Here is a 572,573-nt window from a genome sequence, read left to right as displayed (position 1 = left end):
TTCCCGAACCATAATTGCTAGGGGAATGCTTTCTGCCCATTCGGAGATGTCCTACAGCGTAAAGTCCAACATTTTCCAAATGCTTTTTCTGACAGTCCGTGGCAGACATCCTGTCTTCGCCTAAGGCTAAGTGTGAGTGAGTGATTCTGCTCCACTCGGACAGCCCGTGGCGGGTCAGTGACCCTGATAACATCTGCCATCTGGAACAAGGACTTGTGACTGTATCATTCGAGTTGCTGAGGTGGGCCCTGTGCTGCCTGTTTCTGCACTTTCTTCTTCATCAGCTTTGGAAGACCTTTCGGTTTGTGCTCAAGAATTCACTCTGCTTTCTCGCACTAGTGAAAAGCAGTCAGGATTCTGCTGCACACGCCAACCTGCTCCACAGAGCCGCCTTCCCAGGTCCCAGCTCCTTGCAGAACTAACTAGAGCATGTGAGACTTCGGCGTTTTCCTAATGTGGACACGAGAATGAATGGATATAAACTGGCGGTGGGGAAGTTTAGGCTTGAAATTAGACGAAGGTTTCTAACCGTCAGAGGGGTGAAATATTGGAACAGCCTTCCGAGGGAAACGGTGGGGGCGAAGGACCTGTCTGGCTTTAAGATTAAGCTAGATAAGTTTATGGAGGGAATGGTTTAACGGGATAACATGGATTTTAGTCAAATGAACAGCGTGCCATCGCTGGTAAATAGTATCAATGGCCAATGAGGGTCTGGCTGGAGAATCTTGCCTGCATGCTCGGGGTTCTACTGATCGCCATATTTGGGGTCGGGAAGGAATTTTCCTCCAGGGTAGATTGGCAGAGGCCCTGGAGGTTTTTCGCCTTCTTCCGCAGCATGGGGTAGGGGTCGCTAGCTGGAGGATTCTCTGCTACTTGAAGTCTCTAAACCACAGGATTTGGGGACTTCAACAGCAGAGTCAAGGGAAAGGAGTTGGGACGGCTTTGTGGCCTGCATCATGCGGGAGGTCAGACTAGATGATCATAATGGTCCCTTCTGACCTTAAAGTCTATGAGTCTATACTTGCAGCAAAATGATTTGCCCTCTTGGTTGCAGGGAGCCTGTGTTCTCAGATTCTCCTGCATTGTATCAGAAGCAGTGGAACAGCACGTTTGTGGCCATTAGAATGAGCAGCAGCAGAATCCTCGGAAGCAGAAGGTGGATTTGCAGCAGCACTAAGATTGGAAATGAGCTCCGGCAGAAGCCAGCAGCCCCTCCCAGGCTACATTGACAGGTAGCAGGATCAGGCCCCATTTGTTGCATATTTAATAAGCTAAACAGGAAGAGTTTCTCCAAATCTATACCCAGGCCTGGTCTACACTAGGCGTTTATGTCGAAGTTAGCGCCGTTACATCGAATTAACCCTGCACCCGTCCACACCGCGAAGGTATTTAGTTCGACATAGAGGTCTCTTTAATTCGACTTCTGTACTCCTCCCCGACGAGGGGAGTAGCGCTAAATTCGACATGGCCATGTCGAATTAGGCTAGGTGTGGATGGAAATCGACGCTAATAGCTCCGGGAGCTATCCCACAGTGCACCACTCTGTTGACGCTCTGGACAGCAGTACGAGCTCGGATGCTCTGAACTGCCACACAGGAAAAGCCCCGGGAAAATTTGAATTTGAATTCCTTTTCCTGTCTGGCCAGTTTGAATCTCATTTCCTGTCTGGACATCGTGGCGAGCTCAGCAGCACTGGCAACGATGCAGAGCTCTCCAGCAGTGATGGCCGTGCAATCTCAGAATAGAAAGAGGGCCCCAGCATGGACTGATCGGGAAGTCTTGGATCTCATCGCTGTGTGGGGCGATGAGTCCGTGCTTTCCGAGCTGCGATCCAAAAGACGGAATGCAAAGATCTACGAGAAGATCTCTAAAGACATGGCAGAGAGAGGATACAGCCGGGATGTAACGCAGTGCCGCGTGAAAATCAAGGAGCTGAGACAAGGCTACCAGAAGACCAAAGAGGCAAACGGACGCTCCGGATCCCATCCCCAGACATCCCGTTTCTACGAGGCACTGCATTCCATCCTCGGTGCGGCCGCCACCACTACCCCACCAGTGACCGTGGACTCTGAGGATGGGATAGTGTCCACGGCTGGATCCTCGGACATGTTAGCGGACGGGGAAGATGAGGAAGGAGATGAGGAGGACGAGGCAGTCGACAGCGCTCACAACGCTGATTTCCCCGACAGCCAGGATCTCTTCATCACCCTTACAGAGATCCCCTACCAACCCTCCCCAGCCGTTACCCCGGACACAGAATCTGGGGAAGGATCAGCCAGTAAGTGTTGTAAAAATCTAAACATTTATTTGTAACAGAACAGGAATATTAACAATTTAAAAAATGGGTTTCTCATGATTAGTTTGATTAGCTTAACGATTCAGTCATGGGCAGTGCAACTATTGAAAAAAAATCTAGCAATGTCCGGTTTTGCATGATTGTCCTGCCCAAGCCGCTCTACTGGTTAGTCACTGCTACAGCAGCTACAGTAAAATGCGGTCTATATGTCCGGGGATGGAGCAGAAATCCTCCTGTGACATCTCGAGGAAGCTCTCCTGGAGGTAATTGGAAATCCGCTGCATTAGGTTCTTGGGGAGAGCGGCCTTATTGGGTCCTCCGTAGTAGGACACGTTGCCACGCCACGAGACTATCAAGTACTCTGGAATCATTGCTCTGCACAGCATGGCGGCATACGGCCCTGGTCTTTGCAGGCTTTCCCGGAGCATTCTCTCTTTCTCGCTGTCAGAGATCCTCATGAGGGTGATGTCGCTCATGATGACCTGCTTTGAATGAGGTAGGGGAATGTTAGTGTTGGGACTGCTTTGCCGTTCCTTTACAGAACTGTAACCGCTGGTTTGCAGCCACGCGGTGGAGGCGGGAGAGGGGCAGCCGAAAGGGATCGTTCCCGGGGACAGCCGCGAGGGTGTGGGACAGGAGCAGACTTCCTGCTTGCCGAATTGCTGGCAGCAGGGACCGACATTGATTTCAATGTGAAATGAGGCCATTGCTAATATTAAAGTTTTAAGCTGCCACAAGTCTACGGCTTACCATGTCTGCCTGCAACAGAAATTCCGTTCTCCTGAGAGGCTTCTCAAATGTGCTGTAGAAGACCCCAGGCACTGAATGCGAAGGCCGAGAATTCGACCTTGTGCTGAGTGCGCATGTGATAGGTGCTGTGCATGGTCTTGTTAACAGAGAAAGACTATGTTCTTTGTTCACAACTACATTTATCTTTCTGAGGAATTCACTCCCTTTTTCCCATTCCCACAGCCCCATCTGCGACTGTCTCACAACCTAGCCTGTCATCACACTCCCAGAGGCTAGCGCGGATTAGGCATAAGAAGAAGAGGACACGGGAGGACATGTTCTCGGAGCTTATAGCCTGCTCCAGAGCCCAGGCAGCACAGCAGACCCAGTGGCGGGAGAACTTGACCCGAATGCACCAAGCCAACATGGATCGGGAGGAGAGGTGGCGTCAGGAAGACCAGCAGGCGACTCAAACCCTGCTTGGACTAATGAGGGAGCAAACGGACACACTCCGGCGCCTTGTGGATGTTCTGCAGGAACGGAGGCAGGAGGACAGAGCCCCGCTGCAGTCCATCTCTAACCGCCCTCCCCCGCCACCAAGTCCCATACTCCCCTCACCCAAAGTGCACAGAAGGAGAGGCGGCAGAGTCCCTGCTAACTCTCACTCCACCCCTGCAGAGAGCTCGAGCAGCAGAAGGCTCTCATTCCCCAAAATTTGACAAGTTCTTTCCTTCCCGCCTGACACAAGCCCCCGTCCAAGTTTCACTTTCCCAGTTCCATGTTTGGTTGATAATAAAAAATACGTTTCTGTTAACTACTGTTTCCATCATGTTCTTTTGGAGGAGGGGGGGATAGGGGGTTGGTAATTCGACAGGACAGTCACCTTTGGCAGGGTATATAGTCGGGGGCAGGCACAGCAGCAGGGCACATACATAGTGCAGTGATGCAGTGACTAGTTACCCTGGTTAGTCTGGGAGATTGTTTTCATGTTATGTGGTGGGGGGTGGGTTGCTCTGTGACTTTGTGGCAGGGGAGGGCAGTTACAGATCTTAAGCGGCGGTCCTTAGGCAGGATCACAGAGCCACACAGCAGGGGATCTGTAACCGTCCTCCCCCTGCCACAAAGTCACATAGACCCCCCCATACACACAGTCCCTATCAGGAGGGGTGACAGGCTCCGTTGAAACAACCATCCCACCGCAGCGGAGCCTGTCAATCCTTGAGTTTAGAAGCTGCATTCGCGCCACTACAGTACACCCGCTCCGCACCACAGTCTGCGTCCCAGTTTTAAAAAATTCCCGCGAATACAGTATTAAAGAAAACGGTGTGCTTTAACAAAGTAGAACTATTTTTATTTTGAAACGTGTGTTGGAAGTGGGGTGAAGGGGGTATGTAACTGGATAGGATAGTCAACATTAACTGGGCAAAGAAACGGGGGCAGGTTTAGCTTCTCAATACACAAACTTTAAAGTCACAGGTTACCCTGCTCACTCAGGAACTTTGCTTTCAAAGCCTCCCGGATGCACAGCGCTTCCCGCTGTTCTCTTCTAATCGCCCGGCTGTCTGGCTGTGAGTAATCAGCAGCCAGGCTATTTTCCTCAACCTCCCACCCCGCCATAAAGGTCTCCCCCTTGCTCTCACAGAGATTGTGGAGCACACAGCAAGCTGCAATAACAATGGGGATATTGGTTTCGCTGAGATCACAGCGAGTCAGTAAGCTTCTCCATCTCCCCTTGAGACGGCCAAAAGCACACTCCACCACCATTCTGCACTTGCTCAGCCGGTAGTTGAAGAGTTCTTTTTCAGTGTCCAGGGCGCCAGTATAGGGCTTCATGAGCCAGGGCATTAGCGGGTAGGCTGGGTCCCCGAGGATGACTATAGGCATCTCCACATCCCCAAGAGTTATTTTGTGGTCCGGGAAGTAAATACCTTGCTGCAGCCGTCTAAACAGACCAGAGTTCCTGAAAACACGAGCGTCATGAACCTTGCCCGGCCATCCCACGTAGATGTTGGTAAAACGTCCCCTGTGGTCCACCAGTGCTTGCAGCACCATGGAAAAGTAGCCCTTTCTGTTAATGTACTGGCTGGCCTGGTGTTCCGGTGCCAGGATAGGGATGTGAGTTCCATCTATGGCCCCACCGCAGTTTGGGAATCCCATCGCTGCGAAGCCATCTATGATCGCCTCCACGTTTCCCAGGGTGACTACCTTTGGCAGCAGTACATCAACGATTGCCTTGGCTACTTGCATCACAACAACCCCCACGGTAGATTTGCCCACCCCAAACTGGTTCGCGACTGACCGGTAGCTGTCTGGCGTTGCAAGCTTCCACAGGGCTATGGCCACTCGCTTCTGGACAGTCAGGGCTGCTCGCATCCGGGTGTCATTGCGCTTCAGGGCAGGGGACAGCAACTCACAAAGTTCCAGGAAAGTTCCCTTCCGCATGCAAAAGTTTCGCAGCCACTGGGATTCATCCCAGACCTGCAGCACTATGCGGTCCCACCACTCAGTGCTTGTTTCCCGTGCCCAGAATCTCCTTTCGACGGCATCAACATGACCCATTGCCACCGTGATGTTCTCGGCGCTGGGTCCCCTGCTTTCTGAGAGGTCTGTGCTACTCTCAGACTTCAGGCCATCACCGCGTTGACGTAGCCTCCTCGCCTGACTTTTCTGCATCTGCCTCAGGGAAAGGTGTATGATAAGTTGCGAGGCGTTGAGAGCGGCCACAACTGCAGTGATGGTTGCAGCAGGCTCCATGCTCGCAGTGCTGTGGCATCCGCGCTGTCACTGACTAGAAAAGTGCGCGAACTGATTTCCCGCCGGCGCTTTCAGGGAGGGAGGGCGGGAGTGATGGACGGATGACGACAGTTACCCAAAAGCACCCTGGACACATTTTTTTTACCCAGAAGGCATTTGCGGCTCCACCCAGAATTCCAATGGGCAGCGGGGACTCCGGGAACTGTGGGATAGCTGACCACAGTGCACCACTTCCAATGTCGACGCTTTCCCCGTTAGTGTGGACTCACAAAGTCGAATTACTGTCCTTAGTGTGGACACACACGTTCAACTTTGCAATATCGATTCCAAAAATTCGATTTAAGTAAAATCGAACTACTCTCGTAGTGTAGACAAGGCCTTAGTCTCAACACAGGGAACTGATAAAAAGCCTTCTCCTGACCTGTAGGTGGTGGTATTGGTGCATCACAAATGGTGACAAGGAAGACTACCCCATATCTTGAGCCAGGCAGAAAATCCATGGCAAATACTGGGGAAATGGGCATGCAATGAAGAGAGATGAGAATAGGCTTGTTAGTCTCTAGAGGGATTATGCTCTCCCTCGTCCACCCCCTGCACTCACTGATTTATGAGTCTGCAATTGCAGTGGTCTAAGAGGCAGCCAGATGTCTGCATTCCAAGCTAAGGGGCGAGGCACAAACTCAACAGCTGCAGACAGATGCTCTTCTTTGCCCTAAACCCATTTTACATTTAAAATGGAATGTGTGAAAATCCACAGGTTCCCTTGAGTCAACCTTATCCCCAGTCACTGGAGTTCAGAGGCAGAGTTCTTGGGAGCGATGAGTTCTGTAACTCAGAGGAAAGCACCAATAAATAATAAGAAGAAAATCATCCCTCCATCTCCTCACTCTGGCAGGTTTACAGCGCTATATATGAGAGCACACTTGGCAGAGGGGCTTTCATGCTGTAACATTCAATTTTCCAGCCAGCAAGCAGGAACTTGCTCGAAATTTCAGCTCCTTCAGGGGCAAAGGTTTGATCCTAGCATACCCTCATCATCCCCCACTGACTTCACTGGGGTATTTTGATGCAGGATTAGGTCCCAAGTGAGAGTAGCAAAAAGGTGCTGTTAATATTTGCAATTGGATGTGCAGTGAAGGGACAGCTCGTTGAATGTCACAATAAAACACTGTGGCTACCACAATTGCAAATGTTGCAGATATTTAATAGACCTGTCAAAGAAAGAGATTTATTTTAAATAATGTGGTCCTGATTTGCAAGAGGGCTTCAATCCATTTTGGGCGGGTATGTCGCTAAGATTTATTTGAATGGATATCTAAAATTAATTAGGCACCTAAATAAGCACCAGCAGCTTCAGTGTTCAGTACAGTGTTCGGATAGAACTACAAAAATCTCTGAATATGACCTGAAATAGTTTTTCTATACCTAAAAAGTCACATCCTTAAACTCTCTTATGTCATGGCCTTTCAGAGCAAAAGGCTGGCGAAATTTTTCAAGGCACTGACACTATTAGCAACTTCAGGTCAAATTCACAAATAGTTTGGCCAGAAAAAACATTTTTGTTTTGGCCATTTTCATTTCAAACAGGTATTTTGTTTCAAAATGTAGCTATGTAAAAAAGTCAAAAAGCACTTGAGCATTTGCAGAACTATAAGAACCTGACTGGTCCTGCTGATTGCAGTAAGACTACTTCTGGGCTTAAACCCGAATGAAACCGGTGAGAACTGAGAGTGCTTAGCACTTTGAAGGCGTCTCAAAGCAAGGAAGATTTGAAGTGTCCACGCTTCCTGTTCTTGCTCACAATGATATATAGCTCAATTGTGGGCTATTCTCTGACTGCTAATGACAGTGAAATATTACATTTTGATTTACATGGAATGGGAATATGTAAATCACAAAATCGTGGCTTGTGCCTCGTCTGAGTTTTGACTTCTTTTTCACTTTCAAATCTTTTACCTGGATCTGAATACAAAAGAATTAAAGACACAGTTACAATCCTGTATGTGAAAGACCAATATAATATGATACAGAAAAGTTAATGTTAGCGGGTAAATAATGTATTATAGTCCAGACAGGGACGATCCAACGGAGACTCACATTGTTGGCTTTATGCCTCACAAAAACGTTCCTGGTTTGGAAAAGCTGACCTATTTACTGTGGGACTATAGGATGCCTTTTGCAACTCACTGTAATTATTTACAGCGATATTTCTGAAGTCGGTGTGGCTGTCAGATTAAGGACTACAATTTACACTACACTGCATGCATTAGGAAATCCCTGAGGCATATTACCTTCTGCTACTTGAAATCAATACAGCAGGAAATAGATCAGAGGAAATAAATTTTTAAAAAAGTGTCAGGGGGAAAGAAGGATGGGGTATAGGCTTCCATTCTTAAGGTTATTTAAGAAAAGAGAGGGACAAAATATTCCCCGTAGTGTTTGCATCCTAGTGATGGATCTTTATAAGGACGTATATGCAGCGTATACTGAATAGACACAGAGGAAGTGGCATATAGTGAACCGTGATATAATGCAACTCTGCTTCTCGTGCAGGGGGTTGAAAGTCCTGAATTGGTTCCATGCTTAGCAATATTCACTTGGCACTGTGCGGGTGAAATTCACCCCTCCTTGCACAGAGCTGGTGTTATCAGGCTTTGTGTGGGGCACACTGTGGGGTAAGAGGGCTGAAGTTCACCACCCTTCTGGGCTATGGGATGGGGATGCCCTTATGCTGCCTGGTTCAGTCTATGAGATAGAGGAGCACGGCTGCCTCTGCCATCCCACCTCACACCCTGTGGGTTCACTGGATCTGTGTAAGCCACTAGCTCACTTTACCCCTGGCTCCGCCCAAGTTGTCCCTTCGACGCAGTGGCACACCAGGGGAAGGACAAGAGTGGGACCAGTGGACCCATTAGTACATGAATCCACCGTCAATTGCCTTCCACTGAGCTGGGGAAGGAGAATGAGTCACAACACACCTCTACCCTGTTATAACGCCACCTGATATAACACGCTTTCAGATATAACGCAGTAAAGCAGTGCTCCGGGGGGGCGGGGCTGCGCACTGTGGTGGATCAAAGCAAGTTTGATATAACGCGGTTTCACCTATAATGTGGTAAGATTTTTTGGCTCCCGAGGACAGCGTTATATTGGGATAGAGGTGTAGCTACTGGGCACCAGGGAACAGCTTCTTCATGCTGCATGGCCTGTGGGGAAGGATTCCTCCCCACAACCAGCACAGAATTCTGTGTGCCAAGCCCGATAACTTATGCTCTGTGTAGGGGAAAAGGGAGGACTTGGGATCACGATGCATATAATAACTATTCCTACAAGAGACCATGCCTTTGTAATGACCAGAAGCATTGTCGCTTTTACAATTGCTTCTGATTTATGGGAGTCGTTCCTCTGACTTCAGTGGTCTTTGGATCAGGCACTATAAGAATCAGTCTGCATCTCTTTTTTCCTTGCTTTGCCAGGGTTTAGACTCTCAAATATAAAAACCTAACTGTTCATACTGAGCACTGCCAAAGACTAAATCTTCATCAGCAGCCCAGCTGAGTGCATTAAGAATCTGGTGAGTTACCTTCCTGATTGTGTCATGAAACATTTCTGTAGCTGATCATACTTTAAATGTTCCCAAAAGGAAATTTCCTCTCCTCTCTGATCCTTGTCTTGACTATATCTCCTGAAATATATACGTGATCTCATTTATTGCTGTAATAGATCTTGTTTAATGCTCCTGGCATTTGTCATTGGTGTCACAAACCAGCAAAAGTGGGAGTAATAAAAGAGTGAGACCAAGGTGAGAATGAGTGGAATTGAAAGAGAAATAAAGAACCACCTATGCGGCTCCTGCCTGAAGCCGCTCCCGTTAAGGTCTGTCAAGGTCTCCAGCTCTAAAGCAGAGCAGCGTTAATAAAATGTGCAAGAAACTGCAGCACGAGGAAGTTGTACCCCAGAAAGCTTGGAGAAAGGGCTAAAAATAGACTATAAAATTAGAGAGCTAAAAGTACATGAGAAATAGGTTAGCTAGGAGGGGGAAGGGAAATAGACACATCACATTTGTAAGGGAGGGCTGAGCAATAAACCCATGCAAGGCTGAGAAACAGGTCAAGAGAAATTTTTGTTTCCATTAAGACCCCAATTCAGCAGTGCATCCATAGGCAGGAAAGTGCCTAAGCACATATTTAAGTGCTTTGCTAAATACCGACTGACACAAGCACGTTAAGCTTTGCTGAATTGGGGCCCGAGTGAATGAGCAATATCATTAGACATGAGATGTCCCATTTTCATATGGATTAATCCCTTGTGCTGTCCTAAACCTATGTGACTAGATTATATGGTCACGTGTTTTATCCCATGTCCCAAACCTACGATGAATAGACTGTTCCTTATCTGGGTACTGAAACTCTGGCTAACTAATGCCAATCTTGTAATGTAGTTTAGAGGGGAGATTCTGCTCTGAAGTAATTGAAATCTATTACTTAATTAGCTCTCTGAACTGCTGTGTTTAGGAGTCTTCTTCAGATCCAAATTCTGTCAGACACAGGCTCAGACACTTTCTCTAGAGTGCCATGTTCATCTGAACTACTTAATCCATCTTCCGCTCCTTTTCTCAGATGAAATGGAATATTCCTAGGGGACTGTACCACGGCCAGCCAATGGAGCTGAGTGCTGAGCTCCTCGGAAAACCAGGCCTCCTTTTAGCTGAGGTGCTTTGTAGTGGTGCAGGTGGCCCACTCCAGCAGGGGGTGGGGCAGAAGCAGCCAGGGAGGCTGTGGAAACCTGCAGCTCATTAGGGCGAGGCTCGTTAGGACCCAGACAGGAGGCAGCTGCTGGGGCAGCCCAGATATAAGGAGCTGCCCAGGAGAGTAGGGGGGAGTCTCTTCCTGACAAGCAGGGAGGGGGACTGGCTCTCAGGGATAGCACCTGAGATAGAGCAGTGTTGGGCAGGCTTGGGTGAGCTCTGGCCTGTTACCTGTTAGGCTGCAGGCCCCTGCCAGAAAGGACCAAGAAGGTGCAAGGGGAAGTGGCTCAGGGACGATAGGCAGACAAGGGGAGCGAAGCAGGGCAGAGAGGCTGCTACTAGAGGGTCCTGGGTCAGGACCCAGAGTAGCAGGTGGGCCTGGGTCCCCCCTTGCACTGCACTTGGCCGTGGAGGAGAATGGCCGATACAGACTGTAACTTGCCCCCTGAAGTGAGGGGCTAGACTTTGGGTTGTGGTTGGCCCCTGTAGCGGGTGCAAGCCAAAGGACTGCTGTGACCCCCGGAATGGGGGTGGGAATGGAGTAGTGGGCACTGCTGGAGGATAGTGTCCTGAAGAGGACACTGCCGAGAGGGGGAGCAACGTGGGTCTGAAACAGCAGAGCAGATAACAGGCAAGACACCACCTACAGAGGGTGCTCTGCAGCTGGGCTGAGCTAATTCCCAGAGAAACAAGCTGGAGGTACCGCGGTGGTGAGTCTGTAACCTGTTACATGCTTGCATAGGGTGTCTCACTTTAGGCCCCTTAACTTTGAACATTTTTTGCCTTCTTTTGACTTGCTCCAGGTTGCACCAGGAGCATAGCTGGGGGGGGAGGAGGGGGAGCGGCCGCTCCCCAACTGAGCATTTTCACCAAAGGTGGCGCCTTGCCGCCACCAACTTTGGGTGCTCTGTGGCTGGAGGGAGCACCCATGGGGAAAGCCCAGCCCAGCTCCCCAGTCTCTGCCCCCGCCCAGCTCACCTCCAGTCTGCCACCGCCTCCTCCCCTGAGCACCATGTTCTGCTTCTCCCCTGCCCTGGCTCCCAGCACTTGCACTGTGAAACTGATTCGTGGCAAGCCTGGGATGTGGGGGAGGAGGGAGAATGTGGCCCACTGGGGAAGAGGTGGGGATTTGGGGAGGAGTCCAATAGGGGCGGGGCGGGGCAGGGTTGGGTTGTTCTTCGGCGACGGGACCTTGACTTGCTCCAGGTCTTCCAGGCATGTTGGTGGCAGGCCCGGAAGAGCCACCAAAGACCCGGTAGGGAACCGCCCAGTGAGTACAAACCTCCTCCCCGCCCCCCCATCAGAACCCACAACCCATCAACCCCCCTTGTCCCCTGACCACTCCCTCCTGAGACCCCCCAGGACTGCACCCTCTACCCAACCCCTCCCTTCCCCAACCCCTGACTGCCCCCCCCCCAGAACCTCTGCCCCTGCCAACTGCTCCCTGTCCCTTATCCAACCCCTCCTCCCAGCCCCGGCCCGGCCCCCTTACCATGCTGCTCAGGGCAGCGTGTATGGATGCCGCACGGCCTGCTGGAGCTCGCAGCCCCACCCCGTTACCATGCTGCTCAAAGCATCAGGAGCTGCAGAGCTGCCCAGGAGCGGTCCAGAGTGCTGGCGGCCCGGCACGCTGAGGCTCTGTGGGGGGGGGGGGGAGGAGGGCAGGGGAGGGGTCAGGAGAGCCTCCACAGCCAGGAGCTCAGGCGGGCCAGTGTAACAACAGAAAAACCTCCCTCTCCCAACTGCCCACCGCTTTAACAACCGGTTCTAAACCAGCTTCTAAATTTAACAACCGGTTCATGCGAACCAGCTCCAGCTCACCACTGGATACAGGTGCCTCCAAATAATTTTTGAGCGGTGTCATTTTCTTCTGGACAAGCTTCTGACACTCCCTCTATGCACTTGAGTAGCGAGTTTTCCTTGGCATTTGGAGTGGGGGCTGAAGGAGGGGGAACGATGACCCCTCAGGTTTGTTTCAGCAACACTAATGGGTGCGGGGGGCAGGCAGAGTTGTAGGAGAGAGAGCTTTATTGGGCACGCTGAGGCTGCAGAGTTTGTGCCAGGTGCCTGGCCCCTACTTGCATCCCTGAGCCCCTGGTGACACAGTGAACTAGGTCCTCCGGAAACATGGCCCTCTGTGGCCCAGGTCGGGGAGATGCTGCTGTCTTGGGTCTGGACTAGAACAGTTCAGAAGCGTTCTGCCATTGCAGGATGTGTGTTATGGGAGCAGTCAGAGATGGTAACAAAGATCTGGACCCCCAGTATAGTCACGTGGGAAGAGACTGAGCCTGCAAATCTATGTGGGCAAGACAGGCCCAGGTTGGGAGGGGAAACAGAGGCACAGAGAGGGGAAGTGACTTGCCCAAGGCCACTTAATGGGTCAGTGGCAGAGCTCAGATCGGGGCCCAGCTCTCCTGATTCCCAAGTCTAGTGCCCCATCCACAAGACCCATGCCACCTCCTACATATGTATTGGGTTTGAGCCCTTCTTGTTCCACTCATTCGGGTCACCTTTATGGAAGGGGGCCTATATGGTCTGAAAAAAAAACTTTTGGTATTAGGAAGGTAGCTCCTGGAGGCTCCAGCTAGATGAGGGCCCATTGTGCTAGTAAGAGACAGTCCCCTCACTCCAAACAGACAGAGGATGGAGTATTATCCCCATTTTACAGACAGGGAACTGAGGTCCAGAGAGATTAAGTGACTCATCCAAGGTCCCCCCAGGGAGTCTGTGGCAGAGGCCAGAGCTGAACCTACATCTCCCAAGACCCAGTCTGTTGCCTTATCTAGAAGCCCATCCCCTAAACTGCAGATGCCCCCTAAAGAATGGGAAATGCTCTAAAGCTCATGTCTGCACCCCATGCTTTCCAGATGGCAGCTGAGTTTTCTAGCAGCAGCAGGATTGGCTGCTTTAAATGCTATATTTACAATATCCCCCGCCCCAGAGATTGTACCCTGGACCTGTAGCCCCACAAGTACCAACCCCCTTGAGCCAAGGGAACTACCTCATTGGCTGTGAGTAAGTGGAACCAGCCACTAGGGGGCACCGCACGCCCCCCAGCCTACCCAATGGTTACACCCATAGATGAGTGAATCTGATTCTCTCCCCCCCTTCACTAAAAATACATCCAGGATCAGCCCCCTCCCCCACGCCGGCACAGAAGATGGCCTGGTCCCCACTGAATCCCTCTCGCATATCATGCAGTCCCCCTGCATCTCTGGGTTGGTGGGGTGCTCCCCAGCACCCCTCGCCACAGGTTCTTTTATGCACAATGTAGGCTCCAGCAATAAAACCCAGACACCTAATCCGAGCTCTCAGGCATCTCTCTTGCCTCTCTACACTAAGCCTTCAGCCACTTGGAATTGCTCACTGCCTTCCCGAATGGGTTTGTAGTTGATATTCTGCGCGTGTCACTGGTAATACCTTTGTCTAATCCTTTGAAGACCTTTTGCTGCAGTAAATGGAACTTGGGGAGGGTTTTTTATTATTAATTTGGACTGAATGGCGCATTGGAGAGAGGTGATGGATTGATGGCTCTGGTACCTAGAGTCACCTCTGTTCCTGTAGAACAGGAGAGCAGCAGGGCCAGCCAGCCAGTCCCACCATGATTCCCCAACGATGGGCTTCCGTAGATAAATCTCTGATAATTTTCGTATGACTTTACATTGTGCCTCTTCATATAACCTTGTAGTAAGTCTGCCCACATGTGACCTCTGTTTTCATGGAACTTTGTATCAAGCCTCCTATAGAAACCTTGTACTGATGAGCCTTGGTATATGGAAACTTTGTATCAAAGCCTCATGTAGAAACTTTGCATTGAACCTTGGTATAATGTTACAGCCCCTAAGGATAGAATAAGATAGAAGAAAAATGTCTCTTTGCTAAGAATAGCCTAAGATTTCCCCTCACCCCTTAAGCAATTGCCCTGTTGAATGAATGAGGTGTGAATGTGGCAGGCAGGCACCTCCAGACAGCTGCAACAGTTGGAGAGGGGATGGAAGCCAGACCCAATGACAATAAAACTTGTCAAGTGGGCTCACGTACTTAAAATAAAAACACAAGAATGATATTGTTTTACAAGTACAAAATAAATATGTATAATGAATTTAAAAGTATGTAATTAGTAATTTGATATGTTGGGTGGTGCCTTTTTTGTGTTTGCTCCCCCTGATGTTAGAACCTGGCTATGCCCCTGGGTTGCATAGTGAATCAGTGATGGGGGAAATAGGGAAATGGAATCCAGGAGTCCTGACTCTCAGCTCCATTCTCCAACTCAACAAACACTCCCCTTATAATTGGAAAGGAAAACAAGGTACAAACACTCTAAACCCAACTTAGAGCTGTCTTTAACACAGCCGTGTGATCCTGGAGGCATGTTCTCGCTCTCCATTGTTGGTTGTTTGTGTTGCAGTAGAGATGGGAGCCCCATCACATGAGGGGCGCGCACACACACACACACACACACACACACACACACACACACACACACAAAACAACAAGGCAAAGACAAAGAGATGGAGGGAGCACAAGGTAGCAGTGAGACGTTCATGATCAGGGTGATTAAAATCTCTGCCATGGCTCCATGAGAGCTCATCTGATGACAAACACTAATACATAAGTCAGGCTAGAGGCATTACTATTATTAATTTGTATGCCTGTAATGACTAGGAGCCCCAGTCATACACTGGGTCCCCATTATGCTAGATATCCTGAAACCACAGAACCAAATGATGATTCCTGCCCCAATGAGCTCAGGAATCCTACTTCAGTACAGCTTGGTTCCAGGCTTGAGATGGGCAGTCAATTAGAACTGCAGCAGTGCTGAAAGATAGAGGGAAGTGAATGGGGCAATGCCCAGTGGGATTGCAGAGCGGCAGAGCATTCAAAAGCAAGTCTGAAGAGAGCAGGGACATGGTTGATGGCCTTCCTTGTTGTATGTAGAGATGTTTTGCTGAAAGCCAGAACTGGACAATGTGTCTTAATTTGGATAAGATGACAACCACCTGGTGCTTGCAGAGGATGCTAAGAGCTCTTAATTCAGCAACAGTCTGCTGGTTGTGCACAGTTCAGATCATGGCCATTCTGGTTCCCCGGGGCTGACAAACCATCTGTTAGGGCAGAATTTGAGACCTGTTTACCCTACCAGCCTCCACTTCATAGGGACTGTGATGATCCATGGCGGCAAACACCCAGGCCCTGCAGTCCCCAGCTGGCTGATTATGGCTCCCACTGGCATGTGGAACAGAGGGCAGCTCTGACTACACTGGCGCTGACTCACCTAGTAGTAGCTCTAAGAGTTCACCCAGAAGTGGCCACCGACGGCCAGTGCACTGAAAGTCTGACATGATCCAACCAAGAGAGGGCACTAGTGCGCTGCTGCCGAATACATTACAAACTAGGCAGACAATATTATGCAGCCAGATCATTTTAGCTGTGCTGGCGTTACAGGGGTTTCTTTCTGCAGATTTCCCCCCCCCCACCCCAGTGCCAGCATGGATGGGGTATCTGCTGCATCTGTGGCACCATCCTCCCTAGCCCACACCTCAACCATCAGAGTCCCAGGCTCTGATCCCTGTTTTCTTGCCTTCAGCAACCTGGGCAAAAAGGTAATGACTCAAGAGCCAAGTGAGCAACTCTTGGAAACAGAGTTAAGAAGCAGAGAAATCAAAGAACCTTCGTTTTCTAGCCTGGAGGGGGACGGTTATGCCTTGAACATAAAATGGAACGGAAGGAAGTACTAGAGGATGAGGGATGCTGAGATCTAATAGCCCATCTCCAGATATGGGAACCAACAGCTCCTGGGTTCTAATCCTGTCTCTGCTACTGACTTGCTGTGATCTTGCAGATGCCACTTGATCTCTCTGACTTTGCTTCCTTTTTTGCAAAATGGGGATAAGATAGTTACTTATGTGCCTCACATAGTTGTAATGTGATTCTCTGAAGATGCTACATAAATGATAGGTATTATATTTATTATTAATGATGGCAAAGCATTTCTGTGGTAGGAATGAGTCCCTCTCTCCATTGGCCACTAACCTATATGTAGGCTCACTGGTCTTTAATTTACACTTTTTTAAATTAATATAACCCTTGGATGAGATCAGGCAAGCTTCAAACTGATTTTTACATATAAAGCTGGAGTCTACAAAAACTCCATGCCAACAGCAGCATCTGCTGTCAAAAAAGCATCCAGATTACCGAGCTTAATGATAACAGATAGAACTCCATGTAGCTGCCTTGCATAATTCAATGCCTGGATGAGCTTGGCTAGGAGGAGTAACTGATGAGGGAGCGTAGGATCAGCAGCCTGGCATCTATTTCAGACTCCCACTGCAGCAATGATTTTTCACCCCAGAGTGACTGAAACTCTTTCCCCCTGCTCTCATTCACACTCCCTGCATTAAAGGAAAGAGTAGAAATAATTTCCCCAGGGGAAAATTGTCATCTGCTGGAAGGGGCTTCCTTAACCGACAATAGGAACAAAGTGCCATCTACAGTACGCTGTAGTACTCTGTGTAAATCCAGCAATGGTGCAGAATCTTCTTGTAGGGGGCTTATTTCCTGGCTGTGTGTGAAATCTGCTTAGCCTAGTAGTCTTCAAATTGCCTTTGCTGGTTGTTACAGAAAGCTCTGTCAAGTACACGTCTGCCCTGAGAAGGATTTCCCATTGCCTACGTGAGTGTTTCACAGCTTATTACCTGCAGAATAACCTTACAGACATGCTGGGTTTATTAGCAGTGTTGACAGGATTTTCAGCCAGCCTTTAGTGGAACATGCATCAGGCATGTTGACTTATTCTGAGCTCTGGATGACTGAGCTTTTCCAGCTGGGTGAGGGCATTCCTCACCTCAGTGTCCCCAAATTAGGAGCACCTCTGTAGCCACCAAGCCATCACAACAACAAAGGGGTTGGGCTTCCTGTCCCTCACTGTTAGGGTTGCACAGTGAAGAACTCAATATCAGGAAATGCCAGGGTTAAGGCTGCACCTGTATAAAAGGCCATGGAATTTAGTTCAGCCATGGCATGATAGTCTCTGTGGAACTTCTCTGTGGTCCGAAGGACAGGATCAGGGCCAGCTCCAGGCACCATAAGAGGAAGCATGTGCCTAGGGCGGCACATGCTAAGGGGTGGCATTCCGTCCATTCTTGGGGCAGCACAGTCCAAGTGGTGGTGGTGGTTGTTTTTTTAGTTGGGGGTGGCAAAAATGGTAGCGCTGGCCCTGGACAGGATTCATTCCCTAGTTACTCAAGAAGACACGCACTAGCAGTACTAACTTCAAACTGATCCTGCTCTCAGGAATACCACATGAATGGCCATACTGCCTTGCTGCTGCATGGAGAAGGCCCCATGTGCTCACTTTCCCCTTTCTTTTTGTATCACCATGCAAGCCAGGGCACCACTAAAAACTAAGCTAGTGGTGGGCTGGTTTAAGTGCAATGCCTTGAGATGCTATGTATGGTAGGATACGTTTTTAAAAAGGTTAAAGCTTTCCTATGCTTGTATCTGGGTGATTACAATATCCAGTGCCAGAGAGGTGAACAGCCACCTACTGTGAAATATTGCTTATTGGAGCTCGGACCCACCAAAAGGGATCAAAGAGCCCTTGGCACTGGAAAAGTTCAGAAAAACTCTGAACCTCAAGCCCATCATAATTATATCCCCCCACTTCCCTTATGCATGTGGCCTCTGAGGAACTGATTTTTCAGGACGGTGAAGGAGTAATTACAGTAGATGGGAGAAGGTCAGAGGCAGGGTGCAGCCAGATAGGCACCCAGGCCCTCCCTACAGCACACCTACCTGTTCAAACAGCTCTTCTTTTGCATTCAAAGCCCCACTCCAGTAGGGATGGGAGTGCACTCAGCACTCAAATCTTTAACAAATGCTCTTCAGGGAACTCTTTTATATCACTAGGTCAGTACTGCTGCAGCAGTGCTGGGGAGCAGCACTGTCAATAGAAAAGCATCTGGAAGGACTGCCCATGAAGAGTAAGACTACCTCCTAGGAAGAGCAGCTGAATGCTTCAGAAGAAACCGCTCCTGGCCTCAATGCCCTGGGTTTGTTGTCACACCCTCCCCTGAGATAATACACACAGGGAATCCTCCAGTCCTTCTCCATATTTATTCTCCTATTCCCTTTGGAAAGTGTCATGAGAAAATTGGCAGGGCTTCAGTACAAGAAGCCACTTTATGATGACATCAAAGGGAATAGAATGGCTCAGAGACAGGACTGGGTAGGTGGCCCCACACTCTAATGCAGGGGTCGGCAACCTCTGGCACGCAGCTCGCCAGGGTAAGCACCCTGATGGGCCGGGCCAGTTTGTTAACCTGCCACATCCACAGGTTCGGCTGCTTGCGGCGCTCACTGGCCACGGTTCACCACCACAGGCCAATGGGGGCTGCGGGAAGTGGTGCTGGCCGAACCTGCGGACCGGCAGGTAAACAAACTGGCCCGGCCCACCAGGGTGCTTACCCTGGCGAGCCGCGTGCCAGAGGCTGCCGACCCCGGCTCTAATGGCTTGGCAAGGCTTCTTAAACCTTATTTGTGCTATGAGCCCTATAAAACCAGTTAAACATAAACATGAAAATAAATCTAGGCCTCACAAGGAAGAATAGATAATGATTTTTCCCCACACTACCTTTCCCTTTGAGGAAGGGTCACCTGGTTTTACTTACCTATATTTGTGTTGGACTTGATAAGACTGCATTTCTGAAGAGAAGCATGAAGGTAGCTATAGAAAGCTATTTTCTGCATATCACAGCAGGATGAATGAGAGGGGTTGTCTTGTTTTGGTGTAAACATTTCTACTCAAGATCTGCATTGAGCAAGCAGTAAAGCCAAGAGAGACAGATCTTCAGCTGGGCTAAGTCAACAAAGCACTGTTGGCTTTGATGGAGATTTATCAATGTACACTGAGACTGGCCCTGAGAGGCAAACCTATCTGAGCAAGTTCTGGCCACACTGCCAAGGCACTGTGAGGGGAGGAAGTGATAGTGCTGCATGAAGTGTATCTGTCTGACTCCAGAATACCAGGTGACAAAACACAGGTACGGAAAATATACAATAGCCAAATTATAGAAGATCCCCAATGTAGATGGTCTAGAAGCTGCAGCAATCCTTTTGTAACTTTTCATTAGCAACTTTTGAGAAGCTCTAATTACTATGAATTTTTCTCCAACTATTATAATTGACTAGTGTCTGAAGAAAAGGAAGCATCAGAAAAAAGGGGAGAGATTTAATTGAGTTGAGAGCATGGAAAACAAAACCAGCTAAGAGAATTCAAGGCTGACATCGCCCTCTGACTCTGAGGGCTTGTCTATACTTACCGCGCTGGTTCGGCGGCAGGCAATCGAACTTCTGGGTTCGATTTATCGCGTCTAGTCTGGACGGATAAATCGAACTCAGAAGTGCTCCCCGTCGACTCCGGTAATCCTGCTCGCTGCGAGGAGTACGCGGAGTCGACGGGGGAGCCTGCCTGCCGGGTCTGGACGGGGGTAAGTTTGAACTAAGGTACGTCGACTTCAGCTACGTTATTCATGTAGCTGAAGTTGCGTACCTTAGTTCGATTTGGGGGTTTAGTGTAGACCAAGCCTTAGAGTCCCAAACTTTTAGCACTGCGGCTACCTTACAGCTATTTTAAAACATGGTGGCTCCCTAAAACCACATATTTATTTTATTTTTAACCAGCTCAGGACACTAGATTCAACACTCACACAATGCAGATGGTTTTGTGACTTTATTCAACTAAATACAGTTTAATTATATAATCCAATCTAATATGGGTTTTAAAAAATCTGAAAATATGGATTGTTTTGGTGTGTTCAGAAACAGCATGCAACTTTAGTGAGGATGAGCCTGTTTCGAACTCCATCATCATGCAATGTTTAGTTGAATCTCTGATAGCACCATCTGTAGTGGGCAGAATTGCTAATCACACAATGTTCAAGGTGAGGCTTATGCTCAGCCAGATTTAGCTCTCCTGTTGTTTTAAATCCAGTCCTGGCTGAGCATAAGCCTCACCTTGAACATTGTGTGATTAGCAATTCTGCCCACTATGTAAATGGTTCTTGTGAATGTCCAACTTTTTTTGTTAACAGTGGGGGAATTCTGTGTAGAAGTCACTCAGACATGAGATACATTTGTTTTTTAAATGATGGATCACCTGACCAGACATTGGGACTGCTCCCCTTTCCCCCATTTTCATAGACACTGTGGCCTAAAGTCTGATCTAGAGTAAATCTGAAGTAACGCTCTTGACTTACTGTCCCTGTATACCCACAGGTCAGAGGTCAGGTCAGAATCTGTCCTGGGCATACAGGTAGGCAACTGGTATTGTAGAGAGTTGATTAACAGGGTTCTTGTGTAAATATCACTGTTCCAGGTATGTTTAAATACAGAGGTACATAATAGATGGAAAAACATGACTTGTATGCATGAGTACATAGGTGAGCACAATAATAGATAGCAGCAGAACTCTGACCACTAGATTTTCCTCATGGATAGAGGCACCTTATGAAGCCCAAGCATGTGGTGTTGGTTGGGGTAATTACAACTGTTAATCATTTGAATTTGAACATACAATTTCAGTATGAGAGACTGCGGCTTAGATGACTGTACAGGTGATGTATGAATTAGTTTAATGCTGATTAATAGTGGAAAAGAAAAGGTAAGTGTGGTAAGACCAATTGAGGCATGACACTAATTGCTAGACTCTGGTTTCACAGACAGAAGCTTCCACATACACTATTTGTATCATTGACAGTTAATTACACCTAGATGTATTACCAAGTCCCTTGCAATTACACAGAACAGTTATAAGTATTCTAGCTTAAAAATACCCTTCCAGCTTCTTCACATTGTGAGCGTTTTTAAAATTCTTCCACCTTTGAGCCTAGGTTCTCTTCCTCCTATTGCAAATTCTTTTGTAACTAACTGAATGCATTGTTATCCCACAACATGTTGGGCCTGAGCCCCACCTAGTGTAAACAAGTATAGGTCCATCTTCTTCACTGGACCTATGCTGATTTAGACAAGGTGAGGGTTTTGTCTGTTTTGGGGCTTATACCACTTATAATCTGTAGCCTGTATGAGACCACTAAAAAGTTATCTTTCAATTCTTTTCTAGTGAGAAGCTGGTTGCTGGGGCAGGCCAACTCTCCCCTTCCCCTCCACAAAACCCCACTCCTAACTATAAAGCTAAAGCAGCAAGGAGTCCTGTGGCACCTTATAGACTAACAGACGTATAGGAACATGAGCTTTTGTGGGTGAATACCCACTTCTTCAGATGCATGTGGAAGCTCATGCTCCTATACGTCTGTTAGTCTATAAGGTGCCACAGGACTCCTTGCTAACAGATGTATAGGAGCATGAGCTTCCACATGCATCTGAAGAAGTGGGTATTCACCCACGAAAGCTCATGTTCCTATACGTCTGTTAGTCTATAAGGTGTCACAGGACTCTTTGCTGCTTTTACAGATCCAGACTAACACGGCTACCCCTCTGATACTATAAAGCTAAAATCCACCTCCTTGTTTTACATTTCTGAATCCTGGATATTTGTGCCTGGTAGTTGCCATTTAAATAAGATTCTACATTTTGAGCATTTGTGGTGAAATATCTGCTCTTCTGCACACTGAGATTCATGCATGTCAACTTTTTCAAAATACCCACAGCCATTTGGCTCATGTTGTAGAACAGGAGCTGGAAGTTTCAATTTGTAAAGTAAAGCAAGTTTTAAAGATAATCACATAATAGCCATCACCAGGAATGAGACGCGTGTTTGGGGTGGGGGTGGAAAAGGGGGATATTCTTCCAAGTTTTACCCTTAAAATAAACCCCACACATTTGAGTCATCAAAGTGAGAGTCTGCTCATAGTAGATTGTGCAGCTAGTCAAAATATGACTGTACAGCTGAGTTCCACTGGGCTCCTGGAGCATGGTGTCACTTTGCTGGGACTTCAATATGCCCACTGCTTGTGCTATGTTCCTTGGCTAGGCTCCTCCTTCATGGAGATAAATGAAAAATGGTATTTCTTAGACACCACATTCTTGTGGCACCAATTTGAGGCGGCATTCGCTGCAAACTCTGCAGATCAGTGACTCTCCCTCTTCTTTCTCATACATGAAAAATGAAATAACATTGAGATTTAAATCATCATCACTGGAGCACTTGAGTTAACCCCTCCCTTTGATGAATAGAGCAGTTCTAAGCTATTGGGCCCAGCTCCCTGCACACTCACCTCTGCATCACTTATACTCAGTTCACATTTTTGAAGTTTTCTTTACAACCACAATAGCTAGTGACTTTTTTTTTTTTTTAAATGAAAGTAAGCTGAGATTTCGGAGAATAAGATAGGCACCAGTATAGTGTATGGGAGTGTACCAGTAGATTCCAAGCCCAGATCTTCAACACACACACACACACACACACCCACCCCCCCCCCTTCCTTGGCACCAATATCCCAGGGTTGGTCTACATGGGAAAACTGACCAGCAGAACTATGGCCGTATAACTATACCGATAAAGCTATACCAGTATTTTGCAAACTCTATTCCAAAAATAAGTGTCTTTATTCCAGTATTATTCGGCTTCCAAAATAATTTATCCAACCAATAGACTTCGTATGCCAAGCTTCAGCCTAGTGCTGATATGGGATGCCAGAATTGAAATGAGCCTGGAAAAGAATTTACAGAGACAGAATCTAAACTTTGACTTGAGCAGCACAAACACACACTTTCAAAGGCACTGAAAGAATAACAAAACCCTAAAAGCGTGACATTTTGAATTTGAGGGCAGAACTTGAACTTTTATGGGTAACATTTTCAAAAGTGCCTAAGTAACTTATGATAAGTTTCATGGGACTTAAATGCTTTGGGAATTTTTACCCCATATCACTAAGAAAGAGGAGGATAATTAGACACAAACAAGATTATTTGTTCACAAGGTTAATAACTAGGTTTTATATACTCAAACTGAGACAATGGCATAGTATCTCTAACTACCTGGGAAACCAGGATACTGTTACAAAGATTAACATAAAAAACATTAGGGTGCACTAATAATGTTCCTGCACAGAGCGAATGAAAGTGACTGATCTATCTAGTGAATCCATGTTTGTCTTAGGATAGACAAAGATGACTTTGTCTGCTTTCATTAAGGTCAAGTACAGTACATAGATACTATGACAGATACTTTAGAAATGCAGATTAGAACAAACCTCTCAAATTCTGGGTGGGGCATCCTTCCTTCCAACTGAATGAAAGAAGAGAGGAAATCAGAAAAATAACATGTAGGAATGATATGTCAGGCAAACAGTATTACTCTGACTGAGCTGACAAAAGAAATTAAGTACATAATAATCTACAGCACCTCTTCTCAGGTGAAGCCAGACTCAACCAGGGAAGACAAGCATATGAATCCAGAATGAAACAAGCTTTTTTAAAATAAAAAGGTCAAATGTTTAAAAAACAACTTTTTTTTTTTTTTGAACAGCTCACAATCTGTTTTCCAAATCATATAAAGTAGTTTTGAAAGATGGCAGTTTCGACAATGAACATATTCATCTCCTTCATTCTGAGAAATAACATCCCTCATTCCGACTCTAGTCGAGGTAAGACAGGAAGAATAAGATTTCCAAATGCAGAGTCTTGGGTTATGAAATATCCTGAAGAATGTGCATGTGCATGCTGGAAAGAGGAAAAAACACTTGTTTAAATCATTAAACCCCCGCCAGCTCCATAATAATTCAGAGTTTAAACTTCATGTTTTGCATTTATTTTACATTTGTCTGAGCCTGCTCATAAGCTTTGGTATCAAACTTCCAAACAGATGAATTAGTCTGCTTCTAATATCCCACTGGGATTCCAATTGGGGACCAACTCCTGCTCCCATTGATTTGGGACCTCTATTGGTCTGTGGGAACCAAATGAGTCACAAACCATATGCCGAGAACTGTCAGTATAGATCCCCACTCTTGATTGTGCTTGTTATGTATGTGATGTTTCACTCCATATTCTTTATGAAAATGTGTTTATGATATGAATGAATAACTGAGATGCACCTTATGCAAGATGGGTCTTGCAAGACATCATTGGAAAGGTTATAGTTTACTGAATGGGATTATCCAATTTGCATGCCTGTATCATTTCTGATTCTGAAGTTAGGAATATTGACTACGTATCTGTATTTCAACTATGCTATTTTGGGCGATGCCCACTGCTAACACTTCAGGTACAACAATGGAAAAGCCAGACAGCGATAACGGCCCATCAGCGAGGACAATAGACTGTGAAAAGGTTGGCCTTCCTGTGGACACTCCATACTGCCACTGACTCATGGACGCTGTGATACTACAGAGTCAGGTGGTCTTGTCACCTGATACTAAACATTACCTAGGACGACTTGTAACCTTCCACTGGAAGGGAAGGGGAGTCAAGTTTGGGAAACAAAGGATTCCTGTCTTATGTAAATCCTATTTAAGGATGGGGAGGAAGGCAAATGGGACTCCTCCTCTCTATGGCCTGTCTGCGCACGAAGAAAAACTGCTAAAGCCACCTGAAGGGAAGGCCAGGCGGGAGTCCAGTCTGAGACAGAGGTCCAGTCTGAAAAGGAATATAACTGGAACTCAACAACAGAAACTTTGCAACCTGCCTAAAATAACATTTAGGGTGAGAATTTACATTTCGTAACCTTTCTTAAGTACAGTGAGCTTAGCTTGTGTATTTTGCTTTATTTGGTCAGAGACAGAACAAAGCAGATTTATCTCTTATATTCACTTAAAAGTCACCTTTTGTAGTTAATAAACTACTTTCTTGTTTATAACATAACCCAGTTTATATGATTTCTAACTGGGTGGGCAAGGAGTTCTGCATATCTCCCTCCGCATTGAGGGAGGGGGTGAATTTCATAAAACCTTTGGGTTTCATAAATTCTAGGACTGGAAGGGATCTTGAGAGGTCATCGAGTCCAGTCCCCTGCCCTGATGGCAGGACCAAATACTGTCTAGACCATCCCGGATAGACATTTATCTAACCTACTCTTAAATATCTCCAGAGATGGAGATTCCACAACCTCCCTGGGCAATTTATTCCAGTGTTTAACCACCCTGACAGTTAGGAACTTTTTCCTAACGTCCAACCTAAACCTCCCTTGCTGCAGTTTAAGCCCATTGCTTCTTGTTCTATCCTTAGAGGCTAAGGTGAACAAATTTTCTCCCTCCTCCTTATGACACCCTTTTAGATACCTGAAAACTGCTATCATGTCCCCTCTCAGTCTTCTCTTTTTGTACCCCTTCAAGGGAGTGGGCACAGAGGGTTGGGGCAAGCCTCTAAAGCTGAATCGTTCCAGAGCAGATCTCTCTCTGTGCTTGGCTGGAAGAGGCTTGTGAGCCTAACCTAGCAAGGCCAAGTAAAGGGAACCCAGGCTGGCAGAATAGTCTGACTCAGTGGTAACCCAGCACATCAGGTGACATCCCAAAGGGCCCAAACCTGTCAGTGTACTTAAGTCAGAGCTATCTAAAAAAGGCACAGGGCACCATGTGCATGCTTTCTTGGAGTACCAAGTGTTCCTAGAAGGTCAGGTTTGTCAAAGCCCCAAGCCCTCTTGCTACTTCCCACTGCCAAAGTGATGAGGCCAGAGATCTCTAACTTCTCTCCACCGCTGCTTTTTTTTATTGTGATGCCAGCTAGAATTTTGCCTCGAGTTCATTTGTGCTGCTAGCATTTGGGGGCTTTTTAAATAGTTTTACAACAATGTAATGGGGTAACAGCAATTTGGTAGCGCAGACCAACCTATTGATAGTGCATCACGGAAATAAGGAATTGGAGGCATGCTGCAGTTGTGATGGAGGGGTTGGAATTTCATTTATGTTGCCAAATATAGAAAAATCTTTCAGAGGAACCCTTCTAACGAGACTTTCTCTAAACTCTGTAGATACAAGGTTGTTCTCTGCCTGGGTTAAAAACCAGAAGTAAAACCACAGAGGAGCCGGACACTCACCTGTAACGCTGCTTTTTGCTGTGCTGCGATGTGCTGCTGCTCGGCATGATCCCGGAAATCCTTGTTAAGGGAAGATCTTGCAAGTGCAACGCTGTAATAAAGACGAGGACGGTATAATGGAGCATCCGTAAGAAAAGCTGCATTTTTGTCATGTTGGGTCATGGGTATAATGGAGTCCAGGATTTTCTATGGATTTGGGATTTTGTTTTTAAATCCATGACTTGACATTTTGGATTTTTTTTTTTATGTGCAAGTGAGAAAATGCAATAGCAATAGGTGAACCATTTTGCTGAGAATACCAAATGTTGCCACACTAAACCCAGAAGCCTAACAGACTTGGAGCCCGATTCTGATCTCACTTTTCTTGGTGTAACTCCACTGATGTCAATCAAAATCCACTGGTGTCATGCCAGACTCATTTGACATTCAGTTGCTTAACTATAGCTTTTGCCCTTTTCACCATTGCCACCCAGTGACTCTCCTAAAATAGTATTTGTGATGAAACAATATATGTGATAAAACAATAGCACTAACCATGGGTCCATATTCTTCATGATGGGAAGATCAGATGTTTGGCAGAATGGCTGCAGAACTCTGCATATAGGAAAAAGGTTTCCTATTGATACAGAACTCAGATGAAGGCCCTTTTTTGCTAAAGGGTTAATAAGCTACAGAATATAAAATGATTGCTCAGATATCTGTGAGCAACAAATAATAATTTAGGCTTCAATTTGAAAAAATAATAATTGAGACATGAGTCCAAACAAAATATTACCTTTCCTTAATTTTTTTTTTTTAATATAGAGCCCAATCCAGCTCACACTGATTTTGATGGGAGTCGGATAGGACCTGTAATGTCTAAAGTGCCAGATTTTTAAAAGAGCTCATCACCCAGCAGCTCCCATTAAGAACAATCAGAATTGCTTCATGCTAAACACTTCTACTGACTGGAGGGAGGGAAAAAATCTCTAAAAGCAGCAGTTCTCTTGTTAAGACCTATGTGAATACTTGGAGCTAAGTAGTGACCCTCTGAACAGAAGGATTTATAACAAACACTAAACTGCACTGCTTTAAAAAAACTGGAATACTATTTTCACTTATTTTATTAGGGGAAGATATTGTTGTGCTATCTAGATTTAAAAGGGTAAATTTTGAAGCACAAGAAATAGCATATTAGCCCAATTAACATTTTCTGGGAGCATGCTCCTTTAAGAGGGCTTGCTTAGCAGTTGTGAAGCACCCCTATTTCTCTCTCTCAAGCGGAAAGCATGTAGGTCAAGATTCAGAATCCAGAAACAAATACAATCAACATTCTTGCACTGGTTAATGGGGACATGCAGCACACAATTCTAATATGTTTTTTGTTTAGATCTACAGATGATTACCTGTAAGGAAAGAACACACTTGTACACCAAAGAAAATCAAATATTGTCCAAACAGGTATATGAACATAAAGTACCTGGCTCCAGGGTGATTTGTGGAAGACTGGTTTTGCATAAGTAATTTTCTCTTCTCCTTGTCTAGTTCTGCCAAGATTGCAACCCTATTTTTATTCTGAAAACCTGGTAAGAATCAGAAAAATATTAGATTTGCCTTTTTACATGGGGCACCTATAACCTTATGGAATTAAAGTCCCTGCACAGTATGACATTATGATGAATATACTAATCTTCAAAGCTTTGCACCAATCTGAAAGGCTATTAATAAACAGGTTTTATTTTTCCTCTCCTCATTTTATAACATGACATGGCTTCCTAAAGATATCATACATATTAATATATTTTAAAATATATTAGCTATCATCTCTAGTTAGGTTTTCTTCAGGAACCAGTTTTACAGCTATAGCCAAGATGTGTATCCGTTAAATATTTGGCTTTTTGATAGTGTCAGAATACAAATTAAATTTATCTTTTTTTTTTTTTTGTGAATGGACATACAATTTTAAAGCATGACAAGAATGAATGAATGCATTCATAGGGCATGATTCTTTATACCAGAGTCAGGGAGAACTCATGAACTATAATGAGAGTTTTACTTGAATAATGAGTAAATGATCAGGCCTATTTGCTCTAAAATTAAACATATGACAAAATTCTCCTTTCCGATCCATCTAGTCTAGCTCAGACGCAAGTATCCTGCTTTCTCTACACCGCCATAACCTCTCACTGAAGTCAGGGAGTTCTGGCGTGACTGGTAATCAGAGTATTGCAGTTAAGTTCTACTGTATAGATCTAAAAAAGTTTTGCCCTTGCTTGGTTCATTAAATGTTCTTAGGGAGCAGAAAGGAATCTTAGGCGCAAGGGATGGTTTCAGGTGACAAAATGAGTAAGGAGGGAAACATGCGTCTGACGAAGTGGCTATTCACCCACAAAAGCTTATGCTCCAATACATCTGTTAGTCTTAAAGGTGCCACAGCACTCTGTTGCATCTGTCTAGATGACTCAGTTGCCCCTGCTCTGGGACAGCTGAGCCTCGGGAGAGGAAAACAGCTGTAATTTTTGCACTCTGATCTTAGATATTTGCGATATCAGTACCATCCCAGGGACATTTTAAGTACCTCTACATATTACACAAGCCCTGAGCTAAATTCAAAATGTCAACAGCCTATCTACTCCAGGCAGTCTTTAGCCACATGTTTACAAGTGAACACACTAGATCTGGTCAGTGGAATGGAGGCAGGCTTCGTATAGAGAACCACCCCCACTGCAATCTGATTTTTCTTAAAATACATGGACCAAATGCATACTTGAACATCAGAGCACCAGATGGGGTAAATGAGGGACACATTTTTAATTGGTATTTTTAGCTAAGATTTACATTATGCTGGTTATATAAATTAATGGAATCACAGGACTGGAAGGGACCTCGAGAGGTTATCTAGTTCAGTCCCCTGCACTTATGGCAGGACTAACTATTACCTAGGCCATTCCTGACAGGTGTTTGTCTAACCTGCTCTTTAAAATCTCCAACGAGGGAGATTCCACAATCTCTCTAGGCAATTTATTCCAGTGCTTAACCATCCTGACAGTTAGGAAGTTTTTCCTAATGTCCAACCTAAACCTCCTTTGCTGCAATTTAAGCCCATTGCTTCTTGTCCTACCCTCAGGGTTAAGAACAATTCTTCTCCCTCCTCCTTGTAACAACCTTTTATGTACTTGAAAAGTGTTATCATATCCCCTTGGTCTTCTTTTCCCAGACTGAACAAACAATTTTTTCAATCTTTCCTCATAGGTCATGTTTTCTAGACCTTTAATAATTTTTGTTGCTCCTCTCTGGATTTTCTCCAATTTGTCCACATCTTTCCTGAAATGTGGCGCCCAGAACTGGACACCAGTTGAGGCCTGAGTAGAGCGGAAGAATTACTTCTCAAGTCTTGCTTACAACACTCCTGCTAATACATCCCAGAATAATGTTTGCTTTTTTTTTTTTTTTTGGCAACAGTGTTACACTGTTGACTCATATTTAGCTTGTGGTCCACTATGACCCCCAGATCCCTTTCCGCAGTACTCCTTCCTAAGCAGTCGTTTCCCATTTTGTATGTGTGCAACTGATTGTTCCTTCCTAAATGGAGTACTTTGCATTTGTCCTTATTGAATTTCATCTTATTTACTTCAGACCATTTCTCCAGTTTGTCCAGATCATTTTGAATTTTAATCCTATCCTCCAAAGCACTTGCAACCCCTCCCAGCTTGGTATCGTCCGCAAATGTTATAAATGTACTCTCTATACCATTATCTAAATCACTGATTAACAGAATCGGACCCAGAACTGATCCCTGCGGAACCCCACTTGTTATGCCCTTCCAGCATGACTGTGAACCACTGATAATTACTCTCTATGAATGGTTTTCCAAACAGTTTTGCACCCACAAATAATCTTGTTTTTATCATGAAACCGGTTATATGCTTCAATAATTTTAGAGATGTAGGATAAAAATAAGCTATTTTAAACTGCAATCCAAATGTCTGAAAAGGATTATGAATTAAGTATGATTAGCAACATACTTGCCACAGTGGAAGGTAGTATTATATATTGGAAACACTACAGGGGAACATCAGGGATCTTTGTCCTTCCACTACCTCTTCTCTTTCCCCATCTCCCCAATACTAAAGCATAAAGTGATTGTTTGCTCTGAAATTATATAGTCAGGCACAGCAAAAAGGGAGGAATAAAGCATTGGCAAGGCTGCTGTCCATTAAGCAATTTGATTCAGTAATTATAATTTTAACTGTAAGTAATCTGATTAACAGTATTCATGTAATTGAAGAGTGTTCTGTGGGGGAAAATACCCAAACATTTATACAAAATCACAGGAAAAAGGTCCTATTTAGAGAGAAACTGGCATCTTTAGTAAATCCATTCTTATCAGATCTGGCAATACTTAAGAGGAAGACAGTCTTGCTTAAAAGCACTTCATTAAAGACCAACTGAAGAAGCTAGAAAAATCCCATGCTGCAATTGTAATGTTTTTAATTCCTCTGTTCTGCCTTTATACAATTCCTATACCAAAATGTGGTTATACAAAGAAGCATATTACCACTGTCACTAAGGGCCTGATTTAAACATACAAATGCAAACAGCTTTAGACTAAGAATTCTTCTAATGAAGAACTTTCAATTCATACCTTCACTAATCCGGTAGTTTCCTTCTAATAGCACTTAGAATGTCTACACTTTACCAAAATTTAACCTCAGAACATCCCTGTTATGTAGATGGGCAAGAAGTATTATTCCTCTTTTGCTGACAGGGATGGTGAGATGAAATGATTTGCCCAAAGCCACATAACAAGTCAATGGCAGAGCTGGCTCTAAAACTCAGGACAAGATATTTACAGCTCAAATCTGCCCTTTTAAAGTTTGGCTTCTGTAACTTCAAGTGCCATGATCTGTACTCGGTGGGTGAGCTGAAAACCTACTTGCGTCAATGTGATTTTTTCATATGCAAAACAAGTGTGGAACATACCTTGAATTGCATGAGAATCCACTTCAGAGAAGCAAAAAGCACAGTTTACCGAAATTGATGCCCTAGAGGGCTTAGCTTACACAAGGGGAGAATTCATGTTCATGGAATTCTGGACTTTGGGCCCCAAAGCAAGAGAAAGCAGCATGGATTTCTTTACAAACTATCTCCTGCTTCCCCAATGCCTTTTCTTCTCCCAGAGCGAACATGACCCCTACCCCAAGGATACTTTACAAGAAAATCTGAAACAATAAAAGCAATGACCTATGAAGATTCCCCTCATAAGACTTACCAGGCTTGAACACCAAGTTACAGATTGTATAAATGTGACTGATGACCTAATTTGGCCCACAAAACCATGTTTCCCCTACTGATGAGGCTATGCAATGGGGTTGGGGGGGGGGGGAAGGGGGATCTTGACTTTAAAAGGTGAGGTTGAGATAGCAGGCTTGGCAGCTGGAAGAATCTTTTTACTTGTAATCTAAGCATATGTGAACTGAAAATCACTGAGAAACAATGAAACTCATAATGCCACTTTTTGGACCACTTTTCAGAACAGAGCCACACCTTGAACCCAGATGTAAATACATACTGTACACTTAGTCTCAATGCATTTAAAACTATACCACCACCACACTGCTCGTTCTTTCTGCTCAATTCAGAATACGTTTCAAAGTAATTTCTCTATCAAAATACAAAATCATCATCATAATGGTGATCTTCATTTTATGAGGAAATATCTGAAATAGCAGAATCCTAACAACTTATGCAACATATTTTGGGTTTCTAAGCAATCTGTAAGTAATTACTCCACCATTTTTCATATGGTGATTGTGACTACTGCAATCGCAAAATACAATATAGCAGACTATTACACAAGTTTTTGGTGGTAATTTACATTCTATGGTCTCACATATGTTCTGCAGCAGTTAAGCAAAATGAATATTAGTAACTCATTAAATTACACTTGAATTATTAAAGGATTATTAATATTTTATCTGTCCCTCATGACTATGACCACATATACAGATGAATATAATTTGTTCATTAGGTTATGGATGCAAAATCCTCCAGGGAATGTCAAATCTACTAATGCCCTCAAGGGCGAGGTTTTGCATTTGGATCTCTGAAAAGTTGTACAATTGCTAGATGACTCCCTCTTGATTACATCATCCAAAGCAAGAGTACAATTTTCTTTTTACACTGTATTGTGGCTGAAGGTGGATTAATGATTCACACGTTTCATAAGATGCACTTGGCTAACACACTCATTTTTAAACCGATCTCTGCACCCTCTATATGAGGCTTTGTCAGCATGAAAGATAAAATGTTTAACCAAAAATCGGTACTACTTAAAGTGAATAAATAGCAGCTAGAAGACATACAAGAGCACCTAACAGAGGGAGAATAACAGCACATAGAAAATTACACTTTTGGGCCAACATCAGTGCCTCAAAAGTTTCTTATGTTAAATTGCAGAGCTCTGTTGTGCAGGTCAGTGGGGGGAATTTAGCCCTGTGAGAGAAAAATAGGCAGAACGTATTTCTTCCATTTCTCTGAAGGGGGGGCTAGAGGAAGAGTACTTTCTCAGATAGTGCTACCATCACACTAATGCTTCCAGGAAGGTCACGTGTAGAATAAAACCTATGATGCTGTCACACAAGACAGATACCTTCTTTGTTCCCAGCTTTGTGCATGAGTATATCATCATCAGCAGCAGCACCAGTCCTATTAATACATGTAACAAATGGTTAAGAATGTATTACCATTTATTGCCAAGCACTCAGTTTATTTCTTGCTTTAAAAGCTTATTTTCCAAGTGCACCACAGTGGTCTGTAAACACTTCCTGAGGACACTGTACACCACACTAAAAGCTTTTCCTTTTCTTTATTAGAGGAAATTTATAAGTGCTCCATGATATAAAAGCCCCAAAGTAAGGCTTTTATTCAGAGTCCTATTTGGCTTTGCAGTCCTCCTACACATCTCACCTTTGGAACTCCAATAAAGGAGTGCTTTTATAATGTGTTCCGATGAAACTAAAATAAACCTGTTTAGCAAAACCTTAACATTTATAGTTTGAGTTCACAGCTGTAAGGACATGGAGTTACACTGCTGATAAAATATCTTTAAAAAAAATGTTTGCTCAATTGCTTGGAGCAAAAATATACAAGACGATGTTTACTTATATAACGTATGCGTGTGTGTTTCTTTTGGTAAGTCTGAATAAGTTACCTGTTCAAAAATTAAGCAGAATGGGTGTGAAGTGAAGTCCTTAATCTTGTGCTTTTAATTAAGAAGCAAGGCATCAAAGAATAAATTCCCTGAATAGCACCAATATTGGTGCTATTCAGCAAGCCCGATAACAACAAGTGATGCATGAGCTAAGTGTGTCTATCAGTCTGCACCTAGGCTAGTACTCTTTGGCTAGGCAGAACTAGGAGATCATTGCTGAATCCTTCTGACTCCCCATTTCTTCTTTTTGTCTTAGAATCCTGTTCTTTTGCCCATTTACCTTTTGGTTCTTTCAAGTTTTAAGAGGGTTTTTTGAATACTTTTGTTTATAATCTTTATACTATAAAATAAATATTCAGGCCCTTGAGTGATTCTTAAGGGAGTACTTGAGAAATATAACTTAGAAAGGAAAACTGCAATTATTTAATTTTAAGCTACCTAAACTTTGGGGGAGGAGGAAGAAGAAATCATGTGGGTCAGACTTGTACATTTGTATTCAAATCTTTAGAAGTGAAGCTCTAAATTCAGCACTGGAATATTTGTTAAGTCTCTGTAATGTGGAGTTAAACTGATTTTTACAGCCAAAACCAAGGTTTATCATGTATTTACAAGGGATGGTGTTTGAGACCAAATCCTGCAAAGCTGAATCCCATTTGAAGTCAATGGGACTGTCCCGCCATCTTTTTTTTTTTTTTGGTGCAGAATTCCACAAAGCTTTTTAAAAGTACTTTCTTCTCCAAATCACCGCATCTGCCCCCACCCCCAAATCCATCTATTTGATACAACAATCTTACTTTCATGTCCAATATTGGTCTGGGCTTATAAACAAGTCCTATGTTCCACTTCAGCGGTGGCAGAACTTCAGTGACAGGTGAAGCAACTTCTGTATTTAAAAGTCTGGTATTGCAAACACTTACGTGGGACAGTAGCCCCACTGCATTTAGGTGTACAGTTACTTGTGTGCTAGGGTTTACAGGTTTGGGGGCACAGGCCACTACCCTGGAAGACGTTCAGTGCAGAGGGCTGCTCATGGGACTCTACCCACACAGGACAACTTGGAATTCGGGCCATACTTTTTAAACCACATTGGGATCACTGTGTTCAACAAACCAGTATTTCCCAATAACCAAGCACACTATTTTTTGACTCCTGTCGCTGTTCTTTTAATTTCAATTTTTGCCATGGTAACATGTTAAAATAAGCCAGATTTTTCTTTGGGTACTAAATTGGCACTTAGACAAATTTAAATATACAACAGTTGTCATAATATAAACAAGCTTTAAAAAAATAGTTAGCATTACTTTGTTTTGTGTTTCGTTATGGTCTCGAGCTCTTGTTATCTATTCTTGATGGCTAAGATCTCCTCTCATCTTTTGTTCTCACTTGCAGAACTGTGCCTCTTTGGACCTTCAGTATGCTCCCAGATGCACAGCTTGGCAACCAAGAGTCAAATTCAGTGTACAAGAGCCGCTGAGAATAGCAAAATAATTGGAACTTAAAAAAAATACTACATCACTGTAAAGTCTCATTTGTTTTCTTTGGGGATCTGAGTTTAAAGAGACATGCACTAACTCTTTGCTCCCAGTATAATTAGTAGTTTTGTATTTCTCGTACCCCTTCCCCCCCACCCACACTTAAAAAAAGTTAAAACAAAAAAGGGAATCGAGTCCTATTGAGATCTTGCTTGTTTCCTAATCTACAATTTTGGAAACTGGATTCCTGCCTCAAAAAATGGCAGAAATTGTTTTCCCTTAAATTATACTTACAGGATGAAATCCTGGTCCCAATGACTTCAATGGGAACAGAACATCACCTCTAAATTTTCTCCTTAAACACACCTGAAAAATGAATGAATAAAACAAAAGCAAAGTGTCTGCAGTTGAATAGATATAAACAAGAATACCTAATTTAAAAATTACCTTGACCTGGAGGGTTTGCTGCCATCTTGCTACTTTCAGTAGTAATTACCCAATTACAGTTAGAACTCTCCACTTAATGCAAATCTGCAAAAATGGACAAAACATAAAATATTAACATATTCTTTGAAATTAAATCCTAGCTCTCATTCAATGTGAGTTATGAAAGAGACTACTTTTAGCACCTGTTACAATGTGTCACTCTGATTCAATGCCACAGTTGATCAAATAGTTGAATTCCCTATTACAGAAGCTCCCCGACTTACGCAAGCGTTCCGTTTTGGTACGCCTTATGTAAGTCAAATTTTGCGTAAGTCAGGAATGTATCTCAGACAATTACACACACACGCGTGCACACACACACGCACCAAAAGCAGCTTACGGAACTTACAGAACTTTTTCCGTAAGTCAGGTTTGCGTAACCCGGGGAGCGTCTGTATTGTATTGTGGGCTGAGTGTTATTTTGAAATCTGAGTTTTTACAAGACAGCCTTTTGTGACAGGAACCAACAGTGTCTAATATTTGTTTCTCCTACTCCTGTCTTCTACAGGGTTTACACCAAGAGAATATTTAGGTTTATTAAATGGGGCATTAAGTTTTACTTATACACTTTTCTATTATTAACTCATTTAGAAAGATTCCAAAGTGTTATTAGCTAGACAACTAAGTTCCTAATCAACTCATCATATCCCTAAGACAGCCAGAACCACTTTCTGACTCAGTCATGAGAGACTTGATTTTGCTCCCAATGAGTTCCATGATGAGACTTGCATAGACTTCAGGATCTGTTCCATACTTTCAAGTCTGTTGTAGTACCTTAGCTGCATGCAGAAATTAATGTAAGAACTTGTACTATGTGATTTATTATTGTAAGTTATTTATGTAGCACCAAAAACATCTAACACACTTTATATTTATGATTTATTATTTATATGGGATGTCTCAGGCAACACAATAGGCACTGATCTCTTCTCACACACAAAATCCCTACCCTAAAACATTTTATTATCTAAGGTGCTGATTCTTCAAATCCTTATTACTAGGTTTAATGCTTATTATCTGTAGGGTAACAATGAGGTACTAGGGCTACACCTGGCAGTAAGTATTTGAAGTAGCAGGCCCTAAGGCTGTTTCATTAGACTTTATTCCCTAGCCCTGATGCCACTGGTGCAGCTCCACGAAGGAGGCAACAGTATGACTGCTAGCAGACTGAGCCTTAGGGCTTGATCCATGTTGTCTAATCCTGCAGGACTAGCTGCAATGGTAAGTAAGGTGCCAAGGACCCAGCAGTCACCTGATCTCACTGGTTGGTGCCGGTGATAGTAGCAACGGTGGGTTGTTTTAGGTAGAAATATTCATGCCAACAATGCCTAAGGGAAGGTAAATACAGAGGGGGAGGAGAGGGGCAGGTCAACCTGTGGCAGTAAGATCAAGTGGTTGCTTTGCTTATCAGGGCATGTAGTGGGAGAGCAAGGTGGGCTTGTTCTGGTGTGGTTCAGAGGGGAAGCCTCTAGTATGGAGAGGGACTTGGGGAGGAGACAGGAGGTGGGGGCTCCAGGTGTAGGAGGGCTTGAGGCCATGGGGTAGTCCTGGCCTGGAGATGGCAGGGCAGGTACACAGAGGCTCCTGACACAGCCCCCCCTGCTGGCTGCCAGAGAACCATGGCAGGACTCAGGTCCCAATAGTCCTGGTGGCCCGAGGGCCAGGAGCGCACATGGCCCATATCCCCCCAGCAGCCTGGGCACACCCACGCCGTGGAAGGCCAGTGAGTTCAGAGGCACCTACCCACAGGGCCAGCCACAGCCCCCCCCCCCCCCCCGAGCTGAGTCCCCCCCACCCTGACACTGCTGAGGGGCAGGCCCCACTGGAGCTGGTCTGACAGCCCCTCAGGCTGAACCCCTCCCCCCCCCATTCAGCCTTGGACTCTTCCCCTTCCCTCCCGCCCCCGCTGTAGGCTTGGACTCTTCCCCTCCACCCCCCAGCTCCACATCACCCTGCTCTGCCGCCCCGCCCCCGCTTCAGGAGCGGACTCGACTCTTCCCCCCCCCCCCCCCCCGGGCTGCAGGCTTGGGCTCTTCCCCCTCCCTCCGCTGCACGGTTGGACTCCCCCAAAGCAGTTAACTCACCCCACACCCCGTTCATGACGCACAGCACGGGCGACGCTCACGCCCGGCCTCCGTTTTTGTTTCCGGGGCGATACTGAAACACGTCACCGCTCCCGTGGGCGGACTCAAGCTTGGTTTGACGGGCAGCCTTTGGTGGCCAATCACCTTGGGCGATGGGAGGAGCCGTTCAAGTGGCGAGTCCGTTGCGCAGCGCCACCTTCCGAGCGCGTGGGGAGCTGGAGGGCGGGAGAGAGGGGTGGGCGGGGCCTGTGTCTTGGCAACAAAAAGGGGGCGGAGCGATCGCCACCTCTGCCGCTGATAGGGCGTGGTGTGGTGTGGTGGGGCGGGGCGGCTTCCTGGGGTAGTAGATGGGGGTGGGGTTCCTTGGGGAGTGGGAGGGGTTCCTACTGGGAGGGGTTCACTGAGGGGGCACCCTGGGGTGGGGACCTGGTCATAGAGCCTGAGGGGGCACCCTGGGGTGGGGGGAATCACATCACAGTGGGAACAAATCTGACATCAGGAATCATAACACTCAAAAACCAGTGGGAGAACACTTTAACCTGTCTGGCCATTCCATGACAGACCTGCGGGTGGCTATCTTACAACAGAAAAACTTCAAAAACAGACTCCAAGGAGAGACTGCTGAGCTAGAATTGATATGCAAACTAGACACAATCAACTCCGGTTTGAATAAGGACTGGGAATGGCTGAGCCATTACAAACATTGAATCTATCTCCCCTTGTAAGTATTCTCACACTTCTTATCAAACTGTCTGTACTGGGCTAGCTTGATTATCACTTCAAAAGTTTTTTTTCTCTTACTTAATTGGTCTCTCAGAATTGGTAAGACAACTCCCACCTGTTTATGCTCTCTGTATGTGTGTATATATATATATATATCTCCTCAATATTTATTCCACTCTGTATGCATCCAAAGAAGTGGGCTGTAGTCCACGAAAGCTTATGCTCTAATAAATTTGTTAGTCTCTAAGGTGCCACAAGTACTCCTGTTCTTCTAGCTGCTGGGGGTTAGCTGGGGTAGATCCCAGGCAGAGGCACACCAGGGCACAGGGTGAGAGTGACCTCTGACCTGAGGGCAGCTCCCTTTCTCTCCTTGGCTTGGGGGAGTTGCTCCTAATTTTGAAAACCCCAGGCTGCTGATTTCCTTCTAAGTTTATGTCTTTGATTTTATTGACCCGACACTAAACCCCTTTTAATCCTTCCCTTCCCCCTGTTTCATCTAATGTTCCCGAGGCTGTCAGAACATTTAGGATACAGATTTTTCCTGTAACTGAGAATGAAATGTAAGGCTTTAGAGCCCTGGTCCTGCAATGTGCTTTGTGTGGTTCTGTGCCTGTGTGAACCCCACAGAATATGGGGTGCTATGCAGAATCCCAGGACACACAAACAAAAGGCAGACCTACAGACATTATGAAACATTGTTTACAGGTATTGCAATGATTTCATAAATTCAAACTGAGAATGCAAGTGGCTTGTTGTTTGTTTGCTTGTTTTTCCTAGAAGGCACACAAAGGTCTTGAAGTGAAATAAATAGTACTGTGATTTTGCAAATAATAATGCAAGCCCCAGAAAAAAATATATAGAGGAACATACATTCAGGGGCTACAACACTAGGCCCTGATTTAGCACAGTAGTTAAGCATGTGCTTAATTTGTAAAGCGATTTTCCTTATTGAAGTCAATGGGACTACTGCTTAAATCCTTTGCTGGATTGAGGCTTTATTTAATGTTTAGAACCAGAGAATAGCTTACTTAGAGGAGGGTGAGTGGTTTCCTGGCTTACACTTACACACATTTACTTTTTTTTTTTTTTTAATATGGCACTACAGAGTGTGACACTGGCAGACTAGGTGCCAGCTTTGGCAAGGCTTTAGGCCTCAGCCAAGCACTGACAAATTCATTGCTGAAAACCAATCCAGTTCACCTGTGTGTTAAGGTGGGTATTGGACTTATAATAATGTGTTTAGACTTTATGAACTGCTTGTAAATGGCAATATGAACGCAGGAACAATTTATGGCAAAGTGCAAAGATCACACATTCTGAGCGTATTTGGGGCATGCTACTCACTAGCTAATTTTAAATGGGAAAAATGTGGTCAAGAATTGAACAGACCTGTTTAATTTTTAATGATAGCCATGGATTCTAGAAAGACTGTCTTGCATGAATTCCAGAAGAGTTTGTATATCCATGTTGTAAATCATTTTTTTAAATTTTTATTTATGAGCACCAAGTGACAGAATTGCAGATAAGCACATCCTTTGGTGGGAGATTAATGCTAACCTGAAGAACAATCATCCCATCACCTACAGATTAATTGTTACATTACTTGGTACCTAAAATACTTTAAACCCATCAAATCAGTAATACTGTTATTTGAAGTGTGGTCCTTTATATGTGTAAGTTTGCTCACCTAAAAAAACCTCTCAAGAACAAATAATCCACTGCTAAAAATATAAATAAATATTTTACCCCTAGGCTGCAAACAGGTGTGGAAGGGAGGTTTAAATTTAGCAAACCAAAAGTAGTGGTTTTTGTATATTCAAATCTCTTTTCAGGCTGATGCCACATAAACTCTATTTAAGTTTTCAACTCCATTTTTTTTAAAGTGACAGCAGGCTTTTTCATGAAGTAAGGAGGATGAATTTTATGCAAATCAAGTGGAAAATATAAGTACAGAAAATGTTACAATGTTAATAATGGCAAGTGTCAGATCAAAGGCTCTGACCAGCCAAAGCGGAGTTTATTACTGGCAATCAAACCTTGTAATATTGAGTTTTAGGACTCAGGTGATCTGAGTTAATTTATATGACAAACATCTTAAGAGTTTACGAAAATGAGAGACTGTTACATACAACTATTTTCTATGACATCTTTTCTCATTTGAGTGATTTTAAAGTATTAACCAGTGGGCTGGATGCCCATGGCAACATCCAGAGATTTAAAAAAAAAAAAATTAACATTTTTCCCTGTTCATGTTGTCTTAACTTGAACAGGTGTTTTGCTCTGGTTCACAGGACAGTTATCATATCATTTGCCCATTGTTGCTAAGGTAGTCATGTGTATACCTGAAGCTTTGCCTGTTTGCTGAATTTGCCTATAATAGAGGCAGTTTATGGGTGGTGGCATAAGCAAATTCAACTCATGTGCAAATGCAACAGTAAAATTGTGCAATTAGGTGAAATAGAAAAAGTCTGATGCATATGCATGAATTAAAGCTGTGTAAGTCTAGAAATTCTCAGAAAGAAGTTCCAGGACTTTGTTATTAGGTAGGAAACAATTCTGTATGTTGCGGAGTGCCTCAACCAAAATGCTAGTGTCAACTCCCAGTCTGAATAGCATGTTGATGCTCAACACCTATCTACATTAAGTGTTTACAAGACTCTGGTTTTACTGTAGTATCTTAGTATCTTACAATCTTTTTATGCATTTACTCTTACAGCACGCCTGTGATGTAGGTAGGTAAGTGCTATTATCTCTCTTTTATAGATGGGGAATTGAGGCTGAGAGAGATTGTGACTTGCTCAAGGTAACAGGGAAATGAACCTGATTATCATACCCTATCACTGTAGCATTATTCCTCTCTATTATTTGTTAGTGCTCATTACCTTGATGGATCAGGCTCCGAACTGGAACAGTGGCCCTTTGGCCCTTATCCACTTGCCAATTTTACTTAAGATGGAGGTTACCTTGCTATCTATACTATTCCTTTGTACAGTATTTCCCTATACTTACTATAGGAAATACCTTTATTTCCTATAGTATATATTATAAATATATATTTATAATATATAAAATACTGAGTTTATTTAATTGCAAATACTTATTTAATTAAGGTATATGGCAAGTTTTCAAGGTCCACCACTATAACCAGCTATGGAAAACAATGAAAAGCGACATATTTCTTGGTGCACAAATATCCTATCAATAATACAAATAAGTGAATTAAATTTATTTCAAACAAAATGCAGTCCAGTCCATACCAATTCAAAGTGTCACATGTGCATTCGGACTCTGAGAGGAGGAGAATACTGTATCCTATTAACGAAGGATGCCCTCTGCCAGGGACATTTGTACATACTTTTCAAAACTTCAATAAGGTTTAAAACTTGACAAGTTCCTCACTATCAATTCATAACTTTCAGGTTTATAATTAGATTATGCAACCAAAACCAACACCTGAACAGCAAATAAACATCTGGCAAATTTAGAGCTGCCTTGCTGTTTGTTTTAGGACAGTTTAAAAGCTAGTAACTTTCTACTATTGAAAGTAAATGGCTGACATTATTCTATGACTATCTAACTCCTGTTAAAGTCAATGGAAAAAACTCCCATTATCTGGGGAGCTGGATCAGTCCCTAAGGCAACAAGTTGACAATTTTTATGCTCCTCTCCCTTGCGCATCAGGGAGGGGAACAAAATTGCATTAGTGATTGTTCAAATGCGGTGGCATTCGGAGGGGAATGGTGGCTACATGGCACGTCTCTTCCATGTTCTTCTGCATAACTACTGGCAGCTCCCCTGTGCCAACAAAATACGATGAAGTTCAGTGCATACCCAGAGGCAGATGTAGGTGAAATTAGGGAAAAGCCTCTGTAAGTGTCATGTTCCCATAGGAAAGCTTTATAACATACAGAGCAAACTGGCAGTGTAAATTGATGCTGAAAGTTTAAACATTAACTACTCCTGCAAATTTCATATGTGCGCAGAGGGGTCAAGGGACAACCTAGATGGGAGAGCAACTGAAAGACAAACTTAGGGACAGATATTATTCATGGCTGTAATGAGATCTCTGCGGTTTGGCCCACATTTCCTTGCAGATCCTTTAGGCTAACATACTTCAGCCACTGTCTGTGGCACATTTTCAGGGCAAGGACTGCCCTCCTCTCCTTTCCTCTTCTAAACAAGTGTTGTTTTAGCAATTTGTCATCTCTTCCCTCATTTGTCAGTGCAATAGTTTGCTTTTCCTGGGGCTATCAGGTGCTCACTTGTTACCTTTGCTTTTGATTATTATTATGTTACTCTGTTACCTATACCCAGTGATCTAGATCAAAGTGTTTTTTGTTTTTTATAAAGGTAATGAACATCACCTACAATTGTAGCACTGAATATCTGGTTTTAAAGAGGACCCTATGGCTGCAGTTAAAATTAGCCTTCAGCATTAAAAATATTTCTTTTATCACTGAATCATGTGATGTATAAGCATGAAAGAATGTTGCTTCAAAAATATTGTTTAGGTGAAATGTTAATATTAGATTCCTTAACGATTTGTATTGATATTTGTCATATTTCATGCACTGATAGGTTATATTTTAACAATATTGTGATAAATCCTATTTTTTTCTAATTTTCTATAACTTTTACAAAAATTCATGACAAAATCTTCAATTAGAAATGTCTTGAAACTCACCTAACTAATCTGACTATGTTTTCTGCCCATCTAATCTATCTATTTGTAAAGCTCCTGTCACCATAGTACTGAACATAAATGCAACACTCAAAGCTAATAAGCATAAACATATTACCCACTAAAGGCTGCTGGTGGCTGGAGAAGTTAAGATACAGTTTAGGATAAATTTACATCAACAATTTACAGATTTCCTGGCATATGTCTAAATGGTATACATGATGGCTCACTGGGCTGTAAAGGGTTAGCAGGAGTTTGGGATGGATCCATTACTCATGACTGACAAATCAGTGAGTTATGGAGGTCACTGCAAATACACCCTCTTGTGTTCTGTATTTGCCAGGTGTATTACAAAACAAACTATTCTAGGAATGTTTTAGTGAGTTCTTAAACATTTTATGAAAGGTATTTTATATCCCTTTGCCTGTAAAGCCAGATGCCTTAGTTACCATGAATCCAACTGTGCAAGTTAAAGGCACATAATCAATTTATTTCTTGCTTGACTGCCTTTTATCACAAGCTTCCATAATTTTTCACATGCTTATTAGCTTCACACAAGTACATGTATTACCTTCACAGCTTTAAAGGCTTTGGCCTGGCAAAGATTCACAAACAACAGTACATGCTTAACTTATATGTACATGACTAGCCCCACATACTTCAATGGAACTTCTCCCATGTATAAAGTTAAGCATATATGTCAGTCTTTTTAGTAGGGAGAGGGGAGCAAAACCATATCCTGCAGTTCTGCAGGGCAAGAAACAGGAGCTGCATTCTGTTGCGAAGGAGATATTCTGTCCTTCCCAAAGGGACACATGAAGTCATTGTACCTTATATTCATGAGTCATTATGTATTATATATTTTATGATAATTTTATACATGCATATACGTGTGTGTGTGTAAAATACCTACATAGATACTATACCTCTCTGCAAATAGAACAAAAAGAAAAATGATGAATAAGGAAGCAGATAAGGGAGAGAGTCAAGGGAGGAGCATCAAAAAGAGGGGACAGTTTTCATTTGCAGACATGACCAACTGGCTAAACTTTAACGTTTCGAACACACTCCAACTCCTCTTATCTACAGTACCTTAGTGTAGGAAGCAGGGTGGATTTGATTTAAATCACTAGTCAGAAGGACTCTATTTAATCATGGATTTCTACATAAAAGTGCATTCTTGTTGGTTGTTATTACCTTAATACATATTCTTCATAACTCAGAGATAGATGTAGGTTTCATTTTTAGAAGGTACACACTATACATTTTTAAAGTGATTTATTTGGAAAACTTTTCGGATTTGTTTTACAGCTATATCAGAAAATGAATGATTGTTTGGTTATTTCATTTATCAAAGGTAATTGAAGCAGATATTTGTGAAGTGATTGGGTGGTGAACTATCTCCAGTTCAACAGGTTAATCATTAATATTTGGAGGATTTTCTTGCCATGATGTATTCGGAGGAGAACATCACCAGACAGGCATTTAAATTGTTTTATTTAACTAAAACAACAACGTTATGTATTCTGGAGTTTTTTCTTCAACAGCAAACATAATATTTTAACAAAACAAGTATATAAATGTTTGAATTTAGTTAAACAGTCAAGTTTTTGAAAATCAGGTTTGTTTTTCTTAAAATTGTTTTTAACTGAAATAGTTAAATAATTTAAAAAAATTAAATTGACTACGTCAGCTAGGTCAACATGAGAAACTTAAAATATTTGCTTCTACAGCTCAGACGTCTTCACTTTCATTTTCCTGTTTGTTCATAATCTGGAAAAGAAAAACAATTTTTTCAAGTCCCAAATGATTTCTCAATTTGGAATGAATTAGTACAAAGGAAGAAAATATTCTTTCTACATGGGCAGAAGAAGCTACTGCTGTTAAAAGTGAGATTATCACTTCAACAGTCTCTGAATCCAAGTGCTTAAGTGACTTCCACCAATTCACTGGTGTGACTTTCTTTAAAACTTAATCAGCAAACATATATTTCTTGAATGGTTCTTATTCCCAAACTGGGTCTCTTTCATGGCCTGCTGCCATTATAGTTTTTCCCATCTAGTGAGAGAATGGTATGGTAGATCTCAAATCAATGAAGTCTACACTCGGAAAGACCTCAAGACTTCTGGAATATGCTGCTCAAACAGTTTCACTTTTGTTTCTACTGACTGTCCCTCCCTTCTCCCATTTATCTCCAGACTTCTTCTCCTTGTCCAGATCTATTCTGTCCCCAACAATCTATTAATTGAACTTTTTGAAACTTTGCACTTTTAGAGAGAGGTAAGGGATTGACTCTGTGTACACAAATTTGCACAGGGACAATAGGGTTGAGGTCTGTTATTTCCCACCTCTACATTATTTATTTAAAAACATTTTTGCTGTTAGAACATAAGAACGGCCGTACTGGGTCAGACCAAAGGTCCATCCAGCCCAGTATCCTGTCTACCGACAGTGGCCAATGCCAGGTGCCCCAGAGGGAGTGAACCTAACAGGTAATGATCTCTCTCCTGCCATCCATCTCCACCCTCTGACAAACAGAGACTAGGGACACCATTCCTTACCCATCCTGGCTAATAGCCATTAATGGACTTAACTTCCATGAATTTATCCAGTTCTCTTTTAAACGCTGTTATAGTCCTAGCCTTCACAACCTTCTCCGGTAAAGAGTTCCACAAGTTGACTGTGCGCTGTGTGAAGAAGAACTTCCTTTTATTTGTTTTAAACCTGCTGCCCATTAATTTCATTTGGTGACCCCTAGTTCTTGTATTATGGGAAGAAGTAAATAACTTTTCCTTATCTACTTTCTTCACATCACTCATGATTTTATATACCTCTATCATATCCCCCCTTAGTCTCCTCTTTTCCGAGCTGAAAAGTCCTAGCCTCTTTAATCTCTCCTCATATGGGACCCATTCCAAACCCCTAATCATTTTAGTTGCCCTTCTCTGAAACTTTTCTAGTGCCAGTATATCTTTTTTGAAATGAGGAGACCACATCTGTACGCAGTATTCAAGATGTGGGCGTACCATCAATTTATATAAGGGCAATAATATATTCTCCATCTTATTCTCGATCCCCTTTTTAATGATTCCTAACATCCTGTTTGCTTTTTTGACCGCCTCTGCACACTGCGTGGACATCTTCAGAGAACTATCCACGATGACTCCAAGATCTTTTCCCTAATTCGTTGTAGCTAAATTAGCCCCCATCATATTGTATGTATAGTTGGGGTTATTTTTTCCAATGTGCATTACTTTACATTTATCCACATTAAATTTCATTTGCCATTTTGTTGCCCAATCACTTAGTTTTGTGAGATCTTTTTGAAGTTCTTCACAGTCTGCTTTGGTCTTAACTATCTTGAGCAGTTTAGTATCATCTGCAAACTTTGCCACCTCACTTTTTACCCCTTTCTCCAGATCATTTATGAATAAGTTGAATAGGATTGGTCCTAGGACTGACCCTTGGGGAACACCACTAGTTACCCCTCTCCATTCTGAGAATTTACCATTAATTCCTACCCTTTGTTCCCTGTCTTTTAACCAGTTCTCAATCAATGAAAGGACTTTCCCTTTTATCGTATGACAACTTAATTTACTTAAGAGCCTTTAGTGAGGGACCTTGTCAAAGGCTTTCTGGAAATCTAAGTACATTATGTCCACTGGATCCCCCTTGTCCACATGTTTGTTGACCCCTTCAAAGAACTCTAATACATTAGTAAGACACGATTTCCCTTTACAGAAACCATGTTGACTTTTGCCAAACAATTTATGTTCTTCTATGTGTGTGACAATTTTATTCTTTACAATTGTTTCGACTAATTTGCCCGGTACTGACATTAGACTTACCGGTCTGTAATTGCTGGGATCACCTCTAGAGCCCTTTTTAAATATTGGCGTTACATTAGCTATCTTCCAGTCATTGGGTACAGAAGCCGATTTAAAGGACAGGTTACAAACCCTAGTTAATAGTTCTGTTAACAAGCATGTTATATCTGAAGACACAAATCCACAGTTTGAGGACTGCAAAACTAAGCATCTCTGATGGTATCTTGTAGACTGAGCATTGAGTCCCATTGGGTAGATAGAAAGATTAACCTAAATAATCTATACAGAAGCCCCTGAAACTCCATAAGATTGGGTCCCCAATCCATGAACTATTGGAACTCATTTACAAAACTTTTCTTAAACATTACATGACTATATTGTCTCATACTATAGAATTAGAATTTATAATCCCTATTCCATGATGAGATAGCTTTGAGCTATAATGTATCTTAATTAAAACAATCTTTAGATAAAGTTTTTTCTTCAAAACCTATCAAAAATATCCGATTTAAATAAAAAAAATGATTTTTATCCACCCTGGTAGGAAGTATGCACTGGAGTAGGTGCCTAAACACTTACGTGTTAATGTTAATAACATACTAAACAATAAGATGCAGAGCTATGGCAACTCCTGTAGAGCAACAGCTGTTCTGGAAAGTAAATTCAACCTCAGTCATTCCTCTCCCTGCTCTCTCCCTCTACAATCATTATAAGGCTAGGTGCCATTTTACATATTATCCTCTAAACAACAAGGTAAAGATAAAGGCAAAGATACATAATCAGAAGAGTTCTTACCATGTATTGGAAGCTAATTGAGGGACAATTGTCCCCCCAGACTGAGCAACTGTGATGCCATCTGCCGTGGTAAAGACATACTTGGAATAAATACTTGATTGTCTGCAACACCAAGGACAAAATAGCAGTTTTGTATCAATGCCCGTTTATGTGCCTACCCTTGGATCTGTAAACGGGCTATCATGCAGGTATTTTCCCATTACTCAATAAGAAGATTAATAGCAATTGCTACAATTCCTGCTGTGAATAAAAGCACCTTATTACCTAAATGTTGTATTGCTGACTTTGTTAGTGCTGGTGCTTGTTGCTGTTTTTATTCAGTCCTCTTTTCTCCTCCAACATATTTTAAAATTGTAATTATATATAGATATAAAAATGTGTAAACCTATTAGGGATTTTGATTGGCAGTAAACGAAAGACCAAATTCTGCCCCAAAGTCCCCTGTATATCTGAGGGTGGAGTTTGTCTATACTAAGATTTTTGCATATAAATTCCCACTCTTGCTATCGTTGGCCCATTTCCAACTGTGGTAGGTAGCAACCATGGGAGCTGTGGTGAAGAGGAGGCTTCTACGGCGGTCAGTTTTTAACACTGTGGTTTAGACCTGCTCTGAGGAGGTTAACACAATATAGCATTAAACACCAAAAGCAGCACTACCTTGTCTACACTAGTGCTCCCACAATTGCTGCCACCAGTTGAAGACCAAGAATGGGACTTTTTTCCCCTAAAGATCCCTAGTGTAAACACCCGTATATCCGGATAAGGCAAGATTTCCAAGAGTGCATTTTAAGCACGTAGTTGGGGCAATGATGTCCGCATGCAAAGGATCAGAATTATGTTCAGGAGTTAATTGAATCATGTGCTGCAAATCAAAATATAGGCTATAATCTGACCTGGTTGTACACTGATCCTAGAACCATCCACTACATGAAGAGCTCCCAATGAAGGCAAATGGAGTGGGTGCGGGGTCAGGGCCAGGCCCCTAACAGTCTGAACAGCTTCTCAGATTTTCAACAAATGTCAAGAAAAACGTAAGTGTCCCCAAGTGGACACCTGTCCATACCCACTTGCTCATTAACATAGGGGCCCTATTCATTTTGTGCTCTCATTTGAGCTGCATGTCAAATTGTGACATTTAGCCACATGTCTGAATAGAGGTAGTGCAGAGCTGAGCTGCCCCAAGGAGTTCGGGGCTCTTTGAACACTAGCCAGGCCCCTGTGTCCACACCGTATCTATCTGTGATGGATGGTGCACTATCCAGACCAGTCTGTAGTGGAGAGAGAAAGTCCTAGCCCCAGATTCTCCCTGCCCCCTTAGGGCCACACTGAGAAGCAATCCTTATGCTCCCCCAAGCACAGAGCCTACCGTCATGTGAGGCTCTTTGCTCACTCCCTCCTCATGCATCCATGTAAAGACCTATCACAGCCTGGCCCTGCTCAGACAGCTTCTATCAGATCCTTCCTCTCCTCATTTAAGCAAACAACAATCCTTGCATTAAAGGAGGGAAAAAAATCAAAGTAGCATGTGAAAATGTATGTGAAGTGATGCAGAGATGAAAGGTCTTCTTGCAAAATAGTCATCGTAGTTAGTACAAATTATACGATATCTGAAATTCTTGATCCCCTGAACCAGCTCAAAAACTAACCCTTTGCCTGTTTACCCAATTATAGCAGCATAAAAATGTCCTCTGTTCTGTTTTGTTGTTTTTCAATAGGTATGATGGAAGAATGAAGAATTCTTAGGATTTTGCTTAGCGTGTTTGTCAGCTTTTCATTTGGCATGAGAGAGAGAGAAATTGAATTTGAGCCTCGCTTGAATAAGTTATTTGGCATGTTAATTACTTAATTTTCATCTCACATGCTGTATTTCAATAGGGTTGTTTGTTTGGCAGCTGATTTTCAAACTTGGTAACACCCTAATTCAAAATAAATTAAAAATAAAAAAAGCAATGAAAACATTTTCTACATATGGTCACAATCAGATTCATAGTATGCTAATTTGACCTATAGGGAACAGAACAGAACATTGCAAACAGCACTTTTAAATCACAATTTCTTAAGTATGAGATCCCTAGACAAACTGTAGGAGCCAATTTCTGTACTCCTAACTATGTAGAAAATACACTTTTCTTCTTCAATACTTGGCGGTCACTCCCTAGGCCTGCTTGCATAGGGCCAGATCTTGCAACTGGATCTTTATGAGACGATCCATGCATCCCAGTCTCTGATGTAATAGGAGTGCTGTGTGGGTTGAGGGGTCCTGCCACCTGGATTCAGGACCTGGCTCTATTTTTTTGTTCTTTTATTTAATGCACAATAGGTTTTGGGCTTCTCAGTGCTCCCTGTTGAAAAATGTTGAAGCCCACACAAGTGCTTCCAATCAAGATTATAACAGTGTTGCCAACTCTTATGTGTTTAACACAAGTCTCATGATATTGTGGGGTTTTCCTCAAAGCACCAGCTCCTGGAGTCAAGTGATTACATGACAACCTCAGCTCCCTTTTAAAAAAGAAATTAAAACTGTCTGTTGCAATTCAGGAGAAAGCTAGAAAGTATGACTTGAGTGTATCCCAAAGGCTCCGAGACCAGAAAGCAAAGAAAAAGAACCCAAGTGTTACTGTTATTTTTAAAAAGTCCCTGGATTTCTAAGCTAATTTAATTAATTTTTGAGGCCTGACTCCTGAGTTTTGAACTTTTTGGGTTGTCAATGCTATGTTTTGTACCTGCAACTCAACCGGCTATACAAATTTCATTGGAATAGGAGCGTAAAAATATCTTTGAGATCTGAACCCTCCACCTTTAAGAGACTCATGTTAATACTAATCAGTACAAAATTATGGATATTCAAGGTTTTGTAGAACACAACTTATTAAGAAAAAAGTTATTTGGCAAAGGTTCAAAGTTAAATAACCCATGAATGATGCAGCAAAGAGAACTACTGTACAATTAAATTTCTTGGCATTATAGTAATGTGCAGAAAAATAAACGTGTAAGTGAAGCACGAGAATAATTTCTGTCCCTCTGCACTGCAGGACATTAATAACATAACAAGAACAAGATAAAAAGCAAAGTGTGGTTCATATAATCTGAGATTTGTATGAAGACTTGCAGCCTTCAATCTGGCAAAATTACCTGTGATTTAAATGTGGTGGTGTTTGTTTGTTTTCCTTAGAATGAACTGCAGGATCAAGTGTAAAGTTATCTAAAAGGAGGAAAAAACAAATTTTAACTTTGCATTTGATCTTTTCTAACAAACCCAGTACACTGCATGATTTTCACAACGTGTAAATTTAACAAAGCATATTCATAGAATCATAGAACTGGAAGGGACTTGTAACCGTGCCTTAGTGGGTCATAACTGAGAATGCCAAATTCAGGAGGAACTGCTGAGATATAGGGCAAACACAACCCAAAACTGGTGGTTATTCTTTTATAAAAGATATACCAAACCAGCCACAAAATTAAATTCCTGTTTCACCACACTGGCTAACAAGAAAACATAAAGGCAGTTTCCTCAGGCATTCCAGTTCTTATATCACCACCAAAAACACTGGATTCAGAGATGAGTGGTTCTTTACAACTGGTCTCATCAAAGAATAGGTTCTTCTGATCCCAAAGGACCAGCCACACACCCAGGTCAATATATAACTTAGACCAGGGCTAGGCAACCTATGGCACACGTGCCAAAGCAGCACATAAGCTGATTTTCAGTGGCACTCACACTGCCCGGGTCCTGGCCACTGGTCCGGGGGGCTCTGCATTTTAATTTAATTTTAAATGAAGCTTCTTAAACATTTTAAAAACCTTATTTACTTTACATACAACAATAGTTTAGTTATATATTATAGACTTATAGAAAGAAACCTTTTAAAAACGTTAAAATGTATTACTGGCACACGAAACCTTAAATTAGAATGAATAAATGAAGACTCGGCACGCCACTTCTGAAAGGTTGCCATCCCCGACCCCTGACTTAGACCTTACCCAAAAGTCACGCTGGTGCCAATCCTTTAGTAACTAAAATCTACAGGTTTATTCATAAAAAGAAAGATGAGAGTTAAAATTGGTTAAAGGAATCAATTACATACAGTAATGGCAAAGTTCTTGGTTTAGGTTGTAGCAGTGATGCACTAAACTGCTGACTTAAGTCTCTGGAGTACATCCACAGCTTGGATGGGTCATTCAGTACATTGTTCAGAGCTTCACTTTGTAGCAAACTTGCTCTAGAGGTAAGAAGCAGGATTGGAGACAAAATGGAGAAGATGTAGATGCCTTTTATAGCTTTTGCCATGTGGAGGGCATCCCATTGTTCTTACTGTGGAAAATTACAGCAACAAGATGGAGTTTAGAGTCACATGGGCAAGTCACATGACCATGCATTTCACCTAGTCACAGCAGGAAATTCCATTAAGTGTAGATGGGTGTCTCCCATGGTCCATTGTCAGTTAAATGTTCTTTGGATGGGCCACTCAATTTGAATAGTCCCTCCAAGATGTGCTGACTAATTACTTCGTGGGCATTACCCCAGGAGCAAACATTTGAAATCCAAGTATAGACCAAATACTTATAACTTCACATACAAAAATGATGCATGCATACAGATAGCATAATCATAACCAGCAAATCATAACCTTTTCATAGACACCTCACTCTACAACCTTTGTAAAATATTCGCTACAAATATTTAACAGTGGTTGCAACAATGATCTATATGATCATATTTTAATCAGATAACCTCACAGACCTCAAGAGGTCATCTAGTCCAATCCCCTGCATTCAAGGCAGGACTAAGTATTCTCTAGATCATCCCTGACAGGTGTTTGTCCAACCTGCTCTTAAAAATCCCCAATGATGGAGATTCCACAACCTCCCACGGCAATTTATTCCAGTGCTTAACCACTCTGACAGTTAGGAAGTTTTTCCTAATGTACAACCTAAATCGCCCTTGCTGCAATTTAAGCCCATTGCTTTTTGTCCTATCCTCAGAGGTTAAGAACAACAATTTTTCTCCCTCCTCCTTGTAACAACCTTTTATGTACTTTTATGTACTTGAAAACGGTTATCACGTTCCCTCTCAGTCTTCTCTTCTCCAGACTAAACAAACCCAATTCTTTTCAATCTTCCCTCATAGGTCATGTTTTCAAGACCTTTAATCATTTTTCTTGCTCTTCTCTAGACTTTCTCCAATTTGTCCACATCTTTCCTGAAATGGGGCGTCCAGAACTGGACACAATACTCCAGTTGAGGCCTAATCAGCATGGAGTAGAGCGGAAGAATTACTTCTCGTGTCTTGCTTACAATACTCCTGCTAATACATCCCAGAATAATGTTTACTTTTTTTGCAACAGCATTACACTGTCGACTCATATTTAGATTGTGATCCACTATGACCCCTAGGTCCCTTTCCACAGTACTCCTTCCTAGGCAGTCATTTCCCATTTCGCATGTGTGCAACTGATTGTTCCTTTCTAAATGGAGTACTTTGCATTTGTCTTTATTGAATTTTATGCTATTTACTTCAGACCATTTCTCCAGTTTGTCCAGATCATTTTGAATTTTAATCCTATCCTCCAAAGCACTTGCAACCCCTCCCAGCTTGGTATCGTCCGCAAATTTTATAAGTGTACTCTCTATACCATTATCTAAATCATTGATGAAGATATTGAACAAAACCGGACCCAGAACCGATCCCTGTGGGACCCCACTTATTATGCCCTTCCAGCATGACTGTGAACCACTGATAACTACTCTCTGGGAATGATTTTCCAACCAGTTATGCACCCAACTTATAGTAGCTCCATCTAGGTTGTATTTCCCTAGTTTGTTTCCTAGCTCATTGAGTAATGGGCCTACTCTGTCCTTGGTCTTCCTCTTGCTTCTAATGTATTTGTAGAATGTTTTCTTGTTTCCTTTTATGTCCCTAGCTAGTTTGATCTTATTTTGTGCCTTGGCTTTTCTAATTTTGTCCCTACATATTTGTATTATTTGTTTATATTCATCCTTTGTAATTTGACCGAGTTTTCACTTTTTGTAGGACTCTTTTTTGAGTTTTAGATCATCGAAGATCTCCTGGTTAAGCCAGGGTGGTCTCTTGCCATACTTCCTATCTTTCTTACGCAGTGGGATAGTTTGTTCTTGTGCCCTTAATAACATCTCTTTGAAAAACTGCCAACTGTCTTCAGTTGTTTTTCCCCTTAGACTTGCTTCCCATGGGATCTTACCTGCTAACTCCCTGAGTTTGCTATATTCTCTTATGCAAATAAAACTACCTGTCTCCTATGTCAAGAGCTACCCACTACCCAATACTAAACTCCAGGCACGGGACAGAGAGGAAGAGAAACAGATATAGCACAAATAGAAAGAACAATTGATTTTATTATACAGTAGATGCAGAATGGACCTACAACTGAGTCTTACTATAGCTGGATTTGCCTGTTTGTCTGAGTCAGGGAGGCCCATGTTAAGTGCCTTTGCATTTCTTCCAACAAGACTTCAGCCTGTTTGTATCCTGGAGTTCATAAATCTTCTTGCATCTAGTGAGACAATTTATTACTTTAAAAATTGGTTTGGATCTAAAAGACTCCTTTTCCTCAGTAGTTAGTGTCAGATAGGAGGATAAGGATGACATGTATCAGATCCAGTTAGACACAGTCCAGGCAACTTACAGAAATGAGATTAGTAAGCAGAGAGGCAGAAAAATACATTGCTTGCACATACTACGTTCTCTAGACCAATAAATAAATCATTGCGATGGAGCTCTGAGTTTTAACCATGTGCTGGGGAATTATACTAAGTAGTGACCTTACAACATCATTCTACAAACCGGTTGCTCAGGCATAGTGGTGGAGGTGATTATTAAAATATGCTTAGATAGATGGGTATAAATGAGAATGGTTTTCTGGTGTAATTGAGAGCAGAATTTTGCCCCAGAGAGGCAAGTTCTGAAATCACTGCGTGCATGCTTCATTTGGAGATTTGGTCTGGAACTGGTAACTCTACTCAGTGACTGTGGTTGAAGGAATGGATGAGAAGAACTGCTGCTAACTGGTAAGCCTATGGAGTCCAAGGTTGCCCAAATCCTCCTCTGAGGTCACCCGAAGGAAACTAATTCCCAAAAAGCATGCCAGATGAGAAAACCTGCCCAATGGGTGATCACAGTGGTTTCCACATCATCTGTAAAAAGAAGAACAGGAGTACTTGTGGCACCTTAGAGACTAACAAATTTATTAGAGCATAAGCTTTCGTGGACTACAGCCCACTTCTTCGGATGCATAGTCCACGAAAGCTTATGCTCTAATAAATTTGTTAGTCTCTAAGGTGCCACAAGTACTCCTGTTCTTCTTTTTGCGGATACAGACTAACACGGCTGTTACTCTGAAACTTGTCACATCATCTGTGTAGATGTTAGTTACATAGGAAAATAATTTAGAGAGTCTATTAAGATATGTGTGAGATGATTCATGGTATTGGGTTTTTTTCTGAAACAGTTGTTTAAAAAATATAGCTAGCAAGATATATAGTACAACACACATAGCATAATGGCAACTGGATTCTAACTGGGGCCTTTTGAATGCTATCACAACAAATATTAAATAATAATAAAGTTATTTATAGTAGGAATTCAATTTAAAATAATATAATAATACCTATTTCATAGAACTGGAAGGGACCTTGAAAGGTCATGGAGTCCAGTCCCCTGCCTTCAGTAGCAGGACCAATTTTTTGCCCCAGATCCCTAAATGGCCCCCTCAAGGATTGAGCTCACAACCTTGGGTTTAGCAAGCCAATGGGGCACATCTCCTGACCAATTAGGCCTGAGGACTGGAGATTTTCCAAGCTCTATCACTCAGCAGCTCTGTCACCACTAGTCAGTTTCACCATCAGATAATGTATTTGACTTCCCTGCAAAGGAACACTTCCATTTTTTTTAAATTTGCGTTTTTAAAGAATATGTGTTTCATAACTTTTCCTTCACAAAACAGCACTTCCTTGTGTAATGAATGTGGATTGTGCTCCTATTCCTATATTTATACCTCTGCCATATTTATGTAGGCCCAAACCTGTGAACACTCACATACTTAACTTTACACAGTCAGTATATACTACTCACATGCAAAAAATTACATACCTGCATAAATGCTTGCAGGATCAGGAGCCTAGACTGTAAGATTTTAAAGAGATTATAATCAGAAGAGTTTTGCTTACTAGTGATCCTCTCTCCATAACATACTATTCTAGTACACCTAATTAGTGCTGAACAAATAACAATTTATCCAACAAATGTAGCTTCTTTATCTCCTCAGGGAATATTTGAAAACAGACCGCAATTTTCCCCAATTTATTAATTATTCAAAAGCATTCAGCACATTTTTAACTCTATGCATTGATAGCTAAATTCTCTCTGAATTTTTGACACAGGCTATCCAAATTGTGTTGGTTAATTATGAAAGTTCACACAAATCGCTCATGGGTAAAGGTGCATAGGCATATAAAAAAGGCTGAGTTAAATAGTCCCAATTTAAGTTTGTTCTAAAAAGAAAAGTTTTTACAAAAACTAATATAAATGAAAAATATCAAATACATTTTTTTTAAATTTGCATTTTAAAGAAAATAAGTGTTCCTTTGTAGGGAAGTCAAATACATTACCTGATGGTGAAACTGACTAGTGGTGATAGAGCTGGTGAGTGAGAGAGCTTGAAAAGTCTCCAGTCCTCAGGCCTAATTGGTCAGGAGATGTGCCCCATTACTAGGCCAGAGTGGGGTTTGGAAGTCAATGAGTTAATTAGCCAATTAACAGACAAGGGGTTTCAAACGAGCACAGGAAGAGGAAGGAAGTGAGTGAGGAAAAAGGGGAGAGTGAGAGAGTTAACAGAGTCTGACAAGGGGTGCTCTCTAGTAAAGGCCTCAGCAAAGATGTGCTGATATGTATTGGTGGAGGGAATTAGACACTGTAAATAAAGTATATACTGATGTTTTCAAGCAAAATGGTTTCAGAGCCATTTGTGTTTGTGGGAGAGGTAGGGGCATAGTGGATGTACCCTGTCATGCTAATCTAGTATCAATGTTCAAGTTGAATGAAAGTAAACAAAGGAGAAATATTGAAAAGGGCATTATTTTATTTATTACAGAAACACCTAGTGGCTCCATTTGTGCAAGGCTCTGTACAAATACATATGTCAGTGTTAGATACTCTACAGATACAGAGCTGGTTACAACACTTCAAAATCTGGAATTTTCAGTGGAAAAAAAGGAGAAACATTTTGCTGGTTTTTAATACCAGCTCCTTTTATAGTCTAAGGCCCAGATACTGTATATCAATGGAGCTGCCTACAGTGCATAAAGTTAAGCACATACATAAGTCTTTACAGAATCAGGGGTTAAATAAAGAAGATGGAGAAAGGAAAATTGAGGGGTGAAGTGACTTGCCTGAGATACTATAGTAACTCAGTGGTAGACTCTAGGAGTGAAATCCTGGACACACTGAAGTCAATTGACTTCACTGAGGCCACCAGGTCTCCTGAGTACCTGAGCAGTGCCCTATCCACTGGACCACATTACCTGTAAGGGGACCTATTGCTACTCCCATTAAATTACATGGGATTTTTGTTGAGCAGAATTGAGTTCAGGGTATCATATATTTGTTATGTTTTAGGAATCTGAAATTTTATCCAAAATACAGAAAAGGCATTTGTTAAATATATGATTTTTACCTTGACAGTGTCTCTTTTACAATTACTGGTGACCATAGATTAACATAATTTGGTGGGAAATAGTCAACATGTTTTTTGTAAAGGGAAATCATGCCTCACCAATCTACTAGAATTCTTGAAGGGGTCTACAAGCATGCAGACAAAGGAGATCCAGTGGATATAGTGTATTTAGATTTTCAGAAAGCCTTTGACAAGGTCTCTCACCAAAGGCTCTTAAGCAAAGTAAGCTGTCATGGGATAAGAGGGAAGGTTCTCTCATGGACTGGTAACTGGTTAAAAGATAGGAAAAATAGGGTAGGAATAAATGATCAGTTTTCAGAATGGAGCGAGGTAAATAGTGGTGTCCCCAAGGGAACTGTACAGGGCCCAGTCCTATTTAACATATTCATAAACAATCTGGAAAAGGGGGTAAACAGTGTGGTGGCAAAATTTGCAGATGATACAAAACTACTCAAGATAGTTAAATTCCAGGCAGACTGTGAAGAGCTACAAAAGGATCTCACAAAACTGGGTGACTGGGCAACAAAATGGCAGATGAAATTTAATGTTGATAAATGCAAAGTAATGCACATTGGAAAACATAATCCTAACTATACATATACAATGATGGGATCTAAATTAACTGTTACCACTCAAGAAAGAGATATTGGAGTCATTGTGGATAGTTTTCTGAAATCATTCACTCAATGTGCAGTGGCAGTCAAAAAAGCGAACAGAATGTTGGGAATCATCAAGAAAGGGATAGATAATAAGACAGAAAATATCATAATGCCTCTATCTAAATCCATGGTACGTCCACACCTTGAATACCGCGTATAGATGTGGTTGCCCCATCTCGAAAAAGATATATTGAAATTGGAAAAGGTTCAGGAAAGGGCAACAAAAATGATTAGGGGTATAGAAAGGCTTCCGTATGAGGAAAGATTAAAAAGACTGGGACTTTTCAGCTTGGAAAAGAGGCGACTAAGGGGGGATATGATAGAGGTCTATAAAATCATGACTGGTGTAGAGAAAGTAAATAAGGAGGTGTTATTTACTCCTTCTCATAATACAAGAACAAGGGGCCACCAAATGCAATTAATAGGTAGCAGGTTTAAAACAAACACAAGAAAGTATTTTTTCACGCAACACACTGTCAACCTCTGGAACTCCTTGCCAGAGAATGTTGTGAAGGCCAATACTATAACGGGGTTCAAAAGGGAGCTAGATAGATTCATGGAAGATAGGTCCATCACTGGCTGTTAGCCAGGATGGGCAGGAATGGTGTCCTTAGCCTCTGTTTGCCAAAAGCTGGGATTGGGTGACAGGGCATAGATCACTTGATGATAACCTGTTTGTTCATTCCCTTTGGGGCACCTGCCATTGGCCACTGTCAGAGGACAGGATACTGGGCTTGATGGACCTTTGGTCTGACCCAATATGGCCGTTCTTATGTTCTCTGAAATTCAGATTCCCCTTGCAAAGATTTGTGCACATCCTTAACAGTTATTCACTGTGAGTATTCCCACTGAAATTTTGAAAATACTTATGTGCATAATGGTCCTGAGATGGTCTCCAGTTGGGCAAAGATTTATCTTTAAGTATGTGAGTAGTCCCTCATTAAGCCCAGGTGCACATATTTGCTAGATTGGGGCCCTAACCAGACAGACAACAACTGGCTTCAAAAGGGCTTGCTTGGTTTGATCATCATTATTATTTGTATTAGAGCAACACCTCAGCAGTCCCAACCAGGAATGATGACCCAGGGTGCCAGGCGCTGTACAAATAAAGAGCAAAAGTTAGTTCCTCCCCCCCACAGAGTTTACAGTCTAAACACCTGACCCTGGGATGAGGTCCCGCCCAGCCCTGCGCACCTGCTTGGCCTGTCATCCCAAATCTAACCGCCCAGGTGCCTCTGGCCCAGCCCGCGGCGCTCACACCGAGCCACGCCCCTGGCCCCGCCCCGCCGGCGCTGGCAGAGGGCCCGGTCGGGCAGCCCCAGCCGGAGGAGGCGGAGTTTCTCCCTCGCTGCCGCGGCGGCTACATTGTATCTTCCGCGTCCGCCCCGCGGCTGCCCGCTCCCTGCGCGGCGGCTGGGCGTGGAGCTCGCGGCTGGGTGCTGGTCCCGCTCCGCCGGGCTGCAGCGGGCGGGGGCGGTCTGTGCTTCGGGCCGCCAGCGGCTGCCTGGGCCCGGGGTCCTTGCCCGCCTACTGCCGCCGCCGAGCGCAGCCATGTCGGCCGGGGGCGGCGGGCTGGGGACCCCCCGGGCCCTGCCCTCCTCCGGGCCCCGGGCTCTGCGGGACATGCCGCACCCGCTGGCCGCTTCCAGCAGCGAGGAGGCGGCCTCCGAGCTCAGCCCCAGCCCGGACCTGCTGCTGCCCCGCAGCTTCGCTGACAAGGTACGGCCCGGCCGGGCTGGGGTGCGGGGTATTGGGGAGGCTGAATTGCGGGGCTTATTTTCCTGCCGGCTGCATCGCCCGCGGGTATCCCGGTGCTGGCTCTGCGTGCGAAGGAGCCCCCCGCCGAGGCTATTGACACATCAGCAGGCGCGCTGGGCTGCTGTCCCGGGGGGGGGGGGGGCTGCTTCTCCCGCCACACGCCCCCGCCTTGGTTCGGGTCGCGCCCGGGAGTGTGGTAGGAAAGACTTGAGTAGCAGGAGAAATCCCCCGTTGTCTTGGCTGCTGGTTAAACGGGCAGGATGTGATCAATGCTCCTCTTCTGTTCAGCGTTCGGCCTTGATTGCTCCTGGTGGATGATGTCTCGATCCCTGCCTGGCAAGGTGTAGGCTGTAGCCAAGCGAGGAAAGCTGTGTTGCTACGATTCTTGCCTTACTCTTAGGCTTGTCATCCATTTGAATGTGATCCTCTCCTCTGGAGCGGCTTTCCTTGCCCCTTTCCCTTCTCACCATAAGAATATGGCAGGTAGGCTGTGCTGTCTCCACATCCCCTCTCTTTCCAGGCCTGTGTGCGTGCATACTATGAGTCTAGGTGTCTTGAGAAGTGCTACGTTTCTAAATACCTTGTGATTCTCTCCTCTCTCGAGGGAACTTGGAGCAACGTTGATTGCTTTTCTGGGCAGACCTCGCGTTATACTGGTGTTGCTTGTTCTTGCAGTGGTTAGGTATTTCTTATTGAGCGTGCATGCAGGCTTTTTTTTTTTTTAATTGTAGTTGAATAAAGAAATCTGGTCAGGTTGGATAGTTGTTATGCCTTGGGCAGCTTGTGGGGGTGGGCCTGAAGCTTTCCCAAACTAAATTTCATTCAGTCAATAGATAAATATAGGGCCTGGTCCTGCAAGGTGTTGCAGGCTTCCTGAACTCTGAATGGTATCCTCCGCTCTTATTGACTTGTGCAGGATGGGCTAGGTGTCAACAGTTACAAATCTGCCGTCCTTTGTTCTGGAGGCTTTGTAGCTGCCCCTGGCTTTGTCTAAATCCACGTGAGTGGAGCGCTCTGCAGGGCAAGACTGAGGTGATCTGGAGCCCTAGGCATACCCTTTTTGCCCTGCCATGCTTCTCATTGCGGGGCAGCGGTCATCCCTCCCCATACAAGAGCTGTCGGGTGCCACTGCTCCTTTCCGTAGATGGGGCCTCTCCCTTATCCCTGATCCACCATTCATTGTCTCCGAGGGGGATGGTGCCTCCTCTGGAGGAGAGGAGATTTGCCCACCTGAGCCCAAGTCACACTTCTGTGACTTGACCAGCAGGCAAATAGTTGCCATGTAAGTTATTGACATTAGGCTTTGGGGTTGGCACCTTTTGAGATGGCATGGGGCAGCTCACATCTCAGAACTGCGTAGTAGGTTGTCAGTGCACTAAGGTGGACATTACTGCCTTGGTTTACCTTCAAGTTTTGCACTAACATGATGCCTTTGCATCCGTAAGGGCTGGAGGCTCTGGCCTTGGCTCCACCAAGGAGATTTGCATGAAAGTAACTGTAGTGATACAAACTCAATGTGCTGCACCAGTATCGCTGATCCCGGTATGTTACTGGTGTAAGTCCTGCTCTGAGACATAACTACACTGGTGTGAACTTCCCTAGTGTAAACAGGGCCTTAAACTCAGTCCTTAAATTCTGGAGTGCAAGCAGGTGGAAATGTGGTGGATCTAATATACCTTGATTTCAGTAAAGCGTTTGATACGGTACCGCATGAGGAATTATTAGTTAAATTGGAAAAGATGGGGATCAATATGAAAATCCAGAGATGGATAAAGAACTGGTTAAAGGGGAGATTGCAGCGGGTTGTACTGAAAGGTGAACTGTCAAGTTGGAGGGAGGTTACCAGTGGAGTTCCTCAAGGTTCGGTTTTGGGTCCGATTTTATTTAATCTATTCATTACTGACCTCAGAACCAAATGTAGGAGTAGGCTGATAAAGTTTGCGGACGACACAAAGTTGGGAGGTATTGCCAATTCAGAGAAGGATCGGGATATCCTGCAGGGAGATTTGGATGACCTTGTAAACTGGACTAATAGTAATAGGATGAAATTTAATAGTGAGAAGTGTAAGGTTATGCATTTAGGGATAAATAACAAGAATTTTAGTTATAGGCTAGGGACACATCGGTTGGAAGTAACGGAAGAGGAGAAGGACCTTGGAGTCCTGGTTGATAGCAGGATGACTGAGTCGCCAATGTGACGTGGCCGTGAAAAAAGCCAATGCGGTCTTGGGATGCATTAGGCGAGGTATTTCTAGTAGGGATAAGGAGGTGCTTGTTCAGTTATACAAGGCACTGGTGAGACCTCAATTGGAGTACTGTGTGCAGTTCTGGTCTCCCATGTTTAAAAAGGATGAAATCAAACGAACGGGTACAGAGGAGGGCCACTAGGATGATCAGAGGAATGGAAAATCTGTCGTATGAAAGGAGACTCAAGGAGCTTGGTTTGTTTACCTTAACCAAAAGAAGGCTGATGGAGGATATGATTGCTCTCTTTAAATATATCAGAGGGATAAATACCAGGGAGGGAGAGGAATTATTTCAGCTCAGTACTAATGTGGACACGAGAACGAATGGATATAAACTGGCTGTCGGGAAGTTTAGGCTTGAAATTAGACGAAGGTTTCTAACTATCAGAGGGGTGAAGTTTTGGAACAGCCTTCCGAGGGAAACAGTGGGGGCAAAAGACCTCTCTGGCTTTAAGATTAAGCTTGATAAGTTTATGGAGGGAATGGTTTGATGGGATACAGTGATTTTAGTCAATAGGTTAATAACGTGCCATCGCTGGTAATTAGCAACAATGGTCAATGATGGGATATTAAAAGTTACTACAGAGAACTTTTTCCAGAGGGTCTGGCTAGAGAATCTTGCCCGCATGCTCGGGGTTCAGCTGATCGCCATATTTGGGGTCGGGAAGGAATTTTCCTCCAGGGTAGATTGGCAGAGGCCCTGGAGGTTTTTCACCTTCCTCCGCAGCATGGGGCAGGGGTCGCTTGCTGGAGGATTCTCAGCAATTTGAAGTCTTTAAATCGTGATTTGGGGACTTCAACAGCTGAGTCATGGGAGAGAATTATTTCAGGAGTGGGTAGGTCAGCTTTTGTGGCCCGCATCATGCGGGAGGTCAGGCTAGATGATCATAATGGTCCCTTCTGACCTTAGAATCTATGAATCTTTTTAAGAGGCAGCTGAGAGTCAGGTGAGCTTCGTCACCCTGATCATTGGGGTGGGGTGGGGGGGGAGGTTGGGAGAAGGAGGAAAGGGCTCTGCCCAACAGTAGCCTCAGGCCAGCTGACAATATGCTGTAGGAAGCAATGCAGGTGAATCCACCTGTGCTGCTGGAGTCATTTGTGTAGGGTGGGGATGAGTGCTAGCTGCTGAAAATGCTGTGTGTGATGGCGGGAATAGATGCTCATAGTAATAAGCCTTATTCGAAGCTTGTCTCTGAGTAAAATATTCTGACATCAAAGCAGTGGAGAACAGCAGACTCAATTAGCTCTCTCTCTGAATGCCCTATCTTTGGTATAATTCTCAAATAAAAAGGGATTCCCTGAGCCTAAAAACCCAGTAGGTCAGACATGAGAAAAGAGCCGAGATGCTCCAGTATCTGGAGAAGGATTTGGCAGTAAAATCCAGAAGACAATGAATCTGAGAGCATATCTTCAGGGTGTTCTGCCTTTCTGTCCCAGAGCTCTCCCTCCTCTGTTTAATGTTCACAGAACTGGCAGGAAAAACTCGACTTCCCTTTTGCAAGAATGTAGGGGCTTTCTAAATAAGCAGCATCTCTCTCTAATCTTATGGTAGTAGTAAAGTTTAAACTGCTTGTGCGGTTAATGCCCATTCCCAAAACACTTCAAAAGGTTAAATTTAATGCCTGCTAGCTTGCTGACTGGCCTGATTGTCTTAATCTTTGGCTGTGACTTCATCTCTTTGCAGGCTAATTCACTGGCTTGAAAAAATGGGTAAGAAGTTGCAAGTGTGGTTGAACTCTGCTGCCATTCTGGCCTAGGTTCATAGCTCTTTCCACTGCCCCTCTAACTACCATCTGTGCACATTTGTTTGCTCTTTGCCTCCCCCACCCCCAGCAAAATGCATTTGCCAGGTATGAAGTGCTATAATAATCTCCTATGTATAAATGGAGATTGGGGTCCCAATTCTCCCTGCTGTAAGTAGACACAGCCCCATTCAGTTAGTGGGTTTATGCCACAACTGAATTTAGCTTTGACTGTCTGCTCCATGTCAACCAGAAAAGCCCTACAATCCTGATGCCTATTTAGTAGAGGGACAGGACAATTTACTGAGTCCGCCTGAGGGGTTGGATTATGCACTTGTTTAGAATCTTTCAAACAAGGGCTTCCTAAACCCTTTGAAAGCTCCAACCCTGCCATGTTGGCTGGACAGTACAGAGGAAACTTGCACTGCCACTGTTTTGTGCCCCACCCCACAAGGGTTGTGTGCACCCCACACTCAGCAATGCTGCCTTAAAAGGTAAAGACAGACCTAGTTCTGTTTCCTGGAAGCTGGCAGAACTCTGTTCGTTGCCTTTATTTCCCCACAGTGCTCTTCTCCTTTCTTCTCTTTGGCAGAGCTGGAAAGGACCCAGGCTGCTGACAGATAAAGCTTCTAGTGAATTCGTTTAATGTGGAAGTTTCTGGAGAGTCAGTGGTAGCTCGTATACAGAGGGCACTGGGGTACCACGCCCACTGAAGTATGCAGAGTCGCTTGTGTGACTAAATATGAATCGTGAACACCTCTGTGTTTGTGATTTATATTTAGTAGCAGCCTCAGGGTGTGTTCTCCCTGTGGCACACGTACAGACGGCACCATCAAATCTAATAAAAGGTAAGCCCCAGGGATTTTGAGTGGGGTCTGGAGTGTAGAGTCTACGTAGGGCAGTTAGAATGCTCTCCAGTCACTGCAGCCTGTAGCTTGAGTGGTGAATCCAGTGCCTCCGAGCCCACTCAAAATCCCCCACAACGTCATTTCCCTATCAAGGAGCATCTAACCATTTGACCACCTCAAGGTCTCTTTTCTTGTGACTGGCCAAGTCTTGGTTCCATACGTTAGGATGGGACAAATTATAGTTTTATACAGTCTGCCTTTTGGCATCTTTTTATCCCAGAGAATTGGGGTCAGCTCCCTCTATTTGCACCTGAAGCAGCTTTGGTATGATGCTGTGCATCACTCAGGAGGCCACCATTGTCAGCAGCCATTGATGCTAGGTATGTAAATTCTTTCACTCCCCTAAGCTTTCTGCCTATAATATCCTTTATGGTAGGTGGTCGTCCCCCAGTTATCAAAGCCTCGGTCTTATTAACGTTCACTCCATGTCCTGCCTGCTGAAAATTGTGATGCTGCTGTTCAAAGTTGGCTTTCAGGGTCTCTGTCTTCTACACATATGACTGTCATCAGCAAACAGCATATTCCAAGATGTCTCCCTTCATATATTCTCACTTATCACATCTGTGACAACTGCTAACAAAAAAGACTCAGTGCTAACCCCTCATGCAGGCCAATGTTTACTGGAAACTCTGTGTTGTAGTCCCATTTGGTTTTGACTATGCTAGCTGGTCCGTTGCACATATCCTGGGTAAGATGGACCTATTCCTCAGGCACACCTCTCTGTCTCAAATTCCCATTTCAATTCTCTTGGTATACAATCATATGCCCTCTCCATGTCTATAAAGGCCATACTCCGATGCTGTCTCTCTTCTCTGAACTTCTCCATAAGAATTCTTAGAGGATTCTGACTGCAAGAAGCTGGGACTGGATGATGGGATGGGTCACTTGATGATTGCCCTGTTCTGTTCGTTTGCTCTGAAGCATTTGGCACTGGCCACTGTTGAAAGGCAGGGTATTGGGCTAGATGGACCATTGGTCTTACCCACTACGGACATTCTTATGATAAATATAGCAAAATCATACTTCTTCCTGGCATCCTTACTGACAGTTTCAAACTTCAACCATTCCATGCAAATGCTTTTCAGGAATCATCTCCCATACTCTCATAGTATGACATCAGCTTAATTGGGTGATAATTAGAACACAGTATATTCTCTCCTTTGTTTAAAAATGGGCACAACAAAGCTTTTGTCACTCCAGCATTCTTTCTTAAGAATCATTGAACAGACTTGTAAAATACTTGCTGCCTTCCCTTCCCAGTGACTTCAGTGCATCCACCCATACTTCATATGGCCCTAAGTGCCTCTGCAACCTCTTCCTTCTGCATGCAATCTGTCAAGCCTGGTTTCGGCTTGTGTGGTGTTAGTTCCTTCCTTGGCTTCTCCTCGTTCAGCACTCTTTCAAAATTATCACTCCAGGCTTTGTTGATTTGTCATATACCATGTTCATTTCTAATAGAAGCAAACTGATTCACATCCCTCATTATTTTCTCTTGCCTTAGTGAGTTTGTAGATGGTCTCGTCTCCCTCATATCCTCCTAGTTGGTTATGTAGCCCATTGCAGGACAAATTTTTATCTGTTGCAACACTTTGGCTGGTTTTTTGCCTCCATACACCTCTTATCCTTGCTCAAGCCACTGGCCTGCCATTTGTTGACCTTGTTCTTCTCAATTGAAGCTCTAACTTGAAGAGTCCACCACCAAGTCTCCCCCTTATCCTTTTCAGCACCAGTTTAATCCCTCTTAGGGCTTCATGTGCCATTTCCAGCTATGATAACTTGTGAATCCACAGGTGCTGTTAAATAATGTAACCACATAGCTTGTAAGAATGGAGCCTAGCTAGCCATGGTTGAAAGTCTTCACGAGCCTCTCACACTTTGTGCTGCTTTATCTGGCATCGTCTCTGCAGTTTGGAGTAGCATAAAAAAACTTAGTTTTGCAAGTATCTTGAGCTATGTTGGAACAGGATTGTAGAATTGGTTCTCTACAGCCTCTGATGCCTATCTCGTTGGCACAGCTCCTTCATTCTGACTGATCTGTATGGGGGGGTGGAGTGGGGGGGAAGAATCTTGTCCCTTAAAATAAGGTCTGTTAATCGCTGCAGCTTCTACAGTCTTGGCTGTCCAGTACATGTTTTCCTTTGTATGCTGCTGCCTCCATAACTCCGAAACTGGGCCTTTGTGCACCAACCATCCCTGTCTCTCTGGCTCCCTGCAGTGAATCCATCTAAATCCGACTCCTGCAGAAGGAGGTGCACCCTTTGGGGTGCAGTGCTCTCAGTAAGTGTTTGCAGTGACATCAGGGAGCCTTTTCAAAACAAGGTCACAATTAGTTGGTCACCTGGCCTACAGAATCTGAAACTCCTTAGGTTAGCAGAGAGCAGTCCCAGATCCGTGCTGCTGTAGAAACGATCATTGCTTCCTTTCTCTCTCTGTGTCCCTTTTGTCTGTCAGTCCCAAGTCAGAGCCCCGTGTCTAAGAGCTCAGCTCTTAACACATCACCTGCCACCTCTTGTCTTTGTTCTCTGAACACAGCCATGCTGTATTCACATGTTCAGCTCCCTCTGCAGCGAGGTGTACCTTTTTGGTCATTGGGATTGGTTCCCAAGGTCTCCCATTCAAATGTGTTGATTCCATTCCGGAGAGCCATAATGTACATATTTCTCAAATACCTAGCCTGATCTCCCATGTCCTAGGGGGAAAAAATGAATTATTTCCCCCACAGTGGATAGTGATGCCAAGGTCATAGGTACAGAGCGATACATAGCACTGGTCACAGAAAATGCCTAGATTTGTCACAGATGCATACTTAACTGAGATTTTGGCATTTTTAAGGTGCAGACACCCAGTCACAACTCTTCTTGCCATTCTTTGTGCATATACATTTGTGAGGCACCCCCAAGTGAAGGCCTGGTCCATCTTCTAGTACAAACGAGTGTGCAAGTTTGTAGTGCTTTCATTTGTCTGCCAGACTTCACCCCCAACACACTTGCGGGCTCCCAATGGGGGGCACTTTCTAAAACTTCATCGCTTTACTTCCAGTGGAATTATTGCTGTTTAACTGGCTTAGTAGGTTGTGGTTAGGGTAGGTACAGTGTAGTCTCCATCCTTAAAACTGAGCTGTCTGCTCCAGACTCTCCTTGAGGTCTCTCCCTTCTTGGGTCTCTTGGTTTCTGCCACTTCTCTGTGGAATTCTTCTTCTCTCCCATTTCCCCTCTCCATCCTCCCCCCCCCCCCCCCGCCCCGCTTATTGACTTTCCTTGTCATTCCTTGATCACTATCCACCTCATACCTGAAGATAAGCTTTAGGGTGAGATTCTCTGGCTTAACTCTGTTCCCATTGAAATGAACAGTAAAATTCCTATTGACTTCAGTGGGAACAGAGTTATGCCAATGTGGAATGAATTTTTTTTTTTAAATCCCACCCCAAGGAATAGAAATTCTAGTAAACCTTAGAATCATAGTATCAGAGGGGTAGCTGTTAGTCTGAATCTGTAAAAAGCAACAGAGGGTCCTGTGGCACCTTTAAGACTAACAGAAGTATTGGGAGCATAAGCTTTCGTGGGTAAGAACCTCACTTCTTCAGATGCAAGATTCTTCTTGCATCTGAAGAAGTGAGGTTCTTACCCACGAAAGCTTATGCTCCCAATACTTCTGTTAGTCTTAAAGGTGCCACAGGACCCTCTGTTGTTTTCTTAGAATCATAGACTATCAGGGTTGGAAAGGACCTCAGGAGGTCATTTAGTTCAACCCCCTGCTCAAAGCAGGACCAATCCCCAACTAAATCATCCCGGCCAGGGCTTTGTCAAGCCTGACTTAAAAACCTCTAAGGAAGGAGATTCTACCACCTCCCTAGGTAACCCATTCCAGTGCTTCACCATCCTCCTAGGGAACGTGGGGTTTTTTTGCCCTCCCCCCCCCCAATATCCAACCTAAACCTCCCCCACAGCAACAATGAGACCATTACTCCTTGTTCTGTCCTCAGTGGAAGCAGATAACAGTCTAGATCCATCCTCTTTGGAGCCCCCTTCGGGTAGTTGAAAGCAGCGATCAAATCCCCCTCATTCTTCTCTTCTGCAGACTAAACAATCCCAGTTCCCTCAGCCTCTCCTCATAAGTCATGTTCTCCAGCCCCCTAATCATTTTTGTTGCCCTCTGCTGGACTCTTTCCAATTTTTCCACATCCTTGTAGTGTGGGGCCCAAAACTGGACACCGTACTCCAGGTGAGGCCTCAGCAATGTCGAATAGAGGGGAATGATCACGTCCCTCGATCTGCTGGCAATGCTCCGATTTATACAAGTGCCCCTTCACTTAGCTACGCCTGCTGGGGCACATCACATACAGTAGCAGAAGAGACCCATAACTAATATGTTATGGCAGGTGGGGAAGAACACCTTTTGTGTTCTAAAGGTTAACAGGATTACTCCTTTTTTGTGTATCTTGTTGAATTACCTCTCGATCCACTAAATACTTTACAGGAGTCCCCATTGTATTGACTTTTGCTTGCAAAGATGAGGCTAGACAGATGCTGAACTCCACCCAGAAATTGATCTATCACTTCACAGCGCTAGGGACATCTTAGGGCTTCCCCTGCTCCAAAGTGCAAGTATTAGAATGGATGAGATCCAGAAACCACTGCATATTAACAGAAATGAATTACAAGCTATATTGGCAGTGTCAGAGCTCTTAATTATGGTTCCAGAGAAGCAATGCATAGTTCTGAGGCATTTTTCAAAATGCTGACAAGAATTCATAGAGGGACAGTCAAATATTTAGTGGTTTTCTGGTGTTATGCTATATTTCGCTAGATGAAACTTCAAAACCTCTTATTTCCATGACGGATTGGTCTTCCACAGAAATAATCTCAGCTGCTCTAGTCACAACTATATTTAAATAAATGCGCATCTTGGAACCAAAAATCTGCTCTCCAAGTGATCCCTTCTGTATAAAGGATTAAGTTAAGAGAAGAGTAGAAACTATTGACTTCTTGTTTTGAAAAGCTTTTCTTTCCTCCACTCCTTTTTAACTGGAAGAACGGGACTCAAACCTTGGCCTCCATCAGCACTCCTTCTAGCAGTCTTCCCCCCCACAACCAGGCTGCTAGTAAATCCTGTCAGCACTTCCTCTATATAACTTCCACACTTAATCCCTTCTTCCACCATTCTTGCTGCTGACACCCTGCTCCGCATTCTAGTTATCTCCTCTCACCATCCCCTGATGGTTGCATCACTCCAGATTCCATTCGCTATGCTGTAGTTAAGCTCACTTTGTGTAGATGACTCTTCCAACCTCAATCCTTGCATTGGCTCAAGATTTCTCTTTTGCACTATATTCTAACTCCTCATTTCCTGACCCAGCCTCAATAGAACCCGTCATATTGTGCATCCTGATCTCTTCCCATAAGCAGCTTTGCCCCTTTTTCAGGATGCCCCATATTTCTGAAATCTCTCTCTGGATCCTGTCTTCTTTCAAATCTAAGGAAAAGTGGAAGAAACAAGTCAATAGTGAGATCTGCTTCTCCTCTTATTGGACTCCTGCTCTTACAAATTGACAAGATGTGGGCATACATTAGTGTCTTGTGCTCTTGTTATAACCTGTCTTCCCATAACAATCATTCCTTTGCTTTCCTACATTGAATATAGGGCATGATCCTGCAAACAAGGTATAACTTCTACTCATTGAATTAATCATTGGCATTGCCTATCTTAAAACAATTATAGGGTTTTGGCTTCTTTTAACTGCTGTCCTAAAAAAGCCTAGCTAGATGCTTCTGGATTACAATAGGACTTCATTAAACGTCCATCTCGATTTTGTGGCCCTTAAAAATTCACCAATAGCCCTACAGTATTGCACTTGAAGCTTGCTTTGGATTTTAAGGTTCACGTACAGTAACACCTCACTTAAAGTCGTCCCGGTTAACGTTGTTACGTTGCTGATCAATTAGGGAACATGCTCGTTTAAAGTTGTGCAATGCTCCCGTCTAACGTCGTTTGGCAGCCGCCTGCTTTGTCTACTGCTTGCAGGAAGGAGCAGCCCGTTGGAGCTAGCTGGTGGGGGCTTGGAACCAGGGTGGACTGGCAGCCTCCATATCAGCTTCCCCTATCAGCTCCCCGCTCCCCTAAGTTCCCTGTGCTGCAGCCGCCCAGCAGGCTAGCAATCGGCAGTTCAGCTGTCCCTCCCCCCGCTGCCATGTGCTGCTCCTGCCCTCTGCCTGGGAGCTGCTCCCAGAGACTCCTGCTTGCTGTGCTGGGGGGGCTAATGTCAGGGTTCCCCCTAATCCTGCACCCTGCTTACCCCATCTTCCATAGAGCAGGGGACACACACCAGGGCTTAGGAGGGAGGGAGCTTGCAGCAGTTGGTCTCAGCAAGCTGATCTGATTAACAAGGCAGTGTACTTAAAGGGGAAATGCACATATCTCCCTCCATTCCTGCTGCCTTGTAGAGTGAGAGAGTTAACCCTTGAGGGCTCAGACAATTGCTAGTTCATCATTTAGCAGTAAGGGAAATATCCCACCCTCCGAGTCCTCCACCTCAACCAAGCTTCTCAATCCTCATCACTGTGTACCAGTATTAAATTGTTTAAAACTTAGTGTCTTTTCTCTGGTTTAAAAAAAAAAAAATTCCCTGGAACCTAATCCCCTCATTTACATTAATTCTTATGGGGAAAGTGGATTCGCTTAACATCGTTTCACTTAGTTGCATTTTTCAGGAACATAACGACAACGTTAAGTGAAGAGTTACTGTATACTCTTTTTTTACCAGAGGTAGAAAGATTGGGGTTTCTTCTAATTTATTGTGAAACTTTGCCTTATCCACATTCCATATATGAGTAGAAATGGCCTTTCTACAGAATCACTTTCTCTCTTCCCACATACATAGTTGTCTTTAAAAACTAGGTGTAGAAATAACTGTCAATTATTTAAAAACTGAAGGCGGTGCAGATCATGTATCCGCTAACTTGGGGTTGGGCTTGCATGAGTTTTAGGAGGCTGGCTTTAGTGTCAGACAGCTGTTGCATAACAAACTCGTAAAGATTGGAAGTGATGATGTAAAAAATATTATGGAATATATGTATATAAAATAAACCTGATCTGTTCTTTAAGCAAAGGCATTATTTAGAATTTGTCTTCCTGACTGGGTCTTAAAAGTTTTAGTCCTGGAAACGTCTTGCTGTTAAAAACATTGTGGGGGGAAAAACTCACATCTTTAAATATTCCATTGCTATCTAGTGGTTGGAAGGAATTTTTAAGGCTCTTCATACTACATCTGTTTGTGGCTGCATATGTGTGGTGGTTTTTTTTTTTTTTTTTTTTTTTTTTTTTTTTTTTTTTTTTTAAAACTACAAGGCTACTGGAGTTGGAAATACTCATGTTTCTCTCAGTGTTAGGGCTCTTTCTATACAAGGTCGTCTCTAATAAAGATGAAAATAACCTATGTACTCATTTTGCACACCTCAGTCTTTAGTGTAGCTAACCTTACAACATCCTTAGGAAGTAGGTCAGCATTGTTATCCCATTTTGCACGAGTTAAGAAAGTCCCAGAAATCTGCCCAAAGTGACACGGGAGGGTGTTTCTGGTGGAGTAGGGAATTGAACTCCAGTCTCCCAAGTCCTAGGCTAAATACCTAACTGCTGGACCAACCTCCCTCTCATTATGGTTGAATTTTGTGTGTGTGCACGTGTCTTGCACGTGACAGCAGGGGGTTAGTTTGATAGGCAAATGCCGTAAGCTTTAGCTGGATGGGAGTGGAGGGTTTATATACAAAGAGGCTGGTGGGCGTGAGAGGGTGTCTCATCAGGCAGTGGCAGATTGTATTAAAACATCACTGACAGGCACTGAGGAAGTGAGCCGCTCTGCCAGGAGAACAGGGCCATTCTGTGAATGTGGGCGTTGCTCTGGGCTGTAATGTAGAGGCACCAGATGGCTGGCAGACTGAGAGGAGAGGGTTTGATTTGTTTAGGTTGGGGAGGGGGCAGGGGCAGGGAGAAGGCTGCACCAGCAAAAGTGGTGAGGAAGAGTAAAGAGCCCATAGAAAGAGATCAATCCTCCTTTTGCTTTTCCCCCTCCCCCAAGCACATACATCCTTCAAAGACAAGGCAAGCCCCCCTGCACTACATCCCCGTTCCCTGGCTGGAGTGCCAGGCAGGCAGGCTGAGAACTAGTTGCTTTTCCAGTTCTTAAAAGCAGGAATTCGCAATGAACTAGCCGCTAGCAGCACTTGAGGGCAAATCACGCAATTATGGTAATCAAGACCTAGAGTAAATGAATGTAGAATCTGGCCAATTGTAACCTGAAGTTGGTTGTAACTGGCTTAATGAGCCAGCATTTTCAGTGCCACATCCTTGAGTTGTGAAGGATGTATTGATGCAGTCACTGTTCTGGTGAGCAGGTTCTTGCAGGGGGTAGAAAGTGGCATATTTGACTTCATCAGCACTGAGACATGTAGTTCCACAGTGGTTGGCCTACTTCCATATCCTACACACGAACCATAAAAGGCCAGTAACGCCTGAATTGGCATATGGGCTGCATATGGAGGAAAAGGGTTCGTTAAATTCACACAAAAAATAGTTACGTGATTACTGCTATCTTTTCTAATGTATGTAGCACTTTGGTCCTCCAGAGGGCAGGCTAGATGTAAAAAGGGGAATATTTGTGTCTGTGAGTAGAAGACCCGCTCATAGCAGTGAATAGACTAGCCCTCATTCCTAGGGAGGACAGAAAGGAAGCCCAACCCATCTTGCAATAAGAGTGTGTCTGGGTCACAAAGACTTGGTGGTGCCTGACTCTGCTCGTGTATTGAAGGACGTGGAGGTAGGATTAAAGCTGCTGTTTGCTTGACTCTTGGCTGACTGTCTTTAGTGTCGCGTCCTCTGCATCGACATTTTTAGTCAGCTTCTTCAGATAATAACGCCTGTTTACAACCCTTCCATACTGCATCCATCATTCTGGAAGATGAGGCTTTTTAATGCAAGGCCATCCAGCCGCCTTTCATAGGGTCGAAAACACTGGCCTGAGGAAACTGGCAAGTGACCAAGCTTGCAATTTATTTACAACTCTCTTGCGAGTTTGCTATTGAGACTCGGTATGATGTCCTAAAAAGGCTAACCAATATGACCTAAGACTACTTGGCAAACTGAATTTACTGAGCCCTGCCTCATTTGTTTTCTAAAGCCTATTTAGGGAATATAATCCTAGATGATAAATGTATATATTTGGGATTTGGAACTTTATTTATTCTTTCCTTGTCTTTCACCATCCCATTCTAGTCAGGAGGAGCAGGACAACCATGTTCTTCCCCTGGCAGCAATGTTTTCTTTCTGTGGCGGTCCCAATAATCCTCTCCCCTCCCCCCCCCCCCCCATGGCAAGAGGGGCACCAAATTCTCTGGCTACTGCCATGTGCAGATCCAGGGCAGTAACTGGGATGGGGTATCTTCTGTTTGCTCTGCACAGCAGCCCCTAGTGGTGCAAGGCACTGGCACTCAGAAAATGGGCCAGTTCTTGTGGCTTAAGGTGGCAATCAGGGCTGTAAATATTTAGGGAAGGGTTTACAAAATCTAGGCTGGTTCTTGCCAGTTTGGAGCTGATGGAAACTGCTTGGGTTCAAGACTCCAGTATTCCAGCAGCCAGCAGGACATTAGACTCCAGAATGTTACCAATAGTCAAATAAAAATGCAACTTTTTTTTAATCAGAAAAAGCTTGCACTGCTATTCTGCATTGGTCTTCAAGGACTAATATACTATCACTTGTTACATTGATCTGAGGGCGAGTTGGTCAATATTTCCTTTAGCCCGTGGTTATGAGTGGGAAACCACAGCTCCCACCACAATGGCTCTGCCAGGAACTTGATGCATATACAGAGGCACTTTTCTTGATTGCTAGGATACAGGTGGACCTATAGTCTGTCTTGTCAACACAGACCTTGTTAATCTCTGAGATGGTGAGGCAGTGATTGGGATAGCGTAGGGAGCAGTCCTGCAGCACAGAAACTTCATTTTGTCGTCTCGTCCCTCCCGCTTCCCCTCCTCCCCATGGCGTACTTTTTTGTGAGAGTCTGAGACAGTCTAGTCAGAAGCAATGCAGATAATTAGGGGAGGGGTTGCTTGGCATCTCTCTCATCTAGTGCTTGTCTCTCCACACAGTAGTGGTATTCCTGGATCTCCCTTGCTCATGTCTGCACCTGGCTAGTAGGGGATGAGGTGGTATAAAGGGTCCTTTCAGTTTCTGTTCACAACTGGCCAGCATAGGTCTTGCTCCTGTCATGCCTTATCCAAGTTGGGAGCGGTATTGCTTCAGTTACTGACTCCTGCTGGAACCCGGGTGCTGCCCCCACAGGCACCAGAAGGGATCATGCTCTGTGTGCAAAGGACCCCAGAAAAATAGGTCCTGACAGAAATTCTGACTGGCCTCCTTTCCTCACACGCCTAAGCTATCAAGATGTCTTACTCCTAAGTGTTCATTAGGATAGCAATATGGAAAACACTAATTTGCATTCCTACAGATCTTCCTTCCCAAGGATCTCAAAGCATTCAAACTCTCCTCACTCCTGTGAAGTTGGTAACTAGTGTCTTCATTTGCCTTCTGTGCTTCAGTTTCCCCATTTGTAAAGTGACTTGCCCAAAGCTGATGTAACCTAGCGCCCTGACTCATTTCCGTGCTCTGCATCTTAGCACTGTGATAGTGTAGAACTGCCTTTCATTCTGTAAACATGGCGCTCGGTGTGGTATCCTGCTTGTCTCACTTGTATATTTCTGAGTAGCATCGCGATTTGCACCTGCCTTCTCCTTACTCTTGCGTTGCCCCTAAGAAAGCTGACTCCACTGACATGTAGTTAGCATGAAACTGAGGGTTAACCTAAAAGATCTCAGGTGGGTCAGTTACAGGCAGTAGAGCAGGAACAGGAATAAATACACAATGACTTCCAGGTCCCAAATTTAATTTGTGGCCTCTCTTACATGGAGATGGGCTATTTGGTGGTAAAACATTGAGTAACTGCCACTTTTCTTTATTGAGCTTATTCCTAAGAAAACAAACTTACACACACACAAGGCTGACATTGCATTTTAAAAATGCAAACTGTTAAAATGCTTCATTTACAGAGTCTTCTCTCTGGAAAGCCTAACTACTTCAAAAATATAATGGGAGGAAGTGCGCTTCAGTTCTCAGATCAGCTCCCCATTTTCCCCCTCCTTCTTTGTATTGGGGGACAGGATTTTGCCCCTGAGGTATGCAAGTGTGTTGTCCTAACAGCTTTCCCTCCCAGAAGAGCACTGAGGAGAAGTGGGAGTGAGGGTATGTCTATGCTGCCACGGCCGTGCTGTTGCATGGGCAGTATAGTCACTCTTTATCGCCGGGGGAGAGCTCTCGTGGTGGTGGTGGTGGTGATGATGATGGGGGGGGGGGGGGGGGGGGAACTACCCTGAACAAGGGGTGGTAGCTTTGTCACCAGGAGTGTGGCTCCCAGGATAAAGCGCTGTCTTTAGTGCTGAAAAGCGCCAGTAAAACTTTTGTTGCGCGTGTGTGTTTTCACACCTCTGAACAACTAAAGTTTTAGTGCTGAAAATGGCAGTGTAGACATAGCCTTAGTCATTATATAATATTCAAACCAGTGGCATCCTTGACTGAGAACTTGCCATCATGTCTGTCTGTCTCTCTCTCTCTCTCCAAGCAACCTGCTATAAATCTTGCTTTGTAACTGTTCCTAGCTATTGTATAATAGTATAGTATTTGTGTAAAAGCACGAGGGAACAATTGTTATCCCTCAAGATACTGGAGAAGGGTGGGGGAAGAAGTATGCCTGCTTTGGATAGCACAAATAGGGGTGGCACTTAAAGCTGGAAAACTTCCTTGTCCTTTTTATTTGCTTTCCTGTCTTTCTTTAATAGGAGTCTCATTTAGGCCAAATTGGTATTTAAAGAAAACCTATCCACATTTGTCACTTCCAGTAAAGAAGGATGTATAATATTATTGGCCTACATTACTCATGTACTAAACTGTCACATCTAATCTTAATCCATTTCATATGATATGGCCAGACTTTTGAAAGTGACTAATGATCCTTATGTATCAGAGGGGTAGCAGTGTTAATCTGGATCTGTAAAAAGCCACAGAGTCCTGTGGCACCTTTTAAGACTAACAGATGTATTGGAGCATAAGCTTTCGTGGGTGATCCTTCTGTTCCCTGTGTGTCACCTTAAAGGGGCCTGTTTTTTTTTTAAGGCAGAAGCTCAGTTTTCTGACAATCAGGCCCTTTAGGGTGTCTCAAGTTAGGAACCCAAAATCACTAGTAACTTTTGAAACTCTTGACCTAGAACTGAACTGAAGTATTTGGAGGTCTCTACCATCTCTTGGAGTCTTAATTCCTGTTGGTAAAACAGCTGTAATCCAGCCTCAATGCCTCTCCTTTTGGGTTAGACTTTCCAAAAGGGACAGGAATGTCCTCTGTACACTTAAAGGAGTTTATGGTTGGAGGATGCACTTTACTGAGAGCTATTTAAATCCATCATCTTTCAGATAGTGTCTCAAATTGCAAATGATTCTCCCCTCCCATGTCATCCCAGTTGTCCTCTAAGCAAAAGAAGACTCCAGTGACTCAGATACTTAATGCAAAATGCTTTATTCTGTTCCAATGAAAGAAAATAATTCCACAAAGCATTGTACTGAGGGGCGGGGGAAACCTCTGCCCTCCCTGGAAGTTGTTTAGCATAGACAGGATTCACAAGTTAACAATAAAAAACTTCCTCCTGCAAAGGAAGGACCGGAGTCCTTGGAGTAGTGTTTTATATATTGGTGTCAAATGTTCCTATGGAAGTCAGAGCTAAGTTGTGTAAGTATGTCTTAATTGTTCTGCTAACTTGAAAATTTTAATGAATTAGCTTTTTATTGCTTCACAACCATCTGATGGCAGGATAGAGAACTATCTATGCTGCATGTGGGTTTGTATAGACCAGGGGTCCTCAAACTGGGGGTTGGGACCCCTTCAGGGGTCACCACGTCATTACAGGGGGGTCACGAGCTGTCAATCTCCACTCCAAACCCTGCCTGCCTCCAGCATTTATAATGGTGTTAAATATATTCAAAAGGGTGTTTAATTTATTAGGGGGCTCGCACTCCAAGGCTTGCGACGTGAAAGGGGTCACCAGTAAAAAAAAGTTTGAGACCCACTGGTATAGACTCTGGGGGAGTGGTAGCTGTTTCTAGCTACATAGAAATGTAAACAGCCCTTCAAAGAATAGAAGTATCCACACCAGGGGTCTCAAACTCAGTTTACCTTGGGGTCAGTGCCAGTCCTCAAATCCTCCCAGTGGGCCAATAATGTCACTGAAGATGGTGTTCAGAAAAGAAAACGTTTATATTTATATTTTTTATTTTGAATTTCTCAGAAATAATAAAACTGTCATACAACTTTATACACTTCTTTGCCTGCCAGAGAGTTTTTAGTGTTTGCCAGACACCTGGCAACGCTTCAGTTCTGTCAGTTTGTTGATGTTTGGCCTCCGCGACTGAGCAGTTGCACACCTTGCTGCAATCCTGAAGGTGTCGTCAGATAGCTGTGTTCGGTATTGTGACTTGTTTATATTCATTGTGGGGGGGGGAAAAACTGACATTGCCTCCGTGGCTGACTTTGCCCGGCAACTAATGATGCTGCCGCAAGGCTAACTCTGCCTGGCCACTAGTGATGGTATCTCTGTCCCTCTCCCCCAGCCAATGGCAGCTGCGGGGGGCGGCACCTGCAGCAGACAGAGCCGGCAATGTGGTTGCATGCGTCTCTCCTCCGCGGGCCGCAGTGGGGAGGCTCTCTGGCTGCAGATGGCCCTCGGGCCGGGACTTTGAGACCCCTGATCCAGAGTGTTGATCTCTGGGATTTTCACTCCAGGACTGCTGTGTGAAGCCGAGTAGCTACTTGTTATCCCTTGGAATTTTTCTAAATCATTTAGCCCACTCCAGGTGAGGTGGGCCTGCCTCTCTGCAGCAGCTGTCAACTTCCGCTGGCCCTGCGGGAACTTCTGGGAAAGGGCAGATCCTCTGGGGCAAAAAGAGGGCAGGATACTTGGGCTCCAAAGCTTCATTTTAAAGGCTGGACACTCTTGCATCCTGACCCTTATTTTGTAGGAAAAGAGACCCCAGTGGCTGTTACCTGTTAACCTCTACCAGGAACGTAGCTGCTGTCCTGGTTGATGGCCGCTCCCCAGCTGGAGGCAGCATGGGGATGCTGAACTGTCAGATGCTAGTGAGTGGCTTTTTGTTGGAAGCTACTGAACTGTCCCATGAGCTGACTCAGGATTTAAATGCACGTCTTCGAAGTTAAAAGGTGACTAGTGCGTAAGCCCCCTTTGAGTTTGATTTGACGTTTTGCAGTGACCAATACGCTACAGCAAGGTGTGCATTCATGGTCTAGTCATCAACTCCTCCTGAGGCCGAAGGTCAAGTGCAAGAAATGAACACGCTGTTGTGACCCTAGGGTGTAGCTGCTGCAACTTAAATAAGCTGCCTCCTGCATCCTGGTCCCAACAACTGGGATGAGGGGACATGGCGGTTGGGGGGCAGGTATCTCTAGTCAAGAGGGTGCCCACCGAGTAGGAATAAGGCGCAAACAAGCTCTCCGTGAACACTACTTGGCCAAAACATGGATTTAGGGTGTGCTGGGTCTTCTGGCAAAGGTGTGTTTTAAGAAGGGGCTTCAAGAAAGAAAAGGGAGTGGGCATAGTAGACCAGGAAGGGGGTTCTAGATAGATGGGGCCACTTGGGAGAAGGGCATAAAAGAAACTTGGCTATTTCACAGTTAAAACTTTGAACTGTACTAGACAGAGAGTTTAAATCTGTTTTTGTTTTTGTTTTGTCTTCCTCCAGGATCTCAGTCTGCCCAATGGCACTCCTGTAGATACTTCCAGCCCAGCCTCCTCCTCCTCACTGCTCAACAGACTGCAGCTGGATGACGACTTGGATGGGGAAACTAGAGACCTCTTTGTCACTGTCGATGATCCCAAAAAACACATCTGTACAATGGAGACGTACATCACCTACAGGGTTACAACAAAGGTACCAGGCAACTTTTGAACGTGTTACCAAGAGCTTTCCTTTCTCAGGGTATCTTTTGGGTGGTGGTTCCTTTTTGTTGGGGGGGAGAGGGGAAGGTCTCTTAAACTCCAGCACAGAAATAGCAACTTAATTTGTCCCTTTTTGTCAGTTAATGTGCTAAGGATGTGATTGCTTTCAATAGACTCATTGAAGTGTGGTGGTGGTGGTTGAAACTATGCAAAACTGTTAACATCATCCTAGATTTTATCTTTAGTGGCTTTTTAAAAAATTGGCTAACAGAGTTTTTTCAAGAAACCATTGATTAACTCTGCTAGACTGACTTCATTAGTTTAAGAGTATCAGATAACCTCTTGTATAACCTGATTGAGGTGTATAGAATCCTGTTTCAAATATAACTCAATTTTCCTCTCTGTAGCAGAGAAATATTCCCTCACTGCTGTCTTCATAATCTCTCACTTTTTTAGCCCTGTGCCTCCTATTATATTGCTTCTGCACTTGGGTGACAACTAAATGTCTCCATGTGCACTCTCCTCTGAATGCTGCTTGAAATTCACTCTTCCTTTCTGTAGTCTCCTCTGCTGTCCTAAGTATTAGCCTTGCCTTTGCTTTTCCACATAGGGTCTTTGTGATGTGTTAGAGAGGTAATGGACGGTATTACATGAACTACTCATAACAAGTGTGGTCCAGGAATGCTCCTGACTGCAAGGAAAGAAGTATATACTACGGAGTTCTCGCTATAGGTATAGCACATTCATTAGTCAGATGTCTATACGCTAGTGAGAAGAAAAATACACAGTTGGACTAAAAGGTAATGGGAATAGAACCTTCTATAGGATTGAGAGGCAGACTGCTACAGGTGGGACAACACCTGGAATCTTCGCAGTTGTGTAACTCCCAAGAGTCAGCCAATCTATCTCCCAAATTATGGGTAGGATGTGTCCTTTGTGTGGCATGAAGATACCTAAACCAATACAGAACTATGGCTAGAGAAACGAAGGGAGCCATGCCTTCATGAGAAGGAGATGGCTAGGTGATCTGAAGAGGAGTTTTTGTATTTTTTTTGTTTTTTCTCTTTTGGGGAACATCTTTGGCACTGCCTTTGGTACTTCAGTGGTGGCACTAAGAGGAAGGCATATGCTACTGGAAGTCACTGGGTTGTATGTGTAGAGGGGAAAAGCATGGCCTTGCATTGACCACATAGACCACCTCAGAGCCAAAAAGCTTTTGCCAACTTTAAAGGGTATAGAAAGAGGCTCCTTCACTTACCAATCAAAAGTATTGGCAGATGATAGCACAGGGTACCCTGTGCCCTTGATCTGTCTGCCAGTGACCAAAGACTACTCTGAGGACTAATCAATCAGTCTGATTTATGTTATCTACTCCTTCTGAGGATAAGTTCTGAGGATAAGTTTACTTATCTGAGGATAAGTTTTTGGAATTAGTCTTAATATTTCCAGCTGAGGAGTCTCATGATTATTCCCTGTATACATGTATGGGCACAGCAAGATTTGAACAGAATAAACCAATCCCTTGAGAATTGTGTTTCCAAAACCTAAAACAGCCACTAGGCTTGTTGCTGTTGATCTTACTTTGAAGGCTCTCTGATACTGCCACGATGGGCAGCAATATAAAACTCAGAGCAACAGAACTACCATCAGAGGCATTTCTAATATGGATGAGAAACTTGGTTTACCTGGCTGAAAGGCTAGCTAATGGAAATGCTACAAAAACATCAAACCCATATAGTTTCTGTACTTCAGCAGCACTCAACGCTTTAAGTTTTAATTGCAAGTAGAAGGGTATTTACCTTCACTTTACTGATCATGGAGAGAAATGAAGCACAGAGCGTGTGAGAGCTCCAAAGTCACATAGGAAGCTTGTGGGAACAGAACCCAGATTTGATTCAGTCATGTGCTTTATTCCACGTGGCCGTGTCTGCAATTGCCACCTTCTGCTCTCCAGCTAGTAAGTACATACTTCCCTTAGGTAGTATACGCCTCACAAAGGACTTGTAAAAGCCATTCTTGCAGCACCAGATTGATCTTTCTGCCTGGCGTTTATCTTGAAAAATTTAAGGCCTTGTCTACTGGAAAGACTAACTGGAGAACCTCTGAAACCTGAGGAGATGGAAACTGAAAGCTAAACGAAGCGGAATGGATATCTTAGATTGGTCAAACAATAATAATTTCTGCTAAAACTCTTTTTTTAAAATTCCAGTGCCTAAGAGGCATTTTGTCTCCACAATCCATTAAGAGTCAAAATCCTCATGCCTTCAGTTAGGGTGAAAGGTTTATAATCCCCATTTTTGGGGATGGGAGAAAATGAGTCTGACCTCTAGTAAATTCAGGCTTGACCACCTTTCTGAGGCTTTAGAAAACAAAAAACAGCAAGCCTATCCCTTCTCTCTAGGTCATGGGGCAACCTTCCAGGCCTTTATGCACTATAGAGAAATAATGACCATGACACCAGATTTATAGACCCTCTGTAGACCACCTTTCTGATACGTGTGTCCAAGAACAACCAGTGCTGCTCATACTGCAAAAAGTATTTGGGATACTAAAAATGCTCACAGTCCAGTGGTTTGAAAAACTAAACCAGACAGCTAGTTCTTATTATAGGAATTTCACTTTAGTGGTGAAGCTGATACATTAGAGGCTAGAGAGTTTGGCAAATAGAATTGTTCTAAACAAATCAAGCTGTGACTGTTACTAATTTAGAATGTGCTGGAGAGGAGTAGAGGGTCCTGGTGGCACCTTAGAGACTAACAGAAGTACTGGGAGCATAAGCTTTCGTGGGTAAGAACCTCACTTCTTCAGATGCAAGTAATGGAAATCTCCAGAGGCAGGTGTATATATCAGTGTGGAGATAACGAGGTTAGTTCAATCAGGGAGGGTGAGGTGCTCTGCTAGCAGTTGAGGTGTGAACACCAAGGGAGGAGAAACTGTTTCTGTAGTTGGATAGCCATTCACAGTCTTTGTTTAATCCTGATCTGATGGTGTCAAATTTGCAAATGAACTGGAGCTCAGTTTCTCTTTGGAGTCTGGTCCTGAAGTTTTTTTGCTGTAAGATGGCAACCTTTACATCTGCTATTGTGTGGCCAGGGAGGTTGAAGTGTTCTCCTACAGGTTTTTGTATATTGCCATTCCTGATATCTGACTTGTGTCCATTTATCCTCTTGCGTAGTGACTGTCCAGTTTGGCCAATGTACATAGCAGAGGGGCATTGCTGGCATATGATGGCATATATAACATTGGTGGACGTGCAGGTGAATGAGCCGGTGATGTTGTAGCTGATCTGGTTAGGTCCAGTGATGGTGTTGCTGGTGTAGATATGTGGGCAGAGTTGGCATCGAGGTTTGTTGCATGGGTTGGTTCCTGACTTAGAGTTGTTATGGTGCGGTGCGTGGTTGCTGGTGAGAATATGCTTAAGGTTGGCAGGTTGTCTGTGGGCGAGGACTGGCCTGCCTCCCAAGGTCTGTGAAAGTGAGGGATCATTGTCCAGGATGGGTTGTAGATCACTGATGATGCGTTGGAGAGGTTTAAGCTGAGGACTGTAGGTGATGGCCAGTGGAGTTCTGTTGGTTTCTCTTCTGGGCCTGTCTTGTAGCAGGAGGCTTCTGGGTACACGTCTGGCTCTGTTGATTTGTTTCTTTATTTCCTTGTGTGGGTATCGTAGTTTTGAGAATGCTTGGTGAATGCTGCTGAGCTCCAGTTCATTTGCAAATTTGACACCATCAGATCAGGATTAAACAAAGACTGTGAATGGCTATCCAACTACAGAAACAGTTTCTCCTCCCTTGGTGTTCACACCTCAACTGCTAGCAGAGCACCTCACCCTCCCTGATTGAACTAACCTCGTTATCTCCACACTGATATATACCTGCCTCTGGAGATTTCCATTACTTGCATCTGAAGAAGTGAGGTTCTTACCCACGAAAGCTTATGCTCCCAGTACTTCTGTTAGTCTCAAAGGTGCCACCAGGACCCTCTGTTGCTTTTTACAGATTCAGACTAACACGGCTATCCCTCTGATACTGGAGAGGAGTGTTTACCTTACTGATTTCTTTTTAATAACTTGCTTGTTAGAAGATGCCAAGGTGGCATAGATAGATAGATGAACAAACATGTTTTACTGCTTAGTTCTAGAATCTCTAGTATGTTTCTCTCCTCTAGCCTGACCAACTCATTGAGGCTGCTTAAAACTGACACTTACATGAATAACTATCTGCCAAGGGTTAAAATGTTCCTAGTGGTCTACTAGATAGCATGTGTGAACTGGAAAGTAAGCTGCATCTTACTGTGTCCTGGATAATAAAATCAGCATATTAATAGAATCATAGAAGATTAGGGTTGGAAGAGACTTCAGGAGGTCATCTAATCCAGCACCCTGCTCAAAGCAGAACCAACCCCAAATAAATCATCCCAGCCAGGGCTTTGTCAATCTAGGCCTTAAACCTCTAAGGATGTAGGTTCCACCACCTCCCTATGTAATCCCATTTCAGTGTTTCACCAGCCTCCTAGGGAAATAGTTTTTTCCTAATATGCAACCTAGACCTCCCGCACTGCAACTTGAGACTATTGCTCCTTGTTCTGTCATCTGCCACCACCGAGAACAGCTGAGCTCCATCCTCTTTGGAACCCCCTTCAGGTAGTTGAAAGCAGCTATCAAATCCCCCCTCATTCTTCTCTTCTGCAGCCTAAATAAACCCGGTTCCCTCAGCCTCTCCTCATAAGTCATGTGCCCCAGCCCCCTGATCATTTTCGTTGCCCTCTGCTGGACTCTCCAATTTGTCCACACTTTCTGTAGTAGTGGGGGTGGGGGGCAAAACTGAACGCAAGGCTCCATATGTGGCTTCACCAGTGCCAAATAGAGGGGAATAATCACTTCCCTTGATCTGCTGGCAGTGTTCCTACTAATGCAGCCCAATATGCTGTTTGCCTTCTTGGCAACAAGGGCACACTGTCGACTCATATCCAGCTTCTCATCCATGTAATCCCCAGGTCTTTTTCTGCAGAACTGCCGCTTAGCCAGTCGGTCCCCAGCCTGTAGCGGTGTATGAGATTCTTCAGTCCTAAAGGCAAGACTCTGTGTTTGTCCTTGTTGAACCTCATCAGATTTCTTTTGGCCCAATCCTCCAATTTGTCTACGTCACTCTGGACCCTATCCTTACCCTCCAACATATCTACTTCTCCCCCCCCAGCTTCCTATCATCCGCAAACTTGCTGAGGGTGCAATCCATCCCATTATCTAGATCATTAATGAAGATGTTGAACAAAACTGGCCCCAGGACTGACCCCTGGGGCCCTCCACTTGATACCGGCTGCCAACTAGACGTTGAGCCGTTGATCGCTGTCCATATCAGGTTGATCAGGCGTGACTTGCCCTTGATGAATCCATGTTGACTGTTCCTGATCACCTTCCTCTCATACAAGTGCTTCAAAATGGGTTCCTTGAGGACCTGCTCCATGATTTTTCCAGGGACTGAGGTGAGGCTGACCGGTCTGTAGTTCCTCAGGTTTTCCTTCTTCCCTTTTTCTAAAGATGGATACTAATTTGCCTTTTTCTAATTGTCTGGGACCTCCCCCGATCGCCATGAGTTTTCAAAGATAATGGCCAATGGCTCTGCAATCACATCAGCCAACTCCCTCAGTATCCTCGGATGCATTGGATCCGGCCCTATGGACTTGTGCATGTCCAGCTTTTCTGAATAGGCTTAACCTGTTTCCATCACTGAGGGCTGCTCACCTCCTCCCCATACCCTGCTGCCCAACAGGCCAGAGCTGGAAGAAAAAAAAAAAAAGGCACTTTAAAACTGAGCTGGTGTGAGTGATTATATTAAATATCCTCTTGGGGTAAATGGAATGTGGCTGGAAAGCCTCTGTTTTGTGTACAGGACATGTACAGCTAATTACTGTCATAAAGTAGCCTTGACCTCGGCAGAACAATAATCCTAAAGACAATGACTTAAGCATAATTGACCATAGGGGATAGTTGGACAGACCTAGAGATGCAGTCTCCACTTCCTGACAATGAAAACTGACTGAACTAAAACTATTCCAGCTAATGCTGTTGTCAAGATGGCACATTGATCTGATCTCTTCCAGTCTGGGAAAGTTTGTCTAGTTAAAACCATATATTCATTAGAATGTTTTTAAAAAGTATGTTAGGAGAGGCACTTAAAATTTGCCACAGACATGAATGAGAATAGGGTATGAACAGAAAGAATAGTCCTTAAAAGTGGAAAACGAAAGTTAGCCTGTCCTGAATGGGTTCTTGTGTCCACTAAAAGTGCAACCATCGGCTTATCCCAGTGCTCTTATAGAGCTTAGATCTTGTCCTGATATGTATAGATTCCTGGCCCCCTGAGATGTGTCCCTGTTACCTAGTGTCAGAATGCCATGATGAATGTGCTACAGGGCATATCCTCTCTCTCTCCGTGCCCCCCCTCCCCATCCTCACCAGTATTGGGAGAGAAGTCCACACACCTGTTAGTTTTAAAAGACATTCAATCTCCTGGAATGTCCCACTGTAGACACCACTCGGGAATGGCAAGCTCCTAGGAACGTGGGACTGGAAGGGACTGCCTGGGTCTTTGAGTCCGGTCCCCTCCTATTGCAGGCAACCCTATTTTCACCCACTTCTGTAAGGTTGGGTTGAGCCTTTGAATCCTCTTCAAAGTATCCCTTGTATCCCTGTAGTAAGAGGAGCATTTCTAGTTTCTCAAATATAAAACAGGTGGCTGGTCAAGCTTAAACACTTAATTTGTTCTGAAAGCTTATTCTTCACTACCCAGTGATGGTCAGGACATTCTACTACTATCTTGTCTTGCTGTGTTAATATGCTGAATTTTGTTAGTATTCATCAAAGGACAAAGCCTGCCATCCCAAACACACAGTAGAAGCTGCAGGAATATCTTTCTGGGGCCTTGGCTACACTTGCAAGTTAGAGCACATTAAAACAGCCCCTGGCGCCCTAACTCCTGAGGGATCCGTACTGGCAAGGCACGTAGAGCACCTGGACTCTGCAGCTGGAGAGCTCCTGGTAATCCACCTCCAGGAGAAGTATAAAGCTTTCTGCGCTCTGGCTGAAACGCCCAGGCATCAGTGTGGATGAGGTGTTGCATTACTGCCACTTGACTTCAAGGGATTATGGGATGTTTCCGGAGGCCAATCACAGAGCAGACGTGCGGCTATCCCCTTTGAAAGCTCTGTTTCTGACAGCTGGCATGCTTATCTGCTCTGGGACAAACTAATGGGACAACTATTAGTGTGGAATGCTCCTGCTGCAGAGGTGGGGGGTGTGTGTGTGGGGGGGGGGGGGAGGGTGATGTTGGGGTTTTCCCCCCTTCCCCCTGCTGCTGTCTGAACTTACAAGAGAGCATGCTGACATCCTCTGCCCCCCAAATCAGTCTCTCCCCCATACACACAACACACTCCCTGTCACACTCCACCCACCCCACCCCCCCATTTGAAAAGCATGCTGTAGCCACTTGCACACTGGGATGGCTACCACAATGCACTGCTCTCTGTGGCGTTGCAAGAGCTGCTAATGCGGCCACACCACTGCGCTTGCAGCTGACAGCGTGAACACACGGCAGCGTTTTCCCTGCTGTGGTCTCCGAGGGCTGGTTTAACTCCCGGCGCTCTACATCTGCAAGTGTAGCCATGCCCTAGCGTCTTTACTGTTCTTCCTCCCCGCTTTCCTCCGCACATAAACAAGGGACCCTCTCCTGTGTAATTCTCCAACTGGTGTTTAATCAGTGAGCTGCAAATACATCTGGTTTTCCAAAGCCATGGAACAGAACAAATGATCTCTGATGCCACTGAGTGAGGCATCAGATGCCAACCATGGGGGGGGGGGAGGGGGAGGGGGACACGACACAGTCAGAATGCATGAACTTCATCTGAAATTTTAAGCATCTTGGCTTCTGTGAGGGTTTTTTTATTTTATTTTATTAAAGGCTTTCACCCATTCAGACTCTCTACCTGTGGAACAATTAATGTAGCAGCTGCAGAACTGTTGCAGAGTCTCCAAGTATAACTTGCAAATCCTAAACAATTTAAGATGAGCTCCCAGTGTAGTGCTGTGGCAGAGAGAGCCAATGGATATATAAATGGAGAAGGAAGGGGGATAAGAACAGGTGCATTTTTTTGCTTTTGGTTTTTCTTTTAAATCTCTGCATATGGAGTTGGTGAGACTGATGCTGGAATACAGCATCCAGTTCTGGTATACACTTGTGGCTCTTCGTTTCCCCCTCTTCAATTGTTTCAAGTGTTTGTGTGTCTTACAGTAAGGCTTAGAGCTCAATCTGTTTGCCTTCTCAAAGATTGAGAGGTGACTTGTTTACAGTGTAGAAAGTACATTCATAGGGAGAAAACATAAGGCCTTAAAGGGCTCTCTAACATAGAAGAGAAAGGTATAACAAAAACAGAAGCTAAAACCAGACACAGGGCACACACTGATGGTGGATTCTCAGTCTTATGCTGTCCTCAAATCAAGAGCAGATGGTTGGACACTAGTTACTGGACAAAATAAAAAGTTAACTGGATGAAATTCTGTGGCCTGTGTGATACAGGAAGTAAGACAAGGTGATCGAACGCTCTTGTCTGGCCTTAAAATCTATGTGCTCTCAGACGTAGTCTGGGACTTTTTCCATCTGACTTTTGTCAAATGGAACTTACTGACACCACGTAAATGTGTATCCCAATGGCACGTCCAACACTCTTCTCTTTGAAATGATTGTCTGCAGGCTCTTCAGTGGGGGTTTCTGTACTCTGCCACATGTGGTAGCCAAATAGGCTATGGCTTCTAGTTTCTCCTTTGGTAGCCATTCTTTTCTCATCAGGACATTGAGTTTCTGTTGGAAGATTAGGGAAGTTACGAGGGCCCTCTGCCTTACGACCCAAGGGACTCACGAGATAGTTGAGCTCTTAGCGCACGCATACCAAAGCCATGCACTGATCAGTGCCTGGGATCTGGGACTTGTGAATAGTCTGGTAGATGCTGTACAAGCAACTCCTGGCTTGCTTACTTGGCTGCAGCCTATCTAAGGAACATACTCTCTGCATTATCTATTTGTAGTTTTCCTCCAATGAAATTAAACTTGGAGGTTTTGCAGCATGGAGTTTCTCTGGTTCAGGATATTCCTTGCCCTTACTGTCAATGCCTTCTTCATTAGTGGTTATCTGGAAATTGATTCTAGCTCCAAAATACTACAAAATTATGGCTTGAGTCAGAATTGGTTTTGGTGCTCACTTCATTTTGGAGAAATGTCTGCCCAAGGACTGTTAAATTGAGCGATGGTTTTAAGTTAGCTAATTTCTCAGCCTTGCCTAGAAATGAGACTGTACTAAACCTGGGGCTTTGGCAGAGCCCAGCAATGACACACGCATGTTCTCGCCCACGATTAATCTGTCTCTTGAGTAAACAAGTCATGAGTAATCTTGGTGGGTTTTTTTAATCTTCTGTTGCTAAAAGTATTTCGCTCTCTCTTGGCATGAGGGAAGATTTCATGCAATTTCCCCTCAAATGTGTACATTTCAGTGGGTTTTTTTTAATACTAACTTCTCCGCCCCACACATTTCCCCTTGAGGAAATGTTCTGCTCTGCTAACTCGAAGTAGATCTTCAATAGAACACTTATCTGAATAACTAAACTGAGTGGGTTTCCAAATATTTTTATCCGTGATACTTACTTCATTGGCCTGAAGCTGAAAAATATTTTTTGCTCCCATACTCCCATTCCAAGGACTCAATTTGAGGCATGAATTCTGATTGCCAGGCTTGTTTGTTTCTTCCTAGTTTAAGGTAACTAGGTCACTTTTGCTATATATGCTCTAAAATGAAAAGGAAAGCTTTGTTTAATGTATATCTCTTAACATTTTCATTCATTTTCTAGGGGATACTGTCTAATCTCTTTTGTTACTATTTCCAGACCACACGGGCGGAGTTTGACTTGCCAGAATACTCCGTACGCCGACGGTACCAGGACTTTGACTGGTTGAGGAATAAGCTGGAGGAATCTCAGCCAACACATCTCATTCCCGTATGTAGTAAGCCAGGGTCAGCTGTTGCTGAACACTTGTATACTCAGAATGTCTGCTTAAAAAAAGTGAATCTTCTGGTTGTTCGGCAGTTATGGATTCAAGGTGTGTAAAAATGCAAAGCTTCATTCTATTCTTGTCTTCTAAAGTGGAATGTTCTAAATTTGGAAAGCAAAGCAGCACAGAAAGGGCTTACCCTGATCTGTCCCAGCCAGCTTTGAAATTTTATGGATCTTAAATGCCAAGTGCTTGCCCATATGATGCAGCCTAAACCACTAAAGGTCACTCAGGTTTAACTCCGGTTGAAAGGACACCAGTGGAGGGGGCATCTTCCTAGTTTCCCTTATAACATGACACATGTTTAGCCATTTTGTTGGTTACCCACCCTATTCTGTTTGCCCAACTGTTGGCTTCCAACAGCACTGTCCATTGCCAATGCATTCTCTCTCTGGCATCACTCCTCTAGGTTTCCTTTGAGTGGGAACACCCTTCCCTATGACGTACTTAGTTCTAATATCTAGTATTTAAACTACATGCTCTCTGATTTGCGCGTGTAAGGGGTTATAAAGAAAACTCCCTACTCACTGTGTTCGGGCTATTCATGCTATTTGGAGGACTCTCTTACAGGGAAAGGAACTGACCGTTCCAAATTTTTAGAGGAGGCCTGTGGCTTGATCAGTTGTGTGCATTCACTGCTTGAGCAGACAGCTGGGCCTCTGTCCCCTGAAAACTTGGCTAAATAAGGCCCTAAATAATTATCCCTCTCTCTGCAACTGACAGCCTTGTTGCTGTGTGTGTGTGTGTGTGTGTGTGGGCAGGGGGGTCTGAAAGGATTGGTGTCTCCTTTCTTCCTCTTAACATAGTAGCTGGTTTTCACTCTGGGCCTTTGAGGATTATAAGTAAGGTTGCATGAACTCCTGACTGGCCATAGGGCAGACTGATGTAAAACATTACTCTTGGTGCGTATAAGGCATAGTTAGCAATGTGTGTTCCCATGTGCTTTGTTACTCGTAGACTTTAAAGGGAAATCCTCCTGTGTAAGATGCTGAGTGGTCCTTTGTGTACCTAGGAAAGCTTGCTTGTGAAGAGGCTTTCCTTCTGATTATTTCCTGTCTTTTAAATAGTAGTAAACTAGAGGGGAGCCGATATTTAAAGGGCCACTAGAACCACTCCTTACATCCATTATGTGATACCTCTATCTGGACAATGAACTAAAATACCAACTGTTTAACTAGATTAAAAAAATCCATCCATCTCTTTCTTTGAATTATTCTAGTGCTTTGAATTAAAAACAAAAAGGTGCAAAAATCTAGCTATATTGTATTGCATTTGGGACCAGTGCTGGCAAACCTGCATCACTGCTCCGCCTACTCTTCCTGGGGCCATCTGCGACTCCCCCAATGCTACTGTGGTGTGAAACTCATGTTCAAGTACTGGGCACGTTGCAGGTCATCCTGCGGCTCTTGTTTTTAGCAGTAAATCTCAATTTGCTGTTCCCCTAACCCCCTTTACGAACGGTCACTATTTCTGGACACACAATCTGCATCCCCTTGGTATTGAACATCCTTGGCTTCAGAGTTCAGGGCAGGAAAAAAAAAAAGGGAAAAGGACTCATGCTTGAACCATCAAGAAGCATGAGGCTTGCCTGAAAAAGCACTCAATCGTATTCGAAGTCGACTTGATTTCACTTCCCCAAGTGCTTGTCTGGGAATATGAAGCCAGATAAACTTTCCCGGATAGTAAGAGTGCAGTTGGGACTAAGTCAGCTACGAAGAGGGATACAATTTTTCCAAATTGGATACAGAGAACGACTGTATATGGTGATGGTCACTCAGCTGCTCCTACACTGGATTCCCTAGCCGCAATATAGTAGCAAAAAATCTTTCAGCCATTCCCTCGAGGTGAGTTCAGTGTCGGAACGTAGCTCGGGGGGGCAGGAGGCAACAGCACTCAGTGATGATTTTAGTGTGTGCACAGAATGATTTTAGTGTGGTGGTTTTTTGCTCAGGATACAAAGGCGTCTATCCTTCATGTGTCATTGCCCTCTTGATGGAATTCTAACTGTGGGTGATTATCGTAGGCCTTCAGAAAGGAGTGACAAAGATAAAACAACAAACATTAATTAGGGTGACCACGCTGGGGTCAAACTTGGGATGCTGGCTGGGTGTGCTGACAGCTGGGGGTGTAAGGGGGCTCATCAGGGTAGAAGGGTCGCTCCTCTCTGCCAAAGGCTTCTTAGCCAGGTTTTCCCTTCTACAAGGCAACCAGCCACCTACTGTCTTGAGTTCTGTGTTCTGCCCTTAGTCTCATGCATTCTTTCCTCCCTCTCTGCCTGTATGTAATGCCCAAAGCCCAACTGTCCCCCTCGGCTGCCAGTCTCATGATTCTAACTAGACCTGCACAGACATACCATATTATGGGGCACTCTAAATCCTGTAGTATCTCACCCTTGGCCTTCCAGGGCTTTTGAGCCCAAATGTAGTGTGTTGCCACTAGCCCTCTGATTTATTGTAGGCATGTGTTAAGTGGCACAACAGCAGAGGGACCACATGAAATTGGAGTGGGAGGAAACCCTTGGATGGATTTGTGTTTATCCCACAGTTGCTGCACTTTCTCTCCTCTGCCTTAGGGCTTACCTCGTGGCTGGGTGATTGCTGGGTTCCTTCTTTGTGCAGCTGCCTGTGATGGAATCTAGGGCTTCACAGGTCAGGTGGCAGATTCTCAGAGTATTCCAGCATATGTCAAGAGAAGACCTCTGAAAGCAAACAAGGCCGTGTGGTACAGTGTAGGTGGCTGGATATAAGGCTTGTGTTTAGGTGGAGTGGCAGGGAGGACAAGAAACTAGAAGGGCTAGGGGGACATATGAGTACCTTGTTCCATTGAAGCATGAGCAAACCAAGTTTCAATACAATCTCTGGCAGCAAACTGGGGTAATCCTTGTAAATGAACATCTAGTCACCCTAGCTATAAAGCGCACACAGCCTTTGCTTTAACTTTCATCCTTTTTTGAGGCGATTTTTCAATCTAGGTTAGAATTGAGGAAAATGTATTGCAGCTTCCTGTATCCCCTCCTGGTGGAGCTGTGTTAAGCTACTGCACCTGCCCTTCCTAAAAATTCTGAGTGGGGAAAATGGAGTAATTCCTGAAGCTCTCCAGTTTGACACTGGAGAGTATGGAGCAATGCACTTACAGGTTACAGATAAATGGCTTCTCTGTCCGCACCTGCTGTCATGTTTGCTTAGATGTCTTCTATGCCAAATACTATTGCATATTTGCCATGGAAGCAGAAATTATTTTAATCATCAGTTTGTGGTGTAAGGAAATACATTTGATGTACTTGCACACGTGTCTTGTATAAGGATATTTGGTAGCAGTTGGAAAGGGCTTTCTCCTGGTCTTGTGCACCTTTTTTCCTTAGGGAAGGTACAAAATAAACATTAACTCAATGAATAATTGAGTTCCTCCTCCCCAATCCTCTGAAATCCTACTAGGCCAAATTCTGCTTAGACCTGTGCAAGTCCATTGAAGTAATTGTTTGCATAGATATAACTGAAAGCAGAGTTTTGCTCATTGTGCAATACTGCTGCAGTTCAGTATTGAACTGGTCCATTTTAATAGTTGGGAAATCACTCATCTCTTATTTACAGACCTGTCTCTTTAAGCCCTTTATGTAAAAGGTTTCAGAATTATATGACTACTTAATTAAAGAACATGGAGTCAGTTTACAGGTATCTGAGAATAGCTGAATCCACTAAAGAGCGATTGACTTCCAATATCTCTTTATAGATCTAAATATGAAGTACTGCAATCAAGTGATTAAATGAAACCACCACGATTTGCTTATTTTTGCTTGTAATACGATTCCCAGGATCTTTAGACTTGATTATATAAACCGCCTTAGCTTTTTTTATATCTATATATCTATCTTCTCCATAAAAGGCATTGTTTTTCCACTTTATGGTGTACTGGGTATTGCCAAAGACTCATTGTAATATTTGCAGGACTGTTTTGAAAGTGCTGCTGATTTGCTCTGAGTACTTGGCTTGATTTTTGTCACCGGCACTATTGGCTACCTAGTCGCATGGATCCCAACCATTTATGTTTATAAATGGCCAATTCATTTGCTGCTTGGAAATGTATGTAAATGAACTTATTGGGAGTGGTCAGGTAAAAATAAATAACATTTGTGGGGAAACATAACTGACCTCGGAGTGCATTTGTAAAATCTATCTTCGTTTAAAAAGTAAGGGGTTTGTAATGATTCGTCTATGGCTTCTTGTTGTGTTGATTAAATGAATGGGAATCTCATCTATCAAAAGAATCAAAGACTGGTTCAGTGTCCTTCTCCCTCCCCTATTGTGGTGTTGGTGAAGTTGTACAAACTTATCGCGTAGCTGGCATCGTCGCACTGCAGTTATGAAGTATCAGGAAACTCCCTTTTTTCCCCCCTCTTCAAGTAACTCATGGATTTTAAAGAAGAGACTATTATGATCATCCAGTCTGACCTGCAAGAAACATTCCACTGCTCCAACATGCCATTGCATAAATCTAATAAAAATGTAAATTTATGGAATTTCTTGTTGAGATACTTGAAGTAAACCATCAAAATTAGAATCTTTCCGAATTCCTGTCCAGCAGAAACACCTAAGCTTTGATTGTCATAACCATCTGTGGGATTGATCAACTAACCTTGGCAAACCACTTTTTTTTTTTTTTTTATGGTAATGCTTACTTTGTGGTCCCATATGGTACCTATTAAAATGCTGGAGAAACTAAAGTGTTTCAAAACTAGTAATGGTCTGGCTCTGTTTCCAGTGTGGAAGTCCTTTCACTTCATTTTTACCACAGGTTTCCTCTTTCCAAGTTCAGACGGCAAGAAAGATTCTCTTCAGTGCGAGACTTTTCATAAGTTGCTGAGTTGATCTTTATTTAATGATGGGTATATATTGCAGTCTGCACAGTCTGACATTCTTTCCACTCTGACAGAATAGGAAAGCAAACTTGGAACAAAACATGGTGTGTGGCTTTTAAGGACACCCCTCCCCCCCAACCTAATATCACAGATTTGGTGTCCAGGCTGCTGTACGGAGATGCTACAAATGTCTCAGAAGTACAAAATGATCAAATTAATTCCTCCTTCAATTGCAGGCATGGTAACTAGAGGTGTGCCAAACCCTTGATTGGTATTTGGCTTTGGTCACTGCCTCTATTCATGCTAATCTGAATGGGAGGGTGAAAATGTGATTCGAGATGTTAATGCAGCTGTACTGTAGCTTGTGATGTTTGCCCTCCCTCCATGCAGAAGAAGGCTAAGTGAATTACCCAAGGTCACACAGCAAATATAATAGCAGAACGGAGAATAGAACCAAGGTGTCGGTCCTGCTGCATCTACCAGACCACAGTTTCCCACAAATGTAAAGTTTTTGCTGCATATTCCGTAAATAGAAACCCTAATTAATGGGAAATGGATGGCCAGTTAATGTTCCAGAATTAGTAGATTGATTCCAGAGCTTGTGATGGATATCTACCGCAGGGGTTAGTGCTCTTCATCCGTCATGTTGAGGGAGGAGTTGAGCTCTAAGGTATTGCAGAAGTGTAGGAGGGGAAAAGAACAGGTCCAATTGGCAGGCACTACTTTAAAGAAAAACATTACCCCATACTTAACTTTCACTTTCGTTGGCAATGACCACACACCTTACCATGGTATAGGCCTGATCTTTCAATGGGGCCTCTACCTGGCCTTCATTCATTTGCACACACACCTTTAACAGTAGGAAGAAGAGAAGCTTAGAGATTTTACCTTCAGCTTCTCCAGAGATGGTTGAGCCAAGAAGCTCAGGTAAGTATCTTTGAACTGGTAAACTACTTTGTCACAACTTTTAAAGGAAAAAAAATACTTGCAAAAGTCTACTACTTCTTCCAACCCATTCTAAAGCATTTGAGCTTTCAGATGCTTTTCCAAACTTTTTTAGGGTTTGCCTGAAACTTCTTAGCAATGAGCTGGTCCAGGAAGGCATCTCTCTATTCAGAGCAACACTTAAGTGTGGGCATAAGTCCCACTGAGGTGAATGGGATTTAAGTACATACTTAGTTAAGCATGTGCTTAAGTGCTTTCCTGAATTGGTGCCTAAATGTAGGTAAACTGGGTACAGTAGAGGGAAGTTTTCTTCCCTGGTCCACTCCACACCCCAATATGAGCTACATTTGTAATGTCTCCAAAGGCCATGGGCCAGTTTTGTTCCTGCTACATTGGTATGACTTTGGAATGACACCACTGAGTTAAATTGAATTAGTCCAGATTTATAACTGGGAAAAAATGCAGTTCCGATTAACAGAGTCTCTATTTACTCGTGTCAAGACTGAACTAGCTAATTAATAGAAACAAGGAAGTATTAGCAAAAGCAATTGGCTTTTATTCTACTGAAAACAGTCTCTCTCTGCCTTTTTTTCACAGCCTCTTCCTGAGAAATTTGTGATGAAGGGAGTTGTCGATCGCTTTTCTGAAGAATTTGTGGAGACGAGGAGGAAAGCTTTAGATAAATTCTTGAAAAGAATTGCAGATCATCCAGTACTTTCTTTCAATGAACATTTCAATGTGTTTCTCACAGCCAAGGTAAGCATATGAATTTAAACATACAAAATCTAAAGAGATCTGAGAAACACGAGCTGTTGAAAATGAACTTGATAAATGCGACTGAAGAGAAGAAACACAACCAACCATGCTAGGCCTAGGACAAGTCCATGCTCAGCATAGCAGAGAACTGCTGCGGATGCAAGGGCAGATGTAAACAACCTTTCTGCCTTCCCTCTACGTTGGACGTTCAACCCTATGGGCTGCTTTAGCTTTGTGGGCCATTACATCAATAAGGCTCTACCAGTGTGCTCTGGCCCTGTTTATTTCACACCCCTATATTTGTAGGAAGGATTCCTCTTCTGCAAGGGTATGGGGCTGAGGATCTGGCTAACTCTCTTCAAAAGCACCTAACGTCAAATGGCTATTAACAGTGACAAAAGTGTGTGGTTTTTATAGATACAATATAAAAGTGGCACTTGCGTTCTCTGTGGTGTGCAAATATGCCAACTCTGCAGGAGCTGTTGTGAAAAGGAAGGGGTTCACCCACAGAGGTATGGGTGATAGAAGTCTGCCTGTTGGCACTTTGGCTCCTGGGAATGGGACACACTTACTGTACCCCTGAGTCATCCATGAACACAGACCTCTCTGAGACCTTTTTGCTTTTAAACAGTGTTCTTTATTTAGGGCAGGTCTTCACTATGGGAAAGGGTGTCGATTTAAGATAAGTAAATTCAGCTACACAACTAGCGTAGCTGAATTCGACGTATCGGAGCCAACTTACCCTGCTGTGAGGACAGCGGCAAAATCGACCTCCGTGGCTCCCCGTCGGCGGCGCTTACTCTACCTCCGCCGGTGGAGTAAGCGCGTCGATTCGGGGATCAATTGTCGTGTCCCGACGAGACGCGATAATTCAATCCCCGAGAGATCGATTTCTACCCGTCAATTCAGGCGGGTAGTGTAGACCTAGCCTTAGTGTCTCAATACCTCCATCAATACGTATCCGTGTGTCCCCACCTTAACATTGTTTTCCAGTTTTCTGGCCCCTTCTCTAAAGGTTGGGAGGGGGGTGGGCGTGCGTGCGTGGTGGGTGCTGTGGTGTCTTTGCTCAAGGAGCTCCTCTTGTCAGGCTCTCCTAGCCTTCTTTCTCTTCCTCCTTTCTTCTTGAACGCTTCCTTCCTGTTTTCTTTTTAAACTTCCCTTCTGTTAATCGGCTGAGCAGCTCGTTAACTTCCTAACCCCTGCTACCCTAATGTACAAGAGGGCGGCAAGGCTGTAAAATATCCCATCGTTTGTAGCTGCGTCTGATGCACTCTGTGTGCCTAGCTTATGTGAGAGGCAGAGGTGAGCTTTTGAATCAAGATTTAGATGCCAGACTTAACAGGCTACTTTCAGAAACTTTCTCTGCTGTGCTCTGAAATTGAAGCATGACTCTTTAGGTGGGGGATGGTACTTGGTTTTTCTACATGCAAACAATATATTTCTTGTCATTGCCAGGATCTTAATGCCTATAAAAAACAAGGAATGGCATTGCTCTCCAAGATGGGAGAGTCTGTAAAATATGTCACAGGCGGTTATAAACTCAGAAGTCGACCGCTGGAGTTTGCAGCCATAGGAGACTACCTAGATACATTTGTTCTCAAGCTTGGAACCATTGACAGAATAGCACAGAGGATTATCAAGGAGGAACTGGGTAAGAACTCTGGATGTTTCATTGTGCAGATCTCTAGCACACCACAAGCTTAGTACGAGGCAGTATACTGGTGGTACTGCTGAAACTACCTGCATTCAGTGATTCTGGCCTATTTTAGTGGGTGCATCAAAAGGAGGATTCTGTAAAGACTCGTGTCATTTTATGACAGTTGTATAATACATATGAGTTGGGTACTTGTTAAGGTGCAAGCAAAAGAGTCCCAGTGTTTTAACTCTGTTGGATTGCCTTTAACCATTAGAAGAGCAAGTTATTCTGTTTTGTCAGCAATAAACAACAAAACAGAGTAGGGTAAATAATGAAGAGAATTCTTCTCTTGCAGTCCACCATATTAAATGTAATCGCTGACCCCAATGTTTAATTCCAGGATTAGACAGCTAGAATTTATAGACTTCAGAAATCCCGACTCCAGTATACTCCCAGATGTACTCATACTTGGTTGTCTTGAGCTTCTTGGACCAGACTAACTAGAGCCTATTACAAATCAGCTAAAATTCTGATTTTTAGGCTGTGAAGGGAAATAAAGGTCACCTGAGCTCAGGGATCGGCAACCTTTGGCACGTGGCCTGCCAGGGTAAGCACCCTGGTGGGCCGGGCCGGTTTGTTTACCTGCCGCATCCGCAGGTTCGGCCGATCGCAGCTTCCAGTAGCCGCAGTTCGCTATTCCAGGCCAATGGGGGCTGTGAGAAGCTGCGGCCAGCACGTCCCTCGGCCCGCGCAGCTTCCAGCAGCCCCCATTGGCCTGGAGCAGCAAACTGCGGCCAGTGGGAGCCGTGATCGGCCGAACCTGCGGATGCGGCAGGTAAACAAACCAGCCCTGCCCGCCAGGGGACTTAGCACACGGCCCTCCAGGGTAAAGGTTGCCGATCCCTGCCCTAGCTCCTGCATAGGCGACATGTAGAAGCTCCTGCAGTAGCTGTCGCCTGGCCTAATATTATAGAAGCAGTAAAACAGGAGGAATGCTACATACTTTGGTCCCCTTACACCTTGCTCTCACGAATACTATACCGTCTTTATTACTGGAGTTCTTTACTGCCAGTTAAGATCAGACTCTTGGTCTTTGTGTGATTCTGTATTGCTTCTTTGAGGAAAGCAGCTAATCTAATGCCAGCACCGATAAACCTGACCTCTGTCAGAAGAGGCTTGGTGGGCAACGGGGATAAAATGGATATTAATGTTCACTGGGAAAGAAGGGTGCTTTGTAAAGTCTAGAGTTTTTCTGGTAAATATCTGCCTTACCACTCATCTGCATCTGGTTACATGCATCGATTGATGGTAGTGACCTGATCAGCCCTTCCAAACATTCGAGTGGAGTATGATGATTAAATCAATGTCTCTGCTTTTTTAAACCAAATTGCCTAAAACGTCACTGTAGAATTGAAATTTTGTTTTCTCTTAATGTCTCTTCCAGAATACCTGGTGGAACTGCGAGAGTATGGACCGGTTTACTCTACCTGGGGTGGGTTAGAAGTGGAGCTAGCAGAACCTCTGGAAGGAGTGTCTGCCTGTATCGGGAACTGCTGTACCGCTCTCGAGGAACTGAGTGATGACATGACAGAGGACTTCCTGCCTGTACTCAGAGAGTACATCTTGTACTCGGAGTCCATGAAGGTAACAGAGACCATTTGACAGAAGTCCACACTTTTGTTTAGAAGCTGGGAGTGGAATAAGCATAGAGAAACCTAGCTGTGAAATGTCATCTTGTAGGGATTGTTTTTCCTAATAAAGATAAGCTTTTTATTCTTTGTGTTTCTGACCAGGGTCAGACAAATGTTATGCACATAAAAATATTAAATTTGTGTTAGTCTTTCTGCCTAAACAGGGGTCATGTGAATTTGATCTACATTTTAGAATGTTCTCCTATTGGTAATAGCAGTGTTCTTGTCTTTCAACATGCTGTGCTTTTTAGGAGTCAAACTTGAGTCTTGGAGAGCCCTATCTAAAACTGTTTGTATGAAAGAGACAGATACTACCAAAACATGTTACTAAAATCTGTGACTGTGATAAGCTGGACTCTGCATGGAACCTTCTTACAAATCTATCTCCCTTGGTTGTCTACCATCTAAATTCTGTGAACCAAAACAGTGACCTAACTTTTAAGTAATGGTGTTCAATGATCTAGATTTGGTGTGGCTATTTTTCCCCTTGCAAAACATCTGATGTTCCTGGTTTTGTAGTATGTCACTTGTTGGATAAAATCCTAGCATACTACTTGGGCACGGTACAAATAATTCCTCTGTCACAAATCTGCATGCAGGTTCTGTACAGAACGTGCCTTTTTAGTGAATAAGAGCATTGATGCAGTCTGTTCAATATGCAGGATCAGTTAATAGGCATTGTTTGTTTTTGTGCTTTAAATTATTCTTAAGTCTCACTTGGGATATTAGGCGTTAGTTGATACCTTCACTAAAACTCTTTCTCTGTCATGTGCTTGCATAAGTGTTAACCTCCTGCATTACAACTACATTTCTTTCTCTGTTCAGATTTGAGGCACGTATTAGGTTTTTTGTTCAATGAAGCATGCAAAAAATATTAATTGGGTTAATCATGTTGAGTGCTGAGATTAATCACTCTGGTTTTGGCTTGTTGCCTGAGTCTGGGGCAAGGCTTTGCAGAACACAAGCCAACATAGATGCAAAGCATGAGACTTTCAAACATGAGGTGGAACTAGAAGACGACAGTCTTCTCGTCTAGAGAGAGCAGCTCTGGTGAGCCCTTAAAAGGCAATGATATATGCTTATCCATTATGTATTTCAATTGCTGGTTTTGGAATTACAATCCTCCTTTGAAATGTTGTAAGTTCAAGGACTTTAGTGTCTCTACTTTGTCCTCATAAAGACTGAATTTTAGTCCTTTTCCAACTTTTTCTTTTAAAAGTACATATAACCTTTAAACTAAAAGAAAAACCTGTATGCAAGTTATCTAATGAAAGGTTGAATTACCTCTGATGTCTGCCAGTTAGTTGGAGCACATTTGCTTTCTAACTTGATTGGCTTTCTCCCAATATCCCTTTTTTACGTGAGCGGAAATACCTGTTAAATACCAGTCATGCTTTTGGGGCACTAAAAATCTCAAACAAATGCAGGGGAAAATTCCACCTAGTCTCATATTGAGAACTGATGTCTCACATTTTGCTGCAGGCAAATGTAGCCAATAACATGCTTAACTTTAGAAACTGGAACTAAAGGGTTTTTGATCTATCAAACATTCTCTCCTTTATTGCCCCCTGTGTCCTGGGGGAAATTGTGTGGTATCCTCTCTGAAATGGGGATATTGTCCTCCTTTGTGTCATGCTCAACTTTGAGTATATGCTTGGCATTTAAAAAAAAATTATAGTTCTGGAGGTTACAGTACTGAGATGTTAGTCTTTAGGAACACGAATCCTCCTCCGCTACACTTCAAACTGATAAAACCAGATTCTGGTAATATTGGTTGATTCTTCGTTTCTTAGTCTCCCAGGGGATCAGTTACTCCCCTCCCAAGCAAAAACTTTTACAAGTCATTGCCCAGTATGGCTGTCACGTTTAATACAGTATTACTAGTTATGCTGTAAACTCAAAGTGGGCAAGCAACAGCTACCCTAGGCAAAGACAAAACTACTTCTCTATGACAAACCTCTATTATGTAATTGGTTACTCCCTAGTCCTAATAGTATAACTATCCTTACTGGAGATCTTGTACTGGTTGTAAAGTAAAATTAGCGGTTTTCTAACTTTATTAATATATCTGGAGATCCTTATTCAGTGAGGGCTAGTCAGCTAGAAAGCATGAACTTTAGTCTCTCAAATTGAATGTTTCATGTGGGAACCTTTTTCACCATCACATAATGCAAAAACAAGGGAGTGCAGGATTTTGTCCAGAATTGACCTTTTGGTCTGAGACTCAGCATGAAAATTCATTTCAAAAGGATTTTGTAGAAAGCTATGAGTGGGCGGGTGTAGTAGAAATTCATAGCTTTAGGAACAACGTTGCCTACCAACTCATTCCTTCACTTGTTTCTTGGGCACCTTGGAAAGCTTTACAAACTAACCCTCTCAACCCTGTTCAGTGTTAATGTTTATCCTTTTCATCGTTTTCATTTTCATGAGAAAAGTGACTTGCCAAAGGTCACAAGGCAAGTCATTCGCAAAGCTCGGAGTTTTGACTGTCTCTAATCAAACAGCTATGAACATCTGACATCTGATCACAGATGCATTCAGCCTGTGGAGTGCTTTTTTATTTTTATTCAAAAGCCTCTTCATAGAGTCCCGTAAACAGGAATGGCCTCTGAAAGGCACACCTGGGACTTTAGTGGCACTTCAGTTGTTGAATCCAGTCTGCAACTATTGTGGGGTGAGGGGGAGGAGGGAGTCAAAATTTTGTACATTTTCAGTCTTATGTTTTTGATTGTTTTCTCTTTCCTAGAACGTACTAAAGAAAAGAGACCAAGTTCAAGCAGAGTATGAAGCAAAATTGGAAGCTGTAGCCTTGAAAAAAGAAGACCGCCCCAAGGTTAGCATTTGAAACCACTTCACAAAACGAGTGGCATATTTGTCATTCAGTCCCTCTCAAGTGAAAACTCTGTGGAGAAATGGAGATAATTTTTATGTTTCTAGATCGGTGTTCAATCTCGTGCCTTTGCAAAAAAAAAAAAAAAAAAAAAAAAAAAAAGCAGTGCACGGCAGAGCAATGTCTTGTCATATAGGTGCAAGCTGGCTTTAGGAGGCAAGCCAAGGAGGATGCATTAACAGCCAAATTCAATGTAGAAAGGAGTAAGAGTAAGCTTGCAGGGGAAGATGAGTTGAGTTATAAAGCATTTCTAACTACAGATATACCACTGCAGCAAATGGAATTCTTTGGCTGTTCCACATGGGTGACACCTTGTCCCACTGTCCTACCTGCTGTAGGCCTGATCCGAAGCCAATGGAAAGATTCCCATTGATTTCAGTGGACTTCAGATCAGGCCCTTTAAGAACAAATGATCTTTCTTATGTTAGTGAGGTGCATCCCTTGCCACCTTCAGGACAAGTTGGTTCCTGGTCTCGATGTAAAACCCAACCAAGGTTAGCTACTATTTGGTATTGATTTACCTGCTTGCTACATGTACAGATACCTGAAGGTGGAAAGAGATGCTCACATAACAAGCAGGTAAAATCAACTCCAAATAGTAATCCGTCTTACTGCATTGAGACATGCAGCAACTTGGCATATCATTTCTGTATGATAACATAACGCTTCTGACAAGTTGTTGTATTTTGTGAATTATGGCAGCAACGTCCATCATGAGCATAATACCCTTAATTTCTCCTTCCCAATCTGCTCACGCTTTGACTTTTTTCCTCCCTCAATCTTCTCCTGCAGTCTCTTTCTGTCTCTGAATCTTGAGGCGCAGAAACTGAAGAAACTTAAATGGGGAGCTTTAGTTAAGAGCTTTGCATAACTATCCCTCCCTATTTCAAATTTTAATTGAAGGATCTTATTAGCACTTGGCTGGGAAACACTGATTCAAGGTGGCTTCCTCCTACTTCAGTGCTCCCCACTGTGCCTAGGGTTTGCAGCCCATTTAGTGGATGGAGTGCCCATAGTTTCTTCTTTAACACAAACCGTTCTTAATTTACATTGGACACAAATGTGTCCTTCGGTAGAAAAACAGCCACTTCCACTTTATAGGATTTGAGATATTAGTGCTGAAGAGTTTAATGCAACAGCATTATGCATTTTCAGTAGCTATTTTCATTATCTTGGCCTTTTCATGTTTTCCAAAAGAGCAAAGTTTGCTTCCCTTTAAATGGTGACCGCTTGCAAATTTAACTTAACAACCACTTTCCAGCTAGACCTATGCAAAAGCCTTCCAACACAGTGAGATCGTCCTAGTTTGTTTCCTTAAGAACTCAAATACAGCTGAGCAAATGGACATCCTAACATTTTTTGTTCAAACAATGCTGCTGCTGCTGCTACCTAGAACCTGGGACAGGTTGGAAGTTTTTAAAAATAGTTAAGTCTTCTAAACCTTTGAAACAATTTAAAATGAAAAAGCTGATTAGCGATCACTACTATACTGGGCAAGGTTATCATTTGATCTCTGGCTTTGTCTTGCTTTCACTGAACTTTTTTTAGCTGTTTGCATGGTCTAATTGAATGTAGAAACCAAACAAAAAACAGGCCAGAAGAACTGGAATTTGCAGTGAGTTGGACTTTCGTTGCCCCACATTGCAGTTGTACTGTTCTGTTTGTTTTTGGATCTGTTGAAGTTAATATGTCAACAAGATAATTCTGTCAAATCTTTCTGGTGGTCTAGCAGAAGTTTATTTGCTATTGGTTGCAATGATTGAGACGGATCCAAGAAATAGACTCATAGACTCATAGACTTTAAGGTCAGAAGGGACCATTATGATCATCTGGTCTGACCCCCTGCATGCTGCAGGCCGCAAGACCCTTCCCTGGACTCTACCGTTGAAGTCCCCAATCCTGTGTTTTAGTGACTTCAATTGGCTGAAACCCTCCTGCTAGTGATCCCTGCCCCATGCTGCGGAGGAAGGCGAAAAACCTCCAGAGGCTCAGCCAATCTACCCTGGAGTAAAATTCCTTCCCGACCCCAAATATGGCGATCAGTAATACCCCGAGCATATAGGCAGGAGTCTCTAGCCTGACCCTTGTTGGCCATTATGCTATTCATGTACCATTGCTTGGTTTTCCTTGGCTACTATGTTTTATCATTAAACCATTCCCTCCATAAACTTATCCAACTTAATCTTAAAACCAGACAGGTCCGTTGCCCCCACCGTTTCCCTCGGAAGGCCGTTCCAATATTTCACCCCTCTGATGGTCAGAAACCTTCGTCTAATTTCAAGCCTAAACTTCCCCACGGCCAGTTTGTATCCATTCGTTCTCGTGTCCACATTAGTACTAAGCTGGAATAATTCTTCTCCCTCCCTTGTATTAACCCCTCTGATATATTTAAAGATAGCAATCATATCCCCCCTCAGCCTTCGCTTTGTCAGACTAAACAACCCAAGCTCCTCTAGTCTCTTTTCATACGACAGGTTTTCCATTCCTCTGATATTTTTGCTCTTTTTCACCACTGGAGGGCATTCTAGGATTTGCTGTACTTCATAACCTGACCTGATTCCCAACAGACTCTTGAGTCCTGTCCAAATTCTAACAGCAGTTTGCCTTGATACAGTCTTTTTTTAATTATTTAAGATCAATAAGTGTGTATGTATGAAATCAGATTCTGTGATTAAAATAATTCTAGTGTTTAAGCCTGCAGATATTAAATCAGGATATACTTTGCTTAGCTTCAGATAGTCCTCATATGTATCCAATATAATTGTATTTGGTGTGACCGTTCATTTGCTATCTCTGCAGTGTTTTGCCTTCAGCAGTTGCAGGTATAGAAGGACCCCACCCATTCTCTCCTAACTTGGGCCTGGAATTCTGTATTAGCAACATTGTATGTATTGAAATCTCAATTACTAATGTAATAGAAGTAAAATAATAAACGTACCCTTAACTAAAGGGACTCAATGAGCACTAAGCACCAATTGTGGAATCTGGCTTTGTCCCAGAGCTTAGAGGCACAATGAATCTATGGGAACAGTAAATAGTCTGATTATACAGAACTTCTGGCTGAATTCAAAAAGGCAGACTTGAGTTTTCACATATTATAAGCAATGTAAACTTAATTGCACATAGTCAAAGTAAACCCATAAGAAGGAAATGCAAATTCCCATCCTTGAGTAGCTCGCAATGGATTAGTCCCTAATCAGTGATCATATGTGCATGGGATTTTTAGCCTTAATTCTGATTTTTTTTTTTGGCTCTTAAGGACTAAACCTGCTACCAAATTCATTACACCTTAATGAAGTGCACTATCGAGAGCTATACAAAATCATCAGTGTCCATTCCTGCATAAATGGAATTCTAGACATGGTACAAATTCTACAGCCAAAATCCTAAAGTCCTAAGGTTACACTGAGTATGTAGGGTAGGGATTTATTCATACAACTTCCATTAGTGCTTAAATCATCTTGACTATCTAATGAAGAATATCAACTGTATTTTTGATCAGTCTCAACTGGATACATGCTTCTACTTTCCTCATTCCACATATACTTAATGTCAAAGTTTGTCAGAGCCACACATTTCTTCTTTCCCCATGATGGTATTTCTGCTGCCAGAATTAAAAGGCTTAAATCAATAGTTGGTTGACTTACCTCATTTTTAGGTTAATGAAAATTTAAAATACTGAAGCCTCTACTCCCATCTTTAATTAGAACAAGATTACTGAAAGCATATGCATGTAAAAATAAATTTACAGCTGTGTCAGTTGGCTTCCTTGCAGTTGGTTAATATAGTCAGGGGCCTTAAAAGGACACGTTGTAATTTAAGCCCAAAATTGGACACAGTTTTATTCTCTTGGGCTCACAATTCAGAGAACACTCTTGTGGTTTTTGCCTGCCCTGGCTGTATGTTCGAGTTACTGTCCTCTACTGGATGCTCACCCTTCTTGTCTGGCCTTCACGAGATGGAGCCTGTCTTCCAGGCTAAGCACCTCTACTCCCATTGACTTCAACAGGAGCTGCAGGTGTTTGGCATCTCTGGAAAACCAAGGGTAAAACCTTGATCCCACCAAAATAAACAGAAGTTGACTTCAGCGGGGCCAGGTGCACCTGAAAAATGATACTGGTCCATTTATTCCTTCCCTTTCTCCTCACTCCTCCCCCCCCCCCCCCCCCCCCCCCCGTGTCACAACGATGTCCATTTGGTGGCAATGGAGTTTGACATTTTTTTTCTAGTATGCCTTGAAATTTGGTCAACATTGTCTCTTGTCTGTCTTGCAGCTGGCTACAGCTGCATCTTGCCCTTCTCTCAAGGGGTGTTAATCGCGTTTCACGGTATGCTTCCTGCACTGTTCATGGAGTGAGGCGGCAGGCTGGTATCCTCCACTCCTCTTCTTCCCCCTTTGGTGTATCTGTCCCTCTGGTGGCTCAGACCCACACACACATCAAAATGTTTGTTTATTGTGATATCTACAAGGCGTTGTCTCAGTAGCTGGCAAAGAATTCTGGGGTTTGTGTATGGCCCCTAAAAGAGAGAAGCACTGGAGCAAGAATTATCATTACAAAAGAAATCCACTGAATTGCCACAAAAACATGTGGGTTCACAAAATCAGAAGCCTGTTTTATTAAATAGCAAAACTATAATCATGAAGTCCTCAAAGAGTCAGACTTGCTATTGTTGTGAACAGTGAAAGTGGAAAAGCCACCTGTAACAGGGCACAATCAGTGTCTCCCCAATCTTAAACGTTCTGTTAGGATCTGCCAGTCAAGTCAAAGCAGTTCCCATCTCCAGCGATGCAGTCTGAGAACAAATTCTTGATGTTGCTGCAGAAGTTTAGGAGCAAGTGTCTAGAACAATTCAGGAGAGCCAGTATTTCTCAACCCAACTGGATGAAATTACAGATGTGCCTTTTGCCTAACTCTCTTAAATTTTGTTTCAGAGTGAGGAAGATCCATACATAAGTACTTTGTTTTTCTGTTTACTGACAGGTGGAGGAATTTCTTCAAAACTTTCCAACAATCACTTCTAGCAGCTGGGTTGGATTGGCACAGTTAGGTTGGTAGCTTTGGCACCATCCGTGCAACTGTGACCAGAAAATGGCAGCTTTGTGATTATATAATCCAGTCTATTGCATCCTAGGCCATTTGGACACCTTGTTTAAATTACTGGGAAACTTCAGCAGCAAAGAGGATACTAGTGGGACTGAAAACAGTATTTGAGGCTGTAGAAGTTCAACACTGTAGCAAAGATAGCCAGGTAGCATGCCCTGGACTTACTTCATATGATGAAATAGACACTCTGCATCAACAGTTCCTCTTCCGAGTTCAAGTGTGGCTTTCATGAAGCAAAGTTCTGAATCCCGTGCCTGAGCTCCGAATGCATGAGATCTCCTTGGTGACATGGCTCTGCTCTTGCAGAATATTTCACTGACCAGCACTGGCTTGGTTTGAATGCTTCTCTCCAGGGAGGGACTGAATATGATGTGGGTTCTCAACATAAGGGATGCAAACAAGTGTAATGGGCTTGCAACTACCCTACCTTTCTGATATTGCTAAATGGACAGGGCCACGTTGGGGTATGGAAAAGTACTCCTGAAGCATGTTGAAAGAGCTACATCTCAGGGGGGCTTGTGAACATTACTCAGAGTATGTCTACGCTGTGAAGTTTTCAACAAAACTTTTGTCTTTCACGGGTACTTAAAAAACATTTTCGCTGACGCAAGTGGCAGTGTGAACGCGGCTATGTCAGCAGGAGCGCTCTCATGCCGACAAAGCTAACACTGTTCGCGGGGCTGGAAGTATTTTGTTGGCAAACGCATGGGCGCCGACTCCATGGGTGCTCCGGGGCTGGAGCACCCCCGGGAAAAAATTGGTGGGTGCTCTGCACCTACCGGGAGCCAAGCTCCCCCCACTACCCCAGCTCGCCTCCACCTCCTCCCCTCAGCACGCCACGTCCCCGCTTCTCCCCCTAGCTCCTAGTGCTTACCACTGTGAAACAAGCTCCAGGAGGGAGGGGAGAAGAGCGGGAATGTGGCTCGCTCAGGGAAGGAGGTGGGGAAGAGGCGGGGCCGGGCGGGGGTTTCGGGAAGGAGTTGGAATAGGGGGTGGAGTTGGGGCGGGGTTGGAATGGGGGTGAGTCGGGGGCAGGGCAGGGGTGGAGTCAGGGCGGGGCTGGGGCCAGAGGTGGGTTGAGCACCCACCAGCAGAAGTTGGAGCCTGTGGGCAAAAGTACTGACACGGAGTGTTTACACATACTGACTTTAGCGACAAGGCTGTGTCGACAAAGCCTTGTCGCTAAAAGCTGTGTGGTGTAGACAAGTCCTCAGTGTTAGGGGGAGAATACTTTGCTTCTCTGTCTTTTTTTCCCCAGAGGGGAAGCTGAAATGGGCTGTGATCTGCCTCAGGCCAGAGGGGGAAGTCACTGTCAGATGTGGTCTAAGCACAAGATTGGGAAACGGGAACTCCTGGAGTTCTAATCTCAGCTCTGTCAGCAGGCAAGCATTCTGCCTGCACGACCTCACAATAACTAGCGTGCGTAGGCTCAGTGAATTCCGATAAGGAAAGCCTTCCTTGTAAACTTCCAGAGGGGTTCAAACAGGTGACAAACATTTTGAAGTAACAGAAAATGCAATGTCTCCTTTGCTACTTAGAATGTAAGTGAGGGCTAGAAAATAAACACAGGGCAGATGTAGATACTGTACTTTCTTGCCCTGTGCTTATCAAAATACAGCACTACTTGATTGTAGGGTGGGTTAGACATTCCACACTGATGATAAACTCATTTTCTTGATCAAATATTTAAACGTGTACAAAACTCCAACTTGGAGCAGGAGTTGGATTCAGAAATTATTTCCTGGACCGTCTCTACATAGGAGCTTACCCTGGCTTAAATAAACCTGCCTTTTTCAAATGAATGTAGTCAAATCCGTACAAGTCAGTACGTAGACAAGGCCATTGGTAGTAGATTTTAAAGTAAAGTATTGCTTGATATTAAAATCCTAAAAAATCATGATTACTAAGTGGCTTTTATATTGCTCCATAAATGGTAGACATATTTCAACAGTAAAACTGAGCCATTGAAATTCAGCTGAGTTGCTGCAGAATTAAATTTCCCTTTCCTTGCAGCTCTGTCTCCTGGTTCAGAAGGGGCATGGCTCTCCCTCGAGTATCAAACTCCAGTATAATCCTGGCAGTATCCGTTTAGAGGAAGCTGACAGATGTGAACCTCCTAAGATAGAAGCGTATCTTCCTGCAGGGACCAAAATGAGCCTTGTTGTTGGGACAATATTTCCATTTTGGTATCCTGAATATTGTACTCTGGAATGGTCATGGCTTATACTACACACCTTCAGGTGGGCTCTCACTGAAGTCAATGGTAAGATTCCCATTGCCTGCAGAGAACAGAGTTGGCCTAGCCAGCAATGAGTACGTCTGAGAATTCCGAACTTTGTCTCTTTTAGTTGGCTAGTGCCTAGTGATCAGGTTGACGAGAGGCTGCTCTTCAGAGGAGCTGAGCACCCACATCTCCGTTTGACTTCATTGGGAGTTTCCATCTCCTCTGAAAATTGGGCCTTTTGGCCCTTGTTCTGCTAGTTGCTGAAGTGATTAGCAAGTTAGGTATTTGTCTAGCTGCCTGAAGTATTTCTAATGTGCCTATTGCTGTAGCTGGCTTTTCTGGCTATATGCCCTCCTTCATTTCTGCATGCAAAGCCAGTTTTGTTGGGAGTGGTGTACACACAAGTTGCTGCAGTCCGTGATGCAAAGAATTTCCAATATAATTTATGCTCGTTTTTTAGTGCTGTTCCTGGGATCAGTGGACCTTAATGCAGATTGTGGAACCTGGAATGTTAAGGTCTTCAGTTACATCCCATTTACACTTAAAATGCTGCATTGGCACAGCTGCAGCACTTCAATGAAGATGCACTCCCATCGGCGTAGTTAAACCAGATCCGCAAGAGGCAGTAGCTATGTCAGCAGGAGAGATTCTTCTGCTGACCCAGCTCCGTCTACACTCGCGCTTAGGTCGGTATAACTACATCGCTCCAGGGTGTCGATTTTTCACATGCCTGCGATGTAGGCATATCAAAATAATTCTGTAGGGTAGACCAGTGATGAGCTCCCAAAATCCTAATAACCGGTTCCCTACCGGGTCCTCGGCGGCACTTTGGCAGCGGGGGGGGGCCTTCACTCGCTCCAGGTTTTCAGCAGCATTTCAGCGGTGGGTCCTTCACCCAGAGCGAGTGAAGACCCCACCCCTCCGCCGAAGTGCCACCAAAAACCTGGTAAGGAACCGTGCGGTGAGTACAAGTCCCACGTGCCTGTCTTCCCGCCTCCCCATCCGACCCCAACCCACTTCCTGCCCCCAACTGCCCCCCTCAGAACCCGCAACCCATCAACCCTTGCTCCTTGTCCCCTGAGCACCCCCTACCCAACTCTCCCCGCTCCCTGTCCCCTGACTGCCCCGACCCCATCCTCCTCCACCACCACCACCCTGACAGACCCCTGGAACTCCCACACCTACCCAACCTCCGCCCCCTCCAACTGCTCCCTGCCCCTTATCCAACCCCTCCTCCCAGCCCCGGCTTACTATGCTGCCCAAAGCGCTAGCACTGCGGCTTCCTGGGGCTCTGCGAGGGGTGGGGGGAGCGGGGCAGGGGCCGGGGGAGCCTCCCCAGCTGGGAGCTCAGGTGGGCCGGACAGGACGGGCCCGCCTGCCCCTTTACAACCGGTTCTACACCGGCTTCTAAATTTAACAACCGGTTCTTGCGAACCGGCTCCAGCTCACCACTGGTGTAGAACTGCCCTCAGTCTTTTATATGTACAGTTTGTTCCAGACTTGTGCCTAGTCTGGCCCTCAACTTCTGCCTTCGTAACTGCACATTGGATATGCTACAGAGCAGCCTACTTGTAATGACCACATATCCTGTAGATTGTACCTCTTAGTCCACTGGTCACTAAGCAGACAGTATGTATGTATCCAGGATTCTTAGTTGCTGCTTATGGATATAGGCAGGAATACTGTACATCTGGACTATTCACCTTCAGTATGTGTAGCCTCAAGGTATTAAAAGGAATATTTCAACAGACAATCCTTTTTTGAGAGGTCTTTAGATTTTATATGGAGGTATCAGACATGGAAAATCAAGGGGGTGGCTTACCCTATGTAAAGAGCGAACATTGCTGAGAAATAAGGCTGATCTCCTTTGAAGGAATTTTTCTCGTGAGGCTTAAGTGCTGTTTGTTTTACTTGTGTCAAATTCCCCTAGAACTTGCTTTCTATTGATGCTGTGTACACTAGTGCTTGCAGGGGCCCCATCTCCGCCGTCTTTGTCCTCTCTGCTAGGTGCAGAGCAGACAAAGTTCCTGCCCCAAAGATCGCACGGTCAGAAACTCGAGAAAGCGGGTAGAGGAAAGGAAGCACTATCCCCATTGCCCACATGGGGAGCTGAGACAGTCTTTCCCAATGCCACAGTCAGTCTGTGGCAGAGCCAGAAATTGCCCCCAGATGTCCAGAATTCTAGTCTAGCGCTTAAAGCACAAGACCATCTTTCCACTCACTGTAGCTTGACTAAGCTTCCCTTGGCCTAGCGTTGTGCCTTGCTCCATCTAAAGCTTAGGGAGTGTGGAGACACACAAAGCAACCTACAGTTTCCCAGACTATTCCGGATGGTATAAATTTGGGTGCAGGTGAGGATTTGGCTCTACCTGTTGCAGCCATTTTACTTGTTGCTCTTTTCCGCTCCTTTCGGTAACTAAAAATGTTGGGTGTGAGGTAGAAGGTAAGGAAGTGGAGGGATGAAGTGACACCAATATATTTTTATTCATATTTTTTTCACCTATTTAACATGGTCTGGATAATTAAAATTTATTTTAAATGAGGGGAGACACATGGTCGGGTGGGAGGAGGACCATTATTCCAAGTAGCCATTATCTTGCTGAAAACTCTGCTTCTTGCTTCAGGTGCCGGCAGAAGTTGAAAAATGTCAGGACCGAGTGGAATGCTTCAATGCTGACCTGAAAGCCGACATGGAGAGATGGCAGAACAACAAGCGCCAAGATTTTAGGCAGCTGCTTATGGGAATGGCAGATAAAAACATCCAATACTATGAGAAGGTATTGCCCTGAGCTGCAGCAGATGGTCTCATACAAATAATCCCTTTGAGTGACTTACAGTCAGGGGTGGCTTTCAAAAATTGCAAACCCTGTGTTGTTGTAAGAACTAGCGCTTGGTGTGAGGACTTCACATCAGGTGTTGAAGGTTTTTAGGTTAGCTGTCGAATCAGTAAAGGCTCTTGATTAGCCTGTGGCTTCCACGAAAGTTTCCGGTATTACCACTTCGTTATGGCTTGAGCTGTAAATCACTAGACAGTGGCTAAACATAATAGGGGCAATGGAGTTACACAAGGGAAGGAGTTAATATAGTAATTGATGTTTTCTACTGGATGGAGATTTTTTTCACCATCCCTTATGTTTTGCCCCTTTTTGTCTGGACCTGATGCTGCTAGACTTGTCTGATGACAAGGAGGAGCATGTGTACCAGGTGCTGCCCCTGCTGCCAGATTAACTTGGTCCTGCAAATACTTACTGTTGAGCTTATTGGAGCAAGGAAGGAGTCTGTGCCCTCCTCCTGCTTCCGACTTTCACTGAGTCACTGGAGCAAGAGCCAAATATGCTACATGGTCCTATGGGAGGATTCCTTATATGTTAAGGAAATGGAGGTTTGGGAACAGCCATCTTAATTTTACCCTTGTGCATCATGATTAACTTTTGGCTACTTGATGTACTGTTTCTGAAATGCAATCTTCTTTTTTTCCCTGCAGCCTATGCTGCATGTGTAGCATAATTTGCCCCAGTAGACGGTCTCTTATATAATATCATTGATGCATCCTCTATTATGAAATTACTATAAGGTGAATGTGGGTGCACAACTTTTTGAAAAATCACACTCAGAGTAGTTACCAATAGTTCATTGTTAAACTGGGATGATGTATCTAGCAGGGTCTGTCCTGAGTCCAGTACTAGTCAATATTTTAATCCGTGACTTGGATAATGGACTGAAGAGTACATTTAAAACTTGTGGCTTTCACTAAACTCGAAGGTTTTTCAAGCACTTGAGGACAGGATTAGAATTCAAAGAGATGTTGATAAATTGGAGACTTGGTCTGTAATCAAGATGAAATTCAGTAAAGACAACAAAGTACTTTGCTTAGGAAGGAAAAATCAAATGCAAAATGGGGAATAACTGGGTAGGCAGTAGTACTGCTGAAACGAATCGGAGGGTTGTAATGCATCACATTGAATATGATGCAGTTGCAAAACAGGCAAATATCATTCTGGGGTGTATTAACAGGCATGTGTAAGACATGGGAGATAATTGTCCTGCTCTGCTTGGCACTGCTGAGGCCTAAGTTGGAATACTGTGTCCAGTTCTGGGTGCCACGCTATAAGAAAGATATGACCAACAGGAGAGAATTCAGAGGAGAGCACCAAAAATAAGTTTAGAAAACCTGACCTCTGAGGAAAGGGTTAAAAACAAAAACAAGCTGGGCATGAGATAAAAGGACAGAGGGAGGACATACATCTTCAAACATGTTAAGTGCTGTTATAAAGAGGATGGTGATCGATTGTTCTCCATGTCCACTTAAAGGTAGGACAAGAAGTAACCAGCTTAATCTGCGGCAAGGGAGGTTTAGATTAGATATCAGGAAAAACTTACTTACTATAAAGATAGTTGAACAGGTTGTGGAATCCCTGTGTTTAGAGGCTTTAAAGACCTCTAAAGACAGGGAACACCTATCAGGGATGGTCTGGGTATACTGGATCCTGTCTCAGGACAGAGGGCTGGACTAGATGACCTCTCGAGGTCCCTTTCAGACCTGCATTTCTATGGTGGTTCATTATTTATTATTTGTATTACTGTAGCGCATAGGAGCTCTTACAATATCTATGGTTCTTTACTTCATTCACTGCCCATCTTAGCAGTTGTGCCTTACGAGAGCACAAAAAAGGTATGAGATTATAATGTTCATTTAAATGCCATTGTAATCTATATATATGAGGATGGCAAAATTAGTTTTGGCACTTCTTGACTCGAAAGCTGAACCCCACAGCCTGAATGAAGTTTTTTAATAGCATTTCCTAGGTTTGCTTTAAAGGAAAATGATTCTGTTGTCCAGTACTATTTAACTAGGCCCTACTCGAATGCCCTGTTCTGGGCAAGGTGTACTACTGAAAGTGGGAGTTGCTGACAGGTGTGTGCTGAATGAGTATTTGGGTCTAAGTAATCCTAAAAATAAGCCTGGAATGAAAACTACCTGTGTTGCTGCCCCCCCCCCCCCCCGTTCTGTAGCATCTACCTATGTTTGTAGGGGTTGGGGGTGGTCAGGTTAGTCAGAAGCCTGGAACCAGGGTCCGCGTCAGGTGTTGCACCATGGGTCAAAGCAGGAGCAAGTGTCGGGAGTAGGCTTTAGGAGGCGGGACCTGGAGTAAGTCAGGCAAGCAGGAACTGGGAGCAGTCTGGGATAAGGACGGCAGAAACAGCCTGGGAGGCAGGAACCAGGAGTCAGGCAAGTGGACCAGGGTCTGTAGTAGCAGCCAGCCAGGGATTCACCTAGTTGCTTGGACAACTTCCTAGCTCAAGTAGTGTGACCCGGCCACTGATTGGCTGGGACATCTCCCCCAGTCAGGAGCTTTGTGGGCAGGGCTCTTAGTGAAGGGTCATAGGCCTCAAACTGAGGGTTCCCAGGCAGTGTCCAAAACTCCTCCCCCCCCCCCCCCCCCGGTTCCCCGCACTTCACCCAAACCAGTGGAGAAGGGGACTAGCAAAGCTTTAGCTCACAATCACCCTTGTGTTTAGTGTGTCTTTAAAATAAATGTCCTTTAAACTCACTGCTTTGTTACACCTTCTTCCCCTTACTGGCTTTGCTCTGGTTGTTTTCTCTTTCCCCCTCCCCCGCCCCCCCTCCATCTTCTACGCAATGTGTCTAATTCCCTATAAAGTATTCTCTAGCTCTTCTCTGACTTTCTTCTCTCTCAGAATTTGCGTCTCCGTGTTGTACCTAACTCATTAGACAGATTCTCTCACACATGGGGCTTGAAAACTTTACCTGACATCAAGAGTTAGATTTCCCCTTCCCTACCCCCAAAGAGCTCACCCTGTTGGGGATTCACCTTGAAAATCTGGCATCACATTGGGAGCTACTGGGTGCTGAGCACCCTAAAAAAAAAAAAAAAAAAAAAAAAAAAAAAAACTTGGCTCTTACTGAGATCCCTAGGTGGGAGTGGAGCTCTCTTGAAATTCTGGCCCCTAATAGCCAGAGGAGTGAGGTCCAACTTTTTAAAGGTATTTTGGCCTCGCAGCGCTGCGTGTTGCAATGCCCAAGTTTCATCTCAAACCTTAATAAGATTAAGGCTCCTAAGTGCCTAAATCCCTCTTGAAATTGAGACTTGGGTTCCTAAACCCATTGGGTGTTGCAATGTTAAACAAAGAAATGCCAAAATATCTTTAAAAAGCTGGGCCCAAGCCTATTAGATCTGCATGAAAGATGTTGCCCTGGATGATGTTTCATTTGCATAAGAAACCCCAGATAATTGGATTCCTATCCAGAGGTGTCTCTGGATCCTAACTAGATTCTCCGCATTTATTCTGCTAGGCAAAGGCTTATTTGAACAATGAACCCCTATAGGTGCCAGAAGGGAAGTAGGAGCAGTTTCTCTGTTATGTCTTTATCACTCTGCCCAGCCCTAGGGCATAGACCCAGTGTCTGTGTCTCTCTGCTTAGAGCTTTACCAAACCGCTAGCTGATGTAGGCTGCTTACAGCTGTTAGAAATCGTCTTTGCCCTCAAAATAACATTTTACAAAGCCACTATGTTTTGTAAGATGTTGTTAATAGATAATAGAGCCTTTCCTTGCCACAAGGAGCCTGTAGCTATACCTGTTCATGCTTTCCAAATGTTGTCTGGCATCCTTTCAGTTTAACTTTGGAATTTCTGAAGTTTCTAATCATTTGGAATTTTTGATGACTAAAGTTCTTAGTGTCCCCCTTAACTGCAGCCTAGAAACTTCTTTTGTCTGGGAATTTAGAAAACTGTTTCTTAACGTCTTGTCTTTTGAGCTACTAAACTGATGGCTAACAGGACCACGCTTTGTGAGACCTCTTAACTTGCAAGCCTGAGTGGTGGGACAAGAATGAGGAGGCTGTAGTATGTAATGTAGTCCTATTGTTTGGGTTTTTTTGCAGTGCCTTACGGCGTGGGAGTCAATTATACCACTATTACAAGACAAACCAGAGACCAAATAAGTTCCATAACCCACAGACTTCTCTACACAAGTGCACAGTACCACTAACCAACCTACTGGAGCTGTATGATGCACTACTTCGTTGAGTTACCTGAGAAATGCCAGCTATGCCCAGTCTGGTTACAGACCCATTGAAAAGCATTTGGACTTCTTCCTCTTTTTGTGTTTAAACCGGTATGTTTCATCTTTTGAGTTACCGTAATGGTTCCTTCTCCAGCCTATGGAGTGATTGTGGGCTTGTAATGGAAATACACAGGGATCAAGTCGCTTCTTGATAAAGAAAACTTTGCCTCCTTATTCCAGAAGGAGCTAATGAGTGGAATACTAAAAAGATGAAAATAAAACTCTAAACTGCAAGGTGCCAATATGACATCTTTATTACCATCCTCTTTGTTTGCTAAATAAGGGTTGATTCCCATGAAACAGTGCCCACCAACCCACCCTTCTTTTTTGTGTGTGTTTTGTTTTTTTTTCTTGATGGAGAGGGAATGGCCAGAAGTGGACACTTACTACAATTTGTAAACTCCCTGGATTAAGCAATTTTGGAGCTGAATCTTTGTGTGGGAGTTTGGGCTGGTCCTAGATTAGAACATACTGACACTTCTGCAGAAAGCTCGTGATGCAAGCCTGAACTGTGGTTCATGAGTGTGGCATACACTCTGTTCGTATTGAATATTCCATACTCATTTGTTTACCTTTGGTGAAATGAAGTAATGTAAGTTGGCTGAAGCACACATGTGACAGATTTTGGGATCAAAGGAGGACTGGTGTGGTGGGGGTGGGGGAGGGAAGGAAAGGGGGAGGGATGAGTTTGATGTAGCCTTACAAAGTGTGTGATGGGAACAAACACAAGTCTGTTAACCTTTTATCCCCAAAGCAAGCACAGACAGTTCTGTGATAGGATTCTTTGATCCATGCTTTCACTTGTTTTCAGACTATAAGCTAGATGGGAATCCCTCTGAATCTCCCTCTGGCCTTGATCATTTAAAACATACCCATCGTAGTAAGGATGGGTTCTTCTTTTTGCCCTTTTTCTTTCACAGCAGCCAAAACCCCCAAAGAGTCAAGTGCTTGCTGACACCAGGTATCGTTGTGCATGTGTGAAACTTGCCTTAAACATGTCAATGGCAGGTGATAGAGGCAATACCTTCTTTTCCCCATTATGTACATTTAGTGGTCATGCTTGTCTCTATTGATCCTCATTGAAAGGTCGTCTTAAGAGTTGCCCTTTTTAGGTATAAATCTATTTTCCTACCAGGTTTTGTCAACCTTGTAGTCTGCAGAATCTTTTCCTTTCCGTATCCAGTCTCTCCAGTTCACCGCCTTTTTTGCTAGTGGCTTTTGAATCTGTTAAGTCTTCGTTTGCTGCTTGACCAGCTTGTTTCCTCCCATAGGAACTCCAGGGTTTAATTATTTTGGCAAACAGGAGTGTAATATTCAGGATTCTAGGGTCAGCAAACAACTTCTTATTGTTTTATATCCTCTCATTTTCTACCAAAGCTATTGGAATGCTCAGTCGATCCCCGGCATCATTCTGGCAAGGAATCCAAAGTTTAATTAAAAAAAAAAAAAAAAAAACTCAATTCTTATTTGTATCCCATTTACAAAGACCATGCAAATTCCATTTAATTCGTGGGTTGTCCCCAGCTAAAATAAATGCTATAAAATATACCTGAAGTTTCTTCAGCTTTGCATAGTCTGGTCAAACAACTATTACATAAAAGTTGTGGCTGTTAAATTAACATGGGAGAATCACTGGACATAAAATTTGTCATGGTTAAGGCAGTTTTTCTACTTGACCATATCACTTTCATTGATGTAGTTTTGTGATTCTAAACCTGCTGTTCCAATTTGTCAGCATACGTTTGCTGGGTGAAATCGGGGACCTTGCGTCAGGTGGTTGGTTGAAAATGCAGCATAGTAACACTATTGTGTTAGTAGAGCGAGGGAAGACTTTAGTAAGAAATGATTCTCTAACAGTCTCTGATTATTTTTTTCCCTCCCTTAAACCTTTGTCTATTTGTCCTCTCTCCAATTGTTTGATATTAGGAATTGATAATTAAGGCCTATTTGATTTGCTGGGGCATATTGGATAGGAGTTGCTCTGATTTGCAGTGCTGTGCTTTTGTCATTAATTCATATAATTTAGCATATGAAAATGATAGAAAACAAAAGGCTTCACGTGGTGAAACCAGAGAATTGTTTAATCCCTTCGAATACAGTTTCTACCCTGTCAAATTGGTTAGGTTTTTGAACATAATTGTCTCTGAAACATCAGCATAAACCTAGGGTCAAGTAAACTTGTCTTCAACTTCCCCAATGAACAGGAAAGACTGATGAGGGATTGAGAAATGACAGCTTTTTCTAGCACTGTTCTCTCACAGAATGGTCAACTAAGCTGCATTTCTGCTGAGCATTTTAAAAAAAAGATGGGGGAAAAAAAAGCACTTTTCCCACAAGAGAACATTTGAAAAATGCAGTGGTTCTGTTTAGAGGGGAGTGAATTTAATAGGTTTCCTTTTTTCTTCTGAGTTCCCATGTTCATGCCTTTTGCCCTTCAGGTTTAGTTAGAAAACTGAAGACCAGTCATCAGCTTGTAGTTCCAGGGGCTTGGTTCTTTAAGTACATTTGCCATTTCTCAGAAAATCCCTTTTATACAAGGTACTGTTAGCAAAGGACATTGCAGCATCAGATAAGGATTGTCATGGGTAGCAGGGGAGCTTTTATAGTTTCACTTAAGGCATTTAAGTATGGTAACAATTTCACCTTCTGCAACAATGGTGGGGTTTCTGACTTTGACTCCAGTCAACATACACCTAATGTTTTACCTAATACACTTAATGTTAACATTGTTCTGCTATACAATCTCTGAAGCCAGTTGATTTTTAAATTACTAATCAAGTGAATGAAGTGACTTCATGCCTTGTTTGTTGTCAAGCGAATGCCTTTTGCAGCTAAGCCACTAGAAAGCTGGCACTTTCTCTACAACCAACCAAATGAATGGCTTGCAAGGGTTCACTGTAAGTACACATGTATCTGGAACCCCTTAAGGGAGAGAGATGTGGACTGCAAGTTTGGCTCACAGATCAGAGGGTGCAGGCCCTAGATCATGTTGCAGATTGGCTGTTCTAGTGTGAAGCAGACACCACCTGCTGCCATATTAAAGAACATAAATCATGGTTTAAATTAGAAGCAAGCTTTTGAAACGTGTTGCAAAAGGGGAGTTCTTGCCTGTAACTGCAGTCAGACGAGCAGGATACTGTGTGGTGGTTCCCTCTTAGACGCAGCTAGCCTGTTGCTGAGTCTGTCTTAATGAACCCTCACAATATGAACCATGTGACAATGGTGGCGAGCCAGGTATTGTTTCATAGTCTGAACATGAGATTTTGTGCAGCATGTTGTTAGCACAGAGTAGCCCAACTGACTTACAAAATGACAAGTGTTTTCAGGGCTGAATTCCGTTGTCACAAGTGACTTGTTCCTGTTCATGCTGCATCAGATCCTACCCCTTTAAATGCAGGTTTAAAATTCTTTTGCAGTTCATGGTATATGTGTGGCTATCTCTTAGGGCCCAAGTTTGGCAGTGTGTAAATAGTCTCACTAATTTGTGTGACTGTAGAAAAGCAAGCCTTTCACAAATACTGAGCAGAAATCCACTGAAAGAGTAACTTTGTTCCACTCTTTTTTTCCCCTTTAATAGATGTTTAAGCATCGTTTAGTGCATCCCAATGGGCCTTTTTCTGTATATGGAGATTGATCTGACTCAAAAATTGAGTCTCTCCAATATGGGGCCAAACTCTGATCAACCCAAACAGCAGATAGGCACTCCACAGAGAGAAACTTTCTATGGCTTGGGCCCATCCACAGCTTTAAAGAGTCGTGCATTTCCTTTTAACAGATCTTGCTCCACAGCTGCCCTGTGGTGCACACTGACCCAAGGCGTGTGCAATTTCTTGCTGTCTCTCCATCACTTCTGATAGGTGTGCAATTTGGAAAGTTGTGACTCTCTTGAAATGGCACCAGCACATCCAGACAAGCACTGTTTAGCTCTGATTTTTATATATAATCTAAAAAGGGGTGTATGTATGTATGTTCTCTCATCAGGATTTCACTGATGCAATAAACTTGGGAGACTTAAGAAAACACAATTATGGCCTTCTCAAGTAATCATTTAAAACGAAAGCACTCCAGGTCTGCTCCATTTAGTAAAGCAGTCAGCTCTTTCCTTTACTACTGGTAGTTACCAGAGGGTAAATTGTGGTATGTTTATACTTAAGTTCCTTGACAAAATCATTTTGGTGTTATCACAAAATGTGATGGTTGTGATAGAGGGAGGAAAGGAGGTGGAAAGAAAAACCAAAACTAGGAAAAGCTCAGCAAGGGTTTATGTTGTGTGAATGTGCAGTTTATCCATTAATGAGTTACTGCATTGGCCTTTCACCTCTGGAAACATGGCTTCAAATATGGCTTCAGTGCCAAGTGCAACTTGATGGCCTCCATCACAAACTTTTGTCTGCATCACTAAACCACTGCACACACATTGGTATAAATGGAAGGCCCTATGGAGGGTCTACAGGTAGAACTGGCAATGTTGTAGAGGGAGCTCTGTGGTGGTGATTTTGCATAGCCTGTCCACACTTATTTAGGACTTGGTCCTGCAAATAGTTACGTATGTGAAGGGTTCAGTTCAATTCAGTGGGACGATTTGTGTATGTTTGCAGGATTGGGGCCTTAATCCAGTTTACCCATTTAACTCAAGAAATGATGCAAAATTAAAAGAAAATGGGCTGCAGAATATTAAACGGAAACTTTGTCTTCAATGGGTGGTGCTTTTGACCCAGTGTTTGTGTGCGCAAAACTGTGGGCACAGATTCTGAGTTTTATTTAACAAGCTGTTTGTTCAGCCGCCTTAAACACTACAAGGTAGGGAGACAGTCTTCTTCCTTTTTGGTTTTAACCAGCTTTTTTTTTTACTATAAACTATTGAAGGTCATTCAAGAAGGGAAATAACTTTTTTTTTTTTTTTTTTTTGCAGGGGAAAAATTACTAGTATTTGCCAAATACATTTCTGATAATGTGAAACTGGGCACCTCCAGAATATTTTGGTCTTTTTGGGATATATGAAGGTTTAAATAAATATTGATATTTTAGATGTATTTTTGTCACTTTTTTAAAATTTTGGTTGGAAGGAATAATAGATCATTATTGATTAATACCTGCTCGACACTATAGTTTTGGCAGGAGGTATTTGATATATAGAAATAGTCACAATTAACAGTACTAGTTTGGGGTTAAGGCAGACAGTGCTTATCAAAATCATAGCTTTTTGAATAACTCCTTCTTGCTTAAACTAGAACACCAAAAAATATAAAAATCAAGGGTGCTTACGTCCTCCTGGCCCTGGATAGCTGAGGCCCTAAACCTACACTCAGTGGTACAGTGAGACACTTAGGTCAATAGTTGTCATGGGGACAAGGTTCTACCTACACCGATGGCAGGATCTGAGCCAGTCATCCACACAGCATACAACTAGGTGATGCTGGGTTTTGTTATGCAACCATGAACGATCTACAGTATTTCATCTCTTTTGTGCGTGGAGATTGGACAATATTGTCCTGTTCATTCTACTTCCTATGTGCCTGCACTCATGGCTCCCTTTAACATTCAGGGGAGTTTACGCCATGAGGCAAGTCGATGTTGCCATGAAATTTAACTTCTGCCAGCGTATTTTTAGGAATCCATCCCTTTTGTCGCTCAGTGCATGACACCATGAATGGAAATGTTGCTGCCTAGGTGCCCAACCAGTGTACTGTATTTTTGACTTTTGTAAAATCAGTTTCTAGAAACTTGTTTGTTTTTTCATACTCTGGACACCCTCACATCACCTCCCATACCAGGATAAACCAAAATGAAAGCTGTGAAGACTTGTCGTTGTGTGTGAATTAGCTAGTGGATGATGTACAGATTGGAGTGGTTTTTGTTTCCTACACTCCCACCAAATTTAACTTTTTTTTTGCTTTTCTTGTTAAGCTCACAGGATATTAAATGTCTTTGATTTCAGGTGCTGGCATGTTTCTGTTCCTTTTCATTTAGCTCTGTATAAACCTACTCTGTGCATTGTTACTATGGAACTAATATTGATAAAAACACTTTGAGGTAAACTCTTTGTAATGCTTGATAATTATTAGTGTGTACATTTTTTTTAAAGACACTGTTTCTTTACCTCAATTAATTTAAAGGAATGGACCAATAAATCTATTAAAGGATGATTTCTTTACCTAATAGTTTCATTTTGTGTAGTCTTTATCACATCTACAGTATGATGCATACCCTTGTACTTGTTTTGCTCATGTATTTACTGCCCTGTCTTTCTCTATGGTGGTGAAACTTGCACAGACACCTGTTCAGTAATTCTTTATTGATGCATTGATTTACAGCTTATTTACTTTTTATACATGGAAGTCAGTTGAATTGCTAAATTCTACATATTGGGATTTCTGGGTCCTCGTGCCTTTCAGAACTAGTTTAACACAGTTAATAGTCAGTGGCTGATGCTGAAATAACTTCAATTTTGCATCTACAGTATTATCATGCATGAACTCTACTCCCACTTCATTGCAGGTGCAGAACCTGTGTCTGTACTGGTCTTGTACAACAGTCCCTGATGGTCTGACTATGATCCAGCTTATAAAAAGTGTTGTGGTTTCTCAAGATGATAAATAGGTTTACAGTGGGGTGGGGGGGGGGGGGGGGGAGAGAGAAGGGGTAGGCTGTTCTACAAACACAGAATAAGACAGTTCAGGCCCTGAAGGGCTTGCAATCATCTTTAGAGTGACAAAACAAAGAATCGAGCTCTGTATCTTCCCTTCAGGTCAGCATCACTCTGAAAAGGGGCTTCCTTGTATAAAGGAGTTTGCCCCTTTTTATATCCCTCTTCTCTTTCTATGCCTTACCCTCCCCTTGCAAATTAAATTGGAGGGTGGTTAAGGGAAATTTTTAAGCTTATGTAAATTGTACCTATTCTGACGCACCTAATCCTCCCTTCCAGGACTGACTTGGCAGCAATTGTTCCTCCCTCTTGCCTGTCCATAAATTCCTCCGGGCAGTGCTGCTGAATGGAGGTGGTTATTTCTATGGCCGGGCGGAGCTCTGTTACCACGCTAAAGTTTTCTGGACTATCAGCCAAGATGGTGTCATCCCCTCCACTGGCATAAATTTGAAATCAAATGCTGCTGGACTGTCTACCACTTCTGTACCGCAGAAGCAGCAATACAAGCTCCTAATCCCTCAGGTGAGGGAGATGGTATGCTTATTGGCCTCAGCCCATGGGCTACCCATGAGAACAGTCTGTGGCATGGATACCTGTCTGCTGTCACCTAAGCTAACATGTTTAATTTCAGCCTAAATCCATAGTGACTAAAACTAGTGTGGCAGGCCCGAAGAGCTGTCTTCCATCATCTGTCCTCTTGAGCTCTGTAGTACAGTAAGGTGCTCCAACCGACAATAATGCCCAGAGCTGAAACTTGCAATGGCGTGCCATCATTCTGCTAGGATTTCAAAGGAGCCAGATCTTGAGCGTTGCTTGTAGGCCACAATGCTGCAGAAAATAAAATGTGGATGAGAATGTGAACAGCTGCTCAAAAGCAAGAAGCTTTGATGGGTTCTGGTATCACTAGTCTAGTAGGAATTTGGCATAACGGGAAGTTTTATTTCAAATTGCTAACTGTTCTGTCTGGTTTCTCACCAGTATTTGCACGGTCACTTTTATGCTTGCTAGCCATGCACTAGGTCACAGAAATCGCACGCTGTAAGCTAACTGCCACAGGGAGGAGCCATACACGGCTCTGTGTGTGTAATCGTCTTGAACAGCTTTAAGCAGTGGTGTTTGCTTAAACTGGTTGGTAACTGGTAATTGTGCACTGACCTTGTAGAAAGGATGGGACAAGTCCCAGCTCAGTAACTGGCGCATACAGGAGAAGGGATAGGCGAAGCTTGCCTCTCACACTAAAGACCAGTACTCACAGGTGGCAGTGGTGGTGGTAGTAGCAGCCACCAGCTAACCCCATAGGATTCAATGAGCCCTGAGCCATGACCACTATAGGAGCATCCTTTTCTCAGGAGTCTCACTAGGGGCCAGAACTGCCATGACCATTATAGGAGCATCCTTTTCTCAGGAGTCTCACTAGGGGCCAGAACTGCCGTTTCCACTTTATTGGGGTTAATTAACTCATTGGTGTTTAGTTGCCGCTATTTGACACAATGCCCCAGGAGTTTGCATGCTAGCGGGTGGCCTGTGAAGTGACCTCACCTGAGACCAGCCTGCTAGGTACTGTGAAAGATGTAGCCAAGCAAAGCCAGGACTTTGTCTGCAAGCAGCCTTGTGGTGAGTGTCCTCCTGTTACCTTTGTCATAGCAAATCTGCTCTTGCTGGAGGACTTCCTGGGACTTGGGGGGGATATCCGCGTATATTAACACTCCCACTCCTTCGGGTAAAGATATAATTTCTCCACCAAGTGAGTCACAGATATTAAACAAAGTATAAAACAGGCTGACTAGAAATCCTTCCTCTCTGTTTTCATTCTTTTGCACATGATGCTAGTTTCACTAGCTATTCTCTCACCATAAACGCTATCCAGGAATGCTCCAATGCTTGCTTTTTTATATATATATAAAATATATATAGGAACAAGTAGTCTCAGGCTACCTTTGTTTTTAGACATGTAATCTGATTTTTCCCCTTCCCTCCTTTTGCAAGTCCTTTAAGGGGGAAAAAAAATCCCTTAAACAAGATCCTTCCCCCTCCTTACCTGATGGGGATGATACTTAAGCAGCCAGCGACACAAGACAAAATGAAACAGAACCCGCTGAACCAGTCCAGTATGTTTTGATAGATCTTGTTGAAGGCTGTGGATGTAACTACCCCAGTGATCACTAAAGACAGTTGCAGCAAGACAAACACCTTACCTGTAAACAAGCAGATAAATAGTTGCTCTCGGCCAGAGCCTCAAAGAAAAAAGGAAAACCACTATATGTGGAGTCAACATGGACAGAAAGCCACATCCATATTTAGAGCCAGGCCCTTTGACACATAATAAATATCATTTTGGGTAACATGGAACCTGTAGACAAGACCACTCTTGTGCCAGAACTACTAGTCTTAAGAAGGTGTCTTAGCTCCTCTCCTGTAGTTGTGGACCACCTCTGCTAAGGAATCAACAAAAACTCATTTCTAAGGCCTTGGCTACACTTGCAAGTTACAGCGCTGTAACTCACTTCCCATCCACACTGGCAGGGCACTTACAGCTCTGTATCTCCCTGGGTACACTGCTGCAGGTACTCCACATCTCCGAGAGGAATAACAGCTGCAGTGGAGTGGCTACAACTCACGGGTGTGAGTGTAAACGCTTGCAGCGCTGTACTAATCACCTTGTCAAGTGGCCAATCCTCTCTATTGTTGTGACCAGCTGCAGGAATGCGGAAGTGCCGGTTTCAAAGCTTGTACCACAGAGAAAAGCAAACAGTTTGCAGCCTGCTTTGAGTGAGTAAATGAATGAGCAGGGGGGCAGGAGTTTGGAACTTGCAAAATAGAGAGCTCACATGTTCCAAAAAGCGCACTCTCCCCCCATGCTCCCTGTCACACTCTACCCCCACCCCTCCGTTTTGAAAAGCATGTTGCAGCCACATGAATGCTGGGATAGCTACCCATAATGCACTGCTCCCAACACAGCTGCAAATGTTGCAAGTGTGGCCACACCACTGCGCTGGCAGCTGTCAGTGTGGATAGACTGCAGCACTTTTCCCTACTCAGCTGTACGAAGACAGGTTTACCTCACAGCGCTGTACAGCTGCACGTGTAGCCAAGGCCTTAAGTAGTTGCCATTTGTGTGTGTGTTAGAGCTTTCTTCTTTACTCTACTAATGCCCCTGTCATCAGTTCTCATGAAAAGCAAATTCATCTTTATAACTGGAGATGGGGCCTGAAGCAAAACCTCAACACCACATGCTCCTGGAACAGTTTCATTTTGGTTGAAATTAGCTGCTAGGACTTCTCCTTATGTGTTCACTTAATCCCATAGCTGCCTACGCCCATGGCAGTTAGGATAAGATCTGAATGTGGTGATTTGGATCTCTCTAACTACCCACAACCTTCCTGCAGGATCAAACAGGAGAAGAAAATGTTGTGTGGGGGGAAACAGGTAACTGATCAAAGCATTATTATGCAGGTCAAACTTCTGAAATATGCTACCACAATGCCAAAAGGTGACACCCTCCTAGGAAAGGATTAATGTGATTACAATCAGCAGGCTGCTTGGGGGCTGGGGAAGAAGTGATGTGCTATTAAAACTTATCCCAGTTTAGCTGATTGTTTCTGCAGTGTCAGTTAAGTGTTGATATTTTAAATCCTCATCACTAGGTTTCAGGGGCAATAGCATATTATGATGAATAGGTACAAGTCATATTTGCCTTAGAGCTGTGGTTTCACTGTGGCTTGGCTGTAGCTTCTGTAAGCCAACATTTCACTATTTCACATGCGGAAGCTTTTATCTTGATGACTGAGAGGGTGAGAAATGTAACTATTTTTTAAAAGGAAAGCTTAAATTCTGCAACGGCTAACAGGGTCCCAGCCATGAAGCATGATTGAGATGTCATTGTTCTAGCTTGTGCTTCTGCTGACTGTGATGGAGGACAAAGACTGATGTGATAACTCTGCTCGCTGAAGGATGGAGATCAAAGAATTATTGTAGCTGGCCACGCTGTGTGTTAAGGATCCGTTTATAAATGCTTAACATTTAATAAATGGTGAATTGTTAGCATCCCACATCTGCTTGTAACTATGGTTTCATTACTGTACTGCACATACTCTCTATTAATTAGCCCTTTATAAATGGAGCCTGAATCTAGCATGACCATTTAGCCTTGTCCCGGGCTGTGATTAGAGCCTGGTCTACCCGGCTCCAATTTCAGCCATTGGTCGCCAGCCACTGGTGTGCTGATGGGGCTGCACCCTTCTAGTGTAGACAGACAAAACTTCCGAAAGGAGAAGCAGCCCCGCTATGGCAAACTGCAGTCTGCCCTTGCGGCTCTCTGTACATGAGCAAAAAAAGGGTGAGTTGGCTTCAGTGGAACCCCTCCCTTTAGGCCGGTTTGGGCACAGTTCAGCACCTTTAAGATCTCATAATGCAACCAGCTCAAACTCTAAGGTATTCAATTGTTTCTACACAGCTGGGGGGGAGGGGAGGTTTGATTAAGTTAAAGTATCTGTTCAAAAAGCCCCCCCCCCCCCCCTTTGCCAATGGAGATGGTCTGGGCATTTGCACTACTGCAGCTCTACCAGTTCTAATTGTTATGATTTTATTAAGCAGATAGCAGCACTTGACACACAACCTGCTCTTCCACCCGACAGTGAATGAGAGCAATAGCCATAATTGGGTTTCTGTCCCATTTCCTGACAGACACACACACACACTGCACACACCAGCACATCCACAAATCTTGTTACTCACCATAGGACGATCCTTGTACATGTTTGGATAACAGAGATCTGATGGTTGGTAAGGGGATGAGAGCAAACAGCATTATGGCCCGAGCTGTAACACAAATAAACAGGTAGCTTTCATCAGTACCTGTTGTCAAAACAGCAGCCTACTGCCCCTTAGGGCGAGGCCATAAGTTGCAGATTGGGAGTGGGGAGCAAATCACAGGCAACAGCTGTTAATTGTAGGATTCACTGTGTGTTGTGGGCAATATGGTTCTTTCGGTCGCAACAGCTTGACTTGGTTTCACTTCCTCCACAATATTAAAAAATAACCCTCGTGCTCAGGTAGGTCGTTGTCCCATTCTAGTGAGTGGAGGGGAGTCTACCTGTCAGCAAAGAGAGTTACTCCTCTAGAGGGCAAGCAGCAGGACTCATGCTCTTAGGGCCCTAGCTTCATGCACAGGCAGAATGTTTTATAGGAGGATTGTATTATCTAGGGAAGCGATGGCTCTGCTATTGGTTGGGCCTTAGATTGTAAACTCTTTAGGGCACGGCCCATCTTTTTGTTCTGTTTGTACAGTGCCTAGCACAATGGGGTCCTGCTCCATGTGACTGGGGCTCCCAGGGGCTACAGCAATACAAGTATTAAATAACATTTTACAAACGATGCAGGATTATAGGTTGGTGGTGGAAACTGTTTAACCAAGTACCCTTTTTCCTACCCCATTCCCCTGAAAGCTTGTTCCCCCAACATGTCTCTATGTTGAATGAGCAAAGCTGTTTAGAAAGTCCATTCCCTTTGTGTTTCTTTACTATTCCACCTTGTCTCCAGAAAGACTAATTTTCAGTGGACTTTCAGCTTCCATTGATACAGGGTATAACAGCATCACACAGACCTTATGTTTTGGTTTGGTTTGGTTTTGTTTTGCTCGCCCTTAGCACTGTGTCCCTGTCAGTCCTTCAGCACGGAGATCTTAAGCTGAATGGTATAGGCCTCTTTCTCTCTACGCTTACCAAACTTTAATCTTGCAGGTGCTCACTGTCACTAAACGGTACAGATTCTATGCTGCAGCAACTGCTTCCTACCACCAAACTCAGCCAGACCCTCCCTCTCTACCCTCAGGGGGTCAAGAGGCCTTCTTGGTCTATCCCCGTCTAGCCCTTGTCCATTTATGCCTGTGACCCACTAACCCAGAGCCATAACAAGGAATTTTTGCGCCCGAGGCAAGGGCCAGCTCCAGGCTCTTCGGCGGCGGGTCCCTCTCAGAGAGAAGGACCTGCCGCCGAATTGCTGCCGAAGAATGAATGAAGCGGCAGTGGCAATTCGGCAGTGGGTCCTTCTCTCCGAGAGGGACTCAGGGACCCTCCGCCGATTGTGGTAGAGCTGCGCCCCTCCCCTTTGCGTGCCCAAGGCAAGTGCCTCACTCGCCTCGCCCTTGTTACGGCACTGACTAACCCCCTCTTTTTGTCTGATGACTGAAGCGGTGTTAATGGGCTACTCTACATGGAATGGTCTCTTACAATATGTGCTAACTACTTACGCTAAACAATCTGTTCCACCTGGCATTTTTGCCATGACTGCTGGGCGTGCCTTTCCCAGACCTGAAGAAGAGCTCTGTCTGGCTTGAAAGCTTGTCTCTCTCACCAACGGAAATTGGTGCGATAAAAGATAATTCCTCACCCACCTTGTCCAATTCGGCCATGTCTATACATACAGCGATCCAGCATCACAGCTCTGACAGTACAGCTGTGCCTCTGCAGTGTGTGTGGTGAAGATGCTCTAGGCTGGTGGGAGAGAGCTCTGCCATCGGCATAAAAACAACACCTCTATGAGCGACAAACTATGTCAGCAGGAGAAGCTCTCCTGCCAAAATAGCGCTGTGCACATGAATGCTTATGTCACTCAGGGATGTGTGTGGAATAGTCACACCCCTGAGCAACATACATTTTGCCGGCATAGGCTGTAGTGTAGAGATGGCCTTACTTACTTAAAGTTCAGGATTTTGGATACCTAATGCTAATCTTTTAAACTGCTACAGTAGCTCTAGTTGACAAGTAAGCTTCCCACCAACCATAGCTATCCCTTATTGTTAAACAACAACAAAACTTGGTCCAATCATGTCCACTCCATAGGATGCCTCCATTTCATCTTTGCCAAGGTAACCAAAACTTTCTTCCTTCTCAGCCACAGGCCTTTCCTTAGAAGGAGCAATATTACCCCTAGTCGAGACAGTAAGTTGTTTGACTAGTATTAATAGCTGAAAAGGATGTTTTCTCCTATGCAAAGCTGCCTTTCAGCAGTTTAGATCTGGGATATGATCTAGTGAAAAATTATCAGCACTAACTAGTCTTTAAAACGAATGATTTTATAAAAAAAAACATGATAGGTGAAACACCCAAATCCCTCCTTGAAGCCAACATGTGACATGAAGTTTAGCACTGTTAATCCAGCAAAGACGGGGGAAAAGATAGGGCTGACCCAACACCTAAGAGCTAAGGGCCCACACATTTAGGTAAAATTCAGAGCAGATCAGAATTTTGCACCTTGGGCTCAAAGTGGCTGCTGGGGTAGAAGGCCCCTTGCTGCCATCTCAGGAGGAGCAGAGTGGGGAGTCACGGGGCTGCTCTTGCTGGCCTTTCTGCCCCTTCTCCCCCTGGGGAAGTAGGGACAACGCTGTAATGAGACAGCAAAGATGAGGTATGTGTGAGGGAGGACATAGGAGGAGGAGGAAATTGCTTCTTACACTGTCACCATGTTGACCTTTTAATCTTTAAATCCTGATGTAATAGGAGAATTTTGTGTGGGTGAATAATTTACTGGGGCTAGAAGAGCCTCTTTGGAAAGTGTCTCTCCCACAGTGTTTCCTGTTCTGAGGTTTTCATTGAAGTGACCAGCAAAGAGCCTTACACTGCTGCTGAAGCATGTCACTTAAGCATCTCCCTTTTCTCAGCCTGCCTGCCACCCAGGGTACACGGGGATCAGTAATTCTCACTTGCAGAGGCTGTGACCAATCATGTCACAGTTCGACTCACCAACATAGAACAGGAATGTCCATCGCACAAAGGCCATGATGAGAATGCCGACGCTGAAGGACAGTATCCCAATGATGATCATAGTCGTGTCCCTTAAATACTTGGAGAACACAAATACCCCCAGGAAACTGGTAATAAAGATCATGTAGCCAGCAGCATTGCCGTAGCCAATCTCCACGGGGCCCCAGCTTAAAGGTTTCTTAAGCAAAAACAGCGGGAGCACATCCATGGCTCCCACAACTGCTAGGTCATACAAGACAGCCCCGACGAAGAGCATTGCAATGATGAGTTTTGATGGTGCCAGGGGGCCGCGCCCCTCGTCCTCACAAGAGCCCGAACTCCCTGCCGTTCTTTCATCCTCCGGTAGCTGGCTGTCAGGCTGATCTATGTCCTTGAGTTTGCCGTGAGCTGTGTAAGCTGGGCAGGTGCCTTCAGGCCTAGGGACTTTCAGAACAAAGAAGCTGTAGAGGAAGCAGAAGGCATAGAAGGCAATGCTGGAGGCCACTAGCACAGTGCCATGTCGATAACTTATGTGGGAATGGACGAAGATGTGCCCAGATGCTATGCTGCCCAAGAAGCCCGCCATCCCATAGGTCAGCTCAATAACAATCAGCCGCAGTGACCGCCTGTGTTCAGAGGAGCCCAGAGCCCCCAGAGCCATGACGCCAGCCCAGTAGGTGGTGAAGCCGCCTGTCAGACCGTTTAAGGCTGCCGCCCCGTACATCACCTCAATAGGCCACTCCAGCAGGATTAAGAGGAGCAGGAGAGACCTGGAGACCAGATAGCCGAGGAGAGGTAAGCAAATGGTGATCTTCCTGTTCTTCTTGTCGCCGAGCTTTGTCAGGCCATAGGCCGTCAACAAAGGGCTCAGGCCCAGGACCAAATTGTAGATGATGTAGAAGTCCGAGACTGCTTTCTGCTGCAGATCCTCAAGCACGTGCGCCGGGGAGGTTGAGTTGGTCCGGTTGTAGTAGTTCTTCACCACTAGCAGCAGCCCTGTGTCGTAAAAGGAGCTGGCTACCTGGGCGCCAGCCACCACGGGCTCAATCCAGGTTCTCACCGCCATCCCTCCAACCATGATGGCTGCTGCCGAACCTTTCCTTGGGGCTACTGGCAAGGAGGTGGGTGGGGAGGGAGAGAAGAGCGGCAGGGAGCTGTGCTGGAGACAGCAGGTCCAGAAGTTCTGGTCTTAAAACCAAAAGTCGCTACCGTCTGCAAGTTAGTACAGAAACAGAGTTGTGTGAGAGCAACATGGGCTGCACCTCCCCTCCAGCCCCACGCAGCCCCGTGCAGCAAATGACTCTGCTCTCAGTCCTGCCTGTGCCCGGGAAGCTTTTGTGTGCATGGAGCACACCCTCCACTCTCTTCCTGGTGTGCATTCAGAAAGGTCACATGGCCCTGCCTTGGGGAATTTCTGTCTCACATGAGGAAGTGAATGTCCCCTGGTTGTGGCTTATATTTCACCACCCCTGAGCTGAAGCATGCAAAAGAAATCACAGCAAAGCAGTAGTGATGTCTGCCTACGGGGGTGGTGGAGAGGACTGAGGCCACTGGACAGTAGCCCTCCCCTACTCCACCACACTCTGTTGCCCCTTTCATGTACCCCCTGTTTGTTGCTGGTGGCTTTTGAACCTGTTTACCCTGCTCCTTCCCACCGCCCCTCTCCCAAAAAAACCTTTTCAACAATTTGGCCAGCAAATGGAGGTAGGAAATTCAAACAAACAAGGCTGTTACACTGACCTGTCTCCACAGCCACTCCTGTGTGCATTCAGCCTCACTGCGCTTCTCAAATGCGGACACTCCTGATGGGAACGCTTGGCTTACACACAAAGCAGAGTCTAGCAATAACCCCCTTCCCACACTAGCTGAGTAACCAGTGAGATGAGGAGTTAGTAGCCGTGGTGAGTAACAGGACACATACTGGAAAATGTGTGGCAACATCACCCCCTCCCCCTGGGTTCTCCTGGGGGCCGAGACACCAGGAGCAGCAAGGCAACTGGAAAAGGGCGGCTGACTCGTAGGACACGAACTGTGCTTTCGCAAGATCTTCTTGCACAACCCATCTTCCAAAGCAGCCTCTTTCCATCAAATCACCCCCTCCCCCCCCCCCCCGACGAGGGCTACACTGCTGGCCTTGCTCCATTCCTGCTGCTGGGAAAAAAAACTGACTCCATTTCCATGTCTCACCCCCTCTTTTCTTTGCCCTGAGGCATCGGGTCCTGCCTAGGGCTCCCTTGCCTCTTTGCTGCCTCGGCGCTGGGCTGGTGGGATGGCAGGTGCAGCCGAGCAGTTGTACGTAGGGAGCGGTTTGGCCCTGCTGCTGTCGGCCCCGTGGGAGCACTATGCTCATTGATCCTGGGAGCGGGGGAAGGGCCAGTGGTGAGCGGGAGCCGGTTCCCACCGATTCACAAGAACCAGTTGTTAAATTTAGACGCTGGTGTAGAACCGGCTGTTAAAGGGGCAGGTGGGTGGACAAACAACTCTAGTCCGCGGGCCACATCCAGCCTGCAGGACTGTCCTGTCCCCCGCCTGAGCTCCCAGCTGGGGAGGCCGAGGCTCCCCCGGCCCCTCCCTCGCAGAGCCACAGCAGGCCGAGCTGCCGGCACCAGCGCTCTGGGCAGCTCAGCTCCTGCCGCTTTGAGCGGTATGGTAAGAGGGGAAGGGCTGCGGGGTATGGCCCGGCAGCCTTACACGCTGCCCTGAGCAGCATGGTAAGGGGGCAGGCCCGGGGCTGGGAGGGGGGGTTGGATAAGGCAGGGCCAGGCAGGGAGCCTGGAGGGGGCGGACTGGCGGAGGTTCTGGGGGGGCAGTCAGGGGCCAAGAAACAGGGTGTTGGGTAGGGTGGGAGTTCCGGGGGTCTGTTGGGGGGGGGGTGGATGGGGTCGGGGCAGTCAGGACAGGGAGCAGGGCAAGTTGGGTAGGGGCAGAGGTGAAAGTAAGCCAGTATGGCCCAGTTTGGCGTACCGGCAAGAGCCAGTGTGCCATATCGGGGTGACCCGGCTTCCCCAGGGGGCAATTTAAAGGGCCTGGGGCTCCCAGCAGGGGCTAGAGCCCCAGGCCCTTTAAATTGCCACCAGAGCCCCACTGCTGGAGCCCTGGGGTAGGGCTCTGGGAGCTATTTTAAAAGTCCGGGGCTCCCGCTGCTTCTACCGCCCCGGCCCTTTAAATAGCCGCCGGAGCCCCGCCGCCACTACTCCAGGCTCCGGCGGCTATTTAAAGGACCGGGGCGGTAGAAGCAGGGGAGCCCCGGCCCTTTAAATAGCCCCCAGAGCCCTGGGCTGCTGCTGCTGCTACCCCGGTGGCGGGGGGGGAGGAGAAACTTGCGGGTTCTGAGGGGGGCAGCCAGGGGCAGGACATGGGTTGGGGTCATATGGGTGCGGGGGGAAACAGGCACGTGGGGCTTGAGCCCCTGGAAGAAAGTAGCTAATGTTCGGTATCCAGCTATCCGCAACACAGTGGCACGAGCGAGTCCCTAATGTTTTTAATGATGGGGCCGGCTAAGCTCAACAGCCATGACTGAGCACCCCAGCAATATCAGGGTGGGGGGAGGAAACAGGGAGGGACAGAAGGAGAAATAAAATCTGTGCCTAACCCTCAGTCTAGCCCTTGAGGGGAGGGGAATTGGACAGGGGGGGGTATTCTATACAGGTTTGTTCAATAAATTAATCCCTTGGCAGATTTTTTTAGTTGCATCCTTCTACATACATTTGCATCCAATGCAAAAGAGCAGCAAAATACTGGGGACTGATTGCACTATTTGTCTCATTGCACTAAGGCTGCTGGGAGGGGAGGGGGTGTTGTGTTTGCTTTGTGTAAACCAGGATCTCTTCTCTCCCCCATCGCTAGGCTTTCCAATGTCTGAGAAACAAAAGCAGGTGGAATACACCCAGACATGGCTGCAAGGACAGGCCCAGGGGCGCCTCTATACCCAAATGACAGGTGATCAGGTCGTGAGAGCCACCTTTAAGTAGCAGTAGGAAGGTCAGCAAAGGCAGAAAACTTGGTTAGCATGGACGGTGCCTGGCCAATCTTTGTGGCTTTGCTATGTAATGCAACTATCCCAAAATCCTGCTAGTGCAGGGACAGACTCTGCTCTCTAAACTTCAGTGTTGTTACTTGAGATCATGGGCAGCACGTGAACCACCAGCTTGTGGGGGCGGGGGGCACTAGCCCCAGCCCTGCCCCCCCCCACCGCAGCCACCACCTCCTGCCCCAGGCTAGCACCCCCAGCCCAGAGTGCCAGGAAGGCGGGCTGCGTGGCCCCAGCCGGGGCCACCGCATGGGGGAGCTGCATGGGGGGTCTGGGGACAGAGCATGGGTGTGGCCACACCTGGCTGTTTGGGGAAGCACAACCTCCCCCTGCCTGTGATACCCGCCGCCCATGCTTGAGATGCAGACTGGGGTTGAGTCTAGCCATATAGCTACACGCCATACATGCGAAATCAAACAGCATCATCGACCTCCCTCAGCCAAATCACCTTGAGGCCAGCGAAGCGGGGCTCTCGCACTCCAAGGCGGTTAGGAAGGAAGGAAGTGAGTCACACAGCGGCTGACGCAGCAACTGAAACCAGCCCTCTGCCTTGAGCACCTCTGAGCACACCTGTGCCAGTCTGGCCTCTCATTTAGGCAGCTCTGAAACTATTTAGGCCAAGTCAACACTTTAAACTCCACCCAGAAACTAATCCAAAATCAGGGCAGGCCAAGGCGATATGGTGTAACATGCTGTCCGGGTGAAGAACTGTTTACTATAGCAAAGCAGCAAGAAAAAGTTCTATTGGGCTTAAACCCCCAGTTTTCACGAAGGCCAGACTGCCACTGACTCCGATGGTTCAGACACCCCCTTACATGACTATCCAGAGGTGAAAGGAAGCCGGTACGGCGTACCGGCAAGAGCCAGTACACAGCCGACAGTACTGGCAGGGGACAGCTTCCCCAGTCCACCAATTTAAAAGGGCCCTGCGCCCCTGGCCCTTTAAATCGGCACCAGAGCCCGACTGCTGGAGCCCTGGGGCTCTGGTGGCGATTTAAAGGCCCCACCCATTCTGGTTGAGCCCCCCCTTGCTCAGAACTCCGCCCTTGCATACCCGTAAGTCCCTTAAGTTACTTTCACCCCGTGAATATCCCATTGACTTTACTGGAAGCAGCGTGTATGTCTCCCTAGACTTGAGCTCTCAGCCGGAGGAGGAAATGAGATGGGTTTGGATACCTACTAGGGGTGACTGCGTTGATCCTGCAGTGGAAAGTTATTCATGCCTTGTTAGCATTTGTAACAAGCTCCGTGGTTTCAGGTCACTGTGATGCAGAAGCGGCACTAGTGTTCTCGTAACGTTGACAGATCCCAGTCATCGTCGGGCGGGATCAATCCTGGGACCTCTGGAACCAAATGCATGAGCTAAAAGCCACATGGCTGCTGATGGATGGTATTGACTTGTCAAACATTCCCGGTGAGGAGGGTAGACAAGTAGAGCCAGAGCTGGCCTAACTAATGGTGGTTTTACTTCCCTTTCAAAACCACAGACGGGCTGAACAGCAGAAGCAAATATCTCCTGGTTTTTCTCTCCTGCCGCCTTTATTTATTTTTCAGTCCAGAGTTCTGTGCTGAGCCAGCAAACTCCTTGGGTTGCACTCTCTTGTATGCTGCTCTCCCTAGTGGAAAAATCAGAACACTGCATATTCCAAATTATTTGGAGGATTTTCTGCATGATTTGGTTCTCCCTTGAGGAACTGGAAGTATATAGGTGACTAATGCCTCTTATGGTTAATGGGACCTCCCCACATTAATCCCCTACCCGTAGAGAGGAAAATATCCCTTTAGCGTATTGACTATAAGCTAGTCTTAATTGAGGAATAAATCTCATCACAATTCCTAAATAATCCCCAAATATTCCTCACTTTACGTATTGCTTTGTGCATCACCTGACTTTCAATAACTTTTCTCACTCATTGAAACTTTTTGGGAAGGGGGAGGATTTAGGCCTGGAAAAGAGATGAGACACACCTCTATGTCCACGCAGTGGCACACAAGAGGAATGTGACGACTAAAACAACAGCAGCGTTAGGTTAAAAAATTCCAGGGCCGATAAAGCAAAAGTGGCAGCTGTGGCAAGCTTACAGCCATGACACAATTCATAGTAAAAGAACAAAAAGGATCATTGTTGACTCTAAAGAGCTGTTGAAGCCTACTTTTAAAAAAGTTATTCAGAGACAATGCTGCTTATACACCCTCTGTCTATATTTTATTTCAGAAAGCTCTACAAACGGGTATGGTAAATAACAAACAAGCTAAGAAGGCAGGCTCTGCTTTGAAGAGCCTACGAAGTTAAGAGGTAGTAAGATGACTGGAGAAACGACACCAGAGAGGGGGAAGGGTTATGATAATAAGATCATGTGAGTTACTCTGGTTAGGAGGAGATCTCTTTTAATGGTCTTGTGTGTTTGTTTCAGGGGAAGATGCGGCTGTTTAGGTTTCATGGAGAAAATGTGTCTTTAGCTAGGACCTGGGTGGTGAGAGTGGAAACACGTCAGGCAGGAAGTGGATTCCAGCCATAGGTGGCCGCACAGAAGAAGGTACTGAGGCTAGAGTGGGAAAACAAAGTGAGTTTTTAAGGTTGGGCAGATGAAATAGAGTTGGAGCAAAAAGGGGCTGTGGAAGGGAGGCTCAGGACCATGACACCGATACGAAAGGCCGGGGCAAAGGACCTGAAGAGGACGATCTGGACATGGACAATGCAGAAGATTTTTGTGGGTGGACGGGAGAAGGTGAGATGGACACACGAGGAAGCGGTGATAGTTGAGGCAAGAGACTATTAGGAGCCGGACGCACGTTTGAGCAAGGGGAATGGAAATGAACGAATGAGTTGTAAAGATGCTGCAGAAGAAAACCTGGCAACATGAACAATACAGGAGGAAAGGATTCCAGACTAACAGAGTTTATGAGGGAGGATGGTGAAGTTGGCAACAGTGAAGAAAAGCGATTATGATAAGAGAGTCCAAGAGGAAAAATGACAAGTCTGTTTTTCACTGTACTCTGTTTGAGTTGGTGGCGTGCTAATGGTGGGAAGAGATGCTGGAGAATACAAGATTGCCTGGAGGGGGAGGGAAGAAGCTCTGTGAGTCCAAGGTATAGAGGGGGTATTGGTAACTGTAACCAGATGAGGTTGCCTGGGGGAAAGTGTGTATAGGAAAAAGAAGAGGGAACTGAGCTGAGAACAGTCACTGAGGAACTCTGTGAAGGAGCAGAATGGGGCTAGAAAGAGAACCAGGAATATCTATAACTGTGACCAGCTATGATACCTAGGGCTGAACTTACTCTCCTTCTTAACGACAAAATCCCCAGGAGACATCACACAGTAAATTAGCAGAGACATTTCACTTTCCCACAACACCGTTAGGGCTAACTCTGGATTTAGAAGTCCCAATCTTCCTCGGCTGGCAAAAGGCAGGGCTAAAGTCACCACCAGTATTGGGCACGTAAACTGCAACAATTTCTAATACTGAGACCAGCAAGAGCGTCTAACATCACTTGTTTCTCATGTGCTTGGGTATTATGCTGTACTAGATATTAAAACAAAACAAAAAGAAGGAACGCAACACTTGTTTTTAGTCATGGAGCTGTTTAAGTTTGCCAGGCTCCTCTCTGCTTCATGTCAAGTCAAACAAGTGCGCTTCAGTTGTAAAATTATCTACAGATTCCACACTAATACTTCACCTCTGGTGATGTTTACAAGTATAATTGATCCCTTTTTCCATTCAGCAGTTCTTCTCACTAGGGTGTGTTTGTTTAACACCCAGAACGCAAAAACTAAGCTTTTCTGGTCTAAAGAAAGCCAACTGCCCGGAGCATATCCGACGCCCCGCTTGTTTGTAATGAAAGCTATGGGCTTCCACTCGGTCCACCCGACAGACTGAGTGTCAGAACACCAGCCTCACCGTATGGTCCTATACAATAATGGCCAATGTGGTATCACAAAGCAATGGGATTGTGTCACTGCTTATCTCACGAAAGCGATGAGTAAAGACGGCTTTTATGGTTGAAATCTGCCATTTCCCCTCCACCTGCCTTTGATTTATATTTGGGCCCTAATAATTTCTGATGAATCAAAGCTTTAAACCAGCCAGGGCCTGGTTCCTAGTCTCTCTTTTACAACTGTTTTTCTTCTTTTTCTCCCAACTCCCTGAGACACTATCTGTCACTAAGTGCTGCGGAGCTGCATGCAGGACTGGCAGCCATGGATGTCGTCATTCTGCTAGCTCCAAAATACCCATGTCAACGGGATCCCAGAGCATTAGGCCGAGCACATGCTCCTCCCCATCAAGAGCCCCTGCTCCTCAAAGTGAGCCCTCCTAATTGAGATTCCAAAGCTAATGGCAGGCCACCAACCCACCCTTCTGCATCTGCTTGTCCAGTGAGTCAGCCTCTGCCAGCAGGTACATCTCCCAGTGCCTGGAAGAAATTAAGAGCAGCTGACTCAGGAGTAATCAAAGAAAGCTGGAAATGGCAGTGCTAAGAAGAGGGGGGAAACTCTGACAAACTTGCTGTCACAATAATCTCACCTCAGTTGGGGGAAATCCAACCACCAATTATCAAGATACTACAGAGCCTTGGGGTCTGCTGGCCTTCTCGCTACTCTTGGATGTGCCGATTGCGTCATTGGTGAGGGATATTTTCTCCATTTTTAGCTGGCTAGGGGACTTTGCCTCTGTGATCCTCAATTTAATCGGCACTGCCAGGTTAGGCTGTTGCATTCTGCTCTTGGAGTGTGATTGCCACTCAGAAGCTGTGAGGGGAGCTGCACCCAGCAGCCCACATATGATACCAACAGGAATGTTTTGCACCGACTCACTGCAGATGCCAGTGGCTTCCTAGTCCTTATTCCAGCGAAGTTAACATCCGAGTCCTAACCCACAACACCTTTCACAGGCTAGATTGGCTGTTGTCAGCTCACGTACCTGTGACCCACCAAGACAGCTTCCCGTCACAAAGCTGCCACCACTAAATGGGCCCAAGTAAAGGCACTTGGGAGCATAGGTGCTGCTGCATGCCCTGGCTTGGAGTGGTTTCCATTATATACAGGGTTTACAGTTTGGTTCAATGGCTCTCAGCACTCTCTACTATAAAACTTGTTCCATCACTCCTGCTTGGGAGCAGATCTTTATCTTCCACAGGAGAACAGACTGAGTCTGGCTTACCCACATTTAAATGCCACAACCCATTCCTTCCACAAGGTTTCCCTCCTGGGCAGACAGAGACTGAAAGTCCCTCCTGGGCAGAGAGAGACTGAAAGGGAGCCAAGATGACTCAGAAAAGAGTCCATTTAGGGCGTACTCACTATTACTCAATACTTGGACACTATGGTAATAGGTGCCTTAGAAATACCTTTAGAGCTTAGATAGAAAATATTGAACTGGTGATACAGGCGTTCATGTTGCCTATGAGATTAACAGTGTGTGTTGCAATAAACCCTAGGGAGCATATATCATGTTATTGTCCAGCCATTTCCTGAAGGCTTTTAACTAGAGACTGATTCAGGAAACAAAGGGCCAAGAGTTGAATCAGGGAAAGACTTGGCCCCCAAGATCAAATGTCTGCTTTAGAAAGCACATCAGTGCCATTTGAATTGCTGGGATTTCGTTGGTCTTGCACTGCCCTTGGCCAAATGCATTAGATGCTGTTTATCTTTAACCCCTGTTCTTTGTAATGTAACACGTAATTTCAGCTGGCTTCAGAAACTGGTCCCTCAACATCACAAGAATAAACTAGATTAATAAGTCTTTCCTGTAGTTATCATTCTGCCTGTCTTTTATTTCCTTTTCTGACATCAGTTTTTCCACTGTTTACAACACTTCCCCATCTGTCTTACTTTTTGCTTTGAGTGTTTTTGTTCTTGATCTGTAACTTCCCAGGACCTTTATTTTTTTACAAAGGTAAGTGCAACTTTTACACATATTCATCAGCTGCCTCAACTACAGTCAGGTTACATGGAAAATCAGTTTGGCCCTTTCCCCCCATCTCTTGCGTTTTCCTTTGTCACGCAGTTTTCATCTGCAAGGAGGGAAAATTGGGGTTGTGCCTCTTGCGTGTCCTTATGATGTACAGAAAGCTTGTTCCTTCCTCCTATTTTTTTCCAAATTGTTTTACCGTCAAACTATCAGGAATATAAAGTTTCATCATCCCTGGTTTTGCTGGAGGCCTCCTTGAAGGAGCAGAGAGCTAGAGTGGGGACTTTTCCTGGCCCTTAACTGAATGAATGGGATGTTGAATCTTAAACTAACAGAGCTTAAGTTTGTCAGGTGTTAGAGTCATGAATAGGTGTTAGAGAACCAAGCAAAGCCAGAGCTTTAAACAACCTGAGTAAAAATGTTTGCCCTTCAGAATCGCTATTCTAGGTCTATTCTATATAGATTCTTGTATCTATTATCAGGGGGTAGCCGTGTTAGTCTGTATCTACAAAAACAACAAGGAGTCTGGTGGCACCTTAAAGACTAACAGATTTATTTGGGCATAAGCTTTCGTGAGTAAAAACCTCACTTCTTCGGATGCATAGAGTGAAAGTTACAGATGCAGGCATTATATACTGACACATTGAGAGCAGGGAGTTACTTCACAAGTGGAGAACCAGTGTTGACAGGGCCAATTCAATCAGGGTGGATGTAGTCCACTCCCAATAATAGATGAGGAGGTGTCAATTTCAGGAGAGGAAAAGCTGCTTCTGTAGTGAGCCAGCCACTCCCAGTCCCTATTCAAGCCCAGATTAATGGTGTTGAATTTGCAAATGATTCAACACCATTAATCTGGGCTTGAATAGGGACTGGGAGTGGCTGGCTCACTACAGAAGCAGCTTTTCCTCTCCTGGAATTGACACCTCCTCATCTATTATTGGGAGTGGACTACATCCACCCTGATTGAATTGGCCCTGTCAACACTGGTTCTCCACTTGTGAAGTAACTCCCTGCTCTCAATGTGTCAGTATGTAATGCCTGCCTCTGTAACTTTCACTCTATGCATCCGAAGAAGTGAGGTTTTTACTCACGAAAGCTTATGCCCAAATAAATCTGTTAGTCTTTAAGGTGCCACCAGACTCCTTGTTGTTCTTGTATCTATAGTATCTGAGCACCTCGGGTTTCAGTTCCATGGTACCGGGGATATCGTAAAATCATAGGTTCACCAATTATCCACAGCGTCTCCCAGCAAAAACATAGAACTGAATTGACATGAGAACTCCTTCACTCGCAGGATGAGAGAGAAAAGATTAATCGGACTGGGCCAGTCCTGGCTGGAGACTGGAACAAGCAAAGAGACCTACTCCTGTCAGTAATAAGTCAGAAGTTGTCGGCGAGGGGGTAGGGATGGGGAAGTGGGCTGGCAAGTGCAGGCGACAGCCTACACCTCTCGGCAGTATCTTTCCTTCTGTCAATGCTCAATGAAAACAGGAAGTGGGCACTGGGGTGTAAACAATTCCTGCTATAGAACCATTTTAAAAAGACCAAAAACAAATGGAGGAAAGGCTGAAACAGAAGAGCACATGGAGGTGAGGTGCAAGGAAGATGGTACCAGCACATCATTGACAGTCTGGGACTGGCCCTTTGCTGATGCTCTGCCTTAGAGACTTGCTGCTGAAAGCAAACTGCGTGAGCTTCCCTACTTTCTTCCAGCTTTAACAAGGTCCCGCTCCCCTTCCACTTGAAGAGGGTTGGCTGAGTTCTCTCTGCCTCCTACACAGAATACCTGGGTAGCAAAACTGTGACACACCAGTCATCACGGCACATGCTGGGAGACGCCACCTTTCTCCCTGAAGATACTTAACAGGAGGGCTGGGAGGCTTCACTGCCAATTAATGACTCATAATGAGCAATGTTCACAAGTGCTTTGAAAGCCTTTGCTGAATTGTGCTAAGTGCTACTCACTAGGATGGTGCTCTTTGTTCATAGTGCAAAATCCCTAGTTTGGGCCTTGTGTTAAACTATGGGGGCATTTAATGACAGTTCAAGGCCTTTGCTCACCCCAGTGTAAGGCAGATGGAGTTGTTCCTTTACCATCTGCTATAAATCAGGTCTGGCCACGCTGTAGCTGCCAGCTTTGTCTAACCATGTTTAGCTGGCACAGCCTGGATGCCCACTGCACTGGTGTCATAACTATAAAGGGAAGGGTAACAGCTCTCCTGTGTACAATACTATAAAATCCCTCCTGGCCAGAGACTCCAAAATCCTTTTCCCTGTAAAGGGTTAAGAAGCAGGTAACCTGGCTGACACCTGACCCAAAGGACCAATAAGGGGACAAGATACTTTCAAATCTTGGGGGGTGGAAGGCTTTTGTTTGTGCTCTTTGTTTTGGTGGTTGTTCGCTCTAGGGACTAAGAGGGACCAGACATCAATCCAGGCTCTCCACATCTTTCTGAACAAGTCTCTCCTATTTCAAACTTGTAAGAAAACAGCCAGGCAAGGCGTTAGTTTTATCTTTGTTTTTTCAACTTGTAAATGTACCTTTTACTAGGGTGTTTACCTCTGTTTGCTGTAACTTTGAACCTAAGGCTAGAGGGGGGGTCCTCTGGGCTCTTTAAGTTTGATTATCCTGTAAAGTTATTTTCCATACTGATTTTACAGAGATGATTTTTACCTTTTTCTTTCATTAAAAGCCTTCTTTTTAAGAACCTGATTGATTTTTCCTTGTTTTTAGATCCAAGGGGGTTGGATCTTGATCCACCAGAAGTTGGTGGGAGGAAGGAGGGGGGATGGTTAATTTCTCCTTGTTTTAAGATCCAAGGGGTTTGGATCTGTATTCACCAGGGAATTGAAGAGTCTCTCAAGGCTACCCAGGGAAGGGAATTAGCACATTGGGAATGGTGGCAGCAGACCAGATCTAAGCTGGTAGTTTCATGCAGGCCCCCACATCTGTACCCTAAAGTTCAGAGTGGGGAAGCAGCCTTGACAACTGGATTACACAGAATGCAGCCCCGTGACCCTACGTGAGCTCTGAGGATGAACTCATCACATTGCTACGTCTACACTGCAGTTAGACACCGAAGGCTGGCCTGTGCCAGCTGGCTCAGCTCCTGGTGCTCGGGCTAAGGGGCTGTTTAATAGCAGTGTGGATGTTCAGGCTGAACCTCGCACCTCTCAGGGCCCCAGAGCCCGGGCTCCAGCCCGAGGCTGAACAATTAAACAGCCTCTCGGCCTCAGCCCCAGTCAGCGGGCACAGGCCAGCCGCTGGTTTTTAATTGCGGAGCGAGGGGGGGGGGGGAGGGGTTCAGGGCAGGATGGAATGGAGCCCCTGGAAGTGTGAGTTAATCAGACTGGACCCTTGAAGTGAGGGGCAGAGGCTGCACTGTTCTCAGGGCCCTTGTTTCCTGTGTGTTATGGCTAAAAGCTTCCCATTTTCAAAAGTAATTAGTGATTTTGGAGGCCTCCACGTTAGGACACCTGGACATACGTTAGCATGGCAGAGCTGGACAAATGCCATTTGCCAACTAGCAATGATTAGTTGTCCTGAAAAGGTGATGAGGCTGAAGTTCCTAAACCATATTTAATAGCTATGGCCTAAGTTTTCACAAGTGAGTTTGGAGGCCTCATCTTTGGGACACTTTAAAGGGCCCTGCTCCCCCGACTCTAAGTCCTGCCTTCTTTGGGAGCTGCCATTGCTAACGTTACTCTTTGTATTGCAATAGTGCCCAAGAGCCTCAGTGATGGACCAGGCCCGCCTTGTGCTAAGCACCCAGAACCAGAACCAAAAGACAGACCCTGCCCCAAAGAGCTGGGCTGAGAGAAGCCCATAACTCTAACACCACTGATAATGACCTTTAACAAAGCACAATAAAACCAGTTCTTCTAACTCCATTTGGTAACAGGGAAGCACTTTGCAGTAACAGGGGATGTGGTGGCTCCCCACTGGTGCATAGACAGGAAGCGTCACGTAAAGCTACCCTTCCTTCGGATTGCTGTCGTCGTTAGAACCTGGAACCGAGAGCGAGCGAGTTTTGGTTGTAGACTATTCCAACAGGGCACAGCATGGATCTCTTTTTAGCCATGTTCTAGAACTAACCTGATTTCTCTTTCCCCACACCCTGACCCAGAAACACTTCTTAGTGAAGGAGCCCCAGAATGGTTTGACCTACCTGATGCCTCTTGCATGGCCTAGTGATCTGGAGCCTAGTGAGAGAGAGTGGGAGAGCGCCAGATTTTTTTTGTTAGCCAAGCTGGATGCTAGGAATCCTGGGTGTTAAACCAAAACTGAGCCGTACCCAGCATGGTCAGATTTCACGAGAGTGTGTTTTTGCCATCATCAGTTGGCTGGCCCAGGAGACTTTTTTAATTTCCATTTCCCCCACCAAGACAAACACCCATAGGGGGAGGGATAGCTCAGTGGTGTGAGCATGGGCCTGCTCAACCCAGGGTTGTGAGTTCAATCCTCAAGGGGGCCACTTAGGGATCTAGAGCAAAATCAGTACTTGGGCCTGCTAGTGAAGGCAGGGGGCTGGACTTGATGACCTTTCAAGGTCCCTTCCAGCTCTAGGAGATAGAATATCTCCATTTATTTATTATAATTTAAACAAAGACAGCCCCTTGTTAGAGAGGAACAAAGGTGCGGCAGCTCTGCATTATGACCCTGATTACAGGGGCGCACGTCACTCCTCCAGATTTTTCTCTCCTGCCTCTATCGTCCTAAATTTGGAGGGCCACCTTCAGAAGCTGTCAAGGGCAATGTTGGACAGTGGGCATAACTGACCTGCCTAGGGGTTGTAGCAGGAAATGCAGCTAACAGGCAGGTATAAGGGACGGTAAGTGGAGGGGACACCTGTTTAGTCTTGTCACCTTCCTGTTCTGTGCTGCAACCCTACCTGCCCCTTTGGCAGGAAAGTGATACCCAGTTAGTGGGGTATAACTTACCCAACTTGTTACATCACTTACAAACACAGACCAGGCCATCTGAGTCTAGTTTCAAAGTTGCATTCCGATGCCAACCCCTATGCTAATGTATTACACCAAGGGTACGCCGGGGGAGAGAGAGCGAGAGGGAATAACTTCTCTGAAAGGGGACTGTTTTTGTTTTTGTTTGGGTCTGCTGCTTCTTCAGCAGGCATTGCTGCTTCATTGCCTCTTGGTTCCCTTAAGCAATTTTGTTGTATGGAACTGCATGTAAGATGCAAGTCCCAGGTGGGTATATACATGACAGCCAGTCGCCGCATTCACCTACTGCCTAGGACTGGACGGCAGGGATATTTCTTGGGAAATAAAGCACCTACTTCTGTACCACCAAGTGTGCCCTCTAGATGTCACTGTTACTGCACACAGATCCATATGAGCCAGTCTGGCGCATCTGCCAGTAAGGGAGGGTTAAGGGACTTAGGTAGCTTTTGGGCAGTTTTATTCTTCTCTCATTGATTTTTCTGCCATTTCACGCTGCTGTGGCTCTGTCTATGAGAAGGGGATAGATGGAGCAGTATATGACCAGAGGCATGACATGTTTCCACACCTGGGTGTTTCCGTCTCCCCTCACAATTTAACCATCACTTGATATACTGTGACTGACAAGTACCTACACCCAGCAGCAGAAGCTCTTAGCCAGGGACCAAAGTCAATATGGCATTTAATAATGATTTTATCAGGCCTGTTAATGGGTGCACGTGCTGTAAACTCATTTCCTACATTACTACTCGTTCTGGGCTAAATTACAGCTAGTGTCAAACTTTGAGTTCCCCATGGGACTGGCTTAGGCTGCTTCTCCTTCAGAGGCTGCTGTGTTTTTGTCATGAGCCTGGGGCTGGCAGAACACAACTGTTTCTGCTCTGAGATACTGGCTATTGCGCGGTATGTGGGCATGAACCAGAACTCTGGCGCCGAATGCCCCCTGAAATCTGGGGAAATTCAGCTCTGGCTCCAAACTTTGTGCCTCAGCTCCATCTCTAATATTAACCCCAGGAACTGCCAGGATAGACTCACTCATTAGATTTCTGAAGTGATAGGAACCAAGGCCCAGAGCCTCAAAGATACTTAGGTGGCAAACGCCCACTGAAATCAAGCACCTCAATCTTGTTGATGATCTGGGACCAAACAGGCCCAGTTCCTGTCTTTCCCCACTCCCCAGCATGAGTCCTGCCACCCTTCTTCTCTTATCTGTAGCCATCCTATCACTGCATATGGTACACACGGTGGCCAGCTGCCTCCATCTGTGCCCACCTTCCCTATACTACGGACCCCATGCTCCCCGCTCACATGTATTGCTAACAACATGCTGATGCTTCCTACCTCCAACCTGACCACCTAACATATGCCACCCTTCACCTACTGCCTCGCTGGCTGAGAGGAACTGGCTCCATCTCTGAGGGCGGGACGGGAAAGCTTTGGCATCTTAGCAGAGGCTGGCGTCTCAGCCTCCCAGCCTCCCTTCTCGCTAAGCAGCTGGCTACATGAGCCTGTTTGGAGCTTGCCGGCCATTACAATAGCTGTGCATGGACATTTTGCAGAATAAGGTGGCGCTAGCCTGTCAAGTGCCAGAGGACTCTGTGCGGCTTATGGTGACTTTGAGGTTATTTTAAACAGGACTAGTTTAAATACCACAATGTGTAAAGGTCTCTGAGTCAGCGTCTCTCTCTCTCTCTCTCTCTCTCCCTCCCCCTCCCACCCCCCCAATAGGGAGTCAGTCCCCTGAACTCCCCAAACTTCCCAGCCCACAACAAGCACCCCCCTTACCTGTACTCCTCGTCTGACGGGGTGGGGAGACCTAATGGTCTGTCTTTTCCTCCGGCAACTTTGGGGGCAACTCTGCCATCTGTCTTGCCAGGGTTTGGAAACTCTCCCAGCTGAGAGTGCTCTGGCAAGGGACTCTGCAGCACCCCAAACTGTTGTGTCACTGAGTGCTGAGGTTTTGGGGCAGGCCAGAGGCCCTGGAACATTTGCCCAGGAGAAAAGCCTGAGGGTAGATCGGTGTGGGCCGGGGCTCCTCCCCCACCAGGCATAACGGCAGTTTGGGGATTCCTCCATCTTATGTGGTTCCCTCCCCTCCCTCTCTCATCATCTGAATCCTAGCCCTCCCCTCCCCCTGTCCCTAACCATGTCCTCCTGCATTGTGTTCGCATGTGTGTCCCCCACACACACACCTCAAGGGGGGGGGGGGGGGGCTTTCTTTTCTCTCCCTCATTGCACCACCCAGCCCTTAGTCAAGGGCCCAGGAAGGGATAGGAGAGATGCCCATCCTTCCTCCAACCGCAATCCCTCAGGCAGCTGCTACCTGGGATCTGGCAGCTCACAGCTCAGCTGAACTGCCCCCGGTGGCAGAAGGGGATTTGTTTTAAACGTACATTTGGGATTCAAAGGGAGACGCTCATATTTGGTGCTTGAAAGGCTGCGGGGAGGAGGGGCAGTTTGGAAATGGGGCACAGAGCATTTCACTGCGAGGTCATATGATGGCAGGGTGAAAGTCCTTGTGCATTAGGTGTTGGGTCTTAATGCAGCTCCCGGCCCATAGGTACTTACTCCATCCGGACCACTTTAGAGAAGACTGGCGTTGTCGGTGGCCATCCCAGCAGAGATGCCAAGGAGGATAACCAATGAGCTGCACTTTCTTTTCATGCTGTAGCACAGCGGTGAGGCAGGCTGCACAGCCAGTGCTTATGCTGGGTCAGTTTTGCCAATTCTCATGACTTCATCACACATTGGGTCTACTCCTCCCTTGCCCCAACTTAGTATCTCTGCAAAGCCAGGCTTGATGGATCTGAGCGTTCCCCAACGAGCCTGGGACAGAGGGGATGCAGTACCCTTGGAGGTGCGGGGCCCCCACGCCTCAGTGCCTGGGATGAAGGGAGCGAAAAACCACAACTGGGGGAAGAACACAATTGAGCTAAGGGTGCAGAATCAACATGGGGCTGGCAGATGTGAGGCCTGGAGGGCAGTTAATGGAAGTGAGGTGGGGCTAGGAGTCCATAGTTATTGGAAGGACTGGAGCCAGGCATAGAATTAATTAATTGGCATTTGGGGCATTGAGAACCTGGGAGCCCACTGAACCAGCAGCAGAAATGTTCACAGATTGATGTAATTTGAGCTCATTTAGGTTTTCTAGCAAGTTCTGCAGCTGGGGCCAAACCCACCAGACTCAGTCACGGTACAGCTGTGAGCATGGGCAATGTCCCACATGAAGACTGGGGGCAGGAAGGGGGACTTCCAAAATCAGACACCCCCCCCCCCCCAAAAAAAAGCCACCCATAGAATTTTTAAAAATCTCATGATTTTTTCAACTGATTTTTGACTGTTGTGGCTGGCAACAGTCTTGAGCCTTCAGCCTCCAGGGCTGTCAATCATGCCTCTTTCATGAGCACTAAATGTACATGAAAAAAATTAATTCATACCTTGGGCTCCCCCACTGAGTCTTGGGTTGCAAACTCAGTGCAAACTGGAGATGGGTCCAGCACTGAACACGCTTGAATTTTTGCTTAAATTCAAATCCGCATTTGAAATTTGCGGCTCACGGCCTACTCCCTCTGTTACTGTGAGTATTGGTTCCTCTGCCTTTAGGCACATCTACCAGGTCCTGCCTGAAAGAGCTTCTGCTACATGTGGGGCAGGGTGAGGCGAGGAGGTGGCTACTGTAAAATCACAGAGGGATTGTCCAACCCCAGCTAAATAGGAAGATGGTGACTGCAGATGGTGGGAGTAACAGGAAAATGTGTCATCGCAAATAGAATACACTAGCTTGGCCTTGTGCTGCATTGGTCCTGTGATTGGACTTGCTCAGGTCTCATTCAGCTAGCAAAGTAACTACAGGACGAATGGGATTCAATCAGGGTCATGGCCATTGTCGTGCCATGTGGGCTAAGGTCCAGAGCAGAGCCAGGCCAGCCCCTGGGAGAACTCTGCCATCCTCGAGCTATTCAGCACCCACCTCTGCTGAGTTATCAAACAACAATGAACGTTCTCTGGGGGCAGCAAAGCCAGAACATCTTGCTCCACTTCATAATCTGTTCGGTCATTATTAACATTATTCATACACGGTAACTACGCAGGTGGGCATCTCTAAAAATGCACCAAATTCCAGCCGCTTCAGTGCATTAGTCAAGCCCTACTCTGCAGTGGGCAGAAACATGATTGGGGCAGTGTTCCGATTTCACAAACAGCTTTTTGGCCTAGCCACGTGCTTTCCCAAATGCTATGTCCTAGAAACAACATGGAATCAACATTCAACAACTGATGTGGAACTGAAACCCCTCTGGATGAACTTATGATGTTGAAAGATACAGATTTGGGTTCTTACACTCACTTGCCCATTTAGTCCAGTGTACCTATTTGGTAGAATTGATGACCTGGAAGCTCCTTTAACAGTTGTCTAAAATCTGTGACCATGTTGTGGTCTCAGTTCTGGGCTTTGGTCTCTATTGAAGTTACATCAGCCTTCATATATCGATATTCCAGCCATTCTGGATAGATCATGTAAAAATGCTCAATATTCGACACAGAGGCATTCTACAGCTAGGAACAAAACATCTCTGACACGTATCCTGAGATGGGCACGTCTGTTTCCAAGTTGAATTGTGCAATTTAAATAAGACCTGGTGCCTTGTGCTTTTTTCTGGTTTTTGCAGGTCATAGCCCAAGCAAACACTTAGCTAGAGATCACTGAAAAAAAACATTTATCATTGTGAGATGCCCAGATACTTTGAGGGCAGGTTGGAAAATCCCAATTGGTAGGTTTTGTAGGAAAACGTTCAACTGTCAAGAAAACAGTAATTTACCGAACTTCCGTGTGTGTCCAATAGAACTTGGTGACGCTCAGCTGTGTCTGTCTTGCAGCATGGTTGGACCTGCAGCTACACCATTTTTTTGGTGTGTTCCTGGCTGATTTCATACAATAAGGCGGGCTAGGCCATGTCAATGGTTAGGGCCTGATGCAAAAGCCCTTAGTGGGAGACCTTTAACTGATTTCCATGGGCTTTGGGTCAGGCCCTGATTGGGAGATCTTCAAGGAACTCCTATAGGCATTGTGGGGAAGTGGGGTCAGTGATTTGGTGGGCATTGCTCATCCCCCAGGCGATACCCTAGCATTGTGCTTTCTTTGTGATGAAACAAAGTCGAGGTCTGTTGTGGCCACTGATGTTCCCATGGCACTTCTAGTGCCAATAAGGGTAATGTTAGTGCTCTGGTCAGCACGGTGATTATAGTTTGACAGCTTAACACACCCTCTAAGTCTGAGTCAATGTGGAGTTCTTCGTTTCTATCGTGCAGCTGTTCCAGACATGGGTGCATTTCAGCGGTGGCTGAAGTAATGCCTTTCTGGGGGGAAATTTGGGACTGGGCGTGTGTGTTGGGGATCATCCTGTGGTAATTTTTAAGGCTGGTAAGAGCCAAGGCATGGCAGGCTGGCTGCAGTGCACACAGACACAGCTGAGAGTGACTTACATGCCGGACACTGTGAACAACCCCAGGTTACAGGGCAGGGGTGACAAAACGACTCCTTAGCCTGGCTTGTATCCTGGTGTGTCAGTGCACTCTTTATAATCCTTAATTACTTCTCACAGTGCTCTAAGGCTTAGTGAATTTACATTAGACAGGTGCTTTGGCAGCTTTAGATGACAGCGATTTTAGAAGTGCTAGGTGCTAGGATGAAACACGAACAGCTGGTAACAACCAGTTTTATTGCTCAACATCCTGAACCAGTAGAACAAATGGACACCGTAAGGTTATTTTAAATAGTGCTTAAGCTTGTCCCACCGCAGACTTCAAATGTGCTGTTTCCCATTTCTAAATGTCCTAAAATTCAAAGATGCTGTGAGCTAGGACCACTGGATTTGCCACCCAGGATCCTGTCTCCTTTAGTGTGGTGCAATGAGAAGATTTTCTTTCCTTATGTAGTTAAAAGCTGACAGCATTGTCCTGTTTTAGCTTGGATAACTACATCTATTGGCATGGAGAGTGAAACTAACCAGCCCTTTCTTATATTCTGTCACTGTACTTGATTAACATGCGACAGGAAATCCATACCCAATATTGACTTTTCTCTGCAGGAATTTTGGATAGTGTGTATACAAGTGAAAATACCTGAATCTACTGAAAGGACGTCTGCATCAGCTCTTCTTACTAAGAACCTACAGTCAAGAGGCCACATCTAGGGCTCTATACAGCTCTCATCGATGTCACAGGAGTCTTTCCCTTTACTTCAATGGGAGTTGGGCCCATTGGTATTCCCGCTCCGTACAGAGGGCCAGATCCTGAGCTGGTATAAAATGGCAAAGCTCCAATGAAGTCAACCGCGCTACGCTGATTTCCACCAGCTGAGAATCTGGCTCACAGTACAGTAGAACCTCATTGTTACGAACAGCAGAGTTACAAACTGATCAGTCAGTCACACGCCTCATTGGGAGCCAGAAGTACACAGCCAGCCAGCAGCAGAGACCAAAAAGCAGCAAAAACAGTGCAGCAAAAAATAAAGGGAAAGCAGCATTTTTATTCTGTTTCAAAGCTGTATGAAGTCAATGTTCAGTTGTAAATTTTTGAAAGAACCACCCTAATATTTCGTTCAGAGTTACAAACAACCTCCGTTCCCAAGCTGTTCGTAACTCGGAGGTTCTACCGTACTGTATTTGGTATTTACTTCTAGAAGAAAATCACTCGGTGGCCTGGTGCCTGTAGATATAGTCAGGCTCTAGAGAGCAAGCTCAGCCACTCATATTTTAGCCAGAATGAAATGAATTTGTTCATGGCCAGTTTATATCCATTTGGTCTTGTAGGAAGAACATTCATACACATATTGAATAAGATGGGTCCAAACAGGGCCGGCTCTAGGCACCAGCAAAACAAGCAGGTGCTTGGGGCAGCACATTTGCAGGGGCGGCATTCTGGCCATCCTTTTTTTTAACTCTCTTCCTCCCCTATCGCAACACTGCAGAAGTGGCGAACCCATGGGACCCTGGGAGCTGTAGTTCCTTGCCTAGCTCCCTGCCTATAGAGCCCACCCTGGAGCAGGGAAAGAACTACATTTCCCAGTAATCCCTTGGCAGCTTTCAACAGGAAAGGGAGGGGGAGGGAGTGAGGTAGCCGAGCCATGCTGCAGCTTGCTGTGAATGGAGAGCTGGCTGCTAGAACGGGGTGGCACTGTGAGTGGGGGACAAGTGTGCCCAGCCCAAGGCTTTGCCCCAGATATCCCCTTCAGAAGGCTTCCCCAGACTGGATTAGGGATACAGGTGTGACCTCACCTTGCAGCCCCCAAAGAAGGAATTGGGTGGACTAAAGGGACAGTGCACCTCTCTATCTGAAGCCTAGCAAGGGAGGTATGTGGATCCCACTAGAATTTAAAATGAAAAGTAAGGGAGGGGAGGCTCTGGACCTGGGCAGCTTTAGATACAGTACCAGGCACGTAGGAGGATTTCCACTTCTGAGCCATGGAAGCAGAAATTGACTTTTCCTTTCCAGATATAGCTAATATTCAGAAAGGGAATCTAGCACCTGCCTTCCAGATTTGAACACCTCAAAATTCAGGAGTGCTCAAGCTCAATTTGGGCAGCTGTTACTTCATTTCCCCCAAATCAAATATACTGATCCACTGTAACCTGCTGTAGAAGAAATAGGATAAAATTGAGCAAGAAATGCTTCCCAGTGGTTAATAGGACTGGAATTGCTATTTTCAACAGCCATTGCTTTTTTTTTTTTTTTTTTTTTTTAATAGATGTATTTGTTTAAAAGGAAGACAGTGATTGCATTGGCAAATTCCCTATAGAAACAAAGAGTGGAAGAAAAGAATAATAAAGGCACCTCAACTTTTCCTCATTTATGTAGGACAGTCTTATAATATGCATCCAGCTATCCTCCAGTCACACAAGCTGAAAATTGTTCCACTTTACTGCAGTTCTGTAACCATATGGGAACCAATCCTGTCTGTGTTCTGTGCACATCCAAAATTCCTGCTGAATGACCCGCCCCTCCCCCCCCGGGAGCGAGTTACCAGTGACCGAGGGCTGGGACAGCAGGGGGGTGCAGGTGGGTAGGGGAGAGCCCAGGGCTGGGGCAGCAAGGAGTGGGGGAAGGGGGGAGCCCAGGGCTCTCCCCTACCCACCTGCACCCTCCTGCTGTCCCAGCCCTCGGTCACTGGTAACTCGTTTTTTTTGCTTGGGGCGGCAAAAAACCTAGAGCCGGCCCTGGGTCCAAAGACCAAACCTTAAGGAACCACTAGTAATCGCTCTCCAATCGGATAATTCACCTTTCAGCACAACCCATTGCCTTGTTCCCTTTAGCCAATTCCTTAACCCCATTACAATGCTTGTACTGATCCCCATCTTCCCTAATGTAACTAATAATTTCCCACGTGGCTCTGTGTCACATGCTTTACTGAGATCTACTGCACTTCCCTCAGCTAAAAAATCAGTTATTTTCTCAAAGAAATCAGATGAGTCTGCCATGAGCTACCTTTGGTAAACCCATGTTGAATTACTTTCCCTTTACTATTTACCACTATGAATGCCATTCTTTCCTTCACAGTTTACTCTAAAGCCTTGCATATTCCTAAGGTCAGACTAACAGGTCTGTAACTGACCGAATCACTCTCCCTACACCCCTTCTTAAATACAGGTATGACATTAGCTATTCTCCAGTCATATGGTACTACCTCCCTCCCCCCATAGATCAGACTTTCTGCTCACCTACATGAAAAAAACAGCAAGACTGAGGCTGAAAACCGTGGGAAAAGAACAGCAGGTACACTATTTAGGACCTCAGGCAACACCTGTCTTTTAGCAGCTGTTTGTGTTGATGGGATGAGAGCATATTTCTCCTCCCCATGGTGCCTACCTCCAATTTTATCACCCAATCCAGTTTGGGATTGGCAGCTGCCAGTTCTATTAAAGAGCATTGCAAGCATTTTTAAGGAACAGCCATTATTATAGAAACTCAACACAGGTTTCTGTTTTAATGAGAAAATAACGATATACTTGCATTGTATGCCTCACAGTCACTATGAAACAAAAGCAGGATAACAACATTTAAGTGGTTAACGTATACAGAAAACCAGGGCTGGTCAGATTGGTTGATAAAACATGACAACAGAGTCACCTTTTGGCTGTAAAATAAATCACTGTTACTGTTTTTACTTTCTCATAATCTGAATAAGGAGCAAGATGAAGCCAAAACTTTTTGAAACAACAACAACAACTCAGGAAACCTGCATTTGTAACCAAAAACTGGATCGTTACAATTCTAATGCTTAACTATTTTTCATTACACACTTGCACTAAAACCAGTCTTTGTCACAGAAAAGGTTTTTTTTTTTATCATTTCTTTTGTGGAGCCCAAGTTAATTTGGCAGTAGTGTTCCTTTGTTGCATTTGATTTATGTATATAGAGAGATGTATGTCTGCCTATATTTATAGACTTATACGCTTGGTAGCATGCAACTGAAAAAAAGAAGAGGCAAGTAAACTGGATAGCATTTCAGTTATCATAGCACTGAACCATGTGCTGCTGACGATGATGATTTTGCTTCCATAATTTCTGGAAGAGAAAGGGTTGGGTGGTAGAGAGGTTAGCTCTACTCGACTGGTACATGCAAACATTTTTTATTGCAGGATATGTGAAAATGCTGCTTAGATTCCATCCCAGTACCAAGGATACCAAGATGGCAAAACCACACTGGTTTTATAGGAGATTGACTTTATTTTCACAGCAGGAGTTGGGGGGAAGGAGCACACAAAGCAGGAGATGCCCCGTGACAAGCAATATAAAGCTGAAGAAGTGACATCCAATGTTTTATTTAGTTATTTATTTTTTACTTACAAAAAATAATCCCTCCAGAAAACAACAGATGCATGTTTCTTAAAAGGTAAGAGAGAGCCAGGAACTCCTGACAATGCCCTCAGCCCTAGGTAACTGCAACCACGCAGAGGGAGAAGCAAATTCATTTCAAAGGGAGCAAAAGCTGTCAGAATCCAACCACTGCAGTGAGAAGTTCAAATGTACATGCCTTGATGTAAGACCATTTCTCAGGAATGAGCCACTTATGACATACAGCTTGATACCGTGTAATATTGCTAGAGAAGCGCTTTCCAAGATTTAGCTATGTCCTCCTCAAACCAAGAGGGATCCAAACCCCCCTCAATACAGGTGTGCAACTCCTGTAAGTGTTACTACACACAATACCTGCCCATCAGCTGGGCAACAGACTACTGAGTGTGTGGAATTATACTTCCTATAGTCTACTGGTAACAGTAGACCAGTAGACTGTTCCTTTATTGAACGGGGTCAGAATCGACTAGATTGGCATTTCCAAACAGCTGGTCTATTTGTATATGTGTATACTCTTAAGTATGACACACTTTAAAGAAATCAATACAAGACAATTGCCCAGTTCAAAAGGGTTTTCTTTTGTTAATAGGCAATTCATAGAACAGATTTAATTAATGTTTATTGCCACTTTTACTACAATCCCTGAACACAGTCTTCAAAATGTTTGACCGTGTAAAGGAACCTGTGAGACACGTGTCAAACCACAGGCTGGAAAGAAATTAAAAACAAAATTGTTTTGGTTGTAAGCTCTATGTCTGCCCAATAAAAGCACCAGAATAATGTTCACAGTATCTAAAGCCGTTTTAGGTGAGCCTCAGAATAAAACCCCATGTCAGGTCACAGAGCAGTATGAAAACAGAAGAGGGATTTAGGGGAGAGTCAGCCTCTTGGCTGATTTAAAAAGAAGTTAAAATAATAATTTTAGGTTTATAAAAACAATACATACATGTATATGTCTCCTAAAGTTGATAATTTCTAGTCCAGAAATTATGGTTCCCGGTTGTAAAATACGTATTGTATTGCTTTGCATGAAAAGAAAGAGTAAACCTGGCAGCCTCTATACTACATATGAATACAAAGCACAAGAATAAATACCACATTTCTTTTCTAAATGTCAGATTACAAACTGCTCAATACTTCGCAATTGTGATTCATGCAAATACCATGTCAGGTCAAATGTTAATATTACAAATACTGCATCAGCTCAGTGCCATTTTATATCCCTTTTCATAAAAAAGAAATTCTCACTCACCCCCATAGCTGGCAAACAGCTTTGGAGAAAATAAATCTGTACACCCATAGCTCTTGTTCATTCTAGGATTCCAACCTCACACACATGTGCGCGCTCACACCCAGACACACAACACCCTTCATCACTGATTCCAAGCCTATGCACAAACTAAAGGTTCTCTATTTTGCTTTTAGCTCTGAAAACACTGAACAGCAAAAATAATCCTTTTTCTTGCCTCTCTCTCACACACACTCTCTATTACCTTCTTTAACTTTTTATTTCCTGGAAACCTGTATACTCTACATTAACTCCAAGGCCTTTTACACTGTATAAATATAGTTAAAGACATAACTTTTTCCCCTTTGTTTCATACCTCTGTTTGTGCCAGCATCTGGCTTGATTAAATTATTGCCTCAGAAAAAATTCAATGTCATTTTTTGAGTGTGTTCCCCTCTGATCTTTCTGACTCAGGTTATTCAATCTTTATTCATTTTGTACATATGCCTCTGCCCACACCCATCATAAAAATAGTCATTGCCCGCTAAATACAGATTGTATATTTAGAAAGTTATGTAAATATGCACTGAGAAACTGGAGACCAGTTCATATTGCAAGTATACAGGATCCTAAAGCTAAGGTTATCCGTTTGGCTTGGCATTCCCCCTCAGCTCTCTCCTAAACTGACAGATTGTGTTTGCAACAGAACAGGATACTTTATTAAATATTCTGATTGCAAAACATGGATTGTACATTTGCAGTAACAGTCTCCAATTTTTAAATGAAAAATTAAGAGAAAGGGGGGAAAAAATCTTCAACTCCTCTCCCCCCCCAAATAACAGCAAAAACAAAAAATCATTGCATTTTATGGCTATCTAGAGTAAACCAAAGTAACATTAACGTTCTTAATGCAGCAGGTGGGATGATGGAGAAGCTACAGGCAAGTCCAAAGGAAGCCTGGTGACAACACAGGTTACTCTGGGCCAAATTGTCTCGTTGATACAAAGCAGGGCTGGAAATTCAGTTAGAAGGAAGCACATATATTTGCCCTGCCTTAAGTTTCTGCCAACTTCTTCAGCCTCCGATGCTGACCTGTTGCAATGGGTCTGCTGCCAACGGCGATGACACCCTTCCTTGACCAGTCCACGCCTAACATCCTCTCCTTCTTTTTTTGGGTGTGTGTGTGGATTTTGTGGGTGGGTTTTTCTCTTTCGCTAATGGTGCCTGGAGATGGAGCAATCCTGTCTCTGTGGATCAGTGAGCTTGCTGTATCTTTAATAAATATCGGATTAAATGATGATGCTTTTTTTTTTTTTGGTTTCTCGGTCCCAAACACCCGTTTTATTGCAAGGGGATTATTCATTCTCTTCCTGGTTGGCATAAATCCCAGCCTCCCAGCGCAGTGCCAGGGCACTCTTCCTGCGATTCACCCTGGTAGCCTCAAGGACCTGGAAAAGAAAAAACACCACTTACTTTGGTTCCCTTCTTCCACTCCTCTCTCCATCCATCTCCCAGCCTCCCGCCCCCCAATAATTACTAGCACACATAGAGTTATATTATGCAGCCCACGCTCACTACTCAATCACATCAGCAGCATGACCGAGGCTACTTATGTCTCTAAGGGCTTGCCAGTGTGAGCAAGGGTTACACCAAATAGCTCATAAGGTCAAAGCTGGACTATTTAAATCCTAATATTCATACAGTAGCCTAACTTAGAAGTGGAGAAGTCAAGTCTAGCTCAGCAGGCCTAACTCAGGATGCTGCATACTCCCCATCCCAGTTCAGACAGGTCACGTGACAGCCAGCAGGGGGAGGATGGTTACGAAGGATCCATTTTCATTCGCGTGCGGGGATGACGTACAGCACAAGGTAACCACATACATACAGGAACCTTATCAGAGGCACAGTTCCAGCCCACTGTGGACAATGGGAGCCTTGTCATTGACTTCAATCAGCTTTGGATCTAGCTCTTTGTCTTGCAGACTGTTTTTCATTTAAACGTGTCATTACCTGTAGACACAAGGGTCCTTCACGCTGGCTTGCTGTGGTGTTTGGACTGAAGCAAAATCAATGAAAAAGCCATTGCTTGGAACACATGCATGGAAGAACACAGAGTCCTTTGGGTGAAAGAACCACACACCACATGCCTAAAGAGGGATGATGTGATACACAGGCCCGGTCTTTGCCACCGGCACAAGGGTAAAGTTCCCCCTTGGGGAATAAAAGGAAATCTCAGACATACTCCATCAGATCCTTCCTCCAGCATGCTGTTTGTCCCGACTCCTCCACGTCTCACCAAACCTTTGAGAACGTTCCCAGGCTTAACCAATGCCAGAGAAGAACCACATGGGTGATCTAAAGTTTGAACCAAAGCCCACTGAAATCAATGGAAAATTGCTCAATGACTTCTAGGGGCTTTCAACCAGATCCCGCACGAGAAACATTTTGAAGGGGTTATAGATTTAGGTTAAAAAAATCCAAACCAACTATGATGCCGCTAAAGTGTCCAGGTTAGCTAGCACATTCCTATTACTGCCACCCTTGTTGCCCTCTGCCCCACCAGCGTGTTCTACACATATATGGCATGTCTTGGCGTTGTACAGACTGTCTGGCCTCTGGGGCTGGGATTGTGTTAAATCAGGTCTATAGACAGCCCAGCATAATAGGGCTCCAATCTGACTACAAATATCTGAATGTAAGAATGAGGACACTAGATACAAAGAGCAGCTGAAGGTAACCCAGCTGCCAGTTGGTGGGTGAGTAGAGGTTACTCGGTCTTGCAGCTCGTAACAATCCAGGACTGGACTCGTTCACAGATGTCAGCGTCTCCAGCTATATATGCAGTAAGGAGACTACAACTCCTGACAGACAGCTACAAATCATTGCTACTTGTGCTAAATGAGTATATTCTCTGTGGTCTAACCCTAGGATCCAAACTTTCATTTAGAGCTCAGAGACACTCAGCAGTTTGGGGAAAGAAGGGGTTTGGCAAAGCTTTGTTTGTGCCTTGTAGTTTGCATGACTTCTAATTTCTTTTGACCCAGTGGATCAACAAACCCCAGAACTCAAGGTGAAACTAAGCCAGCACATGCAGTATTGAGTTGAAACCATATCTCCTTTCCTGGCAGCGATGGGGAGCAACTATGTGTGCCTAAAACTCAGTCCAGGTTTACTGGAATGTACTGAAGATCTGCATAAAGCTACGTATAGCCTCTTTGTAAACCATTAGGAGGCAAGACCATTCAAATGGAAGCAGGTCTGATTCCATCCAGCAGAGGGAGGTGGTGCTCACACTCCCACCAATATGTTTACAAGATAAAACCCTGCACCACTTCTTGAATAAAACTCCACAGAGACACTACAGCCGCTAATGGCATATTGATTCTGCTGCAGCTACAAAGCTGGGGACTGATGGTTTAAATGAGGTGTTAGGGATTCTGATTGCATAAACTATGCCCTCGGACAAGATCTCAAAGGGGTTCGGCACCACTGCCCAGTTTTTCTTGATAACTTGTTCAGAAGGAATAAAGGAACACAGACAGTCGCTCTTTTAGCATCAGCATAATAGGAAATAAACTTCGGTGCTTTCTTAGCTTCAGAACTGGGGAATGTTGCTGAACAGTGGCAGAAGCAGGAGAAAACGGGAATGAGGATTAAAGAGAAGTGCAGGGTAAAGGAGAAGTAACATTCTAACAGGATATGAAAAATAAATACAAAAGACACCAAACTCAGGGCAAAAACCTGAGGCCCTTATCAGAGCAAAACCACCATGGCAGTAGAGGAGAGTTTTGCACAATTTGGGCCTTAGTTTTAGGCGAACGTAAAACATAATGGAGTTTGTTTTAGTCCCAGTGTTCTAGGGCTGGTGTGAAATAAACATGGTTCCACTGACTTCAGTGCTGGTTTTTAACCAGCGGAGGATCTGGCCTTTTGGTTTAAGATTTCTGCTTTGGATCGGCACTATTTTAGCTTTAAGCTACCAAACCCCAGAGCAGAGAGAAAGTCCTTCCCTCCATTACGTCCCCTTTGTCCCTCCTCTCTCTTCCTCTTCATCACTGGTGTAACGCTGCTAACCTACTATCCGTGAACACTGTTCTCAGTCAAAGAACATGGCTGGCAGGAACAAATACTATGGGCTAGATCAGGAGTTCTCAAACTAGGGGGGCCATGACCCCTCAGAGGGTCGTGAGGTTATTGCGTGGGGGGTCCACCCCGAATCCCACTTCATCTCCAGCATTTATAATAGTGTTAAATATTTTTAAAAGTGTTTTTAATTTATAGGGGGAGGGGGCCGCATGAAAAGGCTTGCTGTGTGAAAGGGGTCACCAAGACAAAAGTTTGAGACCCACTGGGTTAGATCCTCAGCTGGTGTAAATGACAGCAGCTGAAGATCTGGCCCAGAGTTCGCATAGCTCCAATGGCATCTACCCGCTACAGCTTTGTTACTAGAATTTCTATAACCATACAAAATTAGCATTAGAGATTGACTAGTCATTGGAGAGGATGAAGCAGGATATTTATTTCCCCTGTGTGAGAATTACCAACACTGTATTGAGGCATGATAGCAAACAACCATCATGTCTATTAGCTGGTCCCCAAAGCCTCTACTTAAATTTTTAACTTGGTCATTGGGCCAAAGAATGAGAAGTGCCAGGCACCACAGCTTCCAACGACTTTAACGTCTCTGTTGACTACTATACTTATACTTCTGTAAGGCGTTTGACTTAGTACCGCATGACATTTTGATTAAAAAAAACTAGAATATAAAATTGTCATGGCACACATTAAATGGATTAAAAACTGGCTAACTGATAGGTCTCAAAACGTAATTGTAAATGGGGTACTGTCATCAAACAGGTGTGTTTCCACTGGGGTCCCGCAAGGATCGATTTTCTGCCTTATGCTATTTAACATTTTTATCAATGACCTGGAAGAAAACAAAATCATCACTGATAATGTTTGCAGATGACAAAAATTGGGAGTGGCAAAGAATGAAGAGGACGGGTCACTGATTCAGAGCAATCAGGATCGCTGGTAGACTGGCTGCAGGCAAACAATATACCTTTTAATAGGGCTAAATGCAAATGTATGGGTGTGGGAACAAAGATGTAGGCCCCACAGGACTCTATTGTGGGAAGCAGACTCTGAAAAAGATTTGGTGTTGGGGTGGCAGGCGCATGACGACTTGATAATCAGCTGAATTTGAGCTCCCCTTGTGACACTGGCAAAAAGAGCTAATTTGATCCTGAGATACTAAACAGGGGACTCTTGAATAGGAGAAAAGTGCCTATCCAGTAGGGATTGGTGCGACCGCTGCTCGAATACTGTGTCCAGTTCTGGTGCTCACAATTCAAGAAGGATGTTGAAATAACAGAACGAGTTAACTGAAGAGCCATGAGAATGATTAAAGGATCATAAAAGGTACCATCTAGTGATAGAGTCAAGAGCTGAATCGATTTAGTTTAACAAAGACAAGGGTAAGGGATGATTTGATTGCGTAGTCTATACACATCTAAATGCGGAACCAATATTTAATAATGGGCTTTTCAATCTAGCAGAGAAAGGTCTAACATGATCCAATGGCTGGAAGTTGAAGCTGGACAAATTCATACAGGAAATAAGGCATAAATTCTTAACATGAGAGTAATTGACCATGGGTCATGGTGGATTCTCTATTACTGGCAATTTTAAAATCAAGATTGGAAGTTTTTCTAAAAGATCTGCTCTAGGAATTGCTTTGGGGAATAACGTGGCATGCCATAGGTCAGCTGAGATGATCACAATGGTCCCAAACTGGCCTTGGAATCGATGAGCAGCAGGTCCATTGCTTAGCTCTCCTTAGCATTTGACCTATTGAAATCAATGGCAGCTTTGCTGGAAAACTGAGCAAAGACTTCAAGACCTGGCCCTGCATTATTTTAGTAGAAGGAATGACCCAGAAGGAAGGGACACTAAAAAGGAAGAGTAGGATAAATCAAAGAAATTCTGGAAGAGAGGAATGTGGAGTTATAAATAAATAGATTTACTGATAACCAGCTTATTGTTAAGTTTTGATCAGCTAACGTACCCTTTAACTAACCACCATATTGGAAGCTCCCAGTGAAGAGAAACCAAAGAGAAACCTGGCCCAGATTCACAACTACATCACTCCAGTTTTACACCTGTCCCTGAAACCAATAGAATTACATTGGTGTAAAATTGGCCTAACGCAGTGGTGAATCATGCCTTCTGCATTTACCATTACACTCATCAGATACAGTAGAACCGTGGCGATACAAACACCACAGTTACAAACTGCCCGGTCAACTGCACACATGGGTGTAGTTTGCGGGAGGGCATTGCCCCCCCCAAACAGAGGTAAGGCATGTGGGGGGCACATGGGATCACACGCCACTGCCCTGCTGATTTCTGCGAGCACTGAGGTGCCCAGGGCTTGCTCCGCTTGGCTTGCTGGGGCGGAGGGGAGCTCTGTTGTTCCCACGCTGCATCTCCTCCTGGCATGTTTCTGGGGGATGGAGCCGCTTCTCCTGACAGGTGAGGGAAGGTGGCCACTGTCTCTGCAGCTGGACGCCGCCTCCTCCTTCCTAGTGCTGGTCGCCTTCCCCATCTGTGTGTGCTGGGCGCCCTGTATGGCCACTATCCTGTTATGGAGAGTGCCCGAGGTGGGGCAGATGCAGGGCCAGGGGAAATGAGGGAAGGGGGTGGGGTGGTGGGAAAGAGGCAGTGGGGAAGGAAGGGGGATGGGATAGGGCAGAGGGAAGACAAGGGTATAGGGGAATAGGACAGAGGGGAGAGGGCTGGGGCAGGGGACAATGGGGAGTAAATTTGCAAAGCTGTATTAAGTCAATACGCAGTTGTAAACTTTTGAAAGAACAACCATATTTTGTTCAGCGTTACGAACAACCTTCATTCCCCAGGTGTTCGTAACTCTGACGTTCTACTGTAAGAAGTCGCAGGCCTAATTGGGAACGGCTCAATTTCTCTACTAAATCTGTGAAATGGACAGCAAAATGGACTCCAAACTAGTCCTGTGTCAAATATACAAGGAATCCCCAAAACAGGCTGAACGAGGTCCTTTTTTTTTTTTTTTTTTTTTTTTGGAATGCCCATAATACACCCTGTTCTGGCCAAACACCTATTTCAATTGAGTAGCTATTTACTCCCACTGATGACCTCTGGAGTCTGTACAAGTGTCCAGCAATTGAGTGAAGTAACTGGAGTACTCGCTGGAGAAAAGACATCAGAATCTGGCCTGCTACTCAGAGCTCTAAATATAGGCCTGGGTGCTAGCGTTCGATCATAGCGATTCTCATTTAGCACAAGTAGTAAAGACCTATAATTTGGAGCGAACAGTCAGGAACCGTATACCCCGAGCTGCATTTATGTGGCTTAGGGTGGCGACACTGATGTATGCTGAAGTGTCCAGCAAGTGGATTTAAGTCAACAGGACTATTCATGGAGTAAGGTGCTAATCAATGCAAGTCAAGGTATTGGAATCTTGCCCTCTGCTCTGTGCTACACTCATGCACGGCATGGTATGAGTGGAACTGACAACAGAATTATCCCTACAGGAGTGAGGTGCCTAACTCCCAGATAACTTGCATCCTGTATGTAAAATGCACACGCTGAAAAACAGGACTGGGAATGGACATCTCCTTTGCTGTTACTGTTCTCTGGATTTTGTCACTTGTCTGGAATTGCCTCTAAAATTGGCACATAGGCTCCACAAAGATTATAACGTTAACAAAGCTAGGAGTGATTCTCTCAGGCTTCGACTGAATAATTGACATGGCTACCTCGTAATGGAAAGAGTTCTAATGAAAATAGCCAAGTGATGTAAAAAATATGCTCTGTTTGGAAAAACTAATTTGACCACAAAGTCACATTAAACAGAGAGGTTTCAGATGGCAGAAACGTTGAAAGGACAGACAAATATACATAAATATATGGAATGATTTAGAACTGTGAAAATTGTTCTTCACCTCTCTTACTACACAAATGTTGGGGTTTCAGCTCGGAGATCTTAAGAGTTACAGAACATTGTTTTAATGCTAAGTTTTATTTTAAAGTGGATGGTTAACAGGATTAAAAAAAAATGACTGAAGCAGTCACTACAGTCAGGTACAAGTTTTAGCCACCGGCCCCCTAGCGGAGGATAGAGAGAAACAAATTTACTGGTGAATTATCCCATACTTGCTTGCTCATTGGCACCAGCAGATGAAGAATGCAAGCGAGGACAGAATTCAGTACCACTGCACCTCACTCCAGAACCTGTTACTAAATGCAACTGACTAGTATTCTGCAACCCTAGTTAATTTCTCTCCATAGCAGAGGCACTATTGAGGTGAAGGAGCTGACTCGCTCTCTGATGCTGCTGACCTGAGCTCGACAGAATTAAACACAGAAAGATTTCAAAGATGACATACAAGCAGAGAGACTGAAATCCTGGCTCTCCTCAAGTTAATGGCAAAATTCCCAGGGACTTGTACGGGGACAGGATTTCACACATATTGTCTAAATTGACTTGCAATTGATTAAGAAGATTAGCTATATTCCAGCCTCCGATATTTGTACAAGTGAATTCAAGAGAACTTTTGCCAACCGGAGTAATTCCATGAGCATAAGGGGTTTGTAAACTACAAAACAAAGTTAGAGCATATTTCCTCACCGTGGTTAGAGCTTGCCACGTTCTTTGGAATAATGGATCAACTGACTAGCACTCAATGCTATCAGCTTCTTAAAGCTTACAGGCAAGTGGGCTGAAAAGCCAACAGGTGATGATGGCATCCAATTGTTTGTTTGTTTTTAAGTCTTAATGCTGATAAATATTGAGGATGCTTCCAGCAAAATTCTCAAAACGTCACCTTTATTTGTGCATGCACAACTCTTCCCATGCAAACGTGATTTTTGTGCTCTATCACCCATTCATGGGCAGAGACGGAATTCCAATCAACTCTGAGGGTATAAGTTCTACCAGCGGTGTGTACAAAGGACCGTGCACAAAAAACCTTTGCACGAGTGAACTGTGCACACATAACTGCCAGCACAAATGCAGTAGACAGGTTGGCTGCTCTTGAGAAATTCCCCATGGCTGTCCAACAGAAAGTTAAATGCTTGAGTATTGGCCAGACAGGCACACAACTAACAGCACCAACAAAGAAAACTCTCTTTCTGCAGTGTGAAGATGTTTTATTTACAGAACATACTTAGTGCTAAATCCTGCTTTTACAATATATGTACATACTGGGCTTCTGCAGAGTGCAATGGGAGCCTCACTTACAACAGAAGAATGTGTTACTGGTGCTGTGCAGTGTGTTGGAATGTGGTCATAGTCAACGGCAACCAAAACTAATCTGTCTTGCTATTTTGTGATTGGTAAGTTTACAGTGGTCACCTTTACAAACTTTTCAGTTGCCTCTGTAACTAAACATTACCAGAGTATTCCTTATAGTTACCAGAGTATTCCTTATAGTATAGTAGGTTGAAGGAACACTAAGGGCTGGTCTACACTGGGGGGGGGATCGATCTAAGATACGCAACTGCAGCTACGTGAATAGCGTAGCTGAAGTCGAAGTATCTTAGATCGATTTACCTTGGGTCCTCACGGCTTGGGATCGACGGCTGCGGCTCCCCCATTGACTCCGCTACCGCCGCTTGCTCCGGTGGAGTTCCGGAGTTGACGGGGAGTGCGTTCGGGGATCGATATATCGCATCTTAACGAGATGCGATATATCGATCCCCAATAAATCGTTCACTACCCGCCGCTGGACATACCCTAAGAATTAGAGCTGCTGATGTAATGTAGTCATCCAAGACAAAACTGGAAGTTTGCAGGATAACCATACTGTGGGTGTATGCGAGCATGCAATTATTAGCAGTCCTTTTAAAAAGTGGAACAAAAGGAGGTCTGGTGTGCTTTTAATGTACAACCTAGGATTCTGAAGGAGATAAACCACAGCAGAGTATGGGGAATATTCACAGCTCAGCAGTGTTACAGGACTCCAGTTAATACTCCAGTGTTGCTAAGGACCTCCACACTAAGTGGAGAATCTATTCCAAAAACACCAGGATGGAAAAGCTATTTCACAGGGCGGAGGTTTAATGACAGGGATTACAGTTCGCAGATTTTCACCTTAGTCTATAACCATTTTCAACTCTCACTCCTTTCCCACTTATCGCCCTCCTCCCCACCCCCGCCCTTACTATCAGAATACTATCCATTCCATGTGGGAGGCACATAGACATCTCCACCCGAAGCCCATGAATCAGGAATCTAAAGTCTACTCCCTCTTACAGGCAACATATACACGGATACTATGTTGGCCATTCATAAATGACACCCAAAAGGAGGAGGAGAGTGTGTGGTGGGGGGAGTCCTCTGCATTTTCTACCCACAGGGGGAGGAGGTTTAGGTCTGCATAGCTGTGTCTCTCAGGGTTGTGGATTTTTCACACTCCTGAGAGATGTAGTTATGCCAATGTATATTTGCACTGTAGACCAGCCCTACGTGTCAGAGCCCAGCTTTGCAGAGGTAAGGGCTGTGCAAGCATCCCCTCAAATGCTTGGCCAATACACTTCAATCCTGACTTAAAATGCCCCTGCTTCTGCAGCCTTGGGTCTCTTGGCTGTCAATAGTGCAAACTTGCATGCTGGTAATGGTCATATTGTGAGGTGGAACAAACTACCCAGGAGAGGGACATGGATGTGGTTACAGATGAAGTCACCAAACTCCTTTGTGACTTGGAACTGGGATTTGAAGCTATGCTGTCAAAGATGGAAAGGTCGGTGTGTTTATCCTTTGTACAAATGTAGATATCATGGAAGACACCATCACTAGAGATGCGCAAGAGTCACAATATTTGGACCTGGGTCCATAACTTCTCAAAGGTTGGGGATGTTTGGATCCGAGGTTTTACATTTGCCCATTACAGAGGGTTTCATCTGGGAAGGTCAGATCTGAATCTGGATGCTAACTTGCCCAATGCTCAGGAAAGTTCCCATCCTGGGTTTTGGTTTGGTGCCTTCCCTCTAATCACAATCTTCATCACTCTGAAAATTGTAATTAGAATCCAAGGATAAGGGGAAAAAAAAGTGTTGATGGATAAGAGGGACTATCCCCCTGTGACGCATGACCAGAAAGGGTTAAGCATTCTTCAGGATGAATGATTCAAATTCAACCCTTAAAAACATATGAGGAGACAATGTTTGTGTTTTTGTGTATTTACATATATATATGGGTAGAGATCAACAATGTAATCAACAGTCCCTGTCTATGCTTTATTCTGTTAATTCAGAGATCAAAAGAAATTCTTAACATTTAAATGAACTGCAAACCTAGGATATAGCTGTATTCATCTCTCTTTGAAATGTACAGCCAATCATCTGTGAATGGTGGAAAAACAGGCAATTGCCTTATGTGGATCTGTGTGGATAATTACCAGCGATGCTTAGGAAATGAGTGTCTATTGTTCATGGAGGGACTCCAGGCTGTCACAAGAAGGCCTGAGACTGTATAAAATGCAGGACCAGCTCTAGGCACCAGCAAAGCAAGCATGTGCGTGGGGCGGCACAATTCCAGGGGCGGCATTCTGGCCATTCTTTTTTTTTTGCTTGGGGCGTCAAAAATCCTAGAGCCGGCCCTTATAAAATGGGCTTGGGTCCTGGTCCTGACATCTCGGGTCTGCTTGAGGTTTCAGGCAGGAGAAGCCTAAGCCATAAGGAGTGAGATCCCAGTGCTGACTGGCTCTCCCTGAATACAAACATTGGGAGTATAACCTATGGACTTAATTCTGAAAGAACTCTGCAACTACAAAGCTCACCATCTCTGCTATGAATCTGAATCTCAGAACTGTACTCATGTCTGTGTGTATACTGATATTTTAACCAATGCGCTCTCTCTCTTCTTTTTTAATACATTTTATTTTAGTTTATAAGAATTGGCTATAGTGTGTATTTGGGTAAGATCTGGAATATTCATTAACCTGTCAGATAATGTGTCTGATCCTTTGGGATTGGTAGAACTTTTTATATGATGAATAAGATTTTCAGTAATCTTCATCATACTTGACTTGGGTATCTGGGTGGAGGCCTGAGGCTGGGTTACTTTAAGGGAACTGTGTTGTTGGCTTCTGGGTAACCAGTGAGGTATAATAGAAGCTGTTTTGTGCTGGCTTGGTAAATCTAAGTATTGGAATATCCACCAGCTTTGGGGATTGTCTGTCCCATTCTTTGCTGTTCACCCCAATTGAGTGACCTCAGTTGGCTCCCCTGGGACCCCAGTCACATCCTCACCCCTATTTTGATGTGAAAGAGCACTGACACTCAGCATGGAAATGCAAACTGAAACAACATGCATGTGGAATGACCATGCAAGAGAAAGCAAAGATAAGCAGTTGAAAAGTACCTCGGAAGTAACCTTGTTAGACAGTAATTTACAGGTGTACTGGCGGAAAGGAAAAGACCAGCATTAGTACATTGAACAGACGTGTTGAAGTTGGAAACAAAAAAACTGGGAACAGAACTTGAAGCAGTTTGGACCCGTTTAAAAGGTTAGTTAATGTATTTGTTTTTAAATGAAGCTGCTTAGCCAATTGCCATCATGTTTACTCTTATTGGTCAAACTATTTCAGTCATGCTGCTTGGCAGCGAATGAGGTATCCTCTTCCCATCGTCTCCCGCCCAGTGGCTTCTTCTTTTTCTCCCCTTATGAAGCGAAGTCTTTCAAATGGCAAATACACTGGATTTGACCATTGTCAAAGCAGACTGCTCTGACCTGAAAGACAAAAGCTGACAATGCCTACAGGAGCTGCCATGTTGAAGAATAGCACACTGAAATTAGAGCAAAACAAAGCACCTTCTTGTGCCACTGGAGCAGGGCGCACCCAAGGCCCTGATCCTGCAAACACCGATTTTACGGTCATTTATTATGTGCTGCAGGACTTATGCATGTGGTTAATTTTAAGCACACAAATAGTCCCATCTTGCAAATGTTAGTGTTTGTAGGACTGGGACTGGAGTCTGTTCAGCTTTGCTCCCTTCTGTGTTAGCCAGCAGAAAGGAGCATTTGACCCAATAGAACTTATCTTCCAACAATTTTGAAAGTCTCTCATTTTCCTTGCATTCAGACGGTGAGCAGAGGTCTGCTCTACATGATCGGATTTTCAAAATGGCAGCTGCCTGTTTGCCTGTTAATTATGCTTTTTTTCAGTATATTGTAGACACTTGAAAATGGTTCAGTGATTTGCTCTCGTATGTAATTAGATCCAGCTCTCTTTTGCCTGAAACTGCATTTTAAAAGCCTCTGCTGACAAATCAGAACTAGTGGTTGTTTAAATAATTATTGCTTAGCCTGGCACATAAAATATTGTCTCTAACTAAGGCTGGTGCAAGCTTAGCATGGCAAAGCTACATCTTTATCATGTCATTTCTTATCCACCCCTCTCCCCACCCCCGTGTCAGGAGTAGTTTACACAAGGGAAAAGGAAAATATAGGGAGGAGAAAGAAAATATTCCAGCTGTTTACGGGAGGCTCACTCTGGTCTTACAAACACAGCCCTATGATAGGATTTTAGACAAGCAGAAAGGGGAACATAAATACATTAAAAAAAAAATTGGCTTCAGATGAGCTTCCGGAAAATGAGAATGAAAATAAAACTGGGCCAGACCTTTAGTGGGGGGATCAATCAGTGTAGCTTCTTTAACTTCAATGGAGCTACATCAATTTATCCAAGTGCAGGATCTGGTGCACAATTTGTTTGATGGTACTAATTGTATGGCAGTAATAGTGTTATCATCACTGAGCCGCCGTGATACACAGAGTTCTGTCTCTATGGCGTGATGTTCTTCATTTGGACCAAAGTTCTCAGTTAAGACACAGAAGCGCGTTTCAAACACAGACAAACAATCTTGGCCAACTTCTTTTCGAGAAGGCACCTGTACAACCCCACTGACTTCAATGGAGATGCACTGGTGTAACTAAACAGAGTCTGGCCCTCAGCATCATGACATCTCTATGAGAGTAGCAGCACTCACATGTACTACATGGTTAACCACATACAGCAGGGGACAATGTAATGACTGCGACAAAGAATTGCAGTCATAAGCCATTGCTTGGTAAGTCACCTGCACCCATCAGTGCTACAAGGAAAAGGTTATGATGAGCGTGCAATCAGTCTTCGTGCCTTAGCAAAGCAACTTCTGAACAATATCAAGATTTAAAGCAAAAAGGCTGATGGAAACAAAGTCCGAAGTTATTAAGGCCACATAAGGACTGATTCTCCTCTCCCTTCTGCTGGTTTTACTTCAGTAACTTAAATGAAGTTACTCCTAGGTTATACCCAGAGAAAGTGAGAGAAGAATGAGATCCCATATCTCTTGAATGAAAGGCCTGACAGCATCATTCAACAGGCATTAGCACAGCAATATACACGAGGGGAAAATCCTAACAACACCCAATGAAAACTATCCACTTGCACCCAGGGGATAGAGCCCATTGGACTATCACCTCTTCTGAAACAGGCAGAGGACACCGGCGAGTAACTCATTCTTGAGACATGTCCTCACTGTCGAAAGTCAAGAAGCCAAGTTAGCAAAGTTTCTCGTGTCAGATGAAGTCCATAGAAGCAGGTGAGCGGAGACTACTCTCGCGTCCTACAGGGGAAGCCTGCTTACGGGCTTGATCCTGCTCCAGGAAATCAATGGCAGTTTTGTCATTGACTTCAGTGGGAGTGGGCTCAGACCCTAAGATCTGTCCGCACTTCAAACCCACCCTTCTATCTTGCATTAACTTACAACCAAAAATGGAGTGGGATCTTTTTACATTTCACTGTTTCTAATCTGAAGTCTCAGACTCTGTTGATATGTTGAACACCAAAGATTAAAACCCAGCATATTCTGTAGGCTACTGTTTGTAGTATGAACTTTAAAGACTATACTCTTAACAGGGCTGTACCTCTAGTGGAAGTGCTTAGAAGGTGGTTTCCTTTGATTATGAGCTCCTTGGATTGGGATTTCAGAGTAGCACCATGTTAGTCTGTTCTTTTTGGATGGGGATTGTTTTTCTTAAGCGTTTAAAAAGAGTCTGGCACATTGTGGGTGCTAGAGCAAATACAAAACAACAATGGCCAATAGTAACCACTAACAATAATCATATACATGTAAGGGTTTGTACTACCCATCTCTCCTACCCACACAGCATTCATGCTCACAACAGTCATGAGCGGCACCTTTGTAAAGTCCCAGTGATATGATGGGAGAACAGTTTGCTTACTGTATGCATCTGAAGTCTGACAGTCATTAACCATGAAATTTATACCCATTCCCCTACTCTGATGACCATCTGAACATCGATGTTGGTAGTTCAAAAACTTGAACTGCAGGCACTTATATGAAGAACTCAGAGAAGAATTTTTGTCAATTTCCCCTTTCTGCTTGTAGGAAAGAACAGAATAGACTCAATGGGAAACAGCATTCTGTCCACTGTAAGTCCAGGATCCCATTCCACAAGTTCCTAACCAGATCCTGGAGCAACCCAAGAAGATATTGCCCTCAGGGGATCCATCCTAGGTCTTACACTGCACCCAGAGCATACTGGGATAGGACTTTGGGAGTCTAATGAGTGCTGGGTGAATACTTGTAGTGCACAGATATGAGCAATAAGGCTCATACTGCAGTTACATAGTTCATTGCAGGATTTCAGTGAGCAGTGAATTCACATGTGATCCTCTGATCACAGAGGGCAACTAGGCAGAGTTTATTATTATACGATTGCCACTATGATTGATTAATTTCCCCCCCTTCAGATAAACTGATACTGTAGTTTCTTTATTTTTTTAAAAAATTCTTTAAACATCTTTAAGGCACTCAGCGAGTCATTCTCAACAAAACAATTGATCTTTAAGAGGCCAAATTTTGTCCTACCAACCACAGCGATCTGCCTGTCGTGAAACACACACTGAAGAGGGGAAGGGAAGAGTGTACTTACACTGCTGTCATCCATCCTCTCACGCCTCTTAGTTTTGTGTGTTTCATAATCCTCCATGAGGGTCTGCAGCAAATTCTTGGGCCTCTGGGATCCTGCAGCCTCGTCAGGCAGTAAATCAGACTGGGAGAGGGGACCTTCTGTTGTCGGGGATGGAGGAGGCCTGATCTTCTCTATCGTCCCTGCAACGACATGAAGGGACCCCTTTCTAAATGGACAGATTCCCAAGTAGTTTCCAACTGAAGACACAGCTTGCAAAAGGAACGAGTTGGAGCAATATTTCCAGTGTGGCTTGAACAGAGAGAAATACTGAAACGTAGTCTACAAAATAATGTTTTGAAACAAACATGGCCAAAGTGAGTTTCAAGTCCCTCCTTTTCCCCCTCCAGGACCAGACTTACACAAACATTTAAGTGATCTTATTTCATAACACCTAGCAAAGCTGTCAAGTAACATATATACGAATCTACCCTATCACTGCTCATTACTAGAGCTCTGGTTAAATCACCCCAACCCCTAATGACTCACTTCTGTGCTCTGGACATACATGCAAGCTTATGGAAATCACTGGACTTATTTTTATTGAATCAGACACTCAAAAAACTGCACAGTGTCACAGTGCAGAGGGGCCCAAACTGTGTTCTATGGAGCACTTGCAGTTCAAGAAGGGCTGTCCGGTTACATGGTTGTGGCTCCTTCTTGTTTCCAGCTGCTAAATTGCATGAAAAGAGGTAAAAATATCTTTGATACATTTCCTAGTATTTCTTTTCCATGCAACTAGTTGCTGGTCCGTGTGACTGTGAGTGGGAGGGGAAGGTGATCTGTGAAACACGCTCTCTATTAAGATGTAGTCCGGGTGAGGGAAGAGTTTGTGAACCCCATGTCCACTGGTTAGATGAAAACGCTGGGAGCCAGGATGAATTCAGGCTGTAGCTCTGACAGGACCGCTTGCTCACTAGGCAACGTGCTCATGACTTAACTACCCTAGCTACCCCTGTGGGGCCTGAGGCAAATTGCCCCACTTGCCCGCCACCCCCAGGCAGCCCTGGGAAAAATAAACATTTCCGCATCTCAGCACAAACCCAGTTTTGCCAAAACTTCTTTTCAAGTCACCTTTACAAGGTATCACTGGTTCTCAGCATCAGCTAGTGCTAAAAGGCACTAAAGCTCATTAAAAGAGTTGGACAAATACTTTCCGTCAAAATTTTTTTGGATCGAAAACTATGGGTGTTTAAAAAGCAGAAAAAAAATCAGGGACAATGTCTGCTTTCCTTCAAAATTTGTTGTGGTTTTTTTAATTGAAAAGCTGAAATTAGTCTGCCAAAACCTGAACATGGTTTGGGGTTTCAGAAGTGTGTGGCCAAATATTTGCTGCTCGCTGTGTTTGTTTAAAGAAACAATAAAAAAAATTCTGCTTAAAAAAACATCCAAAACTTTTGAACCACCTCAGCTTGTGACCAAACGCCTGAGCCCATCCAGTCAGAGATTCTTCCAGGTTTCTGATACTCTGCTGGCTTCCTTGACTCATATCTGTCTCCATAACTTTGGGTTCATTTAGGTTAGAACATAAGAATGGCCATACTGGGTCAGACCAAAGATCCATCCAGCCCAGCATCCAGTCTACCGACAGTGACCAATGCCAAGTGCCCCAGAGGGAGTGAACCTAACAGTTCATCTCAAGTGATCTCTCTCCTGCCATCCATCTCCACCCTCTGACAAACAGAGGGACACCATTCCTTACCAATCCTGGCTAATAGCCATTAATGGACTTAACCTCCATGAATGTATCTGTTTCCTAGAGACTGGCTCCACGGGGTCCCTCACAAACTGGAGACGGTTACTGTGGGTTTGTCTTTAGTATAGCTTATGTACATACTCCATGAACTGAGCATTTGAGCTTGTTCCAGAATCTGGGATGAGCCTATGTTGTGAAAACTGAAATGCTCAAAATAGCACATGCCTGTGAATGGACACAGGGTGCTAAAATTAAATTAACCCAAAGGTTTTCAAACTGGGGGTCGGGACCCCTCAGGGGGTCACGAGGTTATTACTGGGGGTTGCGAGCTGTCAGCCTCCACCTCAAACCCCGCTTTGCCTCCAGCATTTGAAATAGTGTTAAATATATAAAAAAGTGTTTTTAATTTATGGGGGGGGGGTCACACTCAGAGGTTTGCTATGTGAAAGGGGTCACCGGTACAAAAGTTTGAGAACCACTGAATTAACCCCTCTGGAGCCTCAGGGAATGCAGTGGAGGGTTGGGAGGTAGGTGGTGTAGGATACTGCTCTTCTCGTGGGGTCCCCTGTGGGGCCCGGGGCAAATTGCCCCACTTCCCCCCCCCCCCCCCCCCCCCGGGCGGCCCTGGATTCAGCTGCGGACCTGCGGCTTTCTTTCTCCAGGCTGGCAGATGCTGGAAGGTCTCCTGGGAAGAGAGGTTGTATCTTATGTCACCAGGCAGCAACTCCTCTGGCTGACTCAAGGGTAATGTCAACAGGCTGGGCGGAAGCCCTGTCTAGCCTTCCTCATCTGAAAGGATGAGGACCATGACTGCAAACCTCAGGCAAGAAACTGAAGAGCTTGGAAATAAGGACTTCAGGGCAGCGAGAAGAGAGTGGGGCCATTTTACAGAAAGCAAATCAAATAAAGGAGAATTCTTCTGTTTAAACCTATATATAATCAGCTACAGTGGGGAAAGGAAATGTAGAGAAAGTCACACTAACTTTCCCCTAGATGTGGAGGCTTTTTAAAACAAAACCACGCACAGAAACAAATGGGGTTAATTAGAAGGATTGCGAATGGATTTTCAGTTGTTCCTTTGCTGAGACAAATCAAAAAGCTAGTCACTCACGGAACAAGTCACGGAAAGCTGCGGCCACCAGAGGTCTCACACAGCAAATCAATGCACGCTGTTCAGAAGCTCTAGGCTCTCTTTTAAAAGAAAGAAATGAAATCTGAGCAAAGCCAACAGAGACCTTTAACAAGAAATCCCCTTGCTGGGCTTGGTTCATTTCTGACCCAACACGGAAAAACCCAACAACACTGATAGGTATAATGTTACAAGTCTTGCTTAAATTCACAAATACAGAGAATCATCTGGAAACTCATCCCCAAACCTACTGGGATGTCCCTAGAAATTGCAACGGGTCTCTGAGGCTTGTGGGATTTTCTATGCCATGGGATTAGAGTCTCATCTTGAGTAACTCCACAGACATCACGGATTTGTCTCAACGTAACAGAGCTCAGCATGAGGCCCTGGCTAGCTAGGGCTTGGGGTGTCCAAAAGAAGAGAATAAAAGCAACTCCCAACGACTGACGGAACTAATGGAAAATCGTGTCTGTGTTAAAAGTGAAAAGTTCAGGGCTTGATTCCCCACTGCATTTGAATGCTGGTGTTAAGTCCCTTGGGCACACATGTGTACTGCAGGGATGAATCAGGCCCTCAGTGTTCCCAGCAAGGTCTTTTGTGATTTCTTCCTCAGGCATAACCACCCTATCACTTTAACAAACCCTCAGAGCTGTACAAAATGCTCATAACTGAAAGCGGCTCCTTCCAGCCCCAAACAATCTCAATCTCGCCGCCTGCTGGAAAACCCTGCAAGGTGGAGGCTTTGGGGATCTGATCAGAATTAAACAAAGAAACATCGCCAGGTATTCCCCATCCAGGTGGGCCTGCCTCTCCCTTGCAAGGAGCTCTCCATAAACATCCACAAAGTCACTTCAGTTTTCTCCTTCAAATCCCTCCTTAAAACTCTCCTTTGCAGTGATGCCGACACAAATCTTGACAACAGTTAGGATGCTGGTCTGCTGTGACCGCTATCATGCTGACCAGTGCAGTCTCATTGTTTCCTTGCAGAATGTTGTCTGCATTCATCTGCTGTCTCTTATTTTATACTTACATTGTAAGCTCTTTGGGGCAGGGAATGTCTTTTTGTTCTGTATTTGTACTGCGGCTAGCACAGTGGGGGCCTGGGTCCATTACCAGGACTCCAAGGTGCAATGATAATACAAATAATAAATTCCTATATTGCCACTAGGAGCCCATCCAGGAAAGCGTACTGTTACATGTACATTTCACTGCAGTATCATCATTATTCCCGTTTTCTAGATGGGGAAACTGAGACAAAGAGGTGCAGAGACTTGCCCAAGGTCACATGGTGGCTTTTACAGTCCTTTTAAAAAGCAATCTAAGAAATCCAGAAAGCGTGCACTGCTTGTGATCCAACGATAACAAACCAGAACAAAGGTATTTGCTGACACATGGGCCTGGGTTGCCAGCTGGCGCTTGTGTGACATGGCTTGGCTTCATGTGCCTCTGTTCAGTTCTTGTGTAAAGGCTGCAAAGTAAAATGAGGAATCTTGCTCCCAGAGGAGAAACACGGGTGAGCCAATGAGGAGACTGGGAGTTAAAGGTTACAAGCCTTCGCCTGCTCCCATGGCAGAACTCCCACGGAAATGGGATCAAGCACTCAGGGTGCATGCAAAATTGCTATCCAAATCACAGCCCATCGGTACCTTTTTGGCCGAATAGCCTTGACATGTCTCCCTTTGACTATATATTGTGTTCTCTAAAATCCATAATGCCTCCTTTGGAAAGGTTACAGGCCATCAAGAAAGGGCAGAGAGCAAACATCATAAACCCCTCTCTTCAGAGTTCTGTTTCTTGGTCTTGTCAACAGGAAAAGAAATCGTATGCTGCGGTTCCACTGTGGCTGTGATGATGGCTGACCCCCAGATTCCTGGAACTGAAAAGTTACTGGGAAATGATTTCTCTCCCCCTCTCGTTTCAGTTTCTGGGCAGCTGCGCTTCCTGTCTCATGCACTCTTTGGAGGGCTGGGGATGCTCTTGTGTATGCTCTTCCAGGGCCCGTAGGAGGGTGCTCAGCTGACACAGCAGAATTGCTGTACCCTTCCAAGTTTGGGGCTAGGAGGCTGTTTCCTGGGATGCCTGTGCCAAGCCAAGGGGCACCAGGAGCAGAGACCCTTTCCTCACTCTCCAAACCTCTGGATGGGTCTGGAGAGAAATGTGAGCCTTGGTGAGGGAGCCCTCTCCCCTCTCTGGTTTTCCTCTGGGATCAGGGAACTGTTCTTCCCTCCCCAACCCTCTACATGGGTGAGCAATAGAAGAATGGATTGCCCCCATCTTCCCTCACAGGATTAGGGAGCCCAGAGGGTGGAGCAGCAGGTGCTTGGGTTCTTCTCTCCCTGGGATTCCTCTGCAGGTCCCAGGGAGGAATTTAGAAGCCAGGATATCTTACACCTCAACAGTACTGCTAAAGAGGCCAGGCAGTGGGAGTGCACAGAAGAGTGGGAGGGTGGGGCACCAAGGGTGGCCCAAGCAAAGTACATTCTGTTGCTCTTAGCCCATCCAGGCTCCCTTACTGAGAAGACCCTTAGAGACAGGGGAGCAATATATTCTGTATATTAAACCAGGATAAACTATTTCAAGGGTGTCCGGTGACAAACGGGACTCTATTGAAATTAGTCAATTTAAAAATAAAGTTCAAGTTGACATTGTCCCATAAATAAAAAAAGTATTTCAAAAGCAATCACATCACAATAGTGGATCTCTGGTCTAATATCCTTTAGATCAATAACATTTCCAGCCTATATTTTCCCCTCACATGACTTAACACTGGACAAACCGTTTAACTTCGATATACAATGAAAACCGGACAATAGAAATAAGATGCAGGATGAGATTGTCCGCACTGTTTCTACCAGGAGCGAATTATAAACCAGCCACATTATAAACTTCTGAAAAACAGGATTGATGATGATCATGCTGATATAACCTGACCAGTAGCAGTGCTACTGGAGACCAGTGTACTTTAGGGAGGCAGGGTGTAACGGTTCCCCTGCAAACATGAATGCCTTCCGTCGCTCTAGCAAGTGTCTACACTACAGTGCTATAGTGGCGCAGCTGTGTGCTGTAGTGTAGACAAGCCCTTAACTACATCTGGCCCCTGCCTTGGTCTGCAGCACAAAGCCAGCTATGTTAATGGCTGCAGATCCTTACCTGATGCTGAGGGGGAGCGTCCCATCCTCAGGGAGGGAGATGTAACCATTCCTTTCACAGCTACAAACCTCTCCTCTGAGACCAAGGCCATGACTCATGGTTAGGGCCCCTGCCAAAGTCACGGATTCCATGACTTTCCGCGACCTCCATGACTTCTTTAGGGACCAGTGTGGCTGACCCCAGGGCTGGTGTCCCAGGCAGCGGTCCCCAGTCGGCCGGAACGGCTCCAATCCCCGGCCAGCCAGCTGCAGTCCATGGCCTCCAGCAGCTGGTGTCACTGGCCTTGGGCGCCCCCCCATATCGTCCTCCCCCAGCACCCTCCCCACCTCAAGATTTAATCACAGGTATTTTTAGAACAAGTCATGGACAGGTCATGGGCTACGAATTTTTGTTTATGGCCTGTGACCTGTCCATGACTTTTACTAAAAATACCCGTGACTAAGTTGTAGCCTTACGCAGGGTTCCCATCTGCCTTATATAATGTGGGATGCCTCCGGAGACAGTGCAGTGCTGATGTCCCAGCAGATGAGCCAGGGACCAAGCCAGGAAGACTGAGTGGGTCATACGCCCCACTGAGTGCTGAAAGGGTTTCATTGTGCAGCCTACGCAAGCCTGCTCCTGAACTCTGCACTACTCTATGGAGTTCGGTTCCAAGAAGAGGAGTCCTCCCTGTCCCATCTCTGGCTAGGGTTTCTCTGTTGGCCTCATCCCATGGCTCCCACCTTAACTGCGGTTCACCTGCTCCATTCCAGATCTGAGCTGAAATAGCTATTCCTGTAGTAGTCGCGGTCACATCTGTCCCAGGGATGTGTGGCCTTAGGGTTTGAACCTACACTCACTGGAATCAACAGCAAAGCTCCCATTAAAAACATAAGGGGATGAGACTGGCCATACTGGGTCAGACCAAGGGTCCATCTAGCCCAGTATCCTGTCTTCTGGCAGTGGCTGATACCAGATCCTTCAGAAGGAATGAACAGAACAGGGCAGTTATCAAGTCACTCTCCCTTGTCGTTCAGTCCCAGCTTCTGACAATCAGAGATTTAGGGACACCCAGAGCATGGGGTTATGTCCCTGACCAACTTGGCTGATAGCCATTGATGGACCTGTCCTCCATGAATTTATCTAGTTCTTCTTGAACCCAGTTCTACTTTTGATCTTCACAACATCCTCTGGCAAAGAGTTCCAGAGGTTGACTCTGTGTTATATGAAGAAATACTTCCTTCTGTTTGCTTTAAACCTGCTAACTATTCATTTCATTGGTTGACCCTGGTTCTTGTGTTATATGAAGGGGTAAACAGCACTTCTTTATTCACTTTCTCCATCCCATTCATGATTTTATAGACCTCTATCATATCCCCCATTAGTCATCTCTTTTCTAAGATGAACAGTCCCAGTCTTTTTAATTTCTCCTCATATGGAAGATGTTCCATACCCCTAATTAATTTTGTTGTCCTTCTCTGCACTTTTTCCAGTTTTAATATATCTTTGTTGCGATGGGGCAACCAGAACAGCATTGACTTTCAAGGTGAAGGATCAGGGCCTTAATGCACTTGACTTTGGTTCTGCAAGTCCCAGAATTTGCCATGTTATTTGACAGTGTAAAGGTGTGGGCAGTTCCCTGCGCACAATCCTTGTGGTCTTGTGGTGTTGTAAGTATTCCCACCTTAATTCCCCTGGCTTGGGGTGGCAAGAGATTTAATTTGCAGCCCGGGTGAAAGAAGAAGCCAATACACACTAACAAAATAGCATATCCTCTCTTAACAAGGCTCCAGGACAGAAGCAATTACAGTTAGATTGGTCTCCTAGAGCCTGAGAGAAAGCCACCACTACCCACTGCAGCCTATGTGTCTTCTGCTTCCCTCTTAGCAAGTATCCTCTTTGCGTTTATATAGCCCACTTGTAGGGTGCAGTGGGGCCTCCTTGATTGCAAGCCCAGCTTGTCCCTTAAAGTGGTAATACACTCCTTCACAAACAGGATCATTCTCTCTCTTCCAGTTTAAGTGCAGTGTGTGCACCCAGCTGGTGTGCTGTGAAATAGTGGGGAATGAAAGGAAGGCAGAGGAGAAATTCCACAGATAGTATTGGCACTTGGGACAAATTCAGTAGCCACCATTAAGAAGGCTGCAGCTACCAACAGCCACCAAACAATGGTACTTGAGATACTCAGCGTGGGGGTGGGGGTGGGGGTGGGGGTGTGCATACTGAAAACAATTGTATTAACTGCGTAGAAGCTGTTGTCTTGTTTTACGGTGACAGCTACACGTGAGGAAAACCATTTCAACAGAAGCTACTTCAACAAAATGGCTTGTTGCCGCATTTTTTTTCTTCTTCTTTCGAAACAGTTTTCCTCATGGATTGTGGTTGCCATTAAAAAGGCAAATTTTCCAACAGTTAATAAACAGTTACCATCCTTCTTTCTTATTCTTTGAACTGGAGTAAATGACTGCCCAACTCCCAGGGCCTCAGAAATACCTAAAAGTGCAAGCAGCAGCATTCTGACTGCAGACGATCCCTAGCACCTGGCCAACCACGGCAGCCGGGACCAGCTGCAGTTGAGCCCTGTTTCTGAGTTATGCATGTACGAAAAAAAATGCCTCTCCCTTTCTTTTTGAAGGGTCATATATTTTGGCTCCCGATCTTCCCTTCCTCATGCTTGCACAAATAATAATAAAATGACTCATCCACTTTTGTTGAGACCTCCCCCCTTCCCTTGCCTCCAAGTTAATCTTTGGAGTGAGATCGAAATTGAGAAATTTCAGCTGGATAGTAATTTCTCCGAGGGGGGAAAAAAAGGGAGAGAGAAAAAGAGGTTTTAGACTGAAGTGGTGTTTCTACGTAGGCTTATGGTAGCTGTGGTGGCAAAGAGAAGTTCCCATGCCCAGATTTCTCAGCACTTTAGGGAAGTCATTATCTCAAATTTAGTGAAAGTACAATCATCATTAGCATTTTTAAAAACAACTGCCACAGACTTGGGTTTTTATTCTGTACTGAAATCTTCCAAACGAGTTAAAAATAGTCTTTGCAGTTCATTTCTAAGGAGGATTAATTAGCAAGGGAATTCACAAAAAGAAAGGTATTTACACATCAGATACAGCTGAGTTTTGGCATGCAAGGGAGGAAGATACAACTTGCTTTCTGCCTCATGAACATCAGCAAGGAACATAAATGGCAGCTTGCTTAGGGAAAGCCATGACTACCATCAGGCATCAGTCACATCCTGTTAGGGATTTCCCATATTCACTGATGAAACATCTGGTACACAGAGATGGTTTTGCTCTAACCAGCTTTCTCACTAAAAGCTGCGCAAAAGCCCTAGCAGAATAAAACCTTGTGACTCTTAATTCTTTGACAGCTCGAATACCCATATCCTTCTATGGACAGCATGGTCAAGATTAGAGAAAGGAACGGACATTTACAATGACGCTCGTAAGAAAGATGTGAAAGATGCAGAAAGCAATTCACTTGTAACAACGCAAACCAGATTTTCAAAGCTCAGTACACAATCCAGAGCATAGTTGGGACATGGCCTGCATTTCTGGGTCACAGCCTATATGATTCGCTAGTGCTTTTTGGGGAGCTACCCTGGCACCGCTGCTGCCGCCCTTCAAAAGGAAGGAGCAACATACTTTGGAGAGGAGGCAAGGTAAAGTGAAGAGTGACTTCTTTAATTTATAGAAACAATATTTTTCTGTTGAAGTAACACCTTCAACCGGAGGGAGTCCATAACGCTACACAAGCTGCATGCATCCAGCACCAATGAAATGCAGCCACCTCTGGGATGGGGAGTGGGAGACGGTGGGGGGGACTATTTGGATTAAGAACACCAGGCCCCTTATTTTACAAAGAAGCCCCTGCAGTGAAAACAGGACCTCACCCAAATTATCTGAATGCAACTTCGTATATCATTCCTGGAAGCAGTATTGCCAATCCCAAGCATCGAAAAATTGTGCGTCAGGCTCCCCAGTATCATGAGATGGGCTTAAATATCATGAGCTTTTAAAAAAAATGTTGGGGTTCTTTTCATTTTCCTGTTGCTCCTTCAGAGATCAAAGCTGCAAGCTTTACAAAAAAAGCTGAATTTCTTTTATAATCATATGACTCCAGGAGCTGGGGCTTTAAGAAAACCATCCAAGGGCTAGTCCTCAGCTGAAGATCTGCTCCCAAGGGTGAAATCCTTGCTTTACCTAAGCCAATGGTAAAAACCTCTTTTACTTCAATAAGGCCAGGATTTCCCCTCAGGTATTGTGAGAGTTGACAGCATTTGTAGTAGGGCAAAGGTCTGAGCTCACCTTGCTTGGGTTATTTACCTTCCGTTCACAGTCGCCAACTTTCACGCGGTAAATAAGCACCCTCACTTTCACAATAAGCCAAAAAATCAAGCTAATCCCATTTCAAAACAAGGCCAAAACAAGGTATTCCCCAAGAACCCCAACACTCTATGTGACTAGATCCTCCCCGGCCTGCAGTCTGGGACTGTGGTGGGCCCGCTGTGCACCCCTAACTCTCTCTCCCCCTTGTCCCTGCTTGCCGGGAGCCGATCAAAAAAAAGAAGCAATGAGCCACAAGCCAAAAACTAGCCAACAAGCAACTCACAAGCCAGTTAAGCCAAAAACAAGCCCAATTTCTGCGTTTTTTTCGCAGGTTTGGCATGTCTGCATTCATTCTATTAGAATCACAGAATATCGGGGTTGGAAGGGCTCTCAGGAGGTCATCTAGTCCAACCACCTGCTCAAAGCAAGGGTTTGGGGCAGGGCCTCAGTGGTTCTCAGCCTGCGGCCCACGTAACAGCCCACAATGATAAACAGGTTGAGAATCACTGATCTAGATAGATAAGTTTCCAGCCAGTAAAGTAATGAGAGTTTGCGACTTGTGAGGAGAACAACATAGAATGCCAATGTGTTTCCTATTTCCTCTGCCAGATATTGTGTAAAATTAAATGTAAACCCCTCTCACTTCTAGCTGCCGTACAACAGAGAGACCATAGAAAACCCACCCCCAGCATGCTAAACATACAAACTAGGAAACTTATCCAGACAGACCTGGTGGAAGGAACTCTACGTTGCAGGCATATTACATTATAATACCGGGTACTCATTGGATTTCTATGCAAATTTTTATTGAGTAGTCCAGCATGATAATTACTGCAGCAAAATCATTCTTATGTTTTTAGTTGTTCAAATTAGGACTTGGCCCTATGGAAGGGATCCCATGGTGCAGACTTAGCCATTTGTAAGAGGGGCTTGTGTACCCCAGCATTACCCACCTTTCGCAAGGACCATCTTGTTAGCCAAATGGGCTCGTTTCCCCCTGGAGCTGCCCAATTACCCCAAGGAGGCACGGGAGTCTAGAAGACGGCTTCAAGTTCTTTATTGATCAGTCAGCTGAGCGGGTGTCCCCCTCGACTCATGCCAGAGGGAGGAGCACACCTTACAAGCGCAGAGCAGGCTTTTTTATACCCAGTAACAAATGACTTAACGTGCATACATTCTGCTGACCTATGGAATTTTTAAATTCCCTTTTAGGGGTATATAGAATACATCTGTTGGGGCCGTAAATAGGATACATTTGTTGAGCCTCTTTGATTGATTGTCTTGCTATATGTTCATATATGGGAAAGGGAGTTTATGGCCATGGGGAACAGCTGAAATAATAGGCGAGTATTTGGCCTTTGTTCTAACAAGGTTCTCCCCCCTTAAAAGCATTTTGAGAGCCCTATGGCCCCCAATCCTCAACTTTAACTGGTTGATATAGTGCCATCATGCGTTGGCGTACAATTTGATTAGCCATTCGTCGGACTAATGCAACTACACAGGGAGCAAAGCAAGCTAGGGATAATAGGGTTGTAATAAAGAGTACAAAGAGAAGAAGGCCTTCTCGGAGCCATCCCAGTTGCGGTAACCAGGACGGGAACCAGTCCGTATTCCACCCACCCCATGTTTGGACTGGGACATGGGCTAGTTTCCTCCTTTCTTTTGTTAGCTGTTTTACCGCCTTTCCATTATCATCTATTTATAAACAGCAATTAGATTTGTTTAATTTTGCAGATTCCCCCTTCCTCTGCCAGCAAATAATCAAGAACTAGATGGTGCTGGTAGAGCACATTCCTCATCTGAGTGGACTGATCGGCCAAGAGATCAAGAGCTGCAGCCGTCTGATTAGTTATTATTTCTAAGATGGCTTGCAGCCTAATTATCCGATTCAAGTTGTAAATGGGCTCCCTGGCCCCTGAGATCCACTCATTAGGATTCCATGTGGCTGGACCATAATGTTGTATAATTCTTTCAGGGGGCCACTCTTGAGCTCCCCACTTTTGGGAGCTTCCAGCTGTTAATGCGGAATCAACGGACCGCCGCTCCCTAATCAAATCGTCATATACCTTAATTCCTAACTTATTTCCCTGAATTTGGGGTAGTAGAAAGAACAAGGGCCTAATGTACCCAACATAACATATTCCTGACCAATTTGGAGGCAATCTCCGATAAGCGTGTTGCCCACATATCCAGTAATGGCCTTTTAGGGCCCATTGTCCATTCGCAAAGGGGCCATCCCAGGCTTTGGGGTAGTCCTCGGGGCCCGGTTCTTCGTAATACAAAGAGTTACCCCTCTCCAGGGGCCCCCCTAATACAATAGATGTACCGTCAGGATTACAGTAGTCACATTTCCAGGCCCCAGCCCCTTCCTTCCAAACGCAATTACAACCAAATTTAGGGCTATTGGTAGTAGACCAAAAATGATTAAAATGGGTTACCCGAGTTCCATTAGAATGTTGCCATGCCCACTGATACCAGCGTACCACGTGATCCTTACTGTCGGTATTATCTCGCTGGCAACTTAGAAAGAGGGCATCAAAGAACCCATCTTGTCCAACTGCCTTACAGCCTTCGCCAGTATGCTGTTGGTAGGAACATTGTACCCAGCTATGATTAGTGAGTTTTACGTGGGTTTGGTTCCATCGTCCCTGATATTTAGAACAGTCATACGTATGGCAACTAGGGTGATCATAGCAGTCAAATCCTAGAGATAGGGTCCAGTCACATTGGCTTTTGCCCACATATACCCCTTCTTGTTTTGTTCGGTTTAGACAAAGGATCCCCATCTCAGAGGAATAGAGTCACCAAGGGCTACTATCCTCATCCCAAACTTCTGTTCCTTTGTGGACTATACTTAAATTACTGATCCACCATTTAGCTGGCACTGGCTGGGCTACCCAAGGCCATTCATTCCAATCCCCTGGGCCTCCGCATACCCAACAGCTACTGAGGTTAAAGGATCCTGCTATTGTCTCCCCTAGCTGTAAAAACCTATTCTCCCAACCGTAATAGTGGTGGAAGCATATAAACAAAGATATTAGCAGCAATTTCATTATCTCTTTCTAAACAGTCCCTTTAGTCCGTCCAAGTACTGGTACTCCCAGGTAGAGTCTTCACCTGTGCCACCCCGGGCGTCCGGAGCCGGGGCGGGCAGAGGGCCGGTGTCCTCTTCTGCTAGTTCAGTCTCCGGGCTAGGGCTCAGAAACCGCTTTACCCGTGTATGGTGTGTCCATTTGTCGCTCCCGAGAACTTTGACCGCAGTTTGGCTGATGAGCGAGACAGTGTGCGGGCCGTCCCACCGTGGTGTAAGGGGGTCACGCCTCCACTTCTTGACAAGGACCTGATCGCCGATCTGGAACGGATGCGCGGGCTGGTCCAGGGGAAGGGCTTGGAAAGGCACCGCGTACCGATGCAGCTGTAACAAAACAGATTGCAACCCGGAGACCTGCTTCCATAAGGAGTCCTTTCCCATTTCCCAGTTTACATCTTCCCGGAACCCCGGGATCAGGATTCGGGGAGGGAACCCAAAGACCAGCTCAAATGGTGAGAGCTTAAGACCCTTACGTGGGGCCCTTCGAATGCGGGTAAGGGCGAGTGGTAATGCATCAAGCCATTTTAGACTAGACTCTGTACATAGTTTAGTGACGGTATCCTTGAGAGTCCTATTCATTCTTTCCACCTGGCCCGAGCTCTGCGGCCTCCAGGGGGTATGCAACCTCCATTGTATACCGAGTGCCTGAGACACCTGTTGGACCACTTGTGAAGTAAAGTGGCTTCCCTGATCAGATTCAATCGTTTCGGGGAGATGGAATCGGGGAAGTATTTCATGCAACAGGGCCTTAGTAACCGCCCGAGCCTGGCAATGCCGGGTGGGGTAACACTCTACCCATCCCGTAAGCTGATCCACAAATACAAGCAGGTACTTATAGCCCCTGCAAGGGGGCATTTCTGCAAAGTCAACCTGCCATCTCTGAAAAGGGTACATGGCCCAGGGCCGGCCTCCCATTGGGGCAGGAGGGCCACACCCCTTTTGGTTAGTTCGTTGACAGACGGGGCAATTACTAACTATTCTCTGGGCTTCCATGTGCATACCCAGCCCCTTAAGGGATCGGGTGGCCAAATCAACCATTGCTCCTGACCCCATATGCCCTTCTTTATGTATGTGCTGGAGAATTTCCTGAAGTATCGGCCGGGGGACAAAAATCTCCCCCCCTGGTAATTTCCACCATCCCGGGGGAACCTGCCGGGCCCCCGCAGCCTGTGCATGGCGCGCCTCCTCGGCTGTATATCGGGGAGGGGGGTTTTTAGCTTCTGTATCTTGGACCATGAGGACCCATGAGGCCCCTTCCTGTGCGGCCTCCTTTGCGGCCTGATCGACCAATTGATTATATTTACGTTGCTCGGCCTCCGGGGCCCTTCCATGGGCACGCACATGTATCACGGCAACCCGGAGGGGAAGCATCAAAGCCTCAAGGAGTGTTTTAATGAGACTCCCATGTGCAATTCTTTGGCCTGACGCTGTGATAAATCCCCTCTCCCTCCACAGGGCCCCGTGAGCATGTACCACCATATAGGCATAGCGACTATCGGTATACAAGTTAATAGTTTTTCCAGCTCCCAACCGGAGAGCCTCGATTAGAGCCACTAACTCCGCCGCTTGAGCGGACAAATTAGGGCTGAGTTTAAACTTGTATACTCCTTTGTCCTTAATTACTACTGCGGCTCCGGTAAACCGCTTGCCATCTATCACATAGCTGGACCCGTCAACATACCCCTCAATTTCAGGGTTGGGCCACGGCAAGTCTGAGAGATCAGGGCGGGGTTTGGTTTCCTGTTGTAAAACTTCAATACAGTCATGCGTGGGGCTAGTCTCATGGGAAACCTCAGGATCAGGCAGCAGGGTAGCTGGGTTTATGGAGCTAACTGTCCTAAAGGTTAGGTTAGGGGCTAACAAGAGCCCTACTTCATATCTGGTATGTCGACTGGGATTTAAATGCTTTTCCCCGGTGCCTGTCCCCAGTATTTGAGGCACCCCGTGGGGAACCACAACCTCAGTGTCCCCTCCCAGGGTCAATTTTTCAGCCTCCTGTACGAGGAGAGCGGTCGCTGCAACGGCCCGTAAACAGGCAGGCCACCCCTTGGCGACAGGGTCCAACACCTTTGAGTAGTATCCAATGGGTCGCCAGGTTGGTCCCGACCTTTGGCATAGAACTCCAGCAGCCACCCCTCCCCTCTCATGAACGTATAGAGTGAATGGTCTCCGGGGGTCGGGGAGGGCTAGAGCAGGAGGCTGAACCAAGGCTTCTTTTAGCTCTCGAAATGCTTTTTCCATCTCTTTGGTCCATGTCCAATGAAGCAGACCCTCTTTAGTTAAGGATTCATACAGTGGTTTGGCTCTTCCCCCGTAGTCAGGGATCCAGAGTCGACAAAATCCAGTTAACCCCAGGAAAGCCCTCAACTCCCGGGGGTTTTGAGGTCGAGGGTTATTGAGTATCACCTGGATTCTTTCTTTACCCAGACTACGACTTCCCTGGCACAAATGATACCCAAGAAAAGTGACCTGTCGCCTAACCAATTGTGCTTTTTCCTTTGAAACCTTATACCCCTGTGCCCCAAGGTAATTAAGGAGCTTTACAGTCTGCTCTTTACAAGCTGCCTCTGTTTTAGTACTTAAGAGCAAATCATCGCAATACTGGACTATGTTACATGAGGGGTGTCTAGCCAGGAATGGGGCAAGGTCCCTTCTTAACTGGCTGCCAAAAATCTCGGGTGCACAGGTAAGTCCCTGTGGGACCACGGTCCAGAGGTATTGAGCCTTATAGTGAGTATCTGGATCCTCCCACTCGAAGGCAAACAGTTTCTGAGATTCCAAATCAAGGGGGATGGAAAAGAAGGCATCTTTTAAGTCTATTACAGAGAACCAACTGTGCTCTTTGGGAACTTGGCCCAAAATAGTATGGGGATTTGGGACGACTGGATAGGGAGCCTCTATTAACTTGTTAACCTGTCTCAGGTCCTGGACCAACCGATACTGCCCATTAGGCTTAGGCACTCCCATTATCGGAGTGTTGTACGGGGACGTGCCTTCCCTGATCCACCCACACTGCAGAAACTTTTGAATCAGAGGTTTTAACCCGATTCTAGTGGTCAGCTTAAGAGGGTATTGTCGAATTCGAACCGGGCTGCTTCCTTCCTTAAGGGAAATATGCACTGGTGAAGCATTCCGGGCTCGAGCGACGCCTCCCTCCTCTGCCCAAACCTCAAGGTTAACCCCTGACAGCTGGCTTTCTTCATTCCTCCCCCGATACTCCGGGAAGTGATTTCCAGCGCTTATCAGGGCCATCTGGTAATTTGAGGACTGCTGCTTAGGGATTCTAACTTCCATAGTCCCTTTATCAAACGAGATTTCTGCCTGTAATTTAGTAAGAATATCTCGTCCGAGCAGCGCGATGGGGCATGAGGGGCTGCAAACAAATTGGTGGGAAATTTGGCGGTCCCCTACCTTTACTAGGAGAGGCAAAGTTTTTTCCAAAGCTGTGGTTTGTCCCTCTATCCCCTATACCATGGCACATTCCCGAGCTCTACCTCGGGGAGCCTTACTAAGGGGGAGCAAACTAAGAGTGGCCCCAGTGTCAATAAGGGCTTCAATTGGGCGGCCCTCCACATTAATTTTTACCGTGGGATCCAGACTGGCAGCTTGCGCAGCCAGGAGGGGCCGCTGGGTCCCTCGGCTTCCCTATGGGGAAGATCCCTCCCCTGAACGTTCCGTGTTGTTGTAAAGGATGGGAAGGGACGGGGTTTTGTTTTTACGTCCCTTTCCCATGGCCTGTCGCCGGGGGCATTCATTCTTCCAGTGCCCCTCTTCCCTACAGATAGCGCACTGGTTTCGACCCAGGCGGGGGCCCCGTCCCCTCCCAAGTGGCCCTGGCTTCTCCTTAACCTTGTCCCCCCTTTCTGCATATCCTTCTCTCAGGGCCATGGCCAAAACGCGGGCCCCCTTCTTTCGCTCCTCATCATCCCTCCGATCATAAACCTTCATGGCTATTTCTAAAAGTTCCTCTATATTTTTGCCCGAAGCCCCTTCCAATTTTTGCAACTTCTTTCTAATGTCCTCGTAGGACTGCCCAATAAAAAGGGGGATTAGCACCCGTTTCCCATTGATATCCTCAGGATCGAGGTCTGTATATCTTTTACAGATATTACAGAGCCGCTCATAAAAAGCAGCTGGGTTCTCATTCTTTTCCTGTCTTATACTATACAATTTGGCCCAATTTGGGGTTTTCCTAATGCAGCGTTTCATTCCCTGTACTATAGCCGTGGCGTATTGGCTATGGAGGGCCCGGCCTTCCGCATTATGTGACCAGTCGGGAGGGCTTTCTGGCAGCCGTGCAGCCACTGCGGCCGAGCTTTCCTCCATCTCAGCTACCCATTCACGGGCCTTTGAGAGGACTAAGCGCCTCTCTTCCGCGGTTAACAGAGTGTTAAGAGCAATCCTCATGTCACCCCAAGTAGGGTTGTGGGCCGTAATTAATGTCTCAAACACTGCTGTCAGCGGGGCGGGATCTTCCGAGAACGGGGGATTCTGTTGTTTCCAATTATATAGATCACTAGTGGTAAAGGGGATATATATCATAGTGAGATTGCCATCGGGGGCTACAGCCTCCCGCAGTGGACACAAATATTTCTGCTGCAAGGACATTTCGTGTACTTCACCACTCTTGCCTGGGGAACCAATAAGGGTAAATCTAGTGTCCCCAGGGTTATAATCAGTCGACATCCTCCACTGCGTCTCGGAGTTTTGATTTGTTACGGGGCCAGTCTTGCTCCTGGTGCGGTCAGACACTGAGGAGCTCAGAGGAGTTGAAGGGGACTCTTGTTTGGAAATGCCCTCGTGATTCGGCTCACCCCTTTCAGCTGAGGCATTATCCTCAGAGATGTGGGGGGGGATTTCAAGTGAGGATGCCAGAACGGGGAGGCCAGGATACAAAGGGGGAGGGGGCATAGGATCAGGGGCAGAAGGAATCACAGTCGGAGGACAGGATTTCTTAACAGGGGGACAGGATTTTCTAACAGGGGCACGGGCCATTAAGGTTTTAATAGTTTGTATTTTACACTTCTGTAACCATGGGGGAGGATTGGCTACGAGGTCCTGCCATATATCTATATAGGGATATTGGTCCCAATGCCCATCCCGGGTCACAATGCTATGCACTGCTTGTACAATCTCTGGCTTGAGTGTTCCCCCCTCGGGCCATTCCACCCCGAAGGTTGTCCACTCAAGAGTACAAAATCTTACAAGATTGTCTTTACATAATACAATTCCATAATCAGCCTGGCGTCTAAACGCCTTCCAGTTTTCCAGCATACACCCCAGGGGCGTACTGGAGAAGGTGCTTTGTCCGGACCCCATTATGTTCTACCCAGGGGTTTGTTCAAGACAAAGATATCAAGGGGTTTTTAGGGATCTAGTTTTAACTCAGATATCCGCTGGGCCACGAGGTTCGGCTGACCCCCCTTGCAATCAAGATATCCTGGTCACCGGGTTTCCCCTCGCAGGAGTCTTGGGGCGGCTGAAGTCAGCTTAAGCCTCAGACCTATCAGCAGCACTCACTCATTTTACACAGATCCCTTAATCAGTTACAATCTTGGCTTCCAACACACCATCAAGAGGAGAAACAAGATTACCCCTCCCACAAACAAGAGCAATCCCTGAGGCTGCTCCAAGTCCCAATAGTTGTTAGGAACAGCCCATGGACTAGTGGAGTTAGTGACGTTGCTCATTGGCCGTTGGCTGCTTTCCCTTTACTTACAAACACGACGACAATACACTTATAATACTACGACAATGTTAATATACCTTCCCTTATACGGGCTGCCTAGGGGATTTCCACCGTCCAACCCACACCTCGGGGGCGTTATTCCTCAAACCCAGGAGGTAAACGCACTTACCGCCCGAAGTGGCCGCGTCCGGCAGTCAGACTTCCCCTTCTTCTGAAGCCGTCTTGCTTCCGTGTCCTTCAGAGTTCTCTTTAGAGAGGACACAGCCGCCCCGGCCGATTGTGACGATCCGAGGCCCGAGCAAACCAACCGCTCGAGGTGGCCACTCCTCGGAATCGCCCTCGGCCGTCGGTCAGTGCCCTCTACAGGGAGAGAAGTCCCTTCGTGGTCGCCATTTGTTAGCCAAATGGGCTCGTTTCCCCCTGGAGCTGCCCAATTACCCCAAGGAGGCACGGGAGTCTAGAAGACGGCTTCAAGTTCTTTATTGATCAGTCAGCTGAGCGGGTGTCCCCCTCGACTCATGCCAGAGGGAGGAGCACACCTTACAAGCGCAGAGCAGGCTTTTTTATACCCAGTAACAAATGACTTAACGTGCATACATTCTGCTGACCTATGGAATTTTTAAATTCCCTTTTAGGGGTATATAGAATACATCTGTTGGGGCCGTAAATAGGATACATTTGTTGAGCCTCTTTGATTGATTGTCTTGCTATATGTTCATATATGGGAAAGGGAGTTTATGGCCATGGGGAACAGCTGAAATAATAGGCGAGTATTTGGCCTTTGTTCTAACAATCTTACTCACATTTTTTTGAGTTCAACAGTGTATAAAACTTTGTAAAATAGTGCATATACTCACAGGGCCTGAGCCCAAGCCCAGTGAAGTCAATGGGAGACTTTCCGTGGACTTCAGCAGACTGTGCATCAGGCTTAAAATGGATAGAATGGTGCAATAAAAGCGGCCAAAACTGTTTTAAGTTTTTTCCCTGTTTGGGTTTATTTATTTTTGTCTTTCACAGTGGTCACACACTTAACTTGCTAGCTTTGCCTTAGATAAATAGAGGTGGTTACCTCACTATTTGCAGTATTCCCTCTGCTTACCAACACTTACTACAGGGAACACCTAAAATTCACCAAATATTGAGGTAGTGTTATTTAGAACAGTGGCTCTCAACCTTTCCAGACAACTGTACCCCTTTCAAGAGACTGATTTATCTTGTGTACCCCCCATTTCACCTCACTTAAAAACTTACAAAATCAGACATAGAAATACAAGTGTCACAGCACACTATTACTGAAAAATTGCTTAATTTCTAATTTTTACCATATAATTATAAAATAAATCAATTGGAATATAAATATTGTACCTACTTTTCAGTGTATAGTATACTGAGCAGTATAAACAAGTCACTGTCTATGAAATTTTAGTTTGTACTGATTTCACTAGTGCTTTTTATTTGCCTATTTTTACAACAGGTTACATATCTAGATGAGTTGATGTAACCCTTGGAAGACCTCTGAGTACCCCCAGGGGTACACATACTCTTGGTTGAAAACCACTGATTTAGAACCACTCTTGCTCCTGCTGAGTAGTACTGATTTCAATGGGACTACTCACTGAGTAAGGCACAATTGTAGCATGCATAAGAGTGGCAGAATCAGGCCCTTTGTTATCTAAGGTAATTGGCAATTTTTAAAATATCAGTGGCTTCACAATACGCTCACATTATGTATTTTTCTCCTAAATTTATGTCATAATACAAACTCGGTTCCCTAAAAGGGAACAAGTATCTCTTCATAATTCACAAATGCTAGGCTCAGAGGAACAAAAAGAAAGAACTAGATTAAGAGATGAAACATTGGGGGACCAACACGAGTCTCAAGTAAAGCTGTTCCATCTATCATACTGCAGAGCAGAACAACAACGACATCTCTAAGTACAGGGAGGCTGACGCCTGTGAAGTCTCCTCAAAAGGATTTTGATGAGTTTACCCCTCTCCACTTTAAGATTAGTAACCAATTCTTCAGTCTCCACATGATCACTCCAATCCCATTCTGTTGAGGGTGGTATGGTGGAATATTAGTGCTGAAAGGAGAACATTGCCATTTTTGAAGAAAGAGCTAATTTGGTTGCAGTAACAGCACAGGTTTTCAGTGGTTCAGTCTGGAAGTCTCTACAAATCTCAACCTACAATCAGATAAAAGATCTGGAATATTCTACATGAGCTATTTCGGTAGATTTCCTCCTGTGCGGTAAGACAAGAGAATCACCCCTATAAGTGGTCACTAATGAAACCAGGTTTATGGCCAGGACCTGCCCCTGCAAATATAAAGATTAAAAGCAGTTATCTCAACCTCTAAAGATCCCACCCATCAGCAACAGTTAATTACATACATCTCTGTATTTTATGCTGCTTCTCCCAAGATTGCAAAAAAACACCTTTAGTCTGTGGGCTAACGGGGCAAGAAAAACTAGGATGACATGTAGGGATTCATCCTGGAACACCAACTTCGAGTGGGCTATGCTGATTTATACCAGTTGAGGATTCAATCCATGCTGGTTAAAATACAATTGATCATGGGCCTTTCAATGCGGTTTTGCCAGAGTTCTTTTTCATATCTTTGTTTGGGGAGTTGCTTATGCATTGGGGTGGATTAACTACCCCCAAGGAACCATCAGTTCCCATCAATGCCGCCTAAAACAGAGGCCTGTTCGAGCAAAGCAGGCTGTGCCAAAGGAACCGAGATCTTTCTTGAACTTTCAGTGCTAGGACATGCTTAGAGAAACCTGTCCAAACTGGCTCGTTCCAAATATAAATGTCATCTTCCCATAAAAATATAATTTATATTTGGCATCTCAACATTAAAAACAAGGTAACTATTTGTTGCCTGGAAAAATAAGAGTAAGAGAAACACACACTTTTCCAGCAGCGCTATTCAAATAAATATTAGATTCAGCAGTCTTCCCAAAATACTTACAAATGAAATGCAACCAGCCCCAACCACATTTCTCCTACCTGGAGCTGCAACCGAAGCGTTTTTTCAAGGCAGGGGCCAACATGTCTTATCTTGTGTGGTGTTATCATATTCTTTGATATAGGTTAGTCAAACAAGTTACTGAGCTCACTACAGGGGTAACTGAATGAAATTCTATGGCCTATGCTAGGCAGGATATTAGACTAGAGGATCTAATGATCCCGGCTGCCTTAAAACCTCAGAATCTTTGTTGAGTCTTTAAAATTAATGGGCCAGATCCTCTGCTGGTGTAAACTGTCATAGCTCCTTTGGAGCAAACAGAGCAGTGACAATTGACACCAGTAGAGGATCTGGTCCCACATTTTAGCACATGGGATAACAAACCCTGCAGGATCATAGGGCAAAATATTCTATTTGGTTCAATTTATGGAGCTTCCTCTCCATATTGTTTTTTGGGATAATAATAGCACTTCAAAGAAGTTACCAACATCTGGTACATTTTTTCTGCAAGAAACACAGACCAAAACCACACTCTTTACATAAAGGAAACAAAAATAAATGTTAGCTATTTATGTTATGGATATCGTTCACATCTGGATTCACTACAGGAGTGCAATCTAAACTCAACTCCTGTTGAAGTCCACATTGACTTCCCTGGGAACAGGGACCATGGTAATGGGTTCCTCCAATGAGAATTCCCCCCTACTGGGAATTGGCCCTCCAAACGCCTTTCAAGTTTCTTGCTTCTGATTCCATCAGTGGAAAGGAAAACAAATTTGGATCAACATTTACATCTTCCCCTAACTTTAATGAAACTTTTCCCCCATAGGAAATGAGACATTTAGAATACTGTTGGACCATGCAGAGTCTATAGCCATAAAGAAGACATGCAAAGAAAAAAAATTGGGCTTGTGTCATTTCTGTCTTATTTATGATGTATGAAGGCGGCCTTTGAGTTTGTGTTTGTTTTGGAGAAGTGGGGGCAGGGAGGGAGATTTTCTGCTGCTTTTAACCATTAAAAATAGGATCACTAGTGCAATTACCACAACAAGAAACAAGAGAGCGAAAGACGAGCCACCGAGACAGGAAGGTAATTTTAGTCAGTCTATTAAGAACTTTGTTTACTTTTAATACCTAAGTCCAATACCCAATGCACACCTTATCAGTTAAGGTGTAGGAACTCATAATATGTATCTGTGGAGACTCCTCCCCCATGTGAAGCTCTCCAGCAAAACCAGATTTGATAGATCTGCTATTTCCATGGTAAAATGCAAGCAGAATAAAACCTGGAGGTTAGGTGGTAGGGGGAAGACTCAAGAAACATTTCAGGTCCTTAAACATTATAAAAACCAAAAATGGGCACAAGTGGAACTAAAAAAATCCTGTGCAGGTTGCCTTTCAAATAGGCATACTGTTGCAAAAAGTACTGTTGTTTTCTTCTGTGTTTCATCTGACCGTCCTCAATTATAGTCCAAGATTCAAGCACCAGGACCACAAATGTTATACTAGGAAGTGGCAAGGAATTGATCTATCTTCAGAATTTTCTACAGACTCATCTTGGTAGTATCTAAGCCCTGTCACTGCTATGCTTGGGGAAAAGAGTATATATCCACTTGCTGCATGCATACGCCACTCCCATTAAGTGTAATGGGATAATGTGCCTGTCTTGGATGAATATACACTCTGCTGTCTTTGGATATTGCAATTTCCATTCATGCAAAGTCATGCAATAAACCCAAAAGAGATCTGAAGATGGCAGTCAGAAAACCATATAGAAATAAAACTAACCTGACCCTACACCACATCTCTTATTATGCTAGTTATTTAACTTCAGGCTCTTACCTGGAGCAGTTTTGTAAGCCACCGTTCTGGTGGGCAGTGGAGGCGCGCTCTTTGTGATGGGACTCTGTGCCATCTGTAGACCTTGCCTCTGTCTCTTCAATTCCTCCTCTCGTTCCTGGGCTGCTCTGATCTCCTCTTCTATCATCGACAACGTCCGCTGTTTTCTTGACCTTAGCTTAAAAGGACCCACGGTCACCTCGAGCTCTTGTGTAGCCAGGATGGAAGCAGTGCTTCTAAGCTCGGCTGCCTCAGAGTACTTGCTAAAATAGCTGACCTCCTGCCTATTTTCCTCCACAAGGAATGGCTGGCTGGTGGGGGATACAGAAGACTGCTGTGAAGTCTTCCCTTCCCTGAGTCCTGAGTCTTCATCTCTTGAAGTCTTTGGTATTGTATCCTTTTTTTCTTGAACAGGAGAAGACACCTGAGGTGGCTCAAACATTGTGCTCTGCTCCTTCTCAGAACACGGTGCTGTGCTTACTTCTTCCTGGCCTTTGACAGAGTTCTTCCGCTCCGCTTTATCTGTCGCTTGTTTAGAGTCTGTTTTGTCAGCTTGCTCAGCTATGGCTTGTTGAATTGCATTTTGAACTAGTAGGCCAGCATGGTAGTCCAGCTGGTCATCAACCAGCATGGAGTCTAGCAATGTAGAGGAAGGGGAGTAAAAGCCATGGTCACTAAATGACTTGGAAACACCTACCCGGCACTCTGAGGGGGTGTCCGTTTGGGGTGTCTGTGGTAGAGAGAAATCTGCAAGTGAATTTTCTTGGAGGGGATTCATAGTCTCATTAGAAGCACCACTGTCACTGATATTATCCATGCTGAAATCATTGGAAAGGGTTTCCAAGACTGTGGTATCCTGAGATCTCACTGACAATTCATCCAAACCAGAGTCCAGCTCCTCTGGAGGAGAAGACACATTGACCGACCTCGAAAACTGATCTAAAATGCCAGGGTCATCGTCCTTTACCACCATGAAGACTGCTCTCGCACTCATGAATTCACTGTCATCTGCCCACAATTTTGTGGTCTGTCCAGTCTTTGAGGTATCACTGTAAGACAATTCTTTTACTGGGTCAGTTGGACTACTTTGAATATTTATAGGATGACCCTCTGGGACACAGGAGACCTTCTGAGCTTTTACAATGGTTATATCATTATTCTCAAGCAGTACAGAAGCAGGTCTTGTCATGGAAACTGTTGGCCTGTCTATTTGCGATGGGCCAAGGGGTTTGTAGAAGGGTTTGATAGAGAACATTTTGGGTGCCCCTGATCTCTTTGGTGCAATCTGGCTGTTAGACTGACCTGAATTTTCCATTAACTGAAACTGTTTCCTGGCCGCCGAAAAATCTATCTGTTCTGTGACAATATCTTCTTTTTTAACACAGCCTGGCTCTGGAGGTACAAAGGAATAGGCCACCTGTTTTGGTGACGTTGGTGTTGTGCTTTGTTGCTGCTGCCTCTCCTTGCGTTCCTTGTACTTCTTGTGGGATTCTAGATGTTCTTCATCTAATTGCTCCTCCAGTGTCTTTTCTTGGGGTGGGTTCCACCATTTGGCTGCGATGCCAGGATTTTTCTTTACTGCTTGGCTTTTAATAAGCTCCCTTCTTTCCTTTTCAAGTTCAATAATTTCCTCTGATGGCCTCACTTTCCGGACGCTGTACTTCTCCTTCTCCTTATCATCGTCAAAGAGCTTGGCTGGCTTCTTTTCTTCCTGGAAGGCTCGCAGTTCAAACTTAGCCTCTTTCTTAATAGTAGTTAAGGTTAGTTCTCCATCCTTGGAGGATCTTCTGGAACTTGTTGAAGAACTTGGACTCGCCGGCATTTTTAGATCGCCACAAAGCTCCTCTTTCTGTCCATCTGAAGAATGGCCATTAGGTTTCAGCTTCTCAGTCATTACATTGGTTTCATTCTGTTCAATGACTGGGGATGCTTGCCTGTCAGCTACTATGACGTCCTTTTCATTGGGTACTGACTCACTGTTAACAGGAACAGATGGACCAGAGGCATCCACAAGGATTGCACTTGGCTCAGGGGAGCACGTCCCATTGAAGGTGTTATCTGCAGCAGAATCACAGCAGTTGGCCTCCAGCACTTCATCTAGATATCTGATCTCTTTAGCAACTTCACTGTCCAGGGATTCATGCCTATCCTTAAGTCCATTGTGACTGGCAACAGGCGAAAAGAAGTGGGTTTGATTGTCTACAGGATGTGTTGAAGCCACCACAGTGATGTTTTTATGTTCCGAGACTGGGACTTCGATTTCCATTTTCTCTTCCTTTGTAGCAAGTACACTAACAGGCTCTGGGAAATTGGCACAATTTCGGTCTTTGTCTTTTCTTAACCTGATGTCATCCTCAGGGATTCTGGACGATTTCTAAAAGGAAAGAGAACAAAACCATGGTAAAGTCCTATGAAGAGAGATTTTCTTTTATGCAGAAAGCCAAGAGCAAAAATAGTAAACACCATCTGGAAAGCAAATCCTAGAGTTTCCTAAAGTTAAGATTAAAGCATCCATATGCAGTGAAGGAAGGAAAGACAAATCAATAATGCTTTTATACTAAAGAATATACATCGTATAATAACTTGGAAGAGATATTGCAGCAACAGCAAAACCATCATTTAAATATCTCCCATCTGGATACCATACACTCCCCTTCTGATCATTTTATACAAGTGCTCAAGATTTTTGCTGAAATTTTAGCTTTGGGCTTCCAAGTCATCAAAGGCTTGGCAGATTTTTTTAATGCCAGCACTACCACTTAGCACATAGTACCTTTCATCTCATCCCTTGGAAGAGCTTTATAAGCATTAATTAAGTCTCACAATATCTCTGTGCAGTCAATTCCAGTTCCTAATTTACAGATACATAAGTTAAAGCATAGAAAGGTCAGCTGACTTGCCCAAGGTCACAGAGTAAGTAAGTAGCATAGCTGACATTAGAATTCAGATTTCCTGCCTCCCAGTCCCCCAAACTATGTCCACTGGGTTACATTCTTGCCTGATACAATGCCACTGACTTCAATGAATGATTTTAAATAACATAATAAATACCATTCCTATTCTGGAATGGGCCAGATTCTGAATCTCTTCTTCAAGCAAGTATTCAACCTGAATTTCACGGGACTACTCACATGAGTCAAGTTTTCAGGAACAGGCTTTACTCATTTTTTAATTTTAGCAAATCAAGGGAGAATACATGAATTCCTAGATTTATGAAAAGCCAGCAAAAAACAGTAGGTGTTATCAAAAGCAGGGTATTTTTGAACTCTTCTTTTTAAGTACAGGAATTTGGCAAATCATCAATTCAATCTGAAAAGAGACACAATCCCAAAGTAGCATTTCTGTTCACTTTGTCTAAAATATTATACAGAAAAGTGACCTATTAGTCCCTTTGAGGAATCTGGCCTTTCCCCCCACTTGTGCTTTTGCAGAATGGCTGCTGAGGCAATGGTTTCAAAAATCACTAATAAAACTGTAGACCATAGTGCAGATCCACAATGTTCCCTATTGTCAGCTAGTCTCACTGCTACTGCTGTCATTTATCATGTATGCTATTGATAAATACCACAGCAGGAAGCGCTCAGCTTGAAACTCAAATACTTGTTTGCTTGGGGCCCAAATAACTGCAACACATACAGGCTGGAACGGGAACTGCAGACAAGCTGGCACTTTGCAGGATTGTGTCCTAAAAGAATAGCTCTGTTTTTCAAGAACCTTTGAAGGGGTTTTGTTCACAACAGGAAGCAACAAATATATGAGCCATTAGCTGAAAGTCATGTGCATTTTAAAGAAACGGTCGAGTTTGGCTATTAGATATTTTCTGTTTTTAACTGTATTTAAGTAGGAAGGAATTTTTTAAAAAGCTCTTTTGTATATTTATTTGTTGTGCACAACCAAGTTTTACTGGTCTTACTTTCATTAAGTCTCAGTTCACTTTCTGAACCAATTTACTGACCTAACAAAGATTTTAAACTGAAGTTTCTAAAATTCCTTTTTAAAAACAATTTTGTTTTGTACGTTACAAATCTAAACTTGCTTCTATTGCGTTTGATCAGTGCGATATAGTACTGGTATCATAAAGAGGGGTCTACTTCAATCGCGGAGAAATCACATTTTTCATAGGTTGGTCACGGCATAAACAGCAAATTTAGTGGATGTGTTCAAACAGTATATTCCACGCCACCCTTACTTCTGCGCTGCTGCCTTCAGAGCTGGGCGCCCAGCCAGCAGCCGCCACTTTCCAGCTGCCCAGCTCTAAAAGCAGCACAGAAGTAAGCAACAATAGCCAGATTTCACGGTCCGGTGATGCGTTTTTCATGGCCGTGAATTTGGTAGGGCCCTAATCATAAATGCTGATTTGCATCAGATACAAAACTACATTAAAGAGGAGCAAATCCAGAAGCCCTGATGCAGGCAAAACTCTCATATTTATAGGGGAGGGAGGGGTGAGTAGGTTCGGGTTGGAGCAGGATGCAGAGTCCAGAATGTTCCACATGTCTGTTGGGGAATTCCTCTACGACAGGAAAATCTTCAATCTTGCCTTACAGCTGTTTTAAATCCCCTTTGCATCACAGCAGCAGTGCAAAGGGGACTTACAAGGGGATGAAGATCTGGCAGCAGCACCAGTCTCTGGGACCCAATAAAGATGACTCCAAACTAACCATCTACCACTCCTAACTATCAATGAACTATTGGAAAGTCTGGATCCAGAACGGAATTGTGTGGCACTGGCCTATCTCTACTCAGGATCAAGTCGAGGACCCTTTTTCTAAGAGAAGTCCAATTTCTCTACTCCTTGTATCAGCACATAAGCCACAGAACATTTCTACAACCACCAGGACTGACAGCTTTTCCAAAGCTATAACTCTAGCAATGACATTTGTATTAACTCATAACTTTTGTTTCATCTTGTGTAACTATTACAGGTAAATTAACTTCCTAGTAGGGCTGTCAAACGATTTAAAAAAATGAATTGCGATTAATCGCACTGTTAAACAATAACAGACTACAATTTATTTAAATATTTGTGGCTGTTTTCTACATTTTCAAATATATTGATTTCAATTACAACGCAGAAAACAAAGTGTACAGTGCTCACTTTATATTTATTTTTGATTACAAATATTTGCACGGTAAAAAATAAAAATAGCATTTTTCAACTCACCTATTACAAAAAACGTAGAGCAATCTCAATCATGAAAGTTGAACTTACAAATGTAGAATTAAGTACAAAAAAATAACTGCACTCAAAAATAAAACATTGCAAAACTTTAGAGCCTACAAGTCCACTCAGTCCTACTTCTTGTTCAGCTAATCAAGTTTGTTCACATTTGCAGGAGATAATGCTGCCTGCTTCTTGTTTACAATGTCACCTGAAAGTGATAACAGGTGTTTGCATGGCACTGTTGTAGCCAGTGTCTCAAGATATTTACATGCCAGATGCGCTAAAGATTCATATGTCCCTTCATGGTTCAACCACCCTTCCAGAGACATGCGTCCATGCCGATGACGGGTTCTGCTCGATAACAATCCAAAGCAGTGCGGACCGACGCATGTTCATTTTCATCATCTGAGTCAGATGCCACCAGCAGAAGGTTGATTTTCTTTTTTTGGTGGTTCAGTTCTGTAGTTTCCGCATAAGAGTGTTGCTGTTTTAAGACTTCTGAAAGCATGCTCCACACCTCGTCCCTCTCAGATTTTGGACCGCACTTCAGATTCTTAAACCTTGGGTTGAGCGTTGTAGCTATCTTTAGAAATCTCACATCTCTTTGCATTTTGTCAAATTTGCCATGAAAGTGTTCTTAAAACGAACACCATGTGCTGGGTCATCATCCGAGATTGTTATAACATGAAATATATGGCAGAATGTGAGTAAAACACAGCAGGAGACATACAATTCTCCCTCAAGGAGCTCAATCACAAATTTAATTAACACTTTTTTTTTTTTAAATGAGCGTCATCAGCATAGAAGCATGTCCTCTGGAATGGTGGCCGAAGCATGAAGGGGCATACAAATCTTTAGCATATCTGGCATGTAAATACTTTGCAATGACAGCTGCAAAAGTCCCTTGCACATGTCTGTTCTCACTTTCAGGTGACATTGTAAATAAGAAACAGTAAGCATTATGTCCCATAAATGTAAACAAACTTGTTTGTCATAGCGATTGGGTGAACAAGAAGTAGGACTGAGTGGACATGTAGGCTCTAAAGTTTTACATTGTTTTGTTTTTTTGAGTGCAGTTATATAACAAAAAAAAATCTACATTTGTAAGTTGCACTTTCATGATAAAGAGATTGCACTACAGTACTTGTACGAAGTTAATTGAAAAATACTATTTCTTTGTTTATCATTTTTACATTGCAAATATTTGTAATAAAAATAATAATATAAAGTGAGCACTGTACACTTTGTATTGTGTTGTAATTGAAATCAATATATTTGAAAAGGTAGAAAAATATCCAAAAATATAATAAATTTCAATTGGTATTCTATTGCTTAAAAGTGCGATTAATCGCGATTAATTCTTTTAATCACCAATAATTTTTTTTGAGTTATTCGTGTGAGTTAACTGCGATTAATCGACAGCCCTACTTCCCGGTAACATGAAGGGTCATAGATCACTGCCAGAGACATGCAGAACTACCAGGGATCTGAAACAGACAGGGTAATACATGGCTTAAGGCTGTGACTCCATTCTTTTATTAGGGTAAATCTTGCTCTGGCTGACACATGGATGCAAAGGCAGAGACATTGCTTGCTGGTGAATCCTGTGCAAAAGGAACTCTATAGGGACGAGAGCAGGATTTCTTGCAGTGACTGGAGAGATGCAGTTGGGGCACATTTTGCTGCTCCTCTGAGCAGAATTCCCACTATATGCTTGCTTCTGACTACAGCATATATGCTAGCTGGCTTTCGGTCTCTACACACTCAACCACCAATAGACAATGCCTCTACTGGAGACAGGATGCACATAATAGATCCAATCACTAGTTAAATCACACACTCCTGCAGAGTTGAGACAAGGGCCAATTTACACTACGCCTTTCAATAATACCTCAGCACAATCAGTTCAAGGATCATTCATATGAGTGCATTATATTGTCCAGACAAGGTTTACATTGAAGCAGGTCTATTTCCTTCAAGGTACAGTATCAGTTGGTGTTCAAATTTGATATATCGTTTCATATCCTATTTTTGTTTGCAAATTATTTTTAGTGCATGGAACAAGAGGTCAAGAAATATTTTATTACCTACTTACATAACCTTAATTAGTAAAAACTCGTCCTCTAATCACAGCCACAATCCACAACGCATAATTAGGTAGTTACATGTATACGCAGTAATTAGGACATGCAATTATGGCATTACATAATGACCTAAGTACGAGAGACTGTATAATTAGTACCATGCATGTAATTATGTAATATTGCATCTATTTACATAGTAAAATAAGAGGCTATTCAGGAAAAGTGGTAATTTACAAGTCTTTGTCATGGATTAGTAGTGATGGAGGGAGCAGTGGGAAGAAATGGCTGATTTTCAGCATGGAAGAGAAGCCAGACAAAAAAAAAAAAAAAAAAATAGGGAGGGGGCGGGGGGGTTACAAAAAATTCTGATGCTTTTTTCTGCACTGTTTTCTCCATAGAATGTGGACAAATTTCAACCAACTCTAGTTAACAGTGTGGTGTCCTGGAGATCAGTGTTAGAACCAGGAGTCAATATATTTATTAATTATCTTGAGGACATAGTGAATAGCGGGCTGGCAAAATTTGCTGCTCGCACCTGAGAATATTAAGGGGAGTCCTGAAGGACCCAGTAACACTCTTTGGGGATGAACATTTAGCAGACAACTGCTGGTTAGAGGCAGATATGGAAGAAGGGGAATGGGCAGGGAGCTGCACGGACAATGTCATACTAAGCCGCTCAGGACTGTTGCCATCTGGCGGAAAGGAGGAGTGCTGGGATTTCCACCAGAGTAATGTCTTGACCCTGCTTGGGAGTCCCGACTTTTCAATCATGTATGGAAAATGTGTAGCTCCATCACATTCTTGCTGCTGGAAGGGAGAAAGAGCTTTCTCTTTCTTCTACTTTCTTCAGAGCCCCTGGCTTCTATGGAATAGGGAAGGTCTGTAAATGGAGAGAGTTTGTGTTTAAACCTAACTACAGCCAGTGCTATAGCGTTAAAGGTCTCCACATACCATTAACACAGACTTACACTTCTCAGGAGACATGCTAATATTTACCGGCCCTCTGCACGTGCCTCCTTGTTTTCTCCTTTTAAGCCAGATGTTTCGGGGTAGCCAGTGTCATTATTCCTACAGTGCTGCAGATTATTAGCTTCTTAGGAAATCATTAGCATATTTCCTCCTTTGTTGAATTCTTCATCTACAAAGTGTAAGTGTTTGAGAGAGCAGTTCATTTAGGAAAAAAAATGTGGGAGTAGAGCTGGAGAGTCCCACTGAATACATTGCCAGCTCTCTCTCTTTTTTGTTTTGACTCAACAGAAAATGCGTAAGTAGAAGAGTGGGATACAATCCTTCCAAAGCACAGAAACATTGTCCTTAAACAAAGACATTTAAAGCAAAGTTTAATTAGCACGGTAATTGGTCATGAACTACAACATTATTGTTAATTTATCTACCAGCTTAAAAGAGCTGAAACAACACAGTTTCATCATTGAGGGTCACTCGAATGGCTGCTTCCTGGCCATATGTCAGGGCCTGTTCTCTACTTTCACCCTTCTTGACCTCTTGGCAACTTTAGACACTGTCAAACATGCCTTATTTCTTGAAATTTTGTCCTTTATTGACTTTTGTGGCTCTGTCCTCTCATAATTTTCCTCCTGCTTCTCCGGTCTCTCTGTCAGTGTCTCCTTTGGTGGGTCATCTTCCTCCCCTCACCCACCTTCTCTGGGTGTCTCTTAAGGCTCTATCCTGGGCCTCCCTCTCTTCTCCCTCTACACAGTCACCCCAGTTCTTTTATCTGCACGTATGGCTTTAACTGCCATTTTTATACGGATGACTCTCAAATCTACCGCTCTGCTGATCTCCCTTCACCTAATCTAGTTTCTTGGCCTGTCTTTGTAATACCTCTTCGTGCATGTCCAATCATCATCATAAACTCAACAACGCCAACATTGAGCTCTTGATCTCCTAAACCCTTCCCTCTCCCACCTTTCTCTATTGCCATGGATACAACCACCATCCTCCCAGTCAGTCAGACCCGTAACCTGGGCAACCCTTTCCATGCAGAGTCAAACAGAACTCGTCTCTCCCAAGTGCCAATCCAATGCCTTTACTACACTTTACCTTATGCCATAGGCCTGACTTTAAGCAGTTGCCTAGGCTGCCAGAGCTTCCAGAATAGTACTGTAAACACTAGGTCCATTCACCACCAGGTCAGTCTCAAACTTCTATCTGGCTGTGGAGTACCATTCCTCCCACTCACATCCCTCTTTCAAAAGTCTGTTTCTGTTTTGGCTCAGCTGTGTGCAGTGGGCACCCCTAGATCTCAATGCGTCTCAGACAGTGTAAAAGCATCTGGGGCCATGTGGGAAATACTGGTGCTGACTACAATGAGCTGTGCAGAAATAGGGCCCTTAATAGGAAGAGAAGATGACAGAGGCAGCTGGGTGGCTGCCTGGGTTGGAGAAGCTGAGAAGGAAGCATTGCAGGGAGAAACCAAGGACTGTTTTTGCTTGGGGTTGGTTCTGGGTGGGTTAATTTTCGTAGGATTTGCAGAAGGATATTTTCATTCAAATTCTCCCTTTCAAAGAGGGTAGCTGCCTTGTGCATCACTGATGGGAGGAAGTTCCAAGTGCCTTCTAGAACATTATTAAAGCTTAGGATTTTCAAATATTTGGCACCCCTAAAGAGCACATCTCGCAGTTGCCAAACTACTTAGCCATGCTTATTCCATCCCCACAGTTACATTAAATGCTTCTCTGAGCTAGTCTTCTTCATATGAACAGATCACTACATTGCACTGATATACAAGCTCCCTGAATGCCACCCTCCCATCCCTGCCTATTTCAGGAGCTCCTTGCCACTCTCCCTTCCTGACACAAGGAGTTTTGTGTGCCCCCAAATTTCTCCCTTCAGGTTTTCCAATTTTCACCCAAATCACTACGGTTCTTCCTCATGAGGTCTAGAACATGCTGTTAAATTTTGTAATTGATTGGATGCGGCGTTGAAAAGTTACCGTATTGCAGCCAAACAAACATCCATATGCCATCAATTTGAGCATAGCACTGTGCTTCACTCAGCCAATTAAAATACTCAATATCAAAGCAGATACTTTAAATGTCAACTAGAAAGTTTAAGCTTTGTGCCTGGAAAACTTATAGCAAAGTCAACGGGAATTTGGGGCACATAAGAAATGTAGGATCTGGTCCCTGTCTACTTAGAGGAATATAGGAAACCTGCCTCATTAGGTGAATCTCCTGCGATAAATGTGTTGCTGAATGTTTGCAGGAAGTGTTACCATGATCCAACGGGTAAGGCACTCGACTGGGACTTAGACCTGGGTGTTATTCCTAGCTCATCCGTTCACCTGCTGTATGACCTTGGACATGTCACTTCACCTCTCTGTGCTTGTTTCCCTTCTTACCCCTTGTCTTGTCTATTTCGATTATCAGATCTTTGGTGCCAGGCGTGACGCTTACTATGTTTAGAGTGCCTGTGGGTGAGATCGCTTCAACAGCACCATGAGTCAGTGTTTGAACCAACAATAAAGGGGACAGAGTGCAACGAAACAAAACACATATGCAGGATGGGAACCATTGTCCAGACCAGCTTGGCTGCTTTCAGCTCACAGCCACAGCCACCCACCTATGTAGGTTCTCACACCCATCATGATGGTATCCGAGCACTGCCTAACATTCTGAAGTATACATGCTCTACCCTCTCTCACAGCAGGGACTGGACTGCCTTTGTTTCTGGTGCGGCTAGCGTGAAAAGGCTATTTTGAAGAAATGGGTTTGGCATTTTGCTCTTTTGAAAGCTCTTCAGGGAAGCTGAAAATGAGCAAAGCGATAGGGAAAGCTATACTCTGGTGGTGGTGAAAAGAGCGCTGAGACTCAGCTCAGAAGGAAGGAGCAATGGATACTGGGGATTGTGGAGGAAGGGCAAAAACACTAGTAGAGAGAAAGGAATAGGGTAGAGGTCTGCTGCTGACAAATATGAGGCACTCCTAGCCACAGCAAACAAACATTTTTTTTATATCTTTTCCTGAAAACATTATTGTGAATGTTATAAAAATAGTTATTGAAGTTTTCCATTTAGTGAAAACTGTGTTAAACTTCTTTTTGAAAGGCATGGGATTTTTTGAAAAATACTGTGGTTTTGATAAAGGTCACTTTTACACACACACACACACACACACACACACACACACACACACACACACACACACAGTTCTATTCCCAACTCTTACCACTGGGGAATGAAACCTCTCTCTCTTATGTGGCAATGCAGAAAATCATTACTGTTATATCACAGGGACAGGCTGACACACAGTCTTCTCATACAGTGATGGAAGCAGCTTTTGATGACTAAAACCCACTAGATTTGGACGCCAAAAGTAATATTTACTAGCAGTTAACCGTACTCTTGATTGACTCAATTCAGTTGGCCAGACAGGCTAATGGGCAGGTTTCCTTCATGAACAGCAGATTTCTTTGCTCTCTAAGCACTCAGGAAACCATAATATATTGCCTAAAACCAACTCAAAAACCTCACAAACCAAAACCAATTTTGAGTATGTAGATAGATAGATTAGATAGATAGTATATACATTATGTGTGCCTTGCAAATCCTGACTGCTACCTTGGGAGCATGCTTGAGGAAATCTGTTCAACAATTCCTCAGGTGTCCCTCTATTAACATGAAGGTGTAGTGATCCCATTTGCTTGGAAAGCATGTGAACATCTTAGCAATATTCCCCTTAGTTCCAGCCGGAGCAACATACTCCAGCTGCCCTAGGCAGTACATAATACTATGCTTTTATCAAATCAGAATGTGATCCTTTGGTTGGTGTAATAAATAAAGGCGGGAGAACAGTGGCTCAAGAAAAGAAAAAAAAACTTATTCTGAATTCTCAACTGTCTATAGTGTGGGACAGGATTTTTTTAAAACTGTCTCCATGGCTTAAATGTAAACTGTGACCTGAATGGCAAAGCTTCTGTTGCACAGTCAGGTTTCTATTTTCTGAACAACAAAGATTACCTCCCACTAAAACCAAGGTACGCAAAATGGAAACAGTTTTCTTCAGGTAATAGGTGGCCTGATCCTTTAAGCCAGTTATTTTCTCTTGCCCTAAAAATATAGGCTTGTTCAGCCCATGAAGAATTTGTTACACTATCAGCTTAGATGTAATCATTGCTATGGGAACAGGTACAGTACATTTCTACCGTCTGTAAATTAAAGACAAAAGTCTCATGCAGCTGTTGAAAAAAGCCTAAGTAATTATTCATGGACTTCTATCCCTGCATAGGACTTGGATGGTCTGAAAAAGCTACACATGCAAGGGGATTGATATGAAAATATATGATTTGAAAATCAAAAGGTAATCATAAAATATGCTTGTAACTGCTGGATTAGAAAACAAAATGCCGGCTATGACAAAAATAGATTGTAAGTATTTGTACTGCTCAGCTGGTACTAGCCAAAAAGTCACAGGTTTGAGTTGTGTTTCAGGACTCCAATCCAGTACCGCTGCTGATGTGCAGTACTTGGGGCTGATTTGCAGTACTGCACGAGATCTGCCTCTCTTAAATCCAGGGCCTTCCACCCATACCTGCTGGAAGTTTACGTTCCCAGATCACTTTCTGTACAGGATGGAGGAGGACAACCCTAGGATGCTGTTCAACAACCTCTCTATCAATAAGACCAGTTCTAATGCCCTACGTGTAGAGGTTGCCAACATATTAAAAAGAAATATTTCCAGGTAAAGCTTCCCAAATAAGATAGGGAGCTGCTGGCAGGGTTCATTCATTTGCACTGCCAGCTATCTTCACTCTTTATTCAGAGCTCATAAGGGTTTGGAAAAACATCCAGAAATAGGGATTAGAAAGCAATGGTGGCCTATTAGCCTCCAATCATCCTGGCAGACCCCGAGTTGTTTGCTACTCTCTGTCCTATTGTGTTCAGGAAAGACGGCAGCCCCATTCTCACCACCCTGGCACCTTTAGGGGATCTCTCCTCCTCTCTATTCCTGAGGGATAATGAAGGGTTTCTCACCACAGCATGGATTTGGGTTTCTGTCCTCATGTTATGTGCCTCTCCCCTTGGCTGCATATCTTTTGTTCCTGTCGCTTCCTCTCTCCCCTCACTCCTGTATCTTTCTTGCTACCGCCACCTCCCCTCCCCACCATTTCTGGGTCACTGCAGTAGGGACTCTGCTGCCCGGGGAAGGCCGATGCTCCTGATGCTGAGTTGAGTGGGTTGCTCCTTGCAGCTCCTCCATCACTCAAAGACATCAGCAGAAAGGTGACAGTGGCTCAGGGTGGGAATGAGCCATTTCGCCACCTGATTACCGTAAATCCTAATGAATGGAGGACTATATAATCCCCCCCAGTTCCTCCCCGCACCATTTATGTTATTAGATAAATCAGCAGCCAGCTTGAAACCAGTACCCAAATTCTCCAATATCCTGCATCTTGCATCTGTACAAGCGGAATCAAAATAATGACCCTTCTGATCTGGTAGCATTTACACTCACTGTGCCCGGTGTAAAGCACAGGACCAGGTGCAGGGCAACACAGAATCATGCCCCAGATCTTTAGCTGGGAGCATCAGCCACCAGGCCTTGATTTAATAGACCCAGCCAAAATGGGAAAGTTGGCAAGTACCTGTCTGTTAATGCATAATGGATACCTATATATTCCTGCAGTACCTGTGTTCCACCCATGGCTTTGCCAAGTGCCTAGAGGTCCCTTGGATAGCAGAACCAGTAGATCAATCTCAATTCTAGTCTATGTGATTTTCCTTTACTCTTTCATTCGTCTTCAACAAAATACACCTCTACCCCAATATAACGCTGTCCTCGGGAGCCAAAAAATCTTACCGCGTTATAGGTGAAACCGCGTTATATCGAACTTGCTTTGATCCACCAGAGTGCGCAGCCCCGCCCCTCCGGAGCACTGCTTTACCGTGTTATATCCGAATTCGTGTTATATCGGGTCGCGTTATATCGGGGTAGAGGTGTAGTCAGAATGCAAACCTGATCTTCCAGGAAGCTGTGATTAAACTTTCATCATCAAGAAATTGTGGAATTATTTCTTACTGGCGCAAGTCATCCCCATTACCTACAGGCAGCCAGATACCTACGGCCTTTGAAGAACCCTGCAGCAAAGTTTCACACACCACTGCAGGAAATTGAAGCTTTTAATAGCCAAAAAGAGATGCAAAAGGTAATTAAGATGGTGAGAAGGAGACTTGAGATACAAGAACTCATATTCAAAATTCATTCTCATTCTCCGCTCTCTTGCTCTTTCTTGTCACCTATTCCAGCCTGAAATTGAAATCGAATTATAGCAACTGTAGGAAAGAGCTTTGGCTGGAGCAGATTTTTTTCAGCTCTCTCATCATACGTTCCATCAGTTCAAATTCCAATCCCAATTCTCCTTTGCCTCTGCATTGATTTCTGAGTAACTGAAAATGTTAACACATCATTTAGCATTATTGCCTGTTTGCCATTTATCTTTATTGCTCTAAGTGTAATGGCCAGTACAGGATGTGCTATGTGATGACAGGACATAATCCAAAATGCTGTAGGAGAGATAGCATTAGCTCAAGGGTCATAAAAAAAATAAAATATACTATGCACTGATGGCTATTGGTTACCACCGGGTAACACTATTCTTGTTACGTAGCTGTTGGCATTTCCGTTCTAAATTCCTATTTATGATAACTTGCCTGTAAAATCTGTATTTGAGCTGAAACTAGTCTGAAAAATTCCAGGAGATGGGGCATCTCATTTATATAGCAGCTTTCATTCTAAATCACAATGACATACAAACTTTACACAGGACTGAAATGCAGCCTCCACGGGGGTGAAATGAATCGCAATTGTTTAGGCCAGGAAATGACGAATACCATACTTAAGCGAAGCAATGGGGGGATTTAGAGACAGAATGCAGTTACCCTGTACAAATTTGGTCAGGGTACCGGGGACAACATTCTACTTACATGAAGTGCCATGGAATCTTTAATGACCCGGATTGAGGCCCTCCCTCTGCACATGTCCCAGTCCTGCATCAGGATCCGTTACTGTATACTTACACTTGTGCAGTTAGCTCAGTGGTTTGAGCATTGGCCTGCTAAACCCGGGGTTGTGAGTTCAATCCTTGAGGGAGCCACTTAGGGATCTGGGGCAAAAAATCGGTGCTTGGTCCTGCTAGTGAAGGCAGGGGGCTGGACTCGATGACCTTTCGGGGTCCCTTCCAGCTCTATGAGATATGAATCCAATGGGACTCCACATGGACGCAGAGGGCCAATCCTAGTGGATCCTGATACAAGATCTGGGCTTAAAAGAGCATCTGTAACAACACAGCCCTCAACACCATGCTGGGTCAAAGGGGAGAATATGCTGCCTGCTGAACCACCAGCACCTGTCCCTAAGGGTTACTTATGCTCTTCACAAGATCAAGCTCCACTCTGCTCCAACCTTGCTCAGCTGGTGAGCTCTAAGGGGATCACAGCACATTTAATATCTTTTTTAAATCACTCTTTAGGTGAAGTAGTGCGTATCCCCACACACAACCCTATTATTTTTGTGCACTGAAATAACTTTCTTTAAAATATACATATATATTTCTTAGACGGTCTTATAAACGTATGTTGACTAGGCCCTTCGGGTATTTTTAGTTGTCATGGTAGTAAGGTATCTTAAATCCTCGTGTTATTAAAAAATCAAAGCTGGCTTCTGTAACATGCCCATATTTCATAATATTTATTAATATACAGAGTGGTGAGAACACTGTAATGCAGGTTGGTGAGGGAAGGATTCTATCTAAGCAGCTGAATTTGCATACAAAGATAGTAAGCCAACCTTTGGCAGTCACTGTACATTTTATGGGAGCTCCAGTTTCCACCACTCTTCCCAGAGATCCCACTTGCATTTGAAAGACTTGGAGACCATTCTGTTTGCAGACACCAAAGAAAGCTTTTTCTGTTGCATGATGATTGCTTAAGCATTCATTGTGGGAATAAGGATGGCTTTGTAGCTATGGCACAAGACTGGGTGTCTGAGACCGGGTTGCTATTCTTGATGGTGCCGCAGGGCACACCACAGGCACATCACATTCAACTTCTCTGTGCCTGTTTCCTCAACTGTAAAATGGGGATAATACTACTCTAACGTTGGGGTGATCTGAAAGAATGAGGCAAGACCACATCGTCTTAAAAATCCAAACTCTAATGCACCCAGAGCCCTAAGACTGAGCCCTAGGGATGGCAGCCACCCACCAAAAGAAAAAACTATGTTTCCATTCTAGTTTTCCTGCCTCTCTCTCAAACTACAGACACCTGCAGCCACTACAATGCTGACTGCACCAAACCCCTGAACCACTCTTCTTAGTCCCTGAAGTGTCACCTGGCCTGTGGATCCTTTAGATGTGCTAGACTAAAACTTCTTGGGGCAATAAGTCCTGCAACCTGTTCTGGTATTTTGTGTGCCCTGAGGTAAACGTGCTACAGATAGAACACCTGGAGGGCAAGTGACCCTCCCCTATGTACACCAACCATTTTGTCTGAGTGTCTGATGTCAGACCGATCACTGGATAAGTGCATGCCTTTGAAGACAAGTCTCTTAGCTTTCAGATCCAGCATGGAACCAGTAGCTGGAACTGAAGACTTAACTCTCCTAAGAATAAGAATTTTTCCTTAACAAACTAAACTTATCACTAAAAACTACACAGACAGTAAAACTGGACTAAACTAAGGGCATGTCTACACTATGGGTTATGCCACTGTAGCGTCTGTAGTGTAGACGCTTCCTCCACGGAAGGAAGGGTTTTTTCTATTGATGCAGGTAATCCATCTCCCCGAATGGCAGTAGCTAGGTTGATAGAAGAATTCTTCCGTTAACTTAGCCTTGTTTGCACTGGGGGTTAGGTTGGCTTAACTACAGTGTTCAAGAGTGAGAGAGACATAGCTGGTCTGATCTAAATTTTAAGCGTAGACCAGTGCGAGGGCATAAAATTCTGTTTGAGAGAAGGATCTGGAGATATTTACAATCTGTCCACTGCTGCAATTGGAAGGAACTGAGACAGCAGTGAGCATCGCGTACCTTTTTACAGCCTTTCCCTCAGAACATTCAAGAACGGAGGTGGGGGGTAAGGAGGACCAGGTAAGCATTCTAATTGGCACTGACTGCTATGGGAAGGTTTCACCATCTGGGCTGCACCGGCCAACACATCCCATGAGCGAGAATATGCAGAGAACACTCAAAGAATCACCATTATTTTCGCCAATAAACTTTTTAAAAAGGGATTATTTTATGAAAAAAGCCCCCGAAGCTCCCTACAAAAGTCGTGAGTGTACGACAGCTTAAAATGACATCGTTTTATATTCAACTCCACCCCAGAGGTATTTAAGGCTGTATTGGCTCTAGGCTCAGGCAAACAATCGTCACGGGGCTTAAGAAAAATGAGGGGACGCTAAGAAGGAGAAACACTCGTTTAGTTCAAATTCAACAAGTTTTGGCTTAAGCCATATGGAATGGAAAGAAACAGAATAGATGGTGATCAAAAGGGCATAACTGTGAGCTCAGTCAATAAGTGTATTGCTCAGATGAGAAGGGAAAGCTGTTTTCCATAGGAATCTGGAGGGCTACCTGTGATATGGCCTGCTAAACCCAAGGTTGAGTGTTCAATCCTTGAGGGGGCTGTTTAGGGATCTGGGGCAAAAATCTGTCTGGGGATTAGTCCTGCTTTGGGCAGGGGGTTGGACTAGATGATCTCCTGAGGTCCCTTCCAACCCTGATAGTCTATGATTCTATGATATCTTAGAAGAAGATTTACCCTCTCAGAGCTCTACTAAGCTCCAATCTCTCAAAAAACAACCAAACAAAACGGCTCTATCCCCAATCCCTTTTTTCCAGAGACATAAAACAGAGTAGGCAGTGTTCATTTTTAGGCCATTTTGTTATAAATTTTGAGGAAGAGCCAATAGAAATCTTGTACCCATCCCGGGATATAGTAGGAAGCACCTCCTATTTCCCCCCGCATACCGTTAAGAATATATGTTAAAATCCAGGTTCAGGACAGCACAACATGCTGCCACTGGATTTACCTGTATATCATCTATGTTATTGGGAAACAAGGAGGCAATTCCCAATATCGAGTCACAGCTTCTGAAATTATTATTGAGAATATCCTGTGCAAAGAGGAGCAGAGAAGAATTTAGGCTGAGATTTTCTAAGCTGTCTTGTGGATCAGGAGGTCCAGTTCCCATGAGTGGGTGTCCAACTTTTTAGGCACCCTCTGAAAAATCTCAGATTTTAAATCCAATGCGGCAGACATGTCTCTACATCAATGTTGCTGCAAGGTAGCCTCGCCATCATAGCTGGCGTTTGAGAGCATTACTGTAAAGGATGTTATGAGACATGCACATACAAAGAAACAGAAGGAAAATGGAAGGGGAATCATAGTACTATTTCTCCTCCTCAGAACAACATCTACATCCAGCAAGGCTATAGGAATAATCTGTGAACTTTTATTTCATTACTAAAAAGAAAATCATAACTTCCCTTCTGCTTTTGTAATGAAGTTATAACATCCATAAAACAGAAACTATTTATGACATGTTTCTTCACCCACTCATGATGGGACTCATTGTTTTATGCAGATTCATCAATTTACCTCGGGACTTTACAAGCACAATCTCTATGGGAAAGAGCATTGGAGTTTAATATAGCTCCTATATACTCTTGGGCTGTGTGGCCTAGCGGAGAAAGCACTGGACTGGGACTCGGGGGACCAGTATTCCTAGCTCTGCCACTGGCCTGCTGGGTGACCATAGACCAGTACTTTGCCTCCCTCTGCCTCAGTTTCCCAATCTGTGAAATGGGGATAATGATATGGACTGCCATCATAAAGCACTTTTGAGGTGTATTGATAAAAGCACTGTATAAGAGCTTGGTTTTGTTATTGCTATTTATGGATGAATAGAGATTGGATTGCAATGACGCTACCATGCATTTGCCATAAAAATACTTTAAAATATTAACATAAGAATGGCCCTACTGGGTCAGACCAAAGGTCCATCCAGCCCACTATCCTGTCTACCGACAGTGGCCAATGCCAGCTGTCTCAGAGGGAATGAACCTAACAGGTAATGATCAAGTGATCTCTCTCCTGCCAAATATCTATGTTTCTGTATGCTAACTTTATAGTGCTTCATATGTAAATTAACATAAAACCGAATAATAAATAATGATGCCCTAGAACGTGGTCTCCATGAACAGCTTATCAATATAAGAGAATACGGATTTACAAAGCCGTCTAGGACTAGTCTTAATTTTAATGAAAGATGTGTCTAAATCTCCTAGATTGCCTTTAAAATCTTAACCACATCCTTTCACTAAGTGTGTATATAAAAATACCCATTCAGAAATACAAACTGACCAACTGAGAAATATTTCCATGCTAAATGAGCGGGATGTGGCCAAAATACCTAGCAGCGTTTGACATATTGGTCAAACAAAAGATCAATGAAAATCTAACTAAGCAGCACTTTAAAAGAAATGAAGTCAGGCTGCACAGGTTCGAGAGAGGAGGTTTATTAGTAATAAATCCAATGTCTACAGTTTCTTGTAAGCAGTGACACGGCAGGATGCTGGTAAATACTCCACATGCTGTTGCTGTCCCCAGGCTATAACATATGAGCTACCATGTGAGCCTAGCGCTGTACACAGCTAGCAACTCCGTCTAAGATTCGAAGTTTTGTTCTGATTACAACCTAAACACTGCAGTCATCTAGCTCACAAATATCTCCCCTAGGGGGATATACCACTGGAAACAAGACTGGGAAGTTTCTCTGCTCCTTATTAGGGCAAAATGTAGCTGAGAAATCCCAATGAATAAGACACTCTCTCTCTCATAACCCACTCTCAATCCGCACCACCTCAACACTCCTTTTCCTGCTGAAAAGCCGCGGAAGAAATGACCTGTGGCACATCTGGACTCTGTAAAAATGTTATTTCATTAAGACAGTCATCCCTTGTTCTTGCAGCAAAGCTGAGAATTCACATCACAGTGGAGAAAAAATTCAGACAAATGTTGTGAATTGATTATATTTCAGTACAAATCTTGAACAGTGTGAACTCTCCTGTCTCGGATAGCTGGTCCCTACAATATGCACTTGAGGGTTTTCTTTTTCACTAATGAGAGAGGACACTGAAGCAGCAAATAAAGTAAGTATTGGGTAATTCACTTTGCATTGGAATGATCGTTACCACAAACCCCATTTGTTAAATGAAGAGCTGTCACCACATGCACTTCTCAGACAGCTCAATATTCCACTGAAAATAATTTGCAAAAGCAGTTTCTAAAAGAGCTCCCCATTAAGCTGAAAGCAGAACCTCTCATTTTCGCAGTATTCTGGTCTAGTAAGCAATCTGAGCCAGGCGACTATTGATTAAAAGAAAACCAACAGGCTGTACCCTCCAGCACCACGCCTCCTGGTCCCCCAAAGTGGCTGATTGTATACAAACAGTCCAGGATCTTATAAGTGATTTCTCAATATCTAAAGCCAGTGATCAAAGCTTAGCATTATGGAGTAGCGCAACGCTCCAGCACATACCTGGGGGTGGGAGTAAGAGTATAATGCTCTGAGTTTTTAGACACATTTTCCTCAAAATGCTCATTTTTCTTAAGTTCTTGAAAGCAGGGCGCGGCGGGGGGGGGGGGGGGGGGGGGGAGGAGGGGGAAGGGCAGCCGGAGCCCTGGGGGGAGGGCGGAGTGCCCGGACGGGGCTCCGCTCTCCCCGGCGGCTAGAGCGGAGAACTACAAATTCCTCTGTGAGTTGTTTTCTCCTGTAATGGGATTTAAATATACCTCCCTCTTTCGAACCAGAAAGACTTAATAAAGGCACAAGCCAACAGGTCAGGAAACTTAGCTTACCCCCGCCCCCTATTTTGGTGCTTGTAAACTCTGAAGCAAGAAAGTGGTTTGTTTTTTCCCCCCTACAAAGCCGCCTTTTATTTTTTCCTCTCCATCTCATTAAGTCAAATGCCTTCCCAGTCTCCTTACAGGACTGTGATATCATGGAGCTGAGGGCTGGTTTAAAAAAACCCAGCCCACCCTGCTACGCCATTCACACAGAGAGCCCTTTTAAAAAAAAATGACAGGCCTCAGTGCAATAAAACAGCACAATTTAACTTAAAGACTGAGCCATCCTGTCAGTGTTACCTTCCTGTACTTCACGCGGGCAAGGTGCTCAATGAACTGCTTGCAGACAGCATTGGTAGGAATTTTCCGGTTGTGCCTTTAAGTGAAAAAAATTGCGCACGACTCTTTGCATCAGCAAAGGGGCAATTAGAGGAACGGTCATCATGAAAGACACAAGCCACATGCGACATTTTACACCAACGGAGAAATAACTAACAGGTTGCCTTTATTCCTCCCACAAAAGGAGGCTTAAATGCCAACGGCAATGTTTGGGGCCAGCCTGGTGACCTTGTGGTTACTGCAGAATTGGATTAAAGCATGATGGGGGCCTGAACATGAAAAGCAGAAGTAGAATAGCTCAGTGGTTTGAGCATTGGCCTGCTAAACCCAGGGTTGTGAGTTTAATCCTTGAGGGGGCCATTTAGGGATCTGGGGCAAAAATTTGTCTAGGGATTGGTCCTGCTTTGAGCAGGGAGTTGGACTAGATGACCTCCTGAGGTCCCTTCCAACTCTGATATTCTATCTATGATAAGCTACACGGCCAGGGTGCTCTCTGTGAGGGTTCTGGAACTTGTTCCCTGCTTTGATCCAAAATAACCTGAATTTGGTGATTTTCCAGGCACGCTGCAAAAGACACCTGTCTGAGATGGTTTCTGGAGGGGGTTGAGAATATAATTCCCATGATGATGAAGGTCTGGAAAGGAGTGACGGTAGGTGTCTGGCTGGCTGAGTGCCTACTAAAATTATTTTGCTGCTGCTAGTATTTTATTCTCTGTGTTAACTAATGACCTTAGGGCACCTACAGCCGTGGATAGGCATCTTTTTATTATTTCAAATTTAAATAAAATATTGACTTAACACCACTGGTGCTTCTGTCTCAGGTGTGTCTGCCCCCCCCAGCCCCGCCCCGATCTGCTTGTGGCTGGCACTCCCTTTGGGGGAAATGAGGATTAAAAACCCTGCAAATCTGTGCAGGGTCAAAACTCCGCTTTCTAGGGTCTGCACTTCAGTGAGGACTGGTGCGTGAAGACACCTCCCACCAGGTAGGGACCCTTGGGATGTGCTTTGTTGACGTTCAGATTAATTTTATCCCGTCTGTGGTGTCTCTCTACAGTATCTGCGTGAGGTTTGCCTAAAGGTACCCAAGGCAACAGGAAGTGAATGCAGGTACTGATCTAATCTGGCCTTGAGGACTCCCCACGAGCTCAGCTCCCAGCAGCGGCTAGAAGGACTATATCATCCCATGTTACTGTGCAGCCGACCCATCTGATCTAGCAGCCATGCCGATGGGGTCCAAAAGGAGTCTGAACCAGTGCACAGCTTGAAAGAGTTGGACGGTAAACTGGGTAATTCAGAAATCCCTTCCGTACTTGTCGCCTGCTGAATGAATCTGTGGAAAATGGGCCGATGGGAAGCAGAGGATCCATCTATGTTAAAACAACATAAATGTATGTCTTAAGTTAAAATTAAAACCGTCCTTACTGGGTCTACTATTGCCAGGGTTTCTATGCAATGAGCGATTTCACATTCTGTACCACGCATGGAAATACCGAGTCTTAGGGGCAAACACTAGCAAATTTAATAGAAAGTGACAACTTTTTTTGTATAGCTGTTTTCTTGGATCATCCTAGAATTCTATAAAATGGTTAAAAAAAAAAGCTTATCAGAGAGAGGTTTAATTCTCTATTAATCTATACTGCAGCGGTCGGCAACCTTTCAGAAGTGGTGTGCCACTCTAATTTAAGGTTCACTCTAATTTAAGGTTTCGCGTGCCAGTCATACATTTGAACGTTTTTAGAAGGTCTCTTTCTATAAGTCAATAATATATAACTAAACTATTGTTGTATGTAAAGTAAATAAGGTTTTTCAAATGTTTAAGGCGCTTCATTTAAACTTAAATTAAAATGCAGAGCCCCCCAGACCGGTGGTCAGGACCCGGGCAGTGTGAGTGCCACTGAAAATCAGCTCGCGTGCCATAGGTTGCTTACCTACCCCTGCTGTACAGGTTTTTAGGGTGATTTCCACAGTACCTTGGTGGTTTAATCATCAGTAAATTGTATAGGACGGTAGGGTAGGTAGAAGCAGCTGAGATTAGAGGTGGAATATTAATAACACGTCATCTGGCCTACATACACCATTGCACTTATTACATCAGTTAGATTCCGCTTAATAGCAACCCAGGTCTTAACAACTTTTGGTTAACAGCAACATTTTGTCGTGAACCAATCTTGTTCCATTGACTCTAACGTTAATGGGATTTGGATTTGGGCAGCAGTATGCTGCTTGTCAAGAATATTTTTTGCAAGAAAGGGCCCAGCCACAGGCAAGTTTGTGAAGCTGCAGCAGGGAAAGAAGCTCTGGAATGTGCTTTCCCTGGCTGCAGCCCTGCAAACCTGCCTGTGTGTCTCAATGCTTCCTAAACCTGCCTTTGCACGGGCACTGAACGGGGGGTAAGGGACTGCAGGCTGTGGGCAGAGCAGCAGCGGGAGGGGAGCTACAGCCCAGATGCTGGAGCTGCACGATACCTCTCCCCGCGCTCTCCCAGCTGTGCCATGCCTGGGGCTGTACCCAGGGAAGGAAGGGCTGCCTGAGACGTGCTGAGATTAGAGTCCCGGAGAATGCAGGGAAAGGTACTGTGCACTCTGGTTTACAGACCCCCTCCCCACAGGCAGGTTTGCAGAGCTGCAGCCAGGGAAGGTAGGTGCCAGCGCTTCCTTCCCTGGCAGCTGCCTTGCAAACCTGCCTTCTGCTTATTGCAACTGCAGGATAATGGCAGCTTTTTGCTGGCAACAGAGGGGTTGCTAATAAGTGGAATCTCCGGTACTTCCCAACACCTCCCTACCATCACTCTAACCCAGGGGCTCCATAACACTGCTGTAGCCGCGGCATCTGGAGGAGTGGAATCTCAACAATGTCACAAGACCTGAATCCCAAGCATCTTCCTGTTCACCAGCTTCCCAAAGCCCAGTTTTCAGTAGCCATCCCAGGAGGTCAATTTGCAGAGATGGTCCCAGCTCCCATGTCAGGCACTCATTGAATTTGAGGAGTGGTGGTGCAGTGGAGGGGCGTGCTGGCCTGTTACTCTGCCACAGACTTCCTAGGTGCTCTCGGGCAAGTCATTTAGTTCTCCATCTGTATAGTGCTGGTAACAGCACTGCCCTATCTCGTGGGGATGCTGTGAGGAGAACATAAGAACAGCCACACTGGCTCAAACCAATGGTCCATCTAGTCCAGTATTCTGTCTTCCGACAATGGCCAATGCCAGGTGCTTCAGAGGAAATGAATAGACGAGGCAATCAACAAGTGATGTATCCCCTGTTGCCCACTCATAGTTTCTGGCAGATATCCAGAGCATGGGGTGGCATCCCTGACTATCTTGGCTGATACTTGCATGAACTTAATCTAATTCTTTTTTGAGCCCCATTATAGTTTTGGCCTTCACAACATCCTCTGGCAATGAGTTCCACAGGTTGACTGTGCGTTGTGTGAAGAAGAACTTCCTTTTGTTTGTTTTAAACCTGCTGCCTATTCATTTCATCAGGTGACCTCTGGTTCCTATGTTATGTGAAGGAGTAATTAACACTTCTTTATTCACTTTCTCCACAGCATTCATGATTTTATAGACCTCTTTCATATCAGCCCCTTAGTCATCTCTTTTCCAAATTGAAAAGTCCCAGTCTTATTAATCTCGCCTCATATTCAAGCTGTTCCATATTCTTAATCACATTCTTATCATTTTTGTTGCCCTTCTCTGTACCTTTTCCAATTCTAATTTTTTTTTTTTTTAGATGAGACGCAGTATTAAAGGTGTGGGCATAACGTGGGAAATACATTAAAGATCGCAAAGCACTCCGATACTATGGCGACAGGAGTCATAAGTACTTAAGACAGAAGGTATATGTTGCCCATTCCTGTAACACAGCAATTCTCAAAATCTTGTACTGGTGACCCCTTTCGCATAGCAAACCTCTGAGTGCGACCCCCCCCCTAAATTAAAAACACTTTTTAATATATTTAACACCATTATAAATGCTGGAGGCAAAGCAGGGTTTGGCGTGGAGGCTGTCAGCTCAGGAGCCCGTATGTAATAACCTCACGACCCCCTGAGGGGTTCTGACCCCCAGTTTGAGAACCCCTGCTGTAACACCACCGCTGTAACACCACCACTGTCCCCCCCCCTCCCAAAGGCTTCTAATTAGTAATGCTAGATTGGCCAGTGTTGCAAGTCTCATGTATTTGGTGTTTGTTTTTCTTAAAGGCCCATCCCCACAGACACATGCTAACAGGAGAAGCTAACCCTAAAGACTCAAAGACCAGAAAGCAAATCAAAGCTGTATTGCCTTATTTTTGGTTGGAACAATTTCTGTTCTAATGAGGTTTCTCATCCATGGCACACTGAAAAAGTAACTCAATTTACACAATTATTAACACGTATCAATTAAAAACTTATTAAATTATTTAAATATAGACTATTTTTTATGTTACATCTTCCAAATACGCAGGGCTCCTAGGCACTACAGTAATACAAATAAAAAATAATAATCACTATAAAGTAGGGCTGTCAATCGCAGTTAATGCATGAAATTAACACATAACAAATTAACTAGATTAAAATAAAACAGTCACGATTAATCACAGTTTTAATCGCACTGTTAAACAATAATAGAATACCAATTGAAATGTATTATAAATATTTTTGGATATTCTACATTTTCAAATATATTCATTTCAATTACAACACAAAATACAAAGTGTACAGTGCTCACTTTATTCTAATATTATTACAAATATTTGCACTGTAAAAAGATAAACAAACGAAATAGTATTTTTCAATTCACCTCATACAAGTCCACTCAGTCCTACTTCTTGTTCAGCCAACTGCTAAGACAAACTTGTTTGTTTACATTTACGAGACATAATGCTGGCTGTTTTTTATGTACAATGTCACCTGAAAGTGAGAACAGGCATTTGCATGGCACTGTTGTAGCTGGCATTGCAAGGTATTTACGTGCAAGGTGTGCTAAACATTCATATGCCTATTCATGCTTCAACTTGTAGGCTCTAAAGTTATACGTTGTTTTGTTTTTGAGTGCAGTTATGTTAAAAAAAAAGTAATAATTCTACATTTGTAAGTTGCATTTTCATGATAAAGAGATTGTACTACAGTACTTGTATGAGCTGAACTGAAAAATACTATGTCTTTTGTTTATCTTTTTTACAGTGCCAATATTGGAATAAAAAATAATAATATAAAGTGAGCACTGCACTGTGTATTATTGTGTGTTGCAATTGAAATCAATATATTTGAAAATGTTGGAAAATATCAAAAATATTTATAAGTATAAATTGGTATTCTATTATTAACAGTGAGATTAAAACTGTGATTAATCATGATTTTTTTTAATCTTGCGATTAATTGCAATTTTTAAAAACTGTTTGACAGCCCTAATATAATGCAATCCTTTTGCCTTTTTTGAGACTCAAAAATCCTCCAGGTTGAAGCATAAATTCACATGATAGCTAGGAATGCTCGATTTTGCAGATGGATCTTTGATTTAGCTGAAATCCTTGTTAAAAAACTCATGTGGCCAGACAGCTCCTTATTGGCAGCAGATCTGAGGATCCTTGAGGTAACAGTGTGGAACAAAATCTCTCAGTAAAGTGACTCTGAGATGTCTGTTTCAGACAGCAGACTATGAACAGCTTTTGTAAATTTAAGAGGTTGGTTTTGAACTAGAAAGCCCCAAATGGCCTGGGACTTGGTTAGCAGGCAGGCCGCCTCTCGACCCATGCCAGATTGACACAGTTTCAGTCAGCAGAGGCACCTGAGCTAGAGCACAGCTGTTTCAAGAGAGAGGAAAGCTGGCAAGCTGTTCTCCATGAGGGTCCCTCAGCTTTGAAACTCTCTCTCTCTCCGTGGGTCCAAAACAGTCCTAGTTTGCTGACCTTCAAGACATGCTACGAGGTGTGAACTGTGAGTGACAGGGAGGGGTCACACACAGATTTTGTACTGGTATAACTGTATCAGTTAAGGAGTTGTTTTTTAACAAAATATTTATACTAGTACAACCCCTAGGGTGGACGCAGTTACACCTGTGCAGAGTCAGTTTAAGGCCAGAAGGGATCACCAGATCATCTAGTCTGACATCCTATATATCACAGGCCGCCAGTACCACCCAACACCCGCACACTAAACCCAACAACTGAAATTAGACCAAAGTATTACAGTCCACAGAGGACACTAAACTATTATGTGCCACAGGCCAAGAATAGGTGGGACTGTGGTGCACCAATGCCCGAGGCCCCTGCAATAGCAGGGTATCAATTAAGTGAGATGTATCTAAATAACCCTGGCAAGTGACCCAAACCCCATGCTACTGGGGAAGGCCAAGAAACCTCAAGGTCACTGCCAATCTAACCTGGGGGGAAATTTCTTCCTGACCTCACATATGGCGATCAGCTAGACCCTGAGCAGGTGTTCAAGAACCAGTCGGGAATATTCTACCAATACAAGTCGTTTTATAGTGGTATAACTGTCCCCAGCAGATGGGTTGTACTGCTTTATACTCATATAGCTAGAGCAGTACAACTTGTGTGTGTAGACAAGGCCTAATTGTATTTTTAAAATGTATTAGGGAAGGCCTACAGCAAAGTGAAATAGGAAGTAACTCGGGTACATCCTCCTCCATCTGCAACTCTTTGCCTGGTCACTGGATAAATAGATGGCTTTGTCTACCTAGCATCTCTCCTGAGAACTCAAGTCAAACACTCAATGGTTAAAGAAAACAAACGCCAGAAATATGTCCCCATATTCTTGGTATATCACCAATCCTTCTCGGACATGTAGCGGTCTCTCATTGGAGGAGTTAATGTCTCCCTTCTAATGTCCCCAGAACAGAGGTGCTGGAACGTAGGTGCTGCACCCTCTGGCGTGAAGTGGTTTCCCTCATAAACAGAGTTTATAGTTTGGTTCAACTGCTCTCAGCACCCTGTAGCCACATCTGTAGCCTTTATTTTATTGCAAGTGAATTTAGTAAACCCCCACTATGCAAACTGTTCCAGCCCCACTGCCCCACAAAGCTGTTTGGATATTAAAGGAACACAAGTGGTACCATAAAGCAGCCCTGCTGGTTTATCATCACGTTAGCACAAGTGAGCCAGGGATTAGTTTTCAGGCCATCCAAACTTTGTGGGTCTCTCCTCTCAACCTTTTATGCAGCTGTGCAAATGGGCAAGTTTTCAAAACAGTAGATCGCTTTAGGTGCATGCTAAATAAGTGTGGAAGTTAAGATTTGCAGAGTGAGCAAGAGATAAAGTTTTCATTGGTGAAAGCTTTAAGAATTGCTGTCCAATTTGTTAGCACGTGTTCTACCATGTTATTTTGCCAAGCTGACAGAAATAAACATAGCCAAACCAGGTCAGAGAATAACCTGCCCAAGAGAGCCCATGTAGCAAAGCACTAGGCTAGAGGGCTACAAGACAAGGAATTCTTCAGTTCTCATGGCAGCTCTGACACTGACTCTCTTTGTGATCTTTGGCAACTCGCCTAATCTCTGTGCCTCAGTTTCCCGATTGTGTTAAATGGGAATGATAGGGCTTCCTGACCTCCCAGGATCTATGTGAAGATTAACTGGTTAGTATTTGACCTGAACAGTGCTTTGAATAAGGGTAATTATTAAAATGTAGGTTTGGGAAACAATACACGAGACCTGATTTTCATGTGAGCTGAGCATGTGTGGCGTGTCCCACCTCTGATAATCAGGCCCAAGCAGTAAAAGGGGAAAAGGACAGATTGCTAATTTTCAGTGGAGAGAGGGGAACAGGGGAAATTAAACTGGCACAGTGAATTTGTTCTTATAACAAAAACCACCCTTGGGTGCTTCCTTGTGTTTAAAGGGCTATTTTATAATCAACAATAGTTACAAATGTAATCCTGTGAGCCATCTTAATTGTTGTTGTTCTACTGTCTCACAAACACAGAATTTAAATCCAAAGACCATTTGTATTTATTTTACAAGAACAAATTCACTTTGTCAGTTTCATTTCCCCTGTCCCTGTAACCAGACCTGCTGTTCCGCTTATAAAGACAACCGGAGTTAAGCAGAAATAAAACAATTTCTGAAGCCAGCCTGCATTAAGAGCTTGTCTACATTTGGAAATTTACCAAACTAGGGGCATGGCTACACTTGCAGATGTAGAGCGCTTTGAGTTAAACCAGCCTTTGGAGAGTGCAGTAGGGAAAGCGCTGCAGTCTATCCACACTGACAGCTTCAAGTGCATTGGCATGGCCACATTTGCGGCACTTGAAGCGGCATTGGGAGTGGTGCATTATGGGCAGCTATCCCAGCATGCAAGTGACTGCAACGTGCTTTTCAAATGGGATGGGGTGGGGTGGAGTGTGACGTATGAAGAGGGAGAGAGAGAGTGGGTTTTTGAGGGGCTGAGAGCATGTCAGCATGCTGTCTTTTAAGTTCATACAGCAGCAGCCCCCCCCCCAGCATTCCACAGTAACGGTTGCTTTGTCTCGGAGCGGATAAGCAGCCGGCTGTCAGAAACGGAGCTTTGAAAGGGCACATTCAATTCCTGCAGCGATTCCAAAACAATGACAAGAGTGGCCACCTGACTTAAGGGGATTATAGGATGTTTCCGGAGGCCGATCAGAGCGCAGTAATGCAACACCCCGTTCACATTGGCGCCGCAGTGCTCCAGCGGGGGCGCATCAAACGTTATTCCACTCGCCGAGCACTCTACGTGCCTTGCCAGTGTGGACAGGTAGTGAGCTAGGGTGCCCGGGGCTGCTTTAATGCGCTCTAACTCACAAGTGTAGCCAAGCCCTAGCTATTCTGTTATAAACCCCCCCCAACCCCCCCTTGAGAACACTCACTCCAGAATAAGAGTGATCTGATCTCGCTCAATCCACTACTGGAATAAGACTTGATCTACGATTAACATTTATACTGGCGTAGCTACATTAGCCGGAGTAGTGAAAAATCCACATCCCTGACCAACAAGCTATGCCAACAAACCCTCCAGTGTGTAGATGCAGCTATGGCGACAGAAGGGTGCTACTGCTGCTGTAGCTAGTCATTCGCAGTAGCGTAGCTAGAGTGGGAGCGGGACAGCGGCCGCTCTCCTACTGAGCACAAGTGGCGCCTTTAAAATTTCTTGGCGCCTTTTTAACTTTTACTCGCCCGGTGGTGCTCTGGGTCTTCGGCGGAGGGCCCTTCACTAGCTTCAGCAGCACTGAAGGACCCGCCACCGAAACGCCGCTGAAGACCCGTGGAATGAGTGAAGGTCCCGCCACCAAAGTGCCGCCGAAGACTCGGAGCGCTGCCCCATCAGTAAAAGCGCCGCAGCGGGTGGCACCTTTTTTGGGATCGCTCCCCCTGTTCCCTCCACCTGGCTACGCCACTGGTCATTCGGTGAGGTGGTGCTCCTAGACCAGCAAAACTCCTCCTTCTGTCGGCGTACCCTGCATCTACACTAGAGGGGCTATGTCCACAGAGACTCTGTAGTGTAGACATAGCTTATACTGGGGGAGTTCTACTGGAATAACTATTTAGGTAAATTTGTAAGTGCAGACAAGCCCTTTTAGGTACAGTGATGTGCAGGCCTCAGGATCTGTGAGGCCTTACATTTCAGTACTGAGGGGGAAGGCCTCACTTGCTCCACACCTGATTTTGGAAGGTGAAGTTAATTCCCTTGCTGGTCCTGTTACAGAGGAAGAGACTGGGCTCATGTTGTGCGGCTAGAAGAGGTGGCCGGGACTGTGATTTGTCAAATCAGGATAGGCCCATGGGCCCACCAAACCAGAGGGGCTCAAGCAATCATTGGTGTTACTTGTGCCTGCGGGTAGGCCTAAACTCTGGAGACTATACTGGCCTTGCTAGGCCAGCATAACCCCAGTGTAGACACATCCCACATGAAGGGAAGGATTTTTTTTCCCTTGGAGGAGGACCAGCACCTCCCCAAGTGATGGAAGCTATGTCGATGGAAGCATTCTTCCATCAGCATAGCTACGTCTACATGCGGATTAGGTCGGCACAGCTACTCTGGTCAGGGGTGTGGATTTTTCACATACCCGACCGACGTAGTTATGTCAACCTAACTTTTAAGTGTAGACCAGGCCTATGGCTGGCCTTGGTGAAACAAGCAGCCTGGACCAATAATTCAGAGCAACTTTAACCCATCACGGTGGAAATGGAAGTTTAATTTTCAGAATGGCTCATAGAACATGTGGGAGCCCCTAGTCACTATCTGGATTGGAACGGATTTCCAAGGATAACAGGTGATGTACATGATCCTAACCGCCCATGATCAAGTCTCATAAAGGTGTATTTATACTTGACTGCCCTGAAAAACATAGTTCAGGAGGTATTTTGAATTCAGCTCAGACAGAAAGCCAACCTGAACACCCTTACTATTACCAGAAAAGGAACTCTAAATATCTTAAGATTTTTAGTCCTGGGGTCACGTGTCATTCAACTGATATTGCAAAATTTTAAAAATATTGGTGGTTAGAAAGACAGGATGGATATGCCATAGGAAACACCCTTCTTGGAGTTGATTCCCAAATATATTTGCATTTGCGCTTGTTTGGTCATGTACAACCATACTGTGGCAAGGAGCGTGGTATAAATAATTGAACATGTAAGACACACACACACACACAATTGTAACTCATTTACACTCAACCCTCTCCCTAATTTTGATCCTCAGAAAACCACTGGCTCTTCAGTGCCTTTTAGAGGAAGGAGGATGAGATGGGTGAAAACTATAACCATCAAAACCCACTGCATTTGATAACAATTATAAACGTACATACCAGCAAACCTGTAACATGTTGTTAAAGGTATATTTACAAAACGCAAATACTCAGGGAAGGTAAAGAAAATAGAGCGGAGTATTACCTGACTCTAGGGAGTAAAAAATATTTGTTTGCAATAAGGATGTCCTAATGCATCCTGCCTAACTACCAATAAGAGATTCTAGGAAAGCTGATCGATCTATATGGACTAACTTTTGAGACCATTTCAAAATCCATTTTAGGATTCCTTCGCCTAAGTATTTCAGAAATGTCCTGCCTTCCCTAGCCCTACAGAAAGGCATGGAATAAGTAATACATATAGAATATAACCCTTCGGCAGCATGAACTTTGTGTGTATTTCACCTTAGCAAACCATGGACATGAGTGAAACTGACCACTCTGTACTAATACTGTCATTTCCATTGGCATCACCTCACAATGTGCACAATGCCACTGACCTAATGGGAAAGGAATTATTAGGGACCTGTTGAGCAATTCTTAAGTACACCTCTACCCTGATATAATGCGACCCGATATAACACGAATTCGGACATAACGCGGTAAAGCAGTGCTTGGGGGGGGGCGGCTGCGCTGCGCACTCCAGCGGATCAAAACAAGTTCGATATAACGCGGTTTCACCTCTAACGCGATAAGATTTTTTGGCTCCTGAGGACAGCGTTATATCGGGGTAGGGGTGTATAAGGAAAAAAGGTTGCTCTAATTCCTAACACTGTTAATTTCCCAGCATTTTGAAAGAGTTATTAAAAATCCCATTATGGAATCTGAATAACTGGCCTGTATCAAGATATTGGCATTTCTTTTCAGTGGTTACTAATTCCTTTTGTGTTTATTGCAGTAACATTAAATTAAATTGAATTCCTTGTATGAATATGGTCCCAGTACGTAATTCTATGAAAACTCAATGTTTTTAGCATAAGTTCATGTCCACTTTTTGAAAAGTTTATCTATGCAGCTTCCCCGGATGCAGCATGAACTCTGGGGCTATGCAATCACCAAAAAGTTCTGTTAGTTTATGTGATACAGTGTTGAACTATTAAACTAATTAGGAGAACAGAGCCATGAGCCTGACAAAAAACAAAGAAAGAAGCACATTAGTTTCCATTATAAACACACTCCTCTTGGTGCAATAATATTTCCTCATTAAGAAATGTTGGAACCATCAGAACTGACTCAAGCAGTTTGGAGGTTGGTGTTGGGACCTTAAGAATAGATAACGTTTTTCCAAATTGTTGTGGAAATGCGATGCATAGGCAAGAAGGCAACCACAGCAAACTCTGCTAGGCCCTGCTCTAGTAAAGCATGCGTTTAAAATTCAACACGTGAGTCAATTAAGCATGTGCTTACCTGCTAAACCGTACCGAGGACTTAAATAAAACAAGGAAATGTATGTACACTTTAAAGGAAAACTCAGCTGTAATGAAACAGCTCATTCCCGCATCTCATTACAAAGAAGAGTAAATCACTAAATGCCTTTTTGATAGCACTCATTAGCTAATTCATAGTGAATAATATACTCGACAAATTTAGACTATTTTTTCTTTTTGGGGAACACACTGATGCAGGCTATTTTTCTTGACTTTATTCATTATTCAATTTTACTTTTTTTTTTTTTTTTTCAATTTTATTTTTTCCTGTCTATGGATTGATTGTCAAAAGTTCTCTATAGTGCATATTACTCAATATTTGAAATGTAAGCACTCTTGGTTAGCTGTTATTGGTGAAAAGTCATGTGGCATTATTACCAATACCAAGTTAGAGTCAGATGCAATGATTATGTCGCACTTGTTTGCCTTTTTTCCCCTGCATATGCAGCATATGTGAAAGAGAGGGCCTATAGCTGGTGTTAGAAATGCAAATTTGATCTTTCCTATTAGCAGAAAATACTGGATATTGACAAGCCACAAAGTTGTTATAAGGCAAGTTCTCTACTTTAAAACTAACTTACAAGTTACTGGGCCAATTATTAAATAAACTTTTTTTTTTTTTTTTTTTTTTTTTTTTTTTATTGAGAGGGCTTCATTCTGATTTATTGTCAGGGTTGGTTACATCAGTCTGGCAGTGTAAAGAAACATTAAAGGGGCTGTAAATGCACTTTCCATCTACTTCAAAGCCCCTTCTTATTGCCAGAATGCCATACAGAGGACTTTTTATGTTGATGACAATCAGGCCCATAGAGTTTTACTTAGACTATCTTTGAAACATTCCAGTTTCTCATGCTCAAAAATGGGAAACCAATTCTTTCAGTCCTCACTGCATCCTCAGGCCTGCTGGGAAGTACTGCTCAAATGGCCATCCGCGCTGAAAAATGTCATTCACGGGACGGCTGTCCTGACACAGTGACAAACATTTCTAACAGCACTTTGAACATTCCTTTTACATAAACAAAGATTCTTATTTAGTAAACATTGTTTGAGCTTTTACAGCTAACCCCTGTAGTTCCTCTTTAGAAAACCCACAGCAAAAGACCACAGTTAGGTTTAAAAAAAATCACTGTTGTTTTACTTCCACATCAATGTGACCCATAAAGGAGCTATAATCTATGCACCATTTTTTCATATCAAACATTTGTATTAATACTATGATGAACTACCACTGTGTATGGTCAAATTTTATAGTACCATACTTGTCTAAGCCTATCTTATTAATGTAATGATGCACAAAGAACATCCAACCAAGTGAACAACTAAATGGAGAGGTTATAATTTGTCCTAGTCTAGAATGAATTTAAATGGCTTAATTCAATAACTTTTTTTTTTGCATAACCACGATCCCTGCATTTATAAGGTGCCCATTACTGCAGACACAACCATCTACTTGAATTTACATTTCTTTACTTTGCTGCCTTGAGAACTATAAAGAAGAGCTGTTTGGCATTTTTAAAAACAAACCTATTTGCTGTTCCCCATACAAACATGGTTGGGGTTGTGATTTGAATTAAAATATACAATAAGTAACAGATGCTTTCCTTCATAAATCTGGCTTGATTTCTTATTTTGCAGAGTTGCAAGTTTTTGATTAAGCCTCCTCTTGTCAGATAGGAATGTCAACTTTTATCCAGTAAAATTGGCATAAATTGGCTTGTTTGCTAACATTTCAAATGCCTGCATACCGTCTTCTCATTAAACCCCCCCCCTCCCTTTCCTATACAAGTTCCTGTGCACGCATAGCCCCCTCTCCCCAACGCACTCTATGGTGGTATCCCTGCAATGCATACAGAGCCGGCAGCAGTTCTTGAGAGCGCTCTGTTTTTGACTCCAGGCTTCTGTTTGACTGCACAACGGGGCTGTCGTTTCCTTAGCACTTAAACATGCAATCCTGGATCCATTTCTACCGCCTTCATCCAGAGCGTTTCCTAGGTGTTTAATTTAGAAGTGACTTGGGCCATGCTCCTGAAGGAGAAAGGAAACACTTCAAGCTCAGACAGGGACACAGCATATTTTCTTACCTGGATCTGCTCCTGCTAACAGTACCTGAAGTTAGTGATAGAGTACAACACTTCATAGTCCCCATGCTCAATCAATCCTGGAATAGACTGGCACCTTCCCAGCTACAGAGCGGGGGCTGAGAGCAGCCTAGAATCATAGATGCTGGAGCTAGGGGTGCTACAGCATTATGCATAGGGTTTACAGTTTGGTTCAATGGTTCTCAGCACCCCCACTATAAAATTGTTCCAGCCCCGTTGCCTAGAATTGTGCTGAGGCAAGGATGACCAGATATCCTGATTTTATAGGGACAGTCCCGATATTTGGGGCTTTTTCTTATATAGGTGCCTATTACCTTCTACCCCGATTTTTCACACTTGCTATCTGGTCACCCTAGCTGAGGCGCCCACACTCCATTGACTTCAGGCCTGCCCGCCTCAGGAGAACACACAGGGTTTCATTACACTCAGCACAGGTCTCAGATACAGAGGACCAGATGAATCCACTGAGATGCCCAGCTGTGCCCCTCACCTTCCATGCTAGACCTTCACAAAACGCAGCTCCGTCCCATCCTTTCAAAGGCAACAGCAGGACTGTTCACCTGGGTAGCCCTGAGCACAGCAGCTGCTCCACAGGGGTCAGCAACCCTTTTTTTGCTCAAGTGCCACTAACAAAATACTTGAGAAACTGGAGCAGTTTCTTTTTGCCGCTGACAGCCCTCGGAATGATTTCTCAGACACACGCGTTCTCCTCTCGGACTTTTTGTGTTCATTCCCCCAGCCCTGCGCAAGTCTTTTTATGTTGGATTTCTCTTTATTTCTACTACTTCTTCCTCCCCCGGTTGCTCCCTCCACCCAAGGAACCAGGCTGCATAAGTGCAAGGGATAGCGTACCAGCTCTTGTGATTGCTTCCCAAGTCTCACAATATTTGGTGTTTTATCTGGGGCAAGCCACACAGATTTACACCAGCTGAGATGATTCATTGTCCACATTCTGGGTGTGCTGGCTTCTATTCAGGGTCTCCGAACAGATTCCAGCCAGTTCAGCAGTGTGCAGCATTGAAACACTAATCATTAACCAGCTCAGCATTCCTCTTTGTTTTACACCTTTCAGCGTCAGACTACAGCCGAGCCAGTGCATCATCCCCTCTCCTGGCAAACATCAGGATAGAGCATTTTTTTAACTCTGCAGTCTCAGGTTACAGCAACTGCTATCAAGCCACGAGATTTTATTTCTTTGACCCAACTGCCTTGCAAATTAAAGCCCTAACCAGGGCAGGACTGCGGGGATTTTAGAGAGATTTCCCTGACATGGGGATAAATTGTCTGATTTACTTGCAGCCCTCTGTAGGGGGCAGTGCAGAGCTGACCGCCACGTGAGGAGCTCTGGGGGCACAATCTCTGCCCAGACTGCTGGTCGGGCCAATATGGGAGAGAGGTGTCAGGACCCATGGCCCTACCTCACCCCTGCCATCTTGGGGGTCCACAGCACCCCAGGGATGCACAGAGGGAGCAGTCCTTGAGCAATCCCAATTGGTCCTTATGCGCGGGGGAGGCCCTTTGCCTCACACAGATAGCAGTTAACCCGACTTTAGATCTGGGTACGCAGCCTGGCTCAGAATCTCTTTCTAACCTGCATTCACACATGGTTAACGGAACCATCTGCACAAAGGCAGCTGGAAGAGCATGCAATGCCAGTGCCCATCCATCCTGGAAAGAACACAGTCTGGAGAGAACAATGACAGCAGATTTTAAGCAGTTCAGCAGCACATCCGTACTTCTTATTCAAACAGGTGACAGACACGACAACACTTTGCACCTCTATAGACCCGCCACACAAGGATCTCAAAGCACATTTGCATTAACCAAGCCTCACAGCATCCCAGATATAGTCTCCATTTTACAAAGAAGTCAGAGTCAATATATTCTAAAAGCATCCTCTAATTTTGGGTGCTTGACTCCCACCGATTTCAACTGCAGGTACGGCTGCTCATCCCCTCTGAAAACCAGGCTCCATGGGCCTGCCAGAAACCGAGGCACCCAAAATTAGTGGCCACTTGAAAACATGAGCATAAGGTCATACAGGAAATAAGAGGCAGACCCAGGAACAGAATTTAGCTCTCTCGAATCCCTGTGCTTTAGACACAAGATCTTTTACAAAGACTGTCTCTCTCTTGCAAAGAATGCAATGTAAAATGTGCTCAAAGTTTCATGCCCAAACTGTAGACCTGTTGTTATAGGCTACCTGCAACAGGGTCACACTGATCCTAGTTCTGTGTGCAATTCACATTCAGTAAACTGGATTCAGAAATGTCACCTCTGCCCTGATTGCTTGGGGGACAAAAGAAAATGTTGGCCTGGAAAGGTCTCACTAATGCAGAAAAGTGAATCTCTGACTTTAACTCAAGGCAGGAGCTTGCTGGATGAAGTGAGAGAAAGGGAAGGCCCAGAGGTTTCTCCTGCCCCAAATTCCCCTTTCATTTCACAGTATGTGTGAAACCTCTCATCAGAGGATCAACTCTTCCTCTTTTCCTGATGCAGTCACAAAGAGGACTGAGATATCACTACAGAATTAATTCTGGGGAAGGGGGATGGTGAGCAGAGGTAGAGAGAGAGTAAAACTGAGCCTTGGAAAACTCTGCATTACGATCTGTAATCGTGGCCAAGTGAAATACAGTACCAAGAAAAAAAGAAATAGACAAAGCACACTGCCATAGACAAAAGGACATTTACTCATGTGGACATTAAAGCATTCATATATTTTTCGCCCAATCATTTATTTGCAGATGATTCCAATTTTCTTAGAGACCCATGGTGGGGGAGTGTCAGGACCTCTTGAGCCACTCAAAGAGCTTCAGGCGTTGACGGCACCTGAAGCTGGCTAGGGCCTACACTGCTATCTGGGGTCGCAGGCAAAGCGTGGGATGAGCTGCACCGCTCGACTTGAGCTGGGGTCCACTTCCCGAAGGGGGTGTTGAGCTGCCCGGCACGGCTCATCCCCAGCCCTTTCCTTTCCCTTGCGGGAGCTAGGAGATCTTCCCCACCCAGTTTTTTCCGTCTTCTTCCCCCGAGCCATGGAGGGGGACTGGTGCCAGCTCGTGGACGGCGCCAGTGGAGCACTGCGCACGGAGGCCGCATGCTTGGTGCGGAGTCGGTGCTGGAGTGAGTGCCAACTCCATTAGGAGCACTTTCAGATGAATATCGCACTCCTTCGTCCTAGGTTTAAAGGACTTGCAGATACGACATTTGTCACCTCTGTGCCCTTCACCTAAGCACCTTAGGCAGCTGGTATGTGGATCGTTAACGGGCATAGGCCATTTACAGCGAGTACAGGGCTCAAAGCCTGGGGACAAGGGCATGCCCCGTCCCCTGGCTGAGTGCCATTTGGGACTAACGAAAAGTTGAGAACTACTACTAAGGGTAACTAAGAAACTACTAACTATATACAACTATATTACAGGTTTTCAAAGTTCACAAGAACAGAAAATGAAAGAACGCTAGCCGAAACAGCAGATGTTCGAGCACCATCACTGGCAGCAAGAAGGAACTAAGGGCGGGGCGCCACTCCAGGGGTTGCCAGAGCTGGTCCCTTATAGATACTGCTGAGGGAAAAACCTCTGCCCCCAGTGCATGTGGTGAGCACATACAGCTAATATGGAATGGATGTAAGCAAGCACTCGAAGAAGAAAAGATATTACCTCACCCATCTTGTGTCTCTAGTATCCTGGGGACCAACATGGCTAAAACGGTGTCCAACTTTTTGGAACGCAAGCCAGGGTAAGGGCATGTGAACAGTAAAATGCAGTGGTGCTTCTGAGCAATTTTTCATAAGAATGAAGAACCTGATGATAGCCATATGAGTACCCAAATATAGCACTTTGGCAGAGTATTGTGAGCTCCCTACTCAATCCCTGTCTGCGCAGGGATACTCACTCCCTCTTTCTGGGATTGTTATAGCAGAGGGATAAGGTACTTACGGTACTGAAGCAAACCCAGAGTGGGCATTTTTAAGGTGTGTGTGTGGGGCGGTGTGTGTGTGAATCTACTTGTCAATCAGAGCACTGTTATCCTATCACCGTCTCTATGCCTATAGAGACCCATTTATCAACCTAATTTACGGTTTTATACTGCTGTTCATCCCTGTAGTATCTTAGCGACTTCCACATAAAATTAACAGCAACAGTGAAATCCACCGTGGATTCATGGAGTCTCTTGATACTTTCGCCCTTTGGGGGTCAAAACTCTGCTTGGGGGAGGTTTTTTGTTTTTGATTTTTTTTAAAGACTTAATTTCCTTTTTCCTCATTTGATTGGTAGATAAGCATTTCAGAGTAGAACAGGGTTATGGAATCACTGTAAATATGCCGGAATTGTAATAAATGTTATTTAGACTGTAAGCTCTTTAGAGCTGGAGCGGTCTTTCTGTTAGGTGTTTGTACAATGCATAGTACAGTGGGGTCCTGAGGCTCCCCGTATAAGTGGTCTTGGATAAATTTTCTTTTTTTTACCTTCTTTAAGATTTTCTGAGGAACAATCAGAGCTAACAAATTTCCCAGACAACCAGTCTGAGTGATCGGAGGGCTTAGAAGTATGGTAGAACCGCAGAGTTACGAACACCAGAGTTATGAACTGACCAGTCAACCATACATCGGAAGTACACAGTTAGGTAACAGAGGCATCCCACCCCCGAAAAAAGCAAATACTGTACAGTACTGTGTTAAACATAAACTACTAAAAAAATAAAAGGAAAGTAGCATTTTTCTTCTGCATGGGAAAGTTTCAAAGCTGTATTACGTCAATGTTCAGTTGTAAACTTTCGGAAGAACCACCATCGCATTTTGTTTAGAGTTACGAACATTTCAGAGTTATGAACAACCTCTATTCCCGAGGTGTTCGTAACTCTGAGGTTCTACTGTAGTGAAATTACTCCTTGGAATCCCCCATTTGGAATTTCTCATTCTTAGCTTAGGCACCAGTCCTGCAGTACTTATAAGCACATGTCTAACTTTACTCATATGAGCAGCCCCATTGACTCTCTGATTTTGATTTGTTTAAGAACCCAGAAGATGCCAGGGAAGTCCTACTTTATTTTCCACTTCCTCAGGATTCTGAAGAGAGCTTCAAGCTGATTTTCTAGAATGAAAGGACCAATTAGAAAAAAAAAAAAAAAGTGTTCTATTTTCTTCATGGCTCCCTTGCTAGATTGACAGGTTAACAAAGGGGGAAACACAGTTTACTAAATTCTCTGACCAGATTCAGAAAAGGACTTTTGTGATCAGGGCAAGTGCATATTTTATTCCTCTAAACACACAGTACAACTCACGTAGTATCTTAATGGCAAACACCAGAGTGGCATGCAGTCCATGAACTGTATATTGCTTATTGAATTGCTTGAAGATTAAAGAATAGATTCAAAATAAGCTGAGGAGGTAAAGTATTCATAGGCTAACTCACACAATACAAAACTTAATTTTTGTGCATCCTTATGATTTATATCTTGCAAAACCAATGTGAGATCTTTAAATAAACCTCAGCTAAGAACAAATTACCATTTTTTACATTTTTAGCTTAATGCACTACATGTTTTTGGCAGAACAAACAAAAACACCAGGCGTAAATCATGTCTCATTTTCAACAAACAAGAAGCCAGTAAAAGAAACTCCAAAAAAGGAAGTCTCCCAATCCACAAGTGCAAAGAGCCAAAACACATCTCTAATTCTCTCCACTCAGTGTAATAGGAAAGGAAGCCAGGTCATCAGGAAATTTACACACTAATGCAATTATGGGGTGGTTCATTGAGCACTGACGGTCTCCGGTATTTGAGATCAATCTATACAAATAAACCTGTCCATCCTTTTCACAAAGCTAAATTCTCACCCATAAGTTCATTAGAAACGATATTTTTGTAACGGAGAGTAGAGCTTGATTGGTAAAATAGACTAAAGAACCCTTTAGGACATTTTGGTACCTTTGAAAAAAAAATTCCATTGGAAACATTAACTAACTGAGTAATTGGATTTACCTATAAATAACAGACACATTTTTACCAGACACACTGGGTATCTCTTCTTACATCATCAGGTGAAACAAATGGAATCCTATTAGTATGTCTAGTACTGAAAAGCAAATCAAATTAAATTTATGATTATAGCACCATTTTGAAATCGTCATGAAAGTATCTGAGCCCAGGCAGAAGTGTTTAACCAGCCCTATGATTATAAGGATAAAAATGCACGATACTTAACTTGCTCCTTAACAAAGCTACTTGTCCTAGCCACAAGGATATTTTTCAAGGCTGCCTCTCCTTCCAAAGTTGCTTTGCCATCTATACCTGGGACATTAGAAAGCCGCTTCTCTCTAGGAATAGTGATCCGTAGCCAGTATACTGACCACAGTACTAGGGAAGAGAAAGGGAAAGTTTTGGACTCTTAGAAAAAGGGTCATCATCTGTTTTTAGAAGTCCAAGCAAAGCACACGGGGGGCCCTTAAGCTAACATTTTAAAACCTGCATGACCAAAGTTAGGCTCCTAAAAAAAACTCCCAAAAAACAAACAAACAAAAAATCCTAAATATGGATTTAAATGACCTGATTTTGAGTAGGCATTGAAGCACCCCCACTAACTTGCAGGGAAGCAGCTGGGTTCTCAGCACTTCTGACAATCAGGTGACTTATTCAGAAATGGAGTTAGGGGCTTAATTTGGGGCACTGAGGTTTAAAAGTTTTGTCGTCAATTTTCAACTCGCTCATCCAAAGGAAAAAGATTATAATGTGTTTGTGCGAGTCCATTAAAAGAGCGAGGCAGAATTAGCAATGCTAACTTCGAACTTCCAAGCACTTCCAAGAGCCTCAAAGGAAAGCTGTTATACAATTAACAACACCTGAACATTAATGCTGCATAGATAATTAAGCAGTGTGGTGACAGCCTATGTTCAAACACACAGTACCTGGGGTACAACACTCCAGAGCTGACATCTCCGTGAGCTGGGGACAAACATTAAACACTGCCTCCAGCATATGGAAAGAAGTCATGGTGCAGAAGGAGAAGGTTCCATGAACTTGTTACAATGCAGAAGCTGTCTGGTTGTTTAGTAAAAGCATACCAGAGATGTATTATTACTGCCATCAATGCACACGTGTTTCACAGCATCCAGGGATGTTTGGCTTGGCCTTTTAAAAGCTGAACTTTTTGTATAAAACATCGCTGGAAAGAAATTAACACTATTGTCTGATAATCTTCACTTCCAAAAACGGAGCTTTGCTGCACAGGGTGTAGCTAAAGCAGAAATCTACCCAAAGGCAATATATGTCTTCAATTAGGCAATTGCTTCTTTGTGAAGGCTTTGACCACAGACTAAACAATAACATGGCTAAGGTGCTTACTGGCAATTTAGCACTGACATCTTCTTTTCTTATCAATTAGGGTGGTCTTAAATGGGATTAGGAAGAGAGCATGACTTTATAAGGCGGTGCTGCAGCCAGCTAGTGCAGAAACCTAGGGATAAATCAAAGCACATGGTCTTCACTGCAGAGTGAGGCTGGGCTCTTACCTGTGTACTGCTCCTAACCCCCCCATCCTCTCCACACACGAAAACCTCTCACACGAGTCTGGTGGTACTTTCAACCAAGACTAGGTGGTATGTGTTAGTTACAGCCCAGGTTCCACTTTCACTGGGGCTGGTAACCTGCCCACTTTGGAGTGAAGCTGCAGGCTAAAATTGTTTGAGTGCTGTTAGTCCTCCAATGCTTTCCCACGATTTCCCGTGTGCCCAGAAGGACAGACACATTCTCCCAGAATTCAGTGGGAAAGATTCATAGAGCAGCTGAGCCTACTGCAGCCCAAAAAGTTATGGGATATTGCCCCAGAAGTCCTACTGACACATGAGTGAGTGTAGCATCCATGAGGGCCCAGTAACTTGGGCACGGCTTTGCCATGTGGCTGCTCACACCTGGGCTAAGATATCCCAGATGCTGATCACCCAGGCTAACTGCAGTGAAGACATACCTTTTAAAGGCTATTTTATCAGTACCCCCAGACTTCTGCTTGAGAGTGGATTACAGTGTGACAGATTATTATGGTGGTTCTCTAAAAGCTACAGGAATACAACATACACCACTATGTTAGGGGACCCCATTTACAACACAGGTGCCCCACACACAGTTCCATTTTGTAGTGTAGACCAGACCTTAAGCATGTCCCCAAACTGTGCAAAAGCTTTGTATTGTCTATTAGCTGGGCATCTCTCCTGAAGGACTCCAGGGGTAGGCAACCTATGGCACACAAGCCGAAGGCGGCACGTGTGCTGATTTTCAGTGGCACTCACACTGCCTGGGTCCTGGCCACCGGTCCGGGGAGCTCTGCATTTTAATTTAATTTTAAGTGTAGTTTCTTAAACTTTTTTAAAACCTTATTTACTTTACAAACAACAATAGTTCAGTTATATATTATAGACTTATAGAAAGAGATCTTCTAAAAACATTAAAATGTATTACTGGCACGCGAAACCTTATATTAAAGTGAATAAATGAAGACTTGGCACACCACTTCTGAAAGGTTGCCAACCCCAGGACTACACTATACAGTGATTTGGGGTTTGGTCTGACCCGCTGATAAACTCTGGATCGAAAACACCAGGTTTGGGTGTTTCAGGGGTGTGAGGGGTTAGGTAGCACTGGGGCCCAAACCAAAACCTAACATTCACCAGAGCATTAAACAGCTCTCTAGGAAAACCTCCGGCTAACAGATCCCCAAAGCAAGCAGAATCTTCAGGAAAAGTTGGGTGTTTAATGTCCTAGCTCGCTTGCATGTGCAATGTCATTGGCTGCAATCTCTAAGCAGCAGATATGGGGCACACACGTTACTCCTGATCAGAGAAGGAACAGAGTGAGTTCCAATAGCCCATATTACACAAACCTCTTCCCTACACTGGCAGGATTCCCTGTTCACAGAGGATGAGTCTGCCAGCATCTCTGCTTCATGCACATTGCTGACACCAGGGCAGATTTTGTACTATGGTGGGTCCCCCCCAAAAAATCTTAATTACATCTGAACTGCCCAGTTAAGACCAAATTCATCCTACCCGTCCTTATTGCCCATTTTATGAACTAGATCACAATTATACCACTTGAGCAATTAAAGAAGAAACAAAAAGAAAAGGTAAAAAACAGCAGATAATTTCAATGGTAGATTAAGTTCAAGGTCAAATGGATCTAATAGCTTAGGCTACGCACTCCAGAGGGCCTCCGTATTTTTTAATAAATCCCCTCCACCAACACATATACATCCAAATTAGTTTAAGGCTTTTTTTTTTCGTCAATGAGGGTCACATCGCCCCTAGGTCCATCCCTGTGCCGTATATTTTTAGAGAGACTGTACAGCTGCATGGCACTCAGTAAGTACTGTGGTACAAACGTGAGTCTTGCCCTGGAAGCAAACCGTTTGTTCTGACAGATTTTGTATGTTTATTTGATCATTGTTCATTTTCCGAGCACAATGAAAGAAAGAAACCTAGGCTTGTTGCTGAAGGGGGCTTGTAGTTCCTTAGCTTCCAATGCAGCTCAGTACAATTGTCACAAAAACCTGATTCCATCAAAAATGGCATTTGGGAGGCTCTTGGCACCCTATCGCACAATCCGTTGTGAAAGCAAAACTCCCACTGACTTGACTGGGAGTGTCACATAGATTACAAGCTGTGGGAGGTAGTAGAGAGGGGCTAAATCTACACTGAGATTAGTCCTAACATTTCCCACCATTGAATCTCTGCCAGCCAGAGTGACAGCAGAAGCTCTAGTGTAGACCAAGGCCTCCTGCATAGGACAACTTGGTAATGTGCACCAACCGTACTATCCAGTGGGGTGACTTTCCTCTTCCCGAAGGAATTTCTCTCTGCAATATCTAGCTGAGTGGAGACAGGGTGGCGGAGAGGAACGGGAGGTTACTGTTAATTACATATTTTACTATGGCTTCATTTGGATGCTCAGTCTATTCCCTGTTGATTGCTATTGTTTGCAATGGCTTTTCCTCCAACTTTTATGGCAAATGACATTCGACTTCATATCTGAAGTAGGAAGTACCAATCTGGTAAGTCAGGCTCTTACTGTATGTTCCTAGAGCATAGAGTAAGCAAGGATCTCTTGGTGGGGACTCGGCATGAATTGCACTTAGCTAGAAGTTACCCCTGAACTGTGCCCAGAAGGAAATAATGACAGCATTGTCTGCCCTCGTCCCATTCCACACTCCAAAGACACCCGATAGGAAGGTTACATATAGATCCCTTTTTAAAAATAGGCAGCGTCAGCCTGAGAAGGGGCACTTTGACTTTAAAGCGGTTGAATGAGGGAGGCTCCGTGAAGGCCAAATTAAAATACATAATTACAATGTTGCTGGAAATACTAATTCTTGTATTTTCAGCTGTTGAAATCTGAAAGGAGTTGCTCACATTTTATTACTTTTGACGCTGCAAATGTGGTTTAAGGTGCGTTTGGCCTGCAATGCATTTAAGGATTTTAACACTTCAAGTAGACAGATTTTTACAAAATAGTTTGATGGGTACATCTGCCAGCTGTCAACGAGAACTTCCTGCTCTGAACTTTCTTCTTCTGCTTGTTTCCATGTCATCCATCCAAGTCCCTGGAGAGCAACAATTCAACTCCCATCTCCACAAACCTCTTCTCTACTTCAGAGAATGAATAACTACATGCCTAATTATGTTGCTCTGCCTAATACAGCACTTAATACGTGGATTACAGGGGATGAGTTAGAAAATACTTCAAAGTGGAATAATCGGTTTCAGCATTAGCGCTACTAAAATTTCAATCTACCTTAACTTGAAAGGAGGTTAATGACAACTGTTCACATCAAAATAACCGAACTCCCGGAGCCATTTTTAAGGTGAATAGATTAATTAACTGATTATACTATAACAGTAAACAAGCAAGGACTAAGAAGAGAGCTATTCTGTTTTAGTGCCACCTTGGTAGTATTTATGAACCGACTGATAAAGCCTCTAAGGAACTTGTTAACCAAGCTCCAGGGAATATGTCTGGATAAGATGGGAATTGTTGGATATTCAGTGACACTAGGGGTCAAATGAAAGACATTGACTAGCTGCAGAAAGATTGTGTTAAAAACATTTTATTGAGGTATGAAACTATGGTACCTAAACTATGTACCTGATTCACAATACACAGAACATATGGTTATTTTGAATGCATAACACTTAAGCGTATGGCACTTCAGAGATCTCCTAAATCTGTAGGATCATCTTATCAACCTTCCACTCCCCCAATAGATCTACTCCTTTTCCCCCCACAACTGTTTCCACAGGATATTGACTAGATAATATAAATGAAGTGGAAGACTAAGGAACTAATCCCAGATAATAGACAGAACATTAATCAATAAAATTGATGTGTTACAATACATCCACTTTAAATGTCAAAATCCCCCAAAGAAATACCAAAGACAATAATGTACCAGCTATTAAAAACATAAACAAAGCAAGAGAGCAGCAGAATTGCAGGCACCTTACTTAGAAAAAGCAGAGAAAATAACAAAATGGTAAAGGCATAAAAAATGACAAATTTGAAAGTCTATAGCACATAAAAGAGTGAGCACAATAAACTAAAAGTTTAAGTGAAATGATTGGTCCTCTTCATTCTCACAGGAAGCTGGGTCTGTTTGAATCCTGGGAAGAGATCACCATAGCCCCATCCAAATCTAAAGCCCTGCCCCCTCAACTGAGGGGAGGGACCATAAAGCTCAAAAAACACTGAGTACAAAGGACAATAAATAAAATGATTGTGACAGGAGTGAACTGAAGAGTTCCTCTTAATACAGCAGCATTGTCCAGCCCAAGTGCTCAAAAATCACAAGTCAAAAGCCCCAACACATCATGAAACTGGCTTAAAAGTCATGAGACTTTTTAAAAAATAATACATGTGGGATTCTTTTCTTTTCTTTCTGATCCTTTAGATGTAGTAGTCACGTCACATTTTCAAGCTTTTCTCCACAACCACCAAGGCAAGACACTTACATTTTGTTTTTTTTTAAATGAAAGCGGAAATTTTCATCTAATTACTTGACTTCTTATAGGTGAGAATTTATGAAAAAAAAACCACTAAATATTGCAAGAGTCATGGCAGCAGCTTTTAAGAGAAGGATGAACTCATCTGTGGCCTGATCCAAAGCCCACTGAAGTCAACGGGAGTCTTCCACTGACTTCAAAAGGCTTCTGATCAGACTGCTAGAGCATGATACTCAATAGAGGATAGCTTCACTAGGATTGGTTTTTTTTTTTTTTTGGTAATTATTGGTACACAGAATAATTTCTTGTCTGGAATCCATTACAATTCTAGAACACTGATTATTCTTCTCTGTGTACAGATATTTATTTGGTAACAAGCGATCTCAGAGACTTACATCAAATATTTACTAGATTTACTACAGATATTATTTAAGAGTCTCTTTTCTGAGAAATATAAGGAAACTGTTTTGCTCTGTACTATGAAGAGAACAAACCATCAGTTAATTTGGCGGCCAAAATTTTATGGGAATCATTTACAATCTATGTAAGAGGGATTTCAATTGCACATGACAATGTCCTTAACTATAACACTTCAGTTACCATATCACAGCTAAAATCTGAGATGAGGCAGTTAGAAATTGATTGTCTGAATTTAGTCACAATAGAAGTGTTCTTTCAGAACTCGCCAATACCAAGTCTTCTGATAATATACTAAAAATCTGGAGACGCTATAGAGAGCAATTATTATGTAAAAGGGAACAAACCTGGCTGACTACTATACTGATCGAAATACAGTGGCAATTAAGTGCAAGGATTAAACTATACATACATGATAAAAATAAATTGTTATTTCAATTATTTTATTCCAATTTATATGCCAAACAAACTCTCCTGCAGTTCTTCCTTCCTTGCTACAGGCTGAGCACAAACTAAAGCCTTTAAAAGTGAGCGTTGGTAAAAACAATATTCATTAGATCAAATTATTACATTCAAACAGCGTTGCTAAAATGTGTCACTAATTAATCTTGTAACAGTTTTGCTATGTAAAGGGAGACTAGACGTGGCTGTCCTGTCACTAATTTTATTTGCTTTAACTATGAAGCCCCCAGCAATAATGTTCTCGCAAGGCTTCTCTAATTTTGGTATCACTATAAATAGTACATCTACTATTATATCAGTGTACCCAGCCCCGTTCCCATTGAAACTCCCAATGGGAGTTTGCTATTGACTTCAATGGGGGCAGGCTTTGTGCTTAAACGATGATAACAGCTTACCTTATGTGTCAAAGTTAAGTCGGACATTCCCCAAAATATAAAATGCTAAATGGTGATTCTGTCTCATGGGTAGGGCCCTACCAAATTCATGGCCATGAAAAACGCATCACGGACCGTGAAATCTGGTCTTTTGTGTGCTTTTACCCTATACTATACAGATTTCACAGGGAAGACCAGTGTTTCTCAAATTGGGGGTCTTGACCCAAAAGGGAGTCGCAGAGGGGGTCACAAGGTTATTTTAGGGGGGGGGTCGCGGTATTGCCATCCTCACTTCTGCGCTGCCTTCAGAGCTGGGTGGCCGGAGAGCGGCAGCTGCTGGCTGGGCGCCCAGCTCTGAAAGCAGCACCCGCTAGCAGCAGCACAGAAGTAAGGGAGGAAATACCATACCATGCCATCCTTACTCCTGTGCTGCTGCTGGCGGCGGCTCTGCCTCCAGAAGTAGGCTCCTGGCCAGCAACTGCCACTCTCCAGCTGCCCTGTTCTGAAGGCAGCACCACTGCCAGCAGCAGCACAGAAGTAAGGGTAGCAATACTGCAACCCCCACCCCCCACACACAATAACCTTGTGACCTCCCCCACAACTCCTTTCTGGGTCAGGATCCCTACAATTACATCTGTGAAATTTCAGATTTAAATCTCTAGAATCATGACATTTACAATTTTAAAAATCCTATGACCATGAAATTGACCAAAATGGACCGTGAATTTAGTAGGGCCCTAACCATGAGCTTACATAACAATTTGTCCCTTAAACAATGTTACAAGGAGATCTATTGATTTGCCATTTATTGAGTTATTCATATCTAATCAGTGTCTTGGTATTAAACATATGGCCATCTTATAGATCTTTTAGAAGGTTGCCTAGTGACAGAACTAGCTATTTTGGAAAAGTTAATGGTGTTAAAATTAATAGTGCTGATTCCCAATATCTATTACAGCATTGCCATCTCTCCTGATTTTCTCACAAGTCTCATGATATTTGACATCTTTCTTCAGGGCTTATTTACTGTGGTCAAGTGAGTTCATGAGACTCGTAGCCTTAATTATTTTTAAAACTTCTAGCCCTCATGGTTGTGCAGGAAAGCTTGAAAACATGAAGGAGATGCATCCCTAAAGGCTAAAAAAAAACCCAGAAGGCAAATAAAAAGAACCCAAGATTGATATTTTAACTTCTTATGACTTTTGTGCCAATCTCGTGATTTTTGTGGACTGCACTCGTGATTTTTCAATGCTTGGGATTGGTGATACTCCTATTATGGAGAAAAGTGTCTCTAATTCAAGTGAAGATGTTGTCAAAACTGCTATATGCGTTTTGAAATATTCCAATTATACTGCACAATAGTATATTAGGGGGGTGGGGGGGAGTGCTATGTATGAAAAGGCATCTGACACAAGGGTGTGTGAGACTACCTGAGTGAAGCTGGGAACTAATGCTCAAATTCAGGGCCAAATTCTCATGTGCTTCTTCATGTTGAATAGTATGACTTTAGTTGGACTAACCATGGAGTATGGTGCTACTTCTTGTGAATGAAAGTACTAGACATCTGGCCCATAACGAGTCTGTTACTTAGCAAGCCAGATCCTGTTCATCCCCCCTGTGGCGGTGATGAAATACTTTAACATCCCTTTGCAAAAGGCAGTTGTGCACCCTCATCAGCTGGCTAACTGAATATACTTTAATAAGCATTCATGTATGAAAATGCCTCAATGGACAATATGCTAAATATGTTACTGCATTAATTACCAATCCAAAATGCACCACTGTGGAATTATTCAGGGCTATCAGAGTGCACCCACTGAAGAGCAGAGTTAAAAACAAACATGCTTAGAGACAGGGATAACTGTAACACACAGAGTTCCAGATAATGTATATAACTACATGCATAATTTGACATTTGATCAACTGCAAGAAAATGCAAACTAAAAATAGTTCATTTCTAAGTATATACAAGAAAAAAACAAGAGACAATATGTACATTTTCCAGCTTGTTCCAGAGTGACACCCATTAGGTGTAAAACAGGCCAACGGTGGGTGGCAGCCTATGATTTCATATACTTAGGTTGACAGTGTAAACATTAAGGACAGGCCTCCATTGCTTGTTAAAGATTTTGGGTAAGTGATCTAGGAATGGACACTGAATCATAGGCTCATTCAAGTACAGGCAACACCACTAAGGATGAATTTAAGTGTAAGGACCGGATCCCATACCCACAAAAGTAAACGGGGGCCTTTTCATTGACATACAGAGTATTGGATTGGGCCTGTAATGAAGTCCTTGCACAGAGCTAATGTCACAACTGTGAGTTTGTATTGTAAGGATGGGAAGGGTTTTAAGTTCTTTAATATGTGTAAATCTAAACTGGGCACTTAATTTTATTGGATAAAGTTCCCCAGATACCCTGTTTAGGTTTTGGCTCAATCAATAGATCAAATATATAGAGCCCTGCGTGGATACAAAAATTTGGATCCACATCTGATCTGCATCTGCGATAATTAACTTGTATTTGACCCGTGATTTGCACTCCACCTTTTATATATACACCCGTATCCACATCAGCACCTTATCTCATTGTTAGAGCTGTGCGCAGATACAAAAATTTGGATCTGCATCCGATCGGCAAAGATGGTGAACAATACAGCCGCATCTGCAGATGTAAAGCAGATATCCATGGATTTGCAAGGCTCGACAAATAGAAGTCTACAGACTGAACTGGAGCCAGTGTCTGTACACTGCTTGCTGACACCTTAATGTTAAACATTCTGAATGTATTAAGCTGTTTTATTATGTATGCTTGTGAAAATATCACACTGCACTGAGTTGAAAGAAGAACGTTGTGCTTTTAGTGAGGCTATGGATACAGGGCCAAATTCTCCTTTCATTTATAGTTGCCCATACTATATGGTGTAACTACAGAATAGACTCTACGTAAAAAGAGAACCAATATAAAAATATAGCACAGGACTTTGTGGGACATCCTTTTTTTTTTTTTTTAAATATAATGGAAGTACATCTTGATTATATAAAAATTATACCAAAAAATCTCCCTTTCTGAATAAGGCCTTGAGTCAACAAGCTACTTAATCATTTGCCTAACTCTTTGCATGAGTATTTTCATTGATTTCAGTAAGACTACTCATCTGCTTAAAGTGAAAAACACTTGTAAGAGCTTTGGTGGCTCTGGGACAGAGCGCTCAGCACCTGGCAGGATCGAGACCTAAGCATCCAATTTAAAGCCACTGCAGGTATTTCATTCCCTGGATATGAAGAATGTGCACATTGTTCTTTATGACAAGAGTTACGGGGCATATTTCATAGACTCATAGGACTGGAAGGGACCTTGAGAGGTCATCTAGTCCAGTCCCTTGCACCCATATGCACTGTTTTGTAAAGGTTTAGCTGATACAGAATCTTTCCTTTACTATAAAAAATGTACAAGGTTAAATTCAGCATGTAATTATATTTGTAATAATAAAATATACAACCATCACATCTTTGCACTCTGTAAAACACAGGGCATGATGCTAAACATGGATGGATGAAAAAGCAGGAGACTTTGAATGTGATTCACATCTCTTAATTAGGGTGACCAGGTGTCTGGTTTTGGACCAGAACACCAGTTCGAAAAGGGATCCTGGCAGCTCCAGTCAGCGCTGCTGACCAGGCAGTTGACTGTGCGGTTGACGGCACCGCGCAGCGAGGCTGGCAGGTCCCTGCTAGCTTCTGCGCCACACTGCTCAAAGGAAGCAGCCAGCATGTCCCCTGTCTGGCTCCTATGCGTAGGGACAGCCAGGGGGCTCCGTCCACACGCTGCCCCCACCCCAAGCACTGCCCCCCGCAGCTCCCATTGGCCGGGAACTGTGGCCAGTGGGAGCCGTGGGGGCAGCGCCTGTGGACGGGGCAGCGCGCAGAGCCGCTTGGCCGCGTTTCCATATAGGAGCCAGAGGGGGGACATGCCACTGCTTCCAGGAGCTGCTTGAGGTAAGTCCTGCATCCCTGACCCCTCGCGCCCGTGTCCCAACCCCCCCAGTCCTGATCCCCCTCTCGCCCTCTGAACCCCTCAGTCCCAGCCCAGAGCCCGCACCCCCAGCCAGAGCCCTCACTTCCCCCCCCCCCGCACCCCAACCCCCTGCCCCAGCCCTGATCCCCTCCCTCCGAACCCCTTGGTCCCAGCCCGGAGCAGCGTCCTACATCCCAACCCCCCCATTCCCACCCCAGAGCCCGCACCCCCAGCCGGAGTCCTCACCCCCCACACCCCAACCCCAGCCCTGATCCTCCTACTGCCCTCCAAACCCCTCAGTCCCAGCCCAGAGCACCCTCCTGCACCCCAAACCCCCCATTCCCAGCCACACCCCCAGCCAGAGCCCTTACCCCCTCACACACACCCCAACCCCCTGCTCCAGCCCTGATCCCTCTCCTGCCCTCCGAACCCATCGGTCCTAGCCTGAAGCATCCTCCTACGCCCCAAACCCCTCATCCCCAGCCCCACCCCAGAGTCTGCACCCCCAGTCAGAGCCCTCACAACCCCCTGCACCCCAACCCAGGGCCCCCTCCTGCAGTGAGCCCCTCAGCCCCAGTCCGGAGCTCCCTCCTACACCGCTAATCCCTCATCCTCGGCACCACATCAGAGCCCGTGTCCCCAGCCGGAGCCCTCACCCCCCCCACACCTTAACCCTCTCCCACACCCTGAACCCATTTCTGGCCCCACCCCAGAACCTTCACCCCCAGCCCAGAGCCTGTACCGCCTGCCACACCCCCAACCCCCTGCCTCAACCCAGAGCCCCCTCCCACACCCCAAACCCCTTGGCTCCAACCCCCAGCCCAGAGCCCCCTCCTACACCCCAAACTCCTCATCGCTGTCCCCACCCCACAGCCCACACCCGCAGCCTCCTGAGCCAGACCAGTGAAAATGAGTGAGAGAGGGTGGGGAGAGTGAGCGACAGAGGGAAGGGAGGACGGAATGAGCGGGGGGAGGACCTTGGAGAAGGGGCGGGGCATGGATGGGGCCTTGGAGGAGGGCTGGGGTGGGGCAGGGCAGGGGGTTCAGTTTTGTGTGAGTAGAAAGTTGGCAACCCTACTCTTAATGCACTAATCGCAGGCATTCAGATAACACATTAATGAGGGTGGTATAATATAATAGCCTGAACAGATGTCTTTGTAAGGTAGGAGAGTGGGATTTTTGAAGGCGCATAAAGGCGGTATGGGAGCTGGGTACCTAACTCCCATAGGCGCTTTTGAAAATCCCACACTTAGCTTTTAGTACTTCTTTTGGCCTGGACCCCAGAAACAAAACCATGTGGGTAGATCTCTGCTACTACACAGACTTTAATGGGGCTCTGCGTGAGTGCAGGGATCTGCCCACATGTCTGCATAATGAGTCTTAGCTAAAGTGGTTGCTATGTTAACAACACTGCTTGTATATCTGAACTTTAATTTTTTCAGAAGATGGTGCCAAACTCTATCCCTCAACTCCCCAGCTACCACCTCCATCATCACGTTTACAGCTGAAAGAGGGTATGCAAAGAGCCTAGAAAAACCTAACCTTCTTCCACTCCTCCCCTTCCCTTGTGTGAGTCACTTAAACTTTCTCCAGTTTTACAGCTGTAATGTGATCCACACGGGCAGACCCCATGTCCCTGTTGAGCCCCACAGATACCTCATAGGGGTAAGAGTCCACATGGATCAGGCCAAAGGCCTGAGTGGGGGGTTAGTCTGGCTTTCCTGCTGGGCAGAATCAGAAAAGGAGGTGGGGATCCCAGTGAAAGAGTCATGCCCAATTCAAAATGATGTCTCAAAAGCTGTCTTTTAGACAGAAAGCCAGACTAAGGAACCTCAGAGAGAGAGGGAAGTGCTCCCGCAGGCAACAATGCCTGGAGGCCCGATCCCTGCAGAAACTAGGTACAGGCAGTCTGCGTCTAGTCACCATTCCACCAGCAGCCCAAGGCACAGTGTGTGCTTCTTGAGCAGAGCCCCATTGCCTTGTGCTTAGGAGTGTGTGAAGTCATGGACATACCCATATACACACAGACAATCTCTGCTAGCCTGGCCAGTTGCTGTCCATGCTCCTCCATCTCAAGCTTGGCCAGTGAAACCAGACAGATTATGGCTGTCTCTTGCACAGGAGCACTAAGTGGGAAGGGGCTTCCTGTACTCTTCCCTTGCCCTCCAGCACCAAAGCTGGGGCAGCCATAATATGTGTTTAGAGTTCAGATTTTCACTGTTGGCCAAACTCTGACCCCCTTGCATTATAGTCAATGAGTGTGTTACCATTGGACTTTAACGGCAGCAGAGTTAGGCCAATGTTGAGAATTTTGGAAAATTCCACCCTAGGCGTCTATGGCACTACAATTAATCATTGCCAATTTCCTTTAGAGTGACACCATGCGCACAGAATGAGGGAAATCATGCAGAGTACCCTGCATAAAACTTGCACAACCCACAGACCTAACCCAGCTTCACACAGCTTACACATCGGAACGCCAACAATGTCAAGATGCCTCTGAATGTATAATATATTCCTTAAAAAAAAAAAAAATAATAATTTACCGTCAACATATAGGAACCTCAAATTAAGCTCTTTAATCCATATGTAGTCACCAAAGTCAGAAGTTTGAGGTGAATGAAGCTGCTTATCAAAGTCAAACCTTGAAGTGATTAAAAATAGAGACAGGAGAATGGCTCCCATTTAAAAAAAAAATCTTGGCCTTGTTGAGCATCTGTTTTGTTGCTCCTTAAATACTGTGTTATTTTAAATTAGGTTCTCTCTTATTGCTTGTGTGAAATATACATAGATTCAGAGATTATAAACCCAGAAGGGATCATTAGATTATCCATTCTGACCTCCTGTGGACTTCTCTGAACCAATTCCTGTTTGAATTAGAGCATATCTTTCAGACATGAACATTTGAGTTTCCTTCATCGACTACCCTTTTTAATTTTTATATAACTCAGTATAGAGTATACACCAGATGGTACAGAGTTAAAGAAATCAATGCACTAAAGTCTGGATACATCTTACTATAGCAAAATGAAAACAGCCTTCATTGAATGGGCCTAGCACAATGGAAGATTGACTCCCCCAGTAGTAGCACAGAAGGAATAATTCGTATCCTTCCTGGAAAAAGTTATGTACTTTTGTTTCAATTCCTTGAACTTCCCACCAGGCTGTGCAATCCTTTGTAGGAAGAAAAAGTCTTCCTGCACATAATTATAAAGGTTTTCCACAGACCATAACCCTCAGACACTTATGCATGTATGTAACTTTAAGCATGTCAGTTTACTGAATTCCAATAAAGTATGTGCAATAAACATTTGCAAGTTCGGGGCCTGAGTCATTTTAGAAAACACCAGGAAGGAACAAAGTAGTATTTTTTTAAAGTACTATTTGTTGCACCAATCTGTGGGCAAAACACTAATTAAAGACACGGATTCTCCTATAGCAGGGGTGGGCAAACTACGGCCCGGGGGCCGCATCTGGCCCTCCAGCTGTTTCAATCTGATCCTTGAGCTCCCGCCAGGGAGCGGGGTCTGGGGCTTGCCCCGCTCTGGCGCTCCTACATGTAGGGGCAGCCAGGGGGGTCCACACACTGCCCCTGCCCCAAGTGCTGCCCCCACAGCTCCCATTGGCCAGGAACTGCAGCCAATGAGAGCTGCAGGGGCGGTGCCTGCAGACAGGGCAGTGCGCAGAGCTGCCTGGCTGCACGTCCACAAGAGCTGGATGGGGGACATGCCGCTGCTTCTGGGAGCTGCTTGAGGTAAGCGCCACCCGGAGCCTGCACCCCTGACTCCCTCCTGCCCCAGCCCTGATCCCCTTCCCGCCCTCCGAACCTCTCAGTCCCAGCCTGGAGTACTCTCCTGCACCCCCAACCCCACATCCCCAGCCCCACCCCACAGCCCACACCCCCAGCTGGAGCCCTCACCCCCTCCAACACCCAATTTCGTGAGCATTCATGGCCCGCCATACAATTTCCATACCCAGATGTGGCCCTCGGGCCAAAAAGTTTGCCCACCCCGTCCTATAGTAATGGCTTGGCAAAATATGTTACTTGAGATGCTCTTGCTGTTGAGACAGCTATTAGCTGTAAAGAAAACACACCTACAATAAAATGTTTCCCAAAATTTAAGAAAAAGCAGTTGATCATCTCACCAGATACATGGTTAAAGTCTGGGATGACCTTTCCAGACCTGTGGGTGGCAGAGGAGATTTCAACTGGGGTTTGATTTCCACACTATTCTTTTGGTCTCTCTTATAGTGCCTGATCCAAATCCCACCCAACTCAATGGAGAAACTGCCATTGACTTCTACGGACTTTTGGAACGTGCCCATAATGCTAAGGGACATGATTTAGTTAAGGTTCTGTATCAGGGTTTTTCCATGATCTGCAGGCCCTGTTGTTCCCATAATGAAATAGATTCTGTATGGATGTCTAAGTTTGTTATGGTATTAACATTCCTGGTATGGTTATTAATGACTTGTCTTACATAGTGAAGTCCTGATCCTGCAAAGAGATCTATATGGGCAGATCCCTGAACGTATACAGAATCCTATTGAGTTCAATGGGATTTATCTGCATGTACTCTGTTGATGGATTGAGGCCTTTATCTTCTATATGAATAGTTGCGTTGGTCCTTGGAAAATCAAATAAAACAAATAAAAAAAGGCTTAATACCAGAAGCAGCTTCAAGGGCTTTTTCGTTTCTGCTCATGTGCAGGGAGTAGATTGAACGTGCTTTGGGGCAGGGCCTGTCTTTTTGTTCTGGGTTTGTACAGCACCTAGTGCAAGGGGTCTTGGTCCAGGAGTGGTGCTCCTAGATACCACTGTAATTACCACTGTGTAATTACCACTGTTATACAAATAATACATAAGAATAGTATCCATAGGATCATAACAGGAAATCTAACTGCATTGTCATACAGAGGACGTATATGAAGAAAGTGTCATAATTACGATGAAAATGTCAGAAAACCAAGGTTACTGGAATGGTCTCTAACAGCTGATTCTCTCCATGAGGAATTTCCGAGCACTTCATGCACTTATCTTAATCTCATTTTTGTTAATAGTCTATTGAAATGTATTTGTTTAATCTTCAATCATTTATTTTTAAAGAAAACAAAACCAAAAAAATGAAATGCCCGAATCTAAATCTGTGCTAGTGCAGTATTATCACTGAATTTCTACATGCAAACCCCCAACTTATTTAAAGTTAACGTTTTTCTCTTTGTGCATATAAAATTACAAGCTGGCTGTATACATTTGCAGTATTTTTTTTACATTTATTAGGTTAAATGCTAGGTGGCTTTAAGGTTAATAAGATGGGTTCCCCTTCAATTTCACATGGAGAAATTATTCACTTTTTCTTCTAAAAAACTTGTTGTGCAGTCTGGGTAACAAAATTCCTCAGTTTACCCCAAGGTGGTTACACAGGTGCTGATAAGTAATTTCAATCTCTATAAAATCTGCAGAGATCAGGTCCTATAAGATCAGAAGGACTTTACTGACTTTGAAGGGCCTGAATGCAAGCCATTATTGGAAGGAATAGCAGTGTTAATAATCAATAATTTTTGCCATAAAGAAGCCTTCAACAATTGTATAACCAAGTCTCAGGGGTGGCTCTATGTATTTTGCTGCCCCAAGCACAGCAGTCAGGCGGCTTTCGGCGGCGGGAGGTCTGCTGGTAATGCGGATTCGGCGGCGCGCCTGCGGGAGGTCCGCCGGTCCCGTGGCTTCGGCATACCCGCCACCAAATTGCCACCGAAGCTGCGGGACCGGCGGACCTCCTGAAGGCACGCTGCCGAAGGCTCCCTGACTGCCGCCCCCACGGCGACCGGCAGGCCGCCCCCCGCAGCCTGCTGTCCCAGGCATGCTGCGCTGGTGCCTGGAGCCGCCCCTGCCAAGTGTGCATTTGCTACAATTGATGCAGTATTGCCAACATCAAACATTCAAAAATCATGAGTCAGGCACTCAAAATTCATAACACCGTTTTGAAAATGAGATTTTTAAAAATACCACAACTTGGGGGTCTGGTTTCAGAACCATTAAGATTCAAGTTTCCAAACTTTTCCTTGCAGCTACAAGGATTAGAAATAGAACGTGTTTAAAAAACGAAAGCTGAGATTTGCATACATACACGGATTCCTTCATATAGGACCTTAGGAAAGAACACCAAACATTGCAAGAATCATGATAGAAATCATGAGAGTTGGCAACACTGCTACTGTTTCAGGTATTTTTGCAATATAAAAATCATAATGCTTCACCTAAAGCTCCATAATTTTAAATATCTAATGGAGATTGCTTTCGAGGAAAAGGATACCACACTACAATGTGGGAATCATTACGAACATCACTACAAGCCAAGTGAATTTAAATTGATTCCAAAGAAGTTTGCTTCTTTTCATATCCTTTTTAGATTTCAAACTTCCCAAGAAAAATAATTCTGTTGCAGCAATTCATCTTCTTACATTCTCACAGCATCGAGATTAAAAAATGGCCTCAAACAGAATCCAATTTAGAAGACAGCGAGGGAGCATTATACAATTGAAGGGACTGGGAATCTGAAGATCTGGATTTTATTCTCATATATATCACTGACTTGCTGCATGATCTTGAGCAAGACACTTAACCTGTCTGAGCCTTGGTTTCCCCCTTTAACATGTACCTCAGAAGGACGTTTGTGAGGGCTAATTCATTAAATGTTTTTGAACCCTTTTGAGAGCCTTGGATAGAAGGTGCTATAAAAGTCAAATTTACAGTATTTTTCAGAATTCACTTGCTTCTCTTTTGCACTGTTCTTTCCAGAAATCAGCTTATCAGCACAACTGAGATGTCCAAAACAAAAATACATACATATATATAACCTCACAACAATGGGAGTGAGTTCTCTTTCATTTGCTAGATAATTCTGACACCACAAACACACACTCATACAAAGACACTCCTAAGTATTAAAATAATAAATGATACTTTCAGATACCATCATGAAAACAAGTTTTCTTACCCTTAGCCCCTGTTCCATAGACAGGAAGAGGACTTGCCAGGGTGCTGTGTACCTGAACATCTTTGGCCTCTTAAGCAGACACAATAAATGGCAAACGGCACTCTAATCTCTCAGCTTTCTTGGTTGCTTTTCATTTGGAGATGCTTAAATTGAGAGAAATCCTTTAGTCGTATTCTTCAAGGGCCTCTTCAGTAGATTCTAAACAGTTACAGCCATCCTATTTGCACCCAGAGGAACTGAATAAGTAATTCACTAAGAGGCTTTCTTTCTTTGGAAGAGCTCAGCTCAAACTCAATTAGCATAACAGGATGATAACCTTTGAACCTCCCACTTCTGCTGTAGGCTGCTGTTTTGACAATGGACTGCATGTCACTCAAGTCCCTGGCTTGGAAACCTTGGCTTTGTTTCTTTTTTGTTACGTTTTTCACCCTACTACTATCTGATTCTGTTTTCCAAAGTCTAGAAGCAGCCACCAAAAATGACCTAGGTTGTTTCTGACGCATTCAAAGACAATCAGATGCACCTGAAGCTTTATTTTTGCTGTGATCCCACAGGCTAGCCTTCCCGGGCTGAAAGCCTCAGAGATCACTGCCTCATGATTGTATAGCCCGTAGATTTTACTTGAGGGATTTATAACTGTTCAGAATTGCTAAAAAAATGCTATTATAAAGAGCACTGGACTAAAATATCATCAATTTAAATGAGGCTGAAATATTTCTCAAAAATACATTAAAACCGTCTCTTTGAAACAGCCAAAATATGCTCTACGTTTGCTTGAGATCTAAAACTCCTTTAGCGCCTGTGGATTGCACATTCATATGCAGAATCTAAGGCTACATCTACACTACAGCCAGGATCCACGCTCTGAGATCGATCCACTGGCGGTCAATTTAGCGGGTCTAGTGAAGACTTGCCAAATGGACAGCAGATCGCTCTCCAGTCGACCCCTGTACTCTACCACCCCACTCCACCCTGACGAGAAGAGTAAGGTAAGTCGCCCCGTGGTGCAGATCCCACGGTAACTCAACATAAGGTATGTCGACTCCAGCTACAGGCATTGCATAACATAGGTCAACTTTCTGCAGCAGTGTAGACATAGACTAGGCCTTACTTAGACTATGGGTGACTAAATGGAGAGAAGGGTAAAACTAACATTAAGTGCATTTATGTGATTTCTAGGCTGAACGGCTATTTCTTGTATTTTACTACTTGTAAGGAAATATGCCCTGGATATTGTGTACACAGTCATGGCTAGGATTCTAAAAGAAGGTTTTCTTTTTTTAATGGGAGCAGTTTGTGCGTATAATTAATTGTGGATGCAAATCTGACCATTTAGACCAATGTCTAGTCTATACCCGGAGTCATTCTTGATTAACTCCATGTGTGGACACTCTGACTCCAGAAAAAGAGTGGCTTGTTCCTGGTTAGCTTAACACACAGAGTGGTTTTGGATTTGTATTTTTGTGCATTAAGATAACCAGGAGCAAAGCACTCTTGTTCTTAGAATGAGAGCGCCCATACATAGAGTTTATCAGGAACAACTCTGTTTAGACAAGTCTGAACAATTTTTTGTTATTTTACACCAGAGCAAAAACGAAACAAAACCCAAAAGCCATTTTAGGATCACACAGGATCAAATCAGGACCTATAATCTCTCTTATTTTTGCAAACTAACCAAAATAAATTATAAGACGACACACAGAACTATGAAGGATGCTGTATTGCAGCACTTTTATCACAGAACTGGGAATTTAGTGCCCAGAACAGCTACAGGATCAGACCCATAATATTTACAATAAAATAAAATGATACAAAAATCACTGAACAGGCAAACTGGTATTTACTGTAGGTGAGATTCAGATGTATTACATTATCATGAATTATGACAAAGTTTTAGAAATACATGATGGTTTTGTGTGAAACTACTTTGAGGAAATCTCTCTCTCTCTGTAAAATTTATTTCCATCTTGATACAGTGTTTAGACATTATTGGGCTGGGCACTATTAAAAAAAACACAGATCAATAGATATTAAAGCCCTGATTCAGCCAGGTACTTAAGCACATTCCTAATTTTAAGCATATGAATAGTATGAATCAGAGTCTTATTTGCCATATTTGTTGAATATACGCAATTGCTTGGGAAGGGTAAAATACTTGCATTCATGTATTTCACAGCAGGAAATGCATGCAACACACACACACACACACAGAGCTATAGTTTTATTACTGAATATACACACACCATTTCAATACACAGAGTGCCAATTCTTCTGGCTTAAATTACTTAGCAAGCAAAAATAGCAAGTCATAATGCTCTCTCTCGCTGGCTGTTTTGCCCTTCTGGAGAAATGATTGTGCTATGACATTCCTCAAGTTCATTTTGAGTTTCTTTTGGACCCAATATATGTCTATGTTTATTTTTTTTTTCAATGGCCAAATAAGATTGGCTTAAACTGGAACACAGCAGCTATAAAAATGCTACACAGTGGTACAGAACTGTATCCATTAAAAAATTCTTAGACTGACCAGAAAAACAAAGGAAACCTTTTGCACCCTAATCCTGTCCCTAAGGCTCTGTCGGCTCTCCTGCTGACAAAAAAACGACCCCCGACGAGTGGCTTTTGTGTTGTCGGCAGGAGCGCTCCTGCCGACAACGCCCTGTTCACACTGGCACTTGCCGCAGCAAAACTTTTGTCTTTCGGGATTTTTTTTGTTTTTAACACCTCTGAAAGACAAAAGTTTTGTCATTCAATTGCCAGTGTAGACACAGCCTGAGCATCTAGCTACATCTCTGAAGTGAAGTCAGTGATGTACATGTATTACACACCCAGTGTACAGAATAGATTCATTGTAAAGGTGGTGTCTGCTCTAACCTGAAAATGTTGCTTCTGAGACGAGAATGCCTTTGCATTATAATCAGAATATCAGAGAAGTGGAGCATGGTCTCTAGCATAACCCAGGCACATACTCAAAGGCTTGAATTACCCATCTGGAGAAAAGTGTTAACAGCTTCAAATAAATGTGGAAAGTGTAATCACCAAGAAATCTGGTATAACTGAAGGATGTATATGTGTGCAGCAGATGAAGAGATGTTGCTCAAACATTAGCTCCATTGTACCTACATACTTCATGGTTGTTTATCTGCCATCTCACAAAGTGCCAACAGCAAGTGAGAGCCCCTTATAATTGATGTAGACTCCCAGATCTTTGGAACCAGTCTTTCAAACGCCACCTAGCAAGAATAGATGTGGTTTTGACCGGTGTCTGATGTAAGCAACAAACAAGTTTATATGCAGTGTTGCTGCAGCTGCGTTGGTCCCATGATATTAAAGAGACAAGATGGGTGAGGGCCAACTTCTGTTGGTGAAAGAGACATGCTTGCGAGCTTACATAGAGCTCTTCTTCAGGGTCTGAGACACAAGACGGGTGAGGTCCTGTAAAAGATATTACCTCACCCACCTTGCCTCTCAAACAAGTTTGTGCCAGCTGTCACCTCAACGACCATTACAGAAGCACTCAAGCAGTATGAGCAAGGAAGGGGGCAGGCAGAACTCCTGGGCTCTATTCCTGGCTGTCTCACTGACTCACTCTGTGACCATGGGGCAATCCAAAGGTGTTTATCTAACCCAAACACATCCCCAGTAATATCTCTTTTAATTTATGTGCGGATCTGAGATAGCATTGATTGCTTTACAGATGGGGATGTGGCCCTGGGTAGAAACAGGGCTATTTGGGAGATACAGCTATTCTATGCATTCCCATGACCAGACCTGAAAACACTTGCTAAGCATGGAATGGAAGGAAGAATCCAGAGCCGTTCCCATACCTCGGCTCACCCACAGAAATATATAGCTTTTGGTCTCATATTGATCTTTTTAAGGCAAAAGCAACGTTTGGCCTTTTTCATACAACACATATAGAAGTAAATACAGCAGAATAAAACGCTGAAGGTTAAAGAGACGATGAAAACAGATTAACCTGAGTGCTAAGTATTAAATTCTAGCGTCAAACAAACAGTGAAGGAAAGTATGTCTTCATTATAAATTGAAAACCAGGCGACCAAAGTAATGTCAATAGGAAATTAGTCCAATATAGAATACCACATGCACCTGCTCCCTGAAGAGATGGCTTCTGATCCCCGATTTAGCTGGTAGTTGAATTGAATGCCCTTGTATAGCTGAAAATCTATGTGGGGATCACCAGAAATACTACATCCTATGCATCCGAAGAAGTGGGCTGTAGTCCACGAAAGCTTATGCTCTAATAAATTTGTTAGTCTCTAAGGTGCCACAAGTACTCCTGTTCTTCTTTTTGCGGATACAGACTAACACGGCTGTTACTCTGAAACTTGTCAGAAATACTACAGTAGGTCAAAGACACATAGGATAATGTCTTTGGGCTTGTCTACACTGGCACTTTACAGCGCTGCAACTTTCTTGCTCAGGGGTGTGAAAAAACATCCCCTGAGCACTGCAAGTTTCAGCGCTGAAACGTGCCAGTATAGACAGTGCACCAGCGCTGGTAGCTACGCTCCTCGTGGAGGTGGTTTTTTAGAGCACGGGGAGCGCTGTAACGTGGCCAGTGACGACGTGCCCTTAGCTAGAGCAGCTCATAAGGACAGCTCTCACCACTCAGCACAGGGTGAGGTTCAAACAGGTACATGAGTTAAAAGCAAAAGCCCAGATCCTTTAAGTTCTTATCTTGTAACGACAGGATGTACACAGTTTTTTTTTTAAAATAGTTAACTCTCTTTCTTTCAAGTGTTTTGTTTTAGAAAGGCAAGGTTTTTAAGCAACGCCCCATATCCTCTTCTAAATAAGGTATCACAGAGCCACTGATGTCAGAAGACAAATACACCCAAACTGAGATAAAAAAGCTAATTAATACACAGTTGTTGGCTTGTCGACAGGGAGAAGCAGTGAACAAACAGATGCTCAATAGTAACCATGTGGAGTATTACTGTATCATCTGGTAGGGGTCTATCTACCCTGAATGTGCATGCTAATGAATGCCTGCTGTGTTTGAAAGCTCACTCTGTCTCCTCTTATCAGAAATCATTAACACCACAAGATGGCTTTCCAGGATTCAACCACAAATCAAAGCCCCAAACACAATGGTGCTTTCCAGGGGATTTTCAAAATGGGTCTGCACGTAAATCTTCCCAGAATGGCTGGTATTCACAGCAGCAATGAGCAATGCAGGCAGGCTTGCATACAGAACTCAGCGCACATACCACTTCAGAACCACACTCTCATCTTGTGGTTTGTTTTACTTAGGATTAGCCTGAGATGGCCTATTTCCCCTGAGGCAGATTCTGATTTTAAGGGACTACCAGCACTGCCTCTCTACACGGTATTCCTAGTGAAGACAAGGCCTTAGAATAAATTGAAGGATTTGTTCAAGCTGATGGAGCCATGGCATTCTTGTAGATCCAATCACCTTCATTCACCTATCCCATCATGTAGAAGAAAGATGAGACGTAGTGTGACAGAAGGTGAAATTCTCCCCTGTGCAGAAGCCTAATACAAAGCCAGAGCGTGACTAAGACATTGGACTGGAACCTAAGAGATCAGAGTACAGTCTTCCTGTGCCTCCTCATCAGGAAAGACTTCATAATATTATTTTGTGCTTGTGTGTGTGTTCACACATACATGTGCACAAAACATACACTGCTGCTGATGTCTTTCAAGACACATTCTCCACCCTCCTTGGCGGAATGGTTTTTGTGAAGTTTCAGTTTTCCTGAACACGTTGCGGGAAAGTAGTATCAGGGCTATGTCTGATTTGATTGCATTACTCTAAAACCCCAAATGGAAAGATTTGAGTTAGATTGTGTGCCCTCCCCCCATGTTCTGGACAAAGGCACTAGATTGTTTACAAATTCCACAACAGTAAGATTCTTCTGTTTGTTTTTGTGGGGTTTTGTCAACTCTCTCACTGCTCCCAGGTGCATTTCCTGGCTTGTGCAATGGGCTTCATTGTGACCACCAATCCCAGAGGGTTAACATATTATAAGCTCTGTGTTCTCCCTTCCCTGCACCCTCTTGTAACCCCTGCTGCTCTCACACAACACCTGATGCAGTTGAAAGTGGCTGAAACTCCTTTGATTCCAGTTCACTAAAACGGTGTGTCTGAATTTTCTGTTGAAGTGCAAACACAGGATGAGTAACAGAACAACAAGCACTGATAAAATGACCACTTTATCCTCATGCTGGGTTTGTTTTGCAGCAAACAAGGCAAAAAACTGGATTAATGGCTCACTTACAGGACACTGGCTGGTTTTCATAGGATTGGGGGGAGCTTATCAGCTCTCTTGTTAGAACATGCATTAGAACTGGTTTTAAGATGAACATTCAGTCTTTAAAAACAACAAGGAGTCTGGTGGCACCTTAAAGACTAACAGATTTATTTGGGCATAAGCGTTCGTGGGTAAAAACCTCACTTCTTCGGATGCAACCAAAGAAGTGAGGGTTTTACCCATGAAAGCTTATGTCCAAATAAATCTGTTAGTCTTTAAGGTGCCACCAGACTCCTTGTTGTTTTTGTAGATACAGACTAACACGGCTACCCCCTGATACTTGATTCAGTTTTTAACGATTTGTGGGCCAAGAGGAATTTAAATATACTATACTAAACTTGGACCATTGGTAAGGCTGGCTAAAAAAGTCTAAACATACAAGCCTGGAGAGCATCCGGTGTAGCACTGGGTGGTATTTAGGACATCCCACTAATCTGTAGCTGTTTTTTGTTACAACAATTCTGTTAGAATGGTGACCAGTCCTTCTCCATGGTTTGAAATGGCAAGAGACCAATGAATGGAGCAGCTCTACCACTCTTACCTTCTGGGGGTGAGTGAACTGGGATGATGATATCTCTAATCTTCCTTGACACAATGTAGAATCAATTTCGTTGATTTACGACCATTAAGCCTCACTCGGCTCTTTTCAAGAAGCATTCTATACATGACACAGAGGGACAGATCGTGAGCTTTGATGATTTATACCAGCTGAAGCATTGTTCCTTAGAGGTTAAGTTTCTTGCCCAAGGGGTGTCAATGACAGCACCCCGGGTCCTCCTTTCCAATCCACTGTACTAACCACTAAATACATTCCCTCTCTGCTGAAGTAATGTGATCACTGGAAGAACAGAGTGTACACTGCATTGTTGCACACACACACACACACACACACACACACACACACACACACACACACACACACAAAAGTGACTGGCTAAGAGGAAAAGTTGCATGTTAATATGTTGCTTCTACCCACACAATGAATGCAGCATTGCTATGCATAAGCGGGGCTATGGACCCATGTGGGAGGGGAAAAAGGCGACATTTCAAAAAGAGGTTAGCCAAGTAATCACTCTGTGCAATTCTGAAATTTTTTTTCTGTATTCAGAAGAACTCTTTTGACATACTCCTTTGCTTACTCTGACAAGGAAGCCCTTTCCCTGCAAAGGGTAATACAAAGCTAACTAGATGGACTGGCTTTTTGTGGAAGGGTAAATCTACAAAACTCTGCAACTGAAATCTCAAGAGCACCCCTTTTCACAGTAAGAGAGAGAGAGACAAACCCAGCCAAATACCCTTCTCAACAGCTGTGTGCAAGTGTAGCTCTTTCGGCTACATGTCTCAGAAGGAATGTATGAGGTCATGAAGACCAAGACCTTATCAACAGTTGTTGGATATTTTACTGAGTCAAAACTTTCTCCTTCCACATCCTGCTGTGCGGCACAAATAACTGAGGATAACAAATAGCCATGCTTTATTTATCGCTCTTCTAGGCAATGGTTTATAACTTTAACCTTTCCACGGGTATGTCTTCACTACCAACATTAAAGCGCTGCCGTTAACATGGCTGTGTGGTTGCCGCAGGGCACTGGGAGAGAGCTCTCCCAGCATGGTAAAAAACCACCCCCACAAGGGGAGTGGCTCCCAACGCTGATGCACTGTCTACACTGGCGCTTAACAGCGCTGAAACTTGCATGGCTCAGGGGGGTGTTTTTTCACACCCCTGAGCGAGAAAGTTTCAGAGCTGTAACGTGGCAGTGTAGGCAAGGCTTAAGTGCTTGGAACCAAACAGAGCCTGCCACCAAAAAGCAAGAAGAAAACACTTTTGTTTACTATTGTTTAGTGCTGCAACTTCAGCTGTCTGATGCTTTTTCCTTAAACTCTTGGTTCACGGCCCATTGAAGTCAATGGGAGTCATTCCATCAAATGCAATGGGCTTTGGATTAGGTTATGCTAACATACCAGGGCTCTCTGTAAGCAGGAAATCCCAGCTTCTAAATTGTATTCTTTCCAAAGCAAGTGGGACTGCTGCTTGCTCACCTTTTAACCTCTCAAAGACCAAAGTCAAACCTTTTTTTTTTTAAACAAGTGGGATAGCTGACAAAAATCCTGAAACAATCAGAAGAACAGGAAACTCCCACAAATTCTTTAGTGCCATTAACATTTTCTACTTACAGTTTTCTAATTCATTACTTCTAATGTCCTTGTAAACAAATGCAGAACAAGAAGAATCCGCCCATGTCAACAAGAGGAATTTGAGATGGGGGCGAAGAGCAGACACTGAGTTTGAGTCAGAAGAGTACTCAATAGCTGTTTAAGAGTCCTTATTCCTACCTTATATAGTGATTCTTTCATCCAGAAGGATTGCAAAATTGTTCCCAAACAGCAAATAGAAGGGATTACTCACCACTTAAATTTTATTAAGATGTTAAAAAAAGTGAACGGTACAGAGTTTAAGCATAGAAGCTTCTGGTTACCAGGGAATAACATACAGATTATTGAGGGTGCAAAATTGGGTTTAAGATCGGGTGGCATAAGGAATACATAATCTGCAATATTCCCGATTGGGGGTAAAAGGTTGATGGGTCAAAGTACAGACATTGAGATATGAGGGTATGTAGTTTATAAAGTGGCTACATTTGGGTGCGGAGTATAATGAGTGGATATGATGATGAGGATGGATTGACCCTCATTTGGTGAGATTTAATGTTCAGGGAGTTTATGGTTCCAGTTCATATGATCCAACGGAGAAAGTCTCTTGGTCCCTCTCTCGTAGTCAAAGAACAATGTCACTCTGGCTCACGCCTCCCGGTACTGTCAGTGGCCGGTGATGTGCTCGATGTAGATGTCCCTGGACTATCAGATGGTGTCTGAGACCATGAGGCGCTCTGCATCCTTACACTGCAGAAAATACCACGAGGTCTTTGAATGACCGCAAATGATCAGAGCCTTGCTTGCTTGTCACCTCCCAAGAGATGTCATCTCCAACAGCCCAACATCACCTAAAACTATGCTGAGGCACTGGTTCAATATTGACCCAAAGAGAATTGTCAGTTGCCAACACCTATCAGTGACGCCGTTTCCTAAAACCCAGAATTTTCATTGGATGGCCTCCCATCAAACTGCTGACTAGACTGGCCCTCCTCATTTTATGAAATCGCATGAGCTCATCGTTCAATGTGGTAGCCTGAAGAGTTCAGATTAATGAAAAAGGTTCCCACTGGCATTAAGTCAGGGTTTAGAGAAGAAATTCTGGCAGAACTTCAACAGAGGACATTGTCAACGTGTTGCTCAATCACCCATTACTAAATGAGGAGGTGGGGAATCCTGGATCCTTATAAAGGTTGTATTAATAATGGAGTCTCTAGGGACTCCTGGAATACATAACAAGTAGTATTTGATACAGTATATAGACACACAACTCACTAGGTCCCGGCAGTTCTACAGTGAAGTGGAACTCTGCCACCTCGCAGTTATTCGACTCCTCTTCTTTGACAGTCTCATCCTAATTAAAACATGACAATAGCTGCAAGGTTTTAGACCGGCACTCCAAGGGCAGCTATTTTCTCCACGGCTGGTGGTAGCAGCAGCTGCACTCCAAAGCTGACGATGTGTTGCACAAAGAATACTAGCAAGTGCGGCGATCTTGTCCAATTCATCTTAGGCATACTCCTCTGAGATGGGCTGACACAGTTTCCTACCCTCTATTTGTCTTTCAGGCACAAACCACTCAATGCTAATGAATGAATGATTAAATGCCTGCTCATGCTACTGTATGCCCTGGATACAGTTACCAAAGTTACAGCACTGAGCTGAGGACATATAGCTCATTTCCTTGGCATTAAATGGTACCAGAGTGGAGAACTGACACAGGGATGCCTTGGTGATCACTGTGCTTACAACCAAATCCCACAACTACTCAGTGGTGAAATGCAAAATGAAGAGTCTCTCTCTGCCTTCTTTATTTTAATTTTTTGGGTGGGATCAGCGAGGTAGTGCAGAAAATGAGTATTCACCCTTCAGACAATGCGAATTTTCCTTATCTTTCTACTAGTATTGGATTTAAAATAAGGTTAAAGAGGAAGCCCCGCATACCTCTTGTAGTGGGACGTCAGTGCCCTGGTAGATAAAGAAAGAGCCTTCTCCCTATTGAAACCTCTCAGGATGTCTAAACATAAATTTTACAAAGTTTCGTTACTGATACGTCTTTCGTTACTGATACGTCAACTGGCCAGGCTCCCCAGGACTGAAAACGCCAACAGGAAAGTCCCCGTCCGCTTTGTCTGGGTATGGGAAACCACCCAAGATAGTCATGCTTGATCCATAGCCTTTCCATTGGCTTCAGTCCGCTTTGGATCAGGCCTTAATAGGGCATGGACCTGATTCTGATTTCACTTACATTGTTTTTCACATCAATAAAATTCCATTTACATCCACTGAGTTGCTCCAGATTAACACCAGTGAGAGATGAGACTCGACACTCAGGAAGGGTAAACAGGGTTAAGAATTTCACTGGCATCTTAAAGTGGACACTAGCAGAACGATGCTAGTTCAGCACACGTAGGGCACTCTGAAAAGTACAGTAAATAACTAAAATAAAAATAACTGTCAGCTGTAGAAAGCCATACTGGAGCAGGCACGTTTACATGAACAAACAGGGATAGCGTCAAAACAACTTAACATGTCTTTTGATTTTAAATGTCAGGAGAAGGAGCTAGATTATGGAGCACAGTAAAAAAAAAAAAAAAAAAGTAACAAATGGGTGGTATCTGAAATACATTTTAAAAGGGCTGGACAGATGAGTTTCCTGTTCCTACTATTTTTCTATTCTTACAATGAGAGTGGAAGCGGGAACAGCCAGCTCCGGTAGCTGAATTCTAGTGCCGCCTTCCACTATACCGAGCCCTGACATTTCGGGCTAAAGAAGTTCAGCGTAAACCAGGCTGCAGCTAGAGACCCATAGATGCCTGGGTGTGTCCTTTGAACGTGGTTGCATTGTCAGTGAAGGCACTTCAGGGCACCAGTCTAAGTCTCTTATTTCTCTGTCTGCATTTCACAGATGGATCCAAGATGGTCAGCGGCGGCATGCATCACAGTAAAAGAAAAGGGTGCAAAAGCCTGAGACAAAGAGATGCAAATTATAGAAAGGTGGAGGGTAAGGAAATGAGCGAGATTAAGAACAAGAGACAAAAGTGAAAAGGATTTCCCACCGCCCCTGTCCCCAACAGTCTACAGAAAGTCCTAGTGATATTTGGCCATGATATCTTGATATCATAGCTAATAGGCTTTTATATTATGGTTTCCATTTTAAACCCTTTCTCTCTAGGAGATTAGAGTCAGGCTATAAACATTTGCTCCAAATAGTGCGCCAGATCAAGCCCCCCATGGAAAAACCCACAAGAGGAAACCTCATTCAGGGGCCCCTGCAGGAGCTCTTCCCCTATCTACCGGGGTGGGCTGAGTTTGCTCCCCTGTATAGAAAAGGCTACAGGAAGTGCTCCTAAACATATCCTGAGAGATCATGGGAAATTAGGGCTATCTCCACCGAGGCCTAATGCTTACGCACCAGCCCACCCGCTCCCAGCTCGTTGGCGCGCAGCATTACCGGACTTCCCTGTGCTACTAGGGACTTCCCTGTGCTATCCTCTGGATCTTAGAGTGGACAGGGAGATCCTACAGGAAATAGAACACAGTTGAAGGCTGAATTATCTTCTCCACATAAGCGCCACAGAACCAGAGAGAGAAACATGGACATCCTCACTCCCCAGGCTGTCCATTCAGTTTAGAACCCCTGCCCCAGTGAGAATCCAGAGGTGTAAAGATTCCCGGGAAAGGTGTCACAAAGCACCTGAGAGAGGGCACAATCTCGGCCAAGATGTGGCTCTCTTAGCTTAGGACTGAAAACAAAAAAAATCAAATCAAGTGTCATTCAATTTTTTGCCCCACAAAGTTTTAAATTGTTGGTATTTCAGATGCACTAAAGGAACTCAGCTTTTGATGTTATGGCTTTTGTCACATCACTGGAATCTAAAGGGATACCATAAAAACACCCTTTTAAAAAGCAGATTTTTGAGGGGATTCTCCATTGTCTATAAGGCCTTTTATTGGCTCGGGGAAAGGGGGTCTTTTTCCTGACATTTGCATCCTCTCTCATTTTGCAAAGGTTTATTTTCCCCTCCGTCCCCTTTCCCCCCAAATGGTGTTTTTTTCCTCTTGGCTAAATCCATTCCCCAGCACACAGCCAGAAGGAATGAGCTGTGTCCCAGGGAGTTATGCAGGAGATGGAATCGTATTCCCTAGCCTGCACAACTGCCAAGGTAGCCAGGCAATGGATACTGTAAGGGGAGTTGGCTGGTGGGATCATACAGCAGCAGACCCACAGGCCTCAATAAATATGTTAGGAGCCTCAGTTTCAGCACCATTTTTAAAATCTCGGACGTAAAGCATGTATGTTTTAAGAGGCAATAGGTGAAATGATCATACCATACAGTAACCACCTCATTTGCAGAAGTGAGGAACACTCAACTCCAATTCAAGTCAATGGGAGCTGTGAGGGCTGCGCGTCTTTTAAAATCAGGCCTGTGTGACCAAGTTTTGCCCTTAAGAGTCTCAGGTGCTCATCTGTCATCAGATTGGCTCAAAATTTGTTAAGTACTTTGGGATGAAATACTCTTCGGGTAAGATTTCCAATGCTCTCAGCATTGGTCTAACTTCTGCTGCCTCCGCCATATCTATTATAAAAATGAGAACTTTCATCCGATTTTGGGTCTCAACAGCATGGAAGTATCCAATTAAATATCATTTATACTATGTTAAATTACATCAGTGTGCCCTTTTTCTCTCATTTTAATTCTAATATAATGATTCTTTTCTTGGGTCCATTCATCTGATCCATGTAAAACAGGGAGAGGTTTTATAATAGGATTTCTTTAAACGCCCTCTCCGTTCATTAGTTAGTTTTGATAAGACACTGTATGTAGGTAGTTATGAAAAGCTTCTGCAGTGCCTTAACTGACCCACTAAAAATGCTTCTTCTCAGTCTGAAGAATGCATCTCTAGGAAGATAACCACAGCAATGTGCACTGCATGTGCTCCTCCTCCCTTTTTGGCCGCTGAGAGCAGGTGTTATTCAATAACCTCCATAAAGAGGCCTAGCGCTCTACCACGTTCACTCTTTGATGGTATTTCCAGCAACTAGTCAGATGCATGTTTTCTCCGTAGCAGCTGTAGAAGTATGGTTTCCTGACAAATAATTGTGCTTAACGGGTGTCTGTCCAGGGCAGGCTAAACAAGTAAGAGCTTTCTCCCCTGCCAGATGTCACCATTGTAAGGAGCAATTAAGGCACATACGCTTTACAGGAATAGAGAGGGAGGCAGAGCACTGCTCCAGTTAATACATATTTTTTTTAAATCGGGGCTCTAGGCATTTTAACAATAAAACTCGAGATTGCTTCTGTATCCCCATCAACTTCAATTAGCCACTATCAGGACTAACAACAGCTGCTCCAGCACAAGATTCTGACTTAAGTTAGGGGCTCTTTTCAAGGATGGAAGCATTAGCAACAGCCTGGGGATCAGTAACGGAGTAATTCCTTTAACAGGACCATATCTAGTGTTGCATTTGTTACGTTATATGTTGCCTGTTTTCCTGCACTAAGCAACCACGATGCATTAGAACTACCAGCGCTATTCAACCAGCAGCCATATAGGTATTGCATCAGCACTTCCATCCTAACAGTAGAGTCCTCTCCATGTACATGAACTGCCATCCACATAACAGATTTCTGTTACAAAGGCTTCTATTGTCACGCTGCTGAGACCTAAACCCAAGCTAATGCCTCCGTAGCTATTCTTCTGCATAACAGTAGTTCAAAACCACCCTCCCCCCCCCCCGACCCGTAGGATGTTGTTTTTGTTTTGCACAACAGATATTGTACACTCAATAAACATAAAATCATCTGGTTGCAGATCAGTGTGTGACATATGTACAGAGAAATAAAACTGCAAAAAAAGAGCCTTAATAACACACGGTTTTTGGTTTTTACACCACTGCTTGCAATCACCAATAACTATCATTCTAGGTAAGGTGCACAGATACCACCGTGATGGGCACAGTATATAGAAAAACAGGTCAGATGGATAGACTGATATTGCGTGCCTAGCCATGCAAACAAACACACACTTACAAATGGGATCCAAATTATCTGGAGCTGCTAAGATCAGTCACTACAGAGTGACTGATACTCATACTGAACTGACTATATTTTTACTCAGAGGTATTTTGAGAGATGCAAGAACAAACCTCAACTAACAAGCAAAGCTAGAGGGGTTAGGCTTTGATAACTAAACAATTGGCTAGCGGTGAGGAATTCAGTCTATTTCCTACAAAGCCAACCTAAAGTGGTGTTACGTGTAGGCTTGAAAGGATTCAAGCTAAATAGTTAGTCGTCGATAAACGTCATTTCACCTGACACACAGAAGTGGATGAAAAAAAATCCCGCTATAGTAACTCGCAAGCCCAGCCTCCTCCACACCTAGCACCATCAGGGTTCCAGTATTCTGGCCCTTTGAGTGAGCAGTGTCAGTGGGGTCCCCAATCACTGGCCAGAAGAGTGGGGCGAGGGGTGGAGCACTGTCTGCTACCCCCAGGCCAGAGCGTTACAGCGGCAGTGTGGCCTCCCCTGTGGCCAAGGGCTTGTCCTCCTTATCACCATCCTGGCCAAAGGTCTCTGCTCTGCCCAGCCAGGACCACTGAATCCCCCACACAAAAAAGACCACTTTTTTTTTTTTTTAAAGCTTCACCCTCCTAGCTGTACGAACCGAATACTTTATGGGCAAAATCCTGTGATTTAGACTTTTCAATTAGGCTTGTTACAAATAAAAAAAGCTTTAACTTTTTGAGTCTCAACATCTACTGTCATTAAATAATTACTGTCTGACACTCCCGTGACATTCTGTACATTGGGGATTCACCCTGTAACCCACATATTCCTCATTTATATATAATTGTGATCTTGCATATAAAGCAGGCCGTGTGAAGTATCCGGGGAAAGGTTGATCTGCTGAAAGTCATTTTTCTATCCATATATGTGTATCATTAATGTATATGAAGTTATGAGAATTGTGTTGTATGGTTGTAACTAAAACATGCTGTAAGTGGGGGAATCAGCCAGATATTAGCTCCCCAGAGACAACAGCAAGGAAAGTAACCAACGCCCGGGCGTGATGTCAAACAACCCATCAACAGCCATTGTCCAGCAAGGGAGCTACAATTCAATGACTCACCTGCATGAGGCCACACCAGGGGAATTACTCAACTTTGTCTAAAGACTCAGCAATGCCCAGGAGACATGTCTGGACTTGTGTTCTCCAAGCACATGGGACTGAGGGTATAAAACAGAACATAGGGGACTCATGCTTGCCCTTTCTCTTGCCCCCACCTATGCTACAAGCAACAAACACTCACAGAAGACTGAAGACTCCAGCAGAGGGGACTGACCCAGGTTTCAAGGGTGAAATCTGTATATTAAGGACTGCAATATCATAGAATCATAGAATATCAGGGTTGGAAGGGACCTCAGGAGGTCATCTAGTTCAACCCCCTGCTCAAAGCAGGACCAATCCCCAACTAAATCATCCCAGCCAGGGCTCTGTCAAGCCTGACCTTAAAAACCTCTAAGGAAGGAGAGAGTCCATCACATCCCTAGGTAACCCATTCCAGTGCTTCTCCACCCTGCTAGTGAAAAAGTTTTTCCTAATATCCAACCTAAACCTCCCGTACTGCAACTTGAGACCATTACTCCTTGTTCTGTCATCTGGTACCACTGAGAACAGTCTAGATCCATCCTCTTTAGAACCCCCTTTCGGGTAGTTGAAAGCAGCTATCAAATCCCCCCCCATTCTTCTCTTCTGCAGACTAAATAATCCCAGTTCCCTCAGCTGCTCCTCATAAATCATGTGCTCCAGCCCCCTAATCATTTTTGTTGCCCTCTGCTGGACTCTTTCCAATTTTTCCACATCCTTCTTGTAGTGTGGAGCCCAAAACTGGACACAGTACTCCAGATGAGGCCTCACCAATGCCAAATAGGGGGGAATGATCACGTCCCTTGATCTGCTGGCAATGTTCCTACTTATACAGCCCAAAATGCCATTAGCCTTCTTGGCAACAAGGGCAAATATCCAGTGGGGTGAGAAAAACTGCTTAATCTAGATGTTGCCGTGTCTAATAGGGTTGAGAGTTTAGACTGCGTGCTTATATTTTCTAATTATTTGTCTTTACCAGTGAGTTTGCCTGAAGCATGTGGCAATTATGCTAAGGTTTCGCAAAGGCTGGTCTATGTCCACTTTCCATTGATGAAGTGCTGAACCAATTAATAAATTTGCACCGCAAGACGGTATATTCCTGGGGTACAGTGCTGGGAGCTGGGGGAGATCTGGCTGGTGCCTTTCCCTGTGTGATCATAAGTGGCTCTGGGAGCATTCATGCAATCTAGCTGGGTGTGGGGCTCCACATGCGGTTGTGCTGAGTGATCACAGCGCCTGGAGGGGTTGCTACTGGTCACTAGGAAAGCATTGTGAGAGACAGCCCAGGCTAGAGAGAGTTAAGGGGACACGGCGGTCCCACAGTCCCAGGCTGCACCCCAGGGATCCCGTCACAACTCCATGCCATAAATTTTCCAAATTTGGCAAAATTCAAATAGATAAAAATTTAAAAAAATGCTTAAAAATAACTATCAATATTATCTGTCAAAATTACAAAAGAATAAAAATCCAATTCTGCTAAGTCTAATGCTATGACTTTGGCAATAAATAATCTATTCCAAAGAGAGAGAGAAATTTGTGGCAAGCAGAACCCATATGCTGTTTTGTTCTCCAAGCCAATGGGTCACAGTTGAGGAAAAGATCCATCCACTGAATTACCCTCCTTAATCCCCAAGTACAGTACTGTGTTATTCAGTGTAACTTATTAACTGAAGGATATCTGTCTATTTCACGGCCATTCATAACAAGCAGACATGGATGAAACCTCATTTTTCCCCACTAGCATGGCCAATTTTTGTTTGTTTTTGTTTTGTTTTGTTCAAATATAGTTCCCTCTCATTCCCAATCTCAGCTGGCTGGAAGTCTCCCCGAAGAAAAAAACCAGCAGCTAGCTTTGCAAGCCTGTATAGATACATCTGTCATTTCAAAAACAAAAACAGGTCAGTAAGGGTGAGACTCTGTTGTATGGAAAGAGCCCGTTAACAGATTACATATTATAAATATATATATTCCCACTAATCAAGTAACGTGGCACTTCTTTAAGAGCACTGGTTTTACCGCTTTGACTCTTAGAGCGTCAAAGGCTTGCATTTAAAAGGAAACCCCGCCACTGTTTGATTAGTATTGTTTAAGAAATTCTTGCTGAGCCAGAGAGGAAGTGCTCATTTGGTTTCTAAGGAGCAGCACCAAGCAAAATACCATCAAAACAAGATAAACCCCGCAGTCTGAGCAAGTTTCTCAGCACGTAACTCCACCTAGGAATTTTTCTTAGGAAGTAGCCTTCCGCTGTTCTTTAGTGCATGTTCACGGAGAGTTTGAAAATCAGGCTCAGTTGTGCCTTCATGGTTGCAAGAGGCCTTAATTATTTCAAGGTGCCTTGCTGTCGTATGCAGGCTTGCTGTGATATTTATGGTATGAGAGACGCTCTAGTACAAACACTAGTGAGAGACGCTATAGGGTAAGCTCTGAGTCAGGGCCGGAGCTAGCTCCTGCCAGCGACAGGCCCTGGCAGGGGTCACCTCGGAGTCAGAAAGCCCTTCCAACGGCAGAGTGTGCCACGTCCTCCCCAAGGAGCGGTGGCCAGGGCAGCAGTGAGATGTGCCAATTCAGTCTATCCCCACTGTGGCTTCCAGCAGCACTGCACCTGTAATGATGAAAGCTTCTTTCCCTGATGAAACCGTGCACTCTCCTGAGGGTTAACCCCCCTCCTCTTCCCACTCTCTGTGGCCCTGGGTGGCAAGACCTGTGGGTGTGGATTTAGCCCAGTGCTGGCAGCAATTCCCCAAATTCCAGTTCCAGAATGACTGGTCTTGGCTTGGAAAGATGAGCACAAACACTGGAGCCGTATAGTCACAGGCTTTGCCTTCCCATATTGTCACAGACCCACTGGGGCTACACTGCAGACAAAGATGTGGGCAACATGTTCACAAGTCCAAGTGGCTAAAACAGCTTCTCTCTTCTATCAGGTTAATGGGCTTCCCCAGTTCTGTTTCCATCACACCCTCAGTAAGATAAGTGTCTTCTCCCTACACCACGTACCAATACATTCGGTACCACATGCACACAGGCCCAAGTCCAACACTCTCACTGGCCAGCACAACTCCAGGGAAATAAGAGGACTTACGGCAGGGCTGAATATGGCCCAGATACTCAATTAACTCTGACTGAGGTCATGGAGAACAGACCACAGCCATGCAATGTCCCTTCATTTTCCACAGCCTTCAGAACTCATCCGTACCTCACTTGTGCCTTGTTTTAATATTGTTTTGGCTCCACTGTATTTTGTATACAGTGAGGGAACAGCATATCAAGAACATCACGGGGCTTTTGCTTATGGTTAATTAACATACTTGTCTATGACATCCAACTCCTGAGGTCAGAGGAGCCAACAAAAAATAAAAATTCCCCTCCAAATTGTGCTGGTGGAGAATAGAAAAGACCAAAGCAATTGGGCAGTGGGACCCTCCGCAAGGCGGCCAATGTACATGCCATACCCCCCCTTTCAGCCCAGCAGAAGTATTCCTGCTTTGTGCCTTGCAAGCGAACAGGAGGCAGGTGACGGGGTGGGGAATGGGAAGGGAAGTCAATAGAGAAACGGCCTCCTTCATGATCTCTGTCCCAGATTTTCATCCTGTCCCTCTGGAGAAGGAGACTTCATAGGCTCAGAATACTATGGAAACCCTCTTGACCCCTTTCTATGCCTCCTCTTGGAGTTTTGATCTGACTTTGGTCCCCTTCTGATGGGAGGCTGATTGGGCCCAATGTAACTAGCAGCGGTGAGGAAAGATCTAAAATGTTACAGAAGTGGAAGATGCAATGCAGGTAACAGCTCTGATTTAGAGATAACGACTCAAATAAAAGACTAAGTCATTCAAAACCAGGAAATACAAAAAGCAAAAGGGAATATAACAGAGAGTATATTTTGGATCTCTGGATTTTGTTGTTGTAAGATGTTCATAGTTAAGAAGTTTAGGAATTTTAGCCAGCTGGAGACAAGCGATTTCACTTTTAACTGAAACCAGACAGACAATAGAGAGAAACATATCCTACTTTATTTTCTCTGGCCAAGCTTATTATCTTTGTGGGTTTTGTAAATTTCTCCAACAATCACATTATGGTTTTCTTGACAACTGCATGAGCTGAGACTAGCATTTGTATCTGACAGGGGAGAAGAAGCGTACAGGTCAGCACTAAAGCTTACACTGTTAGCAGACTTTGAATGCAGCGTGACTGGTTAGATTCTAGAATTTTTGCCTGCCCTCCACGGATTTAAGAGGGGAAAACCCTCCCCACTCCCCTACAACAACTGACCCACATGCCGCCAACAGATGCCAGAATTTTCCCCTGAAGAACCACAGCAGATGAGCAGCATAATCAGATCATACAGAGTAGCTCTGTAACTGGAATTTTTTGGCATCCTTGCTCTCATTAGTAAAGGTTAAGAACATAGCGAGACAGCAGTTGCAGAAGATAACCAGTTTGGGACTCTTTGTGGCTGTATGACCCCTGGAAGGGGTCCAGAGAAGCCACACCAAGCTGATCAAAGATATAAAGGACTAAATGATGCTTGTTCCCAGGCAGAGCGACCCTGTAGATGGGAAGGAGTTACACCCTCTGAGACACTGCATCAGGAAGAAACCTACCTCTCTGTAGGGTTTAGTACCTCCTAGACAGGGCCGGCTCCAGGCACCAGCCCACCAAGCTTGTGCTTGGGGCGGCACCTGGAGGGGGACGGCGCGGTGCTCCGGCCCTGGCCGCCGGGGAGAGTGGAGCCCCGGCTGGGCTCTCTGCCCTTCCTCCGGCACTCTGGCCGCCACTCCGCCCTCCCCCCGGCGCTCTGGCCACCACTCCGCCCTCCCCCCGGCGCTCTGGCCGCCGGGGAGAGCGGAGCCCCGGCCGGGCTCTCCGCCCTCCTCCTGGGGCTCCAGCCACCAGTGGAGCCGCCCTCCCCCCGGCACTCTGGCCGGTTGGGGAGAGCGGCCTGCAGCCAGGCTCGGTGCCCTCCCCTGCCGTGCTGGGGGGCGGCAGGCGGCTTTTTTGCCTGAGGCGGCAAAAAAGCCAGAGCCGGCCCTGCTCCTAGATGCTGAGCAGACTTGCTAACCCTTTGCAAAGGTATAGGCAGCACCCCCAACTTCTTCCCCCTCCCACTGTTGCATGGTTTCAAGGAGAGATTGGCTGGGCAGGATCATGGCCCTACCTTTCCCCCACTTCCTCTTGAGCAGTATTCCTTAGCACTGGCATGCAAACGATGGCTGCCTCTGGTCTAGTTGCATTATGAGCAGGGAGGGATTCCCTACGCACGCTCTCTACCCTAGCATATGTGCATTGGGACAGGCACAATTTGGCACAGAGTGTCTGAGATATACTGTTCAGTCAGTCAGCCTAAGCAGAAACAGTTTGGAGAAAAGGAGAGACCTTGCTATATTAGATGGTTTATTACGTGCACCTAAAACAAAGACCTAGGAAAGGATCTCAGTGGAGTTACACTGATTAACACACACAGCGAAGATCTAGCCTAGTATTCATTAACTGTTCATTCTTGATCCACCACAGTGCAAAGGCCTCTTCAGTACTCTCAAGCCTCTTTACTCCTGCTGAACATTTTGGACAAAGTACTACCATGCTTGATCAAGCTAGGACATTGTCTCTCTCGGTAACACCCTACGCACAACCCTTATAGGGTCTGCTTCTTTTACTCAAGCTGAAAAGGCCATTCTGTTTTATTGTTATGGGGAAACCCAGCTTGGATTTTAAAATAAAAAGTTCATGCAAAAGCCAAAGCATTTATTTACATCACAAATGCATATTGAGATCCCTAGCTGCAGGGTCCCATAGAAGTGCTATTAAGTATTTGCTAGCAATAATTGGTGCCTTGCTGGTAGTCTCTGCAGAGGAGGCATAGGGAGTCCCCCTCCATCTCCAGAGCTGGCCTCCACTGGAGGGACAATGCAAGGGACGCTTGCATTTCAGTTGCCTGGCAGAACCTGTTCTATGGATGCACAGATGTTATTCTCCAGGACGGACCTGCACTCCTGTTTTCTCATTCTCTCTCTCTCCCTCCCCCAAGTTTCTTTAGTCCTTCTCCACTGTTGATAGTGAGATCTGTATTGTTTTTGTAGGCAGACACCCCACCTCCCCTCGGGGAATCGGTCATGGAGACCAAACAGGCCAGCAAATAATAGGAGCACTGATAGTGGGATTTTCAGCATCGGCTTAATTCCTCTTCCATTGAAATCAACAATAAAATGTCCATTGACTTGAAGGGAAGCAGAGATAGGGCAATGCTGAAGCATTATTAGAGAATCCCATCTTAAATTCACACCCAGGCTATGTCTACCCTGAGCACTGGAGTTGTGTGTGTGTGTGTGACTCCCAGTTTGAGTAGACATCCTTGCTCTAGCATGCTAGCTCAATGAGAGCTAACTATTACAGTGTAGCTGAGGTAACTCAAGTGGCAGAACAGGCTAGCTACCCAGGTACGTACCCTCAGGGCGACTAGCTCCTCCTGCTGCTCACCACTGCTGCTACACTACTATTTTTAGCACACCAGTTTAATGAGAGGAGCACGAGTAAGTCTACGCAGGCTGGGAATCACACCCCTAGCTCCAAGCGTACACGTAGCCACGTTTTAAAAGGAAGGAACATGCAAACCTGGGAAGGATAGCAATATACCTTTAGAATTGCTTACAATACTCATGTCCTAGGGACTAAATGCCATCCTATTTGTTTCCATACAAACTCTTAAAGCAAAGATGATAAGAAGATCTACCAAGAAGAAAGAGACTGCATCCAAGTAGCAGCTCTGACACGGTTTGCATACCTCCTTGGGTAGAGCAAACTCATGACATCGCTGTGCTATTACGATCGTATTTCACACAGCTTCTTTCCCCCTTGAGTTTTCCTCTTCATAAACAGAGCACACAAAGTATGCATGCAGCTGCTAGGGCCCCGTGCTAAGCGACAGCAGATTTAGTTTTATTTAAATGTGTATAATGATGGTAGATTCCCCCCTCTCCCCGCCACACACACACACATTCATCTCAGCGGTGTGTGTGTTGAACTACACAGAAGTCTCCCCCCATCCCCTTATAAAGAGTATGCGATGTCAAATGACCAGCCTTTCCCCCTATTCATTGGCATATTACTAAACTGTGTCACTGACTCCAAGGGCAAAAGAAATGAGACCAATCAGATTGTAATTAAAAATGTATATATTAGACATTTTAGTAGATTAATGATTAAGTCGGCGTGTTTCAGAACACAGGGGCCATTCTTAACGAGAGTCGTCCCAGAGTTCGCTGTTCTAATGCTGCATTCTAACCTTCAGACTTCTTCCATCACTCCTTGAACTGCAGAGGAACAGTTTAATGTAAATACAAGCAAGGTTCCCCACCCACACACACTCTTGTACCTTTTGAAAGAAAAAAAAAAAAGTAGCCTGTTTAAACAGAACGTGTGTGTCTGCTTGTGGGTGGGTGATGATGTGAAAAGGAGGGGTTGGGGGGGGGGAGAGGAAACCTTCCTGGAAGGGAATCAGATCATTTGAAATGAAGTACTGACATAAACATTCCGGCATAAAAGGAAATGTTGAGGAGAATACTGAGCATGGAAAAGTCTGAATTGTACAGTTGTTTGTGTTAAGCCCTTATGCATTCTGCTGCTTATTACCAAAAATAGCCCAGGAAAAGGGTGGATCTCAGAGATCTTCATTGCTTTGAAACCATGGCATGCTACAGACTGAAATGGCTCACTAGAACTAGTAGACGTGTCTGTTTTTCAAATATTTTTAGGCTTTTGCACCAGTAAAATTAAAGACCAATTGCTAAATCTAATTAAGATGCTTAGTGTCTATTTTATGGTACCATCTCTGTGTTCATGCTGATCTTCCCCAGAATTCCTTAGCTCTGCTAGCAAAACCCTTTTCATCCTCAATTTTTAATTCTGACCCTTTACTCATGGATCTGTTTGCACCAAATTTCAATCTGTTTATAAACACATTTCATCCTGTTTTTCCTGCCACACCTCCTACCGCCATTCCAGGGACATTGCATTAGGAGGTGAAAATGAACATAAACACAAAAAAGACAGGAGAAATCCCTTGTCCATCAGCTGAGTGCCACTGATGATTCTTCCTATCTGTCCAAACTCTCTTTTCAACCACTCTCACCTTGTGGTAGAGATAGCTGCATACGTCAGTTGACTGTCTTCTACTTCCTTGCTATCTTCCTTGATCACTTGAGAATTTTCCTTTAGCTTGCACAGACTGTATTCTTGCATCAGCCTTTGATAGTGAAGTGTGAGTGTTTGAAGACAGACATCACTTGGAATCCACTGGAGGAAAAGCAGAGATCAATATATGTGTCTCAGCCCCATCCAATGACCATCCTCAGAGTGACTGAAGCAAAGCATCAACAACCAGGGAGGAAAAGAGGGATGACCTAACCTTTTTGTCCCAGAAGAGAATCTAACAAAGACAGATTCAAATCAATACTCCGCACAATAGTCTCTTGCCTTGGAGAGCCTTTTGTCAGCACAAAGCTAATCGAGGCTTCTTTGAAATCACCATGCTGGCATATGAGCAACTTTTGGAACCAACTCCATTTACTTTTCTGGTATATTTATATTCTGATCCTTTTGAAGGCTTCGGAGTTTGCTGGTCAGCTCTGCCCCTAGCTTGCTAGGGCACAGAAGGATTTGTCTACACACAAACTGACAATGAAAATGTAAATTGCTTTTAATTCACACCTTCTGTTATTTCAGTGGAAGCCTGTGTGTGGACATTCATTTCATATGAAAAGTATCTTATTTCAATTTAACTTAAGTCAGTAAAGAAAGATGTGAACTAAAACAAAACAGGATAGTCTCCACCTGAGTTAAAAGCATCCCCACTCAGAAAGCCATCCGAAGAACAGACGGTGGGAATTACAATCCTTTTCTGTGTCACTTTGTATATAGAGCAACTCTCAGACTGTCAAACAATGCAAATGGCAATGATTGCAGTTTATTCTGCTAGGTCAACATCCTGGCCTCGTTTGCAAAAGACGTAAGGACAAACATTCACATAGAATGACACAACTTAAAAGCAAAACCAAGTACTATGACAAGCTACTGCCTAAATTACTGTTTAAAGCTGGATTTTGCAGCCTCTTTAGAAGTCACAGAACAATCCAGTCAGCCTGAAAATTGGCATGTCGGGTCAGGGGCCAGGAGACACTTTGTGGGGAAAATTCGAGGTCAAAAGATCAAGTGGTTCCCGTGACACAGCACTCTAGAAATGAAGTGTTTTGAAGTTTCAGAAGGTTAGGGTTTTTTTTTGTTTGTTTGTTTGTTGGGTGCACATCTACGAAAAACAAAAGGGTGAGAGGCAAAAGACACTTAAATCCTTATAAGCCCTCAGTGAGATCTAGTGCATGGTACCAAAACAAAGCTATAAACATGGCAATATAAAAGTTGCAAATTGTTAGACCTTCTTCTGGAGCTCTGAAGTGGAATACTGCAATGCAATGCCATTAAGAGATCACTTGCATAGTATTCACACTCCTTATCTAGCTTCAGTACCAGCTTTTCCCCCAACCTAAGGAGGGACAAGCAAAATGCTGTTTGCTTGCTTCTCAGAGACGGGTCTGAATATAGAGAACCCCACAATCTCTACCAGGCTCTTTTGCAGAACATCTATTTGGAAAGCATATCACACACAATGGGTTACACTTATTCCACCCCCAACCCCGGAAAGTTATCTAGGGGGGAAAATATTAACCACCCTTTTACACGCTGGGTAGCTAAAGACAACAGAGGTTCTGGAAAGTCACTTCTGGCAGAGCCAGGAATAGGCCTCAGGTCTACAGAAGGAAGAGGGAAGAAAATAGGCTGAAAAAACACACTGAAGTGATTGGAAGCCACACTACATTATGTTGTTGCAGGGAGGGATTAGTGTCAGAATAGGTGATTTAGGGATGTGCTCTTAAAAGCCCATGGATCCTGAGGATTCATAGAGAATCTCAGCCCCATTCCCAAATATATGGACCCAGATGAGGCTCTGACTCTGGGTGATTAATAGGAATGACCACAGGGGATACCAGTGGCTCAGAGCTAGGGGACGGGTATGAAGCACAGCTGCTACTTACTAGCCACAATTAAGTTGATACGTGTTTCTGACTCCTCCCCAATATGGTGCAGAATTAACCGGGGAATCGGCCTCCTGATTTTTCTTTTATTTTCAATATAAAAGTGCCTTTTATATGATCGAAACCAAACCTCAGTCTTAACATGCAGAAGGCATAATGTGCTGGCCACTGCACGCTCCACAGCCAAGGGCTGAAATGAATAACTAGTTGTGACACAGTGGCATACACAATGACAACACGACAGTTTTGCTGATGAGCTCAAAACGGCACTTTGTAGCTTTCACAGCAGCCCCCAGACACGGGTACAGTGTGTTCTTTTAAAATATGGCATCGACAAGAGAGATCAGAAACCCACAGAAGGGATTCTCAGAGGACTAAAGGGTTATATCAAGCCGTTTAGACAACCTCCTTCTCTCACTCCCAAATTTTTGTCCATTTAAACCCTTAATGGAGCTTTACACCAACTGGGTAACAAATCCCAAGAGTTCCAAAGCATTTTTTAAAGTTTCCAAATAACTGTGTCATGCTGGCAGAGTTCTGCTTGTTTTTTCCTATACAAAGGAAAGAGAAACTGGAACACTGAAATATGCTCATTAAAATGAAGGGCCAGATTCTCCTTTACACTTAAGACAAGTCCACACTAGGGGAAATGGTGTGTTTTTACCATGTTAGCGAACGCGTGGTATGATCCGACTGTGGTCAAGGCGGAAGACAAAGCTGTTAGCAAGGCTACATCTTCTCTGAAAAAAAAAAAAGATTTTGCAATATCTATCCCAGTATCAAATCCCCATTGAGACAAGGCGCTGTAATGTTACCTTGACCTAGTGGAGGCCAGTCCCAGGTGGGAGGAATAGGGCTAGTTGCATCGCTAGTTACATCAAGGTAAAAATGACCTAGGCTGTATCTCCACTAGGATGTTACCTATCTCAGTGTAACTCGCATAGGCGCTGACTCCATGGCTGGAGCACCCACGGAAAAAAAATTAGTGCCCACCGGCAGCCAGCTCTCCCACCCACCCCACCCCCGGCCTCCCACCCACCACGGATCAGCTGTCCTGCAGCATGAAGGAGACGTTGGGGGAGGGAGAAGAACAGGGACCAGGCGCTTGGGGAGAGGCAGAACTGAGCGGGAATAGGCGGTGCAGTGCAGGAAGAGGTGGGGAAGTGGCAGAGCAGGGGCAGGAAGAGGTGCAGTCGGGGCAGGGCCTGGGACTGAATTGGGGTTGAGCACCCCCGGGGAAAGGAAGAAGCCGGCGCCTGTGGTAACTTGAGTTAATTCTTATAATCTAACATCATACTTTTTTGTTTTCTGCAGGGAGGACACAGCGTACGTCGACCTGCTAACATATTCAAACTACAGCTAGTTTACCATGTGTTAGCTAACACATCTAATCTAACCCACTCTCACACTCCTTTTTCCTTAGCGAAGACAAGGCCCAAAGGTGCCTTTAGACCAGTGGTCTCCAAAGTGGGGTACACAAGAGGATCCTTGGGGGTGTGCGGCAGGAGGAGCGCTTTATTTATTTTTTTTTTTTTGCGCTTCAGCAGTTCAGGTGGGAGTCCGAGGTTTATTTTTTTATTTTTGCTTTGGCGTGGCAGGGGGTGCATGCTCAAAAATTTTTTTACTGATAGGCGTGCGCGATCAAAAAAGTTTGGAGACCACTGCTTTAGACAACTCTGATAGCGTAAAGAGGCCTTGAAGTAGGTGAAAATTACATTTACAGTCACTTCGAGCTCGGTTTACACTGCTAGAGCAATGTAAAAGGACCTTTGTGTAAATGCAAATAAGGCACTCCAAAAAGTCTTTGTGGGAATCAAAACTAGTATAATGAAAAGCAACTGGACATGCTGGAATTATCTTCTAGTGAATCAATACCACTTACTATTGAAATAGAAATATTGTGGTTTAAAAAAAAAAAAAAAACCCATGACAACTTCGGGTAAGAAAAAAAATTGGCTAAGATTTTCAAAAGTGACTAGTGATTTTGTGTGCCCAACTTGAGATGCCTGTCAGAAAATTCCAAACAGCCATCCATGGAATTCAGACAGGACACCTACAAACAAAGGCACCGCCAATCACTAATCACCTTTGAAAAATCTTGGCCTTCAACCCTCCGTTGGCATCAGTTTATGAGTGCATCTCACCTTAGAGAGGTTTAAAAAAATGTTTACAAACATTTGCAGTACATGGCATTTTGTAAATCCCAGGTCTATGTCTCTCCGCCTCTTTGCACTGAGCCAGTAACTGGAGGCTGCAGAGAAAGAGTTTCTTTAAAATATACCTGTCATAGCAGCAGCATTCTCTGCTTTCCCTTGCCTCGTCTTGCACATATTTCTTCTTTAAAAGCTGAATGGGACTTAGCAGTCATCTCTTATTTACACACCTGCCCTCCCTCCCTCCCTCTGTCCCCCAATGTAAACCTCAGGGGTAAACTCTCAGCAACTATGTAATAGCTTTCAAAATAAGGTTTGGAACAGAAAACTTCTCAGGGGACACAGTCCATGTCTTAAACAACCAGATATGTTCTATCTCTGAAGAATACCAGTCAATCCAAGGGGTGATAACTTCCTTCCTACTTACACAATAAATTCAAGAACCAAATTCAGGCCTTCCTCTTTCAGTTTTCTGGTTCGATGACTGTTTTGCAAGTGTGGGCCTGTATTTTGACCTTGTGGAGGTTCCATACAGAGTATTCCTACCAAAGCCAGAAGTAATCTGCACATGGGACATGGAATGGAGTGCTCGGATTATGGGCCCCAACCCTTGTCTTCCAACATTCAATCCTTAGCTCTGTCCATGGAGAATATGCAGAGGATAAATTTTGGGTCCCACTGGGCTGTCTTTTTCCCCACATGTACATACACAGAAAAGGTGGCCTGAATTTGGCACATAGATATTTGGGCTTAAACAAAGGTTTTGCGAAAGGGTGTACAATATCCCCAAACCTCCTTAATCTTCTGAAAACCCCAAATCATTCCCCCACACCCAGTCATCTGAGATCGCTTATACAGTAATCATTTGCAGTGAAAAGATATTTGCAATAGCTTGTATCCTATTGTACCCTTTTGTGACTTTAGTGTCTGTATGTATCATGGCACAAGGAGGATTTATGTACTTGTGCAATACGCTGACCAATGGTAAAGCAACACATGCAACTGTGGCACCATATAAATGATTGACGGTGATCATTTGTGCATGTCCCCACTGTGTCATGCTGTAAATTAGACTGTCATACTAACCAAGAGCCCCAGGTTTCGAGGGACTGTCCTGCTTTGGCCATCAAAGCCCCCTTCCTCCTCTTCCCCCTCCCCCCCCTTCCCACTGAAGTGGCTCTTGTCCTGCAGGGCAGGCTGGGCTGGGCTCTGCTCCTGGCTGCAGGCATTGCAATCTGGTGGGGGGTGGCCGGGCCACATTTGACTGAGTGGCATTGCAACTGGTCACAGCACCACTCACTCAGATTTGGCCTGGCCACCCCCCACAGCAGGGGAGCTGGCCAAAACCCAAGACACGGCGCAACCCCGTGTGCCAGGGCCAGGTTGCAATGCCTGAAGCAGAGAGCTGAGCCCTGCCAACCCCACAGGACAGGAACTGCACGAGCTGCCGCTGAACACACAGAGGGCTTGCTCTGCAACTCCTTGGGCCTCCCACCCACTAGGGCAGCACCGACACCTCCCAACCCTGGATCTCATCCCTCCAGGGGCAGGATCTGTCCCACTTTAGCCACTGGAAATGTTGGGGGGTATGCATTGTTAGAATCATTTGGGTCCCCCCCGTCCCACACACACACACACCTACCCTTTGGCTACGTAGGAACTAGAATACTGATCAAGTCAGTCCTGAACAGCTTTTCCCCTCTGCCTATAACCATTCTCCCTTCCCTGCTCCCTTGTGAATGAAGAACTTGAAAGCACTTCCTATTCCCTATGCCTGACCTGACTGCAGCCTCACCTACCTCACAGAGAGTCAGTTATGGATTAGGTAGATTAAACTAGGAACGGCTCTTACATGTTTGGATTTGTTACATGCCATCTGCAGTGAGAGACTCAAGACCCCTTTTTAAACTGATCCAGTCAAAATGATTCACAGATTCATGTGGAAACACATTTCTTTTGGTCTATAAAGAACAGGTGTCACATTCATTAAAAACATCTCAAAGGCAAAAAGGCCATTAAAATCCTTACGTAAACCCAACAGTTTGCTCAGACTAATAAATCCCCTTTATATAAAATAAATACATAAATAAAACAGCCCTACCTACAGGCTAGTTAAGCCCTGCCTTAGGAAAGATTTCCATCACTCCATTTTTTTCAGTGGCATGGAAAAGGGAACTTTGAAGAATTTAATGGATTTTATAATTCATAGGTGTAAATCTAGTGTAATAATCAAATCATAAATCCTGGGGCGCTTGGTGAGCAACTAAGGAAATATGTTCCGCATGAAGAGTCCAAATTCATTCTTTATTTCAAAACACAGAAAATTTTACCTTCAAGGTCAGTTTAATGACAAATTACCCTGTTCCATGTATTCTGCTCCAAAACTGCTTGCTCCTAACTGTTTTTTTAGACAGAGAAAAACTCTTCTATGATCTATGATTTAAGTATACTGTACATTTTAGAAAATCGGAAGGACCCATTAAGGGTCTGATTCAAAATCCATTAAAGTCAATGGAAACTAATCCACTGACTTCAATGAGAACGGTGTGTATATGTCATCCAAACGCCCTATAAGGCCTGTTCCAAAAGCCCATTGAAGTTACTGGGAGTTGTGCACACTTTTTGGAGGGCAGAATTTGGTCCAAAGCCTTCAAGGGTGATACTATCCAACTGTAGAGAACAAGCATAAGACCTTAGGCACAACTTAAGGCCCATATCAATGGCTTCAGAAGTGCATAGGGTCTTGTGGGCCCCACAAACCACTCTTAAAAGTCTAGCATCTGAATTTATAAAAGGAATCACCGAATCAATATGGTCAAATGCTAACCAGGTGGGTTTGTGAACTGAGGCAGGTGTCTGCTGTACAGAAAAGAAACGTGCACTTATTTTAAAAGTTGTTGTTTCATTTTTGAGTCTTTTGCATCTTTCATCTTTGCTGGACCCTAAAGCCAGGATTCACGAGAAGGGGCAAAATGACAGTTAAGGACTATAATTAAATGGAAGTGAACAATAGCAGCACCATTCAACCTGATAGCCTGGTCTCTAGGACCTAAAAATGCATAAGGGGAATCTTAAATGCACGCACGCACTATTTAGGACCTAATACTACAGTCCCTGAACAAGAAAAGGCCCATTGGCTTCACTGGCAGTTTTGACTGTGTATGACTGGAGGACTGGGCCCTCATATTGTAACTATATATGAGCCAAGCAAAACGGAGCATTCTCCAGATTTATGATACTCCACAGATGCAACAAAACCGGCTGTAAGAATGTTTATTGGGAAGCCAAACGGCACAACACTTGAGCTTGTTCAGTTTCCTAAACGCTGAATTATTCTCAACTATACTTTTCCTTTTCCGGAGAAAGGCTTGTGGATTTCTGTAATATGAATGACCTAGTCATTGGCGGAACCCTATTTGAACACTGTGAAATTCACAAACTGACATGGTGTTCTCCAAATGGCAGAGCTAGGAACCAGATTGACCATATCATGATCAATGGCAAATGGCGACGCTCACTGACAGGTGTGAAAGTGAGAAGAGGTGCAGATGTTGGCAGCGACCACCACCTTGTGACAGCCTCTATCAAGCTAAAACTGAGAAGTGTGGGTCCACCAAACAAGGGACATAGACATTATAATATTGACAAGCTAAAGTCTCTTGAAATACAGAAAGCCTTCATACTGCAATGAAAGAACAGGCTTCCGGCACTTGCAGACCTTGGTGAGGAGGAGGGGAATGCAGATGAGGAGATCAACAAGAAGAGGGACAAAGTAACAGCAGTTTATGAACAGAGCAGTGAAGCCTGTCTAGGCTACAGGCAGAAGAGAAGGAAGGAGTGGCTTACACCCAACACATGGGACGCCATAGAAACCAGATAAGCCCTGAAGAAAAAAGTTTTAGACACAAAATCCCAGAAGCTGAAGGACAAATACCATGAGCTGTATAGCAAGGCACATCGGGAGCACAAACGCCTTGTGAGAGCAGACAAACGGCACTGTATTGATAATCTGGCAACACAAGCAGAGGATGCAGCTACTCGTGGTGAACAAGGAACCGTCTACAAAATGACACAGCTTATCAGTGGTAAATGGCAGACACCAACAAACACTCATCAGAAACAAACAAGGACACCTACTAACAACCGAAAAAGAACAAGAAATGCGTTGGACAGAGCATTTCAAAGAATTGCTGAACAGGGAGCCACCTAAAGAGGAAGCAAACATCCAGGAGGCAGAAGAAGATCTTGATATCAACACAGACACCCCAACTAAGGGAGAGATCATCCAAGCGATCAAATCCTTAAAAAAATGGGGAAACTCCTGGCAAGGATAACTTGAAAGCAGAATTGTTCAAAGTAAATCCTAAATTAGCAGCATCTATCCTGGCCCCTCTATTTATATCAGTCTGGAAAAGAGAAAAAATGCCAGATGAGTGGACCAATGGGGTTATAGTGAAGATACCAAAGAAGGGAACTCTCAGTGATCGTAATAACTGGCGTGGTATCACACTTCTATCTGTGCCAAGCAAAGTATTGTGCAAAATCATAGTCCAGCATATATCTGAGGCAGTTGATAAAAGTTCTCAGAAAAGAGTAAGCTGGTTTTGGAAAGGGCATCGATGCAAAGACCAGATCTTCACTCTACGAAACATAATAGAACAGTGCTTAGAATGGCAACGGCAACTCTACATAAATTTCATAGACTTTGAGAAGGCTTTTGATAGCATTCACAGGACCAGCCTATGGCATATTCTGCAGGCATATGGAATTCCTTTCTGTATAATCAACGTCGTCAAAAGCTTCTATTTCAACTTTACATGCAGTGTTGGTCACAGTGAGCTCAGTTTTGAAGTCAAAACAGGAATACGTCAGGGGTGTGTCATGTCGGCAATCCTCTTCAACATTGCCATCGACTGGGTAATGCGGCGTACAACAGAAGACATGCCAAGAGGCATTAAATGGACTCTCTTCTCATCCCTTGAGGGAAGTGGCGTCCAGTACGTTCCTCGGCCCATGCCGCTTCCTGCGGCTCCCATTGGCCTGGAGAGGCGAACCGTGGCCACTGGGAACCGCGATCGGCCGAACCTGTGGACGCGTCAGGTAAACAAACCGACCCGGCCCGCCAGGGGCTTTCCCAGCACAAGCGGCGGAACAAGTTTGGGAATGTACCCTACATGGACCTCTACATGCCCAAGCAGTGCCTCCCACATCTACACTGCTATTTTTAGCAATGTAGCGTCCTGCTGCTGGAGCCGTTCCCTACCTCAGGGAGTCCCTGGAGCCTTCCCCTGCCTCTGCGAAAGACTCCAGTGGTGGGGAAAAGACTCTAGCAGGACGGATGCAGCAAGGAAAAGTGCTGGCTGCCTCCCCCTGCCAGAATCTTTTACTGCTGCGTGTAGCTACAGACCGCAGTTTGGACACCACCTGCTTTTCACTGCAGCGTGTAGCTACGTATACCCTATACTCCATCGCCCGTGGTGTGCAGTGCAGCCATAGCCACACACACACACACCCAGGGCTGTTTGGGGACAGAGCATGTCTGAATTGCTGTTCCAGACCATCTGCAAATTCTGGCAGACCTCACAGCACTTATTCATGCTCAGTCCACAACTGCAAGGTTATCATCATAGGCATAAGAGGCAGAGATTTATTGATTGTTGTGTAAAATGAAAACTTAGCTTCTGGAGTAAAAGATGTGGGCCTCGATTAAAAATACCAGCTCATCGAGATTTCAAAAGCTGGCCAATCCGAGCCTTGGTAGCGGTGTTTTTATATACTCAGAGAGAAGCAGAAACCACAGAACACAAATTGCTGCCGCAAAGTAGCAGTCGCTTACATAGGGCTTCCCATCAGAAAAATGTGTGGAGCCTTGAAGACAAACTATGATGCTGGAAGTTTGGATCACTTGTTTAGTAGTGGCAGCTCAGTAGCCAGGACTGTGGAAGGCAATAAGAGATGGACACATGACTCAGCAATTACTGAATATTTGCATATTTTTCCCTCCTGGTCTGCTTTTATTTTGATGCGTTTCCATGGACTGGACAACCTTTTGCTGGAAGAGGAGTATATGGAATGCGATGCATTGAGGTTATTGCCAACTTATGGAACAGCTGTGGTAGAGATCGCCAAGAAGAGAATGTAGCATGCAATTCCATGGAGGAACCCAGATGATATGGGATGTTTCTTCATTCTCTTTTGGCACTGAATTATAAATGGGGATTACAAAGCCAGGTTGGTTTTGCTTTTGCAAAACCTCATTAGTCAGATTTGAGTTGTTTAAAACCAAACCTGGGGTGACTCTGATCCCAAACCCCGCAAAAGTTCAGGAGATTCAGATAAATGGTTCCAGTTTTGACCTCTCTCAGGTTCAAATACCAACAGATAAATCCAGGCCTGGGACTAGGCAAAACCTTGGGTTGCTCTGTTGTTCTGAATATCAGCTTCGGAATCTTTCCAGTTCTAATTTACCGGAAGGTAAGCTGCACAGCGCGAGGACTATCTTCAGTCTGTTTTGGCCAGTATAAAATACATTGTCTGTGGATAACAAAGGCATGGTAATAATTTGTTCTTGCAGCTTTTATCTTATATTCTTCTCCCTTGTGTAAGAAAATATTTTTATTTTTTCCTCTCACAGGATGAAATTATTATTGTTGAGGTGTTTCTTTTATGTGTATTGGTGCTGAACAATGCAAGAGCTATGCAGCGCTACAACCCACACAACAATAAACCGATAAATAGCTACTAAAATATAATAGGTAAAATCCTGGCCCCCTGGGGTCAATGGGAGCATTGCCATTGATTTCAATAGGGCCAGAATTTCACACAGTGTTTCTATTTGGATGTCAAAAATGTTGAGAGTCACTGGCACAGAAATCACACAGAAAGGGAACAGCTGGGACCAAATTGCTTTGTAACCACTTGCAGATTTTGACCCTCGCTCTATAAAGGTGCTCTTTGTACACGTTCATCTTGAAAAAGAGGTGAATATTTTTCAGAACAAAACAGCTTAATTTTAAAAGAGCCTGGCCCTGATTCTATACCTTGCCTTTTAATCAGCCTGACTGCAGTAAACAGACTTGTACAAGGGGTTACTCAGCATAGAGTCTGGCCCTGTTTCTCCAAGCTAGAGATTTCTCCAGTATACAGTACTTGTTGTGGCTTATACCATATTTTTCTCTTGAAATACTACTTTCCACAGTTCTGGTCCTACAGTCCTTACTCAGACAAAAGTGCCCAGTAGAAGTCACAAGAATAAGAACTGTGCAATCAGACCTCATACTTCCTCCATTTTAGTCTAGTGTTGAAAGTCGCCCAAGCACTTGTTTCCCTCTGTACAACAGATTCCATTAGTTTCCGGGTCTTCCCAGTATATTCAAATTTGGGAAATTTGTTTTGTCCTTTCCTGGGTACTGTTTCCTTGGATGCATCAAACAGCAAAATTGGCAAGGGCCATTCAATTGCAAACAGGTTTTTAGAGCAAGATCATTGGTTATCATTTTGCCTCCCAGATAATCTAGAGTCTTTATCTCACAGCTTTGTTACTGCAACAGCATCCTGTTTGCATGAGGGTAATTTTCATCAAAAGCAGGATGTTTCCTCTGGGATTCCTATTGCCCACGCTTTGATTAAAAAGAAATCTCATTAGAATCCTTCAGTGCCACAAGTGAATTAAACTAATTAAAATTATAGAAGACGGGACAAAATTATTTTCAAAAGGAAACAACTGTTCCTTAAATCACTGCATTAAATCGTTCTGTTTTAAATATATAAATGGATAGCTATGACATGGAACATTTTTGTCAGGGTTATCTATCCCCACTAGGTCTTCTCTAAGTATCACTATATCAGGGGGCGGCAACCTTTCAGAAGTGGTGTGCCGAATCTTCATTTATTCACTCTAATTTAAGATTTCGCATGCCAGTAATACATTTTAACATTTTTAGAAGGGTCTCTTTCTAGAAGTCTATAATATATAACGAAACTATTGTTGTATGTAAAGTAAATAAGGTTTTTAAAATGTTTAAGAAGCTTCATTTAAAATTAAATTAAAATGCAGAGCTCCCCGGACCAGTGGCCAGGACCTGGGCAGTGTGAGTGCCACTGAAAATCGGCACGCGTGCCATAGGTTGCCTACCCCTGCACTACATAAATACCTAGTAGGACAAATCCCATTCTCCATCACACCCAAGAAAACCCACTGAAATTAATGGATGTAACAGAGAGCAGAACTTGGTCCATGAAGTCTTCCTTGAGCTAAGATGAGTTCACCCCGCTTATGTTCAGGACATATTCTGGCTGTTATCACGGGTCACTTAAATATACTACTGTATATAGCTTAGCTGGTAAGTGTTCACTTCTTTACAGAAAAGCTACTGCTAGTTATTTGAACAATTCCATTTTAAATTATAAATCTAATGATTGGCAAAATATTTATGGTCCGGGTGGTGGTGGTGGTGGTGTGTGTGTGTGTGGGGGAGGGGGGGGAGGGGAAATAGCCTCCATCTACACGACACACCACTGGCAGCAGCGCATAGGGCATACGTAGCTACAGACTTCAGTGAAAAGCGCACTGTGCCATGTAGCTACGTGTGTCAGTGAAAGGCTCTGACATACAGGAGGCAGCGAGCCGGTTTCCTGGCAGCAGGGAAAGGCTCTGGGAGATGCTTTCCCCGCTGTTGGAGCCCTTCATTGTGGTGGTGAAGGGCTGCAGCTGTGGGCAGCTGGCAGAAGTTTTCCCATTTTCTTCCCCCTGCCACAGCCTTCCCCACGGAAGGAAGGATGCTCCAGCAGTGGGGAGCTGGTGGCCTTTGCCTGCTGCAGGAGGCTCTCTTTCCCTGTAATGGGGAAAGGCTCCAGCAGCGGCAGCCCCCCACTGCCCTCCCTACCACAGCAGGGAGCCACTGGAGCCTTTCCCCACTGCCAGTCTTTTCCTGCAGAGGGGAAAAGCTCTGACAGCAGGGGGACAACAGGATACTACACTACTAAAAACAGCAGTGTAGATGTGGAGACAAAGCTTGGGCGAATAGAGCGCTACAAAGGGTATATGTACTTGCATACATAGCCACACCCCTCAGGCATGTATTTACTCTACTTGCCTAAATGGTGCCTCAGCAGCTACACTGTTATTGATACTCATGCAAAAGGGACTGGGCAGGTATGCATACTACACACTGCCAGAAGAAGGGTGCAGTGTAGACTCATCCTGGGTGTTGAACTATCTCCCATCACACTCTTCTTGTGTCTTGCATTCTTTGCCTGCCAACTCTTTAAAGTGGGAAATGTGTCTCACCATGCTCTAGGCCCTGTACAAATGCAGTGGGGCACCTATCTGAATTAGAGCCCCTAGCTGCTACCATAACACAAATAATAATAGTAATTCCTTGGGAATTTTATTCTGAAATTTTCCCACTAGTCTAAATTCTCATTACCAAACTCTGAGATGTCACACACTTCATAGTCCTGCTGCACGCCCTTGGGGCAATAACATGAGCAAATGAATGTGCTTCTTTGTAAACAATCCTGGTTTGGAAGTCAGTTGTACCACAGCGGTGGTAATTTATCCAGTCCTACAATTGCATTTGCTTGCACAGCACCTCTGTGTTGAAGTTAATAGGGCTCTGTATGGGTCTCTGTGCAGAATGGGGGCTTGGGATCTCCAGGTCCCCCCATACATCCTTAATTTAGCTATGATCATCAATCAACAGTGAATTTGTTCAGAGTACTAATCACAACAAAAAGCACCTTAAAACCCCTTGAGACAGCTTTTCATTGTCTCAAAACTCTACATACAAACTCATCAACCCCACCTACTAAATCACCAGGCTGGGCAGGTTGAGTGGTTTGATTAGAAAGATATGAGATAAGCTGGGGGAATTGAGGCCAATATAGTTCTCTAACTTGTGCTATTTTCTCGTTACTTGTGCAATGCTGCTGGTTAGTTACATTTATGATAATATTCTCAAGGAAGCAAAAAAAAATAAGGTTCTTTATTATGCCAAACATAATAAAGTTGAATGGCAAGAGACTTCTGGTCAAATTCTGCTCTTAGTTACACCAGTGCAAATTTGGAGTAATTCCAATGAAGTCATTGAAGTGACTATGAGGTTAGCCCATTGTAACTAAGAACAGGATGAGAGTCTCTTGGGTTACGTCTACACTGCAATAAAAAAACAACAACACAGCACCAAATCTCAGAGCTGCAGGGCTAAAAACTGCAAGGTCAACATTATGGCTTGGGCTGGAGTCTGGGCTCTGAGACCCTCTCCCCTCATTGCAATGTAGGCATTTGGGCTCGGTCTGGAGCCTGAGCTCTGAGATGCAATTTTACAGCCCTACAGCCTGAGCATCAGGAGCCCAATCTGCTGATCCAGGCCAGCTGCAGGTCTTTTACTGCAGTGTAGACGTACCCTTGGTTTTTAAAGCCTTCACTATCTGAGGTCGGGCATGTTTGTTTTTTGTTTCACACTATCAAGAAATATAGGTTTGACCTATTCACTGCTGTTGACCTTAGAGAGGGCTAGGTGAATGCTAGTAGAAGATTAGACATAAATTAAGTGTCAGTGGCCATGATGAGTAAGAAGTCCAGGTGCTTAAGACTGAAGTTAAAAAGAGAGGGGGAAAAATACACGGCAGTGTTAACGGCCAAGTTCTGCCCTTGGTTACTTCCATGATTGGTGTAATCGAGGTCAGAACTTGGCATTTAAGCGTAACTACAGCGTGCAGTTAGCATTCCAGAGACAAGGAGAAACCATTTTAGAAGTTGCATGAGAGTAATTTTTAAACTGTTCTTGATACAGGGTGTGATTGTATCTAACCCTGTGCATGCGTGTGGGAAAGCAGTGCTGGGAAAGGGGCTAGAACGCTCCAGACCAGCACTCATGGGCAGGTAGGGTTGCCAACTTTGGTTGGCTGAATTCCTGGAGGTTTCATCAAGTGACCTTATCTTTAATTAAAGCCTTGTCTTTAATGTCTGGGGACTCCAGGACAATCCTGGAGGGTTGGTAGCTCTATGGGCAAGATACAGGCAACAGTCTTTGGTGAGGCGTGTCAGCACTGTGCCCAGCTAGCACCAATTATCCCACCAGCCTCCTGAAAAGCAACGGACTGGACTATTGCCCTGCACCTTCTCTGCAATGGAGAGGGCCTGGCAGAAAGAAGAGGGCACCTATCCTGCACCAATAGCTGGTGCTTTGTCACAGAGAGAATTTTGGCTGTTTCCGGTAGAACTGCATGCAACTCCCCAGGGCTCCTGCTCCCCTTCCCCCAGCCTAAATGCGGGCCATCGCTAAAAAGCCACCCTCTAGCTGTTTGAAGAGGAAACAAAAAAACCCCAAGTCATTTACTGTTACTGGAAATGGATGTTTGGAACAGGAAGAAAGAGTTCATGTCACAACATTCTTGCTGGAGAGTTGGCTCAGGAACTTTGGCAGCGCTGTGTCTTGCTTTGAGCAGGCTCCAGGCATTCCCACCCTCCAGCAAGGTCTCAGATACATTTCCAAGTCCCACTCCAAACCATGTTCGTCATTACTTCAGCCTTATCTTCCCCCTGCCTTACTGGGTGGTGTGACACTCTGTGCCTCAAAGAAGCACCCTGGAACCCCCGTATTCACCAATGGGATAGGATTAGGATAGGATTTGTACAAAGTATGCCTTGTGAAGTATCATTTAAAAAGCCTTGATCTGTGGAGCCTTAATATCCTGTATGGGAAGTTATGAAGTATTGCCATATGTATTACTGAAATATGTTAAGAGGTTGGAAATGCCCACAGCCAGCCTTTCAGTTGCAACAAAGGAGGCCAGACAGGCATTGATGGCCAATCAGGAAGAATCCACTATGCCAGAGGCTTCTCAGAGAAGGCACATATGCAATGGGGCGGCCCAACCCAAGTCACAGCAAGGATCATTCTAGCAGCTGGAAGAAGGTATAAAAAGAGAGACCATGACATCATCACTTGGCCTCTCTATCCCCCTCAGTCTCAACCCCTGGAAGATCATCTGGAAGACAAAGATTTTTGAACTAGGGAGATTGGTCCCAGGCTGGAAGGGGGTCCAGTCTGTGCATTGAACAATTGTAAGCTCCCTGTACCATCGGTTAAGATGAGTGACTGATTAAATTCTAACTTACACAGAGTAAGCAAGATCTGAGACTGCGAATTTATTTTTCTTTCTTAGGTAACCAACTTTATAAGTAGCAGGTATCGAGATTCAGAGTAACAGCCGTGTTAGTCTGTATCCGCAAAAAGAAGAACAGGAGTACTTGTGGCACCTTAGAGACTAACAAATTTATTAGAGCATAAGCTTTCGAAGTGGGCTGTAGTCCACGAAAGCTTATGCTCTAATAAATTTGTTAGTCTCTAAGGTGCCACAAGTACTCCTGTTCTTCTTTTTGCAGGTATCGAGATCAATCACTTAAAAATCTACCTTTCTGCAATTAATAAATCTTTTATATTTTACCTAAAACAGTTTGTTTTTTGAAGTGCTTGGGGAATCTCAGCTCAGATTACAAAGGCTGGTGCATATCCACTTTCCTATGAAGAAGTAGTGAATTTATTAATGAGTTTGCACTGTCCAAGGGAATATAAACTGGCGGTGGGGAAGTTTAGGCTTGAAATTAGACGAAGGTTTCTAACCATCAGAGGGGTGAAATTTTGGAACAGCCTTCCGAGGGAAACAGTGGGGGCGAAAGACCTCTCTGGCTTTAAAATTAAGCTTGATAAGTTTATGGAGGGAATGGTTTGATGGGATAACGTGATTTTAGTCAATCAATCAACAGCGTGCCATCGCTGGTAAATAGTATCAATGGTCAATGAGGATCTGGCTGGAGTGTCTTGCCTGGATGCTCGGGGTTCTACTGATCGCCATATTTGGGGTCGGGAAGGAATTTTCTTCCAGGGTAGATTGGCAGAGGCCCTGGAGGTTTTTCGCCTTCCTCCGCAGCATGGGACGGGGGTCGCTAGCTGGAGGATTCTCTGCGACTTGAAGTCCTTAAATCACAGGATTTGGGGACTTCAACAGCTGAGTTAAGGGAAAGTGGGTGGGTCAGCTTTTGTGGACTGCATCATGCGGGAGGTCAGACTAGCTGATCATACTGGTCCCTTCTGACCTTAAAGTCTATGAGTCTATGAACTGTGAGCAGTGCAAGATGGTATAGTCCTGGGGTGCAAGACTGGGAGGTTGGAAGGAATTGGCTGGTGCCTTTCTATTGATGGTTCATGAGTGGCTGGAAGATCATTCATGTAACTCAGCTGTGTGCGGCCCTGCCTGTGGATGGCTGTTTAAGTGCAGTGCCTGTCAGAGGCTTGTAGCTTGGCATTAGCATCACAGTGTGGGGGACAGCCCAGGCTGGTGGGTTTGGCATGCTCAGCAGGCCCACAGCCCAGGTTGCATCCTGGGGACCCTGTCACAGAAGGCTTTAGGCATAAACTGAATAGATGGTCCCTTAGGGCTCCCCATTTGGGGGACACCATTGAAAAAGTACTGAGACTGCTGGGGGCATGCCCCACCCCAAATTCCTCCTCTTCAGATGTGAAGTTTCTGCTCATCCAATCCCATCCTGGAAAGTGGTGTCCTCTTTTCTGCTTAGTCATCTGCAAGAAGCATGTTCAATGTTCAAATATGTCCCAGAATTTTGTGCTAGCCAACGGCCGTGGCACTGCCTTTTAGGCACCTCTGTAAATGGTACAAATGATTCTGGGGCATAGCTGAGAACTAGAGACATCCGCCCCAAACAAAGCCGAAATGGGGACTCTTCTGGAAGAAGACATGGCAGGTGGACTGACTGACTTGGTGCGTGAGGTGAAGAAAGAAGAAACAAGAAACAGGAGGGGATGTCAAACCAAATCTTTTGTTTGGCTAGGGAGTAAATACTCCAGGATCCATAGCGGATTCTAAGGACTCCATATGTCATGCTAGCCTGCACAGTGGTTCTTTCCCATCTCCCCCACCCCTGGAAGCATTCCTCCTATCCATCTCTTTCCCAAGGGTTTTAATTAGGCACAAGGAATAAAGTCAATGCTGCAGTGAGCATCATTAACATATATCCCCCAGCTTCAGAGTGCAGCAAGCTGCCCAGAGTGCCGGCTCTACCTCTCCCATCCCGGCGCACATGCACGCATGCACACACGCGCGCGCGCACACACACACACACACACACACCTTGAAATCCTGTGGTGGGAGCATCCTTCTGTGCAGGAGGGCATCCATATCTTTAGTGGAAAGCATGTGATATTGATCACACTCCTGCCCTTTCCACTATATTAGCATCTTTAGCCCTAAATGCACACATCTGATTTTTTTTATTGCAGTCAGACATGTAGCATGACACTGAAATGTACAACTCCTCACGGTTTGATGAGGAGTCCTTTCTTACCAGATCTGTTCTCCGTGTGACTCAGAATCGTATCTGCTGACTTTAAAGGGAAAAATAAAGGGGTCCCACCCAATTTGACTTTATTAACACTGCAGCACCAAGAAAGCTATGGGACAGCGAGCTGCATTTTAGTCTGCTTCCAGCTTCACCAACAGGATTGTTAACTACGTTCAAACTGCAGGGCTAAATTTCAACTGGAGTTTCACAGGTATAACTGGAAGGCAGAATCTGGCCTTTATTACTGGTGATAAATAAAGAGGGAAAAGAACCCTGAGCCTAACCTAAGTTTCAAACTTCAGGGAGAGCTAACAATTAGGCAGAGGAAACGGGAAACACTTTTTACTTGCAAACTGATCAAATGTCATCTAGATTCAGTCTGAGAGGACAAACATGAAGCCTCTGTTTTGCTCTAGTTACAGACTACCTTGGAATGTTCTAGTTCCTTCCTTTCTGCGGACTATAACCCATGTGAAAAAACAGCATTCAAGCAGGAGGAAGTAGACATGGTCTATTAAATCTGCCTACTGCCAAACATTAAAGTCCTACATACTGCAAGAGAAGCATGTTAACACCACCGATACAGGGTTTATGGGGCCTATGTGGTCATTTGTAGTGGATACCTAAGTTCTCTGTAGGCCACGCAGCAGCCTACTAAGCGCCACGCAGGCACTCAGGGAACCTGCCCGGCTGGGACCGGCCGAGGGAGGGGCATCCTTCCCCCAACCTGCTGCGGCCGGGGGAAAGGCCCGAACCCAGTCCGGACCTGCTGTGGCTGGGGCACCCCTCGCACAGTCCCACCTCAGCCCCAACCCTGGAGCCCTCACATCCCTGCACCTAAACCCTCTGCCCCAACCCTGAACCCCCTCCCACACTTTGAACCCCTCGGCCCCACCCCACCACATGAATTTTGTTATGTGCACCAATATGAAGGGGATGCTTAGACTCCAGCACTACTTGACTCCACTACTTTCCAAAGGTATTCCAAATCATCACGAGTGTGTGAAATTTGTTAATGTAAATCCTTTCTCTACTGCAGTTCAACCACCACTTGAGGAATACGAATGACAAGGCAGTTGTACGATTCAACCATGAGGATTAAACATTAGCCGTTAGAGCACATACAGAGCTAAAATCTCAGAGATGACATAAGTAGGCACAATTCCACTGAAGACAGTCTGGTCTTCAGTCTCCTCCAGTTGAAGGACCGACCACGTGCTACGGAGCACATCCTAAATAACTGGCTCCTGTTATAGCAACTCTGATTAGTCTCTATAAAACTTGCACAAATTGCGGAACTAATTTTGTTAATGTTTTTCTTCTGGTCATTTCCCACCTCTATTATGCAGGAAATTAGTGGCTGACAAATGTCAACTGAAATGTGACATCTGTGTTTCAATGAGGTTCTAATTTCAAAGGGTTTTACAGCTGGGTTGGTTCAGAGACAAGGAGGTTAGGTGGCTTGCCAAGGTCACACTATTAGTGGCTGACCTTAGACTGTGTTAGACAGTTATTGAGCACGTTGTATCAAAATATTAACTTGTATATGCGAAGCTGAAAAGAGTATTGAATAAGAAATCACATTTTGTAGACTAATTTCCTAACAAGAAAAAAAGTCCATCTATGTCACACTGGTGAAAGGACCTGGAAAGTCAAATTGCCCCAGAGGAATGGGGTTTGAAATGGAAAACAGGACCAGCAATCTCAGTTTGTAAGGCAATAAAAGAGAGTTTTAAGATACTGTTTCAGTGGTACCTCACTCTGGTCAGGTTAAATATACACACACAGACTGAATAGGGATAAATGTTAGAGGGTCTAGCATAGTCTAAAATGCAGAGTAAATATTAGATTTGGTGCAAAATGTCCATTACCAAAATAGACAGGCTTCAATCCTCACTCCCCTGGCAGTTTTGTGATTACGGACCCCAGGGTCAGGCCCATTAAACTAATATTCAAGGTAGGATCCAATCTACATAGCTTCCTTAGGGAATTGTTCTGACTACATAGTCCAAGGTCCTTTTCTAAAGCTTTTTGATTTACATCTGGGCCACTCACAGCAGTACTTTAGGATTATTTTTTAATTTTATTAAGGCAAAATTAAAATAAAATATGAACATGCCACATCATTACTTATTGCTTATTTAGCGTCAGATTAATATTCAAAGAACCTGGCTAAAGATTCTGGATAATCACTTCCGTGAAATGCCATCTCACATATTTTTCATTAAGTTTGTATTGGCAAATGTCATCCCTTTAGAATTTTTTTTCCTGATGCCTGTTTTGTATTCACTACTGTCCCAGTTCTGCACCATTAGGGAATTTAAGAAGTTTGCCAGTAGGTAGTTCTAATTCATTAAGAACACTAAAGGGTCAATAACACTCATTGACCCTAGGAAGACATTGCACAACACCTCCTCCTGGTTTGACATTGTTGCTATCACTGACTCATTTCTTGATCCACTCCCACTCTCTGATCTGTGCTGATGATGATTTGGAAAGCAAAAACTAAGTCAGATCGGATTTTAGAACAGACAACCTCTCTGTAATCAATTAAATCTAATTTCAGTTTCCAGATTTTAGATCAGGAATGCCATGCTTAACCACAGCCCAACAAAACAGACAATGTATATTTTTCCGCACAGAAAGCTTGGTCTAAATCCCATTACAGTCCATAGAAAGACTCTCATTGGCTTCATTGGGCCTTGCCCATAGACTCTGGATTGTGTCCATTACCTAGCAAGAGAGGGTTATAAGATTCTTTTAGAGTAGGGCATATCCCAGAAACTGATTGTTATGCAATGCACAGAAAGTTCTCCTTTAGTATGAGATGGACTTTAAACCAAAAATAAATGTAAATGGATACTAAATCGAGGAATCTATAAAAGCCTACAAAATGATGCAGTTTTGGCTAGTCAAAGGTCTTGAATAAATATTGCTGTTCAATAAATGATTGCTCTGAATGCAGAAAAAAAGTAGTAGTATATAAGGCACCTTTAATCTGCGGAAAGGTGCACTCAAACCAAGTAGTTTGAATACTGTTCATTTTAAGCTTTCTTGCAAGAGAATTCAAGACTCAAACCATTACGAACAGCTGAATAAAAAGGGCAGAATTAACACTTGGGTTTTGTTATGAAACTATTTGTGGGATTTCACTCATTTAACATGGCTCATTTCATTCAGATGAGGGTTCTAGCTAAGTGGCAAGAGTCTTGGCAATTTTTATCCTTGGGAGCAAAGCCAACCTCTAACTAGAGGGCTAGGCGGAAACGTTTCTGAGGACAGGTTATCCTGTTGTTATCTACTACGGAGTGTCTTACTCCTTCCTCGGAATCATCTGGTGCTGGTCACCGTCCAAGATCCTGAACTCAATGGACATTGGTTCTGATCCAGTACATGTTCCTATGCAAAATGTACCTGAATTGGAATCATCTATAGAAATCAGTGTAAACTTCAGTGTATTTAGACTTAGTAATCATAAGAAATAGATTTTAGAATACAATTATTAAAAGGGCAAGGCATGTACTGACTTGAACAGATACAGTCTACATTCCACAAATGATATACAAATACATCATGAACCATTTCCCTAATATACCAAATTATTTTAAAATGTCTGCAGCCGAACACTCTGTTGTCTAACAAGAGTTATCAAATACTATTTATATACGTTTCAAGATCACTTGCCTGTACTAAGTTAAAATCTTCTTAAATCCCTGCTATTCAATACATGTATCACAAATGTACCTAAAACTTTGAAAATAATCTCTAGATAAATTTAACCCTGCTACTGCTCTATAAAGCAATGAACTCCAATTCTGTTCTGATTAACTGCTCGTATGATGCCTTATCTAAAGCCCATTGAAATTGGTAAGTCTTTCCACTGACTCCAGTGGGCTTTGGACCAGGTCCATGAAACACTTTAAAATCATCCTCACATCCTTCAGCATAAATGAGCTAAGTCCATAAGCAGTGAGCATACCCACGACCTTTGCCTCATGCTTCAGTGCAGCTGTGATGTGCAGCATTCTCACCATTCCTCCACCCATGCAAGTGAGGTTACATGATTCAGACTGGTAATTAAAATACAAAACAATTCCTTCCTGCCATCTCACTCTCAGACTGTGGGAGAGTTCCCTTGCACATTTCCTCGGCGTGGTTTCCCCTCCACCCCCCACAAACCACATTTTATCATTTAAGAATGGAGGCACTAAAGCCCAGACACACAATTAATTCTACATCTGTGAAAACTATTGATATTTGCTCCACATAGGAAGTGTGTGATTTCAGCAACACAAAAAGCCTGAAGCATTATTGTTATAATAGTAGCAATGGCTTATCCTAAAGGTACACGCTTGTGACTAAAAGGTTGATTATTTTGATATGTCCAGAGGCTGTAAGAACGAATCAAAGACAACTGACTGAAATTGAGAGACTACCTGAAGGATTTCCTGCCTTCCTGTTTCATTCACTTTTTTCTCTCCTCATCACCCTTTCTACTACAGCTGTTCCTATATCTAGAGTCAAGCCAAACGTTAGGGTGACCAGACAGCAAATGTGAAAAATTGGGACAGGGGGAGTAATAGGAACCTATATAAGAAAAAGACCCAAAATTCGGGACTGTCCCCATAAAATCGGGACATCTGGTCACCCTACCAAATGTGGTGTTTTGAGAATAAACCAAATCAGATTTCACACACACACACACACACACACAGGAGTACAGACCCCAAACATAAACCTAGAAAAAGGACAATTGTCAGATTTATTATCTACAAAATCATAATTATGTAAAATATTTCAAACAGGAATTATACTGAGATCTGTACGTAGAGAGGCAGTGTGGTCTACTCCCACCTCTGCCACTGATTTGCTGTGTCCCCTTGAGCAAGGCACTTCCGATATCTGGGCCTATCTTTCCCTTTCCACCCATTGTCTGTCTTGTTTATTTAGACTGTAGGGCCTTTGGGGCAGGAATTCTCTCTTACTGTGTGTGTTTGTACAGTGCTGAGCACAATATGGGTCTTGGTCGGAGAAATCTAGGTGCTAATGTAATATTAAGGGCTATATGCTGCCCTTGGTTTTTCATTTGAACAATAACAGGAAGGTGCTCAATGGGATCAGGAACACAAGTAAAAAAAAAATAATTCAGAAAGAAACAGCAGAACAGGACGCTTGGGCCCTGATCCTGCAACGGCATATGCATATGGCCACGTCCATATGATGTGTAGTATACATTTCAAACACACGGACCAACCAAAATTATGCATTTATGAAAGAGGAATAGCTGAAACCTGTTTTTAGACATCCTATTAAAAACAAAAGTAGGGCCTGATCTAATTCCCACTGAAGTCAACGGGAGCTTTTCTATGTAGTCACTGGGAGTTGAATTGGACCTATAAATAATTTCTGCCACTAGATGTGAGGAGCTAATACTCTTTTCTCTGGTTAAAAGGTTTGTAATAAAAAGGCAAAAATAAAGATCATTGCCACAAACAAAACACCAGGCTTTATTTGTACTTCTGGAGAGCAAACATGAGAATCAATAACGGGTAGCTTCATTTCCCAGACCAAACTCAGCACATCTGTTAAAATAATTAACAAGTTGCTTCATGAGGAGCTCCATAAAACATTAAATTTCCACAGAACTATGAAATAAGGAGGTGAACGCTTTGAATTTGCAGAAGCATGTGCTTCTTGGATTAATCTAATTGAACTGCTTATCCAGTAAATAAATAAAGTCCTGCATTTCTGAAACCTTTTGGGTGAGACTTGTCATTTTTGCAGTTTGAACTGAAAGCACAAAACGATATCCTGAGGAAAACTGAGACCTTGCTATTTTTTCCCCTTCTTCACAATATTAACTTACAGCTTAGCAACGGCAAGGGTGGAGGAGGAAATTCCTCTATTCTCATCTCCCCCCAGACAAAAAAAACAAAAAAAACTTTTTAGCAGACTTTTATACAATGAGTTTGCTATCAATTGTTTGGAAGAGACATCTTATATTTTTCTTCTGAGTAATGAGTTTGATCCCAGCAGGTCAATTTAATTTTATGGCAGAAAAAAGCCATATGCATATTTTAAAAAAATTAAAGGAGGAAGGACATAGACCAAAGCTGAGCTAAAAACATAGGACTCTCATTGACTCCAGTGAAAAGGACTCCCCCAGATCAAAGCATTACGCTATCTGCTCCTAAAAGTGAGGGGGAAAAGTAATAAATGTTATCAAATAGTTACCTGCAGTAATCAGTAGGAAGGTGGCTATTTCACAGGGGGGAGGGATAGCTCAGTGGTTTGAGCATTGGCCTGCTAAACCCATGGTTGTGAGTTCAATCCTTGAGGGGGCCATTTAGGGAACTGGGGTAAAAATCTGTCTGGGCATTGGTCCTGTTTTGAACGGGGGGTTGGACTAGATGACCTCCTGTGGTCCCTTCCAACCCTGATATTCTATGATTCTATAGGTATGAGGCCTAATGGCAAGTTTACTTGTGTAAGGGGTACAGAAATATTTGTACATGGGCAAAATTTCCATTAAGGGACATAGCTGTAGAATGAGCCACCTTCCAACCGATTACTATTAGGTAACATTGTTTGGTAGAATCGTTATGAATAACCTACTTGATCTGTGGTACTGTAGCACACAAGAACAAGTAAGTAAAAATATAAATGAGATTGCTCCTCTGCTTAATAGTTTCCTCAAAAGCTTTTCCAGTGAAAGATTTTCTTTATCTGCATTTACTCAATAAAAAAGTACAGAGACTATGGGCCACATTCTGATGTCTATCCCTTTTACAACTCCCACGGGTGTCAAAGAGCATGAATAAAGGTATCAGTGTGTATGGCCCATAGAGGGAGAAAAGTCATCCACAATTCTTGCTTGAAAAGTTGTGTGTTTTCATCAGCTAATAAATTCCCAAAGTGACACTGCAAGTCACAGCTGTTTCGTAGCAGCACTGTTGAATACAATCTAGATGCAAAGGGAAAGGAATGGAGATTATTTGTGGGTGGACATGTACTTTGTATAAAACAATTGCAGAAGATTTGCTCACTTTTAGACTCCAAGCTTCTCTTGAATACGGATCATAATACATGCCCAGCTTCCCCTGCACCAGGCCAGGGTACTATTCCTTGTTTAGGAGTGGGAGTTTGGTCTTCGTAAAAGTTACAGGATCAGGCCTTAAAAGGCATCGCTCTTTTGTGTTTGCATACTTTGCCTGGATGAGCTTTATTCCATTTAAAACGGTCTGCTGTAGGAGCACTGGATACCGGAATTCAGAGGCAAAGTGAAAACCGGAGTCCGGTGACTGCATTCCCAGAATACTATTGTAACTCAAAGCAATTGCAAAACAGTACGAAGTGGTTCAACGGTGATTTGGAGTAAAACTGGAACAGCACAGTGGTGAATCAGGTCCACAGTTTGTCATTCAACTGGGTATTTCTGCATGACCACCATTAGCACAGGCAATTGTACTGACAATGGACAGCGGGACAAGATTCTGCTCTCAGTGAAATCTGAAATGAGTCTGACTGCAGTGAAGTTAAAGGACAAGTTTCAGAGTAACAGCCGTGTTAGTCTGTATCCGCAAAAAGAAGAACAGGAGTACTTGTGGCACCTTAGAGACTAACAAATTTATTAGAGCATAAGCTTTCGTGGACTACAGCCCACTTCTTCGGATGCATAGAATGGAACATATATTGAGGAGATATATATACACACATACAGAGAGCATAAACAGGTGGGAGTTGTCTTACTAACTCTGAGAGGCCAATTAATTAAGAGAGAAAAAAAACTTTTGAAGTGATAATCAAGCTAGCCGAGTACAGACAGTGTGATAAGAAGTGTGAGAATACTTACAAGGGGAGATAGTCAACGTTTGTAATGGCTCAGCCATTCCCAGTCCTTATTCAAACCGGAGTTAATTGTGTCTAGTTTGCATATCAATTCTAGCTCTGCAGTCAAGTTTTTTTTTTTTTTTTTTTTTTTTTTTTTTCTCTCTTAATTAATTGGCCTCTCAGAGTTAGTAAGACAACTCCCACCTGTTTATGCTCTCTGTATGTGTGTATATATATCTCCTCAATATATGTTCCATTCTATGCATCCGAAGAAGTGGGCTGTAGTCCACGAAAGCTTATGCTCTAATAAATTTGTTAGTCTCTAAGGTGCCACAAGTACTCCTGTTCTTCTTTTTGCGAAGTTAAAGGAGTTACTCCAGATTTGTATCAGGATAGCTGAAAACAGAATTTGGCTCAACTGAAAATATCAGCATTATGAAGACTTAATTTCCATACTGCTTTTATACTGGTTTAGCATCACACAAACCTCTTGTTTTCAACTGTTAAAATGTTTGATATCACAAAATGCTTTGCAGAGAGATGCTCATAAAATTGGATAAGCAAGGTTTTAAGATGGGATTCAGAGAAGGGAGATGGGCTCAAAGTAGAGAGGTTGTAGTCTGAAGTCATGGCACCATAGAAAATAGAACAGTGGGCTGTATATATGTGCATATAAAAAAGGAAAGACAGTATGTACAAATCATTGGTCATTTACTGCACGAGATTAATTAGCTATTCTAAATTCAGAGGAAAATAGAACACATTGTCACAGGATCAGATACATGCAGTCTAACCTTCTGGTCACTGATTTCAGTGGGAGCAGAATTGGATCAGTAAACTGCTGATTTTTCATGTTGGGCCAACACTGTCATTTGGAATATTGCTTAAATAAATACTTCCAGATTTTGCCCTTCATCACCGTTTCACTTGCCCATTGATATGTGTTTATTAATAGCTCTAAATCTTGACTTTCACTTTACTACACAATGACCAATTCTACGCTGATATGTCCACCATCACTCCTACACACTTATGCTTGTCATTACGTTACAAAAAATATCAATAGTTTGCAACCAGCCACTAGAGACAGAAATATAGCTTTTCTTCTGAACTTCATTTCTTGTTTGTTTAATTTAGCCCGTTAACATTATTGAATGTATTTGTTTTGTTTTTGTAGTTTTATATAATTTTGGAGCTTTTTAATAGCTGGTTAGAGTCCAAGCTTTTAAACCAGAACAATAATAAACAAAGCACCCAGAAAACAATTCTTTTGACTCTTCTGATCTTTGCAATATCACTTAAAATCTACCTTTTCTTGTTTGTTTTTAATTGGTCGGGTAAGGGAATGTTTTGAAATCTTAAGATTAAAAATAGTAACAGCTCGTGAGCCCAAAGCTGCTCTCAATGGAGCCATTCTATACGTACACCCATATGCATGATTTGGCCTACCTGCTCTTGGTTACTTGCAGGAGGAAGGCAAGAGGGATTTGACCCATTGAGGTCACAAACTATTGAAAATGGCTCTTTTAGGGCCTGGTGTAATGCCCACTGGAGACAGCAGAAAAACTCCCACTGACTTCAGAGAGCTTTGGATCAGGCCCTTAACAGTCAAATACTCAGTAATGGAGGTTGAAGAAGTGAAGTTGCCTGCCCCTCCCTGCAGCCCAGGGCCAGGACTGCAGTGCATATGGGATGGAGTAGCAGCCACAGCCCATCTGGTGCAATAGGACACGGTGTTCACCAAAACATGGATTCTGGGCCCTGCCCATCTCACGTTCCTGACTTCCACGACTGCCCATGGGGTGAAGCATGGAGACCCACTCTGCAACACTCATTATTTGTATTACGCCAGTGCCTAGCAGCCCAGGTCATGGACTACGAGTGCTAGGTGCTGCACAAACACAGAATAAGACGGTGCCTGACCCAAGGAGCTTACAAGAAGTGCAAAACAAGAAATAACTTGACTGTGGCTTTAAAAGCCTCCACCTGGCTCTTAGCTTAATAAATATTGGCACAAATTACCCTGTCTCCCCCACCCTCACCTTTTTTCGGCTTGGTGAGCTGATTGGTTTATTTTAATGCTGTGTCTGGGCTAGCAAAAAAAAAAAAAGGCGGGGGGGGGGGTGACACAGTTGACGTATGAATATATTTTTGTGCCTATTTCTCTATATTATTGTAATTACACTTTTTTATTCTTCAAAAACAATGGCATATATCCCAGAGACATGAAGACAGGAGTGCTAGCAGAGATTTTCAGCACAAACAAAATCTTCACACTTGGCAATTTGTGAGTGGATTAATATCTTTACTTCAAGTCTAGTAGTGTCATAATCTGAGGCCTTGTCTACACTAGAAAAGGTAACTATATCAGCCTATCTACTAGTATATAGCTAAACCAGCAAACCCTCCCAGTGTAAATGCAGTTTATACCAGCAAAACTGGTTTATACCAGTTCTCCAAACAAACTAAGCTATACTGGCAAAAGCACTTGTTGCCTGTACAACTGCGTCCACGCTAGGGCTTTTGTTGCCACAACTACGTGGTTAAAAAAAACAACCCCCCGCCCCCTTCCAACTGACATTATGCCCCAGGAGAAGTATCTGGTGCATACCTGGGATGATCCCTCTTCCTTAGGTTTTCTGATAATCCAGAGTTTGGAGGCATTTGCTAGAGCAGCCCTCCAATTTTTGTCTCAGAGGAAGAAACCATTGCTTCAGCAGGACAGAGTCTGTTATAAGTTTTGTCCAGTGGGTCACTATGGGAGTCCTGTCCTTTGTGCAGCCCAGCGGGGTGCACTCACGTGCCAGAGTTAGCAAGAACACTAGGCAAGAAATATCTGAGATCTGAACTTGTGTTTCCCAGACGTCCCAAGAACAACTCTCTCTCTCACAGGGTTTGACCAAACATTTGCAATTATAAAACCAAAACCGTGAAACTAGGGAAAGGCCCAGGAAGAGCACTAGAAAGAGGGAAGAGCCTGCAAACAATTTACAGAAATCAGGAGACAATTGGAGGCATCTGATGTAAATTTAAACACTTGAGGGGAATGGAGGGGAAGGACACCCTTAAAACACGCCTGTGTTCAATCAAGCTCATTTTGAAAGAATGCATCATGTACCAAAACACTATTGGCTCAGCCAGTCACAGAATAATGAGTGTGATACCAGATTCTGATACCCCTAGTCATGTTGAATAGTACCTTACTGAAATCAATGGGAGCACTCGCGGAATGAGCTAGATTGGATGCGTCTGGCTCAATGAGTATGTCTCTCTGAATCTGGCTCCAAGAATTAAAAATTTTATTAAGATGATGTTAAAAAAAATAATAGTGAACAGAGTTTGAGCATAGAAGTTTCTGGTTATCAGGGAACAACAGACAGATTACCGAGGGTGCAAAGTTTGGCTTAAGATCAGGCGGCATGAGGAATACATAACCTGCAATATCCCCGATTGGGGGTAAAAGGTTGATTTTGATGGGTCAAAGTACAGACATTGAGATATGAGGGTATGAAGTTCATAGAGTGGTTGTGTTCGGGTGTGGAGTATAATGAGTGGATATGATGATGAGGATGGATTGACCCTCATTTGGTGAGATTTAATGTTTAGGGAGTTTATGGTTCCAGTTCATATGATCCAACGGAGAAGGTCACTTGGTCCCTTTCTAGTAAATGTGATCTAATCTCTTGCCATCTTTCCAGTCACAACTCCAAATCTAACATTGCCCCCAGAACGTTCCTCCTTAGAGTTATTTCAACATAATGTAAAATACAAAGGCTTTCAATGAATTAGCTGTCATTAGAAGCTGTGTTGCCTCCTGAGCAAAGAACTCAATTAAATTGTACCCCGAATTTTAATTGAAAATTAAAACCATTCTCCAGAACTCTTTGGCAATGTATCCTCATCAAACTACAGTGCCCTCCTCAGTTTTAGTCCTGTTCCTCTCCATCAACCATGTCAGATTATGTGATACGTAGTATTTATATGGCATGCTGAATGTGGGGCTTTAATCAGTAGGTTAAAAAAACCTCCAAACACAACAACCAGAGCCAAGATTTTCAAAAGTGAGACCTTTTCATCCTGAAATATATTAAAGTGGCCTCATTTTCAGAAAGTGCTGTGCACTCACCCTCTACAAATCAGGCCTCTTTAAGGCATCTCAGGTTGGACACACACAATCACTAAATGATGTTTGAAAAGCTTGGCCAAGGTTTCCCTCAGAGTTTATATCTACTAGGGAGTAAGATGAGACCATCTATGTCATTTCCATTAGATGACTGAACAATCTGGCAATGACGAAGCGATATATTCAATGGTTAAGTCAGTATTTCCCTCCTACTTCTAAATCAGGGGTCTCAAACACGCGGTCCGCGGGGTTATTTTCTGCGGCCCGTGGGCTCCTCACGGCCCCCCTGCCCTCCTCCAGCATTTACCTAGAGTGGCTCCAGCCCGACGCGCACTGGGGGCAGGGCAGGCTCCCGTGCCGCTCCGGGAAGCGGACAGAACCTGGGGAAGGAGGGACGCAGGGGTGTGTGGCTGTTACTTCAGGCACCGCCCCCAGCAGCTCCCATTGGCTGCGAATGGGGAACTGCAGACAATGGGAGCTGCTGGGGGCGGTGCCCGAAGCAACAGCCACACACACCCCTGCGCCCCTCCCTCCCCAGGTTCCGTCCGCTTCCCAGAGCGGGGGCAGGGCAGCCAGGCAGGCAGGGAACCTGCCACCCCCCGAACCGCTCCTGCAGCCGAACCCCCTGCCCTGAGCCCCCTGCCGCACCCCTCCTGCACCCCGACCTCCTGACGCACCCCAACCCACTGCCCTGAGCCCCCTGCTGCACCCTGCACCCCAACCCACTGCCCTGAGCCCCCTGCCGCACCCTGACCCCCTGCTGCACCTCTCACCCCTCCTGCACCCCACACTCCAACTCCCTGCCCTGAGCCCCCGCCACACCCCTGGGGGCAGGGAGGGGGCAGAGTTGGGGTGGGGATTTCAGGGAAGGGGCTGGAATGGGGGCAGGGAAAGGGTGGGAAGAGGCAGGCAGGGGCGGGGCCTCATGGAAGGGGTGGAGTGGGACGGGGGGGGGAAGGTGTCAGTAAATGCAGTCCTCGGGCCAATGTACTAGTCCTCATGTGGCCCTCGTGGTCGTTTGAGACCCCTGTTCTAAATTCTATTAATCTTATGACCAAAGTGAGGATTTGAACCCAGGTCTCCAGAGTATAAGATTAACACAGGCAGTCTTAAAATACAATTTTGTCTGATGAAAATGGAGATCAGGGGCATGGAATGGATGCCAGCATAAAGCCAGGCTACAAAGGGCAAAAAAATAGCATTAAAAGAGCTACTTTTATGCTGTTCATTAGTGCTGGTGAAACTACTTTAGAACTGGTGTGTGCCACCAGACACACAGAGTTACAGTACCATACAGAGAAAAAAAGGTTGATTAATGTGGTTTTTCAGAAAAAGCTTTATTTAAGACAATTTGAATAATATTGAATTATTTTGCTCTCAAGGAGGAAAATACTCAAGTTTTTTTGGTCAGTTTAATTGTGATTGGCAAGAGACTCCAATGAAATGATCCACTCAAGCCATTGCTTTCTTTAGTTTTTCCTCTTGATAATCCTAAAAAGCAGCAGCGGTAGCCCGAGGAGCAGGAAAGTCTTGTTGATTCTTAATTAAAAAGGAACAATTTACTACTATTCTTTGAACATATTTATTAGGCCAGATCTTCATCTGACTTGGCATTGCTCAACTGAAGTCAATGAAGCCATGCCAATCTATCCCAGCTGAGGGTATGGTCTGGGGTTTGTCTTGATCGTGTGCTGCAAACAATTTAAACAACTACATTTTGAACCTTGAATGCATAAAGTTAAAATTTTGTTTGAAAAGTTTTTTGTTATTTTTCTCTCCTACATATATTTGATCTTTCTGCAAGTGAGTCATGGTCTTTCTCAAGTCCTGACACTTTTGCCTGCTACATTCATGCCTCTTCCTCTCCAGATGAAAATAAGCTGTGCTATACCACTCACATTAATAACATATGAAGAATTGGAACTGCATATCTGTGACACATCCCACTATTTCCTTGTCACTTTGCAAGCAAGTAAGTGTTTTAAAATCAGGTCAAATTAAGTCTATGAAATCACTGATAGTAGTTTCCATAACAACATGGGAGTATTGTTCTCACGAGTGTATCGGCAGGAATCTTTTCTTGTGCTTACTTTCCAGGGGGCCTTTAAAGGTGGAAGAAAAAGTGACCTATTTACAAGAAAACGTAATAGAAGTATGCTTGAGATTTAAGGCTCTTTGGACAGTTCTGGTTCTCTTTAATGTTTTGGGAATACGGTTATATATTTCAACAGACTGAAATATGATAAAAAATGATGGCACAATAATGTTTGGTCTAATCACCCTTTTTCCTCAACAAAGAAATCTCTTTTTATTCACAGCAAAAAACAACATTAATGCATTAGCACTATTTATTGGCTTTTGATGCTAGGTCTTGCTGCCAGATGCTGGTTAGGCTCAGGCGGATCTACTCATGTCAATTCCATGTGGTTCCTTGCCCTAGTGTTTTCCCCAGGTCTGCACTAAAACAGTTACAAGAATGGGGAAAAATCTTGCAAGCGGAGCATTTTTCTGGTGGTGATGGTGGTGCTAGAGCTTGGTAACCCCTTGGCCTATATTTGTATCACTAAACCTGCCCCGATGCCAATGAGGCAAGGAACTTAAGACAATCCGAGTGTGCATGTACCAATTTAAATATTTTTTTTCATTGCAATCATTAATGCAGTACAACCTCTAATGTGAGGCCAGCTACACCAGTATAAAGATGTCCTATGGCTCACTGTGACTGACCTTGGGGTACCCAGAAATAAGAGTCACTTTGTTCCCCCCGCCTCCAGTGAGAGGGACACTTGCTTGTGCTTAACTGCATATCAGCTCCCTGACACCTACAGCCTGTTAGGCCTGGTCTACGGGGGGGAGAGAGGAGGGCAGAGGGGGGAGAAATCAACCTCAGATACGCAACTTCAGCTACGAGAATAGCGTAGCTGAAGTCGACGTATCTTAGTTCAACTTACCTCCCGTCCTCACGGCGTGGGGTTGATTGCCACGGCTCCCCGTCAACTTTGCTTCTGCCTCTTGCCACGCTGGAGTTCAGCAGTCGAAGGGAGAGCAATCAGGAATCGATTTATCGCATCTACACTACACACGATAAATCGATCCCCGATAGATCAATCGCTACCCACCAATCCAGCAGGTAGTATAGACGTACCCAAAGCTACCCAGACAATCCCCTTCGGGCTATACCAGCCCTTACTTTGCCTTGCAGGTTAACAATAGGTGTACCACAGCCCTGAGCCCCTTTGAAGCGTCTGCCTGTCATGTCCAGACCCTAATCCACTGAACACTCAAAGAAACAGGTTTGCTGTCCTAAGGGATCAGTGTACACACCTGTTTGTGTGATTCAGCTCAGAATCAGCACCTATCTTAATATCACAGCATTTAGATATATTTATGTTGAAATCGAGGATAAATTTATTATTAAAGGTTCAAGATTCAAAAGATTGTGAATAAGGATAATGGAAACAAAAAGGATTACATATAAAACAAAATCATAACACACTTTCTAGAATCTAAACTTAATAGGCTAAACTTCTGTTTAAAGACGACTTATCTCAGCCAAGTCTTTTGCAACGTCTTTTATCCAAGAAAGCAGAGAGCTCATTTTCATGAATATAAACATGCCATCCATTTACTTCCTTGATACAGGCTAAAGGGGTGTCTTTATCCGTTCTACTTACATCCCCAAAGTTCATTGTTTTTACTCAGAGCCAGGATAATCGTTGTGGCTATTTTCCTGTAGATTTCACATCTCCCTGTTGACTTTGCATGTAGATGGGCCGCCATTGTGTTGGCTTACAACACTTAATTTACATGCAGAGAGACAGGGGAGCAAACATCTTTCCTCCGACTTGTTTGTCAACTCCGCCTTGATATAGACTTTAAAACACATTTTCAGCATATATACATAACTTCTTCCATTGAATCACTACATACATTTCACAATAATATGAATGGCCAATGTGACCCTGGCTTCATTTAAAACCTCAGATAACACTTTTTGGTGAACCAGAATGTACATCCCAGAATAAGGATATTCTTGTAATCCTCTTGCCAGATGGGACTGAGGGGTTTTTGGATCACTCTCTCTATACACAAAAGTTAGATGTCTAACTATTCTGTCCTATACTGATATAAGGCACCTTTATATTGGTATAACTGTGTCCACACTAGTGTACCTCTATAACCATTTCATACAGAGATACAAGTAAAACCAGTACAAAAACTATTTGTAGTCAAGCCCTTAAGTCAAACAAAGCACAGGGACATCCCCTTTTTTCCCACGCATATTTCACTGAAATGAATTTAATAATTTACCCTCCTCTCTTGCTCTTTAGCCCCCTTCTCTATTAGCTGTCACTAGGAAGCTTTTATACAGCTGCATTTGCTGACCCTCCCACCCAAACGAGTCTAGGCTAAATCGTCAAAGAGTTGCCAAGGGGCTTAGCTGGGGAAGTTCCTTCATTGACTTCAGTGGATGCTATGCAGCTAAAACCCTACTCAAAGATCTGAAAAAAGTGTGTGTGCGTGCACGTGCGAGAGAGAGAGTGTAAGAGAGAGAGAGAGAGATCAAGCATGTCTAACATTCCCACCTGCCCCACGGAATTATATGATTTTGGATGCTGAGGGCTATCTTCATCAAGGCCATTCTGGGGAATGAAGATGGGTATGTATTTTTCCAAAAGAGATGTATTTGAGAATCATTTCACTTTTGCCCTTATCTTTGACTCTGTCTGTCTGGGCTGAATGTCAGCCCTTCAATTGCTCTGTACTCAGTCTCACTTTTTACTGTATTTCTAAGTGTCTCTCATCACTCACCATGACATCTCAACCCTCTCTCTCTCTCTCGTTCTGTACAAAATATCAAGTTACTTCTCACCATAAAATCTCTTCCGGGTCCGTCCTCCCCCTTAGCTCTGTAATGCATTTGGGGATGAGACATAAAACTTGCTTACTAAATATTCCATCATATATCTTTAAGGAGCACATTCTATTTTAATCCCTCTTTTGTTCTAGGCTCTATCACTGAGAGATTTGGGTGTCCATTATATTCTCCCCTAAATCCACACTGATGTTGATAATAGCTCCTTGTTTACAGTGAAACAACACTATGTACCTAGATATGAAATACCTCACACTAGAGACTGTGCCTGCCCAGTAGTTTTGTAATGATACAGCCCTGCACGCAACAGAGTCCTGATCCCAATGGTCGTCTATGGGCAGCAGCATGATGTTCGTAATACCATCAACAGAACACCCAAACCAGATCCCAGTTAAGTTAATAAGAAACTATAAAAAAGGTATTAGCTACAGGCAGGTTATTGGGTTTTTCTACATATAACATTGCACCACAGAACACAGATATATAACTAGCATTTTTGTGCTTCCGTATTTTACTATTTATTGCCCTTACCATTACACAGCTAATCCTGTAACAGTGGTTATGACCATAAATTTAATTAAAAGTTAGCAGAGCACGGTATTAAGTCCTTGAAATGCTTGTTACATTTATGTGTAGAAGATTTCTGTGCTGGTACAATACTTGACTAGGATGGAGCCTAAAGCAAAGAGCAACATATTATGTTTTACCTACATTATTCGTGATACTTTTGCTTTTGATGAAAATATTTGTGTTTAGATAAAATCTTGCCTTCTCAAAGCCTAGATTTCATTCTGATTGACCTCCATAATGGAATCATAATGTTTTGCTTATGACATCACATATTATGATGCCACAGAAATAACTGAGATGTCACAAGTATTACATGACTTCACTATGAGGATCAGAATAAAAAAAATAAAAAAAAAAACACACACACTTTCCAGTGACAGCCCCTTGGTTTACAAAGAAATACCTTTCTGGTTATTCCAGCAGCTCCAGGAGACTCCATCCGAAAATATGCTAGGTACTGCACATATAGTTCCTGCCCCCAAGAGTTTACAATATAAGTAGACATGACAAAGGCAATATTAACATCCCCATTGGTACAACTGAAGCAGAGAGATTAAGTGACCTATCCAAAGTCACAAAGGAAGTCTGTGGCAGAGCCAGGGACTGAACTCAAATCTCGAGTCCCAGTGCAGTTTATTAACAAAGACATCATTCCTCCTTAAACCACAATTCCTCTCTTTAATTGATGAGCTAAAGTTACAAGGGAGATTCTAAAACAAGTGTGAACAAAAACCAAATTTATATTTTAATGGAATATTTTAAAGTTTTCCCAAGTGATAACGTCCATCTTTAACGTAACCCTACTGACACTTCTCAAGATTCAGTTAATGTTCTTTTAGGGAATCTATCCTACTTAAAATACATTATTGGTTTTCCTCGTTATTAACAAGGGCCCAAGGAAATCATTCTTCCTGCTCAACAGAACTGTAGGGGACCTCTTACTTTTGGCCTCATGTCACATAAAGACGTAGCACAGAGCAACACGTTTAAAACAGCATCATTATTCTTTTAGATTTAATTGTTTTCTACTACCTCTCTGAAGTAAAAGGATAAATGGACACAAGTCAGATATCAGGAATGGCAATATTAGGGTTACCACATGTCCGGCTTTTCCCGGACATGTCCGGCTTTTCCCGGACATGTCCGGCTTTTCCCGGACATGTCCGGCTTTTCCCGGACATGTCCGGCTTTTCCCGGACATGTCCGGCTTTTCCCGGACATGTCCGGCTTTTTGGGCCTCAAATCCCCGTCCGAGAGGAAATCCCAAAAAGCCAGACATGTCTGGGAAAAATAGGGAGGGAGGGGCCGGCGGTGCTTGGCCAGGGGCCGGAGCCGCTGGGGCTGGTGGTGCGGGGCCGGGGGCCAGCGGCCGGCAGTGCGGGGCCGGGGGTGCGGGGCCAGGAGTGCTCGACCGGGGGCTGAGTCGGGGCCGGCGGTGCTCGGCCGGGGGCCGGCACCCCAGGGCCCAAGCCGAGTGGGAGACGCCGGGACCAGAGCCTCTTGGCCTGGGCCGGTCGGCCACCGGAGGGAGCCGTTCGGCCGGGTGTGTGGGGGGGGGGGGGGACTGGGCCGCGCCTCCTCGTGCCCCTCAGCCCCAGCTTACCTGCTGCTTGCCTGCTTCAGGCTTCCCACGAATCAAATGTTCACGGGAAGCAGGGGAGGGGGAGAGGCAGTGGGGGCGAAGCGTTCAGGGGAGGGGGCGGAGTTAGGTGGGGCCGGGGAGGGGCGGGGCTGGGGCGGAGCCCGGAGCCCCGTGGAGTGTCCTCTTTTTGGACACTTAAAATATGGTCACCCTAGGCAATATACAAAAACCTGTAGGAGAACACTTCAACCTCCCTGGCCACACAATAGCAGATGTAAAGGTAGCCATCTTACAGCAAAAACACTTCAGGACCAGACTCCAAAGAGAAACTGCTGAGCTCCAGTTCATTTGCAAACTTGACACCATCAGATCAGGATTAAACACAGACTGCGAATGGCTATCCAACTACAGAAGCAGCTTCTCCTCCTTGGCTACACTGGCGCTGTACAGCGCTGCAACTTGCTGCGCTCAGGGGTGTGAAAACGCCCCCCCCCCCCCGAGCGCAGCGAGTACAGCGCTGTAAAGCACCAGTGTAATCAGCACCTGCCGCGCTGCACGCTACTCCCCTTGGAGAGGTGGAGTACTTACAGCGCTGCGAGAGAGCTCTCACAGCGCTGGCGGCGCGACTACACTTGCGCTTCACAGCGCTGTCACGGCAGCGCTGTGAATTGCCAAGTGTAGCCAAGGCCTTGGTGTTCACACTTCAACTGCTAGCAGAGGACTCACCCTCCCTGATTGAACTAACCTCGTTATCTCCATACTGATTCTTGCCAGCATATTTATACCTGCCACTGGAAATTTCCATTACATGCATCCGATGAAGTGGGCATTCACCCACGAAAGCTTATGCTCCAATACATCTGTTAGTCTTAAAGGTGCCACGGGACTCTCTGTTGCTTTTTAGGGTACATCTTCACTTACCGGAGGGTCCGGCGGCAGGCAATCGATGTTCTGGGATCGATCCCGGAAGTGCTCGCCGTCGACGCCAGTACTCCAGCTCGCCGAGAGGAGTACGCGGCATCGACAGGGGAGCCTCCCTGCCGCGTCTGGACCCACAGTAAGTTCGGACTAAGGTACTTCGAATTCAGCTACGTTTTTAACGTAGCTGAATTTGCGTACCTTAGTCCGAAGTGGGAGCTTAGTGGGGACCAGGCCTTAGAAATCCAGACTAACACGGCTACCCCTCTGATACTTGATACCTCTCTGAAGTTATCCTGAACGCTGCTTTTTCCTCTCAGTCACAGTATGCCCTTAGTCAGCCAGAACTCCCATTGAAGTCAATGGGATTGTTATTGGGTGAAGACTGCAGAATACTGAACCCTGCAACCATAACTGAATATCAAGGTTTGTTCATACAATGTAATTGCCTAATTTTGAGGGGGCTTTATCTGGAGTTACACTCTGACAAAGTGAAGCAAACAAGAGGGTACATTTTGCACAATATCACAAACTTCTCATTTAAAACATGGTTTAAAAAAAACAACCCTGCAGACTGTTATGCCATCATTTTGGACCCAAATTGCAGTACGGTCTTTTTATTAGGATTACAGTCTTCAGGCATCAAATGAGATTGGAGCCCCTTTGTACTTGAAGTTGTGCAAACACAATAGACAGTCCTGCCCTGAAGAGCTTGCAATCTAAATAGATTTCAGAGTAGAGAAGTCAGAAAAGCCATTATCTCCCTTTTACAGCTGTCCTGAGGCACGGAAAGATTTAAGGCCCCTATTCAGGAAGGTACTCAACCCCATGCAGTCCCACTGAAGTTGGACAGACTACACATATGATTGAAATTATGTATATGGTTAAGTACCTTGTTGAATTGGGGTCTAAAGATGGGATTTTCAGATGCACTCAGGGCTGATGTAACACTTCTCCCATTGAAGTACATGGGAGTTTTGTGATTGATTTCAATGGAAGCAGAGCTAGGGCCTTGCTAAGCCCTTATGAAAATTCCACCCTAAGAATTCACCCAAGGCTACACTTGGAAGTCTGTGACCTTGGGCAATTGAATCTGAACCCCAGTCCAATGCCTTAACCACCAGATCATCCTTCTATCTCCCACCTCCTGACAGATTTGAATGATCAGAAATTTCCATGCCAGCAAAATAATCCAAGGACAGGAAAGCAGATTTTCTATAGCTGTGATATATTTTCTTAATACTGTTCGCTTATGATTTAGATGAATGTGAACTTTGCTAATCTGCACTTGTCTTGCTACAAAATTAATTAATGACTTATCCTTTGGAAGGATGGAGTGGACTGATGTAGAATACTAATTTGCCATAGCAATACAGCCATGAAACACATACAACCCTTGATTTAAAAATACTTTTAGGAGAGAGCTCTTAAAATTCTTGAAATATTGAAAACAAGTATCAACCATTTTGGCACACTGATAGGTAGGAATTATACCAATTGAAGACCTACTGCATTTTTCAATATATAGTCCAGGGGTGGACAAACTATGGCTCACGTGTAAGATCCGGCCCGCAAGCCGTTTTAAACTGGCACGCGAGCCGCACCACGTGGCTTGGCCCCGCTCCGGCGGTCCGGCCACGGCGCTGGGTCAGAGCCGCACCATGTGACTCCCGGAAGCCACGGCATGGCCCTGCTCCGGCTCCTACATGCTCCAATGGAAGCTGCAGGGACAGTGCCCGTGGATGGGGCAGCGTGCAGAGCCGCCTGGCCGCGCCTCCACATGGGAGCCGGAGAAGGGACGTGCCACTGCTTCCAGGAGCCACTTGAGGTAAGCGCCGCTCGGAGCCTGCACCCCCTGAGCCTCTCCCCATGCCCCAACTCCCTGCCCCATTCTACTATGCTATGTTTACAGACACAGCTGCATTGCTGTAAGATCTTCGATGTAGCCACTCTAAGCTGATAGGAGAGAGCTCTCCCGTTGACATAATTAAACCACCGCCCAAAAAGTGGCAGTAGATATGCTGGCAGGAGATCGTTTTCCACCGACAGAGCAATGTCCACACCTGCGCTTCTGGCGCTGTAACTTATGTCAGCCAAGGGTGTGTTTTTTCATACCCCTGAGCAACATAAGTTTTACAAACAAGGGTAGACATAGCCAAAGTCCAGTTCTTCACTTACACAGTTTTTATCCCAAGATTAACTGCACCAACTTCAGTGGATTTACTCCTGATTTACACTAGTGTGGGAAGCAATCTGGGCCCAGTGAATCCAGAGAACAGAATTTGGCTATATACATTTTGAAATTGTTAAGACATTATTAAAGAGACCAACTGCAAATGATTTAAAAAATTGAATTCAGCATAAAGACTGCCACTTCATTCATAACTTATGTTCTGTTTTGCCTACATGCTGATCTCCGAACAGCAGGAACATTCCATTGGCTAACTGCCTCAGACATCCCTTGACCAGGTAACAGACGATCTTTTCCCTAGGAATTTCAATGTATGCCAAAAGGTGCTGACAGCTAAAGAAGAATTCAACAGGATGCTGGACTAGATCAACCATTTGTCTGATCTGGTATGACAATTCCTATGTTCCATGTTTCGGCACCTAAATATGCAGCATAAGAACTTAAGTTTGGGCACCCATTTTTTAATGGGCCAGGACACCGATAGTAAGACTTTAATATTTTTATGTAGGACTTTGAAACTCAAGGAGACAGCTGGTGTCAGTCTTTGGGGAGTGTTATTACAATGAGCCGGGGAGCTTAAATTCATAACTTTGCTAGACACTTAAAATCATGCTCTCAATAAAGACACTGGATTTACAGTTTATTACATCAATTTGTGGCCCACTAATCCCCCTGTTTTGTTCTATGATTGCAGAGGTGTTAACAAGCCACTTCACCTTGAATGGTCTCTAACAATACATGTTAACTACTTATGCTAAACCAGTGTTTCTCAAATGTGGCCACAGCCTCCTGGGCTGTGATGGAGAGGCACAAAGCAGTGCCCCCTCCCAGAGCAGCCAGCAACCCTGCCCCCCTCCACCATCTGCTGCTGGAGGTGCAGGCAGATGGTGAATTCCCCACTTTTCCAGGGGTAGGGGAGGCAGGCTTCAGTCACGGGGATCTGGGCTCCATCCATGTGGTGACAGGCCCTGGTTTCAGGCTTCAGCCCCAGGCTCACCACCCCCGTCATCGTCCCTGGGCCCCACTGCCGCTCATTAATCCATTAATTTGTCCCAGGGCTCGCTGGGGCTGAGTAAATCTTCTGTGAAAAGTGATATTAAGAAACATACAAATATCACTTTTCACAGCAGAAGACTTACCAGCTAGCAAGTCTTAGGGGAAAGAAAAAAAAAGCACAATCAAAAAAGCACAAGAAACAACTACAAAAAAAGACAAGAACATGCAAAGCGCCTTATTTGTGTTTCTATTCTGTTTAGGCCCAGTAAAGAACAACAAATGTAAATTATTTTTATTACTGAGTCTGAAAAAAACCCACATAAATAAATGACAATGGTTTGGACCTGTATATGTGCATGTTTATTTATTTTTCCTAAAGTTAATTAAGTATTTTAGGAAAAATTGTCAGCGTGGCCACCAGCAAGAGTTGGTAGCTGCACTCTGAGGCCACCAAAAAATTTGTTGTGAGAACCCCTGTGCTAAACAATCTGTTTCACCTTTTATTTAGCTGTGACACTGAGCACTTTCCCCAGACCTGAAGAACACCTCCATGTTGAAAGCATGTCTCTTTCACCAGCAGAAGTTGGTCCAATCAAAGAGATTACCTCACCCACCTTGTCTCTAATATCCTGGAACCAATACGGCTACACACTGCAAACAAGTTCTTATAACCTGGCAGGTGGCATAGCTGAGAACAAGCAGACAATCCTGTATATTCATCTGGCAAAGGGAGCAGGATATTCTCAGTGAAGAGTTCTTGACTCTGGAACTTATTCTCCCATTGTTCTGATAGCCCAACTTTGTTGACCTTCAAGGCCAGCTGCAAAGTCTGTTTAACCAGCCTTTCTGCAAAGTGTTGCGGTGAATTGGTTAAGTGGGAAGGGTTTAGTTCTTTGTGGGCTGAGGAGGAGTATTTTATTGATGGCAATGGGTTGAACTAAATGAAGATGCATGTGTATTTTTAAAGAAAATTGTCCTTTCATCTAGATTTGCAGGACAAATCTATTCTACGGTTATTTTATTATGTACAATAAATTCCTCTCAAATCTCCGGTCATTTAATATTCTCACATGTAGTACTGCACCATGAAAATTAAGAAACATTCCATCAGTACAGGCTGTTAGCAGAGAGACAGCCAACGTACCAGTAAAATAAATTAATTGATTAAAGAATCTTGGCAGCTTGAACTCAAGTACTGCAAATGTGCTAATTGCTGGTCAGCTGAAGTCAGAGCGGCCTAGATGCAAATGAATAGTTCAGCATGTTGAAATGTCAAAATCACAGTGATAATGGTAATAGTAGGGATAACAGTGGATGTTGCATTATGCATGTTACAAAGGCATTTCATTTCCTGGGGAAGCTTGCCACAAATACAGTATCTGTATAGCTTACTAATTCAGAGCTGTGTGTTCCTAACTGCAGGACTGACTTGCTTCAATGTTAGAAAGCCAGACAAAAACTGGCATGAATTAATCCATCCCACTCTCAAAATATACATCAGCTTCTCAAGCTTCTAAAGCAAGGTCTTCTGGGTGCTTCCGTTTCTAGGGGCATTTTTTTAACCCCTTAAGGGGCCTGGTCTTATATTCCTTGTACATGGAATTTGAGTGTGCAAAGAAAGCAGAATCAGACTCAAAATGTACACATACAGCTCTTATTAGTACTGAAGTTGCATATACATTGAGAAAGGGAAAAACCATCAGTTTATACAGAAACCTCCATGAACTACTGCTACTTATCTGTGCTATTAAAAGACACCTACGTGGTTTAATTTACTTAAGAGCTCACATGGCCATCATGTAAAACAATCTTTGAGCAGGTGTTCTAAAACTAATAGGAAAATGTTTTGCTGTATCTCAAAAGGAGGGTGATGGGTGGGGGATAGCTCAGTGGTTTGAGCATTAGCCTGCTAAACCCAGGGTTGTGAGTTCAATCCTTGAGGGGGCCACTTAGGGATCTGGGGCAAAAAATCAGTGCGTGGTCCTGCTAGTGAAGGCAGGGGGCTGGACTCGATGACCTTTCAGGGCCCCTTCCAGTTCTATGAGATAGGTATATCTCCATATATTTATTATATTATATCTGCATTAAAAATTTCCAATTAGTACAGAAATAAAATCTGATCGGGGCTATCAAAGTCAAAAATACAGGCTGACACAGAGCTGTGCAATGAAATTAAATAAAAAACTCACCCATGCACTGACTTTTCAAGAATGTGCACAATGAATGTTAAACAAATATCTTAAGTGTCCCAGCGCTTCATTCTCAGCTGTGTGTAGGGACTTAAAACATTGTGAGCTAGTCAGATATGAATCAACTCGCACTCATTCAAAAAAGTTAAGCAGCCTTATAGAGCTCCCAAGGCAATTGAGTCAACACAATATAATTGTGAAAATGAAATAAATCCCCATCAGCTATGCAAAACCCTTGCAAAGCACTCACCAGACATGAATATCAATGGACATACCTGAGCTATGAGATAATGCTAGAATCCAGCATTTCATTACAATGCTGAAATGTTACTCACGTCTCAAAATAAAAACCACTTCCATTTCACTAGTAGAATCAGGGAATTCATTCAAACAAGTTACTGCCTTAATATACATTTTCTGCAGTTGATAAGTGATTATGGCTGAAAACCAACAAGGCTTAATACTGCTACTGCTCATTCTGGCCAATGATTAATTCCATTAAGTAACTCAAGTGGTTGCTCATACACGGTGGCTCTTAACCCTCCTACACAGACATCTGAATAACCTTCAAAAGTGACACAAAAAAATGGGGGATGAAGTAGTGGGGGAAGTCTATATTATAGTGGTTTTAAATTAAACCCTCAACATTTAAAATCTGCAACAAGTGTGCTTTGTTATTTCACAGTGATCCAGGGATAGCATAATTTGCCAAGCAGATAAAGATAATTTTTAATAAAAACTATCCCTGGAAATTTGGAACATTTGAGAGAAATAACCTCATTCGAAAAGCTCCCAAATTATCCTGGGTGCTACCGAGAGTTCCCATCTGATAATTAACTCATTGCCTCCCAGTCACCTTTGTACCTACATGTGCAAATATTATTCAAATGTTCCCAAGAGAGCCCTGGTATTTCGTTGAGGAGGACTGCTAAGAATTCCCACGGATTTACATTTAAGACTTTTCGGAAGTTCAAATGAAGCCGGGGCACGGAGAAAAGACTGAAGCGGTCTTGCTAGCTCGGCGCTTAAATTGGGATTTGCAGCTTCCCAGAGAGGGCTCCGCTCCTTGCAAACGCCAGTACTAAGCATGCAGAGGATGTGAGGAGACTTGAAAGGAGGAACTGCCGGGGACCCCCAGTGGGAAGGCGCTGTGCGGTGGCTGTATGAGTGAACTCCATGGATTTCATTAGCTAACCTCCCCCACAGGCGACTCCCTCCAGCCCTTTAAAACACTAATAAAAATAGCTGGCTGGTGAGTGCCCGCAGCAGCAGCGAAACACGCTGGCGCGGATTGATGGCAGGGAGTGTTTGACATTCCACACACACACAGGGAGGGTTCGGGCACTGGCGGCTCCCCTCTCCCTCGTCTTCACTGCATCAAGCCAGGCCCCCAGCCACTGCTCGCTCTCAGCTCTGCTCCCCCGGGTCGCCCCCCACCAGACTCCTCCATCGCCACTCAGCGATCGCCCTCCTATGGCCGAGCCAAGCAAACAAAAAGGACCCTGCCCCTAAACAGAATCCCCCCGAGCCCAGACCGAACCAGCTTCCCCCCACCGCGGCAGGGAAACAGCCCCCAAGGATACCTGCCTGCTGCCTTCCTCCAGCCCAGCCCCGCTCCCTCCTGCAGACCCCACTTGCACACCCCCTTTCCCCTTCCAGGCACAGCGGGAGGTCACAGCCAAATGCAGCCCGCGGAACTCCCCCCCCCCTCAAACCACGCAATATCTGCACCCCAAAGCCCGGTGCTCTTTAATCCCCCCCTGCGCTGTTCACGGACCCCTGACAGACACCCCAGAACACAACCCCCACCCCAAAGCCCCGAAATACCCAGACCGCGCCCCCTCCCCGAAACCAGCACCCCGCCACAGTGACTGCCCCCCAATGCACGGCTTGCAATGCCCGGCCCCCTGCCGCCAACTCCCGCCACAAAGCCCCCCAACCCCCCTGCGGCATGGAGTCCCGTGCCCCGCAACCCCTCCCCGCTTGCGTGGGGCTGGGAGCTGCAGCAGCCACCCGGGGCCAAGCCCAGCTCCCATCCTGGGGCATCTCGCCCCCCCCCCCCCCCCGCGCACCCTGGGGGGGAAACTTACCCGGACTGCAGCGACCGCCACGTCCCCGTCCCCGTCCCCCCGCGGCGAGGCTGCGGGCTGTAGCGCCAGCGGTGCCCCCGGAGGCTCCGGCTCCAGCTCAAGCCCCAGCCCCGCAGCTCCACCGGCGCTCCGGCTCCGGGAAGCCCTTCAGCAAACTGCGGCAGCCCCCTGCGCGCCGGGGGTGTGAGCGGCGTGCCCCTGAGGCCGCTAACCCTCTGCCGCCTCCCTCCGGTCCCTCCTCCGCGGCTGCCCAGCCAGCAGCCTCGCTGCGTCGGCTGAGGGGCGGGCTGGCTCTGCCGCCCGTGCACGCAGCAGCCGGGCTAAGGCGACGCCAGCCCGCGGAGCCCGCTCAGGTTACACCAGGCTCTGTCACCAGCCCGTCCGAGCCCTCCAGGGGCTGGCAGCGGGGCAGAGCCAGGACTGGGCTTGGCCTAAGCCTAGGAAGAGCGGTAATAACCCGGGCAAGTGGGGCCTCCTGGCTGCTAGTCCCAGTGGCAAAGGGGGGACGCCTGGGCAAAGGTCGGGGTTGCCATTCAATGCTGGCACTAAAGGGGAGAAGGAAAATCCATGCCGACGTCCCTGGGAATTCTCAGCCCAGGGCTACTGCAGCGTGGTACATGAAAGTCCATGAAGCTGTTAGCTGTGTTTTAAACCGAAATCCTACACTAGAGCCGTGATGACACAAGATCTTTGCCGCAGGGAACGGTGCTCCCCCATCTGTCTGCATCCAGCTGTTGTCCCTTGTTTTATAATTAGGATAGGACTAGGCTGTACCCCCGTCTGAATATACCCACAGGTCTAGTCCACACAAGTGCACACTACTGCAACTTCCCTGCTCCCTGTCCCAACCGAAGTGGAGCGAGCTGGGGGTGGTTACTCATGCTACAATCATGCACTGTCCCAAAGCGCACCCTAATCACACCCTGCGCTTGCAGCACAGACAGACCCTTAGTTTTCTTTGGGACAGGGACCAGCTTTTTGTTGTGTGTTTGTACAGTGCCTAGCCTAGGGGGGTGCTGCTCTAGCGCTGGGGCTCTTAAGTAATACAAAATACTGCAATTTAGTTTATTAGAATACATTGTGGGCGAGATTGATCCTTTAGGCCAGGGGTCGGCAACGTTTGGCACGCGGCTTGCCAGGGTAAGCACCCTAGCAGGCCGGGCCAGTTTATTTACCTGCTGACGCGGCAGGTTAGGCCGATCACAGCCCCCACTGGCCGCGGTTCGCCGTCCCGGGCCAATGGGGGTGGCAGGAAGCCACCCCCAGCACATTGCTCGCCCGCGCTGCTTCTTGCCGCCCCCATTGGCCCGGGACGGCAAACCGTGGCCAGTGGGGGTAAATAAAACTGGCCCGGCCCGCCAGGGTGCTTACCCTGGCGAGCCGCGTGCCAAACGTTGCCGACCCCTGCTTTAGGCCCAGACCTGAGGAAGCAGTAGTTGAACTACACCACTCCTGAAGGCACCTTGACTCATACATCCCTCAAAGTAGCAGTTCCTCCCCTGCTTTCTTCTTGCTGTGGGGCAGGGAGGGGGAAGTTGTGAATGACCCAGCAGTAAATTACATCTTTCCCCTCTCGCACCCCTATACACCTGTGCTGTCTGATTGCGACAGGGAGTAAGTGGGCACACAGTCCCTGCCTACTCCTTTCTGCCTGGATCAAAGATCTGGATAGCTCCCACAGGTTTATAAGAGGAGGTCTTACTCTTCCTTACTCCCTTGTATAGCTGTGCAGGCTAAGTTACGACATGCATAGGCACATGAGGATCACGCACAAAGTGTTAGGGGAAGATAGAGAAGAAACATCAGATGTTGCCAACTGTCGTGACTATATTACAAATCTTGCAAGATTTGGTATTTTTCTTAACACGGCAGCTGCTGCGATCATAGAATCTCAGCTTTCAGTAAAAAAACCAACCAAGTAAAGTAGTAAGGTTCTAGCCCTTGCGGTTGGAGAGAAAAGCTTGACAACGTGATGCAAGCGTGCCCTAAAGGCTTGGAAAGCAGAAGGTGAATAAAAAGAACTCAAAAGAAAAGTGTGACCTTTATAAGAGCTGAAGATGCTGCAACTCCAAAAGAGATTAACAGATATTTCTGAATCTTCAGTACAGTACCCCCCCACCCCCATCTTACTGCCCCAGTACTGAATTAGATTTAATTGTATAAGTACAATATGGAGTTTTGTTTTATTAGCAGAAGCAATATAGCAAGTAACCCTGATGTTGTTTTGATATTTTACTTCTTACAGCAGGGAAGTGTTTAATGAGTATTAATGAGGCAGGGTACAGATAATACACCATGGAGGAAATCAAGTGATATTTCATCAGGGATATTTCAAATAATTTTTGCCTATTGTTTGTAATTTGCATTTTTAACAGTTACAACAGCGGAAGAAAATTATGTCTTAAAATTTTGGTTTTAAAGATGCAGTTTGTTAATATTATATGCCTTGCTTGCGGAGATTCAGATAACTGCTGTAACTGATGCTAAAGGCAGGAAGAAGGAGAGATGACTCTTTGCCAGATTGTAACCGATGCTAACTTTTTCTTGGAAGGCAAATGAGAATTTTGCCTGACACGTGAATGAGGACGTCAATGCACATTGTCCCAAAAGTGCCTTGGAAGGTAAGAAGAATATAGAATATCTGCAAAATTACTTCAGTGGTCAGCAAGGGCAGAAATATTTTTCTTAAGTGACGTTTTTTCCACAGAAGCCTCATGCCTACTTTTGGTGCTCCAGGGTTTCGGAAGAGATGTAGCACTATCCCTACCATTGTTCCCCCTTAAATCAGGGGGCATTTTCCGGGCCCAGATAATGCTGATTTGCAGGAAACATTGGCTTTCCTCATTCTTGTATGATTTTGGAAAGGGACCTTGAGACCCCCATCCTGCACTTGGTGGGTGAGAGGCCGGAGCAGTCCTACGGAGCATCTGCCTGAATGCCCTGGAAGTGCATCCTCTGCAGAGGTCTCCAAACATGGAGGATTTTCTTATGGATACTGGGATATCAGCAAATCATGCCTACCTGCCCAATGTCTAGGGATGGGAAAATCCCATTTTGCTTCTGACATGATACGCCCATAAAAGTGCCCCAGATTAAAAATAGCATGGCTGCTTTTTGCAGCTTTTCCCACAGAAGGGATGACTCAGCCCCGAGTAAGGACTGCAGGATTTAGCCCATTTTCAATAACATCACACACTCGGGCAGAGGCGATACGTGGGGGGCAACATGGGAGATCAAAGGCTCTCCCCCGCCCCCCAGATATGCTGTTTAGCACAAACCGAGCATGCACAGTAACACTGCTGAAGCCAGCTGCCCTCACTCCGCTCCCGCGAACGGACACGGACACGGACACGGACACACACTCTGTAGGCAGGCGTGGGTCATCTTTGCTCTTAGGGAAATCAGACCACAGTAGATCTTGGATGTCCTAAGTCAATGGGAACTACAGCTACAAAACCTCCATTAGTTCTATGAGAAGAAAGGGCTTCCTTTTAAACACATAACAGTGCTTACTTCTGCTCACTTTCTCTCTGCCACATCAGCTGATCTAGGTCATAATCTGCCTGTCAACAGCTGTGGCCTCAGCCAGGGGTAGAAATAGAACTGGAACTTTTACTGACTGAGTAACAAAGATTTCCTCGACTTGGGCAGGGTGAAAGACAGGAAGGAATGGCAAAGGAAGTGAGAAAGGAGCAAAGCAGAAGTGATATCCCTCCTCCATCCTGGCAGTTAGTGGCCCACAGTGCCACGCCGCGAGATTGAAATCTTGACATGACTATGAGCCCTCCCTTCAGTAATAATGGAAACATTTAGTGACACCCTAGAGCAGGGGTTCTCAAACTGAGGGATCAGGACCCCTCAAGGGGTTGCGAGGTTATTACATGGGGGGTCGTGAGCTGTCAGCCTCCACCCCAAACTCCACTTTGCCTCCAGCATTTAAAATAGTGTTAAATATACAAAAAAATGTTTTTAATGTATAAGGGAGGGGTCGCATTCAGAGGCTTCCTGTGTGCAAGGGGTCACCAGTTCAAAGTCTGAGAACCCCTGCCCTAGAGTCTACTTTCAGTGAAGCACATTTTGTTCACATGTACAACGATTACACCAAGACTGTACCTTCAGTTTTGAACAATTCTGCTGGGCAGGGAGGCATACCCTTAAAATGGGGAATATGTTGGGAACATCTCAAAGGAAGAAATTCTTTCAGTGCAACTATTGTAGGGCCCAGTATTGGGCTGAATACCCAAGGATAGGAAAATGCCCTATTTATGATGCATGTGGTTAGGGAAGGCCCTGTATGCTCTGGACTAGTGTGCAGGGAAGCACTGTTCTGCAGTCTTCGTAGTAGCCATGGAAGTGCCCTGGTGCAAGAGTGTATTTCAAGTCAGGCTTGGGGGAAGAGTGGATCTCAGAGACCTCCATAGGAGGGGGTGCACACCACACCCACAAAGGCTGCTGCATCCTTGACCGTAATAGAGTAGCTGTAGTGATCTGTTGTAGGGATTGGGGAGGGGGGGGTTGAGTCTTAGATTACTTCTCAGTAAGGAGCAGGGACCTCTTTTCTCAGGTCTTCTCTCATTACAAAAGGAAAGGAAATGTGGCAATGAAATGTGATGCCTTATCTGTTCATCTCCATCCTCAAATTTTCATGAGGAAGAGGAACAGGTTTTTCTTGTAATGCAGATTAAAAGTCTTAAATTAGCTGCCAGAAAGTTGGAGATTGGAATCTTCCTCCCCTCCCCAAGCTCAGACTGACATGCTGATAATTTGAGTGAAGGAACACACAGTTTTTGCAGTACTACGGGCATGAAAGGAAAATGGAACTCCTGCGTGTTCTCTGTGCATTCCCTACAAGCCCAATGAATTCAATGATCCAGTCAGTTAGTTAGCATAAATGCTGTGAGAAATCCGGAGGTCACATTCACAAGTGCTTTATATTCAATACAAGGGTGGAATGCTTAATATTACAGAGACGCATTATGGTCTGGTGGACACAGAACAGGTATGGGAGGCAGGAGCCCTATTCCTGGCTCTATCATTAACCTACTACATGACTTAAGGAAAGTAACTTTCTCTTCTTGTCTATTGAGATATAAAAGACAATCCCTGCCTTGAAGTAATTACAATGTGTTTGTACAGCTCCTAACTCACTGGGGGCTCAGTCTTGCTGGAGGTCTCTATGTCCTTCCCTATTACTAAATTTTAATTGCTACGTTCCTCAGCTGGCTAAGAGGCTCACTTATAAATACATATCCATCTTACTGCATGTTTGTGTATCACAAAGCCTGATCATGCAGCCAGGTACATGTAGTCCTATTGACTTCAGCGTTGTGAGAGTAGTGAACTGTTTCATCATCAAGTTACAAACCTAATCCTAACTACAGCATGTGGATGTGTAAACAGTCCCAGAGTGGATAACTATTCATAGTAGGATCCACCAGAATGAAATTACTTTATTCTGCACTTGACAAACATGAAATCATTTTTTCTATTCTTTCAGAGGGCAGTCCCACCATTCAGCCCCCCGCTTCCCTCTGCCTCCAAAACAAATAAGCCTGCCAACCAACCCGCCCCAAGAAATCTATAACACGTGATGTGGCATGATACGAGTTTTACCGCACCTTGTTTGAGAACAATTGCATACCTCACTCATGGCAATTCCGAATTTTGGGTAATGCAGTCATCACAAATCTAAGGCAATAAAAGTTATGTAAATCTCTGCACAATTCCACCCCAGCCTATATCTCTGCTCTGACTTCTACGCCTCTCTGTAGCTCCTTCTGTTTCCTTCCCCCAGTGTTGACTTGTATCTTTTCATGCCATTCCTGTCCCCGAGAATACAGGTGTGACAAGGAATGGCAGGGGAAGGAGGAGCTTATTTTGTGGCATTTTAATTTTGGGGTGGTGTTAGGGCATCTAGGAAGACAGAAGCAATTGGAGATGTGAGGCTGAATGGAAGGGAAGAATATGGGGTGGAGCGCTAGATAAGAATTCATTAATATAGGGGTGATAGGCAATAGCTGAAGTAGTGTGACCAGATGAAGCTGGCCAAGGATAGAGAGCAGAGAGAAAAGGAAAGGCAAAGACAAAACCCTAAGAGATACTGACAGGCTGGAGGGCCAGAGGAGAAGGAGACAGACAGAAGTTGGAGGTAGGCCTTTAAAATAATGCACATGTGGCTGCATAATAGACCATTCAGACAACATTTGAGGTGGATAAGCTCAGATTCCTGCCTCTGTAGAGGCATTGTTCACCTTTACATTGCTCAGACAGAGGGTAATGGAGCCTGTTCTGTTGCAGGAGCTGGCTTTTTCACACTGAAGAGAAGAAGTGCTTATCTTACAGATTGTATATATTATTAGATTTGGTAAATGAGGGACTTCAAAACCTTTCATATCCAAGGGAATTCTTACATTTACCTCCACCAGCACTGAAATAAAGACTTAGGGCTGCAAGTTCTCAAAACCCTCATAGGTTTAAATATTTGCAATATCATGCCTGTAAGCTATTAGTAAAAAATCATCCCTTGATCATGGAATGGTTACCCTTATTGTAACCAAAGGACAATTTTGATTCATCAACATTGCTGACCTTGGCCATAACAGGAAAGACAGTTGCACACGTTAATTGATTCTACATTATTTATGTCTTTAAAGATGAACAGCAAGACCTTTAATATCATATTTTTTAAAAGTGCTAAACCAAATCACTAACCTTTTCTGGCTCCATGCTGCTAAACTCAAATACCTCTAAAGATCCTCAATTTTACATATTAAAATACAAAATCTTCATAAACTAAGCTGTCTTCCCTATCAATAGACATCTACATCTAGCCTTCCCCATACCCAGGATATATGCTATGAAGATTCAAGGTAGTCCCCACTCTCACAATTATGCTAGAATGGTCACAAGCACAGGACATGGCATTGACTATGGAAGAGAGGACAAGACCAATCACACTGGAATAGTTAAGTGAGGAAATCAAGTCTTCCCAGAGCTTCTTAGTACTTCTGAAGAAACTTGATATAGTCAGAAAATAAATTCTTTTCCCACTTCTCCAATGATAAAAACTGGTAAAGAAAAACAAACAGCTCTTTTCTTGAAATACAAAGGAAAGAGTCCCATTGGTATCAGGTGGCTTGGGATCAGGCCATTGTTGGATAAGCTCACCGAATTCTCACCGAATTAAGTAGAAGATGGAGATCTTGGATTCACTGCATTTTCAGCTCATCGTAAGTGAAATCATGCAAAATGTAACCATAATGATACAATGGGACTAGGATCCAATTGTAGACCTGCTAATTAAAACAGCCTGCAATCTATATGGAAATTCAGCTCTGCACTACCGAACACTTGTTGCATTTTGATCTCGTTAGAATACATTCTGAGTAGGCAGGGTTATTTATCTTTGGGTGTGAAGCCAGGTGGGTACCTTTTACAGACCAAAATGACAGAATGACAGTTTTGTTACAGTTCCCAAGCTGAGGGAACAAATAAAATTACAGTGCCACAGGTCAAACGTAATGGCTGTAATAGCTTTCGACAACTCACATTGCTTTCAGCTCCCCTACCAAGGCTGCATTGCTCAATATCAGCCACAGGACTTATTCAAGAGCAATTAGCAAAAGGCATAATTGTAAATGAATACTTAGTTTTGCACTCCTCTGAGCAATCCAATAAATGAGCCAGATTCCCCTCTCCATTACATCACTCCAGTCCCATTGACTTTAGCATGAACGTGGCTGCAACCAGTGTAACAGAGGAGAATTTGGCCTATGGAGAATAATAATTTGAACTGGCAGGAGTCAACTGAGGATGGCTTTAGCTACTTAAAATAGATTAAATTTTCTCTCCGAAATTGACCCATACCCTGCCTTTGGGTTTTTTAATGCAGAATGCTCATGGATTTTAACAGACCTCCATGCCCGGAATGATAGCAAGATCTGAAGCCAATTAGGAGGGGAAGTTTCTATACCACATGTGCGGGTCTCAATTTTAAAAGATGATCAGGGATTTGGGATGCCTAACCCTTTGAGGGATCAGCATCCCTCCCTGGAAGTTTGAGACCTCTTAAAGAGGCCTCAAACTGAGCATCCAAAATATTGAGGCACCCGAAGTCATTGGTCACCTTTGGCATTTTAGGCCACATTGTGTAAGAGTCAGTTCCCGCCTCTTTACCCTGTTCTTGGTGCTCTGGCTTTTGGTTTTGTTGTAGAAGCAGCCTAGTGACGTGAATGAAACTTTCCAGAGTTTGTGGGACTAATTTTCATCTCCTATTGGTGTATGTTAACACGAATGCAGATTCAGGGCCTGGGTCTTTGGTAACTATTCTGGCAATAAAGCAGAAGCAATCTGACTAGTAGTTAGGGCAGAAGCCTAGGACTTGGGAGCCGTGGGTTCAGGTCTCTGCTCTGGTACAGACTTTGTGTGACGTTGGGCAAGTCAATTACTTTCAGTTCCCCACCTGCAAAATGAAGATAATAGCACTTCCCTACCTCACAAGGGTGTTGTAAGGGGCTCCGATATGATGGTAAAGGGGGCCACACAAGATACAATGTCATGAGTGTGCTTAGTCCTTTCAATGGTTTATTAAAATATGGGGCTGCACAATTATGCCTTGTCTACACTTGTGGCGACATGTAGCGTACATGCTGCAGTGAAAGGCTCTGGCAGGGATGAGGGATGGCTTTGGAAGCTCCAGGAGCAGCTAGAACTTTTCACTACAGCTGAGAAAGGCTCTGGCAGCTCCCTGAAGCAGAACATTGCACTTCTTGGGCACGTAGAGAACCGTGTAGGGTACATACCCTAAGGTTCTGACCGGTCTTGATCCTGCTTGCCTAAGCAGTCCTATCTACACTGCTATTTATACCTGTGCTAGGGTGGGGTGCAGTGTTTGACTCTACACGCCGCCATGAGCGGAGACAGCTTAAGATGGTCACTGACCCTATCCAGAACTGCTGATCAGAGGTGCAGTCCCTGGAAAATACTGCACTTCCAAGGATAGCCACTGCAGCACAGCCAAAACGGTGGGCTAAAGGGATAATCTGAACTGCCTGCTCTGGTTTATGCGTATCTCTTGAAAGATATCCTAGCCAGTGGATTGTATTATCAGTTATAACTGAAGCTCTGATTCCCTACAACCTACCTATGGACCAGACATCGCTACAAAAATCTGCAATTGAAATTACAGGTTGTCCACAATGAGCCTCCCAACTGCTTGTAAAACAAATATTGCAGAGGACGAACAGAATGGCATACGCAGATGTCAACTCTCTCCCATTAAGCAGTAACGAGGGTGGAAGAATAAAGAAAACAGCTGCAGTTTATACCACCCACACACAATCTCCGTTTTGAACTACAGCTACAAGAGTGTCTCAGATAGCAGGGAACATGTTATTCTCACCATCAAAGCATTGCACATGTATAATAGGTTATTCAAGCAGATCAAGAAAGTAATGTTTTGCAATAAGATTTTTCTTAAATTGAGTCTTCATGAACTTTGTCTTGGCTCATGGGCCTGGCTGGCCCTGAAGACACAACATGTAGCAACTGTTCACGAGGGCCATGTTTTGACTGTGTCAAAGAAGATGGATACTACACTTGATTTTAGTCACAAGGCGCAGCAGTTTAATATCCAATGCTGTACATCCTCCATTGGGGGCCTCTACCTGGTCCTTGGCAGGGAATGGATGTGGTGCTCTATTAGGTCTTTGTTATCTTTACTGTGATATTTCTATGCTCTATTAACCCACACAGAAGTCCCATCAACTTGAATGGGTGTGGCAACGTGCATAACCTAGAGCACAATTTGGTCCTACGATCCTAGGTTTCGTTAGGCCGAGAGGAACTTTATGGGCCAGGTCTTCAGTTGGCGTAAATCAACGAGTGATATCAATGGAGCTGCGCTGCTATACACCAGCTGAGCAACTAACGTCTATGGTTCTCCTCTGAAAATGCTCTAGCTGTATCTGTATCCAGCTTTTTGGACTTGATCTAAATGGGGCCCATTCCTGCTTTTTTGTATTACGTTGGTCATTTCATTGTTCAACAGCAGCAAGGAGAATTGTGTTAGAGATTCAACAGGATTGGGTTTGCCCCTCTCAGCAAACTGCAGCTTGGAGAAGCAGATGCTGGCTGGTTGTTTCATGCTCTAGCCCAGAACTAGTTACAGTCTGTAATCTTTGCAGAAATATAAACCTCAAACGTCACCATGCTATATGTGAAGCTCTGCTAAAGTTAGCAATTTTTGAGTGACCATTTCAGCTTGGGATCGCTTGTTCTGATCAATTTTGGTTTATTGACATGCCAGTAAGGGTGCTATACTGTTCTTTATTCAGTTTCCTGTAACAACGTTTTGCCGATTTTGTTCACAGTAACACCGATAACAGAGTCCGCCTTCCTATTACAGAACTCTGCCAATGTCAGTAAGCTTTTTCTTTCGGTGTGCAAGGGATCATTTTATTAAGTGAAATTTTGTTTTAGAAGATGAGGAAGGTTAGCTCTCACTCTTCTGTGTTTCTGTACATTTCGTAATATGGGGAGCACTTTTGTGGTTCCACAAAATTTTGTCCAACATATTTAGATTCGTAGCGATTTTCAGGAATTGAGAGACTTTAGGTCACATAGGGTCCAAGATATGAACGTTTCACATCAATAGGCATTGAACACAAGTCCTGATTTTACAAGGTGTTTATTGCTTCCAACTCCCATCAACTTCAGTCCTTTATTTTTCCCACCTGCATCTTTTACTTATTTCTTCAAATTTTTAAACACACAACTGTATGTGCCCAGACTGTACATTAGAAGTCACAGCAGGAACAAAGAACTGCCCAGGAATATATCTACCTCCAGCCAGGCCTCTCCAACAGCTGAGGGTACTCAACACATCTCAGGGTGTCATCAGCACCTTGCAATCTGAGTCCAGAGACTAAGTGGTGTGTGGGTAGAACACGGGTGTCTGTCTATACTCCTTCCCTATGTTTCTGAGCTCTTCCACACGCTGTTTTCCAGTGCTTAAAAGGGGCTGGTGACACTAGGGACCACAGACCTGGTCCAGACAAATAGAAAGCTCTGAGGAGGGTCGACAAGAGAGTAGGCTGTAGGGAAGGAGGGGTGGGTCTCAGATTCATTCAAACAAGCAAGCGAAAGCCTAATTTTGCTATGAACCGCTGAAAACATTTTACTGGTCAGCAACAGATCTGGGACTTGAGAACACTAAGAGTTGCCTGTTTTTCAATGCTCCAATCTGTGTTGCTGTCACCTCTGCTAGAATTCAAATATTTCAGTCATATCATAAAAACCAGTCCTCCTAAATCTCACTGTTGCATCAGGTCTTGAAATATTTAGGAAAGGACCCACCTGAGGCCAGTTGAGTAGCATGGAACTTACTGATAGAATTTTCCTTGGCAGGAATAGCTTGTCATCACAGCGGAAAATGTAGGCTGTCTCACGTACTATTGGTTTCCATAGAGCATGAATCCATAACTTGCTGACAAGTGAAGGGTGAATATAAACTTACCATCCCAGTCACTGCGGTTTCAGGGCTTTCACATGACCATGATCCTCTTCCATCCTTAGGCAACCCATCCATTCCCTTCACTCCTGTGAACAAAGTCAGGGAGAGTATACTTATTGAAACGTTTGTCTTGTTTGGATGCAGTACTTGTTTTGTTTCAGTGACATGTTACAGTTGGCTCAATGTTTTGTTAGTTTTATTGAGAATATTTTTAAAGGACATGGTAAAAATATTCTCAATAAAACTAGAATATTATTAGGGCTTCTGGTTTTAAGTTCTAACTGCTGAATACCAACAAAACCATCCCTAATACAAAAACATGAAATCAGCGTTTATCCAAAAAACATATGAAAGATACCAGAAATGATAAGGGTCTACACAACCGAAACAAACAACAGGGGCGTGTTTTATAAAGCGCACTAAGGTGTTGCACATTAATTGATCTGTGTAGAGCCTGCTGATGAGCACTTAAGGGTCTCTAGTGTGCTTTGACATGGTGCTGTTTGAAACAGTACTATGTTAATACACACTGGGAAACATTACAAAGATTACTTATTATAGTAGATACACAAAAATCCTCCAACCTCCCTCCCATTTTTGGACATAGAATCGTAGGACTGGAAGGGACCTTGAGAAGTCATCTAGTCCAGTCCCCTGCATTTATGGCAGGACTAAGTATTATCTAGACCATTCCTGACAGGTGTTTGTCTAACCTGCTCTTAAAAATCTCCAGTGATGGAGATTCCACAACCTCCCTAGGCAATTTATTCCAGTGCTTAACCACCCTGACAGTTAGGAACTTTTTCCAAATGTCCAACCTAAACCTCCTTTGCTGCAATTTAAGCCCATTGCCTATCCTCAGAGGTTAAGAACAACAATTCACCCTGCTCCTTGTAACAACCTTTTATGTACTTGAAAACTTATATCCCCTCAGTCTACCCCTTTCCAGACTAAACAAACTCCCCTCCCCCCCAAATCTTCCCTCATAGGTCATGTTTTCTAGACCTTTAATAATTTTGTTGCTCTTCTCTGGACTTTCTCCAATTTGTCCACATCTTTCCTGAAATGTGACACCCAGAACTGGACACAGTACTCCAGCTGAGGCCTAATCAGCGTGGAGCAGAGCAGAAGAATTACTTCTTGTGTCTTGCTTACAAGAACTCCTGCTAATACATCCCAGAATGATGTTCACTTTTTGGGGGGGGGAGCAATAGTGTTACACTGTTGACTTATATTTAGCTTGTGGTCCACTACGAACCCCAGATCACTTTTCGCAGCAGTCCTTCCTAAGCAGTCATTTCCCATTTTGTAAAGGTCAATTGCACACAAAGTGGAGTACTTTGCATTTGTCCTTACTGAATTTCATCCTATTTAATTCAGATCATTTCTCCAGTTTGTCCAGATCATTTTGAATTTTAATCCTATCCTCCAAAGCACTTGCAACGCTTCCCAGCTTGGTATCATCCACAAACTTTATAAGTGTACTCTCTATGCCACTATGTAAATCATTGATGAAGATATTGAACAGAGCCAGACCCCGAACTGATCCCTGCAGGACCCCACTTGTTATGCCCTCCCAGCATGACTGTGAAGCACTGATAACTATGCTCTGGGAATGGTTTTCCAACCAGTTATGTACCCACCTTATAGTAGCTCCATCTAGGTTGCATTTCCCTAGTTTATGAGGTCATGAGAAACAGTATCAAAAGCTTTAGTAAAGTCAAGATATACCATCTCTACTGCTCCCACTGTCCCCAGCCACAAAGCTTTCTTTGATGGAGTAATGAGCCATCAGGTTGGTCTGACACAATTTGTTCTTGACAAATCCATGCTGTTACTTATCACCTTATCTTCTAGATGTTTGCAAAATTGATCCTTAATTTGCTCCATTATCTTTCTACATCTGCATAAAAAATTTAAATTGCCAAAAATAAATCCTGAAAAATGAAAATACCCCCCAAAACAGAAGCCCTAAATAAATAAATAGTTTTGGCCATCAGTGCAATACAGCCACCTCTGGAGCAAAACACAGCAGCTGTTTAATAGTGCAAGATGCTACCCAACAGCTAAATGCAGGAAATGGAGAATCGTCGATTTAAATGAAACTGAAGAGACACTTCTTATAGGCAGAATGTAAATGAGCTCTATTGCAATTTGGCAAGGACAGTAGGACTAGGACCCTGGTCAGAAGTGCCATAGTGAAGACTTCTCCCCGATTTTCATTTACACTGCGTCAGCAGTGCCTAGAAGGGGCCTTAGAAGAAGTGAGAATCAGGCTTTTTTTTTTTTTTTTTTTTTTTTTAATACCTTATCCAAAATACAGCACACTGGACAGTCCAGTGCCTCCCACTACTACCCTGGGGCAATAGCGGAGGATCAACGCCCAGGGAAGTGTGGCCCCTCCTGGATCAAGCATCCCACTTCCTGGAGAATCTTGAAGTTTCCTTAGGACTCTCATCCAAAGGTGAACTAGTGTCAGCCCTACTTTGCTAGGCCTGATTAATGCACACACCTCAAGAGCGTATGGCTGATGGCAGTTTAAAAATTTGCTACTCTGAATAATTGCCCTATTATGTTCAAATCGAGCTTAAAGCTAGAGAGAAAAGGAAGAAAAAAAAAAAAAAAAAAAGCCTGAAAATAATGCTAATAGATCCAGGGATAGGCCAGCTCACGTGCAAGCACTCAGACAGTGGTTTGATTACTTAGGTCAATTGCAAAAATCTAACACTAACAGATTTAACATTAAAGTCCAGGTCAGATTAAATTGTTTAATATTTACTTGGCTGCCAAATGAATTTAGAGGGTTACAATCGCATCTCAATGCACAAGGATTTATGCAAGTAACTTCCAGTGGTGTTTACAGAATGGCAATTTACGGGCCGAGGGATGTGGGCCACTTCTGAGATATGGTGGTCCACGGGGTGGTTTTGTAGTCATACAGGCACAGAGATGATAATATACCCAATGGTGTTGTGCACTTGTGGGCAATATGCTTTCCCTATCTGCACTTGCTAAATTTTAAATCTTATTGGTATAAGAAATAGTGGTCTAGAGGTTCAAGCAGGGTGTTCTATGCTTGACTTTGAGCACGATCTCTGCTGCTTTTTGGTTTTATTACAATTACCCTTTCTAAAGGATTGTCTGCTTGAAGGAAGGCAAACAGTTTCCACTCTGCTGTTTATCCATGGAAATATTCCTTTACCAGCATTGATCACATGCTAGTTTAGCACTGAAGGGAAAAAGTATTCACATGTAACATGGATTGATTTGGGACTTTTCTAATGTTACTGTTTTTCTAGAGAGTGAATAAGGATAGCTGGTGGATTATCTTGCTTTCGTGTCAGGCAGTTAGGCATTCACTATTGTGGAGGAAAAATTTTTCCAAAGTGCTTACAGAGGTTTAGGAGCACAAGTCCCTTTCATTTTCAGATCAGTGGTATTTGTGCTCCTAAATCCCTGTAGGCACTTTTGAAAATCCCCCCCCCCGCCAGTTTCTATTAGAGACTTGGAGATTTTTTTCTTTGCACACACTGACATTAATGGCAAATGTTCACCTCTATGGAGAGCAGATCCAGCAGTAAACTGGAGATTTAAGGCCAGTTTTTCTAGAGTTTAGCGCCCAGCTCTCATTTAGGAGCGAAATGAGTGGACAGTTTGGAAGCTGCTGGGTGATGGGCACTTTGAAGATCTTTGTTTTTTTTTGGGGGTGTGGGGCTTACAGTCCACTAGGCCAGGGATCGGCAACCTTGGCCTGCGGCCCGCCAGGGTAAGCCCCCAGGTGGGCTGGGCGGTTTGTTTACCTGCCGCGTCCGCAGGTTCAGACGATCCCGGCTCCCACTGGCCACGGTTCACCACTCCAGGCCATTTGGGGGCTGCAGGAAGCGGCATGGGCCGAGGGATGTGGGCCACTTCTGAGATATGGTGGTCCACGGGGTGGATTTGTATTAAGGATAGTGTGGTTTTGTAGTCATACAGGGACTGTAGAAAAACCCAAATGTATGCCATTCAAAATAATCTAAATGGAGACAGGTACCACCACTTCACGTTACCATTACAGCCAATTTTGTAATCGCTCGTCGTGTGACCAGGCAGCAAAGATGAGGTAAATCAGCCATAACAGCTGCAGGGCAGCTCCACCAACACTATCTGGTTCAGAAGCTTTGCTGTGTTTCTAGCTCCACTCAGGGCTCAGGGCTGACTGGTTTCCTTTTATTTGCTGCGGAGTTCAACGGAGAATAGCGTTTGATGGTTGCTGGGAGCTCCACAAGAAGAAAGATGGGATAATACAATGGAAATGAAGCTGAGCGAACAGTCTCTCCTCTTAAGAGATGCATACAGGCAAAGTTGGAGAGAAAGGAAGCTGCAGTAATTGAAGAGGATAGATTTGCACTGCCAGTTAAACAGGAACTTTGAACGTGCAGGAAACAGGGAGAGACCTGGATTTGTTTTAACAAAAGGAGAAAGGATGTTAGTACTTGAGGAACAGGTTTTAGTATAGAAAGCAGCTGCCTCTCTCCTTGGTGGTGCAGGATTCAGTGAACATACAACAACATCTGTGCTCACATCAAGGTGTTCATCAGCTTTAAAACCCAGAAGGATCTGGGACCCATGTATCCAAGCAGGTGTCTCCCCATTACTCTGTGATGCCTACCCAAAACCAAACCTCTTGACAATGATTAAACTATTGGTGTGCTGAGATCACTACTTATCATACTGATCAATATTGGCTCAGTTACCTTGTATTCCTCTGTCTGTATCAGTCTTATCTTTTGAGTAATATTTAGATTGTAAATTCTTCATGGCAGGGACTGTCTTTTGTTCTGTTCCTAGGTGCTCCACTAACGCTAACAATAAATAGTATCCCAGCGCTGCAGTTAATCTGCTGGGAGACTCTGGCTGTTGGTTCCTCAATTACCACCATGGTCTCAGGGGAGACATCCTGCCTGGTCTATCTTATGTGCTCGCCCTGGCAGGTCTAGTGACTTTAGAGGCACTGACTTTAAAAACTATAAGGGGCGGGGGGGGGGGGGGAGAGAGAGGGAAAAAAACCAAACAAAAACAAAAAAACCCTAGTCTTCGCAAATGGCATATCCAATGAGTGCTTAAATTTGGAGACTGTAGCACCGACCTGCCCTGACATTAAGTTGTTAGAAGACAAATAACCAGATACCACCACTAACTTTGGGATAGATTGACTTCAGAGGTCAACTTGGCAGTACAGGCCTCTACAAAAATGCCATTTGATGCAGCCAGTCTCTGAGGAACAGGTCACAGTGCAAGAACGGACAGCATAGGACAATTTTAGAAAGAAGGTCTGTCTCTTCAAATAGGGCTTGTCTACACAAGCATGTGCAAGCACAGAATCTACAGCAGCACAGCTATGGTGTTATCGCACCATAGCACAGATGCATCCTACAGCAACAGAAGGGGTTTTTCCATTTAATCCACCTCCCTGAGTGGCAGTAGCTAAGTTGAAGGAGGCGTTCTGCCATCCACCTAGCCGCATTTACATAGTGTGTGTGTACGTACGTGCATTTAAACACCCTGAGCAATGAAGCTATGTCAATCAAAATGTTAAAGTTACACCAGGCCCAATTAGTGGGCAGGAACAATCCTGCATCTTGCATGGAATGAACCACATGACCTACAGAATCAGGTCTTTTTCACTTCTTTTTATGATGGACATCTTATCTACTGTTAAGTCAGGGGTTCTCAAACTGGGGATTGGGACCCCTCGGGGGTTGCGAGGTTATTATATGGGGGGGTCACAAGCTGTCAGCCTGCACCCCAAACCCCACTTTGCATCCAGAATTTATAATAGTGTTAAATATATATTTAAAAAAAGTGTTTTTAATTTATAAGGGGGGGTTGCACTCAGAGGCTTGCTGTGTGAAAGGGGTCCCCAGCACAAAAGTTTGAGAACTACTGTGTTAAGTGTTATGTAGCAAACAAGCCTTGAGGTTATATTCTCTGGTGGTAGGCCTGTTACCTTCCTGCACACTGAATCATATCGCATGATTATTTGTGTGTACTCCTGGTCTATGTGCACGTTTTCGATTTGTTTGGGCCAATCCATTGTATATCCATTACTCACCAGCTCAGTACTGTCTCAAATGTTAACCCCTTTAGTCATTAAAGAGAAAACCAACATTTGTGATCATGTCCCTCTCTTGATAGTATCAGCCTGAGCCTGAAGCCCTGGAAACCGTTAAACCACAAAACAGATTATGTGAGGCCACCTTGAAATTCCTACATTATGCCCTGCAGGAAGAATTCAGTTAAATATTGAGTTCCTTTAATAAATAATAATAATAAAAAAAACCACCCAACAACAAAAAACTCAACACTTCTTTCCTGGGCAGGAGGAGGATTTTGTTTTAGATGCTTCTGCTAGGGTGACCAGATGTCCTGATTTTATAGGGACAGTCCTGATTTTTGGTTCTCTCTCTTATATAGGCTCCTATTACCCCTCACCCCCATCCCAATTTTTCACACTTGCTGTATGGTCACCCTAGCTTCTGCTGAAGTAAGTGTAATGTTACTTCCAATATATTATTCAGCTTATAGAGGTCTGTCGCACAGAGATCTAGGCTGGGTGTGGTCCCTGGTAAACCAGAAAACAAACTGCAACTCAAGCTGCATGGAAGGCTGTCTGTCGATTTAGTTGGTAGCAGTTTGCTTTAATGAAGGCTTCTTATTTGAGAGATTGATTCCATGCATCATGGCCTAGGGACTACTTCTAAGCAAATGTCTACAAGGCAGTCATCATGGGGTGTGATGCAGCACATGTAGGCATACCTGAACTAGCTTTAATGTAGCTAGTATAGTGAAGCTGTGGCACCTCAGGCTTCAGAAGCCAGCCTGGGACCTTGTGTCCTTACTCAGACAGCTAGCCCCTGGTGGGTACCAAAGTCATCCAGCCCTAGCTTCACTGCTATTGGTACCCGCCAGAGGCATTGCTTTGGGGCAAAGAGAGCAGTTGCTCCTGCCAGATGTTTCATGCTCCATTACGTCTTCTACTGCCCCGCCAGACAAGGGCAACGCTAGTGAGGGGCATGAATGGTCTGGAGGGGCACATTCCAGAGGGGACGGAGTAGGAGGGGAAGCTGTCCCTGTCCTGTCCCTCCCACCAAGTTACAGCTGTGCTCAGGTATGTGCCTGGACCCGAGTAGCCTGCCTGAGCTTGCTGGAGTCGCTTTGCCTGCTGCTGCCTGCCTGTGAGCGAGGACTCAGGGGAGGGAGGAAGAGAGGGAGCAGGGAGGAACGGGGGGTGCGCGCCAGGGACACTGGGGATGATCATGGGTGGGACAGGGAGGCAGCATAGGCCACACTTTGCAGGATGAGTACATATGTTCTGTAAGTTGACACAACTTGGTTCCCTCCCCCCTTCCTAGAATTTTTCTGGAAAGATGCCTCTGGTACCTGCACTAGCTAGATTAAAGCGAACTCAGGTATGCCTGGCTGTGCTTCAGTCACATCCCTCCACTGCAGTGTAGAGGTATCCTAAGTCTTTAGGGTAGGTCAGTCTGACTGCCCATAAGTCTTTGCCCTCCATGCTGGGGTTATGTGGACGTCCCTCCAATAGCAATTGGTTTAAGATCACCAATGCATTTCCCCCGCTTCCTGCATGCTGCTGCCAGTGTGGTATTCCATCAGGTGGTTACAAATTCTCCCCTGATATTGACAGTTCTAGCTTAGGCCATGTCTACCACTGTATGTTGCTCAGGGGTATGAAACAGACATGTGCTCTCTAACCGCTCATTGAACTGGTCTGATGTTGACGGGAGCTCTCCCCCATTGGCATAACAGAGCTCCACGACGCTTGTAAGCGTAGACCTGGTCTCTGATTCAGGAACCAAAATAATCTAGCCTGATAGAACTTCATGTACATACTCAGCCTTTGGTTAGTAGAACAAAAAACAAACACCCTCAACTCACAAGTGCTATTAAAACGTTTGAAGTGGAAACAGAAGAACAGGAGTACTTGTGGCACCTTAGAGACTAACAAATTTATTAGAGCATAAGCTTTCGTGGGCTACAGCCCACTTCTTCGGATGCATATAGAATGGAACATATATTGAGGAGATATATATACACACACATACAGAGAGCATGAACAGGTGGGAGTTGTCTTACCAACTCTGAGAGGCCAATTAATTAAGAGAAAAAAAGTGGAAACAAATCCTAGGACTGAAGGTTAAAAGATTCAGAGAGCGCCTTGTGCCAGAGTCTTGTTCTGAAGGCCACCCACGTAGTCACCAGTGCTCCCTTTCACGCTGCACAGCTCTTGCCAGTGGAGAGATACAGTGAGGGGTTTGGAGAAGAATATTGGGAGGAAGTAACTAAAACTTTGACATGTAAAAAGGGGCAAAAATCCTTGATTGTAGTTTCTTCTAATCAAATAATTAACCTGCCCTCAGAATTAAGTAGAACATTCACTGTCCATTTTTACAATTCTTTTTAAGAGAACAAAGGAAGGGAAACTGCAAAGAGTAGGAGGGGTGGAAAATCACACTATATGGAAGAGGAAAAGTAAAAAAGAAGGGAAAACAAACCCACTCTCACTAAGCCAATCTTGAAAGCTCCCATAGATTTCCAGAGGGGTTTGTATTAGGCTCAATGGAAGTGAACTCTGAAGAGGATTACAGGGGTATGGAGGAATGGAAGGTCAGTGAGTGATAGGTCTGCCAAAAGGAAAGCAAGATAAAAAGGTATTTACAGTAGCAGCCACTTCTCCCACCATCACATGCTTCAGGGAGATGGGTCTTTTTTGGAGCAAATGGCAAATTTTTCTGCATTGAAGAGTCACAGCTGTAAGCAAAGGGGAATAAAAAGGAGCAGAAGTGTAGCATTCCTACTAGAGACCTGTAAGTAGTTACAAGCAGCGGTGGTTCTTAAAATGGAATCATTGTATGTGGCACTGTTGCAACAGAACAGGAGAACTGGCACAGTGTTACAGGAAGCTCCCTGAGCGACCGATGGGGAATACAACTCACTCATGCAACTTGTATTTATTAATGATATTTCAAGCCCACCCAAAAGAAGGTAGCTACATCTATGCAAATCTTAATGAGACGGATACAATTGAGGCTGCTAGAGCGAATGAGCTGCTGAGGTAATTAGAGGCTGATAATGGACTGCTGGGAGGAGGAGGTAGAAACAGAGGGCCACATTCGGAGCTTACACAAATGGTGATTAAAGTTACACATCAGTCACTGGGCATAAGTGGGCCAGATTCATCCTTGCTGGCCCTCTGCTGACTTTACTGGAGTTGCCTCGAGGATGAATTTGGCCAACTGGGTGCATGAACGGCTGTTGCATTCTAGGCCTAATAAATCTTTGAGTAAGAGATGAATGTTTCGTAGGGACTTGGTGAAGAAATGGTGAAAGCACTGGTGCAGCCTTGCCTTAGGCTTCTAGGGAAGCCATGTCTAGTGTGCAGAGTACTGATCCAGAACTGAAGAAAAGGGGATGTGACATCCTGTTCAGAGAACGAGACCCCAAACAAAAAAACCCCACCACACAACCACGTTCAAAAATGTGCAAAGGCTTTGTATGTTCAGAACGTGTCACTTATTTGCTCAAAGTAGTAGCCATTTACTGCCACTTTGCTGCGGTTGTGCCTTTTACATAGATCGCAACAGTGACAATATCCATTGTCTAAATGTGGGGTCAGTTAGACCAACACTTGTATACTGGGGGGGGAGGGGAGGGGAGGGAACAGAGTGTAAAGTGTATTTGATCATGAGGGCAGTGAGACCACAACACAAGTACTGTGTAGGGTGCTTCTGGATCAAGGAAAGTTAACTTGTTCATCATTGTATAAGTTCACTGGTTACTAGAGTCAGTTTTAAATGCAACCCATGTGTACCCCCAATTTTGACATACTAGGGGCCCCCAATATGGGAATAGTTGGAGGATATTTGGTCCAATAAGAGGGTTAAACAGAAGCAGGGGAGGGGATTGAGTTATTTGGGGGTTGGTGGGATGGATTAGGGCTGTGGGAGAAGGGTTGGTTGGAGGCCCGACAGCTCCTTGCATTACTTGGGGTGGTGCTGGTGACCATGGATGGCTCTCTCCTCTACAGCCTGTTCCCCTTCCCGTCCCTCTGTCTTGCTCGTACTAGCCTTAGCGCTGCTTGCAGGCACAGCAGGGGGCCAGGGATGGGGCTAGCCGTCTGGGGGCTGGCTGCACTCGGGATGGACTCTGCCTCCAGCACCAGACTGGGTCCGCAAGGGCTCACCTTATCACCACCGGGGACTCTCCCTGCTGCTGCCGCTGCCTGGCGGCTCAGTGCCACGCTGGCCCTGGCACCACTAGAGACTGAGGTTCACCTGCTGAGCTGGTGGCAGGGTGGCTCAGGTCTGGCCTTTCTAGCCCAAGATACCTCTCTCTGTTTAGATTTTAAGTTCTTGAGGGCAGGGACCGTCTCTCAGTGTGTGACTGTTCAATGTGGGGCCCTGATTTCAGCCATGAACTCTAGCTACTTCTGCGTTACAAATAATAAAGTTCCAAAGTTTAAATTTAACCTGTAAACCCTAGTTTCCTCTTCAGAGACTTTCAGAAACACACCAGAGTCCTGAGGTAGGGTACAGGTTCTCTTTGAAGAAAAACACTAATGAGGTTGCAATGCCTTTGGCGGTGAGCTGGGTGTTTATGATGGAAAGGCCTCACCATAAGGGCATCCATCTCAATTTTTCATCTCTTCAGGTGTGGCATTCTAGACCTTGTTTGCAGTGTTAGGCCTAATGAAAATGGCAGGAGGGGTTATAGTGACAGAGAAACAATGTACCTCCATGTTTGCTCACATAGAGCCAGACTGAAAGCCCATTGAAGTCAGTGGGAATCTTTGGGTACATCTACACTACCCGCCACGAGGCCCTTTCCCTTGCTCCCCAAACTCAATCCTTTACTTACTGGATTTCCACACTATGCAAAGGCAACAGTGGTGTGTAGTGGATGTGGAGGCAACCTCTCAGGATAAACTATGGCCCTTATCCAGAGCCCACTGGAGTCAATACAAAGGCCTGGTCTACACTGCGGGGGAAGATCAATCCAAGATACACAACTTCAGCTACGAGAATAGCATAGCTGGAGTCGACGTATCTTAGATTGACTTAGAATCACTTGCTTTGCATCGGCACGGGATCAACGACCACAGCTCCCCCGTCGACTCCGCTTCTGCCTCTCGCCATGGTGGAGTTCTGGAGTCGATGGCAGAACAATCAGGGATCGATTTATTGTGTCTGCCCTGCTTCTTGACAGTCTGCCCTGAGGTTGACACTCATGGTTGTGAGCCACTCCAGACAGCATGACATGGACTACTTGCAGAATAAGGTACCACTCAACTGGAGTAAAGATACCAGAATGAGGCCCTTACTGAAGAAGTTTGGCAATCTTAGAAGATGATCTATAATTAAGACAGACAATAGTGCCACAATTTCCGCCCCCCAAGTACAGTTAAGCTACCCCAAAAGCTAAGCCACCATATATAAACAACATCCACATAGTGTATAGCTTCCTACATTAGTCACCTGGTATGGTCAAGAATTAAAAGTATATAGTGAACGTGTATCATTTCCTGCCTAGAATATTCAAAGGAAGTGTAACTTATTGATGTATAGATTGAGTTTGTTTCATAGCAGAGTCCCATGCTTGAATGAGATCTAATAAAGGACTACCTAGGTTTGAAGTGAAATCTAGCAAGGCATGAAGTGTCAGCCTTTAATGCAAAGTTAGAAGGGGAATTTGTCATAATATTGGGTTATATTGTGAACCTGAAGGACTTCACATTTTACAGAAAGGTCAGTTAGCACTGTGACAAATGCTCCTGCATTTCTTACTACATAGTCTTCCCAATACATACATACCACCGGTGGAACAGAGGGTGAAGAGAATGAAGTTATACTGTACCAAGATTTGAAATTAACTTTCACATTACCAGTAACTGATATGTATTGCTACTGTGCTGAAGATAGTACTTGTAAGAGGATTTTAAAGCTGTGGCATTGTGAGGACATTTGTTTGACAGATTCCTGTTCTGAACAGGAGTTACAGCTAGTCAACCTCAAAAGGCTTGATTCTAAGGCTTCAAAAGTTGGGCTGCTCATCTGAAGCTCTTGGGTCTGCAAACTAGGGCTGGAAATCTAGCAAGTGCCTCGTGTGAGGTTTGTCCTTCCTAAAGCTGTTAGTTTGTTGGTTGTGCCTTCACTTGCCACGTGCTGTTTATAGCCTGGTCTGTTTGCTGAGCCTAGTGGTCTGTTAGGCAAGGCTGAGAGCTTCCTAACAAGGCTTTACCCTACCATCCTTTGATCCCGAATGCCTTTAGGATCCCTTGACAAAAAAGAGTGGAGCTAATTCAGGGAGAACCAGCAGAGGTGATGGAACAATGTGTGTTGTGGAGGTGCTGAGAGCCATTGAATCAAACTGTAAACCCTGTATATAATGGAAACCACTTCAAGCCAGGGGGTCAGTAGCACCCCAAATTCCAGCACCTCTGAGAACCGGGGTTTAAAAAGCCAGCTCTTAACTTACTGGAGGAGTTAGCTAACAGCAGAGTTATGTGAAGGAGAGGTTTTTGGTGGGAGGGGAGAGATGAGAGCCAGATACAGCTAACAAAAACCAAACCAACCATACATTCTCTAAACCTAGGCCAATAAACCAACAAACCCAACCAACTCCCCACCCTGCAAGAGAAAATAATGCAGAAGTCCTCAGGGTGGGATGCAGAAGTAAGATTTCTAGACACCATTAATGACTGCTTCTGGAGCAGCTAGTTCTGGAACCCACAAGGGGAGAGGCAATTCTCGGATTTAGTCCTAAGTGGTGCACAGGATCTGACCCAAGAGGTGAATAATATAGCTGAACTACTCAGCAATAAATGTAATTAAATTTAAACATCCTAGTAGTGGGGCAAGTCCCCTTTTTGAAGTTAAACGCTACAGTGGAGGATAACTCCACAAAAACATGGAGGCTAATTAAACAGAAATGAAAAGGAACTGTCACAAGAGTGAAATGCTAGCAAGCTGCATGGAGACTATTTAAAAAACACCATAGCAGAGGCTCAAACCACAAATAAAGAAAACAGTAAGAGAAAAAAAAGGCCACCATGGCTAAACAGAGTAAAAGGGGTAATTAGAGACAAAAAGACATCCTTTAAAAATTGAAAAGCAAATCCTACTGAGGAAAACAAAGGCGCATAAACTCTGGTAAGTGGAGGGTAAAAGTATAATTAGGCAGGCCAAAAAAAGGAGTTTGAAGAGCAACTAGCAAAAGAAACTAAACAGCAAAAATGTATTTATTGTTTATTTAAAGTATACCAACAGCAAGAAGCCTGCCAAACAATCAGCAGGGTGACTGAACAATCGAGGTGCTAAAGGAGCACTCAAGAACAACAAGGCCATTGCAGAGAAGCTAATGAGTGCTTTGCATCTGTCTTCACCATAGAGGACATGCGAGATTCCCCACTTGAGCCATTCTTTTCAGGTCACAAATCTGAGGAACTGTCCCATACTGAGGTGTCAGAGGAGGTTTTAAAACAAATTGATAAATTAAGCAGTACTAAGTCACCAAGACCAGATGGTATTCACCCAAAAGTTCTGAAGGAACTCAAATACGAAATTGCAGAACTAACAACTGTGGTATGAAACCTATTGCTTAAATCAGCATCTGTACCAGATGACTGGAGGATTAGCTAATGCAATGCCAATTTAAAAAAAAAAAGGCTCCAGACGCCATCCTGGAAATTACAGGCCAGTAAGCCTAACTTCAGTATCAGGCAATTGGTTGAAACTATAGTAGAGAACAGAATTATCAGACACATGGATGAACAGGCTATGTTGGGGAAGGGTCAATACAGCTTGTGTAAAGGGAAATCATGCCTCACCAATCTATTAGAGTTCTTTGAGAGTATCAACAAGCATGTGGACAAGAGTGATCAGTATACTTGGACTTTCAGAAAGCCTTTGACAAGATCCCTTACAGGCTTTTAAGCAAATTAAACTGTCATAGGATAAGAGGGAAGATCTTCTCACGGATCAGTAACCAGTTAAAAGATAGGAAACAAAGGGTTGGAATAAATGGTCAGTTTTCACAGTGGAGAGAGGTGAATAGTGGCATCCCCAAAGATCTGTACTGGGACCCGAACGGTGTAACATATTTGTAAATTATCTGGAAAAAGGGTAAACTGTGGTGGCATAATTTGCAGATGATACTTAGAGTAATTTTGTAAGTCCAAAGCAGACTGAAGAGTTACAAAGGGATCTCAAACTGGGTGACCAGGCAACAAAATGGCAGATTAAATTCAGTGCCGATAAATGCAAAATAATGCACATTGGAAAACAATCCCAGCTCCACATACAAAATGATGGGGTCTAAATTTGATGTTACCACTCAGCAAAAAGATCTTGGTGTCATCATGGATAGTTCTCTGGAAACATCTGCTCATTATGCAGTGGCAGTCAAAAAAGCTAACAGGTATTCGGAACCATTAGGAAAGGGATAGACAAGACAAAAAAATATGCCATTATATAAATCCATGGGTACACCCACACCTTGAATATCACACACAGGTCTGGTCACCCCATCTCAAAAAAGATATTAGAATTGAAAGGAGTACAGAGACTAGGGGTATGGAGCAGCTGTCACACGAGGAGAGATTAAAAATACTGGGATTGTTCATCTTAGAAAAGAGAGGACTAAGGAGGCATATGATAGAGGTCTATAAAATCATGGTGTGGAGAAAGTAAGTGTTATTTACCCCTTCACGTAACACAAGAACCAGAGGGTCACCCAATGAAATCAACAGGCAGCAGTTTTTAAACAAAACTAAGGAAATATTACTGCATACAATGCAGTCAGTCAACCTGTGGAAATTGTTGCCAGGGGTTGTTGTGAAGCAGTGCTTAATCTGTGCCAGAAATTGCCAAGGCTGAGGCCTGGCCCCTCTAGGCTTGGCAGTTCATAGCCCCAGCACTCCTGGGCTTGCTGCGTCAGTTATGAAAGTAAAAAATTGCTTGAGCCTCTGTGCCTCTTTCATTACAAATTAATGAAGGCCAGCAGTATAACTGGGTTCAGTAAAGAATTAGATAAGTTCATGGAGGATAGGTCCCTCAATGGGTATTAGCAACCCCATGCTCTGGGCATCCCTAAATCTCTGACTGACAGAAGCTGGGGCTGGACAATAGGGGGATGATCACTTGATAATTGCCCTGTTCTGTTCATTCCCTCTGAAGCACCTGGCACTAGTCACGGTCGGAAGACCAGATACTAGGCTAGATGGACCAATGGTCTTGCCCTTTATGGCCCATCTTATGTTCTCAAGCTGGATTGGAGATGCTGTGTGAAAAGCCTCTTTCATGATATCTTGGCAGTTTTACGTGGATTCCTGGCTGGAACCTAGAATTGTAGAGGCATAATGAAAATGAAAGGTTGTGGTTTTTTTAAAAATGATGAACTGAACACTGAGGTTCAAGACAGTCTAAGAGCAGTTTAGTTTGAGTTTTGAGTAAAGGTTTGGAGCTGGGTTCTTCCTTTATTCAGGCTATTTAAGTGTTCTGTTCATAACATACATTTACTGATATTTTAAATATTACAATGATTTAAACTCTGCTGTTCAGCTGTCTGGATCTTCCAGATTCAGTTCTGTCATGGATTTCTCTGCAATTAATAGAATTAGGGTTTCCAGCATTGAACCCACTTATTGAAATTCAGGCCCCTCTAAGAGGTCTCAAGTTGGGTACCCAAGAACTGAGACAGTTAAAATTACTAGTGACACTTGAGAATCTTGGCTACAAGCAACATTTGATAAGGGGAAAGGAATCAGCAGAAGGGATTAACAGCCAGTGCAGACCCCTAGTTTAACACTGACTTAGGTTAACTGGTGAAGACAGATGTTTTTAGACTCAATGGGCTGACAAAAGAAGATACTGAGTCCTAAGGCAAAATACAGCCTGGGCACAGGTAAATTGAATGCCCACTGATGTCAAGAAGAATTGACATACTTGCATCGGGCTAAATGTGGCTCCTTATGTAGCAGTGGGTACCTGAACTCAGGTAGACTGTCTTGTTTTCAAAACAGTTAAGGGCATGTGAGGGTAACACTTTTGAGTGATAGCCCAGGACTGTGCGCTTACATTTAAAAATGTTTAATGACTGGGGCATCCTTGTGCTAGGCACTGTATAAAGACAGTCCCTGCCTTGAAGTTTACTATATAGAAAAGACAAAAAGGTGTGAGGGGAAACAGAGGCCCAGAGATAGGCAGTGGTTTGCCCAAGGTCACACAACAGGTCAATGGAAGATCCGGAACAAGAATCCGGGTCTTCTGGCCCAGAATCTCATTCCCAGACCACTACTTTCTGGACTTCTGGAAGGTGTCAGCCTTGCTGGTCAATGTCCATCTTTGCTCAGAGCAACAGGGAGTATGTTCAGATTGTAAATAAACATGCTAGAATGAACAACCCGAGCCTGTGTCTCCTCATTTGTCTTTTCCCCTAGACTCCAGTCTTCCCTGACTGCTCGAGCTCCGAGACATAGCACAATGAGACTCAAGTAGTGTTGAATTTTCTCCCCCTATTTTTTCCTTCCTTTTTCTGCATTTCGTCTGTGTCAAATGGTCCCTGATTTTGCAGCTTGCTGTTTTATTATAGCCAAAAAAAAAAAAAAAGTAGATCTTATACTGATAAAATGGGATGCTACTCAATCTACTGGTGCTTAATGACATCTTCAGCCATTGTTTAAGGAATACTGATTGCAGTGGTCGCTGCTGGGAGGGTACTCCTACTAAAACATCAGTGACTCAGCTGATCTGCACCGTGGAGTTTATTAGTTCAGAATGGGTTGCCACAGGAGTGCAAAAGAAGGGAGAAACGAATGGGGGGAAATAGCAGGGGTAGCCCTTGAAGCATTTCTGACTCTTGAAAATGCATTTCTAAATGGTAAACAAGAGTTCCCCCCTCTTCTCCACTGCTGGTACTTAAGAGATGGATCTCCAATTCAGAGTCAGGCTGATGCTTTGCAATGGTCAGTGTGGCATTTCCCTCCCATCACATATCAGTGCACCACAATGAGCTCACTGAAAATGGCAGGGGATTATTTTGTGGTTCTGCATGAGGGCATTGTACAAAAAAACAGGTCAGCCTTATCAAGTAGGGAGGTCGTTCATACCCTTATTAAATCCCCCAGAGCCACTGATGCACATTGGTTGGGTGGCCAGCATGGGGGTGAAGCACTAGATGGTTGCTAGGCAAGATGTGTTAGAGGGGCTGAGATTGCACAGTTAATTGAGGGGAGGTAATTGTGCACAGCCCTGGGGAGGCTGTAATTTTCCCCACCCATAGATGCAGAAGCTCATTGCTGATAACTTCCTTGGTATAAGCTTCTAACTAGAAGCCTTAAAGAGATGGATTCAACGTGAATAGTTCTGCTGCTACCCTGTATCTGAAGTGGAGCGTCAGATCGACTACTGGGGGTGGGGATCCTTGCCCGACTGCATACAAGATGACAGCGGGCAGGGTTTCTATTTCGTATCAGTGCTTAATGCAGATGGAACGTTTCACATGGACCACAACCATGAAGAGCTGCCGTAGCCTATACGAATGTTTGGTGCTCCACTTGGATTCATGCCACTACAAGCGCTTTGGGACGGGGACCATCCTTTTCTTCTACAGCACCTAGGACAACGGAGTCTTGATCCACGACTGGGGCTCTTATGCACTAGAGTAAAGATCATAATAATGCCACCATTGCATCAGAGTCTGCCCAGGGGGATTCTTTATACAGCTACTTCAGATAACGCCACACACATTGCTGCATTAACTCCCTCCCTCACTGCTGCACCACAAGGGCATACTATTGATCTTTACAAGCATGGCGGAGTACTAGATGGAGATATACCTTTCTCATAGAACTGGAAGGGACCCCGAAAGGTCATTGAGTCCAGCCCCCTGCCTTTACTAGCAGGACCAAGTACTGATTTTGCCCCAGATCCCTAAGCGGCCCCCTCAAGGATTAAACTCACAACCCTGGGTTTAGCAGGCCAATGCTCAAACCACATCAATGTAATTTGTAAGAGGACCATAGCACTGATGAGGGTGCTCGCGGCATGTGCTCATGTCTCAGCGGCGTCAATGGAATTTAGGCAGGTGCTTTGCTGAAGTGGGGATCTAAATGCTACAGGAATTCAGAGCAGTCATGCTCAGACTGAGGCTTGGAAGCGGCAAGTGGCTCTTTAATGTGTTTCCTTCGGCTCTGTGCAGCACATATGAGAAGCGTGTGATTTAATTATAAACCGATCTAAGTTATTAGCCAATTGTAGAATTACTTGGTCAGTCATTTTGCTGTGAGAATTATATTCTATAAAAATAAATGAAACAATGAATCCACGGTTCCGTGGCTCTTTTGGGTAACGTTGATCGGTAATTTGGCTCCTGAACTACCAAGGTCCGAGTATCACTGCTCTACAGGGACTCCTTTGCCTAAACTACCTCCATGGGAAACAATCTTCTAGACCACACCAAATCTTAGGTGCACTTGGAAATAAGGACGCAACAAGATGACATGCATTTGTTTGTGTCCATTATATCAGAGAAATAATTCAAAAATTCTTAATGCACAGATCAGGACTATCTCAGGGATACCATCAAGGTCAGAGACCCTAGGCTGTATGTTTTGTAAGCCCTACTGTACTTATGTCTGCTTTCACTTGCATATGCTGCTATCTGCAGTGTTTTCTGAGCTTGCTTGACAAAATGATGCTTAAGAATCTCTCCCTTTCATTCTGAATCTGCAGATCATCAGATAAGCAGGCTGGTGAAAACAGCTTCTAGGCAGACGAAAACAGATACTGTTCCCATGTAAAGGTTACACTATCTTCAGCCACCTGTCTGCTTGAGGTGTGTGTGGGGGTGGGTGGGTGTATTCTTTCTCTCACACTAGATCTTCAATGCTCTCTGTGTTAATCTCTCACTAGCTAAAGAGAGTTGGAGTTTGGGTTTGTTTCAGGTAATTGAGGAAGTGTGGTCCAGTGGCTAGAGCACTGAGACCTGGTTTCAATTCCCCGCTCCACCACAAACCTCCTGTGTGACCTTGGACAAGTCACTTAGCCTCTCTATGCCTCAGGTCCCCATCTCTAATATGGGGGACAGTGGCACTGCCCTGCATCACAAGGGTGTTGCAAAGATCGATACATAAAGGATTGTGAGGTGCTCAGATACTATAGTGATGGGTACCTTAGGTAGATAATTATCCAAACTGTATTTACTGTGTGGATCCAGAGAAAACCAGGCTGGAAAGCTCAAAGGAACAGGTTTCATGTGAGATTTCTGGCACTCATATCTAGTTATGGTTAGAAATTCAACAAGAACAAGCTCTCAAGGTAGTTTGCACATCAGTTTCTGGTCCCAGCAGAATGCTAGGCAGGAACAAAAAATCATACCCAGCCATTTCAGAATCAATGTCCTATTATGGCTTCTTCTAGAAATGGGTAAAGAGGTTCTAGATTGCTTTGAGAAAGTTCAGCTACCTCTAATCCTAACATGCAATGCAGTCATTCCTCTGGCATTACAGGGTTAAAGCTCCTTCTGAAATCAAGGGAGCCATTTTACTTAGCCTTTACTTAGTAGTAATTTACTCAGGCAAATCACACACCAGAGTCAAGGAACAACAAAAACAGTCTGCACAACTGTATCCAGTATCTCTTCCTTTCAATCCCATGACAGTGTTAAAATCTGAAATCTTAAGTACAGTACAGATTGTTCCAGAACTACTTTAAATCTGAAGTGTCAGAGAGCAGCTTTACAGCACTCTGACTGTTACCTTGGAGAGTTGTGATAGGCCAGTAACTCTTCCCTTGAAAGAGCCATGATGCACACATTTAAAAATTAAACTTTGCCATAACTGCCGTTTTCTTAATGCTCATTAAATAAGTCACAGCCTGATAGCAGCTCTCAACACTTGAATTAAGAACAATTCCACTAAGTTCTTCCCTCAGTGCCTAGACAGTACGGTACTGGTGTTTATAGGCACCCAAGATAGGTAGATAGACTCATCAAAATCAAGTGCTAATCAGTTAATTGGCACAAAGGAAAGCTTCTGTAGACTGTAGATGCAGTCATTTTGCTATTAGCGATATTATGTTGTTGCTGGCATATACAGGATTCCTGAAGATTATCTAAAACTAAGTTATGGCAGACATCAGAGAAGACTCCTTTGGCCAGCTAGTTTGGATTTCCTACAGTATCTTGAGTCTATACTCTTTGCCTGCACCTGTAAATTGGAAGGTATTAGTTTGTCTATCCACTTTCAAACATCACTATCTTCTGCTGCCAGATTTCCATGACTTTTGATGGTTCCCTGATAGTTGCCCAGATCTTCAAATCCACTTTTCAACAATCCTTTCTATAGTAAACTTTCTTTATCAATAACTCATCTCTCGTCCAGTCTGCCTAACTCTGGCTGTAAACGCTTCAGGGTTTGGAGCATGTCAGTGTAACACTGACAGTCCCCGGTCGGTGGCAGGCGGGATCAAACCTGGGATCTCTGGAGCTTAATGCATGAGCCTCTACCGCATGAGCTAAAAAGCCATATGGCACTTGCTAAGGCTGTAGAGCAGTCTCCATCTCTAAGTGGTCTCGGTGCCACTAGAGGGGACAGAACCGCACACCCAGGAGGTGTGTGGGTTATATCAGTCTATGCCTTAGTGTTATGTACACTTACAGTGCGATACAAATGACTTAATTTTGCTGCCATCAGAGGTAAAAGAAGTGGAATCAGTTTACCTTAAACCAAGCAAGTTAACTATAAACTCTCAAAAGCGGTCCTAAGCCTGGACGTAAAGAATTTGAACATGCAGGGTCAGAACATTTTAGAACTTAAGCCCTGATGTGTGTGTGTTCAAAAACCATCCCCTCCCCATGGAGATCATATGAAAAAAAGCTTGTATTTTTCAGAAATACACAAATGCCATTTTAAACACCTATCCCCTTACTCATTGTTGTGTCCATTATCCCTTTGATGCCCATAACACACTTTCTCCTCATCTCTTTTCTAACACTGGACATATAAATAGATTTCTAAGAGCACATCGACATGGGAAAGCTTTACCAACTGTATATAAAACTGTTATAACTTCCCATGTGGGCACTCACTCTAGAATAAGAGTGGGGGTTTCTCAGTGTAGCAAAAACCCTTCCAACATGACCTAAACTGAATCAGAAAAAGGGCCCTCTTATACTAGAGTAAGAACGTCCACTCAGGGCACGTCTTCACTACCCGCTGGATCGGCAGGTAGCAATCGATCTATTGGGGATCGACTTATCGCGTCTAGTCGAGACCCAATAAAATCGATCCCTGATCGCTCTGCCGTTGACTCCGGAAATCCACCGTGGCAAGAGGCGGAAGCGGAGTCGACGGCGGGGCGGCAGCGGACGACTCGCCGCCATCCTCACAGCCAGGTAAGTTAACCTAAAATATGCAACTCCCTCCCCCCCCCCCCCGTAGTGTAGACCTAGCCACAGGAAGCTATAGCTGTTTTATTTCACACCTTCACTTTTATAACTTTTTTGTGAGACCAGCCTGTAAGGTGGTAAGTTGCTTGGGTCCTGATCCAGCAAAGACTCAGGAAAGTGCTTAACTTTACACATATTAATTGATCCATTAGGTAAAATCCTGGCCCAAATGAAGTCAATGGCAACACTCCCATTGATTTCACTCATTAACGTCAATGAGGCTACTGACGTGTGCGAAATTGAGCAGAAAAAACACTTTATTGTAGCCTCTGGCAAGGTGGGGTACGTGTGGTGTGTTTACACAGGCAAAGAATGTGAGCATGTTTATATGAAATATTTAGAAACATGGTTGTGGGGTGAAGTTTACCCCTGTGCAGTGAGATCTAGCCCAAGGTCACTTAATCCCCACTGTAGCATCCCGATGATATAGCTAGGATGGTTTAGTTGGGGTTGGTCCTGCTTTGAGCAGGGGGTGGGACTAGATGACCTCCTGAGGTCCCTTCCAACCCTGATATTCTATGATTGCGCTTACATGGTACGAAGGACTTGCGTTGGCCCACCGCATAGCATTGAACTTGGCCTTTGCAGAGTTTTAAGCAGAGGTGAGGAGTAAGAAGGAAGTGGGCTTATAGCTGGAGACCAGTCTGAACGGCAACAGATGCATCTGGATTCAGGCAGATGGTCACTGTTAGTTAAGGGTAATGATTTGGGAATGTGCTGCAGTCCACAGTAGAGAGAGGGGGAAGCTTTGAAGTTCTGATCTGGAAGTGGTTTGGATTTAACTTTTCCCAAAGTAAGGGTTCGGGTCTTGGGTTGTGGTTAATGCTAACAGAAATGCAGACCTAATTCTCCATGCACTATGTTAGAGGCATGGCCCTGTATGTACTAGAGAGGGGTCTGAACTATTGTTGTAGATTAATCGCAGTTAACTCACATGATTAACTAAAAAAAAAATTAATAGATTAATTGCAGTTTTAAGCGCACTGTTAAATAGAATACCAATTAAAATTTATTAAATATTTACAATGTTTTTCTACATTTTCATATATATTGAATTCTATGTTGTAATTGAAATAAAAGTATATATTTTTGATTACAAATATTTGCACTACAGAACTTGTTAGGTGAATTGAAATATACTATATAATTTTTACAGTGCAATCTCTTTATCATGAAAGTTGAACTTACAAATGTAGAATTATGTACAAAAAAACTGCATTCAAAAATAAAATTTTAGAGCCTACAAGTCCACTCAGTCCTACTTCTTGTTCAGCCAATGGCTCAGACAAACAAGTTAGTTTACATTTACAGGATAATACTGCCCTCATATTTACAGTGTCGCCAGAAAGTGAGAACAGGCATTTGCATGGCACTTTTGTAGCCGGCATTGCAAGGTATTTACGTGCCAGATATGCTAAACATTCATATGCCCCTTCATGCTTTGGCCACCATTCCAGAGGACATGCTTCCATGCTGATGTCTCATTAAAAAATGCGTTAATTACATTTGTGACTGAATTCCTTGGGGTAGTATGTCCCCTGCTCTGTTTTTCCTGCATTCTGCCACATATTTCATGTTATAGCAGTCTCAGATGACCCAGCACATTTTGTTCATTTTAAGAACACTTTCACTGCAGATTTCACAAAAGGCAAAGAAGGTACCAACGTGAGAATTCTAAAGCTAGCTACAGCACTCAACCTATGAAGGGCCTTCCAAAATCTGAGAGGAACGAGGCGTGGAACATGCTTTCAGAAGTCTTAAAAGACCAACACTCCGATGCAGAAACTTCAGAACCCAACCACCAAAAAAGAAAATCAACCTTCTGCTGGTGGCATCCAACTCAAGATAATGAAAATGAACATGCATCGGTCTGCACTTCTTTGGTTTGTTATTGAGCAGAACCCGTCATCAGCATGGACGCATGTCCCCTGGAATGGTGGTTGAAGCATGAAGGGACATATGAAACTTTAGCACATCTGGCACGTAAATATCTTGCGACACTGGCTACAACAGTGCCCTGAACACCTATTCTCACTTTCAGGTGACATTGTAAACAAGAAGCGGGCAGCATTATCTCCTGGAAATGTAACCAAACTTGTTTGTCTGAGCCATTGGCTGAACAAGAAGTAGGACTGAGTGGACTTGTAGGCTCTAAATTTTTAGATTGTACAAAAAAACTGCATTCAAAAATAAAACATAATTCTACATTCGTAAGTTCAGCTTTTATGATAAAGAGATTGCACTACAGTACTTTTATTAGGTGAATTGAAAAACACTCTTGTTGTTTTAGTGCAAATATTTGTAATCAAAAACACAAAGTGAGCACTATACACTTTGTATTGTGTTGTAATTGAAATCAGTATATTTGAAAATGTAAAAAAACATCCAGAAATTATAATAAGTGGTATTCTATTATTGTTTAGCAGTCCAAGTAATCGCACAATTAATAGCAATTAATTTTTTAAATTGCTTGACAGCCCTAATCTAAAGTAAAACCTTGGATCCAGACTCATCCAAACTTTGGGGAAGTTTGGATCCAGGTTCAGCTTTAAACTTTATGGCTGTCCCTTATCCCTACAGTGGGGCTCAACCCACACCTGTGTGTTGACCACCACTGAAGTTTGGAATTGGATGGAATCCTGACCTTTGTGGCATGGGCCCCATCTCTATTATGAACTACACTCATACAGAGCAGACACCACATACACCGTTCTGTATAATACTTTGGCAGACCCAAGATAGGCTTTGTCAATAGGCTGCAATGAAAGACACTCAAGTCACAAATTGGTAATTGTATTCTAATTTATTTTTTCCACTGCAAACTGGACAAGTTGGTTATTCAAAAAAAAAAAAAAAAAAAAATGAGGGACTGATAGCTGAGGGGGCTGAACACTTAATTAGTTTATCAAATAGATGGAATATGAGTTGTCTGGTTTGAGCCAGTATTTGTGCTTTGGGGAGTTGGCTACACTCCATCCAGTGTGCCACTTTCCTCAGTGTTCAGAGCAGCAAACCTGAGCTGGGAGTAGCTAATCAGTCCTTCCAGCTTTGCCAGTAGATAGTACTTGGACTGCTGTCAGCCAGATGTTCCTACATCTCCTGACCAAGCAGGAAGAGAAATACCTTGATGTTCCCCATTTCTCCTCAGATCTCCAGGGGAGTGGAGGGAGGGTGCTCTTGATGCTCCACTCTCATAGGGCTTGAAGAGGGAAGAGAAGATGGCCCTCATCTCTCCCTTTTCAGGGCTCTGGGATTTGAAGATCCCTGCTGAGACAGGGGCCCCAAAGTCCCAGAGAGTCTGGGGAAGAATCAGCCAGCTGGACTGAGCTAGCTCACCTTCTCCTCACTGGACTCACTGTCCCCAGCAAATCCGAGGCTCTCCTCCAACTTACCTTTCCTTGTCTTTGAGAAGGCCAAGCAGTTTCCCCCATGCCCTACTGCATGCTGGGATTTACCTCAGCCTCTGATGTTTAAACAGGACCTGCCAGCGAGTTTCCGACAGGAAGTCAGGGTAGGCAGGCCAGCCCTCCCAGAAAGAACGCCTGTGAGGTAGATTTGGGGAAGAGGGGGCCTACCTTGAGGCCTCCCACAGAAGAAATAAAATGGACTATCTGGTCACCGCCCATGATCTGGGAGGAGGTCAGCCAGCCACAGGCTGAAGGCGAGAAAGGGAAACGATAAGAAGCCAATAGACCTGTCTTTAAAGGACAACTAAAGATAAGTGCTGGGGCGGGGGGGGGGGGGGGGGGGGAAGAGAAGAGAAAAATCAATGCTTAGGGCTGGTTGTGTGAAGTATGTTTGTGTGGGCTTCTTAAAAGCTTAACTGGATCAGAAGAAACCTGTACTCATAGATCCAAATATCATGCCCCTGCCTACAGAGATCATTGGACTCTGAGGCATTCACCCATCCCTACTGTCAGCACCAGCTAGAACCAGGAATGGGAATGTAAAGTTTGCCATACTAGATGGCATCATTGGTCAGTGTAGTCTGCTATCCTGCCCCTGGGAGTGGCCAGTGCTTAATGTTTCTGTAGAAGGGGAATCTTCTTCCCCACATAATGCAGCCAGCTAACTTGTTCAATGCTGGCAAATTCCTTCTAGTCCTTTCGTAGCGTGGGACTGGTTAAACCGAAGTGTGAGGTTTGAACAGCCTTGGAATAGTATCCTAGAGCGTCCAAGCTTCCTCATTTATCTCCACCAAGCACACCAACGCTCCTGCTATTCACAATGGGATTTCTTGGCAGGGAGAGCACCAGTTCTCCTGAACTGGGCTGTAACGTGTGTGTTGTGGACAAATCGTTCAGTCCAGGATTGGACGAGGCCAGTAGGCTCACTTAATTTGTGACCCAAGATGCAACTACTTGGATTTTTTTTATAGCTTTCTACAGGCATTAGCCAATCAGAGGGGGAGGAGCCCCACAGTTTTTTTTCCAATGGATGGGGAAATTGAGGTGGGACATTTAAGCGACTTGTCCATGGCAACAGTGGAGTGTCTCAGAGGTGGGATTAGAACGAAGGGGTTCCTGGTTACAAGCCTTATGCTTGTCTCACTAGGATATGTCTGGCTGCTCCCAGCTCTCCAGGCTAATGAATTCAGAAAACATACTAAGCCATTACTTTGTTGTACAACTGGTTTGTTTTTAATCCCTCCACCCTACCCACTAGTAAACCCACTTTATAGTCAAAACCTAAACAGTCTCACTTCGGTGTCCACAGCAGAGAAAATGAGAACGTAGAAGAGTCACTGAGGAAAAAACCTTCCTAACCCTGAGCCCAGCTGCCCTGTGGAAGAGGTCTCAACGTTCCCTAGGCATTGTGTGTGAAATGAAGGCAGATGCTGCTGTTTCTCCTGACCTGACACTGCTCTGGGGAGGCCAGGCTCAGCAACAGCTGATACAGCACAGCCTGTGAGGTGACAATCCCCCACTCTCCCATCTGCTCGCTCATGACGTGATTCAGATTCTATTCAGGAGGATGAAATGATTCCCATTCGCGACAGTGGGCGTTGGATCAGACCCTCCACTCTTGGTGAGGGGCTAGCTGAGCTCCATCCTTCCCATTCCAAAGCTGGGTCTGTGTATGTCTTGGAGTAGCAGCCTGCGTGTGTGAAGGCAAAGAAGGGGGCTGGAACCAGGAACAGAAGGAGGAGAGGTGAACAAATGGAGGGAAGAAAATTGCTACTCGAGGAGGGTGGGCGTGCAGCTGGGTAGTTAGTTCCACATTACCATGCATTGAGCAGAGTTAGAATCGTGGATTTAGCCCCTGGGCTAAGGATGCTGTGTGGATAGCATGCTCAGTAGCCCCCAAACTAGGAGCCCCACTTGGCTGGTTTCCAAAGATTTCTTCTTGCCAGCAGTCCTCAGCCAAGGAAAGTGCCACAACCACATCAGGCTACAGGGAGGGGGTGTTAGTGACAAGAACTCCCCCTCCCCCCATAATTCAGGGCCCAACCTAATCCAATTCATTCTGGGGACTTGAGAGCACTGCTCCCCATCGCTGCCCTAGAAGGTGTTGGTCTCAAAGCTCAGCAGTGATACGTTTACTTTAATGCCATTCGGGGTGTTCTAAAGAGGTGTTTATACTGGCCTCTGGTGCGTTGGTGACCCCAGGCAGATAAAGTCCTCCCTCAGAGAAAGCGCTATGCCAAGCAATAGCAGAAGCTCTTTGAGGGGAGGATGGTACAGCTATTTTCAGCCATACCGTCACAGGGCATTGTGAGAGTACTGCTTACTTAACACACCACAGGCCCAGGGAAACACCTACAAGTACTCCATTTTTGTTTACAGTGCAGTTAAATTTGTAGGCAGCCTGCTTGTAGGCACCAGTCTTATAGAGCTTAATGAGGATGAAACCAAGGGTGCTGTAAAAGGGCCATAGAGCGTACAGGAGGAGAGCCTCTCCAGCAGGTTTTTAATCCTCCATATGGATTCAATCCTGTAAGGGGCCAAGCACTCTAGCCCCAGGCCTGCAAACCCTTATACACATACTTAACTTTAAGCATGTACTTAGCACAAGGCCAGAGTGCTCAGCATCTTACCGAATCAAGCCCTAGAGGATGGATATAAGCCCCAATTTAGCATATTGCTTTAGTCTCACATGACTACCCACATGCTTAGAAAGTTTAGCACATGGCTAAATACTTTGCTGGATTGGGGAACATATTTCTCACATTTTATGGGAGGATTCAATAACCCATACAAAGGTTATCAGTTTCCATGAATGTTTCTGACATTTCAGTAAGGATTTGTCTTTGGAAAGATCCCTTATCCTACAGATTTTGCCGCTACCCTATTGGTACTCTAGTAAACTGCTGAGATAGCGTGAGAGGTGCTGACATTTAGGGACACTAAAATTGTCGGGCTTCTTATTTTGCTACCCTGTCACCTATTACAAATAACCTTGCAAAAACAAAAAGTGTACTAGCTTAGGCCTAAACTCTGGCGGCCAGCCCTTTATCAAGAGAATTGCTAAAAACTATTGTATGTCACACATTCCCTAGAACAGGGGTTTTCAAACCAGGGGGTCATGAGGTTATTACATGGGGGGGGTCCATGAGCTGCAGGCTCCACCCCAAACCCTGCTTCACCTCCAGTGTTTATAATAGTGTTAAAGACTTTAAAAAAAAAGTTTTCATTTATAAGGGGGGAGAAGGGGTTGCACTCAGAGGCTTGCTGTCTGAAAGGGGTCACCAGTACAAAAGTTTGAGAGCCCCGATCTAGACAGAAAACACAAATACCCCTAGTATTGCAGTGTATGCTCTTACAACAAGCCTGTTAGCTCAAAGCACAGTAATCATAGAGTCTCTTACCTTCTATGCAGGTCATGCAATGATTATTTTTTATTTTATATATTTTTTTTCCCAACCAGCATCTACACAGACCAGTTCCCTCCCTAGAAGTAAAGGCCTCCCCCACTGCTCCAAACACTTCCTTTTAAAGGCTTGCATCCTGAATGCAGACCAGCTGTCAGCCACTCCCTCCAGAACATTCCATCAAAGTCAGGTGGGGACTTTCCCTCCAATATAGCTCAGTTCTCCTGTCTACCACATTGCTAGGGCTGGCTCTATACATCCTATCTCAAGAGTGTCATACTTCACTTACCCACCAACAAACTGTTACTTGCTCTGAGCAAGTAGAATTTTGCCAGACTCATTTAAATATTAACTTTCTCTCTTATGGGTCTAATTTATTATGTTCTGGAGCAAATTCTGCCTGTTTATACTTCCCACACAGCCACATTGAGTTCAGGGGGTTGCACAGAGTATGAGGCCTTGGTCCTGAAAGCACACAGGCGCTTAACTTTAAGTAGGTGGGCTGGTGGTGTGATTCTTGCTTATGGCCTCAGAGGACCCGGTTGCAAGCTCTGGCAATAGAACTGAACACTTTAAGGTCAGATGATCTGATAATGGTTTCTTCTGGCCTTCTAATCTATGAAGTTTCCTGTTGACTTTGGATCAGAGCAGACTTTGATTTTCCTTGTGTTCTTGACTATGTCATATATGTGAAATGCTTACCAAAGAAAGACTATTTAAAAAGATGGCAATAATCATAGCGACTGAATTTCTTTCCCTATAGCAGTCCTAGCCAGAATGGAACAAATAAGCGCATGCAAGTGTGAGATCTACTCTTGGGGGCAGGTTCTGTATTTGCATACATATTTGGACTGTGCCCAGCACCTTGTGAGTCGTGGCAGGATATAAATAAAACAACACCAGGATTGCCAACTCCATGTTCAAAAACCATGAGTCAGGCCCCACAAAATCACAAGTCAGGCTTAAAAAATGAGATTTTAAAGAAATAAAATGTGGAGTTCTTTTAATTTGCCTTCTGGCTTTTATGTTGTTATCATTTATCATTTATATTGTGGTAGCATCTAGGAGCCACAGTCATAAACCAGGACCCATTGTGCTAGGGGCTGTACAAATACAGAAAAAAAAAAAGCCCCAAGGACCTTACAAACTCAATTAGAATTCATGTTTTCCAGCTTTTCCCTGCAACCCGGAGAGCTAGAAACTTAGTCTTTGTTTCAAATGTGAGCTGAGATTCTCTATAATTACATGACTCCAGGTGCTGCAGCTTTAAGAGCCTTGCAACACTGTAATAACACAGTGAATGATTTCTGTTCTCTCCCCAGTTTGGTGTGAATGGAAACTGCTCTGGGTTACTTCTCCTGGTCCACTAATCCCCCTTGCGTTCCAAAGATGATCAATAACAGCTTTTGTAATAGAGGTGTAGAGCGAAATAGCCATAACTGCGTATTTCCAGGGGTGTGTATCTTACACCGCATTGCTGCACATTTGGCACAGTTCATGCACTTGCTATTTGACTGTAGCATCACTTCTCACCATTTGCCTGGAAATTTAGCTCTAGCCAAAAAAATTGCATAGATCGGTCAGCAGAAGGAAATATTTTCTCTGCTTCACTGATGAATTGATTAGGATCCTGTCAGCTTCTCCAGTGGTAAAAATGTTACTATTCTTGTAGCTCCAGTTCCACAGTGGGCATATTTTATTTGATATAAAGTTACAGGAAACTTAAGCTAATGCAGGTTTTTTAATGTTAATTGCAAGGAGTTAATAGCAGTAATATGACAACATTAGAATTATACGCATCGGGCCAGATCCTCAGTGTAAATCAGGATAGCTCCATTGCAGGCAGTGAAGCTGCACCGATTTACCCCAGCTGAGGAACTGGCCCATTATGGATTCCAAAGGGAGATGAAATCAGTCTTTTTCCTTGTCCTCCTGCATGCAAACAATTCCAGAGCCCGTCTTTGTCCAACAGTATCAAACAGGCTGCGTCTGATTGCTGCAAGCTGCTGAGTTCATTTTTAATAATCCATATTTCATAATTTGGCAATGATGCTCGTGGGGAGAGAAAATTCTAAGGAGCTCACTCTGGGGAGGAGTTCAGAGTCTCTGATCCTGATTACTGGCACTGTTTTTTTACACATGGCTTTCTAGTTACCTTAGGTACTTGTAGGGTGCGTAGTATTATTATCCTCATTTGCAGATGGGGAATATGGGGGCCAGAGAAGCTATGTGATTTGCCCAAAGTCACACAGGAATTCTGTGGTGGAGCAGGTCTCCGGAGATCCAGACTTACACCTTTGTGTGTTCGATGAACTCAGATATGAAGCATTTCTTATATCAACAGAGAGAAAGCTCAGCGTTTTTTAAATGGGGAAGCTCTTTTCCCTCCCTTTCATTTGGAAACAATTCTTTCCCCCAGGTTCACAGAAAACTCCCCTTTCCTTTGGAGTGACAAAGTCTAATTGTCCATGCCATCTGTTCCTTCTGCCCTGTACGCTGGGGACTCCCTTCCCTTAATCTTGGTGCAGTGACATCCTCCCGCCCACTTTCCCTTTCAAACATCTTCCCCAACCCCACATCATTCGTGAAGTCTGTTATTGTCAGTCACCTCCACTCCCAATGGTCTGTTGGTTGCCATTAAGCAAAAGATCCGCATTCTGTCATAGGTGAGTCCTCCCCCTGGTCCCTTAAGAGTCCATGTGTCTGTGCTGTATTGTGCTTCTGTTGTGATGGCAAACTTCTCAGGGAACAGGCTATGTTTCCACTATCTTCTGTATGGCATGGAGCATTATCAACACATAATACATAATAATATATTGGAAACATGGACCAAGCCTTTGTGGTAGCTGGAAAAATTATGTGGTTTAGTCTTAAGCGGGAAAAAAATCTCACTGTTCTCATTTCGCTTTTCCCTGAAGAACTGCACAGTGGAGAGAACAGAATGTCCAGCAGCATTCAAAATGCTGCTGTGACTCTCATCCAGTGTTTTCTCTCTCATACAAGGACTAGCGGATGATGCTTCCCTTTGTAATGCTAAGAACGTCAGGGCCAAGTTGCATGGTGTGAAGTACAAAGGGTCCTGATGGAATCAAGGAGTCAGTGGGAGACTTGGGTGCGCAAAGCAACAGAGGGGCAAGCTGTGAGTGTGCAGTAACAACTCACCAATGGAAGTTGTGCAATCCCACCCTGACAGCAGAGGATATCTAAGAACTGTCCTCCATTTTTACAACCAAACCATCTTTAAATCACCTTGCGATGAGGGATACTCAGACTGAGGCTCGGGAACCACAGTGGCTCTTTAATGTGTCTCCTGCGGCTCCTTGCAGCACATGCTATTAAAACAGTGTGAGATTAACAAATCAAGATGCTTTTACTATGTTATTAACCAGTTGTAGTTGATAAAATAATACTTGGTCAGTCGTTTTGTTGTGAGAATTATATATATATTACACACACACACACAAACACACTAAATGAAACAATGAATTCCTAGTACTATGGCTCTTTGCATAATGTTGATTGCTAATTTGGTTCCTGAACCACCGAGGTCTGAGTATCACTTCTTTAAATATTCTATTGTATCAGTAGTAACCCACACTGCAAGCAAGCAAGTTAAACTGCTACTTTGTTTACTGTTCCGCTTCCTTCTGGTAATAGATATACATGAATTACGAGGGTCAGATTGTGGCCACCCTGCTCAGGCAGAATGCACCATGAGAATCCCACTGAAGTCAATGGGGCTACTCAAGAACAGTAGAAAGAGTGTTGCCCACATCAATTAGAAGGTGTAAGCATTTTCTTTTCTCCTACTTGCTATGAGAGTGAAAAAATGTTACTGTCTTTTTAAGGTGACTTGGAAAGGGGAAAAATGTGGTGTGTGCCTTTTGCTTGTCTGCTTTTTTGGCTTAAAACTTAGTACCAACAGGAGTGCCAACTGTTCTTTGGCTGGTTTTGTCAGAGGACTTCTAGGATGACTCAGATATGTGGACTCAGAGATTTCTCAGGCCTTAATTGAAGAGAACATTTCTTATAAATGTTTGTGTTAAACAGGGGTTTGCAAAAACAAAGCTTTTTTAATACAGTGACCAAAAATCACTTTTCCATTAATCAGATCTCACTCTTTTGATAACTCAAATGTCCTAAACATACCAGTTCTCCAGCCATCCACAGAGCCTTCCATGATAGTCCAGATCTAAATGTCTCATGTTAAAAAAAGCACAGGAAAACCAACTTTAAAAACCCCCATAACCAAACCTTTCTGGTCTGTATTATAAAGCAGCAAAAAGGGACACAAACCCTTTCCCTCTCCCCCCTCATCCCACCCTTGAAGTTCAGCTTTTATGTATCAGCAGTGACCACCCGGAACCTGGTAAAGGTCACAGAGTCCATTTTATCCCTCAAATGGAAATTGTAATGTGACACTAAGGGACAAATAAACACCCGCAATGTTGCAAGGCTCATCTTTTCACTCAGGCACTTGAAAACAGGGGTGGGAGGGTGTGGAGGGCAAGGATTGTAGTGGTGGGGAATAAGGGGGGTGGGGGATTACTTTAAATTGCAGTTCTTAGGTGCTGCATTCTAAAGTTATATCAAGGAGACTGAAAGCATGTGGAGAAGGCACCCTCCTGACCAGTTTTATAAGTCTAAATAAATAAAACCTGGTATTGAGAATAAAATAAGGGGTTGGGTTTTCATTTAAAAATATGGTGGACACTCTCATGGTAAGCCCTAGAAGAAAATGACAGTCTATTGATTTTGACACTGCCCAAGTCCTATTATCGTTTATTCTTGGGACTTAAATATATTGTATGGAGAACTTTCCCTGGTCAGGAAATTGACTTCTGATGTACACTTCTACCCTGATATAATGCAACCCAATATAACACGAATTCGGATATAACGCGGTAAAGCAGTGCTCCGGGGGTTGGGGGAGGCCTGCGTACTCCATTGGATCAAAGCAAATTCGATATAACACGGTTTCACCTATAACGCAGTAAGATTTTTTGGCTCCCGAGGACAGCGTTATATCAGGGTAGAGGTGTATTGGCTCACTGATTAAAATCGAGCCTTTATCTTTCACAAACAGGGAAATGCTTATGTGATCTTACAACCAATAGGGCCTATGGAGTTTCAGGCAAAGTATCTTGTAAGAAAGAAACGGGAAAAGAAGAATGACACAACACAACGATGAGTTAATTATGTGGTGAAGCATCAAAGAGGAGTAGCAGGAGCAGTGGCAGGGCACAAGAGAGGAGGAAAAAACCCACCAAGGCGGGGTTAGTAATTTAATTCTTTTAGTGAGAGAGGTTGCTCCACTGCAGAATGTTCTGGAGATCCCAGAGCGTCGTGAAGAGTGGGAGTTAGAGAGAAACACAGCACAAAGACACAGAGGTAGGCGCAGTGGAAAGGCAGATTTATTTACTAGTAATACTGTACAGAGAAAAAAAAGAGAGAGAAGCCACAGTTACAGCCTGGCTGTTGCTGGCAGTGTTCTTGGTTTATTTTTTGTTCTCGTTTTTTTTTTTTTTTAAATCTGAAGAAAACATAACAGTCAAAAAAGTACACTTCAGGTTACAAAGTACAGCAGCTATCCCAGCAATTCTAATCCAGTGTTAGCACAACAATTTTTCCCCCAACAAAATGGGATTTTTATTTACATTTGCTCACAAAGAAAGTGGGCAACTAAAGCTTTGGGGGGAAAAAAAAGGCTCATCCACAACCTACATTCACCATAAAAGCTGCATTTTACACAACATTTTCTTGGACCCCGGAAATAATAATGTATTTATATATGGCGTGGGGGTGGGAGGCGGGGAGAAGCAGGAAATGTGGTTTCGTCCTTGTTCTGACCTGGCATTGCTTGTCTGCCCTTAGACACTGGAAAGGAAAAAGCTTTTAAATGGATGTGTGTCCTGCATCTGCCTATAAGCAGTGCCTACATCCTTAATTATAAAGTACAGGACAAAATTAGAGCCCTGATTCAGAAAAGCACTTGAGACTTAAGCAGGAGCTGAACTTTAAACATGTCCTTAAGTCTGTCCCTATTCAGCAGTGAGTTTAAGCATGTGTTTAATTTTAAGCATGTGCTTAAGCCTTAAGCACTCTGCTGAATTGGGCTTTAGATGGTTGCACAGATCTTCTCTGTTGCATAGGTGCCTGACTCTGACAGCAGTGGTAACCATTTAGAATACTGGTGCTTGTTAGAATCAGTGACTGGGTTTGGGAGCAGGGCCTTTCACAAATTGGATCAGTCAGTGATGGATTTTAAGTTTTAGGGTACGTCTTCACTACCTGCCGTATCGGCGGATAGCAATCAATTTATCCGGGATCGATATAGCGCGTCTCGTTAAGACATGATATAGCGATCTCCGAACGCACTCACCATCGACTCCGGAACTCCACCAGAGCGAGCGGTGGTAGCGCAGTCGACGGGGGAGCCGCGACCATCGATCCTGCGCCGTCTGGACCCCAGGTAATTCGATCCAAGATACTTCGATCTTGCGTATCTTGGATCGATCCCCCCTCCCAGTGTAGACCAGCCCTTACTTTTGCTCCTTCCTTTGACTGACAATATCTGCAGAACTTTCCAAGGTACAGTGTGGGGCCAGCTTTTTCTCTCATTTACAGTGGGTGGCATTAATATGTTGACATTCAATACACCAGGGTATTGGTTTGTACCATGCTATTTATGGCATTTTCTATACTAAGAATGGGTAAAAATGGCAAGATTTTAATGGTACCCACTGTACCCTACATGCTTACAACCCCATGGATGTCAATGGGATTGTACATGTGTAGCTGAGGTCAGAACTTAGCCAATGGCATTTAAGGCTTTGTCCACATTAGCACTTTAGTTGGTAAAACTTTTATCAGTCAAGGGTGTGAAAAAACTCCCCCGGACTGACATAAGTTTAATTGACAAAAGCGCCGGTGTGGACAGTGCTATGCTGGTGGGAGACGCTCTCCCACCACCATAGCAACTGCTGCTCATTGCAGGTGGTTTAATATCTCTGGTCGGCATAGAGCGGCTACAGAAGAGACCTTACTGCAGTGGTACAGCTGTGCCTTTGTAAGTTCTGTAGTGTAGACACAGCCTAAGCACTAGGGATGGGCCCACGTCATTCTGTCTTATTCAGGACCTACTTGAACAGCATGGGGATTGAATTTTCAACTCTTAACTTATTAGGTTCTCATTCTGCTTAGAGGAGACTGTGAACAGAGAAGGTGGGCAGGGGGGCGGGAAGAGGAGGAACAACGGAGGAGAGTGACAGACTGAGAGCATGGGGAAAAAAGAGCAGAGATGGTGAGGGGGAATAGTTTAAGGGAAAATTCCCAACTCTCTCTCTCTCAATATTTTATATAATGCTTTTGTGTGTATTTTACAGGCCACCATTGTATGACAGCTTAACTTTCTGAGCTGGGCTCAGGGAGACGAAGGAATTCTTCTAACCTTGATACATAGTACAGACTTCCTGTCAGCTAGAAGAACACGTCTTAGGCCTCGTCTCTACTAGAAAAGTAAACCAGTTCCACTAAATCAATGTAAGAATCAATCTAGTTAAAGCAGTGCAAATACCTGCACAGTTACACCAGTTTAACTCTTGCTCATATCTGTATAGCTTAAGGCCCCAATCCTGCAAAGTGCTTACATTTTACCCCTGTGAGGAATTTTATTGAACTAAAGGGGGCTGCTTGTGTGCTTGAAGTTATGCCTGTGGGTAAGGCTTTAGGCCTTGGGACCTATTGGGTAGCTTTTTAGGATCAGGGCCCAAGTCAGTAATTTACCAGTGCAAATTAAATTGATATGGGAAAAGATTAAATTAGTATTAGTGCATCCAAATTGGGGTTTGCATTGGTTTGGATCGATTTTTAAATCGATTTAGTTAAACTGGTTCACTTTCTCATGTAGACAAGACCTTAAAAAATCTGAATCATCCTTTGAGAAAAATATGGGTTTAAGTAGCAGGAAAAGCAGATTTACAAACAAAACCTTCTTGTGCAAACCCAAGAAAGGGTTTAGAAAAGTCTAAAATCTCACACACCAGGAAGGCTGCCTGTTCCTGCTAGACAGGGCGCCTCGGCGGGAGACTGGCATAACAGTAAGATTGCTGATCTGCAGGCCTTCTTGAAGCAAACGTATATTGGCAAAGGGTTCTCTTCCAGACAAGAACAACAAAAATAGGGAACACAGAGGTAGGCTGGGGTGGGGTGAAAACAGAGTTTATCTGAAAACTTGTGTGTTCAGCATTTTGTCTGTCCTTTTAAATACAAGTGGGATATTTTTAAGATCTCATGCATTCCTCTCAATATATACAAGCTGAATAGTATATCATACGTTTATATTACATGATGAATTTACACTCTTTTCCGTTTAAATGATAATCCATTCATAGTTTAAAGCTTTAGAGCAATCATAGTTCACAACTTTCTGGTTTAAGTACAAAAATTAAAGTCTAACACTATGTCTTTTATTGGGTTCCACTGCCAGTGACCTACCATTGTAACTCAGTGCTAAAAGTTACTACTGACACCAAAATATCTGACACGGCATAGTCTGAGCAACTCCTGAATTTGTCGTTATATAGAGACAGCTGGTCAAAATTTATTGAATTTTGAAAATTCAACATTCAAAAAACAAATGGGAAAAATCAATATTTTTCTGAATTATTTCCCCCCACTTTTTGTGGTCAACATTTTTCAAGTTTTTGACATTTGGTAAATGTCAAATTTAGTAAAATGGGGGGAAAATTGAAAAAAAAATCACAACCTTTTTGCCCTTTTTTCAATCACTTCTCTCTCACTCTTTAATAACAGGGAGTTATTAGCTGCTATGAGGGCTCACTAGACACAAGATATGAGGTTGTAAAACATCTCTTTAATCTAGTGGTTGAAGACCTGGGATCAAATTTGTCTATGGTATAAATTTATTGACTTGATTGGGTTTATAACAGTCCCATAATGTTTACTAGATTCTACCCAACATTTCTCTTAAAAAAGAATTGGTGACCTTGCTTTCAGATCTAAGAGTGAGGTTTGCTCTACAAAAGATCCCAAGAAGTTGGGCATTATCATGAAAAAAGTTCCAAGTGACTCAGTATCCTGGGTATGACTATATTCTGAAATTCAATCCCCATTCAGGATCTGTATTTCCTTATAAAAATACGATTCCTTAAAAAAATACACAAATGTAAAATACTACATTTTCTATTATATTGTCTCTTATTTTCAGAATATGCAACTTGAAGGTTAGACTAAATGAAGAGGTAATGCACAGCTAATTAAGAACCCTTCATTTTGCAAGCACCTTTGTATGCCATCATTATGCTCCCACTAAGTCACTTGCTCACAGTTTATTTTTCTTTTCAGTATTGAGATAACTGCTGAGCCATTGGTTAACTTGAATAGAACGGGGAGAAACTGTCAGAAGAGTCTTCAGTAAAGTTCCAGAGGGGTGTTAATTCAACATTACAAGGGCAATGGCAGCAATGTCATATAGTGGTACTGAATCAGGACCTGATCCTACGAGATGGCGAGCGACAGTTTTTGTCAATGGGAGTCGTAGCACTCAACACATCTCAGGATCACACCGTTAATGGGTCGTACTGCAATGCATAAAACTGGAGTGAGCACACAAATAATGCCCAAACTACACCCTGTGTTAGCCTTTTAGGCCCTGATCCTGAAAACACTTACGCACGTAAGTAATTTTACTACTGCAAGGAGTTCCATTGATTAAAAGGGGACTCCTCACAGAAAAGCATGCCTATGTGTTTTCAGGATTGGGGCCTTATATTGCACCTCTATGGACTGGACTCCAGTCGCTTAATTGAGAAGAGCTTGTATACTCTAATAGGGCTATGGGGATTGAAAGATAATGTTGTGTTTTATACAGCTTTGGAATACAGCCTGCAATGTTGGGAAAAAACTGAAAAGAAGAAGAAAAATGAAAGAGTGCTAAGGCAAACTGTCAAATGGCACATCATGCCTCTTTTGTCATTCATTTAGATAACATCACAAAGGCAGACCAGAAGAGTTCTGTAAACATAGAGCATACAGTACATCAGCCACAGGAAATAAAAAAAGAAAACAACCCTGTAATTCTTTCCTTTCTGTAGTGATGTCCTTATAATTAAAAGGAATTGCCTGGCCACTAAGAATAACGTGTTTCATGATTTTGTATGTTTTTTCTTCATTGTTAAAAAAAGTTGCAGTGATTTGCCAGACAATAGTCCCTCGATGAAAACTAGGCATGACATGCAAAGTAAATCTGTAGAAATTTAGAAAATATAAAATATAAAAGAGTTCCGCAGGCTATTTTTTTGTTTGTTTGTTTTGTCTTTTTTCTCAGTCTAGGAAAAGATACACTGAAAAGTTAGTATGTTTTTTGTTTTTCTTACAAAAGTTAAGGCAAACAGTTTATTGTGGCAAAATGTTGTCACAGAACCATTTCCAACTCTGTTTGTTTGTTTGTAAATATCTTTTCATGCTGAAATTGCAAATGAACACAAGCTTCTTAAGTTAACCAGAGACAGGGAGCTTGTTTAAAACAAAACCGAAAACTCCCATCATGATCCTTATGAAGTCTCAATATGAAATATATCTCTGCTTCTTTCAGAAAGTGGACCCTTTGCTTTGTGTCTGATTGCGCATATATTTCCGCAGGCTATAGAATATTTAGGGGTGGGGGGAAATAAACCTAGTCTGAAGCTCAAAGAAGCCATGGAAACCCTATTTACATTCATTAGCCTACGTTAACGTGTTGCACTTCTCGATATAGGCTGCAGTTTAATGAAAAGAGGTTAAAATGAAAAAATCTAACATCCAGATGATGCTGTGAGATTTGCTAAATAAGACAATGCAAAGAACTAAAAATATTAGGGCCAGCTGGGGTAAATCAGTATAGTTGAAGATTTGGCTCTATGAGTTTAGAGGGAACATTTTTTTCTCTCTCTCTTTTTTTTTTTTCTCTTTTTCCTTATTCCCCTCAGACAGGGGACCAGTTTTGGTCAAGAAGTAAAAGACCTTTCTAAGTTATCTATTAAAAAGCCATGGCTTTTCTACTTTAACATTGGCCCATTAACCACGATGTCCACACGAATGAATGCAACACAACTGGTCTTTAGGGGCATTAAATATTAGTTTGCAATAACTGAACAATAGCTTTTTGGCAGTATGAGAAATAAAAGTCTAAGGCTTGTGCTCTACTTCTAACCAATAAAGACTCACTTCTCTCTTTCTTATATACCTGTAGCTCCCACTGACTATGTGATTATAAAAATGCACTAGTCCTGGGGTACATGCATGCCCCAATGTGTCTGGACTTTCAAGGGAATCACTTCCCAGGTAATGGGCACAGGAGGATCATGTGATGAGGGAGCCTGTGACCTGCAGGGAGGTATAAGGACAGCCTATATGAGTTCCGAGTGAGACTTGAGAGTGATTAGCACCTCTGAAAAATGAGGCTGTAAGGTTTCCAGGACGGAAAAGTTAGCCACCAGTCATGCTGATGTAATCACGGGATCACCACAACTTTTTTTGCTGATAAAAATGACCTGTTAATCATGCAAGTTTGATGGAGATCTAGAGTAATACTTTGCAGAATTCCAACATTTCAATTAGGTTGTGATCCATATGCTCACTGAGGTTAACGGGCATCCAATGAACTTTACATCAGGCCTGTGGTATATTCCCAATACCAGCAGTGAATAGGTCAGCTAGTATGATTGCAGCAGGAGCCATCTGTATGTGGCTATCATTTGCTAATCTCCACTTGCCTTTCACTAAGGGCCAATGGATAGCGGTGAAAGGTTAAGTAAGAGGTTTGCTATTCATGGCTAACTGGAATAGCATAAGTCCCTTTTCTTCTTTTCTTTTTCCCTTTTGTTTTTGTATGTCTCATATAATAGCTACCACAAACAAATGTTTCTTACTGGCACAGAAAGAAAAGAGTTCAGAGCAAGAACTGTTTAATCAGATGTTTAGAATGAATAGTTAATGCAGTAAAAACGCCATCCAAGAAAGAGTAGAAATATCATAGAAGCCACTTCAGCCTGGAAAGAGGGGTGTTTTTTTTGGGGGGGGGGGTCGTTTTTTCTTTTTTCCCCTTCTTTTTTTGTGGGGGGAAATCTGGTAATTTCAAAGATACTTTGACATAATCACCATGATTGAAAATATTTAACCACCAAAAATTATAGGTGCTGCTTTTTCTCTCGCTTGTACTGGGGTAAATCAGGAGTAGCTCCCCTGAAGTCAATGGAGTTACACTGGTGTAAAACCAGTGCACGTTAGTTCAGAATCAGGGCCATAGTTTTGCCATGAAAAAGTTGACTTCTTTTCCACTGTAGATAGTAGAATTTAAAAGCCAAGGTTTTTAGAACCAATTAGTGATTTTGGATGCTTCAGTGTTTTCGATTCTCTCTTTGAGATGCTTGAGAAGGATCTGAATTTTCAGAGGGCAGGTGAACAGTTTTTGAAAATCAAGCTGCTTTAAGGGGCCTCAAATAGAGCACCCACCACTCCGCCCCCCCAAAAGTGAGGCATCCAAAATCGCTAGACACTTTTGGAAATCTTGGCCTAATCAACATAATCCTTCCTTCTGAAATATCGACTCAAGTAAAGCTCCAATGTGTTTCCATGGGAACCTCACTTGAGTAAAGACGGTAGGATCAGGTCCTAGGTCTGTACGTGTATAGGTTTACTTTGATTACACGTATCAAGAAATGCTTCTTTGAAAGAAAGTACAAAGTGAGAACCCGTACTTTCTCCCATTGAGGTCAATGGGTGCTTTTCCACTGACTTCACTGGGAGCAAGATCAGACAGTAAAATGATTCATGTTCGAAGGAAACAGAAAAATAGTATCTCTCATATGCCGGTATTCAGCAGAAAAATCTCATAAATAAACATAGGCAGAGTTACTGAAAGGCAAGTAATTAAATCAGTAACTACATTTCACTTGTGGTGACAGCTGGATGTTTTTGATGTCAAGGTAATTTCCACTGTAATTTAAGGAGATAAAGAAGATGCACAATACTGTAATCTGGAAGATTTATATAAGGCAAAATCATCATTTGTGATTTGTTAGAAAGAATAATTAAGGTCCACTTTTGGTTTTACCAATAAGCAGAAATAGCCTATGGCATTTTTTTGACGCCACAAAATGAACTCCAAAGTTAATGTACAACAAAATTATGCAAACATTTTGAGAAGGGTGTATCTGAGTTTTAGCAAATTAAAATGATAAAATGATCTATGCTCCCTCCACCCCACAAAATCTATAAAATAATGTTAAAATATGATTTTTTTAAGGCTCTCATACCTAGCTACTGTGAAATTCAGACTCCCACAAAACATTGGGAATCCGATCAATCCTGCCAGATATATAAAGTAAAATATAAAAAGTGTTTTCTTTATATATATATTTATATAAAATCAAGTAAATATGAAAGCGTTTGTTCACTTTCCCATTTCTCTCTCACTCTAAAAACTAAAAAACAAACAGTATGTTTGGTGGGAAAATAATATTCGTGTGTGCATCTTCCTGAAGAACTAGAAATCAAAGCAACCCATCTGCAAGGCAATGGAGGCATTCACTTCCAGTTCACAGTATTGCAGTTAGAAGTACAGTGAGGTCTAAGGAAGTGATGGAGCAGGTGCTGCTCAGAACAGGGAAGGAAGAAGTGGTCACATGATAATACAGCATTGACATCGCTTTTTCTTTTGTGTACCTGGGACTGGTTCCATGGGCAGACTTTCTTCCTTCCCCTCCGGAGAGGAGGGCTCTGTTGTGTCAGACAGAGGCCTTCCGGAGACCAGTTCGGCTGCATTTCCATCCATGGTGGATACGTCAGTCACGGTCTTCTCACGCAAGGACTTTTCATCATCTTCATCGATGAGGACCAGTTCTGCCTTGATAGTTTCATCATAGCCCAGCACTTTTTTTGTCTCCTCTTCATCATCAATGTTTTGGTAACCCATAAAAATCATTGTCACTGGTTGATCCATGCTGGCCTCTGGGACTTCATCTCCAGAGATTTTCGCTTGGTGTTGAGGATTCCCAGAATTCCCCTTGCTAGGTTTATGTACCATTTCTAATTTTGCCTCTTTGAAGAGCATTTGTTCCTTCACATGGCTAAGGTTTCCATCTGCTATCACATTCCTGGCTGACACAGCCATTTCATACCCTCCTCTTACACTTGATTGTCCAGCTTTCTGTATAAGTTCATCTACATCCTTTGAGCTTAATTTATGTACTCCATTTTCTACCACTGTGCTTCCAGAGTGAACCTCATAGACTACCTTGGTACCATCATCATAGACTTTGAATCTTCTTTGATGGGTCCCCTCTGGGCCAATAGGTGATGCAGAGAGAATCTTGGTCTCTCCGGTCTGTTTGTCTTTCTCCACATTAATTTCCATGGCGTACAAAGCTTGAATGAAAACAAGAGAGGAAGTGCATGTTACAACAAAAAAAGCCAGTGAACGGTTAATTGCCAAACAGACAGAGAAAACTACTGTGCCCGTTTCCTATGAAGCTATTTCTAAAGAGCCAGGCATTCTACGTTAGAAGTGAGGTGCATACTGCGAACAGAGCTGGTTATTACAATACAGTACTTTATGTAACGGGATGCGAGGCACTCCTGCTGTAAACTAGAGATACTCTTCCAACTAAATCTGTGCAGAAAGGGGTTCTGGTCAATTAGAAGCGTGAAGATCATTTAGGTTAAGTAGGCTCATGGTGTACTTTTGACAAAATGAGATGACAACATGCAGGTCTACCACAGCCTTTCATCTTTGTGCTTGCCTCAGGTTCCAAGAAGAATTTGATCTCAAAGCTCCTGACGTGCTCCCCCTCCTACCATCCAGCCCATAAACAGCTGTTAGAAAATTTTGTTTGGGAAGGAATAAAATGCCCCTGACAGCTTGTTTTATTATTGAATACTTACTCCTATGTATGCCTTTCATCCATAGCTCTCAAAGCACTTTACAAAGCTTGGTAGTTATCATTATCCCCCGCTACACAGATGAGGCACAGATCACATAAATGACATGCCCAGCTCACACCGCAGGTCAATGGCAAAACTAAGAACAGAACTCAGCTTTCCTGGCTTCCTGTCCAGTCCTCTGTCCATTGGATCAGTAAGTAACTCTAGGAAGTTAGGTGTTTTTTTAACATTTTGATTGTAATGAAAAGTACATATAAAAAAAAGCACAGAAGTACCCAAGCTGATTCTTTTTATGGATTCCTAAACATTGTTTTCAAAGGGGAGACGGTATAGGGGTGCACTTGATTTCAAAACTGGACCAAACAAAGGGTAATAGACACACATGAATTCCAGACTAACAAGGAAAACATTCCCCAGCATGAAAGAGTTAAGAAAGGTGCAGTAACAACAAGAGCATTGTGATCACCACACAATGGGGTAGACAGGCAGCCCACTCACAACTATATCCCTCATGCTAAGGTCGTGGTGCAAACTCTAGAGCTCAGTTTTCAAGGTACAATTGTAAAGGTCTCTCAGCTTGTCTGAACAGAACTTTCTATTTAAGTGCTCCTTATATGAAGATGAAAACATTCTGTCTCCTTAAAAGGTACAAACGCACAATTAATTGCAGTTGCCATGATGGGAGTTGTCGCCAGCTGATGTGAAACTTACCACGCTGTCTCATGAAAATTCCAATACAATGGACCGCAACAAAATTATGAGGATTTCTCTTACTAGTCACTTATTGGTGAATACAAAAAAACCCAACCCCATGTAAATTGTTACACTGTCCATTAGCAGTGCTGCATTTTCTAGGACGGATATTCAATACAATCCATATATATTTTTCTTGAAAATAGTGGTAACATAAAAATTACCTGAGCGTGGTTTCAATTCTCCCTACTCCCTCACCATATTATCAAGCTTATGTGTAGATTCCTAGGGCCAAACTCTGTCATATGCATAGGGAGCATATAATAATTGTCGGAGAAAAACACAGTTCTCACTCTTTTGGTTGGGTGCAGCAAAGTTAATTATACTTTATTGCATAAATAAACTTAATAGACTTCTCTTTGCATATCTAGAGAAATCCACTTCTGCGTTAAACACTTTTAAGACACTTGGAGCTATGCACCGTGCGTCTGAGATTACAGCCAGCAAAATTCTAAGCAGCCACAGTGAAGGTTTTCTATATCCCTACTGACTTTATAAAGTGGGACAGTCCCATTTTATTTGTTTGTATGGATGTATTGATTTACACCTTTGTGCTTGGTCAGTTTTCTCCCGCCTCCTTCTTAAGTTCCCCCATGCTTTTGCTCACAAAGACAAGAGCTGAGTTTAAGGGGGAGGGGGGCTTCTAGTTCTTGGTCCTCCTACATGGGACCCCTTGAGTGAGGCAGTTAGTGGCTCACCAGTCTGCTGTCTTCCAAATTCACCTTTCTGTCCAGTGCCCAGCAGGTAAGCAAGACAACTGTCTGAAACCGGAATTCCTATAGCTCATTGACAGGAAAAAGCATGACTGCCTGTATCTACCCGGCCGGTGCCCTTACGAATTGCTAGATTAGAGTGCATGCCAAGGAGAGATGCTGTGAAGTGTCCTTCACTGCTTCTCCAAGCAGGAGGAGTGCAGTGTGGTCCTATTCATTTGCTCGCCAACCCTTGCTCCTGAGGGCAACACACGTTTGGAGACTGGAGTGGGTTTATGAGCTCCCCAAGTCACAGGCCAACACTTTAATCTGCCATACCATTCAGTGCTCTGTCCAGTGTTATGAAGGGATCATGCCCTGCTGCTTGTGCCGTGACTGGATGTGTGGAATAAGAGGCCCCTACGACAGCTTCCTGCGCTTGTGTACAAATACAGCAGAGGGCTGGGCTGCAGTTAGCTCGGAGCATTTAAAGCAGAACCTTGGTTTGTATTCTTTGTTGCTATTTAATTGGCTGATTGGTTTTAGTGTCTCCATGTGTCTCATTAGGGATATTACATGACAAGTAGCATGTTTCTGTTGTTTGGTTTGTCCCCATTTTGGGATCTCTGAGACTCATGTTTCTAAAGTCTCATCTAGTACTTCTTATTTGAACCTTAAATCCAAGTTACAGAGACATGAAGATGGTTAAACAAGAGAAGAAGAACCCCTTTATTACTGTGCAGGAGCTTGCTTGTTTTTGGCTGGGGTTTCTGGGAGAAGTATCATCTAGGGGCTAGGGCCTGGGGCTGGGGCTGGGAGTCAGAACCTCAGGGTTCCAGTACTGGTTCTGCCCTGACTTGATTTTTGATATCGAGCAAGTCACCTGACCACTCTGAAACACTCAGGCTCCTCGTGGGCAAACACTTCAGTGCTCAGTCATGTAAAAGTTGCTGTCATTTTCAAATGGTGTGTCTGTTTCAGCTGTGAGGCAGTTCAGATTGTTTAATGCAGAACAGGGCTGTGATTTTCCAAGCCCTCCATGTGCAGAACACTCAACTGAAGTCAATGGGAGTTGCACCTCTGGAAGACTTGAGGACTGGTGCCGACATCTATATCTGGCCTTGCAGGACTCAGCGGCTTCACACTTTTGGAATAAGGTCTCCAGAAATACAAGTAAGTACCGACTTGTCCACATTTAGAAAGAGTTGCAAGATGCATCTCTTTGTCCAGATGTCAACTCTTGATGTACAATGATCTCCTAGGCATTTAGGGTCAGAGTTTCAAAAGAATTCAGAACACTTGGAAGATTGTCATCAATGACCATTTAAAACACTAGTTGGAAGGAAGGAACTGTTTTCTCACTGCTCATCTGTGTTAGAAATTAACAGATGTGGTTATATCTTTAAGTATTAAGGCACTGATTTGGGAGCTTATTGTCATTGTTACATATTCGTTTATTCCCTTCAAATTGATTTCAGAATGTCGCCCCTGGGACTCTTAGGGTACGTCTATACCCAGCCGCTAGTTCGGCGGCTGGCAATCGAACTTCTGGGTTCGACTTATCGCGTCTTGTCTGGACGCAATAAGTCGAACCCGGAAGTGCTCGCCGTCGACTGCGGTACTCCAGCTAGACGAGAGGAGTACCGTGGAGTCGACGGGGGAGCCTGCCTGCCGCGTGTGGACCGAGGTAAGATCGAACTAAGGTACTTCGAACTTCAGCTATGTTATTCACGTAGCTGAAGTTGCGTACCTTAGTTCGATTTGGGGGGGTTAGTGTAGACCAAGCCTTACATTAGTTAGCTCTTACTCACAGAAGTAGTGCCAATGACTTGATTCAAACTACTCCTGTGAGTAAATGCACATTGATATAAGCAAATATTCCACAATTGGACCCTTTATAAGCAGACCCTAGCTGAAATGTATTACCATGGGAAAAGCAGAATGAGAGAACTTTGCTAACCTTTGCTTTTGTTAATCTACTTGCAGATGCAATGGGAATCTAGTATAATACTTCCAAAAGTTGTTGAAAAATAAACCATGTCATTAATTTTTGTCTTTGCAGTTCTTATCAAACAGCAAAAAGCACAACTTATTAATACGGTTGGAAATTGGTTGATAGTGAAGCATTGAAAGTACAACAGTACTTGAAGACGAGAGCCTGCATTACTGTTAGTACACGTTCTGTACAAGTTTAATTACAATGTAACCTGATTTAGTATTTCATAAGAATAACATCCCAGAGTACATATTAAGGAGTACTGCTTCTGCCTGTTAAATGGTCTTTAAAAACAGAGCTATCAAGTCTGTTACTTTTTAAAAAGATGTTCTCAACAATCTTTAAACATGTAATAAAACAAAGTTTATGTTAAATAATCTTGACTGTGTGTGCTGCTTGCCCTGTCCTTTAAGCTGTTGCAGTGCATGGAGTCCAGTTATCAAAGAAATACACAAGCAGAGACTATTCTTTTTGTGTTTTTGACACAATGGAGCTAGAAACACAAAGGCAAACGGGGTGTATCAATCTCTGTCTAAGGCGGGTCAGATTTAGCACTGGGATGCGCTTTCTGGGTGCCCTGCAAAGAGGAGCTCAACCAAATGAAGTGTCGCCCATTTGTGGATTGCACCTCAAATCGATACACTCTCTTGCTGCATGAAATAATTGGAATGCCAATGTACCATCGTTTGTTATTGCTACTCTGTGATGGCAGTGACGTATCGAGCTGCATGTTGGCATTAATGCATGGAGCATATGGTTTTGAATAGAACAATATTGAAAAGATAAGTAAAATCAACAGCTATGATCTTGCTCATAAATTGCTCCAGTTTAGAAACGCATTGAGGCTGAAATTCTGTAGCCCCAGCCTAAAACACAAAGGCATGTAACACCTTTTTTTGCCCCCGAAAGAGTTAAGCATTGTGCTGAAATAAACAGCTTCTTTCTGTTCTGTAAGGTTTTACGCACATATTGGTGTTTGTGTGTGTCTCATTCATCTCAATGGAAGTTGTGTGGGTGCAGGAAAGTGCTATTATCATGGCCTAGATTCCATACATTTACATCAGCAGAGATGGAGAGAGAATCAAGCTGAATGCTTCCACTAAAAAGAAATCTGTCAAGTGTACAATGCTACTTTTTAGGACTCACAAAGTATGTAATATATAAATAAATGACTTTGAAATTGCTCACTGCTGTTCAAAGAGCCTTGACTTGTTCACAGAATACTAATCATGTGGCACTTAAACTATATCTGGGCACCAGTCCCATTAAGGTTAATATATATAAACAGAAGTTTGTGTCTGCTGGATTGGCTAATAAAATACAGATCTCCTTGAGACTTACCAGTTACCCTGCTTGGTCCGTCCCACCCAGGAACTGGCTCTGCTGTTCGTGAATAGAGGGTTGGGAGTTCGGGGATCTGGGAGTAAATGTAATTTACTGCATCTGGTGTCAGAGAACAGAAAATACAGTTAGATAATGTTATGAGCCCCAGTGGCTTCATTGCTTAGACAGCAGAGTGTTAACTTATCAACCCAAACAATAGACATCAGAGCTTTGTACTGGATAATTGGATCAAAGTAAACAAAGTGCAAAGTCACTGTCATGTGATTGGTGTTCAGTAGACTAGCTGAGGTAGGAGGGAACATGTCCAGATGACTCACTTTGTGTCAGTTGCACACATCAAACTATTTGTCAGGCGCTTCTGGATTTTATCAGGTCAGTGACCTCTACAAAAGAATGAACCCCGTGTAATGGGTAGAATAAAGGATGTTTTATAGAGAAATACTCAGATAAAATGAGGTTTAAAAACTCTGGAGGTAACTGAGTGATCAAATGGCATGACAGACCAGCTCCTTTATATCAGTCATGACTTATATCAGTCATATTAATTTTGTGTTTTATAGGTTGGTGAGCTGGCATTTGGCTGAAGTTTAACCTGTAAGGGAAATACTGTCTCCATGCTGGTTGATCCCATGCTTACTTGACGTTCGGTGGGAATATAATACCTTGCAGTTCCACAGTGCCACATTTCATCCAAATCCCTCTGGCCCTGAGTCAACAAGAGCCTAACTTTAAGCATTAACTTTAGTAGAACTACTCACATGCTTACAGTTGGGCACATGCTTCAGGATCTTGTTGAAATGGGACTTGAAAGTGGTCAACAAATATTGCCTAAGCCTCACAACAGCGCTGCTGGGAGGGAGACCAAGGGAAGTACTTACAGATTCCTAAATTACACACAGATAGGTTAAGTGACTTGCCCAAGGTCATGCTAGCAGCCAATGGCAGAGTCAGAAGCTCTCAGTCTCCTGCTCTAGGAACTTGTTTCTGGGTTTAAGCACACAAGACAAAGTAATTATTCAAGATGTTTGCATGCTAGGCAGAAGAAGAAAGACCATATTTTGATTCCTGAAGCAACACTGAATTATGGTCACAAGGTGTATTTCCTGCGGTTTGTTAAATCGACTCCATAGTTCCAGGCACGGCTGTTTGCCTCACTCTGCCGATCGCTGCATTGATCCCCTGAAATTCTATAGTCTAGTGATTCCTAGTCCCCCAGGGAACAATATGTATAGCCATCCTAGAGTGAGGGCCCCATGGATCTCAATTACAGAGACAGAGAATGATGTCTTTATTGCTATCTCCAGTCAGAAATGTGCCTCCCTCATAGCCTCTGATAAAAAAATAAAGCTTATCTAAGGCATGGTACATTTACCCACCCCCACCACTGAAATGCGACATATAGAGACTGTTTCCTGGGATCCCTGATTTTCAATCTCACTTTGTACTGCAAGATGTTTGGCATTATATATTTCATGATAACTTCTTGATCCTGGTTTATTTCAATCAAAATGGTCCACTTCGGTCTGTACACTGTGGAACTTTCCACCTTCTCTGGTGACAAGTTCTATCTATCTGAGGTACTTAAATAGCCCTTCCTTGAAGTAATATCTGAGTGCCTCACAGTCTTTAATGTATTTAGACTCATAGCACCTTTGGGAGCTAGGAAAGTGATACTATCCCCATTTTATAGCTGAGGCAATGAGACAGCGTGAGACTAAGTGACTTGGTCATGGTCAGACAGGAAGACTGTGTCAGAGTAGGGAAATGAACCCAGGTCTACCGAGCCCCAGACTATCATCCTAATCACTGGACCATCCTTCTGAGAGAAGCTCAGGAGCAAGTCAAGGCAATTTTCTCTGCCACCCTGATAGGTTTTAGCAAAATTCTGATATTCACCAAATTTTATGGTAAATAAGAGATTCTGTATTCTCTGTTCTCTCAAAACACAAATCTTCCAGTCCTTGGGGTTAAAAAATATAGATGATGTTGTTTCTTCTAAGTCTGGTGTATACTAGTCTTGTTAAAACAATAAATACTGGAGGGGAAAAAAATCTGCCTGCTTTGATCTCTCCCACAGCTTGTAAACAGAAGAGATGGGAAGGTCTCTGCAGTGTCTGTCTGTATGTGGACCCAGGCAGGAGGGGGGAGAAATCAGGCTTAAGAATTCATTTGGTGGCTGCTTCATCTATTTCTTTGTGAGCAAACGTGCACCTCACAAAACCCACCATCATAGTTGTTGGTAGTCTCAGTAAAAAGGTGAAGCAGAAAAGGGGTCTAAAGGCTGAATTACGCTCTGATCTCTGAAGCGGTGTCTGTGCTAGGAAAGTCAGGACATGGTGGTAAAAGGGCCTCAGCCTGGTCTACACTAGAGCCTCCATCACTGGTACCATCAGTAAAGCTGCACAAGTGGTGAATTATAATCTTGGGTGAGTATTACGGAGGTGACAGCCTAGAAGTCTTCCTCCAGCTCTCGGCTGCGGCACCTTAATTGAGTGAGGAAACTTCCATTGCCACTGCTCATGCTGTATCCGTTGTGGGTGTAATGGAGAAAGGTATTATCTAATGCTGCCAATCCAGCATCTGTCACCACTACAGAACCCACATTCCTCATGGAAACACATATATGTGATTTGTACCCAGTGCCTTTGAAAGCAAGAGCTGGGTTTGGGAAATATTCTTTATTTCACACCTCAGGGGGCAAACGTAAGCCTCCGGAACGGGGCTTTTTGTTTTAAATGCATAGTGCCGTCTGAAAGCTTTTTTGTTTTGCTGCAATAAGGCCTGAGAGAAACAATTATTTAGGACACAGCTCACTGAGCAATGGACAGTAACAGCTGCTCTCTCTTTTACAAGGTTTCTTGCCTTTGGTGAGATACGGGTACCATTCCTTTGTGCAGTTATTCTGGGAATCTGCATCAGCAAGTTTCTGAAATCCGTTTTCCACATGCAGAATGGCTGGCTCTTTCCTACGTGCCAGAACATGAAGCAGATTGTTCTGGAAGCAATGGAAATCCAATAAATAGTTGTTCAACCAGACTATGGAGGGTCTAGTTGGAACAGAAAACTGGGAACCAGGACATCTGCGTTGCAATTCCTTCTCCAACAGTAAATCTCTCTAGGGCAGTGTTTCTCAAACTGGGGTCACCGCTTGTGTAGGGAAAGCCCCTGGGGGCCGGGCTGGTTTGTTTACCTGCCCTGTCTGTAGGTCCAGCCGATCGTGGCTCCTATTGGCCACGGTTCGCTGCTCCAGGTCAATGGGGGCTGCGGGAAGTGGCATGGGCCGAGGGACGTACTGGCCGCCGCTTCCAGCAGCCCCCAATCCAAGGAGTCACACCAGATCTGAACGTGGTTTATACTTAGTAATTGCTCTCTGTAATTCTAGCCTAATCGAGAGTGATGGAAACACATTATACATACAGCCCAGCTCTATACTGTCTCTCCAATGTCCATTGCAGCATTGTGCAGGGATAGCGGATGCTTTTGGTAGCACATCTCATGCCATGTTTAAATGAAGGGCTTGTCAGCTCTTTGTCTGTGATGTGCCGCCAGGGCACTGATATGCTGTAGTATGACAATGTAAGAGTCAGCATGTGACAGGCCTGCTGTCCCCAGCCTAGTCATTTCTATTCGGCGTCCTCTCACCGGGTGATCTGAAGCAGTCAGTCAAAGTGCAGTTACGCTGTGGCAAGTGACAATGTGGGAGTGCTGTTTGTTTGCCTCATTGACTTAGAGTTCAAAAATGGTCATTTAGAAATAAAAACGATGTCTTTTTCCATCTTCCAATTCAACCTGACTTCTCTTGGCTCCATGAGTCATTTTTATATAGTCACTTTTCTGCTGTTTGAATGAAAAGGAAGATGCTCAACAGCCAGTGTCTCAGATAGAAGAAACATGAGCACAGAGCAATTTATTCGCTGGTTTATGGACTCTACAGCGTGGGGCACTTGCCTGGATCCTCTGGGCATATCTCACTTAATCAGCATCCTGCCAGTTCATGGGCCTTAAGCATTGGAGCACTTCAGCTCCTCTTGTTGTGGCCCGTGGCACATAATAGTTGTGTTTCCTCAGGGCTGTAATGCTTTTGTCTGATTTCGGGTGGCCTTAGTGTGGGTGTTGGTGGCCTGTGCTGTACAGGAGATCAGACTAGATGATCTGCTGGTCCCTCAATGACTCCAGGTCCTTCAGGGAGTGTCAGCAATTGACATGAGGGTCATGAGTGGTAGATGGTGCACTCGGCTCTGTGCTTTAGCAGGTTATTCATTCATTGTCCATCACAGGTTTCCTTGCACTTTCCTCTGAGGGGTCTGGTAGCCGTGATGGTCAGAGAGATGGTTGGTCTGCAGTGATTCAGCTCTTCCTATTTCCTCTGAAAGATGTTTAAAAATTTACATAATATGAGAGCTCCCTATTGGCTACCTACCTGTTTCTTCCTACTGAGGTCAGCTATAGTTTATGCTTACTAACTTGTCTCCAGTTCAGACGGCAGAAAGAAAAAAGATTATTAATTTTTTGCCAAACACTGATCTTTGGTCAAACAATGCCTCCCAATCATCCATGTGGTGGGCTTGCAACATGTACTTTCTCTGGGAGAGCAGAACACAAGAGGTTTAATGGTTCATTCGTGGTATCATGTATAGAAAGCCCTGGTCCTTGCCCTGAAGAGTTTATAATTTAAGGACAAGGAACAGATGAAGGGCGAGGGGCAGCAATATAACATACAAGTGAAGTGGTTATGATGATGGTAGACACACATCTCATCAGCTGTATTTTTGCTCTGATTATCTATTTATATTATAAAAGCTTAGTTTTAGTTTGCATTGGATTTGGACGTTCCTGTCAACCTCTGTGAAATCCTGCTTCTTGCTAACTTGGGAGGAAAGTTAGCCTCAAGATGCAGGTAAACTTTAATGAAAGGGGAAGTCACTTTTGGATCCTCGAGAAGCGCCACTAGTGAGGGTGCTATGATAACCCCGGAAAATACCCCGGCCACCATTTTATAACTGGGGTTGCCTACACTGAAACACTTAGGATCAGTTTTACAAAGGCATTTAGGCACGCAAAGGTGCAGAGAGACACTTTTGTAAATACAATTTGGTACCTTAGTGCCTAGCACCCATTTAAATTAAGCAGAGCTGGGTGCCTAATTCACTTAGGTGCTTTTGAAAACTATCTGCACCTTTGTGCCTAAATACCTTTGACTATCTGGCCCCAAAATATAAGTAGCCAGGTTTTCAAAGGTGCTGAGCACTTGCAACTGCCATTGACTTCGGTACCAGAAAGCAGAAAATCAGGTCACCTGGTATATAGGTGCCCACCTATGGATGTAGAAGATTAATGGTAAGAACCCATGTTAGAAATATCTGGGCTAAATGTCTGGTTGTGGCTGGCCCTGCACAGGTACATGTGGCGGATGGCTGAAGTGAGAAGGGGTGCAGAGGGCCCTGCCCCAGCTTGCACAATGCCTGTCACAATCAGCAGCATTCACCCTGGGAACAAAACATTTGCCTTACTGGATTCATCTCTATTCTGGTGTCCCTCCTCCGGCAGTGGCCAATTCCGGATGCTTCAGAGCAAGGCCAAACAATAACAATTGTATAATAAAGTCTCCTAACTGGCAAAGACATATTCTGCTCTGCAGGTAGAATTCCTTTTGGACACCTGTAGGCAAGATGAAGCCTGACATACGTTAGGATGGCCTCAGGAATGTCTGATCTGCCTCTTACTCTTACAAAAAATCCTCTCACCACCAAGGCCGGCTCCAGGGTTTTGGCCGCCCCAAGCAGCCAAACAAACAAAAGAAAAAAAAGCCGCGATCACGATCGCGATCTGCGGCGGCAATTCAGCGGGAGGTCCTTCGCTCCGAGCAGGAGTGAGGGACCATCCGCCGAATTCCCGCCAAACAGCTGGACGTGCCGCCCCTCTCCGAAGTGGCCACCCCAAGCACCTGCTTGGTAAGCTGGTGCCTGGAGCTGGCCCTGCTCACCACCAACAGCCTATAAATGTTTCCAATAAAACAGCATTTAAAAGAGGAGAGAGAACTGTAACCTGCATCAGTGAAGGGAGGCCCTTTGATTTAGTTCAGCTGGCAGTCTTCCCCAATGCATATATTAATTCTTCCGGCCGGGCAAAGGCAGGCTAAAGTTCCTTCTCTATCCCTGCAGCAAAACGTAGACAACTTCTCTGCCTAAAACAGAGGGCACCCCTCACATGTTATTTTTGGTTGAGGAGATCTGAGTGACTCACTCCCAACTGCCTCATCAACAAGGACCACGTGAACCAATAAACACTGCCAGGGACACTGGCAGCAGGGTGCCTGTTACCACCCATGGTGTAAAAGAAGAAATTACCGCTCTTCTCCAGCTGAAATTTACAGGAACCCCTTACTTCAATCCACTCCTCCCCACCAAAAAAAGGCAGCTTTGTGATCTCTTCTGACTCCGACTCAGGGCTTGCCCCACAATCTAGGTCTGGTTGCATTTAAAAATAAGTGGGGAAACCTCCAGACATGTTGATAATACTATTTAAAGACCCATGGTTTGAGTATCCTGTTCTATGCTGTATCTACTCAGAGGCCTTCGAGTGGAGACACATTGTCTTGACTGACAACTCCCTCCTGTCTGGAATCTCAGCCTATCATCTTGCCCATGCCCAGCAAAAAATGCTACTGCTAAAATCATCTTCCTTCTCTCACTCCCCTCTGCAGAGGCCAGATCATCCTCTGCCTCAGGGCAGCTTTATAGTGCTCCAGCAGTGCAAGGTTGCTTTAAATACAGTAGATCAAGCCCCTGAAGGATCTTCCCTGCTTGGGGGGTTTCCCTGCAGACCTTTGGTAGTTACTTCTACATCTCTCTTCCCATCCCTGCAACTGGAACAAGGGGCATGGCTGGGAGGAAGAAGATGTGGCCACGCTTCCTTATATACTCTGGGAAAACCTGGGTGCAATCGGGGACCCTTGAGGCTGCTGGCTCAGTGCAGGGCAGCCTCAGGATGGGAGGGGTTCTACAGAGGAGCATCTGGCCCAAAATCTCTCTGTTAGGTCCTTCTCCTCCTTTCTGTCAAGCTCAGCTTCTAGTCTTTACACAGCTCCAGTCCTGTCTACATCTCTGCCATCGATTCCCACTACTCTTCCTCTTCCTGCTGCCTATACTTCTCCCAGGCCTGCTTCCTCAGGCCTGATCCTGCAAAGGCTTGCTCATGAGCTTACCTCTGTGGACTGTGAGTAATCACACTGAGCTCAATGGGACTACTCACATGAGTAAAGTTAGACATCGGCGTAGGCCTTTCTACAACTGGAGCCTAAATGTCCCTTCTGTATTTCCCCCCCCAGTTTTCTCATCTTTCCTCCATGCTATCCCTTACTCTGGAAACACATCCGATGACCTCTTTCTCCTCAGCCTTTCAGTGTAATCTAGCACCTATGGGCAAGGATGGTGCCTTCATCTGTTTATGTACAGCATATAGTAAAGTGATTTATAATTCATAGACTTTAAGGCATGATGGACTATTAGATCATCCAGTCTCACTTCCTGCGTAGTGCAGGCCTTAGAATCACACCCAGCTACTCCTGCACCGAGCCCAATGACTTGTATTTGCTCAAAACATCTCTTCCGGAATGTCTTCATTTGAAGTTGTCAAGAGAAGGAGAATCCATCCAGCAATGATGCCCAGTGAATAATAAAAGCAACAGAGAGTCCTGTGGCACCTTTAAGACTAACAGATGTATTGGAGCATAAGCTTTCGTGGGTGAATGCCCACTTCATCGGATGCAGTGAATAATAATAATAAAAAATACAAATGGAGGACGCTGGTCTGCTTGGGTATTTTATATAGCATGGGGATGGGTGGGCTGGTTAGGTTAAAGTCAGAACGAAGCAACACAGACTAGTTTATTATTAGTAGTTTACATACTATTGAATCAGAAGCAAAAGAACCAAACTACTACAAGAAAAGCTACTCACACTGGTAGTGTTTCTTTTCCAGCTGAGGGAAGCTTGTTAGAAAACCTGGTTGCCAAACAAGTCCAGAGAAGCTTTGGCTGAAGGCTGGAAGTATTTGGTTGAGGTTTGGAGTAGGTTCTTAAGACAGTCAAGTCAGTTTCTCCATTCCTAACCAGAAGTACTTACTCATGTTAATTAGGGCCTGATCCCAGCTTAGGCACCACTGAAAAGTGAAATAATGTATTCATTTGGGGACAGCACAGCCTTGATGCAAAGCCCACTGATGTCAGTGGGAGTTTTCCCATTTACTTCAGTAGTCTCTGGATCACAGCCCCAATGCTCTAGTGCAGTGGTTTTCAACCTGGTGTCCACAGACTATGTCTAAGGGGTCTGTGAAAGGCTGTCATTATCATAAAACAGTGGTGTTCAGCCTGTGGGCCCTTGGGGGGGTCTGCAGACTACATCTAAGATTTCCACCTCCATTTGAAATTTTTTAGTGGTCTGCAAGTGAAAATCCCACTGTCCTAATGTGTTAGGACCATTCCATGCCATCCTCATCCATGTTTGAAGACCAGAAACTGGGATATGATTTAGCCAATAGTTGGAGGCCTTAGCATTAATGTCAGTGCCTTACATCATATCCATTCAGTGATGAATAGCAAGAACCAGTCTCTGGAGTGCATGTTACTGCAGATAAATGATGGAATAAAAAACATGCATCGTCCACCATCGGTGTTTAGTTCATAAGGGGTTGTCTGGCTATTAGTGAATTTATAAAGCTTTCAGCTAACTCACAAACCTAAATGAAAAGTTCAGTATTCAGGCACATCATGTGCATTTGGGACATTGAATCCATACACTAGTTATTATGGTAGACACATCCGTCAAAGCAATCTTTTCTATCTGTGAGAGTTATCACACAGAGAATATACTTACTCTGGGAAGTAATCTAAATGTAATCAACACAAGTTATTAATCTATATGAAGAGGAATCGTCATTTTATGAACACGGTGAGAGCACACCACACAAGGGGGAGTGTCTCGATGGTATGTGAAAGGAATTTGCAGCATTTGGTAGCATGTGGCAGAGAAGTCTAGGATATGAATATTGTATGATGCCCTGTTGGCTGCATAAGCTATTGCTGGCTTTCATTTCCCTAGCATGCATATAGTGTCGGATGGGAATTTTCTGATGGAATGTTATCAGAAAATGACGATTTGTGGAAAGAGAAACATTCCATGGGAATAGGTCTATTATGATTAAACCTTTGATGGAAACCAGGCGTCGTGGAACAGGGCATGGGCAGTCTGGCCTAGTGGTCAGAGCTGGAGGCAGGAACCGAACAGGGTTGGAGAGGACTGCAGTAGAGCAGCCGCAAGGCTGGGAACAAGGCAGGCACAGGCGAGATTGCAGCCACTGGCCTTCAGAGCAGGTCTGGTGATGCCCAAACCACCTGAGTGACTGAAAGGCAATTAGGGTGTTCAGCTGCAGCACAGCTACTTGGCCCCAGGCTCAGCTGCAGGCCCTGATTCCTGACACCAGGCACCTGACAGAAACTTGCCTTGTTTCCTGTCAGCTTGCCTGCCTGCCCACCTGCCTCCCCCAAGCTCTCCTACTCCTCAGCAGCCCAGGCAGACTGCCAGCTCGGTTGCCATGGAGGCAGGGCTTCAAGGCTCCTCAGTAGCCCACCTGGAGGTCGACCCGGGAGTCTGGGCTTCCCGGCTCCTGGGTTCTGCAGCAGCCGGACTCAGCAGGCAGCCAGGGTCCCCCAGGAGTCGGGCAGTGGGCAGCCCATGGAGCATGCCGAAAAATTCCATTGAAGTTCTCCTGAACCTGAACGTACCAGTCTCTCTCTCCCATGAGCATTTTTGCATTTTTGACCAATTTGTCCCAATTTGGGATGAACATTTTCAAAAACTCTGAAACTTTTCACAGGAGAGAGATTGCTTTCCAGCCTGCCCTACAGGCCTACACGTCATGACCTGGACAGGAGCAGAGGAAGTGCCCTAAAAAGGGTGGGAGGGGGCCCACAGGTGCCTGAACTGTCTTCTCCCCAATGCCACCTGTTCTCCCCAAGACCCCGCCCCCGCTCCTCCCAACTCCCTCCCCCCGTCATTTGTCATTACAGCCAGTAAAATGTGGGAGGGCCATGGCCCCCTTCTTTGGAGGCCTAGCCTCTTGCTGACAGCAAGCATGAGTTGAAAGAAAGGCCAGTATGTGAATTACATATGATTTGGCCATTTGGGGCTAGGTGACATTTTTGTGACAGGTTGTCTGAAGGTTTCTGTTTATGTGATCTAGCTCCGAATAGCCACTGGGATCACGGTCTTCTCGAAATGTCCTTGTGCTTCAGCTAATGTTATTTCCAGTCAGTGAGATGGTTAAGGATGATGCAGGAGGCAGATGGAAAAGCAATTCTAGGGTGATATTTGAATGGCAAAGCGAAAGGCATATTAAGAAAGCGTGGCAGAGAACACTGACGGCATTGGGCTTGGATGGAACAGATCTACATCAGCACCAATGAAACCCCATCCAGCCGGGCCTATGTAAACCCCACTGCCCTAATTACACCCAGACACATCCGGTGTTTCTTTTGCACACTTTTTAACATCTTAGAATGGGGATCACATAGAATTTGTAAGAAACATCATTCTTGAGTCCTACAGCAGTCTGTGCTACCAAAAAATAAAAGTTCTTCTACGGACAAACACTCTGGAAATGATGGACATAAAGATCAGCCACCATATTTAAAGTTAATGGAGTTTCTCTGGGTTACACTGATGTCACAGAGGACAATTTGTCCCCCCACGACTATTTACACAAATGCATTGCAAAGCACAGTGTACAGCAGTAGTTCAATTTGTGGGGATGCCACAGTAATAACAAAGCAAAAAAAAAACAAACAAACCCCAACCACATCTAACAAATCATAAAAACAATAATCCCCACCCTGTAACACTTAGCAACAAATTGTTATCACACATCACCAGTTAAAACTGTAGATATACATAATGGTGTAGAGGCACTTACCACCATCCTGGTGTGAGAAGCTCTGTAAAGACACAAATATGGGGATCAGTTATGCCTTCATGTGATGTGAAGTCTCCAAGTTTTTACTCTAGAATTATCTTGGGTTTGCTGTGTGCCTCTTTGAGGTTTATAAAGTGGGAGAGAACTACCGAGCTCTAAGGCTATATGTCTACACACCGATAGCAGCAGCAGATAGGGAATGTGTAGCTACACGCTGCCGTGAAACGCAGGCCGTGTGTAGCAATATGAGAAAGACTCAGGCAGGCGGGAGGCAGCGGGGAAAAGACTCAGCCCCTGCCAGAGCCTTTCCCCCACCATCGCAGTCTTTCCCTGCAATGGGGAAGAGCTCCACCCATGGGACACCACGCTGTTAAATCCAGCAGTGTAAACAAGGAGTTATGGCTTGGGTGAATAGAGAGCTGTGCAGCGTATGTACTCTCATATGTACCCACACCCTTCAGGTGTGACTTTCCTCACCTATGCCGTGTGTTGCTGGCTACACTGCTATTCACACCAATGCTGGGGGGCTACGTGTGTACATAGTCTACCCACTGCCAACAGAAGTGTGAAGAGCAGCTGCACCTTGAGGGTAGCTGGGTGGTGAGAGGAAGGGGATACCTAGTGTCATTGACATGAGAGCACCTGCTGGTCAAGGTAAGAAGCAATATTCAAGAGTGTGGAATGTGGTCTGGACCCTCAGCAGGAGGATACCACAATGGAGTGAGCCCAAGGAAGGGAAGCATACACACCCAGCTGCTATAGGAGAGATTGTCTATGTACGGGTGCACTTCTGGACTGGCTGAAGGGGACGTTTCTCTCCAACCAGACTTTTTATTATCTGGCTGCTGTCTCCTTAAGTATGGCTGCAGGATTCCTGCACTTTCACTCCAGTGAAATGGAGAGACCCCCACCGCTCCCCAAAAACCAATGGCACACCCTAAAAAAGCCTAGGAAGTCCAGCAGTCTTTGGAAAGGCCGGTGAGTAGCAAAATAACCTGCCCTAGATAGGTGGGTTTGAAAGCACTGGAGTTTTTTTTATCTTGCTCAGTCCACTTCTTATTAGACTCTCCACCGCTATTCTCCCGCTGTGCAAAGGCACATAACATTGCAAACGCTGCTTTCAATCAGTATTACACCTTGGCTTCACTCTCTTTGAAACTGAATCTTTTTTTGTACCTTTTGAAAGTCCTCAAAGGATTTCTCTGTCTCCTTTAGTTTCTCCAAGATGATTTGCTCTTTGGCAGATATCTGGGATTCTTCACTTTCTAGCTTCTCTATTTCTTGTTCCAGCCTGAAAGACATGGGAAAACCATCCATCGTTTATTTCAGTGGCATACTAGATATCTGAAGGCAGCATCACCCTGGTAAGTGAGCATTGGCTTCCTAGCTGCGAAGGTATTAATCAGGATGTTAAATAGGTCAGGAGACAGCGGGGGAGTTTCAAAATCTTGTTCAAAAATGGTTTCTTGGCACAGGAGGAGGCTAGAGGGAAGACAGGGCTTAGAGCATTTGTGGTATAGAAAGGTCTATGTCAAAAAGATGGGAATTTTGGATGTGATCAACTTGTCTCAGAACATTTGTCTGTTAAATTAACACCCCCCACTTCCTGCTCCATTTTGGAAATCTCAGTAGGGCAGGTATATAAACATGCAATAATACTTGGAGAAATAAATATCTCCAAATCCTTCCACACCATAAAGGACGGAACTGGAAGCAGCTGTTAGAGGTTGGCAGGGCCCCAGCCCCATTAACAGGATTTCCTGAGCCTGCGTGGTGCTCACTTCCAGCAGACAGGCCCTTCACTTGGGTAGGATTCTTGGTTTCATCTTTCTACCTTTCCCATTGTTTCTGGATGATAATGGGGGCAGATCCCTATCAGCCTGCAGGTAATACATACCATGACCTGCCTAGAAAAGCCCTGAAGAGTGATCCTTAGAGATGCTAAATACCCACAGTGTTCATGGTTTTCATTGAGAGTTGTGGGCTCTCAGTACTCTTCAAAGTAGGACCAGAATGATGTTATATTGTAGCTATATAGGGCCAGATCCTCCACTGGTGTAAGTCAGCCTCACACCATTGACTTCAGTGGTTTACACCAACGAAGGATCTAGTTCAGGATTTTTCTGGAGATATGACATACACTAACTTATATACAACATTATCACTATTTCTGCACCATCCATAAAAAAATTGTCATATTGAACGTTTGATTTGAGCAAAAGCCGAAGTTTCAAAACCGGGATTATCTAAAGTTCAGAAAGCCCACTCACTTCAGTGAGAGCTATGGCTATCCAGCACCTCTTATTGACGTGCCTCAGTATGGATGTAGGAATCTCATATTAGGCACCCAAATGTGAAAGTTTTGGCCTCTATTTCTTTTCTCGCCGGGCTACAGGACAGACAGCATGGCTGAGAATACATTACACAGGAAAGTCAGCCCATCACTCACCAAAGAGCACTCTTTAGAACACTCCTAACGCAACGAATACATTGGAAATGGACATCCGCAGAACCAGAGTACTAGTTACGAGATGGCTAGCTCCTGTCCTTTCTTTTCCCTTGGCAATCAATGCTCAGTTATCCAGGCATGTTTATACCTCAAAGATGAAGATATATGAGGCCTGATGAATTTCCACTGCAGAGATGGGTACGCACATATTCGTTTTTTTGCAAAATCGGTGGTTGCAGCATTCCGTACTACAAAGTCTGTAATACTGTTTTCTGCTAGCCAAATGATTTCAGGTGGACCGGTATGTAGGGAAAAAGAATGTGCGTCTGACAAAGCCAGAAAATTGCAGAGGGAGAATTAACTCCTTTCCCCTTTTAAACAAACCAGAACTAGTCAATCTATTATCCCACTGACATTAATGGAATAAGATGTTACTCAAGTATGAGTAAGGGTATCTAAATCTGGCCCATAATAATGGAGGGTGGTGTTAAGTGCACCATTTCCTGGATACCAGCTCAGATCTTTGGAGAAGAAGTTTGTCATGGTTGATTCAAGCCAGAAGAGAAAGTTTGTTTCAACCACAAAAAAAAAGCTCTCAGCCTTTGCTTTGATTTTCTTTTATTGCTTAGTGGGCTGTTTGCTGTCTCAGTTTTACTCTGTGATGTCTTTTTTCCCCCTCCTCCCATTCTCTCCCAAAGTCCCTACTGCTTTCATGCCAGACTGCCTGCCTGCTGCCCCAGTTAAAAGAACAGTCAGGCAGATGCAACAGTAGATCAATGTCTTTCTGACAGCACATATTGTTCTCGGCTTTCTTTAACCCCTTCTTTGGTTCTCTTAAGAAGCAGTAAGAGCAACAAGAGGGAAGAAAGAAACTAGGGGGAAGCTGTCAGGGTAGATCGCTGGAGATGAAGGGACATGGATTTTTAGTCTGACACTAAATAAGAATGCCTGTAACCACTGCCACCAGTATAAAATGGCATAACTCCATTAAAGGCAATGGAGATATGCTGATTTACACCAGCTGAGGATCTAGCTCTAAACTGGGTACTCTGAAGAGCTGGTCCACTCTTGAGAAAAATCTGTCTGGTCAGCTGAAATGCTGGACCTCCAGTCCCTGCTCTTCCTCACTGTCCGGCAGAGGCTCCTGGGGGTGGGGTGGGGCAGGCGGCTCTGCCATGCACTGTGGTACCACCCCTGAACCTCCCATTGGCCACAGTTCCCTGTTCCCAGCCAATGGGAGCTGCAGGGGGCGGTGCCTGCAGGAAAGGGCAGCGTACAGAGCCCTCTGCCCCCCACTCCGCCAGGGGCTGCAGGGACGTGGTGCCGGCTGCTTTCGGGAGTGGCGCGGGGCCATGGCAGGCAGGGAGCCTGCCTTAGCCCTGCTGCGCCACAGGGCTGGCAGTCCCATGGGCTGGATTGAAAGCCCTGACAGGCCGGATCCAGCCCACGGGCTGTAGTTTGCCCTCCCCTGTTCTAGAGCCTAAACTTAGCTAACAAAGTGCCCTCTTCTCTAATAAGGTACCACCCACCCCAAAGTCCTTCTCACCATGTTTTTCAACCAGGATAGCAGAGACCCTTCTTTTGCGAGGCCAAGCCAGCTCAGAGCCTGCCTCCCCTGATGAGGGATAACTGGGGGGTTCATCTGCACCCCAGATATAGTTCCAAAAGTTCATTGTCTCTACTCCCTAACAGGATAGCCTCTGCTGGGTTTTTTTCCTGCAGCGCCCACAACCTATTGATCAGCATTTTGCTCAGGCGGTGAATGAGCAACCATTGTGAACCATACAGTACTCACTTTGCATACACGACCAGCCAGAGAGAGAGAGAGAGAGAGAGAAGCATCTCTTTCTGCCTGCCTGTCAAGAATATGTGGCTCACTTTTTGGTGACCTGCCTTAACTCCCAGACCTAGAGAACATAATTTTTAGTATATCTACACACATAGAACTCCTCACCTATTTTCCATGCATACGTCAATGAGTATGACCACCAGCGTAACATAGGCTTTCATCAGAGACCTTACAGGACATTCTTCGGCAAACTAGTATGCAGATCCTAGACCCAGGGGAACCCTGTAACCCTTATGCACCCCTGGGCCCTCTGTCATTTGTTACAAAGAGGTTACTGAATCATGCTATTGAGGGACAACAGCAGCAGAGAAGAGGTGATCTACCTTGTGTGAAGGCCATGTTAAGTTTCCAGTTATGCCTGAAATAGTGTTACCTCATTATTTGCCGCATTCTCTATGCTTACTAGAGTGATGTCATGTTACCGAGTTATCTAAGGCAATTAAAAAGTTGAAGGGAAACCAGAGAACACATGTATTTATTTGTAATGTGCGCGTCACTGTATTACCCAGGTGTCACATACGTTATGAGAAAGCAGTCATTCCGCCACAGAGGACTGGATTCTCTTGCTTAAGCTGCAATCTTAGCTGGTGACGTATTCTTGAAGAGCCAGTAGTGAAAGGGTTAAAGTGTGGGACAAGTCTCGCTTTGTGGTCTGTATTTCTGTGCTAATTCCAACGCTTTGGAAATGGTGTGTGTTTGTGTGGGAGGGGTCTGTATTCTTTTTTAGTTCATGATACAATGAACACATGCAAACCTGAATTTAACAAAACAAAACAAAACACACTTACATACCATCTGTGATCTGACTATAATTACCACAATCTCAGCTGTAATCAACCCTGCTACAATACACACACCCCTTTTATACCTCCTGAATAATTTCCTCCTGAATAAATAGGTCTTCATTGTCATTTGACACCTGGGAAGGAGACCCTTATAATTTCCTGTTCCTGGCTTCTTCGTAGATTTCAGGCTGGAATTTCAAAGGTGACTGCATCTGCAATGCCAGCCAAATAAGCAACAACACAGTTTGGAATGCTGTGGGGAATACCCGAGTGGGAAAAGAGACAGGATAAAGGCAGTGTGAAAAATGGACTGGTTAATGTTATTGCCCCTTGGCCTGAGCAGCTGGCCAATATTTGGGGCCTTGCCAGGTTGTTTCCATTAGGAGAAGACCTGTTCCCCTGAACACAGTATGGACACAGAACACAGTCTGGCAGTTTCCTTGTTCAGAAATGTAAGTCAGCCTTTCGAATAAGTGCTGTTACCAAGAGAAGCTCTGCCTCAGTTTCCTCCAGGGGCCATTGCTTCTCTTGCTGTCTGCTTTCTTTCTCCCCGCTGTCTATTTCCTTCCAAACACATACACAGATCATGCCCCCAGCTCCTGCAATTGCAGTCAGTCTTCAGGAAAACCCCTTGGGCCTCATGGCTTAGTTTCTACTCAGGACTGCCATGATAGTCCAGGCCTTGAGTTGTGGCTTCTAATGTTTCAGCTATTTTGACCCTGCACCCCATATTCTTCACAGTGATATTATGATGATTATGATGTAATTATGATGCATTTTATGCAAGATAAGTCATGGGAAGTGTAATTGGAAAAGTTATGATTTGCTGAATATGATTATCCTATTTGTAGGCATGTCTCATTTTTGTTTCTGAAGTTATGAGTATTGACTATGTATCTGTATTTCAAATGTAGTTACACCTGGGTAATGCCCACTAGACAAGATTCTTTCAGTCTAGATAGCTGGGTGGGGAAGGGCTTAATCAGGACAATGGGCCATTAGGAAAAAACAATAGGCCTTAGGAGAAGCTTATCTCCCACCTGGTGATCCTTCCTGTGAACGCTCCAAACAGCCTGTAAGTAATGGCTGCTATGAATCTACAAGGACATGTGATCAGACCACATCTCTGGATTCCATCTTGGGATGTCAGTATTTTTCCACAGGCTGGTCTGGGAACCAAGCTTTGGAACAAAGGGTTCCTGCCCTGAGCAAAAGCTATGTAAGGCAGGGAAGGACATCATCTGGGTTCTTCCCTCCCCACACAAAAGACTCCTAGAAACACCCGAGGAACAAAGTCTGAACTGGGGGAAATGCAGGACCTAGGTTACAGGGATTTCTAGCCCGTGAATGAAACGCCTGGGGATTCCAAGCTGTAAAGTAAGGGCAGCTTGCCCCTTAAGAATGTGCAGCCTGCTTGTACCATCTCATAGATTGGATATGAATTAGGAGATTTTCACCCTATTCAGTATATTAAGCTTAGTTTGCATTTTTTGTTTATTTGCTAAGTAATCTGCTTTGATCTGTTTGCTATCACGTATAATCACTTAAAACCTATCTTTTGTAGTTAATGAACTTGTTTTTGCTTTATCTAAACCAGTGAGTTGGAGTGAAGTGTATGGGAACCATAGCTCAAGAGGCAAAGGCTGTTGCATATTCCTCTCCACATTGAGGGAGGCGTTCTTGTATGTGCATGCCAGTGGTCATAACAAATGTCCACACCTAGCATGGTCACAATCTGTGCTATAAAATTATGCGATGGCCTAGTTACTGCCCTGGTTTAACGTGGTTTGAGAAGAATTGTCTAGTAACAGTTGGACTGGCAACAACTGTATTAGTTAAGAACTCTATCTCCCCATGAAAGAGAAGAGTTCCAGCCCCATCCCCGAGCAAGGGGAGAAGAGACACTTCTACACAGGTACCCTGTCTCTTAGGCAGCGTTTTCCTGCTTACGAGCCCGTTAGGTACCTCACATCCCTGGCTGAGGGAGGAAAGACTCCCCCGCTGAGGACCCTATTTCTCACAGACAGGTTTATGAAATAATCCCTTTCCACCTAAGCTTTGGCTCATCCTCCATGCTCCAGCTATACCCTCTCAGGCCCAGATTCCCCTCCATTTCCCCCCCCAAAACTGGATCTCCCCATCAGTACTACCTCAGCTGGCAGCCCAGGGACCACCCCATTGGCTCCTTGACCCCCCTTCTGTTCTCCTCAGTGTTGGCCCATTTCCCTATCTTCATTCTTTGGGAGGACTACAGGCCTACTCCCCCACACTCCACAGGTAAAGCCTTGAAGGGCAACAGAATTCAGATCAGAATGGACCTTGCTAGCAAACACACTGCTAAGGGAAATCCTGCATGTAGAAAACCATACCTCATGTGGGTGGGGCTGATGGCTGGAAAGGGGCAGCAGGAGGGGAGGTAGCCAGCCAATGCTCCTTACGTGGACAAGGGAAAAAGGCTCTCTCGGCTCCTTATACTCCAAAAGGAGGTCATGGAGAAGGGGGCAGAGATTCACCTGAGGTATGTGAACAGAAGGGGAACCAAGTAAAGAGAGAGTCTAGGCGTGGGGGTAGAGGAGACCAGCCAAGGATTCGGGCTGTACATAAGCCTGGTGGGGAACAGAAAGGGACATCTGCATGCACATGTGTGAGTGGCCTGTCTCCCGATCACCGAGCAGATGAAGTCTCAGGCTGTGGGTCTCCTCAAACCTGAAACATGGGCTCACCATCTCTCTGCTGCCCTCACCAAAAAGGAGGGGCCCTGCGGCTCTGGCTTTCCCTCTTTCCTCTGCCAGGAGATAGAAATTGTTCTGATGAAGGGAGTCTCTTCTCGCCTGCACCCCTCCCCAACCGCAACACACGTACACACCGTGAACATAGGTTTGAGCAGCATTCAGTGGGGCTGGGGCTGCCACATACTGTTCTGCAGTGAGGATGCGCAGATTCATGAGCGGCAGAACTGTGCTTCAATTTCTAAAATATAGCCTCCCTTAGCCTGGTTAATTAACTTCAGTAGTGTAAATGGCGCCTAGAGAAACTGATGCCGGGGGAAAATCTTGTGTGTTTTGTTTTGAAGAGACCATGGTTTCAGTGCGATAGAGACAGTAACAGCAAGAAGATTAAACTTTTAAGAAAGATCGATCAGGTCTCTTTGGTCCATGCCAGCTATGCATAAACCCCAGACAGCTCTGTGGAGCAATCCTATCATTTCTGCAAGGAAGGTAGCAATGCAATGGCAATTATGAACTCTTATGTATGTACGTACGTACGTATTACACCAGAGGAAAAGCCGCACAGCAGCAGCAACGAGGAAAGGTCTGCTTGGCCAGAACTTCAGGATTCAAGACACAAGGATCCAGAACACGAGTGGGGAAACAGGAAAGGCTTTATAGGCAAGAAAATAACTCGGGGGGGGGGGGGGGGGGAAGGAATGATGAGGGTACATGTGGAACAGTGGGCTGAGCTCTGACATGTCACCTCTACTACCTCAGGGTCACATTCAGATCTGGGGTGACAGCCACCATCTTGGCCAACGCACCACAGACCTGTAGAGTTAAAAGCATGGGCTGCTCTAGCGTGAGCTAAAGAGGCAGGCTGTCAAGCTGAGAACTGTAACAGACCCATATCCCCTGGAGGCCGAGGAGGCACACAAAAGATGCAGTTCTCACTTACTTCAGTGGACTTTACTCCTGCTTATCCCAGGGTCTTTCTACAGTTACCTCAGAGACTATCCTTGGTTCTAGTCCCGACTGGGCTTTGGACCATCTCACAGAAGCAGACAATGTGGAGGAGTCTGTTTTATTCTATGCAAGTTCTTGTATCATTCTGGCAGAGCTAAGCATTGAATCCTTATCGCCTATATGCCAGGTTGCTGTCGTAACCACAAAACCACCCATCTGCTCTAAGAGAATGTGCTGGTCCCATAGCAGGGGTTAACACCAGAGCCACACAGTTGGAAACCAAGAATCTTAAACTGCTCAACCATTTATCTATGTGCCACGTCCACTAATAGTGCCTTCTCTGCAGTGACCTCAGACAGACCAGGAGAGGCGCATGGATTTGGGGCAGTCACTTCTTAGTAGAACGCCCCCCATTTTGGGGGAATACAAAAAAAAACCTCACACCAAACTGATGACTCCGTCAGCTCCTGTCCCTTGGGCTGGGACTGGGACTCCAGGCATTGCAACCTGGTGCAAGGAGTTGCAGAGCCACTCAGGTTTGGCCCAGCTGTCCCTCTGCCCCATCATGACAAAGGGGCAGCCAGGCCAAAATGGAGCGAGCGGCATTGCAACCTGGCGCATGGGGTCACATCACCTCTCACTCAAATTTGGCTTGGATGCCCCTCTGTCATGATGTGGCAGAGGGGCAGCTGGGCCAAATCTGATTAGCCCTGCAACCCCATGCACCAGGTCACAATACCTGGAGCAAAAAGCCAGGCCCACCCCTGCAGGTCAGGCGCCACAGCTGCAAGGTGAGTGCTGGATGGATCGCTTTGCAATCTCCACTCTCTCCTGCTTCCCACACGATCTCCCCTCCCATCCACTGAGGAGGGACAGAACCTGACCCCTGCTCATGGATAAAATGAAATTCCTGAAAAATAAAATAGGAAAATTATAAAATTTAAAAAAATTCCATGGGGCTCTACTTATTAGAACACAAACATGGCGTACACTAGCTAGTTTCCCCAGCAAACCTTGTCAGTTGTGCCAAAACCATGAGAATCCTTTGTAGAGATCAATACAGTCCATCAAACAGTCAATTAAAAGGGTGAAAGCTGCTTGATTCCATATTGAGCTTGAATTTATGTGCCATAGTTGAGAAGTCTAATGCTTCCTAGCTTAGCTTTCAGCCTCTCTGCAAAAGTTCCTCCTTTTGAATCTGTCCTCCTTGGAAACTTGACACTATGAACCTTATACTTTCCAAAAGGGTGTTGTTTACTGAGCAAAGCTGCTAATCAATAGCTGCAAACTTAATTAGCACTTGGAGAAGGGACTAAAACCTCCAGGAGAATACATTACCACCAATCAGTGCTTGTAAATTAGATACAGGCACAGCACTGGACAGGTAGCTGTGGCAGCATGTTTGTAAGGTTTCCTAAATGCATAGGGAAAGTACCTTTCTCCTATGACCAAGCAAAAGATGGTATCTGGTCTTGGTTAAATAAGAATTTGTAGGGGACAGGGGGAAATCTAGATTAAAACCAATTATCATTAATTAACAATCATGCCTGCTTGTAAAGCTTTGCATCAAGGATGAAGAATATTTGTTTTGAGTCAGTTGGTCAAATGCTGCCTGCTCAGGAAATGGAGGGTTTTGTGGTAAGCTAATGCAAGAACTTTGAGGTAGAATTGCAGAAGCTAGGGATGGATAAAACCCGTACATAATCAAGTCCCTCTCCTTGCCCAGGCAAGAGGGTCTGAACGCTGACTTTGTCTAGTGTTTTGTCCAGTCTGAAATGTTAAATTTCCCAAGCCATGGGACTTCCACCATTTCCCAGGAAGACTAGTCCACCATCTGGCAGTACTTCCTTAGGCCATGTCTATACTACCCACCGGATTGTCGGGTAGTAATCGATCTATCAGGGATTGATTTATCGTGTCTCGTCTAGATGCGATAAATCGATCCCCGAATCGACACCCATACTCCAACCTCGGCAGAAGGAGTAAGCGGAGTCAACAGGGGAGCTGCGGCGGTCGACTTGCTGCCGTAAGGACAGCCACGTAGTCAAACTAAGATATTTCGACTTCAGCTACGCGAATAGCGTACCTGAAGTTACGTATCTTAGATCGATTCCCCATCCAGTGTAGACCAACCCTTATACTCAGTCTGAATTTTCTCTTTCTTAATGTCATTTCCTTCTCCCAGTTTTATCTCCTTGGCTCACCCTAAACACCCTTGTATCATTCCTTCCTGGTGTTTATACCCTTCAGATATATGGAGCCTGGTCTCCTCTCTTCAGAGTTCCCCTCACACTGTATATACATAAGGCCAGATTCTGCCACTCTTGTTCCAATGGAATAATGCCTGACTTTGGGCTAGATTGTCTGCACTGTTCTTGTAGCCCTGTCGGTCCCAGGATGCTAGAGAGACAAGGTGGATGAGGCGATATCTTTTATTCGGCCAACTTCGCTGGTGAGAAAGACGTGCTTTCGAGCTTACACAGAGCGAGCTCTTCTTCAGGTCTGGGCTAGATTGTAAGCTTACAGACTGCCCTGAGTCAGGGGGTGAGTGTATAACTGCACGGACTCAGGAACAGAGCAGACAATTAATTGCAACTCAGAGTATCACGGTTCCTCCCCTGCTGCCCCTTCCTCTGGGAAGTGTAAATTACTTCACCCCTTTTCATGAGACAGTCTGTCCCGCACTTGGAGCCCAGCTAGACACTCTGGCCAGTGAGTGAGGGCAGAGTCGGGCTCCTCCCACTTTCCGTTCACAGCTGGGACTTTTAGACTTCCCTTGTCATGGCCTTAATCCCCCCTTATTCCCCTGCACCTCTGAATTAAGGCTGTGACCGGCTAGCTCAATCTGCCAGAGTCTGGCTGTCTCATAATCCGTGCCCTGGAAGCACCTATGCTTTTAAAAATGGTAATATCCTCATATGGTTTCCCCAGCCCAACTTGTTATGGAAGATGAACTCTTAGGATTTGCTCTATGACCATAGCTCCTGTGTGTAGAGACGGGCTTTGTTTTCCTATGACTGTCATTGTTTTCCAGTTGTCTCCCCGTCTAGAGAGATAGGGAACATCTTACATGTGGGATTTCTTACATCAAACATCTGAAAATAAAATAAAGTAACTGACTCTGAAGCACTTGAGTGGGTTACTTAGGGAGGTGGTGGAATCTCCATCCTTAAAGATTTTTAAGGCCCAGATTGACAAAGCCCTGGCTGGGATGATTTAGTTGGGGTTGGCCCTGCTTTGAGCAGGGGGTTGGACTAGATGACCTCCTGAGGCCTCTTCCAACTCTAATCTATGATTCTATGACTCTGAATAGCAGCTGATGCAAAATCCTTGCACTGCAACAAACCAAGCATGTAGCAATCTACATCTGTGATAGATGTGGAGCTGCTCTGTAGTAATTTATGAATAATGTGTGTTGAATCATCAGGGCTGTTGGGAAACAAACAGGAAGGCAAAACAATGCCTCTAGACAACACCCCTCAGCAAACCCGTGGGGGTTGTCACAGAACCATGGGAGACCATTGTCCTGGAGGAGACTGGCTCAATCTTCTGGGCCCGCCACTCTGGTTTTAGACAAGCAGGGCCCAAGCTGCAGGAACAGAGAGAATAAAGAACTCTGGCTAAATGGGTAAAATGGGACTCTCTCTAAGCAGGGAGACAGGTGTTGGGGAACTGTTCAGCTAGAGTGACACCCGCTGGGGTGCCTGAAGAAGCTGGACCTGCCTGGTCCTATTCCCGGATGGTAGGGCTTTAGACAGAGATGCAGAAAGTTTATTGCTTTAAAATACCTTTTCTCCAGGCGAAGGAGGAGCGATTACATGACCCTTGGGGTACGTTTGTTGTCTGTTGTGTGTGTGCTGAGCGAGGGAGTTTAGAGGAGGGAAGGTGAGTGGGGGCTAGATACTCTTAACATTCCTTAAACTTTTTTAAATTTAAAGCCAAAAAACACCCCCTGATAAAAAAAGAAAACAACAACAAATGAAAGAGCTGCAGGAGTTAACAGAGAATGCCGGCAGAAGTCCAGCAACAGAGTGGGGGCTCCATAGTTTATTGCACCCAATGCAGCATGTATGATTACCTGCCCTATGAGCAGGTGGCATACGTGTGCATTCGGTGCAAGGAGTGCCTCGCCCTCAGAGATCGTGTATGGGTTTTGTGGACACCAGAGTGGCTGAACTGAAGGAGCTAAGGGAGACATATATTATATAGCCATATTTTATACATATATAAAATTAGGAAGGCCAAAAAAAATAATTTGAAGAACAGCTAGCCAAAGACTCAAAAATAGCAAAAAAAAATTTAAGTACATCAGAAGCAAGAAACCTGCTAAACAACCAGTGGGGCCACTGGACGATCGAGATGCTAAAGGAGCACTCAAGGACAATAAGGCCATTGTGGAGAAACTAAATGAATTCTTTGCATCGGTCTTCATGGCTGAGGATGTGAGGGAGATTCCCAAACCTGAGCCATTCTTCTTAGGTGATAAATCTGAGGAACTGTCCCATATTGAAGTGTCATTAGAGGAGGTTTTGGAACAAATTGATAAACTAAACAGTAATAAGTCATCAGGACCAGATGGTATTCACCCAAGAGTTCTGAAGGAACTCAAATGTGAAATTGCAGAACTACTAACTGCAGTCTGTAACTCTAATCATTTAAATCAGCTTCTGTACCAAAAGACTGGAAGATAGCTAACGTGACACCAATTTTTAAAAAGGGCTCCAGAGGGGATCCCGGCAATTACAGGCCGGTAAGCCTGACTTCAGGACCGGGCCAACTGGTTGAAACTATAGTAAAGAACAAAATTGTCAGACACGTAGATAAACATAACTTGTTGGGAAAGCGTCAACATGGTTTTTGTAAAGGGAAATCACCAATCTACTAGAATTCTTTGAGGGGGTCAACAAGCATGTGGACAATGGGGATGCAGTGGATATAGTGGATGCAGGGGGGGGGAGGGATAGCTCAGTGGTTTGAGCATTGGCCTGCTAAACCCAGGGTTGTGAGTTCAATCCTTGAGGGGGCCACTTAGGGATCTGGGGCAAAATCAGTACTTGGTCCTGCTAGCGAAGGCAGGGGGCTGGACTTGATGATCTTTCAAGGTCCCTTCCAGTTCTAGGAGATAGGATATATTTATTTATTTCTTTATAGTGTACTTAGATTTTCAGAAAGCCTTTGACAAGATCCCTCACCAAAGGCTCTTAAGCAAAGTAAGCTGTCATGGGATAAGAGGGAAGGTCCTCTCATGGAGTGGTAACTGGTTAAAAGATAGGGAAAAAAGGGTAGGAATAAATGGTCAGTTTTCAGAATGGAAAGAGGTTAATAGTGGTGTTCCCCAGGGGTCTGTATTGGGACCAGTCCTATTCAACATATTCATAAATGAGCTGGAAAAAGGGGTAAACGGTGAGGTGGCAAAATTTGCAGATGATACAAAACTACCCAAGATAGTTAAGTCCCAGGCAGACTGCGAAGAGCTACAAAAGGATCACTCAAAACTGGGTGACTGGGCAACAAAATGGCAGATGAAATTCAGTGTTGATAAATGCAAAGTAATGCACACTGGAAAACATAATCCCAACTATACATATAAAATGATGGGGTCTAAATTAGCTGTTAGCACTCAAGAAAGAGATCTCAGCGTCATTGTGGATAGTTCTCTGAAAACATCCACTCGATGTGCAGTGGCAGTCAAAAAAGCAAACAGAATGTTGGGAATCATTAGGAAAAGGATAGTAATAAGACAGAAAATATCATATTGCCTCTATATCAATCCATGGTACACCCACATCTTGAATACTGCGTACAGATGTGGTCGCCCCATCTCAAAAAAGATCTATTGGACCTGGAAAAGGTTCAGAAAAGGGCAACAAAAATGATTAGGGGGTTGGAATGGCTTCTGTATGAGAAGAGATTACTAAGACTGGGACTTTTCAGCTAGGAAAAGAGACGACTAAGGGGGGATATGATTGAGGTCTATACAATCATGACTGGTGTAGAGAAAGTAAATAAGGAAGTGTTATTTACTCCTTCTCATAACACATGAACTAGGGGTCATCAAATGAAATTAATAGGCAGCAGGTTTAAAACAAACAAAAGGAAGTATTTCTTCATACAATGCACAGTCAACCTGTGGAACTCTTTGCCAAAGGATGTTGTGAAGGCCAAGACTATAACAGGGTTCAAAAAAGAACTAGATACGTTCATGGAGGATAGGTCCATCCATGGCTATTAGCCAGAATGGGCAGGGATGATGTCCCCAGCCTCTGTTTGGGCGACAGGATCACTTGATGATTACCTGTTCTGTTCATTCCTTCTGGGGCACCTGGCACTGGCCACTGTCAGAAGACAGGATACTGGGCTAGATGGATCTTTCGTCTGGCTCAGTATGGCCGTTCTTATGTTATGCTTTGTTCCTACTCTTAAGCTTAACCAGTACTTTGGTTTAAGCAAGCTGTCTGGTCACTTTGTTCACCACTGGTCATAGGTTCCCAAAGGGAAGAACTGTAGGTGCCAAATGCAGTTGGATCTATTGGGTGAGCACAGTTGAAACATAGGGTACTGTACCACAGGGCCTAGACTAATAGAGGTAGTATCCCATGATTCCGCCTCAGGCGTGGTGAAGACGTGTGGCCTGATAATAGAGAGGGGACAGATGTGGGAGAAGCGCTGTAGCCGTGAAAAGAGCACATTGCTGCTATGCACTTGAAAAGTCATTTAGGTTTACTGGCAGATGTTAGTAGTTCTACTGTACGCTGCATGGTGTTATTTATAGATTGGGACAGATCCAGATATAAAGAGAGAGCAATCCAGGGATGACTTCTGAGAGCTCATTCTGCAGTAACGTATCATTACTGGCTACCATAGTGTTACCTAATGTTGGAGCATTATACACAATGAAAAAAATCGGTTATGTGGCAGTGGTTGTCTCTTCCATCCAACAAGCTGCCACTGCGGCTCCATTTAACCCAGGGGCGGGCAAACTTTTTGGCTTGAGGGCCACATCAGGTTTCCGAAATTGTATGGAGGGCCGGTTAGGGGAGGCTGTGGCCAGGCGTGGCCCAGCCTCTGCCCCCACCCGACCCCACCCAGCTTCTTGCCTCCTGACGGCCCCCCCCCCGGGACTCCTGCCCCATCCAACCCCCCCTGTTCTCTGTCCCCTCGTGGCCCCCACTGGACCCCTGCCCCATCCACCCCTCCCTGTCCCCTGATCTCCTCCGGACCCTCCGCCCTTGATTGCCCCCTGCGACCCCATCCAACCCCTTTTTTCATTCCTGACTGCCCCCCCGGAATCCCTACCCCATCCAACCACCCCTTCTCCCTGACTGCCCCCAGAACCCCTGTCCTCCCCCCGGCAGCCCCATCCAACCCCTCTTCTCATCCTGACTGCCCCTTTGGGACCCCCACCCCTGACCCATCCAACCCCCCCTCCTTCCTGACTGCCCTCCTGGGACCCCGCCCCCAATCAACCCCCCCTGTTCCCCACCCTCTTAGTGCCTCGACCACCACCCCGAGCTCCCCTGCCTTCTATCCAACCCCCCTGCTCTCTGCCCCCTTTCTGCGCTGCCTGGAGCACCGGTGGCTGGCGGTGCTATAGCCGCGCCACACAGAGCACTGCGCTGGCGGCAGGGCGAGCTGAGGCTGCAGGGAAGGGGGAACAGCGTGGGAGGGGCTGGGGGTAGCCTCCCGGGCCAGGAGCTCAGGGGCCAGGCAGGAGGGTCCCGTGGGCCGGATGTGGCCCGCGGGCTGTAGTTTGCCCACCTCTGATTTAACCACTTTCAGGCCAGATCTTTTCCATGCAGTTCAAATATATATGGACACGATGAAGATATGAGTCCAAATTCACACCTGACAGCAGTGGGCTAGACTCAGCCTACTGGGCTAATGGTGATTTGGCCTTGGGATTATGAAGGGGTAATAAGGAAGTATTCAGAAAAAGTATCATTAACTTCCTGTGATAGAAAGGTTAAGAAATAGTGTAGTAGCTAAAAACCTCTTGCTGAGAAAGGTGAAATATTTGCACCACGTAGCTAACAGCTTTTAATGTTGTATGCAGCGTTGCTGTACTGTGCTGGTCCCAGGATATTAGAGAGACAAGGGGGGTGAGGTAATATCTTTTATGGGGCCAACTTCTGCTGGTGAGAGACAAGCTTTTGAGCTTCAGGTGTGTGTAAGCTCAAAAGCTTGGATCTGTCACCAGCAGAAGTTGGCCCCATAAAAGATATTACCTCACCCATCTTGTCTCTCGAACAGCTTTTAAAACACTTCAATGGTAATAAGAGTTCCAGTAGGGATAAAGGAGTTGGGCCTGTATGTCCCATCAACGCTTATTATAACTAGTAGTATTATCACAGCTCTAGCAGCCCAGCTGAGGTGAAGGCCCCACTGTGCTAGGCGCTGGACATACACATACTGAGAGACAAAGTCTGCCCTGAAGAGCTCACAGTCTAAGTAGGCCAGACAGAGGGTGGCAAAAGCATTTTAACCTCCATTTTACAGGTGGGAAGTGTGGCTCAGAAAGATCAATTGAATTTTGTTCAAGGTCCCCACAGGGAGACTGGGGCAGAGTCTGAAATGGAACCCAGGTCTCCCTTGTCCTACCCCAGTGCTTTAACACCCCCCTACCCCTCGCTAAACAGCTGTGCCAGGCCAGGCGGGGTAAGCCCGGGAAGTGAACCTGCCCAGGAGGGCTTTTCGACAGATGTTTAATCTCCGTCCTTATGGAAAATTACAGCTTCCTTCCGATGGGGCTATGTAGCAGGGTGGTCACCTGCTCTGGCCATAAAGGGCTTAAAACAGCCCAGGAGAGGGCTGTGGCTGGGAGCAAGCAGTTCCTAGGCTGACTGGGGAAGCAGCTGTGGCCACGCCCCAATCAGGGCTCAGCTGGCCCTTATAAGAGGGCAGTGGGCTAGGAGCACAGTCAGTCTCTCTCTGCCTAGAGAGGGAAGGCACTGGCTGCTTAGGAGCTCACAGGATACCTAGAGTGGAGCAGGGCTGGGGGAAGGCCAAAGGAGCTGGGGAGCTCCGGCCTGGAAACCCCCCATGCTGAGGCCTTGTTAAAGGCCCAGAAGGGTACTGGTGTTGCAGAGGGCAGTTCAGGGGTAGGCCAAGGCAGCAGGTCCAAATCCCCCTTGCCTGTGATGAGTGGCTTGTACACTGCAGTCTGCCCAGTGAACAGGGGCTAGATGGTGATTGGCAGTAGCCTGATACTGAGGCGAGGTGGGGATAGTGGGTGGGTGTTCCTCTGGGTGGGGAGACCCAGATACTGTGGGGGTACTGCCAGGGGGCAGCCCCCAAGAGAAAGGGGCACTGGAGTCTGGGAGGGACACGGGGGCCAGCGAAAGGCAAGACACCGGCTGGCAGAGGGCACGCTGGAGGCTGGCGAGCTAATTCCCCAAGAGGCCAGCAGGAGGCGCTGCGGAGATGAGCATCGCCCTGTTACAGGCTACAATAGAAAAGTAATGAGCTTCTGGAAGCCCCAGGCCCAAACACTAGAGACCTGAGCTACCGCCAGCACAAAGCCAAATAGATGGAAGCTAGTAAGGAAACATGTCTATTTGCCCTAAACCACTGACCTCCCTAACCCCAGAGGGTAGCGGGGGTGTATCGTAAAGCTGCAATAGGAATAGAGTGGCACTCTATACCTTCCCACTACCCCTGGGGGAATCGGGTACCCGCTGCTAATTAGGCGTGTCAGCATTTGCCCAACGAACTGCTCTTTTCTTAAGTCTTAATTGTTGGATAGCTGGAAGCAGCTGCAGAGCTTCTGGATACCTGGTGGCAGGTATTTTACCCTTCGTTTGCTGGACACTCTATGAGGTTCATCCCATCACACACCACAGGAAGATAACTGAATTGTTTGACAGCCGAGAAGCCAGCTAAACACTGACATTGATTTAGTGCAAGTGAAAGGTGCTGGCTTGAGAGCCCTAGAGACGGAAGTTTTCTTTACCCCTACAACAGTTGCCTCAGGGCATGTGTAATGATGCACACCCAGGTGGGCTATTGGCAGTGGGGGTCACACCTGGGACCTCCGGCTCATCAACCTCCAGTTATGACCGGAAGGGGGACTGAGCAGCCCTCCCACGTGCATGGGCTGTCTGATTTTCCCAGTGGGGAGAGGATAGGACAGCATCCAGAGCTCCTTTTCTCGTTGGTATCTTCTGCTGAGCAGCAAGCTAGCTGCAAAATCCTGACTATGGGGAGCTGTGCAAATGATTCATCCTCTGTGTAACAGAGAATGGATCAAAAGAATCCTTCAGTTCCAGCCCCTGGCTACTAAAGGCATTTCCCCTCTCTGCCGCGCAGCAGAGCTGCTGTTCAGGTTGGACTTTGCTCCTTTGATGTGGCACTGGCTTGGCGCAGGGGCTGATTTAGGCAAGAGGAGAGAAGACAGACAACTCCCTTCCTGACAGCATGAAATAATGGCCTGCTCTCACTGTAGGATGGGGGTGGCACACAATGCCACTGCACAATGGAAAGGGAGATGACTTTGCCACCACCTGCTCCTGCCTCTTGCTCTTTTCATTTGACAGAGGAAGGTTTGTCTGCTCCCTCCCTGCTCCATTCATGGGAGCTGGCAGGAGACTGCAGTCAATGAGAGTCCTGCATTGCAAGCACTTCAGAGAGCAGCAATCTTATCCGTTTCCATCACTTACTAGCTCACAACAGTAGAGCAGACAGGCAGAGAGCAAGCACAGGGGGACAACACAAGGGGCATGTCATGTACCACTGGCCATAACTAAGCCAGGGTGTTGGCAGTGGTGACAGCTCAGCTAAACAGCTGGGATTTTAACAACTCCTGGCAATGTTCTAGTGCTTTTCAACAGAGGACCTTAACACGATCGGAGGAGCTAATCGGGAACTCACTCTATAGGATAGTTTAAGACAATCATAGTTATTTCTTTGGTTGTGCGGGGCGGGATATGGGAGTTAAAAGTCTGGGCTACTCAACCTTGATCATGCCACTGTCACTCTGGGGGAGCGGCCAGGACTACTTTACATATCATCACCCTCAAAATTTGTTTTCCTGAGCCTTCTTCGCTTTCTTTTTAAAGTTTGACACTTCCATTACCTGCAGTGTCAGTCAGGCCGACAGCTCCTGCCCCCAAATTATATCTCCTCTCAGGTCACAAGATTCCCCCTCCTGCCCAACTTAGGTTCAAAGTGTATGTTAAGCTCCCCCTCTTCTGCTAAGAAAATACACACAACGAGGGAAATGAATAGGGAAATACATTCCTAATAAAGTCATGCGTCTTTTGTCTCTGCTTCCAATTGCTTTTCCTTTCATTTGTGCTCTCCTTCCACTTTCCTCTTTCCTCTTCAGACCATTTTCTTGATTCTTCCACTGTCTTTTTGGTGGTTCCCAATTCCTTTGCAGCCATTCCGTTTCCCAGCTCCCCCTGTTTTCTTGTACACGTCCTTCCTTTCCCGGCTACCCCAAACCTCCCAGCCTCTCATGCCTTCTCTGACTTCCCTCATCCCTGTTAGTTCCTCTGTATCTCATTCATATTGTAGCGATATTTCTTCCCAGGCCCTGCCCCACCCCACAAGAGCTGGTTAATTTCAGTCTCAAGAATGTAAATATTTTGGATGTAAATTCTTCCTCTAAGGTACCTATTATTTACATTGCCTGAATAGCCACTTGAACACAATGTACCCGTAGTCAAATCAATGTTTTTTTGTTACACTGCTGTGCCAAAGGTTTAAATGGCCTTTACACAAACTCCGGATATCTACTTGTAAATAAATAGACAGTTCTCTTATTATGGAGAAATAGAGTTTAAAAAAAACCAAACAACCCAACCAGTTCCTTCTAATTTTCTGGGTGTGTCAGTAAGGCTGCAAAAATTCTTGTCTGTTACAGGAGGCACTTACAAAATGTCTTCATGGGGAACACTTCTGGTACTGTTTTTATGAAAGACCCAATTTCAGTGGAACCATTGTATGTATTTTAAATCACTCTTGGCCCTTACTGATGTAGTAAGAAATCATGTCTGGTTAAATGAGGGTACCCAAAATAATACATATTACCAGAGCCCGCACAAGTCAATGGAAGTCTTACCACTGACTTCAACAGGCTTTAAGGTTAGACCTTCTGTGACCAAGGAAAATGAATGAGACAACATGAGATGTATGCAGTGTAGCTGTAGCCATGTTGGTCCCAAGATATTAGAGAGACAAGGAAGGTGAGGTAATATCTTTTATTGGATCAACTTCTGTTTCAAGAGCTTGTCTCTCTTGCCAACAGAAGTTGGCCCAATAAAAGCTATTACCTCACCCACCTTGTCTCTATAAGATAACATGAGAGAGAGTCTATATACACACAAGCCAGTATATCTACAGGTATCAATACATTATAATTAAGGCTACATTTTAGTCATGGGTATTTTTAGTAACAGTCATGGACAGGTCACGGGCAGTAAACAAAAATTCACGGCCTGTGACCTGTCCATGACTTTTACTAAAAATACCGGCCCTGACTAAAACTTGGGCGGGGGGCCGCGAGTGCTCTGGGGGAGGGGAGGGCGGTCGGGGGGGCGCTGCGGTGCTGGGGGAGGCCAGGCCATGGTGTGCGACCTGGGACCCCCACTGGTACTGGGAGAGAGGGGGGCTGGGCCGTGGTGCATGGTCCTGGACCCCTGCTGGTGCTGTGGGGGGTGGAGGTTGGCGGGACTGGCAGGGGTTTCCTACCTAGCTCCGTGTCCCTGCAGCTCCTAGGTGGCAGGGGCGAGGGCAGGGGCGCCGCTGCTCCCACCATAAGTACTGGCTGCTGCACCTCCCATTGGCTGGGAACTACAGCCAATGGGAGCTGCAGGGGCGGGGCCTGTGGTGCGGGCAGCGTGCGGTGCGGAGACTCTCTCTGCTGCCTAGGAGCTGCAGGGGGCCATGCCAGTGGGAGACAGGAAGCCCCCCACCCTGAGGTAAGCACCCATCCCCCACATTCCCCCTACCCCTAGCCCTGAGCCCCCTCCCACACACCCAAACTGCTGCTGGCAGCCCCTGAACCAACCCCAGGTGCTGCAAAAATCATGGAGGTCACGGAATCCAACACTTCCGTGACCTCCGTGACAGACTCGCAGCCTTAATTATAATCCAAATATGATATATTAATTGGTAAATTTATTATTGATGAATTAACCAGGACCATGCTGGGTACAGTACTACCATGCAGTATTAGGGTGTGAGCTAAATCACTGAAGCCAATGGAGAGTCTTTCCCTCACACCCTGTGCCAAAGGGCTGACATCTAAAGGGAGCCTCTGTCTGGAAAGGAGATTTGAAGGCAAACAGGGGCTTTGTGAGTTAAATTGGGGAGGGTGTGCCGAGCACACAGGGCAATGTGGAAGATGATGGGAAGGTGCTTGTGGGAGAACCGGATGAACACGTGATGGCAGTAATGGGTAAATAGCGGGAGGCTGAATTCATTCAAGCTATTTTGACTGGGCACAGGTCACATGTGATGTTTCTGTTTCCTGACTGGGTGAACATAACTCTTAGACCCAGGTTTCTGGTACAAATATTTGCAGTCATGATTTCAATGTCCACATGTTTTGTGACTATTCTGTAGCAGTGACTTAAAATTTGCTGCTTCAGGGAACAGTCCATCAGTAAGTCCATTTGCTAGATTGTTTGCAGAAAGTGATGCACAACGCCTGTGATCTGACCTGGCATATTCTAATTTACTGGGTGAATACAGTCAAAAATAATGTATGGGGTTTTTTTTAAATTTGAACCAGTTCTGCTATTTTGACTCCTTCTCTGTATCCTGACAGCCATGTGACTGTAATGGTCTGTTCTAAATAATGGCAAGACTGGCTTAATACCAGGGAACTGTGCAGTTTACAGCCTTTTTACCAACCTTCTTTGTGGCACTATGCGATTAGAATCCCTGGGATCTTAGGTGGAGGTTTTCCAAGGGGTCTATTGAAAGTCATTGTAGATTGGGCGCCTAACTCTCTTAGGCCCCGTTGAAAATCCCCCCCACCCTTAGACATCCGTTTGGACTAACTCCCCCCCACACACATATCCTGCTCAGCTTGCCAAGGCAGAGATCAAAAGTCAGGGACATAAGTGAAACGGCCGGGCAGGAAGCGTAACATGATGTGGGATTTGTTTCTTTAATATAAACATGTTACATGACTTCATCTTCATGATTAGGTATTTCAGATTTAATTAAATTTACTAGAATCAGTGGGCTGCGGCACCCCGTTTGATGAAGGACAATGCTAGTGATGTAAAGCGAGGAACGTCTCTCGGGATGAAGGTCTCTCTCTCTCACCCCCTACCCCCCATCATTCAGTCTAGGGCATGACTACACTTGTGAGTTTACAGTAGCACAGCTGCACTCTCCAGGCCCGCAAACAGCAGTAGCTACATCAGTGGGAGCTCTCCCGCCGACACAGCACTGTCCACACCGGCGCGTATGTCGGTGTAACTTATGCAGTTCAGGGGGTCATTCACCCCCCCTGAGTGACATAAGTTATTCCGACATAAGCTGTAGTGTAGACATAAGAGACTGCCTAAGTTCAGTCCTGATCATACCAATGGTAGCATCCTGCTTCTACTTTATCACACTGATCTTCCTTAAGGCTTTTGATTTTTGTAAGAAGCTTTCCATATTGCAGCCTAGTGTGTGGCGAATTTAATGGAGAGATATTTCATCCTGGTGGGATAATTTCAAGGTTATTCTAAGTGTTCCTGCTCAGGCAAATCAAGCCAATCAGGAAGCTCCTAGAACTGTGGGCTGTGCTCAGTTGGTTGTTTCCACCCTTAGGCATTTCCTGCCATTGTTCTTGTTAATTTCTCTCAAGTTTTTTGGGGAGGCCTCTGGTATTCACAGACGGATGCACACAGAACTTTTTGCTTTTCTTTTTATGTGGCCTTAGATTTCCACAGCTGCCCTCGAGTTCTGGGAAGATGGGTTGACAGTGATAAATGGATGGGAGAAGCCAGCGAGGCAGAGTGGCTTCTTCCCTCGTCTGTGCTCAGACAAGCGAGGACGAAATCATGCTGTCAAAAGCTGAATGAATTTGCCTGTTTGTCAGAAGAAGCTGTTGAAGATCTTAGTAGAAGCTGGTGGGTGGGCCAGTCACAAGGTGCTACTACCTCCGAGCTGAAGAATTCTAAAAGGATTCCTGGGGGTGATGTACTGTTTTCTAGAAACTGACACACGTGGTTTGATCTCTTTCATTTCATACCTGATTTTCCCTTGTCCCCGTTAGATGAGTCCTTGTAGCTGTATGTATTATGGCTGGAGCACGGCATATGAGGGTTAGTCGGGGACAGTATTAGCCCCTTGTTTTAGATTCCTTTGGAATTCAAAATTATTTCTTAGTTTCCCTGAAGCGACCTCTGAATTTTTCCTGTCTCTAGATGGAAGAGCGGGTTTATCACCCCCAGGGCGTTGTAATGTAGTGGGTAACAGAGGCTTGAGAGTCAGGACTCCTGGGTTCTAATTGCCAAATTTGCCATTGATTAACCATGTAAACGTGGGCATGTCAGAGAGCATTGGTGCCTCAGTTAGCCACTGCAGCTACTGTACCTTAGAGAAATTGTGAGTCCTAATTTATGCTTCTTAAGCACTCAGATCTCCAAATGATAAGATACTACAGACATGCAAGTATTAGATCACCTCTGAGCCCTCCTGGTCCAGGCCAGCCAAACAGAGGAAGCTATGCAGCTGGTAGGCCTGAAGAAATGAATGAGAGAAACAGCACTGAGATTGCTCAGAGGTGAAATTTCCAGCCCTTTGCTCCAACAGTATCTAAATCTGAGTCATAAATGTTTGATCACATATGGTGTTTGAACCCCCACAAAAAGAAGAGCAAGTTTAGTAATGTGACAACATCCTTTTCTCTCACAATAGATAACGGCAGAAATCCCCCTGCTGCCTCATGGAAAATTGGAACTAGGCAGGATTTAATTGTGGGAAGCTAAAAAGTTTCACATTCATTTAGGGCTGAATGTTTGTACCAGGAGTCAGCTGACAGCTTCCTGTCCAAGTGGGCCTCAGTCGGGTGAAATTCTTGACCTCTGGATTTTCAAAGTGCTGTAGAAGTTCCAAGTCAGAATGAAGCAGACATCTGGTTTGATTCACGTCATGGGGTAAAAATTAGTCAGGCCAGCACCTGCAGTCCAAGGGTGCGGCATGGGCTAGAAAAGGCTTTTCCTTTTATTGAAGTCCTTTAAAAGTACATTCTGGGCTCTGGTTTGTTAGGTGGGTCACTTCCAGATACAAGGGAAAGCCGAGGGATGGCAAAGAACTACATTATTATTTATAAACATTTATGTTACAGGATGGGTGACCCATATTTTCTAATAAACCACTGGTGTTCTTTCTGCACCAGACTCAGAGGTCAGAAAGGAATCCCAAGTCTGGGTATTGCTCATGTCAGTTCAGTTATGCTATATGTAGATTGTCTCACAGAGGGGTTTCTAAGCTGTTCTGTGCCCAGCAGAGGTCTGTAGGGCACTTGCTGTGATCCTCTTCCTCACTGGTTCCAGCTGATAAACTGGCAGTAATAGGAGCTAAAGTACATCAAATACCTTCTTCCTATTACTTATCCATGGGAACAACTGCTGCACTTTCAAGAGTGATACTGTGTAACTGGGAATGTGTGGTAGGTGGTCCGTGTGACCGTGTTCGTGGTGGGAGCGGGTCCAGGAGAGGATCTCACTACAAGGATGTGACCAATGCTGTGAAGAAGCTTGGCAGTGCCTGCTTCACCGATATAATCACTACACATTTAGTGAGAAGAGAAATAAGTTCAGACTAGAACTGTGTAGACCTTTCCGAATAAAACCCCAAAGCAGGTGTTTTGCTTGGTTTTGAGTCTCACTACAAACCTGCTACTCAACCCAGGGTTTCTAAACTTTTCCAGCAATCCTGGCCCAGGTTCTGGGCAAACCTGGGACTAGTTCCAGTTTTGACACGTGTGAGCTAACCCTCGCCGGCTTTCACCTGGAGTTTTGGCATTTGAGCAAACCCTCAAAGTAAAACAACGCTCCCCTGAAAAATGTGGGATCTAGCCCATGATCCCATTAGTAAAAGGAAAAACTAATTTTCACACAGGTTCAACATGAAACCTGAAAATCACTTTAGGTTTACAACCCTCAGTGAACATTTTGAGAACGTGGTCTACATTTCAAGTTTGTAATGAACCGAGACTCTGGGTAAAGTTTCCATAAATGCCTAAGTGACTTGGAGACTAAGTCCCATTTTCAGAAGTGACGTAGGCCTTTAAGAGACTCAATCCCAATGAGGTTTGACCTCCCAAGTGCCTAGGAATCAACTTGGTCTCCAAAGTGCCTAGGGATCAGATTTACAAAGGGACTTAGGTGCCTAAAGGTTCAGATAGGCACCTAGTGGGATTTTCAAAGCATGAAATGAATTAGGTGCCTAATTCCCATTGGCTTTTTAAAATGGGATTTAGATGCTTAAGTCATTTAGGCACTTAACGATTTTACCCCATGTAACTTCCCTGCCACTCGGGGTTGTGCTGTGAACATTTTGCACAGCTGTAGCAGGCTAACCAACAGCTGAGAACGGATGTGGCTGGGGATTTCTTCTACAATAGAGTTGATGGGTGAGATGACACTACTTTGAGACCCCGATTCAGGAAGTAACTTAAGCACATGACTAATTTTAAGCATGTGTGTAGCTCCATTGGTTTGACTGGGACAACTCACATGCTTAAATTTAAGCAGATGCTTTAGTATCTTCCTGAATCAGGGCCTAAAAGAACAGTCAGACAAATCTACAGACGGACGGACGGCAGGGTGAGGGGAAGGGTAGACACTTAGCCCGTTGGAAAATGTAGACTAAGAATAAGACTTTTAAGAATAAACCTTATCTACTTACAGCATTAAGAGTATGTGGGGAGTAGAAGAAGCAACATGCAGGGCTATATAATACCATCCCTCTGTACGAGCAGTCAGCCCAGCAGATTGTCAAGACAACCAGTCATAGGGCAGGCGGGTTTGTTGGTAAGCACCAGACGGACACAACCAACTCTCTAAAAGTTTTCTCCCTCATTTGAAACTGGACTCGTTTGTGGTTGAGTTTTCCCTGGCACCATTTGCGGTGCCCCGACACCACTGTCAGCGCAAAATGTACTTGTAGAATACCTCCTGTAGTCCATACATCTGGTCTATTCAGCACAACAGCCCATATGGCCTCTAGGCATAATACTTGGACACTCCCTGCAATGAAATTTGCCTTGCTGGCGACATGAAGTGCCCACAAGCTCCATCTCTTCACTTCCTATTCTCTTTAGGAATTCACTTTTGGTTTTGTCTTGGCACATACATGTCAACTTTTTGTAGTCATTCATAAAGAGGCATTTGGCAGCACCAGTGTGGGATTCCAAACACAGAGAATAACGTCAAGAGAGCCGCAACTGCAGTCTTACAGAGGCTGGCCCTCCGACACCCAAGTGGTAAAACAGCCTAACGTGTGAGATGATAAATTGTCACCCAAATAGGAGAGCCTGAGTGTTGGCTCTTAGGAGTCAAGGAACGGGCATCAGATCTACCTGTGGAGGACAGTGCTCCCTGTCAGAATTGTCCAAAGGGCTTTTAGCTATGGTTGGTCATGCACCTATGGTTCATGCAGGGCTCTGTGCACGGTGATTATGCAACCACAAATCCACAGCTGTCCTGTCACCGTCCAGCTACCCAGCTTTTCTGTCTGCCATTTTGCCTTCCTATTTTGAGTCTGTGTTTTTTTGAGCTTGTTGAATGGGTTGCCTGAACAGGGTCCAACAGTGATGACCCTAAAAGGACAGAGTAGAGAGCAACAAGAGGGAGATCCTCTGTGATTTCGGTCACCAGCAAGACTGAAAATGAACTGCCTGCCTCTCCACAACGTCTCTCCGAAATAGCCAAGCTGTTAAGCACGGGCTGGGGGTGGGAGGAGGGAGAGGAGAGGGTGCTGGAAGTGGTTGCTGCCCTGGGTGCCTTTCTCTGAACAGGTAAGTACAGCCTCCAAATAGGTGTCAAGAGGTCTAACTAGTTAAGAGAAGAAGCATGGTCCAGTGATTGGAAACTAGCTTAGGATTCAGGAGACGGGCTCCTTGCTCTGCCATAGACTTCCTGTGTGACCTTGGCACATCACTCTTAGTCTCTCTGTGCCTCGGTTCTCCATCTGTAAAATGGGGATAATGGCACTGCCCGGCCGCCCAGGGGTGCTGCGATGATAATTACATTAAAGGTTGCGAGGTGCTTAGATACTGCCGTGTTGGGGGTCGTATGAATATCATAGGCAGATAAGTCAATTTCTGGTGGAGCCCTAATCATTTAGTGCCTCCGTGCCCTTGTGTCACGAAAGGGGGCAACACATTTTACATTTCACCTTAAAAAAATCTTCACTTTCTCTTGCTTAGGACTGACTTTTTCCGTAACAGAGTGGATATTATGCTATAAAAGAAACTGGTGTTTAATTTAGAGTTTTGTGCTCTGAAAACAACCAGCTAGAAAGGGGTAATACATACATCAGGGTGGATCTGAAGGAACCCCAAACAATCCCTTAAAATCTACTCAGAAAGCAAAGGCTTGGCAGTGCCCTCCATCAGCTCTTATAAGGCAATATAATCATGAAGGTCACCAACTAACTTCCCTTTGTTTCCCATGCCGGTGGCATCCTTTGGACAACCTGTTTAGATAATAGGGAGTGATTCCTTTGTACTTTGGCAGCGTCTGCCTGGTGAGTAAGAAGAGCTCTGGCCCAAGGATGAAGAATGAGGAAAAGGCATGAAGATGCTTTAGTTCAAAAGACAGGGAATGTGAAAGACTAGCGCTGAAGATAAAAGGTGAATTTCTGTGTCAGGGAAGGATTTTGATGCAGTGTATGAGGACACCTAGTGGACACTAACATTATGACAGTCTCACCCTTAGGCCACCTCATCTGTCCCAGCCTCTCCTCGTGGACTTCACACCCCTGTTAACAGGAGGACAAACAAACATTTTCAAAAACTGCCACTGCTTCCCCACCAGCACCACCACTACAGGAGAAGAGGGCAAGTGCCATTGGAAAAGAGACATGATGACAACGGCACAGACAACGTTAACGTCAGAGGGTTTTGCATATTTAGCTTCTGGTGCGGTGGAAACTCTGGGGATGGGGTGGGGAACCATAATGCTGTGTTAGAAGTTTTTGTGGTGAACACACTGGAAAGTACATTTTAACTGAATCCTGCCTGTAGGCAGGAGTGTTAACGATGGCAAGCCGCACTCTTGGTAGGTGTTATATAAAGAGAATGCAAAGCAATCGGTGCTTGTGACAAACAATGACGCACCAGCTCCCTGGTGTCAGGTGGAGGTTCACGATGAAACTGACAAGAAAAGCCAGGATCAGTTCTACACAATTTCCAGAAGTAAGAGAACTGGATTTGATGCTGTCGGGAAGTGCTGGCTTGACAGCTCTGGAAAGCGAAGTCTTGGTTTATTCACAGAGCAGGTACAGCATGGGAAGCCACAATCAAGCATCTCCACATTCCCCAGCCAACATGCCTTAACTCTGACCTGGAGGGACAGCCTGCTTTGGGATGAAAAAGTAATCCAGGGTACATCTATACTTACCTCCGGGTTCGGCGGTAAGCAATCGATCTTCTGGGATCGATTTATCGCGTCTTGTCTAGACGCGATAAATTGATCCCGGAAGTGCTCGCCGTCGACGCTGGTACTCCTGCTCTGCGAGAGGAGTACTCGCAGTCGACGGGGAAGCCTGCCTGCCGCGTCTGGACCTCCGGTAAGTACCTTGTATTTCGAACTAAGGTACTTAGACTTCAGCTACGTTATTCACGTAGCTGAAGTTGCGTATCTTAGTTCGAAGTGGGGGGTTAGTGTGGACCAGCCCTAAGTCTCTATGCCCATTCATTCCCTGCTTCCCCGGCTGCTTTGGTGAGGGGAACATCTGGTTACTAACTCAGTGCACAGCTATTACATGTAATGAAACTTCAGCCACTCCTGACTTGAGCTGGATTTGAACTGATCACTTAAACCTGTTTCCTACCATCTGAGCCATCCAGTTCTTACACAAACTGTCCTTGTTAATAACCCCACAACACAGCTATGGGAATATGGTTTAAGGTCAGCACACAAATAGCACTCTCCACTAATAACACTGGTCTTTTTTAACAGGAGCAAGAAGAGCTTTTAATAAAAGCTTTCCCCTCGGCTCACCAGATAAATCAGAGGATTTGGAGAGGGGAGGGAGCAGATATTGCGCTAGTGTAAATCAATGTAATTATATTGAATCAGTGGGATTACATCTATTTACACCAGCTAAGGGTATGGCTCAATGCTCCACAGTTTCAGCAGGGATAATATTTTTGTTTGGTTCTCTCCCTAATGTTCATTACCAGAATATTTAGCAACTTACAGAAATATGTGCACGTTTAAAGAGAAATTGTGGGTGCAAATTTGACAGCAATCTACATTTTCCATGTAGTTTACAGACTGGAAACTATATGAAATACCATTTGTCATTTGCATGAAGATAGAACCCAGTGACTGAATGTCCTTTTTCCTTTCGGGACTGATACTCCCAACTATTGATCCTTATATTGGCTTAGTCCAGCAAACACTTACGTGTGTGTGTAACCTCACTCAGCTGGATTAGCTCATGTAATTAAAGTCACACGTGCTTAAGTTTTTGCAGGATAGGGCCTATGGGTAGTAAATAAAGGAAAACCCAAGTTCCTGCTCTCACTCAAGGGCACATCCTACTTACTGATCAATCATTCACATACCCAGTTTAAAGAGGCTGGAGGACAGATTTTGCAGGGTTTTTTAAAATTTGGAAATAAAAACATGTGCTTTCAAAAATAGGCGCCTTCCCACTAGTGCCTGGATTGTTATACCCACAACCAGAAGGGAAGAAAACAAAAGAAAAATAAAAAAACCACAATGCAAAATGTTAGGTTCTATAAAAAGACACAACAACAACAACATTTTTCACTCTTGGAAACTCCAATGACTCTCTAAAAATCCTGCAGATTATTGAAAAAACAAAGAATACAACCTGGAGCAGAGATTTCAACAGCGAAAGTCCAAAATGCAGTCAAGGACCTTCCAAATGGCAAATTGTCCATGGCTGCATGGCTTTAGCAGTGTGTCCCATAAATCTTTCCAGGAGTTTCCACTGCTTAGAATACTTAAAAGGTTCCATCGCTCCCCTTAAACAGAAAAAAATGCTCAATTTCTTTTGGAAGCCAGTGTAACCACGCTCCTGAAAAGCAATAACCGTCCACGAGACTTTAGATCGTTATCAGCCAGTAACAATAATCTATCTAGACAATAAAATAGTGGGACAAGTCTTAGCAATCCAGATCTCTCTAGCCCTATCACCGTAATTCATGCTGACTGGCTGACCTGACTTTATTTCATGGACACCCACCAATCTTAATATTCCCCAAAACATATTCATTGTATTATAAACAGACAAATGTAAGCAACCTTTTTCTTGCACTAGATGCAGAAAAGTCACCCAGTATAGGGCCTTTATGATATTATTTTTGTGGTACTGGAGAAATTTAATCTTGCACATCAGTTTATAACTTCCATCTAACTCTTCTACAATTGTCCATCTACACTCCAGTATTTGCATGCCTTAAAGTCAGGCTTTCTCCTTAAAAATTGGTCCAAGGAGAGATTGTCCTTTGTCGCTGTGTCTGTTTGCTCTGCTCACTTAACTGCTTGCAATAACTATCAGAGGTTCTCTGGAGATTCAGGGCATCACAATCCACAATAAGAATCTGAAATTGCTCCTTTGGCAAATGACATCTCACTTCAACTCAGTGACACACAAGCCTCCATTCAATGCCTTCAAAGAGTCTTGGAGGCCTACAGCCCTACATCTAGTAAATATCCCAGGTAAATACAACTAAGCCAGAAGTGATGCCCTTAGGAACTCATCCAGGGAGGCTGTCTAATTGCTGGTAGTCCCTTGGGACATTCAAATACTGAGGTTACAAATCTCACTCAATCATACCTAAAAATCTAAATCTGCAACTCCATTTATATATATGCAATGCCAGCTCCTCAGCTGGTATCAATCAGTGTCCAAGTTCTGGGAGCTATGCTGCCTGACACCTGATGAGGAAGAGACCCCCCCCTTATCTCAAGACCTTCCAAGGTGTCATAACTTACTATTATCTGTGTTGGACATAGTAAACTGGATACAAATTAATGTCCTTTCCTGAGCTTTGTATTTCTGATCAGGCCTTGCACTGCTTGGTATAAAACGGACTAGAGAGAATAAGCATTAATTTAATATGGCATGGAAAGATGCAGAAAATCAACCAGTTGAAGGTCTAGCAACAGCGAACAGAACGCAGCGTTAAAGTCCCCAGCTGGAAATTCTATCACGAGGCAGCTGTCATTCAAAATAGGAACTGTTATTTTTCCCATCTACCGCGCATTCCGGGAATCAACCCCCGGGATAAAATCTTTGGCACTGACATAAGTGTGCAGATCACCAGATCTATGGTGGACATAAAACTTATCCTAAGTCTGCTCACTGTAACAACGAAGCTTGCGGCAAGCTGAAGCCCTAACCTAGCTGCAAACACCACGCTGTTTCAATACCAAGGAAGTTTCTGTAGGTTTTGTGGCATGTGTAAATACTCGGGGACTGTACTAAATGAATAATCAGTTGACTCTCACTTTGGAGCCTAGAGATACAAGAGTTATGTTCCAGTCAGTCAATCAATCTGTTGTGCTGTCCTGCATCAGGGCCTGTAACTGGCTAGCCACAGTGACCCATGCGAAAGGGTTTCTCATCTTTTGGGGGCTAGCAAGCAGATGGACTATTGCAAGGGCTGGAGTGACAGTGTTCGTGGTGGAGCTGTAATGTCATTGCGACTCAGCCTGTTCCCATGCCGTGCTGGCTTACAAGTGACTTGTTTGTCCCATGTCTGAAAATAGACATGAAATTGCTCAAGCCTGGCCCCCGCTGTCTTATCAAAGTATCTTGGTGACATAAAATTCCCTCCAGTGGCAGGAAACAGAATCTTCCCAGGGCTGCTTCCTGACGATGAGAAGCAGCTGCCCTCCCACCATCCCCTTTGGGGGTTTGTTACTGAGAAGATTTCATTAGCAGCTGATGATGGAAGTCCCAGCTTTTAGATTATTGTTTGTATTAATGTAGAGCCTGCCCCCCGCCATGCCTCAGTCAGGATCAGGGCCCCGCTATGCTATTAGCAAAATAATGTGTTCATACTCAGTGGCAGTAGAATTATACAGCTGTTTGAAGCAGATTGAGCGCAGCTGGATTGTGCAGGTGTCTTGGGAAGGCTAGGAGCATACTGCGGGAGGAGCCGTTGCCCTGCACAAGGACTGCCCAACATTGAGCTGCCTCTGAAGCTATTCTCTTCAAAGGGAAGAGTGAGGGTGGAGCGTGAGCTCCCCTGCCTTCACACCCAGAGCTCTGGGACGGGAGGGAGGAAAAAAGCACACACTGCATCCTTCCAAAGGGTTGGCGAGTGGCCAGTGCAGCATGTGGTTGCAGGGGACTCCAGGAAAAATTCTGGCTAAAGCAGACAGTATTCCTCCATCGGTGCCTACAGCACCCCCATCACATAGGCTGGGATATTCCCTGCACCCTAAGGAGTTGGGGAATTTCAGTGGGACTTGGGCATCTAACTCTCTTACTCCCATTGACCCCCCCCCCCCGAGACAGCAATCTGGCCTGCAGCGTTTGTGAAAGGTGTCAGATTGAGCGCCCTGCAAAGTTAAGTCCTCTTTATTCACAGAAGTAAGCAGCACTGCAAACTTTGGCCACACTGCACTGCCCTGCTACCAGGACATGGAGCAGCAGGGCAGATTCATTCTTCACTGAGAACATCAACAAGGGTGACAGCTCTGATGGTTTTGCCATGTGTGTTCTAGGACCAGTCAGATGTTCGCTATACAGACCACAAGCCATTACGGAACTTAGCTAGATTCAAATCTCTATGCAAGAGGCAGAAGACTCCATGTGCCTTTACCATCCTCTGAGTCATCAGTCATTCTACCCTGTCATGAAGACCACAGTGTGATCAGATTAAAAAGGCAGGAGTGCCACTAGTGTGGTAGAAGTGGCATACTGGGGCCTGGAACAATGCATGGCAAGGATAGAAAAAGACAGCAGGAGAGAGGTCATGGTGGGGGTTGGAGGGAGACAATTGAAATAGTTAGAAGCAGCATGGTACAGTGGCTCGAGCACTGGACTGGAGTAAGGAGACTTGGGTTCTATTTTCAGCTCTCCCATAGATTTATTGTGTGAGCTCATGAACGTCTCTTCACTAATCTGTGCTTCTGTTCCCCCCTTCTACCTTTTGTCTGTCTTGTCTATAGACTGTATACTCCTTGGGGGAAGGACTGTGTCACTCTGTTTGCACTGCACCTTGCACAATGGGGTCTTGATTTTAGCTGGGACCTCTAGGTGTCAATAATAATTATAATAATACTAGGGAAGTCCGTGAAGCAGGGAGGTGAAACAGAACCAGCAATCCATCAGTGACAAGATTAGCTCCTAGCACTATTAGACAGGTGAAGAAACTATTACATTCCCTAATGACCTGGATATTTAACATTCCATACCAATAGTGGGGAGTCTAAAAAGCTCTTACTGACTGCAAATGAAATACCAGAAACTTGAAGATGTGACACGGAGAGGTTCAGTAAACAACATCAGGAGAATGCCGTACTCATCACAAGCTTGATATCTACACTGCTTAACTGCTATTACAGAAAAAAAGTATCTGGCCAGTGTTCCCTCTAAATTTTCCCATCTATGTGCGGAATGAACTTTGTAATGTGCACCATATGGAGGTAATGTGTGGATGTGCGCCACCAGTAGAAACCAAAAACCTAGATATAATATATATTTTTAAAAAGTTACCATAGGGATAATTACTCCACCCAAGACAGGTTAGGCATTTTAGAACTCACTACTCAAAGAATTAAATTTAAGTGTAAGAGAGAAATAAAAATTATGAAATGCATAGACCAGTCAAAAACTAAAATAACACACTCTGAAAGAAGTATCAAGAAGTAACACCACCACCACAAGTACATGTTTGGAGGTGAGTGTGAAAGACAGTGTGTGTCCGTGTGACATAGAGCTTGCTTATGCCAGCAAGCTCCCTCCATCCTGAGCCCTGTCTTGTCTCCCACCCCCGCTCTGTGGAGATGGGGTACAGGGGAGGGGGACACCCTGACATCAGCACCCCCTCTCTTCCCCCTCGTCCTCGCTCTGCACAGCAAGCAAGAGGCTCCTGGGAGTAGCTCCAAGGCAGAAGGTGTACGGCAGTGGGGGGAGGGACACCTGAACTGCCCGGCACTTGATAGCCTGCTGGGTGGCCACCCAGCCACGCAGCTTACAGGGAACGTAGGTATCGGCCTACTTAATTCCTCTTGAAGTTACCGTCTGATTCCCTCCAACATGCAACATCAGGATAGGATGATTTGGACACACTTTTATATGAGCCAGCTATTTTTCTTGTCTTACAGTTTAGAAAGGCCTCCCCCTACTGGACATAGCAGGTACTACACTAGTCAGGTACATGGTAGAAACACGAAAGGGATTGTTTACAATGTAATAGGGGTATGCCATATACTTTGGTTCAGATAGAAATACATACAAACTGTTTCTTCCTCCCCCCTGCATGCGAGACATGACTTTTTTAGTGCTAAAGTATACTTAGCAATTCGGAATCCAAAGAACAAAGTGAGTCCACTCCCCCTCGTGCGAAAACTTGCCTTCCAATGTACTTTTAAAAATCTACACTAGGCCCAAAGCTGATATTGAACCTGGTTTTGAAGAAGGAAAAAAAAATCTTCAAAGGAGCAGTGATGAGAACTGGACAAGAGGTCTTTCGTTCTGACATTTCCTGATTCCTGATGTGTTTACATCTAGTTTCTATCCCACCCAGGATCTGGGCTTCTCACGGTCAGTCACCAGAACAGGGTTCAGTCAGAACCAGTTTTATTTAACCAAGTGTTTAGGCAAAGTTGGCTTTGTTTGAAGGCTACTGTGGTGACTGCTTGGAAACTGTAGCCTTTTCGATGTTTGGGAGCAGACAGATGCAAATGGATATGATTCCATCTTGCAAAAGTAAATGCAATTGAGAGAGAGAGACACACACACACACACACACAGGGAAGTGGGTTCTGGACACTGTATGGCCCCAGCCACCAGAGAAGTTTAATATGCAGAGAAAAGAAATAGGATGCTAGGATAAAGGGGTCAGGCATGAGGCTTTCTATTAAGTTTAAGCATCAGTTGGTTTGATGAGGGAATGGTATAGAATAGGTCAAGGGACTGCTTGGTGGGCAGCTGGTATTTGTATCAAAGAACTGGCTCCTCATATCAAAGACAATATCTATATTTTAGCCTTTCTGCATGTAAAGTCCCCCTGCATAAATAATTATTTGGGCTTGGTCTCCTTCTCATGGGGCAGCAGTACGCCTCCCAGCAGGGACACTGATCTCTCTGTAGTGTGTGTACAGCTGCCCACATAGCAGAGATGGTGCAAACCTCAACGCAAACGAGTGAAGGGTGATTTGCCCATGACAGGTGCAGGAGCCTGAAAGTTATGCAGAGCCATATTAGCTCCGCCCGCCCGCCCATGGCTTTATGACAAACGGTTGGCATTTAATTTATAGCCTGCCAATCCAATTATGTTGTTGATCCACAGCCCCATCTGGCCATGGTTTACTGATTACTTCATCTTAAAAGCTGTCACTGGCTCCCTGCATCCAGCTCCACTGTTCCTATCCTATTTCTTCCCTGGAGCAGGCCAGCCGCTCAGCAGAGACGGCAGGCACAGAGAACACGGTCCGGGCTTGGCAAATTGATGAGATCCCTACTAGCCGAAGGAAGAGTCAAGAGTTGAGGGCTGAGGAGCGCCATCCCCAAGGTCCAGAGGAAATGTCTGGGGTGAAGGGCCCGGGATTTCTATCATGGGCCCTCTTTGAAGGCTTCACATTTCATGTACGTTTTTAGCTGTGTGTTTTCAGGGCCCGGCCGGGGTGGGGACTCTGGGAACAGTGCTCTGGCCCAAGCTCAGCAGGGACCCTAGACAGGACACATGTCGGAGCGGGGCTTTTCTTTTTCAAATCTACTGCTCGCAGTTCAGCAGGAACAGCAGCAGATGGAGCCCGAAGCTCATTCTAGCACCTGCCTCTCCACATTTCTCTGTCCTTGGGCCCTGTCTGTTCCATGTTAGCAAGGGAAGGGCTGAGGTCAGGGCCGGCTCTAGGATTTTTGCTGCCCCAAGCGAAAACAATTTTGGCCGCTCCCCCCCCCCGTTTTTTTCTTACCCCACCCCCGGCCCCGCCTCAACTCCGCCCCTTCCCCAAATCCCCAGCCCTGCCTCCTCCCCCCAGGCTCTCAAGCCTAGGAGGGAGGGAGGGAGAGGGAGAAGCAGCGCGTGCGCCGCGGCCGCTCGGGATCTCCCCCTCCCTCCCGGGTTTGAAAGCCTGGGAGGGAGGGCGAGCAGCGGCGCGCGAACGGCAGCAGCGTAGGTGAGTTAGGGTGGCTGGGGCACATTTTTAGGGGCGGCATGGCTGGCGCCAGAATGCCGCCCCTAAAAATGTGCTGCCCCAAACACCAGCTTGTTTTGCTGATGCCTAGAGCCGGCCCTGGCTGAGGTGCAGGGGCTAGCTAAGGGTACGTCTTCACTACCCGCCGGATCGGCGGGTAGTAATCGATCGATCCCCGAACGTGCTCCCCGTCGACCCCGGAACTCCACCGGAGCGAGCGGTGGTAGCGGAGTCGACGGGGGAGCCACGGCCGTCGATCCTGCGCCGTGAGGACCCGCGGTAAATCGATCTAAGATACTTCGACTTCAGCTACGCTATTCACGTAGCTGAAGTTGCAGATCTTAGGTCGATCCCCCCGCCCATGTAGACCAGCCCTAAGGAAACACATGGAGGGAGCTGGACTGAGTGCTGCCTACCATGGCGGGCAGAGGGAAATCAGAACCTGCAGGAGGGGAAGAGAATAATCACTCCAGAAGAGATCAGGGTGCAGACGGCCTAGATGCTCCTGGATCCCATGGGGAGAGGGTGAGAGTGCTCCCCTTGAAGCCCATAGGGAGAGGATTGTGTAGGGTGAATGAGAGAGGTGTGCAAGAGATGGGTGAGTGGGCGTATGTAAAGTGTGATTGGGAGAGTGTTTGGGCTGCAGGGGGTACGGGGCTGTGGCGACAGAATGGGTGGGCTTCAGGGGGTGACGACAGAGTGGATGGGGTGCAGTGAGATGGTGACAGAATGGGTGAGGTGTGGGCTGGCAGTGGTGAGGGAGTGGATGGGGCACACAGCAATGGTGTGAGAGTGGACGGGGCCCATGGGGAAGGTGGTGACAGAGTGGATGAGATACGGGGGATTAGAAAAGTGAGTGGGGTATGTACAGTGTGCGTGTGGTGTGGGGTGGTAGTGGGGATGAGCGGATGAGGAGAATGGGATACGTGAGGGGTGGTAGTGGGTGGTAGTATCTCGTCAGATTGAATGTGTTATCGTCGTCTGTGAAGGTATGAAGTTTGGCTATGTGTGTGTTACTGAAACATGTTGTGATGTTGAAAACACCCACAAGTAGCCTTTCAGGCACGACAGTAAAAAGACTAAACAATGTTAATGGCTTATTGAGGAAATACACACATTACCCCAGGAACTGTGTACAATAGAAACCTCTCAAAGATAGCACTACACAATGGGAACTGTTTGACCCAGATCACAGCAAAAGAGCTTTCCAGCAAGTGGGAAGAAGATATAAAGATATAAGGGGACAATGACATCATGATGGGACCTCACTCTTTCTACAACACCACACCTGGAAACACCTGAGGGGCAAGGACTGAACTGTCGGAAGTGATGGTCCCAGGCTAGAGGGATTTTTAGCCTGTGTATGAAAACCTGGGAAAGCTGAGGCAACTTGGGCCTTAAGAATCTGCCCGCCTGTTTATTCCTCAGGGTGAGAATTTGCTAATTCATATCCTACCTATCTAGTGTGTTAAGCTCAGTTTGCGGTTTTGTTTATTTACTAAGGTAATCTGCTTTGATCTGTTTGCTATCACTTATAATCACTTAAAACCTACTTTTTAAAATTAATAAACTTTTTTGTTTTGTCTAAAACCCATATGTGGAAATCATAATAGGGGCAGAAAGCTGTTGCATATCTCCTTCCACATTGAGGGAGGGGGTGAATTTCATGAGCTTACGCCGTACAGTTCCCTGTGTAGCGCAAGACAGTACAATTTTGGGTTTACTCTTCAAAGGGGGGGTGCACTTGAGTAAGGGGACAATTCCTTAACTGAGCCACCCCGTGCAGAGCTGATCTCAGCATCTGTGTGAAGCTGCAGCTGGGTGTGTCCCTACCTGTATGTGTGCTGGAAGGGGCTTGAGGGCCTGTCACAGAGGTACAGTGTAAAGGGAACCAAGGCTGGTGGGTCAGGCAGGCACAGTGGTACCCCAGTTCCAAGTGGCACCCCAGGGGGAACCTGTCACACCCACCTTTAAAGAACCAAAAGTATTCAGCATCTGGATAAGGTCCAAGATGCACGTAAGCACATCAAAATAATCATTCAGTATGTCGTACACAGCTCTGGAAAATAGGCCTTTGTACGTAGAACAGCATAAACTTTTCTCCAAGAAAACTTAATATTGTAATTTAGAAAGAGTCCAGATATTCCACAGCCTGTTTTACTTTCTAACAACCAGCAGGGAAATCTCCATTCACTAAAAGTAGTTCTAGGCCCAATTTTGCCCCCCAGACATTGGTACAAATAACTGAGCATAGCCAAGACCAAAATTAAATCCAATGGAGCTAGGCTCATTTATGCCAGCTGAGAATCAAGCTACACAATTTTTGTGTTGACCTGTAAACTCTCTTACTCATTTCAAAACATTTTTAAAAGAGGAAGCTCAGATCACAGTTATGTGACTAGACCATTACTGTTACATTGTACGTTCTTTTCTGGTTAACCTTTTAAGTCATGTCAAGTTTCTCTAAAAACCCACACGCAACAACACCCTTTTCTGAGCCAGATTCAACCCTGGCACCCTGCATAATCATTTGCACCTGTGCAAAGCAGCTACTAACTGCAACAATGGTTATGCATGAGAAGAGAATTCTGATGTGCTAGCACATTTTACACCTGCTTTTATAGGTGTCAGTGTCCAAGGCACTGGAGAATCAGACCCCCATGAATGCACGCAATTCAATAAAAGGCAATTTAGCAAGGGACTATTTAATGAGCACAATCACCCCTCTTTCATCCCAAGGCAAGGGAGAGCCAGGATTTCTCACACACCTTATTGTTTTGACTTTCTTTCATGCAAGAGTTTTCTGACCACTGCCTTGTTCCTTCGGATAGTTTTTCCTGATAAATTCAAACATCTTTACAGTTAGGGAGACTGGATGGCTCAGTAGTTTGGTTTTGGGATAACACAATATCAACAATGATCTAATCTCTTTATAAGGCAGATACCAGTGTGAATTCTGCAGCCTTTACTGCTCCAGAAGCTGTAAACCAACCCACGTAATGGAGCTGTGATGTCATTAAATAACATTCCTCTATTGCTGTCAGCAACCTGCGAATCCTGTAATTCTGCAGTCTCCTCTTAAAAATATGAGGGATGATGAAAAAAACGTACCAAACCTAAGAACATACAAAAATGTTTAATCCTTTTGTTTTTTGGTTGACAGCTCTTCCTAATGAAAGGTGTTACGGATCTGGTAAACCTCTGACAAGAAGAGCTAGATTCTAATCTCACTTGCACCAGTGCAAATCTGGAGTAACTCCATTGACTTCTCTCAAATTACTCCATATTTGCACTCGTGCGAGTGAGATTAGAATCTAACGAAGAGAATCGATAAGGCTCCAATTCTGCACGCAACTCTTCATGGACCAACCCCTGTGCCAACGCAAAGCCCAAATGCAGGAGTCCCTGCCCATAAAGTCACCGGTCACCCATACGATCAGGCCCTTTGTGTATGTTTGTTTTTTTACAATTTGGTATATAATTAATTGAGCAAATGGTTCCCCTACCAGAAAAACACTGCACCACAGGATGCCCTTGTCTCTTGTTAGTGTGAGTTTCAGAGTGAAGGCAAATGGTTTTTTCCTTTGAAATATCATTTTAGAGTGAAATTAGTGCCTGCGACATGCAGTCCAGCAGCAATAATACACAACAGTATTTAAGTCCAAAGCAGACAGCGGAGAGTTACAAAGGGATCTCACAAAACTGGGTAACCAGGCAACAAAATGGTAGCTGAAATTCCATGTTGATAAATGTAATGTAATGCCCATTGGAAAACATAATTCTAACTATACATATAAAATGGTGGGGATCTAAATTAGCTGTTACCCCTCAAGAAAGAGATCTTGAGTCACTGTGGATAATTCTCTGAAAACATCCGCTCAATGTGCAGCAGCAGTCAAAAAAGCTAGCAATGTTATGAACCATTAGGAAAGGGATAGATAGTTAGACAGAAACTATCATAATGTTCTATATAAATCCATGGTACGCCCACACCTTGAATACTGTGTGCAGTTCTGGTTGCCCCATCTCAAAAAAGATATATTAGAAATGGAAAAGTGCAGAGAAGGGCAACAAAAATTATTAAGGTTATGGACCAGCTTCCACATGAGGAGAGATTAAAAAGAATGGGACTGTTCTGCTTGGAACAGAGACAACTAAGGGGGGATATGATAGAGGTCTATAAAATCACAAATGGTATGGAGAAAATGAATAAGGAAGTGTTATTTATCCCTTCATATAACACAAGAACCAGAGGGTCACTCAATGAAATTAATAGGCAGCAGATTTAAAACAAACAAAAGGAAGTACTACTACACACAATGCACGGCCAACCTGTGGAACTCGTTGCCAGGGGATTTTGTGAAGGCCAAAGCTATAACTGGATTCATAAAAAGAATTAGATAAGTTCATGGGGGATATGTCTCCCAATGACTATTAGCCAATATGGTCAGGGATGCAACCCCATACTCTGGGTGTCCCTAGGCCTCTGATTGCCAGATGCTGGGACTGGCTGACAGGGGAGGAATCACTTCATGATTGCCCTGTTCTGCTCATTCCCTTTGAAGCATCTGGTACTGGCCACTGTCGGTAGACAGGATACTGGGCTAGATGGACCATTGGTCTGACCCAGTAGGGCCGTTCTTATCTTCTGAACAGTCATCACTGAGGAGCAGAGGATGATTTCATTCTGGGACCACTGGAGGAGTAAGGTGCTTCTCGTCATGCATAAGGGTGGCAGAATCTGGCCCTTCTGTTCAATCTGGACTCTATATATAGCATGTTTCATCTGTGGGTCCTAAAGCATTTTACAAAGGCGGACAAATATTATCCCTATTTTAGAGAGAGAAAAATGAGGCACAGATGGGGCTTAGGGCATTTTCAGGGAGGACCTTTACCTCTGCAACACAATTCCTTCTTGGGTCGGCCAGGGTATCGATTTGATGACATTCAGGTGACTGCAAAGCCTGTCTTTTCTCCCAGCCTCTTCCGGCGGAGGAGAGTTGAATGGCTGGGCAGCTGTGGTGGAAGATGGAATACTGGCTGGAGGGGCATTTCAAATGGCTTTTAGGTTTTAGACATTGGCCCAATGCATGTGCAAGAGGTATCACTATTTTGCACGTGCTCCTACAGCTTTGGGCGGGGGGAATGCATTTTATAAAACAGACAAACCAGCTGTCTGATAGCAATGCAGTTACACTGATCTGGGGTGGGCTGTGTACTGCCTGTTTTAATTGATGTTATCATTTTAATTATACGGTGCTTCAGCAGAGGGAGGAATGAATCTACTATCAGGCCCTGCCTTAGAGTGTAAGCTGATTTCTGCAGGTAGCAGGAAGAAATCTCCTTCCTCACCCCGTCTTCATATTCAGCACTGCACAATTGGATCAGCATACTATAGGAGCCGCAGTGTGGTCCAGAAGACAGAGCACTGAACTGGGCCTCCGGAAGCCGGGGCTCCATTCCCAGCTCTGCTGCTAGCAAGTCACCTCACCCCTCTGTGCCGCTTGTTGCCTCTCACCCTGTACCTGATCCCTTGACCCTGATGGGAGTCTTTCCATTGACTGCTTTGGGTGGAGTTCCTCTTATCTGTTTAGACTGTAAACTCTTGTTTCTTAGTCGGTGTCTGTACAATGCTACTGTAACATAAATAATACTGTGGTCAGACAGCGCCAATACCAAACAATAAGCAGCATTAGCGTCAGAGAGGAGTTATTTAACTTACGCGCCAATGTGGACACAAGAACAAATGGATATAAATTGGCCATCAACAAGTTTAGTCTTGAAATTAGGTGAAGGTTTCTAACCACCAGAGGAGTGAAGTGCTGGAACAACCTTTCAAGGGGAGCCCTGGGGACAAAAACCTAACTGGCTTCAAGACTGAGCTTGATAAGTTTATGGAGGAGATAGTATTATGAGACTGCCTACAATGGCATGTAGCCGATCTGCGACTGCTAGCAGCAAATATCTCCAATAACCAGTAAAGGGACACTAGCTGGGGAGGGTTCTGAGTTACTGCAGAGAATTCTTTCCCAGGTGTCTGGCTGGTGGGTCTTGCCCACATGCTCAGGGTCCAACTGATCACCATATTTGGGGTTGGGAAGGAATTTCCCCCCAATCAGATTGGCAGAGACCCTGGAGGTTTTTTTTGCCTTTCTCTGCAGTATGGAGCATGGGTCACTTGCTGGTTTAAACTAGTGTAAATGGGAGATTCTCTGTAACTTGACGTCTTTAAGTCATGCTTTGAGGATGTCAGTAACTCAGCCAGAGGTCAGGGGTCTATTACAGGAGTGGGTGGGTGAGGTTCTGTGGCCTGCAACGTGCAGGAAGTCAGACTAGATGATCATGATGGTCCACTCTGACCTTAACGTCTATGAGTCTATTTAATGGTCAGAAAAAGGGGATTTTTCATTAATTTAAAGTGTTTCCATTAAGCTACTTTTAGAAAATGTTGAAGTTTTCGGGGTTGCTGCCCCTGTGAGCAGAGGCAGGGCATCTTTACATGAAATTGAACTCTGAACAATTACAAAGGACATTTCCTGATAACCTGGTAGGGAAAACATGGGCCGTTCATTACGATACGTGCAAGGGCTTAGTGTGGTTGGGTTTTCCCATTTGTCATGCTACCCCTCCCCCCCCCATTGAGTGCACAGACAAAAGCATTATGGTGTTTTCTTAACTCTAGGGTGATGGCCCTGGCAATCATTTCCTAGAAGATGAGACTATAATGGAGGCTTGGCTGCTGCTACCAGGAAAGCATTTAATGCTGCCAGGGTCTGGAAACTGTGGCTTCCCTAACACTCCAGCAGGGAGATGTTGGATGATGCTGTACCATACCCGGTCTGCCATTCATTGATACTGCTGAATTTGCCTGCCTTGATGTGCGGGAGAAGGGGAAAGATGAACGGGACATGGACGGAGAGACCTACATCAAGTACTTGGATCCACTGGCTGTTCCCACTCAGCTCCACCCGGATATTAGGGACCACCGACCATCCTGACTTTGTTTTAAAGTGACTTTTCAGCTTCTAGGACAGCTCCTTGCTCGCAACCTCCAGCCTCAAGAGCACCAAGGACTTTTTGACGTTCCTCACTGTTTGGAGTTTCAACTCACTGTTGATCCACACACACACATTTGGAGTTACTGAGCATAATAACGCAGAGTTGGGGATCAAACAGGTCTTGGGCAGAGCAACACTCTGTATCTGTCTCAGTCTGGCATGTGGCAATGGGCCCAAACAACAAAATTTAGCTCCTGTTCTCCCCTACGCCAGATCTGATACACCCCACACTTCTGTATTCCAATTCAGGGCTTTGGGTGGACCCTCTAAAAAAGTTCCCCTCTGCAAACTAGAGTGGAAGTTTGTAATGTACATGCAGCATATATTTCATGCTGCCACCTTGTCCAAAACTGGAAGGCTGTTTTACTGGCCCTAGGTTGACGACTTCTTTTTTGTTCACAGCTCTTAGCTGAAAATCCCCTGGCAGCAAAGCTGGAATCTGCATGTAACAGAGTCGAGCTGCCATTCCCGGAGCTAGGAATGGTGTCAACGTGATCCACTGCTAAACGTCCAGGACTATGAGTATGAGAGCGGGGGCTGGAGTAACTCATGAATAGTAAGCTTGACTGTCCCCCTAGCATCTGATCAATGACTGACTTCCATGCAATCCGCTTGGAATGGCATTTAGAGGGGTAAACTGGGTCTCTGGCTTCCTGACTTCCATTTCAGCTAAATGAAGCTTACAAGCACAACTCCGTTGGCTGCATGTTATTGAAACATGCCTGCCTGAAACATGCATCTAAGTTTAGGATTGACATTTCATTCCAGGTGTGCCAGCTTATAAATAAATGCTTGTGTACACTCATAGGAATGGGACCACTCATACCACAATGTCCTGAAGCACATTCCTCTCCCCTTAGTTTTTCCGGGGAATTTTATTAACATTGATTTTTTCCCCCTATATCCTTTGGAAAGTAGGAGGTTTAGCTTTAGCTGAGAACTTTGAAACAGATCAGCTTCTTAAGGCTATAGTTATGACTAGATCTCTGTCATAGGAATCTTAGAAATACGTATCACTGGGCACCAGCACTTCACTCTGACTCTCAATGCAATGCAGGCTGTTGCATAACATTCTCTATGGTAGTCTGCAGTTTATAGTCTCCTCCAACTTTAAAGAGATAGAGGATGTATTGTACCTTGCACTAGGATTAATGATTATCCGACTGAAACCAAACTAAACAACTGATTTAGTCCAAGACAGCACAGGCAAACCATATCTAGGGCTTCAAGTCTTAATTTAAAGTTCAGTCTTCTCTGGTCATTTCTTTGACCACCACAATACAGCTTAGAGAGGAGAGCGCCTCTAACCAACATCAATATTGTAGATTGCTGTGAATGTCAAATTTGTATACATTTTCCGAGAGATGAGATTCCATAAGCAAATTCATGTTTGCCATGTGGGTTTCCTATCAAACAAACCAATCAAATGGCAAAATACAAAAACCAACACACTGTCAGTGTTTCAATAACTATTTACGGAAGGGATGCTATCAAGCTTTGCAGGATCTATATTTGACTTGCCTTGTTCCTCTAATATCTGTTTGCAGAGACCATGGAATTCTTTATAGAGTAGAACTTTGATTCAGCTCATTCCAGTCAAGTGCAAATCTGACAATTCTCACCCATCTTTGGTCCAGTTCATGGTAGGGCACTGGGCTGGGAGTCAGGAGACCTGGGTTATAGTCATAGTTCTGCCACTGACTTGCTTTGTCACCTCGGGCAAGTTACTTCACCACCCCGTGCCTCAGTTTCCCCTCCCACCTTTTGTTTATTTACATTACGGGGCGACTCAGTGTGTGTGAATAGCATCTGGTTCAATGGGGTGCCGATTTCAGCTAGGGCCTCGCTGCTACTGTATTACAAATAATAAATGATAATCTTGATGTTGCACATGTCTCTGCATGACATGGAACCCTGAATCATGGTCTGAGGTGGGGTCAGGTCAGACAAAATCAGAAGTGGAGGAGCCAAAAACCAAAACTGCATTTGTTTGCATTCCAAATCTACAAAATAGAGTCATTTGCAATAAGCCCACCCCAAAGCAGTGTGAATTTAAGAGGCTCTGCTGGATCTGTTCCTCCCCTCCCCCCGAGAACAAATGATCGAAAGACACTTTTTTTGGTAAAAAGAAAACAACATCAGCCGTTAATGAGCAAGTCTAAGAAAAACACCAGCATGGGTGGAGGATGGAAGAGAGTCATTTAGGAAAGCCTAATTTAAAAAGAAAAACAAGCAATTCTAGACAATAGCATTTTGGACACTATAGTCTGTGGGGGGAAATATTCAAAATGCCCAAGTGATTTAGGAACTTAGTCCCACTGATTTTCAATATGACTTAGGCTCCTGAGTCACTCAGGTGCTTTTGATCATTTTACCCTTAGTCTGTGTGTCTGCCAGTCATTGGAGAGGCTCCCAGACATCAGACTGGTAAGGCAGAACTTTTGCAAAGTAATTCACACACCCCGTCCCCACTGTATTGCTTCCACACTGTCCGTCTTTGGCATGTTCAGAGTGGCTTAGGCTCTCAAGATCTGGATTTACATGCTTAGCTGGGAGCACATACCCAACATAGTGACCAGCTAAAAATTGGAATCTTCATACGGCTTACAGTTGTTCTTCCTTGCTCTCTCTAGCAGCACAGCTGATTTGTGCTCGTGGCCATAGGCGCCGACTCCGTGGGTGGACCACCCACTGAAAAAAAAGTGGATGCTCAGCACCCACTGACCACAGCTGTTCCCTGCCCTGGCTCATCAGTTGTCACACCTCAGAGGCGTTGCATCACTGGATACACTCAGGGCCACCCAGAGGATTCAGGGGGCCTGGGGTCTTCGGCGGCGGGGGCCCCCCGCTGCCAAATTGCCGCCGAAGACCCAGTGCTTCGGCGGCGGGTCCCGGAGCGGAAGGACCCCCCCGCTGCGGGTCTTCAGGGCACTTTGGCGGCGGGTCCCGGGGCGGAAGGACCCCCCGCCGCCGAATTGCTGCCGAAGACCTGGAGTGCAAGAAGCTCCGGGGGCCCGGGCCCCATGAGAGTTTTCCGGGCCCCCCGGAGTGAGTGAAGGACCCCGCTCCAGGGGCCCCGAAAAACTCTTGTGGGGGCCCCTGCGGGGCCCAGGGCCAATTGCCCCATTAGCCCCCCCCGGGTGGCCCTGGATACACTGGGTAGTTTTACCACTTCACAATGGAATTTTTTGATTTTTTTCATATCCATAGTAGGTAGACCCATTCCTCACATTTTCATCTATGATGAGTGGTTTCCACTGTTTGACCATGCTCCTGTTAAGTTTGATGAGTCACTGTTTTCCAGTAGTTCTAGTTGCACATCTGTGTTTTAAAATACGAAATAGCAACTCATTAGCTCCGGCTCCTATGTGCTCCAATGGTCCCCTCTGGTGCTCCAATGGGAGCTGCAGGGGCGGTGCCTGTGGATGGGGCAGCGTGCAAAGCCACCTGGCTGTGCCTCCGCGTAGGAGCCGGAGAAGGGACATGCCACTGCTTCCGGGAGCCGCTTGAGGTAAGCGCCACTCGGAGCCTGCATCCCTGAGCCTCTCCCCACGTCCCAACACCCTGCCCCAGCCCTGATCTCCTTCCCACCCTCCAAACCCCTTGACCCCAGCCCGGAGCACCCTCCTGCACCCCAAACCCCAGCCCCACCCCAGAGCCCACACCCACAGCCAGAGCCTGCACCCCTGCCCCAGCCCTGATCCCCTTCTGCCCTCTGAACCCCTCGGTTCCAGCCCAGAGCACCCTTCTACACCCCAAACTCCTCATCTCCAGCCCCACCCCAGAGCCCACACCCCAACCCCAATTTTGTGAGCATTCATGGCCTGCCATACAATTTCTATTCCCCGATGTGGCCCTCAGGCCAAAACGTTTGCCAACCCCTGATCTAGCAGAAAAAAGGTATAACATGATCCAATGGCTGGAAGTTGAAGCTAGACAAATTGAGACTGGAAATAATGTGTGATTTTTTTAACAGGGAGGGTAATTGATCATTTGAACAAGTTACCAAGAGTTTGTCTGGATTCTCCATCAATGGCAATTTCAAAATCAAGATGGGATTCTAAAAGATCTTTCTAAAAGATCTGCCCCTCGGAATTATCATGGGGAAGTTCTAGGGTCTGTGTTATACAGGGGATCAGATTAGATGTGGCCACAGCAGCATGAGCGGCAGGCAGGGCTAGTTGTTTTAGTGCATCCCTACGGTCTCAGCTGGGATTGTATTGGGGCGGCTAGCCAATCCTTAGGCTGGCACTGCGATGGCTACACCCTGCTTTCAGTGGGCTAGCCTGATTGGAGCTACTGCGGGTATGTCTGCCTGAGCTGGACAGTTCACCTCCAGACCCAGTGTAGACAAGAGATCAGCATGAACCTAACCAGTTTTTAAAAGCTGCTTTTGGAAGACTTTAGTTTAGTCCATTGCAACTGCCCTGTCAAGTCCTAAAATCTGTTTTATCTGCCCCCAGCTGGTAGACTGTTATCCCTAGCCTGGACAAGAGCAGAGATTGTGCATAGGAAGATGTTTACCATGGCAAGACGAATTAATATGGCTTCAGGTCAAAGGAAAGGAAACAAGCAGTATAAACAAGCAAAGAGATGAAGTGCCTCAGGGTATATTGCCTAATTCTTTATGCCATTTGTAAACGCACCGTAGAACAATCATCTGCTTCTAATGTTTAGAGGGGTGAATGTGTGTGTGTGTGTGTGTGTGTGAGGGAGACACTGTTCTCAGACTCCATTTCAGCAGTCTCTTTGATGTCGTTTTTCCTGCCCTATTAAAAAAATCATTCTCTGGGTCAGCGTTCAACTAAAAGGATGGCGGGAGCTTTTCAGATGCTAGGACTGGCCTGCGGCTTGTTACGCTGAGGCTCACTCGTAAGGAGAGTTGGCAACCCAATAAACACAAGCTAGGACGAATGTAGCAATGGAAGGAGAGGAGTTGGGGTCAAATCCTGTTTGCCATGGGGCGGCGGGGATGGGGTGGGGGGACAGACGGACTTAACGGAGATAGTATAAAGTGAATATCTATCAAAGCCTCCCATATATGATGTACCACAATTTACAACTTTAGGAAGTCAGCGTCAGTGTCGCTAGATTTAATAAGGGGCTAGAAGATTTTAGGTAGTTATACACACGAAGGCAGGGGGCATTGAGTGTCACGTTTCAAGGCTTAATATCAGCCCGAGCATGAGGCAGGAATGTTGTCACCTCATGTACAGCATAACATTATTAGCCACGTGCTTTATAGTTTTATATTTACTCTGAAGCAACAGTGCAAGCACAGCACAGAGGTACGAGAGGTGATGGGTGAGGCTGCGAGTTTGTCAGGGAGTCTGTGACCGCCATGACTTCTGCAGCAGCAGGGGCATCTGGCTCTGGGGCTGCCCTAGCAGCTCAGGCAGTGCCTGGGCCAGTCGCATCGGCTGCTGCTCGGGCAGTCTTGGCCACTGACCCCCCAACAGCAGCAGGAGGGGTTTGGATGCGGGAGGGGGCTCAGGGCTGGGGTGTGTGGGGCGAGGGTGATGGCCCTGGACGGTGCTTACTTGGGGGGGGGGGGGAGCTTCCCGGAAGGGGCAACATGTCCCTCAGCTCTTAGCTCCACGCACTGCCTCCACCCACAGGCACCGCGGCCAATGGGAGGTGCGGAGCTGGCAGCGCGTACAGCTAGGAGCTTAGGGAGGGACATGTCGCCGTTTCTCAGAAGCCGGGTAGGGAGCCTGCCAGCCCTGCCAACCCTCCCTCCAGCACCAGAGGGGGTCCTGGGCTACTCCCATCCAAGCACCCACTGGACCACCCCTCCCAGCACCTGCGGCTCCCCCCTAGGCCACACCCCAGCACCCATGTCCTCCCCTCCCTCCCAGCACCCGCGGCACTCCCAGGATTTAGTTGGGGTATAGTACAAGTCATGGACAGGTCACGGGCCGTGAATTTTGGTTTGCTGCCCATGACCCATGCATGACTTTTACTAAAAATATCCGTGACTAAAATGTAGCCTTCGTGATGGGCCATTGGTCCGATCCAGTAGGGCACAGCCTTATACATGTACCTATGTTGCTAAAAGCTACTTTTAAATGATCTAATAGCAGCTGTAATCGAGATGGCTCTTGTCTAGCTGAGTCTGGCCAAGAGTTTGCCATTTGTTCTCGCTGATGAGGCTCATGATAACAAGAGCCAAGCCTCAGTCACCTCCAGCATATGCTTTACCTGAAGCTACAGTGTCAATCCATTTGGAAGCTTGAGGCTCGTGTAAAATATGGCAGCCTGCTTGTTAAGTGAAGCATCATAGCACTGGTGCTCCGGCATCTGCACTGGCTGCCTTTGGGCTTGGGGACGGTGCTCAAGGTGTTGGTTCTGATCTTAAATGGCCCTTCTGCTTGAGGGAGCATGCTCACTTCTGCTCTAAGCAGCCTCTCTTTCTCACTGACTGTTGGAATCGTTGATTACACCACAGAGTATGAGCCTCATTCAGGGTTCCCAGTTTGAGATATACAGAGAATACATCTGAATCCTGGCACGAGGAAGAGACCAAGGGAACAAACAACGGAACGAGAAAAGACTGGCACTTTGGACACCAGCAGGAGAGCAGATGATGTGGGGAAAAGGAGCAGGAGATACTATGACAGGAATTAGCTTAGAGTTCACGTCTGCTGGGAGCTCCAAGGAGACAGGAGAAAAGGCTCAGGATGGAGCAATTGATGTGGGAGGAACTTGGGTTACAACGTCCCCCAAACCTATGTGTATTTATTTTTGTTAATAAGCTTTTCTTTTATGCATCTTCATCAAGGGTTCTCTCTTTGTGAGCCCATCCCAGTCACTAGGACTCCAACAGTGCCAGATTTGAATATTCAGCAATAAAGGCTACGTTAACTCTGATGTAAGGCGGATACAATTCTGTGGGCTTCAACAGAGATTAATTTCCTTCCATCTGGTCTGGATCTGGCCCTCTCCAAATTGTGAGCTCTGCCTGCCAGCTGTTAGCTAGACACCAATCAATCAGAGCCAAGCGGCAGACAACCTCCCATACTCCGTGCATCTCTTGCTACCCGAGACCTGCATGGCACTCATCTGTGACTCACATTGGTCAGCTCTACCAGATATGCTGAAGGGAAGCCTTCCTTGTGATCGACCTGGTAGGCACAGTGCTCAACTCTTCTCAGCGGGAAATCGCTCTTACTTGCAACACACCTATCGCGAGCATCCTCTGTAGGTATTAAAAATGCTTGTTTTATAATCTCCCAAACAAGCATGCTATCAAAACAGTCACCAGCAAAAATGTACACCAGTCAGGGGGAACAACTCATGACCTTTGCTCCAAAGCACAGGCCTGAACCCTAGAGTAAAGGAAGACCTCCATTAGCTATAGTAGGCTAGTATTAGACTTTTCTTTTGTGAGGCAAGTCACTAGAGGACAAGAAAAGTCACAATTTAAAATCAATCCTGCTTAGCACGCTAGTGCCCACACGCCCGCCCACCCACTCACACAACTTCATAACCTCAAAGGGCTTACAGACATTAGTCAATGAATGCACATGACACTTGAGTAGCTCTGAAATTCTCCAGTAAAGGGCAGTGGACATACACATTAGCCACTGCATTTCCGTTTTTCCCCACCCCAAGCGCTGTCACAGTGCCACATCTCTGTTACAAAGGTCTCTCCCCTTTTCCTTTGTGCATGGTGCTTTGAGACCCTCTTCAAAACCAATGCACTATAGGTGCAGCTCGCATCCACCCCAATCCAGCTCTGAATACAGTGTGTAAAGAACCAGCTGTGATTTGTCTCCCTTTTGGAGATGGTGGGTCAGATCCTCAACCAGCATAAACTGGTGTAGCTCCATTAACTTCAATAGAGAGACACCAATTTACATCAGCTGAGGATTTTGCCGAGTGATTTTCCCCCTCAGGAGCACAGTGTTATAAAAGCAAGTCAGGGTTTCAAGCAAGTCTGTGGGAATAGCATTCATCCTCACAAGAAGTTCATGGAAGTCCCACTGGTTTTGTGGCAGGCCTGTGAAAGCTAGGTACAATCAAGGAAGTTACTAGCCATGTTAACTGGCTTCAGTCATCAAGTGATGAAATATGTTGTCACGGAGGTTATTACATGTAAGCATCTTGCATAATTGTTTCACAGCAAAGAAAAATCCTCCACCCTTTGTAGTAAATGTAGGTCTCTGGGACACTATATAACATAATCTCATAAAATAAAATAAGTTTGGAAGCCTTTCAAATACTGGGAAGGAACAGCAGGCTGTGGGTGGGCTGCCATACTCTGCGAAGGCCGGCTGTTAATACCCAGATGTTGAATGCCAATTTTCCATTTACTGCTGTAAAATAACAGACTGTCATGTGGTAAAAATAACCACGACAGGCAGACAGAGCATTCCAATGTTTGCTTCACCTACAGCACTTAGGCAAGAATGTGTCTGCGAAACTTCATTAGGCATTTATCTCGCTGCTAGACCAAAGGAAACATTTCATGTTTGTGATTCGGGGAGAGGAGGGGGTCAAATATTTACTGCCCCAAATCTAATGCAACTGTATAACCCAGGGAATATCAGTCAGGTGACAATGGCAAAAAATCACAGAAAGAGTTACTTTCTTCCAACCCTGAAGAAGAAACCTTATAAGAAGAAGGAAAACAGCATTATCGCTAATGCTTCTCTTCCTTGCTCTCAGCTGCTCTGTAGCATTCCTGCCTAGAGCATTCCCCTACCCACTTCTGCCTGGCATTCTGCCACAGATTTAAAGAAACAGTCCACACAATCTTGCAATCATGTTTGCTGAATCTAATAGTTAAAGAATGCTTTTCAACCAAGTTCCGTCTGACTTCTGTTTAGACCCAATCATGCTCCCATTGTCAAAGACAAGAGTCTAATGGGACTTCAAAGCAAGATCAAACCCACGATATATGCTAAACATTTCAGCTAGTGATTGGTGCAAGTGTTTAGAAGAAAATATCTCCTCTTCCCTCAAAATGAATCTTTACCCAAGTCTAGAACCAAATCAGCATCCAGTACTAGATTATCTGACACTGGAGTAAGATTCTTCATGGGAAGACGTTTTCTTCTGGTCTAGTGTAAAAAGCAGATTTCCAAGCACTTATGAACCTACAGCTGCTCAAGTAAGTTTAACAAAACAGATAGATCACCCTCTTATGCCGCCAGACTCTCTCTTCTCAAAAAGCATACAACGCCAAACTCCAGTCACTTTGAATTAGGCTTAGTCAGTCTTATTCGGTCGGCTAGGTCAGAACCAAATCCCTGGATACAAAGGTCCCTCAACTCTGTGTCTCTACCCATCTCGCCTTTTCTTTCTTGGTTAATTACGCTTCTAATGCTCCTATGATTCCTCACTCTCTAAGCAAATTAAAATAATCTCAAACATCAAGTGGTCACTCTGCCTGTGATTTTTACTGCAAGGCTCTTATTCTGCTTGTATTTTGCCATAGTCTCTCTTTCCCTGCTTTGTCTTTTATGTATGTTTTGTACTTCTGTGTGCCCTTTGTTGGTAATTATCTGCTTAATTATACAACAGTATTTAGTTATTTGTAATGGCTTCTATATTATGGACTGTTGTACTTTACTACTGGTTTTTTATGATGTCTATGAGACATACTGACTTTCTGGATGTGCCTGGGATTGTGTAGACAGAAATGCTGACTAAGATAGGCCCAGATCCTGCAAACACTTGTACAGGAGCGGTCCTATTAAAGTCAGTTGGATTACTCACGTGGGTAAAGTTACTCACATGCATAAGAGTTTGCAGGATATGGGCCATAATTTATGATTTCCTGTCTCTTGGATTTCATGAAAATCGAATAAAGAATGGGAAAAAGGAAAAAGTTAAACATTTTTTGCCTTGATTTTTTCAACTCTTTTCAACAAAGGATCAGATTCTGATACCCTCACCTCCCATGGGTGGGCCTTACTGTATATGTGGTCCTAAAGATTTCAATGGGTCCACTTGTGGAGTGAGTTGCTATTCAATGTGAGAAAAGGTGTCAGTAAATTCCGACTCTTAACAGCAGACATTTGGTCTGTATTAAATCATGGCTGTGAAACACGGACATTCAAATAACTGACAATAAAGAGACGACTAGTCTTCAAATTATGAAGTTATAGAAGAATTCTGAAAACATGACAGATAGTTTATGTAACTAACAAAAAGTATTGGAACTCAACAAACACTGGTCAGAGATCTTATGAGGAGAAACGTTCAATTTGCAGGACACATTTTAAGAGGTTCACAGGCGATGCATGTTTATGGGCACTGGAAAGGAAAGCCGATGGCAGAAGAACATGAGGCAGAAAAAAAAGACCTTGGATGGATGATGTGGATCAAAAGGACTATTCATCCTCAAAGAGATTAGCAGGGGATTATACAGAATGGGCTACTATGGTTGCAAACCTCCAGTAATGGAGATGCCACATTAGAAGAAAAAAAAAAAAAGATGTCAGACTGAGCCGTAGGCTGTAAGTGGGCTCATGCAATTACCATGATAGTATTAGTGCCATCTTCTACCATCGAGCTCCATGCATACATGCTGAGTTTGCTTCTGATACGAAGAGAGGGACAGTCCTCCCCAATGATCTCTCACCGGACCCTTTCCCACTTCCCTCAGCTGTCTCCTGTCACAAAGGGAGAGACACCCCTCCCCAAATGCCTTGTTCCCCTTCCCATGTAATAGGATGGGATTCCCAGATTTTGGTCCTAATCTTCCATCCAATTTAAAGTAAGATAGTCAGATTAAAAATCATGGTTTTTAGAAATGTTTCCTGACCTTTGTTGCAAATAACACTGTGCTATGAATTCGCACCAAGGGAATGGCACTGTCTTAACGAGAGAGATTTAGGGTGGGGTTTTCAGTAGCACCGAGCATTGGCCTAAGTCTGCTCCGATCGAGCAGCCTGGGTTCTAGGCCCCAGATTTTACAGATAAATCTAGCGCTAGCTCTAACACTGCCCGAGGGTAGAGATATGCCACCCCCTCACAACACAGGAAAACAGGCCCATGTGGGACTGTAGGCCGTCTGTGTTAACTTCAATCTGATATGCAGCAGTATCTACTCTGGCACTGTATTTGGAGTGCTTGCCAAGCCTTGGTGTTTATTTCTGACCTGGAAAGGCACAGTGAAATCTCTTACAACATAGTGGCTCTTATTTTAAACAAGCAATAAGTAGTAGCAGTAGTAGTAGTAGTAAGAGAGTGACCCTTATGAACATGTTAACCTGAGTGAAAGAAACTGAATCTTCAGTAAACAACAGGCAGGTTCTGCTGCAAACTAGTGGGGATGAGTGGGTGCTTCTCATTTGTTAAAGTTGGCGCCTGAGGCTAACTGCCAGTAGATGACAATAAGCCAGTTGCCCTGTTCTTTGCCCTGAACTTTACTTATTCTCCAGTAGGACTCTGCCCCCCGCAACCAGGCATGTGTGTTACAGGATTCCTTTCACAGATGCCTCAATACTGCAGCTGTTCAGCACTCACCCATATAACACAGCCTGAATCTCTAATGGAGAACCAAGGTCCCTGGCACACTGGGCATATGGTGCAATGACAGTCTCACCCGTCTGGCTTGTCGTATAATCAGACAATAGTTTTCCTCTGCTCTTGGGTATTTGGTTCAGCCAAACTCCAGTCTGTCTAGTTAAGTGGTTTGGGCCAGCTCCATCCATAATGGACAGGGTCTCTCTTTAGTAGCATGCTGCCAAGGGAGAGAGGGCAGGGGCCGTTGGCCCTGATTCAGCAAGGTACTTAAGCATGTGCTTACCTGTAAGCATATAGGTAGTCCCACTGAAGCCATGTGGCTAAGCATCTTCTCCAGCATATTACCATGCAACTCCTCCCATCACTCTCAAGTCTCTAATGTGTTCTGGCTACTGGGACACATCCTGGGCTAACGCCCAGCATCTCCCCTGGCTGGGTGGTGACACCAAACCGAAATCAGCATTTTAGGATGTTTGCAGTTCTTTCTGCTTCCCTCCTCTAGCTCACATTCCTGCTGTCTCCCCCTTTCTCCACCACTCATAAAAACATCCATACTGGGTTTGTCTAGCCCAGTATCTGCTGATGGTGGCCAGTGCCAGAGCTTCGGGGGAAGTGTACAGAACCAGGCAGTTGGTGCGATCCACCCCTGTCTTCTGGCAGTCAGAGGTTTAGAGTCACCTCGAGCATGGCGCTGAAGCCCTGACTATCTTAGCCAGTAGATGGACCTATCTTCCAGGAACTTTCCCCTTACACCTGCCTCAATGGGATCTGGTGGGAGGGATCTAGTGATCAATGGAACTTGTTCTATATATTAAGAATTCAGGTCTTCAGAGAGGTCTTGATCCTTGTTATCCCTTCACTCTAGTGTCCAGGTGTCACTGTGGCAGAGGCGGGAACTGGTGCACACAGAGGCTAAGTGAGTTACTCATAGGCACACTGGAAGGCCTGTGTCAGAGCAAGGAACTGAAACCAGGTCTCTCACCTCCTAGTGCTCTCACCAATGGGCCCTCCTTCCTCTCCTTCAGGATCAAGACCACTCTGCAGACCTGAATTGCAAATGCATGAAGGCTGTGGGACAATCTTATGCTGGCTCTGCGCTGACTTCGACGACTCAGGATTTACATCGGTATAACTTGACCGAAGAATTCGGCCTTTGGGCTTGCTCTCCAGAAGGAAAAGCATTTGCTCTTGTTGGTTTTAGAACACATCATTTGAAACAAAAAAAGCGAATAGGTGTAATGAGAAATAGATAAAAAAAAGAAAAAGGGAAGGGGCCAAGTTCTGCAGCTGAACACACACATACAATTCCCTGGGCGAGATTCTCTGTTGCCCTGCATCTTGTGTAGTCAATTACACCAGTGAAAAGCAGAATGGTGAGCAGCGTGTACACACTTTTTGCACTCACTGTGCACTGATGTAATGACTACAGGAGGCGCAAGGCAATGGAGAATCTGGCCCAGGTGTTTAAGGGAAACCACACATGCACAACAAAGGGCAGAATTTAGCCCTGTGAAAGTAAAGGAAAACTGCACCTACCTGTGGATGTTGTCTTCAAGCTTTTTCACTCTGAGCTCATCCTCTTCTGACTGCCTCCTTCTGGCTTCTTCTTCTTCTGCTGAGCCAGCGGGAATACCCTGCAGCAGCCATTTTTCTCGAAGCGCTTTTGACTACATGGAAAAAAAAAAGAGAAGAGTCGTAAGAAGGAAAACTGTATTCCCTGAGCTGGAGGAGAAGCCAAATCTGCTTTTAAATATTTGATAGCCCTCACTGAATCACTAATTAGCACTTTAAATATTATACACATCATACACACTAGCTAATCCTTGAGGGGTTTAGCCAGATGTCAGGTCAGCCAGAAGTCAGAGTGTCCGTTTTACAGTATATACTATATGCGCCACTGATTTGTCAATCTGAAGTTATTTGTAATTGCTAATGAAAACTGAATTTCCAACCACTCAAACTAACCACTCCTAGAAGAAATCCCAGCCCGGATATAGGCCATCTTATGAGCCATAATGCAAGGGCTCGGAGGGATAGCCGCATAAAACTCTTATAGAATCAAAAGCAAAGAGCGATGCTCCAACAGAAAGCAGTGGGATCTAAACATAACATGCTTTAGAAAAGTGAAGATGATTAAGGACATAGATGTTTGTTGTGATTTTTTGAAGTATATTTACCAAAAGCAGTGCCTATGGAAATGCTCACAATCTCCTAGCCAAACCAAGACAAAAAAAATCTTACATCAGTATGTGCTAGTTTAACAGCAGCTGGGTAATGAACATCAGCCCAGGACTGTGGTAACAAGTGGCAGTAGCACACACTCAATAAGGTGATACATTGGATTCTCACCATATTTTCCATATATTTCCCCCTCAGCCTATCAGAATTAGTACAGTCTCATCTGGAGTGAGCTTCTACCCGGTAGCTGTCATCCAACGAGACACACTGGTGAATCTATGGATGGTAAGATACACTTAGGGTGTTGGTACGCCTAAAGCACACCGGCGTGTGCCTTCTCACTAACTCCTCTCTCCCCATGGTCCGATATACATGTTGTATAAGAGGGTAGACAAGATGGAATGCCAGACAACAGCACCTTTAGGAATGAAGGCTAAATTGTCCGATGCCAGCCTCTGGGAAAGAAAAAGGAACAAGGAAGAATGAAGCTGCCATATTTACTATTGCTACAGTCAGCAAGTGAGTCAACAAGACATCAAGATCAGTGGTATCAGAGACAGCATATAGGTCTCACTTTATCAGCATGGTCACTCAGGATAGAATTTTCAAAAGCACCTAAGTGATTTAGGAGCACACATCCCAGTGACTCTCAAAGGAACTTGTGCTCCTAAGCCACTTCAGTGCTTTTTCATCTCAAACTCCCCGTTAGTACCTGGCCCAAGCCAGGGAAGCTAATGATCCAACCAGCAGACCAAATTCGGTGATGAATCATGGTCACGTGCCACCCGTGGCATGTTGCACATATGCTAAGAAGAAGTGCTTTTAAAAATCCCACCCTTAATCTTCATCCATTGCCAGCAAGAGATCATTTACCAAACCGACAAGTGCAGTTCCTGTTCCATACCCAGGTCTGTACCCAAACTGACAAGGATCAAGAAGATCTGAGGCATCTCACTATTCAGAGTCATCCAACAGCCTTAGACTCATAGACTTATAGACTTTAAGGCCAGAAGGGACCATCATGATCATCTAGTCTGACCTCCTGCATATTGCAGACCAAAGAACCTCACCCACCCACTCCTGTAATAGGCCCATAACATCTGGCTGAGTTATGGAAGGCTTCCAATCTTCATATAAAGACTTCAAGTTACAGAGAATCCACCATTTACTCTAGCTCAAGCCAGCAAGTGACCCTTGCCCCACTCTGCAGAGAAAGGCAACCCCCCCCCCCAAGGTCTCTGCCAATCTGACCTTGGGGAATCTTCCTTACCATCCCCAAACATGGTGATCAATTAGACCCTGAGCATCTGGGCAAGATCCACCAGCCAGACAGAATTCTTTCCAGAATTCTGGAAAGAATTCTCTGTAGAAACTCAGAGCTTTCCTCATCTACTGTCCCATCTCCAGCTATTGGAGATATTTGCTAATAGCGGTCGTGGATGGGCCATCTGCCATTGTAGGCAGTCTCATCACATCATCCACTCCATAAACTTATCAAGCTCAGTCTTGAAACACATTAGGTTTTTTTGCCCTCACTTGGAAGGCTGTTCCAGAACTTCACTCATCTGATAGTTAGAAACCTTCATCTAATTACCAGCCTAAACTAGTTGATGGCCAGTTCATATCCCTTTGTTATTGTGCCACCCTTCTCTGTTTCAACCAGATGAGATACAAAACGATAGTTAGCCAGATTGTCAGTATCCAGTGATGGTTTCTTTAGCAAAGGCTACACAATAGCCTGGCCACCTGCACTCCCTAAGGGCCAGACTTCCCTAGCTCATAGTGAACAGCGCTTACTCCACGTATAGTTCAGCAGAAGTCAATGGGATGATGTGAGTGGGAAATTACTACTTGGAATGTGTAAAGGTATCATAATGCAGCCCTAAGGGCTGTGTTGACAATCTCCACCAGAAATGAACCTAGATTTGTCCAGTGCCCTTCAACTAGCTAGGAGGATAGGAGTCCAAAGGGCAGGTTGCAGAATGAAGCATCCCTGGCTGATTTTGTGAGCCTCATGGGCCTGAATCCACCCAGAAGAGACTTAATGTTTGTCCACTCCAAGTCCCACCCTGCATCTGATTTTATCCACAACGGAACCAGCAATTTCCTCACAACGGGTTTGTGTCAGTCACCCAGTGAAAGCAGTGTGGATTGCTCTGCTGTCTACCACTTGAAATCCCCTGAACAAATGGAGGGGGTGAAGAATCTCTCTTGCCCCTGCACAGCTGCAGCATAAACATTCAAAACCCCTTAATTTTGTAATTAAACTTCCACCTGAAACGTCCACTGCTGGCATTCCAGCTCTCTTGCTTCATTTGTACTGGTCATCTATGACCACAGATAACCTGTGCGGGTGAAGCCAGACAAGATGGTGCTTATTAATGGCCAGTGATTATTTCTGCATCCTGCCAAATACTCCAGTGCGGTTTGCCAGAGAAACATATTCTATGACTTTTGGAAAAACTCCTTGACACACGCCTAATCTCAAACCTGAGCCCATCCGCCTGGTCTAGAAAGCGACCAGGTGTGTGAGTTTATCTCCTCTGCAGTCTACAAAGTGAAGCCGTTAAAGGAAATTGACAATTCAAATAGGTTTAAATTCAAAGGCTGCCTAAACCTGCGACATCAGACTTTTTAATGAAGTGCTGAGGTCTCTAGGTGTTATAGAACCAGATTTGTGGAAACTCAGTATAAAAATAAACAAACTGCTTTTTGGCAGTAAAGAAAAAGATCAGTCATTTTGTTTGTGGCCAGACAGACACACATGCACACACAACCTGTGCATAAGCTATTTGATATCACTGGGAGATCTACTGCATATCAGAGAAGCAGATTTTAATGTGATAGCTTGGCACAGAAGTACTGTGAAATGAAAAAGCAAATGAGACTTTATAAACAACCCCAACTCCCACTGGCTTTATTGGGCTGTGGATCAGGCCCCTTGCACCTTAAAAAATAACCCCTCCCATTCACAGAACAGAGGATTTCCAATACTGTAGATGGGGTGTCAGCTACAACTGAATGTTGTGAGTTTTGCCATTGACATGAATTGTTCTCCAGGCCACTAATCTACCTTCTAGTTGTGTCTTCCTCCAACAATGATCGATACTTTATGCTTCAGAAGAAAGCAAAATCATCAACTCAGTTGTGCCATGCTATACATGGAGGCATGGAGTGAGAGTGTTTGGGGTTATTTTTTCCTAATCCTGGCGGTTAATCATTCTGGTCCTGATTTAGCAAAGCATTTAAGGACGTGCTGAAGTCCCACTGACATTAGGTACAGGCTTAACTGCTTTACTAAATTGCCCCCAGGTATGAGACTGTATTAAACGTGCCTCACTAGCTATTATTAATAGACATATAATTATCCAGCCCTTTAAAAAAAATCCAGCTTCCAATGAGCAATGAGTTCCACGGGTTGGCTGTGCTTGAGACACTTAACATTTCTTTGCACTCGTTCTCGGTGTACTGTCTTTTAATTTCATTCCTCTTACAAACTGTGGGGGGGACCGGGGCTCGAACCCAAACGGGACTCCTGATTGCTGTGTTCTAACTGACGGGCCGTGGTGCTGTGAAACTGTTCGACATGTCACACTATTTAAAACCAGCGCCATCTTTTACAGCAATGCATAATTCTTAAAACCAGGCAGAGGAGCACACCGATTAATTATAATGAAATGCTCGAGTGGTTCTTAGCCAGGGGTACACACACCCATGGGGGGTATGCAAAAATCTTCCAGGGGGCACTCAACTCATTTAGATCAGTGGTTCTTAACCTGGGGGTTGCAGCCCCTGGGGGGTCACAGGACGGGTTTAGGGGGATCACAAGTGCTGGGCTGGCATTAGAAGGTGGCAAGCGGGTCAACTGCCCAGGGCCCTACACCACAGGGGGCCCCGTGAAGCCAGCTGGGGCTCAGGCTTCAGACAAGGCTCACAAATGAAAAACAGGCTCAAATACCATATTTATATTCCAATTGATTAATTTTATAATTATATGGTAAAAATGAGAACTCAGCAATTTCTCAGTAATAGCGAGCTGTGACACCCATGCATTTTGATGTTTGATTTTGTAAGCAAGTAGGTGAAACTTGGGCTATGCAGGATAAATCAGACTCCTGAAAGGAGTACAGTAGTCTGGGAAAGGTTAAGAACCAGCATGGTAGAGGTAGGGTTGCCATTTTTGGTTGGACGCATTCCTGGAGGTTTCATCACATGACATAATCTTTAATTCAAGATTAATAAAATAAATAATTAAATTAGTGGAGATATTGTATCTCCTAGAACTGGAAGGGACCTTGAAAGGTCATTGAGTCCAGCCCCCTGCCTTCACTAGTAGGACCAAGTAGTGATTTTGCCCCAGATCCCTAAGTGGCCCCCTCAAAGATTGAACTCATAACCCTGGGTTTAACAAGCCAATGCTCAAACCACTGAGCTATCCCTCCCCCCTTTAATTCCTGGAGACTCCAGGACAATCCTGGAGGGTTGGCAAACCCTCAGTAGAAGAATGACTGCTTCGGCGTTAGGGAGGAGCGCACGCACTTTAAAAGAGGAGAGATTTTTGATAGGGTTTGGTCCATCTTGTTTCCAGAGCCTGGGGCCCACCCCAGGGCTAAATGCAGATTAGTAGCTGCGAGTCAAAGGCATGGAGGGAGAGGCATCAGCGGGGAAGACTCACGGTGGAGGACACAGCACTCCCCTCCACGGTTCTCTTTTGGGGCAGGCTGGAGGTTCGATTTCTGTTCTGGGGGGCTGGCCAGGGCGGGTCTGTCCACAGGTCGGAAACTGTGCCTGGAGGAAGCATCTTCCCCGTGCTCTGTGGCTCACAGCCCAGCCGCGTCAGCATTCCAAGTAGTTGTGGCTGAGGATTCTGGCTCTCAGTCCGGGACTCCTTTTGTGGGCTTTGCTCCGTTCCTCCAGCGTTCATCAATGTGATACATTAAGCCTGTCCTGGATACAGTGCAGTATAATAAAGACTGTCCGTTTTCTAAGATGTTTCCCAAGGCGATCTAGTTAGCCTAATAATAGTGAATGGCAACAAGGACTGCTACTTAGTAGAGGCTGTAATAGTCCAAACTCTGCATAATAGGGATGTGTTGCTACAATGCAGGCAGTTAAACAGTGCTTAATCAAATGCTGAATAGCCAGAAAAGTTTAAGATCCCCTCCCTTAATAGAGAAGTGGCCAGTGACAGATTAAGGCCCTGACTCAGCAAATAAGGACATGGTTAAGGTTAAGCATGTTCTTAAATCCCACAGGGATTTAAGCATGTGCTTAAGTGCTTTGCTGAATCAGGGCCTAAAAAAAGCAGTAAAGTGAAAAGGTGAGATTATTTGGATTCAGTATAATGTTTAATTTTAAGCCTCTTTTAATTAAAAATTAATCAGGACAGCTGCTAGCGGAGAGAGTAGGTATGTGGGTGTTTCTATTGAGAGGACTCTATTGTAATAGGTCCTATTGAATAGCCGGTAATTCAAAAATCTTTGTCATCAATTTGCTATTTTATGTTAATTCTTTAAAAATACATTTTGTTTTGCTATTAAAAAAAAGCAGGGAGGAAAAACGATAGTATCCCCCATTCTCTTGCCTTTTCTTTCCTGCTTTTTTTTTTTAATAGCAAAACAAAATGTATTTTAAAAAGTAATAATGGATGAGATTTTCAAAAGCTCCTTAGTGATTTAGGAGCACAAGTCCTGAAGTCAACAGTCCTTCTGCAGCTATGTCACGTATATGCTTTTGAAAATTCTAGCCAATAACGTTAGAGAAATATCAGTGGATCACTGAGAACTTTAGCATGACAGGTTTGCCCAAGCTCATTACCTAGCTTGGCCTGTCATCATTATTCAAAGTAGAATCAGTTTTGGGTTCGTACAGCATTACTAATGATAATCTTCAACCACAACTGTCACAGACAAGAACTGCCTTTGTTTGGTGGTGTTTTGCAGATTCTTCCTGAAGAATTGAATCAGCTGTTCAGAGAGCTTCCTTGCCTGGTATTTCAGTTTTCTATTCAACCCAGGGAGTAATGCTGGCCATGTTAACATCTCACTTGGTTGAATCAGACCAGAAACAGTAGTACGAACTATGGACATACAAAAGTAGTAAACCAGGTTCACAATGATTACATGTACCAAGAAATGAAGAGGGAATAGTCAAAGTGGGGCCTACAGGTCAAGGGCTAACACCTGGATGGTGTCAAGTATCAGGGGGTAGCCGTGTTAGTCTGTATCTACAAAAACAACAAGGAGTCTGGTGGCACCTTAAAGACTAACAGATTTATTTGGGCATAAGCTTTCATGGGATGCATCCGAAGAAGTGAGGTTTTTACCCACGAAAGCTTATGCCCAAATAAATCTGTTAGTCTTTAAGGTGCCACCAGACAACTGGATGGCGCTGATCACTCTGGCCCCATTCCAGTAAAGCACTTAAGACTGTGTTTAACTTTAAGCATGTGAGTAGTCTCACTGACAACGTTAAGCATGGGCGTAAGCGATTTGCTGGATTGCTGATAGAGTGCTCAGCACTTCGCAGTCTGGAATGAGCCCCCAATGAGGACCACAACGTTCTTCAGTCCAGACTGTGGCTGTCCTCATTTTTAATACAGGAGTGTGGTCCACTGCAGGATGGGATACGTAGCCTCCAGGGGCCACAACTCTCTTTTAAAAGACAGAGATGGGCTCAAATCAAAACGCCAAATATGGAGACTCCTACAGTTGGGAGACGTTCAGATCCAGCACCTAACTTTGAGAAACAGGCCACACTCTAAAGATAAAAGGCAGCTACAACCTACTCCATTTAAAGTCAAATAGATATGGATCCAAAGTTCCTAATGCAGCCCTGAAGAGGGCACAATTTGGTCCCTTCTGAAGTAAACCACTTAGTAAATATGGAGCAATTATTAAGTGTCAGCTGAATCCCACTGTTTTTACCACGTGCACTTACTGAATCTCTGTGCTGAAGCTTGAAGAGGAAAAAGTCAATCCCTTCAGAGTAATGATGTATTTTAAGCTACTCATGATATTTTAATGGCGTATTTCTTCTGTTTATGTGAAATGCTTAAGCTACAACTTGCATTGCTTCGCCCCCTCCCCCAAACTAAAACCGCCGTTTGGAAACTGTAAATGGAATGAATGTGGAACCTGTAATTGGAACCTGTAACTGTGACTTCGCTAGGACGTATTTAGGGAGAGGAATGTCATGACGTGTTAGGAATGTCATGACGTGTTAGAAATCCTCTCGCCTTGATGAGACCGTCACCACATTTTTCTTCAAGTGCAAGAGGTGGTGGCTGAGACGCAGTTGGATTGTAATACTGGCATTTATTTTCACACAGAGAAAAAAAAAAAAGGATACAGATTTGAGGGAACTAGCTACAGTTACTTAATATCACATGGGGAATCCAGAATAGGATGCTCTGGGAAGTGAAGAAATTGAAACATTTTTCAAAATATGGGTAACCTGCCATGCTTGAGAATATCTGAAAGTATATTATTTATATACATGCACACATCATGTACATACAAAACAAACACACACACCACATGTCCATGTAATACAGTACACACGTTCTTGGGTGCATTCTCCTTCCTGCTACAGTCCCTGTACAGTGATGTGGCAGTGTCTAGGGACAGAAAAGCTTCTTAGCGGGCTTGTGCAGGATTCCACTACAGCAGACATTTTGTCAGGCAGCCACAGGCTGCCCTACATGCTCCCCTCCACCCCCCAAAAGCCCCAACCTATGGGGTTGGGGGCCAGAGCTTAGAAGGGTGCATTGGGGCGGGTGGTGGTGGGGAGGTGAATTGCAGTGCTAAGGTCATTTTGAGCTGCTGTGGGTTGTGGGGCTGCACACAAGCAGCCCAGCCAGATGTTTCAGCCTTTGGTGAGGCCTGCACTCAGGGGAGTGCAAAGAGCCACCTTTGCCTTCTGTCTCCCACAGCTGCGAGATTTGTGCTGTGCCTCTTAGAGGTACAACATCTCACCCTATAGTTACACCAGAGAGAAGATATTAAGAATCTCTTAAATCTGCTATGTGAAGCACTCAGAAGCTAGGAATTGCCACAGTTAAGGCTGCCAGTGCAACCTTAACTCGGCCCCTTGTACATATGCATTGCAATATAGTCTCTAAATTACATGATCACATGCTATCATTTCCCTAGGACTCCTGAGGAGTCCTACTATGAGCCTTAGCATCTTAGGGCTTCTCTGCATACAAAAGTTGCCCTGCTTTAACTACACCAGTATTGTTAAAGCAATACAATCTCCCCTGGAGTCAAGTGTCAGAGGGGTAGCTAGGCTAGTCTGGATCTGTAAAAAGCAACAAAGAGTCCTGTGGCACCTTAAAGACTAACAAATGTATTGGAGCATGAGCTTTTGTGGGTGAATACCCACTTCGTCAGATGCCATGCGTCTGACGAAGTGGGTATTCATCCACGAAAGCTTATGCTCCAATACATTTGTTAGTCTTTAAGGTGCCACAGGACTCTTTGTTGCTTAAGCTCCCTGGAGGTGACACAGTTATACCAATATCATTGTGTTTTATGTTAGTACAGCTTATTTCTGTACAGGAAGGGAGTAAGCTATCCTGGTATAAGTCACCTTTATACTGGTATAACTACACCCACACATTAGGTTGTACCGATATAACTATTTTTAAATTAAAAAATCACTATATACCAGTACAAAAATAACAAGAGGGCCTAGTAGTCTATACACAGTTGACTCCAGTGCACTACCTTACTCGGGGCTAGATCATTCAATGAAAATCAAAGCATGCCAGTGGAAATACTCCCATTGGCTTTAAGTCCCTCAGTGTTCCAGTTCAGTCCAGTTCTCCTTACTTAGCTGATTTTGCCATGCACAATTCAGTGTTCTTACATGTCACTATGTGCTTTGGTAGAATTAAGGGAAATAAATTCAATCTTCTTTATAATGTACAAGGAAGGGGTACAACTTACATTGGGTGCTAATAGGCAAATTGGAGAAAAGATGGAAATCAGCATTACAAAGATTCAAACCCCAACAGATACTGCGTCTGCAATAAATACAGAGACATGGGGCAAGGCCTAATTTAATCATGTTTATTATAGTCTCGAGGTTTGGCATTTAGGACACTAATTCCTTCAGGGGTTTCAAGTTGTTTACTATTTGTCCTATAAAGGGACCATTGTGCGACCCCATGAATGCACATACTGTAATTAAAGCCACATTGAAAATAATATACCTTTGCTTACAATGCTCTGTTTGATTTTAATACTATATTAAATGTTCATTTAATTAATGTTATTTATTTTGACAGCATTTTCAAGTGCTATTATACCCTTGAAAGCGACCCTGTAAAAATGTCATACTTGGGTTCCATGTGTATTGTATTTTGGTGATCTCATCTCAAATTTGCTGAATTAGGACCTGATTCTGCAGCCATTACTCAAGGAGAGTAGTTCATAGTCATATATGCAGTCCCACTGGAGCCAATGGCACAGCTCCAGGGCCAGATTTTTACATCTTTACTCTTTAAGATAAAATGTTGGTTTTCATCTTTATTTTAAATTCAGTTAGTGCTACAACATTTTAATTCCATTTCTTCAATCTCATTTTGATTTTTAAAAAGAATTTAGAAACATGCTCTTGCTAAGGTCAGCTATATTTGATGCTCACCATTCCTCTGGCTGCCAAAGATATTTCCAAGGAAACTGATAGTCTCAGGAGATCAAATAAAGGTCAAAAGGTGACCCCCGAAAGCCTCCTCCACTAAAATGTTATGTTTGCTCTTGAGAAAAAAGTAATGAAAATGGAACAATACATGCCATCGATGTTCTTTCAAAATACAACTAATGGGACGTATGCAATGATGAGCTGACAAAGTCTTAAGAACTGGTTCCCTACCGGGTCCTTGGCGGCACGTTGGTGGCGGGTCCTTGACTTGCTCCGGGTCTTCGGCAGCACGTCGGTGGTGGACCCTCCGAAGACCTGGAGTGAGTGAAGGACCCGCTGCTGACATGCTGCCGAAGACCCGGTAGGGAACCGCCCGGTGAGTACAAGCCCCCTGTCCCGTCCACCCACCCATCCGACCCCCACCCATGTCCTGCCCACGACTGCCCCCTTCTCATAACCCGCAACCCATCAACCCCCCCCACTCCTTGTCCGCTGACCACTCCCTCCCGAGATCTCCCACCCTAACTGCCCCTGAGGACTCCACCCCTACCCAACCCCCCCCATTCCCCATCCACTGACCACCCCCCCAGAACCTCCGCCCCCTCCAACCTCTCCCTGCCCCTTATCCAACCCCTCCTCCCAGCCCCGGCCCAGCCCCCCTACCATGCTGCTCAGGGCAGCGTGTATGGATGCCGCACGGCCTGCTGGAGCTCGCAGCCCCACCCCGTTACCATGCCGCTCAAAGCGGCAGGAGCTGCCGAGCTGCCCAGGAGCGGTCCAGAGCGCTGGCGCCGGCGGCACAGCACGCTGAGGCTCTGCGAGAGGGGGGAAGGCGGGGGAGGGGTCAGGAGAGCCTCCCCAGTCGGGAGCTGAGGCGGGCCGGATGTGGCCCGTGGGCCGGTGTAACGACAGAAAAACCTCCCTCTCCCAACTGCCCACCGCTTTAACAACCGGTTCTAAACCGGCTTCTAAATTTAACAACCGGTTCATGCGAACCAGCTTCAGCTCACCACTGGACGTATGCATCACCGGTGCAACTCTACTGAAGTCAACGGCATGACATCAGGGTTGGCTTTGGCCTGGAATATTTCTCAGTGATGAACAGCATTTGAGACCTGAAACTTGTTGGATATACTATCAATATTACGCCAGACTAGAAAACTCTGAAAAGAGTTGTTTTACGCTGCAAAATAACCATTTCATCCTATACAAACATCAGACTTAAAGGGATGCTATCAAGGCTTTCACCCCTGAAGTTTACTTAAATTAATAAAAAGTACCATGTCACATATAATGTTAACATATCAGCCATCCCTCCTACCCAACTGAGAGCTGTAACACAACAAACAAAAAAGGTCTTCTCTGCTCTTCTCAACAATAAATCCAGAGTCTCTCTCTTCAGAATCATGGGTGTGCACCATGGGAATATGGTCTCACATTGTGTTACCCATCTGCCCTGCCTCTCCAGTTTCATGAGCAGGCAGAGTACAGAGATGTAGAAGAAATCCCATTTCTGGCTGAACTCCGGATTCTTGAATATTTCAGGCCCCTGCCTGCCCGAGAACAGAGTAGACAGGCAAAACTGCACTGTGTGAACAGGAGCACCTCCAGACCAACCACCAGTTGGTGCACCGTTTTAGACTTGTCAGCTTTAATCTCTACAAACATTTCCTGAAAGGGTGAACAGTTTTGTTTCATCCTGGATCCCTTTAAACATGCATTTACTGACTGTATGTCTCTCTGGGTTAAGTTAACTTTTAGGGTAATACAGCTCTACCCCGATATAACGCCACCCGATATAACACGAATTCGGATATAATGCAGTAAAGCAGCGCTCCGGGGGGCGGGGCTGCGCGCTCCGGCGGATCAAATCAAGCTCGATATAACGCGGTTTCACCTATAACGGGGTAAGATTTTTTGGCTCCCGAGGATAGCGTTACACACTTATGTTTGTGTCCACTTTCACATCACCCCACCCAAGGAGGGCACTGGTATATTCCAAACACCCATCTGAGCCGGCAGTTATGCTAACTGCACCTAATTTGGGTGTCTACGGCTGCTCCTGGAGCTCTGGGCTCGTTTTCAAAGCTGGGCACACACTACCAATCCGGTTCTCCAGAAGCATGAGCTCAAATGAAAATAAAATCAATTTGCTTTAGCCATTCTCATGGCCTTTTAGTTTCAATGCTCAAGGCCCAGGGGTTTACTCACACGAATGTCTGCAGAAAGCAAACGTTCCACAAATGAACGTACGTACCTGTTTTGCAGGGGTATATTTTTTATGGGACAGGGACAGAGCTGGAGACAGTGTCCTCAAACTCCATTTATAATCCTGACACAAAGGCAATTAAACAAACCGTATTTAATGAAGGATATGTCTGCAACTGTCCCAACTATGGCCAGGCACACAGATGAGATGGGACACTGCTTGACACAATGTGGGAAGAGGATTCCTAAATCTCTTTGCCAGTGCCCTGCCACAAAGACAATGAAGTCAGAAAAGGATCTGACCTCAAAATTATAACTGTCCTCTCTTTCTCACACACAGTTAATATGATGAGAGAAAATTAGCTTTAGACTCTATATCCAACTAATAAATCTTTGTGATCTAATCTTTCTCAGAATGATGCTTCTGGGAAATCCCATGTAGACCCGAGACTTTTCATTTAACAAAAAATCCCCCAATCATGGAGTAGCACAACCGAAACCTCATACAACACTTTGACAGTACAGCCCTTCCACTGAATAAAGTGAATGCAATGTATTAGGACACCAGAATAATACGATGTATTAAGGATAATCAGGAGCATTCAGATTTGCCCTTTGTATTTCAGAAATCACCACCAAGCAAACATTCTGGAACTGCTGATGTCCAAGAATGAACAGAACCCAGCTCTGTTCTTCGCGGCTACCTGGGCTTTACGGCTCTGACAACCATAGCATTTTTGTCAGTCAGCTAAGCAGATGAGACTCAGAAGGCACATTGGGAGTATCAGAACCTGCTTGTGCATGTGAGCAGAACAAGCATCTGCCTAGGGTGGCAATACTTAGGTGGCAGCAAAAAAAAAAAAAAACCTCACCAAGCACAAAAATAAAATAAATCTGGGATTCCTCCCATCTCCTTCCCACGCCGCTCCAGTGGGTGCTCTGAATCGCACGTTTTACATTTCTCTCCCACTAGCCCTGCCCCAACTGATGCTGTTTACACAGTAGCCAGCGGTCCCTGTGCTGAGCAGCTAATTGGTTCTCAGCTCCAGCGGAGTGCTGATCAGTGCTAGTACTGGCATTGCAGGGATATTAGCTCCTCCCCCAGCCTCCAAGGGGGAGAAGATGGATGGTTTCTCTGGATGCAGTGTGAGCAGGTGCTTTGGTGATAGATACCATTAAACATTCCTTGATAAATCTGCACATGCAAAGAGGATTTGTGGACATACACTGGCTGCAGCAAGCCAACTGTATCTGTGCAAGCAGATACACAGGCTGCTTTTGAACGTTGGGTCCTTGAAGCTATTTTACTTGTTTCGCGAGTGAACAGGCTAGCCTGGCTGTGCTCCAAAAATCACCTGGTGTGGCTCAGACTTCAGAGTTATTTTACAATCTGCAGTTTCCATGTGAAATTTGAGTGCTTGAGGAGACTTGTAAAAGAGGAGCTGGGTGGTCATCTGCAAAGGGAGCAGAACTCAAACTTCCTCTAACAAATAGTTCATGTTGACTGGCATAACATGAATGACTCACTCCAGTACAGGGCAGGCACTGAGTTTCGCGATGCTAGTGTGATCTGGGACACAATTATTTGTGTCACACAAACTCTCTGCTGCGGTATGTTAACTGCCACGTAACATGCTTATTCTCTTCAAAAGCGAGCATTAAATCCACCTTGTCCTGATTAGGAAATGAAGTTGTGTTTGAAAACACATTAGTTAACATGATTTTAATCACAACTGTGCACCTAGTGTAGACAGTTTAACACCTTGACAACATATTACAGTAAAACATGCCTTAGAGACCACCTTGGAAGAGGGACCACCTGTCACGAGCGACTACTTGCAGAGGCCAGGGAACACCACCGTTTTACTGTAGCTAGTTGAAGGCATAGTCAACCTTAGACTCCCACTTACAATCAGCACCGACCAACTAACACATATTTAAAGCTGTTTAAATAGAGTTAATCAAAGATTTTCACATTAACTTTTTTTTTTTGGGGACTTTTTAAAAATGTTTTTTAACCCATGTAGAGAGTGGTTGGATTTTTTTAAAATGAAGATGACAAAGTTATAACAAAAAATGTTTGACTTTTTCCAACCAGCTGTAGTGTTAAACAGTGCCTATACTAAGTGCAAAATTGTGATTAAAATTACATTAGCTAACATGCTTTCAAATACGACCTAATTCCAAAATCTTAGGCTTGGTCTACACACAGATTTTGTACCAGTTTAGCTATATCAGTTAGAGGTGTGATTTTTTAAAAATTGGAATGGTTGTACTAGTACAACCATTAGTTTGGAAGCAGTTATACTGGTGTAATGGTGCCTTGTACACGTATCACATATTTCCCTTCCTGTATGGGAATCAGCTATACCAGTATAAACACATTTCTATCAGTAGGAGGGTTATACTGCTGAAACGATACCGGTATAGTTAAAGCAGGGCAACGTTTGCATGTGGGCAAGGGGCTTTAGTGTCTATTTTGGCAGCAGGGAGAGTGTTTTGGGAAAACAGATGTGCATGAAGCGGCCAGTACGTGTGATGTTGGGGCAGGTCTCATGCACAAAAATAACTGTTTGAACATCACCTGCTGTTGTTACAAGTAATACCCAGAATTACTATAACTGAAAGAGATTAGAGAAAAGTCTCTCTTTTTCTTGTCTGTTTGTTATTAGTTGGTGCATTTGACAGCCCTTCAATTAACTAGTCCGTCAATCACTTATCCCTGTTTGCCTTCTACACACCAACAGGGGAGAAAGAAATTATTTAAGTAACAGGGAAACGTGATTGTAAATATTACAAAAATTGGCAGGGAGACTAAGGAGTAAGAACAGAATCTGAAATTATTTATGTCATTTTCTTGATATTGACTAGAATTTGACTACTGAACTGATCACAGAAAGGGCCCTTTCTTGTCCCAGCTCAATATAATAGACTTACAGGTTCAAATCAGCCTTAACAACTATACCTACACACAACTTGATTTGCCTATACACAACATCTGAGAATTCTGGTGGTTGGATATCTAAGTGATCTACATATTCAAGTGCAGTTTGCACACACAAATCTGAGGTTTTGCTCATGCAAACACATGGGTGAAACAATTGTAGCTGTCTTTCTAGAGGCTGGATTGGGGCCACTTTGAAAATGTGTCAGTTACATTGCAGTCTCACAGCAAATTTCCCATGGACAGCGCATACATTAGGGTGACTGCCAATGTACATATTTTTGCATCACAGCTAAATTGCTCATGTCTCATAGTTAAATATCATGTTGCTTTCTAAAATATGTAAACTGAGTGGACAGTTATGGTTTCTATACAAAGAGGTAGAGACCCAGCCTCTTCAGTCCAGTTGACTTATTTTAGATTAAGAAAAACCAGAAAGTAAGAGCTAATATAAAATCTCCATGAGACAGAAAGCAGAGTTTGTGTCTCACTTATTGAGATCATTCATCCAACCCAAAGGCCTGCGCTAACTAGGAGATTACTTAAATATTATGTGGACTACATGTAATGGAATCATAGCTACACCACAGCGAGAGGTTTTTTAACATTTACATCAGGGCTTAAAATTGCAGATTTGAAGTAACTCTGGCTAAAAAATGTGACCTGACAGCTCTGTATACGTTTTTTAAAGTTAAAAAAAAGTTTGAATGAAATAAAAATTGTTGTACTGAAATCTAATTTCCAGCCAGGTTCTCAGTGTCTAATTTTCAGCACGTCTCTTGGGGATGGGGCGAAGTTGGCCTCCACTGTCATGCTGATGTATGCCAAGATAATGACAACATGTCAATCCCAGTTATTCAGAGAGATTTTTTTAAAATGGTGGTTAAGTCCTTTCAGGAGAACTAATTATGGGCAAACCTTCGAAGTTTGGATTCAATCAGGATGAGCACAGAAATGTTCAAATGCCAGATCTTTAGCTGGTTTAAGTTGACACAGATCCATTTAACTCAATTAAGCAATGCTGATTTACACCAGTTGATGATCTGGCTCCTGTCAGATGTTTTTCCGAATCTTAGCTGAACTAGCCAAAGCAGAGATGGCCTTGACCCCAAATCCCCGAGATAAACACCACTGTTTTTTGGTAATTCCAGATCTGGAGCAGTCCTATCTCTAACCTCACCCTCTTTACTCAGCACAATTGGACTGAAAACTTTACTGCAGCCTCCCTCACAAATTATTTGCATTTCTGCTTCCACTCTGAGCCAAAAGTTTGTTTATTTTTTAAATCCAAATACTCATTCCAGAGTCACTTCTGGAATGAAAATGAGCCAAGGTTTCGCAGGCAGGGAAAGGTCTTATTCTTTTTCTGGACCGGTTCACCATCCCTTTTACAAAACTGCATGAGTTCTTAGGAGAGTCAATAGTCTCCACTATACAAGGACAATTCCTGGAAAGAAGAGTAGCTCTACGCAATGTTCAAGCTTCTGGATGCCCCGAGTTATCACGCTCCTGCCTCATTCAATCACAAAGTGCTAAAAAGGGCTGCAGCCCAAGGGTTAATGTCTGTAATTCGCTTGTGAATAATTATACTCACTGTTTAAAAAAGCTAAATCTGGGTCACGTAGACTCTTTCTAAAGCAAATATCAGGTCAGTGGGAGGGGGAGATCATGCATATGGGATGCTGAGTTCCCCTCAAGGATCTTTCTTTCAAACCTGCGCAGGCATCACTTGATCAGGGGCGGCTCTATGTATTTTGCCGCCCCAAGCACGGCAGTGAGGCAGCCTTTGGCGGCATGCCTACGGGAGGTCCGCTGGTAACGCGGATTCGGCGGCATGCCTGCGGAAGGTCCGCCGGTCCCGCGCCTTCGGCGTACCACCCACCAAATTGCCGCCGAAACCACGGGACCATGTGGTAACATAACCTCTACATAATAAAACTACACCTATTCTATCCAAATAAAAGCTATAATTACATTGTAGATTAAGTGTTCATGCACTGTGGTTATTAAAAAAATACATTTTAACCCCAAAAGGGCCATAATATTGATAGCCTTCAGGTTCAAGAATTGTGCGATAAATTCATGTATTGTAACAACTAATGGAAGTATAGTGAAGGAATTTTTCATTCAGTTTCATTCAATTCAATTCAATATTACAGTGTTGGTTACTATAAACTTATTGGCAGCCACCAAATAACATTCTTGTAAGTGGTTTTAGAAATTCTGATTAGCTGAATATAGAGGCAGTTAGATCTTGGAAGAAATGCTATATTAGTTGTAATACAGATCTTATTAGACATTATGGATATCATCCATAAAAATAGAAGACTCATTCTACTAAAGACTGACGAACTAACTTCTTCTTAGATGCAGCTGCTGCCTACAGGATATACCCACACAAACAAACAAAACCATTACATGATGTCAAAACATTCAATAGTTAATGTGAACAAAGTCAGATTTGTTTTGATCATCTTTTTGAACCCAAACTCTAGTTTAAGGGTCTTGTAAAACTTCAAATTCCACCAGGTTTAGCCACCCCTGCTTATGATGTTATATAAGTATGCGTCTGATGAATTGTGAAGCATGAAGTCAAAGGTATAATGAGACATCCTGCAGTATGTAAAAGAGGAAGGATTGTCTTGCGGCTAAGGGGTAAGCTTGGGGATGGTATTTTGTACTGTGCATCTAAAAGGAGCAGCACAGAACTTGCTGCCCAGGGGAGGGGGCTTTCAGTCCCAATCCTGGGCTGCTTTTGGGGCCTGAAGAGGCACCCCAGTGTGACTTACAGAATCATAGGACTGGAAGGCACCTCGAGAGGTAATAGAATCCAGTTGCCTGCATTCATGGCAGAACTAAATATTATCTAGACCATCCCAGACAAGTGTTTGTTTGACTTGCTCTTAAAAATCTCCAATAATGGAGATTCCACATTATGGCCGTCTCCCTTGGTGCCTGTATTAGGGGAATTCTCTCCCAGCCAGAGCTGGGATGTTTAAAGCCCCTTCTTACTCCACTCTGGCTGTCACTGTTACCTGGCATAAAGGGGCCAGAGAGGAGGGCCAGGATCTCACTCTAGGAGTCTGGAGATCCATCAATTGTTTCCTGCTCTGCACAGACATTCTATGGACAAGTCATAGATTATATTTGTGCCTCAAAAAGAAGAACAGGAGTACTTGTGGCACCTTAGAGACTAACAAATTTATTAGAGCATAAGCTTATATGCATCCGAAGAAGTGGGCTGTAGTCCACGAAAGCTTATGCTCTAATAAATTTGTTAGTCTCTAATGTGCCACAAGTACTCCTGTTCTTCTTTTTGCGGATACAGACTAACACGGCTGTTACTCTGAAATTTGTGCCTCAGTTCCCTCATCTACAAAACAGGGATAATATTTATCTAATAGTGGGAAGTGTCTGTAAAATATGTAGTGAAAGGCACCATGCTGGCATGCACTTACTAATTCTAACCCTCGTGAGATAGACTGCGTAATATACTGCCTCAAATCATAGTCAGCTCTCACATCCGGGCCCTCAGCCTGAGCCGTGGATAGAACAAGGGAAAAGTGAATGAACTGAGCATATTGTGAGGCATTTAGACAAGGACTGATTGCTCTCAACCACCTGTGAACTGCAAGGAATACTTGTGGAGAGTTACCGCTTTTATATATTTTTTCAGTGTGCTTAATTGTATGAGTTTATCCAGATACCTGTAGTATTCCAAACCTTATTAGGTAATCAAACATATCATTTTATACAGCATATTTAATAAACTATTATAACAACATCTCACAAAAATGAACCAAGCAAGTGCCATTATGATGGAGGCTCAAATTCTAGGATAAACATCCCAGCTTTTATACTTACAGGATCAACCCAGCTATTACAGTCAGAGGATTAACCCAGATCTTATAGTCAAAGGCTTTTCCAGAGCAAAGTTTGCTAATTTTAACAAAGTCCAAAGCAAAGTCCTTTTGCTCTGCACTGACATTAATGATCCGGAGGCACTTTTGAAGGTTTGTTTAAATCAGCCTGCAGTACTTTTGCGGCATGAACAAACATCCTCTATAGAATGGGTCGAAGCCCATTTCATTTATGACTAAACCACGTTTCTGTTGAGAGCCTCTGAAACTGAGAGGCTAGCGTACTTACCTACCTATGTGCCACAGCTGGGGGCTAGATTCATAGCTGGTATAAGTTGGCCTAGATGCGTGGGTTCCAATGGAGTCACACAAATCTCCACCAAGTGAAGGTCTGGCTCTGGGAGTTTAAAGGAGGATATGATGGCACCATGGCATTGAATCTTGAAGACTAACAGACAATTAGATTTTTTTCCCCCCTACAATACTTGACATGAGTCAGGCAGGCCAGATAACATTTTAGTTGGTGGCCTGCAGTTCCATCTAATTGACCACCACACTAAATGAAGGGGATACCCAGGAGTCTCCTGGCTTTCTCTGCTCCCACACAAACAAACAAAAGTACGGTATAACTCCTCCAACAGGATCCATGATCCAGGATGAACCTCTGCTACCGAAGCAGCATTTTATCTGCCTGTGCTTTGCTTCGGGAGCAACCAAGTCCTGATTTGTCAGGAGAGCATAAAACAAGCAGTCACCAGAAATCCTCAGGGTCAAAACACCTAGAAAACGGGCTAATCATGTGCCCTCGGATCCCCCCCACTCTCTAGGGTTTTCCTATCTGGGAATAAGATCGGTCTTGACCTAAGGTTTAAGGTCCCATAGCTTCTTCACAATCCTTCTAGGCAGGGCCTAGCAGTGGTAAGGACCATCTGTGGAATATCAGGCACAGAACCAGAATAGCTGGTTCTCCATCATCTCCTGCAAGAGGCCCCAGTTTAGAAGGCATGCTGGGGTCAGGAGTGGATGTGGTTGTGGTATTCCTACACCTCACCTCTTCTTTGGCAGAACAATGACCATAGAGACTGGTTCAATCAGATCACAAGCTAGGGCAGCTGTAACCTGTGCTGCTTGCTGCACCAGTACTGTATAAGGGAAGCATATTGTTCTTTCCCTTGGTCATTGTGCCAGGTTCAGCACTGGTGCAGAGATGGATTGGAGCCATAATCTCAACACAGGTACATTTCCTCAGTCCCAAATGCAAAGATATTTCATGTAACCATATATTGTCTTAATTTTGACCTCCCCGACTTTCCTTTGACGGTTACTGTTACTAGTCTTGGTCCACTCATGAGTCAAATAATAAAGGGAATAACATATGTAATTATCCCATGCATCATTTGGGGAATATGTGCAATGGTCCAGATCCTCAGCTGGTGTAAATCAGCGTGGCATCACCGATGTCAATATAGCAACACCACTTTACACCGGCGGAGTATCTGACCCAATAACACTACCTTATACAGTGTTACTTCCTCCAAGGATGATGATATTCTGATACCTAACTACATACACACAACAAAAAGACAGTGGAAAAAATGAGGTCATCTGAAACCAGCTTTCCAAACACACTAATTGATAGGATTTCATGGGAAGCCCAAATGGGTGTGCTTGGAATCAGTTAACGTGGCAAAGAAGATACCCAGCTTACAATAAGAAAGCATCCGAGATGCATGTAATCTTCCCAGCCAGAGTGTGATCCTGTATACCCTGTCGCATTAACTTGTGGTAGCCAGAAGTAATTCTCTCTCTGGGATCTAATGGCAGCCTGAACAAAATGGCAACTCCTGTTGCCCCATAGGAATGCAATCATGTTATCTCCTGATAATGCAAGAGACAACGTGTGTCACCACTAGGTTTGTGGTGACAGTGATGGAGCATTTGCCTAGGCTGCAATCAATGACTTAGACTTAAATTCATTATGTCTAAAACCCACAGCACAGTTTACAGAATATTATGATGGAGACTTAGAGATATATGAAAAGAATCCTGTCTGTAGCACAAGTTGAGGTCTGCTCTTTGAGCATGTGTGTGTACAGAATGTATTACACACACACACACACACACAGTACTCCATATACTGTGTGTGTGTGTATTACACCCCCGCATATATATTGTGTATGTGTGTTATATATCATGCATACACACAGTATAGTATAGTCATTTTAAAATAAACTCTAGCATGCTTGATGCAAGGACAGATCAAAAGCCAAATCCCCCTTGTTTTATTCAGATGAATAATCCCATTGAATTCCATAGGATCCCTTGACTGAGTTAGTCCAGCAAGATTTGGCCCCAAATATAGAGTTTTCTTTTCATCATTGGATACAAAAGCATTGTGTGTGTGTGTGTGTGTCTGTCTGTCTGTCTTTCCCCCTCTTTCTTACATGCATACAGGTATAAAGGCAATCTTTTCTACTTGCAGCAAAAATAAAAATAATTGGGCTGATTTTCAATTGGGCTGCAGCTCTCATGGACTTCAATGGAAACTGGGATTGCTCAGTGCATTGGAAAAAAACAGGCCATATTTTAATATATATAGTATATGTAAAAATTAGATGCACATGTGTACACACCCTTTCTGCAGAGACGTATGTATAAGATTTACACTGCTATGTATGCTTTATAATTGCACATGGCAATTAAACCTTTACACACACACACACGCGCGCGCACATACACACACACACACACTCAAAAGCTAATGCTTCGATGCTAGAGTGACCGACACTATTAAAATCCAAGCCAGCTATGTAGACAGCAAGACCTCTTTTAATCCATGCAGTGCACACCCATATCGACAGCGATTGGCATCTTATCATTTTGTATAATAAATAACAGCATTTAATAATAATACACATGCACACCCTTCTGCCTCTCTGCTACCTACGCCATTTCAGTAACAATGTCCTGTATATGAGAAAGACACAGGATGAGGAACAGGCAGGACATGATTAGCTGAAAGAGATAGGCTCCGGCAGTGAAAGCTGCTGCATGTCGGAGCAGGTTCTTCCCAGCTTCCAGACGTGTGATCTGCATGTCTAATAATGAACAGATTTAGTCAATCCATCATTTCTGGCATCAGTCCCTTACCTTGAAATGCTGTAGTTGAAGTATCTGGTCCTCAAGCTGTTGTCTCTTGCCTTCTATTTCTGTCTGTCTTTTCCGTTTTTCCTTGGGAAAATAAAGAGAGAGCACGTCAGAGCGATGGGTGCCTTAAGGACTGCGGATTCTTAAAAGAGAATTTAAGCAGCCAAGCACATCTGTACAGATGTCACCAATGCCATCCACACAGACATTTCACCTGCTTCTCCGGCTGTGGGTATGCAAACGGCAGCATCCTTGCAACATGTCAGCTAAGGACTAGCTACTTGTTCACTGAGCAGGAGAAATTCTCCTCACTCACATTCAGTCATAGGAACAGCAACTGAGTACACAGTCCTGGAGAGGGAAAAAACCCGGGCATACTAGCTAACAATGGAGTTACCCTTGTGTGTATTATTCTACAAGGTCAAAATTAAGGCTTGCTTGGTGCAAAGAACGACAATAACCCTGTAAAGAAAGCGTGTGATTGCATAACTGATAAAAGAGGGATAATACTAAGATTACAGACCGCATCCTTCTCCCATTGAAGTCCGTGATAAGACTCCACCTGAGTTCAATGGGAACAGCTTCTCTTCAAAGCACTGTATTAACCCACCAGCCAGCTTCAGTGCTGAGTCATTTAAAACACAAATGAAAAATATGTACTTTAAGCAATTGACCCTTCTTGGCAATCTTGGCAGAGAAAGCCTAGGACTGAGTTGACCAAACCATTTTCTCTCCCTTAAAAGGGTTCCATGACAGCAGAATTAGTCCAATCGTGAGTGGCTGTGACTGCTTTGCAAAATCTCACTCACCGAGACCCTGGCGCTTTAGCAGGTCTATAGGTGCAACATCCACTTCAGCAGGCAGTGGATTCTTCCTCCCCCCTGCAGCAAGGGAATACTGGCCTCCTCTTCTCAATCCCTTGCTGTTGCGAGGCAGCCACTGATAGCCTCTTCCAGCTTTCCCTCACACCATCAATTGAAGCAGGCTATTGGCCATTTCTTCTGCCCCTCCCTCCACCTGGGTGGCTTCAAAGCAGTTCCCTCTTCGCAAATAGGTTGGGCAATGGGGAAATTGTGAGGAGATGGATGCAGAAAGACACAAATGCCCAAAAATCAATTTTTACTGGGTCTGTTTTTCACATCCCTCCACCCGTGAAGCCATATGTTTTAGTTACCATGAGCCCAACTCTACAAACCTTAAAGGAAGCCACTAAAAACTTCTAAAAGTGACCTCAAGTAGTTTTGCTATACCAAAAAAGTCACAATTTTGTATCTTGGGGCTTTGCAGTGACAGACACCGGTTCTGGGTGTCCCACTGAGATCCTGGGAATTCTCCTTTTTCCAGTGGTTTACACCTCTCAACCCTGCAGATATGTAGACAAAAGATGTCATTTATCTGGGACTGAATCTTGCCCATCCTGGACATTCGACAGGGGTAATTTTGAGGAAAATGTCCATGTTTATAGGGTGGAGGAGAAAACATTTTTGTAACAGGTTGATTTAAAAAAAATTGAAGCTGCCTGGAACCGCTCAGGGGTTTCAGATGTTAAAACAAACCATGAGAGAGCTGGATTAATGAACAGAGGACAGATAAGGTGGTCAAACAATTATGAACAATTGTTTGAACAATAATAAGTGACTTTGTAATTTGTTACATAGATATCTCCTTTACGTATTTAGTAAATTATATACTTACACAGACACACATTTAACTAAAATATATAAGTATATTATGGCCGGTCAAAATTTTTCTAAATTTTTTTGATGGAAAACTAGGTTTTTACTAAATGAAATTTCTTGAAAAGTGCCTGCTTTCTGCAGAAAATTTAATTTTTTAATCAAAAAAATCAAACACCTAATCGAAATACTTCGTTTTATGGGATATCTTGCTATGGTGCTTCATGAGAATTGTAGTTCATTTTCTTTCCAACCCCATTCTTCTCTATGATCTGGGCACCCCAGTTAGACTGTATCTCTCAAGGTGCACCATGGCCTGGGATTCCCATGATGCAACTGCCTCCCTTCACAATGGAAAGTAAGGTGCATCATGGGAGATGTAGCCCCACCCGGGAGTCCAGCGTACAATGAGATCTGGAGCATGTGGCACCCAAACTAAAACTCCCATGAGGTACAGCAATGGGATATCCAAATTGTAATATTTCTGATTTTTCACTGAAAAGTAAAAATTTTCCACAGTAAAGAAGCCCATTTTCTGACCAGTTGTAGAGCATATACATATTTATCTGCATTATCTATAACATATAATGAAAGAGAGAGGATCTGATTCCTATGTACACTGGTCTGGCAATGTAAAGGAGCCTTCAAGTGAGTGTAAATAAAACTTACACCCACCATAAGGCTCCTTTATTTTGCCAGCACAATGTAAAAGAGTCTTAGTGTAAATTAGAGTAGGAATAAAGGGAGGTAATTAGGGGAGCGGAAATTTCCAGAAAACTGAGTAGCTGACTGGAGACTTTCCTGACAATGAGATTTGTCAGGCCGTGGCACAGTCTTCCAAGAGAAGAGGTGAAAACCCCACTATTTGGCACTTTTGAAGCAGTTGCTCAAAGTACTAGAAATAGGGTTGCCAACCTTCTAATTGCACAAAACTCTAGCCCCACCCCTTCCCCAAGGCCACGCCCCCTGCCCTGCCCCCGCACCCTGCCCCCCATTACTACATTCCCTCGGTGGATCGCTCTCCCCCACCCTCACTCACCACATAACATGGGCTAGGGCAGGGGGTTGGGGTGAGGGCTCTAACTGGGGGTGCAGTCTCTGGGGTGGGGCCAGAAATGAGGGGTTCAGGGTGTGGGAGAGGGCTCTGGGCTGGGACAGGGGATTGGGGTGCAGGAGGGGGTTAGGGCTCCGACTGGGGGTGTGGACTCTGGGATGGGGCCAGGGATGAGGGGCTTGGGGTGGGGGAGAGGGGTTTAGGGTGTGGGAGGGGGCTCTGGGCTGGGGGCTCCGTCTGGGCGTGCAGGCTCTGGGGTGGGGCTGGGAATGAGGAGTTCAGGGTGCGGGAGGTTCAGGGTGCAGGTTGAGGCAGGCAGTTGGGATGTGGGAGGGTGTGTGGGTTCTGGGGTGGGGCTGGGGATGAGGGGTTTGGGGTGCAGGAGGGGGCGTCAGGCTGGGGCAGAAGAGTTCAGGGTGTGTGGGGGGCTCTGGGCTGGGGTACAGGGTGCAGGCTCTGGGGTGGAGCCAGGGATGAGGCGTTTGGGGTGCAGGAGGGGGCTTTGGGTTAGGGGGGCTCAGGGCTGGGGCAGGAGGTTGGCGCTCAGGGTTGGGGCGTGCATTTACCTCCAGTGGCTCCCAGTCAGTGGCGCTGCGGGGGGGGGCTTAGGCAGGCTTCCTGCCTGTCCTGGCTCCATGCTGCACCCCAGAACAGCCAGCAGGTCCGACTCCTAGGTGGAGGTGCAGCAGGTGGCTCTGCGCGCTGCTCTTGCCCGCAGGCACAACCCCTGCAGCTCCCTTTGGCCCCGGTTCCTGGCCAACGGAAGTGCGGAGCCGGTGCTTGGGGTGCCGGGGGCTGTGCGCAGAGCCCTGTGGCCCCCCTGCTTAGGAGACGTACCTTCTGGCCGCTTCCAGGGTGCAGCACGGAGCCACGACAGGCAGGGACTAGCCTGCTTTAGCTCCGCAGCACTGCAGAGTGGACTTTTAACAGCCCGGTCGGTGGTGCTCACTGGAGCCGCCATGGTCCCTTTTTGACCAGGTGTTCTGGTTGAAAACCAGACACCTGGTCACCCTAACTAGAAGACATATAATACATACGGAACAATCCCATATTGGCAAAGAAATGGACTCAGTGGTCTTTTCCATCTCTAATTTCTGTGATAATTACATGCAAAAAATATGTGCTTACATAGTGCAGGCTCCTATGTGTACACATTTTAATTTCATGCATTTTAAATGTTGCACATATAAAATCTGCACTGAGTAATTTTGCAACTACCTGAACTGTGGCATGCAAATGCCCATTTGTGTCTGCAAATGGGTGTGCACAGAAAATGTGTGCATGCACTTTTTTTGGGGGGGAAAATGGCCCTTTATATAAAGTGATATCCACTGGAGATTCCCCCCCCCCTCCTTTTTGCATTTTTTAACAGAACAGGAAAATGCATGGCTCAGGGGTTACATAAAGAACAACATTCTTCATGGTCGCTTCTTGCAATTTTGGGCACTGGGGAAATAATATTGTTGCTTTACAGAGCAAGGGACTCATCAGATCCCATCCTGTATTCTCCTGTCTTATGTTTTCTTTGCTAAAAGAGCCTGTTTGTCTATTTAAGAGAAGAGATTAAAATGATTAGAGCTGCCTCTGTTAATGGCAACAATATTCTAATAATAAGGATAATTCCCCCTGTTCTTGTCAAGTAAGTTTTTCCTGTTCTGATTTTATTTGAATTGTGTGGGAGTTTGAATCCTGTTGTCCTGAAGCACCATGGGCTAATCTGAACTACACCTCTACCTCGATATAACGCGACCCGATATAACATGAATTTGGATATAACGCGGTAAAGCAGTGCTCCGGGGCGGGGGGGGGGGGGAAAGGGGCCTGCACACTCCGGTGGATCAAAGCAAGGTCGATATAACGCGGTTTCACCTATAATGCGGTAAAATTTTTTGGCTCCCGAGGACAGCGTTATATCGAGGTAGAGGTGTACCTACTTCCTAACACTTAATTGACCTATTTTTTTACTCATTGAAAAGAAAGCACTTAATAAAATATGATATAAATCACCAAGGTATTTTCATTGGCTGGTTGTGTCATGCCTTATAATGGATATGACAGGAGAGCCTAATAAAACATAGATTAAAAATGTCTTTTTTTTTTGTTAAGAAAGCAAAGCACTTAGTGTATTTTCCCCTCAAGCAACAATAGAACCTGCACTAAAATACTTGATCTACTTACTAACTCGTGGGCATCTGTGGAATTAAATCACAATATTAATCATGTTTCCACTTGCCCAGTTTTCAGTCAGCCGGACTGCATCTCTCCTTCACTTGGTCTTTCACTACGGACCTAGGCTATTGGGTGAGGTATCTGTGTTAAAAATATTTTTCTTCTTAAGACTATATGGCTCAGGGGGATTGGTAATTGGATATAGGAGAGTGTCACCTTTAGGTCACTACTTCAAATCCAGCCCAGATTGCTCACAGTCAATGAAAGCTGTTACCCTAGCATAACTATTCAGTGGCCCATGTGAAATGAATTTTGTGATATCAGTCCAGTTCCTAGTGGTGAGCAGGGTTGCACAACATAAAACCCACCACTAGAGTATATTGCCTTGTCATATCATGTACTTCAGTGATATGTTTCAGAGTAGCAGCCGTGTTAGTCTGCATCCGCAAAAAGAACAGGAGTACTTGTGGCACCTTAGAGACTAACAAATTTATTTGGGCATAAGCTTTCGTGGGCTACAGCCCACTTCATCGGATATGCATCCGATGAAGTGGGCTGTAGCCCACGAAAGCTTATGTCCAAATAAATTCGTTAGTCTCTAAGGTGCCACAAGTACTCCTGTTCTTCTTTCAGTGATATGGTTAATAGTAAATCATAAAACACTTATAATAAATTTGATCACAAGAGAATGATATTTAACCATTTTCATTGATGTACATTTTATAAATGCAATATTCTGTAGTAGTAATTGTAGTTAGTATGGTGGAGCCCAGTTCTAACAAAATGCAGAACAGTGAAGTAAAATGAAACTCTCTAATGGCGGGAATACATCAGCAATGCACAGACTGCAACTCTGGTTATAAGAAGTTATTCAATCACATGTCCGCATACTACAAATATTACTATCAAGCACCGGACTCACTGCTGTGTTCTGCACCTGGTGCTAGTCACATACAGTGAGCAATATGTTCAGTAGAAAGTCTTTTCAGGATTGGCCGTGTACTGAAGCTTTTAGGTGAAGTCTTGGCTTCACTGAAGTAAGTTCAGCATTCACTTAGATGCTTTCCTGAATTAGAGCCTGTAAGAAAGTGTTCTACATTATGTTTCCCTGAATATAAAATACCTTTTTCAACTAGGCCTATTATTTTAACAGATACTAATTTACTAAGGTTCTTGGTAACAAGAAAATAAAACACATGCTTTAAATAGGTTTATCCCAGGCAATTTTGTTTAAATGGACGTCTAATTTTTATTCCATAACAAGTAAATACTATATTATTATTTCAGACAATAGAGTTAACGCTAATATCTTTTTTGATGGGAGTACAAGTTTAGTTGATAAAGGTAATAATGCTGATGTAATATACTTAGGCTTCTATAAGGGTTTGATTTAGTACCACATAACATTTTGATTAAAAAAACCCTAAAACAATATAAAATTAACATGACACATATTACATGGATTAAAAATGGGCTAACAGATGGGTCTCAAAATGTAATCAAGCTGGTGTGTTTCCAGTGATGTCCTAAAGGGGTCAATTCTTGGCCCCGTGCTATTTAACGTTTGTATCTATGACCTGGAAGAAAACATAAAATCATCACTGATAAAGTTTGGAGATGACACAAAAATTGGGGGAGTGGTAAATAATGAAGAGGACAGGTCACTGATTCAGAGCAATCTGGATCGGTTGGTAAACTGTGTGCAAGCAAACAATATGTGCTTTAATATGGCTAAATGTAAATGTATACACATGTGAAAAAGAATGCAGGCCATACTTACAAGATGGAGAATTCTATCCTAGAAAATAGTGACAGAAAGATTTTGGGGTTGTAGTGGATAATTAGTTGACTGTGAGCGCCCAGTGTGATAATGTGGCCAAAACAGCTAACGTGATACTGGGATTCATAAACAGGGGAATCTTGAGTAGGGGTAGAGAGGTTATTTTACCCCTATATGTGGTACTGGTGAGACAGCTGCTGGAATACTGTGTCCAGTTCTGGAGTCCACAATTCAAGAAGGATACTGAAAAACTGGAGAGGGTTCAGAGAAGAGCCAGGAGAAAGATTAAAGGATTAGAAAACCTGCCTTATAGTGATAAACTCAAGGAGCTCAATCTATTTAGTTTAACAAAGAGAAGCTTATGGGGTGACTTGATTACAGGCTATAAGTATCTACATGGGAACAAATATTTAATAATGGGCTCTTCAATCTAACAGAGAAAGGTATAACACAATCTAATGGCTAGAAACTGAAGCTAGACAAATTCAGAGTGGAAATAATGTGTAAATTCTGAATGGTGAGAGTAATTAACCATTGGAACAATTTACCAAGGGTCATGGTGGATTCTCCATCACTGACAACTTTTAAACCAAGATTTGTTGTTTTTCTAAAAGATCTGCTCTAGGAATTATTTTGGTGAATTTTAATGGCCTGTGTTATACAGGAGGGCAGACTAGATGATCATGATGGTCCCTTCTGGCCAGGGCCGGCTCTACTGTTTTTGCTGCCCCAAGCAGCGCGCCGAATTGCCGCCGCGGACGGCAGGGGCAGTCCGTGTGCCGTTAGGGCGGCACGCGCGTTTCCGCGGCAGCTTCTGTCTTCAGCCGGAACACAGAAGCTGCCGAATTGCTGCTGAACATAGAAGCTGCCGCCGAATTGCCGCCGCCGTGGAAACGCGCGTGCCGCCCTAAGGGCACACAGACTGCCCCCGCCATCTGTAGCAGCAATTTGGTGCGCTGCTTTGGGCGGCAAAACCACACAGAATGCTGCCCCTTGCAGATTGCCGCCCCAAGCACCTGCTTAGAATGCTGGTGCCTGGAGCCGGCCCTGCTTCTGGCCTTGGCATCTATAAATTACCTGGCATAAATAACCCCCTTGCACTATTCCTGATAATGGTAGATTCTCCTTTCTGGACTGGAATGCTCAGAGACCAAAGCCTCGTGCATTGCTGGATGGAAATATGGTAGCTGACGAAGCATTTAGTTGTGTACAATGTTTCTGGCAAATGGTGATCACACTGGAACACACTTCACCAATTACTGGAATTCCCCAATCAGTGGCAGGATTGGCAGCATCTGAATCAAGCAATTTTTCTATGATTGTTTCAAACTATGATTCTTGGGGACCACAGGCAGCATACCGGCTGCATGAAAACCAAAAGGGCAGACTTTAAGTAAGCAAGCTTGTTCAAAGGATTTGCATCAAAATTATGAAAACCCCTGGCTTTGATGTGAAACCTGGTGAAACTTGGTGGGTTTTGAGGAGTTTTGCTCGGAAACTACCCAAAACTCCAAGTGAAACTTGTGTGAACATGTGGTTCCACACGAATTGGAACTGAAGGAAATGTTCACATAAACTCCAAGCAAAGCAAAACTGCTAGGTTTTGCACACCAGTGATATTTTCCTACCCCAGCCAGCAGAGAAACATGAAGGGTGGAAAAAGCCCTGAAAAGTAGTCAGTTACAGACCCCAGTGTGGCATAGCGCCATCTTGTGGGTGCTGTATGTAGCTTTAAGAAGTGCAGAGTTAACAAGAAATAGGCTTGAGAGAGAGATGAAGAAAATACAGACACTCAGTCCAGTTACATTGTGGATATGATAGTTAAACAAAAGCATTTCCCTGAAAGCTCAGACTCTCTGCTTCTTGAAGAATACAACCCCCAGCAAGAGGTAGACTCCCCTAAATAAGATCTAGGCCTAAACCAAAACTCTGGATCTAAACAGGTCCTGAATATTTGGGAACACTCAAATCTCGAATCAGATTCCAGGTTTGGATCCCTATCTCTACCCAAAATAATGAGACAAATGGCAAAGTTAGGGTGCTCATTTACTTCTTCACATCTACAAATCAGGTGTTAGAAAAAAGCAGCAGCTTGAATAGCGGGGTCACTCTTGTTGCCTCTGTATTTTGAAATCTGCTTCTTGAGAATGAGATTTAGGCCAAAATGTTCAACTTGAATGCAAGACGTCAGGTACCTAAATAAAAATGGCCTGATTGTTCAGAGGTGCTGAGCACGGCTAGCTCCCACTGCTTCAGCAGGGGGCCTGGGCGCTCAGCTCTTCTAAAAATCAAGGCACTTTTACTTAGGTGCCTATATATGGCTTGAGATCACTAAATCTAAGCCCTCAAATATGAACACATTGGCTTTCATGCCTGCTTATGATCTCAGTGTAACCCCACAGTAAATCCACTAATGTCACTGGAGTCACTCTGGAATTGCCTGGCTATAGAAGAGAGCAGTGTAGGCCACCAGTTTTTAGGCTCAAAGGCATTCAGTTCACTGTGCCACATAGTGGAGTGTACCAACGTAGTCTAGATTGATCAGTTAGACTCAGACCTGAATAAAGGCACCCCGTCACAATGCCGTCCCTGCCCCGTCATTATCTCAGGCTGGGGCAGCAAGTTACAACAGCCCCTTGAAAAGTTTTCAACGTATTTCTCTCCTCACACCTGGCCAGCTCTGCATGACTCCATCCATTTCCTGCTCCCTTCAACCGCTCCATGCCTGTTTGCTCACAGAGGGAAATATTCAGATTGCAGGGTGTGGGTTCTACACCATGCCTGGAACCCCCAGCGCTGGTAGGTTTTACTAGGCAGAGCTGTGGCGGGTCGGAGCCTCATTCCCCCCCCCCCCCCTTATTCCACGCCTAAGCCATGTAAAACAAAGGTGAAATCTAGACCACAGAACTAAGCCTGTGTACGCTGCTCCCACTGACTTCAATGGGAAATTGTGCGCCTGAATCCAATGACAAAATGTGGCCCATAATCAGGGGGATGAAGAAGGTGCAAAAATGTTGTGGTGAGTAGGTGGGAATCACACCACAGCTAACTGGCAGTATGATGCTCCAAGTATTAGTAAGTCTCCGGGCATAGATTTCCCATTGCTTCATCACTGCACTATTCTAACGAGTTAAGGAGGAGCAGGTGGAAGGGGGAGGAACTGACTGTTGTGTTAATTGGAAATAAATGCACAAAAAATGGCACAAGCAAAAGAAAATTACAATGCATGGCATTTTGCTGACAAGTACAGAAAATAACTGCAGAGAGATATGATCAAACAGCCATGTACGTTTCTTCAGCAAGGCATTATTTTCTCTACCAAGCACAGTTGGTGGTTATTATTCCCTGTATATTTAAGCCAGGCCGATTTTAGAGTAGCAAAAAAGGATTCTGACAGTTGAATTTTTTTTCTGGTTCAGGGGCATTCGGCACTTTGGGAGGAAGAGACCATCTGTGATGGTGCTAATGACTGCAACCTGCACTTACCACAATCCCAGAGAAACCACCCTTCATGGAAACTAATGCTCTGTTACAAGTTAAAACCTCTCTGATTTTTCCTCCCTCAGCTAGGCACTTTGAAGAACAGAGTCTTCATTGTGGTGACTTCACCAGTTATTTTACAGTGAAATAAAATCTGTAGAGTTTTTTTTTTCTTTTGCTCCTACGCTCAGTGCTAGCATTTCACTGGGAAAAAAAAAAATACAGGCAACCAAGCTTAATTTTTTTAAAGTGACTGGTTCTCTCATTCTCTTTCATTCCCACATGGCCGATCCTTTTATTTTCCCATTGTGTTTCAGGCGGGGGGAAACTATAATGACAAGCAACTATCTCTACTAGTTACAACAATGCAGCCTAGTACTGGATGCTCCTTGTAAACTGTGACTCAAAGCGTCTTCTGCAATTGTAAACAGAATACAATAGAAATTACAGCACTGAGGCGGTGGGGGAGGGGAGAATTGAAGATGTGCCATTAGCAGAGTAGAATAAACATTCCTCAATGGCTGGTGGCAAGATGCCTGCTGCTACTTTGGAATAATCAAGGCGCACTTACAAAAGTAAACGCATGTTCCCTGCTGTAAATACAAGAACATGCATCTCAACACATTGCCAAGTACATCAGACTGTGTCACATGATATGCCCACACAGGACTGCACTTGGTGCAAATCTCATTGCTATGAGTAGCCCATATAATGCCTACAATCGCAAGTTAGGGGTTCGTTCTGGTCTCCTGCTTCCATCAGCATGTAATTGGAGATACCTCAGAACAAGGTGAAAACAAGTTTCCAGCCTGCTCCAAACAGGGCATATACACGCTACTTAGAGTCAGTCCATCGTTGCCGCTCTCCTCGGGGTTTGAGTTTATTTGTAATTCAATCAACAATGTCAAAACAAAAACAGCTTGGGCTTTTCCACCTAGCCTTGCTCTTCTTAGCGTTTTCCTGCAGCTTTCCACCTCTGTCCTGGACCTCAGCTCACTGCCTGGAGAGACACTCCAGCCTCACGTGCACCAGTACTTTGGTTGGCTCCTGCGAGCCTATGTCAGCAGTACTTACTCCATCTTATACGGTGTGGCAGCACCTGATCTTAGGGAGGCTCATCACCCTACGTACTGAATTCCTATGCAGGGTCCTAGAAACTACCACCCCGTTACGCCCTTATAAACCACTTACCTCCAGATAGGCTTTGAGAACAAAATTCAGATTTGGATCTGGATTTCAAACACCTGAAAGTTGGGTGTTTGGGATCTGGGTCCAGCCCCCACATCCAACCAAAGAGGACATTGTGGCTACTCTCCCTGTGGTGGCCTTGGAGTAGGAGGGAACAATGCAGGGAGCCCCTATCCCTAAACTACCTGCAGGAAACAGCTACAATAAAGATACAGATGCCTATTCTTCCTGGGTCAAGCTGTATTATTACTGTTCTTTATTAGTGTTACATTTAATGCCTAGAGGCCCCACCAGAGAAAAGACCCCATCGTGATAGGTGCTGTACAAACACAGGGAGAGACAGTCCCTGCCCTGAACAGCTTATGCTCCAAACAGACAATGAGTGAGAGAAAAGCAGGTGTAATTCCACAGGTGAGGTGGGTCTGCAGAGCACAAGAGTGGAGCACCAGTAGTGCGCCAAGCAGTGGTCAGCATCACAGATGGGATGTGCCTGGGCAGCGTGGGGCATAGTCATAGGAGTTCACACTACATCTGTGGGACAGGAGTAGCAACCAACTTTTATGCAACCCATCTAAATGAGAGGTGTTACTTTCATTGGCCCTATCCCCACCCCTTTCCACAGTCCACAGCTATTTCCTTGAGTGATGGGAGGTAAAATAAAAATTAAATAAATAAAGATATCCTATCTCCTAGACCTGGAAGGGACCCCCAGCCCCTGCCTTCACTAGCAGGACCATGTACAGATTTTGCCATAGCTCCCTAAGTGATTGAACTCACAACCCTGGGTTTAGAAGGCCAATGCTCAAACCACCAAGCTATCTCTCCCCTGAGGAGAAAATGGAGACAACAAGTAATATAGCTTCTGCTGAAGTGTCTCATCCCCCTCTTGCTGAATTGGGACATTGGCTTGGAGGGATGGCGCTCCCTTTTGGAGCCACACCAGCCAGCCAGCTGCTGTACACAGGACATGCCTGAGTATGTTGCTCTTGGGCATGGAATAGACTCATTCCCTAGAGACAGACTCCAGCAAGGGAGAAACTAGGGATGTCTGGGAAACTCCAGACAGCCTGAAAACCACAAAAGAATGGTGTCTCTGATCTACAGAACAGGTTCCTATGAAGAAGCAATACTGATTCACCCAGAGAGAGCAGTATCTTGAGGGCAAGGCAGAGCAGTACCCTAAGGCCAGAAATATGTGTCTGCATTTAGTGTGTTCCGGAATCCCATTTCTCCAGCAGGGAGCACAGAGCACAGTGCCAGAACATAAGAGCGGCCATACTGGGTCAGACCAAAAGGTCCATCTAGCCCAGTATTCTGTCTTCCGATAGTGGTCAATGCCAGGTGCCCGAGAGGGAATGATCAGAACAGGGAATCATCAAGTGATCTATCCCCTGTCGCCTATTCCCAGCCTCTGGCAAACAGAGGCTACGGACACCATCCCTGCCCATCCTGGCTAATAGCCACTGATGGACATATCCTCCATGAACTTATCTAGTTCTTTCCTGAACCCTGTTATAGTCTTGGCCTTCACAACATCTTCTGGCAAGGAGTTCCACAGGTTGACTGTGCGTTGTGTGAAAAAATACTTCCTTTTGTTTGTTTTAAACCTGCTGCCTATTAATTTCATTTGGTGATCCCTAATTTGTGTGTTTTAAGAAGGAGTAACACTTCCTTATTTACTTTTTCCACACCAGTCATGATTTTATAGACCTCTATCATATCCCTCCTTAGTTGCCTCTTTTCCAAACTGAAAAGTCCCAGTCTTATTAATCTCTCCTCATCTGGAAGCCATTCTATACCCCTAATCATTTTTGTTACCCTTTTCTGAACCTTTTCCAATTCCAATATATCTTTTTTGAGATGGGACAACCACATCTGCATGCAGCATTCAAGATGTGGGCGTACCATGGATTTATATAGAGGAAATATGATATTTTCTGTCTTATTATCTATCCCTTTCTTAATGATTCCCAACATTCTATTCACTTTTTTTTACTGACGCTGCACACTGAGTGGATGTTTTCAGAGAACTATTCACAATGACACCAAGATCCTTTTCTTGAGTGGAAATAGCTAATTTAGACCTCATCATTTTATATGTACAGTTTGGATTATGTTTTCCCATGTGTATTACTTTGCATTTATCAACATTGAATTTCATCTGCCATTTTGTTGCCCAGTCACCCAGCTTTGTGAGATCCTTTTGTAACTCTCTGCAGTCTGCTTGGGACTTAACTATCTTGAGTAGTTTTGTATCATCTGCAAATTTTGCCACGTCACTATTTACCCCTTTTTCCACAGAATCATAGAAGATCAGGGATGGAAGTGACCTCAGGAGGTCATCTAGTCCAACCCCCTGCTCAAAGCAGGACCAACCCCAACTAAATCATCCCAGCCAGGGCTTTGTCAATCCAGGCCTTAAAAACCTCTAAAGATGGAGATTCCACCACCTCCCTAGGGAACCCATTCCAGTGCTTCAACACCCTCCTAGTGAAATAATTTTTCCTAATATCCAACCTAGACCTCCCCCACTGCAACTTGAGACCATTGCTCCTTATTCTGTCATCTGCCAGCACCGAGTACAGCCTAGCTCCATCCTCTTTGGAACCCCCCTTCAGGTAGTTGAAGGCTGCTATCAAATCCCTCCTTGCTCTTCTCTTCTGCAGACTAAGTAAGCCCAGTTCCCTCAGCTTCTCCTCATAAATCATGGGCCCCAGCCCCCTAATCATTTTCGTTGCCCTCCGCTGGACTCTCTCCAATTTGTCCACATACTTTCTGTAATGGGCGTCCCAAAACTGGATGCAATACTCCAGATGTGGCCTCACAGTGCCGAATAGAGGGGAATAATCACTTCCCTCGATCTGCTGGCAATGCTCCTACTAATGAAGCCCAATATGCTGTTAGCCTTCTTGGCAACAAGGGCACACTGTTGACTCATATGCAGCTTCTCATCCACTGTAATCCCCAGGTCCTTTTCTGAGGAACTGCCGCTTAGCCAGTCAGTCCCCAGCCTGTAGCAGCGCATGGGATTCTTCTGTCCTAAGTGTAGTACTCTGCACTTCCAGATAATTTATGAATATGTTGAATAGGACTGGTCCCAGTACAGACCCCTGGGGGACACTACTATTTACCTCTCTCCATTCTGAAAACTGACCACCTTTGTTTCCTATCTTTTAACCAGTTACCAGTTAATGAGAGGACCTTCCCTCTTATCCCAAGACAGCTTACTTTGCTTAAGATCCTTTGGTGAGGGACCTTGTCAAAGCTTTCTGAAAATCTAAGTACACTATATCCATTGGATTCCCCCTTGTCCACATGCTTTTTGACCCCCTCAAAGAATTTTAGTAGATTGGTGAGGCATGATAACCCTTTACAAAAACCATGTTGACTGTTCCCCAACAAATTATGTTCATCTATGTGTCTTACAATTTTGTTCTTTACTATAGTTTCAACCAGTTGGCCCGGTACTGAAATCAGGCTTACTGGCCTGTGTCAGAGAATAACAGAGTTCTCACTTTTTGTTTGGGTACAGCAAGTCAGCTACTTTATTTTCTCTCTATCAATTGCATAGAGGGAGAGAGCTAAACAGGTCTCTCAACAGGTAAACAATTACAGCAAGCATTTATACCTTTTGTTACAGACAGTAATGAGCAACAGCTGCATTTTGTTTATACATAGGTCATTCTGATATCTTGTTTTGCTCACTCCCTCTATGCAATTGATAGAGGGAAAATAAAGTATCTGACTTGCTGTACCCAAACAAAAAGTGAGAACTCTTTTATTGCCGGGATCACCTCTGGAGCCCTTTTTTAAAAATTGGCATCACATTAGCTATCCTCCAGTCATTTGGTACAGAAGCTGATTTAAATGATAGGTTACAAACTACAGTTAGTAGTTCTGCAATTTCACATTTGAGTTCCTTCAGAACTCTTGGGTAAATACCTTCTGGTCCTGATAACTTATTACTGTTTAGTTTATCAGTTTGTTCCAAAACCTCCTCTAATGACACCTCAATCTGAGACAATGCCTTAGATTTGTCCCCTAAAAAGAATGGCTAGGGTTTGGGAATCTCCCTCACATACTCAGCCATGAAGACTGATGCAAAGAATTATTTAGTTTTTCCGCAATGGCCTTATTGTCCTTGAGTTCTCGTTTAGCATCTCGATCATCCAGTGGCCCCACTGGTTGTTTAGCAGGCTTCCTGCTTCTGATGTACTTAAAAATGTTTTGCTATTACTTTTTGAGTCTTTTTTGGCCTTCCTAATTATATTTTTACACTTAATTTGCCAGAGTTTATGCTCCTTTCTATTTTCCTCACTAGAATTTAACTTCCATTTTTTAAAGGATGTATTTTTGTCTCTCACTGCTTCTTTTACTTTGTTGTTTAGCCACGGTGGCACTTTTTTGTTTCTTACTATGTTTTTTAATTTGGGGTATACATTTAAGTTGAGCCTCTATTATGGTGTCTTTAAAAAGTGTCCACAGAGTTTGCAGGGTTTCACTTTTGGCGCTGTACCTTTTAATTTCTGTTTAACTAACCTCCTCAATTTTGTGTAGTTCCCCTTTCTGAAATTACATGCTACAGTGTTGGGCTGCTATGGCATTTTCCCCGCCACAGGGATGTTAAATTTAATTATATTATAATCTCTATTACCAAGCGGTCCGGCTATATTCACCTCTTGGATCCTGTGCTCCACTTAGGACTAAATCAAGAATTGCCTCTACTCTGGTGGGTTCCAGAGTAGAGGCATCCCATCCTGAGGTGACATGTACCCAGTCAATGTGGGGATAGTCGAAATCCCCCATTATTACTGAGTTTTTTATTTTTATAGCCCTCTATGAGCATTTCACAGTCACTATCACCAGCCTGGTCAGGTGGTCAGTAATATATCCCTACTGCTATATTCTTATTATTAGAGCATGGAATTACTATCCATAGAGATTCTATGGTACAGTTTGGTTCATTTAAGATTTTTACTTCATTTGAGTCTATACTTTCTTTCACATATAGTGCCACTCCCCCACCAGCACGACCTGTTCTGTCCTTCTGATATATTTTGTACCCTGGTATTACTGTTTCCCGCTGGGGCCTTATATTCCTGTAATAAAGTGATTAAAATGCCTGTGCGTGTATTGGCAGTGCCTGCAATCTCACCTTGTAGAAAAAAAATAAAGATGATTGACCATTACAAAAGCTTGCCATTGATTATCCTCATTCCACCAAGTTTCTGTGATGCCTATTATATCAATATCCTCATTGAATACGAGGCACTCTAGTTCACCCATCTTATTATTTAGACTTCTAGCACTGGTTTATAAGCACTTTAAAAACTTGTCACTTCTTAGCTGTCCGCTATTACTTGATGTAATTGAATGTGACTTTTTTTTTCATTTGACTGTTTCTCATCAGAGCCTACCTGTATTTTATCATGTTCCATCCTCTTCTCTTTACTAGGACATAGCGGATCTCCATTAACAGATCTTCCCTTAAGAGTAGCCTCTGTCCGAACCACGTGCTCCTCCGCACCTGTTGCTTTCCCCAGCTCTCAGTTAAAAAAACTACTTTATGACTTTTTTAATTTGAAGTGCCAGCAATCTGGTTCCAGATCAGCTGGTTGCATACAGCCATACTCCAGGAACTATGTTTAAGGATTTAAAGGAATTCAACCTAACTAAGAGACTTCCATTAAAAAGAATAGAACTTCCTTTAACAGAACTTTATGGTTCCACAACCACTAGAATTGCTCCACCCACTGGAACCTGATAGATTTAGTGGTTACATCACTCCTATGCAAGACAGCAAGTCACTCTCTGTGTAGGAGAAATATATGGATACAACTAACTGTTTGCATGTTGAGCTTGTACAATTTAGTCACATATCTTAGGCTGGCAGGTTACAGAGGGTGCCGCCTATGCACGCGCATCAGCTGTTATGACTTGCTTAAATAAATTAATGCGTGTATGCCTTTTAAAATAAGTATCACACTAGATTTTACGTTAAGACCTACAGGAGTACTGGCCAGTATAGCAGACTGTCCAGTGACTTGAATTCTTAGGGTAAGTCTACACTATCCGCCGGATCAGTGGGTAGCGATCGATCTATCGGGGATCAATTTATCGCGTCTAGTGTAGACGCGATAAAATCAATCCCCGATCGCTCTGCCGTCGACTCTGGAACTCCACCACGGTGAGCGGCAGAAGCAGAGTCGACAGGGGAGTGGCAGCGGTCGACTCGCCACCATCCTCACAGCCAGGTAAATCGACCTAAGATACGCTGACTTCAGCTACGCTATTCACGTACCTGAAGTTGCCTATCTTAGGTCGACCCCTCCCCCCCAGTGTAGATCTAGCCTTACACAATCGACAAGTGCAGCTGACTGAACCAGATCAGCTGCCCAGCCCAATCTGGTACACATGCTGCCCACAGAGCCCCTGTAGTTCTTATAACTCCACCTTGCCTCCCCAGGGACAGTGTCTCTAGATGCTGGAACTCAGGCAAGTACACCTGGTCCTTACCCCACAGCCCAGTTGAAGGGTTATAACTGAGACCGAACAGTGCCAAGCTGCCTATGAGTGGGAAAGTTGCTCCCGGACTGCTTGAACAGCTTACAGAGTGAAATATGCCCTTAGCATGCGGAATTACAAGCACTTGGTCACAGAGTCTAGCGAACATGGTACACCCGAAGAATGACCGCTTAATTAAAATCACTGCCTACCTTAAGCAAAATAAAAGGATGGCGCTGCTCCCAGAACAACAGCTCCTAATAAAAAGTGGTGAATACAGGAAGGCATTTCCTTCTGAAAAGTTGCCTCATTGCCACTTTTGAAAAGCAACATAATTAACAAGCAACAGAGGGTCCTGTGGCACCTTTAAGACTAACAGAAGTATTGGAGCATAAGCTTTCGTGGGTGAATGCACACTTCATCAGATGCAATAATTAACAAGGGTTTCACTGAAAAGCCTGGGCAAGATTCTTAGGGTGGATTCTTGGCCTCCCTGGAATAACTCAAAAGACTCCTATTGACTGGGACCCAGGATTTCACACTCAGTATCCTGATTTATGGAACCCTGATGCATAACTAGGGTTGAATGAAATGGTTAGGATCAAACAAAACCCAACCAGAGTCTCTACCCGAACCACAAACCAAACTAAGCCCTTAGTAAATGGAAAAATTCAGATGACTTTAAGGGCTTGCCTAAATGGTGAGCTACTGCACGGCAAGCCAGGGTATGAATCTACAGCACATCAGCTTGCCATGCAGGAACCTTCCATGAAGACACTGCGATAGCGCAGTGAAAGTCCTGGAGTGTGGGTTGACACACTGCTGTAGACAAGCCCTGACATACAGGTTTTTTTCTGTTTTTGGTCAGGCCTGAATATGGATGTACTTAAAACATCACAAGACAGAACTTTCAGAGACTTCCAGACCAGATCTGCGGAACAAGGAATTTAAGTTGGTTTGGGCTGAACTTCACAGAAGCATCCAAATGTTTAGTTTCTATATGGTTGTCAGACTTCTGGATCTAGCGAGACTGCGGTTGAGGGGATCTGACTATGGGGTGACCTTTCAAAGGCGATCAGGCGAATCCACAGACTGCATATCTTCAGGAAACATTGCAAAACCTTCCTTTTTGAAAACACCTTTCCATCATAACAATGACAATCGCACCACAGACACCCCTTTTACCCCTAAACTTTTACCAACTCCCCCCTCTACATCCACCCCAAAAATAATAAAAACTAAAACCCTACCCCAAGCACAGTTTTAACCCTGAAAAAGGAGAAGTACCAGAGACTCTGTGAAGTCCACTAGGGACTGTGCTATTGCTATCAGTTTTAAGTGGCAGGTGCTCAGACACTACAATGCTAGACAGTGATATTAAACCTAACATAGATTTGTCCATTATTACTGATAACCCTTAATACCACTCAAATAGGATAGATGAATACGTCACTCCAGGGCCTACAATGGGACATCTCCAGGATTATTTGCATTGCTTGTTAACTTTGACCTTGTTTCACTGTAACTAGAGCTGGTTGGGAAATGGTTTTTTCTGAGGGTTTTTTATTAAAATAAATGAAAATATTTTGGTTTTTTTTTTCAAAACTTTTAGTGCAAAGTTTCTGTTTTTCCCCATTTTGAAAGAAAATGTCTGCAAAAACTTTGATTTTTTCAAAAAGGCGTTTTTTAATTGAAAAACATTTTCACCAGTTCTAACTGTAACCTTTATCTGTACCCTCAAAAAATGGAATTGGAGAGGAATGGTGACTGCCCTTTAGGTTGCTTAGACTATGTTTGAAATCTAATTGTAGTAACTCCCTGTGCAGTCACATTTCCACTCATTGTCCAGGGTTTATTGTGCCTCTCTGCTGTTGGGAAGGAGAAATATAGGATTTGTTTGGCCTTGGCTTTATTCAGTCATTTTTCCAAAGCTGTGCAGAAAAAATGTATTCAAGTTTTTTCTCTTTCATGTTCTCTTTCATGACTCTTTAAATATCTTTGTAGTAAGTAGCGTCTGAATGAATGCAGGATGGTGGCGGAGAGGCGTAACAAGCGGCCAGCGGCGGAGAGGCGTGATGAGCAGCCAGTTGGGAGGCTGGTAGAGAGGTGCGGCGAGAGCAGGGAGCAGGTGGCTGGTGAGCGGCCAGCAGAGCGAGTAAGATGCCTCTTTACCCCACCCAGTGGGGAGGTGTACTCTGCAGATGCACCTCTGAACCCTGGGCCTGCACTGACCAAGGACAGCAACCGTGAGTGGGGCGCAGAGAAGGGTCGGGCACGTGAAATGGACTTTTGGGTTGCTGGATTTAAGAATCTGAGGGGAAAAGGACACTGCCCAACCTACTTGGGGGGGTCTTTTACTCATGGTTTATGTTTATGAACCCTGTTTGTGGTGTTTTCCCAAATTAACTCTGAGTTACTTCCCTCCTTTTATTAAAAGTTTATTTTCTACACTCGGACTCTGTGCTTGCGAGTGGGGAAGCATGGCCTCTCAGAGGCGCCCAGGAGTGGGGTGTAATTTTCCCAGATTACTGGGTGGGGCTCAAGTCAGTTCAGTGTTGTAACAATGGAAAGGAACCCCTAGATATTGAACCCGGCCCTGGTTGCTGCTGGCTCCACCGGCAGAAGGGGTACAGTAGCAGGAATTTGATGGATAGAAACAAGATATAAAAAGCTGACCTTGTTCTAAAACTTAGACCATCCTAATGTTATTATAACCACCATTAAGAATGTTGTGAATCTTAAAATACTGATTCCACTAGAGGCTTGGTTGAGTGATCACTGCGACCTTAAATTGGATTTGGACTCAGACCTCCAGAGGTGAAACGGAACACATTTCCTCCACCTACTCCCTATAAATACTGATTCCTGATTGGTGAAAACAAGGATAAGCATCAACACGGCTGCAATTTGGGGAAGTAAGTTTATTTTCCTACTGTAGCCATTTTGATTGTACCCCGATAAACATCCCCCACAAAGCTGGTTAGTCTTCACTGAGGGACAGAAGATCATTGGAAAGAGAAATGAGACGCGCCCTGCTGCTGCTGAGCGAGTGCGTCCTGTTTTGTCCAGTCAGTACTCAGCAATGGCCGGGTATGCTGTAGGGAAACCTGCAGCATTAATTTGGATACTCGACTAGTGTCCAGTTTCTTGTTTATATTTTTCAAGTAACAGTAGAGAAAACATAAGTGAATAGCATCAGATGTAGAGTCGGGTTTTGTGTTTTAATGCTTACAGCCTGGTCGGATTAGCTCACTACTGCAGAGCCGCTCAGCTCCACATCAAAGATTTTTCGCAGGAGACTTCCCCTTCGCTTTTGGATGTGGCAGCCTGCTTACTGCATGTGAGACATTCAAATGCTGACACAGATTGAGCACACTGGATTTCCCAGTGTAATAACAATACTTAGCAGCTGTATTGGGTAGTTTGTATTTGCAAAGCGCTTTATGGACATTGCCTAACTCTCTATTCCAGTGAGGTCAACATTATCCTCACTTCACACACAGGGAAAAAAACGGAGCCAGACTTGCCTAAGACCACAGAAGGAATCAGTATGAAAGCCAGGATTAACTCTGGATATCCTGGCTCTCAGCCCCAATTAGCTTTTGAAATGTATGATGCAAATACACTTAGAAACTCAACGAACGAGCAAATCGTACCTCTGCTTTTATTTCCCCCAGGCAGAATTCTCCCTCCACATTGGAGTCAAGTATCAGGGGGTAGCCGTGTTAGTCTGTATCTACAAAAATAACAAGGAGTCTGGTGGCACCTTAAAGACTAACAGATTTATTTGGGCATAAGCTTTCGTGGGTAAAAACCTCACTTCTTCGGATGCAAGAAAGCTTTTTTTTTTTTTTTTTACCCACGAAAGCTTATGCCCAAATAAATCTGTTAGTCTTTAAGGTGCCACCAGACTCCTTGTTGTTTTTCCACATTGGAGGTTTCCCAACCTAAAACCCTGAAAGTCTAACATAGCCAGCCTGATGCTAGGTAGGCTTAGAGAGGATTCCCTTCAGAGTCTATCAGTGCCGCTCCATAGTCAGCTGACGGGATCACCGTTAAGACCCAAGAACCACTCGTTCATATGGAGCTGGGCATGCTATCTCCATGGTGGTCCAAGCTTCCTGGCTGCCCAGGAAGTTGCAAAGAGAACAGTGTCATGCTACTTGTTAGGTGGGACTATGCTAATGAGATGAGCTCTTAATAGGATAGTAGCTAAGCTAATAGATATGTTTAGCCAATTAAAATGCCCAGTGTGGTCTAAGTGCGTTAAGAAGCTCCTCGCTCATGCAGTCAATAAAAGAAGTGTGTTTGTTACCCAACCATCCTACTTTTGAATGCTCACTAAACATGACAAGAGTGAAAACATATGCTCGGAAATAAAACCTTGATCTTCTCCATGGCCACATAAAGCACTGTTACTAAGTCATTCCTCAGTCCAGATCCTCTGCGGGCCCACTTTTGCCAAACCAAATTCTCTGGGCATAACAGTTTCAGCTGACATTCTGAACAGAGCACAGCCTTGATCAGCTGAGGGCTTGTCTACACTTACTGGGGGAATTGACATGTGGCAATCGATGCCTCGGTGGTCAATTTAGCGGGTCTAATGAAGACCCGCTAAATCAACTGCAGATCGCTCTCTTGTCGACTCCTGTACACCACCAGATTGAGAAGAGTAAGGGGAGTCGACATCTCGTAGTGTGGACCCCTCAGTAAGTAGATCTAAGCTACGTAGACTTGAGTTACGCTATTCACATAACTCAAATTGCGTAGCTTGGATGGACTTTTCCCTGTAGTGTAGACAAGAACTGAGCCAGAACTTTAGACCACAGATGCCTAGTACAAAAATACTAGTGAACAAACTAAGGCACAATATCAACCTCTTGGGCTGCAGTAACAGCCTGAGGGCTAGCATAACTTACTGCAGTTTTAATCAAGCTGATTGTTCAGCCCTGCTTTTATAGTGTGCCCATGCCAAATAGCCACCTGGTACAGTATTTCATTAGGTAAATGTCTTTTTTTCTACACAGTTTCTTTGCTTGTGTAACATTAAGTCATGTAGCATTTCATTCATAACGGGCCTGATCCAAACCTCAAGACAGTGTGTGGGAAGTCTCTGATAGACGCCTATTGACTTCAACAGGCTTTGGATCAGAGCCTGATACCAGAACCAATCCCCATAGTAAGTGGGGACATATCAGGTGTGGGGTTCTGTACCATACTGATGATTGGGCCTCTGGGAATGCTGTAACCCCCCCAGGAGTAAAATGCATCTCTCTCTGTCTCTCGTGCACACACACATTCTACAGTTCTGTTTAATTCAACATCACTTGAATAAGGGTGCAGTAAATAATATGCCTAGCGCATATTCAATGTTTTAGGGTTTTATGATTATACATCCTAATCTTCCATTAGGAGGGGACGAGAGCCCCCTCCCAGCCCAAAATACCATAATCCACTCTGGTCTCACCGCTCGGGCTATGCAACTGGATTTAACATACTAGACCAAATTTCTAACGCTGCTCCTTCCCCTCCATTTCTTCCAGCAATAAAGGGTTTGTCTACACTGCAATAAAACACCCATGGCTTGCCTGTGCCAGCTGATTCAGGCTCGCGGGGTACGGGCTACGAGGCTACAAAACTGCAGTACAGACAACTGGGCTTGGACTGGGGCTCTGGGAGCCTTCCCCCTCGCAGGTGTGAGAGCCTGGGTTCCAGCCCAATCGTTTACACTGCTCCCTGAGTCCTGCGAGCCTGAGTCAGGTGACACGGGCCAGCCCCAGATGTCTGATTGCAGTGTAGACGTCCCCAAAGAAACAGGAAAATGCACGAGAGGGAGCCACTGCCTAAACTTTCCAAAATGACTAGTGATTTGGAGTGTGCCGATTTTAGGCGTAGCTAAACACAGACACCTCAAAGGGCCCTGATTTTCAGAGGGTAGGTGCTCAGCCCTATGATAATTTGGGCCTTTCACGTTGCCTCAGGCTGAGCACCTAATAGTCATTAGCCACTTTTGAAAATGTTGGTCCACACCAAGAGCCAGACGTAAAATCCTGAAACAAAAGATGGAGGGCACAGAAAATAAAGGACTAAGCTACTTCAGCCTAAGCTGCTATTCCTTTTGATTAGAGATGGGTCCCAACAGAAGTCCTGTGTCTACCCCACGCTGAGATCTCAATTTAGCAGTTTGGACCCATTTTGCTTTTGATCAGGCATTTGAGAAAGAACCAGAAAAGAGAAGCTACAAAGCCCAGACCATAGCAGCTTCTAATACATTTTATTATTCCCTTGCTTTGATTTTATTGTCTTAGTCTACACTGATACCATGCAGGAGCTAGCCAATTCCACTCTGGTGGCATTAGACACTACTTTTCTAATTTAAAAATGGCTGAACGAGCCAACCCATACAATACTGGCTATATGAACCCCTATAGCTCATTTGATCTCCTAAAGTAAGACTGGTGAGTGTTTAGATAACAGAAACCCAAGCTAGCATCTCAGTTAGCATAGTTATAAAGGGGTGGTAGTCGAGTGAGGTGAAAATGGTATATATATTGTTTATGCCTACCATATCCCTGCATTCTAGTTTAAGCCCATTCTCAGTAACTAAAATTACACCCCAGTCAACATGCTATTTTGCTGCATTTACGTAACAGATTAAATAACCCACCACTGATTCCACTTTCATTGTCCAATATATTTAATTACTTCCCACAACCTTTAAATAGATTACCAGTATTAATTATAATCATTTATATTATGGCCATGCCCAAAGACCCCAGTCAAGATGGAGGCCCCATTGTGCTGGGTGCTGTATGTACCCAGAGGAAGAGACAATCTCTGCGTTGGAGAGTTTAGTATCCAAGGGCTGGTCTACACTACAGAACTAGAGTGTGTTTGAATGTGATCGTGGAGAACTGAGTTACCCAACATGTTACTGATGATGACTGGGAGGTTAGTGTAGACAAAGGATAAATCACATCCGGCATCAAGTCAGTTAATCATAATTAAACCTTGAGGATCATTTCTCCTGGTTTACACCACTTACAAAGTTATGGTCATCATCATGCTACCTAGCTCCATTCTCACAACTCTGTTCGCACCTGGTAACATTCTGTAGTGAAGACCTGCCCTAAGAGACTCAAGAGAAGACAGAGGGGGTAGCACATTAGTGAACGTGGGAGCCACTGGCAGAGTTTTGTCAGCTTTGTAACTCACTTTAACGCTTATGACTCTGTCCCACTCTAGTGGCAGGCCCACATAGAGGTTTATGAACCTGCTGTTGACGTTGCCCTAACAGAGCTGGGTCTCTCAAGCTCAGATAGTAGAGGCTCATGCTTTTAGAATCAGAGATCCTGGGTTTGATCCCTGCTGCCAAAAAGCGACTCAGAGGCATCGTGTTGCAGTTGCATAGGTTTTAAAAAAAAAAATTGGAGTAGAGTTGGGGTGAGGGGAAATGGCAGGAATGGAAGATTTAGGAAGAGAAAGAGCGTAGAAAAAACAGAAAAACAGGGAAGGAGCGCAGTCTCAGCTCCTGATCTGCGCAGTCACGGTCAGCTGGAAGAGCAATGTAAGCATCATTAGAAGATGACTTTTTTATTGGTAAATGCTGCTATCTTTGCTTAGATCCACCAAATTATGTTTCGTCTCCCCCATTTTCCAGACAAGTGTAAGCATTGCTCTCCAATTATTTAAGCCTTCCATACACACCTAATTAAAATGTGATGGCTGTGTCATTTCCTGACATGTAATATCATTATGCAGCCTGAAGAATAAACAATTACAGGCTCAGCAATGAGACTGCATTCCTTTAAAGTGGCTCAGCCATCACATTTGCATAAGAGCATTCTGGGAAAACTAACTGGGCTTTGGTGAACTATTTTCAGCCCTTCTGCTATCACAGACAGCACAGCAGTTAATACCCAAGCAACAATACCTTAATGAAGAGATATGGGAAGTAGATTTTTTGGACAGGTATTAAGCAGGAATGACGCTAGAGACCTGGCATTTATTCCTGGCTTTGCCACTGACTTGCTGTTTGACCTTAGGCAAATCACTTCACCTCTCTGTGCCTGTTTCCTTTCCCATTCTTTTATCTGTTTAAAGTGGAAGATCGTCAAGGCACTGATTGTCCCCCTCTGTATATTTGTACAATATCTAGCACGATGGGGCTATAATTTTGGTTGTGGGCTCTAGGCCTCACTGTAATACAGATAGTGACCAATACTACTATTACTAATATTAAAATGACCAAAAATGGGAGCTGCAGTATGCTCAGCATTCTAGGTCACTCATTTAGGCACCCAACTATGGATTTCAGAGCCTAACTTTAGGCATCCATTTTTGATAATCTTAGCCCAGGGCCCCAATTGTACAAAGACCTAAGCATATATGTAACTTGAAGCTCTACTCACATGCTTTAGGATTTTGGTCCCGCAAAAACTTGTCATTAGAGTATTTTAAAGCTATGTTGTACCATTAGACCTGCTTAAATTAAACTGCCTTTGCTCCAGTGCCAATGGATTGTAATGGAGATCTCAGTCCCTTGTGCTGTAACAAGTACTGCACAGAACCTCTTTTAAGCATCTTTAGTGGAACAGATCACGCTTCAGTCTGAATATTACGCTCTGAGCTTAGATAAAGCACACAAGGCCACAGGTGTTCCCATTTCCCTCTATCATCAGTTCTAAGAACCTGAAGATAACAGGGTGTAAAGAATGTAAGAAATAATTATCTGGTTCTTGTTCCAAATTGCTGTGCAATAGTGCAGTGTGTTTGACAGGTTGATGTGTTTCACGCCAGGGTGCCCATCAGTGGTGGACAAAATGGTTACTTATCTACAGAGGGTGAAACCAGTCAGACTCAGCACGCTTTAGTTGGAGACTGACTTAGTCAAGACATACTTAAACACATGGTTAATCAGCATCATGTACCAATCCAAAATGTGCTTAATTCAGGGCCGGCTCCAGGCACCAGCGAAGGAAGCAGGTGCTTGGGGCGGCCAATGGAAAGTGGCGGCACGTCCGGGTCTTCGGCGGCAATTCGCCAGTGAGTCCCTCTCTTCCTCTTTGAGCTGCCGCCGAAGAGCCGCTGAAGAGGAAGAGAGGGGCGAAGGACCCGCCACCAAATTGCCGCGGAAGAATGAAGTGACGCGACTGAGTTGCCGCCGATTGGCTTTTTATTTTATTTTTTTGCTTTGCCGCTTGGGGCGGCAAAAAGCTGGAGCCGGCCCTGCTTAATTGTAGCTCTGCATGTTTGGAGCTTCAGATGACCCTGCTCCAAAGCATGGTCCAATTAAAAGCAAATTTTTCTTTCCAAAAATCTGCTTAAGCAAGGTTTATGTCAGGGCCAAAATTTGAACCACCTACTTCTGTAGTGTACAGGAACGGAGCAGAATCCCTGTACATAGCTTGGGGGTCCACTAGTGGGCTTCCCTGCCTTCTAATGCAGAAGCCACTAAAATCTAACAGAGGAGCAATGTACATATATGTAGGTAGGCCATGTATGTTGGTATGTAGTTAGTAAACATGGGTATTTAGGAGCCAGTTGTGTCTGGGAGAGCAAAAGACACGACAAACTCACACTTTTTTTTCTTTTTAAAGAGAAGGGGCTGACAGGAGTAGGCAGGTGGAAAGAGAAACCAAACCCCATGTCCCACAAACAAGGAAGCCCTGCAAAGCTAAGGCTTTAAATGGGATACGAGATAATCCTGAAAGAGGACTGGAATTTACTCCCTGCAGAGAGGAGAGGAATGTAGCCCAGGGAAAACACCAGAGCTCTTGCCTGTATCCCTGTTCTCTTGACATAAGGGGCTGGGAACCCCACCTATGTGGAGAACTTAGGAGCTTCAGTAAGTGCAACACCAGGGGACAAATGATCTTTGTGGTGGAGTTTGGCAAATCAGACCCGTGCTCTAGTAACATCTGTAAGGTGTTTTGGGATCCACCTGGATGAAAGGTGCTAAAGCATTTAGCGAATGTAAGATCATTAAACAAATCCCACTCACTCACTATTATTTTTCATAGGGCTGGTCCTTCTTCATATCACACTGACACATACAGTGCCACAAAGAATCACAGAAATATAGGGCTGGAGGGAACTTGAGAGGTCATCTAGTCCAGCCCCCCAGGCTGAGGCATGTTGTGTAGTGCTTTGATTTCCAAAAATGTTAGCTCTCAAAATGCTTAGCAGTGTTATAAATGGGACAGCAGTTCTCTTTACAGACAGAGAATAATTACTTAGACTGTAAGCTTTTGTTCATTGTTTGTACAGCGCCCAGCACATTGAGACCTTGATCCATGACTGGGGTCCTAAGTGCTACCACAATACCGATTAATAATAATAATGAACTCTGCTTTAACCATAAAGCTTTATAAGTGCTGAACCCAAAGCTGATGAACTCTTTGAATTTTCTGGAAACAAACACTTTACCAAATTTGGGGTGTGAGCTTAGGGATGAAGAGAAAAGCATGCAGCTGACGAGATACTTTCACACTGGATTGAAGCCGTCTTAGTGCTAGACTTCTTAAGTTGACTGCTCAATGAGATGCTGTCCAGTTTGTCAAAAAAAAAAAAAAATCGTAGCTTTCCCAAAGGTTAATGCTGAAATAACTCAAATGTGTCAAATAGCCTCTTCAAATTGCTACATTTCACTAGGTGAATGATGTGTCAGTACATCCCTTGAGAAGGCCAAAAGGACAAATATACTGTACTTCTGGTTAAACACTAAGGATTTTCAACAGCCCTCCTGATTGACATGAACGAAGCCAAGAGAGTCTGTAACCAGGAAGGAAAAAGATTGCTGAAGACAGTCATTCAGAAAGGCAGGAAGATTTAGTGCTCTGCTGATCTCTGTTTGGTATTTATAGTCTATTTTATCTGTTGCTTTTCTTGCTGGTACACTATTCTGTCACCCTTTTACATAACTGTTTGGAAAACCGTTCCCAAAGAGTAGTTATCAGTGGTTCAAAGTCATGCTGGAAGGGCACAATAAGTGGGGTCCTGCAGGGATAGGTTCTGGGTCCGGTTCTTTTCAATATCTTCATCAATGATTTAGCTAATGGTATAGAGAGTACACTTATAAAGTTTGCGGATGATACCAAGCTGGGAGGGGTTGCGAGCACTTTGGAGGATAGGATTAAAATTCAAAATGATCTGGACAAACTGGAGAAATGGTCTGAAGTAAATAGGATGAAATTCAATAAGGACAAATGCAAAGTACTCCATTTAGGAAGGAACAATCAGTTGCACACATACAAAATGGGGAATGAGTGCCTAGAAAGGAGTATTGCAGAAAGGGATCTGGGGGTCATAGTGGATCACAAGCTAAATATGAGTCAACAGTGTAACGCTGTTGCAAAAAAAGCAAACATCATTCTGGGCTGTATTAGCAGGAGTACTGTAAGCAAGACATGAGATGTAATTCTTCCGCTCTACTCCACGCTGATTAGGCCTCAGTGGGAGTATTGTGTCCAGTTCTGGGTGCCACATTTCAGGAAAGATGTGGACAAAGTGAAGAAAGTCCAGAGAAGAGCAATAAAAATGATTAAAGGTCTAGAAAGCATGACCTATGAGGGAAGATTGAAAAAATTGGATTTGTTTAGTCTGGAGAAGAGAAGACTGAGAAGGGGACATGATAACAGTTTTCAAGTACGTAAAAGGTTGTTACAAGGAGGAGGAATAAAAATTGTTCTTCTTAACCTCCGAGGATAGGACAAGAAGCAATAAGCTTAAATTGCAGCAAGGGTGGTTTAGGTTGGACATTAGGAAAAACTTCCTAACTGTCAGAGTGGTTAAGCACTGGAATAAATTGCCGAGGGAGGTTGTGGAATCTCCATCATTGGGGATTTTTAAGAGCAGGTTGAACAAACACCTGTCAGGGATGGTCTAGATAATACTTAGTCCTGCCATGAGTGCAGGGGACTGGACCAGATGACCTCTCGAGGTCCATTCCAATTCTATGATTCTATGATATTTGGAGCATAACAATTGTATTTTAAAATGGCAACAGTTGAAATACCTTATTGGTGGGCTTTTCAAAAACCGTTGGCATTGGCCTCACTCTGCTCCTACTGAAATCAGTGGTAAAACTCCCATAGACTTCAGTGGGAGCAGGATGAATGAATGCCTTTGAGAACTCCACCTTATATGCATATAGTGTCTTTCTGAGGGATCCCATGACACTTTTATAAAACTATACCACGGGTCCTGCAAGCATCCACCCTGTGGAGTCCCATTGGGCTCCATGATGCTGCGTGTGGTAACAAAGCTCAGATCTGTTTGCAGGATCATGGCTTGCAAGCAGACAGGAATCATTTCCTCTATCAGTGAAGTGCAGCCACAGCAGTTATTTAAGAGTGCCTGGCCATAACACAGAACAATGTACGACTGGAAGTGAAAAAGAGGACAGTGCCCAACTGAAACTGCAGGAGCAATTTAAGTAGCCAAAATGTATAAACTCAGATTGGAATCTGATCCCAACACTGCTGTGACCCTAACAGCATCCTAATGCAAGAGGGCAAGGGCTCATTGTTAGTGAAGTTTCAGCTGGACTGACCAGTTGAATGTACCTCAACTCACTCATGTCATAACCTGTTATCTAGAATAGTGGCTCTCAACCTTTCCAGACTGCTGTATCCCTTTCAGGAGTCTGATTTGTCTTGCATACCCCCAAGTTTCACCTCACTTCAAAACTACTTGCTTACAAAATCAGACATAAAAATACAGAAGTGTCACAGCACACCATTACTGAAAAATGGCTGACTTTCTCATTTTTACCATATAATTATAAAATAAATCAATTGGACTAGATGACCTCCTGAGGTCTCTTCCAACCCTGATATTCTATGAGTCTATTCTATAATATAAATATTGTACTTACATTTCAGTGTATAGGATATAGAGCAGTATAAACAAATCATTATCTGTATGGAATTTTAGTCTGTACTGACTTTGCTAGTCCTTTTCATGTAGCTGTTGTAAAACCAGACCAATACCTAGATGAGTTGATGTACCCCCGGAAGACCTCTGCCTACCCTCAGGGGAAAACCACTGAGCTAGAAGATGTTATGTAAAATATCACTAGAACGCGAATAACATACTGATCCTTAATATTATTGTGTGGTGTATATACAGAGGACACATTCAAAATTACAAGCATATTGGAAATTGCGTTATCAAAGTGTGTCTGCCGGGCAGGGCTAAAATTACCCCACCCTAGACAAAGGAATTTGGTTCTGACACCTGGGGGGTATTTCCAAGCTACACTAAGAGACAATGGGAATGCAATTTTCACAGAAGTCAGACTGAACCATCAAGCCAGAACGGGGAGGACATAACCGCTCAGCACTTTGGACTCTGTGGAAGTTGCGAACCAGAGCAGTTGGTCAGCCGTCTTTCTGAAGGTAGATTGGAAAGGAACGTACCCTGAACAAAGGCTGGAACTTATTTTGTTAGGTCTTTGCCCCTAGAATGCATTTTTCATTTGTATTTGCTTATAACCATTTCTAACACTATCCTTTAAACTTGAAGTCACTTCAAATCCTATATCTTTTTGTTAATTAACTTGTTTTTATTTCAGAGTAACAGCCGTGTTAGTCTGTATCCACAAAAAGAAGAACAGGAGTACTTGTGGCACCTTAGAGACTAACAAATTTATTAGAGCATAAGCTTTCGTGGACTACAGCCCACTTCTTCGGATGCATTTTTAATCTAAAGCAGCCCTGTGCTGTGTTTGACTTACAGTGAACATTAACCCCAGTTAATATGGCAAGCTGCTGGATATTGTATCTTTAAAGGGACAAATGAACCTTCATACCTCTCTGAATGGTGCAGGAGAGGGCTGGATATTGCAGAGCACATGGTTTTGGGAAAATTTGGGACTGGGCGTGTGTTGAGGTTACCCCTGCATAAGGCACCTGGGTGATGGAAACTAGTGGGGCAGTTGTGTTGGGGCAGGCAGCTGCTGGGATAGAGTACTGAGCCAGGGCTGCTCAGCACTGACACTCAGGATACTGCATGCTTGTCTGCTGGCAGTCAGCATTCTGGCCGTGAGCCAGAGCCGCTGGACAGTTAAGGCACCCAGGGTAACAGGGCTGGCAGTGACAACTCCTCCCTGGTCTAGACTGCACCCCAGTACGTGACATCCATGTCTGACAACCACTCGTGCAAAAAGCATCACAGGATCTTTAAGAACCATACAAGGTCATATAGGTTGGCACCTCCAAATGCATAATGCCCCAAAATTCACCTGACTCTGATTTGTTTATGAGATCAAACAAGAGCACAGTCCAAGGTGAGATCACTGCACATCATGTTACCCTGGCATGCACACAATAAAATCTAAGGCTTCCCTTTTCCCCTCCACACACTTTCATTAAAGAGGAGCAGAAGTGAAGAACTGAGTTCCTGCATGCAACTGAACGTGGCATTGCAAAACGGTCTCATCCTGTTGTCACTCTGGGGTGTGACCGAATGCGCCCCTGTATTCACACTCTACATAGACAAAGATTATTACAATGACAAACTATGCTTACAAGGTATCATTTGAAAACTAATAACTCACCGGTCAATAATATCATGGTGAAATATATGTAGCAACATTAGCTGTAGAGTTAAGAACATAAGCTGAAATTATGGCGGAAATGTGTTTACCAGACAAGTCTGGAAGCGAGGGGCATGCAAACCTGTTTCTCAAAGATGAAAGACAAGCTGACGAATCACCGGTCCAGTGGCCAGTCTTTGGCAGCAAAGTGGGATAGGAGCAGATCGATTTGCAATTTAACTAACAACAAAATGGAATCCCTTTCACCACGAGACTCCAGGCCTCTATCCTCACTGCTGAAAGGAACTTTATCTAGGGGTAGTCCTCAGGAAAATGCATTTCAGAAGGTGACTGGACTATAAAAGTGAGGGGCAAAAACACCCCACATTCTCTTTCTTTCTCCCCTCCCTGCCCCCTTTCACCCAAGAAGACAAAGGAACCACCCTTTGGACTTTGTGAGAGATCCTGACTTGAAAATTTGATCAGCAATATCGCTGGGAACCTGTGGTAAGGATTTTACCTTGAACCAAGTCTAGTTTGTTGAGTCGTAGCAACTAAGACACCTTTATATCTTTGTTTTTCTTGTTACCATTTCTGACGTTAATACCTTGTGCTGGTACTCACCGAAAACATATCTCTTTATAGTTAAACTTGTTTTATTCTTTAATCAAAACTAATCCAGTGTGGTGTTTAAACTGAATTGTTTGGTAACGCCAATTAAAGTAGCAAACTGTTGTACATTGACCCTTTACAGACCTCTCATATCTGAACTGCCCAGGAGAGGGCTGGGCAGCACAGAACACATGTTTTTGAGGAAAATCGGACTGGGAGTTTGTTGGGGTCACCTTGACAATAGTAACAGGCTGCTGGAAGCCAGAGGGTGGCTGGTGTGTAGTTGACAGGCTGCTGGGGTGGCTGGACCCAGGACTGCGGTTATACCCAAACACTCAGGGTGTGACTGGCATGGCTGTTTGTGAGCTACAGCAGCAAGGCGTTGTAAGATGGTGCCACAAACCTGCACTGGGCTGAACTGCACCCTGGAATGGGATAGGAGAGCCACTGGATGCGAAAGCATTTCCCACCCACGTGTCTTTACTTTCCTATGTTTGTCCAGCTAGGCTTGAAACACCAAAAAAGCCTCCCCCCCCGTCCTTTCATCCAGTCATTGATAATGAAAAACAAACCCAGAGGTTCAAATTTCATTGACAGACATCCCATGAGACTGCATATGTTCTGGATTTTAGACTATTTATTTGAATGATCTCTAAGGACAGAATGCACAGGGTTATAAAGGCTTTGTGTTTACTTGTGTGACCCTTTTGCCAGGTACTGGTGACAGCAATAAAGGCTGGGTTCAAAATACCAAAGGGTCCCTTTATGGAGAACAACAACAACATGGCTCAAACTCCCACCCAGAGTCTTACTTGTATTTCTGCTCTGGGGAAAAAACTAAAATAAAATAAACCTCTCCCTGGTCACCCTTGTCAGGCAGTTGTGTCCCGCTATTTTGACTATTTTAGAACAGAGAACTTTTCATTGAAAGGAGATGTGGGACAGTCATAGATATCTCAAATAAAGGTTAAGTAAATCACTGTAACTTGCAGGTAATTTATTCAACTTCCACCCTCACCTGTTGCCCCCACCATGGAAGGAGTCAGTCTCAGGGTACCCTCTGCCATCCAGGATGGCTTCCCTCTGCAGGTCCTGGCTACTCCTGTCACAGCTCTCCGGATGTGTTCCCACCCTGAGGTTCAGTCAGCAGGCTCCGCTCTGTGGTTTAGCTTGCCCCGACTCTGAGTAGGTCAGGACCTTGTAAAGGTAGCTTGGCTCACTGGCCATAGCAACTGCCCCATCTATGCAGTCACTGCTGGTCCTTGCCTGGAGTCCTTTTTGCCACTACCAGTTCAACCCCTCTGGAAGCCACACCCACCTCTTCAGAGAATCAGCATTGCTTGTCACGTTTGGTCAGTCCTCGGATTTGCTCTGCTTCACATCACAGCCACTGCCATTCTTTAAGCTGCTAGCTCTTCATTTGGAGAATCAAAGCCACCACTAGCTATGGGTGTTGGGTCTTTTTTTGTGTCCAAACTCCACTACCTACCCATATAAGACTGAGATACGAGTTAGGGTGACATCTCCCACAGGGCCTGTCCAGCATTGTTCTTGTGCCGTTTTGTCATACAATAAAGATACCTGTTTAGCATTACTCCTACACTCAAAACTTAATCAAAATTTAAACATGACAAAAGCCTTTCAGGGTGGAACTGTGGGTAACAAAAATGCAAATGAAGCTGGCTCATTCTGTCTCTTCCCCTTGACACCAACAGAATGTGTGTGCGTATGGGGAGGAGGGGAGGCGGTGGTAACAGAGCTTGTATCACTCTGAGCTGCTGCTCTGAGGCTAATACTTTTAGTTGGTAGTTCTTAATGACTGGGCAGTGCTAATCTCTACTGGCTGCCAATGGAAGGTCAAAGAGGAATCCAAAATCACCAATGCAATGTTTTGCTGATAGGCGCACCTCTCCCTCATTCCCTGCATTTCCAGGAGCGTATCCTGCTGCCATTTCCAGATCTCCATTTCACTTTACAAGGAGCAGGCTCTCTGTAACATTTTGGGATTAGGGGCTACATCACACCCTGGTTTGTTTTGCCAGGTAGGGGAATAAGGGACATAAAATGCCTCTTGACTCCCTTGCTCTAGACTATGCATACCCCGGGTAACTTGCGCAGGGTGAGAGCAGCCTCCACGGGGTGGAGTGGGGGGTTGGGAGAGAATGGACAAAGCCTTGGAGCTCCCAGGTGGGGAACTGGGAAGCAGAGGGTGATTCTCAGAATCATGATCCGCATCCCAGCTCATGACTCTGAGAATGAACTGGCCCTTGTTTGGTACTTGTGGCAAAGCCAAGCTTTTGCCTTCAAGCAGTACAATAGATGCATAAATCAGTGAAGTATAATTTCTCCCCAGTCCCTTCACCACATCATTATACGATACAGTTTAGTAGACCACGCAGTTCATTCGGAAGGCTTCAGAGCTGCAGCACACTGAGTTTGCACCGGAAACAGTTCCTAAGGGCTGCTTAGCACCTCTGCTATTTTTAGCATTCTTCTGGGAATTGGACGTATGTTAATAAATATGCTGTCTTCTACGCAGAGACAGGAATAATGAGTCAGTGTATTCATATTGATGTCACGGCAGTCAGCCATCCTAAGCAAGCAGGAGGTCAAAGGGCTCTGCAGTGACTCTTTTCCGTTTGTTCCCAGCAATGAATTCAGTTTGTGAGCAGCAATGAAAGGAGCAGGGCAAATGCTCTGTCTGCTCTTTAATCCTAATGCCATGGGTTGTGTTTTGGAGCCGGGTCCTGCCAAAAGATCATTGTTTTGTAATTAGCTCCCCCAAGGTGTAGGTGGACACCAGCAAACCCTGAGACTGAGCCCAAAGACCTCCTGAAGCCACTGCTTGAGCTGCAGTCAGTGGCCTCAGAGATGGACTCAGAATTGCCTGGAGTCAAAAATACAGTCACCATTCTACCGAGCAAAATAGAATTTGATTTTATACAGTGTCCCTATTTCTCCAGTACCTCAGCATGCTTTACAAAACAAGCTACAGTACATGCTCAGTAATCACTCTCAGCTGGCCTTGCCCATTATCGCCTGTTTTACTGCCAGGGAGGTTTGGCCAGGAGTAACAATGCAGCACCCTGTCCTCACCATGTTGCAGCATCAACCCACAACCTGATGTGGGACTTGAACCTACGATCTATTTTCACAGCTGCAGAAATCCTACCAGATAAACCAGCGCTTTTCTATAGGGCCATAGTTACTTCTTGGGTTTATGTTCTTGAAATACTTTGACTAACCTGACTGAAAGTGAGCTGAGCAAAGCCAGTGAGACAACCAAGCTCACTTCAGAATGCCATCCAGAATTAGAGATGTGACTGAACCAAAAACGCAGATCTGAACTTCCAAAACGTTGGCCCTGGATAGGGTGACCAGATAGCAACTGTGAAAAAACGGGACAGTGGGGGGGAGGTAATAGGTGCCTACATAAGAAAAAGTCCCCAAAAACGGGACTGTCCCTTTAAAAATGGGACATCTGGTCACCCTTGCCCTGAATCAAAATTTTGCAGGGGGCCCCATTTTTCTAATAGAATGAATCAACACCAAGAATGGCACAACCCTGAATTTAAGTGTTCACAATTTGGATCTGGACCAGATTTTTGCAGCTTGAACCCACCTCCACATTGGCTGCAAATGCAAAACTGGGGTAGCCAGGAAACCTATGATATTCTTACTAGGCCACAGGATGTCATTATCAGCCGAACTAGTACTGTCAAACTGGCATTCCTTAGATGCAAAAAACCCTGACTCTTAAGAGACAGCATTCTAAACAATAGCATCTGTTTGTTGCTAGCAAAATCAGTCCCAGAGGTCAAACGAAAAATGTCTTGAAACATTACACAATGTTACATTATTTTTTACCATTCATATATTTGAAATTCATTTAACAAATGAATATATGCGATGGACCAGTTCTGCTGTCAGATATGTGGGAGCAGCTCTAGCATTGGATTACTGGAGTTGTAACTAACTGAAAGCAAACCGTGTTAAAGAAACACTGCAGTAATGGTCCCAATGGTTCTCCTGTAATGGTTTGTGCATCAAATCATGGGGTTATTCTGGAGACAAAGTTCCCACTGGAATCTGTGGGAATTTTGCCAAAGTATGGACTTGATTAGACTGGGTCCCATAATAGGTGATAGCAAGTACTACATCTAGTGTTACTATAAATAGTCCCACTGGACTGAGTGGAGCAGCTCAGTAGTAAGCTATTATGCTCGGCCTTTTGGCTAAGATGTGAAAACATTATCTAGCATTTGCAGAATCAGGCCCTAAACTTGTATTGCACCATCTTGTCTTTTTAGGAAAATGCTTTTCATCTTGCTGGGTTTTATCCATGTCGCAAGTATATAATGAAGACAGGGATTTTGTTTCTGTTTTGTAGGTTTTCATTTATGTTCCAACATCAGATGCTACTTGGAGATCCTAGAAACAGGACTTGTCTCTCAAATGAGCTTCATGCAGTTCCCAATGAGCTGATAGAAACTTCCTCTGAATGATGTCTTATTGTGCATCTCCTTTGGAGTAGCATGCAACGTCTCTGCAATATGTCGGTGGACTGCAGCCTCCACCCAACACTTAAGCTCTAAGAGTAATCCATTCTTTCAAATGAAATTACAGACTGGTTTGTAAGCCTGTGGCTCTTTTGTACATACCAGCATGACTAATTCTCTACTTCACTTCATATCACAAACAGGAAAAGCTGCCTTGAATTTAATATCCTCAAGACTGATGTTAAATCTGTGTGAATGGCAGGCTTCAAAGCATGAACCTGTCTTTCAACAACCACTTTTCCTGTAAAGAGCCAAAATCTAGGGGGAAAAAAGGGAGGGGGGTAAATAACATTTGAGACAGACAAAGGGGCCCTGTTCCTGAGCATAAATGAAACACAGCTGGTTTACAGCTGTGCTATTTTCCTCTATAAGTCAAAGCACCAGACGGAATGAAACTCAATAAATGCTTTCAGCACCACTGTTACGATGCTATGAAATTCCGAATAGTCCTGTGCTCTGATGTCCAAGGAACAAAAGATGTCGCCTCAACACCTCAGGAATTTCGAGACACAGATGCAGACAGGCAAAGGGACGTATTTAGGTTTCCTTTTCTCTTTCAGGTCAAGGAGAAAGCACAGGTAACACTGTGAGGGACAAACTTTTAAAGGGCTGGAGGCTCAGAGGAGCATCCAGAATGGGAACAATTATCCAAAGCCTGATTTATTCAAATCTCTTTGGTTTGGAAACAGGGCTGAAGATCTCGTGAAAATACGTTCTGACGTAGGGCCTGATCCAAAGCACGTTGAAGTCAGTGGAAAGAGTCCCATTGACTTCAGTGGGCTTTAGATCAGGCCCATAATCTCCTGCAGTCCATTTAAACTCAACAGGGCAAAGCCCAGGCTCCTGCTCCTATTCCTCCTCCATGGTCGAGGATTCCAGGATCCGTCTGAGCCGTTATTCACTCTCTTTCTTTACCCCTCAGACATTCAAGTTGGTGCCAAATCCTGCGGCTGGTTCATTTCCAGCATGCACAAAATCCATCTCTGCTGCCAAAAGCCTTGTCTGGTCATCTCCTCTCTGGCCTTCTCAGCCAGTCAAGCTCGTCCTCCTCCAGTCTATCCAACGTGCAGCCATCCAGCCCATTTCTCACCTGCTGCTGTTGCAACCCACACACCTCCTGGGTGTGGTGTTCTGTCCCATCTAGTGACCCTGAGACACTGAGACCACTTAGAGATAGATTAATGAGTCTGCTCTACAGCCTAAGCTAAGGGCCATATGCAATGAGCTCCAGAGACCCCAGGCTCGATCCTGCCCACTGACGACCAGGGTCTGTCAGTGTTACACTATGACCCCATCAGCTCTGCTCTACTAGCCCTGCATCCCCTTCTTTATCAATGTCCAGGCTCTGCAGAGTTCTCACTCTAGCTACATCTTCGCTCACCAGCTGTTTCCCTCTTTGGACCCCAGAGCTTGACAATTCAGTCCCCTCCACTTCTCCTTTGAGCATTTGCCCATCTTCTTTGCTTTCCCTCCATTGCCCTTCCTCATCCAGTATGCAATGCAGATTCCTCCTTCTCCAAACCCACCTTGGCCCACTAACCTATTATCCTACATTAAAAAAAAAGTTATGTCCCTTGCCCCGTGTCTGCATGTTGCCTGCTTTTCGGGGAGCAGGGACATCCCTTCAGGTATGTCTGTAAAGCACCAAGCAGACTTTGGGACATAAAGCTCTTCCAGGCAGGGACTGTCTTGTTGGTCTGTGACTCTTATAGCACCTAAGACAATGGGGCCCTGGTCTACAACTGGAGCTCGTAGGCACTGCTGCAATCACAATCGTAAGGAATAGTAAATAATCATGGAATTTATAATTGAATTAATCATTACTTCCATCCGCCAGGCAAATTCAGAAAGGGCAGCTGCTGAAACCCATACATGCGATTCTGTTTCCCCAGCTAGGGATATGTCATGCACCACTCTGAGTAGGGATGTCAACGGCTCCTTTCTGTGTTCCTGCCAGGGGACTTCAAGCTGGGCAAAAGTCAACAGAGCTAACTTCCCTCCTCCAAAAAGTTATGCAAGATCTTTCAAAGTTCTGCTATTAGAGGAATCTCCTACTAACAGCGTGTGCTGTGAGGAGCAATCTTTGCCCCAGATTAAGTGATACCTGCCCAGCTGAATTTTATCAGGTATCTTCTCTGCTATGCGGGATGTGACTATTCCCACTGGAGAGATGAGCGTGAGCCAAAGTCCTGGAGCTGAACAGCCCTAAGCTTGGATAAGTTCAGATTTGGATCAGGACTTTGCAAATTGTGTCTCTTTCTGAGACACCTGCATTATCCATTATCCTTCCATTATTAGGGATATATTTTGTTTCCTCCATTTGATGTGAGAGAATTGTTTTTATTTAGTTGATTTAGGCATTTAGTTTAAAAACCTGGAGGTTTATGCCATTTTCTTCTACTCTCAGTTCCTTCACTTTTTCCACAGTTAGCTCTGTGTGTACAACGCGCCACGTTTGAGCTCCGAAGTCCTCTGATTTTTATGGGAGGGATGTACAGAATCTTGCACCAAAATGGGAATTTGGGCAAAATTAACTGGACATGAAATCCTATAAAAACCTCCAGTTTTATTACAAAAATTAACAATGCTCCCCAAAATGAAAATATACAACCAGTTCCCATTCATTTAGGTTCAGTTCAGCAGAGGAACACAATTCCTCTGGGGCTTATGTCCTGTGCATGAGAGGAAGTTTGTGGCCAGTAGGGTTAGCAAGAGGGGTGTATTACGCTATTAGGATTGAAGACGGTAATAGGAGTGCCACACAAAGGAGATATCTGTATAATGTAGTTATTATAAAATGCATAATCTACTGTCACATAAGAATGTGTGTCACTGCTCATAAATAGGTCCAATAAAGCTGGTTTTGTTGCTATGCATTGCAAACAGCTTCTGGAATAGAGCTCTGAATAAAAAACCGTCAAGCTATCACAGTAAGAGGGTCACATTTTTTTATAATCTTTGTCCAATTCCATCTCATTCTTTGCTTCAGTCTCCAATCCAAACTTCCAGCTGCCAACAAACAAGTCTTTTGAACTCTGTGTTCCACAATGCTCCAGACCGTAAAAAGATATTTTAAGCCACATACACAATCCACCTAGTTCTTAAATCCATACACCATTGTCTTCATCTGTAATTTGTAAAAGATGGATTTAGTCTTTTGGGAAGGCTATGATTCTGTTAGGAGCCTAAGTCTCGCTGAAACACAATGGAACTTAGGTTTCTAAGTACCTTAGTCATTTTTGGAAATGGTACTTAGGAACCTCCTTCTGCCACAGGCATCTGGCACTGGCCACTGTTAGAGACGAGATACTGGGCTAGATGGACCATTGGTCTGATCCAGTATGGGTCTTATGTTCTAACATAAGTCTCTCAGGAGATTTTGAAAAATTTGCCCTGGTTACTATGTTTCTTCACTATTTCCATTTACCTCATCCAGGTATGTAAATGGCCCTAATACATTTCTTTATAAGCACCTCCCAGCGCCAATTCTGCAATTCCAAACCATTACCTTTTGGTCTATGAAAATCTGGGAGCTATCTGTAACCCACACACCTCCTGGGTGTGGTGTTCTGTCCCATCTAGTGGCACTGAGACCACTTAGAGAGAGATTAATGAGTCGGTTCTATAGCTTTAGCTAAGGGCCATGTGGCTTTTAGCTCATGTATTAAGCTCTAGAGGTCCCAGGTTCAATCCTATCTCATAGAGCTGGAAGGGACCTTGGAAGGTCATGGAGTCAAGTCCAGTCCCCTGCCTTCACAGCAGGACCAAGTATGTCCCTGACAGATTTTTGCCCCAGATCCCTAAATGGCCCCCTCAAGGATTGAACTCACAACCCTGGGTTTAGCGGGCCAATGCTCAAACCAGTGAGCTATCCTTCCCCCATCTACTGAAAACCGTGGTCTGTCAGCATTACACTTATGTTGTGGTTTTGTTCCTCTATGCTATTTTTATCTAACAATTTAGCAAAATTTGGTCTATGCATAGTGAATATGATTTGTAACCATTTAAGAAATAACTCTGCTTGAGTTTTCTGCATAGTGGTCTGTGGTGTGGACCGATATAACAAAGGAATGCTGCTGGGTTCTACTTATTTCTACTTTAAGTGTCTGCTCAGAGACTTGTGCTAACCCATTTCATGCTGGATAATAAAAAGCAGATGACCTAATGTGTTCTGCTGAATTTCTCTTGTGGAGAATCTGAAATTCCTCAGAGGCAAACTGATAGCCATAATCTGGAATGATCTCTACAGGAAAACATATATTCCACAATGTCTCCATAGTCTTAGCAGCAGAAGTTTTTGTCATATTTTCAGTAACATTTCTAGCTACCTGGAATGAACATCAACTACCACTAAGTACAGTCTGTGGTATGTTTCAGTGAATACTGCAGTTTTAGCATGACAAACTTCTCCTATAGCTTGGTCTCAGCAAGTTAACATCTAGCCAAACTTTTATCTTCACCTTGATGCTCATCCAGGTGAGATTTTCAAAGCACATAAGTTACTTGGTTGGATTTTCAAACACTTCAATTCATCCAGCATGTAAGATTTTTGGTATCACTATCCTTCTGTTCCACAGTAAACAATCATTCTCTACTAACAACTCCACTTTAATGAAATACAGAAATAAGGATCAAATCTCTCTTCTACCATGTGATCTGGCCAAACAAAAAGAGTGTATTTCTTTACCTTAACCAAACCAGGATCTTTCTTAGTCACCATGGCACTCTCTTTTGCAGATCTCCTAAGAAAAATTGCTGTAACAGTCTAGACACTAATCCTACTCCTGGTTGCACCCATAGTTTCAGAGGCAACTACAACACCTCATCAGCATTAACCTGATACACGGATCATCATATTGCTGTGTAGCTAAGATTAAAGCCCACCCATGCGTTCTGTCTGCCAGAAGCAAAATACTTTTCTTTGGATGCAACATCTTTACCTCAGGATTTTTGACCAGTGCTCAAGGTAGGTTTCAATCTAAATAAAAACAAGTTAATTCAAAAATAATACTTCTCTCTCAAGTTAAATGGAATTTCTTTTAGTCATTGTTAATGTTTTTGAAGCCCCATAGAAACATGGGCTTTCTATTGTCCATCTTTATCTATGTACAAATGTATACCTAGTTCTACCCTCGACCCAAGAAGCACTACATGCTACTACCAGGATAATAAAATGCACCAGAACATTAGAACTACTCAGCATTGCTTCTTTAAGTCTTTTTACCCCCTTCTGTTAGGATCTTGCCTGTTGTACGTTTTCCTGTAATAATTTAGACATGGGGCTTCTTTTTGTAGACCATTTTGGACTGAACTTAAATAGAGGTTAAGTAGGAAATTACTGTGTAAGGCTCTTTCACTGGTAAAAGACCCCGTAAACCCGCAATAGATTAACCCCTGAGTCCACAGGGAATGGTGTTTACCCAGAGCCCATGGAGGAGTAGAGCCCACAGAGGGGTAAAGTTAGGTGCCTTTTGCCTGGAGCCCTAGGAACTGGGAAAGGGTGGGGGTGCCTAAATCAGCCAAGTTATGCCTTGAGCCCTAGGAATTAGGTAGAGGTGGAATGTCCTAGAGTGTGCAGGCAACAGATTTTAAGATAAAGTTGGGTCCCTTAGTGTGTGTGTAATAGAGAATTTGGTGTGAGTAACAGTCACCCACAGTTCTCAATGTCCTACACCACAATCCCTGTACGTTCATCATCTGTAATTTGGAAAATCGCTTTGATCCTCGCAAGAATATTATCAATAATGCTATTAAATTATAACTGCTGTTAAGTAATTACAAAAGATTTTAGGTGTCACTAGATTTCAGACAAAGTCAATTTGCATTGGGAAAGTTCTCTCATTATATTTATCAAAACATGGTATTGTTCATAGAATGAGCCCATTTTGGCTATAAGCCAATGGCCAAGTTGAATGCACAAGCAAAGGGCTTGCTAAAGGCTTGTTAAGTTGCCACTTGAGGATTCTGAGGGCTCATCTTCATTACTGTGCTAAAGTGGCACCAATAGCGGGTCTGGTGAAGACGCGCTAAATCGACGGGAGAGCACTCTCTCATCAACGTAATTACTTCACCTCAATGAGAGAATCATAGAAGATTAGGGTTGGAAGAGACCTCAGGAGGTCATCTAGTCCAACCTTGCTTAAAGCTGGACCAACCCCAACTAAATCATCTCAGCCAGGGCTTTGTCAAGCTGGGCCTTAAAAACCTCTAAGGATGGAGATTCCACCACCTCCCTAGGTAACCCATTCCAGTGCTTCACCATCCTCTAGTGCAGGAGTAGGCAACCTATGGCACGGGTGCCGAAGGCGGCACGCGAGCTGATTTTCAGTGGCACTCACACTGCCCGGGTCCTGGCCACCGGTCTGGGGGGCTCTGCATTTTAATTTAATTTTAAATGAAGCTTCTTAAACATTTTAAAAATCTTATTTACTTTACATATGACAATAGTTTAATTATATATTATAGACTTATAGAAAGAAACCTTCTAAAAACCTTAAAATGTATTACTGGCACGCAAAACCTTAAATTAGAGTGAATAAATGAAGACTCGGCACACCACTTCTGAAAGGTTGCCGACCCCTGCTTTTCCTTGTATCTAACCTAGACCTCCCCCACTACAACTTGAGACCACTGCTCCTTGTTCAGTCATCTGCCACCACTGAGAACAGTTTAGATCCATCCTCTTTGGAACCCCCCTTCAGGTAGTTGAAGGCAGCTATCAAATCCTCCCTCACGCTTCTCTTCTGCAGACTAAACATGCCCAGTTCTCTCAGCCTCTCCTCATATAGAAGTCTGAGGAGTCTGATGATGAGAATGCTGTGTGTGCTACACAGAACTGCCAAAGGCCCTGCAAGGATGAGGTAGACTGGGTGCAGTGTGATGGTGGCTGTGACGAGTGGTTTCATCAAGTTTGTGTTGGCATCTCTCCAGAACTGGCAGAGAATGAGGATTACATCTATACGAACTGTGCAAAGAAACCAATGCAGGGCCCAAGTAGCCCAGCTCATGCACCACCTCCCCATTTCTTACTGAGCTACAAGCTACCAATGGAAGATCTCAAGGACACAAGTTAGCAGCTACTCAGTCTCTCTGGGACTTGGGAAAAATGGACCACCGAGACCCTACTGAAAAAGGGTGTTTGAAGCTAAAGTACAGCCCTGCAGCAGAGATGGTCCCTTATTGCTGGCTTCCTCTGGACAATGGGGATGGCAGAGGCACAGTGGTTCCAACCCATCACGGCAGACACCACCTCTGTGAGAGTTCCAGCCAATATTTTAAACGGAAGTGTTTCCAGCTGAGTATGGGTGCTGCCTTCAGCGACTGAGCAGACATGAGGCTGTTAGATTAGACACTTGGGTGTGTTAGAAGTGCATCTGTGAAACGGGAAGTGAGGGAAAGATGGAAGGTATGTCAGTGAGAGATCATCTCCCGCCGACATAGTGCGAAGTAGACACCGCTTTAAGTAGATGTCCGTTACATCGCTCAGAGGAGTGGGTTTTTGACACCCATGAGTGATGTAACTTACAACAACTTAAGCCATAGTGTAGACAAGGCTGATAGTTAGGCCAACAATTGCCCAATTTCCATTTAACATACAGGAGTAATTGACATTGCATTATAAGGGCCACAGTGTTACCAATTTTTGCTTCTTTATTGCAAGTCTCACAATATCGGGTTTTTCTTAAAACCTCAGTTGATATGATTATAAGAGAATCTCAGCATTGATCTGAATGTTACTATTCCTCATGATCACAGAAAAATAACTTGAAAATGTGATCCAAGTGTACCATAAACACTCAAAATCAAAAGGCAAATAAAGAGAGCCCAAAGTATATTTTTAAAAATCATGATATTTAAAGCCAAATCTCAACATTTTAAAATGTTTCGGGGTTGGCAATGTTGAGCTCTTCCCTAGGCCAACCTCCAGCAGTATTATCGGTCAGCATGGAGATATGAACATCTTTCCTGTATTGTACTGTGGATAATTTATCATGCATTTATCCCTTTAGGGGCAGTCCCAGCTGCCAGCTTTGTAATGAACCAAATAATTAAAGCTAGGTTACTTCAACTGGATTTCAATTTACTTTCTAAATCAATCGTCTTTGCAGCCAACTCGAGCTGATCTAAGTAACACTTGATCATTAGCAAATGAAGCATTCCTATTGCATTATATCATAGCTAATAATGAGCTTATAAGTCTAGGGCTGCCAAACACCTGCCTTGGTGTAAATGACAATTTCAGTATGCTCAAATAGACACTCCTTTCCTCACCGGTTAGTCACTCCTCCCATCCCCCTCTTATTTATCAGCTTATTTTCTAAAGGTGGAGAAGATCCTATCCCTTCTCACTCGCCACAACTGTGGGCTGCTTTAAGTAATATTTACGGCCACAAGTGAGAGTTTGCCAAGATATCCCCAGTGGAATAATTTATTCTTAAATGTGATGTGAAAAAGGCTTTAGCTGGTAATAGACGTCGTAGATGGTTTTCATCTAAAGCACATCTTGGCGTTGACCACCCAAGAATGAAATGGTCCCATGGGATGGGATTCTAATGGAAGAAAGGTTATTGGCCTGTAAGTATATTATGAATACATCTTGTTTACCTTCCTGCGGCAGGACATGCTCCGCTCCTGCGCTCTCTAGCACCACACAAACTGCTTCAACTCCACCGGTTAGGAATCCACAATGTGCAATTTATTTCAAATCCCTCCATCAGCACGCTTACAGTTCCATGCAGCAATACTATTTACAGTACCTTTCCCCAGGGCCCAAGAGGAGAAGAGGTCTTTCTTCCTTGAGATCTCTCTAAATCTGGGCTCAGTCGGTGCTGCTTCCCTCCCCCTTGCACTTCTTTTCTGTGTTATCAGCCCTTAGCTGCTAGGTTAATTAATTAATTAGCTGATGCCTACCAGCCTGATTAGATAATACCTTCTACTCCTCAACCCGACCTCCCTGGGGGAACCAATTAGTGCCAGAGTGATCAGAGTGCTGGCTTATCTGCTAACTCCCAGTTCTCTATCACACTTCCCTTTCAGTTCTTCACAGTCAAGCCGGGAAGGAGCCAACTTCAAGTGTTACAAGTTGGTGCTTGAATTGAAACCTTGAATGACAAGCATTTGCACTCGACACGTTAGAATGGTTTTACAAGTATTGTCATCTCTGAATTTCTACGTGCAGATATTTAAACACCACCATCTCAATTGTTATAATGGTCTCTCTGCTGCACCTTTCCGTTTCTAAGGCGGCTGTCTGTCTCTAGGGAAAGTTGTCATTTTTTGAGGCAGAGCTGTTGAAGCATGTTTCAGAGTTACCATGGAGATTAGGTTCAATGAAGTCTGCCCCATAAATAAAGGCCTCAACAACCACAACTCGGGTCACATTTTCAATAGCCTCGCTCCCGTTTAAGTACCTAAATAAAAGGTCAGATTTTCAAAAGAGCTCAGCACAAAGGGTGCCGATCTCTTCTGAAAATCTGTCTGATAACATGCATTTCATACTGAAGTTTTGTATTGAAGGCTAAGGGAGGACAGAAAAGCCACATGCTGAACAAAGTGATATTAACCACACACTGCAATTCTTACTAGTTTGGTCCTAGACGTGTAATGAGAAATCTGTTCTGAGCATAGTGAGAATATAGCATATAAAAACCAAGTCTTTTTAAGTGAATAACTAGCATCCAGATGTCCAACCCACAGGAGCATGAACCTAGTGTCTGTCTCAAAGCCAGCCAGGATACAGGAAAAGAGACGCTACCAGAGCAGAGAATCCTAACCACAGAATCCAAAATTGTTTGACAATAGCATTCAACAGCTGAATATGGACCAGTGGGCTCAAACTTCAGCTCTGAATTACATCCTGGGCAACCTCATTAAAGAGGGAAGCAGAGTAAAGGGGTTAGGTTGCCAGCACACAACCCTCTCTGTTGGCCAAATAGGGCCCGTTTCCCCCCGGAGCTTACCTAATTACACCAAGGAGGCACGGAGAGACAAGAAGACGGGTACCAGGTCCTTTATTTGTCAGTCAGCTGAGCGGGTGCTCCTCGACTTATGCCAGAAGAGACACACCTTACATGGGCAACATAGGCCCTTTTTATAACCAGTAACAAACAACTCAGTTCTCATCCTTTTTACGTCATTATGCTGACCGATAGATAATAGGTTACACAGGATACATATATTATTTTGGGGAGGGGGGATACAAGAGACATCTATTGCAGATACATTTATCATTTTGAAGGGAGAACAAGGTACATCCCTTGACCCTTTGCACTAAATACCTTGGGGATATATGGGAAAGCGGCTGCAAACTAACTATTTCTCTCTGTTTCCTCCTCCTTATCTTTATTATTTCTGCTAGTGTGAGTGAAACTGCAGCCATCTACCAGAAACGCTGACCAGTACATTTCTGCTTTAACATGTAAGCAGTTAGCACAGAAGTAGATGAAAGTTCACAAGATGGAGTCTGGGGGTTTCAGATAGGCCCAGAGCAAAAGAGTTTCATCGACACTTTGGCTTTCCACTCTCCCGAGTTACCTGGTAGCTATGCCTAGTGGATCCCAACAACTCTGCTGAGCAAGAATATTAGCCATCAGCCTCTTAGGAATTACATCCAGCTTCCCACTAACAGAAGGAGCTATGGGCAAAAATCATATTTTTACTGTTATTTCTCTCTTCTGATGCATCTTTAATTAATATTGTTGGGATAAATTCAGCCCTAAATTATACTCCGTGCAGCTCCAGATTGAGTGGTGCTCTGGTATTTGGAAAAGGGAGCGATACCAGCAAAAATATGAATTTTTGCCCATTCTGGCTCACATTGCTTGGACTGAGGATGCATCTCTGCTGAGCAAGTGGCTGGCTGACATTCTTGACGACTGGCAACAATGGAACAGACTCTCTGCCTTCCAAGAGGCATGCTGGGAAACTGGCACTAATCCTCTCATCCCTTCTGCTTTCCGCGGGGAGTCCTGTTCCTTTTAAAAAGTTCTCTCAAAGTTTCCTACCTTCTGTCTAAAATCATGGCTTGAAATTAAAGTGGAAAATTAGCCATTCCAGTTATATGATTTTCAAGAATAACTGTCACATGAAAGAAGTTACATGCCCTGTAATCTGATCTCAAAGGCGGGCTGGGGCAATTCTGTACCCTGGTTTCAAGCATTGTTGTGCATGCATCCCTTCTCGACACCCCCTGCACAAGGGCATTTCCTCTTGAGTGCTGTTACTGATCAGGGGAGTACTGCTGGAGGAGCCCAGGAAGTGAGCTAGAGCAAGGGGAGAGAAATCAGATATAAGCCTGGCTCTGGGATCTGCAAAAAGGAATTTTCAAGCTTGTTTGTTTCCTCGCCCGACCTTGCCAGATTGGAAACCAGACAAGAATGTCACTTCACATCTTAGTCCGAGAGAATTACAAAAAATATAACATTAATATGGACAATGCCAAGCTAAATAGTCCATAAATTGGGTGTGAACTTCCAAGTGCCATTTAAACACACACAGACTTTTCTGTTTCTCTTTGTGAGGAGAATAATGGAATCCACCTACACCCTGCAAAATAGAACAGGAAAGCACTAACAACATTCTGATGAAAATCAGCGCACGCAGGAGCGGATCCCACTCCATTCCACTGCTTCCGATGTCTATGGATCTGAATCGGCATGCAGGCATCCCGCACAAATCCAAACTGTAAACCCTTCTCAAAGATCTCTTTCTGAGCGACTTTTATTGGTAGAGTTGCTAGTATTGACCTAAGCATGCATGCAGAAAAGAAGTACAAGGACACACGTTAATGAATCGATTACACAGGCTGTACTCTTCGAACAGAATATCTGCAGCAGTACTGAAACACAGCATTCTGGGTGAGCCAGCAATTGGTTCATTAGCCCGTCTGTCTTTCTCCACGCTCAAACAATGAAAACATTTTGAAAGTGCTACAGAAAACAAACCCTTGTTGAGATGGCTCAAGCATTTTTTGAAGAGCTCTACTTGAGAGAGGGTTGGTTATTTTAGGGGCAAGAAAACAAAATGCAGATTAGCAAGGCTCTACATGATGGGGGGAGGGGGCATTTTAGTGCTTCTTGATGCAGGATTGGCGCACTTGGCAAGAGTACAGTGGGCAGATATCATACAGTCATTGAGGGGAGAGAGAACGAAGGCTAAAAACAAGGTGGTAGTGTGGTCTAGTGGGCAGGGTGCTGGGTGGGAGTCAGGAGACCTACATTCTAATCTTGGCTCACCCGCTATGTGTCCTTGGGCAAACTGCTTCACCGTTCTGTGTATGTTTCACGTGTCACCCTCTTCTCCATTGAGATGGGGACTGTCACTCAATATGTGACTTCACACAGTGCCCAGATCTCAGCTGCGCTACTCTAAATAATGAACAATAGAGATATACTAAAGAACCTCTCCTATTGCCAAACCAGAAAAAAAAAAACCCATGAAATTATTCACCATGTGCTTAATGGGCCTTCCTTTCCCTTGCTCTGAGTGCTGAGTATCCGGCAGGATAATAGTAGCATTTATATAGCACTTTGCATCTTCACAGCATCGTGCAAACATTAACTACCCAGTCTTCACTAACCACAACACACCTGTTTGGCAGGAAACATATCCCCATGTTACAGATGAGGAGACAGACAACATTTAAGTGACTTGACTAAGGCCCCAGAATGATTTTGTGGTAGTGCCAGTGTACCACTTAGGCGTTCCTCCCTTCTGCTCCTTTGCTCTGTCCAACAGGTCACATCACCCTCTCAGAGTGACTTGACCAACCGATCTCTGACAGCCAATCCAACCTTTTGATTGTTTCCTTCCTTTCCTGTTTCATTAGTCAGGAGGAGGAGGAAACCAAACGGAAAGTTATTGATTATTTTTAATACAAAGACCTTTCCTTTCTGAGCACGTTGCTGAGATCAGTGATTTAAAGGACACAGTGGTGCGATTTGCCCCTCATTACTACGTGCAGCTTGTAGTTCACAATGCAGCTTGCAAAACTAGAGGTTTATCAACCTCAGAAAAGTGCTTGATTTCTTGCCTATAAAATGATCTAACCTTCTCCCAGCTACAGTACTTCTGTGAATGCTTGAGCAGCCACAACAGGGATTTAGTTTCTCTAATAGTTTGCAAAACTAATTGGGCTCTGCAATGGTGCAGAAGTCCATGCTAGTAGATCTGGATGCAGGACCACGGCCAAGGAGAGCAGGAGGAGATCATTCCTGCTGCCGATCAGCAGTATCTGGAGTACCACCAGAGGAGGTCATTTGAGAAAAGGGACAGTTGAACCTGGGGGAGTTCAAAGGTTTATGCAATGAGCAACCTGTTTTGAGAGTTCGCAAAGCTTGTTAGACTTTGTAAACCTTTTCCTCCTAACCTTTCAGCTCCGCTTGTCAACAAGGGTGAAGCTGCTTCTTTAAAAATGTGAGTTTCTGGCTAAACAGACGCCGGTGTTGCTAACAGGGGTGGAAGACCTGGCTCGCTCCTCACTTTTTTCCTTCTCACTTCAAAATAGCTAAGCGCCAGATCTGTAGATGTGCTAAGCACTCAAAACTGCAACTGAAGTCAATGGGAGCTGTGCTTTGAACATAGCAAATGCTGCGTAAAGCGCAGTGCTCTGAAAACCCAGGGCCCTAGGGAGCTCATGTTGGACACCCAAAATTAGTGGACGCTTCTGACAATTTTGGCCCTAAGTGTGCTGAGCTTCAGTTTCCCAGGTATAAAATGGGAATAATACCCACTCATCTCACTGGAATGTATGTGAAGATAAATTCATTGAGGTTTGTGAAGCACTCGGATCCTATGGTGAAAGAACCATAGAAACACGCAGGAGGAAATTAATAATTTTGTGTTCAGGGGAGGGTTTGGATGATGTGGACTAGATACCTCCTGAGGTCTCTTCCAACCCTAATCTTCTATGATTCTATGATGTGCATTTAACAAGACATGGGATACACACACTGAATGAGGGGGATAAAACGAAATATTGATAATTACCCATTCACCCTTTCTTAAAGATGTGCTATCGCCAGACAGAAATAACGAGCCTGATTCAGACTTTACTGGGTGAGGCCTGTGTTATTCCGGAGGTCAGACTAGATGATCTTCATAGCTATGAAAAAAACCTTTTTGTAGAGCTTGTAAATTGAGCAGATTTACTTTGGAAACCACTGAAAGACAATAAACCTGGAACCCCATGATGCCCTTTTTACAGTCTCTTTTCAGAGAATAAATGCCCTTTAATGTTTTAAAAGATCAAACCATTTCCTGACTACCCAAAATTATTTTCTTTTAAGAGGAATTGAACTACTTTTTAAATAAATACAAAAACTGATTGCAATCCTAGACCATGGACCAAATACATGGACTGTCTAGCCTTAAAATTATGAACAAATACAAGTACACTGAAATGAGATTCAATCTCTCATCTTTTTTATTTGTTGTTGTAAGAATTAGTGGCAATGCAAATACCAAAGGAATTTCAAACAGGAATTAATTCAGGGGAATCCTATGGCCTGTGGTATACAAGGGGGCGGACTAAATGATCCCAGAGGTCCCTTCTGGTGTATTAATCTATGAATCTAAGATCTAGTCAGGAAGGCAGCTCCACGCTCTCCTTTTGGTATTTGTGATGACATTAACTTTTCCAGGAGAAATACAGAGCCCTGAACTGAAGTCTTGGCAGGTCAAACTCTTTCAGGTTACTTTCAAAATGTGTTTATACATTAAAAAGGCTTTGACCACAAATCTCATGGCCTTTAGAACAAAGGCATTTCTTTGATGTAGCTTTCCTACAACTGAAACTAAAATCAGCAAGAAAGAAGAGAGAAGGAAGTAGATGAGGAGAGGGGAAGGCAAGAAGGGAGAGAGAGAAAAAAAGAAAAGTAGAAAGAGAGATAAGAATGAATATATATAAGCTACATATCCATGACTATCTCAAGAAAAAATAGGGAGGGAAATTAGACCACTTTCATATTGTGATTTGAATGATCATCTCTTGGGAACCACTCAGATATTGAAGTAATGGGTGTCATTATGAAAACCTGGATGAACACATATGCATGTATTCGGTTTGCTCTGTAGTCATGAATACTTAGTCTCTCACAGGCATACTTTTCACCCCATGTCATGTTATCTGAAATTATAGTCCTTTTTAAACAGGAGGTGCTTCCTAAGGAAAAAAACTGCAGACAGACAGGATTCCACACAACTTGAATTCCAGCTTGGTTGCTCATGTTTACCAAAGCTTATGCGCAGTCTGGAATTCTATACAGTGCACAGACATCTGGTGGCTGAATAATATAACTGCAAGTAAACATACCATTATACTGTTTATGATGGACGATCTTAAACAGCTTTTTAAATATATAGTTTAAAAAAGAATGTCAGTTTGCACGACTGGCTTGTGAAATGCTAACATGTAGCCGTGAAGCAGCAGGTCAATAGTAAAGGCCACATCTAATCACTTTCCAGAATGTGATGTGCTTGACATTAAAGGCATGGAATGACAAAAGGATTTGACTGAGAGTCTTTACTGTATTCCACACAGCAGCAAGGACTCAGCCACTTTACTTTAACACATGTTGAAATGTCTCTTATATTTACCAACTGAGACACAGTCACAAAACCCCTCCCAGTTTTTTATAACAATCAAAACTTTCCTAGCACCTAGTGTTGGTTCATGTCTTATCAGAACCTGCTGCCCACCCTACCAAATATACTCAGTTCTTTCTCCAACCTAAAATGTACAATAAGGACCTGTGTGATGGGATGCACACACCTCACACTGAGCCAGAAAGGGTTAAAGGACAGTACTGGGCCCAGGTAGACCCACCCTTCCAGTCCTGTGGAGCATGCGCCAATTGGAGCGAGGGCTGAAAAGGGAGCAACCCAGCTCAAAAAAGGAGAGAAGGACAGACCAACCCTGAAGGCTCCTTACAAGGGTGCCGGAGAAGCCTCCCCGTGGGAATAGGCCTGTATGCTGATCCTGGTTAGGGCTAATAATCTGGTTGTCTTTTCTATTTCTTTTCACCTTCTATTGGACTGGAAGCTGAGGGAGAAGGGCAGGTGGTAGGAAATGACCCAGGGGGGTAACCCAAAGGGCACTTTTGGGGGCCAAATGCTGTTGACCCTCCTAAGGCCCTGGGTCAAAGCAGGGTGGAATGGGCGGGCCTGGGCTCCCCTACCGTTTCCCCTACTGCAGGGGGGACCCAAGCCACCTGCCCACCTCTGAGTAAAAGAGGGCCTGGACTGCGAGACCTACCCACTGGGGGATGGTGCTAAGTGTGTTAACCATTCGGCTACCTAACCCACCGAGGACTCTATTACAGCCTGCAATGGAAAGACTCCCACTGCCTTCAGTGGGCTTTGGAGCAGGCCCTTAATGAATGACTCAGCCATGAGTGAGACTGGGCAAAGAGCAAAGCTATTTTATCATCATCATTTATTATCATTATGCTGCCAGTATAAATTTATGCTCATCAGAAGGGCTCATTCCTACTTGATTTTCAAGCTGAACCATTAGGGAAGTTTGCACTGGTTAAGCCTTTGCAGTTTTACACCTCACAGTGTCAACAGAAAAACCACACCCAGGATTCCCCTGGAATTCAAATACTCTTTTCAGCCTGGGCAAATGGAGGCTCTTGCTCGTTTTGTCTCCGTTTGCACTGTTTCCAGCTCACAATTAAAATCCTGCTTTCAAAGAGAAGTTACAAGAAGAACAACAAGGCACTGATGATGGATTGAAAGTTTTTCCTAAGAAAATTCTTAAATGTTTCAGTTGTGGTCATCCCCCCTCCTCCCGGTGTGCACAAAAGTGGCAAAGGAGGAAAAATGCATAGAAAGTAGCACTGAAGGTGGGGGAACAAGATTTTCAATGGACCACATAAATGAATGAGAACACATGAACACTTCTGGGTGCTGAGTGCTGTTGAAAATCTGGCCATTTCATTCAGCTCTAAGTGGGAGTTGAGCTTCTCTGAAAACGTAGCGTGGGATGTATAACCCATGTTAGCATGACCCTGAAATAATGGTCTGCATTACTAAAGTTACCTTGAAACTTCTGAGAATGGATTGCAGAAGCACCCTTTGCCACCAAGCCACTGAGTGATCAAGACCACAAGGCAAAGTCTGGGAGTGAGAGCAAAAAATACAAATGTATTTGTATTTAATTTTTGATCGATCAAAAGGATGCTCAGAAATCACAGAACATCGACTAGGGTGACCAGATGTCCCGATAAAATCGGGACTGTCCCGATATTGAGCAGTTTGTCCCGCGTCCTGACTGAAGCACGGTTGGGACGCCATTTGTCCCAATATTTTGTTTCGGGCGCAGCGGCCTGCTTTTATTTATTTGGGGTTTTTTCTGCTTAGGCGGTGGTGAGAGGCAGGGGGAGAGACAGAGACACTCACCTGGCACAGCCGTGTCTTCGGTGATGTGTCCTTCAGTCGCTGACGGTCTTCGGCGGCATTTCGGCGGCGGGTACTTCTTTCTTTGGCAGCAATATTTATTACCCACCGCTGAAATGCCGCCGAAGACCCAGACGCGGTGAGTATAACAATTGAAAAGGGGCTCCCCCTGCGGCGGTCCCGATATTTTGAAGTTATCATCTGGTCACCCTAACATCGACTAACAAAAATAAAACCACCGAGAAGTCAACATATTACAAAAAAAAATCCATCTAGCCCTTAAGTAAAACTCATCCATTCAAGGTGTCATCCTTAGCTAAAGCATGAGCGAAATCCTGTAAGCCATGCAGCATGCCTCGAGGGTTAACATAATCCGGCCGTGTCAGACCAAACTGGCAAAGGTCTCACTCCATATTTCTCGTCACTAGAAAATTACACTGAGTTAGAAGATGATCTTCAGGAGTTGGGTTAACTAATATGTTGGCAATGGCTTTTCAGTCACTGGAGATAAGGGAAAGTCACGTTCAGGACTGTGTCGGCTGGCCATACATAAATCTTTTGGGGGCAATAGCTGGCTCTCAGCATGCTGACCATGGCCTATTTGAAATGACGGAAAAGCTGTGGTCGACATTGTGAACCCCCCAGGCAAACTTGAGTTCTGTTCAGTGTGCCCAGGGGCATGTGCTGTTAGGGAGGATGGGAGCGAACCTGGGGAACATCTTCATTTTTTTTTTACTATAGGTAAGGATGGAGGTGGCACCACTTGGCAAACAAACTGATATGTAGGTGTAGATGCTGGAGGTGTTTATGCTTTGCTCCTGAAAACGATACTGAATCTAGCACAGTGTCCAGCTTGTATAACTAGACAATAGGGTGGGGTGACAAAGACCCTGTAATGTTGCCTGGAGGGATCATTCCCAGGGGAAATACCTGCCATTTGGTGCAATTTGGTCCATTCCAAAGGCAATAACTTTGCTCTTTAGAAGTGTTTTTGTGGGCCCCGGGGATATATCATCTCAGGCCGGGATCATTTAGCAGAATCAAGAGAAGGGGTGACTCCATCAGCGGCACAGAAATGGCCCCAACTCTACTGTCAGTTTGGTGGCAAAATGTTAACAAAGGGGTCCCAAGAACTCATCACTGCTCTGCATCCTTCCTCTCCCAGTACTGGCCCAATCTTAAGATAAGAAGAGAGGACATCTATCCAACTTAACCATGAATCACTGCAGTTTTTAAAATATCCAGGGAAATCATCATTAATATAGAAATTAATTTATCGACCCGAATCATAAAATCTTTTAAGCAAATGGCATGGCATATAAAGAGCCTTCACTTCAAGTAGGGTTAAGCGAAAACTCTCGATGGCAGAATGATTCCTTCTCCATTCTGTCTGCAGTTTGGGGAGTTAACAGAATAGTGTATCTGTAGTTTTCATGTCCAGTAGCCATATTTATCTAATTTAAAATGCTGAGCCACCCAACATGCGAAAAGCATACATCGCATGTCACGGACAAAGTAGAGAACATAGTTCACTAACAGAGGAGTCCATTTAATCCTCAGCTTTCAGAGGTCAGGAGCTCCTGAGGCCTCGATTCAGCAAGGTACCTGTGAGCATGTGCTTGAAGTATCTGGCACTGAAATGGGGTCTAAATCTGATGCTTTGTGAATCAGCACTCAGCACCAGGAAGGTCCCGTAGCTAGTGCCAAGAGGCTAAAATTTTTCTTTTTCTTGTCAGTTTCATGACACGTATATTTCTTAAAGATCTTATGTGCTGATAACCTCTTAGAAAGTTTGTTTAAACTATGCGTACACGCTAATGGAAATTACTCTGTACTGTTTAAGGAAGATACTTACCTTGCTAAATTTGATGGAGTGTGAGCAAAACCTTTTAAGAAAGAGTGAATTTACCATTAATCAAAGGCAGAGGTTGAAGAACTGGAAAGTGAATTTGTCCTCTGTTTTAGCCACAAAGTATGGCAAAGCCTTGTATGTGGGTTTATTTATTATTATTATTAATGACTGTAATATACTAGCTTGCACTTATACAGCACCTTTCATCCAATGATCATAAAGCATCGAGACCAAGGATTAACCCCCACATGTTACACACGCACATAAAGTTGCCATTAAAAAGTCTCCATTTGCCAACACAACTTACTCAGCAGTCCTGTGGCAAAGCCAATGGACTGCAATGAAGAATTCAGTTCCCTTTGCTGTCGTGATATCTTAGCTGCCAATGACCCCCTACATTTACAATGGCTATACTGGTAATAAAGGGCTGGGTCCAAAACCTAATGAATCTTTGGATCAGGCCCCATATACAACACACAGTACAATGGATTCCCTGTTCTGATACAGGTTCCTTGGTGCTACTGTAATAATAAATACTAATGACAACGGTGTGTACATAGTCAAAAACATTTCCTTTTGGGATATTGTGCAGCAGATCATTTAATTAAGGTGGCTGGTAACTGGATACATCTACCTTACAGCCGATGGCACTCAGCTGGTTAATCTGATGATAACTTCTTTGTACTGTCCACTCCCAAGTAATCTGCGCTCTACAATCGCTCTCGCTGCTGTCATAAAGAGATGGCAGCTGTGTGGCTTTCTGCGGAAGGCATGAAAGTTGCTAAATTGTTCCTTCTCTAACAATAAATGACATGGCAACCTTGCTTTTAATCTCTCTCCTGGAGTTTAACCTCTTGCCTCTGAATGCATAGCCATTCCTTATACAGACGTCAGTGCTTTATTTTACATAAAGCATATACACCACTGTATAGAAAATGAACACCACTGAAGCACAGGGGTTGATAACTTAGTAATATAGTGTCCCTGATGGGTCTGGAAGCATCTGTATATAAACACCATAAACATGAAACGTGGGGACTTTTTAACTTCACACCTCCGGCTCCATACCCACCTCCTCTGGCCTAAACCCTCTGCGAATTGGCAGCTGCGCTATTATTAGACCTCCTAGGTATGCTCAACTCCACCCACCTAACTGTTCTCCGAGGATTCTGATAAACGAACTTGGCACACAACAGAGCGCTCAAATTAAAATCATCTGTGTAAACACATCAGAATGCTGGTTACATGCAACATCCTCAGCTTCCCAGCTAATAGACTAGACCTGGCTGCCTCCAAAACCAGCCTCCCCAGCCCGATTGATTGTTTGCTTTTTGCACTGCAGAGAGTTTGTTTTTATTGGAGGGGAGGGAGAACTCCTCACTTGTCTCCAGCACTGAACCCCACTGTAAGTCAGCTAAGTAACAAAAAGCATCTGTGCAACAAGACCTGTATATGGCCACGGTGTTATTGCCAAAAGGTCATGCTCATTTCACTGCCACGAAACCATTTAAGCTGGGGTTCAGCCTTGGAAGACAAATTATTTTGATAACTTGGCTTTGTCAACACAAATAACTTTTCTACACTAGGAAAACTCTGACCTGCATCAGTGATAGATCGGGGTCGCACTATTCCTAGATCTCAATTCTGAAAAACAATCCTGTTTGGAACAACACTTAAACATGTGCTTAACTTCCATTGTAGTCAACAAGAGTTAAGCTAAGCATGTGCTTAACTGCTATCCTAAACAAGGATGTAGAAGACCTGGGTTTAATTCCTAGCTCTGCCATGGGTTTGCTGGGTGACCTTAGGCATGTCACTTCCCTCCCTGTGCCTCAGTTTCCTTCTCTGTAAAATGGTGAAAATGGTGCAGGCCTCCTTTGTAAAGTGCTTTAAGATCTACGGATGAAAAGCACTATACTTACAGGCTTAAGAGGTAGGTATTATTATTATCATTATTTATTGAGCATGTGGTTACGTGCTTTCCTGAATTAGAGCTCTAGTCCAGATACACCAAAGTGAAAACTTCTCTGTCGTGCTGGTGTCTGCACTGTGCCTGGACTTGGTCAATAAACCTTGCTAATTTGCTCTGATTGCAAATCAGGCTGTGCCTACAAAACCAGCACAAGATTTGATACGATGGATGGTCTCTGCCCCAGACAGAACTAACCCTGGAAGAGGTAGGGCGCTGCAGGTCAGGACTGACAGGGTGCTGTAGCACCATAGCTTGCCCCAGCCTTGAAATTAATAGGCATCATGTTTAAAACAAACAAAAGGAAGTATTTCTTCACACAATGCACAGTCAACCTGTGAAACTCCTTGCCAGAGGAGGTTGTGAAGACCAAGACCATAACGGGGTTCAAAAAAGAACTAGATAAATTCACGGAGGATAGGTCCATCAATGGCTATTTGCCAGGATGGGCAGGAATGGTGTCCCTAGCCTCTGTTTGCCAGAAGCTGGGAATGGGTGACAGGGGATGGATCACTTGATGATTGCCTGTTCTGTTCATTCCTTCTGGGGCACCTGGTAGTGGCCACTGTCGGAAGACAGTATACTGGGCTAGATGGACCTTTGGTCTGATCCAGTATGGCCGTTCTAATGTTCTTGTCTCACTATAGGCATTCCTCTGCGTCCATCATGTTTAGCCATTACATCCCTGAAGTAAAGCACAGTAGCTCCAGCCAGCAAAGGCTGAATTAGACCTAGTAGTAGAGCTTGTCACCATTTTCCAAAAATTCAAATCTTCATCTTCATCTCTTTTCACAGAACATTTAGAAAAAAAATCACCAAAATCTTTCACCAGTTTTCACCTCTACTTAAAATTATTTAAAAGGGAGACTGTATTAAACTGAGAGCAAGTTTTGCAGATCCTGGATTGATTTCTATTAAATCCTTGCATGCAAACAATACTAGGGTTGTGATCTTAGGCTAGTGTAGGCCTAAACTGTGTGTTAGTGATGGGTCAAATTTAGAGGTTTTGTATGGATAAATGGAGATTTGGCTCTATCTGGAAACTGGGCTGGAAAATTCCTGTGAGCAGGTTTGTTTCTACTGCTTCCTAGCTTGTATTAAAAATGTGACAGCAGTATTTTCTTGAGGTACGCCCATTTTCGCTGCTGCTTGTGTAAATGTTTTTAAAGCATAATACAAATTCAAACCCGGCAAAGTTAACCTTACTTTTTCAAACCCACAAAAGTTGTGGGTTGTTTTAGGCTTAAGATTTGCGCAAAGGTTGCAGGGTTTGTTATTCAATCCAAACATCTCTGATGTTTTATAGGATCCAGAAACCAGGATGATACACGGTCTTGGTCCTATAGCTGTTTTCTGTGGCAATCTTGCCTGTGAAGCCAGCCAATGGATGCTATGTGTTACATTCCACGGAGATGCGCTCTGAAGGACGACTCATCATCCTTTATGCAAGTGCAGACATAACACTTCCTCTCCCACATTCAATTTCCACGGAGGCGCACTGGCTGGGGCTTAGAGAGAGCATTATTCATTGAGATATGGTTTGTGATGGCAGTATGGTATACATACACCAAACCCATTCTTGGAATATTTGTAACAGGATATGGGTTCTATGACATGCTCTTAACAGCACCATGCATTCCTCATGAGAGAGTACCTCAGAAGGCTGTTATATTCCCAATGGCAATCCAGATTCACTTCTTTGGACATCAAAAATCACACACATCTCACAAAAGGGCCACTCCTGAGACAAAAAAAGATACAAATACAGAACATCGGCTGTTCCTAAGGTTGTCCTGGACAAAAAGAACGTATGGCTTGAAACCTGGGGTTCTAGAAGGTTAGTTTGGATGAATCGGAGCAGTGAATGCATGTTGAAAACATGACAATGAGAGAAAAGAAGGACAGATGAAAATGGATTAAATGGGTAGCTAGAAGAGTCAGACTGAACTTCAGTGCTGCTTTGAGGGAGGGGGTGTATACTCATAGAATCATAGAAGATTAGGGTTGGAAGAGACCTCAGGAGGTCATCTAGGCTCAAAGCAGGACCAATCCCAACTAAATCATCCCAGCCAGGGCTTTGTCAAACTGGGCCTGAAAAACCTCTAAGGATGGAGATTCCACTACCTCCCTACTTTGGAGCCCTGATCCAGGAAAGCACTTAAGCATGTGCTCAACTTTAGGCACAGGTTTAAGACCCTCGGAAGTCACTGGTACTTAAGCATATGCCTAAGTGCTGTCCTGAGTAGAACTGCTTTCCTGAATCACAGCCTGAGGAACCAGCTTATTATTGATCTTGACTAGGTCACATTAATGATTAAGCAAAGTTGCCAATTTAGGTCATATGACCTCAACCCCTGGGATTCGAATTTTTAGGTATAACAACTTACTCTAAAATGCCTTGCAAACTTGATAAGAAAATTGAAAAGAGCATGAGCTCAGAAACAAAATCTACTCACCCAGTTTTTAGCAGGATGTAATAGGGGATGATGATGAAAAAAAATATTTTGCTAGCCCATTAGAAAAGTTACTTGCCTTGGATGAACAGAAATTTGCAAAGCTGCAAAATGACACTCTGCAGAAATTCTGAATTTTGTGTAGGTATGAAAAGGTTATTTCTAAAAAATCAGATTCAGAATATGAATTCCAGACTAGAAAAAAATCACTGATTCCACTGGTATTCTACATTTCACTAGAGGGAATCTTTTTCAGACCAACAGAATCTTCAAAACAGAATTAACTTTTTTACAGTGCAGCCCCCGCATATCTTTCTACATTTTACATCTCTACACACAACCAATCTGACCTATATTTTTGGAAAAACCCTACAATTTCATGAATGTTATTTGAAAAAGCAATGTATCCTTAACTTTAATTCCATCTTTAAGGCTCAGGGTGCCGAAAAGCTCTCCACAGGCTAGGCTGGCAAAGCATACACATTCTCATGTGCAGTTCACTCAGGCTACCAGTTCATATAATCCCTTGAACACAAGGGAAGATGTGAGCTCCACCATCACAGTTTGTAATTATCATGAGCATTACTGATGAAACACAAGTCTCACTGAAGTTACAAGCCCATAGATTTATAGATTTTAAGGGCAGTGGGATCCATTAGATAACCTAGCCTGAACTCCTGTGTAACACAGGGCCTAGAATTTCATCCAGTTACCCTTGCATTTAGCCCAATAACTTGCATATGACTAAAGCATATCTTCAAGGTATCCAGTCTTGATTTGAGGGTGTCCAAGATTGATACAGATTGCTCTGTAGGACTGTCCTGTCCTCAGTGTTATTAACCATTCCACCAATCTTTGTGCATCCACATTTTATCAGCAGTCATTGTATATTCACTTCCAGATTATTGATAAAAATATTGAATGGTGTCAGACCTAGTCCTGATCCCACTGGAAACATCCCATTCGATGGTATTCCCAGTTTTTGAGATTGGTCAGTTAGCCAGTTTCTAATCTATTTAATGTCTGCTTTACTGGTATTGTTTAGTGCTAAATCTTTAATCAGAGTGTTGTGCTGGACTAAGGCAACTGCCTTACAAAAATCTAAGAGTAACATATCAATACAGTGAACTTTATGAAACGTGTAATTGCATCAAAAAATATCAGGTTGTTTGACAAGACCTATTTTCCATAAAACCAGGTTGACTGGCACTAATTATATTCCTGTCCTATAACTCTTTATTGAGGCCAGTCCCTATATGGGAATCTGCCCTCATGGACTCCTGCTGCGATCCATAGAATTCCACACAAGTATAGGAATTGTGCCAGTGGACCCCAATGTTCACTCCCTTCTCAAGTAGGTGAGCATGACAAGACAAAACAAAACAAAAACCCTCCCCTCTGCACTATAATAACACACACACACTCACAAATCAAAGGAAGAGTTAAGGTCAGTAATATAAAGCAAAGCTAACACTCTTATAGAAAAATCCTGTTGGATAAGGATGAAATAAATAGTGTTCTATAGAAATGCAACAGCGTTCTATAGAAATCACTCTAAAAATTGATTGAATTGAGAAAATGGTAACCTTTCTCTAGTTTTTTTTTTTTTTTTTTTGAAGTATCCAGTAGAGATCTATAGCAGGAATATAATCTTCTATTAAGATGATTCAAAAAGCAAACAGAAAATTTATCATTGCTTAAGACTCAATCTTAAAAGCATTTGCAAACAGGAATAATTCCATTTAGTCCAATGGAACTAATGGCATGCCAAAAATTACTCACATGTACATACATGTTTACAGAATAAGAGTCTTAGATGGGAAGCTCAGTGAGAGACTGTATTATAGTTTTACAGATATTATATATTTTATCTAGCCTCACCTAGAAAATGTTGATACACATCCTGGTGTTCTGTGACCCAATCAGGAAATGAAATTGAGTAAGATGGCCAATTTAAGGTGACCTTTAGCCTAAAGCATAAAGGAGGGGAGGCGGGGGGATAGAATTAAGTTTGAAAGTTTCATTGTGAATTTCCTGAGTTTCTAGCAGTTAGGGTTTTTAAAACTCTCACAAGATCTCTATTCATAATTCTTATACAAATTAAAACATTATTAATAGTGACATTTTGATTTTGAGACTGGCCACAAAGTGGTAGGTAGTTTCCAAGCGTGCACAATATATATATCTATGTATACATATACATTGTATATATATATACACATATACACACACACACACACACTATATATATATAGAGGGAGAGCATCACTCTGTATCACTCCAGAGCAGTGGTGTGTGGCCTGCAGGGTTACCTGTTAGGGTAATCCGCTTGCGGGCTACATACAGTTTGTTTACATTTGCACAGCCGCCTGCAACTCCCAGTGGCCGTGGTTCGCTGTTCCCGGCCAACGGGAACTGTGGGAAGCGGTGCGGGCGCATGGACCTGCTTCCCGCAGCTCCCATTGACCAGGAACCACAACCACTGGGAGCTGCAGGTGGTCGTGCAAACGTAAACAAACTGTCTGGCGGCCCGCCAGCAGATTACCCTGATGGCCAGTGTGTGGCCCTAGAGACTATAGTGTCTTGTCCTCCCACATATTAATTCATCCACCTTCCAACTAAGAACCAGTGAGTCTAATCTGTACATACTCCAATATACCTACTCTAGATTCCATTATTTTCACCCTTCAATATGTCTGCTCTAGACATATTATAGAGATTCCCCTTTTCCCTCTCCAATGTACATGTACCAGCCAGAATCCCCAGAGAATCTCATACACTTGAGCAGGGGAGTTACTTCTGTTCCTTTCTTCACAGAAGGCAGAGAGAAGCTGATTTACAGGAAGCCACTGTGTGTCCGCCTTCTCGCACTTTAGATAATTTAAAATTTTCAGCTTCCACCGCTGCCCACCAACAACTTTGTCAAACCAGTCAAGAAACCCCATGTATATATGCACCCAATGCATCTCCCCTTCCTTCTTCCATCCATTCTGGGTCCAGCATGCTGACAGAAACCAGGCATCAATGATCACCCATTGACCAATTTGAGGGTCCTTCTCAGCACAATGTTCAAATCATGCCTTTAATTTACCCTGATTCACCCACAAGACCTCAATATACCTGGTATAGGCTGGGTCTATCATCAAGCAACTGCATTTCACCCAACTCACAGGGCATACTTAAATTTCATGTGACAACAGATGATCATCTCCAATCTGGGCAAGAGGAAAAAGACAAGGTTGGTATGGGGATTTACATAAGAACAACCACTCTGGGTCAGACCAGTGGTCCATCTAACCCAGTATCCTGTCTTCCAACAGCGGCCTGTGACAGGTGCTATAGAGGGATTGAACAGAACAAAGCAATTATTGAGTGATCCATCTCAAGTTGTCTACTCCCAGCACCTGGCAGTCAGAGACTTACCCATCTTGGCTAACAGCCATTGATGAACCTATCTTCCATCTTTTTTGAACACAGTGATGCTTTTGGCCTTCACAACATCCCTGGCAATGAGTTCTACAGGTTGATTGTACGTTGTGAAAGAAGTATTTCTTTTTGTTTGTTTTAAACCTGCTGCCTATTCATTTCATTGGGTGACCCCTGGTTCTTGCGTTGTGTGAAGGGGTAAATGACACTTCCTTATTCACTTTCTCCACACCATTCATGATTTTATATAGACCTCTATCATATCCCCCCCCTTAGTCGTCTCTTTTCTAACCTGAACAGTCTCCCCCTTTTTAATCTCTCCTCATATGGAAGCTGTTCCATAACCTAATTATTTTTGTTGCCATTCTCTGTACCTTTTCCAATTCAAATACATCTTTTTTGAAATGGGGTGACCAGAACTGCACCCAGTATTCAAGGTGTGAGCACACCATGGATTTATATAGTAGCATTATGATATTTACTGTCTTATTATCTCTCACTTTCCTAATGGTTCATAACATTCTGTTTGCTTTTTTGACTGCCACTGCACATTGAGCAGATGAACTATTCACAGAACTATTTATTCATAATGACACCAAGATCTCTTTCTTGAATGGTAACAGCCAATTTAGACCCCATCATCTTGTATTTGTTGTTGGGATTATGTTTACCAATCTGCATTGCTTTGCATTTATCAACACTGATTTTCATTTGCCATTTTGCAAGATCCCTTTGTAAATCTTTGCAGTTAGCTTTGGACGTAGCTATCTTGAGTAATTTTGTATTGTCTACAAACTTTGCCATCTCGCAGTTTACCCCTTTTTTCCAGATCATCTATTAATATGTTGAACAGCACTGGTCCCAGTACACATCTTGGGGGGACCCCATTGTTTACCTCTCCATTCTGAAAACTGACCGTTTATTCTTACTCTTTGTTTTCTGTCTTTTAACCAGTTACCAGTTCATGAGAGGACCTTCCCTCTTATCTCATGCCTGCTTACTCTGCTTAAGAGCCTTTGGTGTGGGACCTTGTCAAAGGGAAGGACTACATTGAAAACGCTGCTGCAGTGCAATTGTGCTGTAGCGCTTCAGTGAAGATGCTACTATGCCGATGGAAGAACTTCTCCTGTTGGCGTAGTTAATCACCTCCACCAGAGGTGGTAGCTACGTAGGCAGGAGAAGCCCTCCCGTAGTACTGTCTACCCATGGGGCTAGGTCACTTTAACTGTGTCGCTCGAGGGGTGGATTTTTCACAGCCCTGAGCAACGTAGTTATACCAGCATACGTTTATAGTATAGACCTGGCCAAAGGCTTTCTGAAAGTCCAAGTACACTGTATCAACTGGATGCCCCTTATCCACATTTGTTGACTCCTTCAAAGAATTCTAAAAAATTGGCGAGGCATGATTTCCCTCTACAAAAGCTGTGTTGATTTTTTGCTAATAAACCATGCTCATCTATGTGTCTGACAACTCTGTTGTTTACTACAGTTTCAACCTATTTGCCTTGTACTGAAGATAGGCATACCAGCCTGTAATTGATAGGATTGCCTCTGGAGCCTTAAAAAAACCCAAAAAACAAAAAAAAACAAAAACCAGTGTTGTATTAGCTATCCTCCAGTCATATGATACAGAGGCTGATTTAACCAATATATTACACACCATGCCTAGCAGTTCTGCAGTTTTGTATTTGAGTTCCTTCAGAATGTTTGGGTGAATACCATCTGACCTTGGTGACTTATTACTGTTTAATTTATCGATTTGTTCCAAAGCCTTCTCTATCTACACCTCAGTCTGGGACAGTTCCTCAGATCTCTCACCTAAAAAGAATGTCTGAATGTGGGAATCTCCCTTGTAGCCTCTACAGTGAAGAATGATAGCAAAGAAGTCATTTAGCTTCTCTCCAACGGCTTTATCTTCGAGTGCTCCTTTAGCACCTTGATCGTTCAGTGGCCCCACTGATTGTTTTGCAGGCTTCCTGCTTCTGATGTACTTAAAAAATGTTTTGCTGTTAGTTTGTGTCTTTTGTTAATTGGTCTTCAAAAAATTTTTTGGCCTGCCTAATTATACTTTTACCCTTGACTTGCCAGAGTTTATCTTCATTTCTATTTTCTTCTGTAGGATTTGACTTCCGATTTTTAAAAGATCCATTTTTTTTGCCTCTAACCACCTCTTTTATTCTCTTGTTTAGTCATGGTAGCATTTTTTGGTCCTCTTACTATATTTTTTTTTATCTGGGGTATACATTTAATTTGAGCCTCTCTTATTGTGATCTGAATTGCAATAATTTTTGCCTGGCAATTTATACATAGAATATATGTAAGCATATGCATATACATTTATACCATTACACGATGATGACAACCATGTCATAGATTGTGGAACCATGTAATAAATTTCAGAGCTATGTGATTAATTTGTCCACCATGTGATAAATTGCTAGCCTCACCTGTTCTCCACCCACTAAATCCACCTCCTCTGGGATGACTAACATTCCAAACTTCTGAGCAGCATAAGGCAGCCATCATTATTTAAAATGCCACAAAAATGTTTCCTTCTTTCATCCACATTTTACCAGTCCCTCTTCATGAAAAATGCTCTAATCCAAGACCAAGGATTAGCATTATTCAATAAAGTCTGAAATCTGCTGAACTATAAAAATCTCCTGTTCTAGCTCATATAAGCAGAAATCCATCCTTCCAACCTCTTGCTTTATAAAGTACCTCCATACCATACAGACTGCATACATTTCTGCTTCATTTGTGTTAGAAGACAGCTTGTGCTAAGCAATCGATTTTTGTCAGTCCCTTGAATAATCGCTTAAGAAAGGACTCAATATACATATGTACGTATAAAAATACATGACGGTATAGCATGGTATAAAGGTTTTATCACCATCTGTTTGGGAAGACCATGTTACTCACAAGTTGCAAAAGTCACACAGAAGTTATATCAAAGGAGTGCTAAAAAAAGTTTCACATCACTCCAGACCATCCTGTGTTCTCATTATGCCACAAGCAGTATTTTACAGAGAAAAACTGGTTTAGAAATGTTGTAGAGAATTTAAAAAAATGATCTCACCATTATATGGCCCCATAGTATCTGAGCATCTTATCAATCTTTAATGTAGTTCTCCTCACAACAACCTGTGAGGAAGGGCAGTGTTATAATCCCCATTTTACAAGTGGGGAAACAGAGCTAAGTGACTTGCCCCAGTTTACACCTGTGGTAGAGTAGGGAATTGCACCTAATCTCCCAAATCCTAGACTAGTGCCTTAACAAATAGACATTCTTTCCTCCCCAAATTGTACTCCTACCCTGCTCACAATGCAGGATCAGAGCCATAGAAATTTGTTTCTAACTTTGAGAGATCACAGGTTTAAAACTGCAATAATTTGATTGATAGGAAACTATCAGGTTTCTGGCAGGAATATTCACAATTCCAAATTTGAAATTTGTGTTCCTTCAATATTCTGCAATAATCACTTAAAAGTCACTATTTATGTGAATGTTCCACACAGTAAATTTGTTCATAGGATTGTCCGTCTAAGCAATCACAAAAGGGATGCGATCATAGTCCAAGTGAATTTGTTTAGAAATTCGTGGAAGGATTTCCCCCCCAGCATTCACACAGCCCTAGTAATAATGTACAGTAGTAGGTCTTTGCCCACCCGAGACAGACACTAGAACTTGGTTAAAATATTTTCTCCTGACTTTTCCAGTGAGCTGAACTGAAATCCTGCATCCCTCTTTTCTGAGACACCATTTAAGTTTGGCTGATCCTCCTAATCATCTTGGATAGGCCCAGCAAATCAGGAACATCGGAGAAATACCCTGTGACTTATACCACATGACCCATCCTGATGAACCAAGCTCACATTCGAAACACACACTGATTGACATTCTGACAACATTTGCAAATATTCAGCTGGAGCAGTAAAGTTCCCCAAAAGCTTACATGGACAACTTGGTGACATGCAGAATCTCTGAGCAAACAACTACTGGCTTGGGGATGCAGTCCGAACACAAAGCAAGACCAAATCTGTATACTTTTGTGGTTCTAGTTGAACTGTGTTCAATGAACTTTGAGTCACTGATCATATTCTTCTTCATCACCAGTGTCTTCAGCTAAAAGTACGCCATAATGTAGTGTATACAGATCCATCATTGCCTGGACTTTGTGCCGTCATTTACCAAATGATCAGGTAAAGATTTTACTCCCACTTTGTAGAGGTGCAAATGATGGTACAAAGTGCCGGGCAATGGAAAGAACATCCTTTCTTATGTACAGTACCACACACTACTGGGAGCATGGAAACTGGTTAGCCATGAATAATTCAATGATGGAATGAAGCAGCAGTAATATATTCCCCAGCCCTTTTTTGTTTGAAGACAAAGAAGGTTTTTTAGGATTCTCATATATAATTGCAATACATTTTGGAGCAAGGCAGTGTTAATTCTTCAAGTTTGGCAGCACCAAGATGCCAAGAAGAATATGTTCGTGGGGAATCTGAGAATTAACCCTTTAATGGCCTATTAATACTTTGATCAGAGGAATTGTTAATGCCTATATCTGGAGAATACTTTGGCCAAGTATTTTTTTTTTTAAATCAGCTACTTCTCTCTGTTAAAACTTTCAAGACTTTACCCCATAATATCTCCCCCCCTCTCCCTTAAATGAAAACATTTGATCTTTTCCAGGAAACATTTTAGAGGAACAAGTATTGAGTTTCTAATATTTCTGGTTATTTTAAATATACACGTGCCTATTAGCCGATTAACGGACCTAAGAAAAACAACTTGGTACTGCAGCAGCAGCAGCCACCATTCCTCTGTCTACAAAGGAAACGTATAACCCGGCTGTGGCAGCTAGAGTAAAACACAACATCTGTTGATCATTGGCAACACGCTGGCAGGGGCTCCTAAAATCTAAGCAGGCTCAGTCGGTTTGTGCCTCTTCATTTCAGACCTGAAACGTACAGCCGTCTGCACAGATTGCACCAGCCGACTCCACAGATTTGCTGAATTAGCATGTCGACCATCCCAATCCCCCACCCCCCCAAAAAACTCAACTGAGTGTCAGATTGAACAAGGGCAAGGTTATGTGGGCTTAGCGGGTGGACAGAGGCCATGGAAATGTGGCGTTTTTGATATCATTGATTCGCTTTAATAATAACGACCTGATGTTTTCCATTGTAAGCACAATTATATTTTTGAAACGCTGGGGCCAAATCCTCAGCTGCTCTCATTGGCTGTCGCTCCACTGAAGTCAAATGGCACGACGCCCATTGGCATCAGCTTAGACTCTAGCTCGCTGTGTGTCTGATTTTAATACCAAGGAGGAAAATAAAAGTTTAGGCTAAAATGGGTCACAATTCTGCCCTAACTTTGCCCCGGCAGCCCCCCGGCATAGGTCATTGGAGAATTTCGCTGAAGGCATTTGGCATTAAGATGTGGCGTTCTAGTTTAATACCAGTAGAAAAGCTAGTTAAAATGATTAGCGATCACCTGCCTTCGTCACTGGATTGTTTGCTTTTTTAAAAAATAAGAATTATTTTCCTCAGTAAAAGCCACCCTGCGCTTGAGCCCTCTAGTTTAACTTCTTAGTCTGCTTAGCTAATGCTCCAACAGCGGGATAATATTTTTTAAAGCAAAGTACTGATGCTGTCCTCCAACCACCTCCCTCCTCCTGTTCTTCCCTTTCATCTGTCTTAAAAGCATGCCACCATGTATTCCTGGGTCTAGCACATGTCAGGATGAGAGAGCATCCGAACTCTCCTCATTGCCAGTGAAATCATATAAAAACAACCTTTCATCAGTTGTTTGATAAGGAGGAAAAGGGAGAACTCCATGCTGAAAACTTCTCCAAAACGACACTGTCTAAATGTTGCCCAGCTACTGTGCTGGAATCCTTGGACTTCAACTCACAGCTCCCTATTCACAGACAAAAGAGCAAGTAAAATGAAACTGACTTACTGCTATGGCTTGCAGCCTTTCCTTGTGCAATTCTGCCTCCGCCATCCTGGAGAAAAGGACACAGAGGGAAGAAAGAAAAGAAAAAAAAAAAAAGCGCTGTAGTCACCAAGGGAAGCGGAGTTACACCCCAGAGTATTTGCAAAGAAAGCTGTGCTCTTTTGCAGGAGTCAACCACTTTGGGAGGCACTGCAGACTGGCTTACGAGAGGATCATTTTAGAAACTGGACCAGTGCCTGCCTGCCTGCCTCCCAGCTGTACTGCTAACTGCATTGCATTGCTGCTTCTGTGCGCTGTTGCTGTCACACAAGCCATGTATGTGCTCCAGAAGCAGCTGAGTACAGGGATCGCTCGCATGGCTATAATTTTTTCCCTTGACGTCTCAGCTCATTTGCTCCTCCTATGGAGTGTTGGGTCATGACAGGAGCTCAACATCAATAGCGTGCATAGTAATCAGAACCTGCCTGAATGCAGCAGAGACAGCTGTATGGCAGCATGCCCTTAAAACAGGAACTCTGGGGCGAGGGGGATAGAAGTAGCTATTCAGGAGTTAGGCACAGCAAACCTAAGGTCTAAACTGGTTTGGCTCGAGAAAAGGAGATTGTTTGAGTGACTAGAGAGAAACAATACATGGGTAGACTTTCAGAGTATAGCACGCTAGTTTGTGACTGCCATTATAATATGGCCTGTTTAAGGAGATGCCAAAGAGGTGACCCTTCAGGAGCATGTCTCAGAGGGTAGGGAATATGGTGAAGCCCACATACTGTATATACAGATCGCACACAGAACCACTATGTTAAAGAAAGTTAAGGTTGAGAAGTCAAGCACTCAAAAGTGGGGGACAAAGTATGTGATAATGTATTTGATGACTGTATCATAATGCATATGGCTCCAGGAGACTAAATTAAGATTGTGAAGGCAACCTTAATTCTCGCAATTCCTAATTTTTGCATACTTGGCTTTGCAACCATTCAACATAGGAAATTACACACATGTAAAATAAAACTAAGTTTTGCTGTTGTTGTTTTTTTAAAGAAAATCAAATGAAGAAATGGAAATTCCATTGCGTGGCATCAATACTGCGGCTCCCTCTCCCCCCAGCCTCCCATCAGCAGGCCACAGACCTCTGCCACTTAAACGAATGGAGTAACTGATAGCCTCAGTAAGTTGGCATCCTCTACGTGGACCTGCATCAGAGAGGAATGAGACGTATATTTTGCCCCTGAGTTTCACATATATTTGCTGACAGCAGAGGAATTCTGAGACGTAAACAAAACAAAAATTCAGCTTGGGGCAAACGATCTGCGTGGAAAATTTCAGCCCAAACCATTAAAATCTTGCAAAGTGAAAAGCAGATGAAAACAGGTTCTTATAATGGGAAATGTCAGGCAGCCTTAAGCCTAGGCCATGCTATCAGCTCTACCTATGGTAGATCAGCGCTTTGAGCTGGGGTGTGATTTCCAGCTCAGGTGGACATACACTTGCTACCTCTGATTAAGTTAGCGCACTAAAAATAGAAAGTAGCCGTGGCAGCTCAACCAGCGGAAAAGGTTATCTGCCTCGAGTATGTGCCCGTCTGAGACCCTGGGCACGTACTCAGGGCAGGAAGCCTGCTTGCTAGCCCACTAATGCTGCCACAGCTACAGTCCAATTTTAGTGCACTAGCTTAATGAAAGCAATCATGAGAATGTCTTCCCGAGCCGGGAATCAATCCCCTCCAGCTTGAAATGTAGATATACACTCAATCACATTTCAGGGCATGTCTGCACATGTGTCTCGGGTCTGCACGTATTTTCTTTTGAGGACTTACAACCTGAAATAACAGAAATAGGCAACAGAGCAGGTGCCTCCATTTTTGGGTGACCAACTAGCTTAATGATTAGAAGAGCTGAGCACCTCAAGCACAGCGACAACTCAGGGTGCTCAAAACCTCTGAAATCACCCCTAAGACGTACTCAGAGGCAGGCAAATTTCATGGCCACTGTTGAAATTGTGCCTGCTCACTGCACGTGACAAGGTGCACCTGGCTTTCAGAAAACATAGCAGAGGCTGTAGCATGTACACATTGTGCTTCAGGATTAAATCTTCCTTATTGGAAAGAACATCTAGAACAACACAGTAAACAGAAGAATGACTTTTTGCTGAGCAGTAAGCTCTATGAAATATAGCCCTTCAGATGGGAAAATGCACTGAACATGAGATACTCTTGGTAACTTTTATATCCAACGGGCAAGGTTTTACTGCCCTCTCCCTTAAAACCAAACATGATTTACCTACAGAGATTACCTTTCAAACAGGTGACAGACACTTGATGGGGAATCAGTCAGTAATTCCAGTTTAATATGGGACTTGTTCCTGTTCAAACAATCTTTGCTACTAAGCACATCTCGGGATCTTAGAAAATTCAGTCTTTTTTTTAAATTCTTCAAATCCTTTTAGCATCTTGTTTTTCTCCAGAATTTCATCCTCAATGGCACAGTATGGGCCCCCACAGGTATCTGACAATACTGCCGTCTGTTTCGCAATACCCTGTCATGCTGCAGACAGATATATGTCTATCTTCCCACTGATGCACAGGGAAGGTATGTGGGTAACTCCTGTTAACCTTACTGAGAGTAATGTGATTAAATCTTTTCCACCACCACCGCTGAATTTTGATGGCAAGCTTAGCCCCCAGGGAAGAATTCTGCTGTCAGTTATACCCAGTGAAGCCAATGGAGTTCACTCAGGTCAGCTGGGTGTGGAATTTGAGAAATCAGATCTTCATGCACATGAAGCCTTGCAATGGGACAGAGTTAAATTAGACTGAAAAATATACCACAGGAAGCTCTCCTTCCCTTATAATCCCAATTCAGCAAACCACTTAAGCACTCATTTAAGTGCATTAAAATTAATGGTGTTTATGTGCTTTGATGAGTCAAGGCCTTCTTATCATCATCACCATGGCAAATCCCAAAGAGGCATAGCCTTCTTGCAGATCGGGCACCACCTGCACCTATCTCTAGCTACCTCCTTAAGCCCTATGTTCAATTTTATTTAACTGACTCAGAGAGATAGGCAGACAGTCTGTCTTGGGGTAAGCACCCTACAAAAATAAATGTTACCAACAAGAAAAGCAAACAAGTATTTATTTGCGCTTTTATATATATGGAAACTTTAAGGTCATTTTAATAGCTGGATGAGTCTCTGCACAGACTCACAGAAGGTTTGAATTAATAATTCGCTGGACCTTATTTTAGTCATTGAAGTTCTCATGTGAGCAGTGGCCATCAGTGCACAGGGACTGAGGTATCCTTTCGTTTTACACTATCCCACTATCTGCAGCAGCAACCGCATCAAGTATATCATCCTAATTTGCAGCAACAGGATTGCTCTGCCTCTGGCAGATTGTGCCAGTCAGAGAGTCAGGCACAAACTGACTCGCAAGCTAGAGAACCCCACCCTCTTCTGTTATGAAATGACAATCTTCATTACCCTCATTGCGGTGATAATATTCCTTATTGCACCTTTTCACTCGCGTCCAATCTCAGAGCTCATCGCCAACAGCAAAGCATGATAACTGCAGCCCAGTCACTGATTTGTTAAGTACTCTGCTGTAGCATTTTTAGCCTCTGTTCCATAAAACCGCATCCCATATATGTGTGGGGAGAGGGGGTTCAGTGGCGGGAAGTGAACAGTAGCGATTGCTGGAGTGACCCTGATCTAAGAGGAATGTGCTGTGGTATTATATACCCAGACAGCAAGCTCCCTCTAAACTGCAAGAGTGATAACCAAGAGGTATGTGCATGTCACAAAATAAGATATGCCCTAATGAGATTTCTATGAATTCTTGGATGCCCCTGAGTCCAAGTCGGATGATCTCTGCCTGATTAAGTCTTGCGAGAGAACTGGGCACTAATTAAAGTTGCTGATCAGAGTTTATTTAAATAGAGGAGAAGACAAAATTGCTTGCAAACACAAGAGCAGTGATGACAGGGAGGACAGGAAGGGGAAGAAGAAAAGACTGAATCAGCAAAGAAATAAGGCAGTGTTGATTCTGGTCAGGTCTTCCACTGATGTGGTTTTTCAGAGTCTCACATGGAAGCTTTCCACCTTCACATTCTTTCCAGGCATAAATGTATCTAGAGCAAGAGGGGGAGATGTCCTCAACTAAACCAGATAACACAGACAGCATTTTGATCATGAATATGCTATCAAGTTTGGGTTGTTCTGCTCCACTGCTGGAACCAACAGAGTTCCTTTTGCACATTGTTGTGCACAAGCATAGGGAACAACAGAGGAAATAGTAACACTTCAAAAGTATCCTCAACAGTGATTGTCACAATGTTCAAAGAAAGGTATAGAAATGCCTGAATAATAAGACTTAGCTCTTTTAGAACACCTTTAATTTATACATCTCAAAGCACTTTGCACAGAAAGATACATATTCTTTTTTTAATATCGATTTTTATTGAAAAAATCCCAGGTTTTACAAAAAGTATTATTAGGGTTTTTTTCTGGATTTACACCCTACTTTTGCACTATTCAAATATATAAAAATAATTTGTTTTATTAGGAAAATAGAATACATTGCATGAGATATATGTATTACTATAATACATTAGTCAGTGTGTATATGCAAAGCTGCCTGTTGAAGCAAGGTTATGTATTAGTCTAGAAGGTACACAATAAACAAACAGGCACGCATGCTCGGAAGTGTGTGTGAACCTGAACGTACCGATGAATCTCGTGCCTACCACGTACACATTGCAAGCTGTTAACAGATAACGGTTTAAAGAGCTGACATACTAAAATGGGAAGAAAACAAAAATCTGTATCAGAATATGTTTCAGTACACGAGGAAGTATTTGAAAGTTAAAAAAAACAAACAAACAGAAGAAAAGGATGAAGTATGCGCTGCAAATGGTGTGGCCCAATTATTAAATGTAAACATTTAAAGGCTAATAGTTCTAAGTCTACAACAGTAAACTGTTTATTCAAATGAAAAGTTGTATTTGGGGATTAGAGAGTTATTGTTTTCTTAAACTTTCAGGTGGCAGCATTGTGTTTTGAGTTCTGTTTTAGTTCTGCAGGAAACCGCACTGAATTCCATTAATCAAAGCATTAATCTACTGAATACTTCCCCCCCCCCAAGTCCTTCCATCCACCAAAATAAACCCTGATATTTACCCAGAAAAAATATTAATAGTTTTTCCACCGATTTTCACCTCTTTTTGTTGTTGTAGTAATAAACACTGATAAATTCCTGGAGAAAAATTAAATAAAATAAAAACCAAAACTGAAGGGCCCCTTTCATTCATTTTTACAGGACACAGAGAGGTGATGTCATCTGTCCAAGTTCACCCATAACAGGTTAGTGGCAGTACCAGGAAGGGACAAACCTTAACAGCATATTGATATGAGTGGGTTCTAGATATCTGGGTTTTTATACCACTCTTGAAACTGTAGTATCTGCTAGAGCTGAAATTTTTCACTCAATTTTTTTAATGAAATAGCAACATGGGGGGAGGGGGGGAGCAGCGGGGGAAGGTAGGGTAGGAGGTTCAAAAAATTGAGCTCTCAAAAGATTTTCACAATTTTTTTTTAAAAACAAAAAAAAATTAGTCCATTTCAGCATGAAAATGACTTCATTTTTTGGCAGAACTGTTTTTCCTTTTCTTGACCATTTCTTATGGGATGACTAATTACAATACTAAAGCATGAAGGATTTGGCCATCGACATCCAAAGAACATTTTGAGCTGTGCCCAGTCTAAACTTTTAATGAGGGAGGCCAATTAAATCCCAAAAATCAGGCGCCTTTCCTTTCTGTACAGCTGAGCTGGGTTAGGAAAAGTTCTGCTTTAAATAACCCACTTAAGATGTTTAACAAACAGTGTCATTCCAGTTGGGGTGTTATACACTGCAGCACCGTCCTACATGTTGAGGGACAATTTCTCCTCTAGGTCAAACCAAAGCAGCACAAACCCATGGACGTCAGTGGGATTGTACCAGTTTGACAGAGCAAACCTTTGCCCAGAGACTGCTTCAAAATACACACACCAGAGGTCATGACTGATGTTTGCAATCATCATAAATATTTTTGCGGTGACAACTTCTGGGTGGGCTCCTGAAAATGGCTGTCAAGGAAACAAAGAAAGCAATGGAGGGGAACTAGGCTGTGTGCGTCTCTGCATTTCAGTTCTGATTGTTTAAAAGAAGATGCTTCTGGCTTTTACAATTACCACATGCCAGTGGGCTGAACAATATAACACTAAGACGGTTCTAGCCCTAAGGCCTTTTCGGACAACATTAATTTCATCCAAGTTGAAATTCTGAGGTGCGATGAATTTGCTGTTTCTCTCTCTTGCCAGACTCTGTTTCTGTATTAAAATAACAAGCTAGAAATGAGAATTTCCTCTGATCATTTAGAGCTCTGAATCAGGCTTGCTCATAGCTCACATGCTTTTTAGACTTACTCCAGGACAACCATCTTGTGCAACATGGATACAGGCCCACAATTCTACTTTGGAACCCATTCCTTTCTCCAGCGCACCCTACCCCGGTCCCTTTATTCCTGGTGGATATCTCTAACAGGCAGAGGGCAATTTTGGAAAAAAAGAAGCTGGGAAAACGGAGCTTACTTTCTGATTCCTCTCTCTCACCCCACCCCTCAGGTAAAAGGATCAGCCGTGAAAAAGGTTATGCTGCAAAACATGTAAAGCTCCTGATTTTCACCGTTGCTGAATACCTACAACTCCCACTGACGATAACTGGAGCTGCAGCACCTCTGAAAATTAGACACCCAAGTGTGGCTTCAGAGTTAGCACCCAATGGAGGTGAATAAGGTAGTTGGCACCTATCCAAAATCTATTAGTGTCTCAGTCACTCTGCAGATGCAGTCAAGGGAGCACTGCATCAGGTTGCATTCAGAAGGTCAGCATGAACTGCCCTGGGATTTGATAGCTGCTTTCAACTACCTGAAAGGGGGTTCCAAAGAGGATGGATCTAGACTGTTCTCAGTGGTACCAGATGACAGAACAAGGAGTGATGGTGTCAAGTTGCACTGGGGGAGGTTTAGGTTGGATATTAGGAAAAACTTTTTCATTAGGAGGGTGGTGAAGCACTGAAATGGGTTCCCTAGGAAGGTGGTGGAATCTCCTTCCTTAGAGGTTTTTAAGGTCAGGCTTGACAAAGCCCTGGCTGGGATGATTTAGTTGGGATTAGGTCCTGCTTTGAGCAGGGGGTTGGACTAGATGACCTCCTGAGGTCCCTTCCAACCCTGATATTCTATGACTCTATGTAGCACCGAGCAGATACCTCCTGGATATGGCTCTCCCATTGTGCTAGTGGCTGTACAAACCCCAAATAAGAGACAGCCTAGCCTGAAAAGCTTACGGTCTAAGGGTGGGATTTTCAAAGAACTCAGCATTGTCCTCAGTTTTGCTTTCAAGGCAGCTTTGCTCTGGACTCTAATGAGTACGGTTTTGCCAACGCAGATCACTTCTGAAAATCCCACCCCAAATAGACAAGAGACACAAAGGGTGGGAGAAGAGAAATTACGCACAGAAGGATTAGGTGATATGCCCAATGTCACACAGCAGGGCAGGGAGAGAGCTGAGAATTGAGCTCATATCTCCTGACTCCCAATCTAGTGCCTCAACCACAGGACCATCTTTTCTCATTTTAAACAGTAACAGAATAAGAGTGTTTCAGTAACTACAGGGTTTTTCATCACCGTAGCCTTCAGTGCTTAGTTGAAACATAGACAGCATTGTGCGACAAAAGCCAAGGCTCAGGGCATTGGCGTTGGACCATCCCAAGACTCCAGGCATGTGATAAGCCATGTTTTATTAACAAGTTCAACATAGGGTCAATGGCATTTGCTTGGTTTTGTTCTTCGGTAATGGAGAGTTCACAGTAAGAAATCCATTGAACAAAAGGAGTGCCGCACAGCCCAGGCGAGCAGCAGAAAGGACAGCATGGTGTCCTGGACTATTTATATCCTTGCATTGTGAATGGCAGGGGACCAGTGAGGGCAGACACAAAGCTGGAATCTCTTGGCCAATGGCTACAACTTTATTGGCCTTTGACATCCAGTATGTCAGCTCTTACAAATAACCTCTGCTGATGCAGGGAGAGTGAGGGAGGCAATACTGTCTTGCATGACCGTCTCATAAACAAACTAGGGAAATGCAACCTAGATGGAGTTCCTATAAGGCAGGTGCAAAACTGGTTGGAAAACCATTCCCAAAGAGTAGTTATCAGTGGTTCACAGTCATGCTGGAAGGGCATAATGAGTGGGGTCCCGCAGGGATCAGTTCTGGACCTGGTTTTGTTCCATATCTTCATCGATGATTTAGATAATGGTATAGAGAGTACACTTATAAAGTTTGCAGACAATACCAACTGGGAGGGGTTGCAAGTGCTTTGGAGGATAGGATTACAATTCAAAATGATCTGGACAAACTGGAGAAATGGTCTGAAGTAAATAGGATGAAATTCAGTAAGGACAAATGCAAAGTACTCCACTTAGGAAGGAACAATCAGTTGCACACATGCGAAATGGGAAATGACTGCCTAGGAAGGAGTACTGCGGAAAGGGATCTGGGGGTCATAGTGGACCATAAACCAAATGAGTCAACAGTGTAACACTGTTGCAAAAAAGCAAACATAATTCTGGGATGTATTAGCAGGAGTATTGTAAGCAAGACACGAGAAGTAATTCTCCCACCCTACTCCATGCTGATTAGGCCTTAGTGGGAGTATTGTGTCCAGTTCTGGGCGCCACATTTCAGGAAAGATATGGACAAAGTGATGAAAGTCCAGAGAGGAGCAACAAAAATGATTAACGGTCTAGAAAACATGACCTATGAGGGAAGATTGAAAAAAATGGGTTTGGTTAGTCTGGAAAAGAGAAAACTGAGAGGGGACATGATAACAGTTTTCAAGTACATAAAATGTTGTTACAAGGAAGAGGGAGAAAAATTGTTCTCCTTAACCTGTGAGGATAGGACAAGAATTAATGGGCTTAAATTGCAGCAAAGGGGGTTTAGGTTGGACATTAGGAAAAGCTTCCTAAGTGTCAGAGTGGTTAAGAACTGGAATAAGTTGCCTAAGGAGGTTGTGGAATCTCCATCATTGGAGACTTTTAAGAGCTGGTTAGACAAACACCTGTCAGGGATGGTCTAGATAATACTTGGTCCTGCTGTGAGTGCAGGGGACTGGACTAGACGACCTCTTGAGATCTCTTCCAGTCCTATGATTCTATAATAGCGACCCTGACTTACCTGCCTTCCCTGCTTTCAGTTCTCAAATACCAAGCATCCCATCAGGCACCAAACGAAAACGAACCCACTTTAACCCGGGGGCTTACTGGACCTGCCTTATTTCAAGGCGTAATTTGTGCCTGCTGCACAAGGCAACCCTGACAATATGACATGTATTTGCACGGATAGGCATGCAACCAATAACCTGACAGAAAGGGGAGAGGTGGGTTTTTTATAGCAGAGGGGGCAGAGCAGTAAGAGCCTGCTTCCAGGTTCCACCGCCCCATATAGGCAGCCAGCCACCCCTTGCTGGTTTACTAGAAGCACTGGGATTGACCAATAGCAGCAGCCCTTACAAGGGGGAGCTACCACACTACCACTTGAAGGTGGGGCCTCCCCGCCCCCACTCAATAATCCAGTGGCAGGAGTGATGTCCAGCCTCTCGTCTCCTTCCACTTCATTTAAGTGCCCTGGTGAACCCCAATTGCTTCTGCTGTGCACTGCTGACAGTCTGATTCAGACTGTGCCCCTGAGAATGACCTATTGTAGCAGCATGCCTTGGCTTCTGAGACGTCCTAGAAGGGTTTGGGACTCGCAGATGGGAGAGAAATGTGCAGACTCAGCATAAGTCACAGTGACATAAAAATAATATTACTGCTTAGTACTCATGCAATGCTTTCCACTCACAAAGCCTCCCTCACAACTTTATACACAGCTGGGGAACTGAGGCACCGGCAGCTTACATGACTTGCCCAAGATTACACAGGAAGTGAATGGTTAAGCTGAGGTCAGATCCTTCTTCAGTCCTTCATTGAAGCGCTAGAGTTAGGCAATCTTTCCTACAGCATCTCATTGATGTCACACACACACAGAACCCCACCACTCTCTGTTTGGCTTTTCCCTCCATCTTGGTGTCTGAAGTCAGTTTTGGAAGCTCATAGGGGCAGGCCTCCCATCTCCTTATTACCGTGACGAGGCTGGCATGTTTTTAGACACTGAAAAATAACTACACTAATAGTTATTTATTATTTGTATTGCAGTAGCACCCAGGAGCCCCAGTCACGGACCAGGACCCCATTTTGCTAGGTGCTGTACAAACGTTTGCAGTCCCATGAGTAGTCCACTAGATCAGTGGTTCTCAAACTGGAGCCGCCGCTTGTGTAGGGAAAGCCCCTGGCGGGGCGGGCCGGTTTGTTTACCTGCTGGATCCGGAGGTTCAGCCGATCACGGCTCCCAGTGGCTGCGGTTCGCCGCTCCAGGCCAATGGGGGCTGCGGGAAGCAGCGCAGGACAAGGGATTTGCTGGCCGCCGCTTCCAACAGCCCCCATTGGCCCGGAGCGGCGAACCGCGGACAGTGGGAGCCGCGATTGGCTGAACCTGTGAACCCGGCAGGTAAACAAACCGGCCCGGCCCGGCCCGCCAGGGGCTTTCCCTGCACAAGCAGCGGCCCCAGTTTGAGAACCACTGCACTAGATCATACTGTACTTTCTAGTCAGCTACCTAATAGCTAGTGTCAATCTTAGCACTTACTCCTGTAGCTATGACTTCATTCGCAGCCTCCCACCCAACCAGAACTGACAGATCTGTGGCCTTGAGTGACCTGGGTCCCAGAAGGTTGCCCTATAGACTCTTTTGTGGATGACAAACAACCCCATGATCTTTAGGAAGAATCCCAGAAACAAGCTTTCATCCCTAGTGACTGGTTTTTGTTGGTTTAGGACAGGGGTTTTCAAACTGAGGGTCAGGTCCCCTCAGGGGGTTGCGAGGTTATACATGGCGGGGGGGACGGGGGACGACGAGCTGTCAACCTCCATCCCAAAACCCGCTTTGCCTCCAGCATTTATAATGGTGTTAAATATATAAGAAAGTGTTTTTAATTTATAAGGGGGGGGTCGCACTCAGAGACTTCCTGTGTGAAAGGGCTCACCAGTAAAAAAGTTTGAGAGCCACTGGTTTAGGATTTCAAACCTCATAAAGGAAAGAGCTAGAAATTTACGTCAAGTTTATTTTTTAAAATTTAACTCAGGTTTTGCAGCATCTGATGGAATTTACACCCCCGTCCACAGCAGAAGCAGCTCTGAACCTTCCTGAATGCCTGACAGAAAAGCCTTATCTAGCATTAGTTTTCTCTTCTTGTGCCCATTTCAGATACTCTCTTCCTCAGTGGATAACAAATCTCATTGTTTCTCCTATATCTATTAGCAGGTTCTGATTTACGAGCGTCTAAATAATTATGTTTTTCAACTGGATCAGCTTAAGTGATTATCTCTTGAAATCCATGAAACTCTTTACTGTTAAGATGCTTGCTCGTATATCGGATTTTATTCAGGAGCTGAAATGGTAGCAGAAGCTGCCGCCTGTGGCCAAATTGGCAAAAGCCAATGAAGAAATGTAAGAGACCCTGCTTATTGACTCAAGGTACATCTACACTGCAACTAAACACCCGCCGCTGGCCTGTGTCAGCAGACTTGGGCGCTTGGGGCTTGGGCTGCAGGGCTATAAAACTGCAGTGTAGATGTTCAGGCTTGGACTGGAGCCTGGGCTCTCAGATCTTGAGAGTGGGGGGCTGAGGTGGGGGCATCCCAGAGGGGAGCCGAACATCTATATTGCCATTTTATAGCCCCGCAACCCAAGCACCACAATCCCAAATCAGCTGACATGGGCCAACCATGGGTGTTTAATTGCAGTGTAGACAAACCCATAGGGACACCATTGGGCTGGAAGAAAGGGCACCTAGGGACGGCGCAACCCATTAGGCGACCTAGGCGGTCGCCTAGGGCACTACAATTTGGGGGGCGGGGACCGCGGTGGTATTTCACCTTCCGCCGCCTCTGTGGGGGGCGGCATTTCGGGGCGGGACCTTCCGCCGCCTAGGGCGGCAGAAAAGCTGGTGGTGCTCCTGAGGGCACCAGCGTCAGATTCTGGAGACCGGGTTCTATTCCTGGCTCTGGCTTTGGCCTAGGACAAGTCACTTCATGTCTCCATGATTCTGCTTTCCCAGCTGTGAAAGAGAGAGAATGATACTTACCTTCTTTGTAAAGTACTTTAAGACCTAGAAGTGGTCTTGGTGACCCAAATCCTACAGCCCTTGCTCAGTTAAAACTCCCACTGAAGGTAAGAGTGTCTTTAAGAAGGAATGCAGGGTTAAGCCTTATTTGCAGCTGCACATACACTATCTAACGCAAACAGAGGGGAAAGAAACCCATTTACTTCAAGAGCTTCCAGTGCTTTCATGTTTTCTGCCAAGATTAAGTAATTGATCTAACTTGAAATGCAACATCAGAGAGAATGCCTTCTTCCTTTACAAAGAACAGCACTGAAAAATGGCTTCTTCAGCTCCCCATACACCTTATAAGCTATAATTTGCTTTATCAATGAGCTTGATCAACAATAAGCTTTATCAACAATCAAACGGGGACTGATTTTGATCTCACCCCAATATAAATCAGGAGTAACTCCATCAATGTAAGTAGATTTACATTACAGATGTAAGACAGATCACAAACAGGCCCACACTGTATGTATATGGCTCTTCCGAGTTTTGGAATTATTTCAGGAAAGGAGTCAAATAACCTGAAAATCCACCAATCAATAGAGACAATCCTCAAAAAGTTCTGTTAAGCTAAACTCCCACACTTTGGATGTGAAGCGCATTAAGACCTACTGATGAAAAAAATGCTATATGAGAGCCAGGTATTATTACTATCCAAATGTCTTTGGTGTCTCACCTAGAAGACCTGGAAATTTCACATGAACGGACTCTCTCATGGTATTTTGGCTTCTCCATTTCTAATCATGGAAGGAAGCTAGGAAGTGAAGAGACCATAAATATGAGAACTAATCAGAAAATAAATTACTTTTTGGAACTCCAGAGAAAGTTTTGTTTGAGTTTTGAGTCAGTTCTTATGGTTGGTCCAACCTAGCAGTTATCTGGGGACAAATCTTTCTGAGCTTCAGACAGATGACACATGTCTCCAGAAATCTGTTCAAATTGAACCAATGACACATACAGAAGCACGTATTAGGCAAGGACATCACACTGCATGTACACAAATGAGATCTTCCAAGCACTGCTAAGAGCACTGTTGCTACCTCACGGCACCACTTTCAGTGTTTATCTGGAAGCACATAAGCACATTCTAACGGCCCTTTTATAGGCATGGCATCCCCAAAGATCTCTTAACCAGAAGAGCTGAGCGATAAGTATGTAACATTTCCTCAAATGCTTTTCAAGAGAAGCACTAGGGATGAGAGAGATAGCTAGTAAGCAAAATCATAAACCAACTTGCTGGAGAAGATTAGAGTTCAAATGACTTCCCATCAGTCTGATTTCAATAGCATTAATTTATTCTCTAATGTTATTAACTATACATTGCAAAGCTAACCATGGTGTTTTGTATCCTATTATGTTGCATATCACATGCAAACCTCCCGCCCCAAGACAAGGTTATCATTAACCTGATATCTCTGCTGCCCATCTTAATTATGAACATCCCCTTTCTATCATGCTCTTAGATACACAAATATCCCTTCTGATAAGAACTCCCCCAGAGAGGCGGTGTTCATTGATCCTAGGAGGCAGGATTTACTGGGATGAAACCTATGTTGGGAATGAATAAAGTAATGATCACATGAGCTGGGTGAAGAATTTATATGAAATAATGTATTGGATGAATTCTGTCCCTTTTTGTGTTGATAAATTGTGTGTGAACATCATCATTTTCTAAATTTCTAGATGGGGAAGGCTCTTAGTCACTACGCTGAATTCTTTCCCAGGTATCTGCCTGGTGGCTTTTGCCAACATGCTCAAGGTCTGATCACCATATTTAATTTTCCCCAGGTCAGATTGGCAGAGACCCTGGGGTTTTTTCCACCTCCCTCTACAGCATGAGGCCTGGGTCACTTGCTGGTTCAAACTACAGTTAACGATGGATTTGTTGTAACTTGAAGTCTTTAAATCAAGATTTTATGATTTCAGTAACTCAGCCAGAGGTCTATCATATAATTGGGTGAGTGAAGTTTTGTGGCCTGCAGGAGGTCAGACAAGATGACCATGTCCCTTCTGGCCTTAAAGTCTATGAGTCTATTCAGAATAATTTACCAAATTTCTGCAAATAATTCTTGGTCTGTGACTGATTTATGAGCAGCTCATTATGGATATTGGCCATTCAACATTCAGGCAGTGATTGGACATGCAGGTTGAGATTTTGAAAGCAGTCTAAGGGACTTAGATGCATATTTTCCATTTAAACTTATAGAAGATTGTGTCTGAAATTCTCTAGTTTGCTTTGAAAATCTAAACTACAGGTCTTATGGGGTATGTCTACACAGCAAGCAGCAGTCCGCAGCAGCGAGTCCAGATCTACAGACGTGTGCTACATTTGCCTTTTCTTTTCTCTCTCGCTCTCTTTTTTTCCTTCAACCACCAGAAGAATGAAGAATATGGATCTAGTTGTCTGCATCAGATCTATTTGGGTAATTTAATTTTCTCCATATGTTAGACTGTGTTTCTATAATGTAAAAATAAATGAATAAATGCTTCTCAGGCACGGATAAAATGCTTGCTGTCAGGATTTGACAGAAGAGAAAGTGTTCAATGATGCCAATGCCCAGGCTGCCATCCAGTGTTGTCTTCTACGTTTGTCGAGACACTAATAGCCCACTTAGCCCTTAGATGCATAAATCTACTATACAAACCAGTAAGGAGTCTGGTGGCACCTTAAAGACTAACAGATTTATTTGGGCATAAGCTTTCGTGAGTAAAAACCTCACTTCTTCGGATGCATAGAGTGAAAGTGATTACAATATCATACATGACAAGTGATGGAAGTGTCATCATCTGAACGTATGAGCTACTTATTTTAACAAGGCTGCAATCATATTTATCAGTTACTGCATTACTAAAATCTTAGGCCCCCCCATTCTGCAAGCTACACCGTATAGGTGCACCCCTAACCCCATGACGAGCTCTATTGAACTCCACAGGGGAGTGGACTCTGAAAGGGCGGAACTCCTTGAAAGACTGGTGCCTTAGATTGTAAAACAATGTTAAACACATCCACTTCTCACAACTTTAAAATGTTTGGCATTATGGTTTAAATTATGGAAGATAGTACATGCATATAATAAAACTTCCAATCTACTCCATGTGCAGTGCATAAGGATCAATTTCAATATCTAACAACAAATCTAATTCATATTCTTATGTGCCTTCCAAATTAATAGTAGCGCTGTAATATATATTTAATGATATAAAGAGAGGAGCACTGAGAAAAAAATCAGAGCTAAATAAAACCAGACCATCTGGTCCAGTAGAGGAGGCAACAGGCAGGGACTCAGACGTGGGTCCTAATTGCACCTCTATCACTGACCTGCTGTGGGACACCTGGGGCAAGTCTCTTCAACTTCTCTGGTTCCCCTCCCACTCTTCGTTTTGTCCATTTAACCTTTAAACGCTTCAGGGCTGGACTGTCTCTAACTTAGCTGTCGAGGAAGGGTGGTGATTGGTTGAATTACTTCTGATGGTTCAATGACCCCGTTTATGAGTTACCTGAGCCTGTTAGGTAATTAGGTACAACAATTGTTAATAACTTAGCTTGATTACAACTCAATTTCTTCATACATAGCCTAGGCACAAGATTTCACTTAATTTTAACTATATGCAAAGTTTGAGGAGCCTGCATGATTCCATTTTGAAGAGCATTTGGGACAAAGGAAAGACTAACAGATACTAAATTTCTCAAAGGACTTAATTTTTAATTAATTGTAATTTATAAAATAATTAACAGAATTACTTGTAACCTCTCCAATAATTAACTCTGTACTCAGAGTACGTGCTGTGAGTTTGGGGAGGATATGATGTATTTTTCATACCAAACAAAAAGGCTGAATTGAATCCATGCTGTAAGTGCAAACTTGAACTCAGCTTTAACCATGGAGCTGTGGCCAGTGCCTCCTTAATAACTGAATATTATACCCCTTCCAAATTTCCCGTTTTTCAATCCTTTTTACGCCAGCTCTGAATACTCTTGTTATCAAAATACTTGTCCAGTCATTTATTGAATCCTAATACTCTCTCAGCCTCTGATATCTTCTGGCAGTGAGTTCCACAAGGTAACAGTGCCAAGAATTACTTTTTAACAGCTTTATTTTTTTTTTTATTTTGTCTATTACATTCTTTGCAGCAGATCCCAAATATATCTTTTAGAACTTCTGGCTAATCCTTTGGGATGCCTACCTCACACTATGAGAAGGGTGCACCAGCTGTTAAGGTTTGTAATGGAAATAATTTTTGTAATCACTAAGCATGTAACCTTCACAAATGCCATGGAAAATGACCATCATAGAAACAAACTGTGGCTGGAGCTCTCTTGGACTGACTGCATTGTGCTGATGGCAGAGAGAAAAGACAAACAAAAAGAACAATCTTGTCAAGAGAGACAAAGAACACACTGAGAAAAATGAATGAGTAACGTAAAAATGACAGGAAAAAAAAGAGTTCTGTTTAGAACAGAGGTCTGGTTTCAATTGAAACATTGAAAATAAAATAATGTTGTGGGGAAATAATAACACATTTTGATCTGTTCTTTTAAAATGTATCTATATCAAAGATTTTACAGCAAGCCTAAATGGGCTTCTTCGCTTTTGACTGTATTAGGTGAGAAGCAATTTAAACATTCTCCAGCACAAGGCAGAAGACAGGGTCATTGCGAGTGATCAGCCACTGTAGGTGAAAACCCCCGGAAAGTGGTGCTGAAACAATTTGTATAGTGGGGGTGCTGAGAGCCATTGAACCAAACTGTAAACCCTGTATACCACTTCAAGCAGGGGGGTGCAGTAGTACCCCTCGTTCCAGCACCTACGCCAGCAACCGCACAGAGCGCTCCGTCTTTATTAGGTCTTTTAAGAAAAGTTAAAGGACTTGAGAAAATCTGTAAAAACGAGATGGAAAAAATCCATCTATGGGAGAATGTAAATAAAAATGATTAGGTTTGTGACAGAGATGAGATAAAAGGGAATCCTCATTATGGGAAACTTCAGGTAAGGATCAGAAATTTGTGGGCATCTCTAACCTGGGGGATTTCAGTTACGGGTAATTCATTGTGGGTTATGAGGATGGCTCATTATAAATAACGTAATGTTTCAAGTGACTTTCATCCCAAAGTACATTGCAAACGATGGCCTCAATCCTGGAGATGCCTGTGCAGAATTTTACATGAGTAGTCCCATGAAAGTCGTACAAAAACCTACATTAAAAAATGCTATCAAAGTTGCAAAGCCAAGCCCTCAAAGGTTAGAAAATGCCAGAATTGAAGTTGCCCATGCAACCTTAATTCAGTCTCCTTGTGCATACTACACATTATGACACAGTCTTTAATTACATGATCTCACATTATTTTTCCACAGGACCCCTGCCTCATTCCCTGCAGAGGATAGACAAGGCTTAGGGAACGAATAAGAGTCATGTAGTGAATGAGGCTGTTGTCTGCTGGCCTCCGGCTTCATTCACTGAAGAAGATGGAAAGTGTGTGGTGGAAGAAGGGAAGCACATGGAGGAATAGAAGAGATGGCCTTTGACACTTGACTGGGACCCAGGAGATTTGGATTCTCTTCCCGACTCTTCCACAGCAGAGGATGAAGAATTATTTTGTGTGTGTCCCGCATAGATCTTCTCCATGTAGCCACTCTGGAGCTCAACACAAGAGTCAGTAGAGCCTGAGAGGATGCACTGTTCAGCATGGCAGCAACTGGAACACTGCCACAAACTTTAAAGAGCTCTGAAAATTCTACTGTGCACCTAGAGAGGGTCATTCTCCATAGCTTAGAACTCAGCCAAATTTAGCCTGATTTTCTTGGGGACAGTAAAAATAATCTCTTTCACCTCTGCTCTCCCATCCTAACAAATTCCAAACTCTTACTCCAGTCTCCTGAGATATTAGAACTGTGAAAATGAGTTACCAAATTTTTTTTTATGTGCAAAGTGTTGCACAACCACAACTGACAGTAGTCACTATCATTCCTGCTATATATGCTAAGACCTCTGCAATTCCTACACACCGTGAAATGAATTAAAGGCACAGCAGGAACTTCAATTCAGAATTGTCTTAGTTTTGTTGGTTTAAACCATTCATGTACTTCAAAGGCACAAGATTGCATGGAACACATTTCTACAGTAGATTTCTGTCTATCTGGGAGAATCTAGCCTAATGGAAGTTACAGTAATACACAAAAATCTATCCGTGCATTGAAGTAAAAAAGGAAACATGTAACTCCAGCTACGGCTCATGTGCTTTTCTGTGCCCCCCACCCCCAGTCACATTCTTGCACTAGTTATCATGACTGGGGCTAAAAGGGTAACAGTCCAAGGCAGATAGCACAAACCTGGCCCCCAGAACAGAGTAAATTGTTGCTGTCAATTGTTCCCAGCAGGCTGACACTTGGAGTGGTTGTCATTCACTTGTGCTGGAGTTAAAAAGCCTTATAAGGTAAGGGCTGGCCAACTGTTAAGCAGTCTCAAGTGTTCTTCAGTGCTGACAAAACTCCTGGGAATGCACAAGATATCTCTGGCAAAGATTACGCCATATTTCATGGCAAGCTCATACAGTAATAAAGCAAATATTGTATTTTTGAATTTCACACTCTTCAGGCGATTCTTTTAAAAATAAAATGGAAACGGGCCATTTCATTTTACTGAGGTGGGAGGATCGGGTCTCAGTCACTGTTTTTATATGGGCATGGGCCCCGTTAGCTCATCCCACAGGCAAACTGTTGAGTGACAAACTTACTTGGAAAACTGTATGTGGAATTTCCAGTGCATCAGGTCCTGGGTAAGCAGATGTACTGGCCATATGGAGGGGGAAAGGGCTCTAGCCTTCTAATGTTTTAAACATGGCTGAAAATGCCTGGTGAAATTGTAGGTACTGGGACATCCACATGGAGAATCAATGGCTCTATGCTGCTCCCCTCCCCTGCTTCCCCAGCAGCTCGGCTCAACCAGGACTCACGATGCCATTTGTGGGCTGACTGCTGTGCAGCAGTACTCTCCCCTACCCAACCTGAGTCAAGGTAGAAGCCATGGAACAGGATCTAAATGTTGCTTTGAGCTGCACTACCTCTTGCTGGGATTTCCAATGGAAAGCTGGCCAGGAGTATTAGAAACAACAACAAGCATCCTCCCAAGCCCACGGAGCCTCAGACGTGCAGTGCTCACATGGAGGGACTTCTGCACTTAGGGAAGGGGGATAATGCCAGGGGAGTCTGATGGCAGCCATCTTGCTTAACACACGGGGAACCTTCAGAGCTAAAAGCTTCAGTCTCTAGCCTGTAAAGTCAGGCTCTGTAGCCTGGGGCTGTAACTGACCCACTCCTCCGTGACTCAAGCACAGAGACTTGCACTGACCAGTTGGTCACAGGGACTTTGCTAACCTCTTTCTTATGTTTCCTTGTCACTTCTAGCTGCTGCTTTCTTGAGTCTTCAGCCCTCCATGATGCTCAGCAGATGGCCATGCTACAGTATGTTTGTGGGTGCTTGCTTATAAACCAATGAGCCATGCCAGACAGACACGGGCTCTCTTGTAAACCTAACTGCAAGCCAAAGAAAACTGTTGCCCTTCTAAACAGCCATGCCTCTGGATACCCATACACTGAGATTCTTTGAAGTGCTTCCCAGTCATTTTTGCTATTTGCGTTCTTTTTCTAAGCCTATTTAGTATTCCAGACTTTAACCATTTCTTCTTTGTTGTTTTTAAGAGAAATCCTTGCCCATTCATTTTTCAGTTCACATTTGACAGCTCAGTGGCACTATAAAGGAAATGGAGTAAAAGCTAAGTGCAAACTAATGGGGAAAAGTGCATTTGGCCACTGCTCTAAATTGGATAAAATTGCCCTTTAAAAAAATAAAAGCTCTTGCTGCCAATGCTCTGAGTAGAGGGACTGGACATAGGAAAAACTTTAGTTCTGCACCTTCTGAGTCCTCAAAACCAAGCCTCTCTCGTGAAATGTTTGCAAACATTATTTTCCATGACAAATGAGGCTAAGCTGCAAATCCAAACATGGACTCAGCTAGAGGGCAGGGGTCTGTTACAGGAGTGGGTGGGTGAGGTTCTGTGGCCTGCAACGTGCAGGAGGTCAGACTAGATGATCATGATGGTCCCTTCTGGCCTTGAAGTCTGTGCGTCTGCATGTGGACATCATGAGCTGGGAGCAAGATGTGTGGAGGCAAATGTTCTCCTTTAGATTTCATTCTTCTATTGACAATGTGATTTATCACATCAACCATCTTTGGCAGAAGGCAGATTTGCCACAAGCTTAATCAGGAACCTCTAGTGGAGAGATACTCGTTCATCTGTAATTAGCCACACTAAGGTCTTATAAGCCTTCAGTAGTATGTACTAGAAAGCAAACTACATTTGGCTGAGTGGGAGTATCCCTACAAATCTCATAGAATGGTCCTGAAAAACGATGACTAGTATAGTAGGACCTGTCGTGCCAGGCCCAAAATGGCTTAGGTAGAGTTATTTGAATAATTAGATGACGTAATGCTCCTTTCTGATCTTAAATCTGTGACTATTTAGCACCAGAGCTGGTTGACATTTTACAAATTTCAAAATGTTGAATTTCAAAAAAATTGGGACATTTTTTTAAAATGTTGGCAATTTTCTTTTGACCCGCTATGTTTAGAACTACATACAACACTATTCCTCAGATTATCTCAGAGGGCTTTGCAAACATTAAATTGATGGACTATGTCAACACCACTGTGAGGGCATGATGGTGAACATTACTATTTCCATTTTGCAGGTAGAAAAACTGAGTTACATAGAAGTTAAGTGACTTTTTCAAGGTCAGTCACTGAGTTAGAGCAGGTATTAGAAACAATGGGTGATCTGGCCCTACTGAAGTTAATGGGAGTTCTGCCCCTGACTGATTTCACCCTAGATGAAATCTTTTGACTTCCATATCTGTACCCAAAGTCACTTTTAAAGAGAAGAGAGAGAATAAGCAAACTGTGGTTACACTAAGAAGTTCAGCTGGTATAATACTGCTAATTATTTTCTGCAAATATTCATATTTTTCAACAAAATAATTTTAACCTTTGACACTCTTTTTGGGGAAGGCTTCAGAATGTTCTGACAAACTGATTTATTGCCAAGAATGTTCATGGAAACAGAATTTAAAATTAATATTGCAGAATATTAATGAAAATCAGTTTTCAAGTCCATACTTCTAAGTATTCATACTATAAACTGGTATTTGCTAGGAAATGCCTGCTTTCAGCTAAAGAATAAGGATGACTAAAAAAGGCACCTAGGAAGATAATCTCTTCAAATACTGTCATTAAAGGCTAGCAAGCAAAATAACGTATACAGAAAAAGTTAGTGGGGGAAAAGTTTTTATGCAAGTAACATGCAGTCAAATTAGAATGAGGGTTAGTGTTAACACAGCTTCACTGTGAGTGAAGGTTAGAAAGATTGAAGAATAGTAATGGATCCAAATTCTCCAGGAACACAGGAAGAAGTAACAAAAGGTTGAGATACAGTAGATCAAAGCTTGCATACCACTCCTTAGGTTGGTTCAGGCCCATGATTTAAAACAGGATTCAGTTTAGTCTGTAAAATACATCGTCTAGTTCACAAAGTTCCTCCAGTCTCCCAAACCAGTCCTTTTGTAGTGTAAAATAAGCTACAGCATGAAATAAGCTGCTGACACTGGCAACTTCTCCATTTCCTACTCTCTGTGTTTTTAACCTCAGAAACCAAACTTTTACCACATTTTGTTCCTCTTCAGCATCATGATCTACAGTAGTAATGAGAAAAAAGAAGAGGAACACAAATGCTTTCCAGAACTTGTAAGTGGAGAAAGTTGAATGCCAAAATGACATACTCATAAATAATATACAAATGCTAGGGTTCTGGTTCCATTTGACTGAATTTAATCCCTTACTATTCACAAACACACAATGGTAGTCTAGATGATTCAATGTTGAATGCATATAAATGACCCATGAGTGCTTTTAATATGGATTTGATCATGCCCCCAGGGAACAGGGACAAAACCACACGTCCATAAGACAAAACCATGTGACTTATCTAGACGCTTGAATGCTGTGATAAGCTTCCCTGTATAAAGGTCTCATCCTAATTCTTAACTGAACTTGATTTATGAACCGAAGCATGAGGTTTTATATACCGTCTAATATTTGTTAGCTAGTATTAGCTACTGTAACTCTGGAGATTGTCAAACTGGGCATTCCTTCCTAATCTGCAGCCACCATTACCTAGTTGCCAAAATCCATTCAATCAACTTCGACCAGAGCAATAAGTAGGATTCTAGTTTGAAGCATGCCCAGTGCTAATGGTCACAGAACAGTAACAGTTCAATCATTCTAATGTGAAAACATGAAATGGCTTGGTTCCGATCTATACAATTCTGGCAGTGTAAAGGAATTTAATGGGGCTATAAATAACAATGGTTTAAAGTCCCAGCGTCTTAAACTGACTTTTCAACATGTGCTAAAACTGGCTCAAAGTAGTGAGGTTTAAACACAAAATATGTAGGCCTGGAGATGTGGGGAGGAAGGGCGATGCAGAATTTCTAATTTCAGCCATTCCTAGCCCAGATTCATCAAGTCTCCTTGGAAATTTGTATAGCCCTCTTTTGGGATCTCTGAAATCAACGGAGTTACGTTGATTTATATCAGTTGAGGATCTGGCCCAGAAGATGTAAGCCCCGGTCACTGTGACTCTGCCTGCGTACAGCCTTTAACCCCAGCAGAGTGGTAGTCACTAAAAGTCCTACACATTTGTCCCCTTCAGTACTCAGCTGGACCATGCCCTACCCCGCACTGCCCCAATAAGCCATTTGTCATGAGACATTACAGCAAGCCCCAGCCACGCACTGACTAGCAGCTTGCTATTTCTTTCACAAGCAGTTCTTTCCAGGTGGTCTCACTCTGGCCAGATAAGAGGGAAAGTCTTTTTTGTTTCGTTTTTTTAAAGTGCTTCTCAGCTGTCAGACAGCGGCCTCTTTGCAAGCAGACAAAAGACAACAACATTCTCCCACATCAAGCATCACCTATTCCTTGGGGCTAACTCCGTTACAGAGTCTCAGGAACTCTGCTCCTGAAAAAGTAAAACAGCTAAGCCAGAGACCAAATGTAGTGGAATTTCCTGCTACCAGAATACAGAAGTTGTTTTGTTTGTCAGATCCATAACTCACTTATGCCCTTGAGGACTCAAATGGAGTTTGAGCTCTACAACTCCTTAAAATATCCTAGAAAATACAGCAGGGACTGAACTTGCTACCTGCTCTCAAAGACCTTCTTTCACTAGTGGTGTCTTCCCTCTATCTGAGCGAATGTTCATTGCTGTTTCAAGGTTCACAAAAGGAAGAATAAGATCCCTAAAAATACACAGCACTTTCCTTATTAATGCCATCATTAGCTTAACAGTGGTGATTGCTGGAGCCACTTTTATTATTTAATTTGTATTGTGGTAGAAGCCCAGACACGAACCAGAACCCAATTGTGTGAGGCACTGTACAAACACAAAACAAAAAGACAGTCCCTGCCTCAAAGAGATTACAATTTAAGGCAGAGTCACGTCAAGTGTACCCCAGGGTGGACTCAAACACAGTACGAGTATGGCTTGGGTTTAATGACTGCAGCATTCTGTCCACCCTATTCTATGACTTGTAATTATTGGAGAAGTCTCATTCAGACTTACAAATGCCCTGGAGCAGTTAGTAATCTGAATAAGTTGTAACAGTGATCAAGTCCTGGTCTATACAAAATTTTTGCTGTTTAACTATACCAGTATAACTTTACCAGTATAGATGCAGTTATATGCGGGCAAAAAAGTGTTTTTGCTGGTATAGATTCATAGATTCTAGGACTGGAAGGGACCTCGAGAGGTCATCGAGTCCAGTCCCCTGCCCGCATGGCAGGACCAAATACTGTCTAGCTTATATAGCTTATATTGTGTTCAGTTAGCAAATTAAACTCTACCAGCAAAAGTACTTTTTACCACCGATATCACTGCATCTACACTAGGGATTTTGCCAGTATAGCTATATCTTAAAAAAACCATACCCCAACCACCTAGCTACTGGCAAACCTCTCCAGTGTATATCTGACCAAACTTAACTCTTAGAATTTATATTTTATTGACTATCCACAATAACGTCAGTATATGCACAAACTGAATATTAATTATATATCCCACCAGAATTCCTTTCAGGGTGAGGGTATATTCTGGGTATGATTTGGGGGAGGTGTCAGAGGCTTTCCTGGAGTTTATCAGTTTTTCTTGTCAGCTGGCTGAGGTAAATTATTGCCTGTGTTGGATTTTTTTAAGGCTGCTGGCTGGTGGAGTTAATTTATATGCATTAATGCTGTTGGGTGGGTATTGTGAATCTAATTATTGCCAGTGCACTCAGAGCTTTTGTATGGATGGGGTTTTTTTAAATGTCAAATCTAAATTAATA

At 44.2% G+C, this 572,573-nt stretch overlaps 4 protein-coding genes across 16 annotated transcripts; 1 reads left to right on the top strand and 3 right to left on the bottom strand.

Moving 5' to 3' along the window:
* Positions 1–24,078: 24,078 nt before the first annotated feature.
* On the bottom strand, positions 24,079–37,854 carry INIP (INTS3 and NABP interacting protein). 7 transcript variants are annotated; one of them, XM_054032338.1, is made up of 8 exons: positions 35,629–35,698; positions 35,476–35,547; positions 35,011–35,179; positions 33,149–33,204; positions 27,977–28,079; positions 27,052–27,111; positions 26,518–26,608; positions 24,079–24,206 (listed from the first exon to the last, which is right to left on the bottom strand). In XM_054032338.1, the coding sequence occupies exons 4-8, from the start codon at positions 33,171–33,173 to the stop codon at positions 24,111–24,113; spliced, it is 375 nt and encodes a 124-aa protein (XP_053888313.1). In that variant the 5' UTR covers positions 33,174–33,204; positions 35,011–35,179; positions 35,476–35,547; positions 35,629–35,698; the 3' UTR covers positions 24,079–24,110. The 7 variants fall into 7 exon arrangements, with proteins under 7 accessions (XP_053888313.1, XP_053888312.1, XP_053888311.1 ...); XM_054032337.1 differs by lacking the exon at positions 35,476–35,547 and having other exon boundaries at positions 35,629–35,713; XM_054032336.1 differs by lacking the exons at positions 33,149–33,204; positions 35,011–35,179; positions 35,476–35,547 and adding an exon at positions 37,752–37,854 and having other exon boundaries at positions 35,629–35,712.
* Positions 37,855–38,258: 404 nt separating this feature from the next.
* SNX30 (sorting nexin family member 30) lies at positions 38,259–123,284 on the top strand. 2 transcript variants are annotated; one of them, XM_054031572.1, is made up of 9 exons: positions 38,259–38,472; positions 79,649–79,837; positions 89,771–89,881; positions 96,334–96,492; positions 97,948–98,143; positions 99,573–99,772; positions 102,566–102,652; positions 112,663–112,815; positions 116,944–123,284. In XM_054031572.1, exons 1-9 carry the CDS (start codon positions 38,434–38,436, stop codon positions 117,001–117,003), a joined length of 1,194 nt encoding a protein of 397 aa, XP_053887547.1. In that variant the 5' UTR covers positions 38,259–38,433; the 3' UTR covers positions 117,004–123,284. The 2 variants fall into 2 exon arrangements, with proteins under 2 accessions (XP_053887547.1, XP_053887546.1); XM_054031571.1 differs by lacking the exon at positions 38,259–38,472 and adding an exon at positions 59,513–59,865.
* Positions 123,285–123,401: 117 nt separating this feature from the next.
* Positions 123,402–133,486, bottom strand: SLC46A2 (solute carrier family 46 member 2). Its single transcript, XM_054032680.1, has 5 exons — positions 133,251–133,486; positions 131,511–132,722; positions 128,506–128,589; positions 125,810–125,966; positions 123,402–124,599 (listed from the first exon to the last, which is right to left on the bottom strand). Exons 2-5 carry the CDS (start codon positions 132,586–132,588, stop codon positions 124,542–124,544), a joined length of 1,377 nt encoding a protein of 458 aa, XP_053888655.1. The 5' UTR covers positions 132,589–132,722; positions 133,251–133,486; the 3' UTR covers positions 123,402–124,541.
* Positions 133,487–156,210: 22,724 nt separating this feature from the next.
* Positions 156,211–548,168, bottom strand: PALM2AKAP2 (PALM2 and AKAP2 fusion). 6 transcript variants are annotated; one of them, XM_054032673.1, is made up of 12 exons: positions 547,848–548,168; positions 477,219–477,299; positions 454,767–454,897; positions 398,585–398,699; positions 397,409–397,430; positions 386,438–386,539; positions 380,438–381,139; positions 338,401–338,483; positions 197,388–199,758; positions 173,471–173,649; positions 169,892–169,930; positions 156,211–158,936 (listed from the first exon to the last, which is right to left on the bottom strand). In XM_054032673.1, the coding sequence occupies exons 1-12, from the start codon at positions 547,890–547,892 to the stop codon at positions 158,844–158,846; spliced, it is 3,963 nt and encodes a 1,320-aa protein (XP_053888648.1). In that variant the 5' UTR covers positions 547,893–548,168; the 3' UTR covers positions 156,211–158,843. The 6 variants fall into 6 exon arrangements, with proteins under 6 accessions (XP_053888648.1, XP_053888649.1, XP_053888651.1 ...); XM_054032674.1 differs by lacking the exon at positions 169,892–169,930 and having other exon boundaries at positions 547,848–548,167; XM_054032676.1 differs by lacking the exon at positions 380,438–381,139 and having other exon boundaries at positions 547,848–548,164.
* Between the last annotated feature and the right edge of the window lie 24,405 nt (positions 548,169–572,573).

This window comes from Malaclemys terrapin, chromosome 6 (assembly GCF_027887155.1).
Source record: "Malaclemys terrapin pileata isolate rMalTer1 chromosome 6, rMalTer1.hap1, whole genome shotgun sequence".
NCBI classification, from domain to species: Eukaryota; Metazoa; Chordata; order Testudines; family Emydidae; genus Malaclemys; species Malaclemys terrapin.
The sequence above is the reverse complement of the archived record's forward strand: the minus strand, read 5'-3'. Positions and strand labels throughout refer to the sequence as shown.

Coding starts and splice junctions, on each gene's coding strand:
- INIP (XM_054032336.1), bottom strand. CDS start 35,653: ATGGCAGCAAACCCTCCAGGTCAAG. Junction 28,080..35,628: donor AGCAAACCCTCCAGGTCAAG/GTAATTTTTAAA, acceptor GATTCTTACCAG/GTTTTCAGAATAAAAATAGG. Junction 27,112..27,976: donor ACAAATCACCCTGGAGCCAG/GTACTTTATGTT, acceptor TCCTATATGCAG/AGTTCTGCAGCCATTCTGCC.
- SNX30 (XM_054031571.1), top strand. CDS start 59,698: ATGTCGGCCGGGGGCGGCGGGCTGGGGACCCCCCGGGCCCTGCCCTCC. Junction 98,144..99,572: donor GATTATCAAGGAGGAACTGG/GTAAGAACTCTG, acceptor TGTCTCTTCCAG/AATACCTGGTGGAACTGCGA. Junction 112,816..116,943: donor ACATCCAATACTATGAGAAG/GTATTGCCCTGA, acceptor GTTTTTTTGCAG/TGCCTTACGGCGTGGGAGTC.
- PALM2AKAP2 (XM_054032673.1), bottom strand. CDS start 547,892: ATGGCGGAGGCAGAATTGCACAAGGAAAGGCTGCAAGCCATAGCA. Junction 398,700..454,766: donor CTTGAAGACAACATCCACAG/GTAGGTGCAGTT, acceptor CATGTCTTTCAG/GCTGGAACAAGAAATAGAGA. Junction 158,937..169,891: donor CTAACAAGGTTACTTCCGAG/GTACTTTTCAAC, acceptor TTTCTTTTCCAG/GTCCTTGAGGCTACCAGGGT.
- SLC46A2 (XM_054032680.1), bottom strand. CDS start 132,588: ATGGTTGGAGGGATGGCGGTGAGAACCTGGATTGAGCCCGTGGTGGCT. Junction 125,967..128,505: donor TGTACAAGGATCGTCCTATG/GTGAGTAACAAG, acceptor GCTTGTTTACAG/GTAAGGTGTTTGTCTTGCTG. Junction 124,600..125,809: donor TTAAGTATCATCCCCATCAG/GTAAGGAGGGGG, acceptor TATTTTCTGCAG/CATTGTGGCCTACAAGCAAC.